Source organism: Ambystoma mexicanum, chromosome 3q, assembly GCF_040938575.1.
Source record: "Ambystoma mexicanum isolate Mex_15411 chromosome 3q, UKY_AmexF1_1, whole genome shotgun sequence".
In the NCBI taxonomy this organism is placed as follows: domain Eukaryota; kingdom Metazoa; phylum Chordata; class Amphibia; order Caudata; family Ambystomatidae; genus Ambystoma; species Ambystoma mexicanum.
Window position 1 is genome coordinate 372,288,496 of NC_090926.1, and position 576,716 is coordinate 372,865,211.

General features: G+C 46.3%; 1 protein-coding gene and 1 long non-coding RNA gene across 3 annotated transcripts; one reads left to right on the forward strand and one right to left on the reverse strand.

Moving 5' to 3' along the window:
• The first annotated feature begins 146,964 nt into the window (after positions 1-146,964).
• Positions 146,965-409,271, forward strand: FAT2 (FAT atypical cadherin 2). Its single transcript, XM_069654000.1, has 24 exons — positions 146,965-147,140; positions 211,018-214,289; positions 225,633-225,947; positions 283,625-283,686; positions 285,975-286,286; positions 289,864-290,074; positions 298,498-298,637; positions 310,057-310,332; positions 311,263-311,473; positions 320,155-324,210; positions 324,615-324,811; positions 325,325-325,478; positions 327,954-328,187; positions 331,957-332,346; positions 333,354-333,568; positions 345,021-345,158; positions 347,420-347,563; positions 353,294-353,491; positions 353,837-354,647; positions 365,225-365,373; positions 383,272-383,710; positions 398,511-398,664; positions 399,834-400,429; positions 405,914-409,271. The coding sequence occupies exons 2-24, from the start codon at positions 211,031-211,033 to the stop codon at positions 406,417-406,419; spliced, it is 13,167 nt and encodes a 4,388-aa protein (XP_069510101.1). The 5' UTR covers positions 146,965-147,140; positions 211,018-211,030; the 3' UTR covers positions 406,420-409,271.
• On the reverse strand, positions 375,198-381,302 carry LOC138582586 (uncharacterized). 2 transcript variants are annotated; one of them, XR_011305048.1, is made up of 3 exons: positions 381,046-381,302; positions 375,812-375,877; positions 375,198-375,707 (listed from the first exon to the last, which is right to left on the reverse strand). It is a non-coding gene; the product is annotated as an uncharacterized lncRNA (long non-coding RNA). The 2 variants fall into 2 exon arrangements; XR_011305049.1 differs by lacking the exon at positions 381,046-381,302 and adding an exon at positions 376,015-376,334.
• Positions 409,272-576,716: the final 167,445 nt, after the last annotated feature.

Here is a 576,716-nt window from a genome sequence, read left to right on the forward strand (position 1 = left end):
CCAGATTGAAGTCAGAAGGATTTTGGCAATGGGTTTAGGACATTTAATCTGAAGTCGTGTAGGAAACACACACGAGTGAAACCCATAAGAACGCAAAAATAGACTGAACTTAGTTGCTCACCATACCCACAGAACCAGCAATGCCGGGATGGGATCTTCAGGAGATACCCAGAGGACATGTGTCCCAGAGCATTTTGAAGGAGAAAACAAATAAGGACCACATCTTCCGGAATTCTCCTCTCAGAGGAAAAATACAGAACAGATTAGGGAAACTCAATTACAGATCAAAGGGAAGGAGGACTATGGGAAACCCTAAACAGCCCACTGAAGTACCTTTCCCACCTGCACCTCTCTTCTATTTAACACCCAGGTTGATTGGAGGAGGCATAACTCTTCCCTGTGCAACAACCAGACACACGGAGAGGGCTCCACTTCTTCCCCAAACTACAGAACAGAACAAATTGAGGAAAGGGAAATTCATGTTTTAGCTGCAAACGTGGTAGAAAGATTCTACTGCATCGTGTACCTCCATTGCAATTAATAGGAGAAACACCCACACAAGACAGAATACAGGAAAAATGATCTTCGAAACTCCTAGTCAAAATAAGGCAATGTTTAACACACAAACTAAACTGCTGAGCACAGTGTCAAACAGACTGGACGTGAAGAAGGGGCGGTCCTGAAGCTAGAGGCAGAAGAGTCAAGACATCTGCAGCATCACAGCAGCTCATAGCTCCACACATACAAAAAATCCAAATGATGACTGCTCTTCAAGACTTCTATCTCAACCCGGGGCTGTCGCCTTTTAAAAGGCAGAAAAGGCAAAGGCAGAAACTGTAGCTAAGGAAAAAGGAGAACATTAAAAAGGCTAAACTCTGGCCAAAATGAAAGCGCAGAGAGAAAAGGCTGATGCTCTGGCCAAGGATAAATTACATAAAGGAAAAGAGGGAGCACTAGGCAAGGAGGAGGCGAAAGAGACAGCTGATGCCCTGACCAATGAGAAGGCAGAGAAAGAGAAGGTTGGTGGCCTGAAAAAGTGAAAGGCAGAGCGAGAGACGCTTCATGCTCTGACCAAGGAAAAGGCACAGAAGGAGAAGGTTGGTGTCCTGACCAAGTCAAAGGCAGAGCGAGAGACGCTTGATGCTCGGACCAAGTCAAACGCAGAGCGAGAGACGCTTGATGCTCTAACCAAGGAAAAGGCACAGAAGGAGAAGGTTGGTGTCCTGACCAAGTCAAAGGCAGAGCAAGAGACACTTGATGCTCTGACCAAAGAAAAGGCAGAGAAAGAGAAGGTTGATGCCTCCACTAAAGAAAAGGCATAGGAAGAGAAGTTTGAACCCTGATCATAGGAAAGGCAGAGAAAGAGGTGGTTGATGCCCTGACCAAGGAGAAGACAGAGAATGAAAAATCAGGGAAAAGGAGAAACAAGTTGGAAGAGTGGCCGTGGAACTAGCCCAGGGAGATGACAACCCAAAAGATTGGCCTGGGCTCTAAACCAGGGAGAGGAGAAGGCAAGCCAAAAGAATGGCAGTGGCTCTAAACCAGGGAGAAGACAAGAACTCTACAGGTACTATTTGACAGTGTGGGAGAGACTTTTGAACCCAGAGCAAACTAACAACCATTCAAACAAAGCAAATAAATCACATTAAACTACAATTTCCTGCATTTGTCATTTCTAACAACTTCTCAAAATATTCTAAAATTAAGACACAAACCAACAGAGAAAACTTCTCTGCGTCACTGTACTGTGGAAATAAATGGAACCCAACTCTAACGCCTGAAAGCAAACAGATATTGAAAATGCTGTGTTGCTTCTTTCGAATGTGGCACATATGATTCCACTATCTGGAAAAATCTGGAAAAATCTGGAAAAATACTGTTTGAACACAAATGAGGACAAGCGTTACCTTCTGTAATATGAAGGAATTGAGATGCTCAAGGAACATGTCCTGTTAAATAAAAATACATTTCTATCCACCATTATTGAAAGACCACACTGACAGAACGAGAAATATCTGTGGTGAAATAGTAACATTGTTACATTGGAATGCCAATTTTCTATTGTTATTGGGTTAAAACAATAACCTTTAACAATTTACCAAAATTAAGCAGTCACATTAAAATTCATTCGAAACATTAGAATCAATAAAAAAAAATCAATGCATAAAAAATTCATCCACACATCACCAATTCACCTTGACTGTCATAATAGAGAATGTTAAAGTGACAACACTAACAAGATTCAAAATACGTACCTAGGAATATACAAAATTACGATTGATGTCGAGAGATAACCTATAAAATTCATCCACACATACAAAATTCAGAATTCATCAGTACCTAAAAGTATTGTGATGAATCAACTTACGAGGCACTAGTGGTTCAGGGATAAAAATCGGTTTCTAAACCATCAATCAGCCCCACACCTCTAGCACACCAGAAGGGATCTGAACAGATTGGAAACACAACTAAATTATAAACCTCCTTGTCCAATTTTGTTAACATGAACGGAACAGCAGGCTTATCTCTGCAAGGTTGTGGATCGTTGGTTAGTTGAAACACAGCGAAAATACAATTATTCCCCAATTATAAAAGAGACTGTCCAGGCAAAGTTGTATAAAAATATCTACTTTATTATTATTACAACAGACAATTCTAGCACACTACAAAATACCACCCACCCTGTAAAGGAACACAGAGGAGACAGTTTCATGAAGGAAAGGGATGCACTCTGTTTACTGACAATCAGTGTTAACTGTTCAATGTTATTTGGTTTCATCACAAGGGGGCAAGGGTCATAAATGTCACTACGGACTGTCACATAAGGACCAGGGGTACAGAACCACAGTGTACCTGGTGCTTGAGATGATCTTAATGCTCGACAGCGTCGAGTCGGTTCCAGGATGCTTTGCAGCTCCTGCGACAAAGTTGAAGACGAAGCTGAATATGTCAATCTCGTTTACCGATGAAGGCATATTGTGTACAACACCAGGAATGCATAATTTAAACATGTGCGAAATTATTATGGCATTTGCAGGACAAGTAGCCATGAGATCAATACCTCTAGAACCAGAAGTTTTTCATTATGTAGTATGCTTTTTATTGACACATCTGCCAGGCCTAGTGGGCAGAGCAATGAGAATACCCGATGAATTTCTGTTAAGGCCAAAGATACCTATGCGTGAAGAAGAAGGGCACATTTTTCCTTTAGAGTTGCAAGCAGCCATAGTGCGAGGTGAAATGGCTTTGCTTGATGGAAATTATGACAAAGGCAGCCGATGGTGTGCAGTAATTGCCATCGGGGAAGGTTACAGATTAACTAACGTCACTGAAGATGATCTAATTGGAGATCACCCAACTGATGACAAAGTGATATTTGACATGAGTATTACTTATTGGGTGAAAGCAATCAAACGAGAGGTGCCTCAGAAAATGATGATAGCACAACAACTTCCTGAGTATTTTGATGAAGACATGGCAAAAGGGCCAGCTTCATTATGGACTGCAGATCCCTAGGACGTAGGCCTGTTGAAGGGGGTCAGAGAAGTGAAGATTAAAGTGAAACCACAAGCAATTTAACTCCAGCACGACAGTATCCCATGTCTCGAGAGGCGGATGAAGGTATTTTTAAGACGATTTACGCCATGATGGATCAGGGCATCTTAGTGACGTCAGAGTCACCCTGTAATACTGCTGTGTTTCCTATCAAAAAATCTAAAGGGGAGTCTTGGAGACTAATTCAAGATTTAAGGTTGATAAACCAGATTGTAGAGGCTGAGTTCCCTTTAGTTCCTAACCCATCTACAATTTTATGTAATATACCTGTTGGAGCACTATATTTCACTGTGATTGATTTGAAAAATGCTTGAAGGATCTGACGCAATTTACGTTCAGACAAACACGTCTGAAAAGCACTCGTTTGCCACAGGGATATTGTGAGTCTCCATCGATTTTCAATAGAGTCCTGCAGATGGACCAGAGCAATATTGATTTGGAAGGCGTTGTCCTGCAATATGTGGAGGACATTTTGATTTGCAGAATTTCAGTGAAGAGTGCAGACGCGATTCTGTTCAGCTGATGATTATACACGCGGACGAAGGATATAAAGTTGACAAAGAGAAGTTACAATATTGTCAACAAGAAGTGTACATTGGCCAATTGATTTCACATGAAGGAAAGAAGGTTACTCCTGAGAGAGATGAGGCTATTTTGAAAACTGCAAATCCACATACAATAAAGCACATGCAGAGAATTTTGGGATTATGTTATTATGTCAGAGCATGGGTCCTTGACTACAGCTCGTATATAAGGCCTATATTACAGACTTTAAAGAAATCACAGGCAACACAGGAAAAAATCGTATGGACTGAGGAAATGGAAGAAGCGTTTGAAGAGCTGAAAAAAGCAATTTGCACAGCTCCAGTTTTAGGAATTCCTAATTATGCTGAGGAATTCTTTTTATTCTCGCATACAGATGGCACTGTTATGACAGCAGTCCTTACGCAGAAAACCACATTGGGGTACAAGCCCCTTGCATATTACCATGGGATTTTGGACCCAGTAATGAGGGGTCACTTCCGGTGCGAACAATTGCTGGCAGCCACCGCGTTCACCATAGAGAAAGCTACAAGCATAGTGATGGGATGCTCCATGACGTTATTTGTTGAGCACGCACTGTTTGCTATCCTAGAGAAACCAAAAGGAAAGTTGACTTCTCAAAGGGCTTCTGCCTATGAGGTAGTCATACCGAATCCAGCGATCAAAATAGTTCGATGCAGAGTAGTGAATCCTGCCATGTTTGTAGCTGGACCACTGGCAGAGGATGAGCATGTGCATGATTGTTCGAACTATGAAGAGTTCTATGATGAAATCCGTAGGATAAAAGAAAATACCTTGACAGGTGGAGAAATTGTTTTTATTGATGGTTCTTCAAGAATCGATCAAAATGATGGACAGAGATATACAGGTGCTGCTGTGGTAAAACACACAGCCAATGGGGAGTTTCAGACATTGGTAAGTGCAATACTCCCTTCTCACTATTCAGCACAGGCTGCAGAGTTAGTGGCACTGATTGTCGTGCTCGAGAATCATGCAGACCAGGAAGTAACAGTGTACAGCGATTCCGCCTATGTGACATCAACGGTGCATGCAGGGTTAGCACGTTGGAAAAGGAGGAGCTACCTCCAAGCGGATGGCATGCCAGTGCAGCACGCTGCCTTATGGGACAGTTTTATTAAGGCACTGCAACTCCCAGTGGCCATCGCAGTCATTAAATGTGCAGCTGAAACTAAAAGGGCAGATTTTATTTCACATGGAAATCAAGCAGCAGACAATGAAGCAAAACTCGCTCCATGTTCAGAAAATATAATGACTTCTGAAACACCTGATGTAAAAGAAAAAATGGCTGTGTTGATGAATGTGTCTGAAAAATATAGTGATATGTCAAAAACACAGCTTATGGAGGTTCAGGGGGCAGCACCTCAAGATGAGAAAGATTTGTGGACACGAAGAGGGTGTTCTTTAAACCCCTCTGAAGCATTGCGGTGACAAGACAGCACTGGTAAACCGGTGATGCCTGTAGCCTTATTGAGGGTGGCGCTGGAAGAGCTACACTACCCTGCGCACACAACTAGGGAGAACCTTGCTGCAACGATTGCTGAAGATTGGTTTATACCAATTCTGTTAGAGCATGTTGCATTTTTTATGACAAATTGTATAGTCTGTCACAAATTCATGGCTGGGCATACACTGCGCACAGTTAGGGGAGTTATTCCAAGACCCACTGGCCCCTTTCAGCATTTGCATATCGACTATGTCGATATGATACAAGTATGTCATGGATATAGTGTCATGGATATAGACACATGATTGTTGTAGTGTGTCCCTTTTCAAGGTGGATTGAAGCAGGTCCCTGTACACACCCAGATTCCACCAGTGCAGCTACAGTTGTGTGCTGGAAGTGTTTCCCAGATGGGGTTATGTGAAGTAATGAGGTCTGACAATGGCCCACATTTTGTGAATCAAACATTTGAGCAGATCAGCTTGTTGCTTGGATAAAGCACAAGTGTTCTTCGGCTTATCATCTGCAAGTAAATGGGATATGTGAGAGGCTCAATGGCCTGCTCAAGGAAAGAATAGTTACATTGACGCTTACCTTGAAGAAAGGGTGGTTGCATTGCCTACCACTGGCATTCTATGGTTTATGGAACCAACCAGGTTCTGACGACCATCTCACGCCTCATGAGATCATGACAGGGAGGCGAATGAGAACACTGCTAATGCCTCCCTCCAGAGTTAGAAGTGATGCTCAGCCAACTGCAGATTTGCTATGAATGGACTTGCGTGACTATTTGAACTGTATGACTTCTAGTAGTTCTGTAATTTCAGGACAGTTGCAACAACAAGGGTGCAGGGCATTACAGAACACAGAAGGAGATGCTTCAACAAGTGAATCTCAAGAATTTCGTGTTCCCCAACTTTTCCCTGGAGATGCGATCCTAATACGCAACCATATAAAGAAGAAGTGGGACGAACCCCATTTCAACGGTCCGTTCATTGTGGAAGACGTCACACCGTCTGCTGTCAAAGTGCAGGGCAGGCGTGCTTGGACTTTCTTAGCTGATGTTAAGATCTTTGCTCGAAAAACCCCTCTGCCCACACCCCTACTAGAAGCAAGTACAAGCATCGGGGAAGAACCACAGCACGTGCAGGCAACATTTATGATGAGGAAGAAGGACGCAGAAGCTGTCAATTAAATAAAGAGTTCATTGGACTGGTGCTTGGTTCGGGACACTCTTTTAGCTATCTCTGAAAGGGTTAAGGGAAGCTAATGCGAACACTCTGTGCTGTCATTTCAGGGTGAAAGAAACATTGTTTGTTCTTAAACCACAGAGAAGCTTGTTAAAAACTTTGGACTGGGGTATGCTTAAGACTTGATAAGAAGAGAAATATGCCAGATTCTGATCGTGGTTACAACAATTGGAAGAGAGTGCAGTATCCCGACTCGTTCCATAGTGAGTTTTTGTTTGGATTTGCCCATGATGTTATCCAATGACAATGTTTCAAGGATCATATTTGAAATTATTTTCTTTGTTCTGCGCTCTTATCCGGCTATTGTGGGGAGAACTTCTAATATTCGTATTTTCTTGCAAGAACCTAAGAATGGCCCTTTTGTAAGGACACTACTTGCAGCAATCATTGAGCAGGTTTTGCAGTTACCTGAGTACAGTGTGGAAAGCACAAATGCCCCTATCAACTGATGCTACACACAGACTTGTCAGAAGGGTTTTCTTTCATCTAATTGAAGAGTACCCGCATCTTGTTGGAAGATACACGGATCTGCTCACATTTCTAAGGGATCCTAGAAACACTGCAAATTTGAATGTGATCTTGGAAGGTATTATAATCCAAGTGAGTTTATATTTTGAGAGAACCCACAGGTCGGTGGTGTGAAACTTTCCTCTGAGGGACAGATTGAGAGGTTGCTGATAAAGAAAGACTCTTGTTTCATGCTGAAAGAAGTTCACCATGTCGTCTGGTCTAAAGCAGATTTGAGGAGTGGACTGGGAACTAGTGTATGTCATTGAACTCGCCTAGACATACTGAGAGCGGTTCTCTTCTTGCTGGAGAGACATCTACATTTCATGTGGTTAAAAACTAGTTCCAGAAAGAGATTGAGAGTTTGTTTTTATCATGCAGTAAGCAGACAATAGATCGAGGACGAAAATGCTGAGTCAAGACAGCAGCTTCCAGAAGTAGTGCATAATGCTGATGTATTCAAGATTTCTTTTTCCTTCCTTAGACAATAAAGATGGGTAGCATCAACAGTAATTTCATAATGCCTGATGCAGAAAGACGTCCATATTGTCCGCAAAGTAGATGCTGTAAATTAACATACCTTTGCATCATTTACGCTTGCATTTGTTCATCATAGTGTTACTTTCACTCACAGTATGCACATCGTACAACATAGATGTACATGGAGATAAGACGCCAGTGAATCTTCCTGAGCAAGAGGAAGGAGCAATTGTGGCAACTACTAGGCACCCAAAATCCTATGTAGTTATTCCTGTTCCAAAGAAAGATGACAAATTACCTGAGTCTGAGATAAGTGCCATTAGCAATCAGTCACATGCAAGAAGGGTTGTAGAAATTCTGTTTGGACAGAAAAAGCAAGCTTGGCAAGACAGGCAAGATAAGAGGTTTTTAGACGATGTGCCAATACATGTAATGCATGCAAGCACACCTGGTCCTGTGATAAATGACCCAAAAGTAATCCCTAGAAGGCAGACACACATGGAGATTTTAGGAGAGATTTTCATGCCTAAATGGTCTGCTGAACAGATAAGACGTTCTGAACTTTCTCCTACTCAGGCAGCTCATGTAGGTGTACCCCGTCCACTGATAGATGTGCCTATGATTGATCCAGAAAGAAGAAGTTATGCTGGTACACTTGATGACATGATTATGGAAGGTCACATGAGGAGAATGAGAACTAAAAGAAACGCTCAAGAAGATAATTTTGAACTAAATGATTACCTGGACAGTACAGCTCATGTAGGAAATAACATTTGGTATCAGCATGTGAAAGAAGTGGGAAGAAGAACCTCGAATAAGGAATGCTTTCTGTTTGTACTCCTGCCATACAGTATTGGGAAGTCTGAAATCTTCATAGCTATTGAAATAGGTGTCCAGACAGCTCATTGTCTTTCGCATATAGCACTTTGCAAAACACGAAGCCAGTTCATGGGACGGGATGCCTACCTCAAATGGGCAACTGAATGGACAGATCCAGGTGAAGACGACTACATCCAGGATAACAAGACAAGAAACAGAGCCCATACTAAGAATCATGTCATCAGATATGAGAAGCCTGGAGTAAAGGCAGCTGAAATCAGATGGGAGGTAAACAAGAAATTGGAGGCTGCAAGAGAATCTGCAGAAAAAATTTGTAGATGGAAGAACAGAGGACACATGCAGATCTGTGTTATCATCAGATGGATGGGAAGAAGGAGTGGTCATCTGCAAGGCCTGGGTGATCACTGTATGTTATGAACTGGTTGTTGACATCGTGCAGAATGGCTGCAAGCTATTATGGCCAAGACTTGCCAAATTACTGACTTGGGTCGAAGACAGAGGAGGGCTCTTGCAGATAGTCCCATTGGGAAGTTCAAAGCTGTGCTTCAGAAATAATGGCACAAGAAAAGTTGGAGAGGACCACAACTGTGGTCGAATCTTTGATGTTCCGGAATGGTACATGGCCCAGCAGTTATCATGGATCATTATTGGGCTTGTGCATCCAAGGCATACATGAAGTTGCCCAAAGACTGGGGAGGAATATGCAAACTGGTGAATGTCCATGTTCCAGCATTGGTGATTCCAAAAAGTGATTTACACCTTGACAGTTTCCTGAAAGTAGATGCTCACCAGAGGATGAAGAGATCTGTGGAGCTGATAAAGAGGATGAAGAGAGAGAACTATTTCTCAGCTAAGTCAATGGAAGCTTTTGATGCCATACCATATGAGCTCAGGCTGTTTAACCAGACTTCATCTGATTTCACGTTGATCTTCATGCCAAGTATCCAGGTTGGAGCAAACACCAAGTGGCTTCAAATTACCAGATGGGAATCACTGCAGACAATTAACACTACAATAAAAGGGATTCAATGCGATCAGAAAGAGATGAGAGCTATACAACTGATGACTCTTCAGAACAGATATGTCCTGGATATGATTGCAGCAATGGATGGAGGTGTTTGGGCAAAAATCAGAGAATCATGTTGCACATTTATACCTTCTCATGATGGCAAGAATGGAACCTTGACAGAGGCCATAGACATGCTAACAAAACTCCATGGCCAGATGATAGATGAAGTGGAAGACATTGCTGATGACAGTTGGTTTGGATTAATGTTCTCCTGGGTTCCACAATGGATGGCAGACAAGTTTCTTGGAGCCCTGATCGTGTTGGTGTTACTTGGATTTTGTGTGATCAAGATAATAATCTCACAATGCAAGAAGACAGCAAAGAAAGCCATAGGGATGAAGATCATGATCAATGTTGTATCAGGATGGAAGCCCAAAGACCTGAAAGATGAAAAAATCAGAGACTGTGTAAAGGCTAGTATCCATGCACCTGAGGGGACGAAATTCCTGTATCCAAAGAATCACAAGAAGTATGTGGGAAGATGTATCTACTGTAGTACAAGTGGACAATGTAGTCTCATGCCATGTAACAAAGATGAGCATGTGAAAACAGCTGGATTCCTGAAGGGAGTCATAAAGATATGGGTCCCAAAGAAGCTTTTCTTCATAGCAAGATGTCTGGATGTGAAGGATGATGTGAGAGTGGTCGATGAATCGCCCAGAGGGGGGAGTGTAGAGGAGGAGCCAAGTACCCCCACCTCACTGTCCTGCCCCTTTTCCTGTATGCTGGAAACCAGAGTATGTGACATACACAGAACAGTTGAATCGACAAAGAGCAGAGTATGGACTCTGTCCAGTACCAGTGAAAGTACCAGTACCTAGGAGAATCTGGGAGGCCAGGTACCCATTGAGAAAACCATATCTGCATATAAGAAAATATGATGGCCATTTGAATGAAATCCCTTTAAAAGCAGAGTTAATACGTGGCAAGGATGAATGGTAACAGCACTAACCATTGTCAGTATACGTTACACAGAGCTGAGATGACGTACATAGAGGAGATGCAGTGATCAGAGAATGCAGATATTCTATAAGGCATCAAGAAAGTATCAAGGATAAGTGACATCTTGGGATCAGAGTGAAGAAGCTTATGCCACAGAAATAGATGAAGATATTAAGTTATTGTACATGTGTACAGATGCAAAAGAAAAGCAGCAAAGTAATTGTGAAGCTCGCTTTAAGCTTATAGTGACTAGATTATGGCAAGCACCAACGTATACATATATAGGAATTCACTGAAAAATACTTTGTTAAGGGAACGTCATGGTTAAGTTGCACTACTAAAAACCTATGCAATTCACTAAAAACATTTTACAAACGTGCCATTATGGTTCAAAGTAAAACCGAAAAACCCCTGAAATTCGCCAGTTATGGTAGGCTAAGCAACCATACCTGCCCTCACCACTGTGCACTGCTAACACTATCACCCATGTGTAGCCCCTTTGTTTTTGTTCACTGCCATATATCTATATTTCAGTAAAAAAAACCTTTGTAAAAGGGATGTTATGGTTCAAAGTAACACAGAAAAACTCCTGACATTCACTAGTTATGATAAACTAAGCAACCATAACTCATACCACCTACGTGCATTGCTAAGACTAACACCCAGGACATCAAAGATGACATCACAAATGTAATTGATGACATCACATGTGCATATACTTTTCATAAAAAGTCTGCACAAGGGAGTTTTATTATAATGTTGATTAAAAAAACTGTGAAGGCTCATTGGAATAGATGACATGAGCTGTGTGGTGCATTAAGCAATGTATTGACATAAATAGCATTCTATTACAAAGTTCTTTACAGTACAATAATGTACTCATGTACAGACATAAGCATTGTGTGCAGCATACATGATGTAGACGCACTATTCATAATCTTCCCATGTTAAATAGTGAAATGGTGAATGCTTTCTTATTACACTTTTGTGTAATGTGCAACATGTTATAAGTAGCTAATGAAACTCACTTCCTATGTATTTTAATTATTACGTACAAAACACAATGACACAACAATAAATACAAAAATTTGTATATACAGTTAAAGTGAAGTGAAGCAGTTTGTGCTCCCACATCCCATCCTACCCGCCTCAAAGGTCACCTTCTGAAATAGTATTACAGATGTGTGACACGTGCAATGCTGTCTTGTTTTGTATGTGTTTCTGGCAATGTCCGCGTACACCAAAACATGAATAAAAGATAGCGGGGGCACCGAAGAAAGCTAACGTACTTTACGCTGTTCCACAAACAATCAGGGAAAGCGCCACATGTCCGCGGGCACAACCTTTTTCCGCCATTCAGTCTAAAGGGAAAAGATACATTTTGAGAACCCACCTTATAATTTCCCCCCCTGCACCCAACATCACCAAACTTTCCAAAGAAATTCAGAGTGTCCGATATTTTTTTTGTGCAAACTTTGGTGAGGATTCGTCCAAGGGGAGCGCAGTTATAAGGCACCCAAAAAGTGCTCTTCCTATAGAAACAGCAACTTCACCATAACAACACAGCCACTAACGTGCCTTTCTAATATGCTGCAATGGGTGTAGCCAGGGCCTAGAGTTTTAGGAGTATGGCGCACGGCCTATGGCCTGCAGCCATGCACCCAAAACTCTACATCCTGCCCACAACCACCTGAGTGATGTGCGGTAGTACAGTTGTATCGATAGGGGTGGTATGCTTTCCTTGTTCTGGCCAGAAGCTAGACTCCTAGCTGTATGTCCATAGATATTACAATGTGTGGGTGTGCAGTGGCTTATATCTCCAGTGCTTTTAACTTTGTTCTTGGGTACGTGTCCTTCGGCCATGCGCTCAAGACTGTACACACTCCTCACAACCATCTAATCGATAATCAATACTACAGGTGTATCCATTGCTGTGAAATGCTGCTGTGTTTGTGGCCAGGGCCTGCAGTCTTGGAAGTATGGCCTTCGGCCTATGGCCTACGGCCATGCATCCAAGACTCTAGGCCCTGGCCACAACTACCGCAGCATGTCACACCCATGGCGGCGTACTAATCAATAGCACACCCATAGGAAAAAATAATGTAACAATGACGTGTACTCAATTTTAATGGTTGCTAACACCACGCGTATCCTTAGAACAGTTTCAAGGTGCCTGTTCACAGCACAGACTGAAATACTACCCTTATTAAACCCCTCATTTTCTGCATGTACAAACATCCCGAACAAGGTGGGCATAGAGAATACATCATTAACACCTGCCGCCCACACAAGTACAGAATTTCACCCATCTCTTACTCTCTGAACCTCCCCAAGCACTGTAGGAGATCAAAATAGTTTCCTAAACAGCATTTCGCATGGAGACTACATCATTAACACCTGCCGACCAAACAAGTACATTATTTAACCCATCTCTTACTCTGTAAACCTTCCCAACGCACTGTAGGAGAGCAAAACAGTTTCCCGAAACAACATTTCGCCTCTGGGGGCGACCGCGCTGTCTTCGGATCCAAGATGTAGGGCGCATCCACACATTCTGACGCTCATCACGGCTCGCTGCAACCAATCGGCAGAGACGTTGCGTGTCCGCGGTCATGACGCCAGCCCCTTAGCCAATCAGTATCTTGTCCGCGGAGCGAACAGGGAAGTGTGACTGCGGAGCGGACATAGATATCCCTAATTTTTTTAGACCTACTTTTTGCTCGTTTTAAAGAAAACTACTGGACGGATTGGCACCAAATTTGCAAAAGCACGCTTCCGGGACCAAGCTCCTGCCGCAAATTTGGTTAAAATCGGTCCAGCGGTTCTGGCTGTAGGCATGCGCAAAGTTTTCCCCCATTCAGTCTATGGGAAAAGAAGACGTTTTGGCACCCCCTATAACTTCCCCCCCTAGACAAATCCTCACCAAAATTTGCAAAAAAAGTGGCCCATATACTTTTTTTGCAAAGTTTGGTGAGGAATCGTCCAGGGGGAGCGAAGTTATAAGCCACCCAAAAAGTGCTCTTCCTATGGAAACAGCAACTTAACCATAACTACACAGCCACTGCCGTGACTGTGTAATGAGATAACCATGGATGTTTCCACTAACATATTATAGCAAGTTGGACAGTAGCAAGAAGGCCTCATTTTCAGTGTGTCACAGTTAAAAAGCAAATTGAATTTACAAGTGAATTTTAGCAGGTGAGGCTGGAGTGAACTGACATTGGCTACAAAATTGTGTGAAAAAACAAAACTCCTGCTCAGAAGGCATGAACATAACAAGGAAGACGTCAGAGGCCTATTAAAAAATAATATTAAATGCATGAAAAGGCTTGATTCCATGGTCTCTAGTCACATGGAAGCAAGAAGTTGGACGAACGAGATGGTCACACCTATGCACGGAGGCAGACTGTGCTTCTCACTGCCTCTTTTTCTCAGAGCTAAGAACACTCTCAAGGGCTAGCTTCAAAAGCCTAATTGATAGTAGACCACTAAGGTGATGATAGACTGCTATGATAATTGGTGGAAAGCTAAGGTTAAGACCTCACCAGCATCTGGATGGCCAGCCTGCAGGCTACTAACGTGGGTGGAAAAGTACTGAAGGAGGTTAGAGTGCCAACCAATTGTAGAGGGCCTGTGAATTTAGGGGTCCTATAGTTGTGTAAATCAATGGGACGTTATGTATTTAGTGACGTTCATAGTGGTCATTTTTAGGGGCGGGGGGCTTAGTTGCCCCACCTGATGTTAAATAACCAATCACATAGTTACACTTCTTTAGACTAGTATGGATCATATACTTAGATGTACACTCAGAGCCAATCACTCTTGCTTACAGGTTTTTGTAGTTTGCTACTTAGGATGATGTTAGTACATGCGTGGGTTAAGAGGTCATTTATGATGAATATTGCTTATAAAAGCTCTGTTTTTTCTTAAATGCATTGAGTAAGAGGATCAAGCAATTGAGTTGATGTTTGTTATGCTCCCTGTTTTAGAAAATTAAAAATTAAACAGTCTTCCTTTTGTCAACTTCCTGAGTCGGCTCTATTATTGATGTATGAGTAAAGTCTGCCTCCCCATCCATCTCCAGGGTAATTGCTACTCATCAAAGGGGCTGGACTATCCAGTTCACTTGGTTGACTCGCCTGAGTTGTTTTGTGTCATCTCACTGGTGTATTTGACATTTTTAACTTTGTGAGCTTGTCCATTAAAAAGAAAGAAAAAATATTTTTTTTTACTCAAACCGTGATACGCTGATTTTTTCCAATCTACATTGTGAATATTCTTGAATGGAGAATCGAGAGGAGGGGAACCTGTGAGTGCAGAGGCGAAACGGAGAATCGTCCCTGGTTTGTATTGTGATAAATGTATATATGTATAGAGAGAGACAGAGAGAGAGAGAGAGAGAGAGAGAGGGAGAATTGATTATGGAAATGAGTGCTTGGATAAGAAGTAGAGATTCATTTTGTTTTTGTAGACCAGCTGTTTGTGATAGTGCAACACTGTAGTGACTTTTCTAGCATAAAGCTGGAGACCACCTTTGTCTGGATTTGATTTGAATTTTGTTTAAATAAATTCGAGTTTTAATCACACAGCCTTTTTCTTAGCCGTAATTGTGGGCTGGGACTATGTCAGTGAGGGGTGTTATATTGGAGATGTTCACTTAGCATACCTTGTACAATTTAAACCAAATATCTCACAATACACTCAAGAAGTCACCAACAGTAGAGGCTGCAACCACAGACAATAAAGGCTCTGGTGAAAATGTCAATGTCCAGAAGTCCTTACCATCCTGAAAACCCTCTGCTAAAGTCGCAGGACCCATATCATAACCTTCAAGGCAAATCAGTACTCATCAACCTATAATAAACCTCCATAAAGAGCAGAGTACTTTTCAAAGCCATCAAACATTGCATCAATGACCTACCAGAACCTTAAATACCTCTCTCCAAAGACATTTGCAAGACAAACAATTACGTTTTCATGAATATAATATACAAAATTATACAACACATCAACAGCACCAAGCTAAGCAGAGCATTCAACCCGCCCAACCATGGGACACACCAAAATGGAAAAACAGCCGCACCATTACACATGAAGAACTGACCAGCATACTTCTAGGCTGCCACAATCTATGAAGACAAAACATTCCCAATCTCCATCAAGCCTATCTAGGGAAAGGCATTCACCCCGCTGCTCCATACCATTACTACCAAGCACTCCCCTGATGCATTAATCACCAGCCTGAATCTAATCCTACCAGGGAAGCTTACACTGGACCCGAATGATTGGGCAAACTATCGACCCATCGCACATCTTTCCTTCATCAGAAAGAGTGTTGAAAAAGCAGTAACTTCTTCAGTTTTATGACAAGATTATCCTCTTAAAGAGCTACCAAACCACACCCTGCCAAAGATGAAGCAATGAGATCACCGATATCAATGTCAGCGGCAATGCCCTAATCATGGACAAAGTTGAAGCCTGCCCGCTGGCTTTGTTTGAACTCACTGTCCCCTTCTATTCTGATGACCACAAAACACTTCTCAACATATTTACACTCTTGTGTGGTTTGATTACACCTAAAATCGTTCACCTCCAACTTGGAGGACAGAAAGATGCTCGTTCAGATGGGCACCTACTGATCCCAATGCTGACCCGTAACCTCTGGGGTCCAAAAAGATTCCATCCTTACCCCGTTATCTTGAACATCATGAAACCACTGAGGGAACACCTCGCTAACTCTGACATGACCATCCACCAATATACCAAAACACAGAACTCTACCTAGCGGTCAATTCCATCCACACTATTTATCAACAGAAGCTGGATCTCTGACTCATTCACACATGGAGGTCAGAAAGTAACCCCTCACAGACAAAATTAATTTGCTTGGCGGACTCTACCAAGCCAATCAAATCCAAAAGTGGCAGAAATAAATCAAAATTCAAAATTGATGGCTTCTCACCTCTGCTCAAATTCAGCAATAGGATGGATTAGCATCATCATTGACAGTGAATGTTTCTTTAAATCTTCATTAAGAAGAAAGCCCAGGCAGCCAGTACCAACTCTCTCCCTCACAGAAACAAGCCCGTCACCCAGCCACAAATTCCAGAAACTGTCGTCCAAGCCCATGTCCATTTCCAATTGGGTGACAGCAACTCTTTGATTGGTGGAGTTTCAGCCTCCTCCCTGGACCCACTGAAAGCTTTCCAGCATGCTGGAGCTCATCACAGGACTGGAAAATACAACTGCATCACCCCATCACTCCGAGATAATGCCGCACCCAGACCCTATACAAAGTGGCCGGCATCACATACAAGGCTATGACCAGCAATGCTCCACCTTAACTGGCTAAAAAACTCACCATTTCTGGAGGTACCACAGCACCAGAAGCTAAGGCATTTCCCTCTAGTACCCGGGCCACCTGCACCAATACAATAATTGACATTTCGCAAAAGGCACCTTGACGAATAACTGCTTCGCTTGTCTGTTTTTTGCTCTCTGTATGTTTCTACAGGCACAACTGTCTCATCACCCAGCCCGGTAACTACAATCACTAGCCACAACATCGCCAGACTAGAATCTAAGAGTTGCAAGAAGGGTAAACACAGAAACCAGGCCTTCTTTCACTGTACACCTGGATGCAGGAATAACATACTGATGCACATTAGACTGGCCCAGTCTCTCCTGCACTTCAGGAAGGAAGAGAGATGCTTCTCCAGGAACACCTTCTCGCCCGTTGATCCCCTGAAATCACGTCTCTTCCTGATCGTCTCCATATCCTTCTCTCTATGTGTTGTTCATTTTTGTGTACACTGCTCCTGTGAGAGCTTGCATTTGCTTTCTGCATTCCGCAAGGATATTTTTGCACTTGAGCAATTTTCTGCACTCTGATGGGATTGCATTGGAAAGTTTAGGCCTCATGCAACTGGCCTTCATTCCCTGTGTTTCTGAAAAAATGATCATTCCTGAGTTCACAGCCCAGTAGAAGGGTACCTGGAAGTTGATCTTATATAAGTGGGCAGCCTGATGTCCCTGGCCATGGGGATAACGCTCCTCTGATAACTAGCCCGGAGTGTGAAAACAGTTGCTGTTCATGTAGTGTGAGACCACCCCAGCTGCTCTTGAGGTACCTTATAGAGCAAGGGCTCACTTCCATAATTGGGAAGATACTACCTTGGCTTTACACTTGTATTGCCGGAATGGATATGGAATTCAGACTGATCTAAATGGAGTCAAATAATTTTAAGTTCATGTGATTCTAAAATATAGTCTTAATACAACCTTTTTGGCAGTCTAGATTCTTGCATATTGTCTATGAGCAGGAGAATGGGCTTGGGAAGTGGAGTAGGCTTTGCTGTGCAAGGCCTGAAACAGCTTATTACTAGATGCCCAAAGGAGTTATGGCTGAAGTTTGGGGGGAATAGGAGGATCTGCGCTTGTTAGAAACGGTACCAGGCACTATGGTGAACTGGATGGCAAGGTCATCTTCCTTACTTGGTCTGTCCTTATACTGGCACTGCGATAGGACCAGCTGTAGTAAGGGGTGGTGTTGGGCTTCCAAGGTCTGAATGGAAACTCTTTCATCCTTTTTTACTTGAAAGGGTGATGAGTAATGTAACATGGATTGAGGCAACCAGTTAGGTGGGCACATTAGCCAGGGACTGGATAGAAACTGATTATGTTACCTGCCTCGCATTTGGAGTAGAAGTAAGAGTCATGGTGGGAGCACTCGTTCTAGGTTTCTTGGACTGCAAAGAAGGCATTTTGGTCTCAAATGGATTCTCATGGATGGCCTTTGTTTTCAGGAACACAGAAACCCTGCATGCACTGGGAAGGACTTCCTGCCTGCTTGCATAAGACTGCTTACAAGAGCACGGGGGTGGGGGGTTGGCTACTGACACAGTGGGTTAATATATAACTGAGAAGGACACTGGTTTTCGTAGTGTGGGAGGCCGAAGCACCTTCTAAAGGGGAATCCAGGATCAGCCCGCAGCATCTATAAGAATTGGACTGGTGTACCCAGGTCAGTGCACGCGCGTAAAAATGCTGTGTGTTGACCACAACAAAGCCGCTCAAACAAAGGAGACAACCAGTGGTATTCCCCCAAAAAAGCGAGAACAAAAACACTGAGGCAGAAAATAATGAATTTTTCAGGCCGAATTTGTGCGAGATTTGTGCACCTTTTAAAAAATAAAATAGATGGGGGGTTGTGTACGGGTATACAAAAAAAGGTGGAGAGGCATGAAGGGGCAGGGGGCCTTCCCCCGCATTTAAAAAAGAAAATAAATGAACAAAATCGAAAAGATATTTTCGAAAAATCAGCACAAGAAAATTCTTTGTTTTTGGGCTCTGTGTTTTATTTTCACTATTTTTTTAAAGTAGAACCGAACCAGGATGGGCCGAGTCCTGTGCCTGCCTTGTGCCTGCCCATTGAAGGAGAGCATTCACTGAACGCTGACCCGACTTGTGGATGGTGTGAGCTTTTTCATCGTGGGAGGAACTAATACCTAGCTCCAAAAAACTGGAACGCACTACCCACCCCACTAAGAAACGAAAAATCCTACACCACTTTCCGCAAACTGTTGAAAACCACACTCTTTAACTAACCTGTCTTTTTTTCTCCATTTCCACATATGTTGACTGTATGTAACAAATATGTTGACTGTTTCTTAATGCAACGAACCTACCCACATGAGGTAATGTATTCCTGTACTGAACCTACCTACATGATGTAATGAATTCCTGTACTAAGTGAGCATACTGTAACAAGCGCCACGATGCCCCGGGCCGATGTGCGCTATACAAATTCAAATGAATAAATAAAATAAACAAAGGAACCCCTGACTAAAGCAACCGCAGGGATGCCCTGCTTTGTGGAGCCCTGAGTGAACTAGGCATGTGGAATTGCCCTTCTGCTGAAATGTCTGCTCTATGCTAGATGCCTGGTCATTTGTTCGTGTTTGACAGCTCTTTTTGTTGATTCCAAGGATCCCCCGTAGGAGCCCATGTTATCTGTAATCCCAATGAAGTCTGTGGAACAGTGCGGGCTGTTTCACATGGGTCCTCTTTTTATTGCTTTTTACCTTTTAATCTCATTAGAAAATAAAATTGTGTGCTTGTATAACTTAGTCTGGGGAATAAAATATGTTGCTGTAGGAGCTGCAGTGGTTTTTCCTTCAAGCATGCATCATGTCCAAGACAGCCTGCATCACCTACAAAACAGTCTCATCCAAAACACCACTTGACCTGGCAGAGAACAGCACCATCTCCATTGGCCAGTGCCCCACCAGAAGCCGCATTTTAAGCTGGAAACAAAGAGCTGCAAGAGGGAAACAACAGGAAACAAGCATGTTCTTGCTGTGCATCCTATTTCTGGAACAAGTGTCCAAAGCACATAAGAGAGGCCCACTCCATTCTACACTCAGCAAGGCCCTGAAGCCAATACTCTTCAAACAAAAGTTTGCCACTTGCTGATAGCACCACTCAACCAATTCTCTGCTCTGGAGTGCCTCTCTCCCATGATTCCAGCTCCTCTTCTACCTACGCACCCTTACTTGTAAACTCCTGGGTCCAACCCCCTTTGCAAAACACTGTGTTGCTTCCCAGCTAGGTTTTGCGTCTTACATTTGGGTTTTTTGGTTTGCCTCATCAAGAACCCTCTCCCCAAAAAAGGGTGATCTTTTACAGCCTTATAGTTTTCTAGTATGGTTTGCTCTAGATAAATCCCATCCTTGCAGGCATACTAGTGGCATAAGCTACTCCTTACTGATGACGCCCAAGAAGGCTGAAACATGTCTGGGGATGCTTGCGGTCTCGTGCAAAAGGGATGTGACCTAGCAGTTTGGGCTGGACTGCCTCTTTAGGGGTAGGACCAACGCCTGATTTGCGTATGGTTTTTCCCCTTCTGTAATGGCTTGGCAGACTGAAAAACGATGGTCTGGAGAGTTGCCCAGAGCACTGCCGGTGGTTATGATTAATTAAAAACCTTCCAGCCTTCACCTTTCTGTTTCGCTAAAGTCACCCCAGTGGGACGAGTTTGCCCAGACGTAGCCAAGCTACTCCTCACTGATGACGCCCAACAAGGCTGAAACATGCCTGGGGTTGCTTGTAGTCTTGTTCAGAAGGGATGTAGCCTAGCAGTTCGGCTGGACTGCCCCTTTAGGGGTAGGACCAACCCTGATTTGCATATGGTTTTTGCCCTTCTGTAATGGCTTGGCAGGCTGAAAAACGAAGGTCTGGAGGGTTGCCCAGATCTGTGCCCGTGGGTATGATTAATTCAAAACCTTCCAGCAATCACCTTTCTGTTTTGATCATTTCGATATTGCCAAAAAACGGAAAATAACGCAGAAGTGGTCAAATTCGTTGCTACTAGCTCCATACAGGTTTTACTTGTCTGTGTGCCATTTTGTGGGGAAACCCTGAACAGAGCAGGAAATGGGCACTGAGCGGGAAACGTGTGTTGCTCTCTGTGGAGAATCCACCTGCACTGCCACTCTCCTCTCATTTGCATGTGGTTGCAGTGGCTTGGGCCCGTTAGGATTATGCCTGCTGTTTTCCAGTGTTATGGCGGACGCCATATTAGATCACGCTGCCATTAGTGATCACATCTGAGCATGCGTGCATCGATGGCAGTGGCCGGTACTTTCTCCGCATTGGGGCACATCATGTTATGTTGGGGTTTACTCTGGTCTCCGCTGCCATTTCCATGGTCTCCGTGCGAGTGTTGGATGGATTCTGGGTAGCTGCATGAATTTCCCTGCTATTATCCGGCCAGTGTAGAAAATCTTCAAATTCCGTGGGAGCGGACACTGGGCACACACGTGTTCGCTATGTCATTCCTCCTCATGCCTGCATTAAAATCAGGGGGATAGTGTTGTGCTCCCAGATGCTGTAAAAACATAGAAGTCCTATTTCCACACAATGCCCCGTGTGAGAAAAAAAAAGAGGGCGGTTTAGGCCGCTTCAGCAGCCAAGGATAGGGCAGATATTATCAGCTGCAGGTAATCCCTGACACAATGCTCTGTTTATAACTTGTGCCCTTCGGTTTATGGTGATTTGACAACAAACTTCAAAGACTTAATGAGCCTTGTTCTATGCTATGGTCAGGTCGAAGGGGCAGATAGAGCAATGTCCTTCTGAATTTTTGAAAAAAAATACATCGTCGAGTTTGGCCCAGCATCAGCCCTTGGTCCAGTCATTAATGTCCTTCTTTTGTTTCAGTTTGAAAAAGGTTTTATTTGAGAATACGGGCAGTGTCATTCTGACACCGCGCATTTGCGAACGGAGCAACTTCACTTTAGAAGAGCCATGGAATGGCCGGGGCGATGACATTTATGTGTTCTGTTGCACACCATGGTGTGATAAGAGAGATATGTCACCCTGGATCGACAGAGAGAGTGTGACGTGAAATGCTTTCTGTGCAGCATCACCTGTGGGGGATGTTATTAACATTGGCTGATCAATGGCTGATGGCCTGCGTTGCCTGACTATCAATTGAGCGCTAATGGGGCTACCTTGTGCGCAGTAGCACCTGATAATAGGGGTATCAGGCCTGAGCTGACAAATAGGCCTATAAAGAGAAGTGTTCTGTTGTGCTGTATATTACCCCCCCCCCCACACACACACACACAACACAGGCGCTAATCATGAGCGGGCATAACCCCTTCCCCCACAAACCCCCCCACTCGGGAAACCTTTTTGCTGTTCAGCTTTGCCTCTGAGAAAGGCTAGGTCTACAGGGTCTAGAGTAGGAGGGCCTCACTGTCAACAGGAGCGTTTAGACGACCTGACGACCCCCCTAAAGGTCCGGCAGAAGAGCCCTCCTGAGAAGGGCAGTAGCGTCAGTCATCGCATAGTACGACCTGCGACTGACTCAGCACCGTGGGCCTTTCTGAGGCGCCGTTCCATCAGCCCGCCTCTATGGTCACTAGAGGGGCGGGCCGCGTGCGTGGGTGCCATCCGCCCCGAGGAGCCACGGGTCTGAACAGGTAGCGCATTCCACGGCAGGGCTGTGCAACTTGACCCATGCTGGCTCCGGCGCCGCGCAGATTTCTCCATGGAAAGGCAATCCGCAGCGTTTGCCAGAAAGCCCCCTTCGTATACATGGTGGTTGTTAACATTCTACACATGTCCACTCAGAGATGCGTCAAGACTCGGGTGCATGCGAGTCTTGCAGGAGGTCCTTTCTCGGGGGATCTATGAGTGAGCTGTGCTTGGGGTTCATAAACTGCAATGTACCCTGTCTCATCAGGCGACAGAAAATGAAAGCTCAGGCATTGCACAGCACCCGGCAGCATATGCCTTATCAGTCTCACTGATTCCACGGCAGCAAACATATATTTTTCAACAGCTTGATGTCTCACGTACTTCAGTGGAGTCTACCTCACTCACTCCCATCTCAGTGCCCTCGTACATTTATAAGGCGACTTAATGACCACTGGCCTTTCTTCAAAGCAGTGCTTTAAATGGAAAAATCGAAGTGCCGGTACTCACCAAGCTACGAAGCCGGGCATTCCGGCGCTGCGGTTTTGGTGCTGGCAGTTTCGGCGCGGCACCTTAGGCTCAGGTCCCTTTTAGGCACTCACTGTTGTTTACAGGCAATGTGGAGTGAGATTGTCTTAATAAAAGGTTAGACTTTACTTTTTGCATATCAAACGAACAGATATCATAGCTGTGAACTAATCTTCAGAAGGGGAGTTTCATCATTGCAGCTTTCATTTCCTAATACATTCGGTAGGTAACTGGAGCTGCGTGCGAGTTTTCAGTCGAAAACTTTCCATCACAACTACATTACTTAAACATTTACATATTAGAATAGATACTGCTTATAACAAAGAAACTGTGACGAATACAAAGAAACTGTGACAAATCAACTTCCGGGACACCAATGGTCTAGGGATGAAAATCAGTCAATCAGCCCCACACCTGTAGTACACCAGAAGGGAAAACACAAGTCAATTATAAACCTCCTTGTCCAATTTTGGTAACGTGGACGCAATGGCAGGCTTATCTCCGAAATATCGTGGATCATTGGTTAATTGCAAAACAGCGAAAATGCAATTATTTCCCAATGATAAAAGGGACTGTCCAGTCGAGGTTGTATACAAATATCTACTTTATTATTATCACAACAGACAGTTCTAGCACACTACAAAATACAAAGGGAACAAACCCTATAAAGGAATGCAGAGGACAGACAGTTTCAAGAAGGAAAAGGGATGCACTCTGGATACTGACAGACGGGTAGTCGGTAAAAAGTAATTAATCTCAATAGTTCAAGGATAATTAGTTTCAACATAAAGGGAGCAATGGGTCGTAAAATATCACTAGGGACCTTTGGGGAAGGACCAGGGGGACAAAACCACAATTTACCTTGTGCTGTAGATGTTCTTGGTGCTCGACATGGTCGAGTCGGTTTCAGGGCGCCTTGCAGTGCAGCTTCTGCGACAGAGTTCAAGATGGGAGACGGCCGTGGGTATCAGGCGGCAGGCAGTTCGGTGAGTGAGGCTGTATGGACAGCTGCAAGCTGGCCTACACAGTGGCTCGGGGTCAGGAATCGTCTTAGTGCTGGTCAGCGGGTCGAGGCTTTGCAGGTGGTGTTAGCGACTGCGGTGGAAAAAACGGTCTGCAGTGCAGTCAGTTGCAGCTCGAGGGGCTCAACTGGCTCGAAAATGTCCTTTAAGGCGGATGTCGGTCGATGCTTGTTGATGCACTCCCCCTAGCTTGTACACATAGCTCGTGTCATCCTTTAAGGCAGACGGCCCAAAGCTGAGGAGAGTGTTTGCGGGCAGCTGCCTTGTCCTTGGTTTGGTTGAAAGACTCTCTGGCACTTCTCACCTAGGAAGCTTGCTGCAGAGCCTAGCAGGGAACGCTGTGTGCAGGCTGGGTACCGGTTCTGGAGCTGCTGGTGGGTCCTTTGGATTCAGTATCTCCCTCTGTTCCATGGGAGAAATTTAGGGGAAGGATCTTGCTTCCCTCTTGGAGGTCCTGGCCTTCCTTCACTGGTGTAAGATTTAAGGCAGACTGTACCTTGAGCCAGGGTCTAAAGCTGAGTTCTTCTTGCTACTCCTTGCAAAGTCTTCAGATAATCTGCCCAAAAGAGGGGCTAAACCCTCTTTTAAAGCCAAATGGGCCATAGTGATTGGTGTAGGCTGAGGTTACCTTAATGAACCAATCCTGGGTCGCCACCAACAGTCTCCTGTATGCATGAGGTCATAACCAGAGTGCTTTGCAATCTAATACTAAGTCCCACCCATCTTCCTGTCTGTTGTAGATCAAAGGATGTCTCCAGTTAAGGGAGATCTCTGTGGTTCCTGATTAAACTGGGAGGTCTCCCTTGAAGCTGCAGTGGGACCATACTTTCTGTCTCCATCAAACCACATACTCGTACCTTCTGATTGTGGTCTCGCTCCAGGCATGGCTACTGTAAAACCATAGTCCCAGACATGACCTTTCACTGTCCATTGATACTAAGGGCAGGAGCTGGCTTCAGGTTGACACAGTGCATTTCAAATGTGGTTGGGGTTTACTGTATCCTTTGCTAACCTCTACAGCCAGGCCCCATGTGGGCCTGTTTCATGTATACTCTATTAGTATGCTAATTATATTAAACATTGCCACCATTCTGCAGGGATCAACAAAAGGACATGGCGGATCCATGGAGCTTTTAATAGTTAATTAGGCTGGCCATGGCATCGGGGATGTTTTTCCCTCCCCCTTCTGAGAGGGCATGGTGTAATCCTGGCTGTCATATCCCAACTAATATGACAGGGGGGATGGCACCTGTGGGCTGAGTCCCCGCAGAGGGCACAGGTCTATGGGCATGTCATGCAGTGAGCATAGAAAAATGTGTGCAGATTAGCCCCACACATTTTCCAGAGGTTGATCTACCATCATTCAAAAAAACAAGTGCGGGCACTCCGACCATGTAGATGGTTGACTCTTCACAGAAACATCTTTAGAAAATAATTTCCCAGGCTTTCCAAATCAATCCCTGCTCCATCAAGTGACACCCATAGTAAAAGGTGAAGCCTGCTTAGTGAAACGGTGTTCCACACCTGGTGCCTCATCACGACCTCGGCGGTAGCGGTAGCGCTATTAGCGCGGGGACTATTAGCGCGACCGCCATAGCCCCCGGCGCTAATAGCGCGGGATCAGGAGTTGGGCAGACTTGGAAGTCCCCATTCCCCATTGGGCTCAATGGGGAAATTTCGCGCTCATACTGCCGGCGGATTTCCCGCCGGCGGTATTAGCGCGAATCCTCAGCGGATTTCACACCAGCTCAGAGCTGGTTTGAAATCCGCCGAAGCCCTGATCCGGTGGACCCTTAAATCCGGCGGTAATAGCGCTACCGCCGGATTTAAGGGTTACCGCCGAGGTTGTGATGAGGCCCCTGGTGTTTTGAGAGCACAGTAGTTGCATGTTTATCTCTCCTTTTGTTCTGCAGGAAGGGCACTGAAGGAGACATTATAGGGAGTAATCAAAGCCCCCAAATAAACAAAAATAAAGGGCCACAGGAAGCATGGCCTGCCAGCTTTCATCAGAGAAAATAAGAAAAACCTTCGCACAAAAAACTATCCTATTAAGGCAGACTGTGGGGTTCTGCAAGTAATACAAGGAAGTGCCATGTGAAAAAGGCCTACCTGTCATTACAAAAGGAAAAGCAGCATTTGAATTCACAAAGGCAGAAGAAATTCAGAGGTCCCTTTCATATCAAAATCAGGATTTTCAAACACTGACATAAAAATGACTTTGCATGGGTGTTTGCATTTTAAAGCAAGACAAGAGAAAAATGTTCCCCTGCCAACATATAGATGTCAGGAAAAAGACTTAGTGTGCATTGACAAGATGTATGTAATGTATATTATGCTTCACATGCAAAATACCGGCAAACATTTGAAAAGAAAAGCCCACTTTGTTTCCATAAAAAATTCCTGTAGACCCAAGGCAGACCATTCTGCTTGCTCTGGGTCACACTTCACAAAGGACTCCCCCACTGAAAGCCTGGCTGGCATCCCAGCTGTTTGCAACTGCAATAAAGTGTGGCTGCTAAGAGGTGTTGACAACAGACTTTCCCTAGACTTGGTGTCTCTGAAAGCTCATTTCTGTGCAGAGCAAATGGCTCTAGCCGGTGACACCTAGATTGGAGAGAAAGGGAACTCCCTGTGTTGAAGGTTTCCTTGCAATAAACCGTTACACACTGCAGGTGCTGGAGAGAGGAGGAGGGACAGGAATTGCTTTCCCCAGCAAAGGCTGCAGAAGCTTAGTCCTTTAAATTGAGATAAAGGGAATGAACAGCTTTAATTTTCACCTCATCCCGTAGTTGAGTACAAGTACTCCCTTTCAGGTGTTGGGAAGGGCAGGTACTCAAATGCTCAAAAATAAGAGGTGCAGGTACGAAGGGCCGGGTAGGACCGACCCATTTAAAGCACTGCTTCCAAGAAGTTTCATGTATCTTTTCCTTCAATAGACTCAGTCATCCCATGTGCCTGACCTTAACTTCAAAAGATCCTCACCCATTCCACCTACATGGCCCCATATACTTCAAAAGAGCCTCATCTATTCCACCTCCCTGGCCTCATATACTTCTACAGAGCCCCTCTCAGTCCACGTCTCTGGCTTCCGTTACTTCAAAGCAGTTTCACACATTCCATATTCCGACCTCATATAATTCAAAAGAGTCTGAGCCATTCCACATTCATGGCGCCTTATGCTTTGAAATAGTCTCACAAATGTACCAGGTTTCTACACAGAGTTGAAGATATTTCCTCTGATTGGTTTTGAATTCGAATTTTAAATGTACATGAGATTTCTTTGACCATTGCTGTAAATGAGTTTTTAAAAGACGTTTTATGAAATTGCTATGCACGATTTAAGGTTTAGAATGTGTGAAGCATTGTTATTCTAAACTGTAGCTCACAATAAATAAATAAATAGTCTCACACATGCCACCTTTCTTGCACATACATTTCAAAATTGTCTCGAGTGTTTCCAATTTTCTGGTCCTCATATACTTTAAATGATGACTAAATCCATACCCCTGGTCTCGTAAAATTCACACAAGTCTCATCGATACCACATACCTTGCCACGTATATTTCGAAAGAGTCTCCCTCATTCTCATGCTTGCCTCACAGCTTGCAAAAGATTATCACTCGTTCTACATTGCTGTTTCATATACTCCATATGAATATCCTTTATTCCACTTCACTGCCTTTTATACTTCAGAATAGTCTCACTCATTCCACATGCATGGACTCATATATGCCAAGAGTGTCACTCATTCCCACTCCTGCCCTCATTTATGGCAAACGAGTCTAATTGTTCTACATTCCTGCTTCATATGCTACACATGAGTCTCATGCATTCCGCTGTACTGCCTCAAATACCTCTAAAAAGTATCATTCCACAATCCCACACCCATACAAGTAGAAACAGTCTCTCTCATTACACATCTCTGGGAGCACATACCTCAATGAAGTCAGGCAAAAAATAGATAACCTAGCTTAGACACTTCACTTTTTAATGTAAAAAATCACCTTATATGCAGACATGCGCCAGAGGCTAATAGAGCCTAAATATACAGCTTTTATAGACGAGCACAGAGATGTTTTCCTATGTGTAAGAACAGTAATAGTTAACCTATTTTAATGCAGGGTGAAAGAGCTACTTGGCTGGTAACAGTCTACCAGCCTGAGCCTGGTAGGTCCTAGCGGTGCAGGGGCCCCCAGGAGTGTTTAGGGCCATTACCAGCAAGGTACACCATCACATCTGGCTATTAATGCTGCTAGCACCCCAAACCAAAAAGGGCTGCTAATTGCCTTTTTTCCTTGGGAAATTGACTTCATAATAGCCCACACACACAGTTCCATTGAGAAAAACGACCAAATAAATTGCCATTGAGAAAAGAAACAAGAACTTTCTCAGAATCCCTTTTCTATTCCACAGAAACCGAGGGAATGGAGAGAAGGTGGTGGAGGAGGCATCAGAGGAATAATGTGAGGGAAGTGCTGTCGGCGCAGATGAAAAGTGGAGCGCAAGTAGCGGTGCTGTCGACTTTCTCAGATCGCAGGCTTATACCAATGACTCCCGTATGCGTTCAGAGCAACCTGATTGGCTGCAGCAGGAGTGCAGAGTGCTAATATGGCTTTCATGCCTGTGTGCGGTGGACATGTCGGGCCAGCCCGAGCCTAGGTAGGCCTGAGTGTGTGGGGTTTATCCGTGGTGCAAATGGTTTATTTTTTTTCCCTGGGAGATTGGCTGCACAAGCGACGCCAATCTCCTGATAAAAAACAAAAAAGATGCCCGCCACCATAGGGAAAAGGGAACAAGCCCCTTTTCCATTTCTATGGCATCCGGGAGTGGTAGGAGTGCCCGGACCGGAGCACAAAGCTCCAGTCCAGCAGGAGAGTGGGTGGGGTTGAAGAAGGGGTACAGTTTGTTTTGGGAGGGTGGGGGTTAGGCAGGAAACAGGGAGAGGCAAACAGTTGCCTCCTTGCATTAAAGAAAAATGCTGCCACCCGGAAATGGGCCTCCGATGGCTGGAAAAAGCGGTCAGAGAATGTGCATTCTCACCCGCTGTTGCCATGTTATCTATTCCTCTATAGCAATCTTCTATGTATCTTTTCTACCATGTGTTAATGCGTATTTACACTTATTGGTCAGCAAGTTACTTTGTCTTTTTTTGCATACAAGATTACTTTATCGTTTTGTACATGTTTTTCTTATCGCTTCAGTTCCATCTTCACTCTTAAGTATTTGCATATCGTTTCAGCTTGGCTTTGTATATCTTCTCCATGACATCACTCTGCCCTCGTCAGATTTCACTCAGCGCTCCATGATGTCCAATTATGCGTGCTGACATCCTTCTATACGGCATCCTTCCACACTTTCAGTGTGAGGGTACATTCAATACGGTTGTTTGAGTGCATATCGTCTCTCATACACTCGATGAGGTACAGGCATAACACATGCCCCTTCACCTACTGTTCCAGTATGATGGCAGTGAGGGAGCGGGAGTTAGGGAAATGCGTCCAGCTGCTCCTCTACACTCTGATTGGTTGGCATGCTTTCCCAACCTTGGACTTTCAGCTCGTTAGCAGCACGTAAGCAAAACAAAACTCAGGTGCCGCAAGCAACATCAGACAACTCCCCACTTTCCCAATTAGTCCATCGTCTCTCACCAGTCAAGCCCCAAGCCAATGCTTCTCCTTTGTAGTTGACCTTGAAGCCTTTTCTCTGTTCTGGGGCATTCAAGGGAGTGTAAGCACACAATTTTCTTCATTTGGGTTTAATGAATAGCCCTTGATTTCAACTTCTGAATTTTGTGTGAGGAGTACACAAATGTGTTCATCTCAACCTTCTATTTACTGCTATTTGATTCAATTGTGTTTGGTGTCATTACACTTTTTGGCCTCTGGAGACTTGCTCACCCCACCTACCATATGTTTTCTGCATCTTTAATTTTCTAATACTTGGCTCTTGCAGATGTATTCTCCATCGCTTAATCTAAGAGAAATATGTCTTACATTCATGGCTTGTCTTTTTGATTCCCTTTGTGCCTTACAATTATTCCTTGAAGTAGCAGCCTTGCTAGATCCCAGGTCAATAGACTCTTCTTTATTCCTCACACAAGGCTGTTTTCCCAGCATCTCCTGACTCTGCAGCCCTGGTCTGTCTCTGAGGTACTTTGATTGGTTTTAATACAAGTCCGACATCCATCTTTCTATTGCGCTGGGAGACTTCAGCCCTTTAATACGAGGTAGCAATACCCTTGAGAAGGATGGGGATGCAGAAGTTACTCAATCATCAATAATCGAAACAACTCAGGTAGTCGGCAAAAAGAGAACTGTTTTATTATCAATTATCTAAAACAGGGAGTACAACAGACATCAACAGATGTCTCAGCGCATAGTTTGTCAATGCATCTTGAAAAAAGCATTCTTTTATAGCACAAAATCGTCATTGATGACGTTAACCTACGTATTTACTAACGTCATCCTACGTGGCAACCTTCAAAAACCTAGTGGCTATTGTGATTGGTTCTAAAGGAACATCTAAGTATATGATCCATATGTCAGCCGCCTTTGGTTTTAGGGTGTTAATATCCCCACTTCCCTCCTTAACGTCCTCACCTGTGGTGTCCGAGTCTTCTTCCACTGGGCTGAGGCTTCGATGAGCTCTGTAGTCTTTTTTTTCTTTTTTCCGTTGCTGCATGCGTCCCCCACAAGACGAAGCCACAGTGAGAGCAGTTAGACACGCCCTGGCCGTGACCCCCTCCCAGGAGGGACAGAAAGGGGAAGAAAAGCCTAATATAGGTAAAAAAAACCTGACTGTATATGAGGGCTCGGCAGGTCTCCTGATGGCAATTGGGCTTGCAGGAAAATGTGAAATCCAGAGTAGTAAACAGGAACACAGGAGCTGGAGGGAGCGAAGACTCCAATACAAAGACAGGGCAACGAGGCTCAATTAGCCTATTCAGAGGAAGAAAAAGAGGAGGAAAATGGAGAGGGAGAGAAAAGGGCCCCATGAGTGTAGGCAAGAGCGGGGCAAGGAAGCGGAAAAAGGAGCAGAACTGAGGGGAAAAGAAGAACTAGTCAGAGGCGCAGAGGAGCAGAAAAACAGCGTCGGCAAAAACTGCGGTAGCTGGAGCAAAGCACAGCTGACCGAGGAAATGGTTGCAACACACAGAGCGGAAAGGGGGGTGTGGCTAAGTAGCATTACGTGCACTCAAGCGGGTAAACACTAGACCGCTGAGTGCACGTAGTGCTGAGCGTGGCAGGAATCAGGAAGCGTACAGACGCAAATGGGGCCACAGGCGCCAGCTGGAAACGCGTCGCATGACAGTATTCCCCCCACCCCCCAAGGCGCAAACCCCCCAGTTTACCAGGATGTAAATGGTGAAATTTCCTAAGCAGGACCGGAGCATGGATGTGCGATACGGGATCCCAAGAGTCTTCAGCATGGGAAAAACCTTTCCAATGAACAATATAATCCAGGTGCCCTTTACGGTACCTAGAGTCTAAACACTGGGAAACCTCATATTCTGACGTGTCTGACGAGTGAGAGAGAAACGGAAAAGGTCTAGCCCTGCGAGACTGGTCAGCGCTTTTTAGAAGTGAAGCATGAAACACCAGGTGGATTCTCCTTATGGTATGAGACAATTTCAAACGAAAAGCCACAGGATTGATTTTAGCGGTGATAGGAAAAGGACCAATGAACCGAGGTGGCAACTTAGATGGGCGAGACCATCTCAGAAGGTATTTAGTAGATAGCCATACCTTAGAGCCCACTTCCCAATCAGGAACTACCTCCCGGTGTTGGTCGGCCTGCTTTTTGTAGGCCTTAAGACTGTCTGTCAAGTTTAATTTTGCCTTCTTTTGCGCATCCTCTATCCGAGACAGAACTTCTTCTACCGCGGGAAGCGCAGATTGAAGAGGAGACAGAGGAATAATGGCTCTTGGATGATAACCATACAAGCAATAAAAGGGAGACATCCCACTAGCCGAATGGCTGGCATTGTTATAGGCGAACTCCGCCGTTGGTAACAGGCCCACCCAGTTATCCTGCTCCAGATTAGTGTAACAGCGTAAATACTGTTGCAGGTGGCGTTCAAATGCTCTGTCTGCGCGTTTGTGTGAGGGTGGTAACCGGAGGACAAAGCTCGCTGGATGTTAAGGGCGGCACAAAGCGATTTCCAGAACTTGGACACGTATTGACTCCCCCTGTCTGATACAATCTTGTCTGGGAGACCGTGGAGCCTAAAGACATCTTTTATGAAAACTGATGCCATTCAGTCAGCGGTCAGAAGACCCGGGAGTGGAGAAAAGTGAGCCATCTTGGTGAGAGAATCCATGGTCACCATTATACATGTGCATCCTTGTGAAGGTGGCAAGTCAACAATGAAATCAGTGGATATATGACTCCACGGGCGGTTGGGGATAGCATCCTGCTGTAACAATCCGATGGGTCGTTTCATGCTGTTTTTGTTCTGATTACATACTCCGCAGGTTTTAACATATTGTTTGACATCCTTCAGTAAGCCTGGCCAGTAGAAGGCTCTTCGCACTAAATCCAATGTACTGGCTTGTCCTCTATGGCCTGCCGTCTTATGGTCATGACACCAAGACAGAATGTTTTCTTGAAGGGTCCTGGAAGGTAACCAGATCCTCTGCTTTCTAAAAAACAAGCCGTCCTTTTTAATCATGCCTCGAGGTTCCGGATGAGAGGAGGCCGCTTCTCTGATCTGCTGAAAAAAAGAGGAAATTGTAGCTACGATACGGTTCCTTGGGAACAGTTTTTCCGGAAAGAAGGAGGCAGTATGAGAAGTAAACGTCTTTCTCGACAGAGCATCTGCGAAGGCGTTTTGGCTCCCCGGGATGTAAGTGATGTGAAAATCATATTGGGAAAAAAAGTGTGCCCATCGTGCTTGCCTGGAATTGATACAATCCATTGTCTGCAGAACTTGTAAATTCTTGTGATCGGTCCGGATCAGAAAGGGGTGATGGCTTCCCTGTAAAAGGTGTCTCCATACCTCACAGGCCTTTTTTATGGCTAGGAGCTCTCTTTCGATGACGGAATAGTTTTGTTGACTCCTTGTGAGACTATGGGGTGTTCTTCATTGTCATATTCTTGTAGTAGAACAGCTCCAATGGCTGCTGCTGAGGCATCAGTTTCCAGGATAAAAGGCTTGCCTTGATCTGGCTGGCGTAGAATAGGAGCGCTACAAAAACATTTTTTGAGAAGTTGGAAGCTGTCTTCACCCTGAGAGCTCCAAACGAAAGGCGTCAACAATTTCTTTAACAGACCTGTAATGGGTAAGATGATATTAGAAAAGCCTGGTATAAATCGCCTATAGAAATTTGCCAGGCCCAAAAATCATTGCACCTCTTTTACGGAGGTAGGAGCTGGCCAGTGAAGAATGGCATCTACCTTATTTTGATCCATTTGTATTCCATGGGATGAAAGAATAAACCCTAAGTAGGGGACAGATTAAACTCCGAAAACGCACTTTTCCTGTTTGACCATTAAGTGATGCTCTTTAAGGCGCTTCAGTACTTCCGTGAGGTTGAGTAGATGTTCTGGCAAGGTCTGAGAGAAAACCAGTATATCGTCCAGGTATACGACTATCGACACGAATAACAGATCTGAAAATATTTGGTCGATAAACCTTTGAAAGATGGCTGGAGCGTTTACCAAGCCGAATGACATCACGTGGTATTCGTATAGTCCAAAAGGTGTCCTAAACGCAGTCTTCCATTTATCTCCAGAATGTACTCTAAGCAAATGATAAGCGTTGCGCAGATCCAATTTTGAAAAAACTGTTGCACTCTGGACTGATTCCAGAATGTCCGGGATAAGTGGCATGGGATACCGGTCCTTTATAGTGACTTTGTTTAGTCCTCTGTAGTCAATGCAGGGCCTGAGGTCTTTAGAATCCCGCTTGGGAATAAAAAACAATGGAGCCCCCGCTGGAGATTTTGAAGGTCTAATGAGACCGTTACATAGATTGTCGTCCAAATACCTCCGTAGTACTTCCTTTTCCACCTTTGACAATGCAAACATTCTGCCAAAGGGCACTAGAGCATTGGGAACCAAATTGTTGGCACCGTCCTTGGGTCTGTGGGAAGGCAATGTCATAGGAACAACTTCTGTAAACACTGTACAATACTCTTCCTAGACTTTGTCCAAGGAATGAACACTGATGGCCGTGTGAAGAGAGGTAGAGGAGACTTTTACTTCCTGGTAATATGTTTTTTGAAAACAATGGGCTTGGCAGTAGTCGGAGTTGAAATACATACTGTTCAACTTCCAGTCCATGCTGGGATTGTGTTGACACAGCCAGGTGATGCCTAATATCAAAGGGAAGTGGGCGGCTCGAATAATGTCAAAAGTAATGACTTCTGAATGCTGGAGAATGGTCAGTGATAGAGGTTCGGTACTCTGGACAATGGGCCCTGAACTCAAAGGTTTACTGTCCACCCCTTCGACCTTTTGGCTGTGTCTACGATCAATCCGTTTAGCTCCAACCTTGTCCACCCAGAGAGGGTCAGCAAAGTCTGCGGCAGCCCCGCATTCTAGAAGAGCCAGGGTCTCTACTTGGTTGCCGTGGATGGTAACCTTCACTGACATAACCATAAAATGGGAGTCTTCTGTGGTATCCGAGTTATCAATTGACATGGTTACATAGGGACTAGATGATTTCCCTCAACAGCCCATCCCTTCTAGGATCGAGGGTTCTCATTTTCCTCCGGTTTATGGGATAGTTCAGTACAATTCCGAACTGTGTGACGATCTGAAGCGCAGTAAGCACATAGGCCTAGTTCTCTTCTCCTTTTTCTTTCTTCAGAGGTCAATGACCGACGAGTGGCTCCGATCTGCATGGGCTCGTCGTGTTGTTTGGACGTGGGTGAAGGAGGTGAGGAGGTTCTTGCAAAAGAGTTGCGTGACTTGCGTCTTGATGCCTTTCTTGCAACTGAAATTCCATCTGTAAAGCAGCAGTCATTAATTCCTGTAGGATAGAAGGACGAGGGAAGTGAGCCAACTCATCCTTTAGTTCTTCTCTGAGACCGCGGCAGAACAAAATAAATTGCGATTGTTCAGATCAACTGGTCTCCATCACCAACCTTTTGAATGAAGAAATATAGGATAGTACGTCGGATTTCCCCTGACAAATGTCCAGTAAATCTTCTCCTGCTGCCATGGATATTTCGGGCCTCTCAAAGGTGCGTTTTACTAAGTCTACAAAGGCATCAAAATTCTGGAGCACTGGATCAGCTCCTGTGACGAGAGGGGTGGCCCAAGCAAGGGCGTTCCCTGTCATGTTTGATATTAGAAAACCGACTTTAGCATGGTTGGACGAATAAGTACGGGTTCTGAAAGAGAAATACACCCAGCAAGCATCCAGGAATTCCTTTAGAGTCTTGGGAGACCCGTCGTACTTTCCTGATGACAGAGACATTGGAGGCAAATCTGTGATGGGTGGCTCACGCGCAGCCACCATCTGTTTAAGATGATTGTTTTCCGCTTTCATGTTCTGCATCTCAAGGGAAAGATTCTGTACCGTGGCTATTAACTCCAGCACTTGCTCAGGAGTAGCCATCCTGGGGCATTGCAAACTGTCAGCCACCTTTGGTTTTAGGGTGTTAATATCCCCACTTCCCTCCTCAACCTCCTCACCTGTGGTGTCCGAGTCTTTTTCCACTGGGCTGAGGCTTCGATGAGTTCTGTAGTCTTTTTTTTCTTTTTTCCGTTACTGCTTGCGTCCCCCACAAGAGGAAGCCCCAGGAAGAGTGGTTAGACACGCCCTGGCCGTGACCCCCTCCCAGGAGGGACAGAAAGGGGAAGAAAAGCCTAATATAGGCAAAAAAATAAACAATGTATACGAGGACCCGGCAGGTCTCCTGATGGCAATTGGGCTTGCAGGAAAACGTGAAATCCAGAGTAGTATACAGGAACACAGGAGCTGGTGGGAGCAAAGACTCCAATACAAAGACAGGGCAACGAGGCTCAATTAGCCTATTCAGAGGAAGAGAAAGAGGAGGAAAACGGAGAGGGAGAGAAAAGGGCCCTGTGAGTGCAGGCAAGAGCGGGGCGAGGAAGCGGGAAAAGGAGCAGAACTAAGGGGAAAAGAAGAACTAGTCAGAGGCGCAGAGGAGCAGAAAAACAGCGTCGGCAAAAAACGCAGTAGCTGGAGCGAAGCACAGCTGACCGAGGAAATGGTTGCAATGCACAGAGCGGAAAGGGGGGTGTGGCTAAGTAGCGTTACGTGCACTCAAGCGGGTAAACACTAGACCGCTGAGTGCACGTAGTGCCGAGCGTGGCAGGAATCAGGAAGCGTACAGACGCAAAAAGGGCCACAGACGCCAGCTGGAAATGCGTCGCATGACACCATACTAGTCTAACAAAGTGAAAGAAGGTGGGGCAACTAAGCCCTCCCCTTAAACGGGTCACTATGAAGATCACTAAATACACGACGTCCCATTGGTTATACAAAGTATAGGACCCTTAATCACGCGGCCCCCTACAATTGGTTGGCACTCTAACCTCCTTCAGTACTTTTCCACCTACGTCAGCAGCACACAGGCTGGGCTTCCAGGTGCTGGTGAGCTAGTCTTTAACCATAGCTTCCCACCAATTAGCATATCATCTATCATCCCCTCAATGGTCTGAAGTCAATTAAGGCTTTGAACTTGTCCTTGGAAATGTTCTTTTGCTCTGGAGAATTCAGAAGAGTGAAGGCACGCTCTGCCCTCATACATAGGTGTGGTCATCATGTTCATCCAACTTCATCCTTCCATGTATCTGAAGACCACAAAATCAAGCTCTAGTGCATTTAAAGTACTATTTTATAATAGACCTCTGACCATCTTCCTTGTTTTTGTCTGTGTCTTCTGAACAGGGGTTTCGTTCTTTCAGACAATTTGTATCCAATGTCTGCTCACCCCAGTCTGATATGGCCTTGGCTTTTTGGGCTCATCCGGCCTCGCCTTTTTGAGTTTTACTCCTATTAATTCATTTAATTGTTTTTAACTGCGACACACTGAAAAAGAGGCCTTTTTGTTTAGTCCAACTCTCCTATAATATGTAGTGGAAACATCCATTCTTTACTTGCTCCTATATATGTATACATTGGCTCATGCCGCTATCTATTCACTATAAATCTAGCCTCAGGAATACTTTGTCTGCTTGCGTTTCCTTGCATATGTACAGATGTAAAATGACTTGATATCTTCATCGTTTCTGTAGCATAAATTTCTTCATCTTGATCCCAAGATGTCACTTATCTTTGACACTTTCTTGATGCCTTATAGAATATCTTCATTCTCTTGTCACTTTATCGCTTGTATGTACGTCAGCTTGCTTCGTGTGGCGGTGACATCACCATTCTTCTCTTCCATTCAGCTCTCCTGTTTCTTCTCGGATTTCATTCAAATGGCCATCATACTGTCTCTTATGCAAGTATGGGTTTTTCAATGGGAACCTTGCTTCCATGATTCTCCTTGGTATCTGTATTTTCAATGGTTTTGCTCGTATCTCACACTTTGGTTCCCAACATATAGGTAATATGGGCAAAGTGGTTGAGGTGTGGGTACTTGGCTCCTTCTCTACACTACCCCCTCTGGCGTTTTATCGACCACTCTCCCATCATCCTTCATATCTAAACATCCTTGTCTGAAGAAATGCTTCTTTGGGATCCATATATTTATGACTCCCTTCAGGCATCCAGCTGATTTCACATGCTCATCCTTGTTCCACGTCATAGGTATTCACTGTCCACTTAGGCTGCAATAGATCCACTTTCCCACATACTTCTCATGATTCTTTGGATAAAGGAACTTCGTTCCCTCAGGTGCATGGATGCTGGCCTTCACAAATCCTCTGATTTCTTCATCTGTCAAATCTCTGACCTTCGACTCTGATTCAGCATCGATCTTGATTTTCATCCCTATGGCTTTCTTTGCTGTCTTCTTGCTATGTGTGATTATCATTCTGATCACTCAATACCCAAGCAACACCAACACAATCAGGGCTCAAAGGAACTCGAACCTGTCTGCCATCCATTGTGGAACCCAAGAAAAGATTGATCCAAAGCAACTGTCATCATCAATGTCTTCCACTTCATCTATCATCTAGAAGTGTAGTTTTGTCAGCATCTCTATGGCCTCTGTCAAGGTGCCATTCTCGTCATCATGAGACGGTATGAACGTGCAACATGATTCTCCGATTTTTGCACAAACACTTCCATCCATAGCTGTGATCATGTCCAGGATGCATCTATTCTGAAGAGTCATCAGTCGTATGGCTCTAAGCTCTTCTCTGACAGCATTGAATCCCTTTATGGTAGTGTTGATTGTATGCAGCAATTCCCATCTGGTAATCTGCAGCCATTTTGTATTTGCTCCAACCTGGATTCTCGGCATGAAGATCATTGTGAATACCGACGACGTCTGGCTGAACAGTCTGTGTTCATACGGGATGGAGTCAAAAGCTTCTACTGACTTGGCTGAGAAATAGTTCTCCCTCTTCATTCAATTAATCAGCTCCACAGATCTCTTCTTCCTCAGGTGAGCGTCTGCTTTCAGGAAACTGTTAAGACTTAAGTCACTTTTAGGAATCACCAACGCTGGAACATGGACTTTTACTAGTGAGCATCATCCTCCCCAATCCTTGGGTAGCTTCATATATGCTCTGTATCTACAAGCCCAATAGTGATGCATGATCACGGGTGTTCCAAGTTTCATTCCTGGTACATCAAAGATTCAACCACAGTTCTGGTTCTCTCCAACATTTATTGTGCCATTGTTTCTGAAGCATAGCTTTGAATTCTCCAAAGGCACTATCTGCAAGGGTCCTCCTCTATCTTCGACCCAGGTCAGTAGCTTAGCAGGTCTTGGCCATATATGTTTGCAGCCATTCTGCACTTTGTCAATGGCTGGTTGATAACAACCAATGACCACCCAGGCTCTGCAGATCGCCACTCCTTCATCCCATCCATCTGGTCATAGCACTGCATCTGGCCTCTGTTCTTCCATCTACAAATTTCTTTGGCAGATTTTCCTGGACTTTCCAGTCTTCTGTTTACTTCCCATCTGATTCCAGCTCCTTTCACTCCAGGCTTTTCATATCTGATCATGTGATTCTTTGTATGAGCTCTTAGCCTTGTCTTTGTATCTTAGATACAGTCGTCTTCATCTGGATCTGCCCATTCAGTTGCCCATTTGAGATAGGCATCTCGGCCCATGAACTGACCTCTTGTACGACAGAGTGTTATATGTGAAAGAAAATGAGCTGTCTGGACGTCTATTTCTATTGAATGCTATGAAGATTTTAGACTTCCCCATGCTATGAGGCAGGAGTGCACATACAAAGCATTCCCCCTTTGAGGTTCTTCTTCCCACTTCTTTCATATGCTGACCCCATATGTTATTCCCCAAGTGTGCTGTACTATCCATGTAATCATTCAACTCATGATCATATTCCCTAGCACTTCTCTTAGGTCTCGTTCTTTCTTCCAAGCTTCTCTAACCATCTCATGCAATATGTCAGCATAGTTCCTCCTTACAGGACCAATCATAGAAACATTTGTCAGTGTGCTGGGTGCTTTTACATGTGCTACCTGTGTGGGAGAGAGTTTCAGAAGCTTCATCCTATTTACATAATATGCAGGCATAAAGATGTCTCGCATAATCTCCATACGTGACCTCCCTCTAAAAGGTAACCCAGGCTTATTCATCACCGGACCAGATGCCCTTGTGTGTATCTCTAGAGTAGGAACAATTAAATAAGGTCTCGGCTGCCTTGTAGTTGACACGTCTGTACCCTCCTTCTGTATAGGAAGATTCACAGAAATCTTTGCTCCATTTGCGTCTAGGTAGTAAGTAGTGCGTACTGTTAGTGAGAGCAGTATCAATATGAACAAAATGCAAGTGTAAATCACGTATAACTAAGCCCATTTACAACAATAGCTTCTTGCAATCATTTACCAGGTGACATGTGGTGCCTTTTCAGCAAGACGTAGAAAACTTCATTTAGTAGTCTCTGGATCTCTTCCTCCAAAAGTCTCATTCAGTTCTTAGTGTTCTCTCAGAGTAAAGGTTCACCTGTGTTATTATGTCTCTCAGTATTTCATTAAGTGCTGCATTATTCCTCAGATCCCTCAGGAACGTCCGGACATCAGTTTGTCTCCCAATCAGATGTGAGCACTCCTCAATCAAATAATAGAACACCAGGCCGACCAGTCTATGCGCATTATCAGCCGATAGGGACATTTGTGTTTTCCCCACTGTACTCAGGAAGCTGAAGAACTTGCTCTGTTATAGCTGCGAGCAATCTCCTCACGATTGGACCAGACTTAGGATCTTGCAGGAACAGATGAACACTATTAGTTCACCCCACAAGCGCAGGGTATGTACGCCAAATGAACAGAAAAACTGCAAGAACGGTCCGTGAAACGTTGTCATTAGGCACCACCATTGACCCCTCCGAAAAAAAATTCAGTGTGAAAGGAATCAGGGAACGGTTCCCTCTTCTGATTGTCAAAAGTGAACTCCAAATCTGGCAGGCTTCTCCTTCTCAATCAAGATTTAAATGTGTCTCAGTCCAATGTCAACAAACTCCTTTGGCTCAAGAACAAATAGCTTCCCGTAACTCCTTTTTTAGTGACTGAAAAGAGCGTCCCGAAAATAAGCAACTGTCCGATATACTCTTTGTCTGTTTATTTCACAGCTTCTGCGTCCTTCTTCCTCATCATAGACCTTGTCTACACGTGCTGTGGTTCTTCACCAATGCTTGCTTTCAATGGCGGTGCGGGTGAAGGGGGTTCTCCAGCATAGATTTTCATTTCTCCATGAAATATCCAAGAGCGTCTGCCTTGTACTTTGAATGCAGACAGTGTCACGTCTTCCACTACGAATGGGCTGTTAAAACGCGGCTCATCCCACTTTCTGGTAAAGTTTTGAATCAAGATCGACTCACCAGGGAAAGGTTTGGGAAGACATAGTTCGTTAACTCCAGTTGCTGTAACATCTCCTTTTGTGTTCTGAGTAGCCCCACACCACTCCCGCTTGAGCTGATCTGAAATGACAGAGATACTTGAGGTCATGCATGTTAAGTAATCACGTAACTCCTTTCCTAACAATTCTGCTGTTGTCTGGGCATCACTTCTAGTCCTAGATGGAGGTGTGAGAGGAGTCCTCATTCACCTTCCTTTCACTATTTCATGGGGGGTAAAAGTGTGGTCCGAACATGGTTGATTTCTCAACGCATAAAATGCCAGTGGTAGGCAATGTAACCATCCTTTCTTCAAGGTGAGCTTCAATTTGGCAATTCTTTCTTTAAGCAAGCCGTTGAGTCTCTCACTGACTGTGTTCAATTGCGGTGATAAGCTGATGAAAACATGTGCTTTATACTAAGCAACAAGCTTATCTGTTCAAAGACTTAATTAACAAAATAAGGGCCATTATCTTATCTTAATACTTGGCATATTCCGCATCTAGGAAACACTTCTCGTACAAAAAATGTTGCTGCCTGGTGGAGTCTGGGTGTGTACATGGACCAGCCTCAATCCACCTCGAAAAGAGACATACCACTACAATCATCTATCTGTATCCATTGCAGATTTGCAGCATGTCGACATAGCCAATATGCAAATGCTGAAAGGTACTATTAGGTCTCGGAATATCTACTCTAACTGTGCGCAGCAGTAAACATTTGACATACGATACAGTTTACTACATAAAATGCAACGTGTTCTACCGAATTTGGAACTAACCATTCCTCTGCAATTGTTGCAGTGAGGCTCTCTCTAGTTGCGTGCGCGAGGCAGGGTAGCTGCTCTAACGCCACCCTTAAAAAGGCTACATGCATCACCTGTTTACCAGTGCTGTCTTGTCACCACAATGCTTTGGGGGGGTTCAAAGGACATCCCCTCCGTGTCCACAGATCTTTCTCATCCTGAGGTGCTTCCCCTTGGATCTCTACAAGTTGAGTCCTAGACAGATCATTATAACAATCCGGCACGCTCATCATCACCACCATGCTTTCATTCCGATTCGGCGTATTGAACTTCATAATGTTTTCTGAACATGCACCTCGTTTTGCTTCCTCATCTGCCTTTTGATTTCCATGTGAGATAAAGTCTGCCCTTTTAGTGTGTGCTGCACACTTAATGATAGCGTTGGCTACTGAGAGTTGTAGTGCTTTAATAAACCTGTCCAATAAGGCTGTGTGCTGCACTGGAGTGCCGTTCACTCGGAGGTAACCCTTCCTTTTCCAGCATGCTAACCCTGTGTGCACTGTTGACGTCACATAGGCAGAATCACTGTACACTGTTACTTCCTGGTCTGCATGATTCTCGAGCGTGACAATCAGCGCCACTTATTCTGCAGCCTGTGCAGAAAAGTGGGACTGTAGTAGTGCACTTACTAATACTTAAAACTCTCTATTGGCCATGTGCTTCACCGCAGCAGCACCTGTATATCTTTGTCCATCATTTTGATCGATTCTAGAAGAACCGTCAATAAAAAGAATCTCCCGAGCTGCCAATGCATTTTCCTTCACCCTCAGGAGTTCATCATAAAATTCCTCATAGTTTGAGCAATCATGTGTATGCTCGCCCTCTGCCAGTGGTTCTGCTAGAAACAGGATTCATTATTCTGCATGAAACTATCTTAATCGCTGGATTCAATATGACTACCTTGTAGGCAGAAGCTCTTTGAGAAGTCAACATGCCTTTATGTTTTTCCAAAATAGCAAACAAAGCATGCTCAACAAATAACGTCATAGGACACCCCATTACTATGCTGGCAGCCTTCTCAATGGCGAACGCAGCGGCTGCCAAAGATTGTTTGCAAGGAAAATGACCCCTCATTACTGGGTCTAAAATCCCACTATACTATGCAGGGGGCTTGTACCCCAACGTGGTTCTCTGCGTGAGCACAGCTGTCATAACTGTGCCATTTGTGTACGAAAACAAAAAGACCCCTCAGCATAATTGGGAATCCTAAAAACTGGAGCTGTCCAAATTGCCTTTTTCAACTCATCAAACCCTTCTTCCATTTCCTCAGTCCAGACAATGTTTTTCTGATTTGCCTGTTCTTTCTTCAGAGCTTGCAACAAGGGCCTTATGTATGAACTATAATCAAAGACCCATGCTCTTACATACTTACACAGTCCCAAATATCTCTGCATGTGTTTTATAGTGAGTGGCTTGACTGTTTTCAAAATAGCCTCAGTCCTCTCAGGAGTAACTTTCTTTCCCTCATGCAAAATTAACTGGCCTATGTACAGTACTTCTTCTTGACAATACTGCAATTTCTCCCTGTCTATTTTATATCCTTTGTCTGCAAGAATAATCATTAGCTGAATGGAATCACGTCTGCACTCTTCCTCTGAGGTGCTACAGACCAATATCTCATCCACGTACTGCAACACAACACTTTCCAAATCAATTTTGCTTAAGTCCATCTGCAGGACTCTATTGAAAATCAACACAGTCTCACAGTCCCTCTGGCACAGGCGAGTACTTTTCAGATGAGTTTGTCTGAACGTAAAAGACGTTAGATCCTGTGAGTCTTTAAGCAATGGGTGTCAGAACTTGCTTCTTCCTGGCGCAGAGGCATCACAGACGCCTCCCTCCCCGTTAGGTCTTGGCACCTGTGAGATGACAACACAGGCCACCTCGACCCTTCGGGGAAACAAGGTTAGGGTCCGTCGAGTGGATAGGCAGGGGAGGTTGGGAACACCGGAAAGAGGGTTAGGTAGATGTTGTGGATGGGTTGGGGGAGATTAGGGTCACATACTCCTCGGCTCCTGCTCCTGGAGTACTCCGCCCTTGCACTTCTACACTCTTCACATGCTCACAATATGCCAGAAGATTAACGAGGTCCTTTGTGCTGAAGCCCTTCAACCAGGACATGAAACACTAATTCCTTTGTTTGCACTACATGTGTTTTCACCACTATATTAACTCATGTAAGGCTTTAGGCCTGAACCCCATATTGCAGCATGCAGGATGTCGACTCTGCATTAACTTCATGCAGTAAAATCAGGGACGATCACATTACCCCCCAAGGTAAAACCTTAAATACACTTAGCTTCGGTTTTCTGCCTGTGTCCTATGGCTTTTCTGGCCTTTTCATGTTGGCAGGCCAATGTGCCACCTCCAGCCTCATGCGTGACTGCAAGGAGCAAGAATAATGTCAATACGGGCACGCATACAAATGCATGACAGGGTCTAGGATTACTTTCTTAGCATTGGTTACTCCGCGCAGCGGAACCGCTGCTCCGGATGCATGCAACAACAAACATGTCTCTAGGAACACATGCAGAAGTTATTAGTACAGTTCTCATGCTGGGTTAATACAAGAGCGTCATGCGTTCCCCTTCTATCTTGTTTGCGGTTCCTGAATGCAGGTGATTAATGGGTACAGCTCCCAAGAGTGGCCCCCTTCGGTGCTGCAAAACTGTGCGCGTATTAGTAAAACCGCACTTATCTGAATGTGTACGTGGGGCCTGGGGTTTGTCTGCAGGCGGCAGGCTGATGCCCCGCGGAGGCTTGCCAACCGGAGCTCTGCTGTAGCACGTCCTTCCTGTTTGCCGGTCAGGATTGCGAGCAGCGTTCCACGGGCACGGCTCACACATGCACGTTGGTGCGGGCGCAGTCGGGGGCGTGGCTGTCTTCACTCCAGCAGGCTTGTGCTGAGCACGGCCTGCAGGGAACTGTAGTATCTGGGCTGTTCTTCATCCTTGGACCACGGTCCTGTAAAAAGGGTGGAGAACACCCCTGGAATACCTAGTAGAAGGCTTTCTGGCTTCCCTTCTCCCATCTGACCCATAACAAGGGCAGTTACCACCTCCATTGACCCTATACCTGCTCCAGCCTTGACAATGGGATTGAGAAAAAGTCAATCACAGTGAAATATCGTGCCTCAACAGGGATATTATGTTGCAGGATTAGGAACTAGAAGGAACTTGGCCTCTACAATCTGGTTAATCGGGCACAAATCCATTATTACCTTGATTAAACTGCCTTTGGTTATTCACCTGCGGCATGCATGCTGCTGGCTGTGAACCCGATCCGTCTCCACTAGTTAACATTGTCTCTTCAATGGCGTACTTTGATTGTTTTTTCTGCACTAACTTTGCCTCTTTGCCTTTCCTAACATCGTCTTTCTTTCAATTCTTCTCTTGCAACAGCCTGCAATGGTGCGTGATGGTCAGCTCAATCTCTGACCATAGCTTTGCTTCCATGCCCACTAATTTCTTGAGCTGCTTACTGCTTCTGTACTGCTTCTGGCAGCCCTTGGCACAATATATGATAAAATACAGGCATTGATTTCCCCCAAGCCTCGTGTGTGCCAAAGCCCACTGCTCTGAATTTTGAATGTAAGCAAGAGGATCATCCCCTTCGTGCATTTATTTTGCCATTTTAGCTCCCATGTCTGACGTGTCCAGATACAGTACTCTAAGCGCTTTCCAGACCGCCACCCTAGAGTTATTGAATGGTGGTCCATCATGAGCAATGTTTACCGTAGGAACACTAGAATACCCTGCTCTTCACCAAACGTCATCAGTCCTTTCCCCAAAGATAGCAATTAGGAGACCTTTAATGTCCCCTATAGCTAACCTGTTTCCTCCTGTCATTTTCTCTAACTGATGTATCCCTTTCCCAGCACCAGAAGTTCAACTCAGAAGTTCATACCTTAAATTATCCTTATCCATCTTTGGCCAAGGTATATATTGTGGCATGGCTCCTCCTTTCTCTAACAAGAGAAACTGTGAAACCCCAAACTCACATTCGTCCCCCATTGCCTGTCTGTCCATAGTAGGGACAATGGTTTTGCTCCGCCTTCCACCTGGCAGTGACCTTAACCCACTCACATAAGGTGGTGAGTCTCCGCTCTCACCATGGGATCACCCTCTAGGTGGATCTAGCTGCGTCAATAATTCTGACGCCAGAGATTTGGGTTGGTCTAGATCCGATCATCTTACTTCCTTGTCCATTGAAAAACACACTTCAGGGCCACATTAATTGCCCTTTTCCTCCCCACTGAAGGTTTCCCTGTCCTGATCTGACATATCCTGTCCCCAACTCATGTGACTTCTCTCTTCTTCATCTCTATTCAGAGTCAGTCTGTCAAAAAAAGACTGCTTCTTTGGCTCAAAACTACATGAGGCTCATTCTTTATCATACAACTGCGTACTCTCAAGTCGATCATTTTTACCCTTCCACCTCATTACTTTCTTAGTCCTCATATCATGATAGACTTTATCGACAGCGTCCCTAATGCTTCTAGAGTCAGACCCATCCTCTATATTTGCTCTTGACGGGCCTGCTATTGGCTCATGTGCTGGGAAGATCTCCTCTATGTCCTCCCATGCCACTACTGGATTTGGATCTATTAATTCCTCTTCCATATGTTCAAGATCGTGTGCTCTCTGCCTCCTCTTTCATTCTAGTTCATCATCAGACTTTCTTCGCTTCCTCTCTTACCTTTTCTTCCTCTTTTCTTTTCATATCCCTCCTCTCATTTGCCCTTCGTATCTTTTCGTCTTTTCGTCTTTTCGTCTTTGTATTCTTGTATCCCTTAATTTCTGTTCCTCCTCTTCCTCTCTCTTTCTTTCTCACGTTTCTCATCTTTCTCGTTCTTCGATTGCCCTCTATATATTGTCATACTTTCTTTGCTCCTCTGCTCTTTCCTGCTTTTTCAATTGTTCCTCTTGATACAACTGTTCCCGTCTTTGTCTATCCTTCCTTTTCGCCCCATCTTCTTTCAATCTTTCCTCTCTCTCTCTCTTATTTGTCCTGTTTGTCTCGATCTTCCCTTTGCCTTACATCCTCGATGCTCTTACCATCGAGTTTGAGCAAAATCTAACCACCCATCCATTCGTTCTGTATAAGTGCTAACTCATCCGTCTTATCTTTTTCCCCTTTCCATCGCTTTATTTCCCGTTTTATATCTAAGGATGAACTTGGTCGATCACTTCTCTCCTTGTCGCATCTCTCCTTGTCCCTCGGGACCTTAGAGATCACATCTCTCTCAGGAATTTTCTCTGGGCCCTCATCGCCGCTTTGCACAGGCGACTCATATGCCGGGTTGCTGTATCCTGTCGCTGCCTTAAGCTCCCTCAATGGGTACAACCCATCATCTTACTACCGCTGTCTGCTTCAGGCACAGGGGGGAGAAGAAGGCTCCTCACCACCCTCTTTGCATATATTCAATATCCAGTCTTCAGGAGGTGGCTCTTCTCTTTCCTCCTGGTACATTGTCCAGAGCTCTAAGCTCGCTAATCGTTTATCTCACTTTTTCCCGTATATGCTACATGCAAATATGTCATCATATGCTGTAAAACTGCCTTCCATAGTGATACCTCTTGTGGCTATGGCTTGAACATTTTATCTGCCGTGCCCTTAACCCATTCTGCACTGTACTGCTTAAGTTTGGGTGCGTGTTTCGACAATTGTTTGCAGAGATGTACAAGTGGAGTAAAATCCTCAATTTTTACTCGTCACCCTTGACTGTCAATACTCACCTTTACTCTTTGCAAATTTCAAAAACTAAATTTCAGGAAAAAAAAAGAATATGAGCGTGCACCAATCGTTGCAGGCTCCAAACCCTCTATGTCATGTTTTTTACTTGAATCTACTTTTTCACTAAACACCATCAATTCAATTTCACTAAATAATAACAAATTCTTAAATCTCGTGTTTTCCTTTTCACATCTATCAATTCCTCTATTGTTTTTTCTTCATATACAGTCACATAAAATGAACATACAAACGGACATACTCGGCCGGCCACATATATCTCAGTCTTCTCTTCAAGACTAACCCTACCCCTAAAAATACCCTGATCAGGATGTGAACCTTTCTCTTTAAACTTGTCTTTACCCAAGTTCGTAGCCTACGTTACCCGTAAATAGGGCTCTAGAAACGATTCCTTCTGTTACGTCTTTACGACGCAGGAAAACTGGGCATACTCTTTATCGTGGCACCTTCACTGACGATACCGGTTAATTACTTGGCCTCTCCACAAGTCAATTACTTAATAACTTAATTGCTTGGCCTCTCCTGAAGTCAATTACTTAATATTCAGCGCTCATCGTTCTCAAGTTACTTTACCCCAACCTCCCCCATTACTCGTTTTTCCCTTATCACTTTCTCCACTCACTGCCCATTCACAATTTTGCCACCTCACTCAGTTTTTACTCACCATTTGCTTTTTCGACTTTCGACTCACGGGATCATCTGCCTTTCTATCAACCACTTCAACTTTAAGTTTGTTCAGCTTCCTGTAGACACCATGTCTGAAACCATAGGACACGTCTCGCCCGAGCTTGCAAGCCTGATAATTAAAAATGTTTCCGCTATCTACAGTGAACTTCACGTCCTTTCAGCCGAATGACAGCGGCCGTTCGATATTTCCGGGACCCTAAATCCTACTATCTCAATGGATTTTTAACCATCATCTCTGTTACCACGTGAACCGGGAGACTCCAGCCCTTTAAGGCAGGGTAGCAATACCCTTGAGATGAATGGGTATGCAGAAGTTACTCAAACATCAATAATCAAAACGACTCAGGTAGTTGGCAAAATTATAACTGTTTTAATATCAATTATCTAAAACACAGAGTACAACGGACATCAACGGACGTCTCAGCACATAGTTTCTCAATGCATCTTGAAAAAAGAATTCTTTTATAACACAAAATCGTCATTGATGACATCAACCTACGTATTTACTAACGTCATCCTACTTGGCAAGCTTCAAAAACTTAGTGGCTATTGTGATAGGTTCTAAAGGAACATCTAAGTATACAATCCATACCAGTCTAACAAAGTGAAAGAAGGTGATGGGTTTCTTAACATCAGGAGGGGCAACTAAGCCCTCCCCTTAAACAGGTCACTATGAACATCACTAAATACACAACGTCCCATTGGTTACACAAACTATAGGACCAATAATCACGCGGCCCCCTACAATTGGTTGGCACTCTAAACTACATCAGTACTTTTCCACCTATGTTAGCATCACGGAGGCTGGGCTTCCAGTTGCTGGTGGGCTAGTCTTTAACCATACCTTCCCACCAATTAGCATATCATCTAGCATCACCTCAGTGGGCTGCTGTTAATTAAGGCTTTGAACTTGTCCTTGGAAGTGTTATTTTGCTCTGGAGAATTCAGGGGAGTGAAGGCACGCTCTGCCCTCATGCATAGGTGTGGTCGTCATGTTCGTCCAACTTCATCCTTCCACGTGACTGAAGACCACAAAATTGAGCTCTAGTGCATTTGAAATACTATTTTCTAATAGACCTCTGATATCTTCCTTGTTTTTGTCCATGTCTTGGGAACAGGAGTTTTGTTCTTTCACACGATTTGTATCCAATGTCTGCTCACCCCATTCTAATATGGCCTTGGCTTCTTGGGCTCATCCAACCTCGCCTTTCTGAGTTTCACTCCTGTTAATTCATTTAATTGTTTTTAACTGCGACACACTGAAAAAGAGGCCTTCCTTTATTTAGTCCAGCTCTGCTACAATACGTAGAGGAAACATCCATTCTTTACTTGCTCCTATATATGCATACATTGGCGTATGCCGCAATCTATTCACTATAAAGCTAGCCTCAAGAATACTTTGTCTGCTTGCGTTTCCTTGCAAATGTACACGTGTAAAATGACGTGATATCTTCATCATTTCTGTAGCATACGTTTCTTCATCTTGATCCCAAGATGTCACTTATCTTTGATACTTTCTTGATGCCTTACAGAATATCTTCATTCTCTTGACTCTGCATCTCTTCTATGTACGTCAGCTTGTTTCGTGTGGCGGTGATGTCACCATTTTTCTCTTCCATTCTGCTGTCCTGTTTCTTTTGGGATTTCATTTAAATGGCCATCATACTGTTTTGTATGGAAGTATGGTTTTCTCAATGGGAACTTTGCTTCCAGGATTCTCCTTGGTATCTGTATGTTCAATGGTTTTGCTTGTGTCTCACACTCTGGTTCCCAACATATAGGCAATATGGGCAAAGTGGTTGAGGTGGGGGCACTTGGCTCCTTCTCTATACCATCATGGCCACTCTTTCCCCTGCAGCAAGCTTCTGTATGTCTCATCTATCTTGCATTTCTGCATATATACACTTATTAGTCAGCAGGTTATTTTATCTTCTTTGCATATATGATTTCTTCAGATTCTATTATATGTTTGTCTTGTTACTTAAGTTACATCTCTATTCTTTGAGTATTTGCATATCGTTTCAGTGAGTCTCAGTATCTTTCCTCTATGACGTCACTCTGTTCTTGTCAGATTTCACTTATAGCTCTATGATGTCCAAGGGTGTGTGCAGACTTCCTTCCACCCTCTCAGTGCGAGTGTACATTTGATACGGTTGTCTGAGTGCATGTTGGCCTGCCCTCGGCCTGCACTTTCCAAAGAGGAAAAGTAGGTATACCTGGCGGGCTATGATTGTTTCACCTTTCGATTGGGATCATTGCTAGTTGGGTAGTAGCGTGGGAGTTAGATGCTTTAGCCAGTACTCATTTCTGTACTTCGCAGAGTAGTAGTACGTTCAGAACAATGTGCTATTTATGAAAGATGATATGCAATGTCTGTGGACACACTAATGGATTCTCCATGGGCAAGTAAAATCATCTTTCTTGGAGCTGCAGCACAGTCATTGTGTTTTGTAATATCGACCGACACACGATGCACCATTTGTACCAATACGAAACCCTTTTTCTCAGCGGGTGACTGATGGTGAATTTTTTTTTATTTTTCCCATCATAGATTGGCCTAAAAATATATTAATATCTCCCTTGGACTCTCTCCGTGGTGTGGAGCAAGATGGAAAACATGCTGCCCATGTGCAGGGTTTTGGCCGAGTGCCTGATGACGTTTAATGATGATGTGTCAGCGCTTGTGTCTGCTTTTATGGGCTCCATAATTACGGCATTGGCTGTCAAGTGATTTGGACGCTCTCCTCTGAAAAGGGAGCGGCCATGCGAACTGGGTTCCAATCTCACTTCCTCCAATGCCTTTTTGAATTGCCTTGTTTTTTGTGTTATGTTGTTGCTTTTGCTAACCATTTTCAAATGGAAGAAAGACAGACGTTGAGAATATGGGGTTGAAGTTTATGCATCCATGGTGTAGGAATTTGCCACAGTTCTACCGCTGCCTGTGCAACAATGTGTGATCATTTGAGGTATTCTCTCCATGGACCAGAGGGCCCACGTTTGGAGCTTCTTGCCATCCATTTTCATTTTTTACTTCCGATTCTACAGTCACAGTTTTTAATAACTACAACCTTAAAAATAACTTGTTTACTTAAAAGTATGCTACTGTTTGGCAGCATGTTTTGATTTTTTGCATTTTGGTTTGTGTTGCTGTGGGGTCAGTTAGGAGGCCATCAATTATTCCATCTCTGCCTTAGATCATGCCTTAGATCAGGCCTTAGATCAGTCTGCTTCATATGCAGGTTATTACAGTCACTCCAAGTCTCTGAGTTTTATAGTGCTCCAAACACTTCTTTCTTGGTTGCTAACTCATCAGGTCTGTGCTGACACTCCTAGCAGGTACCCTCACTTTTATATGATATGATATGAGATATGATAAGTCATTTATAACGCACCTGTGCAGAAGTGTTTCTTGGCGTGATAAGACAAGGGAGAAAAGACAGAGGGAGGACAAGACAAACGATCTTACTAGGCGTTGTGTCATTCAGATCGTGCAAGTGCGACAACGCCAAGTGCAGGAGGAAGGGAAAAGGGGAAGTGTCAGGGAGAGGGAAGAAGGATGTACAATCAGGGCAGCAATGCTCTGAATAAGTGCAGCCAGGGCAGCGCGGCTCTGGGTAAATGCAAGGAGGCAGGGGACTGTAGATGTTACAGTTACTGCCCCAGTTACAGTGCGCGTTAGGCCCGGAGTGTCATGATGCCTATCCCCGGGCATCCGGATCGAGTCCATCAGCCCCGGGAGCAGGCATCCATATACTCATTAAAACCCCAACAGCCCCAGCTGGAGGCTGTTTGGATTCAGTTCTGGCGCCTTAGGCGCCAGGCTCATCATAGAAATCAGTCCTGGCGCCGTAGGCGCCAGCCTCATAGACTTTACTTACCTTATGCAGACCATACTGCAAATGAGTCCAAGCCAACGTGAGGCCTGGATGGGACTATTTTATTACAGGGACTATTTTTCACTCGGGTGTGGTTCTGGGGAACTTCTTACCTGGGACTACTTTGCAGGCTATTTAAACCACGCCCGAACAGCAGCTCATGCTTTGCGTTATTCTGCATCCAGCAGCGTGACGCTCACTGTGTCTGCAAGTCAGCATCCAGTCTTCTGCCACGCCCGCCTCGAATCCTGAGCTCCTAGAAAAAAGGCAAAGAAAGGAGAAGAGGTTAGATCACAGACATTATTTGATTCCTTACCTGATTCCGGACCCAGCACATCTCCAAGCCTGGAAAGGACATTATTTCAGCATGCGTCGCTTCGCCAGCAGCAGCGCCGCGTTATACTCACCAGTCCACCGCATTTTTCGACTCGGCGCTGCCTCCATCATTTTCTTCGTCAAAACCCAGCACCTGGGGGAAAACAAAAGGAATAACAAGGTGAGCCGAGAAAACCGACAAAGACAATCTCTTTGCCACCATAGGCTTACTGCTTTACCCCAGAGGTATTATCCTTTAATTCGCCGCATCGTTCTATGCCGCACCTATAAAGGGAGAGAAAACAGCAAGTTAAACTCATGCAACATTTACCGGACAGTGTTTGGTAATACAGACTCTTACCTGAACACCATCAGCTGCCTCCAGGCAAAATTCGTTTGGACCCAGCTGCAACCTAACGAGGGAATGGAACAAGAGTGAACATCGGACATATTGAACTCTTTGAACTTTATAGACACTGGAGTCAATATTCCTCCGGAACTCCTCCAGTACCTTCAACCCAGTGAAGTAACTGGTATCTACGCGCCCCTGCATGCCATGCAGGATGGAGAGCTCATCATTTAAAACATAAGGTGAGGTTACCAAAAGGGAATATCGTAGGTGATTAGTAGGGAGAACGAGAACTGTTGGGGGGCCATTACTAAAGTCCACGGGTGGCTAAATCCCTTTCTCCACTTGCAGGAGAATACTTCTACGAGTCCAGCAGACAAGATTAGGCAGGCCAGTCCAGACTATCATCTCTTCACTACGCATCACGTTGGTGGAGACCGCAGCTGTCTGGGTCCGATCAACGCCCCTGTGGGAACCAGGTGAGCGTAACAGAACGCAAAGGCTATCTACAATTCCCCACCCGGGCGTAATGGAGACCTCAGAAACCGACCAACTAGCCCAATTGTTAGGAGAACTTAGGGCAGAAGTGCACTCCGCGTGCCACGAAACTAATGCCCTCAGGAGAGAACTGATTGTGTCAAAGGAGCGCACTGATGATCTTGCAAGACAACTGCTACAAAACCAAGCCGGGCAAACACCACTACCTGGACTTGGGTGGAATTCAACCAATGTTTCATCGAGCAGCCCTGTGCAAGTGGTTCTACCAAGGAGCATTCCTTTAGCTCCACCCGAACGCTTTGCTGGGGACCCGAAAAGGTTTGCCGTGTTCATGAACCAATGCCACTTGCACTTTTTATGCAGACCAGGAGCTTTTCCAAACAACCAAGCCAAAGTAGCCTTTGTACTGTCATACCTTAGTGGCAGCGCAGCGGATTGGTCAATTCCATTAGTCAACCAGGATGACCCACTTCTTCAGGATTTTCAGGGTTTTCAATTGAGCATGGAAAGATTATTCGCCAGACATTCACAGGGACAGGCCCTGGATAACAAACTTCTATCCCTACGACAAGGAAACCAGGACCTGCTAACTTATATCGCAACCTTCAATAGGTTGGTGGTGGAAACCGGATGGCCAGAGGTAAAACAAATTACATTATTTCATCGTGGACTTCGGGGTGAACTCAAAGATGTTTTGACCCAAGTTGTGAACCCACCTCAGGATTGCGCAGAATATATAGACTTAGTAGTCCAGCTAGACCACCGACTTCAGAATAGAAAAGCTGATCGAGCTAAGTTCGAGAATCGGGTATTGGTTAAACCCAATGTTACTCCCAAAGGAACAGATGCATCAGAACCAATGCAGATCGGGGGGGTTAAGGGACCCTTAACTCAAAAAGAAAGAGAAAGGAGACGACAGATGCAGTTGTGTCTGTACTGTGGGGCCTCAGGACATTTTCTATGGGATTGCCCTATAAAGCCATCCAAGAAAGTAGTCGGAGTTTCTAATAGAAATCAAAAAGAGCCTGATTAGGGAAACGACCACGTCCGACAAGCATAGAGGTCCGCTTGCCGAGCTTAAAGAAGGGCACTCAGACCTCGCACCTAATCATACCAATGGTCCTTATTGATCCAAGGCAGCCATCATGTATGCACGCAGTTAGGGCATACATTGATAGCGGGGCCGTAGGAAACTATGTGGACCACGAATTGGCTTCTAGGGTGAATCTACCTCTCTGCAAAAAGACCACTTTGGATGTTATCACCACAGTCGATGGAACTGAAATTGCCTCTGGGCCTGTAACTCATTCCACCACAGAGATGACACTGTTCGGTCAAGATGGACATCGAGAGACTATTGTGTTTGACTTAATCAAAGCCCTGCAGTTCCAAATAATATAGGGGATACCTTGGTTGAAAACACATAATCCTTGTATTGATTGGCGAGAGAAGAGAGTAACCTTCCCGGAGTGTGCACACACCTGTTACCCGGAAAAAACCTTGAACAAAAGCCTGGTCATAGTCGCTAGTCCAGTCATGCAGTTACCTCAGGAATATCAAGAATTCCAGGATGTTTTCCAAAAAGAACAGGCAAACACCTTACCACCTCATAGATCATACGATTGTCAAATCAACCTCATACCCGGTGCACAACCTCCATGCAGTAGAATCTACGCCCTTACGGAACCCGAAAACCGTCACCTACGACAATACTTGGACCAATACCTTGCTAATTGCTTCATTCATCCATCCAAGTCCCCTGCATCTTCAGCTTTATTCTTCGTGCCCAAAAAGGAAGGTGACCTCAGAACCTGCATAGACTACCGCGCATTAAACCAGATCACGGTGAAGAACCGATATCCATTGCCTCTGATCCCCGAACTACTAGACCAAGTAAAGGATGCTTGCATCTACACTAAATTAGATCTCCGAGGGGCATATCATCTGGTAAGTGTAAAGAAGGGCGACGAATGGAAGACCGCTTTTCGCACCAAGTACGGATTATTCAAATATCAGGTGATGCCCTTCAGGTTGTGCAATGCACCAGCAGCCTTCCAGTATTTTATGAACGATGTCCTTCGTGAACTCATTGATGTTTGTGTTGTCGTATACATAGACGATATGCTAGTGTACTCCTCCTCAGAATCAGACCATGTTAAGCACGTTCGTGCAGTCCTTGAGAAACTACGCCAGTACAAGTTATATGCAAAATTGGAAAAATGTGTTTTTCATGCTACAGAAGTTGAATTCCTTGGATTTATCCTGACTCCAAAAGGAGTCCGAATGGACTCTCGAAAGGTGGACGCAATTCTCAAGTGGCCATCACCCAGTTCAGTTAATTGGATGCAAAGCATGCTTGGATTTGCTAATTTCTACCGCAGATTTATTCCTGACTTCTCATATGTTGTACACCCCAACACAGCACTTTTGCGAAAAAACAAACACTTCTTGTGGACCGAAGAGGCTGAAAAAGCCTTCCAAGAACTGAAATTGAAATTCACGTCGGCACCTGTCTTAAAGCATCCACGCCCCGAGCTCCCATACATAGTTGAAGCCAATGCATCCTGTTTAGCCATGGGGACTGCCTTGTCCCAGAAGGATCCAGAAACCGGTCAACTTCATCCAGTAGCATTTTGGTCCAGAAAATTCTCGGCCCCCGAATTAAACTATGCGGTTACCGATAAAGAGTTGTTAGCCATCAAATCCGCCTTCAAGGCTTGGCAGCATTATCTTCTCGGTGCCAGTCATACCATTACTGTTATCACCGATCACAGGAACTTGCAGTATTTAAAAACAGCCAAGGCCCAATCATCGCGCCAACTTCGATTGGCCTTATTCCTTGCCGAATTCAATTTCGTGATCACTTACCGACCAGGTTGTAAGAATGGTAAGCCAGACGCTTTATCCCGAATCGGGATGGGAGAAGCATATTCGAACCCGGAACCGGTGCCTATAATTTCTGAACAAAGAATTCTTGGGATAACTACTCTACAGACCTTAGAAGATATTCATTTAAAGATCCAACAACTTTTCGATTCAGCAGCCCTGCAGGACTGGGTTAAAAAGGGCCACGATTATTCAGTTGTCAATGACCTACCTTACTATCAAGGGCGTCTATTACTACCACACAAGGAACTACAAGAACAAGTAATCTCCAATTACCATGAAGCTCTGATGGAAGGGCACCCAGGTATTGCAAAAACTGAAGCTAAAATTAAAAGACAATTCTGGTGGCCCACCTGGCGAAAAGATGTAAAGTCATTGGTACTGTCTTGTGGCATCTGCGCCCAGAACAAAAGCCAAAAGAAGAAACCAGCTGGTCTTTTACAACCTTTAGATATTCCACCCACACCATGGCACACTTTGTCTTTAGACTTTATTACAGATCTACCGCCATGTGATGTATTCAACACCATTCTAGTTATTGTGGATCTTTTTTCCAAGATGGCTCACTTTATTCATTTAAAAGGATTACCTTCTGCTTCAATCTTGGCCAAGGAATTTCTCGAAAATATTGTTCGAATACATGGATTTCCTTCCGTATTGATCTCTGACCGAGGTAGTCAGTTCATTTCACAATTTTGGCAGAAGTGTTGTCAATTGGCACAAATCGGCGTAAGGTTATCAACCAGTCACCATCCCCAAACCGATGGTCAGACGGAGAGAACCAACCAGACTCTTGAACAATACCTACATTGTATGCTCCACCAAACCGAAGCTAATTGGAAGGACATTTTATGGATTTCTGGATATTCATACAATAACTCTGTACATTTAGGAACCGGACAAAGCCCCTTTTATACCATATATGGACATCATCCTCGAACCTCAGAACTCGATTTGCCCCAGCATTTAGAAATGCCGGCAGTAACTCATCTGCATTCAACTATTACACAAGCCTTTAAAGAGGCAACAAAACATTTGAAAAAAGCAAAAGAGAAATACAAGAAAAATGCTGATTAACATAGAAGTGAGACCCCACCATATCGAATCGGACACCAAGTTTGGCTGGCTACAAGACATATTCCACTGAAAGGAACTCAGACTTTTATTCCTAGATATTTGGGACCTTACACCATTAAGGCCATTATCAACCCGGTGGCCGTCAAATTAGAATTACCCTCTAATATGCGGATTCATCCTGTCTTTCATGTTTCACTTCTAAAATCAGTTCAACCCGGGACAAGATTAACCAAACCACCTGACCCCATCCTAATAGATGGAGAACCTGAATTCGAGGTAAAAAACATCCTGGACTCTAAAATGGCTAAATCAAGACTTTTTTATTTAATCGACTGGAAGGGTTACGGACCACAGGAAAGGTCATGGGAACCTAGTGACCACGTTCATGCTCCTCGATTGGTGAAAACATTCCATCGGGACTGCCCAGACAAGCCAGGGCAAGGGGGAAGAACAACTTTAGGAGGGGCCTTGGGGGGGAGTGCTGTCATGATGCCTACCCCCGGGCATCTGGATTGAGTCCATCAGCCCCGGGAGCAGGCATCCAGATACTCATTAAAACCCCAACAGCCCCGGCTGGGGGCTGTTTGGATTCAGTCCTGGCGCCTTATGCGCCAGGCTCATCATAGAAATCAGTCCTGGCGCCAGGCTCACAGACTTTACTTACCTTATGCAGACCATGCTGCAAATGAGTCCAAGCCAACGTGAGGCCTGGATGGGACTATTTTATTACAGGGACTATTTTTCACTCGGGTGTGGTTCTGGGGAACTTCTTACCTGGGACTACTTTGCAGGCTATTTAAACCACGCCCGAACAGCAGCCCATGCTTTGCGTTATTCTGCATCCAGCAGCGTGACGCTCACCGTGTCTGCAAGTCAGCATCCAGTCTTCTGCCACGCCCACCTCGAATCCGGAGCTCCTAGACAAAAGGCAAAGAAAGGAGAAGAGGTTAGATCACAGACATTATTTGATTCCTTACCTGATTCCGGACCCAGCACATCTCCGAGCCTAGAAAGGACATTATTTCAGCACGCGTCGCTTTGCCAGCAGCAGCGCCGCGTTATACTCACCAGTCCACCGCATCTTTCGACTCGGCGCTGCCTCCATCATTTTCTTCGTCGAAACCCAGTACCTGGGGGGAAAACAAAAGGAATAACAAGGTGAGCCGAGAAAACCAACAAGGACAATCTCTTTGCCACCATAGGCTTACCTGCTTTACCACCGGAGGTATTATTCTTTAATTCGCTGCATCTTCCTATGCCGCACCTATAAAGGGAGAAAAAACAGCAAGTTAAACTCATGCAACTTTTACCGGACAGTGTTTGGTAATACAGACTCTTACCTGAACGCCATCAGCTGCCTCCAGACATAATTCTTTTGGACCCAGCTGCAACCTAACGAGGGAATGGAACAAGAGTGAACATCGGACATATTGAACTCTTTGAACTGGAGTCAATATTCCTCCTGAACTCCTCCAGTACCTTCAACCCAGTGAAGTAACTGGTATCTATGCACCCCTGAATGCCATTCAGGATGGAGAGCTCATCATTTAAAAACATAAGGTGAGGTTACCAAAAGGGAATATCGGAGGTGATTAGTGGGGAGAACGAGAACTGTTGGGGGGGCATCACTAAATTCCACGGGCGGCTAAATCCCTTTCTCCACTTGCAGGAGAATACTTCTACGAGTCCAGCAGACAAGATTAGGCGGGCCAGTCCAGACTGTCATCTCTTCACTACGCATCACGTTGGTGGAGACCGCAGCTGTCTGGGTCCGATCGATGCCCCTGTGGGAACCAGGTGAGCGTAACACGGAGGCAGTGCAGGGGAGACTGATCCTGGAGGAGAATGGTACACAGTGAGACTATGAGGGTAGCCAAGCAACCAGTTGGTGGTGCAGACAGTTGCTCAGCAGGGGAGGGAAAGAGAGAAAGCAGAGGAGAAAAGGAAAGCCTTGAGCTGCTTCCGGAACTTCAGATGGTCCGGCACAAATTTGAGAGGGCCAAGGAGGCCTTTCCAGAGGGAGGCACCTGCAGAGGAGAGAGAGCTACCACTCACTCTCTGTCTGGAGAACCTTCTGACCCTCAGAGAGTTGGAGGTAGCTGAGCAAAGGGCTTGTGAAGGAAGGTATTTTGGAAGAGAGAGTTGGATGTAGTGCAGGCCCCAGCCCCAGAAAGACTTGTGGAAGATGCAGAGGGTCTTGAACTAGATCCTTGCTGGCAACGGGAATCAGTGGAGAGATTTCAGGGCTGGAGAGGTACAGTCCGTGGTCTTGAGGCCAAGGATAAGTCTTGCAGTCCTGTTCTGGGTTAGTTGCAGAGTGTGGAGAGCAGAGGAAGGAAGATTGAGAAAGAGTCTGTTGCAGAGCCTAGAGAGAACCAGTGCTTGAGAAACAGTGAGCCTCTGGGGGGAAGTGAGAAAAGGAAGAATACCTCTGAGGAGATTTAGCTGGTAGTGGGGCTGCTTTGCAAGGTTCGTGATGTGCAGCGAGAAGGAGAGGGTGGAGTCGAAGATAACACCAAGGTTTTTTGCCTCACAGGAAGGCGAAGGAAGAGGGCCCAAAGAGGGCAGCCAGAGTGAACGAGGGAAAGTGTAAGCAACGGTCCCAATGAGAAGGATCTCCATTTTACAGGCATTAAGGCAGAGGTCGTTGGAGGTGCACCAATCCTGGATCGCGGATAGACAGTATGGAATGAGCAAGAGAGGAGAGGAGGCTGAGTGGAACCTGAAGGAGAGCTGAGTGTAATCCGCATAACACTTAAAGTCAGAAGAGAAGGTAGAGATCAGGTGGGCCAAGGGATCCAAGTAGACATTGATGCACCCGGGTGAGCGGTTAGAGCCTTGGGGAACACCACAAGTGGAGAAAGAGGTGGTGGAGAGAAAGAACCCAAGTTGGACATGGGTGAGTCGGTCCAGGAGAAAGGAGGTCATCCACCCCAGAGCCTGATCCGTGATGCCCAGGTTGTCATGGAGTGGCTTGATCAGGAGGGAGTTGTTGACCATGTCAAAAGCAGAGGAAAGGTCAAGGAGAATGAGGACAGAAGGAAGGCTGGAGTCAAAATTAGCGAGCTGCTCTTCATGCCTCTTGCTGCTCTGAAAACAGACTGATGGTCATGGAGACAACCAAAAGATTCCGTATGGAGAGTAACCCGGGAGATGGCCAGCTGTTCCAGGAGTTTGTCCAGGAAAGGAGTGATAAAGATCGGGTGGTAGTTTCCCGGGCAGGTAAAATTGCCAGATATTATTTTGAGGAGGGGTGCACAAGGGAGTGCTTGAGGAGAGAGGGGAGAGATCCAGTAGTAAAAGAGTGATTGCAGAAATCAGCCAAGGCTGGAGCGAGGTTGCCAATGTGGTCCTGATGGTTCTGGAGGAGCAGGAGAGCACCTGTTTGGAAGACTCTTTCATAGATGGGACTTGTCTAGAAACCTTGTCAGGTGTTGTCAGAGAGATAAAGGAGAAAGGAGGAGGAGAGGGAGAGGGATCCGGCCGGATGGGGGCCTTGAGAGGTAGAGGGAGAGGACGAGGAGAGCGAGGACAGGATGTCGTGAGTTTTCGTGTTGAAGTGAGAAGCCAGAGCAGTACAGAGGGCATGGGAGGGAACAGGAGAGGTGCAGACTGCAGAAGGATTGGCCAGTTCTTTGCAGATTTTAAAGTGTTTGGCCGCATTGCTACAGGCCGCAGAGACGCTTGCTTAGATGTGGGCTCTCTTTATGGACAGGACAGAGAGTCTGTATTGCCTTTGGAGTAGGCAGCAGGCCAATTTCTCAGAGGATGTACCCGAGGCCCTCCACTTCCTCTCAGCCACCCTGCACTTGTGTTTCAGGGTGGCGAGGTCAGAATCATACCAGGAGTTGCACTTGAAGGTAGGCTTCAAACAGATTCTCATGACATGGGCAAGGATGTCTAGAGTGTTGGCGATAAAAAGATGCAGGTTAGAGAGGGCTGTGTCTGGGTGTGAGTCAGCCACAGGAGTAGTAGGAGAAGAGAAGGTAGAGGCAAAGGCATCCACTCACACACGATCATAGGCCGACTGACCGAGAAGGTATGTGGCAGTGCTGGGGTGGGCTTTGCCTGGGGGACAGAGAGTTTCAAGTGAGAGGAAAGCAGAAAGTGGTCAGTCCAGGAGAGAGGAGTGGTGGGAGGGTTAGAGAGGGGGATGTATGAGGAGATGAGAACATCCAAGATGTGTCCGGCAGAGTGTGTCGGACCAGAGGGTAGAATGGAGAGAGAGACAGAGTGTTGCAAAGGTTGCAGAAGAGCCCAAAGGAAGGATTAGAAGCCTCCAGGTGGATGTTGAGGTCTCCAAGGAGGGGAAGGTGAGAGGTAAAGGCAAGGGGAGAGGAGGAGAGGTCAGGTCACTCTGAGAGGAAGAGGGCAACCTGGCAAGATGGCCTGTAGATGGTGGCCACAGTCAGAGAGAGGCTAGGAGAGATAGCGAGCCTGCAAACCAGGCATTCAAAGGAGGTGTAGGTCTGTGTAGGAATGACATAATCTGGGACCTACTCCGGAAAGATCATAGCTACTCCCTTATGCTACACCCTTATGCTTTCCGATAGGGTCAGGCATCGGGCAATGCAGCTAGTTAGACCACAGATGCTGCCAGCTTCCAACTCCTGCTCAGAGTAAAAAAATGATTCCCTCAATTTGGCCTGGCCTAGACTTTTTTTGCTTCTATTGCCCTTATTCTGGCCCCTCATCCACCACATCAGAAATGCGTCTTCGCCAAGGTTGTGAAGGGTGTCCTTGGTTTTCCCTTCTTTCCGATGTATACTTATTTCTCTTCCCTGTGTCCACATCCTCCCTCCTGTTGATCTTGATCTTCCTCCTTCTCTCTGTCTCTACGTCTCCCCACTCGTGCCTTGCCTACTCTTTTCTCTACCTTCTCTTTGCTGCTTTGCTCATTCTTCACTTTCAACAACTATGGGAGCATGTCAAAAACAACGGCCTCCTTCACAGGTCACAATACAGATGCCGCTCAGCTGAAGGAGCGGAATCCACACTTAACTTGATATGGACATCCTGAAAAACAATACGGCCAGCAATTTAACCACAACACTCATCCTGCTGAACATTTTGGCTGCCTTCAAAGTCATGAGATCCTACTAAAATGGCTAGGGCTAGATGGCATTGGAGTAAAAGGAATCACCTTTGACTGGATCGCCTCATTCCTGACCAAGCGGACTGAAACAACACTCATGGCCCCTATCAGGTCACACCCATGCAAGATGGTATGCAGAGTTCCCAAATAAACCAGTCTCTCACATCTACTCTTTAATATATACATGATTCCTCCATTGGAGCTTAATAACAATTTTGTCCTCACATGCTTCAACTATTCAGATGACTTGTGGATCAGTTGGAAGCTCCCAAAAGGCTCTACAAAACTTCTCCACACATCATCACCTGCCTAACACATGCACACACACATGGACTCCTGATGACTACAAACAGACTTAAACCTAACTAAAATATGATCTGTGGCACAACACTATAAAAACCCGACACCAACCCCATGAAATAGTTTCCTGCCCCCTACCCAATACAAATGACAGAAATCTCGGAATCATGATGGACAGATATCCCACACTGAAAGCACATGTTAAAGCCATCATAAGAAGTTGTGTTTTTCATCACTGCACTATCTGGCACATCATGCACTACCTGAGCATAATGAAGAGAACCACGTCAGCTATCGCTCCCGTATCTCAAGACTAGGCCAACAGCCTCTGCCTCTGACTCCCTGAATATTCACTCGACATACTACACCGAGTGCAAAATGGGGCAGGAAGAATACTTGTGAAACTGAAAAAATATGAATGCATCACCCCAGTCCTATTTTCACTCCACTATGATCAAGCAGGTTTCACTTTAACACTATGCATTGCCACGGTACCTTCCATTTGAGGGGGGATGTGACAGAATGCAACCTGGTTAGGGCAGTGTAGCTTGAACTTATTTCGATTTTTATAAAATTAAAATGATGCAGGTCATTCTGTTTCTTAAGGGCAGGTCTGCTATCAGACCCCACTTTTTTTGGCTCCATGCCAAAATGATAGCACAAAAACCTCAACTTTGCTGTTCCAGTCTCCAGCACCAGCCCTGTGGTGGCAGCAGAGCAGGTGAAAAGGTCACATATGCATTCTTGACAGCTCCAGGAACACACACTGACAGCAAGTAGAGGCAGCTTTTTAATATTTAGCACATCTGGTGAAAAGCATGATTATTGTGTACCTTACTGAGCCCAGTGGCATGGAAATCTTTGAACATAAGCCAAGACTGGTTGTTGCAGGGCTAGGGTATGAAACAGCAATTAGTATTAGCTGTCTGGCCTGGCTGTCTCCAAAATTACATGTGGGACAATGGCCTGAAAGCTTCCGTCTTTGATTTTTCAGATGAAGACCAACAGCTTCCTCCCAGTGCACAGGAAACTCTCCCCAAGAGATCTCCTGGGAATCAGTGCTTCAAAGGCAGCACTGACATAACAAAGCCAAACTGACAACAGGATGCTGACCACCAGAGTTCATTTGAAGTCAGCAGATGAGGCAAGGGAGCAGAGCTAGAGTATCCAGGGGAGAGAGAGAGGCTGAGAGAGAGGTTCCTGCATCTTGTTTTCTGCTAGGACTCTCTACAACTTCCTGTCACCCTACGCATTTCCTGCAGTTCAAAGCACTTTGGGTATTATGCCACAAGGCAAGGGGCACTTGTTACAACAGTTTGGATTGACCTCCTTACAGCAAGCTTGCTTGGGGTCAATCTCCTGTGACCTTTTGCCGCTTTTGTGGAAGGGGCACCACCTCATAGAGGGAATCATCTTTGGACACGTAAGACAGTAAGAAGGATTCAATGGACCTCTGTGGGGGATACAGCCTAATCCAATGTCCTCTTTCAGAGAGGTGAAGACACAAGGCCTCCAAGCCAGAGACAGGTTATGCTCCCCAGCCCTCCTCAAGGAACAGTGCGGTTGAAGTACTGTGGACTAAGTCCTCTCTGCTGGTGTTGCGCTAGAACTAGAACTGCAGCACTGGAATTGAAAGACCCCGTGTAGGTGCCAGACTACTTCCTGGAGGATAGAACTGCAGGACTAACCTTTCCTGGAGACCCTATATTGGGCCTCCAGTAACCCAAAGTCCAAAAGCTGTTCGGACCCTGCTTTATCACCTTGAGATGTCTGGAAGCCGGCACAACCACACTAAACATACTTTCGAGTCACCATGGGACCTGTGGTGCTTGCTTTTGGCATTCTACAAAACTTCGATCAACCTGATCTCTGGCTCAACTCCACAGAGGCAACTGATTAGCTGGCCGACATGAACTGTTGGAAGCCATCAACGTGCCCCTATCACACTCTCACTATGTGAAATGTCTCAGAATATTCTCAACCACAGCGAAAACGCCTTGTTGCCCGCTTTGATGACGTCGAACAGCCAAAGTCTCGGGAGGATAGCTCAGGGACAACTTAATCACCCTGGAAACAAGACGACACAGAGCAGCACAGGTTCGATCCCCGGGTCCGCGCTTAGAAACCTCTGGGTATTAAGCGCGTCATAAATAACCTATCATATCAAAGACAAGAACTAAAGTATTTTGAAGAGACCCTGTCCCGGGTCCATTTGAAAGGACCACAGTGAATTTTAAGTTCCCCTTCTCTTCCTTCAAAAGACATATCCTTGAACAATTGACATTGTTGCCAAATCCTTTGCCTGAACACCCATGCTTCTCAACCAAGAGTGCCCTTTCACATTGAGTTATGCATTCTCTGTGTATCTTTTACAAGGAGTTTTAGTGTTTTTATATAGTTTGTTTGCATCAATCGTTTTATTCATGTTCCTATTTTTCTAGAACCTCGTTTGGATATTCTTTTATTTTGGATGCATTATACTAAAGCTGTTTGGGTTGCTACTGTTATGATCTCATATGTCTCCTCAAGGAGACGGGGCATGTTACCAAAAGAGTGGAAGGAGGTATGACTGTTGTGCTGTACCTGTTTCACCTTTATGATTGGGATCACTGCTGCTTTAGTAGTAGTGTGGGGCTGAGTAGGTGGTTTAGCTATCCCTCATCTCTCATCCCTGTACTCCTGCACTACCGTGGTCATTGTGGTAATGGCCCTGAATCCATTACAAGGAAATTCACTCACTACCGACCAATAAAAGTACTTTCGTGCAATAATGATGCACTAGTAACAGTGCTAAACTTCAACCAAAAACAGTACCACACAGATGAAGACCATCTGGCCTTCAGAAAACAGCTACAAGCCTAGCTATTCAACCAACACACGCATGAGACTTGCTCCGAAAGCTCAACCAGCTATAAATCTACGCGAATCAACTACTACCCAACGGATGGCGCCTCTAAAATCATATGCATATACCAGGAACCCACACACAAATTGATTACAAACATTAGTAGAGAACTGACTCACTTGGGTTAGATCCCACTAAATCAAAACCGAATCAAACAACTACTACCACAAATATCTAGTGGAATGTTGTTATCATTACCCCAGAAGGTGCCAACTACCTCACTCCCAGATGACGCCCAAAATATTCTCCCATGATATGTGCCCCTTGTTTGTCCACTCCCCTTGTCTTCCTGACTGACTCTCCTTGAAAGTCTCCTACCACCTTACACTACTCACACACACATCCTCACTGCAGGGCTACCAGGGGCCTAACAGTTTCCACCTCAGCACTAACTGAGCTATGACGAAGCTCACCTCTTTAGCTCTAGCACTCCATCCACACATCAGTGGCTAACCCTGACCCAGTGCATTCTAACTGATCAGATGTTGAGTTTTCCTTTTCCAACAAACATTCCCAGATATCACTGCCAATCCCATCGAAACAGAACACACTCTGGTCCTCTGTGTTTCCAACCTGCAATGATAAACGTCACAGGTTTCGCATCTGCATCTCCCTCTATCCCACTTATAACCCTCTCCCCTCTTTTCTTACAGGGCCACGGGCAGCGAGGCCACCAATAGTGGCAGAATGGCCCTATACAAGACCACTTATATTACATGACATTCCTTTTTCCAGCTCCTTCATTCTCTCTTGCTCTACGTACTTCAACTCCTCCTTTCCGCCCTCACTGCTCAGATATTTTCTGCCCCGCCACTGTTCCTTCAGACGAAGGAATCCTTCCTCTCTTTTCCTGGGCCTTACACTGTCTCCTCCTCTCATCTTCCATCTCCCCACCCTCTCTTTGTGGATGACTGCTTTAGCGTTTGTGTGAAGAAGCACTCAGTCCTTGTATAACAATAATCAGCTCGGTTTATTTGTACAAGCTAATGTGCATTGACACGTCCATGAAAGTATTTCAGTTAATGATTTCCATTGCTAGGGCGTGTGGCACAAACGTGGATCTCGTTAAACCCTCTGATGGCCCAGTTTAGCACTTAATCTCATGAGAACACCTGGTTCACCTTTTCATAGCAAGGCTGCATCTGAAGAAGGTGGACAAACTGGGCTGAGATTACATCATAGAACATAGAATAAAGGCCAACAACTAAAATAAGGTTTTAGCAGATTTTGGAAAAATAAAAATGTATTCACTCAAAAGTATCAAACAAATATGCATTAGCAAATTAAAAGGCATTGGAAAAGCTGTTGGCGGTCAATACGAGTTTTAAACAGGAGGAATACCACCAGTAGTAATTGCCAGTACCACTGGCTGTATTGCTGAAAATGCAACCAAATTCAAAGATTACCACTGGTGCCGTGGTAACAGTATTGGGATTGCTGGAATAGATTTGCACCATTATAATGATGGTGGAAATAAACAATGGCCCTCATTACGACCCTGGCGGAAAGCGACTGACCGGAGCGCCACAGCGTAAATAGCGTTTCCGCCATTGCACGAAGGAGCAAAGTGCGGCCCATTCCGACCCATCGGGCACGAGCACCACGGCATGGCGGAAGTGCAAAGTCCGCGATGGCGGAAATGACCCCAAAACGGCCCACACCGCCGCCGTACGGCGCCCTAGGTGCAATACCGCCACCCCTCTTAGCGGTCACCGCAGTGTGCGCCTACCGGAAAGTACGGTGGCCGGAAATATACGGAAACGGAAGTGAAAACATGGGCCCGGAACGGGAAACATCCCGGCGTACACCTATAAATACACTAAAACCACACAACCACTAAAATCACTACCCTGAAACACACCCCAACCCGTCAACCACCCTAGCGAAACCAAGAAAAATGGGAAAAGTAGCGAAGAAAGCGTGCGACCGCAAGCGGCAGGTTCACTTCTCCCGTGAGGAACTCACCGTGCTAACAGAGACCCTCCAGGAGAATGCTGCCGTCGTCTTCTGCACGCAAATGACCAGGACTGCACTTGCAAACAAGAAGGCCATATGGGCTCTGGTGGCACAGCGGGTAAGTGCGGTGGGGACCGCACCCCACACCCCACAGCAATCGCGCAAGCGATGGGACGACCTGCGGATACGCGTCCGCAGCATACTCTCTGCCAACCGCAACATTGCCACAGCCACCGGGGGAGGTCCTGAATCACCCATCAAGTTGACCCCCTGGGAAGAAATCTGTGCCTCCACCATCGGAATGGAGAGCATAGAGGGAGTCGGAGGGATGGAGAAAGGAGTGCAGACATCCGAAGATTCAGGTAGGTGGGCCAGATAAAACAATGCCAAATCCACACAGTCCATCCATGTGAAGTACCATGCGTCCACATAGTGCAACAGAAACACATGTCCAGGAGAACGTCCACACACATCGGCCTGCAAGCGCACGTTAAAACCCACAATAAATACATAAATAATTAAAAACCCCTAATACACGCACTACACGTGCAGCAGGCACACCCTAACTGCAGGCTGCCAGACAACTGCACCCTCACTCCACACACAAATCAAAGCACCTCCAAGGCCCCGACCCAAATCACCCTCAAGTACCACCCCAATGCATGTGATACAATGCCATTCCAATTCCCACAGACCCATCAATAACCCTCGCCCTCCTTTACTCCACCACAGGGTCCGATCCAAACGACGAGCTCCAGGACACCCCTACCAGCACACCTGCAAAGAGGGCCAAGACCAACGGCCAGAGACCCTCCACCTCAGCTGCACGCATCAAGACACGGCAGCAGCACAAATCAGGTGGCAGCACAGAGGAGGGAACATCAACAGGCACCCCAGCAGCCAGCATGCCCACAACACCACCACCACAGGTCCCCCCAATGGATGCCACAGAAGGCACTGCCTCTGGTGGCAGCAGCACCATAGGTGACACACCATTGATGGCAGCATGCTCGGACACAGAAAACGGGGATGCCGAAGTCAGATCCATCCATGACCTGTCCCAATCCCCCTGTCTGTTCCATCCCGTACAACATGAGGATACCACGCAGGGGCACCCACCAGACGACGACTGGCCATCCCCCACAAGCCCTGTGGCAAGGCAACATGAGGACAACAGCCCCTCTGTGACACCCCCGCAAATGGCCATGGCCCAGCAGAGGCAACAGTCCCTCGACCAGTTGATCGAACAACAGCAGCAACTGGCCACACTCCTCAAGGACCATGCCGATGAATGTGGGGGCACTAAGGCAGACATAGAAACATCAACTGAGACACTTAGGGCAGAAATGGCGAGAGGTACAGAGACGCTAAGGGCACAAATTGAGAGAAGCACCGAGAGCCTGAGGGGGGAACTGCATGCGACGTCCAAAGACGTATGTGCCGAACTTGCCGCAGTGCGCCGTGTGCTCACTGAGCTCTCGCAAACCCTTAGGGACATGCATGGACGTGAGCAGGCAGACACATCATCCGTTGCAAGTTCCGTCCAGGGCAGCCCCCAACGTAGATCTGGGAGGAACCTGCGCTCCACAGGCAGGGGTGCCCCTGATACCCGCAGAGGGGGCATGCAATAGCGACAGCCCACTTACAATGAGCATCTTTGGACACTGGTGTTCGGGGGGGAGGTAGGAGGGTGGAGGGGGTGTGTTGGGCTCACTTGGGTGGCGGGTCGATAGGGTGTTTAACATGATATCACATATGCCATAAAAAGTGCACGATCAACCAATGAGAAGTGTGGACATTGATCTTTGTGTACTAGGCCATCGTAGGCGTACAGTCCATATTGTGCATGTCCCAGACACACGCAGTGCCACGAGTCCCGTGTCCATGTATCAGCCACCAGGCGTGAGTGCTAGAAGCATACATCAATGAGATGCTGACGAATGTCACGGGCCTCCGGTGCCTCGCAGACTCCATGAGGTGCTGCCACATCCCCACCCTCATCATGACCATCATCAGGTGCTTGCAGTTCTGCGTCAGGGGGCATGGGCACATTTCTACGTACGCACATGTTGTGGAGCATGACACATGCCATCACCATCTTTGCAACCTTCTCATGGCGGTACAGGAGTGCCCCGCCAGACCTGCTGAGGCAGCGGAAACGGGTCTTCAGTAGGCCGAATGCCTGTTCAATGACTACACGGGTACGTGAGTGGGCATGGTTGTAGTCCTCCTCATGCTGGTCCCGTGGGTTCCGGACTGGTGTGAGGAGCCATCTCTTCAGTGGATATCCAGCATCACCTGTATGTGGACGAGAAACGTATGATGTGGAATGCCATTGATACGTACGCACACCCCCCCCCCCTTCCTGGCAGGTCAATGCCAATTCACATACCCCACATCATCATGCATGTAATGAGACTCACCGAGTAGCCAGGATCTGTTCCCTGCGTGTCGCTCCATGTAGCGTGGTATTGTAGAGTTCCTCAAGACCATCGAATCATGGGTTGATCCAGGGAATCGGGCACAACAATGTGTAATGATCCTGTTGGAGTCACACACCATCTGTACATTCAGGGAATGAAATTGTTTTCGGTTGCGGTACTGGGCCTCCATGGCATGTGGGACGACCAATTCAACATGGGTGCAGTCGATGGCACCAATGCAACCCGGTATGCCGGCAAGTGCATGGAATCCCACTTTTGTGTTGGTTATTTCCTGCTCCGAGCGTGGTAGAGAGATGTAGTCGTCTGCGTGCTTCAGGAGGGCATCGAGCACTTGCAATAGTGTCCGTGAGAACAGTGGCTGAGAAATGCCATGCAACTGTCCGACTGTGTGCTGGTAGGTGCCTGTGGCCAGGAAGTGGAGTACAGACACCACCTTCAGTAGGGGTGGGATGGCGGTTGGGCTATCTATCATGCTGACAAGGTCAGCCTGTGTCATGTCCACAATGGCGGTTATGGTGTCCCGGTCCAGACGGTAGAGGGTGTGGATCTGCTCATCAGTGAGGTTGAACGGATGTGCTCGGAGGCGTGGGATTGCGGGCTGCCTGCGTGGTGGTAGTGGCTGTGCTGGCAGCCCTTGCTGGCCCTGCCTTGGCCTCCTCCTCCTCCTGCGTCTCCTCCGTGCGGCTGGTTGTAGTTGGTGTTCGTCTTCTTCTTGGAGTCGGAGCGCTTGCAGTGCTATCAGGTCCCCCAGGGCCAACATCGCGAGTCCTGCCGGTAGCATTTCGGTGTGGTTGTGGGAGGAGACTGGCTGTGCAATTTATGTGTTTTCAGGCTGTATGGCCTCCACCTGTGGTGATTGATTCCACCTGTGCAAACTGCTCTCCCCTTTGGCCGAGCACGTCCCGCGCACAACGCTGCAAATCGGGGAATTGTATCTTGCTATTGCAACCATGTATTTGTACCCGATGGCCGTGTAAGATTGGTTGATATGTTCATTCTGCTGTGGTCCCATTGTTTCCCATACTATCTGTGCAGTCGCGAACTGACTTGTGAGGGGTCAGTGGAACGTAGTACTCGAGCAACGGTGGACCCTCATGCATCACTGCACCGAGGTTCAACGACGGGCGGGGCGTCCCATTCGTGGGTGAAGGCAGTTGCCATTTTCACACACAGCCGCACTCGATGGAATAATTAGTGATTTCAAACGGCCACAGATGCCTTTTCGACGTGATGTTGCAAATGAGGAATTCGAGGGGCGGCGCTTTCGGTTTCCAGCTAGCGGCGAGGAGATGCCCACAGGTCTGACTGCAAATGTAACGTTCTATTGTTCTATGTCCTTGAGACAGGGCCCATGGCGAGGGAGCAATGATTGATATGAATAGTTTGGGATGCGCAATAGCTACGTGGGCGATGAGGCCGTCCGTTCCCAAAAACATGTTACTTCACAACACTGGAATTACGGGCTGGGGCACTGTGGATTTAGCAGGCTGCATAACGCACGGACTCAATGGATGTTTCTAATGTTATGTGAGTAATTATTCAGGCATTTTGCTCCCGGGATGAGGGAATGATGGATGGATGCATGGGCAGGTGATTTGATACAGAGTTTGCCATGTACAGGGCTTCTTGGGATCTATCCGCCTCCCCTACGCTATGTGATGCAGGGCTGCCATTGTGGGACCATCGTCCATCTGGCCTTGTTGAGCCCTCCCTGTCTCGAGGCGCCCTCAGACACTTGTGTCCATGCACGTTAACATTCCCATCTGATGGAATCTGTTTTGACAGACGCATGCACAGGTACACTCGTTTGTGATGGTGTTTGCACCTCGATATAGATGGCTATGAGTCGCAAGTGGTTTTGGGGTGGTGATGATCCTTTTGGTTGGGCTAGCATGCATATGGCTGTGGATTTCGTGTGATCATTGAAGTGAGTAGTTGGAATGTAGTTCTGATGGCCATTCTGTTCTTTTTCTTTTCTTTTGGTTGACAGGTATCTCCTCCCCTTTTGCCACTGCCATCTGTATGCCACTCCTGCTGATGGATTTTACTCCCGACACCTGCTGCTTCGTGTTAATCAGTGGAGCAGCATTATGATCTTATGGGACGATCGCCAATGGCCCACATGCCCTTACGCAGTACTGGTGGCTCGGAGCAACATTTCGGCCTTTCAGCTGGACTAGTGCCTCCCCATTGGGACGGGCATGCGGTTCTGTGCGCTTCCATGTTGCCTTTTCGTACGTGATTGTGGCTCTGTGTACCATGGGGGAACAGGGCGACACACAGGTAGTGGCTGGTCATTTCTTGCGGAAGCAGCCCACAATGGTGATTGGTGTTTTGGAGTTCATGGCCTGATGGCTGTATGGGCTTGGTGATTTTGATGTGCATTAAATTTCTATTCGGATTTGGCCCGTGTAGCGTTTTTCTTTGCAAGTGATGTGGCATATGCCAATTTGGGGGGCGATGTATTGTGAGGAGATCTGCATCGGGTTCCGGCTTCGGGGTTTAGTTGCGTGGTACTGTACTGGCCGCGTTTGCCTACGAAGCCCAGTGAGGTCAGGGATGGGGGCTGGCAATATGACAGTTTGAATGTTGTCATGCTCAGGGGCGGGGGATTGGGTTTTGTGTGACAGATGCCGGTCAGCCAGGTGGACTGGTGGAATGATGTGATTTTCAGAATATTGCTGGTCACAGGTGCCTGTGTTTGCGTGCGTTTCTTGGTGGGGGACTGTGGTCATGTCCATTGGGATGGCTTCTGTATTCGTGCCATCTGTGCCCTGCAGCTCCCATTGGCCCCTGTTGTGTTTCTTTTGTTCGTTGGCATGCATGGGTGACTTGTACATTTCAATGGTTGCATTGTGGCTTCATTGCACCTACGGGGAGTTGTACTTTGTGGGCAGGGAGCGGTGTACAGGCACTCAGTGGGGCCGTTTACGGTTGATTCACGATGCCGTACTTCTCGCCATGGCGGAATGGTACATTACGCCATGCCTGATGGCGTTAGGTACATGTCCGCTAGGGTCGGAATTGGCGTACCGTTGCACCATGGTGGTGTTTGCGGTTTGGCATGGCGCGCGCGCGCGTGCTTGGTGCAGTTAGCGTTGGCGTTCACTACGGTGTCGCTAATGGCTTCGTACTTTGCGGTGACGGGTCATAGTCGCACCGAGCGCTATTCGATGGCGGTATTGCATTTCCGCCATCGTTTTTCGATTTCCGCCAGGGTCGTAATGAGGGCCAATGTATATTAACACCCGTGGCGGTATGAGCAACCAATTAGGTTGCTTTGAATGCGGGCTGTATCTACCAATACAAGCCAGCGTTCCGAAACCACCTGCTGGCTGCTTCCCCCGCCCTGCACCGCCATCTCCCCCCCAAACTCTGTTGCCTAAATATACTCACATCCCTCCCACCCCCAGCCTCACTTACCTGCTTTCTTTTGTGGCTGTGACAGGTGCCTCTGCAGGGTTGTTGCTGCTCCTGTAGCATCAACTTCCTGCTTCCTAACCACCATGGAAATGGAAGAGGGGCAGCCATCTTAGTGGGGGCGACCCATTCATTGAATCAAAATACAATGCTCTCAGTACCCGGGGTTATCAGATTGGCAACCTAGGGTGTGAATAGCATTAATATCCTCTGCGGCGTGCTGAATGGAGTAGTAACGCCCCAGGCCCCGGGCCATTATCACCAAATACAGCCAGCTGGATTGGGTATTAATGGTACATAAAATGTTTTTCCATGTCCTGAAGGGAAGCACTTGTGCTACCGAACCGTACCCTCAAAAAGGTTGATATGTTTTTAGGGGCACGTTACAATGTTTACCTTCACCTCTGGGGTGCACATAAAAATTGGCAGGTTTCCATTTGAAAAATCCAGGTCCTAATACCACTGAGTGTATTCCATTAGAGGCATTTCCCTGCTTGCCTTTGACTTGCAGGCAGTAAAATCAGCAGAATTAGCAAATACCATTGGTTTTACTCTTACCTCCTACTTGTTGTGAAGCTGTAGGGGAACTTAAAAACAAGACTGGAAAAATATATTAGGCATCAAAGTACAGGAGTATCTGACGCCAGCACTTCACTCAAGAAATAGTGCCAAAGATCTTTTTTCATCTATGGCACACCTAACCAAAAGTATGTGTCATCCTTAATGTCAGCACATCAGTATTTCACAAACTAAAAGGCAGGGGCGTCCTATCGCGTGGCAGTTTTTAAACCTAGCCGGGCCCTAGATCTGTTGCTACTGCAATCCACCAGACTCCAAAACATCTCAATTCAAGTATCTGGGAATTGTGTTTTCAAGGGATGAATCCAGCCAAATAAATGCCGACTTTCAGAGCTTACTCTGTGACATCGGTAGTGCCATGGAAGGGGGGAAATTCTGGGAGAGTCAATTGTCTTAAGGTAAACATGCGTCCAAGAATCCTATACAAGGCGAGAGCTCTGTCCATTGCAATCCCCAAACCTACTGGAAGATGGCTGCTCCTCCTCAGGGGACCAGAGCAAAAACCAGCCAGGCCTCTAAAGAACCTTTACGAGTCTACAGAAGAAGGGTGCTGGAATATTAAACATATCAGTTGGTATCAACAATTATCTATACCTCACCAAGCAAGCTGCTGGGAAATGGCAGCAAACATGGACCCTGAGTGCATTGAGCGGGATGAGTGCCTTATGAGCAAGGAGAACCCACAGCTGATTTCATGTTCCAAAGAGGCTCCAAGCTGATAGCCGTCAAACCCTACGCTCCCCCGGGTGAGAAAGGAATGTCTATTCTCAAGGCAGAGGAACCATGTCCACATCATCTATCCAGGAAACCCTTTCTAGGTAATTCCTTCACCAACCTGAGTCGCATTGGTTCAGGATGGTCCACCCGGAACTGATCAGAGTACAACCAATCCTGACAGGAGACTGGACTAGATCTTTCAAGAGGTTTAAAATGCATCTTGACTGAAAGACAGAGGGAGAGGAATTTAAGAAGCGTTAGGCAACATGGTGGCTACTTCTCAACCCATGCTGGCAGAAAGAACATTGCTGATAATCTCTCTGCTCGAAATGGGTAATGCAGTCCATAAAAACCCTCAGTTATGTCTATTCCCTGCTCAGGGCACGGAATGTTAAGATATAAGAGCTGATGCTCACTAAACGGCATATAGTCTTGGACACAGTCCTGATGGAGCAACAGCGGAAGAATATTCAAAAGAACATAAATCCAAGGTGCAGGAAATGAAGACTGAGGCGGATTCAGCAGCACTCATGGATCTGCTTTAACTGTTCTGTGTTCCTTCCTTGGATTTTAGAGCAGACATGGTGATCATTCCTCGACACGGAACAAGGTTGTGTGGGTGGGGGAGGGATGTGGTTTGGCAGGCAACCTGTGATAAAGGTGGAGAAGGAAACAAGTGTGTGTGCAGGTGGTGTCCACTGCCCTAGTGCCACAAAAAAACAAAAGGACTATTACAGACCCAGTTGATTGCTGCCACGGCGGAGGGGGTTGTCAACAACGGAGAAAACAAAGTGGTAGCCAGTGCTTTGAAAAAAGACAACAAACCCGGTTGGCTTCTGGGAGCAGAAACCAGAAGGAAGGTCTGTATTGTGATGCTGATGGTGGAGTGGGGACAACTGCAGCTGAGTGACCGTCATGGGGAGCCTTGGGGGGGAGTTGCCCCCAGCTGATAGATCAGGACCCCCTTGGCGATGGTTTAGCATATTGTATTTAATGTATACTGGCCCAAACATTTCCAAACACTGGTACAGTGAATTTTATACCAGTTGGGGGCTGAGGCTTGGAACTCTACCATGAAGCATTCACAGCAGGCGCATATTGAACAGTGCTTAACCAGAAAATGCTCTAGGGCAGCAAGAACAGTGTTCGGGGACTGGTCAGTTAACAGGGTCAGGGCCAGCCTTAGGGCAGAGCGGCCTCAAGTCGATTAACGAATGGTGAGTAGACTAAGGGCAATGGCAAATAAAGGGGATGGGATTGGGATGATTTTTGAGTAACGTGAAATATTGTGAAGAAAAACGGTAGCGCCTATGAGTCCTAACTCAAGTGAGTCGAGAAGGAGACATTTCAAATCCCAGGGGGTACAGCAGAAATATATAACACATAATCAGGAATACGTAAGGTGACGTCTCAAACCCTTTATAGGGTATAGAATAAAGGCGAAAGAAAAAGGTGATCACAGTGTTTACAAATGTGTAATGTTTGACTAGTCTGAATGTTGTTTGTTGAGTAAAAATAACAAAGAGCAATAGAAGTTGTGAAAACATTGAAAATGTTGAGGAGCAACACTGATTGAGCGTAGCAAAGTGATTGGCACCAATCAAGAGAATAGATATATTAAGTAAGAGAATAGTTTAGCTATTGAAAAAAGAGGCTTGAGCAGTGATTGATGGTTCCTGCTCATATTTGTTGTTTTAAAAACTTCGATATTTACAACCATATTAATGCTATGGATCCAAACGATGGCTAACACCAAGTGGTTGCAGATTATGAGATGGGAGGTTCTGCAGACAATCAATACTACTATAAAGGGATTCAACGCTATTAAGGAAGAGCTGAGGGCCATATGATTAATGACCCTCCAGAATAGATATGTCCTTGATATGATCACAGCGATGGAAGGAAGAGTTTGCACCAGAATTGGGCCATCATGTTGCACGTTCACACCTTCTCATGATGACAAGAATGGGACCTTGACAGAGGCCATAACGCTGTTAACAAACCTGCAAACAAGATGGAAGACGAGACAGGGGACATTGAGAATGACAGTTGGTTTGCTTCCACGTTCTCATGGATTCCGCAGTGGTTGGCGAACATAGTCAAGATTCGTTGAGCAATATTGGTGATGGTATTGTTTGGATTCTGTGTAATTAGGATAGTGATCACTCAATGCCAGAAAACAACAAAGAAAGCAGTAGGAATGAAGATCATGATCGAAGTTGAATCTGGGTTTGGACCCAAGGAGCTGACTGACGAAGCTGTCAGAAAATACATAGAGGCCAGCATTGTAGCACCTGAAGGAATGAAGTTCCTGTATCCCAAGAATCATAAAAAGCATGTGGGACGATGGGTCTATTGTAATCTGAATGGACAATGCAACTACATGACCTGGAGTGTAGATGAACATGTTAAATCAGCCGGCACCCTGAGTGGGGTGATGAAGATATGAACTCCAAAGAAGCACTTCTTCATGATGAAAATATCAGGATGTCAAAATGATTGAGGAGGTGGTCGAGGACTCGACCAGATGGGGAAATGTAGAGGAGCAGTTACATGCCTCTGCAGGAAATTCCACCCCTCTACCTCCTATGTGTTGGAAGCCTGAGATCATGCCATGTTTGACCCCAGCAATTGTGCCAATACTGCGGCAAACATTTGATAAAAAGGTATTCGCTTAGACAACCTTATCGAATATATTCCTGAAGGGATGACAATCTGAGCGAGGAACTCCCTGAAGGAATATGAAAAGGAGCAAAAAGAGAAACTAGTGATATCACAGGAGGCCTGTGTGATGCCCCGAGAATACTGGCTGAAGAAAATGCATGGATCTTCCATAAACTGATGATCAAGTGAAGAATCAAGTAAACTTTCATAAGATGATTGCACATGTGCAAAGTGTTGCAAAAAAACATCCGTTCTATAATTGTACAGATGTTGAAATGCAAGGTAGATTAAGTCATTCTAGAAGCTGGCTTTGTGTAGTTAATAGACTACAGGCGAAGCCGCCATTGTATAGGAGCTGGACATCAGTGTCATGAATTTAGTAAGCCAAGACCAGTGGAGAGACAAGCTGAGAATTGTGTCACAGCAAGAATAAGCTGAGATTGTGGAGGCGCATGGCGAGGCTGTCTGGCCAGGTATCAAAACTAAGGCAGCCAACGTTGGTTATCTATTCTTGAAAGCAGTGAATGTGGGAAGGATGAATCATCTCTTATTAAGGTGCAAAGAAAGAACACCAAGAGTGCCAGATTTTATTCATTTAAGACATTTAAATGCTGCAAAATTGACCAAATTGTTATCTCCTGTCATGTGATCCAAGGATGGAAATAGAGTTGAGCTTTGAGTCCTAGAACAACAATAGTGAGGGCCTACACTCCCATATATTCCCAGAGACAAGGCTACTTTGCAAGCCCAAGTTCAAAGACAATCTTCATGGCAGAAGGCATGGTTTATGAGAGATGATGGGCTAATTGGGTGGGGAGGTAAAGTCAAGTCCACCTCCTGGCACCTGGGTCTGGGCTTACGTGCTGTTAAGTGAACTGAATGTTTCAGACATGGCACAAGCGTGCCAACCAATTGTAGAGTGCCGTAAAATGAAAGCCTTATGATAAACTGTGAACTTAATAGTTTTGAAGAGGACCTGTTTTAGAGGTAGGCATAAATTGACCACCTGACAGTGGAACGCCAATCACAATCCTATTCCATATAGAAAGTATGTTTAGATATCTCCCTTAACCAATCCCAACCCTTGATAGGTTTTCTATTATTTGCCACGTAGTATGACGTCACATCTGATGTATTTTTGGCATATAAGGATATGGGAAAATCATTGAGAGGTTGAGCGAATGTCCGTTGATGTCCGTTGTAACTCACTGTTTTAGATAATTGTTAATAAAACAGTATCTTTGCCATCTTCCTGAGTTGGTTCGGTTATTTGGACTCAGAATTACTCAGAATTACTCCCATCCATTGCATACACGTTACTAAAGGGCCCTAAGCTCACCAGTCTTTTCTCTAATGTCTTTCATGTCTACCAGTCGTGCACATATGTGGTCATGTGTTGTAATACTGCCTTTGACAATGATTCCCCTTGCGGCCATGGCATGATAATGTTATCAGCTGTGCCCTTTACTCATTCTGCACTGTACTGTTTGAGCTTCGGCGCATATCGTGGTAATGTTTTACAAAGGTGCATAAGAGGAGTGTCTTCCATAATGACAAGTCACAGTTAATTGTTGATACTTACCAGATCCTTAATAAATCCTTACCTATCTCAAAGCTTATTGCTCAACACTTTTAATCTCAAAACAATAAATATGAGCAAGCACCATCAATCGCCGCTCAATCCTCTTTTGTTTCAGCAACCTGTCTTCAGATTTCGCTAATTGTTCACTACACTTAACTCAAAACAACGTCACTTTGAACCTTCACAGCTTATTACCTCTCGAACCTTCATACATCAAACAATATGCAAAATAATAACACAAGAAACAATAAAAACTCTTGTGCTCAACTTCCCTTTTCCCTATAATCATTTATAATAAGAGGTATTCATTCCTCGCCTCCACTTATATTATGCCGTACAGAGTTTAAGACGGCACCTTATATAGTCCTGACTCTGCATACTCTCTCTCTTAATATTCTGACTGGAATTTGAGATGTCTTCTTATATCTCCCTTCAAATAGGATTACCTAGGTGTTTCTTTGTCCAAACAAAATTTCCCGTTACCCAAAAATAATACAATCACGCCCCTTTATATTGCCATTTCCCTTAGTCTACTTACATTCGTTTAATCAAGTTGAGGCCTTCAGTATCGACTCCTCCTGCAATCCGTCCACTTTCCCTTCCGTCTGCAGAGCGCCCATGGAAACCGAGCAAGGATTTCTTCAAAGAGGGACCTGCCCACCGTCTCGGTTCTTCTTGCAAGTTTATTTCTATCGGCCGCTTTCCACAGGAAACTCCACGATCTTCCAGCTAATGGGGAGGATGCTCGATCGTCTGAAACTCTGAAGTCAAACTAGTTTAGAGCTGAAACCATCCACACTGCTACCACATAAGCTTATGGCCTTTGGAATGTGCATCTGTTTCTGGGTGGGATTACACGAGAATAATTCTGAGTCCAAATTACCAGACAAATTCAAGAAGATGGCAAGTTACGAGTTATGAACAATTATCTAAAACAGGGAGGTTGCAACGAACATCAACGAACGTACGCTCAGGCTCTCAGTGATTTCCACAAAAAATACAATTTATATAGTGCATTATGGGTCAGAGTGACGTCATACTACGTGGCAATAGTGAAAAACCTATCAAGAGTCGGGATTGGTTAAGGGAAACATCTTGATATACAATCATATAGGAGCTAGGATTTTTATTGGCTTTTCGATATCAGGTGGACAACTTATGCCTACCTCTTCATACGTGTCACTTTAAGACAAATCAGCTACATAGTGTTTCATTGGTCTCTCAAGCTATAAGGTCCTTTCTCATATGGACTAATTCAATTGGATGGCATGCTTGTTCCCTGTCTGGAACATTCGGTTCAATTAGCAGCACGTAAGCCAAGACCCAGGTGTAGGGAGATAGGACATGAAGCTACCTGACCACGCAATTAGCTACCTGACCACTCAATTAGTCCAGAATCTCTCATCACCCATGCCTTCTGCCATGAAATTGTGTTTGTACTTGGCCTTGCAAAGTATTCCCATCCTGGGAATGCATGGGTGTGAGGGTACTCACTATCGTGTCTGGAACTCCAGGTGCAAACGCTTTTTTCATCCTTGACTCACGTGACAAGAGACCACAATTCAGTTCATTCTGCATGCTTTTAAATGCTTTAAATGGATTAAGGCGGCATCCTGTGTGTTCTTTTTTGTACCTTGACGTGAGAGGATTTGTTCATCTTCAGAGTAGATAGCTGACCTCAAGTTCTTAGTTGTTGACTTCAGGCCAGACTGCTTCTCCACGCAGCTCCAACAGCCTGCTATTTTTTTCTGCCACACAGCTTTTCATTCATTCTCAATGATTCTTTGACTTACTATTTCATGATACCAATGTCCATTTTCTATACAATGATGGCCACGCCTGCATTCTACTCACTACTAATATCTAGCCTATACGATGACTTGATCTATCTTGCATTTCAGCATCTGTACATTCATTAAACTTCTGTTTTCCGCAGCAGTTTGTTAACATGTAACCTTCTTTTCCACTTTGATAATTCACTCGATTCTTTACTTCGTCATTTCTCCTCTAGGATCCATACATCGTCTCCAATCAGTATCTCAAGACGTATGATTGCCTCCGTTCATCCTCTTCTTACCGCTTTCTAATATTCCTTTAGGGAGTTTCTCCTGTAGGCTGTCATCAACTCGAGGGTACATTCGATGTGGTCGCCTTAATGGATACTGTCTTCCATATGCTCGCTGTATTATTAGTATAGTGGCTGAGATCAGACAGGGCATGGTCTCATAACTCCAATACAGGGGAGGTAAGATCTCCTGCGGATGTACACGTCTGCTCCTCTACATTAATCTATCTTTGACTCTATGAATTGACACTTCCTCCGGTTCAGGGTCTGTCCTTTCTCAGACAGTTTTTCCAATACTGCCGTGAGCCTGGCCATGTGTTCCCTCAGTGACCTCAAATACACTAGCACGTCGTCGCTCACATTGAGAACACCTCAGAGCCCTGCCAGCACACCACTGACAGTGTGCTGAAAGACCTCAACCGCCGACAACACACCGAGGCTCAGGCACCTGTACCTGAAAAAGCCGATGTGGGCCAAGAATGTGGTGATGGCCCTGGAGTCTATGTGCATTGGAATCTGGTGATTGCCAGCCTTGAGCTCCAGAATCGAAAACAGTTGTGCTCCTCGTATGTCAGCCAAGATATCGTCCAATGTGGGTGTAGAATGTCTTTCCCTCCTGATTGCACCTCATAACAACACAGATGTGCAGTTCCTACGGACATTTTGACTTCGCTGCAACAACAATCAGTAACACCCAGGGCATGGGCCCCTTGACCGTTTCAATTCTTCCTCCACCTTTTGTCGCAGATGAAGTGGTATGTGCATGTGATGCAGCGCCACTAGCTGAATCGTGGGGTTGATGTGTAGCCAGACTTCATGCCCCTTTAGGCAACCTGCTCCTTCGAACAGGATGGGAAACCATTCGAGCTGACATCTGATGTCCTGGCGGTAGATTTGGAAGGCAAAATGTACCAGCCCCAGGTCTTCTGCTGTAGGGCAGCTGAGTAAAGTTTCTTTGGCTACCGGTGTAACATAGAACGTGGCATTCATCCTGACATCTTCATGGTGCACAGTAGAGACGAACGACCTATCCATTGGCAGAGGCGATGACCCGCCATGTATGAAGATGTGTATTTTAGGACTTTGCAGAGTCACCGCAGGTACTCCGCTGCAGGCATCACATTGACTGAAGCCCCAGTGTCCACCAGGATTGACAACTTCATATTCTGGATGGTGATCGGGCAGCAGGGTTTTCTGCACAGTTATCTGGTGGCTAGGCATATAGCTGAGATGAAAAGGCTTCCTCGATGTCACCTGCCCCTTCCATTATTGACAGGACAGTTACACCCTGCCTCGAGTCATCATCAAAGGCGGCCACTTGATGATACTGAGGTCACGGTGGCATCGGGCGCTGTTGGGACACCTGTGCGGACTGCCAGGGTGTCGTACACATCCTGGCATAATGGTTGACCTTGCCGCATCGCCTGCATTGGCTCCCACTGCTGGACAGATTTTGTGATGCTCCAGCCCACCGCAGGCATCGCATTGCATCTGCCACTCCTCCTGGGGCTTCGGAACATTCAGCCTGCTCTGCTTTCCGTATCTTCCGCGGGACCTCAGAGACACCCTCAACGTCACTGTTTGCACCATTTCTGGTCTGTGACTTATTGATGCCTCCTCCATTTGCGCCGCCATGGATGCTGACAGCTCCAGAGTCCTTCCCAGCTCTAGTATCCTGTGCAATGGTATGTCGGGTTCCTTTAGTATTTGATGGCGCATTGCCACCGACGAGCAGTAAAGAATTATCTGCCCCCAAATTTCATCTATTTCATCAGCCAACCAGCATTTCTTGCAAGCTGGCATAGCTGTGTGTAATACATATCCAACGATTCTGCTGGTTCCTGGTGGGCATGCTGCAGGTGAAATCTCTCACAATCTCTGTTAACTAGCAGGCGGAAAGATTCCTGCAATGTTTTTTTAGCTGCACTGTACGAGTCGTCACAAGGCTGCAAATACTTGAAAATGTTATGCACCTCGATGCCCGTGTAGAACAGTAGAACGGTCTTCGTAGCTGTGTCATCGGTCCCCTTGGTCATGGCAAAGTACATTTATAACCGTTTTACACACATGTCACAACTTGGGCGAGAGTAGCAGGTGCTCCAGTAACATTGAACTCTGGTATCAGACAACTGGTGGAGCTCTTGTGGGCCTCACGAGGTGCAACGCTGTTTCTGCGCCCATGATATGATATGATGTGGCATTTATGATATGATGTGGCATTTATAACGCGCCTCTGCACAAGTGTTTCTAGGCATGACAAGACGAGGTGGAAACAAGGGAGGACAAAATAAGGATCTTACTAGGCCTTGTGTCATTCAGATCATGCAAGTGCAGGGAAGAGGGAAGGGGAGAAGTGCCAAGGCGGAGGGGAAGGGGAGAAGTGCCAGGGCGGAGGGGAAGAGGAGAAGTGCAGTTAACTCCCAAGTGCAGCCAGCAGGTGGCTCATAAGTGCAGAGAGAAGAGACTGTATGGTTGCAGATACAGACCCTTAAGTGCTGAGAAGGCCGGAGGCAGTGCAAGGGTAACTGGACATGCAGGAGCCTGGGCCTGAGTCCTGAACAGTGCATGAAGCAGTCAGGTGCATCAGCAGGGGAGAGGAAGAGAGAAAGCGGAAGCGAAAAGGAAGATCTTCAATTGCTTCCGGAACCAGAGGTGGTTCTGCTTAAGTTTGAGAGAGGAACAGAGGCTGTTCCAGAGGGAGGCCCCAGCTAGGAAGATGGATCTGCCGCCAACTCTTTGCTTGGAGAAGTGTCTGAACCTCAGAGAGTTGGAGGTGGATGAGCGTATAGCCCGAGAAGGAATATGTTTTGGAAGAGAAAGTTGGAGGTAGAGCTGTCCCAGGCCCCAGAAAGCCTTGTGGACAATGCAGAGGGTCTTGAACTTGATCCTTGCAGCCACGGGGAGCCAGTGAAGAGATTTCAGAGCTGGAGAGATACGATCCCTGGGCTTGAGGCCAAGGACAAGTCTCCCAGTCCTGTTCTCTCTCGCAGTTTACACACGTTGTTATGACACTAAGACACAAAAGGAGCCTGCGAGCCTGATTACAACGAGAGGTTTTTGGACCCTATGCTCCATGAACCTGGCCCTGTCTGTTTCTGTGTAATAAACAGCAGTAACCTATTGCTCTTGTGTGGGCCTCCTACTTCTTTGGGGCATGGAAGGAGTGAGGGCCTTCCCATAGCTGCAGGTCCGCGGACTACGGGTGCGGCCCTGCCGACCTCCAGAAATTACCCTAACAGTTGAAGAGCAGAGACAGGAAGATTTAGAAAGAGGCTGTTGCAATAGTCCAGCCTAAAAAGGACCAGAGCTCTGGAGAGAGTGAGCTTTTGGGGGAAAGTGAGAATGGGAAGAATGCAGCTGATAGTTTGACTTCTTAGAGACAGCAGAGATGTGAGGAGAGAAGAAGCGGGTGGAGTTGAAGATGACACCAAGGGACTTAGTCTCACAGGAAGGCGCAGGAAGAGGGCTCAGATTGGGCGGCCAGAGAGGGGTAAGGAGGGAGCGGGTGTTCCAATGAGGAGGATCTCAGTCTTAATGGCTTTAAGGCAGAGATCATTGGCAGGTCACCATTCCTGAATTGCGGTCAGACAGTCTGGTGTGAGAGAAGAAGTAGAGGTGGCTGAGGGGAGCCTGAAAGAGAGCCGAGTGTCATCCACATTACATTGAAAATTGGAGCAGAAAATAGTGATGCAGTGGGCAAGAGGTGCCAGGTAGTGGTTGAAGAGCCAGGGAGAGAGGTTATACTTTCTAGGGGCAGATTGCCAGATTACTCTAGCAATCTGCCCCTAGGGAGGGCTCCATTGCATGCCCCGTCCATTTGGGGCAGGTTGGGAGAAGGGCCCCCTACACCCATTAATACAAGGCATCCTTTGTGGTGTAGTTCCTAACCCCCAGTAAAAAAAACATTTGCCCCTTCCTAGGGGCAGACCGGCAGATTACATTTCCAATCAGCACCCAGGAAGGGCTAAATGAAATGCCCTATCCATTTGGAGTAGGAGGGGGAGAGGGCCACTACCCACCCTTTCATAAAAGTAATCCCTGGTGGTCTAGAGATGCCCCACCCCCAGTAAAAACAAGTGTACCCCTTCCTAGGATTGGCAGATTACACTCCAATTGGGGCTGAGGGAGAGGGCCACCTGCCTTTCATATAAAAAATCCCTGGCGATCTAGTAACGCCCCAGAACAACAAAATAACTTTTTTCCATTTGCCCCTTCCCGAGGGCAAGATGGGCACATTAGTGTGCCTATCTACTCCCAGGGTGGGCAAAACGTAATGTCCCATGCTTTGAGGGCCAGAGGGGGAGTGGGACACTTATATACTAATCAGCCTCCTCATCCCCCACTTCAAAACAGATTTCTGGTGATCTAGTGGTCTTGCTGGCCAGGCATCGAGTGAGCCGCGACCAGCAATGCTTCAAAGTATGTGCTTTGAGTCTCCCCTTTCCAATGACACCTCCCTCGATGAAAACAGCATAGAAAACCCAGGAATCGAGGGAGGGACCTACCTTCCTGCTCATCGCTGCAGATGAAAAATGGCTGTGGCAGTGAACTTAGTTTTATTCCCACGTCAGCGTGCATTATTAAGATAATCCAACCCCCATGCCATGAGGATGAACCTCCTCCTCCTATAGGCCTAGGGTTGGAGTTATCACTGCACTGCTTAAAATCTGGGATGCCGACAGCAAGAGGCTCGACATGTATGGTATTCCTGTCCCATCCTCCTAATCTTTGTCACCCATGATGGCAGGGCTCACCCTCTTCTGAGCACTCTCCTGGGCAGCTTCTTTCAGTGGCATGAGCACACTTGTATCGCTACCAACAGTCGCTAGCCAAGTTGACGGGCGAGACCATCTCAGATGGTGTCCTCAGGGCCACATAATTTTCCACCTACAGCACGAGCACCCATGCCACTGGGCCGCTTGCCGGGTTTCCACTACCTTTCGTCCAGCGCTTCTTCTTCTTCTTACTGATAGATTTTTATCCATCAGCTGTGATTTTTTAATACCAAGGCTCAAGCCTCATCACTACATCTTCTCAGGTTGAGTACGTAGTTGTGGGTTAGTATTCTTCTTGGTCTGTGTGGTCTTGTCACAGTAGGGCTGGTTTCACAGGGTCTTCGCAGTGATGGGCCGCAGGTAGCGGTCGAAAGGGTTTGCAGTGGTGGCAATGAGTCTTCTGATCAGAGGGTTTGGGTTCTGATCCCGTCCTTGGCAGAGGTTGTTACTCAGCTTCGCTAGATGTTCATCCAACATCTTGATGTCCAGGTCTCTGTGAAGGTCTGCTATCCTAGTGAAAATTGGAGCTCCAGACGATAGACGAAGGGCCTTGTTCTGGACTATCTGAAGACTCTTCTGGTTTTGGTCATGGCAGGTCATCCATGCTGGGGAGGCATACGTCAGGGTTGGTTTGATGATCGCCTTGAAGACGTTGATCTTTGTCCGGGGAGGCATGGACTTGGTCTTCAGGGGTAGGTACAGCGCTGCCATCTTTCCTGTTGCCTTCTGCTGAGTATTCTCGATGTGGCTTTCCCAGTTGAGTTTGCTCTCCAGGGTCACACCGAGGTAACGGCTGCTGCTCTCACATTTGATGGTCTCCCCGTTGAGGCTGATGTGTGGGTGCTCCTTAATCTTCTTTCTGGTGAACAGCATTGCTGTTGTCTTGCTGGTGTTGAATTCTATCCGCCAGTCGCTGTACCACGTCGCAATGGTATCCAATGAAGCTTATAGGTTGTTTGCCACTTCCTTTTCGCTGAATGACTGGGAGATGACTGCAACATCGTCTGCATACAGTGCTAGGTCTGTCTTGTGGAGATCTGTCGGAATGTCGTTGGTGAAGAGGTTGAACAGGAAGGGTCCGAGGTTCGATTCCTGCTCGGATGGGATGTGATGAAGACATCTCAGACCACATGGCGACATGGAAAGTGCGGCCTCCCAGGTAGCTTGCAATTGTCTTCACCAGGTAGTTCGGAAATCCCAGGACAATCATCTTGTGCAGCAGTCCCTTGTGGCAAACTCTGTTGAATGCTTTGGTGACAACCAGAAAGACGATTCCTGAGGACTTCTTGATGTTGAATCCGTGGCTGATGGTGTCCACCACTCTCAGCAGCTGATGGGTTGTTGCATGCTCCTTTCGAAATCTACTACCCTTGCCATCAGCACGCCCTTTTATGTTAACCAGAGCGGAAGCATTAGAAGCAGCTCAGCGCGGGGTATATCCATGTCCCCTGCAGTACTGATGAGCTTGTGGAGGGTTGCCGGATCTCCCCCTTGTCACTTCTCGCCCCCACAAGCTCACTGGAGGTCGCACCTGGATCCGCATGATATCCCCTCTTTCAATACGCTTCTGTCCTTCTCTTTTTTTTCAAATAAGGATGGGGTGTCCCTTCCACAGCCCAACCACCTTTTGTGTGGAAGTCCACCGCGTGCCAAAGTGCGGCCTCACCCACTTCCTGGAACACACAAGAGAGCACCTGGAGACATGCCCTGTGCTGGCCCTCATGCTGCGAATGCCTTTGCAGCCGGACCCAACAGCTGCTGGGGAGAATCACTTCTAACTGCGTTCCAGGTCTCATGGGCTGTACAATAAAGACGCAAGTGGGGTTTGAAGTTTGTGGGAGTGTCTGCCCCACTGGCAGGAAGACCTCCCCTTTTATTAACAAAGGTGATTCGGTCATCACCTGACACGGTGCAGGCACACACCATAGAACCCTGTGTGAAGGATAAGAACATCTTCATTACTCACGGTTATAATGGTTAGCGCTTAATACCAGCGAGTGGTTTCTAAGAGCGGGATCCGGATTCGAACCTGTGTCGCATTGCCCCTGAGCTATCCTTCCTCACCTTCAGCTAGTACACCAGGTCAGCACACAATCCTATAGCTGTAACTTTCAAATTACGTATCACCCGCTAAAGGTAATGCCAATCTACTAAATCAGCTGTGGGCCACATTGTACCCACTCATAAAATTGTGTTGGTGTTTATTAGGTTGGTGAGGGTTGGAAACTGGCAAGTTAGCCAGAATGGTGGCATATGATTGTGGTTTAAGGGATTTATAGTGTATGTTGGTGTTGCAGAAAGGACAAGCATGGGTTCTCGCTGCTATGCAGTAGCACCTCTTACATATACCTGCCACCCTTTGAAAAGAGCAGTGACTGGGACTTAGGAAAGAGAATTGCGGTATCCGGGGCTTTCGGAATCAGCCATTGGCGTTCACAGCAGGAAAGAACTTCTTTCACAGTCAAGAGGCAAAGTGTAAGGGCCTGATTCATGGTGTTTTCGCGTGGTGCAAAGGGACTTTGCACTTGTGCAGAGTGACTTTGCTCCAAAAAAATGCACCGCTCTGTGAATCAGGGTGTTTGTTGGCAATGCAAAGTCAAATTGCACCAGTGCAAAGTCACTTTGCACCGTGCTAAAAGTTCCACGAATTAGGCCCTAAATCTCCACATACTTGGTCGAAAAAAATATAGATAAATCGGTAGTGATGAGGATACATATTTTGGTGTGCTTGACACTGAAATTGGTAGACTGGGAGGCATGCATAGGCAGGCGTCCTTAGCTGTGCATGGTCCCGTCGTGTCCTGCTGGGCTGCCCCTCCTCCGATAGAAGCCAAGGCAAAAGTGTGTGAATGGCCAAGGTGCAGGAGGCGGCCAGCGGTCGAGGCGCAGGCGTTACAGGGGGACTTGCCAGGACCCATGCCAGCAGCTAAATGCAGCGTTTGGCACACACTTAATTTCCCGAAGGCCACCAGAGTCTGGTAACCACCCCCATCCCCCAAAACCAGTCTCCCTCATGTTCCCTTGATGTACCCCCCTCTTAAAACAGGTGCTGATTAAGGGCCTGGCTTCCCGGAGGTTCTCAGTAATGCAGATGGTTGACCTCAAGCTCGCCCCACTGTGGAGCTCCGCGGGGAAGCTGGCTCTCCATTCAGCCCCAGTGCCCGGTAATCTCTCCCCCTATTATATCTTTAAAGGCTCATTAAAGAGGAAGGCCGCTTCCTTTTATCGAGGGGGCATGTTTGGGCAGATAGCAGCTACCCCTGCCCTGCAGAAAGGACTGATCGGACATGTAGAGAGGCCGTAGGAAGGGTATAAACAGTAGCAGAAAACACTTCGGATAAAAGCGTGGACTTGGTGATGAAAAAACGAGAGCATAAACTGGTATTCTGTGTATGCAGGGCGTGGGCGAAGAAGATTCCCAGGAGGGCGGTGCCTCTGCAAGTCGGAGGGGCTGGGGTGAGCCAGTGACATCTACTTGGAGCCCTGGGATTCCAATACACTATTTTGGGAAGCCAGCCTCATCTTGTGGCCTACGTGCTTAGGGGTAACTCCGAGTTGTCGGTGTTCATGCAATCTACCCACTGCACGGTGGTGGATACCTAGCCTCAAAAGCTGGAAGACGCCAGTGACTTCATAGGCCTCCTCGGGCAGAGCTGGAGGACGCGGCGGGTTACTTGCGTTTACCATCCTTGCTTAATTCTAAGTAGATTCAATCGATTCAACCATATTCCAAATTAGATGACATCACTGCCTTGCCAGTCATGGTTTGGTAACACCAATGCAGTCATATTACCAGGGCACGAATCCTAAAAAAAACCGGGTACTGGTTAACATATGCAATGACAACTGATCTCACAGGAAGTGAATTGATGTTAAGGTGAAACATGCACATTTCACCTAGTTGGTATTTCCAATCAAAGAAAGTGCACAGGACAAATATAGCAATGTACATCACAAACATAACTAAAACAAACATCCATCTAATGTGCATTAAACCATTAGGAGAATCGTGGAGTTATATCCTTAGACTCCAGCTGTTTTTCAATTGCCAACCATAATTACGTTTTATCTAACATCAGAATCTTGGATTCTCCCGGAAGGCACCTTTGCACAAAAAGAGTTCGTATTAATTGTTTGGATTCTTTGAATACGTTTTACTAAAAAACAGCACATGCACCGGGGTCAGTTCCATGCACTATATAAGTAAATGTTATATTCATTTGGATCTAATCCCGCCTCTGACACCTTTTTATTCGTAAACTGTTTTTTTTAATTCCACAAATGCCCAGCGAGACGCTGTCTACTCGAGTTGTCTCTCGACTGGAGCCCTTCCTTATTACAGGCTGGATGACAACACTGGGTCCCTGCTTCGGGTTCGGAGTCATCACTGCCGCCTTCTTCCAGGGATACTGATGTCAAAGCAACGCTATTATAGACTTAGTGACATCACTGCGGCCTTATTCCAGGGATGCAGATGTCAAAGCAACGCTTTTCAAGAGTTAGTGACATCACTGCGACCTTCTTCCAGGAATGCTGATGTCAAAGCTATGCTATTCTAGACTCGGTGACATCACTGCGGCCTTGTTCCAGGGATGCTGATGTCAGAGAAATGCTATTCTAGACTTAGTGACATCACTGCAGCCTTCTTCCAGGCATGATGTCGTCAGAGCAACGCTATTCTAGGCTTAGTAACATCTCTGCAGCCTTATTGCAGAGATGCTGATGTCAAAGCAACGCTATTGAAGTCTTAGTGACATCACTGGGGCCTTCTTCCAGGGATGCTGATGTCAAAGCAACGGTATTCAAGACTTTGTGACATCACTGCAGCCTTTTTCCCGGAATGCTGATGTCAAAGCAACGCTATGCAAGACTTAGTGACATCACTGCGACTTTCATCCAGATATGCTGATATCAAAGCAACGCTATTCAAGACTTAGTGACATCACTGGGGCCTTATTGTGGGGATGCTGATGTCAAAGCAACGCTATTCAAGACTTAGTGACATCACTGGGGCCTTATTCCGGGGATGCTGATGTCAAAACAACTCTATTCTAGACTTAGTGACATCATTGCAACCTTCTTCCAGGGATGCTGATGTCAAAGCAACGCTATTCAAGACTTAGTGACATCACTGGGGCCTTATTGTGGGGATGCTGATGTCAAAGCAACGGTATTCAAGACTTAGTGACATCACTGCAGCCTTTTTCCCAGAATGCTGATGTCAAAGCAACACTATTCTAGACTTAGTGAAATCATTGCAACCTTCTTCCAGGGATGCTGATGTCAAAGCAACGCTATTCAAGACTTAGTGACATCACTGGGGCCTTATTGTGGGGATGCTGAAGTCAAAGCAACGCTATTCAAGACTTAGTGACATCACTGGGGCCTTATTGTGGGGATGCTGATGTCAAAGCAACGCTATTCAAGACTTAGTGACATCACTGCTGCCTTATTCCGGGGATGCTGATGTCAAAACAACGCTATTCTAGACATAGTGACATCACTGCAACGTTCTTCCAGGGATGCTGATGTCAAAGCAACGCTATTCTAGACTTAGTGACATCACTGCAACCTTCTTCCAGGGATGCTGATGTCAAAGCAACGCTTTTCAAGAGTTAGTGACATCACTGCAGCCTTTTCCAAGGGATGCTGATGTCAAAGCAATGCTATTCAAGAGGTAGTGACATCACTGCGACCTTCTTCCAGGGATGCTGATATCAAAGCAACGCTATTCTAGACTTAGTGACATCATTGCAACCTTCTTCCAGGGATGCTGATGTCAAAGCAACGCTATTCAAGACTTAGTGACATCACTGGGGCCTTGTTGTGGGGATGCTGATGTCAAAGCAACGCTATCCAAGACTTAGTGACATCACTGGGGCCTTATTGTGGGGATGCTGATGTCAAAGCAACGCCATTCAAGACTTAGTGACATCATTGCTGCCTTATTCCAGGGATGCTGATGTCAAAACAACGCTATTTTAGACATAGTGACATCACTGCGACCTTCTTCCAGGGATGCTGATGTCAAAGCAACGCTATTCTAGACTTAGTGACATCACTGCAACCTTCTTCCAGGGATGCTGATGTCAAAGCAACGCTATTCAAGACTCGGTGACATCACTGCAGCCTTATTCCAGGGATGCTGATGTCAAAGGAACGCTTTTCAAGAGTTAGTGACATCACTGCAGCCTTTTCCAAGGGATGCTGATGTCAAAGCAATGCTATTCAAGAGGTAGTGACATGACATCACTGCAACCTTCTTCCATGGATGCTGATATCAAAGCAACGCTATTCTAGACTTAGTGACATCATTGCAACCTTCTTCCAGGGATGCTGATGTCAAAGCAACGCTATTCAAGACTTAGTGACATCACTGGGGCCTTATTGTGGGGATGCTGATGTCAAAGCAACACTATTCAAGACTTAGTGACATCACTGGGGCCTTATTGTGGGGATGCTGATGTCAAAGCAACGCCATTCAAGACTTAGTGACATCACTGCTGCCTTATTCCAGGGATGCTGATGTCAAAACAACGCTATTCTAGACATAGTGACATCACTGCGACCTTCTTCCAGGGATGCGGATGTCAAAGCAACGCTATTCTAGACTTAGTGACATCACTGCAACCTTCTTCCAGGGATGCTGATGTCAAAGCAACGCTATTCAAGACTCGGTGACATCACTGCAGCCTTATTCCAGGGATGCTGATGTCAAAGCAACGCTATGCAAGACTTAGTGACATCACTGCGACTTTCATCCAGATATGCTGATATCAAAGCAACGCTATTCAAGACTTAGTGACATCACTGGGGCCTTATTGTGGGGATGCTGATGTCAAAGCAACGCTATTCAAGACTTAGTGACATCACTGGGGCCTTATTCCGGGGATGCTGATGTCAAAACAACTCTATTCTAGACTTAGTGACATCATTGCAACCTTCTTCCAGGGATGCTGATGTCAAAGCAACGCTATTCAAGACTTAGTGACATCACTGGGGCCTTATTGTGGGGATGCTGATGTCAAAGCAACGGTATTCAAGACTTAGTGACATCACTGCAGCCTTTTTCCCAGAATGCTGATGTCAAAGCAACACTATTCTAGACTTAGTGACATCATTGCAACCTTCTTCCAGGGATGCTGATGTCAAAGCAACGCTTTTCAAGAGTTAGTGAGATCACTGCAGCCTTTTCCAAGGGATGCTCATGTCAAAGCAATGCTATTCAAGAGGTAGTGACATCACTGCGACCTTCTTCCAGGGATGCTGATATCAAAGCAACGCTATTCTAGACTTAGTGACATCATTGCAACCTTCTTCCAGGGATGCTGATGTCAAAGCAACGCTATTCAAGACTTAGTGACATCACTGGGGCCTTGTTGTGGGGATGCTGATGTCAAAGCAACGCTATTCAAGACTTAGTGACATCACTGGGGCCTTATTGTGGGGATGCTGATGTCAAAGCAACGCCATTCAAGACTTAGTGACATCATTGCTGCCTTATTCCAGGGATGCTGATGTCAAAACAACGCTATTTTAGACATAGTGACATCACTGCGACCTTCTTCCAGGGATGCCTGATGTCAAAGCAACGCTATTCTAGACTTAGTGACATTACTGCAACCTTCTTCCAGGGATGCTGATGTCAAAGCAACGCTATTCAAGACTCGGTGACATCACTGCAGCCTTATTCCAGGGATGCTGATGTCAAAGCAACGCTTTTCAAGAGTTAGTGACATCACTGCAGCCTTTTCCAAGGGATGCTGATGTCAAAGCAATGCTATTCAAGAGGTAGTGACATGACATAACTGCAACCTTCTTCCAGGGATGCTGATATCAAAGCAACGCTATTCTAGACTTAGTGACATCATTGCAACCTTCTTCCAGGGAGGCTGATGTCAAAGCAACACTATTCAAGACTTAGTGACATCACTGGGGCCTTATTGTGGGGATGCTGATGTCAAAGCAACGCTATTCAAGACTTGGTGACATCACTGGGGCCTTATTGTGGGGATGCTGATGTCAAAGCAACGCCATTCAAGACTTAGTGACATCACTGCTGCCTTATTCCAGGGATGCTGATGTCAAAACAACGCTATTCTAGACATAGTGACATCACTGCGACCTTCTTCCAGGGATGCGGATGTCAAAGCAACGCTATTCTAGACTTAGTGACATCACTGCAACCTTCTTCCAGGGATGCTGATGTCAAAGCAACGCTATTCAAGACTCGGTGACATCACTGCAGTCTTATTCCAGGGATGCTGATGTCAAAGCAACGCTTTTCAAGAGTTAGTGACATCACTGCAGCCTTTTTCAAGGGATGCTGATGTCAAAGCAATCCTATTCAAGAGTAAGTGACATCACTGTAACCTTCTTCCAAGGATGCTGATGTCGAAGCAACGCTATTCAAGACTTAATGACATCACTGCGACCTTTTTTCAGGGATGCTGATGTCAAAGCAAATGCTATTACAGACTTAGTCACATCACTGCAGCCTTTTCCCAGGGATGCTGATGTCAAAGCAATGCTATTCAAAAGTTAGTGACACCACTGGGATCTACCTCCAAGGATGATGATGTCAAAGCAACGCTATTCAAGAGTTAGTCACATCAATGGGACCTACCTCCAAGGATGCTGATGTCACTGCAACCTTCTTCCAGGGATGCTGATGTCAAAGCAATGCTATTCAAGACTTAGTGACATCACTGCAGGCTTTTTCCAGGAATGCTGACATCAAAGCAAAGCTATTCAAGAGTTAGTGACATCACTGTGACCTTCTTCCAAGGATGCTGATGTCAAAGCAACGATATTCTGGACTTAGTGACATCACTGTGGCCTTGTTCCAGGGATGCTGATGTCAGAGAAATGCTATTCTAGACTTAGTGACATCACTGCAACCTTCTTCCAGGGATGCTGATGTCAAAGCAACGCTATTCAAGACTCGGTGACATCACTGCAGCCTTATTCCAGGGATGCTGATGTCAAAGCAACGCTATGCAAGACTTAGTGACATCACTGCGACTTTCATCCAGATATGCTGATATCAAAGCAACGCTATTCAAGACTTAGTGACATCACTGGGGCCTTATCGTGGGGATGCTGATGTCAAAGCGATGCTATTCAAGACTTAGTGACATCACTGGGGCCTTATTCCGGGGATGCTGATGTCAAAACAACTCTATTCTAGACTTAGTGACATCATTGCAACCTTCTTCCAGGGATGCTGATGTCAAAGCAACGCTATTCAAGACTTAGTGACATCACTGGGGCCTTATTGCGGGGATGCTGATGTCAAAGCAACGGTATTCAAGACTTAGTGACATCACTGCAGCCTTTTTCCCAGAATGCTGATGTCAAAGCAACACTATTCTAGACTTAGTGACATCATTGCAACCTTCTTCCAGGGATGCTGATGTCAAAGCAACGCTTTTCAAGAGTTAGTGAGATCACTGCAGCCTTTTCCAAGGGATGCTCATGTCAAAGCAATGCTATTCAAGAGGTAGTGACATCACTGCGACCTTCTTCCAGGGATGCTGATATCAAAGCAACGCTATTCTAGACTTAGTGACATCATTGCAACCTTCTTCCAGGGATGCTGATGTCAAAGCAACGCTATTCAAGACTTAGTGACATCACTGGGGCCTTGTTGTGGGGATGCTGATGTCAAAGCAACGCTATTCAAGACTTAGTGACATCACTGGGGCCTTATTGTGGGGATGCTGATGTCAAAGCAACGCCATTCAAGACTTAGTGACATCATTGCTGCCTTATTCCAGGGACGCTGATGTCAAAACAACGCTATTTTAGACATAGTGACATCACTGCGACCTTCTTCCAGGGATGCCTGATGTCAAAGCAACGCTATTCTAGACTTAGTGACATCACTGCAACCTTCTTCCAGGGATGCTGATGTCAAAGCAACGCTATTCAAGACTCGGTGACATCACTGCAGCCTTATTCCAGGGATGCTGATGTCAAAGCAACGCTTTTCAAGAGTTAGTGACATCACTGCAGCCTTTTCCAAGGGATGCTGATGTCAAAGCAATGCTATTCAAGAGGTAGTGACATGACATAACTGCAACCTTCTTCCAGGGATGCTGATATCAAAGCAACGCTATTCTAGACTTAGTGACATCATTGCAACCTTCTTCCAGGGAGGCTGATGTCAAAGCAACGCTATTCAAGACTTAGTGACATCACTGGGGCCTTATTGTGGGGATGCTGATGTCAAAGCAACGCTATTCAAGACTTGGTGACATCACTGGGGCCTTATTGTGGGGATGCTGATGTCAAAGCAACGCCATTCAAGACTTAGTGACATCACTGCTGCCTTATTCCAGGGATGCTGATGTCAAAACAACGCTATTCTAGACATAGTGACATCACTGCGACCTTCTTCCAGGGATGCGGATGTCAAAGCAACGCTATTCTAGACTTAGTGACATCACTGCAACCTTCTTCCAGGGATGCTGATGTCAAAGCAACGCTATTCAAGACTCGGTGACATCACTGCAGTCTTATTCCAGGGATGCTGATGTCAAAGCAACGTTTTTCAAGAGTTAGTGACATCACTGCAGCCTTTTTCAAGGGATGCTGATGTCAAAGCAATCCTATTCAAGAGTAAGTGACATCACTGTAACCTTCTTCCAAGGATGCTGATGTCGAAGCAACGCTATTCAAGACTTAATGACATCACTGCAACCTTTTTTCAGGGATGCTGATGTCAAAGCAAATGCTATTACAGACTTAGTCACATCACTGCAGCCTTTTCCCAGGGATGCTGATGTCAAAGCAATGCTATTCAAAAGTTAGTGACACCACTGGGACCTACCTCCAAGGATGATGATGTCAAAGCAACGCTATTCAAGAGTTAGTCACATCAATGGGACCTACCTCCAAGGATGCTGATGTCACTGCAACCTTCTTCCAGGGATGCTGATGTCAAAGCAATGCTATTCAAGACTTAGTGACATCACTGCAGGCTTTTTCCAGGAATGCTGACATCAAAGCAAAGCTATTCAAGAGTTAGTGACATCACTGTGACCTTCTTCCAAGGATGCTGATGTCAAAGCAACGATATTCTGGACTTAGTGACATCACTGTGGCCTTGTTCCAGGGATGCTGATGTCAGAGAAATGCTATTCTAGACTTAGTGACATCACTGTAGTCTTCTTCCAGGTATGATGTCGTCAGAGCAACGGTATTCTAGGCTTAGTGACATCTCTGCAGCCTTATTGCATGGATGCTGATGTCAAAGCAACGCTATTCAAGACTTGGTGACATCACTGCAACCTTCTTCCAGGGATGCTGATGTCAAAGCAACGGTATTCAAGACTTAGTGACATCACTGCAGCCTTTTTCCCGGAATGCTGATGTCAAAGCAACGCTATGCAAGACTTAGTGACATCACTGCGACTTTCATCCAGGGATGCTGATATCAAAGCAACACTATTCAAGACTTATTGACATGACTGTGGCCTTATTCCAGGGATGCTGATGTCACTTCATTTACGGCCCCCATTCGTTGCAGCCCTGGTTCTTAGTCGTTTGGACTACTGTAATGCGCTATACCTCGCCCAGCATAAAGGTTTAGTCCTGTGACTGCAACAGCTCCCTCTATGGAGCTCATATTACTCCAGTCTTATGGTCACTACATTGGGTACCGGTGACTCAACGCATTAATTTTCAATCTCTCTGTTTGGTTCACCGTGCACTCCATGGTCACAGGACTGAATAGTTTTGGGACAAATGTGTCAGCTACCTCTCAAATCGTGAGCTTTGCTCACAGTCTGCTGGCCTGCTCTCTGTGCCTACCTTTTGACAGACCAGAGTGGGCGGCCGGGCCTTTTCTGTGACATCACTGCGGCCTTCTTCCAGGGATGCTGATGTCAAAGTCACACTATTCAAGACTTAGTGACATCACTGCGGCCTTATTCCAGGGATGCTGATATCAAAGCAACGCTATTCAATAGTTAGTGACATCAATGCAACTTTCTTCCAAGGATGCTGACGTCAAAGCAACGCTAGTCAATACTTGGTGACATCACTGTAACCTTCTTCCAGGATTGCTAATGTGATGTCAAAACAACACTATTGAAGACTTATTGACATCACTGCAGCCTCATTCCAGGGATGTTGATGTCAAAGCTATGCTATTCAAGAGTTAGTGACATCATTGCATCCATATTCCACGGATGCTGATGTGAAAGCAACGCTATTACAGACTGAGTAACATCACTACGGCCTTCATCCTGGAGCGTTGGTATCTGTGGGTTCTGGGAGCGGCACACACACCAACACTCTAAGAACTTTACGCATTCATGCATTTCACACACAATCAGAGCACCCAGGCGCACAGGACAGTGAGGGGTTTGGTTGTGTGGCAGTTGTCTGCATTGTGATGGTTGGTTTGAGTTACTGTTGGACCTGATTTAGTTTTGGAGATTATGTTTTTTTTCCTGTTTTTACCAAGGAGTTAGATATGTTATGTCTTGGTAGATCCTCTTACTGTCCGATGAGCCTGGGTGCTCTGGGTGTGTGTGGAATGCATGAATGCATAAAGTTCTTAGAGTGATGGTATCTGACTCACTGGGCCTCATTACGACCCAGGCGGTAAGTTACCGCCTGGGCCGTGACTTTACCACCATGGCGTAAACTACGTTTACGCCATGGTGGTTGGCGGACTTACCGCCCCATTCCGAGGTTGGCGGGGCGGTAAGTCCCCAATCCCCATTTACCCTTCCCCATTCCCATTTTTGCCCCATAGGGCATAATGGGAGTGGGGAAGGCGTTAATTACGCCACCGTAAATTACGGTGGCGTAATTAACTCCATGGTCCCTTAGCGCCATGGATTTTAACACCTGCTAAAAGCAGGTGTTAAATCCGCCATGGCGCTAAGGGACCTCGTACTAAGGCGGTAAGGGTCGGCGCTGTTTACGCCGGCGTAAACCCCTTACCGCCTGAGTCGTAATGAGGCCCACTGAGCTGCATGAAAGCCAGTGGATGCCTCTGTTGTACTTTTATAACTCAATGTCCTTATGTACTTTGCTACATGTGATCCAGTTAAAAGAGACTTCTACTCAGTCTGACTGATGCGTATCATCCTTCAGAACCCTACTAAACACAATGCTATTTAAGACTTAGCGGCATCCCTGTGGCCTTATCCAGGGACGCTGATGTCAAAGGAATGCTATTCAAAACTTAGTGACATCGTTGCAGTCTTATTCCAGGGATGCTGAGGTCAACGCTATGTTAGACTTAGTGACATCACTGTGAACTTCTTCCAGGGATGATGATGTCAAATACAAGGCCATTCAAGATTTAATGACATCACTGCAGTCTTATTCCAAGGATGCTGACTTCAAAGCAACGTTATTCTAGACATAGAGGCATCACTGTGGCCTTCTTCCAGGGATGCTGACGTCCATACAACGTTATTCAAGACTTGGTGACATCACAGTGATCTTCTTCCAAGATTGCTAATGTTGCAGCCATGATATTCTAAGACGAGGCCACATTATTGCAGGTACTCTTGTGCAGTAGGGACCCCAGCCAGCCCATAGGACTGGGGGTTCCCAAACAGCACTTTAAGATGAGCAGCAGAACCCTTGAGATGGATGGGGATGCAGATTAATACTCTAGCATCAAATCAATAATGACAACTCAATAGTTTGGCAAAGGGAGTCCGTTTAATGACAAGTACAAAAAATGGGGAGATCATGAATATCAGCAATCGCTCTATCTTCCTTCTTGCTTCAACTCCAATTAATTTCAGAAAAAACATAGTATCTATAACAAAACTCATCATCACTGACGTGTAACTCTCAAAACTGAGCATGCACTTTGATTGGTTCTAGGAAGGAAACTTTAATATAGGCACTATATCTGTATATGGTAACGGGGAGAGGGGATTGGATGAACAATGTCAGATGGGGCATCTGAGCCCTTCCTTCAAAATGGCTACTGTAAACATCACTAAAAGCACCACGTCTTATTGGTTCTACTAACTATAGTACCCTAGATTACATGGTCCACTATGATTGGCTTGGCATCAACCCCACTCATACTTTTCCGCTTGCTAAGCAGCGTGCAGAAGGTGCAGGGAGTTCGTCTGCACCGCCAGCTTCCCTCCAATTATTGCTACAATCATCACTTCAGTGGTTATGTGTCAATTATTCCTTTGTGGTTGGCCTTGAGTCTGCTTATTGGCCTAGAAAAGTTGAGGTGTCTGGGCATGTCAAAGATCCATGCGTAGGTGTGAAAGTTTCATCCCCTCTTGCTCGTCTGGTCATGTGATTTAGACACTGTGAAATCCTCTTATTCTTCATGCAATTTCGTGGATTTGATTTAATTCTGCCAGCCATCTGCCATCTGTGGCTTATCTTGACCTTTCTGCACAGGATACTCTGTTCTTCTTCTCATTAATTGTATCCACTGGTGGTCTATTTCAGCCGATACAACCTTGGCTTCTTGGCACGATTATCTTCTTCTGTGTTTCTCTCCGTCTATAATTCTCAATTTGTTTGCTGCAAAGCTCTCCTCTTGAGACCTTTAGTAACCTTTGGTTAATTCTGCTCTTGTGCATAGTGGATGTATACTTATATAAAGTGCTCCTTTTAGGTAGATATGCATAGGTGGCGCTTGCCGTAATCTATGTTGCTACTAAGCATAAGCAAGCCTCGTGATTTCTGTGCTTCTTGCGGTTACTTTGCATATGTACACATATCTTCATCACACATATGGCATAATTTCTGACATCTTGACATCAATTATTTCACTTTAGGCTGAGGATTTCACTTATCCATGGTGTTTCGTCTCTTTTCATCATTCACAGGTCATCATATCTTCTATATGTGAGTGAGTTTTGGTTCTTATGATGTCACCATTCATCTTCCTTCAGTAACTTTTTAGCTTCTTCAGTTATTGTATTCTTACAATCGTCATAATGTCTCATTTGTCGGTATGTTTTTCTCAATGGGTACCTTACTGTTCAGGTTTTCATTGGTGTCGGTACTTCAACAGGTGCTGTTCTTCTGATAGGTTCTGGACAGAGCCCAACTGCATCTCTCTGCTGGTTTATTTTCTCATCATATGTCACATAGTGAACGTTCCTGGTACTTCAACATGGGCGGTTGGAGTGTGAATCGCATTTGGAACCTCCTCTACACTCCCCCCTTTGGGCGATTCATCGACCACTTTCACTTTTTCCTTCGGATCCACTTTTACTTCATCCTCTGGATCCACTTTTACTTCATCCTCTGGATCTGAAGTAAAGGTCTGAAGAAATATTTCTTTGGGGTCCATATCTTTATGACTCCCTTCAAGCTTCCTGCTGTTCTTACATGCCCATCTTAGTTGACATTGTCCACTTGGACTACAATAGATCCATTTTCACACATAATGTCTATGTTTCCTTGGATAGCAAAACGTTGTTCCTTCTGGAGCATAAATGCTGGCTTTCACAAAGTCTCTTATCTCTTCATCAGTCAGGTCCTTGGGCTTCCATCCTGACTCGCCATCAATCATGATCTTCATACCTATAGCCCTTTTTGCAGTTTTCTGGCACTGAGATATTATTATCTTGATAACACAAAATCCTAGCAATAGCATCACTAGCAGGGCTACTAGGAATTTGAATGCATCTGCCATCCCTTGTGGAACTCATTTAAATAGTGATCTAAACCAACTGTCGTCATCAACTTTGTCAGTTTCATCAATCATTTGATTCAGTAGTTTTGTCAGCATATCTATGGCTTCTGTTAAAGGTCCATTTTTGTCATTGTGAGATGGTATAAATGTGTAACATGTTTCTCTGATTTTTTCACAAACACCTCCATCCATAGCTGTGATCATGTCAAGGACATATCTGTTCTGGAGAGTCATTAGTCGAATTGCCCTTAATTCTTCCTCGATTGCATTGAATCCTTTTATGGTCGTGTTGATGGTCTGCAGTAACTCCCATCTGGTTATCTGTAACCATTTAGTATTTCCTCCAATCTGAACTCTCGGCGTCAGAATTGTCGTGAACATTGGTGAGGTGAGGCTGAACAGCCTGTGTTCATATGGGATCGCATGAAAGGCTTCTTCTGATTTGGCAGAAAAGTAATTCTCTCTCTTCATTCCACATAACCACAATGTTCTTTGTTTTTCCATTGTTTCTTGTCTTTATGTCCTGGACATAATCATCTTCATTTGGATCAGTTGCTTCAGTTGCCCATTTCAGTGAAGCATCACTTCCCATGAACTGGCCTCTGGTCTTGCACATTGCTATGTGTGATAGACAGTGGGCTGTGTGGACATCAATTTCCACAGCTACGAAGATTATCGATTTCCCCGTGCTGTATGTCAAGAGTGCACAAACAAAGCACTCTTCTTCTGAAGTTTGTCTTCCAACTTCTTTCATATGTTGGTGCCATGTGTTATTTCCCAAGTGTGCTGTGCTGTCCAGGTAGTCGTTGCGTTCCTTGTTGTCTTCTTGTGTGCTCCATCTGATTCTCAAGGGTTTCATGTAGTTTGCTATCATCACATCCTTAATAGCATCCATATAGCTTCTTCTCACTGGAGGATTCTCAGGTATCTCCATCCATGGTCCAGGCATTTTCATCTGTACATTTGAGTAGGAAAAAGGACCTCATCACGTGTTGGGCTGTATTCCCGGCTGTAATACTGCGACTGTAATAGCCCTAGCACCGACTGGCCCCGTGGTATTACCACTGGATCACGGGTTGGGCCTTAACGGTAAATGCCCATTCCTGATTGGGTCCATTTGATCCAATGGGGTATTTTCGGTGCTAATAATGCAGGCTAATACAGCTGGCTGTAATACCGCCAAAACAGGAATTTTCACCTCCAGAAAAAAGTAAGAGGTAAAACAGCCAATTTAGCGCCCTACTCATGATAGGGCGAGCCCTTAAATGTGGCAGTAATACCGTTACCACCACATTTAAGGGCTACAGCCCAACTCGTGATGAGGCCCAAAGTCTGGTAATTCTTTCCTTGTCCTCTTGTCTTTTCCTGGCTCTGGCTATGAACGGCCATATTGATTCTGCTATCATCTCTGCACATGATAGTTTTGCTGGACTTGCACTTGCCCCTTTCAGTGCTGGATCAGGGGTGCTTATCAATGCTGTCTCTGTTGGTTTATTCTCCAACTCCTTTTGTCTCTTTGAGGGTTCATCTGTCTCCATTTGCCTTATCACTTCACTTGGCGTGGACCTTCTCATCGTAGGTTGTCCAAACTCTTCCCATTCTTTGGACTGTGGTTCCGCAGTTATTGACACTAGACCTGGTGTATGTGCACTCGTTTGCATGTGTGTGTCTTTAATTAACCTTTTCTCATGCTTGCTCTGCCGACCCTGTCTCCGGCTTTTCAACTTGCTTGTTACCAAAAGTGTTTGTGTATTATTGCCCATCACATCCATTTCAAGTTCACTCATTCCACGATCAGACTTTCTAGGGACTGCAATGACTATGTAAGGTCTGGGTGCCTTTGTGGGTTTCATGCGTACATCATTAGGTGGGTGCACTGGAATCGGAACACTTTGTGCACCAATAATAACTGCAGTTCAAATCATCAGTGACAGTAAAATAATGATGAATACAATGCATAGGTACATAATTCCTCTATAGGTTAACCTACAACATTTAGTTCCGGAACAATATGAGCGCCTCTCCTGCTGAGGGATGATAAGGTTACTATTCTGGTTGCCCATCTTGATGATCTAAGGAAAGAGACCTAACTCTTTAATACACTCTAGGTACTGTCGTTATCTCTGGATTTCTGCTGTCTCTGCTCGGAGTTTGCAGCTACTGGAACGATTGCCCTTCTCTGCCTGAAAGAATGGATTGCCTCTTGTCTCTGGAAACAGTTCTCCTTTCTGTATACAAAAACGTCAAATGAGGTAATAAGTTCAGCTAGTCTTTAGTGTGCGTGTTCAAAATAAACAAGCTCCCAGTCAATGCCTCTTATCTGTTTCACTCCAGACGACATGTTGTGTCCTGGTCAGCATAAACAAGAGTGAAGTTTCTAGCAACACTTTCATGATCTGTCCCTCATTGGAAAGTTTACAATCTTTTCCAGAAATTCTGATGATGATTAGAAAGTTTGACCTGCATTACAATACCATGCAGGAGCATGCTCATCTGTGTAGAGGTTGCCAGTCTCTGATGAAAGTGAGGACATCAACACTGGCAGGTCTCCCCACAAGCTCTGTAAAATCCTCAATTAGGCGAAAGAAGACGTTGCTTGCCAATCTGCTATCTTCTGTTGACAGGGACATTTGACTTGACCTCCCTAAATTCCGGAAGCAGAAGGAACTGCTCTGTAATCACAGTGAGCAGCCTCCTTATGGTCTTTTCGTTTTCAGGATCTCTAAGAAATTCAGTGATGCTAGTAGTCCTTCCCACTAACGACGGGTACGATCTCAATACTAACTCGAAATAGATTAAGACGTCTTTTGTGATGTCACTACTGTGGGACACCATAAGTGAGTCCAAATAAGGCGTCTGTGTTAAAAGAGTCTTGATACTGTATTTTCTTCCAATTTATGTGTCCTCGAACAAAATTTGGCATATCCTTTTATTATCACGGCTGCAGTGTGCCTTAGTCCAAAGTTCAAAGTCAACATACTATGTTGTTGCTTATGCGTGCAATTTTCTTCTTCACCCTGACACTAGGATGCACAGAGTGTCCGTGTGTATGTCCTTATCCCCTTTTTTGCTCAGAGGAAATGTCCAAAATTAAGCCACAACTTTGCATAAAAGTTCTTTTCCTTTGCTTTGCTGGTCATGCGTCCTTCGCCGTTGTATGGCTTGATGTCGCCCAGAAATATCCAAGCTCTTCTTCCCTCTAGCTTGACTGCAGAGGGAGTGACGTTCTCCACTCTGAATGGTCTGTTGAACCCTGGCTCGTCCCACTTTTGTCTTGTGGGGTTTCTCACCAGGACCGTGAACCCTGGGAACAGTTGTGGTAGATGTAAAAGTTGAATTTGGTCTGTTGTAGTATTTTCTTCTGTGTTCTGTGCTGCTTTGCACCCTTTATGTCGTTGCTGCAGCTGTCCTGAAATTACAGCAAGACAAGATGTCATGCAAATCAAGTAATTTTGCATTTCTGATCCTAACACTTCCCCTGTTGGGTATGCATCTCATCTAGCTCTATATAGGGGTGTCATGGTGTGTGCATCCTTCCAGTGGAAGGCATGCAGCCATCCCTTCTTTAGAGTAAGCTTCAACTTGGCTATCCTTTACTTTAAAAAGCCGTTGAGCTTCTCGCATAGTCCATTTCCTTGGGGATGATACACTGAGGAAAACCTGTGCTTTATACCAAGCAACAAACTAATCTGTTCAAATACTGCATTAACAAAGTGAGGTCCATTGTCTGACCTCATGACCTCACATACACCCCATCTGGGAAATACCTCCCTCACCCAGAATTTGGCCGCACAGGTAGAGTCTGGGTGTTACATGGAGCTGCTTCTATCCATCTAGAGAAGGGACACACCACAACAATTAGGTACCTGTACCCGTTACATACTTGAATCACATCGACATAATCAACATGCAAGTGCTGAAAAGGTCCACTAGGCCTTGGGATGACTCCTCTAATTACTCGTAGTGTTTGCCCAGCCCTGAACTGTTGGCAGATTATACAGTTCACCATAAAAAATGCAACGTGTTCTTCCAAGTCCGGTATAAACCAGTCCTCAGCAATCGTTGCTGCTAGATTCTCTTTTGTCATGTGTGCTGGATAGTGTAACTGTTCCAGTGCTATCTTCAATAAGGCTATAGGCATCACTGGTTTACCAGTGCTGTGTTATCGCCACAAGCTCTCTGAGGGGTTTAAAAAACGCCCTTGCTGCTTCCAAATAGTTTTCTCTTCCTGTGGTGCATCCCCTTGGAGCTCCATTAACTGGGTTTGCCCCATATTTCTATAACTTTCAGGGTCACTTCATGCAACAATCATTCTCTCATGTACGTCAGTTACTTCCACATTCATTATTATTTCATCTTTGGATGCTACACGTTTGGCTTCCGTGTCCGCTGCCTGATTTCCTCGTGAGATAAAATCTGTCCCTTTTGTGTGGGTGGCGTATTTCACAACTGCTATCCACACTGGGAGTTGTAGTGCCTTAATGAGCCTGTCCAATAAGGCCGCGTGCTGCACTGGTTTCCGTCCGCTCGGAGGTAGCCCTTCCTTTTCCAGCGTGCTAGGGCTGCGTGTACTGTCGATGTCACATAGGCGGAGTCACTGTACATTGTCACTTCCTGGTCTGTGTGATTTTTGATCGCGAGTATCAACACCAATAATTCTATAGCTTGTGCTGAATAATGTGATGGTAATCGTGCGCTAATGAGTACTCAAAATTCTCCATTTTCCGTGTGCTTCATCACAGCGGCGCCTGTATATCTTTGCCCATCATTTTGATCGATTCTCGAAGAACCGTCAACAAAGACAATGGGCCTCATTACGAGGTTGGAGGTAGTCATGGCGCCTTTAGCGCCATGACTACCTCCAATACCTGTACCGAGTCCGCCCTCGTTCAATGGGGACTTACCGGTCTATTCCGACCTTTGCGGGACCGGTAAGTCCCCATTGAAAAAGCCATTCCCCATTCCCATTTCGGCCCCAAAAGGGCTCAATGGGAAGAAGGAAGGCGCTAACAACGGTACCGCAAATTGCGGTTCCGTTATTAGCTCTGAAGTCCCTTAACGGGCCCCGTCCATATTGCCTGGTAAAATCAGGCGTTAAGGAAGGGACCCGCTAAGGAACCTCGGAATAGGGCACAAAGGGATTACCGGCACCGATGGCCTTAACAGTGCCCAGTATCCCTTTGCGCCCACCTCGTAATGAGGCCCAATTTCTCCTTCTGCCAATGCATTTTCTTTTATTCTGGGGATCTCATCATAGAATTCTTCATAGTTCGCACAGTCATGGATTGGCTATCCGTTAGTGACTGGCTCTGCTATAAACATAGCTGGGTTCACTATCTTATATCGAATTATCTTAATCAATGGATTTGATATGATTACTTCATAAGCAGAAGCTCTCTGCGATGTCAATGTGACTTTCGGTTTCCCCAGAATGGCAAATAATGCATGCTCGACGGATAACATCATTGAGCATCCCATCTCAATGGTTTTAGCCTTCTCTATGGCGAACGCTGTGGCAGCTAAACTTTGTTCGCATGGGGAGTGACCCCTCATCACTGCATCTAGATTCCCACTGTAGTATGCCAGGGGCTTGTACCCCAATGTGGTTCTCTGTGTGAGTACTGCCGTCATAACACTGCCATTCGTGTGTGAAAACCAGTAGAATTCCTCTGCATAATTGGAAATTCCTAAAACTGGTGCCGTGAAAATAGCCTTTTTGAGTACAACAAACCCTTCTTCCATGGTCTCGGTCCACTGAATTTTTTCTTTCGTCACCTGTACCTTCTTTAGGGCTTGTAACAAGGGCTTGGTATAAGATCTGTAGTCAAAGACCCATGCCCTGGCATAATTGCATAATCCTAGAAAATTCTGAATTTGTTTTATCGTGTGTGGCTTGGCTGTGTTTAGTATGGCTTCAGCCCTTTTTAGGCATAAACCTTTTCCCCTCGTGTGAGAATAGCCAGCCTATGTACAGCACTTCTTGTTCACAATATTGAACTTCTCTTTGTGAACCCTATATCCTTTCTCAGCCAATATAGTCAATAGCTTAATAGAACCGTGTTTGCACGTTTCCTCTGTCGTGCTGCAAATTAAGATGTCATCCACATATTGCAAGACAACACTCTCTAATGCAATATTGCTTAAGTCCATCTGTAGGACTCAGTTGAAAATCAAAGGAGACTCACAGTATCCCTGGGGTAACCTTGTGCTTTTCAGACGCATTTGCCTGAACGTGAATGACGTCAAATCTTGGGAGTCTTTGCACAATGGGATTGAGAAAAAATGCATTTTTCAAGTCAATCACCAGGAAATATTTTGCCTCAATGGGTATATTACATAGGATTGTGGACGGGTTAGGAACTAGAGGGAACCCGGCCTCTACAATATAATTTATTGGCCTTAAATCCTGGATTAAACACCAAGACCCTCCCTATGATTATTTGAAAATCCCTTCATCCGCTTCCCTAGACATGGGATACTGTTGTGCTTTTGGTAAAATTGCTCCTGGTTTCAATTTCCCCGACCCCTTTCAACAAGCCTACGTCATAAGATCCTGTAGTCCATACTGAGACAGGGGGCCTCATTCCGAGTTCAGAGGTAACCACGCCGCTATTTGAGGCCTGGCTGCCTCTGAACTCATCCGAACTCCGGCCTGGTGAATGGGGTAATTACAGGTCCATTCCGAGGTCGGAGGGACCAGTAATTTCCCATTCACCAGGGCCATTCCCCATTCTCATTTGAGCCCCTATAGGGCTCAATGGGAAGGGGGAAGGCGGCAATAATGGTACCGTAAATTACGATACCATTATGGACCCAGGAGTCCCTTTGCGGGTCCCGTCCTTAACGCCTGCTAAAAGCAGGCGTTAAGGACCAGCAAAGGGAAGTCGTAGTAGGGTGGTAAGGGTTAAACGGCACCGGTCTCATTACCGTTGACCATTAACCATTACCGTCCAACGCCGGAATGACCACCAGACACTTTTGCCATGTCATAATCAAAATATTCAGCACTTTTTTGTGCCAGCATCATTCTCTGTGGCACTTCTCTTTTGATCATTTTCACCCAATAAATGAAATTAATTTCAACTGTTGTTTCATCTACACCTATTTGTTCTTCAAACAGATCATCATCAGTGACGTCCGTCAATCTGTATCTTTCCTCAATGGCGATCACTGCACACCATTGTCTGCTTTCGTCATCGCAAACCATCGATCAATGCCACTTTCCTCGCACTATGGCTGTGTGTATTTGCAAGGAAAATACACGTCACATTTCCTCATGCATAGGTATTCTTGGCCTAAATAGAAACTCATCAGGGGTTCTCACGGTTTTGTCTGCAAGGCCTGGTAGCCCTGGCATTAATACACGCACTCCATTACATGAATATTTCTGGTTCCAATGGAACAGTTCTCATAGCCGTTTGTCCTGCGTATGCTCTAATCATTTCACATATGTTCAAATAATGCATTCCTTCTCCGCGAACAAGATTGTCATGTTTAACTTTATCATTAGGTCTTGTCCCAATATACTTACCGGGGTTAGCCTTGAATACAGTAGTGGCAAGTTCATGTCACATTCTCCTATAGAAACTGGAAGTTCTTTTGTAAAAGGAACACGACTTGTTGCTCCTGTGAAGCCCTGAGTATTTATGGCATCGCCGGATAAGGAAAACTTGCCTTCACGTATACACAAGCTGGTTGCACCTGTGTCAACTAAGAAGGAATTCACTTTATCCCCTATAACGACATCTACCCTTGGTTCCTTGTGAGGGTTTATTGTCACTAATAGGATAGAACACATCAGGTCTCCCAGTGAGCTGTCCTAGTCCATATATAACTTTGTCCCATGCTGAGTGAATGGACTTCCTCCATAACTAGTGTTATTTTCAGAATTCACTATCTATCCTGTACTTGTTGTCTGTAACAGTTGCATCAGTGACTGTTGAGACTGTCCTTGCAGAAATGTTGTCATATTCTGAGCTTGCAAGTTTTGCTGTGCTCTCTGCGCTTGCTGCTGCACCATGTGATTTTGTGCAACTCCATTTCCACCCTGCTGTAAAACACAGGTGGATTTGCCATCCCTACTCTTGTTCCTTGGTCGTTTTGCACCATGCCTTGGCTTCTGCATGTGCGTGCTAGATGCCCTGTCATCCAACACGTCCAACATATTGGCGGTGATCTGATTATTTGCTCATTTGACATGTCCTGATTGCCGTTTTGAAACCTCCCTGATTACTCTGCCATCCTCTTCCTAGAAAGCCTCTTCCCTTGGGTAAAACCAGCTATTGCCTTGATCACACTGCCCTTGATTATTGAACTGCTGCATGTTTGATCAATCTTTTAGTTATCATTGCCCCTTCAATGGCATACTTTGACAATATCTTCTGCACTCATTTTGCCTCTTCAGTTTTCGTGCAGCTTCTTTTTTGCACTTTTTCTCTTGCCGCAGCCTGCAATAGTGCGCTATAGTCAACTGTATTTCAAACCACGGTTTGGCTTCTATTCCTACCAATTTCTTGAGCTGCTTCTGTACTTGATCTGGCAGCCCTTGGCATAATATATGGTAAAACACTGATATGGATTTCCCCCAAGATTCGCGAGTTTCCAGCACACATGCGTCTTGGAAATTCTGAATGTAAAGCAAAGGATCCTCTGACTCCTTCATTTTACGTGTCATTATAGCTCCCATGTCAGAAGTATCCGGGTATAGCAATCGTAATGCTTTCCATACCGTGGCTCTGCAATTGTTAAACGGCGCTCCATGATGCGTAGCAGTAACTGTACTCACGCCAGGGTAACCTGCACGTGTCCACACATCGTCAGCTCTATCACCAAGTATGGCGATTAAAAGACCCTTAATATTCCCAATAGCTAACGTGTTCCCTCCCGTCATTTTTTTCTAATTCATGTATCTATTTTCCGGCTTCCGATGTCAACATTGGAAGCTTATTCTTCAGATTTTCTCTATCCATGTGTGGCCAGGGTATATACTGTGACCTCGTTCCTCCTTTTTTGAGCAACGGGAATTATGACACATGGCTCTCCTTTTCTTCTCTCATCAATTTTCTGTTTACCGCAAGGGTAATATTCCTGCATTGCCGTCTACCTGGCAATGTCCTTAGTCTGCTCACATAGGGTGGTGAAGACACCCCCCTCTGACCATAAGATACTTCTTTGTGTCGGTCTGACTGTGTGGCTCTGATGCCTTAGGTGCAGATCCACTAGAATCTGACCACCTTATTCCCTTTCCACCAAAGAAGTGTTTTTCGTGTCTTCTCTCGTCTTCTCTTTCCTCACATTCCACTCTTTCCGCGTCTGATATTGTCTGTGCCCAACTCGTGCAACTTCTCTCATCCTCCTCATTTCTTTTTAGTGTCAACCTATCTAGGGACAGTTCTCTACTCCTGCTACTTTGAGAGGTGTCCTCAGTGTTGTATAACTGAGTGCTCTCCATACGCTCGTCATCTCTTTTCCCTTGGGGTACTTGTTCTAGCACCATTTCATCATATATTCTATTGATCGTCTCTCCAATGCTTCTGGTGTCGAAGTCATCTTCCATTTTTGCCCTAGACGTGCCTGGTACTGAATCGTACTCAGGAAATAATTCTTCTATGTCTTCCCAGTCTACAACTGGATCGTGTTTTTTAACCTTTCTTTCCAGATAGTCAAGATCCTGCGCTCTCTGTCTTCACTTTCGTTCTATGTCGTCATCAAACACTCTGCGCCTCCTCGCCTCCTCTCTGACCCTATCTTCTTCTTATTTCCTGGCATCTCTACGTTCATTTGCTCTTCATATTTTCTCATCCCATCGTCTCTTTATTCTCTTCTCTCGTAATTTGTGTTCTTCTTCTTCTATTCTTTGTTGTTCTTGCATGTCCTGATCATTAGCTGCTCTTGGTTTATGATCATGTTTCCTTTCTTGGTCTTTGCGATACAACTGCTCTTGTCTTTTTTCTTGATTATTTCATCTCTTAATCCTTTTTCCTTTTCCTTCTGTTTCCTTTTGGAATCGTTTGGCTCTCCCTTTTGTCTCACGTCCTCAATGCCTTTACCATCGAGTTTCAATAGAATTTGACCTCCCATCCATTCATTCTGTGTGAATGCCATCTCATCAGTTCTGTCCTCACCTCCTTTCAATGTCTTTCCCACTCTATCTGTATCTAGAGATGTACTTGCTTGTGCGTGGTCTCATTTTTCCTTTTCGCGTCTCTCCTTGTCCTTCGGGACATTGGACATAATATCTCTGTCTCTGTCTTTGTCTGGGCTTTCGTCACTACTTTGCGTAGGTGAATCATATGATGGAATGCTATATCCTGTGGCTGCTTTAAGCTCCCTCAACGGGTATAATCCTTCGTCTTTACTAGCTTCACTTTTGGTTTCAGATGGGGCGGGTGGCGCAGAAGGTTTTTCACCCCCCTCTGTGCATATGTTAAGTATTAAATCTAACGGTGGCTTCTCCTCCTTTTCCAGTTGATACATCTTCCAAAGCTCTAAACTAGCTACGCGTTTATCTAACTTTTTGCCAGTATATGTGGCGTGCAAATATGTTGTCATGTGCTGCAGGACCACTTTAGATAATGATCCGCCTTGGGGCCATGGCATAAACATTTTGTGGGCAGTTTCCTTAACCCATTCTGCACTGTACTTCTTCAGCTTAGGTGCATGTTTTGGCAACTGTTTGAATAAGTGTACTAACGGTGTAACGTCTTCCATCCTTAAATCTGTTTATCTTTTCCTCATATAACACTTTGTTATGCTTTACGTTTCTTAAACAAAATCAACAATATGAGCAAGCACCACTCGTTGCAAGCTCCAATCCTGTTTTTTCACAAAAAATGTCATTTTAACTTTTTCACACAACAATCATCAATTCATGTCATACAACATTCTGGGTATACAATCGCCCAATTTCCGTGCTATTTCCCCCAAAAATGTTCTCACATCGTGATGTCATAGAAAAAAAAACACTAGACAGACACGACAGTCTAGACAGACTCCGGCCGGCTACATGAATCTCATGCCCCTATCGTTATTCCGACATGGAATGTAAGCCCATTTCTTTCAAAAACATCTTTAATCGTTTTGGTCTACTATAGCATCCTATTTTTTTCAAGACTTTAAATGCAGGCTTCTTCTAGTGCTATATTAAAACCTAGGTATCTGGGCATATCCTCTAGCTCGGGTATCCTCCCGGTATCTCTCTCTAGCTCGGGTATCCTCCCAGTAGCTCTCTCTAGCGCGGGTATCCTCCCGGTCTCTCTCTCTCTAGCTCGGGTATCCTCCTTGTATCTCTCTCTAGCTCGGGTATCCTCCCGGTATCTCTCTATTGCTCGGCCACCCTCGAGTCCATTTTTTTCCCCTTATATATACACAATACTCTTACTCTGACTATATTTTTGTCCCACCTCCCTCCATTACCTTCCCCGACTTGTGTTAAGGCATGCAACTTTTTGCCAAAGCATTTAGTCTTTTTCACTCACCGTTCGCATTTTTTTCCTCTCTGGATGCTCAGGATCACCACCTTCATTACCACCTCTCCTTGCTGTTCGTCCGATCAGCTGCTCGTAGAATTGGGAAGGGATTTGTGTGGGAAAGCAATTCTAATCGATAACCTTCAATCTCTGCTACCAAGTGTGCAGTAGGGACCCTAGCCAGCCCATAGGACTGGGGGTTTCCCAAACAGCACTTTAAGATGAGCCGCAGCATCCTCGAGATGGATGGGGATGCAGATTAATACTCTCGCATCAAATCAATAATGACAAATCAATAGTTTGGCAAAGGGAGTCCATTTAATGACAAGTACAAAAAACGTGAAGTTCATGATTATCAGTAATCGCTCGATCTTCCTTCTCACTTCAACTCCAATTAATTTCCGAAAAAAACATAGTATTTATAACAAAAACTCGTCATCACTGACATGTAACTCTCAAAACTTAGCATGCACTTTGATTGGTTCTAGGAAGATAACTTTAATATAGGCACTAAATCTGTATATGGTAACGGGGAGAGGGGATTGGATAAACAATGCCAGGTGGGGCAACTGAGCCCTTCCTTCAAAATGGCTACTGTAAACGTCACTAAAAGTACAACGTCTTATTGGTTCTACTAACTATAGGACCATAGATTACATGGTCCACTATGATTGGGTTGGCATCAACCCCACTCATACTTTTCCACTTGCTTAGCAGCGTGCAGAATAGCTGGCCAGGTACAGGGAGTTGGTCTGCACCCCCAGCTTCCCTCCAATTATTGCTACAATCAATCATCACTTCAGTGGTCATGTGTCAATTATTCCTTTGTGGTTGGCCTCGAGTCTGCCTCTTGGTCTGGAAAAGTTAAGGTGTCTGGGCATGGCAAGATCCAATGCTTAGGTTTGAAAGTTTCATCTTTTCTTGCTCATTTGGTCACGTGATTTCAACACCGTGAAATCATCTTATTCTTCATGTAATTTTGTGTATTTTATTTAATTCTGCCAGCCATATGCCATCTGTGGCTTATCTTGACCTTTCTGCACAGGATACTCTGTTCTTCTTCTGATTAATTGTATCCACTGTTGGTCTATTTCAGCCAATACGACCTTGGCTTCTTAGCACGATTATCTTCGTCTGAGTTTCTCTTCGTCTTTAATTCTCGATTTGTTTGCTGTGAAGCTCTCCTCTTGAGACCTTTAGTAACCTATGGTTGATTCTGCTCTTGTGCATAGTGGAAGTATACTTATATAAAGTGCTCCTTTTGAGGTAGATATGTATAGGTGACTCTTGCCGCTATCTTACTACTAAGCAAAAGCATGCCTCACGATTTCTGTGCTTCTTGCGGTTACTTTGCATATGTACACATATCTTCATCATGCATATGGTATAATTTCTGACAACTTGACATCAATTATTTCACTTTAGGCTCAGGATGTCACTTATCCATGGTGTTTCGTCTCTTTTCATCATTCACAGGTCGTCATATCTTCTATATGTGAGTAAGTTTGGGTTCTGACATCACCATTCATCTTCCTTCAGTATCTTTTTAGCGTCTTCAGGTATTGTATTCTTACAATCGTCATTCTGTCTCATTTGTCGATATGGTTTTCTCAATGGGTACCTTACTGTCCAGGTATTCTTAGTTGTCGGTACTTCAACAGGTGCTGTTCTTCTGATAGGTACTGGACAGAGCCCAACTGCGGCTCTCTGCTGGTTTATTTGCTCATCATACGTCACATTTTTCAGCGTGAACGTTCCTGGTACTTCAAAATGGGCAGTTGGAGTGTGAATCGAGTTTGGCACCTCCTCTACACTCTTATTGCAGGTATCCAGTGATTTCCTTGCAGAATATTCACAGAACATATTTTCAGTGCAGAATATTTGTTGTAATTAAACTCGCCTAACATATAAAAAAAGAAATAAAGGTTGGTTGGTTTTGTAAAGGCAGATAATGAGCTTACAGAAGGGGGGCAGGGTTGGGTGTATCGTGGGCCTGCAGAGGGTGTCCCTAGACATGGTGCAGTGAAAAATCACAAAATTCAGTAAAAATCACTAAAAAAATGCTGTAAAAAAAGCAGGAACTAAAATATATCTGACCCTTGGGAGGAATCAACTTTCGGGGCACCAGTGGTCCAGGGATGCATATCGGTTTCTAAACCATCAATCTGCCCCACACCTCTAGTACACCAGAAGGGATCTGAACATGTTGGAAAAAAACAAGCAAATTATAAACCTCCTTGTCCAATTTTGGTAAGTTGGACGGAACAGCAGGCTTATCTCTGCAAGTTAATGGATCGTTGCCTAGTTGCAACACAGCAAAAATGCAATTATTACCCAATGATAAAAGGGAATGTTCAGCCAAGGTTGTATAAAAATATCTACCTTATTCTTATCGCAAAAGACAATTCTAGCACACTACAAAATACAACCCACCCTGTATAGGAATGAAGAGCACAGAGAGTTTCAAAGAACGAAAAGGGAGCACTCTGGATACTGACAGGAGGGTAGTCAGTAATTAATTGCAATAGTTAAAGGATACTTGGTTCCAACAGAAAGGGAGCAATTGGTCATAAACTGTCACTAGGGGCCTTCGGGGAAGGAGCAGGGGGACGGAGCTTGAATGTACCTTATGCTGTAGAAGGTCTTGGTGCTCTACAGTGTCAAGTCGGTTTCAGAGTGCTTTTCAGCTTCTGCAACAGAGTTCAAGATGGGAGACAGCTATGAGTATCAGGCAGCAGGCAGTTCGGCGAGTGAGGCTGAACGGATGGCTGCACGCTGGCCTACACAACAGCTTAGGGTCAGGAATCATTATCTCAGTACTGGTCGGTGGTTCTGAAACACTGGTCGAGATGTCTCGAACAGCTTTAGTGACTGCAGCGTAACAACAGTCAGTGGTGCAGTAGGTTGCAGCTCGAGGGGTTCGACAGGGTTGAAAATGCCCTTTAAGGCGTGTGTCGGTGGATGCTTGATGCAGCTCTCTGCTGGTTTATTTGCTCATCATATGTCACATATTTCAGAGTGAACGTTCCTGGTACTTCAAAATGGGCGGTTGGAGTGTGAATCACATTTGGAACCTCCTCTACACACCCCCCTCTGGGCGATTCATCGACCACTTTCACTTCTTCCTTCGGATCCACTTTTACTTCATCCTCTGGATCTGAAGTAAAGGTCTGAAGAAATATTTCTTTGGGGTCCATATCTTTGTGACTCCCTTCAAGCTTCCTGCTGTTCTTACATGCTCACCTTAGTTGACATTGTCCACTTGGACTACAATAGATCCATTTTCACACATTATTTCTATGTTTCCTTGGATAGCAAAACGTTGCTCCTTCTGGAGCATAAATGCTGGCTTTCACAAAGTTTCTCATCTCTTCATCAGTCAGGTCCTTGGGCTTCCATGCTGACTCGACATCAATCATGATCTTCATACCTATGGCCTTTTTTGCAGTTATCTGGCACTGAGATACTATTATCTTGATTACACAAAATCCAAGCAATATCATCACTAGCAGGGCTACTAGGGATTTGAATGCATCTGCCATCCCTTGTGGAACACATTTAAATAGTGATCTAAACCAACTGTGGTCATCAACTTCGTCAGTTTCATCAATCATTTGATTCAGTAGTTTTGTCAGCGTACCTATGGCTTCTGTTAAAGTTCCATTTTCATCATCGTGAGATGTTATAAATGTGCAACATGTTTCTCTGATTTTTGCACACACACCTCCATCCATAGCCGTGATCATGTCAAGGACATATCTGTTCTGGAGAATCATTAGTCGAATTGCCCTTAATTCTTCCTTGATTGCTTTGAATCCTTTTATGGTCGTGTTGATGGTCTGCAGTAACTCCCATCTGGTTATCTGTAACCATTTAGTATTTCCTCCAATCTGAACTCTCGACGTCAGAATTGTCGTGAACATTGGTGAGGTGAGGCTGAACGGCCTGTGTTCATATGGGATCGCATGAAAGGCTTCTTCTGATTTGGCAGAAAAGTAATTCTCTCTCTTCATTCCACATAACCACAATGTTCTTTGTTTTTCCATTGTTTCTTGTCTTTATGTCCTGGACATAATCATCTTCATTTGGATCAGTTGCTTCAGTTGCCCATTTCAGTGAAGCATCACTTCCCATGAACTGGCCTCTGGTCTTGCACATTGCTATGTGTGATAGACAGTGGGCTGTCTGGACATCAATTTCCACAGCTACGAAGATTTTCGATTTCCCCGTGCTGTATGGTAAGAGTTCACAAACAAAGCATTCTTCCTCTGAAATTTGTCTTCCAACTTCTTTCATATGTTGGTACCATATGTTATTTCCCAAGTGTGCTGTGCTGTCCGGGTAGTCGTTGTGTTCCTTGTTGTCTTCTTGTGTGCTCCTTCTGATTCTCACGGTTTTCATGTAGTTTGCTATCATCACATCCTTAATAGTATCCATATAGCTTCTTCTCACTGGAGGATTCTCAGGTATCTCCATCCATGGTCCAGGCATTTTCATCTGTACATTTGAGTAGGAAAAAGGGCCTCATCACGTGTTGGGCTGTATTCCCGGCTGTAATACTGCCGACTGTTATAGCCCTAGCACCGACCGGCCCCGTGGTATTACCACTGGATCACGGGTTGGGCCTTAATGGTAAACCCCATTCCTGATTGGGTCCATTGGTGTCACAATACACAATAATAGGAGGAGAGGTCGACACTCTCCCCCGAACCACAGAAGCCGAATGAAGTCGACCCTCCCACCGTGGTTGGCACAGGTACCTGATATATATATATAGACAGGACACCACGTGGCAGCCAGTGGGGGGAAGAGGGTTAGGGAGAGGTTGTGGACAGGGTGAGGGGTTTTAGGAACACCGGATAGAGGGTAGAGGAAAACCTAGTTTGGATAGGACTGGGGAAAGTACAGGGAAAAATCCTACACTTAGTAATACTTATAACATCATACTCTGCAATACTCTGATTACTTGATTTCATATGTGGTATTACTGCCTGTTACCTGATAACCCATACCTTGAGAACATCTTAATACATGTATCTCACACAATGTATGTCATTGACATGAAACAAACAAAGCATGATTAGCAGATGAAACATACGATGGGAATACTCCCAAGATGAAGACATGACACATGGCCCCCTGGGCTGGTATATGCAACACCTATAGCAACTAACAAGTACAACAAGCACGACAATAATTAAACGTGTAGAACATAAAGATTTGTCGAATGCTTCCTTGCAGCAGAACAGAAAAATGTGCACAGTCTCTCAACGCTGGGTACTTCTATGAGCATGCTCGTAATCACATGTGCATTTCATTAATGACCAATAAACCCTTTCCGCACTTATCTTGTGTCCGGGAAGCTCCTGAGCCTTCCCGGACGTTGAATGCTGTTGCCCGTAGCAGCCGTGAAGATCACTCCTCTCCCCGCTGCAAAGTGCTCACGCCCGCCGCCTCCGTGTTCCTGCCAATTTCATAGCGGGCGGCTCCTGACTTCTCCGAATGCTGCTCCGACGCAGCTTCGACCTCCAAACAAAATAAGCCACACCTGCCGCGCGGCGTGGGCCGCTCATAAACCATTAGCAATCATGATCAGCTGGCCCCACGCGCGCACAGCAGTAAACTACCCAGCCTCCCAAGTACTGCTGGGAATTGTAGTTTTGTTGGACTTTTTCAGTGTTTTAGCCCTCTGAGCCCAGTGTACACATGCTTGCCCTTATTCCTGACATTACCTCCTCTCCGAGGGCCCTTCCCAGGACCTGGTTTACCCGGATGTTGTCGATGAAATTGTTTAACCAACCTTGGAGCATGTACTGATTCCGCCAGCTCCCAAGAACAGTCCTCCGGCCCATACCCTGTCCAGTTAATCAGGTACCATAACCGTTGATTCCTTATTTTTGCATCCAGAATACTTTTCACTTCATACTCCATCTGACCTTCTTTCATGATGGCTGGTGGTCTCTTAGCAGTCATCCCCGGAGCTGCGGGTTTAAGTAAAGAGACATGGAATACCGGATGGATAGGTACATTTTTTGGCAAACGTAATTTCATTGCAGTGGCTGACACACATTTAATTATCACGTAGGGCCCAATGAAACGAGGCAGAAATTTTCGCGAGCCTATCAAGGCTAAGTTTCGTGTGGATAACCACACCTTATCTCCCACTGCATATTTAGGACCTGCTTGTCTATGTCTGTCAGCTTGACTTTTATATTGTCTTTTGGCTTGTTCTAAATTTGCCCGTGCCTTTTGCCTGATCTCCAGAAGCAACTGCTTTCGCTCTTGTAACGCGGGGATTTGTCCCACTTCTGGCAAATGTTCGGGTAGCATATTCTGCACTTGTCCATATAAACATTCATTTGGTGCCATTCCGAGGGAAGTGTGATAGGTATTATTGTATGTGAATTCTGCCAACCATAACGCTTGTACCCAAGAATCTCTGCCATCTCCCAAGTACCCTCTTAAATATTGCTCTAGGGTCTGATTAACGCGCTCTGTTTGCCCATCAGTTTGAGGATGATAGCTGGTAGAGAGCGCACAGTTGATTCCCAGCATCTGACAAAAGGCTGGAGGTGAATTGTGAACCTCTATCCGATATTATACTCTTTGGTAACCCATGCAATCTGACCACATGTTGCAAGAATAACTCTGCCAACTTTCCTGCTCCTGGTATTCCTGCACATGGAACAAAGTGAGCCTGCTTAGACATGAAGTCCGCTACTACCCAAATGGTATCATAACCATTATCAGGAGGTAAATCCGTAATGAAATCCATCGAAATGGAAGTCCATAGCTGACTTGGGGTTGGTAAGGGCTGTAACAACCCTCTCTTCTTCCCATGCTCTGCCTTGTTACGTGCACAATTCTCACACAACCTTAAGTACTTCTCCGAGTCTTGTTTTACTGTGGGCCACCAGAAATATTTCCCTAGCATCTCTTGCATTTTTCTCAAACCTGCATGCCCTGCCAATGGAGAATTATGGCACCAGTATAATGCTTGCTTCTGTAATTCCTTGGTGGGCAAGTACAGTCTACCCTGATGATAGGGTAAGCCTTCTCGTAGGGTACGTGCGGGATGTGTTTTACACCATTCCTGCAGTTGTCTAACTGGTAAAGCCTTCTTGACCTGCTCAATGATTTTCTGTGTAATAGCCCCGACAATTCTTTCAGGTGAAATAACAGTTTTAATTTCCCCTACTGAATTATCCACATTTTGTTGTCTAGACAAAGCATCCACTTTTCCATTCTTACTACGTGGTCTGAATGTAACCACAAAGTCAAATTCATTAAAATATTGAGACCAACGTAGTTGCCTAGGGCTTAGCGATTGTGCCGTTGTGAAGTATTGCATGTTTTTGTGGTCTGTTACCACCACCACCTGATGTCTTGCACCCATCAAATAATGTCTCCATTCCACAAATGCTAATCGAATGGCCAATAATTCTTTATCCGTAATAGAATAGTTTTGTTCACACCCTGACAATTTCTTAGAAAAAAAAGCCACAGGATGCAAAATTCCCTCTTCATCCTTCTGTGATAGAATAGCTCCTACTGCCACATTACTAGCATCAGTTTCCACCTGAAAGGCTCTCTCTAGTTTAGGATGCCTTAACACAGGAGCGGTAGTAAACGCTGTTTTTAGTTGTTGAAATGCTTGCTCTGCCTCCACACTCCATGTAAATCTCACTGCCTTTTTTAGTAGTTGTGTAATTGGACTAACGATCTTGGAGAAATTGCCAATAAAACGTCTGTAGAAATTAGCAAACCCCAAGAAGGATTGTATATCTTTTATACATTGTGGAGAAGGCCAATTCACTACTGCTTGCACCTTCCTTGGATCCATCACAATCCCGGTGTTTGTCAATATAAAACCCAGAAATTCAACCTGACTTACATGAAATGCGCATTTCTCTGATTTCACACATAATTGATATTCTTGTAACCTTTTCAACACTGCTGTTACATGTTTTACATGTTGTTCTGGGGAATCTGAATAAATCAATATATCATCAATGTACACAATTACAAAGAGATCAATAAACTCATGCAATACTTCTTGCATAAAAAACTGAAAAGCAGCAGGGGCATTACACAAACCAAACGGCATGACAAGATACTCAAATAATCCAAACTTTGTTCTGAATGCCGTCTTCCACTCATCTCCCTCCTTTACCCGTATCAAATGATAGGCTCCCCTTAAATCCAATTTGGTATAAATCTTTGCATTCTTTACTTGGTCCAATAGAACCGAAATCAAAGGTAAAGGGAATTGATTCTTGATGGTCACCTTGTTTAATGCCCGATATTCTATGCATGTGCGTAGCGTCCCTTCCTTTTTAGGGACAAAAAATAATGGAGAAGAAACTGGAGAAGTAGAGTGCCTAATAAATCCTTTAGACAACATTTCATCAAGATACTCTCTTAAGTGTTCATTTTCCTTCTCTGTAAGGGCATATATTCTACTACAAGGTAATTTCGCCCCTTCTTCTAGTTCAATAACACAATCATAGGTCCTATGAGGAGGCAACTGCTCCGCCACTCTTTTGTCAAACACTTTTGCAAATTCCATGTACTGTGAGGGAATTCCTTTTTCCACTGCTCCCACCACTTGGGGCCCTACTACCTTCTCAATTAACAATGCTGTGGGGCCTGTTTCAAGCAGCATGTGTTCTTGACACCGTTGTTCATCAAACCTTACTGTCCGTAGTACCCAATCAATTTGCGGGTTATGTAATCTTAACCATGGCATTCCCAGAATCAACCCAAATTGCGGGGCTGCTATAAGGTCAAAGGTAATTAGTTCTTGATGACCTCCTTCACAAATCATTTCCAATTCCTCAGTCTGTTGTCGTATGGGACCTGATATTAATGTTGAACCATCTACCGACTGGACTCCTTCTACCTGCTGCTTGTCAACTACAGGTAACCCTAACTGAGTAGCCAGTGATATGTCTACAAAGTTACCTGTGGCCCCTGAGTCCACCATCGCCCTAACCTCCTGTTTCGTCAAAGCAAAACATAATGTAACAAGAATGTAAAAATGGGAAGTTGTCCCACCCACCGTGTTTGCAATCCACCTGGGGAATCTTACTTCTAATGGGCCTGACACCTGTGTTCCCCTCAAGGCCGGCCCAATTCTTTTCCCGCCTCCTTTGAACTCTTTTCACCACTCCTCTGAGGAGTATTGGGACATGTTCGTATAAAATGCCCTGCTTGCCCACAATACAAACACAACTTATTGGACCTACGTTGTTCCTTTTCTGCCGCCGATAATGGCCCTCTGACACTTCCAATCTGCATTGGTTCTGCCTCACTTGCCCTTCCTCCTCTACTTCTGTCTAGTCATACAAAAGGTGCTACTTCCGGTCTCTTTTTATCACCTTTCCTTTCATTCATGCGATGATCCAACCTCAGCGCTAAATCTATCATAGCAGTACATGTGCTCGGTTGAGGCTCCACTTGTGCAATGGCATCTTTTAATTCCTCCCGTAATCCTTGGTAAAACAATACTGTTTGTTTGGCTGTTGGCCAGTCTGTCTCTATGACTAGCCTGTTAAACTGAGTTACATACGTTACTAGGTCCCGCACTCCTTGTTTTAATCCCAACAATTCCTTATCCTGAGCTAGAGATACCTCTCGGCGATCGAATAGCCGGCCAAATTCCGTCAAAAACCCATCGCAGTTATATAATAGGGGATCATCCTTTTGTACCAAGGGCATTGCCCATGCTGCAGCATCCCCGGTTAAATAGGAAATGACAAAAGCCGTGCTAGCTTGAATAGTCTCGAAGGCCGTAGGTTTACACAGGAAATGTAATCTACACTGTGTAAGGAACATCATGTACTTTCTGGGATCCCCCGAAAAACGCTCGGGGGCTGCCAAGGGGACACTACTGGGAGGGTGGACAATCACCGTGGAATTCTGACTAGAAGAGGCAACTCCCATTGCACCTACCCCCTCCAAAGGAGTTCTCTGAGCAACCAAACTTTGAACTTGAGTCTTCAAATTATCAGCTTCTTGTCTTGTCTGAGCTAATTCTAACTGCATATCTTGTAGGGCCTTTAGCACATCGGCCAAAGGCGGAGGAGTCGCTTCCATTTGGCTTGGGTGGTTTGAGTATCCCAATATGGGGGTGGCTTATTATGTCACAATACACAATAATAGGAGGAGAGGTCGACACTCTCCCCCGAACCACAGAAGCCAAATGAAGTCGACCCTCCCACCGTGGTTGGCACAGGTACCTGATATATATATATAGACAGGACACCACGTGGCAGCCAGTGGGGGGAAGAGGGTTAGGGAGAGGTTGTGGACAGGGTGAGGGGTTTTAGGAACACCGGATAGAGGGTAGAGGAAAACCTAGTTTGGATAGGACTGGGGAAAGTACAGGGAAAAATCCTACACTTAGTAATACTTATAACATCATACTCTGCAATACTCTGATTACTTGATTTCATATGTGGTATTACTGCCTGTTACCTGATAACCCATACCTTGAGAACATCTTAATACATGTATCTCACACACTGTATGTCATTGACATGAAACAAACAAAGCATGATTAGCAGATGAAACATACGATGGGAATACTCCCAAGATGAAGACATGACACATGGCCCCCTGGGCTGGTATATGCAACACCTATAGCAACTAACAAGTACAACAAGCACGACAATAATTAAACGTGTAGAACATAAAGATTTGTCGAATGCTTCCTTGCAGCAGAACAGAAAAATGTGCACAGTCTCTCAACGCTGGGTACTTCTATGAGCATGCTCGTAATCACATGTGCATTTCATTAATGACCAATAAACCCTTTCCGCACTTATCTTGTGTCCGGGAAGCTCCTGAGCCTTCCCGGACGTTGAATGCCCGTAGCAGCCGTGAAGATCACTCCTCTCCCCGCTGCAAAGTGCTCACGCCCGCCGCCTCCGTGTTCCTGCCAATTTCATAGCGGGCGGCTCCTGACTTCTCCGAATGCTGCTCCGACCGACGCAGCTTCGACCTCCAAACAAAATAAGCCACACCTGCCGCGCGGCGTGGGCCGCTCATAAACCGTTAGCAATCATGATCAGCTGGCCCCACGCGCGCACGGCAGTAAACTACCCAGCCTCCCAAGTACTGCTGGGAATTGTAGTTTTGTTGGACTTTTTCAGTGTTTTAGCCCTCTGAGACCAGTGTACACATGCTTGCCCTTATTCCTGACAATTGGACCCAATGGGGTATTTTTGGTGCTAATAATGCAGGCTAATACAGCCGGCTCTAATACCGCCGAAAACAGGGATTTTCACCTCCAGAAAAAAGCTGGAGGTAAAACAGCCAATTTAGCGCCCAACTCATGATAGGGCGAACCCTTAAATGTGGCGGTTATACAGTTACCACCACATTTAAGGGCTACAGCCGAACTCGTGATGAGGCCCAAAGTCTGGTAATTCTTTCCTTGTCCTCTTGTCTTTTCCTGGCTCTGGCTATAAACGGCCATATTGATTCTGCTATCATCTCTGCACATGATAGTTTTGCTGGACTTGCACTTGCCCCTTTCAGTGCTGGATCGGGGGTGCTTATCAATGCTGTCTCTGTTGGTTTATTCTCCAACTCCTTTTGTCTCTTTGAGGGTTCATCTGTCTCCATTTGTCATTTCACTTCACTTGGTGTGGACCTTCTCATCGTAGGACTGTGGTTCCGCAGTGATTGACACTAGACCTGGTGTATGTGAACTCGTTTGCATGTGTGTGTCTTTCATTAACCTTTTCTCATGCTTGCTCTGCTGACCTTGTCTCCGGCTTTTCAACTTGCTTGTTAACAAAAGTGTTTGTGTATTATTGCCCATCACATCCATTTCAAGTTCACTCATTCCACTATCAGACCTTCTAGGGACTGCAATGACTATGTAAGGTCTGGGTGCCTTCATGCGTACATCATTAGGTGGGTGCACTGGAACTGGAACACTTTGTGCACCAATAATAAATGCAGTTCGAATAGTCAGTGACAGTAAAATAATGATGAATACAATGCATAGGTACATAATTCCTCTATAGGTTAACCTACAAGATTTAGTTCCGGAACAATATGAGCGCCTCTCCTCCTGAGGGATGACAAGATTACTATTCTGTTTGCCCATCTCGATCATCTAAGGAAAGAGACCTAACTATTTAATACAATCTAGGTAATGTCGTTATCTCTGGATTTCTGCTGTCTCTGCTCGGAGTTTGCAGCTACTGGAACGATTGCCCTTCTCTGCCTGAAATAATGGATTGTCTCTTGTCTCCGGAAACAGTTCTCCTTTCTGTATACGAAAATGACAAATGAGTTAATAAGTTCAGCTAGTCTTTAGTGTGTGTGTTCAAAATAAAAAAGCTCCCAGTCAATGCCTCTTATCTTTTTCACTCCAGACATGTCGTGTCCTGGTCAGCATAAACAAGAGTGAAGTTTCTAGCAACACTTTCATGATCTGTCCCTCATTGGAAATATTTGCAATCTTCTCCAGAAATTCTGATGATGATTAGAAAGTGTGACCTGCATTACAATACCATGCAGGAGCATGCTCATCTGTGTAGAGGTTGCCGCTCTCTGATGAAAGTGAGGACGTCAACACTGGCAGGTCTCCCCACAACCTCTGTAAAATCCTCAATCAGGCGAAAGAAGACATTGCTTGCCAATCTCCTATCTTCTGGTGACGGGGACATTTGACTTGTCCTCCCTAAATTCCAGAAGCAGAAGGAACTGCTCTGTAATCACAGTGAGCAGCCTCCTTATGGTCTTTTCGTTTTCAGGATCTCTAAGAAATTCAGTGATGTTAGTAGGCCTTCCCACTAACGACGGGCACAATCTCAATACTAACTCGAAATAGATTAAGACGTCTTTTGTGATGTCACTAATGTGGGACACCATAAGTGAGTCCAAATAAGGCTTCTGAGTTAAAAGAGTCTGGATACTGTATGTTCTTCCAATTTATGTGTCCTCAATCAAAATTTGGCATATCCTTTTCTTCTCACGGCTGCAGTGTGCCTCAGTCCAAAGTTCAAAGTCAACATACTATGTTTTGGCTTATGCGTGCAATTTTCTTCTTCACCCTGCAACTAGGATGCACAGAGTGTCCGTGTGTATGTCCTTATCCCCTTTTTTGCTCATAGGAAATGTCCAAAATTAAGCAACAACTTTGCACAAAAGTTCTTTTCCTTTGCTTTTCTGGTCATACCGTCCTTCTTCCTCATCATGGATCTTGTCTGAACATGCTGTGGTTCATTCTTCCCATTGTCTGTAGTCTCTATGCGTTGGGGTGTGGGCAGAGGGTCTTCTCCATTGTATGGCTTGATGTCACCCAGAAATATCCAAGCTCTTCTTCCCTGTAGCTTGACTGCAGAGGGAGGGACGTTCTCCACTCTGAATGGTCCTTTAAACCTTGGCTCATCCCACTTTTTTCTTGTGCGGTTTCTCACCAGGACCGTGTCCCCAGGGAACAGTTGTGGTGGACGTAAACCTTGAATTTGGTCTGTTGTAGTATCATCTTCTGTGTTCTGTGCTGCTCTGCACCCTTTATGTCATCGCTGCAGCTGTCCTGAAATTACAGTAAGACAAGATGTCATGCAATTCAAGTAATTTTGCATTTCTGATCCTAACACTTCCCCTGTTGGGTGTGCATCTCATCTAGCTCTAGGGTGTCAATGGTGTGTGCATCCTTCCAGGATGCAGCCATCCCTTCTTTAGAGTAAGCTTCAACTTGGCTATCCTTTCCTTTAAAAAGCTGTTGAGCTTCTCGCATCACCCATTTCCTTGGGGATGATACGCCGAGGAAAACTTGTGCTTTATACCAAGCAACAAACTAATCTGTTCAAATAATGCATTAAAAAAGTGAGGTCCAATGTCTGACCTCATGACCTGACATACTCCCCATCTGGGAAATACCTCCCTCACCCAGAATTTGGCCGCACAGGTAGAGTCTGGGTGTGTGCATGGACCTGCTTCTGTCCATCTAGAGCAGAGGTCTTCAAACTGTGGGGCGCGCCCCCTGAGGGGGGCGCCAGAGTCCAGCATGAAATGGAGGAAATGGGAAGGGGCAGCTGACATGGTCAGACTGGACAATAAAACGGTCTTCGGCACCAATGAAAAATGGCCAGCAGTTGCAAATGGATATTCAGTCCTTTAGTCACAGACGGTTTGAATAGTACCCAAGGGGATGTTTTTGTTAACAAATGGTGATATTTAAAGAATATTTATTCAGCAACAATGGCCAAAACTACTAGCTGCATAGTGAAGTAACTCCTCAAACTGGCCCACATTGGCCAAATAAGTGGCCCATTTTGACTGTCCTACACTAGCATTTTGCATTTTTGGTACGGTCATCGCCCTATTGCCCTACAGGCCAGTCCAAGCCTGCCGGCTCATCCATTAAGGAGAATCCAAGGAGCCAGCCCAGTGAAACACTGAGCACTCCCTCAGCTGCTTTTTCCAGCTGAGGAAGTGTTCCTGGGCTGGCTGAACTGTCAAAGGGAAACCCTGTTTACCTTTGACAGTTCATTTCCCCAGCCGCACATGATCACTGAGCCATGCAACGCTGTGGGTGTTTTGCTTCACCAGCCTTGCATAGCTCATTGGAAATGCTGGCTGGGGCACTGCATGTATGTATGTGTGAGGGGGTGCTCCTGCGCCTCCTCGCACATACGGGCAGAGCAACCTGGAGCGGGGCATTTTAGCAACTACGCCCAGGCCCCTGCAGAAGGTACGCTTATGGAGATTTATTTTTTATTTAAATGTGTATGCTTGTTTTATGGGACTGTGGTGGGAGCAGGATGGGCTGCAGCACTGGGATAGTGGTGGGAGTAGGGTGGGGAGAGCCCAGGGTCTGTACTGGGAGTCGGGTGCGCTGACGGCACGCAAAAGTTCATAGTGATTTCTACATACTGTCCATCTGGCACTTTTGGGGGGGCCCGGCCTGCCCAAACTTTGCTCAGGGGGTGCCCAGGCCAAAAATGTTTGAAGACCACTGATCTAGAGAAAGGACACACCACAATAATTAGGTACCTGTACCCGTTACATACTTGAATCACATCGACATAATCAACATGCAAGTGCTGAAAAGGTCCACTAGACCTTGGGATGACTCCACTAATTACTCGTAGTGTATGCCCAGCCATGAACTGTTGGCAGATTATACAGTTCACCATAAAAAATGCAACGTGTTCTGCCAAGTTCGGTATAAACCAGTCTTCAGCAATCGTTGCTGCTAGATTCTCTTTTGTCATGTTTGCTGGATAGCGTAACTGTTCCAGTGCTATCTTCAATAAGGCTATAGGCATCACCGGTTTACCAGTGCTGTGTTGTTGCTACAAGCTCTCTGAGGGGTTTAAAAAACACCCTTGCTGCTTCTAGAGAGTTTTCTCTTCCTGTGGTGCATCTCCTTGGAGCTCCATTAACTGGATTTGCCTCATATTACTATAACTTTCAGGTTCACTTCATGCAACAATCATTCTCTCATGAACCTCAGTTACTTCCACATTCATTATTATTTCATCTTTAGACGCTACACGTTTGGCTTCCATGTCCGCTGCCTGATTTCCTCGTGAGATAAAATCTGTCCCTTTCGTGTGGGCGGCGTATTTCACAACTGCTATGCACACTGGGAGTTGTAGTGCCTTAATGAGCCTGTCCGATAAGGCCGTGTGCTGGACTGCTTTCCCTCTGCTCGGAGGTAGCCCCTCCTTTTCCAGCGTGCTAGGCCTGCGTGTACTGTCGATGTCACATAGGCAGAGTCACTGTACACTGTCACTTCCTGGTCTGCATGATTCTTGATCGCGAGTATCAACACCAATAATTCTACAGCTTGTGCTGAATAATGTGATGGTAATCGTGCGCTAATGAGTACTAGAAATTCTCAGTTTGCCGTGTGCTTCATCACAGCGGCGCCTGTATATCTTTGCCCATCATTTTGATCGATTCTCGAAGAACCATCAACAAAGACAATGGGCCTCATTACGAGGTTGAAGGTAGTCATGGCGCTATTAGCGCCATAACTACCTCCAATACCGGTACCGAGTCCGCCCTCGTTCAATGGGTACTTACCGGTCTATTCCGACCTTTGCAGGACCGGTAAGACCCATTGAAAAAGCCATTCCCCATTCCTATTTCAGCCCCCATATGGCTCAATGGGAAGGGGAAAGGCGCTAATAACGGTACTGCAAACTGCAGTACCGTTACTAGCTCTGAAGTCCCTTAACGGGCCCCGTCCATAATGCCCGGTAAAATCAGGCGTTAAGGAAGGGACCCCCTAAGGGACTTCGGAATAGGGCGCAAAGGGATTACCAGCACCGATGTCCTTAATCGTGCCCGGTATCCCTTTGCGCCTTCCTCGTAATGAGGCCCATTTTCTCCTTCTGCCAATGCATTTTCGTTTACTTTGGGGATCTCATCATAGAATTCTTCATAGTTCGCACAGTCATGGATTGGCTCTCCGTTAGTGACTGGCTCTGCTATAAACATAGCTGAGTTCACTATCTTACATCGAATTACCTTAATCAATGGATTTGATATGATTACTTCATAAGCAGAAGCTCTCTGTGATGTCAATGTGCCTTTCGGTTTCCCCAGAATGTCAAATAATGCATGTTTGACGGATAACGTCATTGAGCATCCCATCACAATGGTTGTAGCCTTCTCTATGGCGAACGCTGTGGCAGCTAAACTTTGTTCGCATGGGGAGTGACCCCTCATCACTGCGTCTAGATTCCCACTGTAGTATACCAGGGGCTTGTACCCCAATGTGGTTCTCTGTGTGAGTACTGCCGTCATAACACTGCCATTCGAGTGAAAACAAGTAGAATTCCTCTGCATAATTGGAAATTCCTAAAACTGGTTCGTGAAAATAGCCTTTTTGAGTACAACAAACTCTTCTTCCATGGTCTCGGTCCACTGAATTTTTTATTTCGTCACCTGTACCTTCTTTAGGGCTTGTAACAAGGGCTTGGTATAAGATCTGTAGTCAAAGACCCATGCCCTGACATAATTGCATAATCCTAGAAAATTCTGAATTTGTTTTATCGTGTGTGGCTTGGCTGTGTTTAGTATGGCTTCAGCCCTTTCAGGGATAAACCTTTTCCCCTCGTGTGAGAATAGCCGGCCTATGTACAGCACTTCTTGTTCACAATACTGAACTTCTCTTTGTGAACCCTATATCCTTTCTCAGCTAATATAGTCAATAGCTTAATAGAATCGTGTCTGCACGTTTCCTCTGTCGTGCTGCAAATTAAGATGTCATCCACATATTGCAAGACAACACTCTCTAATGCAATATTGCTTAAGTCCATCTGTAGGACTCAGTTAAAAATCGAAGGAGACTCAAAGTACCCCTGGGGTAACCTTGTGCTTTTCAGACGCATTTGCCTGAACGTGAATGACATCAAATCTTGTGAGTCTTTGTACGATGGGATTGAGAAAAAATGCATTTTTCAAATCAATCACCTTGAAATATTTTGCCTCATCGGGTATATTACATAGGATTGTGGACGGGTTAGTGACTAGAGGGAAACCGGCCTCTACAATATCATTTATTGGCCTTAAATCCTGGATTAAACGCCAAGACCGTCCCTTTGATTTTTTGATAAAGTAAACTGCAGTATTGCATGACGACTCTGACGTCACTTAAATACCCTGCTCCATCATAGCAGAAATGTTCTTGAAAATCCCTTGATCCGCTTCCCTAGACATGGGATACTGTTGTGCTTTTGGTAAAATTGCTCCTGGTTTCAATTTGATCTTCACTTCCCCGACCCCTTTCAACAAGCCTACGTCATAAGGTCCTGTAGTCCATACTGAGACAGGGGGCCTGATTCCGAGTTCGGAGGTATCCACTCCGCTATTTGCGGCATGGCTGCCTCCGAACTCGTCCAAACTCCGGCCTGGTGAATGGAGTAATTACCGGCCCATTACGAGGTTGGAGGGACCGGTAATTCCCCATTCTTCAGGGCCATTCCCTATTCCCATTTGAGTCCCCATAGGGCTCAATGGGAAGGGGGAAGGCGGCAATAACGGTACCGTAAATTATGGTACCGTTATTGACCCCGGAGTCCCTTTGCGGGTCCCGTCCTTAATGCCTGCTAAAAGCAGGCGTTAAGGAAAGAACCGCTAAGGGAACTCCTAGTAGGGCGGTAAGGGTTAAACGGCACCCATCTCATTACCGGTGACCATTAACCATTACCGCCCAATGCCAGAATGACCATGTCATCATCAAAATATTCAGGACGTTTTTGTGCCAGCATCATTCTCTGGGGCACTTTTCTTTTGATCATTTTCACCCAATAAATGAGATTAATTTTAACTGTTGTTTCATCTACACCTATTTGTTCTTCAAACAGATCATCATCAGTGACGTCCGTCAATCTGTATCTTTCCTCAATGGCGATCACTGCACACCATTGTCTGCTTTCGTCATCGCAAACCATCGATCAATGCCACTTTTCCTCGCACTATGGCTGTGTGTATTTGCAAGGAAAATACACGTCACATTTCCTCATGCATAGGTATTCTTGGCCTAAATGGAAACTCATCAGGGGTTCTCACGGTTTTGTCTGCGATGCCTGATAACCCTGGCATCAATATACGCACTCCATACGTGAATATTTCTGGTTCCAATGGAACAGCTCTCATAGTAGTTTGTCCTGCGTATGCTCTAATCATTTCATATATGTTCAAATAATGCATTACTGGAGTTGAACATACTATGCCCTTGTCCGTGAACGAGATTGTCATGTTTAACTTTGTCATTAGGTCTTGTCCCAATATATTTACCGGGGTCTGCCTTGAATACAGTAGTGGCAAGTTCATGTCACATTCTCCTATAGAAACTGGAAGTTCTTTTGTAAACGAACACGACTTGTTGCTCCTGTGAAGCCCTGAGTATTTATGGCATCGCCGGATAAGGAAAACTTGCCTTCGCGTATACACAAGCGTGTTGCACCTGTGTCAACTAAGAAGGAATTTGCTTTATCCCCTAAAACGACATCTACCCTTTGTTCCTCGTGAGGGTTTGGTGTCACTGATAGGATAGAACACATCAGGTTTCCCAGTGAGCTGTCCTAGTCCATATATAACTTTGTCCAATGCTTAGTGAATGGACTTCCTACATCACTAGGGTTATTTTCAGAATTCACTATCTATCCTGTACTTTTTGTCTGTAACAGTTGCATCAGTGACTGTTGAGACTGTCCTTGCAAATATGTTGTCATATTCTGGGGTTGCAAGTTTTGCTGTGCTCCCAGCGCTTGCTGCTGCACCATGTGATTTTGTGCAACTCCATTTCCACCCTGCTGTAAAACACAGGTGGATTTGCCATCCCTACTCTTGTTCCTTGGTCGTTTTGCAGTATGCCTTGGCTTCTGCATGTGCGTGTTAGATGCCCTGTCATCCAACATGTCCAACATATTGGCGGTGGTCTGATTATTTGCCCATTTGACATGTCCTGATTGCCGTTTTGAAACCTCCCTGATTACTCTGCCATCCTCTTCCTCGAAAGCCTCTTCCCCTTGGGTAAAATCAGCTATTGCCTTGATCACACTGCCCTTGATTATTTACCTGCTGCATCTTTGATCAATCTGTGTTAGTTATCATTGCTCCTTCAATGGCATACTTTGACAATATCTTCTGCACTCATTTTGCCTCTTCAGTTTTCGTGCAGCCTCTTTTTTGCACTTTTTCTCTTGCCGCAGCTTGCAATAGTGCGCTATGGTCAACTGTATTTCAAACCACGGTTTGGCTTCTATTCCTACCAATTTCTTGAGCTGCTTCTGTACTTGATCTGGCCACCCTTGGCATAATATATGGTAAAACACTGGTATGGATTTCCCCCAAGATTTACCTGGCCATGTCCTTAGTCTGCTCACATAGGGTGGTGGAGACACCCCCCTCTGACCATAAGATACTTCTTTGTGTCAGTCTGACTGTGTGGCTGACTCTGATCCCTTAGGTGCAGATCCACTAGAATCTGACCACCTTATTCCCTTTCCACCAGAGAAGCGTTTTTCGCATCTTCTCTCATCTTCTCTTTCCTCACATTTCACTCTTTCCACGTCTGATATTGTCTGTGCCCAACTCATGCAACTTCTCTCATCCTCCACATTCCTGTTTAGTGTCAACCTATCTAGGGACAGTTCTCTATTCCTGCTACTTTGAGAGGTGTCCTCATTGTTGTATAACTGAGTGCTCTCCATACGCTCGTCATCTCTTTTCCCTTGGGGTACTTGTTCTAGCACCATTTCATCATATATTCTATCGATCGTCTCTCCAATGCTTCTGGTGTCGAAGTCATCTTCCATTTTTGCCCTAGATGTGCCTGGTACTGAATCGTACTCAGGAAATAATTCTTCTATGTCTTCCCAGTCTACAACTGGATCAGGTTTTTTAACCTCTCTTTCCAGATATTCAAGATCCTGCTCTCTCTGTCTTCACTTTCGTTCTATGTCGTCATCGAACACTCTGCGCCTCCTCGCCTCCTCTCTGACTCTATCTTCTTCTTGTTTCCTAGCATCTCTACGTTCATTTGCTCTTCATATTTCCTCATCCCATCGTCTCTTTATTCTCTTCTCTCGTAATTTGTGTTCTTCTTCTTCTATTCTTTGTTGTTCTTTCATGTCCTGATCCTTAGCTGCTCTTGGCTTATGATCACATTTCCTTTCTTGGTCTTCGCGATACAACTGCTTTTGTCTTTTTTCTTGATTCTTTCATCTCTCAATCCTTTTTCTTTTTCCTTCTGTTTCCTTTTGGAATCGTCTGGCTCTCCCTTTTGTCTCACATCCTCAATGCCTTTACCATCGAGTTTCAATAGAATCTGACCTCCCATCCATTCATTCTGTGTGAATGCCATCTCATCAGTTCTGTCCTCACCTCCTTTCAATTTCTTTCCCTCTCTGCCTGTATCTAGAGATGTACTTGCTTGTGCCTGGGCTCCTTTTTCCTTTTCGCGTCTCTCCTTGTCCCTCGGGACATTGGAGGTAATATCTCTGTCTCTGTCCTTGTCTGGGCTTTCGTCACTACTTTGCGTAGGTGACTCATATGATGGGATGCTATGTCCTGTGGCTGCTTTAAGCTCCCTCAACGGGTATAATCCTTCGTCTTTACTGGCTTCGCTTTTGGTTTCAGATGGGGCGGGTGGCGCAGAAGGTGTTTCATCCCCCTCTGTGCATATGTTAAGTATTAAATCTAAGGGTGGCTTCTCCTCCTTTTCCAGTTGATACATCTTCCAAAGCTCTAAACTAGCCAGGCGTTTATCTAACTTTTTGCCAGTATATGTGGCGTGCAAATATGTTGTCATGTGCTGCAGGACCGCTTTAGATAATGATCCGCCTTGGGGCCATGGCATAAAGATTTTGTGGGCGGTTTCTTTAACCCATTCTGCACTGTACTTCTTCAGCTTAGGTGCATGTTTTGGCAACTGTTTGAATAAGTGTACTAACGGTGTAACATCTTCCATGCTTAAATCTGTTTATCTTTTCCTCATATAACACTTTGTTATGCTTTACGTTTCTTAAACAAAATCAACAATATGAGCGAGCACCACTCGTCGCAAGCTCCAATCCTGTTTTTTCACAAAAAATGTCACTTTTGCTTTTTCACACAACAATCATTAATTCATGTCATACAACATTCTGGCTATAGAATCGCACCATTTTCATGCTATTTCCCCCAAAAATGTTCTCACATTGTGACGTCAGAGAAAAAAAAAAACACTAGACAGACACGACAGACTAGACCGACTCCGGCTGGCTGCATGAATCTCATGCCCCTATCGTTATTCCGACATGGAATGTAAGCCCATTTCTTTCAAAAACATCTTTAATCGTTTTAGTCTACTAAAGCATCCTATTTTTTTCAGGACTTTAAATGCAGGCTTCTTCTAGCGCTATATTAAAACCTGGGTATCTGGGCATATCCACTAGCTCGGGTATCCTCCCGGTATCTCTCTCTATCTCAGGTATCCTCCCAGTAGCTCTCTCTAGCTCGGGTATCCTCCCGGTCTCTCTCTCTGGCTCGGGCATCCTCCTGGTATCTCTCTCTAGCTTGGGTATCCTCCCGGTATCTCTCTATTGCTCGGCCACCCTCGAGTCAATGTTTTTCCCCTCATATATACGTTATACTCTTACTCTGACGTTATTTGTGTCCCACCTCCCTCCATTACCTTCCCTTACTTGTTTTAAGGCATGCAACTTTTTGCCAAAGCATTTAGTCTTTTTCACTCACCGTTCGCATTTTTTTCCTCTCTGGATGCTCAGGATCACCACCTTCGTTACCCCTCTCCTTGCAGTTCGTCCGATCAGCTGCTCGTAGAATTGGGAAGAGGTTTGTTTGGGAAAGCACAGGTTCCTTCAGACCTTAACCTGCAGGGTTTTTACTTAAACGAACCACTATCTACGGTGAGCCTCTCATTCTACTCACCCGGATGGCAAAGGACTTGTTATATTGCCGAGGACCCAGAGTTACTTATGTCGACGGCTAACGGGTGTCTTATCTAATCAATTCTAATCGATAATCCTCAATCTCTCCTACCAAGTGTGCAGTAGGGACCCCAGCCGGCCCATAGGACTGGGGGTTTCCCAAACAGCACTTTAAGATGAGCAGCAGCACCCTCGAGATGGATGGGGATGCATATTAATACTCTCCCATCAAATCAATAATTACAACTCAATAGTTTGGCAAAGGGAGTCCGTTTAATGACAAGTACAAAAAACTGGGAGTTCATGAATATCAGTAATTGTTCGATCTTCCATCTCGCATCAACACCAATTAATTTCCGAAAAAAACATAGTATTTATAACAAAAACTCGTAATCACTGACGCGTAACTCGCAAAACATAGCATGCACTTGGATTTGTTCTAGGAAGATAACTTTAATATAGGCACTATATCTGTATATGGTAACGGGGAGAGGGGATTGGATATAAAATGTCAGGTGGGGCATCTGAGCCCTTCCTTCAAAATGGCTTCTGTAAACGTCACTAAAAGTACAACGTCTTATTGGTTCTACTAACTATAGGACCATAGATTACATGGTCTACTATGATTGGGTTGACATCAACCCCACTCATACTTTTCCACTTGCTTAGCAGCGTGCAGAATAGCTGGCCAGGTACAGGGAGTTCATCTGCACCCCCAGCTTCCCTCCAATTATTGCTACAATCAATCATCACTTCAGTGGTCATGTGTCAATTATTCCGTTGTGGTTGGCCTCGAGTCTGCTTCTTGGTCTGGAAAAGTTAAGGTGTCTGGGCATGGCAAAGATCCAATGCTTAGGTTTGAAAGTTTCATCTTTTCTTGCTCATTTGGTCACGTGATTTCAACACCGTGAAGTCATCTTATTCTTCATGTAATTTTGTGTAATTGATTTAATTCTGCCAGCCATATGCCATCTGTGGCTTATCTTGACCTTTCTGCACAGGATACTCTGTTCTTCTTCTGATTAATTGTATCCACTGTTGGTCTATCTCAGCCAATACGACTTTGGCTTCTTAGCACGATTATCTTCGTCTGAGTTTCTCTTCGTCTTTAATTCTCGATTTGTTTGCTGCAAAGCTCTCCTCTTGAGACCTTTAGTAACCTATGGTTGATTCTGCTCTTGTGTATAGTGGAAGTATACTTATATAAAGTGCTCCTTTTGAGGTAGATATGTATAGGTGGCGCTTGCCGGTATCTTATTACTAAGCAAAAGCAAGCCTCACGATTTCTGTGCTTCTTGCGGTTACTTTGCATATGTACACATATCTTCATCACACATATGGTATAATTTCTGACATCTTGACATCAATTATTTCACTTTAGGCTCAGGATGTCACTTATCCATGGTGTTTCGTCTCTTTTCATCATTCACAGATCGTCAGATCTTCTATATGTGAGTCAGTTTGGGTTCTTATGACGTTACCATTCATATTCCTTCAGTATCTTTTTAGCGCCTTCAGGTACTGTTTTCTTACAATCGTCATTCTGTCTCATTTGTCGATATCGTTTTCTCAATGGGTACCTTACTGTCCAGGTATTCTTAGGTGTCGGTACTTCAACAGGTGCTGTTCTTCTGATAGGTACTGGACAGAGCCCAACTGCGGCTCTCTGCTGGTTTATTTGCTCATCATACATCACATATTTCGGCGTGAATGTTCCTGGTACTTCAAAATGGGCAGTTGGAGTGTGAATCGAGTTTGGCACCTCCTCTACTCTCTTATTGAAGGTATCCAGTGATTTAATTGCAGATTATTCACAGAACATATTTTCAGTGCAGAATATTTGTTGTAATTAAACTCGCCTAACATATAAAAAAAGAAATAAAGGTTGGTTGGTTTCGTAAAGGCAGATAATGATCTTACAGAAGGGGGGCAGGGTTGGGTGTATCGTGGGCCTGCAGAGGGTGTCCCTAGACATGGTGCAGTGAAAAATCACAAAATACAGTAAAAATCACTAAAAATGCTGTAAAAAAAGCAGGAACTACAATATATCTGACCCTTGGGACGAATCAACTTTCGGGGCACCAGTGGTCCAGGGATGCATATCGGTTTCTAAACCATCAATCTGTCCCACACCTCTAGTACACCAGAAGGGATCTGAACATGTTGGAAAAAACAAGCAAATCATAAACCTCCTTGTCCAATTTTGGGAAGTTGGATAGAACAGCAGGCTTATCTCTGCAAGGTAATGGATCGTTGCTTAGTTGCAACACAGCAAAAATGCAATTATTACCCAATGATAAAAGGGAATGTTCAGCCAAGGTTGTATAAAAATATCTACCTTATTTTTATCGCAACAGACAGTTCTAGCACACTACAAAATACAACCCACCCTGTATAGGAATGAAGAGCACAGAGAGTTTCAAAGAAGCAAAAGGGAGCACTCTGGATACTGACAGGAGGGTAGTCAGTAAAGTAATGAATTGCAATAGTTCAAGGGTACTTGGTTCCAATACAAAGGGAGCAATTGGTCATAAACTGTCACAAGGGGCCTTCGGAGAAGGACCAGGGGGACAGAGCTACAATGTACCTTGTGCTGTAGAAGTTCTTGGTGCTCTACAGTGTCAAGTCGGTTTCAGAGTGCTTTTCAGCTTCTGCAACAGAGTTCAAGATGGGAGACAGCTATGAGTATCAGGCAGCAGGCAGTTCGGCGAACGAGGCCGAACGGATGGCTGCACGCTGGCCTACACAACAGCTCAGGGACAGGAATCATTGTCTCAGTACTGGTCGGTGGTTCTGAAACACTGGTTGAGATGTCTCGAACAGCTTTAGCGACTGCGGCGTAACAACAGTCAGTGGTGCAGTCGGTTGCAGCTCGAGGGGTTCGACAGGGTTGAAAATGCCCTTTAAGGCATGTGTCGGTGGATGCTTGTTGATGCACTCCTACCATCTTCTTCACTGGACTTGTATCGTCCTTTAAGGTGTATCACCCAAAGCTGAGGAGAGTGTTGCAGGCAACTGCCTTGTCCTTGGCTTGGTTCAGATACTCTATGGCACTTCCCACCTAGGAAGCGTGCTGTAGAGCCCAGCAGGGCATGCTCTGTGCTGCTGGGTAACGGTTCTGGAGCTGCTTGGGGTCCTCCTGATTCAGTATCTCCCTCTGTTCCGTGGGAGATGTTTAGAAGAGGGATCTTGCTTCCCTCTTGGAAATCCTGGCCTTCCTTCAATGGCGGAAGCTGTAAGGCAGACTCTAATTTCAGCCATGGTCCATTGTTACTCCCTGCAAAGTCCTCAGATGATCTCCCCAAAGGAGGGTCTCAGCCCTCTTTTTAAAGCCAAATGGGCCATAGTGATTGGTGTAAGATAAGCATATCTTAATGAAACAATCCTGGCTACCCACCAACAATCTCCTGTATGCGTGAGTTCATAACCAGAGTGCTTTGCAACAGAAAATGTAAAGGGGTGAACACATGTAATACTTAGTCCCAACCCATCTTCCTGTCTGTTGTGGATCAAAGGGCCTCTCTAGTTAATGGAGCTCTCTGTGGTTCCTGATTAAAGTGGCAGGTCTCCCTTGAAGCTGCAGCGAGAACAGACTTTCTGTCTCCATCAATCCACATACTCGTAACTTCTGAAGGCAATCCCCCTATGGGAATGACTACTGTAAACATGCAGTCCCAGACATGACACTTCACTGCCCTTGGTACTGAGGGGTGGGAGCTGGCTTCAGGTTGACACTGTGCATATCAAAGTTTGTTGGGGCTTCCTGTCTCCTTTCTTAATCCTGCAGCCAGGCCCCACATGGGCCTGTTTTAATGAACTCTGATTAGTATGCGAAGCTGCCACCAGCAGAGCCAACAAAGGACAGATTGTATCCAAGGAGCCTTTGTTAGTTAATTAGGCTGGCTATGACAAGAGGAAGGTTTTGCCATCCCCCTTCTGAGATGCCTTGATATACTCCTGGGTGTCATATTCCAACTAAATATGACAGGGTGACAGCGCCTGTAGGCTGTGTCCACCTAGAGTACACAGGTGTATGGGCCTCATTACGAGTTTGGCGGCAGCCATGGAGCTGTTAGCTCCATGGCTGCCGCCAAACGGGGCTCCCTTACCGGGTTCCCAGAATTAGGAATTACCGGCCCATTCCGAGTACGGAGGGCCCGGTAATTCCTCACTCTGGGAACCCGGACCCAGACCTTCCCCATTCCCATCTGAGCCCCCATAGGGCTCAATGGGAATGGGAGAGGGAGCAAACAACGGGCCGATTACCAGCGGCCCGTTGATTGCGCCCTCTTCCCCTCACGGGAACCGGTAACGACGCCTGGTTTGACCAGGCGTTCCTTACCGGGTCCCGCGAGGGGAGCTTATAATCGTGTGGCATGGTGTTAACAGGTCCGCACCCATTAGCGGGACCCGTTAACCCATTCCGCACAGGCCGCAATGAGGCCCTATGTGTATGTCATGCGGTGAGCATAGGAAAATGTGTGCGGATTAGCCACACACATTTTCCGGAGGTTCATCCACCATCATTCAATTTCTTTAAAAAACATTTTTAAAAACATGGCAAGCACACACCCACCGTGTGGATGGTCGATATCCTCACACTTGTTGCAATGCTTGGTACATCGGCCGCTAGCATATGCCATTAGTTTGAAAGAGTGGCAGCCTTTCAGCAGGTTTGCTGAAATCACTGCTCTGATATTCCAGACTTGATTGGTTTATCATTGCAGCCTTGATCCTGGTTAGTAACATCGGTGTAGCCATATTGCAGGTTTAGTTATATCAAAACACCCTTATTCCTGGTCGTGTCACTTCACCGTGACCTTATTTCAGGAGTGGCAGAAAACTGGTTTACTTAATTTCGCTGTATCCACTACTTTTGTCATGTTCCCGTCCATGTGACGTCATCGCTGCAGCTTTAGTCCATGTTTGTGGGCATACATGAAACCTCATCAGCGGTGTGCTGGCGTCACTATCGGGGCATGGTGATACTGCTGCCGCAGTGTTCTAGGCTTCATTATATCATTGCAGACTTATTCCACGCCTGGTGAGGGCGTGAACTTCTTGAGGTTAGGTGACATCATTATGTCGCTTGTCAAGCGCTAGTGACTTCCCTGACGTTTTTGTTCCAGAACAGAAAACATCACAGAAACGTTTTATGACATGCCGCATGACACCTTATTCCGGGTGCCCAGGTTTGGTGGCATTGTTGAGTCTTTACTCCAGATCTGGTGATGTGGCAGCAGCCACATTTCAGAATTGCTGCCTTCACTGCAGCCTCACTATTCTGGGACTGATGAAATCACTGCAGCTGTATTCCAAGCTTGTTTACACCCCTGCAGCCCTATATCAGGTGTAGTGACATCACTGCAGATTGAATCAAGGCTTGATGACATCCCTTCGGCCTTATTCCAGGCTTAGCGGCATCACTGGCATCAGAATTCTGGGTTTGAGAGGGACAATTCTGCAGCCACTTGAGGCCTGGAAGACACTGCTGAATTTGTGTTACTGGTTTGCTGACATTACTGCTTCCCTGTACCAGATGCAGTGGCATCACTTCCGCATTAGTCCAGGCTTGGTGAAATCCCTTCAGGCTTAGTGACATCACTGACACCTGATTCCAGACTTTTAAAGTGACTTTACTGCAGCCTTCTTCCGGGCTTGTTGGCTTCATCACTCCATCCCGCGATATCCCTGCAGCCCTATGCCAGGTGCAGTGACATGACATCACTTCAGCTTTCATCCAGGCTGTGTGATATCACTTTAGCCGTATGCCTCTTTAGTTGATATCACTGGAGTGCTATTCGTGGCTGGGTGCCACCACTGTAGCCGTGTTGCTGGTTTAGTGGCATCTCTGCTGCCATGTCCCAGGAGGAGTGGAGTGGCATCACTGCAGCTTGAATCCAGGCTTGTGGGGATCGCTGCATCCTTATTCCTTATTCCAGTTATGAGCAATTCCAGGCTGGGTGACATCGCTGGGCCCTTCCTCTGCGCTTGCTGGTCTGGTCTCACTCTTTTTTCAATCTTGAAAGTAGCACTTCACCTGTGTCTCTGCCACCTCTGCTGGTTGTTGCATTAGAAAGAATATATGTATGCATTTTGAACATATCTCGCTATTCTTTGTAAACCGGAAGGGCCAGCCTTCGGGCTTCCGATTGGTGGGCGTCTACTAGCCTTCTGTTTACAGGTGCATGCCACACTAGACCAGGGGTCAGCCAAGGGATAGAGGTGTGTGCAGTGGATGAGGCTGACTGGAGTGCACTGTGACCCGCCTCAAGGCACTTCTCCATTTCAGACGCCGTGTTGGGGGAGGGGAGCGCAGAAGAGATTCCGCAGTCAGGATAAAGGGTTACCGGCAAGAGGTAACATTCTGTTTGTTTCTAAGCCCTGAGGGGCAGGGACTTCGCTCCTTCCCGTGGATGTCATGCTTAACCCTTCCGGGGTTTGCTCGAGTGGCGTGAACTTTGACCTGTGCGGGCTCTAGCTTCCATTGCTGTTGTTTCTTGTTGGTTAGTACTGGGTAACTACCTGGGGGCCGGGGCTTCTTGGCGCTGTAAAAAGTGCATTGTGATCAACACGCTCACGTACCTTCGTAACTCTTTTCTCGTCAGTGGGGGCAAGACAAACAACCTCTCCCCCCCTCCCACCCCAACTTGAAACAGAATGAAATGCCCTCGTGCAGATTTACTTAACATTAGCCCAACACCTCACGAGAGGTCACCATATGTCTCGGGGCATGCAGTGAGATGTGGCGCCTAAGCTACAGGCCTCTTTGTTGTCTTAATGGCGGCTCCCAAACAGAGCCAGGGGGTCCAGACCGGGCATTGCAAGCTGGCGGGAGATGTGTTTGGGGACTTGGCTCTGGGTCATTATGAGGCTCTGAGCTTTGAGCTCCTGCATCAGCTATTGTCGGTTGGCCCCTTTAGCACCTGCGGGAGGGGGTGGGGAAGGGGAGAGGGAGGTCGGTGATGGAGAGAAGATGGGGATCAGCTACACAGAGAGACCACGCGTAAGAGGAGTGAAGAAGAGGTGCACAGAGATACCAAGAGTAAGAGGGGCGAAAGAAGAGGTGCACAGAGACAAATGGTAAGTGGGTGTAGAAGAGGTGCACGGGTAAGTGGGGTGAAGAAGAGGTGCACAGAGAGACAAAGGGTAAGAGGGGTGAAGAAGAGGTGCACAGAGATACCAAGGGTAAGAGGGGTGAAGAAGAGGTGCACAGAGAGACAAAGGGTAAGAGGGGTGGAGAAGAGGTGCACAGAGAGACCAAGGGTAAGAGGGGTGAAGAAGAGGTGCACAGAGATACCAAGAGTAAGAGGGGCGAAAGAAGAGGTGCACAGAGACAAATGGTAAGTGGGTGAAGAAGAGGTGCACGGGTAAGTGGGTTAAGAAGGGGTGTGCAGACAAAGAGTAATAGGGGTGAAGAAGATGTGCACAGAGAGACCAAGGGTAAGAGGGGTGAAGTAGAGGGCGGAGATATACCAAGGGTAAGAGGGGTAAAGAAGAGGTGCACAGAGATACCAAGGGCAAGAGGGGTAAAGAAGAGGTGCACAGAGAGACAAAGGGTAAGAGGAGTGAAGAAGAGGTGCACAGAGATACCAATGGTAAGAGGGGTGAAGAAGAGGTGGACAGAGAGACAAAGGGTAAGAGGGGTGGAGAAGAGGTGCACAGAGAGACAAATGGTAAGAGGGGTGAAGAAGAGGTGCACAGAGATACAAAGGGTAAGAGGGGCGAAAGAAGAGGTGCACAGAGACAAATGGGAAGAGGGTCGAAAGAAGAGGTGCACAGACAGACAAATGGTAAGAGGTTCGAAAGAAGAGGTGCACAGACAGACAAAGGGTAAGAGGGGTGAAGAAGAGGTTCGCAGAGATGCCAAGGGTAAGAGAGGTGAACAGATAGAAAAAAGAGTAAGACGGGCGAAAGAAGAGGTGCACAGAAAGAAAGGGTAAGAGGGGCAAAAGAAGAGGTACACAGGGAGATAAAGGGTAAGTGGGTTAAGAAGAGATGCACAGAGAGACAAAGGACAAGAGGTGCGAAAGAAGAGGTACACAGAGAGGCCAAGAGCAAGAGGGGTGAAAGAAGAGGTGCACAGAGATACCAAGAGTAAGAGGGGCGAAAGAAGAGGTGCACAGAGACAAATGGTAAGTGGGTGTAGAAGAGGTGCACGGGTAAGTGGGTTAAGAAGGGGTGTGCAGACAAAGAGTAAGAGGGGTGAAGAAGAGGTGCACAGAGAGACAAAGGGTAAGAGGGGTGAAGAAGAGGTGCAGAGAGATACCGAAGGTAAGAGGGCGAAGAAGAGGTGCACAGGGAGACAAAGGGTAAGAGGGGCGAAAGAAGAGATGCACAGGGAGACAAAGAGTAAGAGGTGCACAGAGAGGCCAAGAGCAAGAGGGGCGAAATAAGAGGTGCACAGAGAGACAAATGGTAAGAGGGGTGAAGAAGAGGTGCACAGAGATAGCAAGAGTAAGAGGGGCGAAAGAAGAGGTGCACAGAGACAAATGGTAAGAGGGTCGAAAGTAGAGGTGGCTAGAGGGTCGAAAGAAGAGGTGCACAGAGAGACAAAGGGTAAGAGGGTGTAGAATATGTGCACAGAGACACAAAGGGTAAGAGGGGTGAAAAGAGGTGCACAGAGAGAGACAGAGGGTAAGTGGGTGAAGGAGACGTGCACAGAGAGACCAAGGGTAAGAGGGGTGAAGAAGAGGTGCACAGAGATACCAAGGGTAAGAGGGGTGAAGAAGAGGTGCGCAGAGATACCAAGGGTAAGAGGGGTGAAGAAGAGGTGCACAGAGACACAAAGGGTAAGAGGGGCAAAAGAAGAGGTGCACAGAGAAACAAAGGGTAAGAGGGGCGAAAGAAGAGGTGCACAGGGAGAGAAAGAGTAAGAGGTGCACAGAGAGGCCAAGAGCAAGAGGGGCGAAAGAAGAGGTGCACAGAGAGACAAATGGTAAGAGGGGTGAAGAAGAGGTGCACAGAGATAGCAAGAGTAAGAGGGGCGAAAGAAGAGGTGCACAGAGACAAATGGTAAGAGGGTCGAAAGTAGAGGTGGCTAGAGGGTCGAAAGAAGAGGTGCACAGAGAGACAAAGGGTAAGAGGGGTGAAGAAGAGGTGCACAGAGATACCAAGGGTAAGAGGGGTAAAGAAGAGGTGCACAGAGAGACCAAGGGTAAGAGGAGTGAAGAAGAGGTGCACAGAGATACCAAGGGTAAGAGGGGTAAAGAAGAGGTGCACAGAGATACCAAGGGTAAGAGGGGTAAAGAAGAGGTGCACAGAGAGACCAAGGGTAAGAGGAGTGAAGAAGAGGTGCACAGAGATACCAAGGGTAAGAGGAGTGAAGAAGAGGTGCACAGAGATACCAAGGGTAAGAGGGGTAAAGAAGAGGTGCACAGAGACACAAAGGGTAAGAGGGGTGAAAAGAGGTGCACAGAGAGAGACAGAGGGTAAGTGGGTGAAGGAGAAGTGCACAGAGAGACCAAGGGTAAGAGGGGTGAAGAAGAGGTGCAGAGAGATACCAAGGGTAAGAGGGGTGAAGAAGAGGTGCGCAGAGATACCAAGGGTAAGAGGGGTGAAGAAGAGGTGCACAGAGACACAAAGGGTAAGAGGGGTGAAAAAGAGGTGCACAGAGAGAGACAGAGGGTAAGTGGGTGAAGGAGAAGTGCACAGAGAGACCAAGGGGAAGAGGGGTGAAGAAGAGGTGCAGAGAGATACCAAGGGTAAGAGGGGTGAAGAAGAGGTGCACAGAGACACAAAGGGTAAGAGGGGTGAAGAAGAGGTGCACAGAGAGAGACAGAGGGTAAGTGGGTGAAGGAGAAGTGCACAGAGAGACCAAGGGTAAGAGGGCTGAAGAAGAGGCGCGGAGAGATACCAATGGTAAGAGGGGTGAAGAAGAGGTGCACAGAGAGACAAAGGGTAAGAAGGGTGAAGAAGAGGTGCAAAGAGAGACCAAGAGAAAGGGGGGCGAAAGAAGAGTTTCACAGAGACAAAGGGTAAGAGGGGCAAAAGAAGAGGTGCACAGGGAGACAAAGGGTAAGAGGGGCGAAAGAAGAGGTGCACAGAGAGACAAAGGGTAAGTGGGTTAAGAAGAGGTGCAAAGACAGACAAAGGGTAAGAGGGGTGAAGAAGAGGTGCACAGAGAGACAAAGGGTAAGTGGGTGAAGGAGAAGTGCACAGAGAGACCAAGGGTAAGAGAGGTGAAGAAGAGGTGCAGAGAGATACCCAGGGGAAGAGGGGTGAAGAAGAGGTGCACTGAGATACCAAGGGTAAGAGGGGTGAAAAAGAGGTGCACAGAGAGAGACAGAGGGTAAGTGGGTGAAGGAGAAGCGCACAGAGAGACCAAGGGTAAGAGGGCTGAAGAAGAGGCGCAGAGAGATACCAAGGGTAAGAGGGGTGAAGAAGAGGTGCACAGAGAGACAAAGGGTAAGAAGGGTGAAGAAGAGGTGCACAGGGAGACAAAGGGTAAGAGGGGCGAAAGAAGAGGTGCACAGAGAGACAAAGGGTAAGTGGGTTAAGAAGAGGTGCAAAGACAGACAAAGGGTGAGAGGGGTGAAGAAGAGGTGCACAGAGAGAGACACAGGGTAGGTGGGTGAAGGAGAAGTTCACAGAGAGACCAAGGGTAAGAGGAGTGAAGAAGAGGTGCACGGAGAGACAAAAAGTAAGAAGGGTGAAGAAGAGGTGCAAAGAGAGATACCAAGGGTAAGAGGGACGACGAAGAAGAGGTGCACAGAGATACCAAGAGTAAGAGAGGCGAAAGAAGAGGTGCACGGAGACAAAGGGTAAGAGGGGCGAAATAAGAGGTGCACAGAGAGACCAAGAGTAAGAGGGGCGAAAGAAGAGGTGCACAGAGGCAAATGGTAAGAGGGGCGAAAGAAGAGGTGCACAGAGAGACCAAGAACAAGAGGGGCGAAATAAGAGGTGCACAGAGAGACAAATGGTAAGAGGGGCGAAAGAAAAGGTGCACAGAGACAAATGGTAAGAGTGGCGAAAGAAGAGGTGCACACAGAGGGAGAGAAAAGTCAATTGGTGAGTACCTGATTGAAAAAAAAGATGGAAAGGGAGGGAGAGAGAATGAGTAAGGGACGAGGAGAGTGAGAAAGAGAGGTGGTAATATAAGAAGCCACGAAAAGAGAGAGAGTGAGAAACTGAGAGCTGGGTCGGGGGAGATAGAGGGGGTGAGAAAGGAAAAAGAAAGGGGGCGGACAGAGCGAGGGAACATTGAATAGAGAGATGGAACACATGGCGATTGGCAGGGATTCTAGAGAATGAGAGGTACGCGGGGAAAGCGCGCTATACAGTGTGTGCGCGCTTTATAAAATACAATAAAACATGAAAGCAGATGTGTCCGACAGCGGAGAAGGGAGAAGGCGGTGGGCGCGGCTGGACACATCGTCGCAGGTGAGACCTCACCGCGGTGTGAGGGGTTCCGAGAGTGAAGGAGGCAGCGAAGGGCCGGAGGTAGCGCGAGGGGGAGGAGGAGGGCCGGGGAGTGTTTTTACCTGGCCCCTCCCCTCCACCTCTCCGGCTCCGAGCCTAACTCATTCACGCTTCCTCAGTCTGCTCGCTGGCTGCGCACCTGGACCGGGAAGGAAGGTGCATTTGCCCGGACTACTCCACACCCGGCACAGGACTTGCTAAAGCCTGATCCGGACAAGGACTGACATGTCCGGACCCCCGGGAGCCCCGGAGTCCCGGGCCTGCAAGGAATAGTGGAGGCAGGAGCGGTACGGCCAGGTAGGAGCGCTTCTCCCCTCTGAGTTGAGACTCAGGTTGTGTGTGCACGGGATCGGGCAGGGGCCTCCTGGGACAGGCGACCAACAGCGTGGGCAGAGAACAGGGCAACAAGACCCTGTGAGGAGAGAATAGGCAACGGGGCGAGACTACGGCCAGTGGGGTCGGCGTGGGACCTGAGAGCGAGAGGGGCAACTGCCTGGAACCCAGACACGCGCAGCAGAGCGGGGCAAAGAGATAGGCGAACAGGGTCGCGCCCGCGGGTGGAGGCACGGATTTAGAGCGAGCGAGGCTCATCGTGAACCCGGGAGTTGTGCTACAAGCCGAGGCAGTGGAGTGAGGACCCGGGGCGAGCGGCAACGAGGGCAAACGGAGAGAGAGAGTGGGGTCACGGGGACAGGACCAGAGAGGGCACCAGGGGGACGAGGGAAGTGGGGGTAAGACCAGAACCAGAGGGCACAGGGAGCAATGCAGGGCGGCTGGGCAACGGGAACGCAGAGAGAAAGTCAACGAAATGAGAGGGGGTAAACATACCCAAGAGAGGAGGGCAACACGGGTAGGATCAGAATAAGGGATAGAACCAGGACTGTAGAGAAAGAGGGCTAACTGGGATAGAACAAGAGTGTGGGCAATGGCAACATATCACGATAGCGGACAGGGGAACAGGACACATCAGGGGGCAATGGGAGCAGAACAAGCGAGTGGGCAATAGGAACATATCAAGACAGGGGACTGATGAAAAAAAGCACGCCAGGGGACAATGGTAGCAGAACAAGTGCGTGGGTAATGGCAAGAGTAAATGAGCGAGGGGAAACTGCGGCCAGAGCAAGAGAGTAGGCAGAGGAACAGAACGAGTGAGGGGGCAATGGGAACAGGTCAAAAGAGGGGTATGGGAACAGAACAAGAGTGTGGGCAATGGGAACATATCTCAAGAGCAGACAGGGATACAGGACACATCAGGGGCAATGGGGCAGAACAAGCGAGTGGGCAATGGGAACATAAGAGAGGGGCAGAGGAACAGAACAATTGAGGGGGTAATGGGAACAGAACAAGAGAGGGTTATGGGAACAGAACAAGAGACGGGCAGGGGGACAGAACAAGTGTGTGGGCAATGGGAGCAGATCAAGAGAATGGATAATGGGAATAGAACAAGACAGTAGTCCTGGTAACAGAGCAAAAGAGGGGGCATGGAACAGAACATGAGAAAGGTAAATGGGAAAAGTACAATAGAGGGGCAATGGGAACAGAACAGGAATTGGGGCATGTGAAAAAACAAGAAATGGGGCAATCGGGACAGAACAAGGGGGGCAGGGGAACAGAACAAGTGAGTGGGCAATGGGAGCAGAACAGGAGGACGTTATGGAAACAGAACACGCGAGGGCAGGGGAACAGAACAAGTGAGTAGGCAATTGGAGCAGAACAAGAGAATGGGTCCTGGGAACAGAACAAGACAGTGGTCCTGGTAACATCACACGAGGTGGCATGGGAACAGAAGAAGATAGGGTGAAAATGGCAAAAGAACGATAAAGGGGCAATGGGAACAGAACAAGAGAGGGGGCATGGGAACAGTACAAGAAAAGGAGCAATAGGGACAGAGCAGGGGAAGAGGAGATAGGAACAAAAAAGTAACATGATGAGAAAAATGCAACTTGTACCAAGCAGAGGGCAAAAGAGAGGACATTCAGAGAGTCGGGGAAAGGGCAAGAAATGATTGGTGGGCAGACACAGGGGCAACGGGATATCGAGAAAGAGGGACACATGACCCTGGGAGAGTAGACCTGAGCACAGAGAAGGGCAACAGGAGGAAAGGGGGGGGGCGACGATCAGAGCCAGGAGCAATGGGGACAAGTGGGGCGCCAAATTGGAGAGAGACAGAGAGATGGAGACAGAGAACCAGAGAGGGAGAGAACATGGATAGGGAGCGGGGAACCAGGACGTCACTTATAGAGAGGGACCAGAAAGAGCACGGCGCAGAGTGGATCAGAGGAGAGCCATCACCACATGACCCAGAGAGTGGGGGCAATGGTACCCACGCTAAGTGCAGCAAGACACTGAGAGAAGTGCAGGCGTAGAAAGAGCAGCAAATGGAGTGGGCCTACATGTTGAGGTATAGTTGGGCATGGCCAAAGTGAAGCACAGTGCCGCCCCTGACCCCGATAGAGGATAACCGGGGCAGGAGCGCAGAGTGCTTCTATTTGCACCAGCACAGCCTCCCATGTGATTCGTCCTGTTACCGTTCACTTTATTCACGGTGTATGGGTAGGGCTTGCTTACGGATTGGCGTACTATGTCGGCATTGTATTGCGTGCAGTCAGCCACACATATTGTTGGTGTGTATATTGCATGTCACCGTGGGCTGTCGACTCCAGACCAGAGTCTGGGGCTCGCGTACAGTGTGTATGTTGCATTGTAGTGTTTTAACTCAAGCGCATGTTTTGTACTGACAGGCCGTGACTGACAGTAGCTTGCGTGGTGTGTGTTATGTGCAATCTGACCTTACTTGCAGTGTGTCACAGTATGTTATTTGCACGGTGTGCAGGCCACCGAAATAGAGTGTGTGGCAGAGAAAAGATTTCCTGCAAAGTGTATTTTTGCAGTGCAAAGTCAGTGCAAAACCTTTTTGTACTGCACAAATGCCTGTGTTCTGACTTTGCACTCGAAAAATATAGTTTGCACAGTTCCATAAATCAGGGATTATGTCGGCAGTGCAAAGTCAATTTTCAGCAGTGCAACATCACTTTGAACTGTGCAAGAAATTCCATCAATTGGGCCCTCCTCCCATGATGGGTGCACAGTGCTACCCGGGCCATTGCTGTACTGTGGGTGAACTGCCAGGGCCACTCACGGCATGCCCCTTGATACTCTGAGTGTACTATAAGGGTCGGTTCCTGTCACCTAATCACGGCCTATAGAAAGCACTGAAAGGGTTAAAAACAGCTGACCTATCGACTCAGGGCAAGTTGCATGTACTTGTTTTTATTGCGTGTCTTAATGACTACTTGCCCACTCTTGCCATTGGACGTCTTAATGCCCTGTGTGGCAATAACTGCTTTGATGGTTTGAGCACGAACGGACTCCGCCGTAGGCGCTATAGAGGTCACCTGCACTCTGCAGAGCAACAACCTCGAGTCCAATAATGCCCGCTAGGCAGGGCGCTTTAATTCTCGAGGCGCTAGAGAATTCCTCTGCACTCTGCCCAGTAACAACCCCAGTCCAATAATGCCCCCTAGGCAGGGCACTTTAAGTCTGTAGGCGCTATAGAGGTCACCTGCACTCTGCAGAGCAACAACCTCGTGTCCAATAATGCCCGCTAGCCAGGGCGCTTTAATTCTCTAGGCGCTAGAGAATTCCTCTGCACTCTGCGGAGTAACGACCTCCAGTCCAATAATTCCCCCTAGGCCAGACTTTAACTCTCTGTCTCTAGGCCCTAGAGAGTTCCTCTGCACTCTGCAGAGTAACGACCTCTAGTCCCATAATGCCCCCTTGGCCGGGCGCTTTAATTTCCTAGGTGCTGGCGTGTTCTTAGAGTCTACACTCTTCTAGTCTGCGGAGTAGCCACCTCTTTTCTGATTGTGCCCAGTAAGCCGCGCGCTGGTCTGCACTTTGTGCACTCTGCGCAATCGCCACCTCTGTCGCAATGCCGCCCCGCACGCCGCGCGCTTCGGGCACCACCCTAATGATTGCCGATGCACACTGTGTACCGGTAGGGTTGATAACGCGTGTCCTAATTACTTGTTGCAGGCTGCGAGTACTGCGCCTGGTAATGCCTTGCCTCCCAGGCCTCTGCGCTCTGGTAATAACCCGTGTCCTGCTCACAGATCTGCGCACAGTGTGCACCGGGCGTGCACTCACGCGTGTCCCCATGGCTCCTCTGTGCCGGGCTAAGCCGTGTCCTCATATCTCCGTCTGCGCCTCTGCGGGCCATTCCGGCAATGTTATGGTATCAATCTGCGTGTGTCCCCCAGAGCAATCCTGACACTGGGAGGGGATCAGCTTCGGGGGAGTCCTAATGACTCGGCGCTGGTGATCGTAACCGGGACCCTCTGGCTCTTTAACTCCGGGCCCTGTTTTCAGGACTACGGCATTTAGGGCCGGAATTGGGAGGGCAACACACTCCTCAAAAGTGCAGTTCTTTGGGGACGTTTTACCTACTTTCCGAAATGGGCTCTGGCCGGGGTGGTTTATACGTGCATGGCACATCCGGACTTCCTTGTTTATAAACGTGCACGCAGGGTATTTAATCATGCAACGCCTTTCGCCGCAGCCGTGCATTGCCAAAGAGGAGGAAATACCACCTGTTATTATAGTGGCGACCGAATGGTACTCCTTCTTTCAATCCCTTAAGGATAAAAGCCTGACTGCTTCTTTCAATCTCATTAGGATGAAAGGCTGAACGTGCACTTTGAAACGGCTCTCTGGGACAGGTGGGGAGCCCACTCACCTGTTTTAGCAGCTGACTAATAAGCAGTCATCGCCCCGTGCGCCCTGGCTAGCTGGCAATCACATGGGCTGGGCGGCCGCCGAATGTCTGTGCAATAAGGCGTTTATAGCACAGCTGAGATGGCAGTGGTGGCCCGGCACAGGGGGTGCCTAGAAAGCGGGGGTAAACCCACCCTGGCCACTGGAGAGGAGAAAGGTAGGAGGGCGGGTGGCAGGAGGAGCCAGCCCTCAGGGAGAGGGGTGTATGCTACGGTCTGCATGGATGTACGGGCATTCATGGGTGCCGGGTCGGGCGTGGTTGGTGGGTGCTGGGCAGGTCAGCGTGGTTCATTATGGTGCGTGGTATATGTGTTGGCCTTAATGCTGCCATCCCACGGGGACGCACCTGATCGCGCACCCCGAGCAGCAGCAGCTCGGATCGCATGTACCGTGCACACGGGAACTCTGGCAGTAAGAGGAAGCAATGGGCCGCGTGTTAGGAGCGTTCCCTGGACCGGCAGAGAACCGAATATCTCTTTGCTGGCAGCAGGCAAAGTTGTACTGTGTGCTGACAACCTTACTCAAAGCAGAACATCTATTCTCACTAACGCCTCTATTCTCACTAACGCCCATGTGCGCCTATTCTCACTAATGCCATAGCTGCCCACGTGCGCCTATTCTCACTAATGCCCTAGCTGCCCGTGTGGACCCATTCTCACTAATGCCATAGCTGCCCACGTGCGCCTATTCTCACTAATGCCCTAGCTGCCCATGTGGACCTATTCCCACTAATTCCATAGCTGGACACTTGTGCCTATTCTCACTAATGCCATGGCTGTGTACTTGTGCCTATTCTCACTAATGCCATAGCTGCCCACTTGTGCCTATTTTCACTAATGCCATAGCTGCCCACTTGTGCCTATTTTCACTAATGCCATAGCTGGCCATGTGTGCCTATTCTCACTAATGCCATGGCTGTGTACTTCTGCCTATTCTCACTAATGCCATAGCTGGCCACTTGTGCCTGTTCTCACTAATGCCCTAGCTGCCCATGTGGACCTATTCTCACTAATGCCATAGCTGCCATGTGCGCCTATTCTCACTAATGCCCTAGCTGCCCATGTGGACCTATTCTTACTAATGCCATAGCTGGACACTTGTGCCTATTCCCACTAATTCCATGGCTGTGTACTTGTGCCTATTCTCACTAATGCCATGGCTGTCCACTTGTGCCTATTCTCACTAATGCCATAGCTGCCCACTTGTGCCTATTTTCACTAATGCCATAGCGGGCGGCCGTGTGTGCCTATTCTCACTAATGCCATGGCTGTGTACTTGTGCCTATTCTCACTAATGCCATAGCTGGCCACTTGTGCCTATTTTCACTAATGCCATGGTTGTGCACTTGTGCCTATTTTCACTAATGCCATAGCTGGCCATGTGTGCCTATTCTCACTAATGCCATGGCTGTGTACTTGTGCCTATTCTCACTAATGCCATAGCTGGCCACTTGTGCCTATTTTCACCAATGCCACGGTTGTGCACTTGTGCCTATTCTCACTAATGCCATGGCTGTGCACTTGTGCCTATTCTCACTAATGCCATGGCTGTGCACGTGTGCCTATTCTCACTAATGCCATGGTTGTGCACTTGTGCCTATTCTCACTAATGCCAGGGTTGTGCACTTGTGCCTATTCTCATTAATGCCATGGCTGTGTACTTGTGACATTTGTTGTGCAGGCCATTTGACAACACTGTGGCTCAAACCTACATTTTGCCTTAAAATACACCACACTAGAATGGCCATGTTAGGGTGTGACACCTGAGAACTGGACATGCTTTTAATGAAGTTAGGGATAACTGATGGTCGCAATGTACACACTAGTTTGGCGAGAGCGCGTGCATTTTATCCGAATGTCAGGTTTGAGTAATCCAGACAATTCGGCTGCCATGTTTGGATTTCCAGGTTTTGTGGCTGGGAAGGCATTTCAGATTTCAGGTGTAAGTGGCTGAGTCATTTTGTTGTCTAGGAATTAGAGTTGGACTAAAGCTTTCCAATACGTGTGTAAGGAAAACCTCCCCAGTCCTAGATAAGATGGCGGCTGACTTAAAGATCTGGCACGGGGCGCCATTGTCAGCGTTAGCTCGTGCAAATGATCATAAAAGGCTTGTTATCCCGCGATTAAGCCGCATCCTTTATAATGCAGCGAACATGTGTCCGGGCTCAGAGAGCTCAGTTAATTATTCATGGAATTGGATAGGGGAAGCCACGCCCAGACAGTGGCCTACTGCGAGACTAGCACAGCAAGCGTGGAGGCGGCCAGCAGCGCTTTCCCCAGCGCCTGGAGTCCATGGACACTTAACACAACATAGCATTCCTCTTTCCTGGTGACAGGTGTCTGAATGTTTGCCCCTCCCTGCCCTCTGTTCAGCAGAATGTATCTACCCCGATCTTTGCAAGAGTTGGTGACTTTCCCGGGGGGGTGGGGGGGGATTCTATGGGCACCATTTGGCAAGCGCCTCATCTGCCACATCTAGGCACTCGTGAGAAACGGCGACGCCCCCTGAACGCTTTCATCTCTACATATCCTGATTCACACAGCGTTTTCCAATGGGGTTTTTACCACTATAAAACGCTTCTGTGAATTAGGCCCCAAGGATGTTGAAAAATACGTGTTTTTTTGCATGGGGTTTTCCATAGACCCTCACTCCCCTGAAAAACACGATTTTGGGGCGCATGTCTTGAAATTGTCCACCTCAATTTCCGAGACTTTTAGCGCATAGCAAGTCCTTCACTTGAACTGGTGAAGACTGTCAACATTTCTACAATCAGCTCAGCCAAACCTGCCAAATTCTGGGGTAAGGAATGGCCGCACATATGCACAGTTTTATTGCAAATTCTTGAACCCAATATTTTAATATTGAAGCATATTTTACATCATGTCCTTTTGAAAGAAAGTATAAAACTGATGAGATGTTTTCGATGTGATAAGAAGAGATCAAATAAACTTTTCTGGTAAATTACAAGTTGATGCGGATCATTTGGACCTGACCCGGAAAGAACAGGCCATCCTCTAAAAATCTGGGAGAGTGTGTTTCACACAAACATGCACAATGACCAACAGTAGCCCACGCCGAGCAAATGTATGCACTAGCCATACATGCATACTAGTAATACATGCCACGATGCGCAGGTAGGACACGCTCAGAAGGAACGCATTGACACTTGGGGCCCGATTCGTGGATTTTTTTGCATTGTACAATGTGACTTTGCACTGCTGAAAAGTGACTTTGCACTGCCAACACAAACCCTGATTCATGTAACTGTGCAGCATGTATTTTTGCAGTGCAAAGTCAGTGCAAAGTCATTTTTTGCAGCACAAAGTAACTTTGCACCGACTTTGCACTGCAAAAATACACTTTGCACAGGTCCATGAATCAGGGGTTGTGTCGGCAATGCATAGTCACTTTTCAGCAGTGCAAAGTCACTTTGAACCGTGCAAAAAATTCTATGAATCAGGCCCACAGTATCTAGAACTACTGCTCAAGTCACCACCAGAAGTCTCTCTCTAACCATATCACTGATGTGCTGTGAAGAGGTAGAGAAGTATGAGCGTTTGGGGCCGGATTCGTGGAATTATTTGCACAGTGCAAAGTCACTTTTCACTGGTGAAAAGTGATTTTTCACTGTCAACAATTTGTATTATAGGTATGTATTCTTATTGTGCAGTGCTAGTTTCTTCCATTGCGGTGAAAGGTGGTTGTGTTGTGCTTGCAGTTTGACACTGCTGGCAGTAAAACAGAGTCGAGGCGGACTGGCCTATTCAGAAGCTCGGTGCCGCTGAAACTTTAAGAGGCTGCTGCAGAATAGAGAAGAGAGTGCAGCGGCCAGGGAGTGGAGAACTCCCCACTGTAGATCCCTTTGATAAAACTTGTTACAACTTGTTGGCGGCTGCGAAGGTGCATTGCTGCTTATTCATCTCCTAATAGCCACAGAACCATGATAGTATTCCGAAAATCCATCCTAGTCAAAGCAAACCATTCATTTGTGGCCCGTCAGAATTTGACACATTCCTGTTGCTAAGCAATCTTGTCAGCTTTAATTAATGCCTGCACTCAAAATGTACTTCCGGCCTGAAATGCTGCATCTGAGAAGCTTTCTGGCTGGTCAGTTTTACTTTCAGCTTTGCATGTGAAACTAAGAAGCACCTCGATGTACTGCCCTGCCCAGAACACATGCCCTGCCCACAGCTCATCCTTTGTCCGGTGCCCACTTCGTCATGTACCTCGACCCAACACTTAACTGAAATCCTTCCTTGATGCCAACTTTGCTAAAAGACCAGCCAGGAACTCAATGCACCCTAGAGCCCCGGAAGAGCTCCGCAAAAGACTCATCTGGTGTATCTCATTGTAACGACCATCACTGCCTCCGGTTCAAGCCTGCGGAGAGTCGTGATGCCCTCTTTGCCCATAACCCAAGCGGCCAATTGTCCAAACAGGACCTGTGCCAGTATCCCAGGCACGCACTCACTCCAGGAAGTACTCTGTCTCTTGACCTCACACCTGCCAACAGTTTAAATTGCTTAAAGAACACGTGCATGTTTTAAATCATTTTTCAATATAATTGGTGTTCTTTTTTTTACTAAACGTGCTTGCGGTTAAGTGTGCCTGCCGTGACTGACACTACTAAAGGCCATATCGGCTCCACTGATCACAGTGCATCATGGAATCATGGGCATTTTCCTCTCCTTTTGTGAACAGTCCTTGTGGTGTGGTGGGCTGTGCCGCACTTGCAGCTGCCCACTACTGGATGGCTTCTTTGTGGGGAGTTGCACTTGCACCTCGCTTGCAGCTGTGCATTGCTGACTGAGGCCCTGCCTGGATTCCTTTCTTGTGGGGAAATGCATTTGTAGCTGTGCATTGCTGACTGAGGCCCTGCCTGGATTCCTTTCTTGTGGGGAATTGTGCTTGAAGCTGTGCATCGCTGACTGAGGCCCTGCCTGGATTCCTTTCTTTTGGGGAAATGCATTTGTAGCTGTGCATTGCTGACTGAGGCCCTGCCTGGATTCCTTTCTTGTGGGGAATTGTGCTTGAAGCTGTGCATCGCTGACTGAGGCCCTGCCTGGATGCCTTTCTTGTGGGTAATTGCGTTTGCAGCTGTGCCTTGCTGACTGAGGCCCTGCCTGGATGTCTTTCTTATGGGGAATTGCGCTTGCACTTCACTTGCAGCAGTGCATTGCTGACTGCGGCCCTGCCGGTTGCCTTTCTTGTGGGGAGTTGTGCTTGCACCTCACTTACAACTGTGCATTGCTGACAGTGGCCCTGCCTGGTTACCTTTCTTGTGGGTAATTGTGCTTGGACTTCACTTGCAGCTGTGCATTGCTGACTCAGGCCCTGCCTGGATGCCTTTCTTCTGGGGAATTGTGCTTGCACTTTGCTTGCTAATGTGCATTGCTGACTGCGGCCCTGCCGGTTGCCTTTCTTGTGAGGAGTTTCACTTGCACCTCGCTTACAGCTGTGCATTGCAGACAGTGGGCCTGCCAATATGCCTTTCTTGTGGTGAGTTGTGCTTGCACTTCACTTGCAGCTGTGCATTACTGACTGAGGCCCTGCCTGGATGCCTTTTTTTGTGGGGAATTGCACTTGCACCTTGCTTGAAGCTGTGCATTGCTGACTGGGGCCCTGCCTGGTTGCCGTTCTTATGGGAAAGTGTGCTTGCACTTAACTTACAGCTGTACATTGCTGACTGAGGCCCTGCCTGGATGCCTTTCCTGTGGGGAATTGTGCTTGCACTTCACTTGCTAATGTGCACTGCTGACAGCCCCTGCCTGGTTGCCTTACTTGTGAGGAATTGTGCTTCCACTTCCCTTACAGCTGTGCATTGTTGACTGAGGTCCAGCCTGGATGCCTTTCTAGTGGGAGTTGTGCTTGAACTTCACTTGCAGCTGTGCATTGCTACCAGGTGTTAGGCAGAAACCTGTGCAGTTCCCTTAGGGACCACTGCAACAAGTTTAAGACTACAGGAGTTAGCAGTAAACCCAATTGGTAGCAGTCTGCACCACCCAGATTTACCTGGTAGCTGTGGCTGAACAGTCAGACTTCTCTCAAGAAGAGTTAGGCAGTATACAGAGCATACACAATAGGGCAGATAAACACAGTAAAACAAGCAAACACTGACCAGAGCTTTGGTGTAAAAGATATATAATTATTTATTTAAAAACACATCTATAAAAACACACTGGCACTAATATCAAGCAAGTTCAAAAACACAGTCACTGAAGTATATACACTCCCTTAAAAGAATATTAGACAAGTCTTAAGTAAAGCACCTCTTATTTTCAGACAGCGGTGAGCGCTTAACGTAGATGGCACTCTAATAATTCGGTTTAAAGGGAGAGAAAGGCAGAGCATAAATTGAAACAGATCCCAACACTTTCAGAAGAACACAGCAAGAGAGGAAGGCAGAATAAAACCGTGGAGTTAGAGTTCAGAAAGCCGGATCCACTTTAAGAGGATCAGAACGAAATGTGTCCAAGGTCACACAGTTGAAAAGTGCCCAAAAGTCTCAAAAAGGTTCAGAAAGAAGTTGGACCAAAAGAAAGGGACCAGTTAGATGGTCAAGAGACCAGCCCAGTCTAGAAGGTTAAGGATTTACTGTCACCTTGTAGCAATCTATAGAAAGGGAGGCCAGGCGGACACAGTACCTTGAAATGGTGAGAACGCTCCAGCGGGGGCAGTTGTTTCTGGCAGCGGGTGCAAGTTGGTGCTTCGTCCGGGGGAAGAGAAGATCTCGTTGGGGAGGAAAGCAGAAGGTCGTTGCACTGCCAGGGAAGAAACGAGCCGCGGAGTTCTCGATTAAAAGGAGCGGTCCTTTTATTCGCGGTTCAGTGGTAAGTGGCTATCCGGTTGCCGGGGTGTTTGGCATGGGCAATTCGACCACTAGACATCCTGGTAGGCAAAAAAGAAAGCAAACTGGTTGTCCCCACCAGCTCAAGGGGAAGAGACTCTCCGGCAAGAAGGTCTCCTCTGTCGTCGGGAAGTGGTGAGATGGTTCAGCAGGGCTCCATCGGTGGTGTCGTCGTTGCAGGTCGGCTCAGCTTCTCCCTCTTCGGATTTTCAGGTCCTGTGGCGACTTCTGAAGTTCCAGTCCCAAAAGCCCTGCTTTTATGCAAGAAACCTCCATTCATTCAGCCTAGCTGTCAATCAACCATGCTAAGTGGTGAGCGGGGCGGCTCACCACTTGGGCCAATCACGCAAGAGTGCAACTTGGGTTGGCAAGGCAACCTAGTCCAAGGTGCCTAAACCCCCTCCCACACCCCCTGTGGTACCCAGACAGAGTGGCACCACTTTTGGAGGCTTCTGTGGAGAAGCCTGCCAAAGTGGAACAAAGGCCTCGACCTTTGGTTTGGAGTTACAGAGGCGAACACAAACGCCATTTTAAAACTGAGTTCTGGCAAAAAGACCCTACCGGTGAATTAATATTAAATAAATAAACCGGCGGTATCTTTAGCATTGCACCAAAAAGTGGTGCGTTTAAAATACATGGGAAAATCACATACAGAATATTCTTAAGGAATATTCCGCGTGGTAACCACTGCCACCAGCCAGAAACTCAACGAGGGAGGACTGCACAGTACCCCCTCGAAAAACAGACCCAGGGGCAATCAAATTACCCCTACCAGTACTTCCACATTATGATGGTTTGTACTGGTTCTGTTACAAAATTTGGGACTAGTAAAGCCAATGGTGACTTTACATGCCCTGGGAGACAGTAGTCAGTCCCAGGGTATGGAGTCTATGTGGGGTGTCACTATAACACCCCTGTGTCACTGCACTGAGGGTGCTGTGTAACACACATAGTAAAACACATGAGACCCTATGGAGTAAAAGACCCAATAGCCCATAAAACACATTAACAGTCAAAGGAACCCCTCAAATCATGTCCAAGAGTGTGAGGAAAAGAGTCTCACTCTTGGCAGGAGAAAAAACAAACTCCAGAAATCCAGCAAAGCTTCTGGGGGACTCACTAGGTTAGGAAATTCAGCCTAAACAGAGAATTCTCCCTAACACTAGGGGCCCTGCCTGTTTGCCTTACTTGTGGGGAATTGTGCTTCCACTTAGCTTTTAGCTATGCATTGCTGACTGAGGCTCTGCCTGGGTGCATTTCTTGTGCGGAATTGTGCTTGCGCTTTGCTTGCTAATGTGCATTGCTGACAGGGGCCCTGCCTGGATGCCTTTCTTGTCGGGACTTGCTCTTGCACTTCACTTGCAGCTGTGTATTGCTGACAGGGGACCTGCCTGCCTTTATTGTGAGGAATTGCGCTTGAACCTCACTTACAGCCGTGCATTGCTGACAGTGGCCCTGCTTGTGTGCCTTTCTTGTGGCGATGTGTGCTTGCAATAAACTTTACAGATGTGCATTGCTGACAGTGGCCCTGCCTGGATGCCTTTCTTCTGGGGAGTTGTGCTTGCAGTTTGCTTCCAGCTGTGCATTGCTGTCAGTGGCCCTGCCTGGATGCTTTTCTTGTAGGGAGTTGCGGTTGGACTTCGCTTACAGCTGTGCATTGGTGATAGTGGGCCTGCTGGATGCCTTTCATGTGGGAAGTGGCACATGCACTTCACTTACAGCTGTGTATTGCACACAGTGCTCCTGCCTGGGTGCCATTCTTGTGGGGACCTGCTCTTGCGCTTCAGTTAAAACTGTGCATTGGTGATGGTGGCCATGCCTCGATGGCTTTCTTGTGGGGAGTTGTGCTTACATTTAACCTGCTGCTCTGCTTTGCTGACAGTGGCCCTGCCTGGATGCCTTTCTTGTGGGGTGTTGTACTTGCACTTCACTTGCAGCTGCGCATTGCTACCAGGGGCCCTGCCTGGTTGCCTTACTTGTGGGGAATTGCGCTTCCACTTCGCTTGTATTGCTGACAAGGGCCCTGCCTGGATGTCTTTCTTGTGGGGAGTTGGTCTTGCACTTCACTTGCAGCTGTATATTGCTGACAGGGGCCCTGCCTGCCTTTCCTGTGAGGAGTTGCGCCTGCACCTCGCTTACAGCTGTGCATTGCAGACAGTGGCCCTGCCTGTGTGCCTTTCTTGTCGCGATTTGTGCTTGCAATTAACTTTACAGATATGCATTGTTGACAGTGGCCCTGCCTGGATGCCTTTCTTGTGGGGAGTTGCGGTTGGACTTCACTTACAGCTGTGTATTGCTAACAGTGCTCCTGCCTGGGTGCAATTCTTTTGGGGAGTTGCTCTTGCACGTCGATTAAAACTGTGCATTGGTGACGGTGGCGCTGCCTCAATGCCTTTCTTGGGGTGAGGTGTGCTTACATTTAACCTGCAGCTGGGCATTGCTGTCAGTGGCCCTGTCTGGGTGCCTTTCTTGTAGAGAGTTTTGCTTGCACTTTGCTTAAAGCTGTGCATTGCTGACATTGGCCCTGCCTGTATGCATTTCTTGTGGGGAGTTGCACTTACACCTTGCTTACAGCTGTGCATTGCTGTCAGTGACCCTGCCTGGATGTTTTTCTTGTGGGGAGTTGCGGTTGGACTTCGCTTACAGCTGTGCATCGGTGATAGTGGACCTGTTGGATGCCTTTCATCTGGGAAGTGCCACATGCACTTCACTTACAGCTGTGTATTGCACACAGTGCTCCTAACTGGGTGCCATTCTTGTGGGGACTTGCTCTTGTGCTTCAGTTAAAACTGTGCATTGCTGACAGTGGCCCTGCCTGGATGCCTTTCTTGTGGGGAGTTGTACTTGCACTTTGCTTACAGCTGTGCATTGCTACCAGGGCCCTGCCTGGTTGCCTTACTTGTGGGGAATTGTGCTTCCACTTCGCTTGTATTGCTGACAAGGGCCCTGCCTGAATGCCTTTCTTGTGGGGAGTTGGTCTGGCACTTCACTTGCAGCTGTATATTGCTGACAGGGGCCCTGCCTGCCTTTCCTGTGAGGAGTTGCGCCTGCACCTCGCTTACAGCTGTGCATTGCAGGCAGTGGCCCTGATGTGTGCCTTTCTTGTCGCGATTTGTGCTTGCAATTAACTTTACAGATATGCATTGTTGACAGTGGCCCTGCCTGGATGACTTTCTTGTATGAAGTGGCACTTGCACTTCACTTATAGCTGTGTATTGCTAACAGTGCTCCTGCCTGGGTGCAATTCTTGTGGGGAGTTGCTCTTGCACTTCGATTAAAACTGTGCATTGGTGACGGTGGCGCTGCCTCAATGCCTTTCTTGGGGTGAGGTGTGCTTACATTTAACCTGCAGCTGGGCATTGCTGTCAGTGGCCCTGTCTGGGTGCCTTTCTTGTAGAGAGTTTTGCTTGCACTTTGCTTACAGCTGTGCATTTTTGACATTGGCCCTGCCTGTATGCATTTCTTGTGGGGAGTTGTGCTTGCACATGGCTTACAGCTTTACATTCCTGACATTGGCACTGCCTGTACGCATTTCTTGTGGGGGGCTGCACTTGCACTTCGCTTACAGCTGTGCATTGCTGACAGCAGCCCTGCCTGGATACCCTTCTTTTGAGGAGTTGTGCTTGCACGTCCCTTGCAGCTGTACATTGCTGGCTCAGGCCCTGCCTGGGTGCCTTTCTTATGGAAAGTTTTGCTTGCCCTTTTTTTTACAGCTGTGCATTGCTGAGAGTTGCCATGCCTGGATCCCTTTCTTGTGAGGAGTTGCGCTTGCACATGGCTTACAGCTTTAGATTCCTGACAGTGGCCCTGCCTGGATCCCTTTCTTGTGGGGAGTTGTGCTTGTACATGGCTTACAGCTGTGCATTGCTGACAGTGGCCCTGCCTGGATCCCTTTCTTGTGGGGAGTTGTGCTTGTACATGGCTTACAGCTGTGCATTGCTGACAGTGGCCCTGCCTGGATCCCTTTCTTGTGAGGAGTTGTGCTTGGATTGCACTTCCCTTGCAGCTGTGCATTGCTAACCGTGCAGCAGGGCCATTTTCATCGCTTGTGGTGAGCAGTGTTTGTGGTGGAATGCCTAGTCTGTAATTTGTCGTGTGGTTTGCGTATGACACCTTCTTTGATAACTAACACGGACTGTATTATTATGGGAGACACACCACAAACTAGGATAGGGATTAAACCGCCTCTCTGCCGCCAGACAGAGGAGAGCAGGAATCAAGCAATGCATTGTATCGAAGGGGACGGATTGGATAAGCTCTTGATGCTCACAAAAGTCTCCAAGAAGACAGCAATGCCCGCCAGAGCTGCCCGGCTCCAAGCAATTGGCACAGGGATTCAAACACCTCTAGGACTGGATAGCTGTTGGCACAATGATACATGGCCATGACCACCAGAGGCTGAAGGCTTAGAATGCTAGCACAGGGATAAAGCGCTGGACACCTCTAGTCCTGCATGACTTGGGCAGTTGGCACAGGGATAAAGCGCTGGACACCTCTAGTCCTGCATGACTTGGGCAGTTGGCACAGGGATACAGAGCTGGACACCTCTAGTCCTGCATGACTTGGGCAGTTGGCACAGGGATAACGAGCTGGACACCTCTAGTCCTGCATCACTTGGGCAGTTGGCACAGGGATACAGAGCTGGGCACCTCTAGTCCTGCATGACTTGGGCAGTTGGCACAGGGTTAAAGAGCTGGACACCTCTAGTCCTGCATGACTTGGGCAGATAGCACAGGGATGCTGACCTAGTCCCATCCGTGACTGGAAGGTCTTAGCAATGTGCTAGATGTATAGCCCACCTTTTACTGTAAGGGCTGGATGGCTAAGGAGAGCGGGGAGCTTTGTCTGCTCCTAGTGCGAGGATGCAATGGTCAGGGCTATGATATGAAAGTTGGTTGGGGAGGTGTGGCATTCTGATGTTTGATGTTTGTTGAGAGGGGTTTTCACTCGCCTTAGTTTGTTGTGTTTTGAGCATAGACTTTGACTACGTCAGTGTGGGGGAGTGGTCAGCGGAGACCCCGATGGACATTTGGGAAAAGCATCGAGAGGGGCCATGCTGACATCTTGGCAGGGCTTCGGTAGGGTAATTGTGAGAAGTCCTGGGGCACCTTAGACTGGTATCCCTGGCAACGGAAAGTGTGCAGGGCCTAGTGCTGAATCCCAGTGGGGGAAATCTGGTGAAGACACAAGGCAGCAGAAAACAGTGATTACCCAGTCGAGATTGGAGGGGAATTGCTCCAGGTTAAAAATCACAGAAGGGACACCGAGGTTCCAAATCACAGCTGGGCAACATCACAGTTGGGCAGAATTACAGCAGGGCAAAATCACAGCTGGGCAAATGGCAGTGAGGCACATTGGAGGAAAATCACAGCATGTCAAAACTGCAGTGGGAACCTGGGAGCAAAATCACAGCAGAGCCAAATTACAGTGGTGCACCTGTGAACAAAAACCTAGCTGGGCACCTAGGAGTTTATCACAGTGGTGGAAGTCGCCTGGGAGCAAAATCCCAGTGTGGGTAAATAGCGATAATAGAAACATGGAATCAGTGACATGTTCATCCTAAGTCTCCACAGAAGGGTGGGCTTAGAGTGCACATGCCTGAAATTGGCCCATATGCGATTTTTATGTTTTAAAAAAACTTCCCTGAAACCGAAAAAATAATTTCAGTTTTTAAAATTAAAATTCACATCCTCTTCCCAAAGCAGAAAGGGGGTATACATTGAAATAAGGAAAACTACTACAAAAAATATTTTTTTTGTTCTTTTTTTTCACAACTCAGGCAGAGCCTAAACTTGGTGATATTTTGGGGTTCATTTCTCCTTGCTGCTGTTCTCTCTACCACGTGTGATTCTGGCATTTGAGGTTTACTGATATTCGCAATGAGGAAAACAAACACACACAACCTGGGTGAATGAAAGACGCACACTGGTACCACAGGGACATATATATGTTCACATGTTGGCCAGAGTGGCTTAGGAGGATTGATAGACGATATAGAGCAAGGTTGTCCAACATATGGCCCACGGGCCACAATGCGGCCCTCCGAGCCATTTCATGTGGCCCGCGAGGCCGAACAGACAAAGGAAATCCCACATTTTTTTTACATTTATTTGCAGGCCACAGGCCCGGTTTATTTATTTATTTATTTGTTCGATGTTCGTCGGGTCCCTGGACCCGACAAATATCGAACAAATAAACAAATGAACTGGACCGTGCATGGCAGAGCATTGTTACTGCCTCTGGTTCCCCCTGAAAGGGGACACCAGAGGCAGTTACAGGCCCGGTGCATTTTTTTTATGCATGTTTGTCGGGTCCGTAGACCCGAATTCTGGGCCGTGGCAGGGGACTGTTACTGCCTCTGGTGCCCCCTTGCCTGGAAGGTGGCACCAGAGGCAGTTACAGGCCTGGTGCATTTTTAGACTTTGCCAACTTTGCACCAGACCGGCAGATGAACTTAACTGGTCTGCTGTTAAATCTCAGTTACCAGTTTAATGATATCCACTACACTACAGAATAATTACTCATTTTAATATAGCCAATATGATAGCTCAGAGGGTTGAGCGCTCACTGCTGCGATGTGTGTGTGATCTGCATATTCGAATCCCTGCAAGGCCATCTTAGCCTTTCATCCTTCTTAGGTTGATAAATGAGTACCAACACAGGTTGGGTGATATTGTATGCATATTTGTTCTATAAAAAAGAGCTTTGGTGAAAGTGCTATAATATAACATATTATCATTTGGCCTTGTACGTCTGCTGCCACTCATAGTAATTTGACAATAGGGATCTATACACACAGATATTAATGAAACATATGGTGATCCATTCTTGTATGAAATGTGTTCAATGTTTGTTGGGTCCTTGGACCAGGGTAATTTTATTTCTGGGCCATAGCGAAGGACTGTTACTGCCTCTGGTGCCCCCTGGACCAATCACCTATGGTAGCAGACATACAGGCTGCAATGGATCTAGTTGCAGCTCACTAATTGTGCCCCCTGCTCCTCATGAACCGCCATAGTTGGTCAATCTAGTGGTGTCATCAGGAATCAAACTTAGAAGGGGCACAGAGGGGGCCAAAGGCAAAAGTAGGGGACATGGTCAACATAGATACAGAATATTTACTTGGCAACACTGGTCAAAACTATTAGGCAGCATCAATCATGCTTTGTACAGGACAATGCTGGCCTAAATTGGGAACAACCAGCATAGACATGTTGCTACAGAGGCATATTTTGGGCACAACCAGCATGCCAATGTGTTACATCAGTGACAGTGCTGTTTTACAACACTGTGGACACATTGATCATTAAAATGTGTTGTGTTCTACAATGTTCTTGTCTGCTGTTTGTGACCTGGAATGTACATGTTCCCCTTTAGAACGGATTGTAAACTTATGGCTTTTTGGCCAGTTTTCCTGCTGTAAAATGCACCATTTCAGCCCCATATTTGGAAATAAAATCTTCCCCCAAGCCCTCCCTAGATCGTTATAGCTCCCTCGCTACGCTCGGTCGCCCCCACTGTTTCAGAAAAATATCAACACATACACACTGGTGGAAGAAATCACAAGAAACTAACCTTTGATCACTGCCCCTGACACCCAAAGCTATCTTTGGGACTGCATGGCTATCACTGCCTGTGATGCTATTGTGTCAAAGGTCACACTCCATCGATTTTGAATATACTGCTTTGGGTAAGGGTGTTGACTTTTGGCTCGCCGGCCCACCGGGTGACAAAAAGTTAATGCTTCGGCCCCACATTCAAAAAGGTTGGACAAGCCTGATATAGAGCCTGTCCCCCACGCCAGGGTTGCACAAGGACGGTCAAGGACATTGACACAGAATCTTCAAGCCTGTCACTAATAGCATGCAGTGGATCAGGAGTCTGGCTCAGGCATGCAGAGGCTGCCATCTCTAGAAATGGGAGGGACACGGGGGGTGATGTAGGGAGGGCCACAGGGAAATGACACAGGGACCTATAGTCTGTCCCTTCTGGACCTTGTACTGTCAGGCATACAAAGCCTGCCATCTCCAGAAATGGGAGAGCCATAGGGAGATGACACAGGGACCTATAATCTGTCCCTTCTAGACCATGAACTGTCGTGTATACAGAGGCTGTCGTCTCTAGAACTGGGAGGCCCCCGTGGAGTTGGCGCAGGGACCTATAGTCTGTCCCTTCTGGACCTTGTACTGTCAGGCATACAGAGCCTGCCATCTCCAGAAATGGGAGAGCCACAGGGAGAAGACACAGGGACATATAGTCTGTCCCTTCTAGACCTTGTACTGTCGTGCATACAGAGGCTGCCATCTCTAGAAATGGGACGGCCACAGGGAAATGACACAGTGACCTATAGTCTGTCCCTTCTAGACCTTGTACTGTCGTGCATACAGAGGCTGCCATTTCCAGAAATGGGAGAGCCATAGGGAGATGACACAGGGACCTATAATCTGTCCCTTCTAGACCATGAACTGTCGTGTATACAGAGGCTGTCGTCTCTAGAACTGGGAGGCCCCCGTGGAGTTGGCGCAGGGACCTATAGTCTGTCCCTTCTGGACCTTGTACTGTCAGGCATACAGAGCCTGCCATCTCCAGAAATGGGAGAGCCACAGGGAGAAGACACAGGGACATATAGTCTGTCCCTTCTAGACCTTGTACTGTCGTGCATACAGAGGCTGCCATCTCTAGAAATGGGACGGCCACAGGGAAATGACACAGTGACCTATAGTCTGTCCCTTCTAGACCTTGTACTGTCGTGCATACAGAGGCTGCCATCTCTAGAACTGCGAAGCCCACGAGGAGATGACGCAGGGACCTATAGTCTGTCCCTTCTACCCTTGTATTGTCAAGCATGCAGAGCCTGCCATCTCTAGATCTGAGAGGGCCATGGGGAAATGACGCAGGGACCTAAAGTCTGTCCCTTCTGGACCTTGTACTGTCAGGCATACAGAGCCTGCCATCTCTAGATCTGGAAGGGCCATGAAGAAATGACGCAGGGACCTATAGTCTGTCCCTTCTGGACCTTGTACTGTCAGGCATACAGAGGCTGCCATCTCTAGGACTGCGAGGCCCCTGGGGAGATGACGCAGGGACCTATAATCTGTCCCTTCTAGACCATGAACTGTCGTGTATACAGAGGCTGTCGTCTCTAGAACTGGGAGGCCCCCATGGAGTTGGCGCAGGGACCTATAGTCTGTCCCTTCTGGACCTTGTACTGTCAGGCATACAGAGCCTGCCATCTCCAGAAATGGGAGAGCCACAGGGAGAAAACACAGGGACATATAGTCTGTCCCTTCTAGACCTTGTACTGTCGTGCATACAGAGGCTGCCATCTCTAGAAATGGGACGGCCACAGGGAAATGACGCAGTGACCTATAGTCTGTCCCTTCTAGACCTTGTACTGTCGTGCATACAGAGGCTGCCATCTCTAGAACTGCGAAGCCCACGTGGAGATGACGCAGGGACCTATAGTCTGTCCCTTCTACCCTTGTATTGTCAAGCATGCAGAGCCTGCCATCTCTAGATCTGGGAGGGCCTTGGGGAAATGATGCAGGGACCTAAAGTCTGTCCCTTCTGGACCTTGTACTGTCAGGCATACAGAGCCTGCCATCTCTAGATCTGGGAGGGCCATGAGGAAATGACGCAGGGACCTATAGTCTGTCCCTTCTGGACCTTGACTGTCAGGCATACAGAGGCTGCCATCTCTAGGACTGCGAGGCCCCCGGGGAGATGACGCAGGGACCTATAGTCTGTCCCTTCTACCCTTGCACTGTCAGGCATGCAGAGCCTGCCATCTCTAGATCTGGGAGGGCCATAGGGAAATAATGCAGGGACCTATAGTCTGTCCCTTCTAGACCTTGTACTGTCGTGTATACAGAGGCTGCCATCTCTAGAACTGCGAGGCCCCCGGGGAGATGACGCAGGGACCTATAGTCTGTCCCTTCTACCCTTGCACTGTCAGGCATGCAGAGCCTGCCATCTCTAGATCTGGGAGGGCCATAGGGAAATGACGCAGGGACATATAGTCTGTCCCTTCTAGACTTTGTACTGTCAAGAATTTGGCACAGGAATACAGACAGACATGATAACATGTATGCAGGCTCGTGCACAGCATGCTAATGTGGGCCTCCTTTTGGGTGAAAGTGGGCCCATGTTTTGACCAGAATCGGCCCGTCTGATGAGTTACTTCACGGTGCAGCTAGTCGCTTTGTCCAGTCTTACTGAACAAATAAACTGCACAATTTGCTACATTTACCAAAGAACTCCCTCTTGGATACTACTCAAACAGGTTGCCACAAAACAAATGAATTTCCATTTGGGAATGAGCCCAGCGGGTCAGAAGATTCCCAGAGGCGGGAACAGAGTCCAGAACCTGCCACAGCCTGGTCCGGATCACAGCCTGGTCTGATGGGCTCAGCTACATGTAGATAAATAGAGAGATGTATGGAAAGCCTGATCCTTTCGGCCTGGGTGGGGCCAGAGATGCGTAGCTTCACATCGCCGCACATCTCTGGGGCCCGCTGGAATCAGGGGATAGACACAGTGCAAAGAGCCTTGTGCTGATATCTCTTGATGTGCTACTATGTGTATACACAGGCACAGCTGTGCTGAGGCACCTGAACCCGTCCTTCATACCACCAACAATCATTTCAGAAGAGGGCCCACACTCCATCAATGCCACTCATTAATCGATTACTGGATCCCACGCACCTCATATTGGCATGTCAGAGCGGATTGACCCATAGGGCAAAAGACAAGGTCCGAAAAGGCTACACTGACGTGCCAGTGTGGAGCCATTTTCTGGCCAGTGTCGGCCACTTAAATGATGCACTGCGCAACAAAGATGGTTATTTAACACATCTTACTGGCTCATTATGTCGTAGAATTCACCATGGACGAACACAATTCCCAAAAATGCGCCACCACCTCCTCTGCTACTAAAACAATCTCGTGGAAAGTCGCAAAACGTGCTTCAGGATTTGGGCCACGGGCCACTTTTATTGATGATGCCCAGGATTATTTTGTATCCTGGTCTGACCCTGCCAGCTTAACTGCAGCAAAGATTTAAACAAAATACCAGCCTTTTCTCCTAAATTGCAAGCTAAAAAAGCTCACTTATGTAATACAAATAGGATTTCGTATTTCCTTAGGCTATAGGGAGGATCTGCTTTCTGGCAGTATGCATGGGGGTAAGCGCGTGCCCAGAGACCGCGCTCTCACAAGCACTGCGGGCATGAGCCAGAGGGATATTGTAAATTCTCCTATGCCCTAAAACTGCTTCCGGACTCTTCCTAGATGTTCATGCCGACCGGGGTCACCAAATGCCTGGGCTTGTTATTGTAGGTGAGTTATGTTGGAGTGTGTTTTTGTGTAGTTTGGCTAGCCAGCCCACGGGGGTGTAGTACAAGGGAAGTGTGTAGGCGGGGAGAGGGAGCGGGGTTAATACATTGGGTACTCTCAAAGTTCTTCTAGATGGCTAATCTTCGTGATTCTTTGTGATTGAGAGTAAACTGCCAGACACCTCAGGTCAAATGCAACCAGGGTTTCCAACAGTAGAAAGCGGTCTTCTTGGGTGGGGAGTCAGGCAATTGCCGCCCAAAAAACTCTTTCAAGAAGCAATTTATTCCACCCGAAACCATCCAAACTGTGAATTTGTGAACCAGTATAAATGTAGCACTTCATTATTAATTTTTAAGGCTTCATTTTTAACGAAATCTTTTGACCTGTCACTGCCATGGCAACATTTCTTTATATTGTTTTGGTAGGATTTGCCACCGGGTTTTTTCAGTAATTTTTTACAAAAGAATGACATCGAACAAACTCATTGAAAATATAGTGGGGGGGGGGGGGTTCGGTAAGGGGATAAAACGGGCAGGGAGGGGGTTGTCGAAAAATTGACATCGAAAAAAACAGACGGCAAAAGGACATTGAACCTGTATTGCCCATCGATGCCATTTGCATGGGCACCAGGTGATCTGTTAGATCTGGAAGTGAGTGGGTGGGTTTGGTTGGTTGGGAAGAGATGGACGGGCAAGACTGCAGTGCTTTCTGTTCAGGTTGCTGTTAGCAAGTAGCCTGACCTCTGGGTGTTTGCAAGCTTTCTTGGGGGGAAATGTAAGAGGCATTGAGAGCTTGGCGTCCGATGCTCATAGTGTCTGCCCGTGTATTGGCCAGGCGGCTGAATATTAGGTCTACGTTTGTGATGTTCAAAGTCTGGGCAGAGTGTCTTTTTTAAAAGCTGTGTACACATGGCCGGTTTGCATATGCGTGTTGTAAGATGGAGAGAAATTGAGGGTTAGTCAAAAGTTGGGGAGTGTTCTAATGGGAAGGGTGGAGACTGGTTACCATGGATTACTTCTTATCTTGAATCAAAACTAGAGCTGGGCTAGAGCCTGGTGGGGCTCGAGCCAACCCGTGTCAAAATATGGCCTCTACCCTCACACCCTCTTTGGGTCACTAGCTGCCCACAGCAGAGGCCAGCCGCGAGTCCCACCTGCTACCCACAGCAACTGGGAAAAATACAAAATGTTTATTTTAAAAATGCGTCTCTGAAGTGTGAGCAGGTACAACAGTGCTATTGCATGACTTCCTGTCTGGTTTTGATTGGGTGGAGCGGGACAGGGAGTCAAGCATTTCCTTTGATTTTCTGCTGTGGCGTTGGGAGAGCGCAGCAGCGACTGCGGGCAAATTTGAAGCATGTTGCTTCATAGGATAAGTGCTTTCACGCCCCTGCTCTGGCCCCATGGCCCCACCAGGCCACCCTCCACCTTTCTCTCCCCGCTCCTCTTATCACCATCCATAAAATACCAGCGCAAGCACCCAGCACCAACAGCGCCTTTTCTCAACTCTTGTCCCTTTTCTCACCCCAATGCCTTTTAGCCCCTTTCCTCACCCCAGATCCATTTCTTGCCCTATGACACTTTTATGCTCTTTTCTTACCCTTACCCCCTTTGCACCCTTTTCTCACCCAGACACTTTTTGCACCCCCCCCCCGCCAAATCCTCTAATCCCCCTTTCTTGCCCCCAGACACTTTTTTGTATCCCTTTTGTTGCCCCCCACCCCCAGTCTCCTTTTAGCCCATTATTCAGCTCACCAGCCCCTGGCACAGAATCCCTGAAAGCCAGGCCAGGCGCCTTGGCTCACAACTCACCACAGCTTAACACATGAATGGGAGATCAGAACTGCAAGAAGAGGCTGAGAGGGAGGGGTGCAGCCCGATAGAGTCCCAGGCCTGGCACACAAGATGAGGGTTGCCAACACACTATCCACACCGCTCCTCCCGACCACAAAAAGGTGCCCTGGGCCGATGCGCCCATCTCAAGACCGGGTTCAGACTCTCGTCATCACATATTCGTGTTGTCCTCCTATTAGTTTGGTGACTATCTTTGAACATTGCCGTGCACTGCTACCTGGCATGCCTTTGCATTCCAGGAGTCCAGGGCGGACAGAATGTTCTGGAAGCTGCAGTGTTGCAATGATTTCTCGGTCTGGCTTTTTAATAAAGGCTACTAGGCGTCCAGCTTGGGAAGCAGCAGCGCAACTTCATGCATTCCATTTAGTTTGCATTGGGCATGTGTGTTATCATGACCCAAATGCGTCACCGATGCCCGCATCCGGGTTAAACATCACGTGATCATGACCTGCACCAGGGCCGTGCCATGACGGGTATTTCCTTCTACTACTCAGTTTGAATCACCATCCGCGAGCTTGAAAACATAGCTGGGCACTGTCATGCCTGAATTATTTATGAGTATGCTGCAAAATGTTGGAACCAGTGCACAGCCTCGGGGGACACCACTCCCATATCCGTTCCAAGGCACATGACAAATAACGCTGAATGTTGCCTTAGTTTTGATATGGGTTCCAACACATGCCGAATGCATTTTTTTTTAATGAAGATATATTCTGATGGGGAGCATGTATGCTGCTTCGCTGTTGCAGGCCACTTGATAAAGGGACAAGATGGTCCAGAAACATGCTGTCAATTTCACTTTTGAATTTTCAAATCATGAAATCGAATACACATCCAATAATAGCAGGAGTAATCCGCTCGCTGTGCTAATTTCGACTGCAGACAGAGCGTAATTAACAATTAACCCAGGTGTTGGAGTTGATGAACGGAGTAGCATTGGACTGGATGATAGCTGGCAGCCCTTAGAAGCTGGCGGAACCGGGGAGGAAGCGCTGCATAGCATCGTGATATTATGGGGGGGGGTGGACTATTATGCGTGCCCAGTGTGCACTATGAACAATCCTATGCATTGCATACATGTGTGCCACGCCCTCCCTGTCCCATCCCCATCCCCATCCCATATCTCTCTGGCATCACTTTCCCTTCACCCCCCACACCCCACTCTCCCCCTCCCGGGCCTGACATGCAGCAATAAAACCCTCGGTAATGGGAGCAGTGCGGGCCTTTTTGTTCTCGCTGCTCAGGGCTTGACAGGCGTGTGCCGACAGGCCGGCCGGAGACTGTCTCTGAAAACAGGTTTTTGTCCCAGGATGCAGTTAAATAGCTCGGGAGGGGTTTGAGGTTTTGTGCCAGGAACCGTGATGAAGGCTGCCCAAGGGGCGCGTTGTCACACCGCAGCCCCAGCACCCTCGGGCCTGGATCAGACCGTTCCCCTAATTCTGCATTTCTTGGGGTGGGATGGGTGTGAGGGGCGGGAGGGTGGCAGAGTACCGCTGGAATCCTGTGCCCGGTATGCCTATTTGAACTCAAGTTTCTTTCATGCTGGCTCCGCTTCTCGAGGCCCGAGGGGACGCAGGGCTGAGAAGGGCTGAGAAGGAGATACTCCGTGGCCGATGTGCACCTCTGTAGCAAGGGATCATGGGAATGCTTGCAATCAACCAGGAAGTCCGATTTAGGGTATTTACTGGAAGGTAGTGCACAACCACCCCTAGACGAGTGAGATTTCTTTAAACAGTTGCTCATTAAATATTCGAGACATGAAATCAGTATCCCGTGGTTTCAACGATGGAAATTACTTCGAAGTAATTTACTTCGAAGTGACTACTTCGAAATTACTTCGAAATTACTTTTAACTATATATGTAGTTGTGGCTTAAGGGGTGGCAAGGGGTTGGGGGGGGGGGGGCGTCCGAGTTAGTGTTAATAGTGAAGGGATATCGGGGCACACATTTTTTTAAAAAATCGACGTATCATTTCCAAGTACTCACTTTGAAGTAAATTACCTAAAAGTAATTTTTTGGGGTACAATGACATGGATCCCAGGAAATTGTTTATTTAATGGATTGAGTTTTTAAGTTTTTATTGATTTTACCAACCCACATTCTTTAAATGAAAATCCCCGGCCTACCCGCCCATTCGGTTCTAGGTACAGCCTAGGACTACAGTAGTAGTGCAAGCTTCGCTGAAACAGGGGCAGTGGGAGCCACACTGACACAAACACAGAGCCAGTGCAGTGTAGGGAGCAGCAGTGCAAGCTTTGCTGAAACAGGGACAGTAGAAGCAACACTGACACAAACACAGAGCTGGTGTAGCATGGGCAGAGGCAGTGCAAGCTTCACTGAAACATCAGCAGTGGAAGCAACACTGACACAAACACAGAGCCAGTGCAGTTTAGGGAGCAGCAGTGCAACCTTTGCTGAAACAGGGACGGTAGAAGCAACACTGACACAAACACAGAGCCAGTGCAGCATGGGTAGAGGCAGTGCAAGCTTCGCTGAAACAGGGGAAGCATAAGCAACACTGACGCAAACACCGAGCCAGTGCAGCATGGACAGCAGCAGTGCAAGTTTTGCTGAAGTAGCAGCCAGGCAATAATATTTCACAGGAGCGCAGTACAGGCTCAGTGCACACACACACACACACACCAGGTGCAATGGTGCAGTATGAGCAGCAGGCAGCAGCAGTGCCATCAACACACAGACAAACACAGAGCCAGTGCAGTGTAGGGAGCAGCAGTGCAAGCTTTGCTGAAACAGGGACAGTGGAAGCCACACTGGCACAAACACAGAGCTACTGCAGCATGGGTAGAGGCAGTGCAAGCTTCGCTGAAACAGGGGCAGTAGAAGCAACACTGACACAAACACAGAGCCAGTGCAGTGTAGGGAGCAGCAGTGCAAGCGTCACTGAAACAGCAGCAGTGGAAGCAACACTGACACAAATGCAGAGCCAGTGCAGCATGGGTAGAGGCAGTGCAAGCTTTGCTGAAACAGGGGCAGTAAGCCACACTGGCACAAACACAGAGCCAGTGCAGCACGAACAGCAGCAGTGCAAGTATTGCTGAAGTAGCAGCCAGGCAACAATATTTCACAGGAGCGCAGTACGGGCTCAGTGCACACACACACACACACCAGGTGCAATGGTGCAGTATGAGCAGCAGGCAGCAGCAGTGCCAGCAACACTCAGACAAACACAGAGGTAGTGCAGCGTAGGGAGCAGGAGTGCAAGCTTCGCTGTAACAGGGGCACTGGAAGTCACACTGACACAAACACAGAGCCAGTGCAGCATGGGCAGAGGCAGTGCAAGCTTCACTGAAACAGCAGCAGTGGAAGCAACACTAACACAATCACAGAGCCAGTGCAGCATGGGCAGAGGCAGTGCAAGCTTCACTGAAACAGCAGCAGTGGAAGCAACACTAACACAAACACAGAGCCAGTGCAGCATGGGTAGAGGCAGTGCAAGCTTTTCCTAAAAAGCAGCAGTGGAAGCAACACTAACACAAACACAGAGCCAGTGCAGCATGGGCAGAGGCAGTGCAAGCTTCACTGAAACAGCAGCAGTGGAAGCAACACTAACACAAACACAGAGCCAGTGCAGCATGGGTAGAGGCAGTGCAAGCTTTTCCTAAAAAGCAGCAGTGCAAGCAGCACTAACACAAACACAAACACAGAGCCAGTGCAGCATGGGTAGAGGCAGTGCAAGCTTTTCCTAAAAAGCAGCAGTGGAAGCAACACTGAAACAAACACAGCAGCTTTGCTGAAGTAGCAGCCAGGCAAGAATACTTCACAGGAGCGCAATACAGGCTCAGTGCCTACACACACACACAGCAGGTGCAATGGTGCAACATGAGCAGCAAGCAGAAACCGTGTAGCAGTACTCAGACAAACAAAGAGCCAGTGCAGAAGGTGCAGCAGCACTGCAAGCTTTGCTGAAGTAGCATCCAGGCAAGAATCCTTAACATGAGCGCAGTACAGGCTCAGTGCGCACACACACAGCAGGTGCAATGGTGCAGCATGAGCAGCAGGCAGCAGCAGTGTAGCAACACTCAGACAAACACAGAGCCAGTGCAGCATGGAGAGCAGCAGTGTACGCTTTCCTTGAAAACAGAACAGGTGCAGCACCACCAGTACAAGCATTACCCATTCAAACAGCACAAGTGCAACATGGGACAGGCAGCATTAGCATACCACAAACAAACAAGGAACAGGTGCAGCGTAGGCTGCTGCAGTGCAGGAAAAGCACACAAACACACACACACAGGGCCCGATTCATGGAATTATTTGCACATAAAATAGGGTACTTGCACGTGCAACTGTGCGCAAATCCGCCTTTGTCGATTCATGAAATCACAGTACTTTTCCTGGACTTGCATGGAGTTTGCGCTAGCTCTCGGCACATCTGTTCATGCTATTGAGGGCCTTTCGAGAGTCTACATGCAGAGCATGGGCATGGCTTGCGCAGAGGGCTGGGAGGGGGCCGAATACCAAAATGGGAAAGAACGTGTGAAAAAGTGGGCGTTCTGAGGGATGGCCTGCAGGTAGTCCCACGCACCCCCACAATTGCACGGCACAAGACGTATTCAGGATTCGATCGTGCAACCTCACGGCCGGGAAATAGCCACGGAAGTCCTTCATACGATCTGCCACCCGAAGGCAGGCATACGTACACTTGCGTGTGGGATTTGCAGTGCAGAGGTGGGATTGCATGTTGGATTTTGGGGTGCGTGTACTGAACCAGGGTTCCGATGTAACTTAGGGGTAGGAATGGTTTACGGGGGTTCGCACGCATATTTTTCCGAGTTACGATTTTTCATACACAGGTTGTCAGGGTGCTGGGAACAGTTACAGCAGGGTCCCTGAAATGCAGGTTTGCTTGCGGGGAACCCCACTTACTGTTTGAAGGGTGTGTGTATTCACGCCGGAGGGAGCACGCTAAGGTAGCTGATCTGGCTGTTTCTGCTTTGCGTATGGGTGTGTTGGGGGGTGTTCCGGCCGCGACTTGTGAATACGGTTACTTTGCACAACCAATTCCACGACTATGCAGGGGCACACATTTTTTATTCTGCGCGCAGGCTCACACAGAGTCCTTCTAGGCGCGCGGGATTTCTGTGCACATTTCCATGAATCGGGCCCACAGACTCAATTGCGCGCACATACATACACAGAACGCATACCTGTGCAGCTATAGGCATCAAGCAGCAGCAGTGGAAGCAACAATCATACACAGAACAGGTGCAGCAGCACCAGTAGAAGCATTCCTCACACAAACACATAACAGGTGCAAGTGAAACAAGGGACAGAGCAGCTCTGGCTTCCCTCTCACAAACAAGGAACAGGTGCAGTGTTGGCTGCAGCGGTGCAAGCATCCCTCACGCACCCTCATACACTGCTAGACTTCCCTGCTTCTGCTTTGGGTCGCAGGAGTGAACAGTAAAGCCAAGCTATAAAAAAGGCAATGGAGAACAAATGAGGGTGGTACATTTCAATTGTGCTTTAAAATAATGACGTTAATGATAGATAAACGATAATCCCTGCAAATTAGTAGGGCTACCTGGTTGGGAGCGCGGGGGCGTAACAGGCAACTTGGTGCCTTGTTCTGCTGCCGAAGAGGATGCAAGCTTTCCAGGGGCAGGGTAGCTGGTGGGAGGCGGGAACATTACCATCTAAGGGGGGCCAAGAAGGGTGACAGCGTCGCCTCCTCCACAGTGATCCCACCGCTGTCCCGCGCCACCCGGAGCAGCCGGATCTTTGTTGGGCTTCCCACCCTCTCTACATTCTGTATTTGCAGGTGAATATATCCAACCTTGGGTGCTGCTGGGGGATCAGGGACCTCGCTGACTGGGGGTTGATGGGAAGAATAATCAAGTATGGGGTCAAAACAGTGCAACAGAATCAGTTTATTTTCATCTGTTCATGCTCTAGTGGCTGCTTATAGCTTTTCTTTCGGTGTTCATGGATCTCTGGGCGCTAACTCTGGGTTAATTCCTCCAGGATTGGGTCGTGGTGGACATTTTGTCCTCAATTAAGCGGCCTGATGTCTGAATTCATGGTCCGCTGCAGCTCCTCAGGCTCGAACCTCAAAGACTTCCTTGTGGGAGCCATCTCATGTGTGTACGTTATGCAATGTTATTGACAAATATATTGCTTTCCACTGTCATTTCCTGGGACTCTACGCGCTCTAGCATATCTCAAAAAAGGGGGTCAGGGATGCTTAGCGGAGAGAGAGAGAGAGAGGGAAAATTCAAGTTTTGCTGTTGTGCTGATTCACACAGTTCAAAGGTGCCTGGGACTATATGGGTGTCTGCTTATAGGTGGATTGTGTTCAGGGTATTGAGGTATCAGTGTCTAGAGGGGAACCTCATAAGCCTGCGATGCATGGATGCATTGGCCAGTAATGTGATATACTCGTTGGCCGGAGAGGTGTAACATTATGTCTGTAGGAAGGTGTATTGAATTGCCTTGTGAGGGTGACTTACTTTATATGGACACTTTACTGGTTTGGAAAATTGACCTTGAACGTTTTAGTATGGGGAGTGGCCAGTGGAGTCTCTGATGGACGTTTGGGGCATGTACCCGGTGTGGCTTTGATGACCTCCTGATGGTCATTCTAGGCCCACTTTGGTGGGCTGGTATCCCGGGTAATGGACAGCACTGAATCATAGTGGGAAAAGATGTGAAGACATGCAAGAGCAAGTATCATTGGGTAGTGAGTAAGCAGAACAATTAACTCTTTCCAGGGGATACAGCTCCGTTGAGGCACCCAGGAGTACCACACGGCAGAGTGTGTGTGGGTCCCCTTGGAGTAAGCAGAGTAGGCCAGAACCATAGTCAGACATGGCCATCTGGGAGTAAGGACATAGTCTCCACTTACGAGTGATATTATGTTTGATACATTACAGTGGGACAACACTTGCAGTGGGCCTGGGAGGACTCCCCTGTGACTCCCCGCAGCCTTGTGTTGAGATCCTCGCTGTGGCCTCTTCACAAGCAGCCCTGAATATAATTGGAATAATTGGTTATTTATAACATCCAGAGGTTTCTAAGCGCGGACACAGGGAACGAACGTGTGTTGCTCCGCATTGTCTTGCTTCCAAGGCAAGCACGTTGCCCCTTAGCTATGTGCTATAAGGTAACATAATGCTTCAGGTAGGGCCCAGGTGGAGTTACTTGATGGTATTTTTGGGTGAGTGCGAAGGGATTGGTGCCATCCTGAGGCTGGTTCTTTATGCGTTCTAAATGGCTGGTCATTCATGAGCCAACCCAGGTTAACCTCTGTAAGCATGTCTTGTTAGTATGTTGGCTTGTTGCCTTTGGTTCAGTGCCAACTGCTGGAGTTGGATCTTAATGGTGATGCCTTGGTTGATTTTGTGTTGTTTAAGAGTCATGTCTTGAATATTTTCCAGACGGTAAAGTGATCCTGGATGAAGTGAAATCTGATTGGAAGTGAGTTCCAAAGCTTCACTGTGATGCTGAAGTAGGCCGCTCCTCTGTATCTCTTTCTGGGGTACCACTGGATTTTTAAGAGTGTGCCGTTGCTGGATCTCAGAGTTCTCGTTGGGCGGTATGGGTTAATTTTCCCTTGTATGACTTCATCTACAAAGCCTGAAAGAGCCCAGTGGGTGGTGCAGAGGGATTAAATCTATGTTTCTCCTGAGTGCTAACCAGCGGAGCATTCTTACAGCTCCATTGATTTGGTCTCTCATGTCCAATGTCTGTAACAGTCTTCGACCTGTATTGTGGGTACCTTGTAGTTTCTGTAGATGTTACGGACCGCTACAATATACGCTGTTGACATAGTCAATTCTGGATCAAATCACTGACGTGAGTTGTGGAAGGGGGGCCCCGGGGAGGTTTTGGGCGCTGCACCCGGCCAGCGAGTCGGGGGGGGGGGGGGGGATAGATTGTCCCTCCTTAGGAGTTATATACTGGGGTCGGCGAAGGTCAGGGTGGCACACAGCATTTTGGCCTGATTGAGCACAGATAGAAAGAGCACTTCTTGGCCACAGTGTTGATTTGTGGTTCCAGTGTTAGTCAGCTGTCCAACGCAATCCCTAAATTCTTGACTTTTTTTGTGATGTCTGGGCACGCGCCCATCTTCACAGACCTTGCGAGTGTTGCCTGTGTGGTAGCACTGGCAGGGAAAACCATGTTCTCCCTTGTAGAGAAGATTTGATATGATATGATATTTATAACGCGCTTAATACCTAGAGGCTTCTAAGCACGGACCCGGGGATCGAACCTGTGTTGCTCTGTGTCATCTTGCTTCCAAGGCAGCACGTTGCCGTTGAGCTATCCTCCCGAGAGGATTTGCTCGGGGAACCTGATAGTTTGCCCCACCCTTTGGGAGCACATACCTATATAGGTGGCCTTAGGAGCGATTAGAGAAACCAGCAGATGTTCCTTGGGGGAACTGGGACTATGGAATGTGCAACGGTGCTTATGTGAGGGGGCTCATTACAGCGCGAGGCGTGTCTGCCTGGATGCCTTTTAAGTCCACGGCTCCTGAGCTTCAGGGCGCACGAGCCTGACAGGCCAAGTCGGCCGTTGCAGTGAGAATCGGACACAATTGTTTGTTTAAACCCGGAAATAATAAATGAAGAAGTCGTTTTCTGAACTCGCGTCTCTAAAAATACACGCATCCAACTGGCACCTACTAAAAATATTGCTGTAACTTCAACTAACAAAGAAAATATAAAAAGACCCAAAAAAGTAATATCGAAAATATTTCTTGTCATTTCCAATGTGTTATCAAACAATTTCAAGAATACATTTTTTCCACAATTTCAATCTTCATATGATACTTCTTAATTCTTCAATTAAGTAGGACCATGTTACAAATCACAAAACGCGTTTCGAATATTTTTCTATACTTCATCAGGAGGCAGTCCAACTATTTTAATTCCTACAAACCAATACAAATATGTTTGACTAATTATCCACCAAACTGGAAAATATTCAAAAGTAATAACACACGCTCCACTAACCTAACCTCTTCTCAAAATGATGAGATCCTCTGTGATACTGATGGTTTGAGAAAGTTGGTAACCCTATCAAAGAATATTAATAATTGTGAATGAGATTATCATAGTTACCTCATGCATCAGATTATAGACACATTTAGTAAATAATACTCACGGAAAGATGGTATTGGTCAACACCCCAGTGACATTTCAATGTAGGGTGCATCTTTGTAGGTGACTAGAGGACCAATGTAGTTCCCTATAATAACAGCAACAATATAATTACCCACCATATAAGACAATATGAATCTCTCTTGATAAATACATCAGAACGCTTTCAACAATTACCTTCATAAGGGTCTGATACTCTGAACAATATGCCATACCACAGTAGACCAGTATCTTCCGTTACTATATGCTGGAATGCCCTACTAGAGTACACCAAAGCAACACACACTGCCATGGCCATCCACCAGGTTTTCCTAACATACAGACATGACAATACTATTCTAACATACATCACATATCTGTGATATGGGACACTGTATTGCATGCAGTGGTCGAAGTGAGCGGGAACAGTCAGGAGCGGTGCTCCTCTACTTTTTTAAATTAAGTTTTACAGCTATACTTTTATTTTAAAAAGAAACCGTTCCGGAACGGTTTTGTTTTAAAATAACAGTGTAGAAAGAAGTTGAAACTTGCACTTTCAGTGCAATGCACTGAACATTCCCTTAAACAGCAGGCAAATGTGTTTCGGGGTTTGTATTGTGTGTGGGAGGGGTGGGGTAATGGGGTTTGTGAGGAGCTGGGCAGGCTAGCAGGGAACATAGTTCCACTACTTCTTTTCTTACACTTCGACCACTGATTGCACACAATGCCGGGTACCCCATAATGAAAGCTAATGTACACAATCTACCATGATGTGACACTCTGCTGTGCCATCCATGGACTCCTGCACCACAATTCCTATATGGTACCCAACAAACCTCACGGTACCTACACAACAATGATGCTAGCTAAAGCAGACTACTGCTGCGTTACCTACGATAGCATGCTACCCTACACTGCAGTATCAGTATGCCAGGTACCACAATCCAATAACAGAGGACACAAGCAAAGCACCCTGCCATACACCACAATACCACGCTGCCTTCAGCACAATAGCATGCTACCTACATTAAAACGCTAGGCTGCCATTACCAGAATGCCACACTACCACTTGAGCAGCATTGCAGAAGATGTCTGTCTTTGGGTATGTGTGCACAAGATTGTAGCTGCTTCTGTTATGCCTCCAAGGATTGTGATCTACACTACATGTTCATCTCTAGATCTGCCCTTGAGATAGATTGTTTTAATAACTTTTTCTATTGTGTGTTTTTCTACTTTCACAAAATCAAAAAAATGTATTAAAATCATCAAATGGGAGGTGAGGATTTTGCTCGCTCCCTAGTATGAATTAACTTTGTCATTTTTTAGCTAGTGTTGTTCGGATGATTGCCACGTTGAATGTTGTATGGGTTGAATGCTGCACTATGAATGGGTTGTGTGATGGACTAATTTTTAGCCATGTTTTATATGTACCTCCATTGTTGTGATATGAAATAACATGTTCTTTAAAGCACTGTGTCATTAATTGATCAATTGTCAAATGCTTGTATCATGACTAAATAAAATTGATTCAATTTGTAAGCAACACAGTTTTGCTCTCTGGACAATCTTTCCGGATCTCTGTGGTACAATAATACTCTGGTCCAGAGTATAGAGTTTCCCTGCTCTCTTCTGTTTTCGCTGCTTCTGTTATGGGCATATTGTTGACTCTTGAGAGTCTTCCCTGGGTTAGTCTGACATTTGTTTGTGTGGTGCAGCCAGTGTATGATCGGTGGAGACTGAATTAAACAGCAAGCTAAGGTTCCTGGGTGTAAATAGCCCTGGCACTGGAGTGGCAGAGAGTGCAGGCGTACTCTGGCACAGCTGTGTGCAGTTCTCAGTACTGGAATAGCCATAGGAGCTGCAGCCCTGCTCCACCATTGCAGCCATTGCAGCACTGTGTGTTGGCCCCAGTGTTAGAATTACAGGAGTGTTGCAGGTCAGGATTGGTGATCGTTGGCAGGGCTGTGCAAAGGGCACATCTTTAGGTTCGACAGTTAGGTGGTGCTTGTGCACCACTTAAAAGCCAAAACTATTACATTGGAGTACAGCTTGGAGGGAGATGTACTGTGAGGAGGGACACACGTCGTGTGGTTGTTCTTATGTTATTTACTTACCCATTGACGGCCTGTGGCCATTCTAATCCCTATGGCCATTCCCGCCGGCTACCTGCCCCTCCCCACCCAAAACACACATCCCTGGGATCTCTCTGGGATAACTCTATCAAGCAGTAACATCACACGTTCTTCTGATACTGATATTTCTAAGCAGTCTGCTGAACCGTAAATGAGTAAATGAGCTACTGTTGTAATAAAAATGTCTTAACCAAGTGTGCCTTCAGCCACTTGATGCTTGTGTGTTCCTTGCACTGAAGCTTTGTTAAAGACAAGCATTGACAAACACAACGTTGTTGGTTTGTATACTCGTATTAGAAAGGCATTTGCCAGGCACTGCTTTCATATGCCTATGCAATCCCACCCTTTTCCAGCTGTTGACATTTTATGGCCACGTAGTACTGTGCCTGGCAAATGCTAATCCCATGTCTGCACAGAAATCCATACTATTGGTTTTGCCAAAGCGTGTTGGTTTCGTAGGTGACAGTGGGGTTGTACTAACCTGTCTGTGCAGGTCCCCAGCTCGTGTATCACAAAGGATGGTACATTTCAGAATTGGGGTGCAATGGCAGGACCCGTGCAGTAATGAATGTTAAAACATCCTGTATTCTGAAGGCTGAGCATTGGACCTTGTTTCCTGCTCTGACTTGTGCGGTTGGGGGAGGGCGGCAAGAAGGGTGGGCCCGCCTCGGGGCGGCCCGCATAACCTGCCCACACAATGCCGGCTCCAGCCAGTATTATCTGTCTGCTTTTTACAGCGATAGGCGATTGGCTCCAATTATGTGTGAAGTGTGCACAGTCCTCCCACCTCAGCCGCTCTTTAGTCCCTGCTGACAGTAGTTTTATCAGCGCGATAAGAGCCCCCATGCTCCTGGGAACCTCGGGCACCCCCCTGCCGAGTGAAGTGAAAGGTGAGGCCCTGGTGTACTTGTCCACACACGCCACGTGATGGCCATCTCGCGGAGAAGAACACGGCTTCCTCTAACCTTTGACCCTCCCTCGCTTCCTGCAGCGGGAGGCGGGCGCTAGATGCGGGGAACTGAGAGCCACGCCCGTCATTCACTCAGGAGCGCACATTTCAAAAAGTGGGAATGTTCGACATGGACTGATAACCGAAATATGTTCATACTTTGGGAATTTCGATTGTATGGAAGTGGAGTTGTGTCGGCATCAGACCTCAGCCAGCACCAGTGGCGTGGACTCGAGGCTTAAAATGTGTTTTAGGAGATCTTGCAAGTCCATAATGTCAGTGTGCATGTAGGTAGACTGTCAAATTCGCGCCAGGAATCAGTCGTTCCATTTAGCACCAGTTCATGTGACATCTTCGTGTACCTCTTAATATAAGCCTCGTCGCCCCCTCTCCCTTCCCAAGTTTAGATTTAGGTGTTGGCATTCAAGGATTTCTAGACGAGGTCATAGACTGGGGCTGTCTAGTGATCTCAATCTTGTCCTCTGACACTCTGTGTGACCTTAAAAGTCGCGGAAAGGCTCCTCCTGCTACTTTAGTGTGATATGCTGTAGTGGGGGTAGATCACAATGTGCAGAAGATTTGACCAGAAATACAGACAAGGAGAAGGCGTGTGCTTACCTACAGGGGACATGGGGAGAAAGCATGACAGGGCGGCAGGTTCTCAGAGGCCCCTTGGAGACAGACAAACAATGATCATGGTGGCAGAGGGTGCTTGGAGGTCACATATGGAACAGTGTGACGCTCGCCCCCAGCTCAAATCAGTCATTCATCCTCTCACTCACCTATCATGGCGCTGGATACAACAGAGGCTTTCCTGGTGGTGACCTTTGACCTTAATTTGAGAAGAATTCACAAACAAGTAGACGCGCTCTGCTCGAACCTTAGAAAAGACTACTTTGCATGGTGTAATCCCTCTACTGTCTCCCGCCAGCACCGAGATGCCCTTTAGGATCCACAGTTTCTTCTACATGGTTTGGCTGGCATCCAAACTTCATTCACTGTAGCCGTACTCAGGCCGCCGAAGGAATCACCTCGAAGCCATCTGCTGAGACGCTGTCAACCAGGGGTGTTGCTAGTTCTGGAAAAGATCAGGGGCTAAGCTAATTTTGGGACTGGCAGGATTCAGGGCTAGCTATAGCCTTTTGGTTGTAGTCCCTGAGCTTCTATCCAGGGCTACAACCAAAAGACCTGGGGCTATAGCCCCCTCATCCCCCCCCTAGCAACGCCTCTGCCGTCAACTACAGGAGGCTAAAGTGGGGCGAAATTGATCAAGGTGCAACGCCGTTTCCTGTGGAGTTCCCGGGTTCCTTGCTTGATCTACGTGCCTTCAAGAATAAACTCATAATCGCACTGTTCAAAGAGGTGTCCTCAATTGATCCGAAGAGGACACGCGGTTCCTCGCATGTGTACCTAGATCCAAGACCTACCTGGACAGAAAATGTCTGGACCACCTCACCCTACTTACCCACCCTGAGGAATCGGGCTTCAATGCAGAGGGATACATCGTGCGCATCTCTCAGATTCTCCGAATCGGTCAGACTCCACCCGACCCTTCCATCTACACAGAAGAAAAAAAACAGACCATGGACACCAGCCATTCTGAAGGTGCAGGAAGATGACATGTTTTAACTTTAACAAAACATTGACATAAATAAATACATAAATCCATTAAACCAGAGTCCCATGGGGGCACCGCCAATCAAGCCACCACAAGCAGTTCAGTCTCTTCCAGTAAATACGTAGCTGATCCCTTAGTTATGAACCACCCCCTGCCCCTCCTCCCCCGGGCTTCCCTTATCTTAGTCTTCTACTGTGGCCCAGACAACAGGCCTTGGATGTTTAACTCTTTACCCTCCCTCTGCAATCGCCAATCCCACGTGATCCCGTAGGAAAGGCCGGAGCATAGGTGCCTCCCACCCTGATGCCCCACGCCTCTGTACTACCTTTAATGGCATTCAAGGCCAATGTTCCCTCCACATCCATCCTGCTGGTAAAAGTTCATGAAGGAGCAGAGCAGTCATTAAAACCAGAATGAAATTCCTGCCTTGCAGCGCCATTACTGGAAGGCAGCAGAACCCCCTGCTATTACAGCACTGGGACCCAGACAAAGCCCTGCCAAATCCCCCCCACCCAGAGGTACAGCAGTCAGGGATGCTGCAAGAATTTATTCTGCCTCAGGCGACGTGCCATTTTGCCGCCCCCTCCCAACCTCATCCAGTGGGGCATGTTATATATCCTTTAGTGGAAATTAGCACCCTCAGCGGGTGTATCAGCCAATCAGGTTGCTCCTAACCGTGGCTAAATCTCGCATTCCAAACCCAGGTTTAGAGCAAGCCACGAGCTGCATGCAAACACCCACCATCTTGCCTCCTTCTCCTCTCCACTTCCAATATCTGCTCTGCCTTCACTATTTTCGGCTCTCACTTACCTCTCTGTGTTTGTGCTATCGCAGCTTCTTCGATCTCCTTTCCTGGCTGCCATGGAAGTGGAACATGGCCTCCATTTGGAGCCCTGACCGCCATTTCCATGGTGGGCGTGTTTGATGAGGATTTGTTCGTCAGAAACACCGCGTCGCAACATTATTTCTGACGAATGCATTGCTCTTAGCACCCCACAGGTTTTCCTCGAGGTGCTACCCTTTCCACTGGCTTCACCGACCCGTAATGGCGCTGGGGCTGTGGCGTTATTGGCTTGTGTAGCCCGTGGAGCGGGTTATTATTGCTATAATATAGCATCCTTGTATCCCCACTGCTGGTGTTCCCACTGCTGATAGGTTCCCTTAAGCACCGCTACAAAATATATGGTAGACACATCCATTGTAGCCCCGCCCTGACAGTCCAGAATGGGGACAATGCAATGTCATCCTGCCCTGAATAACCCTGCGCTTCTCCTGTACTGCTCTGCCAGTGCACCTCTGTAATGACTGATAGAGTACAGTGCTGAGACCCACACGCTGCTCTATCAATGCACCTCAGTCCTGACTTCTAGGCTCTGTCTTCTGTCAAGCGCTGGGACCCAAGCACACAGCTCTGCATGTGTAGCTCAGTCCTCACCCATAGAGCCCGTCCTATCCCTAACGCTCGCCTAACCCTGAGCAGAAACCACCTGTGCACTGAGATTAAGGCACTGCTCTGCCAACGCAGCTCAATCTGGCCCTGCAGCACCCTTTGCCATTACAGCAGGTATAGCGTCCATCTGCATTCTGCAGATCCTGAAACGTTCTCGCCTGACAGCACCCTTTCATTATGTTGGCTGAGTGGGCGCCTCTGCTGAGAGCAGTATTCCAGGTGCGATTTGGGAGTGGGAGCATTTTACTCATCATTTTTTAAGGTGGGGAGTACACTGATTTTTTTTTGGGAGTGAAAATGTAAGTCGAATTCCCAAGGGGAGAATTTTATAAGTGTGGAAAATATGTTTAAAATGAAAAACAGAAATGTTTTTGTAATATGTATTTCTTTGCAGCTAGTTATTAATGCACATTAAAAGATACATGTTTACTTCTTCATATAAGGCATAATAGTAGTTTCTTCCTGTGGTACAACATGCACTACTGCTCCAGACTTATCCATGGAGCTGTGTGGAAAGCAGGAGCACAAGGTTCTACGGGTTTGTTTCCTATTTGTGTTGGGAGTATTTTTACTCCTTATTTTAATTTTTTGTGGGTATTTGCCCATTTTTAGAGAGTGAAAGTGGGCAATACACCCCTTATCTGTAGGGCTGGCTGAGAGCGATCCACCAAACCCCCATATTCTTTATGGACAGAAGAGTTCATTTGGAATATTTTGATTAATGAAAAAATGGTGATGCTGCATCCCCAGCCGTGAATAGGCAACAATGTAAAACTTAGATTCCCATGGGTTCAGTGCACTGCAAAATATGCAAAAAGAAAGAAAGAAATAAAACTACACGTTTGCAGTTTTACCCGAGCTCCCCATACCCAGTGATCGGCTACTTATTTATTTATTATTTTATTTATGCCCAGAAATTCACCAAAGCACACTCTACATGACCTCTAAGATACACATATGCCCACTTACTTGCAGATTCAGATTAGCCAAAGCAGGCGGCGCCAGCTTCCTGGTACTAGCAGAAAAACAGTGCAACTCACTACCCCCAGCCCTGAGATCAGATAAATCCTACTGGGCCTTCCGTACACAATTGGAAACACTGCATTTCACATAGAGAAACCCAGTCTGCCCCCAATATACCCAAATAGACTTTATTGCATTGGTATTGTATCTGTCATGTATGTAGCTGTGCTCGCTGATAAGGCAACTAGCACCTAGATGTCTCAGGGCTGAGAGCGCTGCTATACATGTGAAAATAAATACATAAATAAATAAATATGTATAGACTGGAGTAATGCTCTTTTGATCACAAAAGAACCTACAATAGATAAGAAATCAGAACTGACGGGAAGCAGTGAGCTTGGTACAATGGCGTGAGTTTGAGGGACATTCTAACCAGGTTGTGGACAGGGGTGGACAGGGAAGCAAAAGAGGCCCTGGAAATAATTTTCAAAATGGCCCCATGCTACACATTTTCAGCAAGCCCAACCCATTTCCTTTGGGAAAATGTGGAAATACCACACAAAAGAGGCCCAGGGTGCAGAGGCCCACCGGGAAATCTCCAGAGTTCCCTATGGGCCAGTCCACCCCTGGTTGTGGAGGGGAGTAAATCGAACAGTCAACGTGGACAATACGTGGGTGGACATACATAGGTTAAGGACTACCAACAGTAGACATTTTTAAGTGCATGTGGATGTATGGCCAGCTGTGTCAGGCATGCGACCATGATGGATGAAGTGCTAGAGTGGAGGCAGAAAGAGCAAGGGACAGATGGAGGTTAGAAGTGAAGGAGAAATGTCAGCTAGAAGGCAGATGAGAGGTAGGTTAAGAGGGTAACTCAGAGGCGAGGAGATAGTCTTCTAGTTGGTAAATCAGCCAACCCCAACAATCCAAAGGCCTCCTGTGTGCTAAAGTGCATCTTGTTGTGAGTGCTGGCACACTGCAACCCCACAGATCATGAGCCAGTTGCAGGGACTATGTTAACCTGACAGTATATCTGGTATTATGAGCGCACCATACCCTAGCAGTGGGTAGCAGCACCTACAGGCTGAGGCCTCTACTTTGCTTAAACAGGAAAACCAACTGGCCTTTGCTTTTTATGTAAACAAAGCCAGGCAAGCCTCCTTTTTTCAACTGAAATTTGTAAAAAGATTATTAGTTCTGTCATTTTGCCACCAAGAAAAGTCATCATGGACAACCCTTAAACTGTTTCAAGACTGGACTCCGGAAACCCCAATATAACTGGGCCTGCCGAACCAGTCCATTTAAAAACTGTAGAGGACCCAAAATGCTGCAGGGAGGCTGCTCCGTAGATGGCTAGGTGAATGCACATTACATCGCCACTCGACAACTGTGCTGTCTGACAGTGGCACAACACCTCAAATGCAAGCAGCGTTGCTTAACCCATGACACTCTCTTTGAAGCAACCCCCTCTTTCCTTGTCAATGTTGCAAATTATAGACCATGCCTTTCACTACGCTGGGCAGATAAGACTGTTGCTCACCCCAGACTATCGGTATAAAAAACTCGGCGGTCGAACTTTCTCAGTACCTACATCTAGCTTTTGGAATACGGTTCACGCCGCTCCTCTCCCTGGATAACTGGCAGCCACTTATGCTTCAGGAAACATTACACAGAGGCTCCTGACATCAACATTATAAGTCACTGAGTCAAACACATTATTACGGTAGCCAAGAAATGATTACTGGGCCGTGAGGATAGTTCGGGGGCAACGCGCCTGCCTGGGAAGCAAGACAATGCAGAGCAACACAGGTTCTATCCATGGGTCCTAAAAACCTCTGGGTATTAAGCTCGTTATAAATAACCAATTACATTATAGCGTAGCAACGCTATGGCAAATGCATTATTTTATTATCAGTAGTAAATTCCAAAACTGCTCGTGCTTGACATGTATCTAAATCATTGACATATACTCATCACATATAACAATGAATCTAGCAGCACAATGTCCTCCATTCAGACCCAAGTGGCCTCTAATTGGGTATCATTCGCCTCCCCCATCTCTAGAGCTAACCCTAGGCTAGAGTGCAACAAGTTGACAATATCAGGGCCAGGTAAAGTGTATGATTTGCGAACTTATAACACACACAATGCAAAAAGTGGTAGTGCTGCGCTTATTTCGAGAGCTGTGCAGACGGCTTCAAAGTCTGCACAGTCAAATACACGCAAAGAAGAAAACACTCATCAGGCATAAAAAAAAAAAACATCCAAAAATGTACACAAAAGTAGTTTTTCTCAGAATTAGCAATTCATTTCTGCCAATTTTACCAAAAGGGTGCCACAAATCAATTGTGTAGGATAGTTCATCCTGCTGTGGCTGTACTTTAGGGTCAACGTCCAGCATGTAGTTGGCCTACGCCACCACTCTATGAACATAAGTTTGAAGCTCTGCTCAAAGTATCCACAGAGAGGCGAGCAGCGACGTTCCTTATATTGGTGTTTTGGCGCATATCGACTGTTCCCAACCGCCTTCTTCTGGACAGGACATAGCTGTAAACCCTACAGACAAATACATAGAGATTACTAGTTACCGCTGATGCTTAAAGTTCTTACTACCATGGTTTGCTCAAACCATTAACATTGGTCTTACGCTTTAGGAAACAGCTGACAACAGAACTATTCTCTAAATATTTACTCGCTCATTTCCACCCTACTGCTCTCTTGAACTTTTAGGTGTTTGGTGTTTCCTTCTTCACTTACTGCAACGTAGTCAACGCCAGTGCTGGTCATTGGGCCGGATTTGGCACGTGACCCGGATCTGGGAAACCTGTTGAAACCCTTCCTGTATTCCAGCGTTCCCGATCTGCTTAAACCTTGAGGAGACGGGACCACTTTATCATCTGGTCAGTATACCGGTGAAATAGCTGATTAGGATAGTTCTCTGCGGAACCTTTTTACCCATATTTGTTTTAGGTTCAATAAGTGCGCATGGTTTAAACTTTGCTTGTAACATTATAGGAAATTAAACGCTCCTCTCCTCAGTTGTTTTCAAGGGGTTTGTGGTTAACCTCTCCTGAAAGGCACATTTTTATTTGTGTTTTGGGGGGGGGGAAGAAAAATCTTCCTCCTATGATATAATATGATATGGAATTTATAACGCACCGGTAGTAACGATCTTACTAGGCCTTGTGTCATTCCGATCTTGCAAGTGCGGGTAAGAGGGAAGGGGAGAAGTGCCAGGGGATGACCTTTCCCCACTCTCCTCCCATCTCCTCCCATCCTCCTGCCCGCCGTCGTAGGTGGGAGCCCCCTTCAAAGCATTTCCATTTCCAGCACTGATTAGCACCACGGTACCCCTGGTATACTGGTATATTTCACATACTATAGCGTTACTTACAAGCATGTGTTGCTCCAAGTTAGAGAACCAGTAGAAATTGTTATGCGTCAGTGAATCATAAATGGGAGTGTCTTTCCAAAATGGATAGCAGAAGCAAGGTCTGCGCTGGAGTAGTGATGGCATATTCTAATGCCAGTCCCCAATGAGTTAGGGGCGTTCCAGATGGCTGAAGAGAACCCAGCTATGGTGTTCAGGCGCTCTTTGAAGTCGCCCAGTGCTCGTAGTTGCCATTCCCAGGTGTGTAATAATGACCCCCTTTCCCCTCTTAGCTTGAGAGGAGAGGGAATTACTTTTTGGGGGCAAAGGAATAATGGTTGCTTCCCCAGGGAAGCTGGTCCCAGTCCACTCTGCGGGGTGCCCTGGTCCTATGGGGTTCACGGCCTTCGCTCCTTCCACTAGGCGGCCCACCATCGGATGTTTCTGCTAGAAGGCTTTTATTTGGTCATTATGGCCCGACTGAAACTGATGCCTGATGCTGAAGGCGCCTGCAGCCTCGAGAGGTACCAGCAAACATTCTGTAGGAACATATGCGGGGCACCACCAGGGTAAAGGGGACTGACTATTGGTCTATTTGCTGGGCTTGCAACTATACCATTCACCAATTGAATGCCTGTAGCTTTCACCCTAAACCAGCCCAGGCCAGTAACTCCCCCCACCCAAGGGACAGGGCCCCAAACAATTGCAGAACACTCCATTGGTCACGCTCCTTCAATAACCCACAGGCCAAACAAGCAATCACGGCTGAGCTGTCAATACCAGGATGCCACGCTTCCACCATCCACATGTTGGACAACCCATATACAAAACACATGAATACATAATGGCAACCTTGCCATCAGCACACTGAAGTGACATGTTGAGAAACCTCATCTAGCTGTCAGGAGACAGCTCACTTCTCTGCCAGCTTGTGGGTCAGGAATGCAGCATGCAGCAGAATGAGTAGTGCTTCTCTTGAAATGGAGAGATCACATGTCTCCTCCCTTGCTCAGATGCACAGCCTACGGTGCACCAAGTCTGCTACTCACAACGCCGCCCTTCCCAGCTTGACAACTCCAATGAGATTGCTCGGAATGCAGACAATAGCCACTGGGAAGCCTGTAGCTGTGTACCCTGCCCTGCACACATGTCTACCAGCGGCTCTGCCTGCACAACCCCTACAGTTTCCCCCGAAGCATAACACCTAACTCTTTGCCACCACTCCCTCCTCGATGCCACCCCGTCAGCGTCCATACTTTGTTAACTGCCATCATGGACATGAATAAGAGGGTGGGATCAATGCAGGAAGGGGAGCCAAACAGAGTGTAGCTATCTGACCCCGCTGGAAGAACACCCTGTCCCTAAGAATGGGGTGCCTGTCCCTAGGCAGCGTGTGGTGCAGCGCCTATCTAAATGGGATAGAATTGGAGAAAAATTGTCCCTCCAATAACCAAATGTTTGTGTACCACCAACCTGCATAGATTTTTATTCTGACAAACATAGAAAACACTGGGCCTCATTCTGAGTCTAGCACTAACCAATGGCGGTAGTAGCGCCTTGGTCGGCACCGGACCCGTACCAGCACCGCCCTGGTGGAATGGGAAATTACCGCCCTATTCCGAGTTGACCAGGGCGGTAATTTCCCATTCCCCAGGGCCCTTCCCCATTCCCAAATGAGCCCCCATAGGACTCAATGGGAATGGGGAAATTGCAAATAACGGTGACCGTACTTTAAAAAGCCCCTTTGCGCCCTCGTCCCTAACGCCTGCTAAAAGCATTATATTAAAGCTACAAAACCATTATATTAAAAAAAGACAGTGACAAGGGCGTTAGGGACGAGGGCGCAAAGGGAACTCGTAATGTGGCGGTAAGGGATTACTGGCACCGGTCTCGTTAACGGTGACCGGTATCCCTTATCGCCATACTCGTAATGAGGCCCACTGTGTCTAACAGGAGCAACCAAGCAACAAAAAACCCTACTCCTATATGTCTAGGAGTGACAGAGCTAGGTATTAGATCACTGTCGTTCTCAGCTAAAGGTAGCTTGCATGAGTGCTTAAATGACCGTGTGAATATCTATACCATCTTTTATTCACCCATAGGCAATTTAGTCAATTCTCATGTGGAGTAGTGGGTCTGGAGAAAGACTTAAAATAGGGGGCATCAAAATGTGGTATTGATGATGCCTACTAAATATAGCATACTCTAAAAAACTCACAGCTTGTGAATCAAAACAAATACTGATACATTTCTTCTAGGATATCACCCCTTGTTATTGGGGATATCTGACAAAGATCATGGGTCTGCCCATAACCAGAGAGGTCGAGCGGTTTTGGTGGGATAAAGTAATTCCAACCATCTTCTTCAGGACCGATTCATCAATTTAGCGGTAAGTCATCTTCCGTCCATGGCCAGGTAGTAGGGGCACAGGGTGGGATGGCCGCTCTGTCTCCTGAAAACTCGTTTGTCAGGGACTGTCAGGCAGAGGCAAATGCCTATGTTATCGTTCTTATTGTGATATAACATTGTTAACAAAACGATTATGGAATGCAATAACGTCTACTGTTATTTTAGAATTCCCCTGATGTTTCACCATGAATAAGAGGGTCCAGAGAAGGCACCATTGGCCCTTCCCCGTGGAGCCCTCTTAAATGTAGCCTTCTATGTGTGGAAGGAATGAATCGTCCACTCATCGTGAGATTGGCATGCCCTAATCTGTGCAGATCGTGGTGGTTACAGGGCAGTGAGCAGCATGATGCTTTGGGGGACCAAGCTGACACTGGGCAAGTGTGCATTTTTATATTTAAAAAAGCAGTAATCTTCCAATAACAATTGGCAAAGCTTGATACCCACTCACCTGTGAGGAGTAAGATTTACGTACAGGATAGAACTCAGTGACTACACGCTAGGCTTCACCCAGAACAGAGATGGAGGTAACCGCACGCAGGGGTGTTCCTAGGTCTGGAAAAGATCCGGGGATAAGATAATGTTGGGATTGGAGGGACTTGGGGCTAGCTATAGCCTTTTGGCTATAGCAGAATACTATGCGAAAATGAATTATAGAGAAAGCAAAACAACAAGAAAAGTGGATAATATCAAGTACCCAAGAAAGTGTGTAGCTCTTCATTTATATTATGACCCTCTTGGAGTCTGAGTCTCGAAATCCCCAAAACATCTGATTACCAAATGTTGTAGTTGGAGTTCCCGATCACCTCCACAGGGTGATCTGTCAATTCTGTGTATGCCAAAAAATCTAAAGCCTGACTAACTTCCCTCCTGGACTTCATGGAAATGTTTAGAAAATGGGTAGGTGAACATTGCATTTTTGATGGCTCTAATGTGCTTCAAGATACACAGTTTTAGTTTGCATATGGTGCTCCCCACATACCATTTATTGCACACACATGATAGCACGTAAATTACAAAGTCAGTGTTACATGTGATTTTGGAACCTAGATGAACTACATGCCCCAAAACCGAGCGTGTGCATGTAGCGCAATCGATTGCAAATTGACAGGCTTTACATTTAGTACATTTAGAGAAACCTTTGCCTGAGTCTCTCAACCAATTGGTTCCAATATTAACCTTCTCACTCCGTTTCAAGCTGGAAACCAAAGCGTCTTTTATCGAAGCTGACTTTCAAAAGGGATTCTCGGGCGATCTCCCAGAATGGAAGAGAGATATTTGACTCATTTTACTATGTGCCAATAAAGTTGTAAGATTTGGTGTATTTGTTTGGATTGCATGCTCATTGTCAAAATTAATTTCATCTCGTCTGATTTGTCTGGAAGAATTTCTACAGTAGATGTAGTCATGAAATGTTCTCTATTTCGTGAGTGCGCCTTAATACAGGCCTGTTCAATAAATCTCTTAAGATAAGCTTTTTGCTTAAAACTGTTGGCTGTAATGTTGATTTCACGATTGAACACCTCTAAGTCAGAGCAATACCTTTGCAATCTAATGAACTCTGCATATGAAATGCTCCATTTAAGGTCTTAGTATAACTACTACTGGCACGGAGTGGTGTGTTGGAACTAGTGGGTTACCTAAAAAGTTGAGCTGGAACCTCCCCTTCTTTCTGTTTTACCAACACATCCAGAAAAACAATAGAGTCCCGACTATGGAATTCTGTGAATTGGAGGTTCAACATTTTCACATTATGATATGATAGGTTGTTTATAGCGCGCTTAATACCCAGAGGTTTCTAAGTCGACCCGGGGATTGAATCTGTGTTGCTCCACGTCCTCTTACTTCCATGTTGAGCACGTTGCCGGTTAGCGGTCCTCCCGAGAGGGAGATTGAGGATACTTAAAAAATTAACCCAAACAGATTCACTTCTGTGACGATTTCGACCATCCGCAAGCTGGCTGCGCGCTCGCCTGGGCTTTTTGATGTGTGTAATTTAATGTTAAATGTTAAAGGTATTTATATAGCGCACCGTCATCAGCTCTGGCGGATATGTAAACAAGAAGGTGGGTAGAGTAGTGTTAGTCAGGTGGAGGGGAAGTAGGAGAGTTGGAGACGTGGTGTGCTGTTGGCGGGTTCAGTTCGGTATACACTGTGCGCTGAGCTTTGGTGCGAGTATCGGACCGGGCGAGACCTTGTATGTTGTTGGTACTGTTTATGTGTTGTGTGTTTGTTGTTGCTGCATTGTGGTAAAGTGCGTGCAGTTGCTGGGCGAGAGATGGTTGTGTGAATTTTCTGGCGGGTTAGGTATACAGAGATTTGAAGGTTGGGTTAGTATGGTCTGTATCCTGGTTTTAGTACGCCTTGTTCCATTTAGATTGTAGTCCTATGGGTGGGGTTATTGCTGATTACTTTTGTTGGCCGTCTGACTGTTGTGTGTGATGGCGCGGCGCACACAACAGCTGTATTCTAATAACTTTGTATAATGTGATTGGGTATGTCTATTTCTCTCCCTCAAATGTAGGAGCTGAGGATTGGGTGCTCCTCTGTTCCCTGCTACCTGTTGTGGCATAGGTCTTTTGGAGCTTGGGTGTGGTTCAGGCCATGGTGCTATTGATGAATCCTCCAAGTCTGCCTATGTATCGTTTGTAGGAAATGTCTGTCGTCACTAAGATATTTTGAAGTGTCTATGGTGTGTAAGAGGCACTCCTTACTTCCTAGTTATCATCAATAGCCTTCGGTCTTTAGTGTCATCCTATCATGGCTATTTTTCCGTTAGTCGTTCGGTATGTCGTGGTGTGTCTTCCATAGATTCTATTTTTAATTGATTGCTTGGTGGGAATCGGGATCTGAGTCTTCATTCATCATTGTTTTAGCTGTGTGTGTGTCCCTGTGGGCGGTACGAAGTGAAGAGCCAGGATTTGAGCAGTTTCCTGAATAGTAGGTAGTTTCTTGTGTTGCGCATGTTCTTTGGTAAGTCGTTCCAAGTTTTCAGCGCCTGGTGAGAGAAAGAAGATCCTCCGAGTTTTCTTTTGTTGTAGGGTTTCGGTTCTAGTGGGATGTCGTTATTAAAGGGAATGATGCCAGACCAACCTCAAGAAAATGTGTGGGGCTAATTCACACCCATTTCCCTATGCGCACAGCACAACAAACACATTGATCTGTACACTCAGGGTGGACACAGCCTACAGCCACAACCCCCCTGTCATATTTAGTTGGGATATGACAACCAGGGGAACACGATGCATCTCCAGAAGGGGGAGGACCAAATCTTCCCACTGCCATGGCCAGCCTGATTAACTAACAAAGCTCCATGGATCCACCCTGCTCTTTTGTTGGGCCCTGCAGCTGGTGGCAGCAATGTGCATACCAATTAGAGGGTAATTCAAACAGGCCCATGTGGGGCCTGGCTGCAGAGGTTAACAAAGGAGACAGGAAACCTGAAAAACATTTCATATGCAACTGTGTCAACCTGAAGACAGCTTCCGCCGTCAGTATCTATGAGAGTGAACTGTCATGTCTGGGACTGTGTGTTTACAGTAGTTCACCCCCCCCCCCCCCCCAAGGGGACCCCATTCATAAGGTATGAGGATGTGATTTGAGAGTCTGGTCTTGCTGCAGCTTCAAGGGAGACCTGCCGCTTTAATCGGGAACCCCTGAGGGATCCATCAACCAGGGTGACTCTTTGATCCACAACAGATGGGTGGGACTTAGTATCACATGTTTCATCCCTTTACCTTTCCTGTTGCAAAGCACTTAGGTTATGACCTCATGCATACAGGAGTTTGTTGGTAGGGCTACAGGATTGGTTCATTAAGGTAGACGTAGCCTACACCAATCACTGTGGTCCACTTGCCTTTAAAAAAGGGTTCAGCCCCTCTTTTGGCAGATAATCTGAAGACTTTGTAAGGAGTAGCAAGAAGAACTCATCATTGGACCCTGGCGGAAAGTACATTCTGCCTTATATCTTCCACTAGTGAAGAAGGCTAGGACCTACAAAGAGGGAAGCAAGATCCCTCCCCTAAACATCTCCCAGGGAACAGAGGGAGATATTGAATCCAAAGGACCCTCCAGCTGCTCCAGAACTAGTACCCAGCCAGCACACAGCATGCCCGGCTAGGCTCTGCAGCAAGCTTCGAGGTTGGGGAGTGCCAGAAGCTCCCTGAACCCTAAACAAAGGACAAGGCAGCTGCCTGCAACACACTCCTCAGCTTTGGACCGTCCGTCATGAAGGATGACACAAGCTCATTGAACAAGCTGGGAGAAGTGCCTCAAGGAGCAACTACTGATGTCTGTCTTGAAGGACATTTTTAAGCCATTCAAGTTCCGGGAGCTGCAACTGACTGCAACGCTGACCATTGTCAAGCCGCAGCCTTTTAAAGACATCTGAGACATCTCAAACCAGTGGTTCAGAACCACCAACTAGCACTAAAACAATGATTCCCGACCCAGAGCCGCTGTGTAAGTCAGCCTGCTGCTGTTGGTCCAGCTTCGCTCGCCGAACCGTCTTGCTGCCTGATACCCGCAGCTGACTCCCATCTTGAACTCCGTCACAGAAGCCTGTAAAGTGCCCTGAAGCCGACTTGACCCTGTCAAAGCATCAAGAACATCTACAGCACAATGTACATTGTGTTTCTGTCCGCCTGGTTCTTCCCGGAAGGCCTGTAGAGGCATATTAAGACCCATTGCTCCCTTTGTGTTGAAGCCAAGTAACCTTAAATTGTTGTGATTATTCGCTATACCGACTACCCTCCTGTCAGTATTCAGAGTGCATCCCTTTTCCTTCTTTGAAACTGTCTGTCCTCTGCATTCCTTCACAGGGTGTGTTGTATTTCGTAGTGTTGCTAGAACTGTCTGTTGTGATAAATAAAGTAGATATTTTTGATACAACCTTGACTGGACAGTCCCTTTTATCATTGGGTAATAATTGTATGTTTTGGCTGTGTTTCAAGTAGCCAACGATCCACAACCTTTCAGAGATAAGCCTGCTGTTCCATCCATATTACCAAAATTGGACAAGGAGGTTTATAATTTGCTTGTGTTTCCAATCTGTTTGGATCCCTTTTGGTGTTCTAGAGGTGTGGGGCTGATTGATGGTTTAGAAACCGATGTTCATCCCTGGACCACTGGTGCCAACTGGTGTTGATTCATCACTTCAATTCTAGATGATGAATAAGTCATCAATGAAATGCAACCAAAGTACAATTTCATCTGTGAAATATGCATTGTCACTAGACCACACTGTGAATTTCTCTCACCACCCAATCGTGAGGTTAGCATACAATGGGATGAAAGCCGTCCCCATTGTTGCGCCTCTCAACTGTCTGAAATATATATCACTAGACAGAAATACAATGTTACAAAGACATAGGTCCATAATATCTATGATCATTTCTGTAAGCTTCAAGTAGTTGAGGGATCTGGTATCCACAGGCCTTCTGCCCAGTTTCATGCTGTATAAATGTATAAAGCAATACCACATCCATAAAGGCTAGTATGTAGCTTTCCTCCCACGGGATGGTATCAATTTTTGTAGGAAATCCTTATTATCTCACAGATATGACGGTAATATAGATACAAAGCGCAACACAACCTCATCCACGAACATCGACATGTTCACCAAGAGGACTCCCATCAGTGTGACAATGGATCTCCCCTGTGTTTCTTTTATACTTTCATAGATCTTTGGAAGAAAATAGATGAAAGGCATAATAGGAAATTTAGAACAGAACAACTTGCAGTCCTCCTCGTCTATGAGGCCTATTGGCTTCAACTTATTAAAAAAAGTACTTATTTATTTATCTATATATATATTGGTCGTAGGACCAACAGGCGTAAAAAAAAGGTTGATGAGATAAGAGTGGTTGACGAACCCACAGATTACCAATTTAATGGTCCTCGGTTGTGTCTACTTTAGACAGATAATGGTCTGAGTCAGCCATCTCTAGATTTGTGCTTGTGTTCTATGGGCAGAACATGATTGTCCAGGGCAAGCACTCAACTTTCTGATTTCTTTTTCAGGCTACAAGAGTCACCTCTTGCTGGCTTAAAGACCCTCATGCCCCCTCTATGGAATGCCAAAGACACCCTTCACTGTCTGTGGTCGATAAAGCAACCCTTTCTCTCTCTCACACACTCTCTCTCTCTCTCTCTCTCTCTCTCTCCCCCTCTCTCTCTCTCTCTCAACGACTCCCAGAAAAAGACAATAGGCATCATTACAAGGTGGGCGGTACAGAAATAACTGTGCTGGTAGCAATGTATTGGCACCCTTTCCGGACCGCCAAATTCTGATTCTGCTGGAAGCGGCACGTAACTCCCGACAGGCCTGACCTGCCGGGAGTTCAGGCCCCTACCGGAAGGCTTTTCTCTGAAGCACCGGTACTGTTAGTAACAGTGCTGGTGCTTCAGGTTTCCTTCAGGTTTCCTATTCGCATATGGGACTCCATGGGAGTGGGAAATAATCGTACCACCGCTGCCTGTGATATCTCGGCAGCACTGGGATGTCAGGTGGCGGTAACAGTGTTACAGGGTTTCCTGCCAACCTCGTAATAAGGGCAAGGGACCTGTCTCCCTGTCTGCCCATGCCCACGGAAAGAAACATGCTCAGTAAGGGACCCCTCTGACTACCAGACTGTATATACATGCTCTTTGATCAAGCTGCTCCTCTCTCCCTGTCTTTTGACACTTCCCTCTGCCAGTGGTCAATAAAGCACCTCTCTCTTTTTCTCTCTTTTTCTCTCTTTTTCTCTCTCTCTCTCTCTCTCTCTCTCTCTCTCTCTCTCTCTCTCTCTCTCTCTGTCTCTCTCTCTCCCTCTCTTTCTTTAAAGACACCTCAGATTGTCTGTCTATTGTCAGTAAGGGACATGTCTTCTCACTCTCTGCACATGCCCAGTGAGAAGAACCTCTCTCTGCCCACCCGTCTGACTGCCAGATGATATGATATGTCATTTATCACGCACCTGTACACAAGTGTTTCATATATACACAATTTTTGAGCAAGCTTCACTTGTCGATCCTCATTGAAATGTCATGTTGTCTATCTTGGCTAGCTCTTGCCACCCGCCCTCATTCCTAACATTCCCAGATTCATCTGCCTGTAGGGCAATTAGGGAGAAAGTTTAGCTGGCACCGGTTCCGCGAAGCGCTCATTGGCTGAAAGCGAAAGACACAGTTCTAACTTGAAGAGCAAGTCTTTCCTGCTCGAATTTAGGCGTCTCTCTCGTCGGTTCCCTGTATAATCATTTGACAAATAAAACCAGGAAACCCAAGCTGGGAAATAGCACCTGGGCAGCGGCTCAGACATCACCCTGGGCGTGGGGGCCCAGCACAGTACGTGACTCGAAAGGACTGCTAAAAGAATTCCTGCTCTTTACTAGTGTGTTTGCACCCTTTGGAGAATGATTCCAACGCAAGTTTAGCTCAACGCGCCGTGCACCAGATAAACCTTCCTTCTTGGTGGAGATCTTTGCCGCAAGTTACATCAAAGCGGTAAAACTGGGCTGATTGAGGGAACCTTGCACTCGTGCTAGCTCTGCTATATCTGCTCTGTGTGACAGGACGTTTTCAATGCTACTCGCTCTGCTGTATTTGCTGTGTGTGTGACAGGAAGCAGGCACTACTGCTAGATCTGCTGCATCTGCTCTGAGTGACAAGAAGAATTCACTACTACTAACTCTGCTGAATGCCCAGCTACCAGCCTTGCTGTATGTGCTCTGTCTGTGAGAGGAATCTTGCATTGCTACCTGCTGTGCTGTATCTGCTCTGAGTGACAATACGCTTGCACTGCCACTAGCATTGATGTATCTGCACTGTGTGACAGGAAGCTTGCACTGCTATCAGCTCTGCTGTATCTACTCTGTGTGACAGGAAGTTTTCACTGCTACTCGCTCTGCAGTATCACGCGTGTGTATGTGTGTGTGTGAGACAGGAAACTTCCTCAACTGTATCTGCTCTTCATGACAGAAAGCTTTCACTGCTACTAGCTCTGCTGTATCTGCTGTGTGTTTGACAGGAAGCTTGCACTGCTACTAGATCTGCTGTATCTGCTGTGTGTGTGACAGGAAGCTTGTAATGCAGCTAGCTATGCTGTATCTGCTCTGAGTGACTAGAGGAATGCACTATTACTACCTCTGCTGTATGCCCTGTTACCATCCTTGCTGTATGTGCTCTGAGTGTGACAGGAATCTTGCATTTCTACCTGCTGTGCTGTATCTGCTATGAGTGACAAGACGCTTGCAGGGCTACTAGCTCTGATGTATCTGCTTTGTATGTGACAGGAAGCTTGCACTGCCACTAGCTCTGCTGTATCTGCTTTGTGTGACAGGAGGTTTTCACTGCTAATAGCTCAGCTGTATCTGACGTGTGTAAATGACAGAAAGCTTGCACTACTACATCATCTGTATCTGCTCTGCGTGACAGGAAACTTACACTGCTTTGCTGTAGCTGCACTGTGTGACTGAAAGCTTGTACTGCTACCAACTCTGCTGTATCTGCTCTGCGTGACAAGAAGCTTGCACTGCTAGTAGCGCTGCTGTTTCTGCTCTGTGTGTCAGTAAGCCTGCCCTCCTGCTAGCTCTTCTGCCTGCATATGCTCTATGTGATAGGAAGCTTACCGTGCTTCTAGCTCTGCTGTATCTGCTCTGTGTCACGAGAAGCTGGAACGGCTACTAGCTCTTCTGTATCTGCTGTGTGTGTGACATGAAGCTTGCACTACCACTAGCTCTGCTGTATCTGCTCTGTGTGACAGGAAGGCTGAACGGCTACTTGCTAATTTGTATCTGCTGTGTGTGTCACATGGCGCTTGCACAGCTACTGGCTCTGCTGTATCTGCTCTGTGTGACAGGAAGCTTGCGCTGCTACTAGCTCTGCTGTATCTGCTTTGTATCTGACAGGAACCTTGCACTGCCAATAGCTCTGCTGTATCTGCTTTGTGTGACAGGAGCTTTTCACTGCTAATAGCTTAGCTGTATCTGCTGTGTGTAAATGACAGAAAGCTTGCACTACTACCTCATCTGTATCTGCTCTGTGTGACAAGAAGTTTTCACTGGTACTAACTTTGCTGCATCTGCACTGTGTGTCAGGAAGCTTGCACTGCTACTAGCTCTGCTGTATCTGCTCTGTATGACAAGAAGCTTGCCCTCCTGCTAGCTCTTCTGCATCTGCTAAGTGTGACAGGAAGCTTGCCCTGCTTCTAGCTCTGCTCTATCTGCTATGCGTGACAAGATCTGGAAAGGCTACGAGCTCTGCTATATCTGCTGTGTGTGTGACATGAAGCTTGCACTGCCACTAGCTCTGCTATATCTGATCTGTGTGACAATAAGCTTGAACGGCTACTAGCTATGCTGTATCTGCTGTGCGTGTCACATGACGCTTGCACAGCTACTGGCTCTGCTGTATCTGCTCTGTGTGACAGGAAGCCTGCCTCTCTACTAGCTCTGTTGTATCTGCTCTGCATGACAAGACGTGTGCACAGCTATAACTTTGCTGCATATGTTTTGCATGACAGGAAGGTTGCATTGTTACTAGCTCTGCTGGATCATCTCTGTGTGGCAGGAAGCTTGCACTGCTACTAGCTCTGCTTATCTGCTGTTTGTGACATAAATCATGTACTTCTACTAGTTCTGCTGTATCTGCTCTGTATTACAGGAAGCTTGCCCTCCTACTGACTCTGCAGAGCCCCCCTACTAGCATTGCTGTATCTGCTCTGCGTGACAAGAGGTTTGCACTGACACTAGCTTTGCTGTATCTGCTCTGCGTGACAGGAAGCTTGCACTGCTCCCAGCTCGGATGTATCTACTCTGCACGACACTAAGTTGGAACTGCTACTAGCTCTGCTGTATCTGCTCTGTGTGACAGGAAGCTTGCCCTGCTACTAGCTCTGCTGTATCTGCTCTGTGTGACAAGAAGCTTGCACTGCTACTAGCGCTGCTGTTTCTGCTCTCTGTGTCAGTAAGCTTGCCCTCCTGCTAGCTCTTCTGCATATGCTCTATGTGATAGGAAGCTTACCCTGCTTCTAGCTCTGCTGTATCTGCTCTGTGTCACGAGAAGCTGGAACGGCTACTGGCTATTCTGTATCTGCTGTGTGTGTGACATGAAGCTTGCACTGCCACTAGCTCTGCTGTATCTGCTCTGTGTGACAGGAAGGCTGAACGGCTACTTGCTACGTTGTATCTGCTGTGTGTGTCACATGTCGCTTGCACAGCTACTGGCTCTGCTGTATCTGCTCTGTGTGACAGGAAGCCTGCCCCTCTACTAGCTTCGCTGTATCTGCACTGTGTGACAGGAAGCTTGCGCTGCTACTAGCTCTGCTGTATCTGCTTTGTATCTGACAGGAACCTTGCACTGCCACTAGCTCTGCTGTATCTGCCTTGTGTGACAGGAGCTTTTCACTGCTAATAGCTTAGCTGTATCTGCTGTGTGTAAATGACAGAAAGCTTGCACTACTACCTCATCTGTATCTGCTCTGTGTGACAGGAAGTTTTCACTGGTACTAACTTTGCTGCATCTGCACTGTGTGTCAGGAAGCTTGCACTGCTACTAGCTCTGCTGTATCTGCTCTGTATGACAAGAAGCTTGCACTGCTACTAGCTCTGCTGTATCTGCTCTGTGTGACAGTAAGCTTGCCCTCCTGCTAGCTCTTCTGCATCTGCTAAGTGTGACAGGAAGCTTGCCCTGCTTCTAGCTCTGCTCTATCTGCTATGCGTGACAAGAGCTGGAAAGGCTACTAGCTCTGCTATATCTGCTGTGTGTGTGACATGAAGCTTGCACTGCCACTAGCTCTGCTATATCTGATCTGTGTGACAGGAAGCTTGAACGGCTACTAGCTATGCTGTATCTGCTGTGCGTGTCACATGACGCTTGCACAGCTACTGGCTCTGCTGTATCTGCTCCGTGTGACAGGAAGCTTGCCTCTCTACTAGCTCTGCTGTATCTGCTCTGCATGACAAGACGTGTGCACAGCTATAACTTTGCTGCATATGTTTTGCATGACAGGAAGGTTGCATTGTTACTAGCTCTGCTGGATCTTCTCTGTGTGGCAGGAAGCTTGCACTGCTACTAGCTCTGCTGTATCTGGTCTGTATGACAGGAAGCTTGCCCTCCCACTGGCTCTGCAGAGCCCCCCTACTAGCATTGCTGTATCTGCTCTGCGTGACAAGGGGTTTGCACTGACACTAGCTTTGCTGTATCTGCTCTGCGTGACAGGAAGCTTGCACTGCTCCCAGCTCTGATGTATCTGCTCTGCACGACACTAAGTTGGAACTGCTACTAGCTCTGCTGTATCTGCTCTGTGTGACAGGAAGCTTGCCCTGCTACTAGCTATGCTGTATCTGCTCTGTGTGACAAGAAGCTTGCACTGCTACTAGCGCTGCTGTTTCTGCTCTGTGTGTCAGTAAGCTTGCCATCCTGCTAGCTCTTCTGCATATGCTCTATGTGATAGGAAGCTTACCCTGCTTCTAGCTCTGCTGTATCTGCTCTGTGTCACGAGAAGCTGGAACGGCTACTAGCTCTTCTGTATCTGCTGTGTGTGTGACATGAAGCTTGCACTGCCACTAGCTCTGCTGTATCTGCTCTGTGTGACAGGAAGGCTGAACGGCTACTTGCTACATTGTATCTGCTGTGTGTGTCACATGGCGCTTGCACAGCTACTGGCTCTGCTGTATCTGCTCTGTGTGACAGGAAGCCTGCCCCTCTACTAGCTTCGCTGTATCTGCACTGTGTGACAGGAAGCTTGCCCTCCTGCTAGCTCTTCAGCCTGCATATGCTCTATGTGATAGGAAGCTTACCCTGCTTCTAGCTCTGCTGTATCTGCTCTGTGTCACGAGAAGCTGGAACGGCTACTAGCTCTTCTGTATCTGCTGTGTGTGTGACATGAAGCTTGCACTGCCACTAGCTCTGCTGTATCTGCTCTGTGTGACAGGAAGCTTGAACGGCTACTTGCTACGTTGTATCTGCTGTGTGTGTCACATGGCGCTTGCACAGCTACTGGCTCTGCTGTATCTGCTCTGTGTGACAGGAAGCTTGCCCCTCTACTAGCTTCGCTGTATCTGCACTGTGTGACAGGAAGCTTGCGCTGCTACTAGCTCTGCTGTATCTGCTTTGTATCTGACAGGAACCTTGCACTGCCACTAGCTCTGCTGTATCTGCTTTGTGTGTCAGGAGCTTTTCACTGCTAATAGCTTAGCTGTATCTGCTGTGTGTAAATGACAGAAAGCTTGCACTACTACCTCATCTGTATCTGCTCTGTGTGACAAGAAGTTTTCACTGGTACTAACTTTGCTGCATCTGCACTGTGTGTCAGGAAGCTTGCACTGCTACTACATCTGCTGTATCTGCTCTGTATGACAAGAAGCTTGCACTGCTACTAGCTCTGCTGTATCTGCTCTGTGTGACAGTAAGCTTGCCCTCCTGCTAGCTCTTCTGCATCTGCTAAGTGTGACAGGAAGCTTGCCCTGCTTCTAGCTCTGCTCTATCTGCTATGCGTGACAAGAGCTGGAAAGGCTACTAGCTCTGCTATATCTGCTGTGTGTGTGACATGAAGCTTGCACTGCCACTAGCTCTGCTATATCTGATCTGTGTGACAGGAACCTTGCACTGCCACTAGCTCTGCTGTATCTGCTTTGTGTGTCAGGAGCTTTTCACTGCTAATAGCTTAGCTGTATCTGCTGTGTGTAAATGACAGAAAGCTTGCACTACTACCTCATCTGTATCTGCTCTGTGTGACAAGAAGTTTTCACTGGTACTAACTTTGCTGCATCTGCACTGTGTGTCAGGAAGCTTGCACTGCTACTAGCTCTGCTGTATCTGCTCTGTATGACAAGAAGCTTGCACTGCTACTAGCTCTGCTGTATCTGCTCTGTGTGACAGTAAGCTTGCCCTCCTGCTAGCTCTTCTGCATCTGCTAAGTGTGACAGGAAGCTTGCCCTGCTTCTAGCTCTGCTCTATCTGCTATGCGTGACAAGAGCTGGAAAGGCTACTAGCTCTGCTATATCTGCTGTGTGTGTGACATGAAGCTTGCACTGCCACTAGCTCTGCTATATCTGATCTGTGTGACAGGAAGCTTGAACGGCTAGTAGCTATGCTGTATCTGCTGTGCGTGTCACATGACGCTTGCACAGCTACTGGCTCTGCTGTATCTGCTCTGTGTGACAGGAAGCCTGCCTCTCTTCTAGCTCTGCTATATCTGCTCTGCATGACAAGACGTGTGCACAGCTATAACTTTCCTGCATATGTTTTGCATGACAGGAAGGTTGCATTGTTACTAGCTCTGCTGGATCTTCTCTGTGTGGCAGGAAGCTTGCACTGCTACTAGCTCTGCTTATCTACTGTGTGTGACATAAATCATGTACTTCTACTAGTTCTGCTGTATCTGCTCTGTATGACAGGGAGCTTGCCCTCCTACTGGCTCTGCAGAGCCCCCCTACTAGCATTGCTGTATCTGCTCTGCGTGACAAGAGGTTTGCACTGACACTAGCTTTGCTGTATCTGCTCTGCGTGACAGGAAGCTTGCACTGCTCCCAGCTCTGATGTATCTGCTCTGCACAACACTAAGTTGGAACTGCTACTAGCTCTGCTGTATCTGCTCTGTGTGACAAGAAGCTTGCACTGCTACTAGCGCTGCTGTTTCTGCTCTCTGTGTCAGTAAGCTTGCCCTCCTGCTAGCTCTTCTGCATATGCTCTATGTGATAGGAAGCTTACCCTGCTTCTAGCTCTGCTGTATCTGCTCTGTGTCACGAGAAGCTGGAACGGCTACTAGCTCTTCTGTATCTGCTGTGTGTGTGACATGAAGCTTGCACTGCCACTAGCTCTGCTGTATCTGCTCTGTGTGACAGGAAGGCTGAACGGCTACTTGCTACGTTGTATCTGCTGTGTGTGTCACATGGCGCTTGCACAGCTACTGGCTCTGCTGTATCTGCTCTGTGTGACAGGAAGCCTGCCCCTCTACTAGCTTCGCTGTATCTGCACTGTGTGACAGGAAGCTTGTGCTGCTACTAGCTCTGCTGTATCTGCTTTGTATCTGACAGGAACCTTGCACTGCCAATAGCTCTGCTGTATCTGCTTTGTGTGACAGGAGCTTTTCACTGCTAATAGCTTAGCTGTATCTGCTGTGTGTAAATGACACAAAGCTTGCACTACTACCTCATCTGTATCTGCTCTGTGTGACAAGAAGTTTTCACTGGTACTAACTTTGCTGCATCTGCACTGTGTGTCAGGAAGCTTGCACTGCTACAATCTCTGCTGTATCGGCTCTGTATGACAAGAAGCGTGCACTGCTCTACTGGCTCTGCTGTATCAGCTCTGTGTGACAGTAAGCTTGCCCTCCTGCTAGCTCTTCTGCATCTGCTAAGTGTGACAGGAAGCTTGCCCTGCTTCTAGCTCTGCTCTATCTGCTATGCGTGACAAGAGCTGGAAAGGCTACTAGCTCTAATATATCTGCTGTGTGTGTGACATGAAGCTTGCACTGCCACTAGCTCTGCTATATCTGATCTGTGTGACAGGAAGCTTGAACGGCTACTTGCTCTGCTGTATCTGCTCTGTGTGACAGGAAGCCTGCCTCTCTACTAGCTCTGCTGTATCTGCTCTGCATGACAAGACGTGTGCACAGCTATAACTTTGCTGCATATGTTTTGCATGACAGGAAGGTTGCATTGTTACTAGCTCTGCTGGATCTTCTCTGTGTGGCAGGAAGCTTGCACTGCTACTAGCTCTGCTTATCTGCTGTGTGTGACATAAATCATGTACTTCTACTAGTTCTGCTGTATCTGCTCTGTATGACAGGAAGCTTGCCCTCCTACTGGCTCTGCAGAGCCCCCCTACTAGCATTGCTGTATCTGCTCTGCGTGACAAGAGGTTTGCACTGACACTAGCTTTGCTGTATCTGCTCTGCGTGACAGGAAGCTTGCACTGCTCCCAGCTCTGATGTATCTGCTCTGCACAACACTAAGTTGGAACTGCTACTAGCTCTGCTGTATCTGCTCTGTGTGACAAGAAGCTTGCACTGCTACTAGCGCTGCTGTTTCTGCTCTCTGTGTCAGTAAGCTTGCCCTCCTGCTAGCTTTTCTGCATATGCTCTATGTGATAGGAAGCTTACCCTGCTTCTAGCTCTGCTGTATCTGCTCTGTGTCACGAGAAGCTGGAACGGCTACTAGCTCTTCTGTATCTGCTGTGTGTGTGACATGAAGCTTGCACTGCCACTAGCTCTGCTGTATCTGCTCTGTGTGACAGGAAGGCTGAACGGCTACTTGCTACCTTGTATCTGCTGTGTGTGTCACATGGCGCTTGCACAGCTACTGGCTCTGCTGTATCTGCTCTGTGTGACAGGAAGCCTGCCCCTCTACTAGCTTTGCTGTATCTGCACTGTGTGACAGGAAGCTTGCGCTGCTACTAGCTCTGCTGTATCTGCTTTGTATCTGACAGGAACCTTGCACTGCCACTAGCTCTACTGTATCTGCTTTGTGTGACAGGAGCTTTTCACTGCTAATAGCTTAGCTGTATCTGCTGTGTGTAAATGACAGAAAGCTTGCACTACTACCTCATCTGTATCTGCTCTGTGTGACAAGAAGTTTTCACTGGTACTAACTTTGCTGCATCTGCACTGTGTGTCAGGAAGCTTGCACTGCTACTAGCTCTGCTGTATCTGCTCTGTGTGACAGTAAGCTTGCCCTCCTGCTAGCTCTTCTGCATCTGCTAAGTGTGACAGGAAGCTTGCCCTGCTTCTAGCTCTGCTCTATCTGCTATGCGTGACAAGAGCTGGAAAGGCTACTAGCTCTACTATATCTGCTGTGTGTGTGACATGAAGCTTGCACTGCCACTAGCTCTGCTATATCTGATCTGTGTGACAGGAAGCTTGAACGGCTAGTAGCTATGCTGTATCTGCTGTGCGTGTCACATGACGCTTGCACAGCTACTGGCTCTGCTGTATCTGCTCTGTGTGACAGGAAGCCTGCCTCTCTTCTAGCTCTGCTATATCTGCTCTGCATGACAAGACGTGTGCACAGCTATAACTTTGCTGCATATGTTTTGCATGACAGGAAGGTTGCATTGTTAATAGCTCTGCTGGATCTTCTCTGTGTGGCAGGAAGCTTGCACTGCTACTAGCTCTGCTTATCTGCTGTGTGTGACATAAATCATGTACTTCTACTAGTTCTGCTGTATCTGCTCTGTATGACAGGAAGCTTGCCCTCCTACTGACTCTGCAGAGCCTCCCTACTAGCATTGCTGTATCTGCTCTGCGTGACAAGAGGTTTGCACTGACACTAGCTTTGCTGTATCTGCTCTGCGTGACAGGAAGCTTGCACTGCTCCCAGCTCTGATGTATCTCTCTGCACGACACTAAGTTGGAACTGCTACTAGCTCTGCTGTATCTGCTCTGTGTGACAGGAAGCTTGCACTGCTACTAGCTATGCTGTATCTGCTCTGTGTGACAGGATGCTTGCCCTGCTACTAGCTCTGCTTTATATGCTCTGTGTGATAGGGAGTGTGCACTGCTACCAACTCTGCTGTATCGGCTCTGTGTGACCAGAAGCTTGCACTGCTACTAGTGCGGCTGTATCTGCTCTGTGCGACAGGAAGCATGCACTGCTGCTAGCTCTGCTGTGTCTGCTCTTTGTGACAGGACGCTTGCCCTGTTACTATCTCTGCTGTTGTGCCTACTCTGTGTGTGACAGGAAGCTTTCACTGCTACTAGCTCTGTTGCATATGCTCTGCATGACAGGAAGCTTTCACTGCTACTAGTTCTGCTGTATCTGCTCTGCGTGACAGGAGGCTTACATTGCTGTTACCTCTGCTGTATATCCGCTCTGTCTGAGAAGAAGCTTGCACTGCTCCTACCTCTGCTATATCTGCTCTGCACGACAGGAAGCGTGCCCTGAAACTAGCTCTGCTGTGTCTGCTCTGTGCATCACAGGAAGCTTACGCTGGTACTAGCTCTGATGTATCTTCTCTGCGTAACAGGACGCGTGCACTGTTAGTAGCTCTCCTGTATCTGCTCTAGGTGACAGGAAACTTGCACTGTTACCAGATGTGCCGCACCTGCTCTGGCTTCGACAGGAAGCTTACACTGCTTGTAGCTCTGCTGTAAATGCTCTCTGTGACATGAAACTTGCACTGCTGTGCGCAAGACACAAAAACATACATTGTTTGTGCTGCACCTCTCTGTTTGTGATCAAGGTGCACATTTCTGCTGGGGGTGTGCATTTCTGAGTGTGTCTCTCCCCGTATTTCTGTCCGGTGTGTGCCTGTGTCAGTCATAGCATTATTGGCAGGCTTGTTTGAATTGTATCTGTTTTGGGTAGATGGTAGGGCCGCGACACTTGTTATGTTGTTTTGGGTTCTTAAATGTTTCCACCACTAATGCCTTCTCCTCTGTCTTCCACAGGCGATTCCACAACATGGGCACCCAACAGAGGAGGCGGATTGTGCTCCTTCTCTTTCTTCTGCTCTGCGTCCTGGCCTGTCAGGTGACTCTGGAGAAAGTGGGCCCCTCAACCTTGCATTTCACCCAACCACTGTACCACGTGACTGTCTATGAGAACTCTGCCCCCAAGACCTATGTGCAGACAGAGGTCAAGATGGGCGTCTATCTGACTGATCCACAATGGAGCATCAAGTACAAAATTGTGTCTGGAGATAACTTGGGGTTCTTCAAAACGGAGGAGCATGTGGTTGGGGATTTCTGCTTTGTAAGATTAAGGACTAAGAGTGGTACCACGGCCCTCTTCAATAGGGAGGTCCAGGACAACTTTATGTTGACTCTCCAAGCATCAGAGAAGACCTTTGACTATGAAGCGTGGACTCAAGTGATGATCCACATCTTGGACATCAATGACCTGAAGCCTCTTTTCTCACCCCCATCATATAAAACTACTGTTTGGGAAGATGCCCCCTTGAAGACGGTCATAGCCACAGTCAGTGCCACTGATGCTGATTTGGGTCAGAATGCACAGTTTTATTACACCTTTCACCCCAGAAGCTCCTTGTTCACCGTTCACCCTACCAGCGGGGTTGTGATGTTGTCTGGGAAGCTCAATGCCACTTTGCAAAAGAAGCATGACCTCAGGGTTCAGGCTGTGGACCGAATGAGCAAAATCTCAGGGGGAGAAACCTCTGGCAACTTAGCCACTTTGTTGGTCCAGGTGGAGGAAGCTAAAAAGAAGCCCCCGCGCATTGCCTCAGTGGATGTGATGGAATCCGATCAATCAGAAACATCCTTTTTTGCCACCATAATGGTTGATGACAATGACTCAGAGTCTAAAGTTGATTCTATAGACATTGTGGCTGGAGATCCAGACAAATACTTTAAGGTTATCCAATCCTTTGCCGGAAGCAACACATTCAGGGTGGTGTCTACCAAAGTCGTCAATTGGTTGCAAAACACTGGTGGCTTTAATCTTAGTTTGCGAGCCAGAGACAAAAGTATCCCCCCTCTGTACTCTCAACTGAAGATTATAAACCTAGAACCATCAAAATACACCTCATTGAAATTTGATGAAGACGTCTACATGGTGAAGCATAATGAGTGTGCCCCTCCTGGGAGTCAGGTGGCTGTGGTCAAAGTTACTCGACCATTCCCTAACCTGATATATGTCCTAAAGCCCTCCCAAGAAAGCAGTTATTTTCAAATAAACCCTAAAACTGGATTGATTATCACCCGCCGACAAATGGATGTTATCGATAAATCTCGCTTTAAGTTGGATGTCACAGCTGCCAATACCCTGGCTTCCACATCCGTTGTTGTGGACCTCATTGACTGTAACAACCACCCTCCTGTCTTCTCACAATCTTTATATCAAGGAACTTTCAATGAGAACCTCCCAGTTGGAACCAGTGTCTTCCAGGTACATGCCACTGATGACGACCAGGGGGACAATGGCTTTGTTACCTATTCTTTGGTCAATGAGAGATACCTTCCATTTACCATAGAAAAAACTTCTGGCATCATCTCCACTTCCAAGATGCTGGACTATGAGCTAACACAACGTCTATACCGCCTACACGTGTGGGCATCCGACTCTGGGTTACCATTTCGCCGTCAGGCAGAGGTCTATGTCTCCCTCATGCTCAACAACTTGAATGACAATAACCCGGCTTTTGAACAGGTTAACTGCAATGGCACTGTTCCTAGGGACCTTCCTATAGGGAAGCAGGTAGCCATCTTGTCTGCCGTGGACATGGATGACCTCCAGCCACTTAAATACGAGATTGTATCTGGTAATGATCTACAGATATTTGAAATCGGACCAACGACTGGCATCCTCTCGCTGAAGAAACCTTTGCAAGTAATTAACGATTTCCAACCTTCTTTCTACTCTCTTCAAATAACTGCAACTGATGGCCAAAACTATGCGTTGCCTACAGTAGTAAACATCAGTGTGACTAACCATAAACTTCCAGTCTCCGTGCTGTGCCAGGAAACAGGAGTCCTTCAGAAGCTCACACAAGCGGTTTTTGACTCAATCCAATCCCAGGACCAACACCAAGATGAAGACACGTCCTTGAATATTCACCTTATAAATAATTATGCACCCCATTTTCATGAAAGCTTGCCCAGCTCTATTGATGTAGAAGAAGACCTCCCTGTCAACTCTATCATCATTCATCTTGTAGCAACAGACCTAGACTCTGGTTTCAATGGGAAACTGGTATATGTGATCACAAGTGGGAATGACGACAGTTGTTTTTCCATTGACACAGAAACCGGCATTCTCAAAGTCTTGTTGCCATTGGACAGGGAATTGTCTAATGTCTACAACCTTAATATAAGTGTGTATGACCTTGGCATGCCTCAGAAGTCATCGTGGAGTCTTCTTGTAGTGAACCTTCTGGATGTTAATGACAACACACCTAGGTTTCCTCCAGCGGGGTACCATACAACAATCCCAGAAGACATCAAGGTAGGCACACCCGTCATTCAGGTGAAAGCAGAAGATTCAGATACAGAGGACAGGGGAATGGTGAAATACTCCCTGTTAACATGGAGGGACAAATTTAATATTGATGACGTCACAGGCTTTGTAACCGTAGCTCATCCCCTGGATCGAGAATCCTCGTCTCAATATGTGTTGAAGATTGAGGCTAGAGACCAGCCAAAAGACGGACACCAGCTGGTATCGATTACAGAGCTGGTTGTGATAGTGGAGGATGTCAACGATAACTCCCCAAACTGCATGCCTGCCCGAACTAAAGCAAAAGTGCCCGAGGACCTGCCCAAAGGGACTGTTCTGCTCTTTTTGGAGGCATTCGATCCAGATGATGGTCCTGCAGGGGAAGTGACGTACACTCTTACCAGCAGCGACCAGGGGACCTTCAGGATAGAGAAGCAGACGGGGGCTCTCATCTTGGAGAAAGAGCTAGATTTTGAGACCAGATCTTCTTACAACTTGACAGTGCTGACCAGGGATGGTGGGCAGCCCTCATCACGCACCTCCCGTTGTGCGGTGGAAGTCGAGGTCCTGGATGTTAACGAGAACTTGCACGCCCCTTCTTTCCCTTCCTTTGTGTTCGAAGGTGGGGTTCCTGAGGGTGCTCCAGTGGGAACATCGGTGATGATGGTGACAGCTCAGGATAAAGATAAAGGCAAAGATGGAAAGATAAAGTACGCGATCTGGGATGGCACCGACCTTGCGACCTTCAGTATCGAAGAAGACACAGGTAAAGCACAAATAGCACCATTCATTTTGCTGATTTCCTTGCTTTTTCAGCAGCTCTTTCAGTGTTGGGGGAAAGAGAAGGAACACGTTGATGGTATTAGAGATGCCCACAATTATCACATTTCATCTGTATGAACACACTTAGGTATTATGACAAAACGTTTTGTAAATATGGAGATGTTTATACCTCGACATGTTTGCGTTAAAAAAATCAGAATTTGCTATTTCTTTCAGCAAAACCTTTAATTCGTAGTCAAAGGTGAGGGTATTTTTCACCAGGGCACACTTTTCAGACTTACAAATATTTTTCTTACAGTATAAGTTTGCTTATCCAGCCCCAACAGGAACCTAATGGTGCCGGATAATAAAATATGGCAGATAACAGAATGTTGGTTAATTGGAAGTCAAATAGTCAAAAAACACAGCAAATAGGATGAATAACCAAGATTCCTGTCCTTGTTGTCTGTTTTACCAGCACAAGTCATTCAGAACTTTGGATATTAAAGCTTCTACGGAGGCGATATTACCCGAGGCAGCGGCCTGACCTTGTCGGTAATGGCCCACCGCCCAAGTTAAGGGCCTGAGCGAAGCGAGGGTGCCTTAAAATGGGTGCTGGTGCCGTTACCGATCTGATTGGCCGGCCACCGAGGGTAATATCGCCATTAGCACCTGTGTTGTAAACTACGCAGGTCCCAAGTGTGTCTTTTTTTATGTCATATACTTTGTTTTAAAGTTGGGTTTCTTTGCTAAATATTCCGGTTTGATTTACTCATTTTCCGTTAGCAGAATAAAAAACATCAATTGCTTTTTTTTCGGGAGCTTCTGCATATATCATTTTAAAGTAGTACAATTGGAAAACACTTCATGAAAATGTTTTCTGCTTCGTTGAAATTAGACTATGAGGGAAAATAGAGAACACAGGCTTCATAAAACAACAGTGAAACAAAAGTTTAGACAAAGCTGAGTTGAGAAGTCTTGCAGGCCTGCCAGGACGACGGGATTTGTGGCCCTTCACACCTTGAGTTGCTGATGGGCGACGCAGGTGGCAGGCCCAGTGAGGGACACCACACGTGTTCATTTGGAAGGCAACAGGCCGCATTTATTACATGTCTTACATCATCACAATGCAACAAAAACCATACATGATTTACATCATCCAACGGTTACATCGTCATGACGTCATAAACAGCATCATCATTACATCATCCACACGTACTCTAGCGTGGGGGGAGTGGCCAAGTGCAACTCCTCCACGCCCTGTGACAGACCTGAGGGAAATAAGTGACGCCCTAAACCACTGACCAGACCCGCTCACCCCATGCACGGTCTGGTGAGGGCCGCTTTAAGAGCCCCTGGCCTGCCACCTCACTATTCCGAACCTACCTGCTGATCTTAAAGGGTAGGTGGGGGGAAACGAAAAATGCTGCCATGAGCAGTACACCAGTCCTGGCCGGCGAGAAAGAGTGGAAGAGCCCAATGCGCCCCCATTCTTTATACCCAGCCAGGACGCCCCGCCAATTTACTGCTAGCGCTGGGCTATGACGCCTGAACATAACGTCACCCTTTCACCCGGCGATGAGGATTTGCCTCCTCCTACGTGTGTCCCTTCCCAATTGGCCCGCCTCCGCACCTCCGAACTCGCTGTCCAGGCAAGGTTTGCCCGGAGCGCTTTCGTGGGCGACGCATGTGGCAGGGCAAGTGAGGAACACCACAAATGTTCATTTGGAAGGCAATAGGCTGCATTTATTACATGTCTTACATCATCACAATGCAACAAAAACCATACATGATTTACATCATCCAACGGTTACGTCATTATAAAGTCATAAACAGCGTTATCATTACATCATCCTCACGTACTCTAGCATGCGAGGAGTGACCAAGTCCAATTGCCCCACACCCTGCGATGGGCCTGAGGGAAAAATGTGACCCCCCTAAACCACCAACCAGGCATGCTCACCCCATGCACAGACCGGTGAGGACCGCTGTAAGAGCCCCTGGTCGGACACCTCACTGTTCTGAACCCAGGACCCTAACGTAAATCAGCAATCAATTTCCCTTTCAGTGACCCAAAAGGATGAGCCCCTTGCTCAATTCAATGCAATGTGCTCCAACCTACTGCCACAGGGCCACTGGTCTACCGGCCAGCGGCAATCCCTACCACTACCTGCCATCACTTATGCTCGTCACATAGGACCCAATGCGGCTGGACGCCATCCCCTCTGATCCCACTGGACACCCCTAGAAAAACCACCTCATTTCAACACTGATGCGCCCGCACCCACCACTAGAGGCCCTCTGCAGATCTTACCTCACTTCGACCTAAAGCCCTTCAATCATACATACATGTAGAAAAACATTTGTCCATGGCGTGAGCTATCTGGATATTCTTTGATGCTTTTTCTAGGTTGGGCTGACCACTGCACCCTTCTCCGGCTGTAAGGAGGCCCACAGATATTACCACCCCAGAAACAGTACCCCTATTAACACAGATGGCGCTTTCCCAGCCAGCATGGCTGGAGTCATCCTCCCCGTCATTGGGTGACGTCTAGAAATACAAAACATGGCATGTTAGATACATATAAGGTGGTAATCCAGTCAACACCATGACTTATCCCATCATGGAACTGAGAGCCCTCAGCTCCTCCACCACCTAAACCAACTCCTGCTACTCAACCTACTTGCCCAGAGTCCCTGGAGGGGGCAACTCTCGTTCCACCTAGTCCAACCTAAAATAACACAGGCCCCAGTCCACCTCGGTCTGGCCCCCAGCGGGGGGTGCAACCCATCAACCAACTTTCCCCTTTGCAGAACACCTCCGCCCATCATATGACGACCTCACCAGAACCTATTCCCAGACCCTACCGACCCAATGCTTCAGCAACCACTTACAACCAATGTCGACCACACTAACCCCACACCAACCCCTGGTGTGCCAGGCACCCCTAAGATAAACAACCCTGCAGGCTCGTATGCATCTCTGATGTCAACCACGGATGCATCCCAGGAGCCCACCCGTCATTCAGTGGCGTCCTTGCCACCTGCCCACCAGCCACCGGTGTCCCAGGCCCTGAGAACAATACCACAGGAGCCCACCGACCCTAAGCCTGCATCTAGCACCCCAGGATCTCGATCTCCTGTCCCCCCACAGAACCTCCCTGCCCCGAAGTTACCCCCAGCCCCATTCCATGTGGGACCACACATATCAATGGCTTCGGGCACACCAGTTCCCACCAGTCCTGCCCACACCCGCCAACCCTTTGAGAAACGATACCCAGTGGGCCCCAGGATCTTCTACCTACATCCATTGCCCCCCCCCCGGATTCTGATCTCCTGGCCCCCTCAGGCACTGCCCCTCACCCCCTTGCCCCAGGGTGGGAACTTTGCCAAACAAGACTCCGGACACTAGTGCTGTTGCCAAGGGGCAAGCTTTAACAACAGAGCCCCAAATCAATAAATACACAAATTCATGAAAAATACTTTTCAGCCTCTCAAACAACATATAACAATCGCCATATAATCCAGTAGTATACCAAATTCAATATAATAGAATTAGATACTAAAGTGTAAAAATGGCACATTAAAATGAATACACAAGTACATATTTTAAAACGTGCCTCACATGTTCACTTTCAATTGAATTGATCATGACTTTATGTGTACAAGCAGTCTAAAATCATGTCTACCGTAAAAAGAAGAAATGTAAGGGTGAGACTCTACCATTTGCTACCAGGAGTCAGTATCGTATCATCATGGCCAGCAAAACCTTCAATGAGTTTTACCCAGATGATTTTTCACTATGCACCAGACTTTATATAAAGCAATATGAAATGCTTCACGTTCGGTTTTCAGGGAGTAAGTCCAGAACTCAACGTTTTCTATGGAATTGTAGTTAAGAGTGAGATTACCCAGAATGGTCTTATAAATGTGGCCCAGTTTTACGCTTTCGGTCAACAAGTTTCTGGCCGTTCCAGTACACTCTCGTATCTCGCGAATTCTGCAATATCTACAATCTCTTTGAATTTTCCATTGACCACCCCTGATAGATATCACCCGGAGTTGATTAGTGCACAATAGAAGGCTAAACCGTCTCACATCAGGGTTTGGGAATCGGAGAAGGTAGTGCTGGGGTTTCACAAACGTATGACTTATAAGAGCAGCTTGTCTATAGTTCTTCAGCTTCTGTAAAAGCTCATAATTCATCACCCAATCGCACTTGGTCAACCGAGGAGAAAAAGCGTCTTTTAATGTTTTGAAATTTGAGCAGTGCTGGAAATTGGGGACCCAATCGAGACTGTGGAACAGGTTTTTTTACCAATCAAATAAACCCATATTCATTTCTAATGCCATGTGTTAGACAATACTTAGCTCCTACCTTTCTCAATAGGGGGCATATCAGTGATGTTTTAGATTTCAAAAATAGCTCCCCTCTTTGTTTAAGCGCCAGTGTTCTCAGTGACAGTAGTCCTAATTCGAGTCGGATGTATTCTATGGACGTTGATGGTGGAAGGCGCAGCACACATCTCCAAAACCCCTCATGCACCTTTAACCAGTCCAAATCATACAACTCTGGGGCCTCGAGTCCATATAAGACTACCAGGCAGAACCATTGTCTATACAAGTTAAGAATACCTTCTAGTGAAAATCCTGCATGGAGATAAACCAACCTTCCCGCCATTAACTCCCTATAGCCCTTAGACACTGACATCTCCACTCCCAGATACTTATACCACTGGGTATATTCTATATGTCCCAGCAGAGTCTTCAGGGGCTGCTCTTTTAATATGGCGCACACTGATCAGCATGGATTTCGTTTCCTTTTGATTAATTGCTAGCTAGTCCATTTTCCTCGGCATAACTCGCAAGCGCAGACAGCATAGCGTTCAGCCCCAGAAATATCTAGTCACATAGCACCAGATCATCCGTGTAAAGGATAGCTGCAATAGTGCAATTGCCAATTTTAGGGGGGCATTTCACCTTTATCATCATTTTGAAAGGAAGGTCAGCGATGTAGATATTAAAGAACAGGGCCGCAAGCATGCATCCCTGTTTAACCCCTCTATCTATGGGGATATCTCCAGATAGAAGCCCACTGTCGCTCAGCCATATCTGTGCTGTAGTTCCAGTGCTCAAGGCCACTAATATTTGGAGGAGCCATTCAGGGCATCCTAGGGCCCAGAGTTTTCTCCATAGCAGTCCATGCTTAACCTGATCGAATGCTTCGCGGAAGTAATAAAGGTTACGTACACTGATGGACTACCCTTCGTTTTTGCTTTAGCCATAACTGCATCTAGAAAGCACACATGTAGTACACATTTTGCATCGTACATTATGTATCGTACAAGAGCCCTTACGGAATCCCGTCTGGAGCGGATGTAGGATATTGTGTTCTGTTACCTATGCTTGTAAATATGTTAACACAAATCCTGCAAAGACCTTTCCTGTGGTATCAAGGAGAGATAACAATCGGTAGTTCTCTGGAAGTAACCAGTCTCCACTTGTATACACAGGGACATATATCACTTTAGTACATGATCCAGAGGAGTATAGCTCTGTCCAGCTATAAGCACGGAGCAGCCCAATGTGAAAGAATGCCACGGAAAAGGAAATGCGCAACACCAGCCCGCCCCACGATGGAAATCGTATATTTAAATGCATGCAAATTTACTCTCCCCCAAATGCCGGGCCAATCTACCACCCAACACAGCAAACCTGGCCTTGCTGCACCGCCCGACCCACCACCGCTCCACTCCTTGCCGTCCCTGGCCTAGTAAGTCGTACCAACAGAAGCTTTTTTTTCCTATTGGATACAGCCAATGTGTGCTGCCACCGCAGCTCCTCGTGCAGCTGGGCCACAATCCCTGGGACCAACGTCCTACACCAGTGCCCCCACTACCAAGGAACCATGAACCGACATGCCCGCTCACCTCAAAACAAACGTCGCTGTGCCCGTCCATCGGGCAGCCGATCCATCTGACCACGAGCACCTCAGTGTTTAGCAAAACAAAACATGTTGCCACGAGCAGCACACCGGTCCTGAGCTGCGAGAAAGAAAGGGAGGGCACATTGCGCCCCCTTTCTTTATACCTGCACGTGACCCCCCCCCGGCAATCTACTTCTGGCGCCGAACGGTGGCACCTGCACATGATGTCGCCCTTCCGCCTGGCGCTGAGGAGGTGCCTCCCACTATGGGTGTCCCTTCCGTATTGGCCCGCCTTCACGCCTCCCAACCCGCTGTCCAGGCAAGGTTTGTCCAGGCCGCTTTCGATGCAGATCCACAGCTCTGTTCTGGAAAACGTCAACCCATGTCCCTAAGGGTCACAAATGTTGTGTGAATTGATTATTGAATAATACATTTAGGGGTGAATGGTGGGGCACTTAGCTCTCATAGTTCCTATATATCTTGGCTGTTCATCAACCTAAGTCTGGTAGCTGGACATGGTTTGGCAGATCAGCAGTGAATGAGCAGTGCAGTCCTGTTTGTACCATGTTGCTGCCATAGTGCAATTGCCAATTTTAGGGGGGCCATTTTGCATGGATCATCATTCTCAATGGGAGGTCAGAGATGTAGATACCACGTTTGTGCATTGGTTCTTAAATAGCACCAGTGCTTTAAATAGGGTTAAAAATCGAGGGCGGCTGCAATGAAGGGGTGTGGCCTAAATTATGGGTGTGGCCTGCAGTGTACCCTGAATAGGACAATAAAAAAGAAAAGTCGCATTACTTTTTATTAATTATTGTCTCACGCTGGGGATTCACCAGAGCCCTGGGCCTGTGTTGAATTGGGCTGTTTACATTGGTTTTCAATTCATTTTGCTTCATTCAATAGACTGTGTCAAGTAGTCAATTAAATGAAGCAAAAAAAAAATGAAGTGCCTACAAAATAGCACAGTGCAATGTGACACTGGCTTGCCATCAGTAACTCCTTGGTTCGAATCCCCAGCAAGGACAATACGATAGTTGCTCATTGTCCGGCTGTCAAACCAGTGTTGTAGCATAGTGTGCTGTTTCATAGGCAGACAATTCTTTTGTTTTACACAATAGACTGCTTGACACATAAAGCCTCTTATGGGCTTTATGTGTCAAGTAGTCTATGAATTAAACAGAGCGCAACGAGATGCAGGCTAGTCACTGACAGTGTGTGGGTTTGAATCCCAAGCACAGAAAATAAACACACGTTGTTTTTCGGGCTGACTGGGGTAGTGTGAGCCCCAGCAGAGCCCTTGCTTGATCAAGGTTCTGGGAGACTGCCGTGGCTCAGCCCCGGTTATCCCCCGCCCACATAAATCCCTGAACAGCCCATCCTTAACCTTGAGTCTCCTAAGCTCTTAGGGGTGGACATAAAGGCAGACAGGTGAGGAGATGTAGTAAAAAACACAGACACATGCCTAGCGCAATTCACTGGCTGCATAACATAAAGATCTCTGAGGGATCAGGTCATTTTACTGCAAAAATGTTTCTGTGGTAAAGGGGTTTGTTTCCTGACTTTTTTATTAAAACGGGGTTGCCAGGTGTTTCCTCCTTTCAAGGGCACAAATGCGCTGTACGTCGCTTCTGTAGCTCGAGTCGACACCCTTCCTTCTTTTTTTGTTGCTACTCTTGTAATAATTAGTTAAGTACACTGAATTTAAGGCCGTTATTAAATGAGAAAGACGAGGGTAAGTCTGAGGTATGCTTCGTTATTTATTCCATGATTTAAAAAATGTAGAGCATTTACCAATGATCTATCTACGTATCTATGTAATCTTTATATCGCGCCACTCGCCCGTCGGCCTCAGGGCGCGCACAAGAAAAAAAAAACCATAAAAACATAAAGTGGCCAGCATTGGATAATGTCTCAGTAGCACCCGAAAGACTGGTGTTAACTAAATCGTCCCTCCATCAAACAACATTGTTTTCAGCTGTTTTTTGAAAAGAGCAATGGAGACACATCTCCTAAGATCAAGAGGGAGAGATTCCCAAATAGTTGGTGCCCAGGCAATGAAACTGGCGCTGCCAATCGTCTTGAGGACCACACACTACTGGTGTAACGTAAAGTTACTATTTGAGCAGAGGGTCCTCCTAACAGGAGCTTTTTTAATCCTGGAAGAGAGGTAGAGAGGGGTGTCACCCGAGAGGCACTTATACACCAATACAGAACCCTTGAATTGGATTTGCTGCTAAACTGGGAGCCAATGAAACGTCCTCCTAGGGATAGAAACCTTGGAGCGCCGGCCCAGTCCACAGACCGCTCGGACAGCTCCGTTCTGTGCCACTTGGAGCCTTTTTATGTTGGCCTTGGAAGTACCCATCAAGAGGCTATTACAGTAATCCAACTTCGTGTTAATGATTGCAGCAGCAATCAAGGCTCTGTTGGCCTCCGATAGGTACGGACGAATTTGCCAAAGTTCATTTGTGTCGTAAAAGCAAGATGATTCAGGTGGGAAACAGGCTTCTTAAATGACAAGTGAGAATCAAAAAAGACTCCTAAAGTTTTGACAGATTCTGACACTGTAATGACGTTACCGTTCACTTTTTAGTTTTTGTTGGGTGCCAAAGACTTTGTTGACTCTGTTCACATCATCACTGTACACCATAAATTGTGATAAAATGTGGGGAACAGTATAAGCTACTGCACGCCAGTGCAAAAACCTACAATAGCTCCATACTTCTTTATTTTCTGGAGAGGGAGAGCGAGCAAAAGAGAGAGCGTGGGAGAAAAAAGAAAGAGAGAGAGAGGGGGAAGAGAGCAAGAGAGAGAGAGAGAGAGAGAGAGAGAGAGTACACCACTCAAGATGGGGTCCTGAAGGGAGTCGCAACCCCCACAAACAGCTGCAAGGCTGTTTTATGAAACAAATGTGTACAATTCGGAATCTGAACTGCCCAATGGATTAATGCTCTTCCTTCAAGGTGTTCATGCATAGATTGCAATCTTTTTGAAATCCACATAAAGTATGTTCGTCCTGAATTCCCATAAGAAACCATTGTAGGCTCCACCCACTCCCGCGGTGGATCACTACAGGGAGTCATGCACCTTTAGCAGACTCCTCTTTTGAACCTGCTGGTGTAGTGTGGCTGCTGTACCTGCTGTACAAATGTGTGTGACCTGTTTTGGCATGTCACAGGCTCCCCTTCCAGTCGTTTCCAAAGCAAGTAAAACAGCCTGGTGTGTTAGTGCACCTGAAATGGGGGCTGTGGTAGCATGCAGTTTTTGCCACACCGAACCTGAAATATGTATTTATTTATGCATGGCATTTATGTAACACCTAAACCCGATTGTTAAACATATAGCATTGGTTACACATATGCTTAGGTTACAGTAGTCACATTCATACTTGTTGAATAGCCATGTTTTGAATAGTTATTTTTAAAAACATGTTATGTTTGCTCATTTACCCCAGGGTTGCATTCAGAAGGTCACACGTCCAGACCAGATTAACCCTTTGCTCTCCCAACCCCTTCCTGACTTCAGCTTCATGGTTCTTGCACCACCTAAAGCCTACGTGGTAGAATGCCGTTGCTTCTTTTCATACCCTGCAGCGGGGAAACCATTTCCCTACTGTTCCCAGAAGGTTAGACAAGACATAGGCCTCCATTATGTATTTGGCGGTATCCACCTTGGATTTCCCACCTAAAGTAATTAACATGATCGTATTCCCGTTGGATAATGACTTTACCACTGCCAAAGCGGTAAATCATAGCAAACCTGCTTTATTTTCGAAACACTGAATGTGGCCTTTCAGAAATTCCACACTTCATGTTTATTATGTATATAAAATATGAATTTGCATCCCCGTTCGGGAGGTGGAATTACACGTGCTACACATGGTACAGCAGTTGTCCACACTGCCACTGTATCATGAATGAAATGCCCAGAAGGGTCGGTAATTATGCAGGAAGTCCTCTGAGATGCCAGCCTTATTTTTCCCTTTGGGGATCACCCTGCACATTTGTTCTCCTTATTGGGAAGGGCTGTGTTATTGCATGCCTTCTCTTAACTAATTAAGGGCCCTTAGGACAGGGGTCTGCCATCGTTCTATGCAGATGTTTCGAACTACGACTTCCATGATCCCTCAGATGTTTTGGACTACGAATGTTATGACCCCTCATCATTGGCTGTGCTGGATAAGACTAGTGAGTCAAGAGTTCCGGACCCCTGCGTTGCGATGCATATGCTTGTTCTAAAAAAGTTGTCCCATTTTGCCTTCAGCACATACATATGTCTCCTAATTTGTGGGGAGGCGTAAGAGAATATGTTTACCCTATACATTTCATGAGCCACGCTCAAAGCTTTTTTTTTTGCGCTGTGGCCATTTTGGCCCCTTGAGTGATGAGCAGTCAAAGGGTTAAAGGACAAGTAGGTTTTTTAATCTTGGGGTCTAATTGTGATATTTCTACTGCCTCCTTTTGGGTTGAGTTAAGAAAATGTGGTATTTATATGTGAAATTCCAATTCATAATCATGTGTTATTTATCACATGGGGTATTTCCAAAATACATCATGAGGCATACACCATATGACCCATTATTAGGTGAATGTTGAAAACAGGTGGTTTTTGAAATAATGCCTGTTTTGAATGTTACTGCCTAATTCACCATGATCTCCTAATTAGCTTCAGCAATTGTGCATGAAGGCGCTAGATTTGAACAGACCATAGTGTGGTGTCCCGCTGCCAGCTGACATATTCAAGGAACAGCGCAGCTCCATCTGCTGCCTTTTGACCCTCTGTCCAAGCTGTGTCCTGTTCAAGTGCCAAATTATTAATGAGTCAGGCTCTGAAGGAGACCGATTTCCGGTTTCAAGGGGGGGCGGGGCGTATTCATGGAGAGTACTACCTTTGTGTAGCAGACCTCTGTAATGTTATGTTATGCTAACTCTATTTGTAGAGCGCACTGTCACCTGAAGGCGTCATGGCGCTCATACGAGAGAAACAATAGTAAGGGAAAAGGAAAGGAAGCTAGAACAAAAGGGTAATGGAGTTGGTCATAGAAAAAACACCAAAATTGTATCCCACCGATTTCCTAGCCAGTTAACAAAGTGCATGTTGACTGTAGAAGCAGATTTTTTATGTTGCTGTCAGTAAGCACCTGTGAGCATTAGTACTATAGATCAATGGGGTAACCAACACCTCTGTTTACTAATTCCTTTCCAATTTGTAATACTGGTTGGGTCGGTTAGGCCGCCACTCTTCCCATGTTCACAATAAGTCGGTGACCCAGTGTGTTGAATTATTATATTTCGGATTAGTTTTAGATTTATGTAAACAAAATACTATTGCTTGATATCTAGTTATCTACACGTAGCTATGTGTCTTTGGTTGTTTTCAATACCATGCCATCTCTTCCATCTTATCTAAATCTTTCAGGTATTATCCGCACGGCGGCACCCCTGGACCGTGAAACTGTCTCCCGCTACTGGCTATCCATCTCAGCCATGGACTCTGGCTCCATTCCCCTCTCCTCCATCGGCCAAGTGTACATCCAAGTGTCCGACATCAACGACAATCCGCCTCAGCTCTCGCGACCGGTCTTCTATGCCTCTGTGCCAGAGAACTCGCCACCAAATGTCTCCATTCTGAGGCTAGAGGCCTGGGATGCTGATGCTGGATCAGAGGGGCGGCTCTCCTTCAGCATCTTGAACGGAAATGCCCAGGGTTTCTTTGCCATCAATCCAGAAACAGGTAAGTGCCTTGCCCACAGTTGAATGTGAGACTCAACATGGTGCACAGGTAGCTGCAATTGTGTGTGGCATGGATTGTGAGACAGAGCAATTTTCAGGATCATCACAGCAGCGGTCCATAAATGAGTACTATTCATACGCTTCTTTGCCAGTGCGATACATAAGGTTTTATAAGTTGTCGAAGGTAAATCTATTCAATGATCTTCGATTGTAGCAGCAGCACTATCAGAAGCTATAGTAGATGACATGAGTAAGGGAATATGTAGACTTTCATAGCACAACACTCAAACTCTGTCACTGCTATGCCCTGTTTAACCACATACTCCTGCTTCTTGTATTTAATGCCTAATACCGATATTCAGCCTGCACCAGGAAAATCCAACAATGTTGGCCAAGTGATGCAGCTGGGGTTAGAAAACAGATCCCATGGTTTCAAGGGGATGTATGTCCTCTTTTGCATTCACTTTGCAATACATTCACTTTGTCAATTTTACCTCTTCTGACCTTTACTTCTTCTGTCTTTCACTTCTTCTCACATTCCCTTCGTCATTACAGAGAGAGGCGTCCCGCATCCCCTCTCCTTTTCTAATGCACATTCTTCCCCAACCCCACATTTGACCCCAGACCTACCCTTACAGCTAGCTATCCTTAACCCTGTCCACTGCCACCTCAAGGATCTGAAGAAGCAAAGTAAATGCAAAAAGAGGTACATGTCGGAAGCAGTGAATGCAGAAGAGCTAAGTGTAGGACATGTTTTCTAGCCAAAGGGGGGGATTCTATTCGAAAGACGGCTTCATAGTTGCTAGCCAACAGCCCAGATTTTCTAGACACTGGCTTTGGAGGGGGCACGTGCAGAGGTGTAGCCAGGATTGTCTAACAAGTGGGGCCTGAAGCTAATGTAGTTGGGCCCACCACAGTGACATTAACACCTGTAAATGTCCACACAGTGCTGCAGAGTGGGCATGGGGAGAGGGTGGGCCTTGCCTGGTCAGGCCCTACCCTGTCTATGCCTCTGGGCACGTGACTCCTCCACAACTTCACACAGGTGTCAACATCATCGCCATTCTCAGCTTGCCCCATTATTACACTTCCACCAATATTTTCTCAAAATAAAGATACCACTACACCTAGTGACCTGGTTTTCGCATTTGGTACATCTAAATTAACCCCACATCTGCCGGGCTAGTCTGAACCTCGCCCTGTAATGCTTTGGACCAGATACATGTTTCCAGGGTCTCAAACAAAACAATGGGCCTCATTACGGGTCCGGCGGTAACCCTGCAGGTGCTACCGGCGGGTTGCCGCCAGACCTGTAAAAAATTACCGGTGCCTGGCTTCTCAGTGCCACTGGGAGATTCCAAGTCCGGTGGGGGGGGAGTCAGGCGCCAGTAATTTTGTTACTCCCCATTCCCATAGGGTCCCATAGGACTCTATGGGAGTGGGGACACGGAAGCACTGGCACCATTGTTAACGATGCAGGTGCTTCTGTGACTACTTTGCCTACCCTGACTGCAGTGCCAGGCAGGGTCAGACCTGTCCGGAACAGCAGCTCCGGCAGGCAAACTCGTAGTTTGCCGGTCTGGTAACAAGGGTGCTGGTGATCTTATCGGCACCCTTATTTCCAGACCGGCAAACTTGTATTGAAGCCCAGTGTCTGATTTTGGGTTGAGACTGTAGTCAAATTGAGCGTTAATGTGGAATAAGGTGGACATTGATGGCAAGTCACTGAAAAGCCTCGCCTTAGAGGAGGCCAGTTAAACATCGCAACAGAAGGGACAGTACGTGAGAGCTCCAGTCAACTGGGGCTTGGAGGGAGGCTCCCTGAGATCCCCATTACCCGTTGAGGTGGGAGTTCGGGGGAATGGGGGTGAAAATGGCATGTTTGCCCCTGATAATATGCTATCGGTAGTGCAGAGACTCGCCTCCACCCGCCCTCTTTCCATTCAGGTATGCTAACGTCTCTTTGTTTGCTGTTCCTGGCTGCACGTGCCCGGGGCAGTGTTACCACAGCGAAGAAAGAGAAATTAACACGTTACGCTTTCCCCTTTGAAGTTAATTGAAGACAATGGCAAGCAGGGACAAGCTAGCTTGGCCTGGGCAGCAATAAAACCTTCCTCCAAACTGCCCCCCCATCTCCACCTCACACCCGCCTCCAGTCACGAGCTCTTTGTCATGGTATACCTAATATGCAATGCGGACGTGACACCTCTCCCTAGACGGGTGAGGGGTCAGCTAGGAACCGGCTCATTTTCGTTCTTCAATTATTATTTTAAAAAAAACCTATTTTGGGTATTAGAAATGTTTTCCCCAATGCTCCCAATGGGAGATCCCTATCGTGTCCTCACCAACTGTCACTGCTTGAGTCTATTGGATGTCACACAGTAGTTGATGCTGTTCGGCTCAGACATCTATTAGCACCTTTGGTCTGTTCCACTTCCAGACTAAGCTGGCAGTGGCTCTGCCTATGTTTTCTATGGGTCTGGACAATTGCCTACATTTTAACAACAGTGCGAGGCCCATTGGAATGGAGCCGTGCTGCAAGCGTGGTGGCTGCAGCCGTTAGGTGGCGCAGAGAGCCGCAGACCACGCCACCTCCCATCCCGCCTAGCTCTCTCTGCTTAGGCTCTGACCTGCTGTCTTCTTCTTGCTGATCGATTTTATCCATCAGCGGTGATTTTTGGATACCGAGGCTTGAGCGTCATTACTCCATCTTCTCGGGTTGAGTATGTAGTCCTGGGTTAGGATTCTTCTTGGTCTCTGTGGACTTGTCACAGTAGGACTGGCTTCACATGGTCTTCGCGTGATGAAGGCTCTGGCCTTTTTAAGCCCGTTTCTTTTGTACCTTTTGGTGTGCGTGGGGCAGGGAGGGGCGACAGGGACTGACCTGGGACAGGTTTTCGGAAGGGGAAAAACAGGGGAGGACCATTTTCACTTGTAATGTCTAGTGCTGCAGAATATGGGGGGCACCCCCCATGTAGCTAAATGGCACAAGCCCCTAAGCTTGGCAGCGGCCGCAGGTAACATGGAAGAGGGGAAGTGACAGGAGGCAGGAGGAACAAAAGGCTACCATAATGCGCGCCTCCCCTTCTGTTTCCCTTCACACCCCTATAAGGGTAGTTATAATAACATAGGCATCCTGAGAGGAAGCCTGTCATAGCATGGGCCCAGACAAACCATGGTGCTAATGATAGGCACCGGTTTTATGACAGCAAATGTTCTCTCTCCCTTTGTTTCAAAGGGGAAGAGAACAAAAAAGTAAAGATATGGGGAAAAGAGGAGAGCCACACCCGGGCACTCTCCTAAACGTGGGGTGAGCCAGGGGCCCGCTGGTCCCCCCACAACATTGGCGCAATGCATTATCCCGTCGCCACCAGCCGCGATGGGAGATGCACCTGCCATTAGGTCAGGTAATCTGACATGAGCGTCAGCCAGCCACAGCATTGCTGTAGCTGGCTGGCACTTCTGTCAGGCACTGTAACTTCCTCTGATGACGCCTCATATGAGGGGTCACCAGGGGAAGTTACTCTGCCTTTATTTCCCCAGGACGCCGAGGCGTCTTTAACCCTCGACGAACCTGGGGACTCCTCAACATATTTCAAGGTTTATAAAAGATGGATTGAATTGTGCACTTTTCAAGCCATCTTTTATAAACATAGAAATGTTTAACAAAGATGGATTGGAAAGTACTCAAACCATAAGGTATGCACACAAATATATAAATGCTTTATATTTGTGTGCCCACCTTACTATGGTTTATGTACTTTTCAAGCCATCTTGAAAGTAAACAAACCATAGTAAGGCACGCAAACTAATATGCAAATGTAAGCATTTATATATTTATAGAGAGCAGATGTTGGTGGGAGCGGGTAACTGCTGTGTCCATTCTCCAGCATTCAAACCATCATGCGGATTGATTTCTGTATTGTGGGTTATTGTTGAAAACACAATACGGCCAAAGACAACATTGCGCACTGGTGCCTGCACTCGTTAATATCTTATTGCATAATTGACTCCTCATGTGAGACATGGCAATTGGCCCATGCAGAAGCTGCTTTTAGTGTGAACAAGATGATTATAAAATTGGCTAATAGATTGCTCTAACTGGAGGGCATAACTGTATTTAGACAGTTCGATATGGCGGATATGTAGCCTACAGAACCATAGAGTTCTTTTCAATGACGAGTTAACGTCATACACGTGATGCGTACGGCGCAGCAAGGCGGGACCAATCACTTCTCTCGCGAGGGTATACAAATACGAGTAAGTGAATGTTTGGAACTATCACAAGCCTGAAGAAGCTCGCGAGTCGAGTGGAACGCGTGGCATTTTTCCACCTGCTGGGGTGAGTGCTGCATGACACTTGGTCTGCCCAAGAACTGTAATGTATGCTTTTTAAGATTTTTTTGCACAATTATTTTGATACAATAAATTAATTTTAGAACTCAGTATTTGGTCGTGAGTGCTTGGGCATTTTTGGCTGGTGTTGAAGTTAGTTTGATCATCTTACTTGCCCCTTTACCTGACTTTTCAAATATATATATATATAAATATATATGCTTTTAGATTGCTGACCTCTTGTTTCAGACAAGTTGAGTTGCACTTTCCATAACGGTTGTAATAAGAAATCCAGATACACGTTCCGTCAAAAAAACCCTTTCTTCCTTTATTAGTATAGTTCTGGGAAAAACACAGCAAATAGTACAAAAGCAACAAGCTATGTTACTCCCAAAGTGCAGCAGAAAGTTTGCTGAGGCGTTTACGCGTTTCAAGGCTCACTCGCCGCTTGTTCATATATATGTCTCTGTGTGCAGACTGAAACTGGTGTATAACTGTACCGTGCCACATTGGCACATTGCAAATCATAGCAGACCTAGCAGAAGAAGTATGGGATGCAGGGAGTCTTCCCAGGCAGCTGGGATCTCTAGCTTCACCCGTTTGAGTTGGATATCACAGGAACTTCGTCAAGCCTAGTTCCAACATGGGCGTTACGGGTTGAAAGGATAACAATGTATTTTGATTCCACAGGAGGACTAAATTAAAATCCTAAAAAGTCAACCCTACTATATTCTGCTGGTCCAGCCATCGGACGACAGCATTGAATGAATATTTTAGTCCAATGGTCAACGTTGACTATGAACGAGTCATCCTCAATGTAGCCAATCAAAGGAAAGATGAGATGCTTTTTGCGCTCCACATCAGACTTCGCCAACTGGCATTCACGTGTACGCTGTTCAATGAGGTGGATGAAGTTTGCGCACAGTTGATTAAGCACTGCTTTTCAGTCAAGTTAAGAAAGCAAATACTTCATAAGCCAGGCATCACATTGGCCCGCATATTGGAATTGGGGAAGTTGCACGAGTTGGCAGATGTGCGGGCATCCAAGATGATTGCCACCATGAAGGCCATCAAACTTTAGTTTACTGTGGGCAAACAATCAGCGATGCTGTTCAAGAAAGGGGGCATAAATAAAGGTGAAAACATGCTTTTGCCACCACAATCGGTGCACATTGTGGATGCAACTTACCCCACTTGGGTGAGTGCGTAGCAAAAGGCTATACCTGTGGCAGGTGCGGCTTGCAATATCCCTTTGCAACAGTGTCTCGCACCTATTTATGTTCCATGCAACCAAGAGGAAAGGCTAAACCGACACCATAGTTTCAGAAATGAAAGCAAAAAATCATGCCGGTACGCCAAGCAGAGCAAGAAAAAGAGCCATCAGTGGGAGTGGATGGTCAAGGTGAGGTGTTCTTCATCTCAAGTGTACTGGGTGCTGGGAGGAAAAGGAAATCCAACCAAGGTGCACAGTACGCTTACAAAGCACAGACACCTCTGTACTCATTGACACAGGGGCATCTGTGAATGTCATGACTGCATTTCACTATAAATTACTGCGGCAGTCCCCTCACAAGTTGTCATCTTCACATTTGGGGGAACTAAACTGCTACTTCTGGAAGGCATCTTTGTAATTGTTCTTGCGACATGAAGATCAACAGATGAAGGCACGCTATGTGACCGCTGTCAGCTAAGAGACTGAAGCACTAAGATTGTGACTTTCGCATTTGGCGTGTATGCAGAGGACATTCATTCACTGGTGCAAAGATTGATTCATTATTCACTGGGCTTGGTGTTGATCCCATTCCCCTACACTTCGACATAACTATCCAAGCAGTTGCTCTTAAGCACCAGAGAGTGCCATTTCATCTCCGAGAACAAGTCGAAGCTGACATCGGCAAGCTGACGAAACTGCACATTATTGAAAGGATGGAGGGACCAACACCATAGGTGTCCCCTATTGTGGTTGCCCAAAAAAGGAAAGAACCAAACAGTCAGAATAAGGCCATAAAAAGGGAAAGACACATAATGCCAACAATCAATGATGTGTTGTCTGATCTGCAAAGAGCTGCGTTCTTCCCTAAACTAGATCTGAGGGCTGGAGACCACCAACTAGTCCTCCACCCTGACTCCAGGTTCATCAATAAATTCATAACTCATAAGGGATTATATCGCTATAAGAGGCTGAGTTTCGGTGTATCATCTGCGGCAGACGTATTCCAGAATGCAGCGTGGGAAGGCATTGCAGACATCCCCGGTACCCTCAATACAGGTGATGATATACTAGTATTTGCTAAAAAGCAAAGTGGAACATCTGGAACACACTTAGAATGCATCCAGTCCTTGAGGCTCACTCATCACAGGGAAACATTTATTTTTCTCCAGAGGAAGCCAGAATTCTTTGGGTAGATTTTTCAAGAAAAAACATTTAAGCTGATCCCAGAAAATAGTTGAATATTAAGAATACCTAAGCCCCAGCAAACATGTCAGAGGTGCAGAGTTTTTCAGGGATGGTTGCATACCGTGGACGGTTCATAAAAAATGTGGTCATCCTTTTTGAGCCCCTAGAGGCTCTGAAGAAAAAGGACACAACATGACAGCGTACGCAGCTGGAAGAAGATGCATTCTGCCAGGTCAAGATGGCACTCACTGATGATAGCACCATGATGTTTTTTGACCCTCAAAGAAGATCAGAACTGGTGGTGCATGCCAGTCCATTGGCCTGGGGCAGTGTTATTACATGCAGATAAAGATGGAGTTGTGAATCCTGTGGAGGATGCGAACAGAGCACTGTCTGCCACGGAGCAGTGGGGCTGCCGCCTTTATCATCTCTTTATAAATGGTAAACCCATCTCTGTGATGAGCGACCATAAGACCTTCCTTCGTATAATGTCAGGGTCTTTGTCAAGACCTATGGCGAGGATTGAAAAATGGCTACTAGCGCATCAGGAGTATAATGTGACTCTCATATACCAGCGTGGAGGTGACAATGCTGCTGATTATCTGTCCAGGCACCCTTCCCCAAGTAGCTCAAGATCATTGGAGGAGAAATGTGTGACAGAAGATTGTTTGTTTGGTGACAGAAGCAGCAGTCTCCAAGTCGATTTAAGAGATAAAAGAAGCGCCGGGAGAAGATGAGTGTTTATGCGGATTATGTAACCAGCGATCACATGTGGTTAATGTGGTTAATGAAAGCAGGTGTTGACACATCTGGATAAGCAAACTCAGAGACCAAAGGTGGCACTGGAATGGTTCTATGTCATTTTTCCACTTTCAGAAGGTCAAATATAAAAATACGTATTTATTTTGGTTGATTTTGTGCGGCCCTCAGAAAGCGGAAAAGGGACATGACCGAGGCATTTCCTTTTTTTTATTTGAGGGGGTTGCACCACCATGGGCCCTCGCTTTGCTCGTGGTCAACTCCCACTGCATACAGACACTTTTTCTTACACACACGCGCACAAACACACACACACATTACACACACACACAGACACTTACCTGTCACTGCCACAGATCGTCCACTCGGTCCTGCCATGCCTTTCAGCTCCTGCACGCACTCCTGTGCATCGCAGGGGCTGACAGTTCGATTTAGAAAGACCGCTCTGTACGGTCACAGAGCGGCTCTTCTAAATGTATCTTTTTTGTAATCGATTTTTAGAAAAAGGCCTTTCTACCTAATACCGCCAGAACAGCTGTCTAAAGTAAAGAATAAATTAACTTTTGCAGCTGATGGTCTGTTGCTGCTAGGGTCATGCCTGGTCATTCCCACACGATTAGTTCCCAAAGTAATCCAATTAGCTCATCATGGGCATCAAGGGACAGCCAAGAGACACAAGCCTGATTACATCAGAAGGTTTGGTTGCCAGGGCTAGAGGAATTAGTTGATGATTTGTAAAATCGTGTAGCCAAGCAGCCTCTCCAGAACAGGGACCCCCAATGATCCAGTCCATGGAGAGACGCTGCAAGCCCTGGGACAAGGTACATATTGATTTTGCGTTCAGAAGTAGAGAAGACCACTTCTTAGTCATGATTGACCAGTCACGATACCCAGAGGTGGAGTTTGTGGTGTCCACAGTGCTGGAGGATGTGCTTCCAGCAATAGAGAAAATGTTTGCCACACAAGGATACCCCCCTGAAATGTGTTCAGATAATGGCAGGACCATTTCAAGGTGAGGGGTTCTGGCTATTCATGGAGGCGTGTGGCATTCATCACAGGAAGATCACTCCATTATGGCTGAGGGTCAATGGTGAAGCAGAACGCTTCATGAGAACTCTGAACAAAGTGTTTCGGATATCCAGAAGCCACGGTGGTTACCTTCGTCGTCCATTGTACCAATTCTTGTTTGATTATCGGCTCACCCTGCATTGCTCAACGGGAGTTCCCCCAGCAGAGGCATTATTTCAGAGGGGCCTGAGAGGATTAATCCCTCACCACACATTGAGGAGTCTAACGAGGATTGACGATTGTGAATGACAAGAAGAACAGAAGAAGGATGCTGCAACATCATCACTTAATGATTGGTAATGATTGGTGAATCTGTGTTGGTACGGTCGCAACATCCCACTGGCAACCTTTCATTGGGATAGGAACCACGTCCATTCCAGGTGGTAGACAAATAAGGGTCCATGGTCACTGTCTCTGATGGACAGGACATGATCACCAGGAATTTCTGTTTTTTTTTTTTAAAGTTTGGAAATGCCAATCGAAGAGTTGGAAATGTTCAACCCTGGGGGAGGTGTCTTCTCCTGAGACAGATCTTCGCCGGGATGATGAAGATGGCGAGAGTGTTAGTGATGTAGCTGTGGAGCATGCCTCTAAGGAAGAGCAACGCAAGAGCAAGATGCGACCCAACACAGGTGTCCCGCCAAGTCAGGAAGGAAACAGAAGATATCCTTTCAGAACTTCCAGAAGTCGACCGGAATATCTAAATGACTATGTTCTGAATGAGTGAGGGAATAATTATGAACAATTGAGTGCTGATCTTCTACAAGGAAGGGGAGGGACACTGTGTTGGGATTGTGGTAAATTGGGTAATGATTAATGTTTTTTTATTGTATGAGTGTTATGGTGCTTTTAAGAAGAATGGTGCTGGGACATCGGCATGTTCTCCAAATAAAAGGGGCATCACGCTATGTGTGCCTTTCAGAGTCCGAGCGGACCCCGAGAGTACAATTCTGTGTCCCAAGTCTCCTCGAGTGCATGAGGCCAAGCCCAACAACCCATGCGCATGGTGCCACACAAGAACCCCTGCTCCCTCGATACCCAATTGCGAACCATCTGAAACTAACTTCTATGGCTGCTCTCCTGCTGACACGTTGGGGCACAATTCAGGGAGAAGGGGTGAAGCTGTGGTTATTAGTAGGAGTCAGGAAGGGGGTATTTGCCTCCAGCACTCAAACAGAAAATGTAACTTGTGCATCCATTCTACCCATTTAGTGGTTTAGGAGTAAAACATGTCTTCAGGTGGAGAGATTGGGACCAAAATCTCCTCAGCTCTCGGCTCTCGATTTTAAACTTGTTTCAATCCTCGTGCATTTCCTCCCCTTTTCCTGTTTCCTTTTTTTTTTTTTTAACTGGGCTTCAGGCACCTCTGGACACACACACTTACACTTACCTTCAACGCCCACAACTTCCGTCTTCCGGTCTGGCCCGGCTGCTCCTGTCTTCACCTGCGCACACTTCTGTGCAGCAAGGGCCTGACAGTTCGGTTTAGAAAGACCGTTGGGAGACCACTCCTACCAGTGTTTCTAAATCGAACTAAATCGATTTGCTTTTTTTCGGTAAAACTAAAGAGTGATTTTCACTCTATGCCACTTTTTGTATTTAGAATTTCCGGTTATACATCTTTTCAAGAACATTTTCAGCTAAGTTGTCTTTCTTCTTTTTCTCCAGTGGTGGAAGTAACTTCTTGATCTCTTAGCTTTTCCTTTGTTACATTTTGACACTTTTTCCTCAAATTCCCACAACTGAAATCCTTATTTTTCACACTTATACTACCTTTTGTTTAATTGTCCTTTGAACGCTTTACGCTTCAGCAGCATTTATTTTTCAGGACACAAGTCAGCCTCCGTGCACACCCCCGCAACTCCCAGTATTAAGTCTGCACCATGACATCCATTTCGTAAATTGAATGCACTCTTTCGTCCCAGGAGTTTCCTTTTGGGTGCAGTGGCGTGGACAGTTCGCTCACGACCTTGTAACCTGCGCTAATAAGTCAGACGGAAGATCCATCAACTGCCGCCTTTTGCTCAGTTCCTGGTCTGGTAATTTCCAAAGTATTTGGCTCCCAGGCACCTGTGTCAAAATATGGGTCGTGACCTGACCTGCAGCATTTACCTTGTCAGGTGTAGAGGAATCGTGTATGTGTTGGCGAAGGCCAGGTGAAAGGTAAACAGTGATGTGGCGTGGCAGCCACGCTGCGTGGGATGACTGGGCGTGGATCCAGGAGTATCACAAAAGGCAACCTCAGGTGGGGCCCAAGAATCAGCACGCACCTGTGAGCCCCGTCTACTCTTCCCGCCATACTGATTTCTGGGAGGGTCTCTGTTGCCCCCAGACTTACACTTTTGATGCAAGGTTTAGTGGGACGGCGAACTATTTGCATTATCAAAATGTAGAATTTGGAATTAAGAGTGAATACAGGAGCAGATTCCCAGGGCAGCTGAGGATTGCAAATGGGTGGCACGCGGGTCAAACAGAGTTGTAGCGTAGTGTTGAGTGGCCATGTATAGCGCAGCTCTGTCAGGGCGGCCATGAGGCTGGTGGTTCTTTAAAAAACGGATTGGGGTTGATGGAGTGGGCGGTGAGGCCGGTGCGAAACCTGTGGTATTGATGAGTGCAGGGCGGAAGTAGCCGGTATCCCTACATATTATCCCCACCAAAAATATCGCCGTTCATATGGTCGTCTGTCACGCCATAGGCGATATTTTTGGGGGGGATAATTTGTGGGAACGGGGGTTGCGTGGGTGTCCCCCCGCACATTTAAAAATAATGCGGGAGTTGCCGGGGTGTCCCCCTCAGGTTCCATGGCTCAATATCACCGCAAAAATATGGCGATATTTTTGTATCGCAATATTTTCGCTGGGATATTAACACATGGAACCAAGTAGCCGAGGGCCATGTTTTAACCAGAGGGGAAAACTGAACCTTTAATACATGACAACGCTGGGGAATCAGGGGAGCTGTTGGCGTGATGGGGGTTAGGGGGTCTATGAAAGGGCTAAATATGTTGCAGCCTTGCAATGAGCTCTGAGCACCCCTGCTAAGGTTCATCGGGTGAGGATGGCGCTAGCAGGCATAACGCGTATGTGTGTGCTGTGGTCTGGGTGGGTGGTGTAAGGGTGCAAGTGCATTTATAGAAGGTGGTTGGTTGGGGAACGGACAGGTGGTTTGGTGGCTCTTGAGGAATTCTGCTTCTGGGGTCCAGGGCTGACAAGAACCAGTGGATTTCCTGTCTGTCATTGGGCTGAAGCCGGGGGCCCCATCCTGTCGGCATCCATCAGGATAAGATGCTCTGAGTGTTTTGGGTTCTGACTACTTGGTGGTATTTAATGTCTGATGAGGAGAACACACTTGGGGAGACGGCCTTGTGATTCAAGGTTGTGAGTAAATGGTTCTGAGAGGACATTACGCGTTTCAAATGGCCAGCCAGAGTGCACACTGGCACCCATTAATGTGCGTTGGTAATGCTGATTGGACAGTGCCATTTCAGAAGACTGCGAAAGGCACAGCCTGTGCTGATCCCAGGGAGAAGGTAAACAGAGACCATCTGGGAGAAACCCTGAAGACAGAAGAGAAAAGGCTCCTGGGGATTAGCCAAAAGGGAGAGTTCCAAGGAGTGGCATAGGAGTGGGCGGCTTGGCGAGACGTTCTGTAGAAGGTCAAGAGCAACGGGGGGGGGGGGGGAGGGGATGAAGGAACAGAGTGAGGTAGCTAGATGGACCTGGGGGTCGCACAGTGCTTTCAGTCTCTCCGATTCTATGCACGTCCCAGTATGATCATGTTAAAAGTGTACCAGCCCTTACAGTAAGTGCTGATGCTCCCACATTAAAAGTAGACCACTGTGCTGAAAAGTGCTGGTACTCCCCAATTAAATTACATAGCCCCTGGGAGTAGGGCTGGCACTTGGCCATTAAACACGAGCATCATCCTCCTGAGAAGTGCTGTTAATGTGCACTTAAAAGTACAACACCCTGCTGAGAACTGCAGGCAAAGTCCCATAAAAAATTCATCACCCAACTGAGGAATTACTGATACTCTCTCATTAAAAGTACACCACCCTGTAGAGAAGTGCTGTACTCTTCCCATTAAAACTCTATCACCTGCCTGACAAGTGCTGTTATTTTCTTATTAGAAGTACAACCACGTGCAGAAACCTTCTGTTATTATTCATTAAACGCACAGCACCCTGTTGAAAAGTGCTAGCCTATCTCAATTATCCTACACCCCTTGCTGAAAAGGGAGAATATTGTCCCATTAAAAGTCCATCACCCTGATGAGAATTGCTGATATTGTCCCATTTAAGACGTGCATCACCCATATCAGAAGGGCTGGTACTTGCGCATTAAAAACACCACGCTGAGAAGATTTAGGGTCTGATTCATGGAATCAATTGTGCAGCAAATAGAGATTTGACTTTGCGTGGCAAACTGCGTGCAAAATCCTGTTTGTCGATTCATGGAATCGACTGCGCGGCACTGTTACGTACTTTGCAGGGACTTCGCGCAGGCTCATCACGTCTCTGCGAGCGAGCGGCCGAGTGCGTTGTGTGAGACACCACGCAGAGCATGGGTGGCTTGCGCAGAGGGCAGGGAAAGGGGCGAATTCTGAAAATTAGGAATCCATCGCACACTCACTATTGCGCGGAACTATGAGTATTCATGGATCCGACCGTGCAACCTCCAGGGAAATGGCCAGGCAAAACCCTCATTCTATCCGCCACCCGAAGGCACTTGCGCGTAGGATTCACTGCGCAGAGTTAAGATTTTTTCAGATTCAGATTTAGGGGTCTGTGTACGCAGCTGGGGTTCCGATCTAACTCAGGGGTGCGCGTGCAGGAACGGTTTATGAGGGTTTGCATGCAGATTTTCCACGTTTTACCTGAGTTACGACAAATCGTACGCATGTTGTCGGGTTGCAGGTAACAGTTACGGGGTATCCCACGAAGGGTCCCCGAGAGGCAGGCCTGCTTGCGGGTGACCCCATGTACTGTTTAAAGGGTGCATGTATTCATGCTTGGGGGAGCATGCAAAGGTAGCTGTTTCTGGCTGTTTTTGCTTCGTGTGGGGGTGTGTCGGGTGCGTTTCGGCCACATCTTGAGAATATAGTTGCTTTGCACAAACAATTCGATGAATACGCAAAGCGCAGAAAAACATCTGCGCGCAGGCTCGTGCAGAGTCGTTTTCGGTGCGTAGGCTTTGCAGGATTTCTGTGCACTATTCCATGAATCAAGCCCTTAGGTCTGCTTCATTAAAAGTACAACCACCCGTGTAGAGGTACTGGCACTAACCCCACAAAGGGGCATCACCCTGCCGAGAAGGGAATGGCCCTTTCCCAATAAAGGTGCACCACCAGGCTGGGAAGGGCTGCTCCCCTCGTACATGGTTCGGAGCGACTGGAGGGCTTGCCACTGAAATCTGCATTTTTCAACCTATCCACTGCTCTTATGCTGAATACCGGAGATCATTTTTGTTTGTAGTATTTTTACTGGGAAATCATCACGATGCAGAAGCCTCAAATGATGCCCTCATAAACCAAATAGCTTGTTGGACTGTGTCTGTTAGTTTTTCTCAAAGACAGGCTATGCTGGCTGTCCTCTTACCACACGTATACTACTGGTTTACAATGCCCTGGTGCACACAACAATCGGCCTTACTCTTGCGCAACTTCCTGATGCTCATTCATCCACCATAGAGGCGATATAAGGCTGCGTTGGCCCTGGCAGGATTAGAGCTTGTGATGTGCAAAATAACGCACTGATGTCAGTCAGCAGCGAGGCGTCTGGGGAACACCAGTCACCACTTAGTCACAGGGGTGAGCGGGTGTTAATGGCCCATGAGCAGCAGGCCAGGGCCACTAACTCTGTATAAACACCGGGGCTAGCATTAGCGGCTCTGTGCAGAAAGCTGAACTAATCCTCTGCTGCGGATCACCTGGTCGTGTGACCTGGACTTGTTCTTGGAAAGCGGAATTACTTGGGTACCTAAAGAAGTGACCTACCGATGCAAACTGCATGCCAACAGTGTCCCATCCAAGGGCGAGTGGGGGGCATGGTGAATATCGCTTGCAGTGAATGCCCCCTGAGCATGCCGGGTGAACTGGCCTATAGGGAGGCCCCAGCACCCTGGGCTTCTTTAGTGTGGTCACTTATTTTATTTTCACATTTTCTCATAGGAAAAGGTTTGGGCCTCACAGTATAAAGTCGATGTGTGTTGTGTATTAAGATATAATACTACTCTTTTAGAGGGCTGTTTTTAAGCGAATTCATAGCTCAGCAAGTTAAGCTCTCGTCCCAGACATCAATGTTCAGCCTGCACTGCACAAGTTTGAATTCTGGCAAGGCCATCTCAGGCCTTCTTCCTTCTGACCTCTTTTAGTACTTAGAAGTAGGCTGATTCTGGCATGACCCCCTTAAGCAAAACGCCCAGAGCTGGTGGGGGGAATTGCCGCTTCAGGTAACGCCCCAGGGGCCCATAGTTACAGGCCCGAGCGAGGACCAATCAGTTAGCTTGTTGCAAACTGACTGTCCCTTACCAAGTACTAATATATAAAATCTAATTCTTTTGAAGAGGTGATTTCAGTTCTGTTGGTTTCAGAAACATAACGCAATGGATCTTGGCAAATGCAGGTGGTTTTGGCAGCATGTTACCGACCAAGAGAGCATCAGGGAGTTAGGAAGATCAGATTCTAGTTCAGCACTCCCGGTGCGCGTTGTGAAACTCACCATGGGCAGTCTAGGTTGAGCAAGCATGGTGGAAGAATAGCTTTACTCGCTGTAGTAACATGCAGAGCAAACCGTGTATGATTTCACCTTTATTTTGCCCACCCTGAATGGAAGCCTACACTCACCAGCATGCAAAGAAAAGTGAACCTTCAAAATATGCCTCTGGATTGTACAGCTGTACCATCAAGAGTGAAAGAAACGCAGTGGAAAAGAACCCATGTACAATCGCCAGCTTGCAGTTATTGTTTCACACATCTTGCAGCTTAATGCTCCCCTCCTTTTTCTAATCAGCCAACATTTGCACCTCTTAAAGGACAAGCTAGAGACTTTAGTTTCTCCCAATAAAACACTCACTGCTGTGCCTGCAGCCATCTAATATTAATCGCACTTTAATGTGCTTAAACAATACAAAGACAGATTGGATCAAAGCTCTTCTGAGCTTAAAAGTTAGTCTCTGAGCACTCAGAACAGATCATTGTCATGGGTGCAGTGTTGAATGGTAGTTCGGGGACGGTCTTTTGGTTTTCCCTAATCTGGGATCCAGGGAGACCATTTTTTCCAGATTCCAGATCTGGGGAAATCCGGCCCATTTGTTGCACTGATCGTAACCGTACCCCCATATCTTACAGAATTTGATGGCAGGCAATGAAAGTGCGGGCTTGTGGGAGATGTGTACTGGCGGCTTAACGGACAACAGTTGGATTCAGTCATGTGAATAATAATCGTAACTCTTTACATGGACTAATTATATGTTCTTGAGCAAATCGCTATCTTTCTGTGTCCCTGATTCATTGCCTGATCCAAAACTGTGGGAAATGGTAACTCTCTCCAGAACTTCCACACCTCCCGTAGTTCCCACTGTACAAAAGGAGGACCGTCACCCTAGTACACAGAAGGTGAGAGCTACATGTTGGGTGCTGACCCAAGCAGCTGGAGGCTGCCACAAGTGGGGAAGTGTCCAGCTCTACCCAGCAAATATGTCCTCACAACAACATTCTTCAGATTCAGCTGTTACTTTTCCCGGTGATTGCAGGTAATCGGGGTCTGGGCAGACCAACCAGTATGTGAACAGAAAGCCCAATGTAGATGAAAGGTTCTTTTAGACTCAAGGTCCTCTTGAATACTCATGTCAAAGACACTCGTTAAGGTGTGTGTCCTCTCTGGTGTTGATTTTATAGAACACTTGAGAATAACCCAGAAAACTCTGGTGCCATGCCACCACAGGGCATTTCAGTGGAAATGTGTAGGAGGGCCCCCTCACCACTGCACTTTTGGAAAGGGTTGAAGACGCTACTCTTTCAACAACATCACATCAGCCCTTGATCTCTGGTACAAGACATCAGCACCAGCTTTTCTCAGCATCTTTCCTTAGAACCTCCCTCTTGGTGACCTCCCATCTCTTTGCTATTGCACCCTCCCCTTACGTGTACAAAGCTCCACTGATTGCACTTTATGCCCTATACATTAGTAATTCTTATTTCTATTACTTTTAAAATACTGCAACTTGCATCAAGCACCCCATGAATATGGATCCGCTATTGAATTGGTTTCTTATGTCGCACTTCATGCGTACACCAGCCCCTGTGCGCGGGACCATGTATCGAACCAGTGCTGCTTAGCATAGGGCCTCAACAGGGGTTGGGCAGAGCGTTAAAATGCAGCGGTACCGCTATTACTGCCACATTTACAACTCCACCAGATCTCGAGTTGGGGGTAAGTGCCCATTTTTCAGTCCCCTTTCTACCCGTTTTCAGTGCTATTAGTGCAGTGCTAATTGCACGAGCGCTAATAGCGCCCAGAAACCCCTATTGGGTCCAATTGACCCATTGGGAAAGGGGATTTACCACCCCACCACAACTCGAGTTGCGGTAACACTAATAGCGTTGGGCAGTGTGCCACCCAACCCCTGATGAGGCCCATAGTCTGGTTTCCATGACGAGCATGTTGCCCCTGAGCTATACTCCTGGCCAATTCAAAGGGGTTTAAGTAGGTTGTGAGAATGTAAAGTGCCTAGTTTTCTTTCTTCCAATAAGGTTGCTCGTGCATGTGCACCTCCCACCCTCGCTTAAGAGACTGCCCAGCATTATGCTGTTGGTCCCTGACTTCTTCGTGACCACTCCCAGCCTCTACCTCCCGTCAACATTACCTCCCGTCCCAATGGAGCGCCCGGATGTCAGCAACTGGTTCAAAGAGTCCTGCCGAACTGTAGACCAGTGTTTTCTCCAAAGGTGCATATCCCAACTGAACTGACCCAGCCTTTTGCCATGCCACAGTCAACAAAATGAATACCATTCGTTTGTATTAAAACAGCACTTGTTAGTAACGCACCAAGAGACAATGGGCCTCATTACGAGGCGGGCGGTAAGGGATTACTACGAGTTCCCTTTTGCGGGTCCTCACATAACGCCTGGTTTTTCCAGGCGTTAAGGACGGGACCCGCAAAGGGACTCTCGAGCTAATAACGGTACCGCAATTTGCGGTACCGTTATTAGCGCCTTCCCCATTCCCATTGAGCCCTATGGGGGCTCAAATGGGAATGGGGAAGGGCCCTGGTGAATGGGGAATTACCGGTCCAGCCAACCTTGGAATGGACCGGTAATAGCTCCATTCACCAGGGCGGAGTCGGTAGGGTTTTGGAGGCAGCCATGGAGCTAATATCTCCATGGCTACCTCCAACCTCGTAATGAGGCCTAATGCACTCTGTGGCGTGCCCCATTTAAATGGTTGTGACTTTCATTATTATTATTATTATTATTATTATTATTATTATTATTATTATTATTGCTGTTTTGATTGTGTTTGATAGGTCCAACCTGGATGAAGATGATCTAACGTTTGCACTGATGTTACGGATGGGCTTAGGACCAGTGTTGCTGCATGTGCAATAATGAGAAGAGCGTGCAGGGTTTACCCCCATCCACAGCACATGGAGATGTTTACCAGGGGGTGAGAGGCTTGTGCCTAGTTTGTTCTGCCAGCCTAATATGGAATAGAGCAAACGGGGCTTGCTCCAGACTTAGCCAGGACCCTCCTGCATAAGATTATTATTAGAATTATTGTAATGGTATTTATTGAGCGCGGACCTTGCTTCGATAAGCAACAGAGCACTTTAAACAGGTACACAACAGTACACAACAGTGCGGATGCATAACAGAGTACTTTACACAGGTACACAACAGTACACAACAGTGCGGATGCATAACAGAGTACTTTACACAGGTACACAACAGTACACAACAGTGCGGATGCATAACAGAGTACTTAACAGAGGTAACAACAGAACAGATTTACAGCGCGGTGTAGGATACGGAAGGGGCACAGAGGACGGATGCAGCTGTACCAGGCGGTGGGGAGGAGAAGGGTGGGCAACGCCTAGCGAGTCAGGTGACACGAGGGGCAAAGTGATGGCCCAGGTGTTGAGGAGGAGAGACATTGAACCAAGGCAAGAAAACTGAGCACAGAGAGAGATGTTTCTTTTCTCCTGTTTATATGATAAGGAACAACAAAAAAGAGTTGCTCTGCTTGTCCCATGTGAGATATATAGGACTTTGAGACAAAAGCTGTTCTTTTTTAGGTCACAAGGCCAACCCACTGCCAAAATGTAGCATCAATGGGGGGGACACCGGCCAGCCCCATTCCGGGTGATGCTGGCAGATGAAGCGGCACTAAGGGCTGATCTGGGCCCTGGCAGGTCTCCACATGCGGAGCTGCCCTACCCCTTCAGCCTGGGACACCGCATTTCCTGCCTCAGCAGAAATTGCGTTTCGGAGCGTCAATAAACTTTCAAGAAGTGATTATGCTGAAAACAGGCTTTCTGTTTACACTGGTACACTTGCTTCGTGTCTGCAGCCCAGGGGACGGCAGGGCGTGGAGAGGGAATTAAGAGTGATTAAAAGGTGCAGCGACTGAAGGTGGATGTCGACATAGCATTTCCATATGTACAGGCGGATGCACATTCTAACCGTTGAACTGCAGAGGTTCTGCAGGTTTCCAGCACTGCCTCCTGGGCAATCCTCACACGCTCCCTGCAGTAAGTGGCCGGGCCTCAGAAAGAGTGCTGGGCCTAGGTTACAGCCCGGCTCTGCCTGACACGTGACCGGGGTCAGACTGGGACAAAAGATAATCCTGGTTACCCCAAAACATGCCCTCATTCACGAATCAGAATGTGTGCCCTTTTAATGACAAACTAAGTAAAACGTGGGATGCGATTTTTCGCATATATTTGTGGCAAATTGTGCATTTTAAAGCTCATTGGTCCATCTCCATAGTTTCATACTACCAGCTGTAGGGTCACCCTACTAGGGTGTGTGAAATAATTAAAGTGGCCCACATTGGCCCTGAAAAGTCGAAGCTGGGCATTTCAGCGCAGCCCTTCCAGTGCCAGTCATTTCGGTGAGGCAAGTTTGCCGCAGGTCCCCTTTCAGCGTGCACTGTTGGCTGCAGCCAGGCGGGCACTGGGACCAGTCAGTGCTGGTCTGTTTTTGTTTCCTTAAATACATTGTCATTCTATGATGACAGTATATTAAAGGAAAGCACTACCGACTCAGTAAATAGAGCTGTACTTTAACTGAAAGAAATCGGTCCCTGGGTCCTGCATGTCATGTATGTTTACAGCAACATGCATAATATGCAGGAAACAGGAACCTACTTCTGAATCGATCGTTCAGTTAAAGTACAGCTCCATTTACTGAGCGCCTAGTGTTTTCATTAAATATTCTGTCAACCAAATCACGTCATTTATTAGTGTTTAGGATCAGTGCTTAAAGTGCGCCGGGGCCTGCCGGGGTCAAGTGGGACTGAGCCGGGGCCCTGCCGGGGCCCCGTCCTACCGCAACATTGGCGGGATGCATTATCCCGTCGCGGCGCGACGGGATGATGCGCCTGCAATGAAGTCAGGCAAGCTGACCGAAGTGGCAGCCAGCCACAGCGACGCTCAGGCTGGCTTCCACTTCAGTCAGTCACAGTAACTGCATCTGGTGACCCCTCGCGCGAGAGGTCACCAGAGGCAGTTACTGTCCCTTTGTTTCCCAAGGTCGCCGAGGCGTCTTTAACTCTCAGCGAACCTGGGGATTCCTCGACATATTTCGAGGTTTATAAAAGATGGCTTTGAAAGTACACATTTCAAGCCATCTTTTATAAAGCTTTGCCGACGGACAATTTTGTCCGTAGTCAAAGCTTTATAAAAGATGGCTTGAATTGTGTACTTTCAAAGCCATCTTTTATAAACCTGAAATGTTAGAAAAGATGGCCTGAAAACTAGGCAAACCGTAGGGTATACACACAAATATATATAAATGTTATATATTTGTGTGCGTACCTTACTATGGTTTGTGTACTTTGCAAGCCATCTTTTATAAACGTAGAAATATGTTACATATGTTAAATATGTTAGTAAGGTACGCACACAAATATATAACATTTATATATATTTGTGTGTATACCCTACGATTTGCATACTTTTTAGGCCACGCCCCTCCCACAAGCCACGCTCCCAAACGAGGGCCCCACCACGATTTCTTACCCCACTTAAAGCCCTGAGGATGATAATGAGCCTCATCATAGCCTTGGTGGTATTCCGGCGGTAATTGTGCCGGGATACTGCCAACGCTATTAGCGTTACTGCTACTCGGTCCAGCACATTTAGGTGGTAAGACAGTAATTCCGCATTTTTTTGAGAGTCCATAGGACTCTATGGGGATATTCATCATCATTACCGTCTACGGTAATAGTGCCGAAAAATGGCAGAAAGCTGGTCAAAGCTTTTACCTTCAGGTGAAACCTGGAGGTAACTCTCCAGCTTTCTGCCCAAAATTGGGATTGGGCAGAGTGGTAATGCGGCGGTAATAGCATTACCGATGCATTTTGGCCCCTCTGCCCAACCCTGATGAGGCCCAATATATTTAAGGAAACAATAACATACCAGTGCTGATATGCCACTGCACCCGCATGGCCACGGCCAACAGGGCGCATCAAAAGGGGTCCTTCAACAAACATGTTGTGCCGAAACGGCCGGAGCCACGAAGGCTGTGCCAAAAGAGGGAGTACACTGAAAAGTGTCACACTCTGACCCATCAGACCATCCATTCAGGCATTTCCCTGTTGCACCAAGGTCCAGTGCAAGCCTGCATGTGACTGACTCTTCCTCAGCCCTTTCAGTCTGTCAGAAAGTTACACGTGTGGAGAAATTCTTGATTTAACTATGGAATATTAGTAGTAGTGCATCATTTGTATAGAGTCTTTTACCCTTAGTATGGTCACAACGCGCTGTAGGTTGAACGCCCTCGGGGACCCTGACGCGCTGTAGGTTGAACGCCCTCGGGGACCAGGGTCCAGGTATGGGAATTTAGAGGATGCACTAGTATGTGTGTGTGCATATTGGCCAATGCAAAGATATGAATGGGTGCTAAGTCCCTGCTAGCCACCCAATGGCGTGCTGACATGTGGGTAGGTGATGAAAAGTCATCTAGACAGGGTATGCAAGAGTGGAATAATCATTATGTGTGCATCTACTCATTGAATTGTCGTGAACAGAAGCTGCATTCTTATGGCAGAGGTGCTGTGCGAAGAGTCTTCGAGTGGTGTATGATGGAAGATGCGTGCGTGTTGGTGGTCGCGCCTTTGGCTAGAATTCCATATGCATGGAGTGCGACAAGGTTCAAAACTTTGGCTACTTCTAACAGTTACCTAGACGAGAGGCTTTGGCTACATTCCAAATCACCTGGGTTGAGTCAGAGGCTAGATTCTACAGGTGCTAAGTGCAGTACATAGGCTAACCTAAACAATTCTGCTACCTATTGGCTACCCTACACAATTCTGCTACCTGTAGCACATATTGGCTACCCTACACAACTCCTTTAAGTGTAACATAATGGCTATTTCACAATTCTTCTGCGTGCAATACGTAGGCAAACCTACACAAGTCTTCTCAGTGCGATGCAGAGTCTGACCTTCACAATTCTTCTAAGTGCAACATATTGGCTATCTAACACAATACTTTAACTTATGCATACAGAGCGCTATACCCCAGAGACCGCATATCTCACTCCTGGTGAGTGTGTCTTTTGCTTTCCAACAAAGTCTCACTAATTTCAGCTGTGTTTTATTGGGTTGCACACTCCACATTACCATTTATGGCCCCATACTCTTTAATGGGGTTTCTCATACCTGACTACTTTATGTCAGTCCCTAGACTTGTGTTCAGTCTCACCACTGGTCCTACTCAATGGTCAGATATGTTTTTATTGAATCTTGTTCCTGTGCGACCTTGGTGGACCCATAGACTTTAAGGGTGTCTTGCGTTATTGGCCGTTGTCTGCAAACTGCTTCAATGTCCTTCAGGCTTTCATTGAATCTATAATTAGTGTTCTCTATTGGTTGGTGCTAAAGCCCACCTATGCGCTAGAACAAGTGTGTTGGATGACAGCTAGGAGGGAGATGAAATGTGAGAAGGCACGCACAGATTTTGTGTGTGTGTTTTTGGGCTATTTAGCCACCCTTTTTAACAGCCTCATGCCAACCGTATGGCCATTCTCACCCACTACCAGCCCCCTGCCAAAAACACATTCTTCTGGAATTTGTTTGAACTAGCTCTGTAATGCAGCAACATCAAACCTTGTGCTTTCATGACGCAGTCTTCTGAGAGTTATCACCTGTAAAGGAGCTGCAGGCATAATAAACATATCGTAAGTGTGGCCCTTAATTTCTAAGCAATATATGTGTCCACACATCCGTTCCTTGCACCCAACTCCTGTTAAAAGGAAGCATTGCCAAAGCCAACATTTTTGGTCTATGTATCAGTATTAGATGAACCTTTGCCAGGCACTGACATCATATGCCCAGGTACTCAAACCATTTCCCCACTGTTGCCATCTTATGTCCAGGTAGTAGCAATACGGCACATTAATATAATCCTTTGTGGTTTATCAAGAATGTTCTGCTATTTATTGTGGGCTTTGCCAATTCTTGATTTTTAGAGGCATGTTTTATCTTTGGTCTCAACCAGATTTAACTGTCCTATGGAATGCCAGCCTCAACAGATCCACAGATTCTAATAGAGCTTGACTTTTGGCACACTTGAATCGCCCCATGGACTGTAATGGAGTCACAGTCCTTGGGCCACCGTTTCTATTTACTGATGTTTTGATCCAAAGCCTGCACATCTTACACCCAGGTTTTTTTAATGTATCTGCAGTGCTACCACCCCTTACACCTGTAGGTGAAGCAAATTGTCTCTTTGGAGATGCTCCTGGTATGCAGGGACAGAGCGTGCCCGCTTCTGCACTGTCTCTAACCTTTCCTCTGCTGGCGGACATGCCTCTACCTGCCGATGTACACTCCTTCGGCAGAAAATCCTCCCTTTTGTTCCTTAAACCTCGCATTCTTGGGTCTTGACTCCTGGGATTAGATACTAAAGAAACACAATAACCAACTATGAAGAAGAAGAAAAAATAATTTTTGCAAGAGGCAGATCAGATCTCGCTCTCGTGTCCCGAGGGTTGAGGGCGCCAGGCCTATCGCGCAGAGGGCGCACGGTCGCTGCCCCCTGGGAATGCATCGCTTTGCTTTTTGATCAGTTTAATGAGCGAACAGGATGAATGACAGGTGAGCTGCCTGAGGAGCAGGCAATTGCCAAGGCCACAAACAGGAGCAGAAGTGTCTACAATGGGTTAGAGTAAGTGCACCATTTTGGGGAATCTGCATTGTCTGGACCGCAGCTTGATATGATAATGATATGATATGGCATTTATAACGTGCCTATACACATGTGTTTCAAGGCGCGACGAGGCAAGGAAGGGGGAACAAAGGGAGGACAGACAACGTTCCTTATAGGCCAGGTGTCATTCAGATCGGCCAAGTGCATGGGATGGGGGAGGGAGAGTGCAGTACATGGGAATAGATAATGGCAATAAGTAAGGTAACGCCCAGCATGTGGCAAGTGCAAGGGTAAGTGCAGACATCAGGTGTCAAGTGCTGGTAAGGGGGACTGCAGGGATACAGAAACAGTCTGCAAGTGCGGGGGTTGCCAGCCAGGCAGTGCAGGTGTGTGAGACTGGCGGGGGGGACCTGGGCTTGAGATCAGAGGGTGTCCAGGTACCCAGCGCAGTTAAGGTTACAGCCAGGGGGTAAGCGGGGGAGGGGGAGGAGAAAAAGCAGAAGCAAAGAGAAAGGTTTTGAGGTGCTTCTGGGACCAGAGATGGTTCTCCTAAAGTTTCAGGGAGGCAGGGAAGCTGTTCCAGAGGGAGGCCCCAGCTGAAGAAAGAGATCTACCACCAACTCGTTGCTTGGAGAAGCGACTGACCCTGAGGGAGTTGGAGGCAGAAGAGCAAAGAGCTCGAGAGGGAAGATATTTAGGAAGAGAGAGTTGAAGGTATTGATGCCCCGTGCCCTAGAAGGCCTTGTGGACAATGCAGATGGTTTTGAACTTAATCCTCGCAGCCACTGGGAGCCAGTGCAGAGATTTCAGTCCTGGAGAGATACAATCCTTTGGCTTGAGGCCAAGGACAAGTCTCGCAGTCCTGGTCTGGATGAGTTGCAGAGGGCGGAGAGTAGAAGAAGGCAGATTTAGAAAGAGGCTGTTGCAGTGGTCCAGCCTAGAGAGAACCAGCGCCCTGGAGACAGTGAGCTTCTAGGGGAAGGAGAGGAAAGGAAGAATACCTTTGAGGAGGTGCCGCTGGTAGTGTGACTTCTTAGAGACGTCAGAGATGCGAGGAGAGAAGGAGAGTGTGGAGTCGAAGATGACCCTGAGGTATTTAGCCTTGCAGGTGGGCGCAGGAAGAGGGCCAAGAGAGGCCGACCAGGAGTGACAGGAAAGGAGAGAGCGGGCGTGCCGATGAGGAGAATCTCAGTCTTACTGGCATTAAGGCAGAGGTCGTTGGCAGTACAACACTCCTAGATAGCAGACAGGCAGTCAGAGATGAGGGAGGGAGAAGAGGTGGCCAAAAGTAGCCTGAAAATGAGCTGAGTCGCATCCTCATAGCACTGAAAGTTGGGGCAGAGAGCAGCAATGCGGTAGGCAAGGAGTGCCAGGTATTTGTTGAACAGCCAGGGAGAGAGGTTAGACCCTGGGGGACACCACAGGTAGACAAAAAGATAGTGGAGAGGAAGGATCCAAGTTGGACCTGGGTGGGTCGGTCAGAGAGGAAAGAAGTCAACCACGCCATGGCCTGACCAGTGATACCCAGGTTATCACAGAGACGATTGAGCAGGATGGCATGGCTGACAGTGTCAAAGGCAGAAGAGAGATCAAGCAAGATGAGGACACAGGGGGTGTTAGAGTCAAGGTTGGAGAGCAGGTTTTCATGGGGATGGGGGTTGGCTTAATGGGGGAAGTGTTCTTCCAATCTCTCCATTCTTCAGTGCATTTAGACATGACACTTAAGAGGGGCTGGAAAGGATGGTGTTTCTTACTGCAAATGCATCACAATCTACCTCAGAGGTTGATTGATATCCCGCGGGAAGTGCAGGAAATGTGGTATGTGCATGGAGTGGTGTATGCCACAACAGTTCATGTTCATTGCTGTCAACTGTAAAGTGTTTCTGTCTTGGGGAACAGCAATCCTGAGAATGTATGAAGGGAGGTGAGGTCTTAAAGGGAGTATAATATGAGAGAGATCTTGAGATGATCATATCTGGCAAATTCAAAGTAGAGAAACCATGTGGCTCGGTCAGACGGTGTAGGAGGAACGTTTGGGGACATAGAGACATGCCAAGCACAATATTGACGGTTCTATGCGTCACTGAAAAAGCCTAGTCTGAAACATTGTGCCCAGTATGAAAGCCACATATAGAGCATTATGTCTAGTTCTAGAAGCCAAAGGTAGACTGACTGGACTATCCTATAAATGGGTTACCAGGTTAGGAATGGTGTACGGCACAAAATGTCTGCTGCTTTTATAGTGCTTATACTGACCTGCAGTCACTGCAGTGCACTGGAGAAGGTAGGGGGTTAAAGGAGTGGAATGGAGGGGAGCAGTGATCATGCGAATGTGCATGGCAGACATGTTAGTTAAGATGATCTGATTACCAAGGGCCCAAGGAGTCCAGAAGCCACCTCCAAACTCAGAGGGTGAACTGAAGATGGATGGGGAAAATGTGGACAATCGAAACGCATATACATATATTCACATTTATAAAAGCAGGACTCTTGATCCAAATATATAGGTGAAGGAACTAAAGGGGAGATTTGATTTTTGGCTGAACCCAATGACTTTCGGTTAATCCTTTGACAAAGCTACAGGTGACAATATGAAGTGGCATTAAGGAATAAGGCAATTATAATTAGCATCCATTTTGTTCATTTTCACTGATGTTACAATTAACAAAATGGCTGCTAATTTAAATAGAAATACTTTTAAACGCTCATTAGACTGTACCATGCAGCCCTTCTTAATCCTGTGTTAAAGTCATGGTCTAGTAAAATTTTTTATTGTCCCTACGGGTCGGCCATGTTTTTTTAAGCCTAAGTGGCTCGATTTTAGAAAACGTTCCTATGGACCTTACCCGAGTTTTCGTCCATTAAACGCACGTGAAAACAAGCACCAGGGAGCCGCCATTTTCTGATAATCCTATCTTTTCCCTGATCGCCCTGGCCGACCTGCTTTTGCGGCACTAAATCAATTCCCCCGCCCCTGAGCCTGACATTATCAAAACATTCTATATTCCCCGCCTCTCCCCGTGACGTTACTGTGCTGCGTAGGCAAATGCGCCCAGTCGTCTTCTGCGCGACTCCACACAGAACCCGGAAACCAACACAGATCAACTCACAACACAGCGCGCTACAATTCGGAATATGAAACTGTACTTTAAAATGAAACAGCAACACGGTACATTTGGTAAAGTACATTTATTTGACATTAAATGTTTAGAGAATATTCAGCAATTGCCATATGAACTCCGAAAGCCATTTATTTTCTTTTATCTGTATCCGCAATAACTGTTCCGTTTCATCTTGAGTCACGCGCTGTTCCTTTATGGTACACAGGGTGTTCATTTTCGTAAAAAGAATCACTTTGGAAGCACGGTGAACCGCAAGGCTGTTCCATCAACTAGGCACTAGTCCAGTCTAAAGGTTGTTATGTTGCTTCTAGCCACTAGTACAGCGTAAGGGCATGTGGGCCCTTGGCGATCGTCCCATAATATGGTGATCGTGCTCCAGTTGTTGACACAAAGCTGCAGGTGTCTGCTGAAGAATCCATCCGCCGGTGTCTCAAACAGATGGCAGTGGCAGAATGGGATCAAATACCTGTTATGAAAACAAAAAAATTATAATTAGTCTCGCTAGCTGAACTTCATTAATATTACTCATTTTATTTATTATGGCGGATCAGAAACTATTTGCTTGCAAGGATAGTTCAATGGAGTATGTTCGTCTCTAAAATCAATGCGAAAAGTAACAAGATAAATCGAGGCCAACACACAATGATAAACAACAGTTAGTCTACATGCGTGAGGAATGATATGGTATATGATATGGCATTTTTAACGCGCCTATACTCAAGTGTTTCTAGGCGTGACGAGGCAGGTGGGGAACAAGGGCAGACAGACAACGATCCTACTAGGCCAGGTGTCTTTCTGATCGCGCATGGGGAAGGGCTGTACATGGTTAGTTGAATACAAATTAAATAATAGGGCCAGCTGGTGGCAAGTGCAAGGTAAATGCCGGGAGAAGGGGCTGAAGGATACAGAGACAGTCCCGTAGTGCAGGTAGGCAGTGCAGGGAAAAGTGGCTGGGCCAAGGACCGAGATCGGTGAGACCAGTGGACCTGCATGCCCATGTGCCCACTACGAACAGTTTTACTTGCTTTTCCTAGCTCTTCGTTCATTCATTTATTCATGTATCCATTCATTAAATCTTCATTCCGGTATAAAAGCGTGTAAAGATTTACTTACATTATATTTGAAATTTCCATTGTGTCTCTTCGTAATCCAGTCTGTAAAACGGACCGTGCTCTTGACAACGATTTTTCGTATAAAGTCCTAAAATGAAACGCGGTCTAGTCTCTGAATTTTCTGCCTTATCGTCTCTTACGTTATTGCGCACTCCCTTCAAATGTAGTTCTTTCGGCATGGTCCCTGTCTCAAGGTCAAAAAACAATAGACCCTTATACTTCCAGTGCGACTTGTGGGCCTCATCTGGGCGCTGTCCTTCGCATTCTTTATTTGCAACATCACGTAGTATAGGCATCTGTGAGAACTTGAAGTTTAGAATCCGTCTATGTAGTGCGCCTCAATGTGCAAATGCGAACTGGCTTCTCTCCCAAATGCCACGGCCCGCTTGGCTGGCGCATTCTAAGTGCCCCAATTTTGTCCCCGTTGTCTGCAAGCTTTGCAGCCCAAATTGAGACATTTAATTTTTGGCGGAAGGTCAGGGAAAGTATAAAGTACCACAGGAGTTGAGTTAAAAGTGAGATTTATTGTTTGTTTGTTTGTTTTATTATTTGCAATACGCAAGCCTCCCCTCCGTTAACAGTGCGCAGCATTTACATTTACATGAGATGAGACATGAGAAAAATATATACATACACATATGTGAGGTGAATAGAGAGAATTCAAAGATGACACCCAGCTTGTTCGCCACCCATGATGGTGAAGGTAGGGGTTAGGTTTACAGGTACACTGTACAATAACATTTATTTACAAAAAGACAATCGTATTGCAATTATTTAAACCGGGATTTGTACTTCACAATCAGCTGTGCTTCGGGTGGGCATGGCACAGTCGCAATGTTCGGTGGCAATGGATCACTGCTCTGCACAGAAATGTCCAAAATTCCATATCTGTGCTTCTCTAACACAGCAACAATAAGGCCTTTCACAAAGTCGAACTGCATTTCATCATAGACTGGTTTGATCACCCATTGCTTACTTCGTTTTGAAAACACCTTAGTGTAGCGAGGCATCCTTACTTTACCCCTAGTCCTAGATTGTTCACGTCCGACATTGCTGTTATGGGCCAAGACCGCTAGTAGAGTGCGCTGTTTCATGCCCCGAAAGCTAAAATGCAAGCGCTTTGGCCTGTACTTTAGGCACATATTGTGGAACACCTCCAAATCTCCTGCGTGAAAGAATTCTGTCAGTCCTCACAAATCTCTTGATAGAGTTTTGTCGAAAACAATCTTCTCAATGGCTTTGTGTGTCGGTGAAGATGGAATCAACCACTTCTTCTTCCGTGCCTCCTCTGGGGACAAAGGGCCATGTTCACATTGGTGGAAATGTTCATTTGCTGTCCAGCGGTGAACGTTGGTACAGTGGTGCATCAGAGACCGCCATTTTTCAAGTAGTATTTCCACTGACCCCTCACAAGTTTTTGAGCTCCACCAAAGATGGTTGGTGATAGAATGTGACCGCTGCAAAATACTTTCAAAACCTTTTTTTTCCCTGCAGCCAAGATTTTCTTATTGATTAATTTAGCAAGATGCCATACGTCAAATTGATGTTTAATATGTGGGAACTGCTCTCTCATTGTCTTGGCAATTGAAACGTGTCTATCCGTGGCTATGAGGTCGATGTGCATTCCCCTCGATTGTAGATATTCCACTGATTTTATAAAACCTAGTTTCTCCAAGGCCACTGAGGATGTACATTGTGTTACCTGCACGACCACCGAACTCACAATTTTCTTACTTTCCATGTCCTGAAAGTGGTAGGTGCAGTACTTGGCAGAAAATCTAGGGCTGTCGCACTGTCCATCGCCGGCTAGCCTGAATCGTTTGCCTTCGAATGTACTTGCTAGAGACAATTGTTCAATTTTCCAAGCATCACTAATGGCCGGAAACAGATAATCACGTTGGTATATGTAGTACAGCGCTTTAGAAATGAAATGGAGTCCCACAAACTGAAAGAAAGCCTCTAACTTTCTAAAACTGGAGCCACTAAAAAGTGATGCAGCTGCACACAGTAGATTGCCTGCTGGCAGTTTCCCCAGCATCGGTTGTGCAGACCATGAGAACCTATGATTTAATCTACAGACGGCATTTATTTTGACGTTACTGCCTTTTATTTGACGAGTCACATTAATCAATGGCTTCCCACATACTTTCCCTCTAATGGAATGCACACATTTCAGCATACTAATAATTTCCATCAAACAACTGTCGAATACAATGTATTTGCTCTCTTTCATTAGACTGTCATCCTGCGTAAACGTTGTTTCGGCCTTTGACGTTGTGGAGATTTCAACACATTGGAAAGTAATATCGCTGATATCAAGTTCTGATGCGTCTATGGATGCTGCGGCTGGTTCATTCTCTGTCATTTCAACATCTATTACTTCAACATTGATGGGAGAACACAACAATGTCGACAGGATTTTTGGTGGCAAATTTGTGGCGGGTGTAGATTGTGTAAATTGATCTGCAACTACTTCAGAGCTATCTTCAATTAATTCAATAACATCTTCTTGTGGTGGTGCGGTCGCACTGTAGCTATGGTCCAATGCAACTTTGCTGTAGTCTCCAAACACAGTTAATTCATGTTCTGGCCATTGGACATGAGCATCTCGAGCCTGAACACGCCTCGCCTCAATTAATAGTTCCTCCATAGTGTACACGGTCTGGCAAGCCACATCTCTCATTTGCTTCACTGTCTGTGTGTGTATAGTTCTGACACCCACGGGTAACTGGAGGAGAGATTGGAAAAGGGATGTTCAGTTTAAACACAAGATGGAGTGTAGTAGAATTGAGTGGAAAAAAACATAAAATAGTCCCTAGCACAAACATTTTTTTAAAGTTATGAACTGTTTGTAACTAACCTTTTTTTGTTTTTTTTTCTTTGCAACTTTTTTGACTCGACCTTCAACATCTGCACGCTGTAGCTCCGATTCTTTTCCGCATGTCCTCCCTTCCTCTTGCGCTGCAACGACTATATTTTCTGTATCCGCATAGACAGCACGGAATGAGGCTCCATCGTCTCCCTGAAACATAGTACTTTCATTACTATGTATCAAAATATTGTTAGCATAAAACACACGTGAGGACGAACACACAGGTACATCTCAATAGCCAAACACGATTTAAACATTGTGTGCAACAATCAAACGACAAGTATTCGACCAGTGATGATCTATTTCGATGGAACTGTCAGTATCCATACCTCTGGCTCTGCATGGACTGCCATGAATGGTTGTATTGGAGAGGAGGCATCCGGATCTCCCTGAAACACAGTACTTGCATTAGTATGCTTTTCAATATTGGAAACACAACACACACTTGGGGTCGGCGGCACAGGTACATATAAAGAGATAACCACAAATGATGCATTGTCCAAAAGAATCAAGGAAAATCCAAATATGATCACATTTCATCGACTTATTTCAACGATTCCTTTACATCTGCATCATCTAAATGAGATGTTGTGATTGTGGTGGAAGCTCTGTCGTCTCCCTGAAACACATTACTTGGATTAGTATGGTTTTCAATATTGGAAACATAACACACACTTGGGGTCGAACGCACAGGTACATATAAAGAGATAACCGCAAATGATGCATTGTCCAAAAGAATCAAGGAAAAGCTAAATATGATCACATTTCATCGACTTTTTTCAACAAATTATTTACATCTGCATCATCTAAATTGGATGTTGTGATTGTAGTGGAAGCTTCGTCGTCTCCCTGAAACACAGCACTTGCGTTAATAGGGAAGAAAGTATAGCAAATGGAATCACGTTATATGATCACGCATGATGGAGCTGTCATTATCCATACCTCGTGCTGCTGAAGAATATCTATGGATGTTGCAAATGTAGTGCGCACTTCCGAAAGCTGTTGCGCTGATTCGTATACTTGAATGTCAGGCTCTGCATCAAGTGCAGGGGTTGACGCTCCATCAACTGCTTGAAACATAGTACTTGCATTAGTGAGGATTACAATTGTGAAAACATAACACACACCTGGGGTCGACAGCACAGGTACCACGAATGAAACATTGTGTAGAACAATCAAACGACAAGAATTCATGTTCTGATGATGACGCTCGATGGAGCTGTCAGTATCCATACCTCCTGCTGTTGAAGATCATCTAGAAATGTTGTAGATGTGACGGACGCTTCAGCATCTCCCTGAAAGACAGTACTTGCATTAGTATGGATAACACTAATTATAACTGAAAACAAACACCAGTGGACGATAACTAAGGTGTATATCAATTGGAAAGCAGTAACCAAACATTCGGTAAAATAATTAAACAATAGTATAAAACTATTACTTGACATGCATAAAACAAGTATGTAGCGGATTAGCCTAGTAAGATTACCTGATACGCGCTAGAAGTGGTTGATAACTGCGACCACGTCAAAATGTAGAATGTTCTTGCTTCAGATTCAAGGGATAGTCAAGAAGTTGTAAAGGTCAATTAATGATTGATAATGAAATTCCAATATTAAAAATAGCCATGTAAGGCGACAGAATACTTGAAAAATGCTCAATACAGCACAGTTCCCTGTCCCCATATATATATACATTGCGATTGTGGGTTATGAAATCGAAAAAGAATATATTTGTAAATGTCATTATTCAAAAAACTATATAATCATATCAATATCGAAATTATTACAAGGGATAGAACACCTACAATATCAATTAATCCGTTCGGATACCTACACACTACCCCAAGGCCTAAAGCTAAATCCGGAAACTTGACTCACCGGTGGCGGAATGTGGACGAATAGAGTGGGAATAGCGTTTTCGAGCAATTTCCGTGTCGTTCGCCGTTTATTCTTCTTTGTTACCCAAGATGTTGTGTACATGTCCAAGGAAAAGTGCCGGCTACAGATGCGGTATCGATCACCCCTCTTGTCCTGTAAGACTTGTTGGACTCTACTTTCCAGCTCATTCAGTGGATATCCGCAATGTCTGACCCATTCTCTTATTCGATCAACAGTTTTCGGGAATACATGCATTGTAGTGCCTTCAGATTTCGCATGGGTCTTCGAAGGGCAACCGCTAATCGAACAGGCAGGCATTGTTGATAAATCTGAAAAGTAAATATCAACATTATTATACAATCTTCAAGAATAAAGATTTGATACAAAAGTAAATGAATCATACAATGATCAATGCAAGGTTTGTTTTGGTCGCAGGAACTATACCAGTTCATTATGTGTGCGGCTTAGTATTTGCATAAGTTGCAGAAATGTATAAATGATGTGACTAAAAACTGAACATGTGACTCATTCCTTGGATGTTCTGTATTGCACGAGAAGGAAACATGCTTACATCATAGACTGGATCCCCGAAGTATGCAATTCAATGACAATTGACACAGATGAAAATAAATAGATCTATTGATAGCATTGCAATGGAAATTCAAGTCAATAGCAATGAGACCAATGAACATAGCACTATTGGGTACTCTACTCGCAAATAGATAGAAATTTAAAAATCTGCAAAATATGACCAGGATACATGGCCTTGCCTTGACCAACAAACAGTTGGATTCAGCAAGCAGAGCAGTATGTTGCAGGAGAATAGGTGGATGGCCACAGGTAGCGCACTGATGGGTATGCTCGAAGCGGTCACAGAAGTTCACGGATAGCACGACGACGAGCAGATTAGCATAGATCTCAGTGGTTCCCAGGTAGCACGTTCAGGAGTTGACTTGCAAAGCTCAAAGATGTTCTCATGAGACATATTGAGTGGTTTTTAAAGTATTAGAAACTGGGGTGTGTTTGTGAATGAATGACGTATGTATGTCGTGGTATTAGGGGGGCAGCCTGCTTGAAGGGGAGGCCTGCATGGAGACACGGGGTCTGAGGAGGCCATGTGACCGATGGCCCCTTGGCGTGGGACACCTTTTGAAGTGTACATGTAGTTTGGTACCTTGGCCATTTGCGCCCGTCACAGCCCCCCATGCCAGCGCGCATCCACCAGCGCGAACCGCCTTTGATACAGGAGGGTGGGATGGATGGGCCTGGGGCGTGCAGATAAGGCACAGGAAGACTGCTGAATGGAGACACACTTATGTGGATTGCAGGGGGGCGGCCTGCTTCAAGGGGAGGCCTGGCTGGAGACACGGGGTCTGAGGAGGCCATGTGACCGATGACCCCTTGGCGTGGGACACCTTTTGAAGTGTACATGTAGTTTGGCACCTTGGCCTTTTGCGCCCCTGACAGCCCCCCATGCCAGCGCTCATCCACTGGCGCGAACCGCCTTTGATACAGGGGGGTGGGATGGATGGCCCTGGGGCGTGCAGATAAGGCACAGGAAGACTGCTGAATGGAGACACACTTATGTGGATTGCAGGGGGATGGCCGGCTTCAAGGGGAGGCCTGGCTGGAGGCACGGGGTCTGAGGAGGCCATGTGACCGATGGCCCCTTGGCCTGGGACACATTTTGAAGTGTACATGTAGTTTGGCACCTTAGCCTTTCGCGCCCCTGACAGCCCCCCATGCCAGCGCTCATCCACCGGCGCGAACCGCCTTTGATACAGGGGGGTGGGATGGATGGGCCTGGGGCGTGCAGATAAGGCACAGGAAGACTGCTGAATGGAGACACACTTATGTGGATTGCAGGGGGGCGGCCTGCTTCAAGAGGAGGCCTGGCTGGAGACACGGGGTCTGAGGAGGCCATGTGACCGATAGCCCCTTGGCGTGGGACACCTTTTGAAGTGAACATGTAGTTTGGCACCTTGGCCTTTCGCGCCCCTGACAGCCCCGCATGCCAGCGCTCATCCACTGGCGCGAACCGCCTTTATATCAATATATAGTATATCGCCTTTATATCAATGATAGTATATCGTTGCTTATCAATAACAAATGCCACATACCAGAGATTCTTGGGAGCACAGACCCACACTTCAACCGGTGCAGTATAGTGGTCAAGACCCTAAGGCCTGTATAATCCAATGGTAATTGTTAGTATAGATATATGTGTGACTTTTATAGAGACATAACCTACTGAAAGACTTTGAACAAGTGTTATTTAGTGCATGCATTATCGAGAATATGTTATATTATCTTAGATAGATAGTGACCACTCTGCTTCACAGCGACCAGACCTTCACCCATTCGGAGCATAGATGTCTGACGTCCATCCTTGAATGGAGACACACTTGATTCATTTAAAAAATCGAAACAAACGTTGTTAAAATATATGCGGTGTTTTATTTTGTATCTTATTTTCATGACACAAAAATACAAGACTTTAAAGATTATACAGGTCAGGTTGCAGCACAGCGAGAGGAAATCCCCTGTACTGACCGCTGTCACTCGGGAACGTTTCTCTAATGGCACAAACGGCACAGGCGGGTATCACTCTTCGAATGTGGTGTCCAAGCCTCCCGTGGAGCCACCATGTAAAGGAACGATAGGCCACCAGCCTGTACCACCTGTGAAAAGGAATGAAACAAACTGTTTTTAAATGACGTTTAAAGATGTAAAGGCAGGCGCTCTGTTACCAGTCTTTAGCTTCTCCTCCTAACGCACGTTTTCATGACTTCATCAATCTTCAGGGAGGCTGAGTTACTTTGTTTTTAAATGACCAAGATAACTTTAATAAACGTTTGTTGTCAATGACAATTCTTGTAACTAATGGCATTCTGCACGGACAAATGCTATCTAGACAATGCACACTATTAAACGACTTACATGCGTTACAATGATATGTAGATGTAATTTTGGATATAGTAGAAGAACATGAAATAGGAGTGGCATGACAAGCAGAGTATACTTAGTCATTACTCGGATTACGAGGACGAACAGTTGCGCGAAGTTCGTGCATAAGCACCATCATTATTCTCAACAGGGCCCGTGTGATGCAGGCTTCCCTGAAGTCTGGCAGCTCGGTGATGCATTGCAGTCGTGGCTCGCCTTCCGAAATGTAGGCCAGTCATCCCGAGTTTTCTCGGCAGCAGCAGTTCTCGTGATCAGTTAGCATTAGCTCGCACCGATTGCATGTGCACCAGGTGGAGACGCCGTCCATTCAACTAGGACCAGGCTCTTCATCTGTTGATTCATCCTGCCAACTGCCGTCCGAATCCCCATCGTTTTCGCGTGCTTCCCTTTCCAGTAGTTCCTCCTCGGTATACTCGGGCTCGTACATGTAGGGCATTATTGTAGCCATTGTGTGTTAAACAAAACTAAAATAATTTATGGCGGTGGTACTGGTATCTGTTCACACGGGCTACAAGCGGCAAAGGTAGCTGACCAGAGCACTGAAACGAGTCACAGAATACTCAAAGTAACACAGAGAGAGGAATGGAATCGAAAATCTGCTGCTGTGTGTTGTGAAACGGTCTGTTTATACTTACTGAGGAAAGAGGCGTCCTGCCATTTCCATGGCGACACGTCATTAGCTGAAGCGCAGCGAATGTTGACACGAGACATGCTTTGGCGTTGGGAAATGGGCGGTACGAGTCTGCTGATGACTGGCTCAGGGGTGGGGGAATTGATTTAGTGCCGCAAAAGCAGGTCAGCCAGGGCGATCGGGGAAAAGATAGGATTATCAGAAAATGGCAGCTCCCTGGTGCTTGTTTTCGCGTGCGTTTAATGGACGAAAACTCGGGTAAGGTCCATAGGAAAGTTTTCTAAAATCAAGCCACTTAGGCTTAAAAAAACATGGCCGACCCATAGGGACAATAAAAATGTTTACTAGACCATGCCTTTAAGGGGTCGGGAGACAACAAATAGAGATGACTGCACTGGTGGATCTGCTTCAAACGCCATACAAAATAACCTATCGGCCGATCAACAATCACAGTGACTAATCATCCATTATAAATGCAGCAGGGTCTGCATCTATAAACTTTGTGTCTTAGTGAAGCCAAAACAAAGTATGCTGTCGTGCCCAATGGAAAGGATGAATCAGCCCCTTTTGCGAAGCCCATAATGTTTTGCTCATTCTCAACCCTAAAAAGAGAAAAAAACAAAACCTGGACATCATTTCTGACAAAGGCCTTCCATTATTGACACGTATCACTTTCAAATCCTGCTGTATCCTCTCCACGGCCATCACCCTCAAGTCCCCAAGGTACCTCACTGGCAAGACCTGGGTCTCCGGATCCACCTGAAGTAAGGACACGCGCAGACCTGATTCTGCTGCTTCAGGAGGGAAAGAACCAGAAACCAGGCCTTCTCTTTTTATGTCCCTGCACTCTGAAACCTCTCCACCACCCCCGTCAACACGAGACTCGTCCCTTATTTATTTTTTTATTTATGTATTTATTATAAAGCTTATATAGCACACGTATCCATAGTGCTGAACACTAAAACAGTCGGTACAATTAAAGCAAAAAGTGGAAGCATGAACCAAGCAAGAACCCTTTCAACACATGACTTCAAAATCAAAGATTTTTAAGATGGCACAGACTGTAACAGATGACATTTGGGATGTTTCTCAAGCTGGTTGAGAGTGGGACAGGAGTAAATCTGAAAGGTTAAAGCATTCCAAAGATGTGAGGCAAGACATTGGAAGGAACAAAACCGAGAAGAAGCAGAGGGTGGCCGTGAAACAGAAAGGAGAAACTGATAAGCATATCAGAGTTCTCTAGTGGGATTATAGAAGGAGCACAGGGTGCAGAGGCATGGATATTCTTATAAACTAAGTAAAGAAAATGAAACTCAAACCATTGTCTAATTGGAAGCCAGTGAAGAGGAGACAAATAAGAACACATGCTAGATGTCAAGGGTAGATTAAACTGAATTCTCACAGCAGAATGTAGAATTGAATGCAGAGGAAGAGCAGCATATGTAGGAAGACCGCTATATAAAGACAAGCAGTAGTTAAAACGGGATAGAACAATAGTTTGGAGAAGTAATTTAGTAGATGCAAAGGCCAGAATATGCTGAATCTTCTTAGTTTTAAAAAGATGAAACTGGCAAGATTGATCACAAGTAATAATAAGAGGATGGAGAGAGAGGAGGAAGAATCAAAGATGGAGCCAAGATTACGAGCTTGACGACCAACAGGAAGTTCAAGAGGAGGAAAAGAAATAGACAAAGGAGAAGAAATAAAGGAAGTGGGAAACAGCAAGATTATTTTTTTGTTGGGCTTAAGGCAGACAAATCGAGAAGTCATCCATGGTTTAACAGTTGTGATAAAGAAGAAAGACGTTGATGATTAGAATCATCAAAAGAAGGAAAGGAGATAAAGATGCGTACATTGTCAGCATACAAATGCACCTGAAATCTAAAATTCAGAATAAGAGCAACCAAAGGAGAGGTATAGAGTGAACATAACAGAAGAAAGAATCCTGAGGAACACCATAAGAAAGAGGATGGGGCTGAGAACTAGACCCCTTCCAAGAGACTTAGGACGATCCGAAAGATCGGCCAGACTGATTGGACAGATAAGAAGAAAAACATTGCAGGGCAGTGTCAGAAAACCAGTGGGATGAAAGTGTAGAAAGAAGTGTTGAATGGTCCACTGTGACAAAGGCAGCACTAAGATCAAGCAAAACAAGATCAGACGAGAGTTTACAGTGACCCACATGAAGGATAGAGTTTGGAACAGAAAGAAGAACAGTTTCAGTGGAACAACCGGAAAGGAAACCAGATTGGTGAGAAGGGAGACGGTTTTATAAGTTGAGATAGCAGCTAAATTGGGAATAAACAAGTCGCTCAAGCACTTTTCAAAGGTAAGGAAGGGTGGAAATATGAGGGAAATTAGGGGGTTCGGCAAACTCCAGGAAAGGCTTTTTTTAAGAAGAGGAACTACAGTAGCAAATTTGAAGGAAAAGGAGAAAAAACATCAGTCAAAGAGTAATTAAAAGAAGTTAAAATGGAGACAAAAGAAGGAAGAATAGGTTTAATAGGAGGGACAAGAAGAAGATCAGAAGGAGCAGAAGTGGGATGAGACCGAGATGCAGTTGTAACGTCCACCTCTGAAAAGAGAAAAATGGATGTTCAAAAACGGAATCAGTGATAGATTTAGATAGGTCCAACACTGAAGCAGAAGAAAACAGGGGGTTAACGAAAGTCTGATATTTTGAGTGAAGAAGAAGTTTAGAAGAAGAACTCTGAGACCGAATAAGAGTTTCAAAGTAATTGACCTTTGCTTGTTTAGGAAGAAGAGAAAAAGAGTGCAGCAGCATGGGAAATGATTGATAGCAGTATGTCTACACTTGCTTTACGAGGATGAATCCTCAGCTGTTTAAGAGAGTCAGAAATCAAGATCGAGGAGGTGCACCTTTTGGTGTAAATTTAGACAATGGGCAGAAGGTGCCAAAAGACACAAAAATGGCACAGTAAAACGTATCAAGTGCAGAATCCATACCATTAGCATAAGAGTCTGGGAGCCGGATACATGTGAGGAAACAGAGTTCATGAGAGCAGAGTGATCAAGATTCTGAATATGACATCGCAAAAGAAAGGAACTTTTCAGAAATTAGCTCAAGAACCTCCTCTTCAAAGAATGACTCATCACCTAAAACATAGGTCCACATGCATTCCCTGCCTAACCTGAGACTGAGCACCCGCTGGTCAGTCTGAGTATGACACTGAAAATGTGTGATAATGAAACCCTGTCCTAAAATCCCACAACTGGTTCCCAATGGTGCCCAGAGTTCAATTCAATGTTCCCCTGTACCATTCAACATGGCCCTGTAACAAATGGTGTAGTCTACAGGCAGAAGGTGTATGAATTATGCAACTAAGCAACAACATGGGACTTCAGGTCAGCCATACTCAATTTACACAAAATTCCCTAACTGGCTACTCCATTATCCGCAATGACAGAACAGACAGAAAAGGCGGAGGCTTGGCTCTCATCTACAAAGACAATCTCCCTCTGCGCCTGATCAGTTCTCCCCACTTTCTTCACTGCAAACAACTCTCTGCCAAGCTGACCTTTCACCTAACACCACCATCAACTTCAACCTCATCTACTGCCCACCAGGCTCCACACACAACATTGAAGACAGCCTCTGCCAACTCATCGTTTCTAACCTTAAGCCCACCACCAAGCTCATTACCTTAGAGGACTTTAATCTTGCCTTTGGAGACCCATCCAACACCGATGCTTCCACACTAACTAAATCTACATCAGCCTTAGGCTGCACCCAACACATCCTCAAACCTACGCATATCTAAGTGCGTATTCTTGATTGGGTTTTAGATCACGGATGTAACATATCCATGCTTTCCAACACCCTATGCCCTTGGTCAGACAACCATGTTATCACCTTCACTACACACAGCCCTGACACAACTGTTGCTAGCCATGCCTCCCTACCTACCCACTGGGTATGCAGCACCCAGAACATTACTAGTGCCCTGGTTTGCCCCCTACTGAGCCACCCTCTACCCAAATCCCAGGACATAGATACTCTAGTTGACTACTGCAACGCTATCCTAACCAACACCATTGACACCTTGGCACCCTTCAAAGCCTGCAAGATTATACCACCCAAAAACCATAACTCTTGGTACAATGCAGATCTCCATGCCCTTCGTACAGTGAAAAGAGCAGCCTGGTTGAAATTGCCCACAACAAACGAATCCGCATTCACTGAGGCCGCAACAAAATACAAACTAAGCATCCATGCAGCTAAAGCTGCTAGCTTTAACAAGCGAATGACCAAAGCGACTTCTAACACCCAAGAACTATTCATCATCTTGAGAGAACTAGAAACTCTGATCCTCCCGCCCTCACTAGTAACTAAAGACATTGTCTGGTGCAATAGTGTCCAAAACATGCTCACTGGTAAAATCAGCCAGCTCCAAAACAAAATGAACTCCAAGTGCTCACTCGTAACAGCTCTGGTGCCTCTACCCACGCACACAAACCCAAGCTTGGCTATCCCTTGCTTCCGTTTCCAACCTATTTCGGTTACCGACCTAGAAACCACCATCAAGAGTCTTAAACCTTCCCCTTGTAAAAGGGACAGGTGCCCCACCTCCATTGCCAAAGGCTGTGCAGAACCGCTACTCCCACTTATCGCAGCCATCACTAATTCCTCCTTTGACACTTGCTCTGTCCCACTGCACTAAAGAATCCTGGATCTCCCCCTTCTAAAAAACCCATCCTTGGACCCCACCAGCCCCATAACTTACCGGCCCTTCACAACTGTCCCCTTCCTACCAGAAATCAATGACAGAGTTGCCTACCTCCAGATCTGTGAATTCCTTGAATTCATCAACTTCATAGGCACCTGTCAATCAGGTTTCTGCCCCAGGCACGGCACTGAGACAGCCCTCCTTGACTTAAAAAAATAAACTTGACTATGCCATTGACCCATGCAAGCTCTTACTCCTCCTACTTGACTTATCAGCAGCTTTCGACGTGGTCGACCACACCACGCTTTGCCATCACCTCACCACTTCAGCTCACCTCGCCCCAAAAGCCAGCAAATGGATTGCATCTTTCTTTTCCAACAGTACTTTGAGAGCCTTTGCTGGTAACACAGCAGCCACTCCTACTCCCATCACATGCAGCGTACCCCAAGGCTCTTGTGTGTCTCCCACCTTGTACAACATTTATACTAAGCCTCTCTTCGACCTCCTCGACTCCCTTGGCACTTCCTACACAGACTACGCTGATGACACTCAAATGCTCATCCCCCTATGCGGCAACCACTCCCAAGACTCAGCCAAAGTAAATGCCATTTACGAGACCGTTCAAACATGGATGGCTAAACACAGCTTTTGTTTGAATAATGAAAAGACAGAACTTATGATCATTGGCTCACCAGCCTGCTTCGACAAACTTGACAAGTCCTTCAGATCCTTCACTACCGATGGCCGTAACATCCCTGTTGCATCTGCAGTAAAATCTCTGGTGTCTATCTTGATGCCACCCTCAACATGTCTAGGCAGGTTAATCACATTGCCTAACTTTATGCCACTAAGTTGATCAATGCCAGCAAACCCTTCCTTTCATCTGAAAACTGAACCATAGTCGCCCGAGCACTCATTGAATCCAAATTGGACTATTGTAACTCTCTAGTTGCACTTCAAAGAAAAACTTGAAGAAGCTGCAAGTGGTTCAAAACAATGCCCTCTGAGCAGCCACTGACCATGGTAAACACGACCATGTCTCCAAAATTAGGAGAGCCCCCCACTGGCTCCCTACCAGGGAAAGAATCAAATTCAAAACTCTTTCCATCACGCATCAATGTTTAGCCATCCACGCACCAACATACCTCATCCAAAAGATAAAAAGACACGCCCCAACAATACCACAGCGCTCTGCCTACAAACACTGCTTGAAGATTCCCAGATACTACTGCAAAAGAGCTGAGGGCACCAGTTTCCCAGTCTGGGCTGCCACCCTCTGGAATAAGCTCCCCCACCACCTGCGGGATGAACCCTCCTACAAGTCCTTCAGAAAGAAGCTGAAAAGCCACCTTTTCATTTAACTGTGACTTTACCATCATCATTGTGTACCTGTTGTTCGGTAACCAGTGCCTAGGTGCCCTCGGGTTATGCACGCTGCTATAAATGCATAAATACATAAATAAACTAAGTTCAGAATGACACGATATGAGAATGATAAATATATCAATTGAAGAAAGACAGGGAGCCGTCCTCGAGACTAGCATGCACTCAAGCGACTCTTGACCTGCAACATCAGCCATTCCCACAGCCCATGCAATAATGTTCCCTCTTCCCTGTCAGCCTCAACGAGTTTCCGTAGAATGTGGATGAAGCTTATAGCAGGAACATACATAACTAACATATGTAAGCCGTTTATTGATCGCTTAAGGACATAACCCTAACCCACTAAAAAATCTGTAGTCGCTTATGCAAGCAGCCAGCATAACATATCCAGAGGGTGAGGGCCAAGCACTTAGAAAAGCAAACTAAATAAGTAAACCTAGCCCGGTCAATCTGAGGTGAACATGTGATCAAACCTCATACAACCACCACAGGATCAGACTCAATATGGGTAAAAGCTGGACTCCAACCACATGTGACCCAGAACAGAATCCTTTGTTCATTTGATCAGGAACCACCACTTCATGTCTGCATTCCAACCCAGAAGGAATTGGAGCAGAACCCTGCTAGAGCCAGCCCAGAATCATCATTGGACAACCATCATTCACACTGAGTCCTAACCAGAGAGAATAAGATCGGCACAATGAACGATCAAGATTCCAACTGGATCAGAACATACCCACTATACAATGTGTATCCACTCAGAAAAGAGCAATAACAGAACAGTGAAGGAGCCAGAACAGAGCCAGAACTATATCAAAACCAACCCAAGCACACCCCAAGCCCACCTCAAAGAGAACCGTGGTGGAACCATAAGAGCGAAGCCAGCAATGACATGCCCTGAAACACAGGACACGAGAGGTCCTTGGAGCAGAAATGCAATAGCATCCACTGCAGGACACAACCTTAGTGCCTGAACAGGAATAAAAATGGATTTGAAATAGAACTTCAGTGCATGAACAGGAGTAAAAATGGATAAGGAACAAAACTTCAGGGCCTGAACAGGAGTCAAAATGGATACGGAACAAAACTTCAGGGCCTGAACAGGAGTCAAAATGGATACGGAACAAAACTTCAGGGCTTGAACAGGAGTCAAAATGGATACAGAACAAAACTTCAGGGCCTGAACAGGAGTCAAAATGCATACAGAACAAAACTTCAGGGCCTGAACAGGGTTCAAAATGGATACGGAACAGAACTTCAGGGCCAGAACAGGAGTCAAAATGGCTACGGAACAGAACTTCAGGGCAAGGACAGGAGTCAAAATGGATACGGAACATAACTTCAGCGCCTGAAGTGAGACAAAATGGATACGGAACAGAACTTCAAGGCCTGAACAGGGTTCAAAATGGATACGGAACAGAACTTCAGGGCCTGGACAGGAGTCAAAATAGATACGGGACAGAACTTCAGCACCTGAGACAAAATGGATACAGAACAGAACTTCAAGGCCTGAACAGGGTTCAAAATGGATATGGAACAGAACTTCAAGGCCTGAACAGGGTTCAAAATTGATATGGAACAGAACTTCAGGGCCTGAACAGGAGTCAAAATGGCTATGGAACAGAACTTCAGTGCCTGAACAGGAGTCAAAATGGATATAGAACAGAACCTCAGTGCCTGACGTGAGACAAAATGGATATGGAACAGAAATTCAGTGCCGGAACAGGAGTAAAAATGGATGCAGAGCAGAACTTCAGTGCCTGCCGTGAGTAAACATGGATATGCAACATAACTTGAGTCCCTGAACAGAAGTCAAAATGGATGTCAGGGCAAGTTATATCTATCTACGACAGAGACAGAATGACAGATCGAGAGACCTGATCACTCACCCTGACTAAACAGAGGGCTCTTGGGAAAAGCTTGCTACAGAGAGAGCCCTGCTGGCTAACAGCTTCACCCCAACTCAAAGTCCACGTCCAGCTGTGATGGACAAACAATTATCCAACTTGGAAAGTTACTGCAACTCCTCATTATTGCTCCAGCAGTGAATCCATCATTGATGGCGTGAGAGCGCAGATCTCTACGAAAATGAACCCATCCTTTAGTTCTGGGCCCATCCTTGAGACTCCAGCACACCCAATCTGGTCCAGGACAATCGCGAGCTCAGCTGGCACCCACTGCGCTGCTCGGTGGTTAACCAGAGCCGCTTCCAGCCCAGCAGCTACAGGAATGCAGGCTTTCGTTCCTTTAGCAAACAACAAGGAGCCATTGATGTCCCCGTGCCTGTTCCGACAAGACTCTTCTAACTGCTCGAGTTAAACAATACTGGGATGGCATTCGTGCACCCCTGGGGCAGATCATCCCGCTCCTCGCCTACCTCTCTCCGCAAAAGCGCTGTTTGTTGTGTGTCTGAAAAAGGACCCGGACGCATTCCAGGCCGGGAAGGTAGGCGCACCTTCGCCTGTCCAGGAAACACACTTCTAAATAAAGGTGGCAGACCCCTATTGCGTTGCCTAGGTGTGTCTATACAACGTGGCCAGCCATCCATAGCCGCCTTTGAATAGGATATGTATGTTTTGGGGTATTTTTAGAGGGTCTAGAAAACAATCACAGCCGTTCCCACACAAGGAGGACTGTGCAGTACCGGGACGTGGTGCTACAAGACAAATGGCAGCTATTGGGGAGCGCCATATTCTTCTTAATTTCCCAAACGTTCCGACTTCAGAGAGCCAAGCCCTCCAGGGATGGCAGGGCGATGACATGTCGCCTCACAGAGGAGGTCCCATCAAAACCAACAGTGCACACGCTTGCTTGTGATTTCAAGTCTAGTTTCAAGTCTGAACAAAAAGGCGGGCTACCTTTAGGCAGTAGTGTGGCTGCAATGGTCTTTACTGGCAACGTCCGTATGCTTAGTAAGGGCCAATCTCTTCTTTTCATCTCGGGACGATAGCTTAGGAGCAACGCGCTCACCTTGGAAGCAAGACGACGCAGAGCACCACAGGTTCGATCCCCGGGTGCCTGCTTAGAAACCTCTGGTTATTAAGTGCGTTATAAATAACCTATCATATCATCCAGGGTGCCTCGAAAGCCTATACCAAGCCTGTTAGCCCCTGATGTCAAGCATTAGATGACATGGAATGATATGCTTATATTTGTGTTTTTTGTATTCGGGTACTTTTTGAGGCACACCTAAGATCGAATGGGAAGAACATTCTGACATTTCAGGTACATTCATATAGTTATAGAGACCAGGCATGGTAGCAGCCTCCACATCCACCTGGACTGATCTCCAACCAGTCGGATAGACCACCCTATGCAGGGGCAGAAACTGTTACTGGTGTGGGGGTGTTGTGTTGTCTTCCCAAAACCATGAACTGCAAAGAAATGATCAGCCAGAATGATGTGTCCTTCAAACATACAACATCGAAAGGCATTATTACCAGGCCCTTCATGTCATTTCCATGTACCGTGGTCTGTCGGGCACCCACACAGAATGCCACATTCTTCACTGACCTCCTTCAGCAGGCTGGCGTACTCCCCCATAAGGGCTGCCGAACTATTGGGGGCCTTGGCACAGCAGATCAGAGCAGACATGGACTCTCTTGGTTTCATTATATGGATTAACAAACCCACCCATTGTAAAGCGAAACATAAAACCCTGAGCACTGATTACTGGACATCATGTGGTCCAACCATTCATTCATCCTCCTCAAACCTCAAGAAGAATCTGACACTCTACATACAGCGTTACCTGCTCCTAAAGTCATGAAATGTTTCAGAAATTACCCAAACATGGGTAAAGATAGTATCACCCCGGCATCCATCAGTCTGCACGAGTGGCAGGGGCAATGCAGACGATGGATTCATTGTCCACACTAAAATAGTGAAAACAAGAAATGATTGAATGGCAGTTGAATTTGCGGTATGCTTATGACGACTAGAGTAAATAGAGGTATGAGTGAGCTTTGGCTAGATGTTCAATAAGATCTAACCTACCAGAGGAAGTAACCGTGCTTGCCAAAATGCTCCACTTGGAGCCAAAAGGCTGAACAACCTGACGCTGATAACTCAAGGGACCTCTTTCACATCTTCAGGGAGATGGCGTACTGGCGACACTGTCATGGTTTCCACATCTCTGTGAACAGCTGCAGCCCTTCGTCTAGGGATTGTGGACACTCTCTATCACAACATTATGCCAGTTGAGTTCCGGTCCCAAACAGATGTACCCCTAAAGACCTCTGCTGTTTAGTCATCACACTTTCCCCAGAGTCAGAGGTAAAAGAGATAAAGATCCCCAAAGACCATCCCCTTCTGTGGATATTTGCAGCACTTATGCCATTAAGCCCACCATGGGTTGCCTCTTTACGCAACTGGTTACTCATTCCTCAACGTGCTACATCTCCCGCCCTGACCCCGAAGAAACTCCTTGCGACTTAGAGATACTGGCGAACCACAGACCAACCTTGAGCCCACCCTGTTTAGTCAAAGTGTTTATGATTGTAGGACTACAACTAGACCAGAGTGGCCTTCATACGATATTTCCAAAGAGAGACAATGAAACCATCCTAATGAACATTAGGAACAATCACCTCTTTCTTACGTGTCCGGGCGAGCATGGGCCACTGCTCCTCAACTTCTCCATTGGATTTGACACAAGTGACTGCAACATTCTTCTCCTGCACCTTCAATCTGAACTTGTGCTCTTCCTTCCGAACACTCGGTACCAATCAGGTAAAACACCCTCTCAATTGGAGGTGGCATGTGGCATTTCCATTGGACTCTGCCTTCTCACTAATCCTATCTCTTGCCTTCATGTCCCCACTGGACAATTACACCGAGCTCTACAATATGAGCATTCGCATGTATGACAGTGATGCAGGATGTGGATGGGGCCCAGGAAGCAAACTAGGAGGGAGCTGGGCAGGGGGTAGCTGGGGGATGTCAGGGGATTTTAATTTACCTAAAATGCATTCAGTGCATCAAAACTGGCTGTGACTAAACATGCCCAAGAACATTTGCATCTGTGCATTAACATCTTTTCTTTTTCAGTCCAGAAATGGGAGTTAGGGAGGGGTCGCAGATTACTGCCTACTTTTTAATATTTCTACACCCTTAGCCTTTTTCCATGTTTGTTTGTTCCCTGAAAAATGAGAAAACTCAGTGTAAATGCAGATGGAAGACTGGTAGATGAAAGATGTAAATACATGTTACCTATAAACCTATCCCACAGGTGTCATATGTCAACATGGATTATTGGAAACTATTCCTTGATGTTGCTGTGTGTGGTTATGTGTCAGTAGTCCGGAACCTGGGCTCTATTTAGAGAGGTTGGTGGACCTTGGAGACCAGCAATGTTTCAGCGTTTTGTGTGGTAAGATGGTAGTGTGGGAATGACTTGGAAGATTATGCGAGTGTATGCCAGGGTTGTGCCTCGTTAAGTTCTGTGGTGTTTATTACCAAGCAGCTCGTATTTTGGCAGTATCAGAAGAATGTCATCTGTTGTGTTGAGTGTCCATGTTGGCTGGTAAACGTCGCAGTGATTCGATTGGTTGGCTGTCCCTTGGCCATAGACGCGTGGAAGTTTGCAGTGTGCCTTTGTTCTGATGGGTAGCATTCATTGGGACTGGCCAGGTGTGGTTCTGTCTGCCAAATGACCAGGTGCAGTCTGTAGTTTCTTTGTTGATTTTCACAGAAGACTTTTATAGAGTCTGTTGCATTTGTCAAAGAATGCCTATTGGTGAAAATGTTTGGATACTGCAGGATAACAGGAGGAATATTCGAATGTTTCTATGGCTTACAATGATTGCATGTACATTGATGCGGTTTTGCTAATGTGATTGGTAAGGACCTCATTACAGTCACATTTTACATCTAGGTTTCTTAACACCGTAACTTGAGGAGGTTGTGAGCCGTGGACATTTGACCATAGAAGGGGAGTGAAAGTAGCACCTGTGTAGCCCTTGTGGTGCGTGGGAGGGTGATTCCGCCTGTTGGGCAAAAGGCCCTTGTGATCAGTGGTAGGGAACTCAGGTTCCCCCACCACGTTTTGCAAGGGGTCTCTCCATATGGTATTTGCCACTGCTTAGGAGAGAAGGGTATGGTGGGGCCACCGCATTGCCGACACCGGTCACCAGAGGCATGCCTTCATTCATGGAGCTTCCTTCCAGGCCCGCTCCTCAGGTTTGCTCTAAGCATGCAGAGGTTGTTCCTACTGCCGCTGCAATGGGCAGACTCAGATTTCCTCCATGCAACTAGATCATTCATTTGAAAAGACATATTTTGTTCTTTCATATTGATCTTTTTTTCTTGCCAGAGTCGGAAAGTTTTAGATTCCTGCATAACATGCATATTTGGGGTCAATTTCACGTTGTGATTGATGGCCAGCAATCAGGACGACTGCTTCAAGTGCAGCTGTCTGAAAATTCCTTTGAATCATTTCATAGGTACAGTCACTCACACTCCCCTCTACAGTGGGATTTCAGTTTCCCGCAGTGACCTCTTTCTGATCCTAACAACGTAAAGGGTCGGAATGCTCCTATCGGCAGCTGCGGCATCAGATGTAGAATTGCCTTTGGGGAAGTCAACATGATTTCGTGTAGGGCAGCCTCTCTGAAAGGCCAGTAGGGGCGGTCAACGATTAGGCACATGTCAATATAACCAGACATGTGATTCACTCGGTCTCAGGCCAAATCGCGTATCACCAGCTTTCGTCTGAACACATTTCTATATACACCAGTCTACCTCTGTAGGTCAATTATGTCATTTGTTTGTGTGGAGACAGATGCCAGGCTAGAACTAGGAGTAGAGCTCCATTCATCCAGGGTACCCATTCCACCTTCCATTGCTTTCTGTCTGTTTCTGATTAGCCAGGGCCATAAACTGCTCCCCCTTGTACACACCAAGCCCATGTGCCACTGTGTGACTGGGGCACTTTATTTCCAGTGCTGATCTTTCAGTAGGGAAGCACTTGTGAGTTGTAGTCATTGTTCTCTTCAATGTGATCAACAGAAGGAAAGTATCAGATCCCAATGGCTGGAGAATGTTAAGCCTAGGGATTGAACAATTAAAAGTGTCTCCTGATCTCAGGCAACCGATTGCCACCCTACTTGTAGACTCTCCATAGGTAAAGAGCATAGGGTGTGGTGTATAGCTGCCCTTTTTCCAGTAACCTCCCATTCACCTTCCGCCACAGATGGCCACTCTTCCAGCTAGTCTGTACAGACTCCAGTCTATTGATGATTATGGATTTGTCTCTCCCCTGATGCATAAACGCCTTTCACATGATCCAGCTGTCAAGATACTATTTCTGTTGTGTCCTCACTTACCCAGGGGGTGCAGAATCAGGCATCCAGATACCTGAGTCATCGGTAGGAGTGCCTGTTCCAGCACAGGACCTGTCACGACCGTGGCAGTGGCGCTCATTGTTGCTTTACATCGCAGGGAGTAATTTAGATTTTTTAAAAGCCACAGTTTGGCAGAGTCTTGATATGTGCACAGCTGGGAAATATTTGATCTGCACTTCTCCATGGCTGGAAGCTGCAAATGGCCCCCGCTTCATGGTAGGCTGCAGGTGCGGCGCAGGAGGATCAGGAAGGTGTGTTTATGTGTTTACGGGGTTTGTCCATACATGAACATGTTACGAAATGCAAAAAAGAACAGGGTCCAACAGCATCCAAGACTAATTCAAACAATGTGTTCTTTTGGAGTAACCACCTATCAACCAGAGAAAAGTGTAGCGACAATTCCTTCGAAAATAGAAATTGCGACTCAACCCGTAAGAAAAAAAGCTTCCCAGTGGTAATCTACAGGTAGATATGGTGGTGGCTTGACCTCTTACAAAATCAGTAGATGTCCTAAAGGTCTGCTGATGCAGTCACAACCTAAACAGATCACAAAAGGCTTTCGATAAGGTGGATTGGGATACTGTTTTTAATAATGGGATTTTTCAGAATAAAAATATAATGTCTGATTTCTTTTCTTCTATTAATCAAAAACTCAGGCTAGGGCGGCATTGATTTTCAAACTTTTGCATCAGGAAAAAATGACGTGGTACCAAAATAGAAATCTTGAATTTATTCAAATTGTTTCACATGTTCAAAGATATTTAAGTTAGCAAATGCCAGTGTCATGCATTGATTGTTCTCTCCTGTGTGAGACCATTTCTCACAGAGTGAGCTGCTCCATCCAAATCTTGGATGTGCTGCGCGGACACTTGGTAACCTAGTTATGCAACAACCACATTTGCCATAGATGGATTCCTCAGAGTAATTACATGATGATCAGATGGTTAAAAGGCGGATATTTCTGCCGTGTTGCCATCATTTTTTCAATTTTTCAGGACATTAGAAAAGAAAAATGCCTGCCTTTGTGTAGGTAGTTCCAGATGACTACACTTTGGGTTTGATTAATGTGCAGCGCATTTAGAGCTGCGGGTAGCGCTGTTCCAGATTTCCAAACCGCGTAAAGCTGAGCATCATAAGTAGATTGTGATGTTAGCATTTGGCAATGAGAGGATGGCAGTGGCTTTGCAAGCTGCAGGAGAAAGTAAAATGAGCCTCGTTTACTGTGGGTGGGGTATCCCATGCTGATGGTGTGGTTATGTTTGTAACATGTTTTTAAAATGATATTGTTTTGTGTAAGATGCATGGCAATCACTGCTGATGCCTCGGCAGCATAACTCGGTGTATGGTACCTGCTGGAAATCATTTATCATGGGTGAAGAGAATTAGGAAACATTTAGGATTTAACTAATTCCATGAATTGACCATGCATAGAAATGCTGAGATGATTTTCAATTCATTTTTCAGGGGCTTTAGACAGCGCCAAACATGCTGCTGACTGGCCACTTTATGGCCCTTTTGGAACACCAGTGCAGGCTTGCATGTACACATTCAAGGGGTGTACTGGACACCATAGCATCACCGAGTGACATGCCACGCACTAAAGTTACTTGGTCCTGTGGGAATTATCACTTGTGTAGAGAGAGATAGGTTGACTTGAAGGAATTTAGCTGGTGTTGTTGAACAAACAATTTGGTTGTCAAGAGAATCTCTCAATAGTGTATTCCAGAACTGTGCACACTGGATGCTGTGGCCCTCCCACCAAAGTGCATTATATTTCAGTCTGGAAAATACACTTCGACAGGCCAAAGTATTTGCGTTGCTTGTAATATTTTCAAATGCCTCAATTGACAAATGGGCTTTTTGCCCCACACACATTTTTGTACCATCGTTCACAGTGAATTTTACTTCTTGAGGGGCAGCCTGAGCAGTGACTTTCTGACTGGGTAACACTTTGCTAATAACCTGGAGCCCAGATATTCTAGCACTGTTGATTGGCACAATGTCCATTTTTAGTTTTGGTTATAAGGTGGCGCTAACACCTATTTGCCGAAACGAATGCATTAGAATACATCTAGGGCGAGATGGCCTATGAGAACGGACACACTACTTGTAGGTGTTGTTTGGTTATTTACTCACCCGTTGACTGCCCATGGCAATGCTAATCCCTAGGGCCATTCCCAGGCACTTCCTTCCCATTCCTTCACAAAACACATCCTCCTGGGATCTCTTTTGAGCTAACTCCTGGTGAAAACAAGCATTTTGAAATACAACAGTTTTGTCTCGTGTATAGATATTAAATAGGAATTTGCCAAGCACTGCTGTCATATATCCCGGTACGTAAACCATTGTCAACTTGCTACCATTAATAGCCAGTTTGTAACTTTACGGCAATGCCTGGCAAATACCTTTCCTATGTCTACACAAAAGCCCAAACTGTTGGCATTGCCAATGCTTGTATACATAGGTTTGCTTGGTAAATCCCCTCTGTAGTAGCTAGAGGAAGACATGACTAGCATATTCCGTCTGTATGATATTGCCCAAAGTTTGAGCATGGTGGTGGCTGCTACTTTATAAATGTGACTGGGCACCCCAGCGACAGGTCGGATCTTCTGACTTGGCAGACCTTTGGTGCTTTGTGGTAGTCCAAGGACATTTGATGAGGAGCGTTTCAAGGGAGGTGCTGTGGTTTCATCAGCCAGAATAGTCTTGTTCTTTGGGTCATTGAAGCATGTTCAGTTTCTGCTGAACCTGCTTTTAATTGTTTGGGGCAGGGGCTGACTCCGCTGAGCCCCACCCATTGCCTGCCAAATACGTGATTTCAGTGATTCCGAAACATATTCATAGATTAATGTTTCACCGCTGACGTGGCTCGACGGGGGTGTTACACAGCAGACATCGAGATTCACTACAGCACTTTTTTCAACAGAGGCAATTACATCTATGTTAAGGATGAAAGAGATCAAAGACACAAACAGCCTTTCATCACAGTATCTATTGAGAGCTGAAATAATGAGTTAAGCTCACAAGTATTTACAACTCTTAGAATTGTTTTTCTGCCTCTCATCTGTGTATCAAAACATATGAGCATTGAGGGGTGGACAGTTTGGAAATGGCTTTTTGATAATTGTAACCTCAGCAATTTTTTAATGGTAAATAGTATTCACTCTAATGGAATAGTACATTGCTACTGGCAGCTCTAGGGAGCGCCAGGCCGAAGTAGTCCATCCATTTCTTTGCCTACTAGAACACCATTTAGTCATCAGTTCCTTGACTGATCTAATGCTAACGGCATTTGCCAATGATAATCCCACAAATAGGGTAACTTTGTTGCTGATTTTGGCCTCTCATCTCGAACCTGAAGGCAGTGCCGGGCTTTAGGCCATGGTGCATGTCCTTGTGTTACTCATTATCCTGCCATGGTCAAATCGGTATCTCGTGGCCTCTTGTTCTAGAGCCACTTCTTTACTGGTGTATCCTCACCTGGTGGTCTGTAGACCGCGTCCCCGGAAGCTAGAGTCACTAAAGGTTGCCTCCCGAAGTGCGACATGCAGTACGTTGGACTTCCAGAGTTGGAGAAGACAGCAGGGGCCCCAGCAGATAAGTAAAAGGGGTGCAGGTGTGGGGCAGCAGTGCCGCGCAGATCCTCACTCTCATCTGCAAAGTTCACAGAACTGGTTCCTTGTGTCTCTCATGAAAGGACTTATGGTTCACACATTGTAACATCCATCTGTGGACTGTGGTCTCCAGATGTGGATACATTGCTCTTGGTGCAGCCGTTTTGACTGTGTAGACCCTAGATGTCAGGCAGCTAATATTAAGGAGTCAAGCCTAGATGGGATGTACCTCTCAAGCCCTCCTTAATGACCAGACCCCCAGCAATGATTTCCAAATTTTGTACCAATAAAAAGGAAATATTATGACACATTTATGTGCATTTTTCTGAATTAAAACAGTAATGGGCAGCGACCAAATGTCTGGAATTCCATTTCTAATGTCCTTCTTGTGCCTCTGGATTGAAAACAATCTCTCACGAAGGGAGTTCCCTCCTAGAAATGATAGGATTTAGGGCCATCGGTGCTGTGGGCACAGGATAGTTGACATCGACCTGGAGTTGTCTATCAGACTAATTAGAATAAGTGGTGGATGGGTGAAATACTATATGTTTTGCACCTTTTCACAAGTTGTGCAGCAGATATAAAAATGACAAATGTTGTGCTTTTTTGTTGCCAGAGTAAAATTGCTGTAAGCTGAATACTCTCAATAATGAAGAACTTCTTAACTGGAATTAAAGACCCATTTAAGGGATTTGGTAAATAAGTCAGTTAATGGATAAGTAAGGAGGATACAGGGACATTTTACATGTTTATGAAGCCCTTCATGCCACAAGCCCAATTTTCACTCTTCTGGTTTATGGTTACTGCAGGCTATATCCGCTGACCAGCCTCCCTTGGACTGCCCCCTCAGCTGTCTCCTTGCCAAATTATCCCTTTTTTTGTCCCTTACCTGCCGTGCCTGTGCCTTTCTTTACAGCAATGCATCTATCTGTTGCGCTGGAAGGATAGCTCAGGGGCAACGCGTTTGTCTTGGAACAGAGACAACACATAGCAACACAGGTTCCGATACCTGTCTCACGCTTAGAAACTGGTCTCTGGTATTAAGTGTGTTATAAAAAGAACAATTATAATTATATGATAGGATTAGAAAAACGTTGTGTTCTTTTCAGAACATTGATCCCTTCTTTCCATGAATTACCAAAAGGAATCTTCGCTTTCAAAATTACTTTTTGTTCTGAAGAAGGCTGGGCCAGTTTCAACTAACCAGGCCCACATAGCCACAACCCCTCTATTCGGGTCGACAGATAGTCTTACCTTTCACCCTTTTCTGTACACCATTTTACTTGTTCTTTTTTCACTCCCGTTGGATGTTAGTTATGCATTTGCATCATTGTGTCCCATATGTTATCTGTTTTTTGACACATTTGTGCAATTTGCACATCACGATTTGTTCTTTTTACTGTGTGTTATTGTAAATGTTTCATTTTTCATATTACTTTATCCTTTGTGCCACACTTAATCGTTCTTGGTTTGCTATGTATGTTGTTTGCTTCTTCACATTAAAATTGCATCCTTTTTATAAATTCGCATTGTCTTTTGACAAATTTGGCGACCTAACCAAGTCTGTTACTCTAGGGACTTCCTCTGGTGTATACATGCTGTGCCTGTGCCCTGGGACAACCCATCTTCCCTAGATTACGGGGGATATGCCGCGCTCACGTCTCTGTCCCTGATTACATTTTGCCTCCTCACTGTTATACGCCCATGTCTTCTTCCCCTTTTTCAAAGGGTGTGCCCCGTCTAACCCATGTTTCGCGGTCCCCCTTCTAATTCCTGTCTGTGCAAGGCTCCTTCATTTTCAGCTGCCCTTCCTACATCCTGAAGAGAAGCAGCAAGTGGCCTGTTGATAATGCAGTCATGATAACTTTACCCGCTCTCATAAGGAGACGTTCACGTTGGGTTAAAACAACATGGAAACTCAGCCTTCTAAGTCCCATATGAAAAAGCTGGACTTGCCGTACATTCAACCTTAAACAGGTTACATGCTTGGTAATTAGAAAGGGAAATAATGGAGCTGGGAGAAGGCAGTGCAATGTTTTTTAACTTTTCCTAGTGAATTGAACATTATGTTGAAAATCTGAAATCAAATGCTTTGTTCCCAATGCAAATTTGAGGATTAGTCTTTTCCCACCAACTTTATTTTAAAGAATTTATAATTCCCTTCTTTTTGTTATTAATTTCTTTCTGTCATAAATAGGTATGTGTGGGCATTTTTAATGGCACTTATTTTCTTTTAGAAAACTAAGCAGTCATTCACAATTGTCTATAAAGTAAATTTAGCCACAAAATCTGCCTTAGTTGACGTTGAGGAAACCAAATGTATAGGTTAGGTAAATATTCTCACTGGAGGGGCTTGTTAGAAAGAGGGACGGGACATCGAGCAGGTTACATTTCCAAGAGAAGGGTCAAAAGTCTGAAACTAAGATACACCTGGTTGAGAGACAATACATCTTGCACCACCTGGCACAATGACACAAAAATAGCAACACTGAAAATGAGACCTCACATCACTTAAAACCCAGTTCTGCTGGAAGTCCTAATATGAATATGTTTATAAGTGGGACCCACATGTTCATGACAATGATGTGTTGCTTTTGGGAATGTCAGGATGTCTAAGCATTTCAGGAAATTTAGTGATGGAAACAGATCCTTAAAAAGTGGATAAGGGGGACCTAAAATATGCTCATTAATAATTAATGAACTGAGGAAGGTAAATTGGGAAGTGAACAATAATATACAGATATACAGAACCTCCCTCACTTCTCCCTGCTGACAACATGCTAGATGGCTCTACATGCACAACCACTATCTTTTCAAGTTCCTTCTCCTAATCTACAAAACTATCAGTAGCTAGGTACTCAGTACCTGTCTGATTCTTTATCAATTTAGTTACACTCTCGTTCCCTCTGATACTCCCCTGCACTCAACCTCACTGTTCCATACCATGCCTGCGCCTCCTCTTCATTCCGCTTTTTCTCCCTACTCACCCCGCTCTACTGAACCCAGTGCCCATAATAATCAAAGCCAGCCCAACTGTGGATCTCTTCACAGGCTGCCTTAAACTTCACTTATTTGCTAAAGATGGAGCTCCCTCTGCCTTCTCCCCCATCCTCTCTGTGTGACTCAACCACTGCCTCCAGTGATACTGAATGATGTCATTTTGAATATTTCATTAGTTCTCCTCTTTAGTGTGAAGCCCTTGCCCCGTTAGGTTAATGCTCCCTTTGTAAGTCACCTGCTTTCTTATATACATTCTGTTTCAGTTAATTTTGTTTTGTCCCTGGTATATGTCCTCCTTTTTTACACCCTTGTAAACTGGCTCACAACTTGTTCTCATCTTTGTGCTATTGTACAGGCACCCTTCGTGGGAATTCTTCAGCCATCTGTAAATGTGTTACTGTAAGTCATTTCTGATCGAAATTGAAATCCCTGTTCTTTACATAAATACAAATACATTTTGCAACTGGAGATTGAGGTAACAGCCCGACTGCATACAACGCCCATCGAAATTGGGTTAGTTTATAGAAGAGGCAATAGGGTGAAGCCTGTATGTGCTCCATTGAGTTGGATCTTTCAACAAAATGAAACATATCTTGAAATGGTGAATGTGCAAATGGTGGCTATGTATACGAAATTAAATCTTGGAACACTTAACAGCGGCAGAATGTTTTACTTGTTGTAAGTTATTTAGTAGAGTCGTGGACAGTCTTTCTCGTAGAGCACACACTGAAAACGAAATGAACTAGAGTCCGCAAGAAGGGAGTGAGTTTTAAGAGAAGGAACGCCTTTCACACTTTCTTTGCTCATGCTTGACTGGAGCATGATAATCATTAACGTAGCACAATAGCAATTTTCAGAGTATTTATCAGGAAGTGAAGGAAGGTTTTTCGAATTCATTATGTGTATTTCTGAAGCTATGACATCACAGTCATTCTATTCATGTTTGCATGAAATATGGACAGAATTAAGTGAGTGCACATGACTCAGTAGTAATAGATGTATGGTTGGTAGCATTGCATAAGAGTGGGCAAATTCTTGCCCCATCTAATGACTGTTTTTGCTGCATGCTATACAATCCTTGCAAGCACTGGTGTCTCTTTGGTGCATAACCTATAGCCGTCTCTCCCCCCCCCAGGTTGGATCTCCACCACCGCCCAGCTGCTCGATCGTGAGTTCAAAGCAGAGCATAATCTAGAGGTAGGTGAGACCAAACATTGCTCCTGAGTTTGATTCCTTGCAAAGTGTTGAGATGGGTCCTTGCATAAGCCAGCTCTGTCCTTATGAAGTGTTGGGGGTACGTACGCCAAGAAACAATCGGTTCATTGGATCAAGGGTTCTAGGGATAAATATCCCTTCTTGACATTATCACATAGTGGACATTAACTGAATTATTCACAATTATGTAAGGATGCTTACTTTTACCAAATGTGTGCACCATTGACCACTGGTGAAAAGTTTCCTACTAAAACTGAATCTTGCTTCCCCATGGCCCAAGCACCCCACCATGCCTATTGCCACATCCTCTCACAGTATACTGGGCAACTCTAAAGGCATTAGTGATTGCACATTCGTCCTAAGGACCATGTCACTCTCCTAAAACAAGGGACATTCCTTCATTGGATTTTCAACATACCCGTCTACACCAGGCCACCAATAATCTCCTCACACTCTTCCATTTGTCTTGGTCATCCTTAAGTGTCCCTTTGCGGCATCCATTCAAAATTATTTTCCTGATGCCCATAGGCGGAATTACCTTGCTTGGTTTGCTGAGGAATTCACTTGCCAGGTTCAACTCCTCCATCGCTCTGCAATACGGTGTTAGAGATTCTTATGCTACTGCTTGTCTTCCCCATCCTCTTTCTACTTTCTCTCAACTTCCTTAGCAACTCATCGTCAGCCACTGCTCCACCCCATTCATTCACACTAAAAGCACTGGCCTCTAGTTGTGGTACTTCAAATGTTGTTTAAATCTCTTTGGCCAAGAACTCTGGAGTTTGTTTTGGGTCATCTTAGAAGTGACCCAGACATCTGGTTAGAGTCCACCTCGATGCTGGGTTATGGCACTTGCTGGTATGAGCAATGGTATACCCTGTGTCCAATCACTCCTAACCACAGCTTTGCATTACCGTGCACCATGTAAACAGAGACAGGCAAGAGATACAGAACCGGCTGGAGGGATCCAGGAAGGGTAAAAGAAGCTATCCAAAGAAATGTTGTCTCTACTACCATGTGGATGTTCAGTGATTCCAAAGTGCCATAACTGCAGATCCTTGCGAGTTAATGGCGAAAAGTGTCCCTGCATTAGCTTGCCGGGTACCAACAATCTGACCCAATCACTTGCACATCAGGAAGGGTCTCTGGGGTTGGTTTGTAAGCAAGGGAGGGGCTTCTCCCTTGACCTGAGTGACACAAATTCACTTTTTGTGCTTGTATGGAAGAAGTTGCACCCCATTGATTTGCATGTCAGAATGTGCTCTTTATTGAAGTGTATGGAAGAAAGGTAAATATCAATTAGATTTTCATGATAGTCAGTGCTTCACCATTGACCTTTAAGATATAAAGGCGCTTCTCTGCTCTCTGGGGATTTTCCATTGACTTACATCGTTAGGGTAGATGGTTCTGTGCGATGGGTGTGGATGGTGCCACAGTACTTCCTCGATGAACTGGTAATTGCTGAAAAGCTGATTGTGTTTTGCTGAATTGTGCCTCAGGCATTCCAAGCAGTTGGAGCTTGATTGTCTCCTTGGTGGCTAAGCAGCCTTGCATGTGTATGCCTATGTGGCACTGTGCTCTGAAAGGTCTTTGAGGGACGGTAGGCTTGCTTTCCAACTCTATCTATGATAATCATACAGAGGGCCTCATTCCTGAAGAGAAACTGATCGGGGTAAATTGCCGCTCTTCAGCCATTAACACTCTTCAAGTTGGTCATTGTGGCGGAATCAGTATGTTATACTGCCACCAGTAATGTGGGTATAGTGCTCATGGTAAATGTTGCCAGTGATAAAAAAAAGACAAAAGGGGGAGCACACATTCTTCTGCATTTTTTGAAGGTCCATAAATACTGCTGTGGTGAATGTTACCAGCAGTTGTACATTGGTGATAGAATACTATTGGCAATAACATGCATTCTTTAGCCAGGCAGCGGGCAACTGCAGAAAAAAAAACACTTCCCAATAATTACATGAGTGTTATATGGCAACAAATAATACACACTGTCCATAACAGCAGCCATATACTGGTACGACAGTGTATAAGACCAGCTCGGAGCCAATGGTGTTTGTGGTGGTAATTACCGCAAATGTTAGAGGTTACATGTTTCTGCTCTGGAATTGCTGGTGGTATTGAATCTACAACTGCCAGTCTTTCCAACTTAGAATAAGTAGTTGTATACCAACGTTCCCACAATGAGGACCATTATCTCTCATATGCCATTCTTACCTCTACATGCTGACTGACTGAAGGTTTTTATGTTCACTTGCTTGTAGGTTGCTGTTTCGGACAACGGAGACCCCCTGCTGCAGTCCACCTCAAGGGTCATCATAGAAGTCCTGGATGCCAACGACAATGCCCCAACCTTCCTCCAGAAGCGCTTCAACATCCAGCTCCCCGAGAGAGCAGGATCCGAGGACCCTGCCAACATCTACAGGCTGGTGGCCTCTGACCAAGACGAAGGGTCCAACGCCCAAGTCACATACAGCCTGCAGGACGACGTGGAGAAACGCTTCTCCATTCACCCGGCCTACGGCCACGTCTTCTCTCGGAGCACATTTAGGGCCGGGGAATACTACATACTGACGGTGAGACAAAGGGAAGGGCTAAGGGGTGGGGTTGGGGGTCGCACACATTCCTATCCTTGTAGATTATATTGGTATTGGAATTCAATAAATAATAGTCAGGGCATAGGTGGGTCAGAAAGCAACATTAGTAAGAGTGTTAATGTATGGACCTTCAAATCCTCCGTTCCACATTGTAAACAATCATAAAAAATGTCTCGAGCAGTGGACAGCTCTACCCTTCAGCGTAACGTGCATGTTATTGCCAAATCTGGGCAAACCATACTTTCAGATTCTCAAGACCACCTGCACCATGCATCAGGATTGTGGTTATATTCCTGACCCTGAGCACTCTCTGTGTCTAGACTGACCTCTCCTTCTGGGGCTGTCCCACCTCCGTTCATGCATCCCCTCAGTGTCCTGAGTCTCCCCTGTTCCGCCAGGATCCGGTTTAGCCACCCGATCAGACAGTCCTGCCCATTCCTAGGGGGCAACATAGGGCCTCATAACGACCCTGGCGTAATGGGTTTAACGGCGCCGGTAAAGGGGCCGGAGCCGTTAAACCCATTCCACCTTATTATGAGGTCCCCTTGCCGGACCCGCTTTGGACATCTGGTCAGACCAGACGTCCTTTGCGGGTCCCGCGAGTGGACCAGCATTCTAACAACGGGCCTGTTGTTAGCATTCTCCCCATTCCCATTGAGCCCTATGGGGCCTCGAATGGGAATGGGGATGGTCCGGGTCCGGGTTCCCTGAATGGGGAAATACTGGGCCCTCCAAAGTCGGAATGGCCTGGCATTTCCCCATTCAAGGACCACGGACCCGGACCCGAGTTTGGAGGCAGCCATGCCCTTATTAAGAGCATCTTGTAATGAGGCCATAGACTTCTTTTTGAAGGTTTTCCGCTTGGTTGTCTCACTTCGGGCGAGGCAACCACATACACCACATATATGTAAATGGATGTGTGTATGGGGTAGGGGAGTAAAGGGGTTGGGATGTGGGGTAGGCGAAGGGGTCCTTAATGTAAGAAATGATAAAAAATAGGTCGACCAAACTGACTTCACCTAACTGAAGACTTTTAAAGGGAAGTCGATGAAACTCCATAGAGCCCATTGCTAGGCATCCCTAGGAATGATCCACCTGTACAATGTTGCACACGTCCCTTCTTTACTAGCTAGAATCTGTGAAGACACGCCCTTGGTCTCAGAACACTCTCTCCGGTGCCAGAACCTTACTCCAGGCTCCCGCCCGTCACTCCCTGCTGTTATTCCTGGAACAGCTACCCTCTCAATATCCTTTACTCTCATAATTCCTTTCATAAAAGTACTTACATCTTGTTCTGAGTGTCAGCACCCAGCGCCCTGCTTCCATCCCTGAAACCCCCTGATGTTCTCTCTTAGTCTTTGCCCTCCATCCCCTGTTCCCGTGTTGGGAACTTCTGCCAACCTGTTATGGGTGTCCAGTCCTGTCATCCTTCCACACAACTAAATGACCCCCTAACCTTTGGACTCCTTGTCCTTCACCCATGTGAGGAAGCTCTCAAAGTCTGGTCTGGATGTCCAGACACACTGTCCTGCTTTCACCTGCAAAAGACTAAAAAGCTCTGGGGTTCTCCCCTTAGTCTCCGGACTCTGTTCCCCTTTACACATGTAAGGAACCTCCCCGCCCTGTTCTGGGTTCCAGCACACACTGCCCTGACACCACACTTTGAACTTCTGAACTTCTTGTTTCGAATTTCAGGATCAACCCTGTCCCCAAGCTCTGAACCTTGATACCACCCCACAACCCCGCCCATTAAGCAGAGAATCTATCTGTTACCGCTCAAATAAAATAATCTGTGCACGAGTCTGATCCCCCACCCCACCTGCGTAGTCTCTGAATGAGTCATCCTTCCTTAAGAGTCACCCACTTTCATCAAGTTCCCCCGGCAAATGCTGTGCAGCTCTTTGGGATCTCCCTCTGCATTGGGTGGTGAACAGACCTGTGTCTGGGCACGGTGCCCCCTGCAGGATTCTGGAAGGCCCACACGGCGGTGCGGAGCTGAGCCATGCAGCCTGCAACTTAGTGACCACAAAAGCAGGTTAGGGAACAGAAAGTGATCTCTCATAGTCGACTCCTTGCCCTCCTTGCACAGCGTTCAGTGAATGATCTTCAAAGGGGAAATTGGCAGGGTCTCCACCTCTTCTATTATTACTGCGGAATGTGGGACTAGTGCTAACTAGAGCTGAGCCGAAACTCCGAGGGTTCGGGATATTTTCATTAACTCCGTAGCTGAGGTTTAGCTTTGCCAGAGGCTGCGTGCCCAATAGGGAACGCTGGATAACCCACAAAGGACTATGCCTCTGAAAGGTTTCTAATTCTAGGTCAGTGTCAACCCCATGTCACAGTGGCCTCTGAAAGACCGGTGGCGATGGGGGAAGAGCTGCTCGCGTGCCAAGCCTACCTTGCAGGGAACTCGCTCAGTTCCTGCCCTGCCAACCCTCTAGGTGCTCCGTCCTGCAGGAACATCAGATTTATCAGAAGGTCTGCTGATTCGAGGGCAGGTTCCCTGTGCAGGCACCATTCCCCACTGTCTGGCCGTGTGCAAAACAAGGATTGAGTGCATTTCAAGAAATGTAGGCTTCCGATTGGAGACATCTTCCAAGGCTGGTCACCTATTCATGTAATGCATTCCTCGTGAAGTGTGGGAGTTTGACAGAGGGCATCTTGACACGAGCAGGATTGGAAGGAAAGGGCACACCCTACTCTGGATCTCTGGACCCGATAATACGCTACTGATTTTTTTATCACCCTGCCACCTCCCTGGATTCCTTAATGTAAAGTCCTCCCTTGGAATAGAGCTGGGGGAAAGGAAAATGAATACTGTGTATGGCTCTTGTCCTCTTGTGCTGTGACCCACAAACTTCTGCCCAAATATGCTCAGCATTTAAAGTTGAAAGCGGAACTATGAGGTCCATGCAGTGGAGTAACTGTGCTGAAAATGTTGGGGGGGACATGACATATGAAGCAAAGGTACCCCAGCCAAATGAATGGAACAACATGGTGTGCCATAAAAGTTGGGGGTGGGGACAAACACCCCTGCCCCCGCCCCTAAAATTACGCCCATGGGTCCATGGTCAATCAAAGCCAGTTTTGTCTAAGCTGTAAAGGCTGAAAAACAGGAATGTAAGGTTTGTGTTAGGACGCTGTGTTAGGAAGCCGTATACACTTTGCATTGAAGGATTTTTGTTTATGATGGAGCTATTGTGTTAGGAAATAGAAGATAATATTCCTTGTTTCTTTAAAGCCCCACCTTTCAATATTCAGTCCTGGTTCCATCTTGGAGACCTCCCTGGTGCATCATGGGCAATCGTAATGCTCCCTCCAATAGAACGCTGGCCCCTGCAGAAACGTTAGCCCATAAACGATCTGGTATGTGGCAGCAGAGCGAGTGTGAACAGGATGCAGCCTGGGACCCACTGCTGCTGCACACATAGAGGGTCAGAGCTGTAGCTGCAGCTGATGCAGGTCTAAGAGCTACAGCTGACAGGACACCCCCTTTTACTGTTTACTTCCCAGAATGATGAAGTCTCTGGGTAACCTTGGCTCTTGTCATCTTTAGGTAAGGGCGACAGACGGTGGGACTCCCCCGCGATCCACCACTGTCCGCCTTCACGTGCAGTGGATCCCCATCCCGGCGCCATCCACACAGCCTCTGGCCTTCGACGAGCCGCACTTTAACTTCGCCGTCATGGAGACAGACCCAGTGAACCACATGGTGGGTGTCATCAGCACGGAGATCTCCAGCAGCCAGCTCTGGTTCGAGATCACTGGTAAGGCGATGTTTGGGCAGACTTTGGGGTGGTGAGGGCCGAGTAGGCTTTGGGACATTCCCTGATCATTATTCAGTTATGAGAAAGAGTTGATGAGGGCTCAAAAACATAACCCAAAGTAAGAAGAAAGCTGCCCTGCACTAACTCTATGTGATCAAGTTTGCAATGACTGCTTCATGGTTTAAAACCTAACACCTGTGGGAAAAGTGGAAGAGTTATTGACAGGTGGGTTCTTCGAAAAGGCTACTTGGGCTGAGGCAGTTCTACACAGACTGGCTAGTAGGCATCATTCGGTCCTAAAGTGCATTGACCTTTTGAAAAGGGTCAAGTAGAAAAAGGATCCATTTAGAAAGACCGCTCTGTAACCACGCGGAGCAGTCTTTCCAAATCGAACTGTCATACTTGTCAAACCCTGTGTGCGTGCAGGGACTGACAGGCGGACAAGGACCCGGAAGAGACGTTGCGGGAGTGGAAGGTAGGTGTATGTCTGTGTGGGTGTGTGTATATGTAGGGAATGTGTATTGGGATGGCAGTGGGTGGGTTAAAATGGGGACTCGGGGGTTAAACACCCCTATTGCCCTCTACCGATTAAGTAAATGACCTGCTGGAGAGGATGGGGGTGTGGTGGGGTTCACCTTCTCAGGGGCAGTGGGGTGGATTTCTTGTCGCAGAAAATTATATTGCCACATTTAAAAGCTGAAAAGAAAATAGCCGAAATAAGTCTGTCTTTTTTGTGTTTGGTTTTTAACATGCAGTAATATCACATAGAACCCATCATTCCTGCACTGGTGCCCATCCTCCTACTAATACTTTGGCCTGTGCCTTGGCGTGATAGGTCACTGATGTTTTACGTGTCTGACTGCTTCCCCAGCATCTCAGCAAATACCATGCTCTGGCTGGCCATGTGGTGTCTTCTGCGAGGGTTGGTGCCACCGCGGCCCTGCATGCCTTGCACCACCTCAGCACATGGTCATACGCCGATGAGATGTTCTAGCGCTACTCTTGGGTGCTGCTTACCAAAGCAGAGACGGATACAACAGGGACTCCAGTGGCCAAGAGGAAGTAAGCACAGAAACTCTAGAACGTTGCCTGGTGCCAGAAACTGCTTGGCCACTGTAATCATCTTCCTGTTCCCATTAGCTGCCTCTGTAGCCACAGGTAGGAGATGTGTTGACTGCTCCAGACAGCCTTCCTGTGCACCGTCAGATCAGGACTTGCGACCCAGCTTCCCTGGAGAGCAATACGCCGCTCTAGCCATCATACCTCAGAAACAGACCCTAGAAACCCAGATGCTGCAAAGCATTAGGGGAAGGCTCTGAGAGTATTATGGGGATCTCTAGCTGCCGGGGGACAACGGGGTGGCGTTGCAAAGCTAATCTCTAATTTACAGTACTGTAACATTTGGAAAAGGAGGTGGGAATATGGGGAGCAACAAATTGACGCGATATGGAAAAATCAGTTTATTATATGGCACTATTTCCTGTTTCTAAGCACTATGCACTTTAGCTGAGAGTGGAACTGAGGCGCTTGGATATCCATTGGCCCAGGCTAATCAGTATGGGCCAGCATAGAAGGCAGGATTTCGGCTGAGGCTCCTGGCTCCGCTGTACCCACGTCCTTCCTCTCCCGTCTAGAGATGCTGCATTGGCTCAAAGAGGAAGTTGCCTTCGTCCTTGGCTGTGACCCTCATCGCTCCATTCACTCGTTGACCATATTTGCATATTGGCCTCTCGGAACAAGTCCAGGTCCCTGCGGGACATGAGCATATGGGAGCCTAGAGTGAGTGTCACCTCTTGCTGGCCCAGATCTGGCAAGGCATCTGTTCATTGGCAGGCTTTGCCTAAGAGCCCTAGGTCTGACAGCCAAGGGCAGAGCAGACGTGCAGGTATGTGACCTTTACTGCTTGCTTCATCCTTGGCTCTGTCCTGCCTGACATCACTCTTTCCTGGGAAGATGGCACCTGGGCCTACTTAGCTCAGTGGGATTATATGCCAGCAGCAAACCTTTCCCAGCGCTAATCATTATTCTGAAGGGTAGAGAGACGCCTATCAATTACAGACCATGCCAAGGACAATACACTATTCTAAAAGACAGAGTTCGTCTACCACTGTCAGGCCCTTCCAAGCACCAGCTACTGTGGGGTTGTGCCGGCATACCGTAGACGTAGGCAGCTACTCTTTCACTAACTTACTATTCCGAGTACGACTGACCAATGCAGTGTGTCTGCATACTTTAAGTGTAGACAGCTACCCTTTCAATACTGAGTGTTACATTTGGGATTTTGGGTGTACGTTTTTGGGGGTGTCCAATGGATACCTGAATAGTTGCTATACATAACCTTTCATGTTAAGGAACACAGCACAGAGTGTGGCTTGTAGGTAGTTGGTGCACAACACACAGCAATGTGGTGATTCCAGTGATAGGGTGAGACCATAGGAGGTGAGCCAGCCCATGTATATCAGGAATATATAAGTACCTGCAGGTGGAGGTGTGTCACCACTTTGGGACATTGTTGAGCATGAGTGGCTCCATTGTGCCATCGCACCCATTACGTGCTTGCATATTGGAACGTTTGAAGGCCATTCTATGCTTGATTCTAATGTGTGGTTCTCTCGCCCTTCTTTCCCCCTTTCAGTACCCCTCTCTCTCTCCCTTGTTGCGATCTTTACTTACCTTTGGTAATACAACTTTGGGTCTCAATTTGAAACATGTATGAATATGTTAATCAATGTCATGGTGAACTCCTAAAATGGGGCACCAAGTGAATGTCATGTATTGTTGTTTCCTTTTGATTTGGGGTTGTTTGTGTCAGACTCATAATTTAATATCGTTTCCCCATATGTTGTGTTCTTTTATGATTGGGTGCTTTTGATGTTTTGATGAATATGGTATGTGGGAAATGATTACACAGCCCTGAGGAAGGACTGGAATGCTATTAGCATAATTGACCTAAAACATTTCACCTAAAACATTTGATCGAATTATTCTTTCGGTCACATTTAATTAAATATATATATGGGGGTGGGTAAGGGTATAGATTAGGTTGAGGGGAAGTGGAGAGGGTTGCTGGGGGTGTCCCCGCATTTTGGACCAAAATAAAGGTCAAAAAAATTCGATCAAATGTGATTAGGCCAAATATTTGAGGTCAAATAGACTTAACCCCCTGCAATGGGTCAAAACACGTGTTGGCTGTCTATGAACATTAAAAACGAAAAGCAATTCCATGAACCAACTGGATATTGAACATTTTCATGCAAATTAAGCAAGTTTTGTGATTTTGAGAGGCAAGTTGGGTGCAGGTGGCCAGGCTGTGGTGTGATTCATACTCCTTCACTAACACACGATTTCAAGCCCCAGCGACTAAAGCAGTGTGTCATGTACCGTTTTTGTGAGGCGTTTCTATTTCACTAACAAACCATTCCAAGTAACAGCGCCTTAAGGCAGCATGCCTGCAAACCATATGAACAGAGAGCTTCCCTTTCACTAACAATTTCAAACACGAGCAACAAAGGCAGTGGGCCTCATTCCGAGTATGGCGGTAAGGGATAGCGGCCACCGGTAACGAGACCGGTGGTGGTATTCCCTTACCGCCATACTCCGAGTTCCCTCTGCGCCCTCGCCCTTAACGCCTGCTTTGAGCAGGTGTTAAAGTCGAGGGCGCAAAGGGGCCTCCAAGCCAATAACGGTGACCGTAATGAACGGTCACCGTTATTTGCATCTTCCCCATTCCCATTGAGCCCTATGGGGGCTCATTTGGGAATGGGGAAGAGCCTTGGTGAATGGGGAATTACCGCTCCGCCAACCTTGGAATGGGGCGGTGATTCCGCCATCCACCAAGGCGCTGCCGGTCCGGGTACGGCGTCAACCAAGGCGTTAATAGCGCCATTGGTTAGCGCCATACTCGGAATGAGGCCCAGTGTGTCTGCATTCCAAGCAACAGCGCCTTATGGCAGTGTGCCTGCAAACCGTATGTGCAGGCAGGTTTCCTTTCACTAAAAAACCATTGCCAGCACCAGCAATACCGTAGATACATGGAGTTTCTATGTCACTGACAAACCATTGCCAGCACCAGCAACTAAGGCAGATTGTCTGCATACCTTAGACACATGGAGCTTCTCTGTTGCTGACAAACCATTGCCAGCACAGGAACTAAGGCGGTGTGTCTGCATCCCTTAGACGCATGGACCTTCTCTGTCACTGACAAACCATTTCCAGCACCATCAACTAAAGCAGTGTGTCTGCATACCTTAGACGCGTGGAGCTTCTCTGTCAATAACAAACCATTGCCAGCACCAGCAACTAAGGCAGTGTGTCGACACATGGAGCTTCTCTGTTGCTGACAAACCATTGCCAGCACAGGAACTAAGGCGGTGTGTCTGCATCCCTTAGACACATGGACCTTCTCTGTCACTGACAAACCATTTCCAGCACCATCAACTAAAGCAGTGTGTCTGCATACCTTAGACGTGTGGAGCTTCTCTGTCACTAACAAACCATTGCCAGCACCAGCAACTAAGGCAGTGTGTCGACACATGGAGCTTCTCTGTTGCTGACAAACCATTGCCAGCACAGGAACTAAGGCGGTGTGTCGGCATCCCTTAGACGCATGGACCTTCTCTGTCACTGACAAACCATGTCCAACAACATCAACTAAAGCAGTGTGTCTGCATACCTTAGACGCGTGGAGCTTCTCTGTCACTAACAAACCATTGCCAGCACCAGCAACTAAGGCAGTGTGTCTGCATACCTTAGACACATGGAGCTTCTCTGTTGCTGACAAACCATTGCCAGCACAGGAACTAAGGCGGTGTGTCTGCATCCCTTAGACGCATGGACCTTCTCTGTCACTGACAAACCATTGCCAGCACCAGCAACTAAGGCAGTGTGTCTGAATCACTTAGACGCTTGGACCTTCTCTGTAGCTGACCAAATGTTCCCAGCAGTAGCAATTAAGGATGTGTGTCTTAATGCTGTAGATGCATTTGGCTTCTCTTTTACTAAGAAACCATTGCCATCTCAATCAACTAAGGCAGTGTGTCTGCATACCTTATAAATGTTGGGATGCACGTCCAGACCACCGCCCCTCCTAGACGATTTAGATGGCGAAAAATATATTAACATATGGAAATGAGCATGGAACGGTGTAGTGGGGTGTGTGTTATGGGTGGGGATAATTGGCGGGAGTGAGAAATCATGCACGGGAAAGTTATTCAGTAATGTTGCAATTGAATTACGTAGGATGTAGTATACATATATTGTATTGTATTGTATTTGGTTATTTATATAGCACTCTTTCCCCACTACTGTGACCTCAATGCGCTTTTCTGGTAGGAACGCCCTTGGTAACCTTGGTCAATGTGGTGAACATTCTAAGGGGTTTAGTTTAGGAGATGCGTGTGTGCATTTTGCCGGTCTAAGACTTAGGTGGCTGGCTAGGCTCGACTAAGCAGCCCAAAGAGAGGCCAGGCACGTGGGTGGGCGCTGTTGGAGGATTGAGATAGATTGCTATTGTATGGAGAGTCGATGTGTGCCAGCTATACCGAGTTCCTTTCAGATGGTAGTCGCTGTATGCTAGTGGCAGAGGTGTTGAGGTAAGTTTGTTGTTTCAGTCTGGACGGCTATGTTTGTTGCTAGACCTGTTGTGCTTGGCCCTAGCAGTATTCTATGGTGGATGGTTGCATGGCCATGCCTGCAGCCTGTGTCCACACTAGTGGTGTGTATTCGTACCGTAGGTTTGGAAGTTATTCAGCTGGAGGTATCACAATATAATAGGACGAGAAAGAGACTAAACCTAAATTTGGGATTCCTGTATAGTTGGAGAGAAAGTCCCACAATGCAGTTTGAGTACAAGATTGCAAGGGACAACACACCTAGATCCGGAAAGCCTGTACAGTGGGAGAGACGCCTAAGTTTCACAATGCAGTTTGAGTGCAAGAGTATAGTGGTAGCGAGAGGCCTACATTTCACAATCCAGTCCAAGATTCAAAATGCAGTTTGAGTACAAGATTGCAAGGGACAACACACCTAGATTTGGGAATCCTGTATAATGGGAGAGAGGCCAAAGTTTCACAACGCAGTTTGAGTACAAGATTGCAAGGGACAACACACCTAGACTTGGGAATCCTGTATAGTGGGAGAGCGGCCTAAGTTTCACAATGCAGTTTGAGTGCAAGAGTATAGTGGGAGAGAGGCCTAAATTTCACAATGCAGTTTGAGCGCAAGAGTATAGTGGGAGAGAGGCCTAAATTTCACAATGCAGTTCAAGTTTCACAATGCAGTTCAAGTTTCACAATGCAGTTTGAGTACAAGATTGCAAGGGACAACGCGCCGAGATTTGAGAGTCATGTATAGTGGGGGAGGCCTAGGTCTCACAATGCAGCAGGCTTCAGAATATAATCCAGTAGGTGTAGTTCATAGCAGACACAGATGGTTAGACATACCTATACCGGAGAGAAAACTTTCAATGGGCGATTGCTAGTGTTGAGTGCTCCCTAAAAGATTGAAGCAGGTAACATTTGCCTGGCAAGCTATGTTGTGAGGTAATGTAGAGTGGCAGGGCTTTCTGGAGTAGAGTAATTATTCTACTCCCCACCCATGCCACACTTACTTTTGGTGGTTGCTGCTGGTTGACGGCTGGCCACTGGTTTCCCTGGCTGACACCTGCAGACACCGTTTGGAGCCGCCATTGTAGGAGCTGACCTTTGCCTTGTGGCCCTTAGCCACAGGGGCTGTACAGACAGTGGGGCTGCCCTGGGAGGGTTCAGGTTAAGGAGAGGACGAACCAACCAGGGCACATGGGAGGTGGAAGGGGCATGGATGTGGAAGAGGGTAGGGGTAGAGGGGAACAGATGAATGCAGCATGAAGTTATTTATTAGACAAACCACCAAAAATATACTTTGGGCAGCCGCGGGGGGGGTCGCACCTTGAGTTGGACTCACCTTTGGTGCATGGATTCCACAATGGTGCGGGGGCGGGCTGGGAGGTGGAAGGAGGGAGGGGAAGGGAAACAGGGATGCCGTGGGGAAGCGTGGTGTGCGGGTTGGGCCCGGGGCTTACAAGTTGGGCATACAAGATAATCAGAGGCCCAGGAGGGTCTTTCTACTAAATATGGCTCACCTGCAGCTCAGATGGACAATACGACAGTCATAACCTGAACTAACACTGCATTTACGAATAGGCTTGAATACTTGCAGGCCGTGTTTTCACAGAAGCACAGAACAACAAGGCTGTATCCCTCGCCTCACCATTGCATCCCGATTCCCAGGCACAGCAAAGGAACATGCAGATGCCCAAACATCAGTTAGGCCCTTGCTCCCACCAGAACAACGGTCACTCTATTTGAACTTCCAGATGTGCAGGGAAATGGGCTCTAAATCCTTTGTGAACTGAATTGATTAGTGGCACACTAGGAGAACTGATAAAGGGGAAAGTGGTGAACAACATGATCTATGTTTTGTGCCAAGGAGAGCCAAGAATGGTGCACATAAAGTGGGGAGGGCATGGTGGGGGCGCTAATGTGTCTGGGATGAGAAAAGTGCTGCTTTGTTCGCAAGGACCAGGCTGACCTCGAAGTTGGCCACTGAGTTCACGTTGATAACCATGTGCATGTCACGTGGTTAGGATCGAAGGTAGGGTGGTGCTAGCTGATGGTAACCAATTGCTTTTCAGCATTCCATGATGGACAAGGACATTACTCACTTGTGGTGAAGAAGAGCGAGAAGACAGCAGAACCAATTGGAGGATGGGCTATACGTAATTATTAGTATGTATAGAGGCGGCAGCCAATGAGGGTGGTGGATTAACACTGTATATCGAGTGCGTCATGAGTGACGATTTGTGTGTTTATAACCTGAATCTTGTACGAAAGACTTCAGAGGGCTCTTTGGAAGTGGATTTGTAATACCCTGTCACCTTATTCTTTTGAATACAAAATAAAGCTCTTGTCTTTCTCGAAAAAGGGTGCACCTAGCCTTTTTCCCTAGCGGGTTGTATTTTCTTGGTCTGATTGCTGGGAGCTGCCCAACAGATGCATGTAGCTTCTCTGTTGCTGACAAACCATTGCCAGCACCAGCAACTAAGGCAGTGTGTCTGCTCACCTTAGATGCTTGGAGCTTCTCTGTCGCTGCAAATAGTTTGCAGCAACTAAGCCAGTGTGTCTTAATACTGTAGATGCACACAGCTTCTCTTTTACTAAGAAACCATTGCCAACACCAGCAACAACCCGTCCCAAGCACCAGGGCCTACTGCAATGTACAGAAACCTTTCCACAGTTTGCTGAGAATTGGCCAACCTGCCTGCCACTTGTGATCCCTCGGGATGTCGAATGCATGCTTTCACCATCTAAGGCTTCATGTGGAGCACCTAATTTTGTTGCCTTCAACAATCCACTTACAACACATGTTTCCTTATGTCTCCACACCAGGGGGTGATAATGACATGGACTTCGACATTGACAAGAGCACAGGTGGGGTGCTGATTGCCAGAACCCTGGATGGGAAGAAGAGATCAAACTATAACCTAACTGTGCAGGTCACTGACGGGAACAGCGCCATCAGAACCCAGGTGAGAAAACAGGTGCAGCAGAGGTATCCCCCTTTACTCCACCTAGGAAATGTTCCCTACACATACTGAGCCTACCTTCATTTCACCAGACATTTACTTTGTCATGCATTTACTTTATCATGCCTTTACTTTATCCCACTGTTATGACGAAGTGAATGCTAAGGGAAGTGAAAGACAGAAGAAGTAAAGGTACAGAGAAGTAAATGTATGGTGAATAGAATGCAGGGAAAGTAAAGACATACATACGCAGCATAGCCGTTCCAGAAAACCATGTGACAACCCTGTGCTGTGATTGCTTTAAGCTGGAAATGGTGTCCAGCAGAACACATGCTTCAGGGTGGGGTCATCTGCTGGGATTGGGTGAACGTAGCACAATCGAGTGGATTCTGAACATGGGTTTTAGGGGCTATGGAAGGTGTCTGATCCAAACCAGTCAGTGACAGGCAGGGCTGGGGGTGAGGATGTCATGCGCCATACTCAGTCTACCCATTCCCAATTTTATTCTGAATCTTGTTCTGAATCTATCTGAGGACTCTCTTCAGAGTGTTGGCTATTATTCTGGCTCTTGCCTTGGCCTGAATTGAGAGTACTGTGTACTCTGAATCTTTCCTTGGAGTACCTTCAGTGTGATGTCTTATTCTGAATATATCTCTGTGCTACCTTCAGACGGAAGTGCATTATTCTGAATCTTTCCTTGGCCTAGCTGCAGAGTGTTTTTATTTATTCTGAATCTTTTCTCACACCAGCTTCAGAGTGTTGTGAACAATTCTGGACCCTTCCTTTGCCTGCCTTCAGAGTGTTGCAGATTTTTCTGGATCTTTCCTTGGACTACCTTCAAAGTTCTGTCTTATTCTGAATCTTTACTTGCGCCACATACAAAGGATTGGGTCTTATTCCGAACCTTTAAGTGGTGTGGATTTTTCTGGCTCTTTCCTCGCCTGCGTTCAGGGTGTTGTGCCTTATTCTGAATCTTTCTTTGCACCACATTCAGAGTGTTGTAGAGTATGCTGGATCTTTCCTCGGCCTACCTTCAGAGCAGTGCGGAATATCCGGTGTCCTTCCTTGGACTACCTTCCAAATGTTGTCTTATAATGAATCTTTCCTTGTGCCTCCTGCGGAGCATTGTGGACTTTTCTGGATCTTTCCTCTGTGTTCATTCAGGGTGTTGCATCTTAGTCTGAATCTTTCCCTGGCCTCCTCAAAGCAATGTGGATGATTGTGATTCGTTCCTTCGCGTGCCTTCAGAGTGTTTTATCCTTGGGCCACCGTCAGATGGGGACATCTTCAGCAAAGTGCAAGTAGCATGGTGGGGATCAGCAGTGCACGCACTTACATCCACTGCATTCTCATCCATGCATTCTTTGGTTGACTTGCAATAAATGAACACAAATTCAGGTAGACTAAGGTTTAGGTTCGTTATCTGTACTTCATAGTGCGAATAAGTGTAAATATCTCCCGCCATTTGCACATTTTGGGGGCAATGTAGCTTACATTCACATGGCATCCACCAGCTTTTAGAAAGTCCTAAAAGCTGGCAGACTCTATAGAAATCTTATGCATTTATGCCAGTATGAAAATCACATGCTGGCATAAATGCACCAGTTTTGGGTGGGAGGGCTGGATCGGGAGGAGGAAATGGTACCATGCCTCCTCTCTGCACACCAACATCGCTTAACATGTGTCGAACAATGTGTAACACTTTTATGCATGGTTTTTACACCTGTATTGGCTCTCTAGGGGACTGGAAAAGGACTGTGAGCGGGTTTTGTAGTATTCTGAATCTATTTTTGGATTGAAAGAATCCCTGTACTGACTATTCTCCTGAATCTATCATTGGCCTGCACTCAGCGTGTATTTTATTGATTGATTTGTATTTTCTGACGCAGTATAGTGCTTCAAACAGAAATAATATACAGAAATAACAATTGCAAAGCATTCTCGGGGGCAATGGTTAACATGAAAAGGGGACAGTATAGACTAACATTTCAATGTTATAGGCTAAGGGCCTGATTCATGGAATTATTTGAACGGTTCAAATTGACTTTGCACTGTTGAAAAGAGACGTTGCACTGCCGACACGAACCCTGATTCACGGAACTGTGCAAAGTGTATTTTTGCAGGGCAAAGTCAGTGCAAAATTAATTTTGTACTGCAAAAATGACTTTGCACTGACTTTACATTAGGGAGACATAAGAAAGCAGTAAGGTGCCCCTGGCTTTAGTGACTTTAGAGGAGAAATACAGGCCAATGTCATCAGTAGTGAAAGATGAGGAGATGAAGCAGTGACAAGCACTATCATCTAGTCTACCGAGGACAGACCACAGGTTTTGGAGTGAAGAAACACTATGAGATTGGTGTAGTAGTTACATTTAGCAGTGGCCAGAGCCCTGGAGCCAGCGAAAAGGTACAGCAGACCTTCTACCGGCAAAGCTGGGGGAAGCACCTAGTCATTGACATCTGTTGGATCAGTGAGGGGCAAATGTTGGTGGTGGAAAGAAAGCAGAGTAGATCAGAGACAGAAGGACCGAGGTGTTCAGAAGGATAGTCTGGTTCTGAGTTGTGTATTCATCTGGAGCTACCATTGTGCCACCCTCTTGGTGTTGGGTAGTGTTCTGGAGCCGGCCATGTCACTCTTCCAGGCTGTAGTACCATCCTAAATAGATTATTGGGCCATGAATTGTTTTGGGAATCAAGCGAGATATGTCCTTGGGGGCATCATCCTAGTGCTGTGCTTTCCTGAGTCAACATTTCTGTTCACCTTCTCTGTTTTGTATTACCCATAATTGTCCCTTGTCACCTCATGTCCTGTCTTGTGTGTCATCCTAAATCTGTCTTCGGTACCACTTCCATTGTGATGTGTATTTTTCTAATTCTGCCCCCGGCCTTCCCTTTCAAGGTTTGTGATTGCACTGAATCTTTTATCATTATAGACCCCTTTCTTGCATTGGCCATTTGGGCAGAATCACTCAGTAACACCCCCCCCTCCTTCTGTTAGTGATTGAGATGGATCTGTCTTTGCCATGGCTACTTCCTCTGTTTTGGTTATTACCATAGATCTGCCTTGCATCTTACTTCACGTGCTGTTGATTACTGGCCTGAATCTGTCATTGTCACTGTTTTCTTTATGCGTTGTTTCGAATCTGACCTTGGCACCACCTTCCATGGGTTTGTTGTTTATTGTAAACCTACTCTTGGCACAATTGACTTTGGCATCCTTGCCCTGTTTTCAGTATTGCCTATATTTGCCCATAGAGGGGCTTTTCTTAGGTTAGTTCTTTGTTCGTTCTTGCCAAGGCATTTGCAACCAATGCGTCAATACGTAAAGAATGTCGCCATGATGTTTTTCCCACTGAAGTCTCAGCGATTACCCACGGGAAAAGCCTGCCAGCGGCATTAGATCATCAGGTGGCGCATCCATGGTATGTGTGTGAGATGTTTTCTGTGAGCAGCGCCATTCTGGCCTGAGAAGACTCTAAGCAGCCGCTCTGCAATGACCAGCAGCCATGGTTGGAACTGACGCGTACTCTTGTGGTAACTGACCAGGACCCCATCAGGTAATTGAAGGCTAGGATCCCCTGCTGCTGATTGCATGATCAGCGCACTTGTGTCGTGTTGCTTTCTGGGGATGGAGATCATTCACCAAAGCAATTCCTGAGATCCGGTTTCCGGGAGGAAGGGAATGGTGATGATTCAGCTAGGCAGGCAGGCCATGGGAAGTGGAGAGTAAGCACACCTGACAGGTCGTGCCAGCATTCCTTCTTCTTTTCCTGGAATCTTCTCCCTTGTTGATGTTGGCTTCCCAGACCGGATGCCATCTTTTAGAACATCGGCCGGGATGACGGTAGGCGTGGCAGTAAGGTTTTGCTTTTTTTGAAGGCGGCAACTTCTGGCGGTTGCAGACAGCACTTTTATAGCCTAAAGAACCAGTAGGAATTCAGGCTAAACCTGTACCGCTACCCCCAAGAAAATAACTCTACAACGAGAAGAATAAAATACCCATTCTCAGGCTTCATCAAAACAAAGATGCACTGAGTGTGATTGACACAGTAAAACCACTGCACTCTGACCAGCCATTGCCCGCTTGCTTTCAGTGAGTACAGGTGACTCGGTCTCCAGAGATCCCTTTGCTTTGTCGATATTTTGCACCCATGTATCTTTTCCACAGGCTTTTGAATTGTTCCTGTTTTTTAATCCACACTTCTCTTTTACATTCACTACCCTTGATGTGAAACAAATCTTACGCAAACCCACCTCTATTTGTAGTAATTCATGTCTTTTGAATTTGCATGTCTTTTTGGTACTTTTTTAAAATCTATTCAGGAATTTGAATGCCTTTCTCCCATCACGTATACTCATGTCATCCTGCGCAGACATGTTCAGGTTCTTGGGGTGTCAAAGAATATAGCACCTTGCTAGCTGTCCTCCTGACTGTCTGCCAGAGGCGATGGGGCTATAGCCTTTGGCCTTTTGAGTGTACCCCGGGATAGAAGCTCAGGGGCTACAACCAAAAGGTTAGCTGCCTGAGTCCTGACATTAGCGTAACCCCGGATCCTTTCCAGACCTAGCAACACCCCAGCTCTCTGCAGTCTGTCTATTTCATTCTAGAGATGTGGCCTCTAGAACAGGGCGCAACATCCCAGATGTAACTAGGTACAGTCCTTCAATTGGGGCCTCCAAAACTGCACACAATACTCCAGATGTGGCCTGCAGGAGTGCACGCAATTTTTTCGAAGCAAGCTCTAAATGTGGACACTCAAGATTGGGCCCCCAGAAGAGCACACCCCCATCTAGATGTGATCTCAGATCTCTAGGTTGACTCGGGAGGACAGCACAGGGGCAACATGCTTGCCTTGGAAGCAATACAACACGGAGCAAAACGGGTTCGATCCCCGGGTCTGCGCTTAGAAACCTCTGGATATTAAGCACGTTATAAATAACCTATCATATCATATCTCCATCTTGCCACAATGCAGCAGGTGTCTCTGTCAGTACCGCACTGAGTAGTATAGATTTGCCCACCAGAACTGGCCACCATAGTACAGATACTCTTTCATCTCAGCTATTTACACAGGAAGTCATTTTTAACTATTTCTGCTGCATACAGAGCTCCTTACTTTAGTTATTATTGTTATTTAAATGGTGTGTGCATTGCCCGTCAGCTAATGAGCACTTGAAGGCAGGGTAAACACATACAAATACCAAGAAACATTGACAAAGCCAATAGTTTTGGCATCGCTATAGTGAAAATAGTTTTGTGTTGCCAGGCATTGCTATAATATTGCCAGGCACTTAAACCACCTGGCACGCATTAGCATCACCTACCCACGTTCAACTTTCATTTGCCAGGTATTGCCATGGTCTGCTGTAGCACTCACATGATTTGACATCTGTCCTTATAATTAACCTGCTATGGACATCACATGGTGTGATACTTAGAGAATTCGAGTGTAGTGGTGCCACATTGTCCCACGTACTCGGAGCTTTGGCCAGTTTTTTCCATTAGCTGCCCAGGTTGGTACTGCAACCATTTGGCCAGAAAATGACATCATATACTGCCTTTCCAACATTTGCCAGTTGTTGACATCATATGCTCAGGTTCTCGGATTTGTCAACTATTGCCATAATGCTACCGGGTACCACATTTGTCAGGTGTTGCCATGGACTGGTCAGGTACCCAATCCATTGGACAAGTATGGGCATCAGTTCCTAGGCACATTATATGGCAGGCAGTGCCAACATTTGCCAGAAATTAACTTTGTATGATCAGTATCTACATGGTTTGACAGATATTACGTTCATGTGCCAGACCCCTCTTCCCCCATTTGTCAGATATGGCTAACATGTGCACAAGCAATCAAGCCATTCGCTAGGTATTGAAATCCTTTTCCATTTACACCTTTTTCAAGATAAGAATGTTATTTGCACAGTCACTCACTTCATTTGTCAAGTACAGCCAGCAAATTCCCGGCCGCTACGTTTCCCCTGCTGCCTGCCAGCAAATAGGAATAGGAGAGGAGCAAGTACCTCTTCCATAAAGGGCTACCGGTCAGCAGACACAATGAACTCCTTTTCCGCTATTGCCTGGCAGAAGAGTGGAACAGGAGAAGACCTTTTCCGCTATTGCCTGGCAGAAGAGTGGAACAGGAGAAGATGATGCGCCTCTTCCATGCAGGGCTACCTGCCGGCAGAGACACTTCTCTCCTTTTTCGCTATTGCCTGGCAGCAGAGAGGAACAGGAGAAGATGATGCGCCTCTTCCATGCAGGGCTACCTGCCGGCAGAGACACTTCACTCCTTTTCTGCTATTGCCTGGCAGCAGAGAGGAACAGGAGAAGATGATGCGCCTCTTCCATGCAGGGCTACCTGCCGGCAGAGACACTTCGCTCCTTTTCCGCTATTGCCTGCCAGCAGAGAGGAACAGGAGTAGATGATGCGCCTCTTCCATGCAGGGCTACCTGCCGGCAGAGACACTTCGCTCCTTTTTCGCTATTGCCTGGCAGCAGAGAGGAACAGGAGAAGATGATGCGCCTCTTCCATGCAGGGCTACCTGCCGGCAGAGACACTTCACTCCTTTTTCGCTATTGCCTGGCAGCAGAGAGGAACAGGAGAAGATGATGCGCCTCTTCCATGCAGGGCTACCTGCCGGCAGAGACACTTCACACCTTTTCCGCTATTGCCTGCCAGCAGAGAGGAACAGGAGTAGATGATGCGCCTCTTCCATGCAGGGCTACCTGACGGCAGAGACGGCAGAGACACTTCACTCCTTTTCCGCTATTGCCTGCCAGCAGAGAGGAACAGGAGTAGATGATGCGCCTCTTCCATGCAGGGCTACCTGCCGGCAGAGACACTTCACTCCTTTTCCGCTATTGCCTGCCAGCAGAGAGGAACAGGAGTAGATGATGCGCCTCTTCCATGCAGGGCTACCGGCCGGCAGAGACACTGCACTCCTTTTCTGTTTCTATCTGGCAGCAGAGAGTAATAAGAGAGGAGAACATGCCTCTTCTATGCAGCACTGCAGGTCAGAAGACACTGTGCTCCTTTTCCACTATTGTCTAGCAGCAGAGAGGAACATGAGAGGAGAATGCATCTCTTCAATGCAGGGCTGTAGGTCGGCAGCGGCACTGCATTCCTTTTCTGTCATTGCCTGGCAGCAGAGAGGAACAGGAGAGGAGAACGCATCTCTTCCATGCAGGGCTGCCGGTCGGCAGAGACAATGCAATCCTTTTCTGCAAATGCCTGGTAGCAGATAGCAATAGGAGAGGAGAAAGTGCCTCTTTCATCCAGGGATGCTGGTGAGCACAGACAATGCACAACGTTTCAAATATTGCCTGGTAGCAAAGAGGAACAGGAGAGGAGAATGTGTCTCTTCCATGCATGGCTGCCGGTCGGCAGAGACACTGCCCTCTTTTTTCTCTCCTTTCCCCCAATTAGTCATTCAATCACGTGTATCGCTCCGCCTCAGCTTTAGCAGCGTTTCACAGGCGGCCTTTCATAGGTACCAGTTAGTATGTTAGAAAAGCTCTTACTTTCCCCAAATGCCAACCAGCTTCTTCATGTGACTGGCTCTGCCTTCGCCCTACCAGCGTTTCAAGTTGCCAGCTTGTTAAGAGACCTCTTGTTTATGTAATAGAGTAGTGACCTCTGTGTCTAAGAAAATGTGAACTGGTGTCTAGGTTGGCGACTGCCTGTGAGAAATTCGAGCATCCACACAGGGAGAGTGCGCTTGCCTGGGCTTTTTGATTTTTTTAGGGGATAATGGATTATTATCCATTATCCCATGCTCAGAGGACTGTGTGAGGCCATTCCCCACACAGTACATCTGCTTCCTGAACAAAACGCATAGTCATGTGTACTCCGGGAAGACACAGCCTACAGGTGCTGTCTTCCCCTGTCATATTTAGCTGGAATGTGACACCCACAGGTACATCAAAGCATCTCCAGAAGAGGGAAGGCACACCTTTCTGAGGCCATGGGCAGCCTAATTTGAATATCAAAGGCTCCAAGAATCTGCTTTCCTTTTGTCTTATCCGATTTAGGACAGTGCATACTAATGAGATAATTGAAGCAAGCCTAGAGGAGAGGCTTGGTTGCCGGACTGACAAACAGGAAGGTGGAGCTAACGTCACTTTGGTATGCAATGTCTCAGCTTGAAGCTAGTTCTCGCCTCTCTGTATGAAAGGCAGTGAATGGCCTGCCTGGGTCCAGCAATTACCATAGGTGTTCCTCCAGAGCCGACCCCTATCAGAGAGACGAAAGGGGTGATTTGGGGGAGACAGGAAGTCTGCTCCCAGCACAAACTCAACAGAAAACCTCTGCTTTAATCAAGAGTCAAAGAGGGCTCAGTTAACCAGAGAGACACTTTGATCTACAACAGACAGGAAGATTGGTAGGATGTAGGTATATGTTGTCACCCCTTGTCTGTTCTGTTGCAGAGCACTCTGGCCCTGACCTCATGCATAACATGAGGTGGTTAGTGGGGACGCTGGAAAGGTTCATTAAGGTGGGCTTAGCCTGCACCAATCTCTGGGGCCCATTTGGCTTTAAAAGAGGGCTGAACCCCTCACATAGCAGATCATCTGAAGACTTTGAAAGGAGTAAGAAGGATTCATTTGGACCCGAGCTAAAGGTACAGTCTACCTTACATCTTCCGCCAGTGAAGGTAGGCCAGGAGTTCCAAGAGGGAAGCAAGATCCCTCCCCTAAACATCTCCCAGGGAACAGAGGGCGGTACCGGACTCAGAGGACCCGTCAAACAGCTCCAGAACCGGTACCTAGCCAGCACACAGCATGCCCTGCTAGGTTCTTACAGCAAGCTTTTTAGGTGAGAAGTGCCGGAGAGTCTTTGAACAAGGGTCACGGCCGTTACCTGCAATCACTCTCCTGAGCTTTGGGCCATCCGCCTTGAAAGGAAACGAGCCCTGAGAAGGAGCTAGGAGGAGTGCCACACAAACATCATCCAACGTCCAGCTTTTAAGGACATTTTTGAGACAGTTGAGTCGTCGAACCGCATCTGCTGCACTGCTGGCTGTTATTATGCTGCAGTCACCAGAGCCACCCAAGATTCCTCAACCAGAATTCCAGATCCGCCAACCAGCACAGACACAAAGATTCTTGCCCCTGAGCCACCATGCCTGACAGCCTGCAGACGTCTGTCCAGCCTCGCTTGCCAAACTGCCTGCCGCCTGGTAACTGCAGCTGTCTCTCGCCACTAACTCTGTCTCAAGGGCTGTCAAGCGCCCTGGAACTGCCTTGATGTTGTTGAGCACCAAGAACTTCTTCAGCACCAGATACATTGTGGTTCTGCCGACCTGGTCCTTCTCCGAAAGCCCCTAGAGACAGTTACAACCCTTTGCCCCCTTGGTGCTGGAACCAAAAAACCTTGAACAGTAAAACGGATTACTTTACCAACCCACCCCCCTGTCAGTATCTAGAGGGCATCCCTTTCTTTCGTGAAACTGTCAGTCCTCTGTGTTCCTTTACAGGGTGGGTTGCATTTTGTAGTGTGCTAGAACTGTCTGTTGTAGTAATAATAAAGTAGATATTTGTATACAACCTTGACTGGACAGTCCCTTTTATCATTGGGTAATAATTATATTTTCGCTGTGTTGCAACTAATCAAACATCCATGACCTTGCAGAGATAAGCCTGCCATTCCGTCCAAGTTACCAAAATTGGACAAGGAGGTTTATAATTGACTTGTGCTCCAATCTGTTTGGATCCCTTCTGGTGTACTAGAGGTGTGGGGCTAATTGATGGTTTAGAAACCGATATTCACCCCTGGACCACTGGTGCCCCGAGAGTTGATTCGTCACACTGCATGTTCTGAGGTGTCCTTGGTTCTTCTAATCCTTTCTCCCCAACAGACCAGTTTTTGCGACACTGGGCAATCAACGTTCACTTTATGCACCCCATTCACCATATCTGACAAAATTGGCAACACAGAAAATAGCAGAATTCTAGTACAGGTGTATTAAAAGAATTGTTTAAAACCAGCTCATGGAGAAATAATTGCATCACTTAATTATTTTTGTCAGTCTTTTCATATTTAATGTCAGTCCTGTATCTCCACTTGCTAGATAGGTAGCGCTAGCAGGATTGAACCTTTAATTCTGTTTAAGGCTGCAAGAGGTCAGAACCTTCTCCTCTGAGGTCACTCAGGCTTTCATGCATTCGAAGGGAATCCATAGGATTGAATGGGCAATGTGGTCGTGCACGCTGTGACCAGCGGAATGGCGTTTAACCTCAGGGCACCTCTGGATAGTGGGATGGCTAGGCTGCGAGAGCGTTGTAGGTGTGTGCCCTTGCATATCTGTTTCTTGGGAGTGCCTCCAAAAGTCAGGTAGGCATTGCTTCCCTGTGCCTTAATGGTTGGGGGCTCGGCCTTCCGATATGGATGGCGGCTGCTCATTTCAGGTCTGGGGCCTTGAATGGCTCGCATTTGAAATGCCATTATTACACTGCTACCTTTATTTCAGGGATAGAAATGGAATAATTGAATGGAAACACTCGCGCTGTGCATGGGCAGTTCCATTCCAGTCAGAGCAAAAAAATCGACCAATGTAGTCTTTGCTCATTCCCCTGCACCTTGACTGCAACAGGACCTTGACTGCAACAGGACTGATCACACAGAGGCGAGACGTGTTGTAGTGTGAGCGCATCCGTGCGGGACTAAAGGATGTAACCTGGGGCACACAGTCCATATCCCCTCATACTCAAAAGACTAGATATTTTGCAGTAATAACAAATTGGATACACGGAGATGCTTGGACCTGCAGTTTTCCCTTTTGTGTATTGTCCCCAATGCACAATATTGTATATATCCTCACTCACATGCACAATTAGAAGATGGACGCATAGAAAGTCTCGACTAAAGGGCCAATCACTAAGGCCATTAATCTAGGCTAGGTACACTTGTTCATACTGAGGGAATGCTGTGACTTTACTAATCGAACATGTCTGCGTATGAGAGCAGTTTCACAGCATACAGGCCCGTCTGCGTCTGTTGAGCTGTGCCTACATTTGCTTTGCTACATTTGCTACACCGCGGGTTGTTGTCTATTTGGGTGGGTCCTCGGGTGTGTCCCCTTCCTCACGTACTTTGGATGATATTTGATGATACACAGACAGTGATAGCTGTACTCAGAAGTGTCACATAGCAATCACACACACTGGTTAGGTCGAGGAGTATTATCCCTGCTCTCCTGGTGATACAGGGTACCCCAGTGTTTTTGCATTGCAAGCATGTTCTTGTGGTTTGTTTGTTGATCTCGATTTGGAAAATAATTGGAGTTGGACAATGTGAAAGAATGTCACTAGGGGCCCCGATATGCAAACTCGGGGGCTAGCTAGACAGCGCAGAGGGCACGCTATACAGCTTTTATTCCTGGAGAGAAGTCACCAATTCTGCTTTGTAATCTACAGGCCTATGTTCGCGTGATTGACATCAACCAGCACCGGCCCCAGTTCCAAGAGAGCTCCTACGAAGTGAGGATACCTGAGGATGCTCCCACGGGGGCAGAGATCCTCCGGCTCAGTGCCACAGACCTGGACAGTGGGACGAGGCTGGTGTACACCCTTCAGGGCAGCACCGACCCCGGGAGCATTAAGCTCTTCCAGTTGGACCCTGCAAGTGGAGCGCTGACCACCACAGCACCGTTGGACTATGAAAAGGCTAGGAGCCACACCCTATCTGTTATGGTAAGGTCACAGCATGAGAACGATGGAGAGTTCGGCCAATGGGTGGGTGATCATGATAATATCATTCCTGCCGGAATTCCAGAGCAAAAACATGGATTCTGAACTTTACTTTTCGTGTAGAAATTAAACAGACCACAATTTTAATAAACACCATTAAGCAAACAGTTCCTTACTGCTAGCCCCACCTCGAGGGCAGCCTGTATTTGTGAGAAACAATAGGTTGCAGTGAGTTAGTGGCCTGTTGTTTCTTACAAATCCATACACACCTAACATGGCCGCCACGGAAACAGAGGGTGATGCCCTCTTCCATGTCCATTGTGCCCCTGCGTGGGTGGTTAGGTGCTGTTTGGCCTTTCACAACTGCATCAACTAATGTTGCCTACAGAAAAACCAAGGACTTAATGCAAGTGACCTTGTTTGTCACTGGGGGTTGACACCAAACTTGTACCTCACTAAGGACTATGTAACATAACATATTTCTTAACTTGTGGCATTGGTGAATGATTTCAGTCATCTTAACCAGAACTGCAAGAGCTAATCTGGCAATTATGACAAAGCTTCAACCTCCCTGTGGTGTAAATCCACCCCTCCACTCAGGCTAGGACAATGCTGCACACATCCTCACAGCGACAGACCGCCACCTAGTTCGTCTCAGATCGGACCATATCCTATGTATTATGTACTTATGTTTTTCTTGTCCTTTTATGTTTGTTTTGCCTTTATGCACCCAGCCCCAGATGCCTGAGGGTTTGACGCGCTATACGAATGGCTAAATAAATAAATAAATGCTACAGGTGCATTCCTACAGGCACTCAGAGTTAACAGCCTATTGGGAAATCTCCCCGTTTTCTAAAATACAGGTTTGCTAGTATGTTGGAACACCACAATCCATGCTTGGTCTTTGTTAATGCTTTTGTTTCCCGATACCAGGTCCGCGACCAGGAGGTGCCAATCAAGCGGGACTTTGTGAGGGTGGTTGTTGAGGTGGAGGACTGCAATGACCATCCACCCCAGTTTTTGAGCCCCCAATATGAGAAGGAAGTGCTCATCTTGACACCGAAAGGCACCAGCGTCATGCAGGTCCGAGCCCTCGATAAAGACCAAGGCATGAATGGGGAGCTTCGTTACTCCATACAGGCAGGTTAGTATGGGGCAACGCACCAGAATGGTATTATTCCATCATGTTTTGTATCGTTTGCTCTATATGTATGGAAGAATAAAATACCCCTAGCAGTAAATTAGACTATTGTATGGCAAGTCACTCGGGTGTCTCTGCAACTATAAAGGAAAGAGGGTAAAGAGAAAACTGGGCTCTAGATATGAACACTCCTGTGCTGAGCTCTTTATTTAGTCTAAAGATCTAGATATGCAAGGTCACAGGTTGGTAGAGGTGAACCCACACCTCTAGTTAGGTAATTGTAGACAGTGCTGGTTACCTTGCAATTTTGGTTTTTTAGTGAATCTTATGCATCACATGATTCTCACGCTGGATGAGGTATTGCTTAGTGAGATTTTATATTTATTGTACTGTAGACACATGGGGCCTCATTACGAGGAAGGAGGTAACCATGCCACAATTTGCGACATGGCTATCTCCATTCCGGGTACCGGGTCTGGGTTCCCTGAATGGGGAAGTACCGGGCCATTCCAACCTTGGAGGGCCCGGTATTTCCCCATTCAGGGAACGCGGACCAGGTCCATCCCCATTCCCATTTGAGCCACCATGGGGCTCAATGGGAATGGGAGCATGCTAACAACGGGCCCGTTAAAGATGAGCCCGTTGTTTGCATTCTGGGCTGCTCACAGGAACCGCTAAGAACCCTCTATGTCATTTCCTTTGATATCTGGGATCTCTAGTGTGTCATTGCTGGACTGGAGTGTTCTTCGTGGTGTGTAGGGTGAGAATTTCCTTGTGGTGAATTCCTGCCCCACACTGTGGAAGACACAGTGAGCAATGCATAGTGCCTTGAAATATATCCTCTTTTGGACTCAAAGTCACTCTAGTGTACAGAGTGCTGGCATGATGTGATCGTATCCTTCCAATTTTAGGAGTAATCTGGTTGTATCTTTTTGAGCATCTTGTAGTCTGTTGAGTAGATATTCGAAGAGTACAAGATAAAGGCAGTTGGCATAGTAAAAATGAGATAATTCCCATGGCCCTTTGTGTTAATGTCAGGTGGGCATGATGCATCATAAGGTTTGGAGTTAGAGGAGGCATCTCTTTACATTGGCTTTAACCTATGGTTCTAGTGTAACGCTGCTGTCCACTATGACTTCAAGGTTCTTCATGGGGAAGTAAGAGGTGGGCATTGGACTATTATGCCATGCTAGAGGATTTCTGCATGGTCGAGTGTCATCGCACCCCAGATCATGATTTCTGTAGTGTATGGGTTTAGCTTAAGTCTTTTAGAGGACATTGAAGAGTCCACATGTGCAAGGCATGCGTTGAGGTAAAGTATGTTCTTTGGTGGGATGGTGGGAAGTTTGTAAACAGTGTATATATTCTCTGCGTATTGGAAGTCTGTGAGGCTTGTGTTGCCGATGACAAGCCTGGTCATGTCTATGTTGAAGAGGAGAAGAGGCTGGAGCCTTGTGATGCTCTGCATTTCAGGATGCATGGCGGCGGTCCTTAGGGGGCTACAAGAGTTGTTTCTATGTTGTTGGTCAGGAAGAATGTGATCCAGCATAGGGCAATTCCCTTCACCCCAATGTCTCGTTCTTTTAGTAGGATCTCATCACTTGCGGCATCGAATGCAGCAGAAATGTTCAGAAGGATGAACGCACAGATTGATCAATTTTCTGAATTGCTCTTCAGCATGTTCCAAATGGAGCAAAGTGGATTATGTTCCTCTCATTGGCCTGGAACCGAGTTTTGATTCATAGAGGAGATTGTTAATCTAAACATATTCCTAAAGCTGTTGGTATATCATTTTCTCTAGGATTTTCTAATGAAAGGTGCATTAGAGATTGAATTGCAATTAACAGGATCATTCGGATAAATTTAGGAGAGTTTTAATGAAGGATGTTTTGAAGGTGATGGAGGCTTTCAGAAGGCATGGAAGGCAAGTTTTAATTCTGGTTGCCTAGCTATGGAGTTGTACAAATTGATTGAGAATAGCAAGTGCAGGGTGGTAAAAGTGCAAAAAGCAGTTAATGACTCCCAGAAGAATATGTGGGTATCACTTGCCAGGTAAGGTAGAGCACAGTTGGTGTTTTCCCATCCAGGTAGCCTTGGATTTATTGAATTGTGTGGCTGAAGTGTCTTGTGATGGAGCCACAGAGTTCCTACATTGCTGTTGTGGTCAGGCTATGGGCTGCAGTGTTATAGAATTCGTGATGATTTTGAAGACTTTCTGTTTCCCGTGTTGCGCTGATTCGATAAAACGTGGGAAGCGGGCTGTTTTTGCTTTGTTAGCAACGGTTGAGGGTAGTCCATTTGTAAGACAGTAGTTTGCAGCTTCTGCAGATTCACTTAGGCTTCCGGGTTTCCTTTTGATGCCATTCAGCCAGGGGTTAATCCATTTGGAGACTTGTCTCTTTTGTGAGGCTTTGAAAGGCTTTTTGGTGCTATGCTATCAAGGGTGCTATTGATACATATTTGAATATCGTTGAGTTGGTTATACGGTGCTCTGATCAGATTTTCAGTTGTCAAATGGTTTTGGGTGCTTTGAGTTTTTTCAGCAGGCCGTCCGTTTGGATCTTTTTCCATGCTCTTGTTAACATTGGGGGTCCTTTGGTGGGGGTTTTGCGAATGTTAGCACTTCAGTGAAAATGGTAAATGCGACAGAAAGGTGGTCTCCTCGAAGGAAACCACACTGGGGAGGTAAAGGGTAGTGATGTTCTCATTGTCAGAAACATCATCCAAGGTGTGTCCACTTCTTGGGTAGGTCTTTAAACCAATCGTTTCAGGTGAAGCACGTGCACATTTGTGACAAGAGACGTTGTAGAGTTGATTGTGAATAGCAAGTGCTGGGTGGTAAAAGGGCAGAAAGCAGTTAATGTAGTCCTGTCTCTTACTTTCTCTTTGACTTTTCCCGTCATTCTCCTCTCCTCAAAACCATTTCAACTCTCTTCCTACCCCCATGATCTCTTTTCCTCAGCACCACCTCTCTTCTTGCTCACCTACTCTCTCTATTCACAAAACCTCCCAACCTAACTTTCATCATACTTCCTCTTCCTGCATATTCCTCCAGCACCTCTCTAATTTGCAGACTCAACATCAGTATGCTTCTACATCTCCATCCCTTCATATTGCTCTTTGGCATGCACAATCTAACATGGCTTCCTTTTCCACTGACTTCCTTCTTTCCCATTCCCCCTCTCTTGGACTAATTACCTGGATTTCTCCCTCAGATTCTGCAAGCCTTGCTGCCCCTCATGGCACTACCTATCCCTTAACCAACTTTCCCTGCCCAACTGGTGGGAGTCGTGGTGTAGGACTGTTTGCATCTTCCAAACGTTCTATCCCTCCTACTTCCTAATCTCTCATAGTTCTCCCTCTTTCGAATACACTATTTCCACAATCACTGCTTCCTATGACATTCATATTATTTCTCTCTATCGGCCACCAATTTATTAACCACCTCTCCTAACTAATTGGGTCCCTTCTTCCACATCATCACCTCATTGCCACTGGTGACTTTAACCTCCCCTCTCTCTCCACTGGCTTTAGTTCTCTTCCTTTACTACTCACTCTCTGCTGTCCACTCTCTGGCCACCCATTCAAATGGTAACTCCCTTGACATTATTCACATCTCCTCTCAACTCTCTGCCTCTAATATCCCCACTGCTTCTTCTCCCTCTGATCATTCCATTGTCTTTGCCTCAATCTCCATTCTTACTTCCACCAAACTCTCTCCATCTACCACTTCCATTACCAAGCATAAGTTTCCCTCTTCCAAATTCCCTATTTTTCTCTCTGACCTACACGACTCTCTCTCCTGCAATGCAAAATTCACTGTTCCATCCACCGATAAACCCTTCACTAACTTGAATGCTGCTCTTAACGATCCCTTCTCCTCTCACTTCCCTCTTACTAGATTCACTCCTAAACTCTCCCCTCCATGGCGTTGGATTACGTCTACCATACACACCCTGAAAACAACAACTGGGAAAACCTTTGCACTTGGAAGAAATCTAGGCACTCCTCGAATCACCAACTATGCCTGACTGTTCTTAAAAATGACTTCTCTGTTCTCAACTCTGCCAACAGTGACTTCTATCTCTCTCTCAATTTGTCTCAATCCTCTCAACCTAGGTGCCTCCAAAATTCCCTCACTTGCTCACATTTCTCCACCACCTCTACTCTCCTCCCCTGCGACAATGTCTTCCTTTGCCCCCACTAACCCTGATGAGATTCCGGACCTTCTCCTCAGGGCTAAACCTTTATGTGCCCCCATCGACCCTCTATCGCCACACGTAGTGAACCTCAAAGCTCCCAGTGTTGTTCCTCATCTTAGTTCCATCTTCAGCTCCTCTCTTGACAGTACCACTTTTGCATCATCCAACAAGTTGGCTACTGTCATCCCCATCCGTGAGAAACCTGGCCTAGAACCTAACTGTCCTGCCAACTTTAATCCTGCCTCTCCTCTACCTCACTGTTCCAAAATCCTAGTGTGTTTAGTTTTCATCGTACTCACTGAGTTCCTTGACACACACAACCTTTAGGACCCTATTCAATCTGGCCTCTGCACTATTCTGAGTCAGCTCTCCTTAATGTCAGCAAATAGATCTCTTCCACTCGGCATGCTAACCGTTCCTCTATTCTTATTCTTCTTGACCTCTCTGCTGCCTTCAATACCTTCTGTCAGCACTATCTCTCCTAGGCGTCAGGGACAAAGCACTTGCTTGGTTTGCTTCATATCTCACCCCCAGACACTTCCAGGTGTCCTGGAACAGCCTTACCTCACCACTTACTCCCCTTACTGTTGGTGCTCCCCAAGGGTCCGTCCTGAGTCCATACCTCTGCTCTTGGCACCTTGATCTCCTCCTATGGCTTCTCTTATCACCCGTTTGCTGATGACACTCAGATCTTCTTCTTTTCCTCCTTATCTGGTGAGCGATGGTCAAATACTTCTAACTGTCTCTCCAGCATCAAATACTGCATGGCAACTCACTCACTCCTGTTCATATCTACTCCCCATCCAAGCGGGCTATCTCTTCCTCTCCCCCTCTTCTATTCTGCTCTCCTGGCTATGTTTCCTACTCTACTTCTGTTCAAAACCTTGGTGTCGTCTTTGACCCATCTCACAACTTCTTGCTCTCGATCTCCAAATCTGCCACTACCGCCAGAATTAATTTTCTCAACATCAGAAAAATAAGACATTTTCTTCCCTTCAACAGTGCTAAGCACCTGATCTCCTCTTTAGTACTTTCCCGATCAGTCTACTGTGCCATCTACTCTATGGCCTTCCCAACTATGCTTTTTTCCCCTTTACAAAGTCATCAACTTTGCTACCCATACACTCTTTAACCTTCCCCGCTTTTCCTCCACGTGCCACATCCTACCTATTGGCCCATCACACTCACTGCTCTCTTCCTGGCTTCCGACAATCATCCTCAGCTCGCCTCCTTGCCACCTCTGGTGCCCCTTGTGCTTCCTCTCATTTCTGCTCTCTTCCTCTACTAGCTCCCTTACTTTGTAATGCTCTTCCTCTCCCTCTCCACACTACTCCCACTCTAATTGTATTTAAATCCGACCTCCTAGCTCTCCTCCTTTCTGAAGAACCACAACATAATATTCTACGCCACCACAGCTCCCTGTTCTCCTCTCCCCCTACCTATCTATGACAACTCCACGGCACTATTCCCTCACTCCATCATCCTAAAACGTAGCTCTTCCTCCAACATCCCATTCCTATATCATGCTCTACTGACCTTGTTCCTGGTTCATGTTTCTACCTCTCCTGAATCATCTGGTCTTATATCCACACCCTCTCACCCACTGTTAAGGACACTAGTCCTCCGCTTTTCCCCTTAATGGTCATTAAATAAATATATAATAATAAAAATGATAAGGTTTTGAAGTCTTCCAATATGGCGAGGTGTTGGTGGTCTACAGAAGGATTGCCAACCACATCAGCTATGTTGCAGTATTGTGTTCTGTATATGAAAAGGAAGGTTAGTGTTGTTGTATGTGAGATCAAACAGATTAAGCATTGAGATTTGTAGTTCAGCACATTATTGAAAATTGAAGCTGTAGCATTATTATTATTATTATTAATAATATTATTATTATTATTATTATTATTATTATTATTATTATTAAATATATTTAACATGCAACCCGCCCATAGTCCTCTGTGCGCACACAAAACAAAATGGCTACAGTTCATAAGAGGAGCAGAAATCAGAGCCTGAAAAGATCAGGCAAAGAGGTTTATATATTAATCATTAGAATTAAAAAAAAATCGTTTTATGGCCTTCTTATAGTTTGGAAGACAAGAGATTGCTCTTCTAGCAGGAGGTAGATCATTCCAGCCAGAGACTGGGAGTGCACACATCCAAGCTTGTTCCTCCAAATTCTTTCAGTTTAAAACAAAGAGGATAGAGTTTTTTATTCCCAGTAGATCATAGGGACCTAACGGCAGGGGAGTCATGTAGTGGCCCCGACAAGTAAACAGGAGCTTTAACTGCATGTCAATTTTGTGTAAGGGAGAGAATGTTACACGAGATTCTCTGTTGGACAGGAAGCCAATGGAGTGATGTTCTGGCCTCATTGATATAATCCATCCTGCCCAGACCACACACTGCTCTCACAGCACCATTTTGAGCAACCTGCAAGGATTTAAGATTGGCTCTTGTGATGCCAGCCAGTAGACTGTTGCAATAGTCAATCTTTGAATTGACCAATGCACAGGGCACGGCTGACAGATTGGTAACAGACATGTAGGGCCTAATTTGCCTTAGCAATTTGGTAACATAGGCCTAGGAAGATCTCACATGCACAACATGTTTCTTCATGGTTAGGCTCGAGTCCAAATGGGCTCCCGAGGTCTTAACATATGACAAAACCAGAATATGACAGTCTGCGATGGTAAACTGTCCATATTTCTCCCCAAGTTTTCATAGACGTTGGGCTGATCCCACAATTACTCAGTTTTCCTATCATTGAATGCCAGAGAGGTCATGGCCATCCAAGTTTAAACCAGCAATAAATGTGATAAATGTTGGATGAATCAAGATCCTGACTCTCCGTCAACTCAAAGATGATCTCAATGTCATCTGCATAATTTGAATATTTTACTCTAGCACTATACAAAAGGTCAAAAAGTGGATTGGTATGAACAGTAAAGAGTGTAGGAGATAGGCAGGCGCCCTGTGGCACACTGCAGTATAAGGTCAAAGATGGTGCTCTGCAATCACCACTTCACATGCTTGAAGATCGAGGGCCCAAAAAGGTCCCAATCCAGGCTGTATCAGTCACGGAGCAGATGACACTCGGCCAAACACCCAAGTAATAGAGAGTGATCAACAATCCCCCTTGCACCATGTTAGGGTTTAGTCCAGACACAACCTTTATAGTTTCATCTTCAGTGACTTGTTGAAAAGAGAACTCAGATGGTGATGGACTGATCTCTTTCGTGGCACAATGCTCCAATAGACAGACGACAGATGTACCCTGTAGGCCAACCTGACGGGCCTTAATGGAGGCTTGATGTTGTTCAAATTTCCTAGAGAAAGCTTTCTGGATAGTAACACACCAGGTGTCACTCTTATTTTCAGTGCTACCGCAACACTTTTTTTCCTCAAGTTCTCTGAGAATAGAAAATGTTTCCCTCTCACTCTGATGGGGTTCCTGTGAGCAAGTGAACTTCCTCCTCCTCTCGCTGCAGGCCTGTTGTCTAGTTTAATTTTGAAGCCTTCCGGCATGATTTTGTGTATGAGTGATCCTCGGAAAGCTATGTTTCATGATGAAGAGTCGGTCTATTTTGTAGTTGCATGGGAGATTGTAAATGTCAGCAGAGAGTTTGGCAATGCAGCTGGCATTGAAGTGGAGGCATCTGGTACAAGCCATTCCCAAGTGGTTCCATCCTGTAGGTGGAAGTTTACTCTTGTTGGCGTGCTCTGTCTCCAAAGTTGGTGAGCTTTGCATGTGAGCTGTAAGTGTCCTTAAATTCGCCATTACACATATCAAAGTAAATCAATCGAATGAATGTGAGCAGAGGTACAGGAGTGTAAACTCAATGGTTACATGGGATCTCTTTGAAGACAAGTCACGCATGAAATGGGTAGGGAGCAAGATGCTTTGAAAGCTTCATAGAGAATAATGCGAAGAGACACTAAGAATGAGTCACACATTGCAGCTGATCAGACATATTAACAATAGCCTATTTGGGGGTTTCACATTTCCAGAAAAGTGTGACTATACGGGGTATTGAGTTTCATTATTGCTGCACTTGCTGCACTTCGGTTGCATACTAATTGACCTTTTCACAATTGACCTTGGGAGAATTGACCTCGGGAGAATTGACCTAATTTAGAAGGTCAATTAGGACATATATGCAGAGGGAAACCCCCCGCAAACCCCCATCCAATTAAAAATAAAACAGACACCCCTCACCCAATCCCCTTGTATTATTTATAATCCAAAAGCAACCCAATACATATATAAAATAACTAAAATAATATAAAGGACAATTGTGCAGAAGGTCAATTAGGACTACTATAATTAGGTCAATTGTAAAAGGTCAATTTGGGTAATGCCTGCACTTCACCTAGCCAGAAAATCATGATTGCTAAAAGTGAATGCCTAAGGAGCGGTGTATGTAATACATTAAGCAGTGGACACTCTTGACGTCTTCCAATTTTCTCTCATTGCAGGCAATCTGGAGGGCTTCTTCAACATGAATCCTGTGTCTGGCATTATTAGTTTTGCCAAAACGCTGGAGCAGCCAAAGCAGGAGCGATATGTGCTTACCATCCAGGCAGCGGATCAGGGAGTCCCACAACTCAGGGACACCAGCACAGTACTGCTCCACATCAAGCTCTCCGACAGCACACCTCCCAGGTTTTCAGCTGTAGAATACTTCCTGGAGGTCAAGGAAACTATTGCAGTTGGCACACCAATTTTCTTGGTCTCAGCCACCAGTTCATCTGCCGTCAGCTACGAAATAAGATCTGGGAACAAAGACAGCGCATTTGCCATCAACCCATTCTCTGGTGTCATTTCCGCACAGAAGAACTTGGATTTTGAGACACTTCCTTCGTACCAACTGAAAATACGTGCCGCAAACATGGTGGGGGCTGTGGCAGATGCGCTAGTGCTTCTCTATCTCATTGATGAGAATGACAATGCCCCAGGCTTCTCTGAACCCTCCTATGCGGGCCAGATCAGTGAAGCTGCTCGAATTAACAGCATTATCATGGATGAGACCAACAAACCTCTTGTCATCCGAGCTACAGATGCTGATAGAGGTTCCAATTCATTGCTTGTCTATGAAATTGTGGAGCCAGCCATGAGAGAATATTTCAAAATAGATCCGAGCATGGGAACTCTGATGGTTGCATCCAAACTTGACTATGAACTATCTCCAGTGTTCCACTTCAATGTACAAGTCCACGATAGTGGGACTCCAATGCTATCTGCATCCAGACCGGCAAAAGTCACCATCTACCTTCTGGATGTCAACGATTCCCCTCCTGTATTCCTTCAAGAAAGCTACGAGGTCACCATCTGGTTGCCGGCTCACAATGGCATGGATGTTCTGACTGTGCAAGCCACAGACAGAGATTCCGAGGTGACCTATAGCATTATGGAAGGTAACCTTGACAGTGCTTTCTTTATCCATCCACAGACAGGTCTTATCTCTCTTCTCAATTCTACAAATCTTGGACGGCATCACAAGCTCACCGTCCGTGCTTCTGATGGATTGTTTAAGAGTGCCAGCCTGGTAAAAATAAATTTCGCTGAAGCATTCGAGACTGACTTAAAATTTGATCAAGAAGTATACACGGCTGTGGTAATGGAGAACAATTTTTCTATTGAGACTCTAATTATTCTTGGAGTTTCTGGCAATCAGCTGAACGAGCCGCTCTTCTTCTCTGTTCTCAATAATGGCGATCACTTCCAAATAATCAGGTCTTCAGGGGTGCTTCGGACCAGAGGTGTAACCTTTGACCGGGAAGAGCGGGAAATCTATGAAGTGGCTGTTGAAGTAAAGGACAACAGGAACCCACCAAGGGTTGCTCAGAGTGAAGTCAAGATCTACATCAAGGATGTCAATGACAACCATCCGGAATTCGTGAACCTGCCATATCAGACATCAGTGCACGAGAGTGCAGAGCCAGGTGATGTCCTCTTGCGTGTCTCAGCCACTGACCAAGACTTTGGGGAAAATGGAGCGATAACCTATTCCTTGGCAGAGGACTATAAATACTTTGGGATTGATCCATTTCTTGGAGACATAGCCATTAAAAGAAACCTAGATTACCAGGCATTAAATAAATATATTCTCAAAGTTATTGCAAAAGACAGGGGCACACCTCCACTGCAGACAGAAGAACAGGTGTTAGTTGTTGTGAGGAATAAATCGAATCCCATATTTCAGAGACTTTTTTACATGGTGAAAGTGCCAGAAAATATAATTTCCAACACACCTATTCTACATATACAGGCTCACAGTCCGGAAGGATTACGCTTGATCTACACCCTTGTGGGTAAAGATGCACTGAAACTGTTCAACATTGACTTCAAAACGGGTGTTCTGAGTGTGATCGGTAACCTGGACTTTGAGACCAAGACAAAACATGTTCTCACTGTGAGGGCCACAGACACTGCAGTGGGGTCTTCATCAGAAGCTGTGGTTGAGGTTCAAGTAGAAGATATAAATGATAATCCTCCTGTGTTCTCACAAAGGGTCTACATGGCTGTTGTCTCAGAGGGCTTGCCCTCCAACACACCTGTTCTCTGTGTCAGTGCTTTGGATGCTGACTCTGGAAAGAACAATGTGCTTTCCTACCAAATCATTGCCAATGGCTTGGACAGTTCCATTAAGTTCTTTCATATAGACTCAGACACTGGAGAGATAGCAACAACTCAGGAACTGGATTATGAAACCCAGAAGCAGTTTCTTCTCAGAGTGCAAGCTAGGGATCACGGAATGAGGGGGCTCAGTGGAGAAACATTAGTGATTGTCAATGTTTCCGATGTCAATGACAACTCTCCAGAGTTCAGGCAGCCTCATTATGAAGCTGTTGTGAATGAGCTGGCTACCTGTGGCCACATTGTTATTAAAGTCCAGGCTCTTGACCCAGACAGCGGAGGTGTCACCAAGCTGGAGTATCTTATCCTGTCAGGGAATGAGCACAGGCATTTTGCCATCAATAGCACATCGGGTGTTATCTCCATGGCAAACCTGTGCAAAAAGCCCATGGACCCTTTTTACACCCTCAGGATTTCTGCCTCAGATGGCGTCCACAGAACAGCAGTGCCTGTCTATATAAATATCACCAGAGCTAATAAGTACAGCCCGGCTTTTCAGCAGAACATATTTGAGGTGGAGCTGGCTGAAAATGCGGAGGAGGGAACAACAGTGATCGAAGTTCTTGCTGTGGATCCTGATGATGGCCCATATGGTTCCATTGAATACACCATCATCAACAAATTAGCACATGATAGATTTTCCATTGACCAGAGAGGGCGCATTGCTACCTTGCAAAAACTAGACAGAGAAAACCCAGTAGAGAAGGTTATTGCCATTAAGGTCATGGCCAGGGATGGTGGTGGCAAGGTGGCTTTCTGTACAGTTAAAATCATCCTCACAGATGAGAATGACAATCCACCACAGTTTAAGGCATCCAAGTACACACTGACTATTCAGTCGAATGTTAGTAAGGGGTCTCCTATCGTTCAAGTGATAGCTTATGATGCCGATGAAGGTCTGAATGCTGATGTCACCTATTATGTTGATGAATTGGAAGATGCCACAGAAGAGCTGATTGAGATCCACCAATCCACTGGGGTCATCTGCATCAAAGAAAGCCTTGTTGGGTTGGAAAACAAAGTGTTTAACTTCAAAGTCAAAGCTCAAGATGGAGGGCATCCACACTGGGACTCTTCAGTCCCTGTGCATCTACAAGTTGTGCCCAGAGAAGTCTCCTTGCCCAGATTTTCTGAGCCTCTGTACACATTTGCAGCTTCTGAAGACCTCCCTCCTGGAGCTGAAGTAGGATCAGTGAAAGCATTAGCAGTGGAACCAATTATCTATAGTCTGGTGAAAGGAACAACCATGGAGAGCAATAAAGATGGTGTCTTCACCCTTGACCGACAAACAGGAGCCTTAAAGGTTGACAAGAATGTGGATCACGAGACCACCAAATGGTACCAAATTGATGTTATGGCTCATTGCTTGCATTTTGAGACTGATCTAGTTTCGTTGGCTTCTGTAAGTATTCAGGTAAAGGATGTCAATGATAACCAACCTATTTTTGAAGCCAATCCATACAAGGCTTTCCTTATGGAGAACATGCCTGCAGGAACCACTGTCATCCAGGTTACTGCCAATGACCAAGACACTGGAAGTAATGGAGAAGTGACCTACAGATTAAACTCCAGCTTAGATGACTCTCAAGGACTTTTTGCCATTGATGGGGAAAGTGGATGGATCACAACACTGAAAGAGCTGGATTGTGAGATCCAAAGGGTACACAAGTTCCATGTGGTGGCATCTGATCATGGCCGGAAGGTGCAGCTGTCTTCACAGACACTGGTCGAAGTTATAGTTACAGATGACAATGACAACCCTCCTCGGTTCACTTTGGAAACCTATAAGGGGTCAGTGACTGAGAATGGACAGCCTGGAGAAGTCATCACTGCCCTAAGGACCACTGATGCAGACATCTCAGAACACAACAGGCGGATCACATGCTACATTACAGGTGAGATTTTGTAAATCTACTATTTTATGGCATATGTAAGATCATGCTTTTTTCTAAGCCAGTACAGTATGACTATCAGCACACATCATAATGGGTGCTATGAATTTGGTTGGATGAATATTAGAAACTAGCAAAGTCCTATCATGCTAAACCTCCATATTATCTTGTCCCAAACTTCACAATGATAGATTGAGTGGATCGTTAAAAGTACTTGACTTGCATTGAATCCAATACATATACCCTTGGAATATTCGTTATTTGTCAAAGGATGTTGTACTGAAGATGTACTTACAAATATATATATGTAACAAAATGGATATTGTTTAGTCTGGAAATGTGCAATAAACACTGATTTCTGACTATCTGACCAAAGCATTTACTAAACCAAATCTTCTCTTCTTCAGAGGGGGATCCGCTGGGGCAGTTTAGCATTGACTTGGTAGGAGAAGAGTGGAAGATCTCCTCCAAGATGCCACTTGACAGAGAGGCACTGGAGAGCTACCTCCTAAAGGTGACAGCGTCAGACGGAAAGTTCCAGGTGACCGCCGACGTCGAGGTCTCAGTTCTTGACATCAACGATAATGGCCCTGAGTGCCAGCAGGTGAGCAAGGGGCCAGTGATGGCAGATGTGGTGCAGGCGGCCAGCTATTGTGATCTGGAGGACTACACATGGTGGTATTGTGCCTGTTGCTTGCATTGTCCCCACAATTGTAACAATAACTCTCACAAACAGTACTATCAAGATAAGGTTCCAGGGTGAGAAGAAAAGAGTCAGTAAAAAAGGAATCAGAAGGCGTGGAAAGCTACCTCTGGGAGATGTGCTTGCATGTAATCTGCACAGAAGACATACAGTTTGGGCAAGGGATTAGATATGATGATAGTAGGAGTGGTGAAGCAGATTAGATAGGCATGGCGGGAGATGAAGGTTTTGAACAGCTGTAAGTGACAGAAAATCCAAAATGGTTGCCACAGAAGTACTTGCAAATTGGACAGGTGAGCGTGGGGGATTGAACAGATGTTTGCGGAAAAGAACAGGAGGAATTTACAGGTGGCTGGTGGATTGTGATCTGGGTATGATGAAGTGGAATAACATGATGTTCATTGTCTTTCGCAGATGTTATATACTGTGACGGTCCCTGAAGATGCCCCTTCCGGACGCTCTCTTCTTCACATATCTGCAAATGACCCTGATGTGGGTAGCAATGCCCAGATCATGTACACCCTGGAAGGAACTGGGGCTGACACATTTCGACTGGATCCCCATACAGGTAAGCATGTCCACTTGTGCTGCTGAGGTGCTTCATCATTCAGTGAAAGATAGTAGAAGCCCTTAAGTGGTTTCTGAGGGAGATGGGGAAGTTGAGAGGCTTAGATCTAGTTTGATAATCACATGATGCCTTTCTCATCCATACCCTGGCATCTGTAATCAGGCACTGGTAAATCAATGAGGGCATTTCAGGAACATTTGGTGTAATCTATCATTTCCAGTGAGATTCTGGTCAATAATTAGTTCAGGGAGATAACCTAGAGTTCAGGAAGACGTGGATTGTGTTATGTTATGTTAGATGAATGTATACAGTGCACAAACACCCTGTTACTAACTCCAGGAAAGGCAGCCAAGGAAGGCTAGAACAAAAACGTTTTAATAAGGCGCCTAAATACTAAGTACTGCTCCGTGGCCCTAAGGACAAAAGGAAGTGAGTTCCACAGTGGCTACAGCAACGGAGAAAGGACAACCACCAATACGAGCAAACTTAAAACAAGGAACCAGTACAATGCAAGCATTGGCAGAACGGAGCATCCTGGCAGCACATAAGGATGAAACTTGGCCTAAAGAAATTCAGCCCCAGTCCCATAAAAAGCGCAGTGAACCAGACGCCTTGAACTGAATAGGTTTGGCCAGGGGAAGCCAATGAAGTCTCTGACGAACAGGGGTAGAGGTGGCAACTCTGGCCGCCGAGGTTTGAAGCACCTGAAGCCGCCTGATCAAATAGGCAGGCTGGGCTAGGAGCAAAGAATTGCAATAATCTAGAGATGACACAACTAGAGAAGCAACCATGGGTGCCCGGAAATGAAGCGGAAGAAATGGAAGCATCTTACAGAGAATTGCCAGTTGAAAATAACCCTTTTGACAGACATCGCTAATTTGAGGCTCAGCTGACAGAGAGGCAGATATTTTATTCCCTAGATCCTTCACTGAGGTAACAGGAGAAGGGAAAGGACCATGGCAAGAGGGCCAGAAAAGCGGGGGTCCATAAGGCTGAAGGGGAGAACCTTCACCAGTACCTCGGTTTTGTCACTATTAAGTTTTAACCAGTTTTTACGCATCCATGCTCCCACGGCTTCCAAGCAAGTCCCAAATCTAGCCGCTGTCTCAGATGTAGAGATATCAAGATGAGCTAAGATTTGGGCATCATCAGCTTAGAAGTAGCCATGAAAGCCATGGGAGGGAATAAGTTTGGTGAGTGGCAGAATATAGATGTTAAAAAGCACTAGGGACAAGACCCGACCCGTGGGGGACACTAGAGGTAAGGGCAGTGGAAGCAAAACAGAAAGGGGAGAGAGAAACAGATTGAGAACGTCCAGAGAGAAAACATGTAGACCAAGCAAGAACAGTTCCGGAAAGGCCGGCAGCTGCAAGGCTATCAAGCACGACTGCATGATCAATAGTGGGGGGGTGGAGTTGAATTGCTTGCAGGAGTGGTGTAGCTTCTTAGAGTAATTAGAAGCATTAAGGAGCTCATTTCTCTGCCCTGCATTTCCTAGAAGCCTGAAGCAGATACTGTTCCCTTTGTTTATCCATCTTGGCAGCCAAGAACTACAGCAGGTCTGATGTACAAAAGTGTTTTACAGTGGCACAATCCCATTGGAAACACTTTGTAAATCATGCCCAACGACTGGGGCAGACATTTTCAAAAGCTCTGTGTACAGACTTGCATAAAAGCACAGTCGCTGCGACACAGCGACTGTGCTTTTGTGTTTTACCCCGGAAGCCCATCTGTGTCCGAAAAGTCATTCAAAAACAATCTCCAAATGTTCAAATCATCAACTTGATCTGTTACATAATTTCACTTTTGCTAATGAATTTCCCCTGGTGGATCTGGCTCTTGCGCTATCCAGAATCCATGCAAGTGGTATTGTGTTAGGCCGACTCCCCCAAAAAAGACTGTAGCTCCTATAAAAGAAGCAATCTCCAAGCTGAAACAAGGCCAATATCTTGAGATTTCAAGATATTTTCTTGAACACCTCAGAACTGCTTCTGCTTTTACTGGAAGATCGGCTCACATCCAAAACGGACCGTTTGAGATGAAAGATAGCCAGCTTCACGACACCTGAATCCCAAGCCTCATAACTAGTCATTTCTGGCGGAGGCAAGAACCTCATGTGCAAGAAATGCATACGATTGGGTATCCCTTGGCTAAAACAGGCTAGAACCTAAACACTTCTAGGTATGGCAGAGGCCATTTGAAACAGGTTAGGCCTAGTCCTAAGAACAATTTACTGCACTTTCGAGACAACAAACAGCTATGACATTATGAAGTACTGCATAGGATGGGAGATAATTTCAAGGTGAATTGTTGAACTGTTGTTATGTTTATTGTTAGCTATTATTTTAAAGCTTTCCAACATCTGCAAACACTTGTCGCACAATAAATCTATTTTTAAAAAAAAAATGCAAAAGGGAACCACACTGTTCTGCTCTGTCCAGCAGCAAAGTCACATTTCCTGGTTGCTTCAAATAGGAGAGTTATCCGCCCTCTCACCCCTGGATCGGGAGAAGATGGCACGGTATCGTCTGGTGGCCAAAGCAACGGATGGAGGTGGCCGGTCCTGCCAGGCAGATGTATATTTGACTGTGGAAGATGTGAATGATAATGCACCGATTTTTCTCGCCAGTCACTATGCTGTGGCTGTCTTCGACAACACCACTTTGGGTACCCCCATTGCTGTGGTCTTCGCCAAGGATCCAGATGAAGGTGTGTTCGTATTTGTGTGTCTGTTGGTGTGTTTGAATAGATATCTTGTCAATTGACATATAATATCGTCATTAATGTGGACATTCCTGGACAGGATATGCTACAGCACGTGCAATGTCAATGTTAAGGGTAATCACACAGCATGTTCCATGAATCACTTTGACAACACACAATTGGTCCTCCCCTTATCTTATTACATGCCACATGAATTCATTTGTAAAGCTGTTCTGTTCTTTTATTGGATTGTGGAGATGTTGAGCTGGTCATGGGGGTAGGTTACGCTGATCTCTGGCATTTTCACTGGTCTTAGATAAAGTTGTGCTGGTTTTAGGAGAAGTTCCACTAGTGTTGCAGGAGGTTGCTTATGTCATGTGACTGGTTTTATGGGTGGTTGAACTGGTCTTATGGGAGATAAAGCTGGTCTTGAAAGGTAGTACCTGTTTTATGGGAAAGTGTTCTGTTCTTTGGTCAAGGCAGCTGATCCTGAGGGATTTTGGGCTGCACCTGGAGGAAGACACATTGATCTTTGAGACGTCTGTGCTATTGCTGGATGATTTGTTGTGGTTGTACTTGTCTTGAAGGTAATTAATAGGTATACTCAGCCTTAAACAGCTGTTGGTGAGTCCCATACATAAAGAATTTTGTTGAAATTCCGGAAGGTTTATATTAGTTGTCTGGTTCGGCAGCAATATCAGACCCTAATGGTGCTGAGGCTGACCAGTACCTAGTATACTTTTTGAAAACAAAGAATGAAGGATCTGTTTTGTTGCACCAAATCAATGAATGGATTCCTTGATAATAGTTACAATTTCATCAATATTGCAAGTTGTAAATTTTGTATTAATCATTTCTCAATTCTGCAAGTTGTTTGGTATTCTGATATCTAATTTCTCCCTAGTGCTTACTTAGATATTCCTGTACTTCTACTGATGTTACTTATTAGATGCTCTCAACATGTGTTTCTCCATCTTTATATTCAGATGGTTCATGAGGAGGGTTAGAAATTGAATCCTAGTGTAAATAACCTAGAACAAAACAAATGCAAACATCCTTGTGTAAGTATAGCCTATGCATGGTGATTTCAGAATTAACTTAAATCTAATGTTGAAAGAAATAAGCTGTACTCACTGTGAATAGTGATTCTTACACTCTTAAAGAGTTATATCAAATCTGGCCACATTTGTGCTGTTCTTTGTTGAGTTTGTGTTGGAATTCTTAGTTGATGAAATGGTATGGAAGAGGTTTTACCTTCATTGGCGAAGGACTTTCTAGTCTTTGACAAATGTGTGCCTGACATCTGAGGGAAGGGTGCCCTTGTTTTGGAGAATGTGGCTCTTGCATGTTGAAGGTTGCACTGATCTTTGAGGTGGATACACTGCTCTTGGAGGAGATGGTTTTGGCCTTGAAGTAATTTCGGCTCATCTTGGAGCAGATTGAGCTGATCTTTAGGCAGGTTGCAGTACATTTACAGAGGTTTCAATGGTCATGAAAATGTTGCTCTGGTATCATGAGAAGGTTGCACTGTTCTTTGAAGAGGTTGTGAGAGTTAACATGTATTTTATAGGTTGTACTGGTTTTTGGATACAGTTGCATTGCTCTTGGAAAAGACTGTGCAGATATTGGAAAAAGGTGTTTTGTGTATCAGGTAATAAAATCGCGGCAAAAATGTCGCCGTTAAATAAATCGTGGCAAAAATCCTGTGGTTTGACCCGGTAAAGGTGTACCCAATTATACCATTTAAGGGGAGCGGAGGTTGCAGGGGTGTCCCCCGCACCCGTTATATGGTATAATGGGTCCAGTGGTTGCGGGGGTGTCCCCTGCATCCTTTACAGGATTGTGGCGGCAAAACCACAGTATTTCTGCCTCCATATTTTGTATTCACGGCCATTTTTGCCTCGATTTTAAGTCATGGAACCATGTCTTGGTTTTCTTTAGTGAGTTTGCATTGATCTTTTGGAGCATTGTGTTCTATTCTCAGTAGAAACTGTACTGCTATTGGCGAGGCTATCTTGATCTCAAGAAAGGTGGTGCTGGTCTTGATGAAAGTTACAGTGGTCTTTAAAGATGTTGTATTGGTCTTGGGGAAGGTTGTGCTTTCCTTGAAGAATGTTGCACCAGACTTAGGATACAATTTGTGATGGAAAAGTTGAAATAGTCCTGTAATGGTGGTGTCTGAGGAGGTTATTGGGGTCTTAGACGAGGCTGTGCTGATCCTAGAGAAGGTTGCAGTGCTTCGGGGGATGGTTAAACGTATCTTTGAGGAGGATGAACTGATTTTAGGCAAAGTTGGTTGTGGGTTTATTGAGATTGTATTATTTAAGGAGGGTCTTCTGGACTTAGGGAGTATCCATGGTCTTAAGTGTTGCCTTTTGGTAAAATCAATTGGTTTTCAGGTAAGGTTGGACTGGTCTTGGTTGAGCTCACATTGGACCAGAGAGAGGTCCTCCTGGTTTAGGGGAGATTTTGCTGGTCTTTGTGGATTTGATACTGCTCTTGGAGGATGTATGGCTGGTTTTGAAAGGAGATTGTGTCTTGTCTTTGAAAGGGTGTTAAGGTCTTCTTGGGGTTTGGTAAAGTGTTGTGGGTGATGTACTTGGTCTTGGGGAAGGTTTTGCTAGCCTTGGGGAACGTAGTGTGGATCTGGGAAAGATTGTCCTCACCTTGGACGAGGTCATGTCGGCCTTGGATGAAGTTGTGTTGGTCTATGGGGTGTGGCCCAGGAGATTGTGTTGCTTTTGTGGGAGTTCGCTTTGGGGATGCTGATCTTGCAGCAGGTTGATCTTGGTGGAGGTTTTATTTCAGTTTCAAAGTTTGCACTGAGATTACTGACATGTATGTTGATCTTGGTCAAGGATTGGCTGCCCACTTGATGATTACTGTGATTTGGGATTTTCCTGCCATCTTGGGGTATTCTCCTGACCTTTTGAAGGGTTTAAAGAATATCTCATTAGTTATGCTATATTAGTCCCAAGATGGTTGGAACTGTCTTGGGATAGTTAACATGTCTATTGGCTATGCTCTATTAGTCCCTTAAAGATTGCATTCGTTGTTTCACGGCTTCACACATTTTGGGTAGATTTTATGATTACAATGCAGTTTCACTTCCCTTTTGATAATTGCACTGTACTATTGTAACATGAACACAACTTCTATGCTGATTTTTGGAAGGTGGCTTTGGACTATGTGAATGCCTAGAGGGGGTGCCCTGGACAATTGGAGTCTTCCTCTGTTTTGCGATGGCACTATTCTGTTTAAAGCTGCATCCATTTCAGACAGGTAGAGCAGTCCTTTTAAGGTGGCACCAATCTTCTTTCAGTGGATGAGTTGGCGAAGAGAGTACAGTGACTGCTAGCTCGAACCTAATAGCCTACATCCTCTGGGAGATCCTCTTTGCTGTGTGTGCGCTGTAGATTCTCAGGGAGTTTGTCATCATTAAACGAAGTGTCCAAGCTGGGTGCCTTTTACATTCGCAAATTGCTACTTGCATAGAAGTGAATTGGTGCTTTGAAATAGCCACATTCTCACTGCAGAAAGGAGGCCTAATCCAGAACGATAGGATAGGACTTATTCAAGGATCTGGGCTACTGATGTCACAGCTCTGATAAAGCAGATCTGCATTAGATGACACTCTCAAAATGGCCGCCAAGTACCCCATGTGTGCATTCGCGACCAATGAATGAGAAGAAGAGGTGGGTGAATTGGACACACTGTACCTGAAAACAGTAAGTAATGCTCCCTGCTAACACTGATAGCTCCTTTTGTCCTTCAGGCATCAACGCTGAAGTGTTTTATTCTCTGACCACTTCTGCCAACGGGCACTTTTCCATCGAGGAAACCACCGGGGTCATCCATCTTGAAAAGCCGCTGGAAGACATACCACTCTCCACTGTTGAACTGACAGCTTGTGCCACGGACAAGGGTGCACCAAACCCTCTGTCCTCTTTCACTTCCATCAGCATTTCCATTGTGGACTTGGGCACGTACAGGCCAGTGTTTTGTTGCCCGGAATACGTTGTAGCTGTCCTGGAAAATGCAGACGTGGGGTCGGAGGTGCTTAACGTTGCAAACCTCATGAGGGATGGAGTCGAGAAGGCAGAGATACAATATGAAATTCTCAGCGGCAATGAGCAGATGAAGTTCAGGCTGGATTCAAAAACAGGTAGGCTTATTTTCTTGTGATGGTTACAGGTGCTTTTCATTGTAATAGTGGTTGCAACAATCCTGCCTCTTCTATAAATGCAATAGTAAATAATTAAATCCTGTCCTTTGACCCACACAGTCAATCAACTTGATTTTGTTTTCCTTTGCCCCACTCCAATGTTGAATATTTCTCCCACCCCTTATTACCACAACCCCTGTGTTACACAATGTCATGCTGCTTAAGTTTCTGCCCTGAACCTACCAACTCATCCCACACCACGATGTCTGGTCTCCTGATACCGTGCCCCATTTTTGCTTTTTTTTCTGGGACCACCATCCCCATTTACCAATGCCCAGATGGCGCACCGATTTCAAGTTGAGCATCACCTCAGAAGTCCCAAAGTTAATTAAACTGCATTGTTCAGGTCATCATCTTCCGGTGCTAAAAATGTCAGCATCACAGCCAGGCACACAAACAATTTAGTGGTGAGATTTTAGCATGTTTGTCTGAAATGTGGAGTGGAAAATATTAAAAACAGAAATACGCATCTAATAACATGGATGGTTGCTTTCATTTTTGTTGCGCAAAGACCAATGCTTTTTGGCTGAAGAATGATACATTGTGCTCTTGTTCCGAATCCCATCGCAATGTCTATAAAGACCTAGCGGCAGTGAGGCCACATGATACACCCAAGGCGTAAAAGTATCGCTCAATGAAAGTGCTGCTTGAAATGTCTTCTGTATCGGCCACACAGGCCCAACCTACTCTTCAGAATTCCGCCCGAGAGAGAGGGAAGTTGGCGCTTTACAATGGGATTGGTAATTCTCTTGTATACTTCGCTTGATGGTAGCCCTCAGGCTGTGGTTGCAATATGAGGTCGGAAAAGAGGATCCACGTTACCCTTTTGATTTCACTGTGCCTTGCTCTTCCTGGCAAAGAGGGGACCCCAACACGCGCATGCCATGTATCTACCGCAGCCTGCGTTTTAGATTTCTATTCATGCCCGGTTTGATATCTATTCCTAGGCATCCTGAACCTTAACAACAGTTTGGATTTCGAGGTGCGCCACCAGCACTCCTTGTCCGTGGAGGGAACACGAGGAAATGGAGTGTCTCTCAGTGATGTCATTGTAGTGGTGATTAACGTCACGGACATTAACGACTGCAGGCCTCGTTTTGCTCAGGAGTCGTACAGCGTGGGGATCAGCGAAGATGCAGCTATTGGAGATGTTGTTCTCTCGGTAAGTCCTCAGCTCACAGACAGGATCTTTGCTCAGAGCGTTGTCAGCATCTCACTTTGGCGCAGCATCAGTTGGTGCACAAGCAGTATCTGAAATTGCTAGCTAAATTGGACCTGACTTTAGCATGAAACCTGAATTGCACATTCAAATGTTCTATAGGACTCTATGGAAATGGGGATTTAACGTTACCGTCGCCATGTGATATCCTGGTGGCACTGGGATGTCAGGCAGCGGTACAGCTGTTACAGGGTTGCCGGAAACCCGCGCCTACCGGCAGGTTTTCCGGGTACCCAGTAATGAGGACCAATATCTACCTAATAACTGTGCTAGAATACTTAGGGTGTGTTGTCCTCTCTCCGGGGATCGATGATCTCTTGAAATTGAAAATAAAATCACATCAAAATGCTTTCTCTTCAGGAATAGAAAGAATGGGGACACATCTGCAGAAGTAGCTTTCTTTAACAGCACTGTGAACGTATGAAATCCCAGTTAGTCCAAGATACATTTTCTTTCAAAATTCCATCTATTGTGAGAGCCAACTCCTGGACCACACGGCAGCTCCAACGTATGCAAAATAGAGCAGCGAGAGTGATCTCTGGCCTAAAACATAGAGGCTCCATCTCTCTCGGGACCCCAGGCTCCACACTAGCTCTCAGTTGATGCTAGATTTTGTTTGAAGAGACTTTGCATTACTCATAACACCCCATCTGTGAAAGTTCCTAACCACCTTGCACCATAATTCAAGATCTTCCAACTTGGAAGAAACCTCATGTCAGCAGGAGACCACAAACTCCTGAATGCCAAATACAAGAAATGTCGACACAGAGGTAAAATCTTGCAATGATCACACCTAACAACCGTGCAACTGGATACACCTTCTTAAGAACAAAAGAGATTTTAAAACTATTCCTTAGAGCCTTCCAAGGCCCATAAGCCTCGTTCTAGATAACCTCTGTTAAGTAACTTCTTGCTTCGCAGGCGACTCTGTGAAAAGTTTTTCAATTCACTGCTTCCCCTCCAACACCTGTGTAAGGAGACCCCTGCCTTCTTTAGGCTGTGATTATGTCTTGAACCACTATCTTCTCTAGCATTAATTTTATTAGTACCCAGCGCCACAGATCCACGGGATACACTTCATGTGGATTGGCTCGTTTCCGAGCCAAACCACAGTCTAATCCCGTGGACGCACTTACATGCATTGTGCGACAGGTATAAAAATATTCCTCCCATCCATTACTATGGAGCAACTTGACCCAAAATGGCACCCTGTTGCTCCGTAGTAATGAAGCAGTACACGCGTTCTAGTGTTCCTAGAACTAACGCGTACTGTTGGGACGAACTTTTCAAACTGCAAAAGAAATGCCGCTTGAAAAGGTTTTGCTGCAACATTTGTATCCCTGGGCTACAAACCCTAGAATACTATTGGCAATAACCGCCTTGCCAGCGGGCCATTAGCACCTAGCGGTAATGGCCCGCTGGCTCGGTGGTTATTGCCATAATATGAATGTATATTTGGTAAACAAGGATGTACTCTGTGCTGCAATTGAATACTGCACTTTTGCCTTTGTATTCTCACCTTCCATTCTTGCCCTCTCCCATGCAATTGTTCCCCATTGACTTGTGCTTCCAAATGCATTTAGTCGAGTAAAGCTTCCCACAAAACAGCAATTTATATTAAAAAAAGAACTAGGAAGTACTTTCATCAGAAAACGTCTTCCGGGACAAGTCTGTTCCCCTGTAAATATGATCCCCATCCTCTATCAGTTGAGGTACCCATGCACACTCTCCTAACATAGATCGTGTCTGCAGTGTTGCCTAGGCCTTAACAAATATATTAATTCTGTTTCCTTGACATTGTCATAAACAAGTCAAAACATAAACATCAACAATAATACAATCCAATAAAGTTACACGTTAGTGAAAAGATGTTTAATTTACAATAATGTAAATTGCTTTCCATGTATGTCATTTAAAATCTCAGTAAACAGAAAGGAAAATATGCTTTCCCATACAGAGTGAACATCATTCAAAATATAGCTTTTAATTGACACGATGGCTTGAGCCCCCTTGTAAAGTGCACCTAAGTATAAATATTACTTCTTGGTTGCCCTCTCTGTAGGTTTCACCAACACCGTTCATAGCAAAATATGTGAGTGAGAGCCAGTCTAGTGTGTAGTGCCAAATCTCCAGAGTACATGAGAGCCAGTCTAGTGTGTAGTTCCAAATCTCCAGAGTATATGAGAGCCAGTCTAGTGTGTAGCGCCAAATCTCCAGAGTATATGAGAGCCAGTCTAGTGTGTAGTTCCAAATCTCCAGAGTATATGAGAGCCAGTCTAGTGTGTAGTGCCAAATCTCCAGAGTATATGAGAGCCAGTCTAGTGCGTAGTGCCAAATCTCCAGAGTATATGAGAGCCAGTCTAGTGCGTAGTGCCAAATCTCCAGAGTATCTGAGAGCCAGTCTAGTGCGTAGTTCCAAATCTCCAGAGTATATGAGAGCCAGTCTAGTGCGTAGTGCCAAATCTCCAGAGTACATGAGAGCCAGTCTAGTGTGTAGTTCCAAATCTCCAGAGTATATGAGAGCCAGTCTAGTGTGTAGCGCCAAATCTCCAGAGTATATGAGAGCCAGTCTAGTGTGTAGTTCCAAATCTCCAGAGTATATGAGAGCCAGTCTAGTGTGTAGTGCCAAATCTCCAGAGTATATGAGAGCCAGTCTAGTGCGTAGTGCCAAATCTCCAGAGTATATGAGAGCCAGTCTAGTGTGTAGTTCCAAATCTCCAGAGTATATGAGAGCCAGTCTAGTGTGTAGTTCCAAATCTCCACAGTATATGAGAGCCAGTCTAGTGTGTAGCGCCAAATCTCCAGAGTATATGAGAGCCAGTCTAGTGTGTAGTTCCAAATCTCCAGAGTATATGAGAGCCAGTCTAGTGTGTAGTGCCAAATCTCCAGAGTATATGAGAGCCAGTCTAGTGCGTAGTGCCAAATCTCCAGAGTATATGAGAGCCAGTCTAGTGTGTAGTTCCAAATCTCCAGAGTATATGAGAGCCAGTCTAGTGCGTAGTGCCAAATCTCCAGAGTATCTGAGAGCCAGTCTAGTGTGTAGTTCCAAATCTCCAGAGTATATGAGAGCCAGTCTAGTGCGTAGTTCCAAATCTCCAGAGTATATGAGAGCCAGTCTAGTGCGTAGTGCCAAATCTCCAGAGTATATGAGAGCCAGTCTAGTGTGTAGTGCCAAATCTCCACAGTATATGAGAGCCAGTCTAGTGTGTAGTGCCAAATCTCCAGAGTATATGAGAGCCAGTCTAGTGTGTAGTTCCAAATCTCCAGAGTATATGAGAGCCAGTCTAGAGTGTAGTGCCAAATCTCCAGAGTATATGAGAGCCAGTCTAGTGTGTAGTGCCAAATCTCCAGAGTATATGAGAGCCAGTCTAGTGTGTAGTGCCAAATCTCCAGAGTATATGAGAGCCAGTCTAGTGTGTAGTTCCAAATCTCCAGAGTATATGAGAGCCAGTCTAGTGTGTAGTGCCAAATCACCAGAGTATATGAGAGCCAGTCTAGTGTGTAGTGCCAAATCTCCAGAGTATATGAGAGCCAGTCTAGTGTGTAGTTCCAAATCTCCGGAGTATATGAGAGCCTGTCTAGTGTGTAGTGCCAAATCTCCGGAGTATATGAGAGCCAGTCTAGTGTGTAGTGCCAAATCTCCAGAGTATATGAGAGCCAGTCTAGTGTGTAGTTCCAAATCTCCAGAGTATATGAGAGCCAGTCTAGTGTGTAGCGCCAAATCACCAGAGTATATGAGAGCCAGTCTAGTGTGTAGTGCCAAATCTCCAGAGTATATGAGAGCCAGTCTAGTGTGTAGCTCCAAATCTCCAGAGTATATGAGAGCCTGTCTAGTGTGTAGTTCCAAATCTCCGGAGTATATGAGAGCCAGTCTAGTGTGTAGTGCCAAATCTCCGGAGTATATGAGAGCCAGTCTAGTGTGTAGTGCCAAGTCTCCAGGCTATGTATGAGCTGGCATAGTGTGTAGTACCGAATCTCCACCGTTTATGAGAGTCGGCATAGTATATCATGCCACATCTCCAGTGTATATGAGAGCCAAAGTAGTTTGTCGTACCAGATCCCCAGAGCATATCGGTGTAGTGTGCAGTACCAAATCTCCAGAGCATATGAGACTCGGTGTAGTGTGCAGTACCACATCCCCAGAGCATATGAGACTCGGTGTAGTGTGCAGTACCACATCTCCAAAGCATATGAGACTCGGTGTAGTGTGCAGTACCACATCTCCAGAGTATATGGGAGCTGGTGTAGTGTGCAGTACCACATCTCCAGAGCATAGGAGAGCCGGGGTAATGTGCTGTAACAAATCTGCAGAGCATATGGGGCAACTGAGTGACATATAAGACTTTCTCTAGGATGTGCAGAGCATCTTCCTCCCTTCATGATAATCTAGCCCATTTACTCACTAAAAATAGACATTTTAGCTATCCGAAGCCGCTATGAAGGCATTAACATCAGGCAATGGGCATCCAGAAAGTAGGGCTATATTGTCTTACACTTTTGTCATCATGCTTAATTTCGATATAACTCTATTCATTCATGATAGGTACTTTTGGAGACTTTGGAGTAATTCTGGGCCTTTTAAGAAAAACAGTTACCCACCCCCTTTCCCTGAAATCTTCGATGCGCTCGGAAGGAAACGGAAACTGAAACAATCTTCTATAAAATTCTGGAATCGAGCTCGGTTAATGAAGACTGTATATTTCTAGGTTGTTACTCATGTGTGCATGTATTCCTCCTGGTTTTAAGAGCTGTAATACCAGGTGTTATTATCACCTAATGTAATGGCATTTATCAACATTGGAAGGATGATGAGCTGCGTCACCACTGTCGAGGGAGTCAAACTTGCCAAGTGCAGGCTGGCTCCGAGCCTAGGGCGAGCACTTATCTCGTGAGCAGCCCACCTGGACATATTGTCAATAAGCCCCACCACAGTGACCCCTGACTTGGCCAAGTCTTTAATGAAGTCCTTATCTGAAACAAAATGTTTGAGCAGGGCCCAGCATAGCAGGGCTTCAGATACTCAAATCTCAACATTCAACACAAGAAGCTTGCTCGAGAACTTAGATTGTGATGGCCCGCTGAATTCCAAATGCATACACCTGAGTATTCGACGTGGTTCAGGACAGTCCACCAGCCCTTTCCCACAAGCCTTTCCCGTTCTTTGATTTGTTCAGTTCCTTGAGCCGAGCTCCAAAAAGCACAATACATGTTTGTACTGGAGATCCCCAAAAGTGTGGGGCTATTGCGCTCCCTCCATGAAAGTAGAATTGAAGGCCTTTTAGGACTGTTATACCAAATGTGCCTTCCATGCATATGCTTGAGAGAAGGTAAGTATTGGAATCGAGTTTTGATGTCAATATTTACGGCATCATTTTGAGCGTGGTAGTGCGGTAAAAAAGTGTGTGTGACACTTTTGCTGAATCGGGAATAACTCAAGGTTATGCTATATTTTATTTGATTTATTGAGCATTTGTTAGGTGCCTATACAACAAAATGGTTCTTCCAGGCACCACAAGGCAAGGTGGGGATAGAACAGGGGAATAAATAATAATGGCAAAAGAAAACAATAAATATACATTTGTGGTCCTACTAGGCCTTGTGACATTCGGACGTGCAAGTGCAGTGAAGGAAGTGCATTATATAGGGGAGCATGCCGGGGGAGGCAGCAAGCTGAGGACAAGTGCTGGTGAGAGCCCAGTAGGGCAGTGCCAAGGGAAGAGGAACCAGGACAGGAGGACACTGCCAAGTGCTCGTGCGGAGGTATCCCAAGGGTGGGATGTACAGCAGCCAGGAGGGCGCTCACAAGGGCAGTGCTGGGTGGGGGGGTTCTGGTGTCAACTGTGTGGGGGCCTGGAGCCTGTGAGATTCATGAAGGTCCAGGCCGCCTGTCTCAGCGGCAGTGGAGGGATTAGCAGGGAAGGGAAAGAGAGAAAGAGGTAGAAAACAGCAGAGTTTTGAGAGGTTTCTAGAACTTAAGGACGAACGGCTCAAGTCTGAGAGAGAATGGGAGGTGGTTCCAAAAAGAGGCACCAGCCAAAGAGAGGGAGCGGCCACCCACTCTCTGCTTGAAGAAACGTTTGACAAGAAGATAGTCACAGAAGTCGGCAAGAATCAGGGGGAAAAGAGAGGAGATTTTGTTCTTAATGGTTCTGGAAGAGCAGGGGAGCACCTGTTTGGATGAGACCTTCATAGAGCGGACAACTCTAAAGACCTCATCGGGTGGTATGGGCAGGAGGGAGGAGAGTGAGGGGGTGGAGGGAGGGAAGCCAAGGGAGGCAGGAGAGCAGGGGCTGGAGTGGGGGTGGGTGTGAGACTGGTGGAGAGCGAGGACATCCTGACTTTTTGATGCAAAATGGGAGGACAAAGCGGTGCCGAGAGCCTGGGAAGGAAGGGGAGAGGTGGAGACTGTGGTTGGATTGGCAAGTTGCTTGCAGATTGAGGAAAGTTAAGCCGTGTTGTTAGTAGCTCCTGAGATGGAGGCTTGGATGTGTGCCCTCTTCTTGAAGCGGATAGAAAAGCGATATTGCCTTTGGAGCAAGCAACATGCCAATTTATGCGAGGATGAGCCTGAGGTCTGCCACTTCCGTTCAGCAACTCTGCACTTATGTTTCAGAGATGCTAGGTCGGAGTCTTACCAGCCATTACACTTGAAGGCGGGTTTCAGACGGAGCCTCATGACAGGGGCAAGGATGTTGAGGGGGGTGGCAGAAATAGAGAAGTGCCGGTTAGCAAGGACAGAGTCAGAGAGAGAGTCCAAAGCAGAGGTGGCAGGGGGGTGAAAGGGGAAGCAAAAGCAGCAACTAACACTCGCTTCATCAGTTGAATGATGGTGAAGGAGGCTGGCAGTGCTGGGGGTGGCTCAGATAGAGGGCAGAGGGGCCCCAAGTGACAGGAGAGAATGGTCAGACCAGTAGAAGGGGGTGGTGACCGGGTTAGAGATAGGAATGTCTCCGTAGATGAAGGAATCTAGTGTGTGTCCGGCTGAGTGGGTCAGACCGGAAGGAATAATAGTTAGAGATAGGGAGTCACAAAGGACACAGAACTGTGAGGTGACTGATTCAGGGGAGTCAAGGTGGATATTGAAGTCACTGAGGAGAAGGGGTTTGGAGGAAGAGGTGAACAAGAAGGAGGCAAGGTCGGTCCATTCAGAGGGGAAGAGAGAAATAGGACCGGGGGCCTGTAGATGGTAGCGAGGGTGAGAGAGTAGGGAGATCCTGAGCCTACAGACAAGGCATTCAAAAGAGGAGTAGGATTGAGTAGGTATGATAGAAGCAGGGACCCATTCAGGGAAATCAGGGCCACTCCACCTAAAGACCTGTTGGGCCTAGGTTTGGAGAGGATTTTGTAGCCGTCAGGAAGAAGAGTGTCACAAGCAGTGACAGAGCTAGCAATGAACCACGTCTTGGTAAGGGTGAGGATGTTGAGGTCAAAGTATTTGAGGAGGAGACAGATGTCAGAGGAATGTTTGACAGCAGAACGAGCATTCAGAGCAGCTAGATGAAGCTGATTACCACTTTTGAAAGTTTTCCAAGGGGGGTACAGGGGTACTCCTGTTGATGGTGATGGAGAGGGAAGAGGAGAGGAGGAAGGAGGGGTAGCAAGTGAAGGGAAGCAGTTAATGAGAGAGGTCAGGTGCCAGTCAAGAAGGAGAAGAATAGGTTGGGAAACTTTGGCCATGATAGTGCTATTGTGGATGATGCCCCTAGAGGATGAGAAATATGCCAAGAGCACTTCCCATCTAGTTACGCCATTAATGCGATGCGATGAAGAGGAGAAAGGGAAGAAAGTGGAGACCAGGCGGGGAAGGGACAGAAAAGAGGTGGTCGGTAATAGTCTGCCTGGAAGTAGAATTGATGTACGTGTCACCAATATATAGATCTGGATTAGAGGCCAGCAGAGCTTTTTAAAGCTTTTTTCTTCCAAACTTCGTGAGAGAGATAGGATGGGTGATAGAATAGCAGTTAGAGTTGATAGGGAAGATAGAGGGTGCCATGTAGTGGGGAGGGGCAGACAGACAGAGGGGCTGCACAGTGCACAAATGAACTCACCAGGCAGCCTAGCAGCCAAGCGGGCACAGATGAAAGAAGTGATTTAAACAAGATGTGCACAGGCTAGTAGAGATATTAAGCACCCAGACTGGGTTGAAAAGCACACCTAGATTCAACTTTCCAGCAAAGCACTAAAATACAGCAGAAAATATTCAATGCGCAGGTTGAAAGGCAATCAAGATACAACTTTCCAACAAAGCAGTAAAATGAAGCACAAGACAATCAGTGCACAGGTTAAAAGGCACATAAGATTCAAGTTATGGGGGTGCAGGGACACCAGAGGTAAAAAAAGGCCTTCCGAAGTTGGTTCCAGAAAGGCAAGAAAAGTTCAGCAATTCAACAAAGGCAGTGCAAAATAAAATTCATAACACCTAGATTTGAAAATCAGGCACACATGTGGAAAGGCAGCCTTTAAGCAGGGCATGCAGCAGTCAATCGCGGTGAGCAGATGGAACTCATTACACAGGCTGCAGTGAAGAAGTGCAGCTAAACTTTCTGCAGCTTAACCAGGAAGAGTTGGCCGATGGGAAGAAGTAAATGCAGGGCACATAAGAGCAGAGGGGCAGCAAATTGTGAGCAGAAGAAAAGTTAGTCAAGTGCATTTAGATGGGTGGGTAGCGCCCATGAGCCTGGTGGCATGCCCAGGGAGAGAGGGCCGCAAAGGAAGGAGCGCAATTGTAGCCGGGTAGAGGGCACAGCGAGTAAGGTCGACGTGAAGGAAATGCAGGCAAAGATCAGAGAACCAGCTGTGCTTGCTGTGAGTGGCCGGGTGACCCCTTGGAGATTGTGAGAGGATAGCAGCCATCAGGTGCAGCAGCAACAGAGCAGGGGGAATGAGGGTGCTTACTGCGGTGTGGAACTCCATTCTGGATGAGAATCACGGATCCTGCAGCAGGGTCCTCTAGACCCTCCCAGGCTCGGACAGGGCCAGACAGGGAGAGACCCTGAACCTTTTAGGAGGCCATTTAAGTGGGCCAGTGATCGCCTGCCGGCTCTGGGGTTTGCTTCCTGATGTCCCACGGCCCAGCCAATCAGACGGGCTTGATCGAAGAGAGCAGATCAGCTGATGAGTTTGGAACCGGCCATGAAGAAAAGGGGCTTGCCGGCCCAATGGTACTGGCTGCTCCCTGTGTTGCAGGCACTGCAGGAAGTGGTAGGCAGCCCAGTGAGAAGGCCTCAACACGGGTGCCCTCACACGTGAAGGGGCGACCCTTGAGGGGGGCCGGTGTTCGCCTGCCGGCTCGGAGGTTTGCTTCCTGATGTCCCACGGCACAGCCAATCAGGCGAGCCTGATCGAAGCGAGCAGATCAGCCAATGAGTGTGCCACGCAGGGCCGACATGATGAAAAGGGGCTTCGCCGGACCAATGGTGCTGGGAGAAAGAATGAGAAGGCCACAACACGGGTGCCTTCACACTTATAGGGGAGGCCCTTGAAATCCTAAATCATGTGCACCCTAGTTTTCTGAATGCTTACCACATGCGTTAACAGTATTTGAGTTTGGCGGTATTTCCAGAGGAAATGCCACCACTCTCAAAATGAGGCCACACGTCTGTAATTTACCAGAGCACTTCATTTTGCTCTTTCAAATGTCCGAACATTATTTTTTGGCCGCTTCAACATTTACACCATTGACGTCAAACCTAAGGCTCGCAGGCCATATCAGGCCCTTGAAGCCCTTTCATCTGTTGCCCTCCCTCCAGCCCCCCACCCCACCACCACCGTTAGAGCACATTTCAGGGCTTTGCTCTCTGACAGAGAGCAAAGATGGGGCTTCTTTGCAGATCATCCAGGAACACAGCCGTACTAAAGGCAGTACCCCCAAAATGGGTGGGAATGCTGCAAGATAAACAACGCGGTGTCTAGGGAAAATGGAAGCAGGGAATTAAATGCGAAGAAACCCTCACCTTTCCATTAACTGCTGTTTTCTTTAGCGCAAAAGCTGAATTGTATCTCTTTCTGCAGCCAGAATTTGTCAGCCTTTATAAACAGAAGGCAATTAGTCAGAGCTCCCCAAGAACCTCAACAATACCCCTTAAAGTTTCCGTGGTTCAATATCTCAAACAATGATGAAACTAAAGTCATTTTTAAACTTCTAGCTCGCGCTTCTCAGTGGTTTACCGCTGCACCATTCTGAAGTCTTACTTCCAACTCAAATCACAAACGTACACCTGAAAATCCAACTAAAACTGTACTATGAAATACAGCTCGTCGAAACCCTTTAGTATGTGAACCTGGAATCCTTTCCACTGACACTGGCCCCTTTGTGGAAGTGGTAACACTATCGCTGAGTCCTTCTTCGATGACAAGGCCCGGGTATATATGCACGATCATACATAGTTCATTCATCCCATCCAAGCAGCACACGACTGCGATGGGCACAGCCATGCTCCTGGGTGCTGTTATAGACTCGGCATCTGCAGATTTGCACTTTTTCTCATGTTCCCCAACAGAAATGATTTTTAATCATAGGGATTTATATTCAATTTCCCCAGAAATATATGCTTTGAAATGCAACACAATGTCCTATTTTAAGAATGCCCCCCAACGAACCCGACCCCAGTGAGGGATGTTGGGCTCGCTCACTTCACCTCCTTGCTTGAACTAATTTGAGGGGGAAAATGTACAAGCCAACACTTTAAAAAATCCCAGCCGTCCCTGTGTAGCATTATGTTTTTCATTTGCATAAACCCAACAGTGCGGTCCCCGAATGGTGCATTTGAATCTAACCGACGCACCTTGTCTGATTTGAGTTTGGCACGTTGATGTACCCCATAGAGCATAAGATACCTTTGCAGCCCAGTAATGAGATTCTGGACACCCCTGTGCTAAAAAATGAATGAGAAAATGCCATCAAGGTCACGCACTGGTGGCCTGCTCAGTGGGAGATGAATTTTGCACCAAACAAACTGGAGCCAGCTTCCTTTAGGTATCATATGACCGAAAGTTAGCATTGGGTCATAACATGGAGGAAATTGCATGTACTGTGTTTTCCGCGTACGTGCCACATTTGACTCATGTGAACAATGGAGTATAAAGGTTTGATCTAAAACCAGTTTTCCCTGTTCTCTACAGAATTAATGCAAGGTGAGTCACTCCCTTTATTTCCTGGCACAAGACTTTAGGTAATATTGCCTCTTAACATTACATAGATATGCCATACTCAAAGATCTGTTTCAGAGCAAGAAGGGGGTGGGGGGAAAGAGGGTACATGCTTTGAGGAAGAATGGTGGCGTAGCTGCAAAGCAGTCTCTGTAAGTGCTAGAGGAATGGACTCTGAAAGGTTGACCGGTCCTGGAAAAGCTTCATTTGGCTTCCACTAACTCTATTTTTCTCTCTCTCCCTGCAGGTATCAGCGGATGACCAGGATGGACCGTCAAACAACCAGATTACATACTCCATAGTGGGAGGGGACCCCCACGGTCACTTTATGGTCCAGCCTGACAGTGGAGAGATCCGCGCGGCCAAGCACCTTGACCGGGAGGAGGTGAGAGAATCTGCTCTCTATGTGGTCTTTGGACAGGTTCAAGATCAGTCAGTGGGGATGGGTGGATGGCAGCGATGGGAGAGACCACTGAGTCTGGAGGGGGCGCCAAAGCTTGTGCCCCCAATGGTATAAGGGACCTAATTGCGGCTATTTTGTGCTTGGGGCTGAGAAATATGAAAAGCATTGTGGTCCAGGTTTTCAACATTTTGGAGCCAAATTTGAAACGGAATTCTAAAAGGTCAATACCATTTTGAATGGCCAGTTTAAGATAATTATGACACATCACTGGTGTGAGAAACAATTATGGAAGGCTTAATAAACAGACACAAGTTTATGAATGGCCAGAGTTTTTGCAATGACCAATTTAATTGCGCTGCAACTTGCAATTCAAGGCTCGTCAACAGTCATTTTGAATTCCGAATCCGAAAATCTTAAGGGACTAATGAACAGGCCCGTTAAAAGTCTATACAACCAGTGTCTGTTCTGAAACGGAATCTTTTTGGGGGTCATTTTGTAAGGAGGTAGTGTAAAAGTGAGTTATACAACTAAGGCCTAAGCTGTTTCCGTCTCACCTTTGCACTCCAGGCTATGATCATGTCTTTTGGAGGTGGAGTAGGGGCACTAAACAGAATGTACATGGCCTCTGCGCTTTTCTCCTCCACCTTCAAGCGCCATATGGTTTTAGGCTTGCGAAAGGTTTTCATGCAGTTTTGAAATAAACGGAATCTTAGGGAATTGGCCTGTTTTTAGCAATGACAGATTCCTAGGAATCCATTAAAAATGGTGTCTGGCAACCGTCAGGGGAGGACTTGCCTAGAGGGAACTCTGGAGATTTCCAGTTAGGCCTCTTTGAACATTATTCCCAGGGCCTCTTTTGGTTCCCAGTCCGCCCCTGGCAACCGTAAATGACAGGCAGCCGTGCACATATTGCAAAATCGATTGAATAAAGAAAGGGATAGAGATGATTTTGCCTTTTTTTACTCAGTTTTGCAAATGTTGAAAATTGCATGGACGGTACCTAACAGTACATAGGTGCTAACTTTAGTGGTCCCCTCCATGCAATCACTGCTTCACATAAAATGCCCCCTTACTGTCTTGATGGGCCCAATGTGATTGCATTCTTTGGAATGTGTGAGCTGCTGTCACCATGCCAATCTTGAATCCAACACCTTACTATAATATTCTACTTTTTCCCCAAGGAGTTCCATCCAGTGAAGCGTGAAATGAATGAGAACGCAATGCAGTTTTCCTATGATTGGGCCTCATCCCGAGTTTGCCGGTTTGATGGCTGTAAATCCGGCAGCATGCCTGCAAACAGACCTACCGTTACCAGCACCTGATATCACGGCATTACCGGCAATCCACCCCATAGATTTCTATAGAGTCCATGGAATGGGGATTTACCTACTGTTGCCGGCACCTGATATCACGGCATTATCCACCCCATAGAGTTCTATAAACTCCATGGAATGGGGATTTACCTACCGTTGCCGGCACCTGATATCACGGCATTATCCACCCCATAGAGTTCTATAAACTCCATGGAATGGGGATTTACCTACCGTTGCCGGCACCTGATATCACGGCATTATCCACCCCATAGAGTTCTATAAACTCCATGAAATGGGGATTTACCTACCGTTGCCGGCTCCTGATATCACGGCATTATCCACCCCATAGAGTTCTATAAACTCCATGGAATGGGGATTTACCTACCGTTGCCGGCACCTGATATCACGGCATTATCCACCCCATAGAGTTCTATAAACTCCATGAAATGGGGATTTACCTACCGTTGCCGGCACCTGATATCACGGAATTATCCACCCCATAGAGTTCTATAAACTCCATGGAATGGGGATTTACCTACTGTTGCCGGCACCTCTAACACTGGCTGTTTTTTGCCAGTGGGGGCCTGGTTTACCTCCAGGTCTTGGCTGGCGGTAAATCAGTTAACCCCCACCAACAAACTTGTAGTTTGCTGGTCCAGAAAAGTGCCAGTATACGTTATTACCAGCACTTACTTTCCAGACCGGCAAACATGGAATGACCCCCAGTGTCTGATGTTTGTGGCACACTGTAGTGCACCCCCATGGTAATGCAATGCCATGCTACAGCATTCTTGTGGTAGTGACTGTATTTGACGCACTACGCTACTGTATTCTTCTAGTAACCCTGGATTTGATTGTGTATGATACAATATTGATATGGGTTCAGTAATTCCAATATGCGACAAGGCTGATGACGTTTCTCCCTTTCAGATTCCCAGCTACTCCCTGACGGTGCGAGCTTCGGACGGCGGCCAACCAGCTCTGTTCAGTGACATCGCTGTCAGCGTCCGTGTGCTGGACATCAACGACAACCCCCCTACCTTCTTTCAGCTCAACTACAGCCTCATGTTGCAGGTGAGCCCCAACTGGCCCCCTAGTGCAGCTATGCACCACCTTCTGGGCGTGACCTGAGCGGACACATGTATTTGGATGTGGGCCATGCACCCACTCTTCAGACATCTGCCCCAAGGAAAGCATTAGAGAAAGAGGTTCTCACACTGGGAATTGAGTGACCGTCAACCATGCCCTGGTTTCCTGCTGGCTGATGTAATATTTGTAGTGTTTCAGTTCACTCCCTTGAAAGGACCATACTTCACAAAACTCACTAGTCACTGGAAGCAGAGCCACCCAGTGGACACCTCGAGTATTGCATTAGATGAACTCTTGAAGGGAGCCGTAGCTGCCTGGTTTAGAGCTGGGCCATGCATTGGGCTGAACACCTACAGACAACATTCGATGCTGTCTGTATCCTTCTGCTTGCAAAGTAGAGCAAAACAAATGGATACACACCGCATGGAATGATGCGAACGCATTCTCCAGGAGACAGGGGGGGTCATCCATCAGGCAGCGGGTGCATAGAACCCATGCCCACCTCCTGTGGAAAGCTGCTGGGGAGGGGCATGGCACTCCACCCTTTCCTCCACTACATCAGAGAGGCTGTGAAAATCAGATTCACGCGGTTCATAGTGATAATATCGAATTCACAAATCTCGAAAACCAAAATCTCGAATACAAAAGGCCGAAAAATAAAATATCGAATTTTTTTTTCAATGTGTTTTTTTTTTAAATGGGGGGGTTCCCCCCCCCAACCCCCCTTTTTTTCATTTTTTTTTATTTTACCCCTTTTTTTTACTTACCTGACCCCAAAAACATATATAAATAAATAAATAAAAAATTCGATATTTTTTTTTTCGATATTTTTTTTTTCGGTCTTTTTGTATTCGATATTTTGTTTTCGAGATTTTGACTGACTACCGATTCACGCATCCTTTGAGTGCGTTGCCCCAAGTGAAGAGCATGCAATGCCTGTACACATTCCATATTGTTATTGTTATTTTGCATTTATATAGCGCCTTATATACCATTGGTATGGTCTGAAGGCGCTGGTAGGTTGAACGCCCTTGGGAACCGAAGTTCAGGTCAGTAGAGAGAGTAGAGGGAGTCCAAAAGTGCGTGTGCGCACCAGGTATGTGTGCAGCTGGTGCGGAAATCGAGTGGTAGCTGCTTCTTAGCTTTAAGTGTGGTGGTTGAGCGGTCAGGAGTATGTGTTCGATCTGGTCGGTTTTACCCAGGACGAGTGTGGCTGCGTTAGGCCTGAGGAGAACGCCTGGCTGGGGGGTGTGAAACCAGCAATGATTACTTAGAGTGATGTGGAGTAAGCGGGAGAATGTAGATATGAGAACAGTTATACCGAATGGTGTCATAGTATCTCTGTGTTCTAGATGAGTGGTGGTGTAAGGGGGAGAGTAAGCGTGGGGTGTGGTATGATGTATGTTTTCAAGTGTTTCCTTCATTCCAAAGCATATTAAGTATCGTCCGTTGCACATATTCGTCCGTTCCTCATACTCGTCCGCTCCACACATTCGTCCAGTCATTATCATCGTCTAGTTCACACCCTCGTCCAGTCCGCACGCTTTCTTTGCTGCGGTTGGTGAGAGAGGGTAGGGTAGGTCAGAGGGGCAGACAGAGGCAGCTTCGGTTCTTGCTAGGGCTAGGCGCGCAGTTTTTAGGGAGGGGAAAGGGTGCGGTCGGGGGGGAGGTGGCAGGGGTATGATGGCAAGGCGGGGGGTGGGTGATTGCAGGGTGGGGTGTGGTAGTGGGGGGAGCGGGCACGGGCAGTGCTGGTGGGTCGGCAGTGGGGTTCAGGAGATGAGTGGTCTTGGGTTTCTGATGGGCACTGGTGGAGCTGGTGCGCTCATGATTGGTGTGAGGTTGATTTGGGAGGGTTTTCTGATTGTAGTTCTAGGGTCAGTGACTCACACTTATAGGTACACTTCTGGGCTCAACTAGTCTAGGACTAATTGGTGCTTCTAAGCAATTGGGTATACTTCTAAGTGCAACTTGGTACGGTTCTAAATTCAATTGGGAACACTTTCTTAATGCAGTTGGGTATACTACTGAGTTGAGCAACTTTCCAGAGAGGCTAATGGGCGCAACTTCAAATGTAGTTGGATATACTTCTAAATGCATGTGGGAACAGTCTTAAATTCAACTTTCTCAGAGAGGGTATTGGGTGCAATTTCTAAGTGCTGTCTGTGTTCATTCTCCATTTGGTTTAGCTGTTTAGTGACACAGCCACCAATATGCCAACTATTGGCATGTATGGTAGAAGGCTGAGGTGACCAACTGGACTGCATCCCAAACGTTTGATGAGATACAGAACAGTAACAGTGGCTGCCAACAGAAAAGCCACTTCTATTGCATTAATCAATGTTATTTTCAATAGTCTTTGTCTGCCAGTTCAGTTGATGGAGTGATGACAATAAACACATCCTTTATATTGTTATTGGCTGTTTATCCTCCCATTGATTACCTGCGGCCACGCTAGCACCTATGACCTTTCCCACCAAGTTTCACTCCTGAGATCTCTATGAGATAGCACTATACCTTGGCAGCATCGAACTCTGTGCTCTTATTGGGCTACCATTGTCATTTTAAGGCAGTATTCTGAAAGCTAATGTCTTAATTGAACCTATAAACTTACTCCTGGTGTAATAAAATTGTCTTAACTTCGTGTACCTCCAGCAACTTGATTTATAAGCAATGTCTTCCTACAACTGGTTTAAGCTTAAAAAAAAAACAACGTCCATTTAATGGGGCACACCTCTTGCTACTGTTAAATGATACACTACTGTTCATGCATGAGCAGCTGTGGAAATCATGTTGATATTATCATCCGACACATAACAGAGATCTGGGTTTGGGGACTAAGCTGATAGCAGCTGGGATTCAGTTTTGACTACACCAGCGTTGTAGCCACATACATCACATTTGAAGCCCAGTGCACCTGCATGGAATCCATTGTCTGCTTTGCTGGTATCACTGCATATTATCCCCACCAAAAATATCGCCATATATATGGTCATCTGGCACGGCCATAGGCGATTTTTTTGGGGGGGATCATTTTGGGGGGTTTTGGGAGCAAGGGTTGCGGGGGTTTTCCCTCGCTCCTTTAAAAATAATGCAGGGGTTGCAGAGGTGTCCCCTGCAGGTTCCATGCCTTAATATCACCACAAAAATATGGCAATATTTTTGTATGGCGATATCTTTGCAGGGATATTAACACATGGAACCATTTTGCTGACATGGACTTATCCTCAGCCCACAAAGGCACTCTGGATGTGGCATAAGGTGGTGTTGAATTGCTTAAACTCTTCCCCCAGTCTGCATCCAGTGTGGGAGCACCTGTATGTTTGTCTGTTTCAATGGACAGCCTGATTGGCTAGCCCCCAAAACCTTTGTGTACTTCGTGGACTATGATTGGTGAGCTTGCCTAGACCAGCCTCTGAGGGGATGTGTTAAAAGTGGGAGGCTCTCTGTATTCTTCAGATCCATTTGCAGTTCTTACCTGAAGGCCTGCCTCCTTTCTGGTGTAAATCTACAGCGGAGAGGTCCTGCACTCTGCAGCTCTCTGGATATTTGAGTGACAGCGCTGGTTGGGGTGATGCTAGTTGTAGTCCACAACATTTGGTGAGCTTTAGGTTGCAGATTACAGCTTTAACCCCTGCTTTATAATGTAAACATTGATATAATATGTGTAGCAGCTTGCAATGTTTATCCTACACACACCCTTCCATGCTACAAACAGGCATTATTTTAAGTCCTACCCAATTGACTATAAACAAGTGTGTTTTGGTTATCAAAACAAGCCCCAGAGCACATACACCTCACTGTGTGCAGAAAACAGATGCATCAGGCGGTTGGTTGTCTGAGCACATCCTCCCGGCTATTCTTACTCAGTCTCCATGTTCTGAGAAGCACTGGGGGATGTCTTTCCTGAAGTCCATCAGACCATGGGCTGCTCTCAGATCTGAAAGTTGTGAGGTCCAGGCTTTGGCAGGCGGTGGCACTTGCAGAAAGACTAACTCTGTCAGCTTCTGAACTTTGGGACTTCTAGACACAGCTGTTCCTTGTTTCTCAGACCATATTTACTGAAAGTGCAAAGGGCGTAGATCATGGGATCACATGAGATGACACCTGGGCGGTGAGAGTATGCCTGCAGCATTGGTGTGAGTAGACAGAGATTAGGGCAGCAGTGGCAGCAGCAACCTATGAGTGCGACGCTAACTGGGGTGATAATGTAATGAGGGGAGCTAACCAGCGCAGTTCCTGATCACCAAGAACGGTCTTGCAGATTTCAGGTTGGCCGCTGGGGGAGAGGGTGGAAAGACTGTGTTGGTGAGAGGGTGGTAATGAGGTAACATGTACGGGTCGAGGCGCAGGTTAGTCTCTCGGATGCAGTTTTCTTCTCAGCCACTCAAGCCCGACGTAGTAGGTAGTTTGGAGGGAAGGGTAGAAAAGTCAAATAAGTAATAGCTGGGCTTTAAGTGGGTGGGGGCTAGCCGAGACCCTGGGTGCTGGGGCTCCCTTGACTCCCTTGCTAACCCCAGCCCACCAGGCTGCTAGAAGCCAAGGCTCTCACGTGCAAGTGAGAGCTTCAGGCTTTTAAAAGAAAGCCTCGCCTTTTAATTGTTTCACTGACACCCCTGCCAGGTACTTCTTTCGTTATAGATGCAGGTGTTATGTTATGTTATGCTATTTTGCATTTATATAGCGCCTTATACACCGTTGGTATGGTCTGAAGGCGCTGATAGGTTGAACGCCCTTGGGAACCGAAGTTCCATGCACCCGAGTCTTGCTCGACATACTCCGTTCTGCGCGATGCATTCATGCATTCCATTCCGCCCCGCGCGCTCCAGTCCGCCCCATATACTCCGGTCTGTCCCGTGCATGTGCTCACGCACTCGCACCCTCTACACACTCGTCCCCTCTACGTGCTCACTCCCTCTACGCGCTCACCCCCTCTACGCGCTCACTCCCTCTATGCGCTCACTCCCTCTACGCACTCTTCCCCTCCACGCACTCATCCCCTCTATGCACTCGTCTCCTCTACGCACTCGATCCCTCCATACACTCATCCCCTCCACGCACTCGTCCCCTCTATGCACTCGTCCCCTCTACGCACTCGTCCCCTCTACGCACTTCACTGCCCCTCGCACTCATCCGCCCCCCGCATTCATCCACTCCCCGCACCCGTCCGCTATGTGCACTCATCCGCTCCCCGCGCTCATCCGCTCCCATCCGCTCCCCACCCTCATCCACTCCCCGCGCTTATCCCCTCTGAGCACTCATCCGCTCTAATCACTCAGGTGTGATGATCCAGGGGTGTCTAGCAGGAGGTCAAGGGGCAAGTTAGGCCATGGCCCTGGCCCGGTGCTCTTACGGGGCGTGGCCTAACAGGTAGCATTCAGGTGAGGTAAGTGTTGCCTCGTAATTGCAGCACGACCCCCTGCCAGGCCACGCCACCCTTAACCGCACAGGCTCGATTTTGCTGGCACTTAAAGAAATAGTAACTTTTCCATATGTCCCGGGCTTGTGTCAGACTTAAAGAGTGCATTGACGTGAATGGGAAATGCGGTAGATGGTTCTATGCATAGACTCGTTAGTAGGTAAATGCTCCCGAAAGAACCCTTGGGAATGAAAGATTGGCTCCCCCAGTGCACATCCCCGTGTGAGCTACTGTACATTATTAGGGCGTCAGGAAACCCTTTGTCCAATGCCTTTTCCTTCTCCGCCCTTCCTCAGGAGGATTGCCCGGTCGGAACCAGCGTCCTGGAGCTCATCATGACTGACAGGGACTCTCCTGAGAACGGACCGCCTTACCGCTTCAAGATCATGGCTGGAAATGAGGGCCACGCTTTCCAGGTGGACCCCAATGGGCTGCTGACAACATCGTCGACCCTGAAAAGAAAACTCAAGGAGAAGTATCTGCTGCAAATTCAGGTAAGGCGGCTCTACCTCGGTTGATATCTGTCATGGGTTAGGTTTAAGTAGCGTGCATGCGCCCACACACTCACACGGACACACACACACACACACTCTCTTCTATCTCAAGAAACAGCAGCCATACAAGAGCTATAACACAAAAAGCAGGCATACAGGTGCACAAAATGGCTTCACTCTTGCGGCACACGTAGCAGCACTGCCGAACCCACCACACACTGGCATCCGCACAGCATGTTGTGAATTGTATGCTTCTGTCCATTCTGTGGTGGTTCTACTTGCCCTGGGATGGCATGATGCAGAGATATTGTGCGCTTATTCTGAACTTGTTTTGTCTCCTGTTAGGTTTTCGACAGTGGGATCCCACCTCTCTCCTCCTTTGCCTTCGTGAATATTCAAGTCACCGAGCCCAGCCGCTATGCGCCCTCCGCTCTGCCCCTGGAGATCTACATAACTACCAATGAGAGAGTTTTCCGTGGTGGGGTCTTGGGAAAAATCCATGCCACGGATCGTGATCCCCACGATGTGCTGGTGTACTCTTTGGGGTCCAACCAACCACAGCAGGGGGTCATCTCCGTGGGCAGTGGAGATGGGAAGATCATCGCCAGTGAAGGACTCCCTCAGGGCCAGTACAACCTCACTGTGACCATTAGTGATGGCACATTTGCCACCCTGGCCAATGTCCAAGTTCATGTCTGGTGCTTTGGACAGGATGCCCTAGACCGGGCCCTCCTGCTACGCTTTGGCCATGTTTCTCCAGAGGAGTTTATTGGAGACCATTGGCGCAGCCTGCAGAGGTTCCTGGCAAATATCTTGGCCGTGGCGCGGCAGCAAATCCACATGGCCAGCCTGCAGCAAGTGGAAGGCATGCATGCTGTGGATCTCCTCCTGGTTGCAGGTGGTGACACAGGCCGCTCCTTCCTGGATCCCCATCTTCTAGCAGAGAAAATCTCAGCATCGGTGCGTGAGCTGGAGCAGGCGGTTGGCCTGAGGATTAAGAAGGTGGCACATCTTCCATGTAAAGGGCTAGACTGTGCACGACGCACTTGCAAAGAAAACGTGCAGCTGGATCCATTCACACTGTCTACCTACAGCAATGCCCGGCTCAGCGTTATCACACCCCGGCACAGCCTGGATCAGATCTGCACTTGCAACGGTGAGTAAACCTGTTATTGTGCACAGTGTGCAAATGTTCTTTCACCCAATGAGATTCCTCAGTCATTCAGTGTCAATATTAACATAATAGTGTTTCTTTGATTCAGTCGTAGGAATTAGATTTAATATCCACTCCCTATTCATTCTGTGAATTGTAGGCCTTTTTTCTCTTTATTGTGTTTGGTTTGCACAGTGTGGAAGGTGTTGTTTGGGATGTATAAAGCACAAACCTAACTGTGTAGCAACAGTGTGCAGTGCATAGGGGAAGCATGCATGGGGTTACAGCTCAGTGCGGGCAAGGGAGCATCCAGCATTGCAAGAGGTAGAGGGGGGGTGGTATGAAAAAAGTCCTGCTACTTTTCCCCTCACATGCATCTTGGAAAATAATGCTAAACTGACACAAATCGTTCCTGCCCCCCATATGATGACTTGACTCCGTAACTCTCTCCCTGCAACATTCGGACACGAGTGGGACATAGGGCTATGTGCTCCTGCTCTGCACCTGGCTTTGCCCCTTATTGGCTCTGCAGGGCAGTCAACGGCCCCCAGAAACTGCCCCCATATTGCCAGTCAGCAGTCTTGTTACAGAGCAATATATCCCTTCTTTCTATTTTCGTTCTGGGGCTTAAAATGCTCGCTTTGCAGCACTCGCATTGCAAGCTGTGTTTACTGGAGCCCTTCTGGCCTGCCTTCCCACAGGATATACATAAGTGTTATCACCTCATTGCCTTCTAACACTGGTTTCTCCACATTAGCCACTTTCTGACAAAGGTTGTATAGTTCTTTTTTGGGCATTTAGTTTTTAAGATCCCTGCTGGCTGGCTGTCTCGTGAAAATCGGTGGCTATTAACCTTATCTTTGTCTGCATTATAATGTACCCACCCCAGGAGGGCCTCGGACTGTTTTTGCTCTAAGCAGGGGGCCACAACCATCATGTTGAAATGGACCCCACACATCTTCAGCTGGGTCTGTGTCCGTGTCCGGCACCGCCCCAGGCTGCAGCTGCTGCAGTGACCCAGAGCGGAATGGTATACAGATACCTGTTTGACGTGTGCTCCTGCTCGAACGGCACCCTCATTGTCCTAGCAGAGGGAACCTCTCCCATTCAACACCCTCATTAAAAATGAGGGTGCCGAATGGGAAAGGTGTCCTGCTGCCAGGACAATGAGGATGCTGAGCAGGAACACTGTGCTCCTGCTCAGCACCCTTATTGTTCTGCCAGCGGGACACCTTTCCCGTTCGGCACGCTCATTGTCAATGGGGGTGCCGAACAGGAGAGTTGTCACGCTGTCAAATGTCCCAGTCTGGCTCTTAAAAGAACCACTGGGGGAAGTTGCCCCCATTCCCCTGCTCGGTAGACTACTGGGTGCAGGGGTAGCAGAGGTAGGGTAGTGTGGGTAGAAGTTGCTTCAGGCGGAGAAGTAGGGTTGAGCAGAGAGCTGAGCAATGGGTGCAGTGTTCTTTGAAGAGGAGGGTCTTCAGGTCCACCTGTAGTTGCAATGTAATAATCAGGACTAGGCTATATTCTCCCTTTAAGAATTGGGGGAAAACCCATTGGAGGAGCAAACCTTTGGAAGGTATTGACTTTACATTGGACTTGCTGAGATTCTACAGGCCAGGAGTTCCTGCAGTCCCTGTTTTTTCCAAAGGTTATTTCACCATCTGACCATATTTTGCTCTCTCTACATTTGTCTCCACAATAGTACTTAGAGGCGGCCACTCGTATGTAAAATCGTATAAAACTGCCAACCACGGGGATGAGTAAAACTTAGGGTGTCTGGTGCCAGTGGGGTAAAAAAATTGCTGAAAATGTTGGGGGGATGGGGGCATGAAATCTAAATAAAAAAGGCCCCCTGCCAAATGAGTGGGACGAAATGGTCTGCTATAAAAGTTGGGGGGACAAACACCCTTCCCCCTTTAAATTACGCCCATGTCTGGTGCCCACCCAAGGCACCCAGCATCTGTTTCCGTAGGGAAGGGGATTCTTGGAGCTGCCGGGCGCGGTCCAATATCAGCAGAGATCTGAAGCAAGCCATATTTCTTGGCTCTGCATTTACTGAAAGCTCTTTGTGGTAAGGGATGTTGAGTCACCAAGAAGAGGAAGGACTTGCGGTTTCCTTATAGCACCCTTTTGCCTGAAGGTTAGGTAAAACTCAGTGAGCAGCGCGGCAGTAGAAATGTATAACCCCGGATGAAAAAGAGAGATTTTGCAGCTTGAGCAGTGCTGTAATGCCTTAACATATTACTTCCGGGGTGATGCCGTGGGCTCCAGGTGCTGTCCCTTGGACAACTCTGCGTCCAAGGTGAACTCACAGGAAGATGGGCTCTCCTGGGGTACAGTGGGGGGCACATGGGAGAAAGATATGAGACCGCGTCTTTTCAGCTTCTCGCGTGACACAGGAGAATCGAATATATAGACAGGATTTACTAAGGTTTCTGTCATCAGATGGGGAATAGTGGTGAATGTGTGCTAGTGCACCCTACCTCCGGAACACCACCCACATGCTGGCCTGTGCACCTGTCAATAACGACTGAATGACTTACCTTTAATCTTCATTATTCCCAGTCCTACTCTTCCTCATCACAGCCTCCATGACAGAACATATTTACAACTATATTTCTTCTTGTCCCCTCCCCTTCTGGATATATATGATCTCCAGTATCTCTTAACCCCCACAGTTACGGTCCCCAGTAGGTTCATAGAACCTTCAATGTAACAGGAGAGTGAGGCAGGTCGTCAGTACTGTGACCAGGAAGTGTAGGACTAGGAGTGGTGATGATTAATGAATTCATTCGTCTTTCATAGCGCACTTATTACCAGAGAACAATCTCTAAGTGTGTGACTGGGATTCAAACGTGTTGCTCTGCGTTATTTCATTTCCAAGACAAACGTGTTTCCCCTGAGCCATCCTGCCGGCCTGATAAAAAATGCACTCATTACCTTGCTGTCCAACTTCCTTGCCCCAGTACTTACCTATGAGTTATACCAACTCTAAGGATTGAAGGGACCCGGAAATTAGTGCATTCTATAACCCAAAACACCTGTGCCAAATGAACCAGTGACCTGGATGTTCACATTCATTCTATATCGCTTAATGAATCTGTTGGGATCTGCCCATGTTGCAGCCTTCCATATTTCTTGCAGGTTAACGCTCTCATCATGGGTGTGGTCCAGTCGCAGCATATGCCGTCACAATAATGGTCCTAATCCAGCAGCTGATCAACACTAATGCGCGTTTCTACGTGTGCCAGACAGGCTAAAACGTGAGCAACACATTGCCTGCTCTGAAGCATGGTGTTCTACCTCCAGCCATATCCTCTTGACCTAGAGGCAATGTCAGGCCTCCTCCTCAGGAGCAGACAGATTTGGGGAAAAAGCTGGTAAAATAATGTCCGAGACCTGTGAAATTTAGAAACCATCTTCGCTCAAAGGATGGGTCCCACCTCTAAATAATGTCCGAGACCTGTGAAATTTAGAAACCATCTTCGCTCAAAGGATGGGTCCCACCTCTAAATAATGTCCGAGACCTGTGAAATTTAGAAACCATCTTCGCTCAAAGGATGGGTCCCACCTCTAAATAATGTCCGAGACCTGTGAAATTTAGAAACCATCTTCGCTCAAAGGATGGGTCCCACCTCTTCAACAATGCACCAGAAAGTGAGGCCTATACAATAGAGCTGCAAACACTGCCAACCTGAAGGCCGATGTTATTGGTATCAGGTAATATGATTCCCACCAAAAATATCGACGTATATATGGTCGTCGGGAGTGGCCATAGGTGATATTTTTAGTGGGGATATTAGGGGTTTTTGGGAGCAGGGGTTGAGGGGGTGTCCCCCGCTCCTTCTAAAATAATATGGGGGTTGCGGGCGTGTCCCCCACAGGTTCCATGCCTTAATATCGCCGCAAAAATATGGTGATATTTTTGTATGGCGATATTTTTGCGGGAATATTAACACATGGAACCATGTTATTGCCGCTAGCCCTAAGCATGAGGTTTGTAATGTCTATGGACCCTAAATGTTGAAACGGAGCCATCATGCAGGTCGTGAATAAGTAAGAGGAGGTCCAAGAGGTTAGCCACTGGTGTTCAACAAGCCTCATTCAAGGCTCTGGGGGTCAGTGAGCAGATCACAGGCTCCATGATGCTCGTCCTTTAATCTCATACAAGCAAGTCTGGACCTACTGATAGTTTTCACTTACAGAACCAATTACACAAAGAACTGCTAAGCAGAGAGGGAACATGGTACAGGTTAAAATCCAAAATCCTGAGCTTGCAGAATTCCTTTCGTAGCAGAGCCTGAAGGCAAGAGTCGATGAACAGAACACTGAGCACTACTGTTGAGGATGCACGGCCTCAAGTTATGCCAAATACCAAAGTGGCACTGAGATTAGCGACACCACATGATATTGTGCAGCTTGCTGGGAGTTATAGTGTCACTCCCATTCTCTCCCAAAACAATCATCAAAGGATCACAGAGCTGGTGAGTGTTGTGCTTGGCAATATGGGGAATGCTGTGGCAGGGTCCTCTGTCCTACCAGGTTTTTTGCAGGATTTAGGGGAGTTTCTCAATAGTGCCCATTGATTTGCCGACTGGGGTATGCCCTTTTTCTGGTGCACATCTGTCAGTGTGCCATTGGACAATATCCCAGCACGAGAAGGAGAACAGGCTGAAGAACTAGTCACTCCTTCCCTATTGGTAAGATTTGCACTGCGGAAGAGACATCCTGTGTTGGTCTAATATAAGATATCCTACATTTTGGGAATGTATTTGGTCCTGAAACAGCCTGAGATTGAAACTTTTTTCCATCAGCAAGAAGTAACCAAGTGGGGCGGGACGCGCCATGATGAAAAAGGTAGATTGCGCAGAGGGCCTTTAGGTGGGGTAAAATAATGCTTTAATGTCCTATTGAGGTTGTCACAACCAGACGTGATCCCTCTCTGTTTGTTTATGAGGGTGCCACCCCCCATTTAAGACCACGTAAACTCATTGTGTAGATATTGCATCATGAGGGAGAGAGGCGCTTTGTGAAAGCAGACTGGCAGACAGAGCCAGTCTCAGACCCATGATGCACAGCAGTGTGCTTGATGACCCACACTGTCCTTCTGAGAACACCATCTGATCTGTTAACCACCAGGGCAGAGAGCAACGTGTGCAGAGGCTACATGGTTGCATGGTGCTGGCCGATGCCCCCTTCCAATCATCACCCGAAGGTTACAGTGTGTGCATCGTACAAGTCACTGGTTTGCATGCTGACCAGGGTACCCGATTATGCGTCACCCTGCAAGGTTTCATGAAGTGGCATTGTCTTAGGGTAGGCACAGCACTCTTAATGCCAGTATGCTGAAGCCCATCATCACACCTGCAAGCCTTCAGGGCATTGAACGTAAGGGGTGCAAGCGCCAGATGGCATAAGTAGTGCTTTAAAACCAGCTTTTTTAGGGGAGTAATAATATCCAGCAATAGGTAGTGAGGATGATGGCCATTCCCACTGAAGATCGCATGTTCCATTCGGTATGCAGTGATGATAACGAACCATAAAATAACGAATCCAAATGTAATCAATCGAAAATAACGAATTCCAAAATAACCAATTTGGAAAAAAACAAAAAAGGGGTTGGGAGTGGGAATAGTGGTTTTGGGGGTGGGGGAAAAGTAAAAGGAACAATAAAAAGGGGTGTTTGGGGTGAACCCCACAAAAAAACACAAAAAGGGAATTTGTTATTTTGGAATTCGTTATTTTGGATTCGATGAAATCACAGGGAACCATTCGATTCTTCCCAAGCACTGGAGCCAGGAGGCTTATTCTGAAATGAGGAGCCACCTTGTTGTCTGGGCCAGGATCCAAGACTGTGCCACCATGTGTCTCTCCACGGGAAGCCATAAGCATCCGCAGGAAGCGCTCGCATGCTTTCTCTTCCGGAGAAGTCAAAGGGATTGACACACGCTGCCAGGTTTACAGCACAAAACATGCCTTTTTTTAGCACTCCTCTGTCAGTTTTAAATATGTCCGGAAATAATAAAACAAACATTTTAAGTCGGAATATCCATGTCTTCCGTTTCTTTCCTGAAAGTTGAGACTTCCTGCAGTGCTTCAGGCATGTGGAAATCTTGCTGCAATGACTCCAATTTTGACACGTGACTGACTCTGTTCCAAACCTAGAGTCATGTCAGGAAATCTACCAATTACCCAACAGGCCAGTCGACCTCTGCAGCCATTGCAGGGTATCGAGGAGTGCAAGTTCTACACAACCAACTGAATTTACAACTCATACCCTCTGCTTCGAGTATTCGAACTAAGCTATATTTTACAAACTTAGGGCCAGAGTTACAAAATAATTTTCCAATGAGAAAAACTATTGAAAAACTTTTATAATTCAGGCCCTTACGCACCAGTGTGTAAACTCAGTAACTGTAAATAGACCTAAATCCCCCAGCTATGTGAAAACATCGCCCAGTTGCATTCCCTGTGCCAGGGAAGGGTCGCTTCTGAATTCATGACCTATGGCTTGGGGGGCTGGCGGGCTAATGTGTCTTTTTCTCAAGGGATAGTTTAATTTTTGTTAAATGTTCTTATAGATATACAGTTTATTACAAACCTGTATCTAATAAAAATACATCACATCACATGTAATTCCTTAAAAAATAACTTGCAAAAAAAATCAAAGAAACCGTCCTACAGTCATCCCACCCATTCCACTATCACCACGAACCAGAATTTTCTTTTTTAAAATACCAAAGATAGTCCTACTCAATTATTCTGAAAGCCTTAAATCTGGAAAAATCTGGATCCTGTAGAGGCAGGAAACTATCGTCCAATTACCAATGTTCCCTTTATGTTGAAAATCCTAGATAAAATCGCGTATTGCCAATACCAAACCTTTATCGAGGAACACAACATACTAGCTTCACAACAATCTGGGTTTCTCCCCAACCATGGGTCCGAGACCGCGCTGTTAGATTTAAAATCCTATATTGCCGGTCTTGTTGACAAAGGTCACACAGCCCTGTTGGTGTTATTAGATCGATATGCCGCGTTCGATTTAGTCGATCATAAACTTTTGGCAGATAGACTAATCACAATTGGTAAATGCTCCCCAGAAGCATCAGCCTGGTTTAAATCATTCTTGGGCCCACGGAATATGAGATTAACAAAGGACAATGCTCATTCCATGGCATCTCTACTATTATGTGGTGTTCCACAGGGCTCATGTCTTTCGCCCTTACTTTTTAAAATTTACTCACGTCTCCTCTGCGCCCTTTTGTCAGCCATGGGCATCTATTTCGCCAACTATGCTGACGACACGCAGATTGTTGTCCAACTTACTTGTGAGTATTTAAAAGATGCAGAGCATATCAATGCTATCTTTGCTGAAATTCAGAAGGGGATGGCATTAAACTCATTAGCCCTCAACAATGCCAAGACTGAGCTGTTGATCTTAGGCACCCAGCAGAGACTAAAGAAACTTGATACAAAATATGACAACTTCTTGACAGGCCAACATGTAATTTCTGTTTCTAAATCTGTAAAAACTCTGGGGGTCTTTTTTGACCCTCAGTTATACTTTACCCATCAGGTCAACTACCTTAAATCCTCTTGCCACTATTACATCCAGCTCTTATGGCAGATTCGTCCATCTCTGTCTAAAGAAAATCTTGCCTTGATCGCAGCTACAATTGTAAACTGAAAGCTGGACTACTGTAATAGTCTGATGATTGGCACCTCGCAGGCCAACCTTAAAACAGTGCAGTACGTGCTGTAATGGGCCTTAATATGCACATTTCCAATGCCAGGCGTAGCCTACATTGGCTACCAGTGAAACAGCGTTTAGATCATAAAGGTCTATAGATTGGGCCTCATTACGACCTCGGCGGTAACCCTTAAATCCGGCGGTAGCGCTATTACCGCCGGATTTAAGGGTCCGCCGAATCAGGGCTTCGGCGGATTTCAAACCAGCTCTGAGCTGGTTTGAAATCCGCCGAGAATTCGCGCTAATACCGCAGGCGGGAAATCCGCCGGCGGTATGAGCGCGAAATTTCCCCATTGAGCCCAATGGGGAATGGGGCATTCCCGAATGGGCTCAATGGGGAATGGGGACTTCTAAGTCCGCCCAACTCGTGATCCCGCGCTATTAGCGCCGGGGGCTATGGCGGTCGCGCTAATAGCCCCCGCGCTAATAGCGCCACCGTTACCGCCGAGGTCGTGATGAGGCCCATTGTCTTTAAATGTTTATACGGTCAAGCCCCATCCTACCTCACTGCTAGCCTTAGAAAGAAACAAGCTACCCGTTCTCTGCGCTCAAGCAGTAATATTGCACTGGCTCAACCTCAATTTACCCTTAAAAGATTTGGGGGTGTTAGCTTTGACTCTTGGGCACCGGCTCTTTGGAACTTACTTCCTAATTATCTTGTTAATAGTGATTCCCTGCTTATCTTTAAAAAGCAACTAAAGACCTTCTTGTTTGATAAAGGTTAGGACATACCAGCCCTTCTGACACTGCACTTCAGGTATTGAAGTCTGCTCTCTGCCATATTTCTCCATCATTATTGGCTCTTGTGAGGATTGGTTTCTCATGGTCATTTGTTTTTTGTTCTGCTTGTTTGCCACTGTTATCTGTTGTCTGCTTTCTCTTTCTCTTTGTGAGCGCCCTGAGGCCTTTGGGTTAGTGGCGCAATACAAGAACGTAGATAGATAGATAGATAGATAGATAGATAGATAGATAGATAGATAGATAGATAGATAGATAGATAGATAGATAGATAGAATATACTTTAATTTTGGTAGAACCACCAAACAGCAACCCCAAGCCCAATGGTACAATATTGCAAGGCAGCCGCTGAGGCTTCCACCAGCAGAGGCACAATAGTTATGCCATGTTAGCCCCAAAAACCGAAACTCTTGCCACATTCTAAGGGCAGTGGGGTGCCAAATGTAACCTGGGCAACATAAATCTTTGCACCAGTCCGGGGTGACCCGATAAACTTACAGAGAGCTTAATCAGGTACCGAGCTATATTTGTCTGAGCACCCTAGTGCCAGGAACTGAGATGGGTTGGCCTATCCAAGCCTGTCCTGGTGGAACCCTGGTGCATTTGGGCCTCTGGACCCTGCAATAGATTATTGGCATGATGTATGACTGTATATTGGGGTCGTGAACTTCCCTTGTTTGGGTTTGACCACCTTGAGGTCGATCATGCGGGATGAATGGTTCTACCCTTAGCATGTGGGTCTCCAAAGTGGAGCAGAGGCCGCAGGGACAAGGGTTTGAAACCCTGACATGCCAACTCATGCCTTCATCCTTTCCGGATTGAAAACTGAATACCACAATTGTGGGTAATGCTTAGTAACTATAACAGAAAAAAATGTTCGCCCTCAAAAATGAGGGCTGGGGGACTGCTACTATGATGCGCAACCACACAAAATATTGCTCAAATGTTCAACCCAAGAACATCATTGCTGCAGGGTTTTGCCAATGTAGACCAAGAGTCCCTGATGAGCCTAACAAGTGGTATATCAACAGACAAGGTATTGGTTCAACCACTGCGCATAGACCATTGATCAATCCTCTCCTTAATATACAATGTTATCAATAGGTGTCAGTATTCTTTCCAGAGTTTTCAACAGATTCTTCACGTTCAAATTTAATTTCAATCGGTGATTAATATGCTCCTGCCAACACGTGTTTCGACCTTACAGAAAACAGGTCTTCTTAGCTGATGTAAAGATATTACAGTAGTATCATTGTTTTTCTTTCTTTTTATATCAACAGTTGATAATGACACCTCATCCCCTGGATACAAAAGCGTTTCCTAATTCGCTTGTTATGCAGTATTTATATTGGTGACAACAAACACTGATCACTTTTTGAATAATATTGTTCACATGTGTTCTGCACTTGGATTGTGCTTGGTAACCTATGTTGATTTTCTATTTTGTGTATTTTATGTTGACTATTATTAATCATTGTAATGTTAAAAGGTGATACATTGGCCCTGAAGAAGACCTGTTTTCTGTAAGGTCAAAACACGTGTTGGCAGGAGCATATTGATCTCCAATTGAAATTAAATTTGAACGTGAAGAATCTGTTGAAAACTCTAATTTGCGAAAAATTGGAAAGAATACTGACACCTATTGATAACATTGTATATTAAGGAGAGGATTGATCAATGGTCTATGCGCAGTGGTTGAACCAATACCTTGTCTGTTGATATAGTAATTATGACACCTGTTTACCAAAGTGCTCTTAAACCGCTAACTTTGTAAATGGCTCTAAACGCAACATACTGGCATACTGGCCTATATGTATATTTCATTTATGTAAATCTTTGTTGACTTGTATTTAACTTTGGTGTGCCTTTCTGTACATTCTATGACTATTGTAACTAAGCTTCGCATATTCCTGAAAATGTTGCGCCCTGATACCCTCGGGTACGTTCGCGCATTACAAATAATAAACAAACAAACAAACAAACAAACATCAAATATTATTTTTACTATCAGTGCCAAGGATGTGGGTTTTTTCTGAGGTAACCATAATTAGTTACATTTATTTCCTGGTTATTTCTCTTTTCTCAGATACAGGCATGAGGTTCAATGGACACAGCTTTGTACGGTACCACCCTCCACCGCGGTCAGGAGAATGGACGATAAGGTTTCAACTGAAGACCCACCAATCTCACGCTGTTCTTATCGTAGCGAATGGGACCAATGCTGGCATTCTGCAGGTAAGCTTTGGTGGCTGTACCACCTGTCGATTTAAAAGACTGTTGTTGGGCAGAGGCCACAGATGTCAAGAGATTGCCGGCATAATTAATTAATTGCAGTACAATAGACCTTCTCAATAAATATTTTTGTTAAGAGCTACATCAAAATAAATTAGTGACCACGGATCGTTCAACATTCGCAGATTGTTCAAGCCAGGCCACAACAGCGACTACAGTAGGCAGAAGGCACCTGACAGGCAAGAATTAGTAAGAAGAAACTAGCCTTAAGTTTGTTCCTCAATAACAAATGACTCTTTAGTTGTCTAAGCTGTTCTGGGAGCTCGCACCTCCATATTTATTTTAATTATTTATATATTTATTTATTTGGTTGGTTGGTTGGTTATTTAGATCACGTGCCAAAATTGGAGTCAGAGTCAAATGAGTCCTCTGTTCATTCCCTCCTTCTTGTGTTGCCCAATGTGGAGAAATCCCGTGCATGCCAAGTGGTGGTTCCTCGGGGGGAGGAAGGGAGAGTACCAGGAAGTCCTGTGGGTGGTGCACAGAACCTTGAAGATGGTCCCATATTCCGCAGCCAGCCAGTCGAGGTTAATGATTGGGGAGAGGTGCTCAGGCCTCAGGATTAGTGTTCCTTGTCATGCAAGCTGCTCCATACTGAATGCCCTCCTGTTGCTCGATTTAATTTGCTCGCTTTGCTGCTCCTGCACAGATGCTCGTCAATGTCTGAACCTGCGCAGAGAAGGGTACGTCAGAGTGAAGAAGGACATGAGTTCTCGAAGTTGGTAGGCAGGGGTGGGTGGAGCCTAATGACGATGGCCAGGGGGTTGTTTATAATGTAGTGTCAGTGAGTATGTAATCAGTGCTGTCACAATTTAAACATAAGGCTGCTGGATGCCTCAGTACTTGTTTCTAGCAACTCAGGAAGTTATCCCCTTAGCCTGGTTCTTGCCGGACCCAAAATGAAATTTTTTTAATTAAAGTGTTTGGCTTACATGAAACCTTTCACTTGTATACATTTTTTGTTATATCATCAATCTGTAAACGCTACACCAAAATCACCACTGTATGGTTTAAAAGCCAAGATGCTTGTCTGGAAGTTGCCATTTTGTGTCCCTCCCCGAGCGACCCAGATAGTAGTCCACAAAGCAAAGGAAAAGAGAAGAGGTGACGGAGGGACAGCGAGAGGGTGCAGATAAAATAATGTGTGTATCACCTGCATACATCTGAAATGGTAAGTCATGGGTCTGAGTTTGGGAGGCAAGTTGTCTCATGGAACCATTCAACAGCCTCAGGGAAAATGGCAGGGCTTGAGGCACGCCGTAGGGTGTCGACTGTCTTTTAGACTAGGGTTAACCCTACTTAACTTGCCATGTTCTGTCCCAGAGGAAGAATTTGAATCATGCAGTGCGTGTCCATAGTAGCAGATCATGCCTTGTAAACGGTGGAGTGTTCGACTCTGGGAAAGGTGTTGCGACGTCGAAAAGGAGCAGAGAATTCCAACTCCAAAATTCCTTTGGACAACTCAGCCCTCAAATTTGAAACAGTCCCTTATAAATATGGATATTTGAGTGGTGGGTCCGGAACCAAAGAGATTAAAAACGTTTTTACAAGTGTTCTAATAAAACCAAATGAGTAGTGGAACACTGGGTCACCTGAAGAGTAAAACAAGGACCAACACAACACTGTTTAACGATCCATTTGACAATCAATCCACTCCCCTCCCTGGAAAGTTAAGCAGTTTTGTGCAATGGAATATTTCTACATATAAAAGTATTTCTTTGCAGCGAGCCCCCTCCTCTAATGCGGATAACGGGGGGGGGGGGATCAGGGGAGGTGCCAAGATAGAAAAGTGTTGTCATCTTTGAGACATTATCAGTTCCCTCCAGAACATCCTTCTGGCTTCCGGTATAACCACCTGTTTCATGTAGTTGTGGTTAATGCTCTTATGTTCGGACATGCTTAGAATCGGAATTAGCATACGTGTTAACCAATTAGGCCTACTCATTACACTCAGGCAGGTGCATGCCCTTCCTGCCTTGCTCTTACAACCCGGATGCTTTTGAAATTCATTTCCGTGTTTACAATCCCTTGAAAGCAATATCCTGTGGCACCAGGCGAACACTGTGGCACTCGTCGACAAGCCATCAGGATCATTTTTTTCTGATTCTGGAGCAACTCCATGTAGATTTGAGGGGGCGTTTGGTTCGTGCCTTTTTTTCTCTTCGAATTTACCATGAGAAACCTCTTTAACAAGGTTTGCCATTTTGTTGAAAGAATGTTTGGGGGCACAGGCGTTTCAAATCAACCACAAGCAGTGTTGCTGGACCCATATAAAAGCTCTGCATTTTTATGGTGTCGCTCGACCCATGGGAAAGCTGTGCATTTTTATGGTGTCAATGGTCCCATTTGAAAGCTCTGCATTTTTATGGTGTCGCTGGACCCGTGTGAAGCCTGTGCATTTTTATGGTGTTGCTAGACCCATTTGAAAGTTTTCCATTTTATGTTGTCACTGAGCCCATTTGAAAGCTCTACATTGTTATGATGCCACTGGACCAATTTGAAAGCTGTGCATTTTTATGGTGTCTATGGGCAAATTTGAAAACTCTGCATTTTTATGGTGTTGCTGGACCCATTTAAAAGCTCTGCATTTTTATTGTGCCGATGAGCCCAGTTGAAAGCTCTGCATTGTTATGGGCACATTTCAAAGCTCTGAATTCAACACTAGATTCTTAGACTGCATTACCAACTATTTATTTATTTATTTATTTATTTATTTATTGTTCGCCTGTTAGGCGCTTATACAGGAAGCAAATACTGTTTCAAAGCACCCACAGGGCAACATAGAGGGGACACGGGATGATAATTAAAATGACAATGCATGCAAATAATAAATATAAGAAAAAACAATGGGGAGGGAAAGACAACCCTACTATGCCTTGTGAGTCTTCAGAACGTGCAAGTGCAGAAGGGAGAGGGAATGGGATAGGTGCTGTGGTGCTCGTGGGTGAGCAGCAGGTGAAGTGAAATGAAAGGTAATTGCAAGCCTCCAAGGCAAGTGCTGAGGATAGACAGCAGCTGAGATGATACGATGTGGGAGGATGCATAAGGAAAGGAGGAGGTAAAGGGGACGGTCTTGAGGATCTTCTGGAATTTAAGAAAGTCCTGCTCAAAATGAAGAGAGAGGGAGGCTGTTCCAAAGAAGGGATCCAGCTGAGGAAAGCGATCGACTTCCTGCCCTCTGTTTAGTTAAAGGCTTTACACATAAACAGTTGGTGCCAGAGGAGCGCAGAGGTCTAGTGGGGGAATATTTAGGTAGAGAGAGTTGCAGATAGTGTGGTCCCCAACCTCAGACAGCCTTGTGGATGATACAGAGAGATTTTAATTTAATCCGTGCAGCAACCGGAAGCCAGTACAGACTTTGTAGGGCAGGAGAGAAGTGGTCCCTGCGCTTGAGCCCAAAAAAGAAGTCTTGCTGCCTTATTCTGGATTAGCAGGAGGGGTCACAGAGTAGACGAAGGTAGATTCAGGAGGAGGCTATTGCAATAGTCAAGCTTAGAGAGAACCAGAGCCTGTATAACCTTGAGCCTCTGAAGGTGAGAAAAGGTAGAATTCCTTTGAGAAAGAGGAGCAGAAAGTGGGACTTCTTGGAAATGTCCTGAGTGTGAGGGTGGAACGGGAGAGAGGAGTCGAAAATGACTCCAATGCTTCTGGTTTCAGGGAGCAGGGGAAGAGCCCATGGAAGAAGGCCACAGTGAAGGGAAGCATTAGGGTGCAGGGGTCCCAATAGGAAGGATCTATGTTTTGCTGGCTTTGAGGAAGAGATCATTAGAGGTTCACCAGACCTGGATGGCAGAGAGGCAATCAGGGATGATGGAAGTTGCAAGGGCATCTGCAGGAAGTTTGAAGAAGAGTTGTGTGTCATCACCATAGCAATGGAAGCTGGGGGAGAAGGAGGAGATGAGGCGTGCTAGCAGAGTAAGGCAGATCTTAAAGAGCCAAGGCGAGAGAATAGAGCCCTGGGGGATGCCATAAGTGGAGAAGGAAGAGAGCAAGGAGAGGGTGCCCAGGATGACTTGGGACTAGCAGTGAGTTAGGAAAGAGGTCGGCCAATACAGTGCCTGCCCCGAGATACCATGTGTGTCATGGAGGCTTTCTATGAGGATGGAGTGGTTGACCATGTGAAATGCAGAGGAGAGATCAAGAAGGATGAAGACAGCAGGGGAGTTGGAATCAAGGGATGCAAGCAGTTCTTCGCAGGTATTTAGAAGAGCAGTTTCCGTGCCTCTGGATGCTCGAGAATCCAGATTGATGGTCGTGGAGACCACAAACAATTTCAGTGTGAGAGTTGGGTTGGGCCAAGGCCAACTTCTCTCGCAGTTTCTCCAGGAAGGGGGTGATGGAGATACGGCAGTAGTTGGCTGGACAGGTTAGGGTCTGCTGATGTTTTTTTAAGGAAGGGCGCACAAGGGAGTGCTTGAGAGAGGAGGGAAAAAACAGTAGCAAAGGAGTGGTAGCAGAGATCAGTGAGTGCAGGGGCAAGAGAGCCAATGTGGTCTTTGATGGTTCTGGATGAGCAGGGGGATACCTGTTTGGAAGAGACCTTCATGGAGTTGACAACTCTGGGGACTTCTTCCAGTAAGACAAGCACAAAGGAGAAGGACGAAGGGGGAGAAGGAGGAGGGTGAGTGGCCAAGGGAGGCTAAGGCGGGTAAGGGATGGGTTCGAGGAGTGCGTGACAAGGCTGTTCAGCATGTCCTGAGTTTTGGTGGTGAAGTGGGTGGCAAGTGCTTTGCAGAAGGCCTGAGAAGGAATAGGGGAGGAGAATACTGCAGAAGGGTTGGCAAGTTCCCTGCAAAGTTCAGCCGTGTTATTAGAAGCACCAGATACCCGTCCCTGAACTATCGGGTATTATGCCTGAAAAATGACCCATCTATTACTGGCTAATTTTTCTGCACGAATTGGTAGAAAAATATGACATGAGATGTCTCAAGAAATTAAAATAAGTTTCCCCTTAAGGAAAATCCGGGAAAGTATGCTGTGCTGCTTTTATCCTGCATAAGAACTGCAATAAGGAAAGCATCCGCCTGCTGTGATATATGCAAGATAAAGCAATCCCCCATTACTGTGAGCCTGCTGCCATATGGTTGGGACCCCTAAGGTCTTTCGAATTTCTCGGCCAAACAGAAGAACTGGGGTGCATGCTCTCTGAAAGTCAGTTCTCAACGCTAGAGGCTCGTTTTGTTGTGTTTGTGCCTTTGTCCTTCGTGTTCCATTCCTTGTAATTAATTGTGCAGGCTCTCAGGTATGGAAAGAGCTGATTAGGTCCAGGGAAGCCGCCGATTGCTTTGAAGGTAGGCAGACATTCTCAATGGTGGCCCAGCTATTCTCTGGCTGCAGAAACATGCGTGTTGCACCTGGTGTCACAGAATCTCGTGTGTTTCCTTGAAAGAGGCATCTGAATTAGAGCTGGTACCCTGGGGCTCCGAGAGCGTTCTAATCTCTTTTCAACTTGTTGGGACAAAGTCACAAGCAGCCATTTTACTGAGTACAAATATTACTTCCAGCGCATACACTGCACACATCATGCTTCTTGCCAGCAAAAAACATGCCGTCTCTCTCTTTCTCTCTTTCTCCCTCTCTCTCTCTGTCTCTCTGTCTCTCTCTGCCTCTCTCTCTCTCTTTCTCTCTCGCTCTCTCTCGCTCTGTCTCTCTAACACAAAATCACAATACACCCACACACACAGACCACATACAACACGCACACCGCATACTCAACATGTACATACCACCAACACCATGCATGCACTCACTCACACTGAGGCATATATATATATATCACAGAGATGCCACACCTCCACCCACCTAAGGCCATACACAGCGCACACAGACACGGCACATGCAAGCAGACCGTGCAGACATGACAACACATACAAACTAACAACCGAAATATAACATGGGCCATGCCTGTCACACTCACGCACACACCCTCTTCACACAGTGTGCAACATACACACCACTCACAGAGTCAGCACTGAGTCTGCACTCCCCATTCACCAGCCATGCTATGTGCCTTAGATCCCCTTTCTCTATAGCCCCGTGAATCTGTTCCCACCACTTCAGGACTCTGTAGAGCTGTGATGTTCTAACTGTTTAGAGATGCCACCCCAGAGGTGGGGTGCAGCTTCATAGACGGGCTGAGTGGGGTGGGGTCCGAATATGAACTTTAAAACAAAGAAAGCAAATCAATTGGCATGAAGCTGCTCGGGGATGCAGTGGGATCCAACACACCCCGCTTGCCTCACGTGCTCAATGTGGCAGCTGGACCCCAGGGTTAGGGGGTGGGGCACTTCCACGAAATTAACACAACTTCAAAGTGAGCTCTCCCATATAGAGCATGCTTTCAGGCTGTGTTGTACTTAAGTGGAGAGAAGCCCGGGAGCATCCCCCGTCCTAGCAGCCTTGATGTTTTTATACAGGAAAGAAGTGGTTCATTTGTAAGAAAATAAGTGCCCGGGCGAAATATTTTCTAGCATGCCCATGACACGTCAGGGTGGGCAGCTCCCTGCCCACTGTTGCCACCACACACAGCTGCTGCCCATGCTGTCAACATATATGGGGTGAAAGCTGCAATTCCAACCGGCTTATTGTGGTTGACGGATGTAATCAGTCACTGCGGCAGATGTGAGGTTTGAAAATCTGAATCAACATAACATACTCGTTGTGTCTTGACATGAGACACATGTTTCAGTGTGTCTCTAAACACAATCATCATTTACATTTTGCTCTGATTCCATAGGTGTTCATTATGTGACTGTCAGTCACAATAATAAAGTTGCCAAAACCCTACATCATAACCAAAGTCTGAGACAATAGGTGCCAGGGCTCAGCCTTGCCAACACCCTCACAAATGAAACTTTATCCCACAATTAAGAACTATCTTCAGGATGTTCTCGAGGGTAGGTGGCTCTCGTCACAGTCCTCTGCAGCCCCACCAACAGCATTTGTTAGAAAACCGACAGCCCTGCTGCAGGCTCCTTCCAGTGCCAAAGCAACTCTGGATTTTGGCGGCAAGGGGTCCCAGCTTCAGGCCCCTGCTTCCCCCTGTCCCCTAAAACTGTGCATAATGGGCCATGTGGCCTTTATTGCAGGCCTTTCTCTCTCCCAATCCAGCTCTATGTTTTGGGACTAGGAAAGCAAGCAACCCCAGCCATCTCCATCCATCCCTCGAAAATGGAATGGGGTGCCGGGCAGGCGGGCCCTGTCAGCCCGCTGACTCAACTATGGGTTTTCGGGAGTAGGTTGCCCCCGACCCTTCCTACACACCCCCATGCTTTTCTAAAAAATGAAATGGCTTGTGGGGGCAGGCACTCCATGTCCCCCCTGACCTCCTGATGATGCTATTATTGATACAGGTGGCCCCCAAAACAGGCCCCTACTCCCCCCATCCAGCCCAGGGCGATGAAATGACTTGCCAGGCCCGACGCCACCCCTCTCCTGTCCCTCCCCCCACCGCCCCATACCATACACGATCCCTCTCAAATAACGCAAAACTATGAAGAGAAATGTGCATTGAAGTCTCCCGCTGGCTTTAAATGAGTCGCTTCTCGAAATGACTCCAATAAATTGGCGCCAGGCATCAGGGCGCCAGGTGTCAATTCCAACCCAGGAAGAAACAGGACGCATCTCACACCTGCAAACTCAGCCTGAACCTTTCAGTGTACACCGAGTCCCAGCACTTGGAGGGGATCCGATCTCTGCCTTCACAGGGACAGTAATTGCTCCTGCTCTGCTCCAGGGTGCAGGCGATGGCAGTCGGAACATGTCGGAGTGCGTCAGCCAGGACCATTATCTCCTTATGTTCGGCTGATGCTGTCAACTGCGACATTTCACATAAACCCCCCAGTAGTCCTGGGAGGCACACTCTCGCAGGCACCGCAATCTCCACAGTCTTCAACACCATCACCCCGCGCACTGGCTATGCAGCTCTCCGGTACCCCCACGTGCATGATGAGGATATCACAGGCTGGCAAACACACATAAGTCTAGTGTTACTGGAGCATTCGTCTACCCATAACTCTGCCCGCACATCATCATTGTACCGACATGTCTAACCAGGCACGCTAGTCTACATATAGCCAGCCCTCATATAATAACTGTTCTCACAGCCTTGGCCATGCATGAATATTGTACCCACAGTCACACCTGCACGTGTGCACTATTCGTACCACCCCACTCACGGGGTTCGAAAGCTCCTTAAAAGTGCCAGGCTATTAGGCAAGTCTATGCAAAAAGAACGAGCATACTCGTCCTTGGCACCTAAGGGGTTAACCTTGACCATTTTGTATGAACCATTGTGTTTAAATGTGTATTAGACGTGTTATAATTCTTTTTTATTAACATTCTCAAATACTAAAAGTTAATGTCACATTTACATGTTTGGAAGGCACCATTTGGCCATTGGAGCCAAAGGTAGCTCCTGGTAGATGCTGGTTTCAGGTTAACCATGCTGTACTATGCCAGAAGCAAGAGATAAATAGCTCCCCGCAAATTTGAACCCTGTACTCATACATGATTCTTGTTTCCACCACTCTTGCTAAACATGTGTATTCTACCCGTCGTCCCACTGACAAATGGTCACCCATACTCGCGCCCGGACATGACTATTTTAGACATCATTGCTGCTGCCTGGTTGCTTTACCTAAGTCCCACTACTCGCTCTAATTATACCAACACCTCTAACCAAATGCATTATTCCACCTGCCACCAACACAAGTTTACATTTCCTACAGCCGTACCCTTAAATGAGCATTGTACCCATAAGGCCAGATTCACTTTACTATTCCACTCATATAACCCCTCCCCTACAAGATGTATGTCCCAGTACACCAATAATCCCTACACATGACTAATCATCCCAAAACCCTGACGGAATATTAATGTTTTGCTGGCAATCCTGCTGACACATGATTACTGTCTGTGCCTGTAATCCCTCTCATGCTTGCTTTCCCGTGCCTCTGCCTATTCAGGAGTACTTTACTCATAAGCCATTGTGCATGGCACTGTACCCCTAAGTCTACACTCTACACAAGGATGACAAGTGTTCTCACCCCTCTGCCCAGGTTTGAGCATTTCATCTACAGCCCCACCCACACATGATTGAGGCACCCGTCACTCTGCTTAGAAGGTAATATTGTACACATATCACTACTCACACATGATTATTGTAGTCATGCTACCTTCCACCCATGACTCGATTTTCCATAATTCCGTCCTCTCTTAGTACATATGATGCACATTACAGTCATGTCTTCATTTATACATGATTATTGGGTATCCCCTGAAATTAATCAGAAGAAATAACGAGGCAGATTGTTTCAATATTTTTGCAAATTATTTCGAAATGAATAGATAGGGAGTTGGGTTAGGCAATGCATTAAGGCGGGGGGTGGGAGGGGCTGCGGGGGATTCCCCCTGCATTACTATTCGAAAAAAATTGCAAAAAAAAAGAAAATCTAATTCGAAATTCGATTTAAAAAAATCAGTGTTGTCAGCCTCGTTTTTGTACATTATTTTAACGTAGATCCGATTCTTGCACTAATAGCCACACCACACATACATGTGCCCCTTATGCCCGATTGCAGCCTAACTAGGCACCTACAGCACAGGGAAGTGGTTACTAAGGGGAGGTATAGATGCAGATTATTCCCAGGAGAGATCAGGAATGCTTGAGAGGGGTCTACACCAAGAGACCGCGAGCAGGTGTGTGTGTAGGTCGGTCTTCGTGATACAGGGCAGTGGCACACATTTGACCAAAGTAAATAATTAAATTTCCCTATTTTCGATTATCGTAAAACAGTAACATTTATTAGCATATTCAATACACTCTTAAAATCCTGCTCATAAAAACTAGGCAAGTAAAACGGTGGTATACAAAGTGACGTGTGCATCGAGACTCAATTTAAATCATTCCTAGTCATTTAGATAATAAATACTAGAGTTACTATACTGAATTCACAGGACAACACAACAGCACAAGAGAGAAGAAGGACTAACACATAGACAAGACAAATACATCACATTAACAGCGAGTTGTTCTAGGTATTGAAACTTAATCTACACAATCTCTAACAAACAATTCAAATATTTTAATACACTGCTTTACAATAGGTAAGGAAAACAATGCAACATGTTTCTTTCCTCTGAATATATAAAAAAAATATCGGGAAATTCTTCGGGGGTGAAAAAAGCCTTCTTTGTGCTCCACAGCGACCCTATTTTCAATTGTGTATCGTGGTTTCCATCAAACTAGATAGTCTGGACTTGCAAAGTGTCACTTCCTGTATCATGAAAACACCCAAAAACTGCTATAAATAATGCTGTCTGTATTGTACACCAAGCAATAAGCATATAGACCTCATTCTGGTCTAAAGGAAATTCTTACCTTCGGCCAATTGATGGGCTGATAAATCTTGCAAGCAGTGAAGAGTAAATGCTTCATGTACATGTCCTAAGAAAACACAGACCAGAGTAGCACAAATTGATTTGTGTAAGCATCAATGTCAGAGGAGTACGTCTAGTCAGTAAATATTGTAAATATTGATCAACCTCACTCTATAAGCAACATTGCCACTGCCCCTCGCTTACTTGTACAGTTAAGTGTAGGTCCAATCGTTCAGTGGCGGTACAGAACTGATGAGTCCAATTCTAATGGTCCTTGCGCGTTAAGAATCGTCTGTCCCATTGTAGTGCCGTAATGAGATACACTGAATTGTTCTAACTTCAATGATACTCTGTGTTTATAAGACAAACAACATTACGGACAATCCAGCTGTCTCCTAACGAGAGCACTCAAATTAAAGCAGTACATTTGCTTGTCAACGTGTATTGAATAGAACAGATCTTATGTTGCAGAGCTACTTCATAAATTAGACTTCAGGAATTATATTTAGTTCTGTGTTCCGACTTAAGGCAGGGCGTTCTTATGGAACAGCAAGTAGACATAAGTACCTGCATTACCAAGTGGGTAACCAACACACCATTTTGCACCATATTGTACGTTTGTTAGCTCTTGGGCTATCTGTAAGTGTCCTGCAAAACTAGTAGGTGTTCTTGGATAACGAGTATGGCTATGTCTCGTCATTTAGATCGTTATCAATACCCTAGCAGTTAAAGTCAAGTCGTAACAGGACCGTCTCAATTAACCTTTTGTTAGTTCTGTGTTAGTTCAGTCAAATGCGGACTACGGCTTTTCCAACTGTAAGGGCTATCTCGCGCTGTAATCTTGAGGTAGGGTCCTGTAATCTTTTATAAAAGGAGGTATCATTAAGCTGGCGATCGCGTCCTTCAATGCATGCGTTTCTGTCTTGTATTACAATTGCACCTCCCTTATCCGCCCAGCTCAATTTCTGTTCCATGCCCTGGCCTGAAGCCAGATTGTTATATATCTAGGATATTGTTGCATTCAAGATGCTTCTGGAGTTGCATAATCACAACCTTCACCAGAAACTTAGTTGACCACACAACCCCGAAATCGGGCGATAGATACCACGCCAAACCTCTAAACGCAGCCAGACCTTTTTTATCCAAGGAAAACTGCCTAACCATTGCCAGAGCCATAATAGGGTCAAGACGTGACTTCTGTAAAGCCCTCTTCTTAGGCACATCAACAAAAAACATTGAGAAGGTGCAGGTTATACAAAACAGTCCTCTCTGTGCTGCATTAGGCACTGCCAAAAGGGAACACATCACCGCAGCCAGGAAACAGGATCATTGGCTACCCATTAGAGAGCGCATTCTCTTCAAGACCCTCGCTTTGACCCACAAATGCATTCACAAAACCGCTCCTCCCTACCTACACCAAATAATTCACCGATCCAAGTGCACCAGACCAATCAGAACTCCCTACTTCAACATGCTAACAGTTCCCAGAATCAAGGGAGACAGAGCAGGTGGAGCCAGCTTCCCATACCTGGCAGCCCAGCATTGGAACACCCTTCCTCTAGCCCTTAGAAGGGAAAATTCACACATCACCTTCCGCAAAGCTATCAAGAGAGGACTATTCACCTAAGCAACTTCACTTGATACTATCTGTCGCGCATACTGCTTTTCAAAATGTACTATGTATGTATCTAACTAACATGTATTTATTACAAAAGGCGTCCCTGATGCCCCCTGTAACTAAGCTCTTCGCATGTAACAGCGCCTCGATGCCCATGGGCTGTTTGCACACTATATACATATAAATAAAATAAAAATAAAATACAATAGTTAGCCAGAGTATTATGGTCCAACTAGGTTTCTTCGATAATGGCATAAGATAGGGTTTCTTTAGTTCCTGTGCCACACAGCCCTGGGCCAGCGATGCACTTACAAAACTCTGAATTGGTCCACTAGGCGCTTCTGCATGCTATTTCGCTAAGTATGCTGGGATAGGGTCGTAAGTAAGGTTAGTAGGTTTGAGAGCACCTATAGGTTTCTCAATCGTCTCCTTTCCCACTGGCACAAAATGAAACTCTGTATGTGGAGCTTATTCTCCGACCTCACAGGCAGAAACGGTTGGTCAAGAGAAAGAGGTGGATTGACTGACAATATTCAGTCTAATCTGTTCGATTTTGTCGAAGAAAAAATTATTGAAATCATTAGCCATCTTCTCGCTCGGACGCAGGCATGTATTGGTACAGTCAGGATTCACTAAGTTTCTGATGGCTTTAAAAAGTTCTTTCGGTCTATTTAATGCCAATTTCTTTCCGTAAACTTTGTGCCTTTTCCTGTTTAATCTCATCTTTATATTGTTTTAAAGCTAGTCTGACTATTATGAGATCATCACTATTTTGGATCAAACGCCATTTTTTTTCTGATTTCCAGTAATGGCTTTGGTATTTTTTTAGTTTCTCACTGAACCATTGATTCCCTCTCCTATCAGTTTTTTAAAAAAAAATTGACAGGTGCCAAAAGATAACAATTTGCCTGTAGTTTTTGCATCAGGCGCGTATAGTCCACCGCGCCATCTAGGCTGTCATACTGTTCGGGAATATGTGTCATCAGATTACCATCCGATATTTGATCCAGATCTTTTATATGGTAGGCGATATTCTACTTCTGTTTACATTAGACACTGCCGTCCAATTAAACTGAACCACATAGTCGTCGGACCAGCCAACTTGTTCAATAACAACGTCGTTCAAATTGAATCCTCTAGCTAATATGGGTTCCAAACAATGTCCATTTGCATGGGAACGTAGATCCGAAAGAAGGCTAAGATTGTGTGAATCCATAATACTTAAGAGATGTAGACAGTCAGTGTTTTCTGGCTCATTACACCAGATGTTAAGGTCCCCCAAACTGTCAATATTTGACTGATTGCTCGTTCTTCCCCCAAATAGGTAATTAAATGAAACCATTTTGGGCAGGTGATTGCGAAGAAAGATTGCAGGAAGCGCTGCCTTGCTTATCCCTCGATTACCTTATTCCTCCCCGTCCCCTTCCACCGCTGCAGAGATTCCTCCCGCACCTTCTTCTGGCTGTCGCTCTCAATGCTAAGAACCAGAATTGTCTATTTTATTTGACTGTCCTCATTTAGTCTCATAAATGCACCATACTTCTCAAAGGCTTTCAATAAGGAGTGGGAATCCTGCAAACTTCTTAATCGTAAACGTTCTACTTTTCAACTTTCAGATGTTGGGGTTGCTCTCTGGTTTCTTCCCTCTCTTTCATTCTCCAATGATGTCAATTTATTTATTGTATTGATTCTCACACGGACCTAGTTCGAGAGCAGTGGAGCACTGTACAGAGTCTGGGTAGCCAGCGATGTAACCTGGCTTTCATTTGAACAAAAGTCTGGTGCAGCCACGGTGCTGGGTTTCACGGTTTATCGAAATAGTTTGTTTAGCTCTCCAAATCCAGTCTTCAAGTGCCCCAGCCACACCAGGTTTACAGGCTAATCAGTAACCATGTAAGTAATTCCCATCCATCCATTCAAAAGGTTTGAGAGGAAGATGGAGTGGATTTAGCACTCGTCTTAAGGTCCAAACTAGGAAACCTTTAATATATGTGCAAATATTTGGGGCACTTTCAAACGCACCTATGGTCGCATGGTACACTAGCGAATGCTGATAATGGAGCCCGCACTTGAGTATCATTGCATTGTCCCAGCATAACATCTGTATTGCTTGATTTGAAACACATTCTTACCTGTATTCATAGCACACCAACAAACCCATTCAATAAACCAACAAATGCATTTTATGCGCGCACAGACATGCAGGCAATGCTTGGACATGCATGAAGCATGTAGACACACAGGCTTCTTTGGATTGGGAATTTGTTAGCAGACAATCAGGGCCCGATTCATGGAATTATTTGGGTGGAAAATAGGGTACTTTTGCACGCGCAACTGTGCGCAAATCCCCCTTCGTCGGTTCATGGCAGTACTTTTCCTGGACCTGCGAGAAGTTTGTGCTGGCACAGCACGTATGTGCGAGCCGTCGAGGGCATTGCGCGAGACTGCACGCAGAGCGTGAGCATGGCTTGCGCAGAGGGCTGGGAAGGGGGCAGAACACCAAAAATCTGGAAGAACTTGTGAAAAAGTGGGCTTTTCGAGGGACGGCCGGCAGGTAGTCCATTGCACACCCACAATTGTGCGCCACGAGACATATTCATGGATTCGATTGCGCAACCTCCTGAACGGGAAATGGCCTAACAAGTCCTTCAGATGATCCGCCACAGGAAGGCAGGTGCAGGTACACTTGCGCGTAGGATTTGCAGAGCGGAGACGGGGTTGCATGTCAGATTTCAGAGTGCATGTACTTAACCGGGGTTCCAATGTAACTTAGGGGTGGGTGTAAGCAGTGTAGCAGGCTGCAGGGATGGTTAATGTGGGTTCGCATGCAGGTTTTCAGAGTTTAGACCAAGTTACGATTTTTCATACGCAGGTTGTCGGGGTGCCGGAAACGGTTATGGGGGATCCATGCGTAGGTTCCCCGAGATGCAGGTTTGCTTGCGGAGGACCCCACGTACTGTTTGAAGGGTGCATGTTTTCGCACCAAGGGGAGCGTGCAGAGGTAGCTGATCTGGCTGTTTATGCGTTGCGTGTGGGCATGTCAAGGGCGTTCCGGCAGCGACTTGCAAATATGGTTACTTTGCACAAACAATTCCATGAATACGCGGGGCGCACATTTTTTAATCTGCGTGCAGGTTCGCGCAGTGTCCTTCTCGGCATGCAGCCCTTGCAGGATTTCTGCGCACATTTCCATGAATCGGGCCCTCAGTATGGAACCAGACGCAGCATTTTATCCGCACACAGTGGAACACAGTAGTATGTATGCATAACCATGGTCCACCTCACGTTCTGACATGCACCCATGCTATCACAAATAATACTTCTCATCTACACCCCTCTGTCCCTGTTCTCTTGGCATCTATTTCTCTCTTTCCCATTCTCTCATCCTCGCCTCGCTCATTTTCTTTCCTCCAGCAGACTGCGGTTTGCATACCCCTGGCTGGTGCACAGTAGCCACTCCACAGGCAAGCCTACGTGCTCCGATACTAATACGGCAGTGATTTGGCACATTATAAGAACATATTAACATAACATACATTTAAAATGTGAACACACATGCACTATGCGGGCACATACAGTATGTAGACAAAAATGTGTGTGGCACACGTGCAGCTCACCGAGACGCTTCCGGACCTGTTTCTCGCCCACATGATTGGCACATACAGAGCACGGCTAGTGCTTACGCCTTCCAGATTCCGGCGGTCCTCACGTGACAGAGGTGTTTGCCAGTGGAGTGCAGAGGCTGCTGGCTGTTCTCAGCTCAGCTGCATCCGGGGCACGCAGCCCTCCACGCAGAAATCTTACGCCGGGGGTGCTGCCGCAAGCACAGGCTCTTCCTTCTTGGCCTTTCCTCGGAGGACATTTTCCCCTCTGCAGGACGTGTCAGGGGTAGCCTAGCCCCTTCGGGAGTGACAGACTCCACGCCTCCACACAATGCATGCGAAGCCTCCTGTGGCAGTGCCAGGGGATTTCAATGGTTCGATTGTGTCTCTGCCAGCACCTGGCACAGCTGGTGGGTATTGAGTTGCATTGTCTCTAAACAATTTTGGCTTCAGTCCTGGATTCTTTTTGCAGCTGAAACCATCTCTTCTCTTTCCACCTGTCCCCCCTGTCTACCCTCACCCCTGCCCATTCCACCGCAATCCCCTTTTCATCAATGCTGGCCACCTTTCTCTCCTCCACTCTTTTCCTCTGCTTCTTCCCTTCTAATACTTGCATTTCCCTTCTCCCCCTTCCCATTCAGTCCTCCTTCTCCACTCTTCTTCCTAACTCTATTTCCAATTTGCTCCCACATCTTTCCTCTGTCACCCTATTCCACCCCAGTCTTTTTCTACATCACTCACATTCTTCTCACCCCCTCTCCCTGCTCTACATCTGAGCCAGTCCACCTCTGAGCCCTTTTGCCACACGGTCCCTCTTGCCCCGCTCCGCTCCACTCCGGCCTCTGCTGCTTTGATAACCACCCTTCTCGAACTGCCTCTGGCCTTCTTCCACCACATGTCGCTTTACCACAATTCCCCCTCTCCCTTGTCTGTTCCTTATTCGTCTTCTGCTTTCTCATCTGTCCACGCCCTTTCTCAGTCTTTTTAGCGCATGGCTTCTCTCTTCTGCCCTTTTGCCCCATGGTTCTCGCTCGCCTCTTTTATCTTCCAGTCTGGATGGCTTCCAGTTATTTTACCCTCCTGCGCAAAATCTTACTATCCACTCTTGTCTTTCCCCCTCACCCGACTCCCTTCCCATCGCCTCCTCCCTCTCATTTCCTTTATTCTTCTGCCTTCCAGTTTGTGGCCTCCCCGCTTTCTGGGCTCTCTGCTAGCTTCCCTTTATCTATCTTTCCCTTGTGGTTCCTCCACATTGCCTCATCCCCCCCCCCCCCGCCCTCCATAGTTTCCACTATCTCTGCACCAGGTGCTGGGATTTCATTTCCCATCCGCATCATTGAGTCTCTCCTTTTACCTTTTTCTATAGTGCTTCCTTCCGGATTCCTTGCGTTTCAAAGAGCTATGACAAGAAGTGTGATGTATTACCCAACTTAATTGTATTCAATTCATTGAGCTTGGAGGCAGCACGTATTGCCAAGTCAGTCCTGCTGGGATTCGAACTTGGAATTGCAGATTGCACACAAAGATCCGAGGCGAGCACTTAACTCGCTCTAACGTAACTCCTCGGATCGACTAATCAGATCCACCCAAGCTAATTGCCTTACTGTGCCCAGGTTTGAACTCCAAAGGGCAGGAGGTAGCAGCTTTCCGGTTTTAGCAGCTAAAATGTGGAATTCATTACCTACTATCCTTAGAGCGGAGCCATCCTTCCACAAATTCAGAAACAACGTAAAAACTTGGCTCATTCAGAATGAATGTTAACAACTAATCTCCAACTATGTAGATGTCTAATGTCTTTAACAATCCATTTTCCTGTATTTTCTCTGCTTAGTCTAGCTATACTTTGTAAAATAATTCTTGCTGATTCCTAACGTTACTAATGACCTGCTGTAACTGTAAATATATGTGTTGCTCAACTGTAAATTGCACTGCTTGTAACGGTAAGAAATGTGCCCCGATGCCCCAGCGCTTGGCACGCTATATAAATAAATTCAATACAATACACCAGTTTACTGGGCTTGATCACTTTGTCGTTTTCCACTTTAAAATATTAATATGGATATCTGTGTCTCTTTGGGAGAACGGGGAAGAGAACAAAGTACCGGAAAACATTCAAAGTGGCTCTGGTATTTAAGGTGGTTGAAGGCAGTATGTAGGCAGGGCAAGCGGGATACGCTGGTAACTGTGGTGTCGAGTGTAGGGTCAAAGAGTGACGCATGTATGTTTGTTTATTCTTCACAGCTCGTCAATGGTATCCCCAACTTCAGATTCAGGTGCCAGGACAACAGCAGTGAGGAGGTGCCCTATCTACCTGTTGTGAGCGATGGAGCGTGGCACTTGATCGTACTGCAGGTGGACCATTCCTCCTTCCGTCTACTCGTCGATGGCTCTGGCAGCGTAACCTCCCACCGCCTCCTAGAGCCATGCGAGCCACCTCCCTCGGAGGAAGAATTGATCCTCGGCGGACGTCTCCACCATCAGCCTAAGAGGGTCTCTCAAGCCTTTAGGGGCTGCCTGAATGCAATCAGCATCGATGGGAAAGACATTGCACTTGGCGGAAAAGAGAAGACTGGTAGCATTGTGGAAGAGGTGGGCATCAAGCCGTGCTGTGCCCATGACGGTGCTTGTGTGAGCGACCCCTGCCAACATGGAGGCATTTGTGCTGAGATCCAAGGAGGAGGTACGTTCCTTTTCAGTCCAGGTTTCCTCACCTCTCCCTTGGGGCGGAGTCACTGCTTCTAGATGAGGTCTTGCCTTTTTGTAAGTCTACTGATCATTAAACATGCAGTCCCGAGGGTCACACCTGCTGAGATTACTGTAGGTGATATTTCTGATTGGTCTCTAGGTTCTGACTAGTGTATTGCTGTTGTGATTTTAGAGGACATCTACAGTAAGTTCTTCCTGGAAGATCCACTCTAGGGTTTTAAGAGGGGATCTGTTGTAGAGTCTCCAGCGTAAATCTGAACCATTCTTTCGGGAATATGTATGTTTCTATGTGTGTATGTCTCTACGTGTGTTGTATGTATTCATGTATATATGACTAGAAATGTACATGGCGTGACCCTGGATGGCAAGCAATCTCGCACTTTACCTGTAAATAGGGCTTTTAGAGGGGCACAGGTGAGGCAAGGGAGTCACGAATTAAGGAATGGGGAGGAGGGTTCATTCTTTTGCTTTTCCTAATCAATATTTGACAGGGTCTTCAGTTCTTTCAGTCCCAGAATCTGGGGCCATAGCAGGCACAGGCCTGTTTCCTAGTTTTCTATTTCCTGCCCTTCTTCTTTCCCCGCACGGTGAAGTTGAGGTTTCCGGGATTGCATTGGCTCAAAGAGACAGCCAGGAAGGTGTTTTAGTTGTTATTGTCTTGTAAGTGATGCAGGCTGTCTTGAACAGGGGGAGGGCTGGTCCTGAACCATGTGAGTGTCTCGACAATTTGAACCTTAAAGGAGAGCTTGCTGTTGATGGTCAGTCAGTGAGGTTTGGTTAGGAGAGAGTGAAGGGGTGAGTCAACTGAGCCACATATTGGTCAGCCAGTGTTGGATTTGCACTGACCATAAACCTAGTCTTGGTCAGGTCCCATTTCGGCAGGCACTGAACATCTAGGACTGATTGAGGGAGAGGTAGTATTTTAGGCAGTGGCTGTTATTAGCTCAGTTGACTTTCACATAGACCTGTTGGGGCATCTTGATGTCGAGAATGTGTAGGCAATTCCCCACAGGTTCTATGAAGAAGATATAGGCAACTAGGGACCTTACATAACACTGAGGGACTCAGCAAGTGCAAGAGCAGCATTTGGATCTGTAATTGTCTCTCTGGTATAACATGTATATGACGCAAACCAACCGATGGCCAAGATTTCATTTCCCATGCATGTGGCCGGGATGTTGAGAGGTTCCCTGTGCTCGGTGGTGTCAGAAGCGGTAGCATTCAAGAAGGACTGGTAGCCCATGGTCCCCTTTGCCCAGGATGTGGAGAGTATTGCCATTGGTTTGGATGGTGGTTGCCTAGGTACTAGACAAGTGTGGCCTTCTTCTCAATGGGAAGATCTGCTCTTCCCCAGATCACCCATTGCTTAGCTAGGTTCTCACACTTGTGGCAATCTCATGTTTTAGTTCCCATAATAGGAGAGCAATATGGCTCTTAGTAGCTGACTTGGAGTCATCAAGCATATCCATTTGTGCTTAGATCTCAGCGGCCCTTGTTATTTTGACATGGACACCTTTTCATTGGTTTAGGTTCTCTTTGAGAGGATAACATGTCCAAATATCGTGTTAGGATTACTGTTTTGTGATTCGTTTTTTCACTGTTTCATTTCTCGTCAGCACATGCCACATTTGTTGTCAGTGTGTTCATTTGTGTTGTAAGGTGGGTAGCGTTTTTGTTTGTTGACCCATAGTGCCGGAGATGCATGGGATTCGACTGTGTCAGAATATAGATGAGTGCATCAAGTTGGGAGTTTGTGTATCTGGAGGGTTCAGCGGTAGATCCCAGGTAAATTAGATTGTTTCTAAGCGATGCATGGAGACATTTTTAATGGAACATTGAGGGTGACATTGTGTTTGGGTTGTCCGTAGCAACAGTGAAAGGGGAGGTTGGCATTTGATATCGGCTGAGGCTGTTTTTACTTCTTTTTATATATGCTTAGGTTTTGGGACAAGCTGTCTGATCTACTGGCAGCTGTGTTTTTGTGGTTTCAATTTCTATACATATGTCTCAGAGGTAGTGTGGGATGTGGATGCAATCCTTGTGAAGTATGTGACTTTATCAGTGAAGTTGCATTGCTCTGTGAAGCTCAGTGGATGAGGTAGAATGTTGCTGCCTGAATGATGAAATTAAGAGGTTGGGCTGGTTCTTGGAGGGTGCAAGCTCAAAAAGTGTTCTAGTTGGCTGCTAATCTTCCTCCAGTTTGACCTCTGCAGTCCAGGTAGTGAATGATGTAGCCCGTCATGATGAGGATGGTGAGGGCATGTGCAGAGAAGGAGGAGAACCAAATCCACTTGACAATTGCGGCAAGGCTAAGTTTGGTGGTGAGGCCAATGAACTCTGGACTGCTGACAGCTGTAGTGAGAGTTGATCATGTGGTTGGGTGAGTGTTAGGGTAGTGTAGGGTGGATGGTTGTGAGTGGAATATTAGGTTGTGATGGTTGAAGCAATATGAGTGCAGTTTACATTGTATGTGTATGCTTGCATGGAGAGGGTGTACAGGATGGGGGAGTGTATGTGGAGGGGGACACATGGTTTCAGTCTTACCTGAGTTGGGGGGACAACTTGTATGTATGGCTTCCAGAGAATATTGGATCATGGTCTTTGAATGCAAATTTGTTCTAAGTCTTCCGATGCTGATTTGACGTAGAGTTTCCAGGCCACATCTGAACTGGTGCCTCCAGTGGCATCTTAACTGGGACTTCCATGGCAAATTAAAACTAGACTTTGGATGGAAAGCTCATGTTTGGCTTCCACAGCGCGTTCACACTAAAGATTGCAGGGCACGCCTGAATGATGGTGTACAGGGAAAAGCCCACTTGGGTCTTCCAAGGCAAATCTGAATGAGGCCTTCCAGGGCTTCCAGAGCATATTTCAAAAGGGGCTTCCAATGAACAACCAAACTAGTTTTCCAGAGCAAGTCTGGACCACAGCTTTCATGGCAAATCTGAATTAGGATTTTGATGTCAAATCCAAACTTGGGACTTCGTGGACAAACTAAACTAGGATGTGAAAGGCAAGATTAAAGTAGGCTTTTAATGGCAAATGTAAGGAAGGGCTTGCAAGCAATGTCTGAACTACCATTCGCGGATCAAACACTGATCATTAACCTGCACTCAGAAAGTGCCCTGTTACGTCCTGGTTTCAATAATTTCTGGGGAACACAATCTTGTTCTCCTGAATTAATTCTCACTGACCCCCATCATCTAGACATGTGGTGTGGCCAAGGGATCGCCATTTGTCCCACCTTTGTCAGTCTCTACTTGAAACCTTTAACTCAGCACATTCTTTCATTTGGCTTCAGGTTCTAGGCCACAGCCAATGAGACCCGCATCCGACTCCGGATTACTGCTAGTAGGGATTTCCAGACTTGCTTGACAGCCAACGACAAGTGCATGTGACGGCTCTGGCAAAAGCTAAATACTGGCAGAAACGAGATGATATAGATGGGGACGATAAAGGCAATGAAGACACTTGAGGTGCCTCTTTCTAACCAGGTGTCAGGGGCTGTCGCCCTACCCACGCCCACAGGGTCAAGAACATGGAGTTGAAAGCTAAGCACTCTCTTCCTCTGATCCTTCAGTGCGATACTGTGAGGAGTGCTGGCTTCCCACAGCTTAAATTACATAAAATCCTCTATTTTCTCAGCTCTAACCACAGTGTATGGTGATCACCGAAACCTTATCCTCCACTCTCTGCATTGGGGTTGTCCGGCACACCTGATTAAACAATTTCATTTTATTCTTAACACAGACACTCGCTTCCTTGCTGGATCATTGAGTTGTCAGCACATAGCTCCCATTCTGCATTTTCTTCATTGACTCGTATTAGCTTAGAAGATGCACTTTAAGGACTAAAGACCTGGTTACAAGTGTTGCTATATTTCTTTTGGACATACTACAAAAATTTTAATTTATTGTTTAAAGTGCAGACCTAGCTCGAGAGCAGCGGAGCGCTGTACAGAGTGTTGGTAGGCAACATTTGGGCTGGCATTGTTTAACAGTTGCGCAGTACTGTGAGGTCTGTCCATTGGTATGTGCGTCCATTGGAATAGTCCTTGGTCAGGTGTTGCTGAAAGAGCCATGTTTTGAGAGATTTACGACATTGGAGAATTGTGAGGGCATTCTGAACCGACAACAGGATCAAGTTGCAGAGGGTGGGTGCATGCCAAGAGAAGGATTGTGTGTGAGTCCTCTCTTTGCGGACAAGTTGTGATTTAAGTCGGTTGCCCAATTTGCTGTTAGAGGAGCATGGGCCACCAGATATGTGGATCGTAGCCACCAAGTACGCTGGTGTGCTACTCGTGATTGCTTTGTAGATGATACATGTAGTCTTGAACAGTGTCCTGGCTTGGAGTGGAACCCAATGTAGTTCACGTAGGATGTGGGTAATTCGGTCACATTTCCGTGGTCCCGTAATAAGACGTGATGCAGCGTGGTAGGCTGCTTTTAGGGAAGCCAAGTGAGCAGCTGGTAGCCCCGTCAGGAGAACTTTTCTTAGTATCCATTATCACATCCACTAAGCATGCTGTAACTTTACGGGTCCCCGTAATTACCAGTTATGCTGACCCAAATGTTATTCCACATTTTTGCAGTCCAATTTGACCAAAGTAATTGCCGCATTCGGTTTTACTTTGGTGTGGCAGTAATTATTACCACAAAAAAGCAGACTTACAAGATGACTTTCATGTTTGAGAGTCGTAGTTTGGCGGCATGGTAAAGCATGCAGCATTAAAAAACAAGGGATGTTTTAACTCTACCGCCAAATTTTTAATCAGGCCCAAAATGTATTGCCTAAAACCGGTTTTACCAAGAGACCCTCTCTTTCTTAGAAATAAACTGAAAACAATATTATGCTGTTCGCCTTCTTCGTCCAAGTTCTTTGTAGCATCTTTCCACATGCTTTTCTGACTTGGCTCCACAGATGTGGAATTTCCTTCTGGTGGAGGTGGACCATCAGATATATAGGTCTAATCGTGTGCCCTTCCGCAAAAGGAAGTGAAGTCCAGGCTTTCGCCATAAAGTGCATGTTAGCAGCAGTCTTGCTTCTCATTATAGCGACCTTTGGGTAAGGACCCATCTGTTTCAATTCATCAGCATAGCATCGCATCGAGGCCTTAGAGAACAAGTCTGCACGAATGCTTCTAGGTCAAATCTGAACCAGGCGGTCCTGAGCACATTTTAACTACGATGTACTATGCAAATATAATTCGTCTTCCCTTAAATCTAAACGAGGTATTCCTTGTCACATGGGAACTCAGTCTTTCTAGAAAAATCAAAACCAGGAATCACTGAGAAAATCTGAATTGGGCTTTCAAGGACTAAACCGAACTACGCCTGCTAGGATAAACCTGAACCAGTCCTGCCGGGGTAAATCTGGACCAAGCCTGCCAGGATAAACCTGAACCAGTCCTGCCGGGGTAAATCTGGACCAGGCCTGCCAGGGTAAACCTCAACCAGTCCTGCTAGGGTAAATCCATCCAGGCCTGCCAGGATAAACCTGAACCAGTCCTGCCAGGGTAAATCTGAGACAGGCCATCCAGGGAAAATCAGACCTTGGCTGGCCAGAGCCAAATGGGACTAGGATGACCAGGGCCAATATTGATATAGGCCGTCCATGGCTAAGTGGAACTAGAACTTCGGTGGTAAAGCTGCTTTAGGGTGCTCGTGGTGATCATTATTCAGGCGGTTATTTGCCCATGGTGCAGAAATGGTGCACAATCTTGCATGGATGTACACAGGCCGCTTGATCTCCTGCTCACACTGTCGAAAGGCTACTGGGGAGGGGGCAACGGGGGGGGGGGGGCAAGACATTCAGCATGTTTTCAGTTTCAGGCAAACCTTGGTGAATAGTTGGTTTTCAAGGAAAATCGAGTTAATAGAGGATATTTCAATTCTAAAAAAAAGAAAGAAAATCATTCATCCCCTCCAGTTCCGAAATCCCCCTCTTTAACACCTTCTCGGCCAGTAGGGGAGACACTTCGTCCAAAAAAAGGCAGATATAAATAAAAGCTGACCACTATTTTTGTAAACAAGTAAATGGCAATGTATAGATTTATAGAAGAAAACACCTTGGTAGAGCTCACGCAATTGTCTCAACGGGTACCTCTTTTACATGGGGCAGGGAGTTCAGCCCCTGCACCTCCCCTCACGCCAATTTTGACATCGTAATTATCTCACATTAAAAGAATCTGTCAGAGTGCACTACCAGGTCTGTGGTGTGGGGCTTCTCCTCCAGATTCAAATTTTCTGCATGCGTTATCAGGTACAGGATTCCTGGACGATCCCCCCTCGCCCCCCCCCCCCCACCCCTGTGCCTGCTTCCAGAGCAGGACATTTCGGCGCAGCCGGTTTGCCGCAGGAGCTGGTTCAGCGCGGTGGCCCGCGCCGAAGTGACCGCACTGGGATTGATGAAAGAAGCATTGGCTTGACGTCTGTGCTATTCGAGCCAGCAATTACTTATTCTTTCTACGTTCACTCGTCCGTCCGTCCCTCATTCTCACGCTTCTTTCTGAAAACTTTCTATTCGGTCTCTTCTAGCTGGATGCTACAGAGGGGAGGAAGGGCAAACACTTTAGATTTGTATTTCAAACTCCCACGCACTCATTCATACGTTCGCATGGATGGGCAGGCATATACTGCTGCGCCAAAACATCCCAGCGCCAAAACATCCCATCGCCGAACTGGCCGCGCCAAACCAGCCTGCGCCAAACCGGCAGTGCGGAAATAGGGTGTACAGCCTGCTTCCTCTCTATGCGGACAATCCAACTGGATGCTTGTCATGCACGCCTGCTCATACGGCAGAGATCTGTAATGGAGGTCGCCATGAAAAACATAGCTGTCGCCATTTAAACAGTTCCCGATTTCTTTAAGAAAATGTTAAAAGCAGGCAGAATCTGTAGGAATCACTGCGTCTCCGCAGACATCTGAATATCGATCACTGCAGTGATTCATAAGGATTTGCTAGAAGGACGAGAAACCTGTCAGGGAAGCGCTGGGTGAGGTTTTCACACAGGTTTGCTGCTTTTTAGTTTGACTACCATGTGGCGCCTAAGTGCCACCTATGAACCGAAACGATTGCATTGGAGTACAGGTAGGGGAGAAATTACGTGTTATGTGGTATTTGTATAGCGCCTACTACCATTGTTATGGCTTCGAAGTGCTGTGGGTGTGGAAGGCCCTTCCGAAGATCGGCGTCTGTGCAGTCATGGAAATAAAAGAGCCTTACATTGCTTGCAAATAGTCATTAGACTTAGATGACTTCCATTTCTAGCATGTTTAAAACATTATAAAAATCTGGCAGGGCATTGTGTTCAGGCGCAGAGATGACTGCTATGTCAGTGACTATGTGGTAGCTGGACTGAATTTTCTATGTGACTCGGCTGTAGTCTATGGGTTGCAGTGCAAGAGGGGGAATCAGTATTTAAAATAGTCTATTAACCGCTATGGCAACTGTCTACAGTTGAGGGCTCTGCTATACTTTGAATGCAGAACACATTCATTTTATTTTATTTTATTTTTTGGGTTTGTAAAGCGCACTGCAGCCCTCTAGGCAACGAGGTGCTATAAGTATACTTAAGGAGGCTTGCTTGTGGGTTACAATAAGCGGCCCAATGTGTGAGGCTTAACAACATACAGTTATTTATACAGTTGAGTTACTAAGTACAAAGTTCTACAATACAGAGTTTGTCGAGTTCAAATTAAAGCAGGACTAGAGACATACATGAGGGATAGACTCTTTAGACAAAGAGCCTAGTTTTTAGGGCCTTGCGGAAGGCGGCATGGGACTCGATAGATCTAATCTGGTCTGGGAGTTTGTTCCAGAGAGTGGCAGCCATTGTTGGGAAGCTAGATCCTCCAGCACGCACTCTGCATGAGTGAGGTACCGTGATGCGGTTAGCATAGGCAGTTCTGGCAGGTCTGGAGGCTGTTTTGCTGGAGATCCTTTGCGTAAGGTATCTGGGGGCGAGGCCGTGAATACATTTGTGGGTTAGGGCTAGTGTTTTGAAGCTGACCCTTTCCTTGATAGGTAGCCAATGTGCCTGTCTTCTGATCGTAGAGATGTGTTCCCTGCGTGATACGCCGGTGGCTGCCCTTAAGGCATTATTCTGTACTATCTGAAGTTTGCCCAGGTTCTTTTGGGATGTGCCAATGAAGAGCGCATTGCAGTAATCCAGTCTAGAGCTGATGAGGGCTCTAGCTATGGTGATACAGTTCTGTTGGGTTAGGAATGGTCTGACAGCGTTAATCAGTTTAGAGTGGTAAGCTGCAGAGGATGCAATGGCGTTGACCTGCCTGTCCATGGTGAGGCTTGGTTCAAGGTACACGCCTAGTGTTTTAATCGTTTGGGATACTTTGATAGGGATGTTGTCAATTGTGAATGTTTGGTTTTCTTTGGCAAGTTTATTTAGAGTGAAGGGGGATCCTATCAGCAGGAGTTCTGTTTTGTCACTGTTTAAACAAAGCCAATTATCTGCCATCCAAGATTGTATGGTGGAGTAGATGAGGTTGAGGGTGTTAGAGTCAGTTTGGCCATGCACACTGAATAGCATATAATCAAGGAAAAACCACCTGCAACCCTGCACTCCCACCACTGGCTTCTTGGACACAGGTCCCATTTCACTAGCTCACGTTGCTATTGCAAATCCCTCTCTTATCAATACATTGCATCCTATGTGCAGCAAAACAAGCACTTGTGGGTTGGCAGATAAGGGGGAAGGGCTAGGCACTTTGTAAGCTCCAGTCAATTACCAGAGGAGGGACACACAGCTTGTGAGTGTTTCTTGGGTATTTACCCTCCCATGTAGTAGCATCACATGTTAGCCTGCCATTGTTTTTCTAAGCAGTCTGCTGAGAGTTAATGACTTTATTGCAGCTGTAAATGGCTACTGGTGCAATAAAAACGTCTTAACCAAGTGTGCTTTCAGCTACTTGATTTATATCTGCCCCTTGCACTCATATCCTGTTAACAGTTTTGGCTTGAAGTATTAGATAGACATTTCCCCGGTCCTGAAATCATGTGCCCAGGTAATCACTCAATGTTCGAGCTGTTACGATCTTATGTCCAGGTAGTACCTTCATATCGGTGCCAGGCAGATGGCTATCCCATACCTACCCAAGAGCCCAAACTGTTGGCTTTGCCCATGCTTTTGGATATGATGGGAGACTCACACAGTAGTGTGGTCTCACTCTTCAGGAGTAGGGGGTGAATCTAACGCTTGCAGTACACCCCGGGCCTCATTGCAAGTACCTGCAGGGGGTATTCCCTACACTTCATCTCCAGCAATGGTCAGAATTATAATTGCCGGAATTGCCACAAAAAGTGAGTCCTCCAAAAATGGCAGTGGAGTCTGGTGGCACTCCATAATGGGGAGGGAGCATCACCAACCCAGAGCTAAGAGGATTTAGAAAAAGTCCCGGTCTGGAAGGAAAGGCAAACGAGTTGGTGGTATTGCCTTGAAGAACACTGACAGATTCATCATCAGCCATGCCAAGTTTCTCGACCAGGTGGGAGGGAGATGTTGCTCCAGAAAGCGGTAGAAAGACATTTCCCCATAGGAGTGCATTGGGGTTTTCATTATTTTAGGCCGGAGTTTTACTCCCCCTGCTGGAGGCTCCCGCGAGTTGCGGGAGACTTGGCATGTGTGTGCACGAGGCGACCCCCATGTCTCTTTGGTAGTGTGTCCCACACACCTGGCACTGCGGCGTGAGTGCTTGGACGTGCCCTTCACACCTTGGAACAGCTAAGGGTGCCTGTCTAGAGCAGGAATGCGGGAAGGGGTGGCGGGGGGGCAGAGGGCGTGGAACGACTCAACTCAAATCAAACCATTTCGGCTTCACTCGTCATCCCTTGAGGTGGAGGTCAGTGTTGGCTTTCAGTGCAGCGAGCCGGGTGCATGTGTGCGTTTGCTGAGAGGAGGCGGGCAGAAGGTGTGGGCGGTGGGGGCGTGGGGCCGGTGAATAGGGGAGGGCGAGTGTGAATCAGTACGGTAGGTGCTATGGGAGCTCAGAAACCGCACAGGCCTTTCTTGGAATGGCTCCTTTGTTTGGGGATTTTTTTGTTGACAAGCCTGAGGCTCACCGTCCCACACCCTGATGGCTGAGTGGCAATTACAGGCAGAGCCAAGCCCTTATCCCCCTCGGGCCTGAAAAGGCTGCTGTCAGCAAAGTTAAATGGATACAAAAGGGATGTGTAATTGCAGCGCAGTGGCAGACATTTATGTGGGTTGTCGGTGTGCAACTGTGTATGTGTTTCCCGAGATTGTGTTCCACCTGACTGTCGATGGAATCACGTTCTATTGCAATCAATGGCCTTTGAGTGGTGGGGTGTTATGTTTGTATCTGCTTTTTGCATACTTTTCGGGGTACCAGAAGGTAAAAGCGTATTTAATGTGGTATATTGTCCTCTTTGTTATCTTTCTGTGATCTTCTGTGTGTATCTATTCATGTGAAGCTGTGTGATTGGGCACCTTTGTGTGTGTGTGTTTGTATGCGCATGTGTGTGCCTGTTTGTTGTCCACCCTTGCGCCTGTGCATGCATGTTAGTTTATCTGTGTGCCTTATCTGTGTACACTTCTGTGTGTGTGTTTTGCACGTGTGTGTGTGTATGTGTGTGTGTGTGTGTGTGTGTGTGCCTAATTTTCGAACACCCGGGAGCAGCATCCAATTGTTAAAAACAGTGCGTAAAAGGTTTATGCATTACATCATGCCTCAGATAACACTCCAGGCACTCACACTGGAAAAAAAAAAAAAAAAAAAAAAAAAAAAAAAAAAAGATAACACTCCAGGGTATTTTTTTTAATGGTGGAACTGCGGCACAAAATGGACTTGCCATTATGCAGCTCCGCTTCGCTACCAGCAAAGTCCAAATGCGATTAAGCCTGCACGTTATTTTCTATGCAGGCACAAATGCATTGAATTTTTTATGCAGGCACAAATGCATTGGATTTTTTAATGCAGGCAGAAATGCACAGAATTTTTTATGCAGGCATAAATGCATTGGATTTTTTAATGCAGGCAGAAATGCACAGAATTTTTTATGCAGCTACAAATGCATTGGATTTTTTAATGCAGGCAGAAATGCACAGAATCTTTTATGCAGGCACAAATGCATTGGATTTTTTTATGCAGGCACAGATGCATTGGATTTTTTAATGCAGGCAGAAATGCACAGAATTTTTTATGCAGGCATAAATGCATTGGATTTTTTAATGCAAGCAGAAATGCACAGAATTTTTTATGCAGCTACAAATGCATTGGATTTTTTTATGCAGGCAGAAATGCACAGAATCTTTTATGCAGGCATAAATGCATTGGATTTTTTTATGCAGGCACAGATGCATTGGATTACTAAGGAATCTGCCTGCTTTTTACACTGGCTCAAAGCCGCCTGCTATGCATAAAGGGTAGGTGGCATTTACACTATTTGCACTATGAAGTGCAAACATAAAAGCGAAAATGCGATTTTGCTTGTTCATAATCCACAAAATGACAAAAATTGCACAGAAGCGGACATTTTGCGTGTAAGCGTGAATGTAACTGGCCCCCCTCTGTGCAAGGTACACTTGTTTCTAAAATCACCTGTGTGTGCACACATGTTTAGCATCGAAGGTTGAGCATACGCATGAAAAGATGTTTGGAAGTCCCCGAAAGCGCACTGCATGCTCTGCTGGAAAGATGGCCCATTGACTGCTTCCATTGCATGATGTGCTGTGGACGGAGGGACATGGCGAGAAGGCTCACTGATCTGTGCCCACCAGTGACATATGGATAGCTGTTTGATATTTATTTATTTATAGCCTTTGTTATATGCCCAACCCGGAGGTATCACGGCGTAGGTTACAGCAGTGCTTGGCTTGTCTGGTTACAAAGAGAGAGCGATACAATATAAGCATTTACAATTAGATCAGAATAAACATTGGTACAGGTGCAACGAGCGTGGTTACAAGTGAGTCACAGATAGGTTATGTAGTAAAGTACTGATATCATGTTAGCGTTACAGAGCAAACAGAGCTGATATGGCGTGAAGAGCAGGTAGCAGAATTCGTGTTTGTTAAAGAGCCAGCCAATATCAATTGCTATTGATACTGTATTGTATTGCATTGTTTGGGTTGATAAAGCCAGCCGTGTTCTACATCCTCATTGTCCCCTCACTGTAGAACTGTGCTGAGGACAGGCTCTTTATTGAGAGAAAACACTTTACGTGTGTGTGTGTGTGTGTGTGTGTATCTATTTGTAAAACTGTCTGATGTTAAAGGGCTCCATGCACTTTGCATATCATCTGTATAACTGCCTACACCCTAAGGCAATGCAGGCTTAGGCCTTGCACAAACCCTGCATGGTTAAGCACTTTGGGCTTCATTACGAGTTTGGTGGTAATTCCATGGTAAATCTCCCGAATTAGCGGCAAACTCGATTACCATCACTTGGTCCTGGGGAGTTACCACAGGATTACAAGTGGTGGTAGGGCAGTGTAATTCAGTATTTTTGAGGATTCTTTTTATCATTGGCAAAATTACTGTGCAGAAAAAACATGCAGTAAATACGCACATTTTGGAAGTCAAAGTGAAGGCTTTACCTCCAGCAACCACCACCTTTTCTCCCAAAAAATGGCGATTTACTGCACGGCTTTTCCGCAAGACGTGAATCCGCCAAAACCTATAATTTGACAGTGTGGGGAAAACATAGGTAATTCCATTACCTGCCCAAAAAGTGCCGGTAACGGAATTACCGAACATTTTTTACCACACCGCCACACTTGTAATGAGGTCCATTGACCTTAATTTACAACTCAACCTCAACCAGGTGGACGTGCACAACTGATCAGGGCATATTTGCGGGTGTAAACCCATGTTCGGTGAGGCATGGAAGCTACTCTCATCTTCCCTCCGCATCCCGCCTGCCTGCTCCCTCACCTTCCTCTGGTCACCTCTGACCGAATGAAAAATAAACTAAAAAGCAATGCACTTACCCCCTGGACAGCGCCATCCACTTCTTCACTTCCACACACCCATGCTGAACTCCTGGCTGAAATAGCACTGGTCACCCGGCCACCCTCTGATCTTGGGCACAGGTCTCCTCCCCGCCAGTTGCACCCCTGCACTGCCTCCCTGGCATCCCCCGCACTGGGGCTGTTGCTGTATCCCTACAGCCCCCTATCAGCACTTGACACCTGATGTCTGCACTTACACTTGCCACCAGCCGGCTGCACTTTTACTTATTGCTTATTCTATTTATTTTACTGTCGTTCCCATGTACTGCACTGGCCCCTCCCACTTTTCCCCTCCCCACTGCCCTGCACTTCCCCTCCCCACTCTCCTGCACTTGCGCAATCGGAATGACACCTGGCCTAGTAGGATCGTTGTCTGTCTTCCCTCTGTTCCCCCTACCTTGCCTCACTGCGCCTTGAAACACTTGTGTATAGGCGCATTATAAATGCCATATCATATCATATCACATGTCAGTGACACGGAAATGTAGCAGGAGCTCGGCTCAATCCCAGTTTCCATTACCATGGTCTCCATGGTGAATGTCCTTCTTTTGTTGTGGGCTCCATGTCGCCTGATTTTCTCTAAAAAATAAGTCTCTTAGCACCTTAGTTGGTAGCACCGAGGTCCCAATCAAGACAATCCAACCCAAGCGTTGGTGGCCTCTACTGGCGGGAAATGGCTCTGAACCCTCAGTCATGGCCCCGCTTCGCTCATGCTGTCACGCGAACTGGTGGGCCATTACCAGCTTACACTTCACCTGCGTGGGTTTCTCGCTTCAGAATTAGAAATTCTGGGTCGGCCAAACCCTAGTGAATTCAGAGTGTGCAATGTTTTGAGCATCCGGAGAGTGAACTCCGAAGGGTGATTCAGAATTGGAAGAGAGGTGAATGCATCTCTTGCAGCCTGCTTATTTCTCCAGCAGTGGCCTTTAGTAGAGGATTGCCTCTGTGAAGAGGTAAGGCCTGTGGCCTGGAAGGTGACCCCTGAGGCACATTTCTTCCATCTGAACTGTGCATCCAACCTCCTCCCACCTTCTTTTCTATATCTATCACCCTTTCCCCAAATGTCTCCTAGTCTCCATGTAATGTCTCCACCTCTCGCCTGGATCGCTGCGGTGATGTTTGATGCTGAGGGACACCCTAGTTGGGACTCTGATGTTGTCAGCTAACCGCCATTAATATGGATCAGTTCCATAGGGGCGGTCATGGAATCCAGGCAGGCACAGAGATGCAGGCAAGTGCAGGCCCACTAGAGCACCCAGAATGGCACCCACATGTATGCACCCCATTCCCTGCACCTCTCATGGCATGAGCATCCCTAAGTGGCAGGGGACCTGGTACGATGTCCCTATAGGCCTACCGTACGATCATGCTCTTGCACCTCTCCCAGTGGTCCATACATTGATGCAACTGCCTGCCCCAAGTGGTCATAACCCCGCGCACGCACCCCGCTTCCCCTGCCCCTCCTGGAAGCCTATGCTGATGTAGGGCCCTTCCGCCATTCAGAAGGACCTGGCATTTACAAGGAATAAATATGGCGGGAAAGAGAAAAAAACAAATGTAAAGCAATACAGAAACATAAGGGACTCCTCCCACGGTACCCTAGACCCACCAGCCACCAGGCCACGAGAAACAGCGGCTGGTGAAGGGTCTCCACAAGCAGTCACCCTGTAGGTGGGCACAACCTTTAGATGGAAGGCTTTTCTTTTGAACACCTGTGCATGAATGGTTGGTAACAATGTTTATGCTCCATTAATCTGATTACTGACCAATCTGAATGTCTCTCCCAGGATACAGCTGCATTTGCACCCCTCCGTTCACCGGCCAGCACTGCCAGCTGGAGGGAGACCCCTGCGCAGCCCAGCCCTGCCTGCATGGGGGCACCTGCACCACGACCCTTACTGGATACGCCTGCCGCTGCCTGAGCCAGCACCAGGGACAGAGGTGAGATGATGCTTCAGGTCCCAACATTTTCAACTGTTGACACACACGGGGCAAAAGATTTGCCTTCCTCGTCTTACGACAATGTGAAGCCCTCTCAGGTCACTTTTGGTGCAGCTTCCCCTCACAACTGCACTAGCCGATCAATCTGGCCTCAGAAATCAATAAAGCACACAGGCCCGTCAATTCCCACCACCGTGTCTCGTCTTCCATAAATGGCTCCATCGGGAGCCAAAACCAATTGGATTCGGCCAACAGGTCTATGTGCAGTGTCATGTTGCTTGCTGTTATAGTGCTTACACTGACAAAACCCCACTTGAAAGCACTGTGCATTAACAGAAGTCGGACGAGGGTGTAAAAAGAGAGAAAAGGAGAGAGCAGGAGACAGGGAAGGAGAAAGTGACAAAGAGGAGACATTTGATGTCACAGCGGATGTGCTGCACAAAGTGCAATGATGACATATATTTTTTTTATTTTATTGTGCATTTGTAAGGCGCTTGTTCATCAAGTAAATTCTGATTCAAAGCGCCCAGGCTTTGGCCTGCTGAGCTATTACACTATATGTTATTTCTCCTGTGGGTTAGCACAGTCTTCTAACAAGTGACTGTACACCTTCCTGAGTGGGCACCATCAAATAGAACAGGGTATTGGTTATTTTTCTCTCTTAGTACACGGCGTCTGAAACCTTTGGCACATGCTAACGCTGCTTGGAATTTCTCCCTAAATCAGTAAGTGTAATGCAGATGTGGGCCCCTTGCTGTCTGTGCATAGAGAGGCGTTGGGCCGCTGATGACGCAAAACAAACCAGAAGCACATGTCAGAGGTTGCTGTTGGCATTCGTGTTAAGAGAATTGCCTAGCAGTTCGGTGCTGGCCTGTGCCCCTGTTGGCCAGAACAGACGGCTGTGCAGATTGATATGTATCCACTGGTACGTTTGTAAGCTAATATGAGCTTGTAGACCTTCCCGTGTGGTCACCTTCTACTTTTGCAAAATCCTATAGTGGCCAGTTCACAGTCTGTATGGCTTTTGATTGGCTGAGGCCATCAGGAACCAACCACCAGGCTAATGTGTGCATATTTGTTAAAGTAACTGAGGTTATATGATGAGCTGCCCAGCAAGATCCATGGGCTAATCTGTGATCTTCTTTCTCTCCTCTGCTTTTACTCTGCAGGTGTGAGGAGGACATTTTAGGATGCCCAGAAACTCCCTGTTTGCACGGTGGCCACTGTGAACGCAGCATCGGGGATGTCCCTCCGCACTGTAACTGCACAGAGGGATACGCAGGCCCGTCCTGCGAAGTATGGGTGATGACGCCCCAGAACAGAAGTATCACCATGGTGACTGGTCCCAGGGAGATTGCTGAGATTGTGGCCGGGGTCCTGGGACTCATTATCCTAGTGGGAGCCCTTGTTCTTGGAAAGAAGCATCTCAGCCGCCGTAAGAAGAAGACCCACAAGCCTGTCTCCACTGAGGACCCTGATGTTATCCTGAAGAACGAGCTTTCAAAGAGCATTGGGATGGATACGCAGGGCGCTGGGCCAGAAATCGAACTGAACCTTCTGAGAACCGGCTCACAGAACAACCTAGACGCAGCCTGCTCTCGCAAGCAACCAGAGAACCCCGAATTCTCCACCTTCGGCCCAGCTAACACCCAGAAGGTCAGAGGGACTGTGGTGTGCAGTGTAGCCCCCAATCTCCCGCCCGCACCACCTTCCAGCTCCGATAACGAGTCCATTGTGAAGAGCACTTGGGAAGGCGAAGACTATGGTGAGTGATGCATGGCAGTCTCCCGAACCTTCCTTTTTCATCTATGCCGCCACATTGCCCTTGCCAGTCTGTATCCTGATGAGAGGTTGGCAACTGTTGCATTGGCTGCTGTGAACCATACCAGGCTGCATGGGCAGAGCCAGACTCAGCATTTTAATTTGTCTTGAAACACCTGCACTGTGGAGCAACCACAAATGAAATGATGGGTTGCTGTGAGTTGCAGGGGTATGACAACAGGTGGCATTTGTGTGGGCACACATAGGCCCAAATGGAGATTAAACACAGAAATGAGTAGATTTACCACTCTGTACATTTGCCAGGTATCAGTACCTTTTGCGACAGGTCACCCCAAAATCTTTCTTTTTCCGGATTGCCTCTGTACCTTTCATGTTCCTCCAGCTTCATCTCTGTGTTTGTCATTGTCTCACCTGTAACATTACCAGTTTCCGTCTCATCTGTACCTCTTTGGAGACCTACCTTTTCTGTATAGAGCAGTATAAAGTGCAACCACTGACTGACCAACTCACCTGCTTATATACCTCTCTCACGTCGATAACTAATACTGTCTTCCACTCACCTCGATATTCCTCCCTTTGCCAACATCCCTTCTTGTTTCACCCTCCCCTCTATCTTTCTCTCACCTCAATCTCTACCTCTGCCCTTCCCATGCCTCTTTTTCGACCTTTCTCACTCTGTCACACACATGTCTTTGCTCTTTGCTCATCTCTACCTTTCTCCTACCCTCTCCTTCATTTTTCTGTCCTTCACTCATCGTTATCTCTATCTGTCCCATTCTCTCACCCACATCTGTCCTTGTTCTTCATTCATGTTCAACTCTACCGTTTTCATACTACAACCCACATCTGTTAATGTTCTTCATTTCTCTCTACCTTTCTCAGACTCTCACCCACATCTGTGTTCTTCACTCATGCGTATCTCTACCTTTCTCATACTCATCCACAGCTGGCTTTGTTATTTGCTTATATCTACCTTTCTTATTCTCTCTTCTTCATCTGTCTTTGTTCTTCACTCATCTCTACCTTTCTTATACTCTCTCCCGCATCTCTCTTTGTTCTTCGCTCATGACTACCTTTCTCATACTCGCTCCCACATCTGTCTTTGCCCATCTCTACTTGTCTCATGACCCTACCCACATCTGTCTAAGTTCTTCACTCATGCTCATCTCTACCCATCTCATACTCTCACTCACATCTTTCTTTGTTCGTTGCACATCTCTACCTTTCCTATACTCTCAAGTGAATCTACCTTTGTTCTTCACTCATGCTCATCTCCACCTTTCTCATATTCTCTTCCACATCTGTCTTTGTTCTACGCTCATGATTATCTCTAACTTTCCCATTCTCTCTCCCACATCTGTCTTTGTTCTTGGCTCATGATTATCTCTAACATTCCCATACTCTCTCCCACATCTGTCTTTTTTCTTTGCTAATGATTATCTCTAACTTTCCCCTACTCTCTCCCAAATCTGTCTTTGTTCTTTACTTATGATTATCTCTAAGTTTCCCATACTCTCTCCCACATCTGTCTTTGTTCTTCACTCATGATTATCTCTAAGTTTCCCATACTCTCTCCCAAATCTGTCTTTGTTCTTTACTTATGATTATCTCTAAGTTTCCCATACTCTCTCCCACATCTGTCTTTGTTCTTCACTCATGATTATCTCTAAGTTTCCCATACTCTCTCCCATATCTGTCTTTGTTCTTCGCTCATTATTATCTCTAACTTTCCCATACTCTCTACCACATTTGTCTTTGTTCTTTGTTCAGCTCTACCTTTCACATACTCTGAACCGCATCTTTGTTCTTCACTCATGCTCATCTCCACCTTTCTCATATTCTCTGACGCATCCGTTTTTGCTCTTCGCTCATATCTACCGTATCTAGCTTTTCCATACTATGTTCCACATCTGCCTTTGTTCTACATTCATGCTCATCGCTACCTTTCTCATTCTTTCCCACATCTGTTTTTGTTCTTCGCTCATGACTATCACTAACTTTCCCATTCTCTCTCCCACATCTGTCTTTTTTCTTCCCGCCTGACTATCGCTAACTTACTCATACTCTCTCCCACATCTGTCGTTGTTCTTCGCTCATGATTATCTCTAACTTTCCCATACTCTACCACATCTGCCTTTGTTCTTCGCTCATGCATATCTCTTAACTTCCCATACTCTCAACCACATTTGTCTTTGTTCTTTGTTCAGCTGTACCTTTCTCAAACTCTCAACCACATATTTGTTTTTCACTCATGTGCATCTCTACCTTTCTCATATTCTCTGACACATCTATCCTTGCTCTTCGCTCATATCTACCCTTTTCATTCTATGTTCCGCATCTGCCATTGTTCTACACTCATTCTCATCTCTACCTTTCCCAAACTCTCTCCCACATCTGTTTTTGTTCTTCGCTAAAGTCCCTCTTACCCTTTTCATACTCTCACGCACATCTGTCTTTGTTCTTCACTCATGATTATCTCTAACCTTCCCCTACTCTCTCCCACATCTGTCTTTGTTCTTCTCTCATGATTATCTCTAACTTTCCCATACTCTCTACCACATCTGTCTTTGTTCTGTGTTCATCTCTACCTTTCTCACACTCTCAACCACATCAGTCTTTGTTCTTCACTCATGCTCATCTCCACCTTTCCCATTCTCTCGCCGCCATCTCTAGCTTGGTCCTTCTCACATCCCTCTCTCTAATAGCTCAGTTTCTGTCCCCTACCTCTGATTCTTTCTCCTTAATATCTACCTTTTAATTCTTTCACTGCTCCTCTGCTCTGTCTTCCTCTGCCCTTCTCCTTCACCCTCCCTTTCATCTTCTTTCTATCTCACATATTGTTCCTTTAACCTCTTAATTCCCACCTATTCTCCCCCTTATTTCGAACTCTATCATCCTTTCCCCCATCATTCAAAGTCCCCCATAATCAATGCCCATGTCAGTCTCTCACTCCATCACTACACCTGTCTCTTTTTTCAGTTCTCACTTGATCACCCTTTTTGTCTAGGCCTCTATCTCTGTTCCATAGTCCACCTTCTCCTCTCCATCGCTCCAAGAATACCTCAGCATTACCTTTCATCAGTTCATGCCTGTCATTTGCCCTCTCTCCTCCACCTTCCCTGTTCATTTATCCTGCATCTCTCTCACCTCTATATGTCTCCCAGATTCTGCTACCAGTCGCGCCCTAAACCACATGTCTCTTTTCCCTCCCAGCCCATCCTTTCTCACTCTCTCAATTCCTACTAGTTCCCCCTCACTCAGCTTTCATTCCTCATTTCCTTGTCTCTCAGCTTCCACCTGATTCTCATCTCTTTCCTTCTCAATTGCTACAGATTTCTCCACTTCTTTCTCTTTCTTTCTTCCTTACCCTCTTTCTGTTTTCCACCCTTTCTTTCCACTCTCCTTTGTCTATTTCTTTATTCCTTTGCACCTTTCTTTCTACCTTAAATTCTATATTTCATTTGTTTTCTTCCTTCCTCTCTACCTCTTCCGTTTCTCTTGCTCCAATTCCATCTCTTTTCTTTTCCTTTTTTCTTGCTCTTTCTTTCGCTCCCTGTTTTTCTCCCTGCCACTCCACCTCTCCTAGTTTTTCTCTTTTACTCTTGCTTTCTTTCCTTATTTGTTTCTTTCTAAATTCACAACTGCTCCTTTGACCACCCGTTGGTCGTCCCTGCATTATTTAGGACCTTCTGCCTGGAGGCCCACTGGGGTCCGAGTTAATGGGATAAAGAAAGAAAACACTTTTATCTGCCCATGGAAAATCCTAAGGGAACAGTAATGCCTGTCAAGTACGGAATTGGCCAAACAGATCTGAGATTGTCAAGCCTCTATAGCACATTCTACTCCTATCGTACTATGTATTTGTGGGCAAATGAAACCTTGAAAATTCTTCAGCCTCAGCTACCCAAAGGGTGGCATTTGGAACCTTGTTATTCCGAAGCAGGATTCGGATTCCCCAATCTAAATGTTGGCTGATCATCTGAAGTGTATGATGCCTGCTTGGATGGAATCTCAGCTTTGGTTAGGCCACAGCGGAGCCCAACTGTACAGTAATATGACTCTTCAGCTGTAAGAAGGGCTGCGACCCATAACCTTGATTTGTCGCTCTTCTGCTGGTACAATTGCATACCGTGGAGCAATGAACTCTAAGCCCTGTCGAGTGTCACTGTCTCTTCTTTGTCCCCCTACAAACACATGCAAAAGTTCAAGATCCAAAGTGATTTCATTTTACTCTCGCTGCAGAATGATTCGCTTAAGGCCCACAACCGAAGGGGATAATATACCGGAAAGGGCAGCAAAACCCGGGTGACGTTCAGAAGGTCTTTGAGGGAACGGCATTCGCTGGCTAATTCTGGCTTGAGGAAGATATCACACTGCGTTTTCTCAGGCCAGCTGAAAACATTCTGCCAAGAAGGAGTAGAAAAAAGAAAGTTAGTAACGCGTCCCATCCGGGCACCCATTGTCATGAGTATTCACTTTGTCATGGAAAGAATACTTCCTAGTTACCCACATGAGACTGAGTGTGGCACAGCTCTTTCCGGCCAGTGGAGAGCCGGGTGGTAGCTCACGGCATTGCTGGTAAGAGCGAGATGGCATTTTTCTCTGAAGGATCAAGGTAACGACTAGGGACCTGCTCTCTCGGCAGGAATGTTTTCCCCGTACACCAGAAAAGGGACTTTCTCTTGGCCCCACAACTTTAAGTGGAGTTGAATCAGAACTCCTCTCATGTCTTCATGTGTACAGTATTTAGCGGATGGATAACGGTAGCTGTTATGGTCCAGTAATGCCTTCGAGAAGTTTGGGGGACATATTCATCCTTGTAGGTTGGTTTCACGGTTTGTAAATATCACTTGTCCCTTAACTTGACCTTATGCCGGCCATATTATACCTGATACACATTATGTATTTGTCTATAATACTTAAAAAAAAAATAATTAACTAGTCTTCACAATGGTTGAAATCTTTAATTTAGGCGAAATCTCTGCAAACAATATACTCTAAAATTGGATACACAGTAAACCTATAGCGGGCAGTTCACCTTTTAGGGTACACATTGGATAGCATGTTGCACGGTGAGCTATGACCTGCTATGTTTTGATTATATAAAGTCATTCTCATGCTTAGAGTTCACTCGTGTTAATCAGCCAATTGATTACTCTCTCCTTGCCATTAGTTGAATTCCATATTGCGTGGCACTACCCGCGTAGCCCTTACCTTCACAGCCCTTGTTGTTCCAGCCCTCTGACCCACACACAGCTCAGGCAATGTGCCTCAACCGTGAATTGTAATAGCACTTGAAGATCTGCTCCTAGGACTTAAACACTGGACTCTCTCTGTGCACCTTATGCTGGCCGCTGAAACACCTGCTATTTGTACTGTACTACTTAGGATGTAAATGCACATTGACATTTTCTGTTCGACCTTAAGCATAGCTTCTTAGTAATTCTCTTCTTTGTTTTCCTCCCAGTGCATCCTGCGGAAACAACATACTGGCCGCCAAGTTATATACCTCCAGCACTTCATGAGTATCAACGTTACGAGATCACCCACCGCCCCTTGCCACCTCCTCCGCTCCCACCGCTGCCCAGGGACTCTGAGCATGTGGATCTCTATGGGGGCTTCCCCTTCCCGCTGGACCACACCAACAAGCGGGCACCGCTGCCCTCTCTATTCAGCAATAAGAACCTGGATGACCTGATGGTCCCCCGACCCCAGGATCCACCGCCTTCCCAGTGCCAGAACGAGTACACTGCCATCAGCTACTACCCTTTGCCCCTCATAGAGGGGGACCAGTATCAACTCAATCCTAGCCACAAGCGGGTCAGCATGCGCCTGAGTGTGGCCCAGCCATCTTATGCGGACGTCGAGGGGCCAGCCCAAACCATCAGAGCGCTCTCCTTGGTAGTACCGAACTATGAGGACTCGGACATGGTGGAGAGTGACTACGGGAGCTCCGAGGAAGTTATGTTCTGATCACGGAGTCAAGGACAGTACCTTCGGAATAAGGTAAACCTGGAGTCGAGGGTCAGCGGAAAGCCAAGTAGACCATAAATGACATGTATGGGCCGACTGTGTGTAACCACGCATTGCACCCTCAACCACCATCCTCGTTGACCTTCGAGGAGCCCTTCAGGGCATGACATTGGCGTCCTGGAGCTCTGTTCAGGGATTCCCCAGCACATTATCAAGCACAGGTGCCAGGGGAGACTGACTAGATGCCTAGAGATGCAAAGACAATGAGGCTGCCTTCTACTGATGGGACTGAACCCAACATGTCCTGGCTCTGGCATGTTGCTACAGTTGGCTTTCAGGTGCCATGGGAAACCTACTGTTGTGCGTGCCACATCTGAACCATGGCATTAGCATTGAACTGACATGTAACTGCCAAAGGATGTGGATGACTGAACCCAGACTTCGTGCCATATTAGTCAGAGCCAGTGTTATCCATGGAGCAGTTCCCACTAGCTGCCAGTAAACGTTGGGCACCTTCTGTGTATTGACTTGTATGTATATGTATTCTACATAAAGGCGAACACGAGTAACTGAAGGCTCCACCAGACCCCAGGTCTACTCTGGGTCCCTGCACAGGATGGCATGGGATCTCGGAGGCCTGGGCATGACTGAAAGACATTCTGCCCCCCAGATTGGGCTTCTGGTCGCTCTTCTACCGGGCTGGCCCTGGTACCTGGGCCCACCTCGGAAGGGGTTCCATCAGGAGAGTAGCATACGGATGGACGAGACTGTGCTGGGCCCGGGCAGAGGTGTGAAAAAGGGTAACCTTGCCAAGGGCCGATGCCTGCTACAATATCACAAATTAAGAGGAGGAAGAAAAGCACAGATTGCGGAAAGAGCAGATATGCATGAGGTCAAATGCACATTGTTAGTGTCTTATAACCAGAGAAGTGGAGTATTACACACACTGACTTTGAGTACTCCAAGGAGGATAAACTGACTGTGATTGCACTCAAGGGTATTGCACATGGAACATGATTGCACTCCAGGGCATTGTGCATTGACTGTCCCAAGGAGAGCACTCCAGTGTTGGCTGAGCTGACTTTCTAACTGTGAGAGAGCCTTGGAAACCCTTGAAAGCAATTTAGTGATGCACTGGCTGTCTAAGTGTGAGAGCGCTCCAGCGACAGACGTATTGAATGAGTAAGAACCAGAGCTCTCCACTGTAGAAGTACGGAATGAGTAACATTCAGGGTCTGCCAGCGAAAGCTACCATGCATGAGCATCAACATGAGTGCTACTGAATTCCGCTATTTCAAATGTTATCCGTATGACATTGTTAAACACTGAATGAATGACAGCCAGAGGGAGCCACATTGCCAAATACCATGACTGTAACAGTAAGGGTGATCGCGTGTTTACAGATCTGTACCATTAACATTTAGTCCACAGAATGCAATGGGAGACTTGCAGGACCTGAGTCTGTCCACAGGATTCAGTGGGAGCATTGGCAAAAGAGTATACTCAGCAATTCGCTTGACCAATTAATTAGCTTTTTTCAATCTGAGGTTAGAAAACAAGCAACCAATGGGTTTTTATCCAAGTGATTCTTTGGATAGAACACTCCTAGTAGCCCCTAACAGGAATGACAGAACAGCAACCCCCACCTTCCCGCTTCTCTTGGAACCCCCCCACACTCCGGGCAAACCGTTTCTCCCACTTGAGCCAGATATTAATTTCCTTTCCGATTCCATGACCCGGTGTAGGATCAGAATACCAAAATAAGTCCAAGCAAGACTCATAGTATTTTCAACAACTCCGGAAGCACCACAGGTGCCAGTGATACCCCAGATTCACATCTCTAGATGGTAATGGATGCTGAAAGCATACTGGACTCTCAAGCCTATTATTGTCTGCCACCATCTCAATGTACACTTTTTCACTGAACACCTCTAGGGGCCAGAGTCAATTATAGGGGGTTTCTGGGGTAAAGCACCTGGAGTGACAATACCTGAGCTTAAGACCCTGAGGGCATGATTACAAAGCCCTTTTCAATGGCGGTTTCCCATTCTAAAGTGTTTTTATAAATCAGGCCCTCAATCTATATCTTAATTTCTCGTACCCCCAGCCCGTACACTGGTCATGACAGCTCTTAAACACATCAATATGTGATCATGGTAATTCTTGGAAGTTGATCCCGACTAGATGGGGAATGCTGTTCCCCGCGATCTAAACTCATCCCTTATACGTACCCGGTAGGAAGCCTTCCACTTCCTCCTCTGGGGATTCACTTGGGCTCTTATCTGGAGAGGAGTCCTTATGAACTTTAGTTTGAGCAGGGGGCTAATCTGGATCCAGGTTAATGGGAATCCCAAATTATTCAACTTCAACATCATTAACATTTGGATTCTGAAGCAAAATTCGGAATGACCGACCAGAACTATGGAAGATCCATTGGAATTCCCGATGTCCTTTGCCAAAAGGTCAATAGATGGGCCTTGGAATTCTCACAAACCCAAATATCCCTAAAGCAGGTCAGGGCAACCCCTTGTGGAAAGGTCATGAGCCTGCCCTTCCTTCCATTCTTCCGTCCTTGTGCCCTGTAGTCCTCGATGTTGCTATCCAGTGGGTCTTCTACCCTAGACAGCCATTGGAAGCACTGCGGGAGCTGTTCATGTGTGTGTGTGTGTGTGTGTGTGTGTGTGTGCCCCTTCCGTCCTGCCGCCACCCGTTCACTGCCTCTCCATGGACGGCACATGCACCCATTTATTTAATACGGGGAACCTGTATTATCCTCGTGTGCTGTAAAGTATTGTTTCTCTATGAGAGCCTAAAGCATTTTTTCACGCAATAAAATAACATTTTTATTTTAACTGTGTCTAATGGGTCAGTGTGAATGGGAGTGGTGACAGTTCCAATGGGTTTCATAGACATTTGCTGCCTTGTGTTTTAATGTAAACCTATGCTCTGAAGAATGTATTGCAACTTGATGGCGAAGAATTCTCCAGTACAACATCCATTCCTGATTTTATTGTTGCAAACAGGCATGAAAGACTTGGTACATTGGCCACTGGTCTTCGGGAGAGCACGAGCGGCTCGAGTTGCAACAGTATAAGTAGAGTTCCCCAAAATGCACTCTTTTCACTTACTGATTTTAATCTGGTCAGGAAAGCACAGGCCTAAACTCACTGATGAAATTGGGGTTCAACAGTTGGGAATTCATTGTGCTCACTGAACACCATAACTATCTCTGGTAGCAGGATGGTACTTTTAAATGCAAAACCAAGTCCAACACTCGGTTTCTGGTAGCATCAGGTGACAGCGTATATCCCCGTCCCACAAAATGGTGCTCACGCATGCCAAACCATCAGCCTTTCAAAGGATTTTAGACAAAGCTTCTCTTGAAAATCTCTCGCTACATTAAGTTTGTTACGATTTATACATTACAGCTTCCCTTGGAACAACCTTTAACTTGGGGCGCACTTTAGTTTTGGCTATATGGTGTTGTTTGCGACACCTATAAGCCAAAAGTATTGCATTAGAGTAATGGCATATGAGAGACACACAGCTTGTATGTGTTACTTGGTCATTTGCTCACCCATTGACTGCCCATGGCCATGCTTATCCCTAAGACTATTCCCACCCAGTTGTTGCCTCTCCTGCAAAAAAACACCTCCTAATGGGAACTCTCTGAGATTGCTTTAATCAAGCCTTACGATCAAACTTTACACTCCAAGTGCCTGAAGTTCCTGCCAGTGTTTTTTCAAAGCAGTCTTCTGAAGGTTAATGAATTAATTAAAGTTTTAAACCACTACTGGTGTAATAAAAATGTCTTAAGAACTCTGCATGTCCTTCGCTTAAGTCCTGTTAAAAACAAGCTTTGGCAAAGCCAACGATTTTTGCTTCTGTGCAAGTATTAGGCATTTGTCAGGTACTGCTACTTGATGCCCATGTACTCGCATCTTTTTGCACCTGCTACCACCAATGGCCAGTTAATACCACTACGGCTGTGCCTGGCAAGTGCCTTACCCATGCCTACACAAAAAAACGCCCAAACTGTTGGCATTGCCATTGCTTGTTTTTAGGGGTTTCTCGTCTTCTTGCACATCTCTGTCTATTGTGATCACATGACATATTAACTTGCATCATGCGGATCACATGACTATGTAAGCGTTCCATTCTATGGTTCACTGCAAGCCCACATGACATAATTTCCACACTTTGATGGGCGAAAAGCCTTGCTCTGGTGCAACATGCTCCATATCCCTGTACAAGGTGTAGCCTCGATCTGGGAATCACCTGTTTCCTAAACCATTCTGCCTTATAGTGTAACTATTTAGGTGCTTCCTCATTCTCATAGGTTCTCAATTCGCAAACGCACAGCATTATGGTCTGTACCTCTTCTGTGGGCCAACCAAGGCCATAAGCTTTAGCGCAAGGTTGTCCAACATACGGCCCACAGGCCACAATGCGGCCCTCCGAGTCATTTCATGTGGCCTGCGAGGCCGAACAGACAAACAAAGGAAATCCCCAAAAATATTTTAATTTATTTGCAGGCCACGGCCAAGTTTATTTATTTATTTATTTGTTTGATGTTCGTCGGGTCCGCGGACCCGACAAACATCAAACAAATAAATAAATGAACCGGACTGTGCATGGCAGAGCACTGTTACTGCCTCTGGTGCCCCCGGAAAGGGGACACCAGAGGCAGTTACAGGCCCGGTGCATTTTTTTGTTAATGCATGTTTGTCGGGTCCGTAGACCCGAATTCTGGGCCGTGGCAGGGGACTGTTACTGCCTCTGGTGCCCACTTGCCTGCAAGGGGGCACCAGAGGCAGTTACAGGTCGGCCCATGTTTAGACTTTGTCAACTTTGCACCAGACCTGCAGATGAACTTAACTGGTCTGCTGTTAAATCTCAGTTACCAGTTTAATGATATCCACTACACTACAGAATAATTACTCATTTTAATATAGACAATATGATAGCTCAGAGGGTTGAGCGCTCACTGCTGCAATGTGTGTGTGATCTGCATGTTCGAATCCCTGCAAGGCCATCTTAGCCTTTCATCCTTCTTCGGTTGATAAATGAGTACCAACACAGGTTGGGTGATATTGTATGCATATTTGTCCGATAAAAAAGAGCTTTAATGAAAGTGCTATAATATAACATATTATCATTTGGCCTTGGACGTCTGCTGCCACTCATAGTAATTTGACAATAGGGATCTATACACACAGATATTAATGAAACATATGGTGATCCATTCTTGAATGAAATGTGTTCAATGTTTGTTGGGTCCTTGTACCAGAGTAATTTTATTTTTGGGCCATGGCGGAGGACTGTTACTGCCTCTGGTGCCCCCTGGACCAATCACCTATGGTAGCAGACATACAGGCTGCAATGGATCTAGTTGAAGCTCACTAATTGTGCCCCCTGCTCCTCATGAACCCCCATAGTTGGTCAATCTAGTGGTGTCATCAGGAATCAAACCTAGAAGGGGCACAAAGGGGGCCAAAGGCAAAAGTAGGGGACATGGTCAACATAGATACAGAATATTTACTTGGCAACACTGGTCAAAACTATTAGGCAGCATCAATCATGCTTTGTACAGGACAATGCTGGCCTAAATTGGGAACAACCAGCATAGACATGTTGCTACAGAGGCATATTTTGGGCACACCCAGCATGCCAATGTGCTACATCAGTGACAGTGCTGTTTTACAACACTGTGGACACATTGATCATTAAAATGTGTTGTGTTCTAGAATGTTCTTGTCTGCTGTTTGTGACCTGGAATGTACATGTTCCCCTTTGGAACGGATTGTAAACTTATGGCCAGTTTTCCTGCTGTAAAATACACCATTTCAGCCCCATATTTGGAAATAAAATTTTCCCCTAAGCCCTCCCTAGATCGTTATAGCTCCCTCGCTACGCTCAGTCGCCCCCACTGTTTCAGAAAAATATCAACACATACACACTGGTGGAAGAAATCACAAGAAACTAACCTTTGATCACTGCCCCTGACACCCAAAGCTATCTTTGGGACTGCATGGCTATCACTGCCTGTAATGCTATTGTGTCAAAGATCACACACCATTGATTTTGAATATACTGCTTTGGGTAAGGGTGTTGACTTTTGGCTCGCCGGCCCACCGGGTGACAAAACGTTAATGCTTCGGCCCCACATTCAAAAAGGTTGGACAAGCCTGATATAGCTGCTCGGCTGCTTCATATATTACTTATCACAGCTGTGGGTGCTTTCCTATTCAGGATGTGAGAAACCTAGATTATACGGAAAATCTGAAAATATTGATTCCTTTTACACAGTAGAGAATGAAGAATGTAAAGGGGGTCTCTTCCCTTAAGAGTGATGTGCTTGATTACACCTGCATGTTCCAATAGAGATCGCAAGCTGAGCCACCTTTAACAATAGATTTGGCCCCACTGTTAGAGTCTGGTGTAGATCATAACGAGGACTGATGACTCAGTACATCACAGTCCTTTCAATGGCACCTGGAAACCCCTGTGATACTCTTTAGAACAATTAGCCTGCGCACAAACGGCACATGGTTTCATACATTCTTGCATCTGCCTGAAGGACCTGCATGAGACGTATTCTATCGTCTCTTCTTCTGTTGGTGTGTTTTGCATTCAAGCTGTCTTGGCCACATTTTAGAAATTATTGTTTTCTTGGTAGAGTTGGACATGGATGCGTCCATGCATGGTTTCCTTGTGCTTGATATTGCTAGGGGACTTTGTGTATACAATCCGAACTTTTAGATGGTATGAAACCATTCTAAGACTGCTCACGCCACTCTACTGCTCGAATAGACTCATCCGTTTGTTCGAGGGTAAAAAGAAAGATACGAGGACGGACTAGCCAACAATGCCCAGTGTAAGGAGTTTGAGGGAAACCAGAGCCCTCCTTAAGGTCTCAGCTATTTCTCATTTGATCGCATTTGTCTAGTTCAAAGAAGGCGAATTCAAGCCACGGGACAAGGTTTTTTTAATGAGCACCAACAAACTCATGAGTGGAGGGGGAACACATGCCGACTTCTCATAGTTCACCTGAAAACCCATATCATGAAGGAGATCCAATGTCAATGATATGTGGTTTGACTGGGTCACTACTCAATGAGCCAGGAGTAGGATTTGATTTGATTTGGGGATTTATAACGCTCAAGATCGGCAAGCCAAATTGCTTCTATGCATGAAATCATTCATAGAGCAGCAGCAAAAGGATGTGTGGAAACGCCACATTTATCAGGACATGCTGCATGGTGACACTCATGCCATATCACCACTCCCCTCCTGCAGGATGTCCTTCACTCACAGGATGGGACTGGCAGGTTCCACGAGGTCTAAAAGGAAGCTCCTGCCTGAGACATGAGAGACCTTCCCTGTTGATGCCAAGATCCTCCACCAGGAACCAACATCCCCAATTAAAATGCACACAAGCCATGGAAGTATTTCACAAAAGACACTGAGGCCCTAACACATAGATGTTCCCACCCTGTTCCATATCAAGGAACTAGAGATGCTTAAGAGGGACCACAGGCTGCCCTTTCCATCATGCCTTTGAGCACCAGTTTTATCAATAGCTGCTCTGTGATGAAAGATGGGTTCGACCGTATCATGTTTTGTCTCTTGGAAACCTCTGCCACAGCCATAGAAATCTGGTCCTCCTTTCGAAATTCTTGAACTTAACATGCCAGCTAGGATAAGGTGCAGAGGGGCCCTGATTTATCATCTGTATGTTTCAGATTACCGGCACAGTCACGCTATCACATGCCCTTTGTGAAGGTTTAGCTCTCAATATACATCAATCTGGCTCTAAGTTGCTGGTAATCAACATTTGTAATTGCCCCAGAGCGAAACATGGCATTCTATATTGTGCCTTTCAACTTCGGCACCTAGAATCACCCTTGCGTCGATGCATGTTCTTGTTGAGGTCGACGTCAACAATGGTGGGATAAGCCAGCCAAGATGCTTGCCAATATATTCCATGAGTTAGTCAGACAGATTTCCCTGCGGTTAATGTCCTAGAGCCCCACACATATCCATTGGCATATATTAGACCAGCTTCGCATAAGGAATCTCCCTCTGCAAAAACCTCCAAATTATACCTCAAGTTTGGTCACACCAGTATTGTCCCACGTTAGGTATTCCCAAGAATACGTTTAGCAAGTAACCCAGTGCAAAACGTGCTCCCTCAAATATATGGAGAGGAAATGGGTGCGGAACGGGCCTGACCGGGGAGGAGAACGTGAGAAAAGTGGGGAGGTGTGGGCAGATGCGGGGCGGGGGTGAGGGTCAACCGAATGTGAAGTATAAGGGGAGCAGGGATGGGGCTGGAGAGGAGGGGCATGCCGGGGGTTCCAGAGTGTTCCCCCGAATTAGGCAAGCAAGGAGGAGGAGGACAACCAAAGGGCAGGGGTTCCGGTGATGCCCCCCAGACAGACAGGGTCAGCGGACATTGCTGGAAAACAAATACTTTTTGCAACTCCCTTGTGCAATCGACCTACACAGTGGGAAGCGAGGGATGGGGTAGGGGTGAAAAGTATTCATTTTCCAAAGAGAACATAGGGCTCTTTGAATCGTTTCTCTCGTTCCCTGTCTTTTCTATCCTGTTCGTCTTGATCTTCTTTTTGTCTCACTTCCTCAATACTTTTCCCATCGAGCTTGAGCAATATTTGTCCACTCATCCATTTGTTCTGTCCGACCGTTACCTCGTCAGCTTTATCCTTTTCTCCTTTCTATCTCTTAATCCCTCGTTCTATAACTAGGGTCACATTTGGTCATTCGCTTTTCTCCTCCTTGTCTTGTAAGGCCTTAAAGATAAACTCCTTTCCTTTAGTGTTTTCTGGACTAACTCCCTGCGCTATCTTTATATATGATGTGCCCCCCTCCTGAGTGCCGCCACTAAGACATTTAGAATCCCCCCCCTGCCTTGCCCTGCCTACCATATGTATGAACTACCATCCTGCCTTAACTATGACCATCACTTCTGCGCCTCACAGCTCTGCATGCTCAGGCAAATGATTATGCATATATGCGCATGATAACTAGCACAATCTGGGATTTTGGAAACATTATGAACTTTACCTGATGCAACGAACACAGGGCTACCTTTCACCATCTAACCTGCCTACCGTCTCTTCAACATTACCTACTACTGTGTATTGCACATTCTTGATTCTAGGTATTCATGGACTATGCATACCAGGCCATCTATACTGCTCTTCTTAGACTGCCCTGTACATCTCAAACTCAGGCAAACCTTCACTGGTGCATATTGATGTATTTACATGGCTCTCAGCTTGCCTTGCTTACTTTGAATCTCATACTGATGTATATATATGGCTAGCCTGCTCTTACTGTATTCTTACCGTAAACACTTGCCTACTCAATTAAGTCTATATGGTATCTAATACTAGACCTGCATGCTTGCTCAGCAGTCTTACACTGTCACCTGGTTTTTTGCTAAAAATGTGCCACCTGCTAGTAACCACAGTTAGTACACCTGTATAGAATCCACCTCAAATGCCTGTATAAGCTAACACTACTTACTAACGCATCCTATCTACCCATGCGGTCTACTACTGTGTGAAGCTAAACTGCCTTGCATATTGCCACCCATATCTGGCGATACAATCTCTAAGGGCTCTATTACCTTTACTGCTTTACTAGACCATGCCCTCTACTAAGATTCCACTAATGTTTATGGAATTCTTACTGCTCGGTACCGTCATAATAATCACCTATACTGCACTCATACCCTGCGCCTTGCAGGAAAGAAACCTTAGACTGAGAGCGAGACTGCCCCGGATTTACGACCCCAAGGCTAGCAGCCTTAGTACCCAAAACTCTGACAGACGGCAAAATACTAGAACAGCACACTCCCACCTACCCACACCAACCACAGAAACTGCACATAAAACTCCTGCCAAAAGGAACCCACACAAACAGAGATTTCCCCCTACACAAGGGCAGCGTAAGGCGACAACTATCAACGGAGCCATCATCAATGCCAGATCCCTCATAGCGCACACCACTGAAATAGCAGACTTACTTATCACCGACGATCTAGACATCTTAGCCGTGACCAAATCCTAGCTTCACGATGCAGCGGGCCCATCCCTCATGTTAGCCGTACCAGAGGGATACCAAATACTTAGAGTGGATAGGCCCAACGCCAGAGGAGGTGGCCGGGCCACCATAGCCAAAACTAAACTTGCACTAAGGCTGAGTACTCCTTCTGAACTAAAATCCTGTGAGCTACTCACAGCTAAACTCCCGATCTCTAACAATAGTACCCTAACTATCTTTTTAGTTTACCGACCCCCAGGTCCCATTGGCTTATTCGAAGAAGACCTCTACAGCCTCCTTACCAACAACATTAAGGACACCTCACAATTACTATTGTTAGGAGACTTCAATCTGGGATTTAATGACCCTAAAGATAAACATGCCCATGCCATTGAAACCATTCTGACGGATTTTGGCTTGACCCAAACAGTCGCGAACCGTACACATTTAAAAGCTCGTACCCTAGACTGGGTAGCCAACCTGAATTGCGCGATCACCATTACCAAAGTAACCCCCCAACCTTGGACAGACCATTATCTAATCAACTTCTTGACTGCCATAGAGGCACCAATACAGAAAAATACTGAATTAGTTCCACCGCTCCCTACTAGAAGCAAAAAAGACATTACTGCAGAAAAACTGCTCCCACTCCTACTACCTTCCCTCTCTGCTCTCACCAACAACTCCGACCCTAATACACTAATAGCCACATACAACAATACCATGACTAAAGCCCTAGACATCATCGCGCCCACCAAACTTCGTAAAAGCAAACAAAAATCCCATCTGAACACGTGATTTACCCCCCAACTCAAAGAATTGAGACTCCAGAAAAGGAAATTACAAGCTACCTGGCGACACTCCCCTACAGCGGAAAATAAATCTACTCTAGCCAACTTCGCTAACTTGTACAAAAAGAAATTATACTTACCAAAAGAAACACATACAACGAAAGAATCTCCAAAGCCAACCATAATACCAAGGAGCTCTTTACCATCCTCAGGGAAATGGAGAACCCTATTCCACCTATAGGCAACAGCCTGAAAGATAAACAATGGTGCACCAGCATCCAAAACGCCTTATCTAATAAAATAGCCACACTACAGACTAAAATATCCACAAAGAAAAGATCATTGCGCTCCACAGAGATGCACACCACCCCTCCCACTACCACCTTATCACCAAACGCACCTTTCAGATTCAATAACATCTCCATTTTGGACACTGAAAAGGTCATACTCTCCTTGAAACCCTCCAACTGCCAGGGAGACAGCTGCCCGGCCCAAGTTATCAAGGATGCAGCCAGAGAGCTAGCACCGTTCATTTCCAAGCTAATTAACGCCTCCTTTAATTCAAGTACCGTCCCAACAAACCTCAAAGAATCGTGGGTATTACCACTCCTTAAAAAACAGACACTTGACCCGTCCATTGCCACCAACTATAGACCCATAACAACGGTTCCCTTCCTCCTCAAAATCATTGACAGAGTAGCCTACCTCCAAATTCAAACCTATCTGGAGGAAAACCACCTATTAGGATCACGCCAATCTGGATTCAGACCACAACAAGGGACTGAAACAGTGTTAAATGACCTAAAAACACAAATCGACGAGCTGAAGGATAAAGGGAAAACAGCTATGCTACTCCTCCTCGACCTCTCGGCAGCCTTTGATCTGGTGGATCACGCAGTATTATGCAAACATCTAGCATCAGCTGCACACTTCTCGAGTGAAGCCATAGCGTGGGTTCAATCCTTCCTTGCCAACCGTACGATGAGACTGTTCTCCCCATCAGCCTCAGCAGACCCAATCCAAATTACCTGTGGTGTCCCACAAGGTTCATGTGTCTCACCAACAATGTATAACATCTTTACCAAGCCTCTCTTCGACAAACCTGACCATCTGGGTGTTACATATACTAACTATGCTGATGACACCCAGATCCTTATTCCCCTAATGGGCAACTTTGTCGAAGATACAGCGCTGGTAAACAGGATATACCTCATCATTCAGGCATGGATGGCCTCACATGGACTCTGCCTGAATGATGATAAAATCGAGATACTGATCCTGGGTTCTGACTCCAACCTGAAAAAACGAAGTCCCAACTATGCCGCTTTTACCATCGATGGCAATGTAATTAAAGTAGTCTCTCAGGTAAAAACATTAGGTTTCTACCTGGACTCCACACTTTCACAAAAAAAAACAAGTCAGTTCCATGGCCTCATCTACAGCCTATACATGTAAATTAATTAGAGCCTGTAGACCCTTTCTATCTAAAATTAGTTGCATTACACTTGCCAATGCATTAATAATGTCCAAACTTGACTACTGTAATGCCTTATATGCCGGAGCTAATAATAGTATCATCAATAAAATTCAAATATTACAAAATAATGCGCTGAGAGCAGCCCTGGATATACCCCGTCATGAACATATATCTCACATTAGAAGAGACCAGCATTGCTTAAAAGTTAGTGACAGAATACTCCTCAAAATGGCATCCCTTTCCTTCAAATGTCTTAATAACGCTGCTCCCCCTTATCTCTCTGCCAGACTGACCAAGAAAAGCCCTACCTACCAAACTAGAGCCTCTAATCACCTCTGACTAGACATTCCTAAATTCAGACTGGACAAAGCAGGTGGATCTAGTTTCCCTGTCAAAGCTGCACACTACTGGAATGCACTGCCCACTCACATCAGGGTGAAACAACCATACTCTAGCTTTAGGAGAAATCTGCTGACCTGGTTGCGAACCAATGACAATTAACATCTAGTGATTCTTTGATCCCCGTGTAACCTGTATCTGTACATATGTATATATAGCTGTTCCCATGTGCCTAGCATTGTTGATCATGCACTTCACATAACCTACCAAATTGTAAATATGTTTTTTGTCTATACGTTATATGTAAATATCTGTATTCTGTATCTAAGTCTAAAGTATTCTTGTATGTTCTGCGCCTATCTACCCACGGGTTGGGAGCGCATTACCAAATAAATAAACAAACAAACAAACTGCAAGCAGGCAGTTCATGTATTGGATTACTGCATCCTGTCGCCGCCTTTAGTTCCCTTAATGGATACATTTCTACATCTTTTCTACTATCCCCATTTACTTCGGGAGAGGTAAGGGGAGCAGAGGGCTCAGCACCTTCCTCCCTACACTGATTAAGCATGCAGGCCTCAGGAGGCGGTTCTTCACGTTCCTCCTGGTACATCTTCCAAAGCTCTAAACTAGCTAAACCCTTTTTCCAATTTCTTCCGTGTGTACGCAGCGTGCAAGTATGTGGTCATATGTTGCAAAACCGATTTTGACAGGGATCCCGCTTGTGGCCATGGCATGAACATTTTATCTGGTGCGCCCTTTACCCATTTCGCACTATACTGTTTGAGCTTGGTGCGTGTTTTGGCAGTGTTTTTCATAGGAGCATCAGCGGAGTAACATCCCTCATTGTGACAAGTCTCAATTGACTGTCAATGCGTACCGTTAATTACACAAATATATTTCAGAAAAATAAATATGAGCACGATCCAACACTCGCCGCTCAAAGCCTCTGCTTCTCAATTATTATGCCAGCGCTGACAATGACTAAAAAATAGATAACAACTTTTTTCTCTTAACCTCACAGTTTTACTTTTGTCACTTCTCAACACTTCTTTTTAATTTCAAAATACACAAACAGACAGACTAGTCGACTTTACATATACCTCATCATGATACTCCTTTTCTCTCAGCCCCTAAAATACCCCGATTGGAGTTTGAGTAATTTCCTATCATAAACCTGTTAATGTGCCGGCAAAGTACCCAATTGGGTTTTAAAATGACTCCTTCTAAAGCTCCTTGAGCTAGGAAACCGGCCTTTACAAAACACTCCTCGTTCAAACACTTCTCATCATATACTAAACAAACCCCATGTTACTTTTCTACATGACCACAATCCCCATTCCCTTATTTTGCCAGTCCCCTCAATCTACTCACCATTAATTTTTCAGCTCAAGATCCTCGGTATCGACCCATCCTCCAATCGGCCACATCCCCTTCTGTCTGCTCAGCACCTGTGGAAACCAGGAGGGATTTCGTGAAAGAGGGACCCGCCCCACCTGTATGGTTTTTTCTTGCAAGAATACTATATCGGCCGCTCTCCATAGGAAACCTTGCGATTCTCCAGCTAGATGGAGGAGAGAGTCAGACTATCCGAAAACACTAAAGTCCTACTAACTGACGGGTCTGCATCATCCTCTTTCTGCTACCAAGTGAACCTGTAGGCCCTTTAAGATGAGGTAACGGTATCTGAGATGGATGGGGATGCCGATCTTACTCTAACATTAATAATCAGACCGACTCAGGAAGTTGGCAAAACATAAACATTTTTTAATTGAAATTGTCGAAAACGGGGAGTACAACGGACATCAATGGACGCCACACAAGTATTCTCTCTCAAGAGTTTCTCCAAGCATTTCATTAATGACGTCATACTGCGTGGCAAAATAAGAAAACCTACTAGGGGATGTGATAGGCTTAAGGGGAACATCTACGTATACTTTCTATGGGGGACTGGACTATGATTGGATCTCTAAGGTCGGGTGGACAGCTGTGCCCACCCCTAGTGCAAGTCATCTTCTGTGTCATACTAATACACAATGTTTCATTGGCTTTCAAACTAGAGAGCTATTCGCTGCTTAGCCCTCTACATATGGTTGGCACGCTTGTACCCTTCTAGACTATTCCACCCGCTAGCAGCACACAAGCTGGTACTCCAGGTGCTGGAGGGTTGGCTTGGCCATGCTTCCCCACCCAATTAACACAACATCCATCATCACTCCTACTGTCTGCCATTCAATTAGTCCTTTGAACTAGGCCTTGCAAAGGATCACTGTGTCTGAGAATAAAAGGCAATGTGAGCATGGCCTTATCTTCTGGTCTCAGTGTAGCTCACCCCAAGTCTATTTTCATCTGACCATGTGACAGGAGACCACGTTTTGAGCTCTTTCGCTGTATTTAATAATATTAAAATGAATAAAACCTGGCACTTCTAGTGTTTTTCCATTGCACCTCAAAAGGGGTTCAGCTCGCTTCTCACCTTCATTGTATCGCCTCGAATAGATAACCAGGTTCTTGGCTGCCCCAACCCTTGACACTGGGCCAAACAAGCCTTCTCAAATCTTCCTTCACCGTCAGCTGTTTTTTTCAACTGCGCCTTCTAGTTTGCTAAAATGCATTGTGGAACAATCCAGATTCTATGCACACTTATATATATATTGGCGGCATCGCCTGCGGTCTATTCACTACGTATATAGCCAGCCTTATGATTACTTAGCCTACTTGCGTTACTGCGTCTGTACAGTTGTAAAACGGTTTTGCATTTTCTTCAGTGCTTCTCCGCACGTGCAATCTTCATTTTGCTCATGAAATGTTGCTCAATTTCTTTACTTCGCCATCAGATTCTATACGATCTATTCACCTTCTTCCTTGGCCTCTCTTCTGGTGCATCATTTCTACTTCATGTGACATCACCAATATTCTCTTTCATTCATCTTCACACTTCTTCTGGCACCTCCTTCAGAAGACTGTCATTTATTTGCAGATACATCATATAGGGTTTTCTCAATGGATACCTTGTTTCAAGGACTCTTCGCCGTATAGATACCATCAATGGTGTTGCGCATGTCACAATTTCCGGTTTCCAACATGTGGGCAAAATGGGGGCGGGACTTTCGGTAGAGGCACTTGGCTCCTCCTCTACATTACCTTTCAGAGTGTGTGTTTTCATCGTCTTTTAAAAGAGGCATCATCAGGCTTTTGCTATAAATCATCCAGTCTCAATTTTCCCGCAGATTGCCAGTTTCTTCAGAGTGATGAGGTAGGCCAGCTCAAGGCCCACCTGGATATATTCCATCTCCTCCATGCTGTATCACAGGGTTTTAAACCTCATCAAACACAGAGTCAAAAACATTATATTGTCTACCATGACGCAGGTGCCGCATCACTGCTGATGCTGCTATACCTCTCTGCTGAAGTCGATATGGCAGACTTTAAGATACAGACTGACTATCTGCCCAGCAAAAGAGTGGGCCCTGCTTATTTATGCTGGTTCTGTTAGTTATGTATTTATTTATTTATGTGTACATGCGCAACCAACAAGATGACCCGGAGGCATACAGGCACATGGGACCAAGGTCCAGCCAACATGTTCTGAGACAATACAAATATAAATCCTGGGAGTATCTGAACTACACTACTGGAGAACATTATCTGAACAAAAAAGTTTTCAACTTTTTCTTGAAACTGTTGGACATACATCCTCTAAGATCCAGAGGCAAAGCATTGCAGCTAAGAGGTGCTGCAGTCCAAAAAGCCCCTCTTTTGACCAGAGCCAATTTAGCTAATGGCACTTACAATAGCATGAGATCATTGGATCTAAGGGTCCTGATCTCCTTTTTCATATTGTGTCTGTCTGTTAGGTATGCTGGATAATGTCCTGATGAGCATTTATAAGTGATAGTAGGCAGAACTCAATCCTGGCCTCTATGGGGAGCCAGTGAATGTCTCTCCTTCCATTCGAGACGTGATCAAATTTCTTCAGTTCCAAAATGGCTCTGATAGTGCTTTTTTGTATTTCTTTTAGCCTGACTATCTCGCCCTTCCCAATTCCCACCACAAACTACTGCAGTAGTCGAATTTAGATCCAATGATTGCTCCAGCCACTGTCTCACAACTTGTTTGGGAGAGGTATGGTAGGATATGGGAGAGGAGTCTAATATAATAAGCCGCTGAGGACAATAGGCTACTCACTCGAGCCTTCATAATTAGGGTTTGGTCCAATATGCATCCGGGCCACTGCTCGGTCACTAAAGTTGGCTACTTCTTGCAATCTCTTCAGGAGTAGTGACTGATCAACTAAATCAAATGCAGCCGACAGGTCGAATGCCATCAGCATCATGATATGTGCTTCATTTATTTTTTCCAACGTGTTAGATTTAAGATCCAAAAGAGCCGATTCTGTGCTAAAGTCTGGTTGAAAACCTGATTCAGAATAGTATGATTCTTCAGGTGTTCGAGCACTTGTTCCTAAGTGGCTGTCTAATATTTTAAGCAAAAAAGATTAATTAGTTATGGCTCTAAAATTGGTTGACACAGCGGGGTCCAAGCCCGGTTTTTTTTAAGAGGGGTGTATTCAATGCTCCCTTCAAACGGGTAGGGACATGCTCTTCCTTCAGAGAGGTGATCACAATTTTAGTGATCATGCTGATCAATAATTCTGAACAAGCCTTAATGGCTGTCACTGGAAAGGTATCCCCTTTATACGGCGATGGTTTAAATTTGGTCAGCTTGACCCTAACTTCATTTTCTGAAATGCTCCTAAGATTAAACGGTGGGAACCCCCACGAGTCTCTGGTCCTCTACTCTTACTCCTGAATCCTTAATTGTAGTTGCTTGCATTCTGAGAATAGTCGTTTTGATTTTTTCCACTTTATCCACCATAGCATCCCGTATACGTGAACACCATTCAACATTTTTGGGGACCATATCCTCCGAGACATTCTTCGGCTTCTCCAACTCCTTTAAAATGTTAAAAATGTCCTTGGACTCGTGTTGCGCCTCGGCAATCCGTGAGTCGTACGTGGCTTTCTTAGCCTGAATGACAGCATCTTTATACTTCTTTGCAAACAATGAATACCTAAGTTTATCTTGTTCAGTCTGTGAGGTTTTCCAGCAAGAGAAATCTTTCCGTTTAGAAACCCTTAAAACCTGTAATTCCTCAGAGAACCAAGCATTATGGATGTTATCAGTCACCTTCCTAGAATTTAGTGGGGCAAGAGTGTTGGTAACATTATCCAAACCGTCCATAAGACTATTGGTTATCTCCTCTTCTGGTTGCATAGGAGCTATATTCACTATTAAAGGCGCAATCCTTTCTTGGTTAAACTCGGGCCTCAGCTTCCTCAGATTCCTCCAGGTGCTCCAGATTTGTTTTGCCTCCCTATGTTTAATTCTATGGTCTGATAAGATATTAAACTCAATAAAGAAGTTAACAGTAGCAATCAGTGGGTACACCTCCACCTGCGATGCCAACAAATGTGGGGGCCGCAGCACTCCCCATGAACCTCAATGTTATTTAACATTTACATCTCTCTTCTACTACACGAGATTCCCTCTTTCAATTTGGCCTGCCAGTCGTAGGCAGGTGACACACCGATCTGTTTCTCTTGAGACTGGAAGAACTGACAAATTGAAGACCATGGTTCATGCCTTAGGACAGCACAAGCCGGGATTTAGGCCCTTCCTCCTTGAGGCAACCTCACCCCAAATCGACACTCCCACATACTTATCCCCCACCCGCATTGAGATTAAATCTAAAATTAAGAGCCTGGATTCTGGTGGCAACCAGATATAGACCCCGGTCATTTGAAATGTATTTTGCTGCATAGTGAAATCTTTCCTACAAAGCCAGTTACACAAAGCAATTAGAACACCTCATATCACATAATATTTGTGGAATAACAAACTAAATACATCACTGAAATCCTACTCCCTTCCATGTATAGCATTTTGGGTATAATATTCATGAGCATTCAATTAAAATAATGAGGGCATATTAAAAGGACGTGATACATCACAGGACAAGCTACAGAAGGTAATAATAAGAGCTGGAAGAGACCAAATCCTAAAAGACTCCCAGTCTGGTCCCTACTATTGAGCCACAGCTGACCTGGCAAGCTGAAACATTGCATTCCATGCTCGCAAAATGAGACCTCCAACGGCGAAGGAGAGAGCAGCAGGTGCTCTTCTCAGGGCCCAGTTCCAGACTTCCTAAATACTGCTTTTCCCAGTGTCCGCAATAGAGACATCGCCCCACCCTCACCCCACAACCCCCAGCTCGTAGGCCTTCAGTATGGTGGACACAAGAAAAAGCAGTGGGTCGATGTTTCTGCTGGTCTTTCATCAATCCCAATCTTAGCCCCATATCTGACACCCCGAGGTATCCCTAGAAGTTCCTCATCCAGCGACACTCCAGGTACAGTTTCATCCTCACCTCCTTTTTATGTGAAAATAAATAAACCGGTTTGGACCGTTCTCTCCTCAAAATCGCATCCACTCTTACATCCCAATATCATTCTATTCGATTTGTCCCTACTTATACTCTTGTAATTCCTTACCAACTGCCATTTCGCCCCAGACGTATCAGTAGGATTCTTCCACAGCACAGCCGGGGTTCACACCTAAACTGCCTTTTCTCTGCATTAGGTGATATCTGTAGCCAGCGAGCCCTTACTTGGCCGATACATACAGAGTGAAAATAAAACTGCTTTCATTCTGTCCTGGGTTCCATGGCTCCTAATGCAACTTCATCATGGGCCAGTAGAGAGGGTTGGGGGCACACTTTGGTAAGGACAACATGGCAAATGTCCTGCTACTTCCAGCCTACTCATGTTGACCCTCACCATAATTCACTCCCATAAGTGCGCCTTATATAGCCTAATATGCACAAAGTGGGGCTTCAATATCCGTGTCTAATTTTTGTGAAACCCTGCTTGTGGATTGGGAAGGTAGATACTTTTTGCTCTCAACTTGTGCCTGAAGCCAGTTGATGAAAAGGTGGTGGGGGAGCTGTAATTTTCCTTATTCATGGGCTCAAACCTCTTCATTCAGACTTGCAGTTACCCAGCCTGCATCCCCAATCGGCCGTGCAAGCTGGGGAACCAAAACACCCCTGGCTTTACATGCCTCATTGACCATGCGTGCTGTGGAACAGAAACTGTCAAAGGAAAACTGTGTTTCCCTTTGACAGTTAAAGTCAGCCCAGGAGTGATCCCTCAGGCGCCAGTTGCATCTGAGGGAGCACGCAGTGCTTTCCCTGGGCTGGGTTGGCGCGTTCAGAATGTGTGCCGTGTCTGCGCCGGTTGCCCATTATGGATGGGCCACCGCTTCCACGAACCGTGTGCTAGAATCAGGGCCAAATCTTTCCTCTATCTAGGCTCTACACAATGGAATAAATTCCCACCATGCTTATGATCTATTCACATCCTACAGACGTTAAGAAAGTTCTAAAATGCTTCCTGGTCACCCCTTAAGTGCCAAGGACGAGTATGCTCGTCCATAAGTGTCTGAATGTCATGCTTTACTTCATTTGTAGCATTCTCACGCCCGCTCGTTGGATCCCATCTTGTCCCCTCCACAGTCTTCATCACAAAGCATGAGTTGACTGAAAGGCTAGTAGGGCTGGGGTACGATCAAAGACATGCTAGAGGTGCATCTGACTGAAAAAATAGGGGTTTGCAAAGGCACCCACATGTGGTTTATTGCCCGTGTCCTGCATGCAGTAAATAAAGTGTTCAGTAATGTTGAAAACAACTACTACACAGGTTTATTTATAAAGTTGGTGAAGATTGCGTCAAGTGTGTGCCCTGCTGAGTGTGTTGCTCCTTTGACTAGTTGTTGTATGTTCATGGCTGCTAGTTGGGCCATTAAGGATTTTTGTGTGGTTGTGGTTTGTTCGTCGAACCAGATGTTGAAGTCTCCGAGGATGATCAGATGATTGTATTTGATGGCTAGGATGGTGATTGCTTCCGTGAATGCGTCTATGAGCATCGTAGGTTGGTGGTCTGCATATCAGTATGAATTTCAGGTTAGTTTTGGAGTTTACTGATAGCCGTAGTATTAAGGATTCGCATTTATCAATGTTCAGTGGATCTTCAATTTTGATGGCCAGTTGTTCCTTGTGGATGATCGCTAGTCCCCCCCTCTTTTGGATTTCCTGTTTGCTTGGATGCATTTGAAGTCTTCAGGCAGGCAGTTGTTGCGGGTGATCTTGTAGTTGTCGTCTAGCCATGTTTCGGTTACAAATGGGATGTCTATGCCTCCTTCTGATAGGAGGTCGTATATTTCAGTTGAATGTTTGGACATTGACCTTGCGTTTATTAAGTTACAGTGGATTCGGACATTGACCTTGCGTTTATTAAGTTACAGTGGATTCTCTGGGTGTGATTTTGCTTTGAGGTTATTCGTTGTTCAAGTTTGTAGTTGTCTGGTCGTGGTGTTTCTGCATTGATGTTGGTAGGATGAAGAACAGTGAAGACCGCTTCTTTATTGAAGCGGTCCAATAGGTTGATAACAGGGCTGGTGTTTCTGCTGTGATGCTGCTCGGATGAAGATCAGCGTTGGCTTCTTCATTGAGTCCGATTGTTGGGTGGTAGGTAGCATTGTTGGTTGTTGGGGCTTCTCCGTATTGTGCGGGATGTAGTGTAAATCGATGGTGTCCCTCTGTTCTTGTGATTTAAGGTGTAATGGGGTTGGAGCCCTACCACTCTCTTGTTGAGTGCTCCCATCTTTTTTCCAGGTGTTTCAGGAAATTCTTTGCATGTCTCAAGGTTTCTGTGTTGAGGTGTAGGTGTTCCGTGGTTGTCGCGAGGGAAGGTGTGAGGTATAAGGATTTTTCTCTTACAGATTTGGTTCCGGTTATGGCTGCGTTAGGCGTGTTTCCGTCCAATGGGGCTGCTTCTTCTGGGTTCTGTCAGTGATGTGTGTTCGCGTCTCTTGTTGCACAATCTTCTTCTCTTTCTCGGCGTCCTTTTCTGGGTCGGGCCATTTTTCAGTTTAAGGTGCAGGCGTAGTAGGGTAGTTGGTCCTCTATGCTGTGTTGTGCAGGCGCAGTGATCTTGATTTTTCCTTCTCTGGATCCGCTGGGGTGCTCTCTGGCTCAGTCTGTCATTTCTGTCGGTGGGTAGGGTGTGTTCCCTAAGGGTGCACTGTCGGGGAGGGTTAAGGGGTTAAACTGTCCGGTGGAATGGAACTTTATTAATCTCAGAAACCCATCACTACCTAGCTTAATTGAGTACTGAGCTAGGCACAGTTAGATTAGGGGCCCTGTATATTGGGAGAAAGGATTACGCTTAGGAAGGCGAGAGGGTTCTGGACCTACCACAGATAGATTTGAGGGTCAGCCGAAACAGCGGAGCACGATACTAAGCACAGATATGCTCAAGGCCCTGCACCGTAGGGAGGATGCCCACGCCTAGGAGGGAAACAGGGTATCAGATTGAGCAACTGTATTTGAGGGTCAGTTGAAGCAGTACTGTCTGATCCCAAGCACAGCTAGATCTGAAGATCAGTTGAAGCTGTGGAGCACGATACCAAACACATCTAGATCTGGGAGTCCTGCACAGTGGACGTCTCCCTGAACTTGTGTTCACCGCAGTGAGCTAGCCATGTAGGTTCAGGGGGGGCATGTACTAGTTGAGGAGTGAGTTTGAGGCGCAGCTAGGACTTACTCCCTTAATGCAATCCTGGCACAGAGCTCCTGCTAGATTAAGGGACAGGCCTCTCAATGCAGTCTGAGTGTCAAACAATGCGATCAGGACACAAAAACCCAACCAGATCTGAGAGACCCGCATAGCGGGAGAGCGGCCCACCAATGCACTCCAAACATCACACAATGCAATTTGGAGACAGAACCCCTGATAAATATGGGAGACCTGCATAGTGGGAGAGAGGCCCGTCAATGCATTCTAAACATCACACAATGCAATTTGGGGACAGAGCCCCTGCTAAACTCGAGAGACCTGTACAGTGGGAGAGAGGCCCATCAATGCAGTCTAAACATCAACCAATGCAATTTGGAGACAGTAACCCTGCTAAATTTGGGAGACCTGTATAGTGGCAGAGAGGCCCATCAATGCAATCTAAACATCATACAGTGCAATTTGGGGACAGAACCCCTGCCAACTTTGAGAGGCCTGTATAGTGGGAGAGAGGCCTATCAATGCAATCTAAACATCATACAGTGCAATTTGGAGACAGAACCCCTGCTAAACCTGAAAGACCTGTACAGTGGGTGAGAGGCCCATCAACGCAATCTAAACATCACACAATGCAATTTGGAGACAGAACCCCTGCTAAACTTGAGAGAACTGTACAGTGAGAGAGAGGCCCATCAATGCAATCCAACCATCACACAATGCAATCTGGAGACAGAACCCCTGCTGAAATTGAGAGACCTGCATAGTGGGAGAGAGGCTTATCAATGCAATCTAAACATCATACAATGCAATTTGGAGACAGAACTCCTGCTAAATTTGAGAGATCTGTATAGTGGGAGAGATGCCTATCAATGCAATCTGAGTATCATACAATGCAATTTGGAGACAGAACTCCCGCTAAATTTGAGAGACCTGTATAGTGGGAGAGAGGCCCATCAATGCAATCTGAGCATCATACAATGCAATTTGGAGACAGAACCCCTGCTAAATTTGAAAGACCTGTATAGTGGGAGGGAGGCCTATCAATGCTGTCTAAACATCATATAATGCAATTTGGAGACAGAACTCCTGCTAAATTTGAGAGACCTGTATAGTGGGAGAGAGGTCCATCAATGCAATCTGAAGGTCATACAATACAATTTGGGGACAAAAACCCATGGTGACCTGGAGAGACCTGTATAAGTCTATACAGAGGAAGGGGGTCTGTGCCTAGCTAGATTGGTACCGTATTAAATACTGATTAAGTTTGTGGGTGAGGGAAAGAGATGCAGAGGGGGTAATCACCTTCTTTACTTTGGGTTTGGTAAGTGGCTCGGAATCTAGGGTAGAGTGGTTGCTCTACTCCTAAACCAGGCCACTCCTACCTTACTGGTCCATTGTAGTTGATGGTTGACGGCTGGCTGCTGCTTCCCCTGCGGACACCTGCTGACACTTCTTGGAGCCACCTCTGTTGGAGCTGTCCTTGGCCTAAGGGCCCTTAGCCGCAGGGCTGCACGGGCAGAGGGCTGCCCTGGAAGCGTCAGGTATGTCTTGGAGACACAGTCCTAGGGACCAATGAGAGCAGGCGGGGGGGTCGGGAGGCGTGAGGGACGGGAAAACAGGAAGAGGGCGCGGGGTGGGAATCGGGCTGCAAAGGGGTTGTTTAAGGGCCTCGGGGACTGCGCAAATTTACTGAAATGGCCTCACAAACGGGGGCGACACTCACCGTGCTCAGGAACAGAAATGGAGCCGGTGGAAGCTAGCGAGCCAGGCCACTCCAAACACACGGTCCAGGAACCAATGAGAGCAGGGGGGGCGGGTCGGGAGGTGGGAGGGATGGGAAAACAGGAAGAGGGCACAGGGTGGGAATCTGAAATGGCCTCACAGACGGGGGTAACACTGCTGCATGGGTGTGAATGCAGCAGACAAGTCCAGCGAAATCAGCATGGCAGCACGCCTCCACCGGTCAGGCCGAAGTTGTTGTTCCAGACATCGAGAATCCAAATCTGTCACCCATACGTAGGGCGAAGCCCAAACTGGTAGGTGTGGGTGTTCAAGATCCCTTGACTTTCTACAAGCTCTATTAGAGGAAATGATCGGGATAATCATGGTATGGTAAAATGAGGCTTTTAATTGTAAGGCCAGCAGTGAGGCAATCAGCTGAAATCCGTGACTTGATAACTGATGAGGATTAAAAGGTGTTAGCAATTCGGGAAACCTGGTTGGTGCAGGATTTCTTTATCACCCTAAATTGAATGCTAAGCGGAAGTGACACCACATGACCCTTTGCCTCTAATGACATCACAGGAAGTGATGTCATTTCACCCCACCCCGAAGTGACATAATGGGAAGCGATGGAACACGACATTTCACCCCACGACAAAAATGAAGTGGTATCACATAGCATTGTTTCTGAGTACTCTACGTAAAATATGGTTACAATATCATTGTAAAGTGATATACATTTCATACAAGAATGGATCACTATATGTATCGTTAATACCAGTGCGTATAGGCCCATATTGCCAAATCACTGTGAATGCAAGCAGACGTCCAAGGCCAAACGATAATGATGTGTTATAAGCGCTTCATATAGAACACATATACATACATCACCCAACCTGTGTTGGCACTAATTTATCAACCTTAGCAGGATGAAAGTATGAGTTGACCTTGCTGGGAGTCGAACCTGCAGATCACACACATATTGCAGCAGCCAGCAGTGAACCCACTGAGCTATCTTACCGGCTATAGCTATCAGAAAACCACCGACTCCAGAAACAAAAAGCCACATGCTGCTGGCTACAGCCCATGAGCCTCAATAAAAAAAAATAAATAAAAAAAAAAAAATCTTTTTTATAGAATTGTTTAGGGGTAGCAAGGGAGACCTCATGGGTCGCAGTTGCGACCCCTGGTGACCCCTAAATGACGTCCATGTAAACGAAGGTTCAACCTGAGAGAAACCTCTGCTGTTGGCGCGCGCAATTTGATTTGTTGCACAAACAATACAAATTTACCATTCATATCATTATTTATTGCACAAAAGTTTAATAGGTAACCCACATCCTACTAATGTTGGATATTGACCCAGGATCCGGCATAAACGAGTAAATGACTTCAAGCAAAGCATACAATTACTGGCTCTCAGCCAGATCTTTTCTCCCATGCCTCTAATGCCCTGGCCCAATACACCCTCAAATATCCCTAATGCCAACATTTACCTATTGGTGCACGTGCAAATGTTTCGCAATACATCAGCTTCTTGTAGGCGAAAGAACCTATCACTAGTCAAAGGTCCTAGAACCCAAACAATACAGTGAAAGTGCATTTTGGGCATCATTGAGTCCTTTGCACATAGTCCACCTATGTGGCAGGCAGTGCAAGAGAAAAAAGAAAGAAACACAAACAGAGAAAAAGGGACAAGTGAGAAAGTGTACATGCAGTATTCCAAATCACAATGTCTGCTGCGGTTGTGTACCGCTCTATTCGATTTATAGAAGATCCACCTACAAGATCAATATTCCTGACTATGTTGACCCTGCTGTAAGCAGCCATTCGATCATGTCCAATATGTTCATTTACAGAAACAGAAGCATTTCTAGTTCCTAGCATATAAAACCAGGCATACTTTCTGTATTCGTAGGTCATATGTATTTGTATGCCATGACGGCACCCCCATGTAAAAGCACATCAGTTAGACTGGAACGTTTACCTATTTTAAACATTTCCCTTTAAAGATTAGGACTTTCTCCCCATGTTTGAAGGTTTCCTTAGGAGTTGGCTGTAATTGAAGGATGCTGCCCAATGCTAATGTGATTGTGTGTCCTCGTAAAAACTACTGGCAAGTGCGCACAAAACACCATCATTTGGGTTACTATATTGATATACATATTTAGCTCCCAATCCTCACCGATTGGTAACAGTGTAAGCAGGTGAACATAGTAGGTCCCTTGTCAATACATGTCTTTTTGATTATGATTGGTTATTTATTACGCACTTAATACCCAGAGGTTTTTAAGCACAGACCCAGGTATTGAACCTGTGCTGCTCCACATCATCTTGCTTCCAAGGCGAGCACGTTGCCACTGAGCTATCCCCCTTTGAGCAGGCTTCTTGGTTGCCGCATGTGCAATTGGCAGTCCCCTGTAACAGTAGGTGTGGGGCAAAGGTCAATATTTAGTAAACTGTGTGCATCACTCTTGAAATACATTTTACCTCTATACTGTATATAGTAATCTGCAGTTAGTCCCCTGGAAAGATTTACCTTGCATGCTCGCATCAAATACACATTGCTATTGTGAAGGCATCATGCAGAAGGACACAGGCAACATATCCAAATCTCAAGATAAAGGCTTTTATTAACTTAAATGTCAGGATGGAAAAAGGCCTAACTTGCCCTATTTTAAGGTGGGATTTCCCTACCTCAAGAAAACTAAGGAACGTCTGAGTCAAAGAGTTCAACTGAAGAATATGTCTGTGTCCAAAACCTACACTTGCCCTCACAACTAACTTTATATAATGTGTAGGGATGTCAGCAACCAAACGAAAACAGTGCTTAACCCAAAGTTCTTCCCCTTTCCCAAGTGTAAAGTAGTCTGTAACACAGTCACAAACGTATCCTTCGTAGACAAAGGGGAAATTAGTTTGAATCAAGCCCCAGTGTTCCTTTCCCTGAGTTAAAGGCAGTTCACAACAGAAGTACCAGGGTTTGCTTCCCCAAGTTCAAAATAGTTCACAGTAGAAATGCTGGAGTTCCCTTCCCCAAATTCAGAATAATTCACAGTATTAAGAGGCTCAAAATATTCTCAATTTCTGGTTTTCACCTTCTGGTGGTTAACCTACATTCAATCCAGTATTTGGAGAAAAGAGCCATCTACTTTATTTTAATTTGGTTCAATGTTCAAAATAGTTTTGTAGGTTTTATAAAGTTCAGTGATAAATATTTCTTTTAATTTACACCATTGAAATTTCTATTTCATTTTTTAAATGTATTTACAGTATTATATAGTTAACAAAAGTCAACTTTTAATACACTCCATTTCAATCACAATCCACATAAACCGTTAAAATATAACAAAACAACAATTTACCACTCACCGATTCCCTGATTATGCAGAGTTCATTCATTTCAACAAAATATCCAGGATATGTACAATTTTCTTCCATAGATCAGTGAGGTGGACTATAAAAGCTTCATGACACCCGTACATGTAGTAGAGTGACCAGAGCTCATTACCAGATAGGTACACATCCAAACCAGCTGATCTCATCAAGACTCCTCACAAGCTCATCAAAGCGATGCAATTAACCAAAAGATGTGGCTATAACCTCCAAGAATAGAGCTCAACAGGAGGGAAGTTACCGATAAATTGAAATCGCTCCAGGATAGTCGACTGAGTTGTGTATTAACCTGCAGTGACCCAACAGGATCAAAACTTGGAGGATGACTCTGCAGGTCCAAACTTGCAATGAGAGGAAAGTGATCAGGCACCTGCCTGTGAAAAATACACAAGTCAATAAACAGATGTGGAGCAAAGGCAAGAAAGATGTAATTAAGGCTACTTCCACTGTTTAGGCCCATTCTGGTGAAATGAGGGTGTGAATCAGACGGAAATGCCCCATTGGCCATCTTAAATCACGCAGATGAGTCCAGGTTTTCCCATGTTGGCAAGTCTTGTCTAGCCTGTCACCAAGTGAGGAGGATGAGTATTGAACAATATCAAACTCCCTCCAGCTAACATCCTGAGGGATCCTAGCATTAAAATCCCAGCAGATGAAAACAGGCAATAATCCAACCCAGTCAGTAACAAATTCTTCAACCTCCTTCCTAATGACATCATGGCAATTAGCATACAGAGGATTGTAGATATCGAAGATTATGTATTCTCTTGCCAAAGGGGAATCCCTGGGAGTAAAACTCTGCCAATAAATATATTTTTGGAAGCACAAGGTATGGAAGCCAAACCCGTTGGTTTCCTAACACCACGCGCCAATCCCCCCCTTAGGTCAACCCCTGGTTCTGTAAGTGGCAGGAAAAGAAAGAAAATTCTGCAAGTCTGCAGTTACCAGCAGAGCAGTGCAGTGCAAGGGTGAAACAGCATCCTGTGGTAGTCTGTCTACCATTTCTGATGTACTAACGTGAGAAAATCCATGTTCGGGCACAGAGTGCCGCCAAATCTGCGAGTATGCAGTTACCAGCAATTTGCGGCAGGGAGTGGAGTGTGGAGTATGGCCAAGTTCTTCTTATGCCCTTGTCATGAGTACATCTATTTGGAGGTGAGAGCTCCAGTCTCCACAAGTTGTGTTAGTGAAAAACACTATCTGTTTGAGAAACTCCCCCCTGAAATGGCTACCTATGATTTACGCACACACTCGGTGGCACTCTCTCTCCCGAGTCCAGCCGAAGTCTGTGACATTGCCTAGTTTACCTCCTCCCGGCCCTCCAGGCCCCTTCTGTGAGCTGAGAACTCAGGCTTTTGCATGTACCATTGAATGCAACACTCCCCTTATGGGGGGCGAGCACTACACTCCCTTACCTGAACCAGTGTCAGCATCTGCTGTGAACCCTGGCATATTGGCAGACTTACCTTTAAACACGTCTATATAGTTGGAGAATCCCTGAAAACTCAAGCTTTTGGGAATTTAACCTTGATGACTGTGATGACTGTGGCGAGGACTGGATGTGGTGAGGGAATTTCGTTACCCCGGGTTCAATTGATGAATTTGTTGTTTGAGGCAGTTCCATCATTTGCTCTCCGGCCTTGAAGCAAGTTTGCTTCCACCCGGCCCTCCAAGTCTCAACTCCAACATCTGTGATACACCCCTTGGCACCCCCCAAGTCAGCCCCTCCTGGGATTCTGAGGCATGCGGTAGGGGATAGGGTTTTCCACTTTGGTAAATCTCAATGTCAATCTTTCTCCTTTTGGAATGAAATAATTGGGGGGCTATGCTCAACCACTGGCCATATTATTAATCCAGGTTCCATTTTAGAGGTGATCGTGGCAGATAAAGATCCTTTCTGGCTCTTCTTACCAAAAATAAGGAAATCTTAAAAGAGATTACGGATCTAGAACTTGGTTCCTACTTCGACGGAGATGATGTTTGGTCGCCGCTTTCTGTGCCCGCTCCTGCTGCAACGGAAAATCTTATCCCTCACAATGTGAATGCCTCCTTCTCTGACCCCTCCGATCTTGACCAGAGGAAAACTGCCTCTTTGAATTCAGGTACTTCTGTTGCTTTACTGATCTCTGCAAAATCATCTCAAGTAATCCAGGAGGTCGAGCTCCCAGTAATCGCTTGCCAACTATCAGATGCCAATGTTTTACCAACGGGAAACAGCTCCCAGCGGTCAGAGAGTGTGGGGTTATGTTCGACAGAACAACCATTGGCGCCATGTAATGTGTGTGTAGATGCATGATTGGACTTAAAGGCATTATATGACCAACAGGAGCTGGTCTCGACGGCAGTGCGAGCAAATACTCATTTACCATCTGTCTTGATGGATAAGGTGTCCTATGTGGAATCTTTTTTAAAAGACCCAGAGTGGTCTTTGTTGTTTGACTCTATGAGAAGAGTCTTCCCCAATGATCTAGTGGGGACGCAGGCCCTGATAGGGGTGCCATCAATCCCTCAAGTGAGCAGTGCGCCCAAAGCCGAGGAGGTAGCTGGATGCTATTTGCTGCCTTTGGATGCGGCTGCGGACAGCTTTTTTGAAGACTCAAGGGAGTTTATGGTGGAGGCATCAGTACATATTGATCCGGCCGTTATGCAAACGGCTGAGACCCTCCTCCGTGAAGGGAGTGGGGACGTGACTGGTAGTACCCCCTTGGTGATGGAGGTAGAGACATCACCCCAGGGATCTCAAATGCCTATTGTGATCTTTGAAGCCCCTAAAGGGAGGTCAAAGAAGGTACCTGTAATCCTTGATGCAAAATAGTCGGAACAGCAAGTGGCATCCTGAAGCAGACTACCAGCTACAAAGAAATCAAAGAACAGAAAGGGTGCTCATAAGAATGCTGGTAGGGGTTAAAGAAAACTCCTCAGGAATCTGTTGTTACCTCACCGTCCCTTCGAACCTCATGGCACGCAATACCTAAGACCTCGCTGGTGGCTTTGGATATACAACTTATCACCATCCTAAAAATCCTGCCGACTGGTTTGGGGATGACTGTGGGGGACTATGCCCCTACTGAAGCTCTTCAACTGGATATTTATGAGGCCAGAGTAGGTGAAAGAAGCCCTTTAACCAACGCCCTTGTCTTGGAGGGAAGCGTATTTAGATCTCTGGCACTGCAGTTTGTGTCCGCCCCACCAGTTCATGCAATGACTGTCCATTGCCTGCTAGCTATGGATATTAATTTGAATCCACCCATTGCCCAGGAAGAAAGAAGATTGAGTCCTCAGGAGTCCCTTGGTGAGCATGCAGGCGATAGGAGAACACCATCCTTTTTAACATTGGAGGAACGTCATTCCAAACTTGTTAATAAGGATACAATCCAATAAGGATCCAGTTGAGCTATCAGTACCCCCCAAATGGGGTTCTTCGAATTTGCAGCTTCTCTTATCTTGGGAGTTGAAGGACTGTGTCCAACAGAGCCTGAATAGGACGGTGATACTGAAATTCCTTAGCAGAGTGCCTACATTATCCCATCTGAGTTCAGCTTGTATTAAGCAGGTGGAGTTTTGGAACAATCTGAGACTAAATAAAGTTTCCACTTTGCTTCCAGGCTGGTTGTGGATTCGGTTTTGACAGCTTTGGCCCAACTGTAGGCTTGGGGCTTTTCTATCTCTCCATATCAAAGTACAGTCCAAAGCTCGAATCCCCCTATTTTGTCAGTCGATTAGGACCCCAATATTCTATCAGAGGTTTCAAGATCCTCCCAGTCCCAGCCAATCCTAACTATTACTTGTTCTGGGGATGGGCGAGCTGGTAGACACACTATAAACCATTTAATGGGCAATGTAGAGTCAAGGGATGGTATAGACTAGAATTGGGTAGAGGCCTGCTTGAATGTGCATACTCATTAGCAACTCGAATCTAGTAGGGCTGCTTCTTTTACAACGATCAAGTGCCTCTCGCTTTGTTAATTTACTGTCTTCAAGTGTTACTCCGATTCTTGAAGCCGATATGTTTTGTGTAGAGGAGTGCTGGCTCCTGGAGCCCCCAAGTGTGGATGGATATCACTGCTTGTTGAATCCGGCATACAAAGGGGCTAAAAGAAGACCAGCATCCGGATTATTGTTCGGCATTCGGAGTGATATTGGGATAACTGCTAATACTTATGCTGTCCCAAATGCCTGTATTCAGGCAGTGGGACTGGTTTTGGAAAATGCTCTGTATGATGAAATGTCTTCGACCCTGATAATTAATTCATATTGGAATCCCAACGCAATAACCAAAGAAGGTTTCCTTGGGCCGATTGAAGATTTACTATATGAGTGGCAAAAATGGTCATTCAATTTTGTTATGTGGTAATCTTAATGCCATATGTCTGGAGTCTAGCAATCAGAGTATGTCAGGTGATAATGTTATGACAAGGAAGCAGGGAAATACCTGGTTGGAGCTAGCTAGTGCATGGGATTTGAACATGTTGAATGGCATGGTGGCAGGGGACATTCCCCCTAATCCTACTTGGCATCGAGGTTCGTCGAGTAGTATTCTGGACTACTTCTTGGTCTCGGGTGAAATACTGAAGAATGTTGAATCAATGACAATAATACAATCTGACCTTAGTGACCATCATCCCCTGGTTCTGGGGTTGAAAGTGGCACAAAGGGAACTCTCTAGCCACTTTTATGATCACGAACTAGTGTCTACCCAGGGTAAGAATAGGATCTGTTGGAATAAATTGAATGTGGTGAACTTTCATGACATGCTAAATCGTCTTTTTCCTCCTGCTAAATTGGAACGGGTGCTCTCTGATATTCCATATAAAGACACCTTGGAGCAAGTTTACAAAGTGATGCCTCCCCCTAGTACTAGAGGGAAAATTGTATGAAATCATGCCTTTGACCCGACCATACAGTTGAAAAAAAGGGATTTGAGACGGGCCCTTCGATTTTGTCAGCCACTACAAGGGGCTCAAAGACAAATATTGAAGTTGAACTATAAGCAATAGCTCTGATTCTATAAATATGAAATTTGATAAATGATGCTCAAAAGATGCTGCACCTGGTTAGTGTGAATGTGTCCTCCTTTTGGCAATCACTTAATAACCTTGTGTTGCCACGATCTAGCTCTCTGATTAACCCTATTGGGGGAAAAAGGATGGATTGACTATTTCATAGAAATATGTAAAGAGGACAAAGGCGAGGAAGGTTGCTACACTGAACCAGGAGCAGGCTCATGGCATCTGTTTTTTTCACTGGAGCAGATAGTTGCTTTAAAGAAGCCCAGTAAAAACTCTTGTTTCCCCTTGGGCCAGATGGCCTGTCGAATGCAGTTATGAAACTTGAGCCCAACTTGTGGGCACATATGCCGGGGTCATTTTTAAAACCATTACCTCTGCAGCGAACATGCCGGAAACATGGACTCAATCCAATATTGTCCTGATTTTTAAGAAGGGGCAACAATGGCTCCCTGCTAACTGTAGGCCCATTGCACTTTTAGATATCCCAGTTCAGATCCATGCAGGCATAGTGCTGAGCAAGTCATTAGACTGGGCATCTGTTGCAGGTAGATTAGACCCGCTTCAAACATGCTTCAGAAAGGGGACATGCACGAATGCCAACATCTTTATCCCAGGGATGCCTAAAAAAGAAGCAATGGCAAAGTCGAGACCATCTATATGCCGTTCATCGACTTCGCCATGGCTTTCGATAGCACAAATCGATCTTGTTTATGGTAAAAATTCAGGAAATTGGGTTTTCCTGCCCATCTATTAGCAATTCTTATTGCTTTACACTCTAATACTACTTTTAGTGTACACTTTAATGCCCAGGGTAAATTGTCAGTACTGATTATGACTGGGTGTGGACTGAAGCAAGGCTGTGCACTGGCCCTTCTACTCTTTAGCCACTTTATAGCGGATCGGGCTGAGGTCTTTCAAGGTATCCGTAGCTTCTCACCAAGCTTGGCGGATACTAGTTTGGACTATTTACTTTATGCAGACGATCTAGTTCTGTTTGATTATACCAGATAGGGTTGCAACACAAGCTTGCTGCCCTGGCTAAGTGTGCTGATCTGAACCATCTAAGTATCAATATAAAAAAATCAGAAATATTGACATTCAGACCAGGGATGAAGAAGAAATATAACAACTTTCGCTGGAATATCAGCAGTACACCCTTAGAAAAGGTGTTGAACTTCTGTTATCTGGGTTGCAGATTACAGGAGCTACAGAACAAAAAGGTGTTCCAAAAACACCATTGTTCCAAAATGCTGATGCTGGCTATTGAAGCTTGTGCGTTGAACTGGAAGTTTGGTCATTTCTCCCTAAGCCCAGCTTTGAAATTTTATAAAGCTAAGGTTTTACCATCCATAACATATGGGGGTGAGAATTGGGGTCTTACAACTTTACTGGATTGTGATGTGGTGGAGAGTATGTTCTAGAGGGTTACCAGTCATTTGGTCGAAAAAAATTGGTCGACTGGACAAATGGTCGAACCAATTTGGTCGAAAACCAAATGGTCGAATTTTTTATTTTTTTTATTTTCACCCCTTTTTTTGGGGGGGGGTCCCCCCAACCCCCTTTTTTTTCTAAAAAACCCTTTTTTTTAAAAAACGAAAACCCAAAAAATAAATATATAATTAAAAAAAAAATCGACCATTTGGTTTTCGACCAAATTGCGTCGACCAAATGTCTGGACACCTTCTGGAGGAAGGTACTACGCCTGCCCAATGGTGTTCTTGCAGCAGTCATACGATATGAGTTAGGCCTTTCTTCCATACAATTCCATCTTCTTTGGAAGAATCTGTCTCTATTGAGAAATGTACTCTGCGCTCTATATGGTGACTGTTAAAGAAATTGCTGCACAAGAGGTCCTGGCCTGCTCTAAATGCCTTGCAAATTAAATGCTACATGATTTGTGAAAGGTATGGAATATCGAAAGAAACTGTTTGCCAGAATCTGACTAGACTAAAAAGGAGACTCAGAGAATGGGACTGGATTGACACAATGAGAAAGGTCAGAACATATCGTCTATATGCTGACCTTCTGGTTGATGTCAGACCACTTGGAATCTGCCCAAAATATCTGATTAAGTCACCTAGCAGATTATGGCAGTCTAGGGTAATGAAGCTGCGGTAAAATCTGATTCATACAAAAGAAATTCTGGATGCCAGTAATAAAGTCACTAGATCCTCAATATTGTGTCACTTTTTGCACAGTGGCAGCAGAGGTTGAAACTTTGCGTCACATACTGTTGCATTGTATAACCTTACAGGAAAGGTGTATGTTTTATTTTGGCAACCTTATGCCCAGATCCATACTGAAAGAGTGTGGCAGTTGATTATGAATTCTTAAGGTCATAATAAATGGATGGTCACCGCTATTCACTTTTTAAAGGAAATTCTGGACCTTGGTGAACCAGTAACTTGATTTGTTGACATTTCACTCAAATGTTTACATTGCTGTTTAGTCCAGTTTTTAGTTTTTGGTTATGGTATCTTTTCTGTTCTTCTTGTAATCTAATGAATAAAGGTATTAATGCAATGTAATCTAATGTAATAATGTTCTGCTTTTATCTGTATGTTTTTGTTAAAGGTTACTTTGATAAACAAATAACAATTTAAAAAAATAAACAAAAAGAAAGAAAGAAAACTCCATTCATCCACTACTAGGGGTTCCATTGACCTGGTCTCTTGTAGGGCGATTACATTGAAACTATCTATATGGTCAAATAGACCGCCATGTGCTGTCAGATGTAAATTACCACAAGTGTTGCAATTCAACAATAGGAAAGGGAGGCTAAGAGTGGTGTGACCGACGACAGTTCACAAGACTCGCCAGCCATTCCCAATGGCACTCATCACCCCTTTCGCCCCCGTAGGATCCATCCCACCCAAATACATCCGCTCATCATAATCAAAGGGTAAATTAGGGGTTGTGGAACCGGGTTGAGAGGCTGAAACCACTTTGGACCAGGTTTCCCTACGGAGGGAGATTGCATTCTGCAACAAAGGCAGGGGTTGCTCGCCTAGTACACGCACTTCGCCAGCCAAAGTAATCAAACCCTGACTCTGTTACTTCCCTCAATGAATGTATCTCATGTAATTGTTACTAAGCAATCATCTACTTCAATGACACTACATTTGTATCTTAATCTGTGAAAAGAAGAAGCAAAATCCATCACATAGTCAATTCAATGATCAATTTCAAACTACACCAAAGAAGTAGATTGGTCACATTTTCACAGAAGTCAACAATTTTGATGTCATTGCTGTTTATGAAGTGTAGTGGTAGAATTAGATGAAATAGTTCCAATAGTCTTGTACGATTCAAAAAAAGCAACTTTCCATCACAAAACAAACTTTGTATTGGGAGCATCCTTGTTTTACCAGAGCATAATTGGTTTAGAGTAGTCAGAGCTTAATTTGTACCAAAGCTGCTGAAGTCCATTTGGACTAAAGAGTCATTCCTGGAGCAGCCCTGACATCAACGTGGGCCTCCACCCTAACACCTGTAACCAGCTCTTGCAGAATGTAAACTTGCTCATCACACACAAGCAGATCAACGGTTTGTTTGATGGTTTTCTGCTTAGTCAGGGTTTTATTTCCCGAGGAATTCTTAGCCTTAGGAGAGAACAGTTTTGGAATACTAGGCTTGAGCCTAGGCTCAGAGCAAGGTTTTTCCTTTAGGACCCCACCTGAGAAGATGCAGTGCCAACAGACAACACACTCACCCCCTCCAACAGCAGCAATTTGTACTCGCTTCTGGCCAGCAATAATAAGGGCAGGTGTAATTTTACCCAGGCGATTAGCTTCTTTCTTATTGTGACATGGAACACCACCCAAACATGTCACCCTATTTTCTTTTTGGTGGCCAGGTCTTCATGCATGTCAAATTGCTTGAGCACCTTTTTTTCCTGTGTTTGTACCATGTGTTGGAACAGGGATCAATGTCAACAAGGTTATCTCTCCTAGGAGGTTGTGTCACTGCCTCACTCCCGATGATGCCAGGCCTCGGGGCTTTAATCTCAGAGTAACTACTTTCCAAGCTGGCAGAATGATTATTAGAGGGTGTAGTGAGAAGAGACATAGATCATTCAGTAGCCTTAAGAGAGATATATTGACTCTTTAGTTTTCTAGCAACGTCACTTCTAGCGAGTAAATGTGTCAATAGGTCCTCCAAGAAAGAGAACATTTGCGCAGAAGAACCACTCAGATCTGCGCTAAGAGCATCACCATTCGCTGTCTCATTGAGTCCAGAGACATCATCGCCCATAGCTGCAACTAAGGCTCTGTCAGATGTGGTTGTTAAAGTGCAACCTCCAAGGGTTTGAGAGGTTTTTGATCCTGAGAAAGCAGTCACCAAAAGCCCTGTTATGCACAGTGTTGCGGGGAAGGCTTCAGATGAACCCTCAGTAGCCTCTATCACTGCCAGTGCCTTCATTACTTCATCTTTGGACCTAGGTTCAAGAACCATCAGGGTAGAGCAAAGGGGGAACAATAAAACCTCAGACCTGGGGGAGGTCACGTTAAGCAGTGACCTATTGAGTGTGGACGATGAATCCAATGGAGAATTGACAGAACTCTCACCCTGCTGCTCAGTGGGTCCAGTGACTGGTGCTTTAACAACATGTTCTATGGTTTTTGATCATAGGCAGGGGATAGAAACCAAAAGTTCTTTTGTCAGATCTTTTGTCAGGACAATGCAGAACTCGGTGGAAAAACCAATGGGCTCTGCACTCAGAGAGTTAGGAATCAATAGAATCAAAATCAAATAGAATTCAGTTATTTTATGGTCCATTGAACAACCTGGAAACTGTTCGCCGAGATGGAATGTTTTATTTGGGCAGTTTCTTGAGAGCTGTTGTGTGTTGGGATTAGGCTCACTACCAACACCTGCACTTGAAGAATGTACCTCCACCTCCAGGTCCAGCCGGTCACTGGTGGGAACATTTACATTAACTCCCTTATACTTAGGACTAGGAGTCGATCTCCGGGTTTGAGTTATCCATTAAAGGATCCATTCTGTCTTTTTTTGGCAAGAGCAAACCTCACAGAGGCTCTTGTTATCAACCCACCCTTCCCCCCGTAGCACGTCGCTTCAGTGTAATGAAAGTTGAACTCCACCATGCACGATGTAAATTAGAGGCGAGGTAATGCTGACAAAAGCCATGCCTGCAATCTCCAAAACAATCACCACAATTAGTTAAGTAAGCTGCAAGGCTTCCATATGAGTCAATCCCCCTGTGACGGAGGACCTAGATAATGCTGATGCAGCGTGGCAGGTTACAGTAACTCATCCAGTATTGATGCCAGTGTTTCAATGTTAGTATACAACGTCAAGAACTAATAAAGCAAATTAAGGGATTGAGCAATTCTGCATGCTGCTTATTGCAATCCACTTTAGATGTCCTCGGCTGTACTCATCAGTTGACGCTGTGCAGACCAAGTGCCGAACCTCCTCAATAGATTATCCGCTTCACCCCACTCATTGGACGCTGTGTGTAAACCCAAATGAGTAGCCGTGGTGAAGGAGCAGTGTGACAGCCAATTAGCACCAATGCCCCACGCAAACATGAAAACACACAGTGGCACACCGTTGTGTTCCACCAGGTCACAAGCTTTTCTCAGGTTAGCTGCCTCCTCCAGCCAGTACAAGCGCAGAAAGACTCGGCAAGAGTCAGTGTCAGCAGGAAAACACACAGCCTATGTGTATTTTGCAAGTTGGAAGCTCCCAGGATTGCCCCTTTGCTTTTCGCAGGGTGCGCGGCCCTTTTACACTTCATGTGATAGTTAATTCATTAAACATTTCATACTGAGACTTTCAAGAATGTCTCCATCTTCTGTTTCTTTCAGATTCGCACGACCACTCCCCTACATTGTATACTTGCACAATCACTGGTTCCTTCAGAGCACTCACGGTCAGTTTCACACTAGGTTTCCTGGTCTCTGAAACTCACCGGCTTCCTTTGCAGGCTTCATGCATACCGCGCTGGACTCTCTTCAATTCGGTTGCCTCCAGGGTTTCCTCTTTTGCCCCTGAGACACTCATTTGCAATCACAGTGCCACGAGAGAATGAGCAATCTGTCTCATCATCAGAAGGCCGGCCCCTCAGCATGCTGCCTTCTCTTGCTTTGCAGTTACACCCGAGAACTCCTGTTCTCATGCTGTCCCAGTCAGGACCGCCAGCCTCTGCTGTCCCTGGTATTCTGACTCTAGTCACATGGCAGCTCTGCATCCAATGGCTGACAGCAGTGTCTCGCCTTTCTCTTTCTCCTCTCTGTGCTCCTCTGGCTTCCCACCTTCTATACACCTGTGGTGTGTGAATGAGCTGAAAGCATGAGTCCTCTCTTTCAATTGCCTGACTATAATTAGGCTTATTAGTGTGACTTGCCTGTACTCTGTAGTGGCATTACTCTGAGACTCTCTTCCTCATCCCAGCACTAGAATGGCATGACTGAGACAAAATAAGGGAAGCTGCTTTATAATAACCCATAAAGGTTTGAGAAGTATTGGGTGGGTTGTTATTAGGAAAAGGGGGATAACATGTCTCGCTCCAGGGCCCCCCACTTCCAGTTCCCAAGGACCCTCCACCCGGGTGAACCTCCCTCGGTTGTCCACGCCAGGGTCAGGATTCAAAAGCGATGGCCTTTCCCTGGCCACCTGCACAGAAGATCCACAGGGAATAGGGTTGAGAATACCCTCAGGTTTCTCACACTATGCACAGGATTTCTTATTCGGGACTTGATTTAACATGAATGCAAGATGTCTAATTCACCCATTTTAAAGACAAAGTTTAAATTAATTTGTCTTCATTCCTTAGCTCCTCTAAAGGAGAAACCAATTAAACATGAAGCACATGCTAACAAGCGTTGCTTTACTTAAGATCTTGGATATCTAAAAATATGAGGTCACCATTTAGAGAAGCAGGTGCCATATCCAGCTCTTAAAAACAAGCATGCAGACATCGTCATTTAATGTGTTAAAAGGCTTTACAGCTAGCCAAGAACACCTATTGTTCAGAGAGAATTGAGGTTGCCACAACTCTCTATCAGTGGAGAGTTGCTTAAGATCTATTAATAATTGAATACTTTGGCAGGGGCAATGGACAAGATTATTCCTACTCAAATGATGTGATGAACTTGCTTCCTTCTTTCTGGCTAAAATTATCAATCTATGTGAAGTGACAGCAGCTGAGGTGAGGATGTATGCCAGCACCTACACTATATCTTCTCAAATATCTTAAAACTTTGAATGTTTAGATCTAGTACCAGTTTAGATTTAATAAAAAGATTTACAGTGATTGAAAGCTACTACATATTCTCTGGATCCTCTGCCACCTAAATTCATAAACAAACACATTGGGCCACATTATGAGTTTGGCGATGCAGTAAAAAAGTGGTGTCAATTCCATTACCATGAAATTAAACGCCAGAAATGTTCCAAGGAATATTGCGCTCACAATCGTGTTCAAAGGCCACCTCAAAATATCCTCCAGTAGAGATAGTTGATGAAAAATGTTTATTGTACAAAAAGATATACGGGGTAATTCATAGAATTTCGCGCACAAGTGGTGCACGCGGCTGGCGCACAGTGTCTGCGTGCGAATGTCTGCGCCAGCCGCGTGCACTAAAATCGATTTCCGCGCACAGCGTATTCATGGATTGTAGCCTCCAAAACCAGCCGTGGTGCACAGTGGTGCAGCGACCCTGCAGCAGCGCCAGTTACGCCCCCAACAACGCCCCTCGCACAGGGAAAAGCCATCAAAATCCCCAATCCCGCGCAAAGGGCTGCACTAACCCTGTACCAGCACGGCAAGCGGGGAACGTGTATTACTGGGGTTCGCGGGAAGTTTCACATGCGATTGGAGCAGGGTACGTGTATTTCGGGGGTGCACGGGAAGTTTCACATGCGATTGGCCCTGCGCAAGTGGGGTACGTCAATTACTGGGGTTCGTGGCAAGTTTCAAACACGATTGTAGCAGGGTACGTGTATTTCTGGGGTGCGTGGGAAGTTTCACACGCGATTGGCCCTGTGCGAGTGGGGTACGTGTATTATTGGGGTTTGCGGGAAGTTTCACACGCGATTGGCCCTGTGTGAGTGGGGTACGTGTATTACTGGGGTTTGCGGGAAGTTTCACACGCGATTGGAGCAGGGTAAGTGTATTTCGGGGGTGCAGGGGAAGTTTCACACGTGATGGCCCTGTGCAGTATGTGTATTACTGGGGCTCGCGGGAAGTTTCACACGCGGTTGGAGCAGGGTACTTGTAATTCGGGGGTGCGCGGGAAGTTTCACATGCGATTGGCCCTGTGCGAGTGGGGTACGTCTATTACTGGGGTTCGCGGGAAGTTTCACACGCGATTGGCCCTGTGCGAGTGGGGTACGTGTATTACTGGGGTTCGCGGGAAGTTTCACATGCGATTGGAGCAGGGTACGTGTATTTCGGGGGTGCACGGGAAGTTTCACATGCGATTGGCCCTGCGCAAGTGGGGTACGTCAATTACTGGGGTTCGTGGCAAGTTTCAAACACGATTGGAGCAGGGTACGTGTATTTCTGGGGTGCGTGGGAAGTTTCACACGCGATTGGCCCTGTGCGAGTGGGGTACGTGTATTATTGGGGTTTGCGGGAAGTTTCACACGCGATTGGCCCTGTGTGAGTGGGGTACGTGTATTACTGGGGTTTGCGGGAAGTTTCACACGCGATTGGAGCAGGGTAAGTGTATTTCGGGGGTGCAGGGGAAGTTTCACACGTGATGGCCCTGTGCAGTATGTGTATTACTGGGGCTCGCGGGAAGTTTCACACGCGGTTGGAGCAGGGTACTTGTAATTCGGGGGTGCGCGGGAAGTTTCACACGCGATTGGCCCTGTGCGAGTGGGGTACGTCTATTACTGGGGTTCGCGGGAAGTTTCACACGCGATTGGCCCTGTGCGAGTGGGGTACGTCTATTACTGGGGTTCGCGGGAAGTTTCACATGTGATTGGAGCAGGGTATGTGTATTTCGGGGGGGCGCGGGAAGTTTCACACGCGATTGGCCCTGTGCGAGTGGGGTACGTGTATTACTGGGGTTTGCGGGAAGTTTCACATGCGATTGGCCCTGTGCGAGTGAGGTACGTGTATTACTGGAGTTCGCGGGAAGTTTCACACGCGATTGGAGCAGGGTACGTGTATTTCGGGGGTGCGCGGGAAGTTTCACACGCGATTGGCCCTGTGCGAGTGGGGTACATGTATTACTGGGGTTTGAGGGAAGTTTCACATGCGATTGGTCCTGTGTGAGTGGGGTACGTGTATTACTGGGGTTCGCGGTAAGTTTCACACACGATTGGAGCAGGGTACGTGTATTTCGGGGGTGCGCGGGTAGTTTCACACGCGATTGGCCCTGTGCAAGTGGGGTACGTGTATTATTGGGGTTTGCGGGAAGTTTCACACGCAATTGGCCCTGTGCGAGTGGGGTACGTGTATTACTGGGGTTCGCGGGAAGTTTCACACGCGATTGGCCCTGTGCGAGTGGGGTACGTGTATTACTGGGGTTCGCGGGAAGTTTCACACGTGATTGGAGCAGGGTACGTGTATTTCGGGGGTGCGCGGGAAGTTTCACACGCGATTGGCCCTGTGCGACGGGGGTACGTGTATTAGTGGGGTTCGCGGGAAGTTTCACACGCGATTGGCCCTGTGCGAGTGGGGTACGTGTATTACTGGGGTTCGCTGGAAGTTTCACATGCGATTGGAGCAGGGTACGTGTATTTCGGGGGTGCGCGGGAAGTGTCACACGCGATTGGCCCTGTGCGAGTGGGGTACGTGTATTACTGGGGTTCGCGGGAAGTTTCTCACGCGATTGGCCCTGTGCGAGTGGGGTACGTGTATTACTGGGGTTCACGGGAAGTTTCACACGTGATTGGCCCTGTGCGAGTGGGGTACGTGTATTACTGGGGTTCGCAGGAAGTTTCACACGCGGTTGGATCAGGGTATGTGTATTTCGGGGTGCGCGGGAAGTTTCACATGCGATTGGAGCAGGGTACGTGTATTTCGGGGGTGCGCAGGAAGTGTCACACGCGATTGGCCCTGTGCGAGTGGGGTACGTGTATTACTGGGGTTCGTGGGAAGTTTCACACGCGATTGGCCCTGTGCGAGTGGGGTACGTGTATTACTGGGGTTCGCGGGAAGTTTCACACGTGATTGGCCCTGTGCGAGTGGGCTACGGGTATTACTGGGGTTTGTGGGAAGTTTCACACGCAATTGGCCCTGTGCGAGTGGGGTACGCGTATTACTGGGGTTCGCGGGAAGTTTCACACGCGATTGGAGCCGTGTACGTGTTTTCCTGGGGCGAGTGGGAAGTTTCACACGCGATTGGAGCCGGGTACGTGTATTCCTGTGGTGCGCGGGAAGTTTCACACGCGATTTTGCTGTCAGAGCAGGGTACGTGAATTTCAGGGGTGCACGGGGAGTCCTATATTTGAATTGGCAGTGTGGGTCCTCCGAGGTGTTCCCTCTACACCCTCCACGGCCCCTGCAGGCAGCCCACACCACAGGGGACTACCCTGCACCCCTGGTCATGTCCCGCAGGCAGCCCATCCACCATGGGCATGCCCCCAAGCCAAGCCACATGTCACCTTGCACTACTGTTCACCAACTCATGTCCCCTTGCACTCCCACCCCCCAGCTCTGAGGGGCACCTGCCAGCAGGCCCCCACTCATGTCCCCTTGCACCCCCACCCCCCAGCACTGAGGGGCACCTGCCAGCAGGCCCCCACTCATGTCCCCTTGCACCCCCACCCCCCAGCACTGAGGGGCACCTGCCAGCAGGCCCCCACTCATGTCCCCCTGCACCCCCACCCCCCAGCACTGTGGGGCACCTGCCAGCAGGCCCCCACTCATGTCCCACTCATGTCCCCCTACACCCCCACCCCCCAGCACTGAGGGGCACCCGCCAGCAGGCCCCCAGTCATGTCCCCTTGCACCCCCACCCCCAAGCACTGAGGGGCACCTGCCAGCAGGCCCCCACTCATGTCCCCCTGCACCCCCACCCCCCAGCAGTGAGGGACACCTGCCAGCAGGCCCCCACTCATGTCCCCTTGCACCCCCACCCCCCAGCACTGAGGGGCACCTGCCAGCAGGCCCCCATTCATGTCCCACTCATGTCCCCCTAGACCCCCACCCCCCAGCACTGTGGGCACCTGCCAGCAGGCCCCCACTCATGTCCCACTCATGTCCCCCTGCACCCCCACCCCCCAGCACTGAGGGGCACCTGCCAGCAGGCCCCCACTCATGTCCCACTCATGTCCCCCTGCACCCCCACCCCCCAGCAGTGAGGGGCACCTGCCAGCAGGCCCCCACTCATGTCCCCTTGCACCCCCACCCCCCCAGCACTGAGGGGCACCTGCCAGCAGGCCCCCATTCATGTCCCACTCATGCCCCCCTACACCCCCACCCCCCAGCACTGTGGGGCACCTGCCAGCAGGCCCCCACTCATGTCCCCCTGCACCCCCACCCCCCAGCACTGAGGGGCACCTGCCAGCAGGCCCCCACTCATGTCCCACTCATGTCCCCCTGCACCCGCACCCCCCAGCACTGTGGGGCACCTGCCAGCAGGCCCCCACTCATGTCCCCTTGCACCCCCACCCCCCAGCACTGAGAGGCACCTGCCAGCAGGCCCCCACTTATGTCCCCTTGCACCCCCACCCCCCAGCACTGAGGGGCACCTGCCAGCAGGCCCCCACTCATGTCCCACTCATGTCCCCCTGCACCCCCACCTCCCAGCTCTGAGGGGCACCTGCCAGCAGGCCCCCACTCATGTCCCACTCATGTCCCCCTGCACCCCCACCCCCCAGCACTGTGGGACACCTGCCAGCAGGCCCCCACTCATGTCCCACTCATGTCCCCCTGCACCCCCACCCCCCAGCACTGAGGGGCACCTGCCAGCAGGCCCCCACTCATGTCCCACTCATGTCCCCCTGCACCCCCACCCTCCAGCAGTGAAATGCCGATCTCATGACACAAACCAAAAGTCAACTATGTACATCAACACATGTCCATCACACACATACACTGGTTGGCATTGCTTGTGTAAAACCACATTTTCACATGCCTCAACCCAATGAGCGAATCCCACACATGGAACTAAAAAATGAAAATGTATTATGTACATGAAATCAAAAATGAAATGAAAGCATACCAAAATATGAAACATGAAATGAAAAGCATGTGAAAAAGATGATTGAATGAAAATGATAACCAATCCAAAAAAATCAGAAAGAAAAACAGTCCAAAATCACCCTCCAACAACCCAAATCCAAAGGAAATGTAAACAAAAATCTCCATTGCTTCATGTTCATAATTAAAAAAAAGAGAAATCAATCCATGGCCCAACTATTTACAATCCATTGTCCGGAAAAAATAAATCCATTGCTCCATGTCCATAATGCAAAAAATAAATGAATACATGATGAAACTATATACAATCCAATGTCCAAGGATGTAAAGGGTCCATGATCCCAACCAAACAAATGAAACCTACCTAACAAATTACCTAAAAATATAACTATATACAAATTTGTGTGGCATTGTCCATTGACCACAAATAAAAGGAAAACGAAAAGGAAACCTAACTCTAAAAACCATATACAAGGGCAGCGGGCTAGCTCACTTTTGGATGTCCCGGGCCAGGGCATCATCGAACTCCTGCTCAATGTCCTGGAGGCGGTCCTCTTCCATGGCCCCGAGGGTTTGCAGGGACGACGACATGTTCTCCTCCAACTCCCTGCGAATTGCCTCGATGCACTCGGCCCGCCTCAGGGCCCTCCGCATGGAGTTCTCCGCCCTGACCATCGTGAGCCGTGCCTCTTCTGCCCGCTGCCGCTCCGCATCTATAGCATGGCCTAACCGCTGCCACACGGAAGACACTTCCAGTCCTGGGTCCTCCTGCCCTCTGGCCGATGCCTGCCCCTCCGATGTCGAAGGCCCCGAGCCATGATGGCTTCCACCTTGTTGCTGCTGCTGCTGTGCCTCTGCCTGTGCCCTGGCTCTTGCTGCCTGCACATCCTCCTCCGGCTGGGGTGCAGTTGTTGAGGTGGCCACCCCTGCTGGACGTCCGACTCCCGACTGTAGCAGGGATGTGTCCTCCACCAGCCTGGCCGCAGGGTCAGAGGCAGCTCCACAGGGTACCCAGGTGATACATGGGTGGGAAGATGGCATGGAGGACGACTGGCGCGTAGGGGGTTCAGGTGAGGAGGGGGTCGCAAGGAGGTCCAGCACGCAGAGGAATCCAGCACTGGTGACCCGTCCCAGCAGGTCAACGCGGTCAAAGAGGCACCCGAGATGACTTGCAGTCTCTTCACGAAAAAACTGCACGTCACCTCGCATGCCCCGTTGATGCAATGCTATCCCGGCTAGGACAGGCTCAACACGGTCCCGGATAGCCACGTCCGCAGGGAGAGGAAGGCCAGTTGTTGTGCGCTCATCCCCTCCCTGAAAACGGGTCTGGACGTAGGCATCCCTGCTGGTGCCAGATGATGCAGTGACAGGATCAGGGACAGGATTGCACACAGGCACCTCTGCGGCAGCCTGTGCTGCCTCCTGTCCCTAGTCCTGCACTGCACCACTAGCACCAGTAGAATCCCCACCTGAACCTGAAGTCCTCCCAGCGCTTCTTGACATGATGTAAGTCGCGGACTGCCACCCCCTCCACGTTGATGGCAGTCACGATGTCCATCCAGATCCTGGTCCGTCCTTCATTGTCGGCGCGCAAACTTCCAAAGAGGGCATCGTACTGCCCCAGGTCTTGCTCCACCAGGACACCAACTTCGGTGGCAGTGAAGCTGGTGGCCCTCTGCCTCTCTGGCTGGGGATTGCCAGTGCTACCAGATGGTGTTGTGCCGGACATGGCAACCCCAGAGGCAGGAGTGGGTGGGCAACTGGGTCCTGGGGCTGGGCTGTGGAGCGATGGAATCCCAGTCGGGAGTCTTCAGTTCCAGCAGGGGTGGTCACAGCAACTACACCCCTGGCTGACGTGCAGGCAGCAAATGGCAGGGCACGTGGGCAGCAGGCAGTCAGGCAGCAGCAGATGGCAGGTGGGAGCGTGCTCAGGGCTCTGGGGGGCAGTAATTCGGCCTTCTGGGCAGGAGCCTGGTCTTCCGTGTGTTTTCGCGTGGCCAGCTTGATATGGAAAAAATTGCACGTCAGCGTGTAATTCGAAGAAAGGGCCTTAGCGCGTAAGCACGTCAGCACACACACGCGATTTCATTGGACCAAAGGCCCTTAGCGCGTAAGCACGTAAGTTACATTACGCGCACGGGCGTTTCCCTCATAGCACGTGATGACAGAGCACACGTGGAAAAACTGCGCGTCCGAGTGTCATCGCGTGTAATTGGAGGAAAGCGCCGCGTACACGCGTATCTGACGTGTACGCGTGGGCCCATTTAAAAGCTACGTGTAGGACGCCATTTCCTTGTACGTGCTTTTCGTGGAGAGCGAGTGGGTGAAATCTGTACTTCTTGTCGGTTTCTAGTTCGTACTCCCTGTTACTTCTGACAGCTCTTTTCTGAATTTTTGTTGGGTCTGTTTCCTCAAACAGAGTTCACTTCTCCTTTTGTCCTGTCTCCTCAGACAGCATACAATTCTTCTTTTGGCGGGGGTGTTGCCAACACTTTCTTTTTCCAGGCAGACAGTGAGTGACAGTGAGCAGACAGTGGGGCAAATTGTGCTTGCCCCGTGTGTCGCGTTCCCCTTCAGTGGTCATTGTAGGCTGCGTGTATTACCATTTTTTCACGCACGTGGTCTACGAGGGGTTGCGTGCACGTTAATTTTTGATTTTGGGCTGCCTGTGCGTTGCGTGACCCGTCATCTTCCCCCAGGGGTCACAGGCAGCCTTGTTAGAGCACTGGGGTATGAATTCCATCTAGTATCCTACCCCTTTGACCCCCAATTGCCCAGGACAATAGTTTACTGCAACTCCCATACGCACAACAACATCAGTGCCATGGTTGCGAGACGACCAAGCGGTAAGGGAGGCAAAGGTGGCCGACCTTCAAAAGGTGGGTGTGGTGGGCGCGGTAGGGGACGTGGCCGGGATTTGCAGGGTGCCCCTATACCCCCATGTGTGGAGGAACAATCAGGGACACCCATGCCCCCCCCAAGGTTGAGGGAAACGTGGCTGACACCATCCCAGCTCAGCCCCTTTTGGACCAGCCCATTGTGGCACCTGACCTGGCGCAGGATGACTCCCTGGATGACTTCCAGGTCAGCAAGTCTAGGCCACGTGTGGCGGTGCAAGTTGTTGTCACAAAGCCATGTGGATCTGGGGCAGCTATGTCATCTGCTGCCCCAAGTATGCAGGGTGGGGAGGCTGCAGGGGCAGCTGCAGCTCCATCCGCCCCAGCTCTGACTCTCCCAGCCAGTCCAGTCCAGGTCCATCAAACTGACGTTCCCCCTGCCAACATTACCCTGCAACCAATGCCTGCATCAAGACCTATGGTCATTGTGCATTCCCACACTCCTACTAACCAGTCCACCGGTGAATCTGCCCCTACTGACCAGAGCGGCGTAAGCCACTCTGGCTCTGCTCCACCTTTAAAGAAGAGGAAGAACAGGTTGAGACCCCAGACACGGCTACACACTCCGGTACCTCAAGGAAGCCTTGCTTTAATGATCCGGAACTTGATGCACTTGTGGCCTATGAGTCAGCACATAGCCGCGAAATGGTGGTGACTGCAGGGTGCAAGACCACACCTGGTCAACATAGGGCACACTGGCAGACCATCGCGGACCGCATAAGTGCCCTTGGATTTGTGAGGCGCACAGCTGATGATTGCTACAAGCGGTGGATTGACCTGAAACGCAGAGCAAAGAACAAGCTGGCCTCAAATCATGCCGCTACTCTGGTGACTGGCGGTGGGTCTCCACAAGAGGACAACGAACTCACTGAACATGAGTCTCTTGCTGGGGCCTTCGTCACAGAGGAACAGATCCAAGGTGTGGGAGAACTACCTGATTATGATGCATTGTCCGATGAGTGCCCATGCATGTGTGTGTAATGCATGTGTATGTTGTTTGGGTGACGGATTCTGATTGAGTGCCACGTGAGGGTGTGTGTGCCTGAGTGGTATGGGTCACCCATGTGCTTCATCCAAAACATTCAGCGGCCTTGGATTTGGGTGTGACAGTATCCCTTCTGACCACAGTAGTAATTTAGCGCAACATTACGGCAGTTGCCCTTGAAGTGGCATCTTGCAACAACATTGTTTGTATTTTTCAGTGTTCGTTCAGGCTGATTGTTTCAATTCTCCCACTTTTGCTACGCATTCCTCAGCCCTATTGTCACATTTGTGACATGCTTCTGTCATTGATGAACCCCACATTGGCCCACATGTGTTGCCTTGTTAGGTGAATGATTTGACCATTCAGGCTGATTGAGTATTGGCCTGATCACATACATTTTTGGGGCCTGTTTGAATGTGGAACATGATAGCTGTTTCCTGTCATGTTGAAGTGCACAACCATTGATGTGTACATCGGCCTGCAATCACTGTATTTTTGTACACTGGATGTGTTGCAGTGTGTGGCACATGCCTATTTTGTCACACTATGTAGCATTTTTCATCTCATCATGTCCATCTCACATGGATGGCTGACAGTATTCATTCACTGACATATGGATGTACTTGTGGAATGTACCATGGCAGACCCAGGAGGGATCTCAGGCACGACCGGGCACCAGTGGGGGACATGGTGTGGTGTTGGGTGAGAACCCAATCTTGCTGCAGACCATTCTGTTCAGGGGTGTCTCTGGGTGCACCTCCCCAGACCTCTATTCAGGTTCTGATTCGGATGATGAGACCTATGTGCCGTCGCAGGGAAGTGTTTCTGGCAGGGATTCTCTTCTGTCCAACCCACCTGCACCAGGGGTAGAACCATCTATGGGGATGTCAGTGTAGGTAAGTCCGCCTTTGGCGGTTACGGATGCAGGGTCACACTCCACAACATCTGATCCTGTTCCTGGGCCAGCAGATCAGAGGGGGAATGCAGTCCTGCAGCCTCAGGCAGTGCCGGCACAGCAAGGCGCAGATCGCCTTGCCCCAAACAGGTGTGGAGCCCGCTGACGCTGTGGCCGTACGCCACCAGGCAATACCGCATGGGAACAATCCATGTACGGTATGGCAACCCAACAGGCAGCATCAGTTGTGATGATGGCTCAAGCAATGGAAAGGGTGGCCACTTCCATTGTCCCCCCTGAAAGGCAGATGGAGCAACTACAGCAGGCAACAGACTCCATTTGCCAATCACACAGGGAGGACATGTTGGCGTCCAACAGGGACAGACGGGCGGCACTGGAGACTCTACGCCAATCAACATCAATAGAGTCCCAGGGCCACATGGAAGCCCTGAGGGTAGAACTCCATCACCTCAGGGAGACTCTTGTTGACCTTGAGGCTTACACTAACTTGAGGACAGAACAGCAGCTGGAGCGGCTCACACGTTCGCTCTCAGCTGAGATGCAGGCAACTCGGGAGGAGATCCGGGCATCACGTCATGTGGTGCATGGGGATCTCCGCACTATAATCCTCCAGAACGAGACCTTCCACACCCGCATGCTTGCTGCCATGGAGGACCATACCAGGGCTTTGCGTGGGCTGCCTCCCATAGCACCACCACCTCCTGTGGCAGCAGCAGAGGGTGATGAGAGCGACAGCAGCAGTTCTCCCACATTGGCATAGCCGTGCAGGCCATGAGCCCATGGAGGTGTTTTTTTCCCAACATCCACACAATCCTCAGACCTCCTGGCCTTAACACCCCCCCCCCCCCCCGTCCCCCACATGGCCATTTTTGATTTTTGATTTTTCTTTTACAGTGTGTTGCCTTGTGTGGCTCCCGTGGGCATCCACTGTATTCCGGCTGGGCACATGCAGGCTTGTCCTGAGTTTGGGTTAGATGCTTGGGTTCGTGAGACACACACCCCTCCTGCTTCCCGTTTCCATGGGCTTGCAAAGGGTGTGCCCAAGTGACAGTGACTTACACAGTAACGTTGGACTCCCATGAGCTGTGTGGGCAGTCTGTAGTCAATACTGTGTATACATTCCTAGTGGATATTGTTGTTGTATTGTACACAGCATGGTGTATTGATATGTGCTTGTGCATCCATGTCTTCCTCCTAATTTGCAGGTTCATTCCTCATGTCTTCACAAGGCCGTCTACTTTGGAGATGGAGTTCATGTTGTAAGCAGTGCACTTACACATTTGCGTGGCAGCAGCACTGTACAGTTGGAAGTGGTCGATGTGCTGGCATAATCAGGTTGTAAGACTACCACTACTTTAACTTAGTACTGTCATGTTTATGCTATGTTTGAGGTTGTGTAGCTGCATTGTATTGTTGGTAAGTATTTGGTCATGTGTGTTGTTAGTTCTACATTACTGGGAGCATATTGTGTGTGGCCAGTTTCCATTAGGGACACTGTACTTGTGTCATGTTTTGGGGATTGCTTTGTTTGCTCTCACATAGCATGACATGCCATGGTGTGTTGGGTGGCGGTGCTGGGGAGGGGTTGGGTGACATGACACTGTTGTCATGTTGTATTTTGCAAGGGGGTAATGAATTTAGCAGCATAGAAGTGTGTCTTTTGATGACACAGCATTGGTGGTGTTTGTGTAGGTAGGGATGCACACAATGTAACACTTCCAGGTGACCAATCTCAGGCTGGTATGGTTGTGACAGTTGACTGTCCCTTATGTCATCATCATTGATTGTCAGATGGTATGTGCCAGGGATGTGTGCACTCCACAGGGGTGTGATTTTAGGTGAAGTAATTAACCACCAGCTGCGTACGAACTGCCTCACCCCGTGCCCTTCCCCCTCCCATGCGCAGCGGCCGTGCATGTGCTTGGGGATGTGGGGGCACCACCATATCCACGGGCAGGCCCCGGCGTGTTGCAACGTTGTGCAGGACACATGCTGCCACTATGTTCCTGCACACTACTGGGGGAGCGTATAACAGCTGCCCGCCAGAACAATTGCAATGTGGGCTGTGTTGTATCTTACCTCGGGTGGCGTGGTGGGGTTCCGAATTGGCATCATCATGTGGGTGCTCAGAGGGTAGGCACTGTCCCCTGGGGAGGTGGTGATGGGTATCATTAGTGGGGTTGTGACATTACTCAGTATCTGACATGCATGCATGTGCTGTGGCATTTATACTCACCGAGCAGCCATGTATCGCCATGCCGCCCAGCTTCTAGGTCCCGGTTTAGGGTTGACATTCTGTAAATAAAGCTGTCGTGGGTGGACCCTGGATAGTTGGCATATACTGAGGTGATGATTCCCTTGGCATCACATACTACCTGGACGTTGATGGAATGCCAGTGCTTGCGGTTTCTATAGATGTGCTCTGATGCCCTGGGGGGACGTAGAGCCACATGGGTGCAATCAATGGCACCTAGGACTTTGGGGAATTGTGCCACCCCGTAGAAATCCTGGACGGCAGCCTGACTTTCTGCAGGTGTTCTGGGCAGGTATATGTGCCTGCGGACTGATGGGAATGCAGTCATGATGGCCAAGACCTGGTGTAGGCAGCGTGACTGCGTGGCCTGTGACACCCCCCCCCACTATAGCACTTGTCCGCTGAAATGATCCAGTGGCCAAGAAGTGCAGTACATTGAGGACCTTCTCCAGGGGGCTGAGTGCTTGGGAGCACAGGGTGGGTGATGTGAGGTCATCCTCCCACTCACTCACCAGGTCGAGTATTATGTGAGGTGGAAACCTGTACCTCCCATACACCTGGTCATCAGGCATCCCAAAAAGGCTGGTTCTGGGTGTGAAAATTCTGGGCCTGACTATTCTCCTCCTCCTCCTGCGTGTATCCCACGACCACTGCTGCTAGGAACGGTATATTCATCCTGGCCTCTGAGCTTGTTTGTTGTTTGCGTGCACTTTTATGCTGCGCGGGTCCACGTACGCCTGCTTCCTGCTGGCGTACGTGTTTCAGGATCAGCGCGTCTTTTTTGGCACACGCGTTAGCCCCGTTCGAATCCATGAATACGTGTTTTGAACGTGCGTGTGGGCATTCCACGCATTTGCCTCCTGTACTTCCCCCGTGACGCCCACATTTTCATGCGTTGTTCCCCATTCCGCGTGTCACGCCCTCTGTTCCCCCTACTTTTGTTGTGTGTGCTGTGCTATGTGCGATTTCGCTGTGCGCGTAGCGCACGCTGTTTGGAGACGTGTGCGCCAGCGTGCGCCACGCAGAATTTTGGCGCACATCCTGGGATTGACACGCGCACGGACTTCCATGAATCGCTGTGCGCGGGTTTCACTGCAATTTTCGCACTGGCACTGCGATTCACACGCTTTCGCATGCTTGCGCTGAAAATGTCAGCGCACATTAATTCCATGAATCGGCCTGATAATATGGTCAGATTTTAATTTAACAGAATCCATTCAAAATTGTAGAGGAACCAGACCAAACTATGGCCAATGCATTTTGGACATGGTCCGTCATTAGTGCAGAAGCTAATTTCATAGTTAGAAAACATAATGAACAAAAAAGAGACATACAAACAAAAATGAAATGAACAAAAAAGAAAACATCATACCTGGGTGCTTGTGCAAAGTTACATATCTGGAATAAAATTTTGGGAAGACATGTATAATGAAAACCAGTTGACCAGTCACAAGAAGTCTACATTACATTGGAACTAGCATAGGTCGAATATATGGTTCATGCAACCTGAATTCATTGGTAGCTAGAGACTTTATGGAAAGGAGACATCAAATATCACAGATTTGCTTCTGATACATGAAGTCATCAAGAAATATGGACCACACGTTGACCATCACAACATGTTGAACCATTGTTAAACATTCGGGATAGACCAATTGGATCCGGTTGCACAGGCAATCCCCACCCCTCTGGTCCCCCGTGACGTGCCCCCTCCTTCTCGCACACATGTGTTGCCTGTTTTGCTTGATTCTTCTACCCTGCTCCCCCTCCCCCCTCCAGCCTACTTCTGCAGGAGTCTGCCTGATACATTCTGGTTCACCATCACCGTCTTGTGGCTAATGCTGAATTTGACTTTTATAGACTTCATCTATTCACGGTGTGTCACCCTTTCTCATGGTGGCCCTGAATCATGCTGTTTCCATCTTCATCTTGTATCCAGGCTTGCAACATTATGTTTTACTAGTGACCTCGGCAATTGTATTCGATCCCTCCCCTCTTGCTTCTCCACTTTTTTTGACTGCTTACTCTCTGTTCTCTCCTCCTCTCCCTTTCTCGCTTTTCCTTTCTCCTCCCCTCCTATCCTTACTTTCTTCTATGCACTTACTCTATCAGAATTGTTCCTGGACCTAGTATGATAGAAACCTCACCAGTTTCCTCCCCCCTCCCCTTACTTGTTTTTTTCCTCCCCACCCCCCCCCAGCACTATCTGAAATGTCATCAGGCCTAGTACGATAGTCGCTTGTTTTGTTCCTCCCCTCCCTTTATACACCCCTTTCTCTCACCTTTTGTTTTATCTGGCTCTACCAGAAATGTCACCAGGCCTAGTACAGTATTTAAGTGTATTTACGGAGGAGATGGTACTGGTTGTCTCTCAAAGCATTCAATCTGGTTCTCCTCAAGATATGGTACCTCTTGTTGCCATGAAAGAGATCTTTGTCGATCTTCTTATGGAATTCACTTTGGCCATTAATGAATCCTGTCAGATGGGGTGATCCTGCTGGCAATGAAGATTGCCACCATCATCCCCCTTCTGAAAAAACCTACCTTGGATCCTTCTGTTCTTTCTCATTTTCGGCCTATTTCTCTGCATCCCTTCTCAATGAAGCTGCTAGAATCTCTAGTTTCTCCTCTTCTTTCTTCATTTGTCCAACTGGTTGATGCAGGTGGGATGGGAGCCCTGATTTGATTAGACCGGTCAGTGGCATTTGACACCATAGACCACCTCACCTTGTTCACCCGCCTGTCTCAACTTGACATATCGGGCCAGGTCTTGTCTTGGTTTTCATCTTTTCTGTCTGACCGCACTCAGGTGTTGTCTCTCGCTTCCTTTCTCTCTGGCTCCTTCCGCCTATCCTGTGGTGTCCCGCAGGGATCCGCCCTGTCACCCATTCTTCTTAACATTTATATCTGGCCACTGATCTGTCCCATCCGCTCTGTTGGTGTCAGGTGCTATTCCTATGCAGACAACACCCAGTTTTTCATTCGGTTAGATCTTAATCAGACTGAGGTGTCGTCGTGTTTGCATCAGTGCCTGACTGCCGTGGGTGAGTGGATGAGCTAGAATTGGCTGAAATTGAATGGGGACAAGACCGAGATGTTGGTGGTCGGAGCCCTGCCAGATCCCACTCTCTGTGTCTCTTCTTTTTGGACTGCTGCTGCCATGGGTACCCTCGCGGTGCCTGTGACAAAGGTGAGGAATTTGGGAGTGATTCTTTCCTCCTCCATCTCTATGAATGACCAAGTGTCCTCTGTCTGCAAGATGGGTCATTTTCACCAAAACATTTTTTTAAATGTATTTTTATTGAGTTTTCAATATTAAACGTGAACAACCTCAACTTCATCAATAACATCCCTCCCACCCCCCTCTAAATCCCCCTCGCTACCCGGTCGGGCGGCAGTTTGTCTGGAGCTAGTTTTCTTTTCTTAAAGGATGTCAAGGATTCTTATGTTGTGGGGACACCACTGGATCATATAGGCACTTTGGAGGTAGGTTAGGATGCTGCTCCAGTCAGCTCGGAACGCTTCCGAGTCCCCTTGTACCTTGCACGTCATCCACTCCATGGACACGAATTTCCACACTTTTGTAAGCCAGTCATATATCGTAGGTCGGTGTTTTTGTTTCCAATGTTGGGCTATTGATAGCCATGCCGCTATGATTAGTGTCATGATCCCTCTGTTGGGATTTCGTATATATCCTCTGCTTTGGTTCCCACATTCCTGCAAACCATATTTTATCTTGCAGTTCTTGCGTTCCTTGTACCATATTCCCCGCTTGTTCTTTAACTTCGTTCCAGAATTTCGCTATGGTCGGGCAGCTCTACCATATGTGGATCCAATCTCCTATTTCTGCCCATCCCCACCAGCAGGTGTTGCTTGTGGCGGGAAACATGGTGTGGAGGTGGAGTTTCTCTGGGGTGTAGTGCCATTGCAGCATCATTTTTTGCCACATTTCCCTCAATTGGGTGGAGCGCGTCAGTTTGGGGATTTTGCTCCATTAAGTCTCGCCATTGGTCTCTTGATATTGGCTCCCCCAATGTCACTTCCCATTTTTTCATGTCTTCCCTTTGTGCGTTAAGAATACTATACAGGTTGGAAATCAGCTTGCGGGAGCCCGTGTTTGTGGTCATGTATATTTCGCATGGAGTTAATTGTGTCGTGGCTGCTTCTTTGTTAGGGGGGAGTTTTAGCCAATGCCTCAGTTGCGTGTGTTGGTATTCCTCTGTGGTTTTTATCCCCACCTCCTGTATGCATTCCTGGAGTGTCCTTATGTTCAGCCCTTTATACATATCCCTTAGTTTTGTACACCCTGCTTGTGTCCAGCTGAGGTACGCTTTCTGTTCCAATCCGGGTGAAAGTCCGGGTTGCCAAACATCAGGGTGAAAGGGGACGGGTGTGTTGTGAGATTTCCCCTTCTGAGCGCTGTGTCCCATGCTTCCAATCCTGCTCCCATCACCTCGTTTATTTTTATGTTAGGGTGTCTGTGGGTTTTGTGCAGCCATAGTAGTTTAGACAGAGGGGCTATCTTGTTTTGCCCAGATATGTTGGGGGGATTGGTCCACCCATTCTTTAATGACTAGCAGTTGTGTCACCTGATAATATCTTCGAAAGTGGGGGAGTGCAAGTCCCCCTTCGTTCCTTTGGGCCATTAGGGTCACCATCGCAATCCTCTGAGTCTTGTGTTGCCATATAAATTTGGAGATCATTTTATTGAGTGCTCTGAAAAATTATCTCGGGAGTCTTATCGGGAGTGTCTGAAAGTAATACAGCAGTCTTGGCAGCACCGTCATTTTTACTGCCGTAAGCCTGCCCCACCAGGATATGTTGAGGTGGTTCCACTTTGTTAGTTCCGCTTTCAGTTATGTTAGAAGGTGTGGAAAGTTGGTGCTATATAGATGTTTAATCGAAGGTTTAAGTTGTATTTCCAGATACGTGATGTTGTCCCGGGCCTGGTTCACTGGTGAGTCGGCCGATAAGTTCAAGATCTCTGACTTGTGCCTGTTGATTTTAAGGCCCGAGATCATCCGAATTGGTCTAGTTCCTTCTGGAGCGCCGGGAGGGAGTGTGCAGGTTCCTCTAGTGCCAGGAGCATGCCATCTGTGAAAGCCATGGTTTTATGCTCTTGTCCTGCCATCTTTATTTCTGTTATCTGGGGCGTCTCCCAAATTTTGATCAGAAGTGGTTCCAGGAAGATCGCATAAAAGAGCAGTGATAGTGGACACCATTGTTTTGTTCCTCTGGTTAGGGATATGCTAGTCGAGAGGGTGCCATTCAGTGAGATTCTCATCAAGGCAGAATTATAGTTGACCTTGATCATTTGAAGATAGCGTTGTCCAAATCCCATCTTTTCCATTGTGTGGAACCTGTGTCCATTCAACTCTGTTGAACGTTTTTTCCGCGTCCAATGACACCAAGATCGCTGGGGTGCCGGTATGTTCTATTTTTTCGATTAGGCGGCACACCCTGCGGGTGTTGTCTGCTGTTTGCCTCTTGGGGATGAAGCCTGATTGGTCTGGGCCTATAATTGACGGTAGCAGCTGGGATAATCTGTCCACCAGGATTTTCGTACAGAGTTTCATGTCTAAGTTTATCAGCGCTATCGGGCGGTACTTGCCTTGTTGGATTGGGTCGTTTCCCAGTTTGGGGAATATAACTAGCTTCGCTTCGTTCCTTGACTTCGCTATGTTTCCCTGCGCTTAAAAGCTATTCAATAATTCCGTCATTTTTGGGGCCAGCATGTGTTGGAATTTTTTATAGAAACTGTCCGTGTATCCATCTGGACTTGGTGCTTTGTTTCTTGGTAGCTTTTTTATTCCCTGAATAATTTCCTCGACCTGGATGTCTCTGTCTAAAATCTGCTTGTCTATTTCCGTAATTTGGGGGAGGGTGATGCTATCAGGTATTCCAATTGTGTTCCTTCCCCTGGTCGTTCCGAGGTGTACAGGGCCTGATAGTAGGTTTTCATAATTTCCCCCATTTCCTCATTGGTAGTTTTTAAGTGTCCTCTTTTGTCCTTTAATTGCAGTATGGTCTTTCTACAGGCCTTGTCTCAAAGCTGCCTTTCTAACAGTTTATCCGCTTTGTTTGTGCTAATGTAGTACCTCTACTTTGTTCTTGTGAGTGCTAGTTCCGCCTTTTTGTTTTGCAGCATCGTCAGTTGCCCCTGTATGTGTTTCAGGGCCATTTTCATTTTCCTGCTCGGGTTAAGCACCATTTCCTGTTGTGCTTCCTGGAGTTTCCCTTCCCAATCTTCTTCCCATTTGGTGCTCTGTTTGTCTCTGCGGGCCTTTAGTGCTATTAGCTCCCCCCTCAGCACTTAGATGCGTCCCATACTAGCCCTTGTGATGTCGCGCCCATGTCGTTCTCAACAAAGTATTGTTCTATCTTTCCTTTAATCTTTTCTGCCATCAGGTTGTCCTGAAGGATGTCTGATGGGAACCTCCACGCCCATACTCCTCCCCCTGGTCTATTGATGTAGAATGATGCTAATATCGGGGCGTGATCCGAGAGTATGAACGGACCAATGTCTATGTCCGTTACTTTCCCCACTAATCCCGAGGATGCCCAAATATAGTCTATCCTGGATCGTGAATTGTGAACATGCGAGAAGTGGGTGTAGCCATGTGTGTCCCCTTTCTTTGCTCGCCACAAATCATGCAGTGCTAGTGCTTCAATGGCTGTTTTCAAAGCCTTGGACGGCCCATACGTGTGTGATCGTGTGGTTGAGTTTCTGTTCAGTACGGGGTTCCATGCCATGTTGAGGTCACCCCCCATTATAATGTCTCCTGTGGCAAAACCTTCTAAGGCCCCATTGGTCCCTCGAATAAAGCTATCATGTCCTGCATTGGGTGTGTATATTGATGCCAGTGTATATGCTTTGCCTTCTAGTTTTACATTCAGGAATAGATAGCGCCCTTTTTTATCTGCCATGACGTTCTGGACTTGTGCTTTGAGACTGTCCTGAATGGCTCTGAGGATGCCCGCCCTTTTCCCCTCTGCGTTTACCTGGCATATTTGTAAGACACCCCTTATCCTGACCTTTGTTTTGTCACTCATCTTTACGTGGGTTTCTTTATACGTTATAATATCGGCTCCCAATCTCCAGGCTTGTCTTTCTAGTTTTCTCCGTTTTATCAGGATGTTCATCCCCCAACATTGTGTGCCAGTATCTTAATCCATCTCGAATTTTTCCTATCCATGTTTCTGCTTTTGCTGTCCGCCCAACTCCTGTTGTGTATCTTTGGTTGCCCCCTTTCCTGCTCGCCCTGCCACTCTATGGCCCTCTCATCCCCCTATGCCTTTCCCCCTGCCTCCCTTCCCTAACTTCCCCTCCCCCCTCCTGAGGGGGGGCTATGTGCCTATGTGCGTCCAGATGAGGTGTCCCACGCTTCTTGCCCCCTCTCCACCTCAGGTCCAAGTCGTGGGGATTCCTTAACCCCACTGTGGATTCCATTTAAGCCCTTCCACAGTGTTGGGCATGTCTTGTAGATTTCTGGGTGGTTCCACGCCCCCATTCTCGTCTTTTGCTCTCGTTTGTATTGTTTGTTTCCCCCTTTATTTACTTGGGGAGCAACTTTTGTCATCTTCTCCTTCGTCTTTGATTTTTCCTTTCTACTGTGTTCCATCCTCCCGATTTGCCGGGGCCACGTGGTCTTTCCTACATTCGGGATTGGACATCTTGTTCTTCTTGTTGGATTCCCAGTATTCGTTCCCCTTCCTCGCTTGATGTTATCTGGTGTAGTTTCCCTTCCCATGTGAACAGAAGGCCGAATGGGAAGGTCCATTTGTACTTTACTTGTTGCGCCGTTAGGTGCCAGACCATTGGGCCCATCTGCCTCCTCTTCTGAAGTGTGGATTGCGCCAAATCTTGATGGAGTTGTACCTCTTGACCATTGACTCTCATTGGCGTTGCATATCTCTCTTTCCGTAAAATCTGTTCTTTTTGAGCATATGGTAATATGGCTGCCAGTTCATCCCTAGGTCTTGCCCTGCGGCTCCGCTGCTCTCTTTTGTATCACCCTGTGTAGTCTGTCGATCGAGATCTGTGGTTCAGTTTCCTCCGCCAGTATTTCCGTAAACAGGTGAGTAACCGTTCCTTTTAGGTCTTTGTCCTCGATGGATTTTGGCAGGTTTTTTATTCTTATGTTGGATCTTCTCGATCTGTTTTCCAAATCCTCACTTTGGGTCTCGAGGTTGCTAGTGGCGCGTGCTATCTGTTCCAGCGCTTCATCTGATTTCTGTGTGTCCTCTTCCATTTTATGTATTGATTTTTTCAGTGTGTCGGTCCTCTCTTCCAGCTTTGCAATGTCTATTTTCACTTCCCGGAGGGATTGTTTCATGTTGTCTTTCAGGGTTTGGAATTTCTCTTGAATGGAAAGCAGGAGTCTACTATGCAGGTCTTTGAAGCAACTCTGCATGTCTGCCTTGATCATTACGTCGTCTCCCATTTCCGGCCTGTCTGTGTCGTGTGTTCTTTTCTGCCGGCCTTTCCGTTCTCGTTGAGGTGGTCTCGTTGGCGCTGCACAATTGTTTCAAACTTCTGTTTTTATTTCCTCGGCGGTGGGTACAGAGCCGGAGTCGTGGTCGTGGTCTTAGCCCTGGACTTTGACAATAATGCTTAAATCTCTATGCCTCCTCTGTTTCTCCCCTTTCTCTCCCGGGTCTCTCCTTACATGCCTGGCGGTTGGTGCTTTTGTGACCCTATGTCTCCCCTTTACCCTGTCGACGTTGTGTGTTCTAAGGCTGCTCTGAGAGTACCTTCTTTCTTTTCCTGCTGCAGTCTATGATAGGGCTGAAGTCCGTTTCTTACGTTCTGGGTTGTGGGGCAAGCCTTGCCGTCTCTTGATGGTTTTTGGTTCTTCGCCTGTCTCGTCTCTTGTAGCGGGCCTGTGTAGTCCTTGCCGTCTTCTCTGCAGTTACCGGCTGTCTCTACAGGGTTCCGGTGTGTTAGGAAGAATCATATGCAGTACCCTTTTCGAACACCACACACAATTAAGACTACAAGTGACAGTACAAATTCACCTTTGGTACAAGCCCGAACTGCACAGTAAAGTGGTAGCGATGGTTGAGCAGCCAGACTTATCTCAAGAGTAAAGTCAGCAGTATGAATAGTTACACAAAGGACAGCAGTTACTATGGTTCAAACAAACACTGACTCAAGGTTTCTGAGTAAAAGAATATACATTTATTTACACATCAGTTATCAAACATTTCACTATTATCAAGCAGTTGAAAAATCACAATCTTAATACACTACACCACACCCAATAGATTCTGGACAAGTTAAGCTCAAAATGAAGTGTGAGCAAAATGGCACTCCAGTAATTAAAAAGGGAGGGAAAGACAAAGTTAGACAAAAGTTGAGCAGCACCAACAAGTAAGTAAGCAGGGCAATCTAGAAAAAGTAACTACAGTGAGGAAATCAAATCAAGAGGCCTGGGCCAAAGTCAATGGACCAGAGTCTTTGCAGAGGATCACACAGTTCAGAGAAGTTCGCAGTTAAGTCTTTGCCAAGAGTTCAGAACGAAATTGGTCGGACGAAAAGTTACTTTAAAGAATAGAGAAGGACAAGCCCTGGCATTGCCAAACAATTTCAAACACTTTTACCGAGGTCGGACAGAACGAACAACCGGATTTGAACAGTACCTTAAATGGAGAAGAAGGCTGTAGCTGAGGCAGACATTCCTGGCAGGTCCTACAGGCTCACAGTTCCTGAAGCGACTGTCGGACTGACATGAAGTAGGAAGACTGGAGGGTTGTGCACTGCCCAGGGAAGAAACCAGCAGCAGAGCAAAGCAACAAATAAAAGGTGCGCTCCTTAAAACCCAAGCAGGATCCATTCCTCCTGGCTATCCAGTTCACTGTAGCTGTGCACAGCAAATTCGACCAGAGGAGGGAGGCCTGGCTTGCAGTTTGGCGAACTGGTTGTTCCCACCAGCTCAAGTGAGAAGATTCCTTGCAGATCTTCCCTGTCGTCGAAGTTTGGAGATTCGGACCCGCAGCAGGGCTTCACTGGGAGATTCAGACATGGTAGAGGTTCTCTTCTGTCAGCTTCTCTTCGGTTCTCTTGATCCAGTGGCGACTCTGATTTCTCAGTCCCAGAGATCTGCTTTTTATGCAGTGTTCCCCCATTCACACAGCCTGGCTGTCAATCACACAAAAGGATGGCTGTCCCGCCGGGACAGTCATCACAACCAATCATACCAGAGTGCGACATGGGTCTGCAAGGAAACCCTGCGCAGGGAGTCTCAAGCACCTCCCTCACATCCTGTCCCCCTAAGACATTCAGGCGCCTAAGGAAGGCTTCTGTGCCGAAGCCCGCCAAAGGTCGCCGAACAAAGGAACCAAACCTGGTTTGGTGCGCAGAGTAAAACAAGAAAAGAAATGATTAATAAACCCAGCCGGAACCGTATAAAAGTAACTACGGTCCAGCGGGTTTAAGTTCGAGGCTACTAAGATAGCCTAAAAAAATACCAAGGCTATTTAAAATAACCACGTTAGGAAAAATAGGGTAGTTACTACTGCCACCAGCCAAGTTTTAATGAAAAGGGAATGAAACAATGTTCCATGAGAAATAGACAAAAAGGGATAGCTATTAACCCTTTCCAAAACTCTATGTAAGATAGTTTGTACTGGGTCTGTGATTTTAAAAAGACTAATAAAGTCAATGGCAACTTCACATGTTCTGGGAGACAGTAGTCAGTCCCAGAAAATGGAGTTTCAAGTGGGAAGTCTGAAAAAGACAACCCTGTGTCACTGCACTGAAGGTGCTGTGAAACACAAAGTAAAAAGATGATGCCTATGGAGTAGGTGAGGCTCCACAGTCTATGAACACAAAAATGTTAAACACACAGCAAAACACATGTGAGTGGGGGAAAGGCTCACACTCTTGCCAGGTGAAAAAAATAAATCCTAGAAATCCAGCAAAGCTGCTGAGGGACTCAGTAGTTAAGGGAAATTTGTCATTCTGGAGAATTCTCCCTAACACGGTGCGGGATGTTTTTACCCATGCATCCGAGCCCTACCACAAAAAACTGTGCCTTACTGGCATTGAAAACATCATGATGGCCAGAACATCCCAGAAAATGCACAGGGAAATGCATGAAGAATAGGCTGCCACCCATTTTTGCCTATGTTGTGAGCACAGGAGGGCACTGCCTAAAACCACCAGTGGGCTACACACACAGTAGCCTGAAACCATTGGGAATGGCAATGCTGATTGCCAAAAAAGCAACTCAGAACTGTGGGGAATTCATTTTCTTAATCCCAAAAATGGTTGCATTACCAGTACTCACCACTATCAGAAAGCCGGCGTTTTAAAACCACCAGACTTTTGTGTAAAACTGAACAAATGAAACAAAACCAGACCAAGGAAAGACTTGCTAAGAGGTGGATGCAATGTAAAACTATATTCTGAAATGACTTGAAGGAAGTAATTATTTAATGTATATGTAAAAATTGTCAGTTTGATTTGAATGTAGAAAACTGGGAACAAAAAGTGACATTTAGCTGAAACCTGGCTTAATGAAACTGGATTCTGCCTGGATTCTGCCTGACAACTACCCCCGACAGGAGTTGAAACCTGTTCAGCCACTCCCCTTGCCAAAAGGAGTTGTCACCTCTCTGATTAGATTAGGGGTGGAGCAGCTGGGGACTACAGGGAGTTGAACAAAGGCGTGTCCTGGACTCAGGCAAATGTTATATTGGGGGGCCGTAAAGTGGCTTCCTCTTAGGGGAAACTGGGAGGGGCAGTGCCTCTGCTAGCAGCTGAGCTTGGGGGAAGTGGATAAACCAGTTATTTCACCCTGTGATGTGGGAAGCCGCACCCATTTTTGACCAGGGCATAATTTTAAAAAGATAGATAACTCATAGTGCGGACTTGTCAGAATTATATAAGTAATATCATTATTTTTGTGATTTTTCTATGAACATTTTGAGAGGCGTTAGGACCCTGTGGTGTATTCTGGGGGGTTGCTAGCGGAAAATAGGATCTTACTCCAAATGTCTGCATGTTAAAAATCTGACACTTCATCAATTAATGTCCATACTCCTTGCGCACATGTGTGTAATTTTGGGTAAATGTCCGATATTGCAAAACCAGTTAAAAAGCGCAAAATGTTTTCATTTTTTAATGCAAGCCCCCAGGAAGATCAGAGGCGGACAAGCATGGACCATAAGGAATATATAATGTGCACATGTAATTTCAACAAATTGTATATCTGGGAAGGATGTATTTGAATCAAATATAGATTTGTGGGCAAACTGACCAGGGGAGGATCCTCTGACCCATAAACAGACTTCATCATGCTGGCAATCCATTTCCTTCCCCCAATCATGGGAGAGGGGAGAATTGGGCCAATGACAAGTAGAGAGGGGCAGGCTTAGCTAGGCCCAGGCACACACCCATTTTCAAAACACATAAAAAGAGACTGCTGGGACAGGTAGAGAGATTCAATTCCATTTGCTGCGGAGCATGCTGACCGACGACTTCACATCCAGAGATCCAGACTTCAAATCCATCAATCTCCAGAACCTGTAGCAGTACCCAGAAAGCAGTGTTACATCCAGAATCCAGAGAGGCTAGACCAGCAGAGCAGAGCTGACCCAGATCACTGTGAAGTGCCGAGACCAGAACCGGAGTCCAGTCCAAAACCTGACCAGATCCGTGGCGAGGCCTATTTCAAATTTATATTGTGAGTACCTAGCAGAACTGTGCAGAATCTCGTAGTTAAAATAATCTAATCCAAACTATTTTAACCTAAGTAGAACTGCCTCCTAGAAATCGTGTCATCTGTCATTTTTAAAGCTGCAAGCTGTCACCTGTCATTTTGAGTTTTCCTCTGAAAGCTTAGAATCTAGGCTTTCCAACGGGCCAGAACCGACTTGTACTTTTGCCACAATCACGATTCACGCACTCGCGAAATTTACCGCGATTTTGGCTCAATTTCTCCACTTGTCAAAATAGCAGCTCCATTCTTTCTTTTGTTAAAATCCGTTGCAACTTGGTAATAACTCATAGAGCATTGTTAAAGTGAGCCTGAACTAATATAAAGTAGACATCACCTACCCTGAACCTCTAGAGGGAATTAAAAGCAATTTTAGCACCTTTTCACTTCCTTGCAAACCACATTAAAGTAATTCGCCTGTGTTTAAAACTCATCCCTGTTTTCTCTAAGCTTGCTGGGGGGGAACTGAATTTCGTATTGTATTTGATTGCATTCCTGAGAACTGTGTGCTCCTCTTTCCATCTCCTTCCATTTCTTACATTGCATAGGGGAGGGGGGTGAATTGCCAGAGAAAAAGTGATTATCTTATCTTTTGCTAAAATCATATCAAGTATTTCTGTACTGCATTTTATTCCTCATTGCTTTTCCCTTGAAATCATAAAAGTATTTTTGCTACTTTATACTAACTCCTCATTGATTGTAAAGAAGTGTGCTAGTGCCAGATTACCCATTGTTTATCAACATCATATGTCTAAGTGTACTATCAGATATTAATTTATTATAAAGTGTGATATATATATATATATTGTTTCAATTCTCAAATAAACCTTTTAATTTGCAAAACAAACCTACTTCTTGGCTCAGTGTGGTCAGGGGGATTCTAAGAAGGGGGTGTTATACAAGGGTGGTCATCCAGAGTACTGAACTAGACATAAAAATACAGTAATAAGGGTTTTCCTCAGCATCCCAGACTAGGCATTGACTTGGCTGTAGTGTTGATTGAATATCGCTTACAACGGTGCATGCCCCGTGGTCCCTCCACTTGATTTTTATGATCCGTTTATGATTTCATTGGGTCTCCTTTAGAGGTTTGCTGCATCTGATCCCTCTTTGCTGATTCCCCCTCTCCCAACCGTTCGTGGATATAGGTGGCGCTGACCCTGCGTGATATTGTAATCCTGTGTTCTTGTTTCTATTCCTCCTTATGCCTGCTAATCGGGCCCAGATCCATTATATATTGTTTTTGGGGGCCTTTACCATATTGGCGTTACTACTGGGGGATCACCACAAGCCTATCTGCAGTGTTTGGCCCCAAGCTTATTTGCAGTGTTTGTATCCACTGGGGTTGCCGGCAGCAGTGTGGGGCTTCTTTTTCTTCTATGGTCTCTTCAATGTATTTGACGTGCGTGGGGGAGGGAGAGCTGGGGGGAGAGTCTCTTTATGGGTACTCACTGATTGTTGTTTAGAACGTCGCCCGTCCCGTGCCTGATCAATGTTGCGTTCTTCCTCACGTGTCACGGGTCTGTCCTCTACGTTTTCTGTTGTCGTTTGCTGCACTTCATTGGGAACCGGAACCTTCTTTGGTCCTTTTTCTGCCTCTGTAGCTGTCCTCCCTTGCTGCTCCTGGTGTGGATAGCCTGATGGTGTTGCTGAGGGCTGGTGGAATGATTCTGTATTACTCCTTCGTTTCTCACTGTCCCCCACCAGAGTTTAGGATCTCTTCTCCCTGCTGTTCTACGCTGCATGCAGTGTGTGGTCCAGTGCCGCGTTGTCCCCGTTGGTACCTTTTTTTTCCGTTCTCCACCCGGCCGGTTTCTCGCTCTCTCCTGTGCCAAAGATTCTCTTTGAGCCCCCGTGGGCCGGCCCTCTCGGCGGGATTTCCGCTGTTGATCATATCGTTTCTGCAGCTGTATTCCGGGCGGGAGAGGCTGCACGTAGTGTGGGCCGGCTCCGGCTGAGGTGTGGGCATTCTTTATTGTCCGCTTCTGTCTCTCTGTGGTTGCTCTGGCCGTCACCCTTCTCCTGCCTGTTGAGCATGTTATTCCGAAATAAGTATTCCAGTGGTAGCACAGAGGGTCCCATTGATATGGGTAAGCTTCACACAACTTTTGTAGACTCTTTGTAAGGCTTTAAATAAGTATATTTTTGAGTTCCTCTAAGGATTCATTCTTACTTTTCATTTTAATTTTAATTTTGCAGGTGCATGCAAATCTTCTCATTGCTTCATAAGGTAGCTATTCCAGTGTTCAAGGTTTGGTTTTCCTTGTTATCTTGTTATCTTGACACCCACCATTTCAATATCTTTGTGTAAACTTCTTGTGGCTGGTTACATAGTTTTTCATCATGCATATTTCTCTTAAAATGTTTATCCCAGATATATAACATTGCACAAGAACACAGGTATGATGTTTTGGTTTACATTCTGCAGAGGCTGTATGTATGTGTTTTGATTTGGATATTAAGTGAACTAACTTGTGTTTTGGTTTATTTTATTTTTGTTTGTATGTCTCTTTGTTGTTTACTATGTTTTCCAACTATGATTTTAGATTCTGCCCTGATGAAGGACCACGTCAGACATGCCTGGGCCATAGCAGTGTCTGGTTCCTATCAAATTCTGAATGGATTCTGTTACAATAAAATCTGACCATATTATATATTTGTGTTCATGGATATTGTTTCATGAACTGTCTCTACTAGGGAACATTTTGAAGTTGCCTTTGAGCATGACTGTGAATGCCCAGTGCCCTGGAAACCTTCTGGGGTTTATATTCATGGTTGCTGTCCTCCTTGGTGTCATGGACATTTACTGTTGTGCTCCTTGTATTAGAAACAATTGCTACATATCATTTGCACTAACTGCGGTGGTGCTCATCCTTTTCCTCTAAGGTAATTACGTTAACACCACATTTTTGGCAGTAACAGAATTACTGCTATTTTTACCGCACTGCCTAATTTCGGGTTTCAAGGAAAAGTGAAGAATTCACCGCCAGCAAAAAACTGGGGGGTGAATTCTCCACTTCTCCTCTGGATATCGATTACTGCACTGAAATTACCCCTCACAGTAAATCTGCAAAACACCCAATGGAGTCCTATGGACTCCAGAAATGGGGAATTACACTCCCCTACCACCACTCGTAATCCCATTGTAAACCCACAGGACTGCAGAATTACTGCAAAACTGGTAAAGAGGCAGATTGTCTTGCTAGCAGAATATTATAGAATATTATTAATGCCTCACTTGAGAGAGGTATTTTGCCATCACAACTGAAAGAAGCGTAAGTCTCACCATTCTTGAAAAAGGCCATTTTGGACCCTGCTGACCCTGCACGTTTTAGGTTTATATCTAATCTCCCCTGTCTGAGAAAAAACGTGGAAGGGTGGGTCCACTTGTCAACTGTTAAGGTTCCTTGAAAGGGTCTTATTTCTGGCTAGAGCTCAATCCAGTTTCTGCCCACTGCATTGCACAGAGACAACTGTGCTACACATGCAGGGGAAACCTCTGGAACTTAGAGCTTAGGGCGATCCAGCTGCTCTAATTATGTTAGATCTGTTTGAAGCATTCGACACTGTAGATCATAACATCTTCATTCAGCATCTTAAAACAGAGATGAACGTTTCTGGATCACTCTAGCTTGGCTACATTCTTTCCTAAGGGTCGTGAGGCAGAGGGTGCAGTTGGGAAGCGCTCCTACATATAGCAGCCCCCTCCCATGCAGGGTTCCACAAGCTTCAACTTTCCCCCCACTCCTCTTTAAAATCTATGTTTCTATCCTGATTCGGGTTATTGAGAAGTGGGGATTTGAGTGTCAGTTGTATGCAGATGATTCCCAGATTCTGATTGACCTCCATGGGTGAGCAAAGGAGAGTAGATCTGTGGAGGATTGGCTGGGTGCGGTGCCGTGGTGGATGCAGGACAACTGCCTGTGGTGAAAGGGAGATAAGACAGAAGTCATGCTGCTCTGCAAAGCACTACAACACTATCCCTTGACCTTCCAATTTTGGGACCTCGCCACCCCCTGCCGAGGTGGTCAGGGATATATATGAGTGTCCTGTTTGACAGTCATCTTTGGTTTGCCCGGCAAGTAAATGCACTTGTAAAAAGAGCCCAGTTCCATCGTTATAACATTAGTCAGTGCAATCATCGATCAGACAGGCCAACTTAATATCTCAGTTCAGGCTGTGGTTCTTTCGAGAGTGCAGTACTGCCTGTCCCTTTATCTTGCATTTCAAAGAAACTAATCTCTAAATTACTGGCTGTTCTTGTGACTTTTGGCATGAACAAATGAGACCATATATTAGACTAAGGATAGGTGCCAATGGAAGACCTGATTCAAGTTCGGGCTCTTACATACATTTGAACAATTATTAATGGTTTTGCAGCCGAGTACCCATTGTACATGGCACAGCCCTATGTGCCAAAACTCTCTCTTAGATCTAGTGCCAGCAATCTGTTAGTGGTAGGCAAATTCCGCAGGGCATCATTCAGCGGAAAACATTTGTGTACTTTGGGATAACCTGGCAATTGTGATCATAAATAGTACCACACAACGAGTATTCAAGCTCCGACTCAAATGGCACCTCAGTTCTTATCATGTGCCATAAATCAGTGGTGCAGTGGCGCTTCATTAATTTTCTGTTTTAATCTTTTGTAATGTTTTACTTATTGATGTTATGTGTCTGTGCGTTCTGTATAGTGCCTAAACTGGTTCTGTACTGGTAATAAGTGCACGCTTAATAAATCGTTTCACTACTTTTTACTTTGCTACACTTGAAGTTGCCGGCCACCACTTTTCCAGCCATCCTAAGTCGGCAACAGGACGTCATCTTGAGGGATAATTACTTGGTTCCCATCTGAAGGAAGCAGACAGCTGTCCTCTGAACCTTGGTTAAGCACAAAGATGCAAAAGGCCATACGATGGTAGGCAACAGAAATGGCATAACTCGTTCCAGGGAAATTGCAAAATCATGAGATAAAGTTAGAAAATCTGGACGAAATGCAGGCATCTTTTAAGGCAGGCCATCTAATGGTGATTGAAGAGAAGATAAAGTAAGGGATGACCTCATTCAAGAGATGAGGGTGTGCAGATTGATAGCGGGTCAGAGTCCTTTCTTTTTATTGCAAATCAGAAGAATACTGCAGATGGAGCAAGCTCAATAGCTTTAATCAGCATCTCTAAAATTCTTGCTTCAACACAGGATGTACCCCTTGTGAGAAACCACTAGTCCCCAGGTATCTGTCCTCCAGGTGGCCAGGACATGGCCATCACTCTTGGATCCAGTTTCTGGGGGTGGAGCAGTGTGGGATGATCACCTGGGTGAGGTGTCTTCGGGGACTGGGAGTGGGACACTGGATGGTGAGACGCGGTATCCCCTTCCCCGTAACACATTTACCCAATTCTACCTGTTAGGATATGTAGGAACTCTATCCCCTCAACCCTTTTTCCTACAGATACACTTTCACACAGACAGTCAGCTCTGGGAGAAAGCAGACTAACACCCGAGCAGTATACCTGACGTGTCACAATACAATGGTCAGACGAGATCAGGCAATTACTGACCGTCCATCACACCTGATTCCCATTAGGCAATTACTGACCGTCCATCACACCTGACTCCCATTACGCTTCCCCACATGTATAAAAGGCGGAGCACAAAAGCACACTCTGAGTGAGGCAAAGCACACGAGTAAACAGCAGTTTCGAGACAGCAGCTGAATGAGGGACGAAAGACGGCGAACTACGAGGGGTTTGCAAGCAGGGAAATTCCCTTGACCTTTCTTGCAAGAAACCATCTTTCCAGGGACCTCGAGTTTGGACAGCATAAGAATCAGGAACAAATATAAAGAATCCTGCATTGTGTGTCAGAGGTACCTGCGCTCCTCTTACATGACTAATCAAGTCAGAGAGAAGTAGCAGGCTTCATGGTACCGTCCTTGGCTCCAAGAACAAAGTAGTGACAGAGAAAACAACACAGCTGGTGCGTTTGGAAGACCGATACAAGACCGGTCTAAGTTGAAGCCAAGGTTGCAATAGCAAGTGCTAGAACGAACAGTGTTAAAACGCATGTGATGAAAGTCATGAGTAAAGTTGAACTGCTGATGAATGCTTGAACTTTGAAAGGAGAGATACGATACCGTTGACAGAGTGGTAAGGAGAAAGAGTTTGTGGATCGAAGTGGTCCTGCGATGGGTCAAGCAAAATCCTGCAGTCGAAAGTCTTCAGTTTTTGATACAGAAAAGGAAATATTAGAAAGTGAGATAAAATGGCCCGAACCCGATCGAGGGAGACCAAGACTCTACTAGGACTGCGTTATTTTTATTTGATGGTCGTAGCTTGCTCCCATCTTTAGATTTAGGATTAGATAGGTGTTTTTCCAACCCATTTGAAGGTTCAATAAACACCCTTGAACTGTGATCGCTTGTGTCTGTCTTACTATTTGATACCATGCCTTCCTTACACCCTTCAGAAAAGAGAATGGTAGTTGGAGGTAGAGCTGAAGTGTCTCCTACTAAAACTCTTTGTACTGGGGGGATCTTACCATGCACCTATTGGAAGACAGGTGTAAACAGTCACAAAAGTCTATGCCACTTATCAGTTGACCCGACTCTTACCTGTCTCCAAACCCTGCTTACCCAAGTTCTAGATCTCCTTGGTGAGCTTTGTTTGGCAGTAGAGAAGGGACAGAAAAGCAAAGGTTAGTGCAGGATGGATTTCCCCCAAACTCCTAAGTAGAAAAACACAGGGTTAGAGTAACTTTGCAGACAAAAGAAAAAGACGAACAGTGGAAAGCTGGTGTATGGTTCTTTAGTTGTTTGTTAAGTTCACTTATACTTTCTTCCAGTACATTAGCTGGGTTTTTAATGATTTTTATATAAAACAAGGAAATCACAAGACACTTTTAACAATATAAAATAACCCAAAGCAGTTGTGTAGCTACAAGACCCTACACATATGAAAAGGGTCCTTTCAAAATCTGAACACATCTTAAAAAACATAAAAAGTCCTTAAATATATGTATACAGTGTCTATACAGTGCACTGTGAAAAACAATATATAAAAGGCCTTACTGCTGCTGTTTGATGTTCCTTGTGGTGATGGATGGTTCTCTGGCAGGAAAACAGCTCTCTTGGCAGGCAGGCAGTAGCATGTGCGTGGGGGGACCCAAAGTCTTTATTGTGACGGGGCTGCTATGTCAGAGGCAGCCTATAAATTATCAGCAGCGTTGGGGATTCCCTGGTATCATGTTGGCCAGGCTGCATATTTTGGATGCAGCTTGGCATCGACGGCTGCAGGTGGGGAGCCCCACAAACTATTCAATCTGGACACGTATGAAGGTGTGGCCTGGGAATTACTGGTGGGCCACCTTGGAGGCATTAGTGACATTGGGCCATCCCCGCTATCGGGAGCACCGTTAAATAGGGTGCCCAGGGCAGGTGGTTTCAGGAGGGATAGCAGTGTTTAGGAGTGCTCCCCTGCCTGTCAAACCAGAGGTGGTGACAGGGTGCAGAGCGGAGCACCTCTCAACGCTCTTACGTGAGGGTTGAACAACTGAGTAAACTGTCTTTTTTCTTTCATTTATATGGTAAAGCATGCAAGGGTCCTCTATTTCTTCTTCTTTTTGTTTACGAGGAGGCTGTTTAGGAGACTGTTGGGTGGGGTTGCGTACTGGGTTATTGGGCCTCATTACGACCCTGCCGCTAATGGTTTAATGGCGCTGTAAAGAGCGTCGGCACCGTTAAACCATTAGCGCCTGATTACAAGGTCCCTTAGCGGGTTGGAGGCCGTAACGCCTGCTTTTTGCAGGCGTTAAAATCCAACCTGCTAAGGGACCTTGGAGCTAATTACGGCAACCGTAATTTACGGTGCCGTAATTAGCACCTTCCCATCCCCATTATGCCCTATGGGGCAAAATGGGAATTGGGAAGGGCAAATGGTGAATGGGGAATTACCGCCCCCGCCAACCTTGTGATGGGGGCGGTAATTCCGCCATCCACCATGACGGAGACCGGCATGGACCATGGTGCTAATAGCACCATGGACCAGCGCCTGGGTCGTAATGAGGCCCATTGTTGCAGTATTTGAAGGCTGTCGCAGTTTGGTATCAGTGGAAATTTATCCAGAAACAGAGGAGGCAGCGTACTGCGGAAACGCACCTGGTAGTGAAAAACTACTGGCAATGAGAACCTTTGTGACTACGGAAGAGCACTGTTGGTGGATTTGGTAGTGGTCATAAGGCCAACTAGTGTGGGGCCATGTCCCTTAAGGTATTTTTTCCTATGGATGGTGATGGCAGTAAAGGGAATATGGCTGCAGAATTACTTTTGAATATATGTGGTGCATTAGTTAGCATGCAGCAGAGTTTAATTTAACATGTTGTGTTTTAATTGTCATGTGAGGCCTGTGATAGATATTTTGACACTATAATTGCAACATGAGCATATTTGGGTGATTGTACACTGAATGGGAGAGTGTGGTGTTGTGGCCTTTGTTGAGAGACACATATTTGATGTGAGCAATGTTAGTTTTATGAAGCAGTTGTGTTTAACACATGTTCTTTCCACAGATGGACTTTCAATGCAATAGGCAAAGTGGACTGATATAGTTATAGTGCATGGCACGGAAAATGTGATAAATGAAACATGCTTACTAATTTTTTTCCTTTGCAGGTGGGACAATAAGTTTGATGAGAGCTAAGAAGCTTAATTAGAGCTTTAAGATTTGTTAGAGTTTTGCAGAAAAGCTATTAATTTCGAGCAGTAAGATTTGTTAGAGTGTTTGCAAAAATGTTATTCATTTTAAGGACTGTTAACTTGTTGCAGTGAGCAGCTCTACATGTAGGAGTCTTTGTGATGTGCTAGAGTTTTAGTATTTTGGTGATTTTTTGTAGTTGTGTGCTTGATGGCCTAGTGCATGGTGTGTTCTAAGTGGTTCTTCGCAGCAGTGGTGTTTGTTTTGTTTGTTTTAAAGAACACAGGTGACGAATAAGGGGTGGCAATATCGCACTGTTTGTGCTTTTTGGGTGTTGTTTCACTCGGACGTTTGGAACGTCCAACCTGGTTCTTTGAGTGTGAGGTGCACATCATAGTGGTGTGATTTTATTTGGCTGTGAAGTTATGGGTAGCTGAGTGTAACAAGAGTGCTGTTGCAGTTTCAGAAGTGCCTTGAAGCTCAAGACTAAGGCCTCTGTGGGGCTAAAGGCTCAATTGCCTCGTTGAAGGGGCTTGGAGCCCGGGCACAAGTTGACCTAAGGGAGGTTGGAACAGTGACTGGGTTTGAACAGAGCTTGGAACTTGTGGCTGTTCCTAGCACGGGCTTAGAGTGCGTTGCCGTATGGCAGAGGGGCAAAGTCTGTGTTTTTTCTTGTTCTGGGAACTGTGCATTACAAAGAGCAAACCTGAACAAGCTTACCTGTGTGCGGTTTGTGCCAGGAGGAGCCAAGTGCAGGGCACGGCTTTGTGCTGGCGGTGTGGCTGCAGCTCGGTGTCTGCATGGTGCTGAGCGCCGCTGGTTGAGGCAGGAGGCGTGGAGTGGAGTGCAGCGGAGCGCAGAGAGGGATCCGTGATCCAAGTGAGGCCTGTGCTGGCAGTTGTTCTGCGGGCGTGCGCAGCACTGGAGGCGGTGTGGCGAGGGATGCCATGGCGGGTGGCGCAGTGACAGTTGGAGGTGCGGAGATCTGCTCCTGGTGGCCCCCCATTTGCACTGGTGACGTCACCTTGGTGCGCTGAGGTATTGGTGATTCTATGGAGTGTTTCGCTATGTCACCGTTGTGACGTTGCGGCCGAGTAGAGTGCAGAAGAGCAGATAGAGTGAAGCTCTGGATGAACATACTGACGTTACGTTGCAACGTCAGAGAAGCAGCAGGGTCCTTTTTTTGAGCTGTTCACTCTGGAACTTCAGTACCCGTTGAAGCAGCCATGGCACTCAGGCAAAGGGGTCCATGTGAGCTCTGAGCATCATACAGTGCGGGGAGCCCAAGAGTGAAAAGATTTCAAGCGGCACAGAAGTTCAATTGGGCCCGAGGGACATGAAAGGGAAAAGGTCAGATGGCGAAATATTGGTGGGTACGAGTACGGGCGCCGATGCCTGTAAGGGAACGGTGAAGCGTACAGTGAAGAGAGGTAACTCAAAGGATACTGGATCGGAAGATTGCACTGGAGCGAAGAGAGCCAAGTGTGCCGAGGGGAGGCTGATAGTAAACAAAGGAATGTGGGACAACAAAGTATGTATTTCCCCGCAGGCAGAATACTGTGGACAGTGCAATGAGTCAGCAATGGAGGAAATGCTGAGGGAGGGTGAGGCAGAACATTTTCATTTTTGGTTAAAATGTGGTGCCATTCTTGACTTACCTGGAAATAGTGATCTGCTGAGTCTAGAGGAATTAGATCCTGATTTTTAAAGATTTTTCAAGGAGATTTCTCTAAAGCAAGTGGAGATTTAGGTGTTATTATGACATGTTAAAGTTTGGTTAAGCAAGTTAAGTTTAGTTTTTTGAGTTAGATATCAGGTCATGTGAGGCTGGTTATTGATTTTGACATCCCTGTGTGTTGCAGAGAGGAAATTAATGGTGTAAGAGAAGTAAGAGAGTATGCCGTAGCCTCTGTTTAGTGACTTTAGGTTGTGAAAGTTAATAGGTATTTACCGAGAAACAGATGGACTCTAAAGTAAAGTGCAGCGTGCACTGGTCAGAATTTCCAAAGATGTTGTTGAAGGGTTAATTTATGAAATTACTGCTGCACTAATGATTTTTTTACAGGTGGGACTCTTTATACATGCTAGAGATTTCAGTAGTTTTGATCTGGTGTGCATACTATTATTGCTAGTTGCAATTCTAGAAATCATGTGTCATTGTGAAGATGAGGTAATGAGTTGAACTGAGAGTGTTACACTAGTGGTGTTATGCTGGTGGTGTGTATTTGGTGTAGTCCTCCCGAAGTTGAGTTTTAAAAGAAGGTTTTCCTTCAACACAGGCACATGAGGGGTCACTGAGTTTGGTGAAGTAGCCACCCGAGTATCAGATATACTCAACCTGGTTGGGAGTGGTATGCCCAGTGTTGTGAATGAAGGGTGTGAGGGAGTTTGAGTGTTTGTTCTATTGTGGAATGTTGGAGTTTGGACATGGATGATAGGTCTGGGTGCCTGAATGTGTGCAACGTTTGGTTATGGTATTTCAGTAGTTTGGAGATGCCTCTTCTTCACTGAGCAGAAAGGGGAAGGGGCATTGTTGTAAAGTTTGTCCCACGGCGGTGAGGACGTTCATGGTTTTGGAGGTTGTTAGCAGAATGTCTTAGTTTGGTGAGATGATGCATGTGCATTAAAATTGTAGGCATTTGTGTGAGTGTGTGTTTGAGTTAGCTGGTTGTGTTTTTGATATCTCTAAGGAGGGGAGATATGTAAGGATCTCTCTTCCTCCTGTATCCTAGTGGAATCTAGAGAGGGTGGGTTTGATTGACATTGGAATGCTACTGGATAGAATGTTTGTGTATGACTGGTGTTCTCTGGAGGGCAGATGGAGATGTAAGCCTGAGAGAGAGGATGCCGGTGCTTGCCACTGTAAACCGGAACTTACCATCTTGTAAATATGACCCTAAGAACTGGATGTAATACTTGGGAACTTAATAAAGAAGTTACCGATTCATACCATGAAGTCAGAGTCATCATATGTGAACCCAGTTTTCCACATGCGGCTTCTCGTTTATTTATGTTTCCCCCACAAGGTGCTTACATCTAGGAGCAAGGGATTAACAATTTCAGGGACCCAAGGGTCACTTGTTAATTCTGACCATTGATTGAGAAAAGTACAATTTCTGCCTTTTCAATTCGGTTGAGAAGAAGGGGTACTAGCACTTTCCCAAGTGGGACTTGCAAGTCCTACTTATGATATCTCTTGGCATCGGCACAAAGGTGTTTACATTCTAAAGAAGAAGAATCCTGGAGGGCGAGGTTGGCCAAGATTTCCATGGGTCATTGAGGACAATTTAACTTTAGGAGTCTATGGATTGTAGTCAAAGAAGTGTCCTCTGACATCCTAAACCCTGACAGAAACACACAAGGGCAATCAAATATGTTACTAGTGATTGTGCATGATACAAGGAAGTGAAGGCATTGACAGACTTTGCCAATTTCTCGAGGAAGGCATCACCCAATAGTAGACCATCATTGGCACTGCCAAAGCACAATGGAGTTTGGTTGTTGGCTTGGCACTGTCTACATTTTGCTAGCAGGGTGTAATTGATTTTGCCTAAGTGACAAACTTCTTGAAGAATTTAGCCCCTTTAAAGATTGGGGTCAAGGGCACATACTGGACAAAATACTCTCATTATCTGCCTCTAGGAGCTTGATCAAAGGTCCAGTAAGGTCAACCAGTGTGTTTTTACATTTCATGAGCTAGCAGTCCCTCCCCAAGCACACCAGGAAAGAGACTGAATGGGGGGCATATTTCTTGGCTCGTACTGATCATACCTTCAATGGAACTGCAGAGCTCATATCATTGTATGTGGTGTAAATGGGAATTATGTTGTCAGGTATTTTCTCACAGAAGGACATGTGGAGGGAGCTTGCCATGTTTCTTCCCCCACTCCCCCAGAATGTATTGGGTGTTCCAGAAATATATCAAAAGAGAAATTTCCTGTGGAGAATTCCATATCTTAACAGCAACACCCAAGATACAAGTAGTTAACTTTAAAACACAACAGTCTGAGAGCGTATTTGCAGACCTTAAGGACAATGGACAGAGAGAGAAATGAAGCTCTACACCACGATCCCCCTACCCAGAGGTTGAGAAACAGAACGATTCATCATTACACAATGTCCACCTACCACACAGCAGCAAGCACAATGCCCCATCACAAAAACTACAACTAACAAGATCCACAAGGATGTTCACCCAACAGAAACCAATGAACCAACGGAAAGACAGTCATGACAAGAGGAAACGCACAACTGAATACACAGGCTCTCCAAGACGGAAACACTAGAACACCACATCACACCACTCCGACCCTGAACCATTCAAACCTCAACTGACCAGTGTCACACCAGATAACAAGAGAATAGAGATATTACCAACCCAGTCCCACACCAGAAGTGGGGTCAGTGCAGCACCAACAAAGCGAGTCGGCCCATGAGGAACCAGCATCAACCCAACCCACAGGGATGCATCTCTAACAGAATCAGTAATTACCTGAATCAGAACACAGACCTCACTAACCCAACCCTCAACCTTCTGCATACTTAAACCACACAAAGCCACACAACCATCTCTCTCCCAGCAATTAACACGCACTTTACCACACCGTATCAAGAACACATAAACATCACCAACAGCACTCGAGGTCTCGCCCGATCCGATACTAGCACCAAAGCACAGCAATCGGTGTATACCGAGCTGAAGCTGCCAACAGCACATCACTTCTCCCATTCTCCTGCTCCCCTCCTCCAGACTAACCATACCAATCCTTCCTGTTTACAGATCCGCCAGAGCGCCTGGGGACCAATTCCATTGGTGACGGTGCGCTATATAAGCACCTTTAACATAACATACCATGACACTATAGACAATTATAAACAAGCGTTCACTTTCCGGAAGAGAAGGACGTGTGTAATATGGGAAGGCAGTGGGGGAATGGGGATGAGGGCAGAATAAAAGTTAAAAACATAACACAAGGGGATGCCAAGTACACTGACAAATGTTGCAGTGGTGACTGAAATAGTAGAGAAATAAACATGTTAGTAATACAGGGCATATACACACATAGTCCAGCAAAATTGTGCCAGTTAGTCATAGAGATCCAGTAGATTTTGTCAGTGGTAAGAGGCATTCTCCCTCTAGCCGTTAGGGCAACCAGTGCCACATCCTGAAACCAGTTCTCCATTGAGGGCCTCACATGACACTTCCAATAATATCTGTTTTTTGTGAAAAGAAGTGCCTTGCACAGTCATGTTCACATTGGAAAGGATACTTAAGGCGTACAATGGAGAAGCCTGAGTATAATGCAAAGCATGTCCCTAGGAGTTCGGAATGAGGTCACAATGCCCACTGTTGCCGGTTTAAAACATGGAGAGATTAGAGCCGTCACTTTAGGCAAAAAGAGAAAGCTACCCACATTATCCTGGCAAGGTTACATGGGGCAACAACATATACAGGAGACTTTAAGATAACCTTGTCAGTAAAAGGACTTCTGGGTCCATGAAACAATAGGCAAAATCAATTGTTCCTTCTGCAGAAAACACTTCCCTCCTACAAAATTAATTAATTTATTCAAAAGGGACTTAAAAAGACATACGCTACAATTCCGAGTAGGGTTGAAAGTGTCATGTGCAATACATAGTACAGAAATGCAATATATACACTCAAATTGATACAATACATTAATCAAAAGATGCCACAACATTAAAAAGTGATCTAGTTAAGTTTAAAAAGAGTTTTCACATCAATGTTAAAAGTTGTGTCACACAAAGTAAAGTGTCAGTGTTCGAATTAAGAAATCCTTAGATAAGCCCTACATGTTTCAATCCCACAGAATAGTTAACAGGATCTTCCTCTGGGTCAACATTATTGGTGTGGTGTGTAGCAGGAACCTCTGAAACTGAGAAGGGCTTATAAACATATAATGGATATGATTAGAGATTTTTGTGGGCAACATCCTAGGGCCTATGTACATCCTCAATAGTAGGTCAAACGCCTAGGGCCCGATTCATGGAATTAATTGCGCTGAAAAAGGGGGACTTGTGCGTGAAAACACGCGTAAGCGCACGTTTGTCGATTCATGGAACACAATGCACAGGGCTTATCAGAGAGTTGTGAGGAATCCGCACGGGTCCAACATGTCACTGCGACACTACGAACGCCTTGCGCAAGACTCCTAGCAAAGGGGTGTACCGTCTTGCGCAGTCACCTAAAAAGGGGTGGAACACGTGGAATGGGGAACAACAAGCAAAAATGTGGGCGTAACAAGGGAAGTACCACAGTAAAATTCTTGCAATGCCCATACGCGCGCAAACAACAAGTATTAATGGAATCGAACAGGGCTCTTCTTTGTGCACAAATCCGGAAATACGTCCACCACATGAAAGCTGGAATAAGCGTCACCATGCACAAAAACAAATTCATAAAAAGGCTGCATGAATAACCAACACGCATATGCAGCTACGATGAATGTACCATTTCTCGCAACAGTAATCGTGGGACACCGCAGGAGGAGGAGGATGTCCAGGGCCCGCATTTATTTACCCAGGACCAGCCTTTTTGGGATGCCTGATGACCAGGTCTATGGCAGGTATAGGTTTCCACCTCATATCATATGAGACCTGGTCAAGGAGTGGGAAGATGACCTCACATCACCCATCCTGTGCCCCTAAGCACTGAGCCCCTTGGAAAAGGTGCTCAATGTAGTGCATTTTTTTGGCCACTGGATCATTTTGGCAGACAACTGCCATAGTCGTGGGCATTTCACAGCCCACACAGTCACGCTGCCTACACCAGGTGTTGGAAATAATGACTGCACAGCCCTCAGTCCGCAGGCACATATACATGCCCAGAACACTGGCAGAAAGGCAGGCTGTGGCCAAGGAGCATTTCCCTAAAGTGCTTGGTGCCAACGATTGCACCCATGTGGCCCTACGTCCACCTAGGGCTACTATCGCAATCGCATGCACTGGCATTCCATCAATGTGCAGGTTGTATGTGATGCCAAGGAAATCATTACTGTATATTCAAACTATCCAGGGCCCACAACCTATACAACCAACTGTCCATCCATGATAGTTTCATATTCAGAATGTCAGAATGTCACCCCTACACCGGGCCCTGGAAGCTGGCAGGCATGGCAACACATGGCTCATTGGTGAGTAGAAATGGCCTTGCGAATGCATGCATGTCACGCACAGACAGAAGCACACCACTGACAAACCGTGTCACATCTACAGGTCCCTCTACAGGGGACAGTACCTACCCTCTGAGCACCTACATGATGATGCCAATACGGAACCCCGCCACACAACCCCAGGTAAGATACACGGCAGCCCATACTGCAACTCGGGCCATAGTAGAGCGCACATTCGGAGTGCTCAAGTCAAGCTTCCGCTCCCTTGACCACTCTGGTGGTGAGCTACTATATGCACCACCAGTAGTGTGCAGGATCATTGTGGCAGCATGTGTTCTGCACAATGTTGCAACACAGTGTGGCGTATCGGTGGACAAGGTGGTGCCCCCACATCCTCAACCACATGCACAGCAGCTGAGCCTGCTAGTCGATAGGGCACGTGGCGAGGCTGCCAATACCCAGCTTGTGGCTACATTTTTCACCTAAAATCCAACCCCTGCAGTGTGCACACCGCCCTGGCACATTCCATGATGAAAAGGGACAATCATCTGTCCCAACCCTACCACCCTGAAAATGTGTCCTTGGAAGTGCTACATTGGGTGCATCCCTTTGAATTTTAACTAATTCAATCTCGTGTGTACAAAAGGAACAAAACAAAAGAGGTGATGGCTTGAAGGTTTAGAATAAACCTTAACCTCTTGCATTGCTCTACGCAATCCTCCAGACCATCTTTCTTTGCCTGCCAAGCCATTACAAAAGGGGAAAGACTATATGCAAATCAGGATTGGTCCGACCCCCAAAGGGGTAGTCCAGCCCGAACTGCTAGGTCACATCCCTTCTGCACGAGACCACAAGCATCCCAGACATATTTCAGCCTTGTTGGGCATCATCAGTGAGGAGTAGCGTGGGTCTCTAGGCCCAGCAGGCATGCCTAGAGCAATGCCAGAGGTCAAGATGTATTCTAAACCTTCCAGCCATCACCTCTTTGGTTTTACTAGTGTACAAAAGGAACACATGGAAGATTGAGTATGCCACTAACACCATGTCAAAGTACAGATCTAAATGCCGGTGTGTCACATAAACCCTCCCCCACATCATGTAAAATGGTTGCTACACCATGCCATGGCATGCAATCTCAAAAGTGATAAATCAATGGCCAACACATACCACTACTGTCACAAAGCGCTCAACGATGTATGGAACAAGTTCAGAAATAACACACGCTCACACATCACAATCATAATGTTGAAAGGAACAGCAATTGCCCAGTACGACATACCAGAAACATTGGACCCAACAGTGAATCTGTTGACAGTGACTCATCATAGTTGCACAAGTGCCTCAATGTGTCCTAACTTTCACAGGGCACCTTGGCCATTTTTGTGTGGCTCTGCTAATGAAAGGGGGCAGGTAATCGCATACAGCAGGAAGTCAAACAATACTGGAGACAGGCAAGGTAATTAATAAAGATGGAACAGGAACAAAGGATGGACTCAATGTCCAACCAAAAAAGGGATGGTAACCATGCACTGGACAAACAATGATGAATCCAACTAGGGGTGTATACACACTTTGGAATTGAGACTGGCCAAAGATATAATAGGAGCCCAATGCCTCTGTGTAAGTTACTTTTACATGCAGCACTCCTTGCAATCCCATGGAAAGGGGAAGCAGGAGTGGCTTCTGTGTCTGGACCCTAAGGCACAAACAAGGAGTGTACTAACACGAGACAAGCCGGTATGGGTCCAGCCGGAACCTACAGTGGATGCCCTTGGATGGAACAGAATGCAACACACTGTCACATAAATTCACAATAGACCACAGGTAAGACAAGGGAAGGGAAGGAGCACAGATTGCCTGCTGGGAACACCAGCAGTCTAACTCTGAACAAAGGACTAACATATGCACAAGTGAGGATACAAGTACGGCAACTTAAATAAACAGGGTAAAATAGGCAGTAGAGTCACCAAGGATCAGAAGGGGAATAACAAGGTAAAAGAAATCAGAAATGCCCATGGTGGACTGGGGGAGGAGGGATCACCCAGGCGGGTGGAGGGGCAGGGTGCAGGTCAACACCCACATTTGTGGATGTTGAGAAAAAAAACACACCCCTCCATGGGTTCATGGGCCGCACGGCTATCATTGAGTGGGAGGACTGTCGCTGCTGTCTAGGGTGACCAGACGTCCCGGTTTTCCCGGGACAGTCCGGGGAAATCACCCTCTGTCCCGTGGTCCCAGGAGTTTTTAATTTTAGAAACCCTGTTCGGGGTTTGCATGGTTGGGTGGCTACGGTAATTAAATTTGTAATTTTATTTCACAACACTTTCAGAATTTTGAAGTGGGAGGACTGGCTCGAACCCCCATCCTTTCAGGTACAACTCACACCACTTACTGACTGTGCCACAAAGACTGGCTTGGAAACAAGTGTACAGCAAGCCATGTTATACCAATTAGAGCAAACTCCTGTTTTGAATTAACATGCCAAGATTCGCAGACAAAACTGCACAAATGAGATCATATACAGCTTATAGAAAGGAGAAGTGCTGGAAATATAATTGGGTGGTGGTTGTGGGGGAGTATTGGGGAGGGGCAGTAATTGGTGGACTTCAATGGGGTAGTCCCTCTTTTATGTTGTTGGTCATCCCAGTTTTTCGTTTTGGAAATCTGGTGACCCTACTGCTGTCGCCACCTTCCTGTGCAGCATCTGAAGGTGTTAATAGTAAGGGAGGTTGACCACGTATAGCCCTGGCCTGGTCCTCCATGGCAGGACCATGCGGGACTGAGATGAATGCATCTGCAACATGATGCCTCGGAGAGGTCCGCATATGGCACCTCAAGAGATGCAAGGAGTTCCTTAGAGAATGCAAATTAAATAAAAATGCAAATATGCAAATTAAAAATTGTACGAGTCAACAGTTGCATCTGCTGTTCATACCGTCTACTGCAGGCTGCCTCTAGCACTTCCAGTGTAGCTCTGAGGAACAGAAACACTTGCCTCAGTGCGTCCCTGTGGCCGGACCCTCTGCAAGCAGGGATACCTGCAGAGACCTCAGTTCGGCATGTCGGCTCCTGTTGCTGGCCTCCATGTGCATCCTGTGTGAGTGGCATGTGGACCGCAATGCCTGCAGCTGGTGCTCTACCTGTGTTGCTAGGGGATCATGGAATTGGCCACCCTATCCATGCCCTGAGCCAACATCTCATAGAAAGCACCGTGTTGTTTTGCAATGGGATACATAGACTGCTTCCACACTGTATTGCCAGCTGCACCACTGCCAACACGTGTGTGTGGGCCATGCCTGCCTGACCCAAGGGAGCCTGGCCCTTGATGTGATGACGCTGTCTGTGGCTGCAGGTCTGCATCGTTCCCTTGCTCACATGTCCCAGCACCAGGAATCAATACTATGGCGTGTGACCCTGCAGCCGTAACCACCACAAACACATGTGGCAACACTGACTGGCCCTGTGAGGGGATGTAAACCCCTGTAGACACACGGCCTTCAACAGCACCAACACCTAATGCACTCACCTGCGACAGCACATAGGAATCCACATCTGGTTCACCACTAGAGCAACAGGTTTCAACAGCGGTGTCCTCATACTGAGTCAGGCCCTGGATGGTCCGTAACATCAGTGGATTATCATGGATTGCCACAACACGTCCTCCACTGATGCTCTGTTGCGGCTCAGTATCCTGTTCCTCCTCAACCTCCTCCTCTGCATCCAGTGCCTCATTACCTGCACATGGACAGAAAAATCACATGAAGAGCCATGTAAATAGCATAGCCCACACACATAGGTATCACAATGGTGTCCTAAAACACATAAACATGCAATGTCACTCATGGTACAATGTCCCGCACGTTGCAATTGTTAAAGAAAGGTATGGGTAGCATGAAAACACCCATGAACATGTGTGGATGGGCTTGACACCAGATGTAGTGCATGCTGTATCTTACCTGCTTGACACACAAGCACTTGACTGGCATAGTTGAGTCACTAACATCACTGATGTGAATAACCAGATGCCACGTAGCATAGGCATGACGGAACTGTCTATTAGCATGAGACGGTTCTTGATTACTACTGTCCCCCAGCCATGTACATTGGATGTGACATGAAATTACATGGTATTCATGAAGTGCATATACACAAGTGTTACAGAGTGTGAAAATGCAAGGGTGGGGGAATAGAGTGAAGCCAGACACACCGATCCCATGAGGCCAGGTGACATTGAGATTGCGCAAGTGAAGGGGAAGTGGGAAGTGGACACTTGAGGGGGTCAGTTGGGAGGGGTACATGGGAACAGCATGAAATAAAAATTCAACAACATAAGCACTAAGTAAAATAGGGACGGCTGGTGGCAGTGGAAGGGTAAACGTAGACATGAGGTCTCAACTTCTGGTAGGGGGCTGTAGGGATACAGTAAACAGTCCCAAGTGCGGGAGATGTCAGGGAGGCAGTGTATGGGTCAAATTGTCGGGGCAGAGGAATGGGCCAGAGCTCAGAGGATGGCCATGTGACCAGTGCAGTTTCAGATTAAGCCAGGAGTTCAGCAAGGGACAGGAGGAGAGAAAGCCCAACCCAAGAGGAAGTATCAGATGTGCTTCCAGAACCAGAGAATGTGCAGCTCAAGTTTCAGGGAAGCAGGGAGGCTGTATCAGAGGGGGGCCCCAGCAGAAGAAAGACATCAACCATCAACTCTTTGCTAGTAGAAGCGACTGACCCTGAGGGAGTAGTAGAGGCATGATAGAAGAGCTTGAGAAGCAAGACATTCATGAAAATACAGTTGAAGGATTTTCACCCCCAGGACCCAAAAGGGCTTCTGTGCACTGCAGAGGGATTAGTACTAAATGATAGTAGCCACTGGGAGCCAATGCCAAGATCACAGTCCTGGAGAGATACGATACCTTGGCCTGAGACCAGGGACAATTTTCACAGTCCTGTTCTGGATGATTTGCAGAGATTTAACGCAGTCAAATTAGGGTAGAGGCTGTTTCAGTAGCCCAGCCTAGAGAGAACCAGTGCTCTGGAGATAGTGAGCTGCTGGGGGAAGGAGAGGAAAGGAGGAATACCTCTGAGGAGCAGTGGTCGAAGTGAGCGGGAGCGGTCGGGAGCAATGCTCCTCTACTTTTTTAAATAACAATTTACAGCTCCTATACTTTTATTTTCAAAGAAACGGTTCCGGAATGGTTTAGTTTTAAAATGAAAGTATAGGAAGTAGTTGAAACGTGCACTTTCAGTGCTCTGCACTGAACATTCCCTTAAACAATAGGTGCAAGTGTTTGGGGGTTTCTATTGTGTGTGGGAGGGGGTGTGGGGATGGGATTTGTGGGGAGTGGAGGCAGGCCAGCAGGGAACATAGTTCCACTACTTTTTTTCACACACTTCGACCACTGCTGAGGAGGTGCAGCTGGTAGTTCGACCGCTCAGAGACATGAGAGACTCGAGGAGTGAAGGAGAGTGTGGAGTCGAGGATTATCCCAAGCTATCCTGCATCACAGGTGGGAGCTGGAAGAGGGCCAACAGAAGCTGGCCATAGAGTGACAGGAAAGGAGGGAGCAGGTGTGGTGATGAGTAGAATCGCGTTGTGCAGCAAATCGGTTGTATGCAGTGTGCTGGACAACAAGCATGGGTCAATAAACGTGACATGGTTCACCCATATCAGTCATGTAAATGCAGAGAGAAGTGCCAGACAATCATAACACTTCATTCAGGCAATATACACATATTCTGGATGCATACACTTCATCACTCACTGGACATTTCCATGTAATCTGGCAGGCCTCCCACACCTTGGATCAGCTCTACATTAAGCAACTCACCAATGACCTCTTCATGTGGTGTGAGATCCTCATCCTCTTGTTGTGACCCACCTCCAGTCACCAGAGTAGGAAGCGAAGATGGCACCCAGCTTCTCTTTGGTTCGACGCTGGAGTTCATTCCAGCACTTCACAACCTCACGAGTGGTGCACATCTCATTGCCCAAGGTGTTGATTCTATCCATGACTCGCTGCCAGTGGGCCATACGCTGAGCAGGCGTATGTGTGCTCCCTGCCTGCACGAGCATGCCACGGTAGTGTTCGCGCATATACTCCACGAGGATCTAGATGTCTTCATCATTGTAGCTCCTTTTCCTCGACGTGGCGGTCTCCCGTGCCATGCCTTGGGGTTGAGCCTGTTCTGCTACTTCACGCTTCACATTCTTGGAAGGTCGTGCAGACCCTGTGTGGCTGGAACCACTTGGGTCAGTAGGGGCTTGAGCACTGGTGGACTGGGCTATGGCATCACCCACTGATGCTGGGACAGTAGGTGCCTTTGCAGGTAGCCATACCTGGGTGCTGGTGCCAGGTCCTTTCACTGCACATCTTTCCCCTTGGATGCACAGAGGACATCTGCTCCAGAGTCTCTGTGGACCTGGGTCATGACCACTAAAGGCCTGGCTGGGGGACCTTGAGCCTGGGTGGTGAGGACTGCAGCTGCCTCTGCAGCTTCATGACCCTGGCTGGTGTGGACAGCAGATTACCCTGCAGCTCTCGGACCCCAAGGGCTGGTGCCAGATCCTTTCACTGCACGTCCCTTCCCCTTGGACGCACAGATGACATCTGCCCCTGTGTCTCTGTGGACCTGGGTCGTGAGTACTACAGGCCTGTCTGGGGGACCCTGAGCCTGGGTGGTGGGCCCCTGAAGATTCATGACCCTGGCTGGAGTGCACAGCAGATGGCCCTGCAGCTCCCGGACCTCAGGTGCTGGGGACATCAGCATCACCTCCATCTCCCTGACCCTGTTGGGTCGGGGGCATAGCTCTCCCTGCATGTCTCTGGCCCAAGACACCTCAGACACCTTGGACACCTCAGCCACCTCGACCACCCTTCCCACTTGTTACCTTCCCACTCATGGCACAGATGTATCTGTACAATGGGAGGCACAGCAATCAATTGCCATGGGCAATTTGAGTGAGGGGCCAGGGTACGTGATGTAAAATGTACTAGTGTGGTCCAGCAAGGCTCAATTTAAACCTGGGTGAAAAAATTAAACAGGACACATAACGCACAGGCACTCCAAATATCAAAAATATGTGTACGCAACCCCTCGGTACCGCATATGAAAAGAAGAAATGTTATGCAGTACGCTCTGGTAGCCAGCAACACAAAAAATGGGTACACGAAGGACATGTAAGGAACTGTAATGTTAAGAATGGGGGTACGCGATACACAGAGGCACACAGCGTATGAATAATGCATACGCGACTCACCGTTAGCCTCTGAAAATAGTGAAAAGTGCAAGCGCATGTGCGCGGAGGCAAATCCCCCACCAAAACAAGAAGCTTGCACTGTAACAATAGTGAACAGATCGCGTGGCAACCGAAATATCATCAGAGTCTTTCAGCTCAAACTCGCACAATCGTGTGATGTTCTCCTATGCACTCCTTTATGCCGAATCTGAATGCTAACGCCCAATGGGCAACGCGTGTCATGTAACTTACGCGATTAGGCCCTTTCCTCTGATCTCACGATAACGCGCTGTTTCTGCATGTGCGTAGTACCCGTCAATCTGTTTCCGGCTGCCCATGCGAGTAACACAGAAGACCCACGTTCCTGTCTGTGAGCCTTTTTGCCTGCCTCCCACTGGCCTGAGCTGCCTCCTATGAGCCATCTGCTGCTGTTTGCCCACTGCGTGTGCCTGCTGTCCATGTGCCCTGCATTGTGAGTGCCTGCTGTCAAGCCATTGCCAGTGCTCCTGTCATCGTACCTGTGACCACCTCAGCTGATCCAGAAGACTCCCAACATGCCAGAAAATCACCACTGCTCCACAGTCCAGCCCCAGGACCACCTTGCCCACCCAGGCAGAGGGCTGTCAGCTTCTCAGCAAGGGAAGTTGACATGCTGGTGGAGCATGTCCTGGAGCATTATGATACCCTCTTCAACCTGCAACGCAACTCGGCAAGGAAGGACGGAAGCAGATCTGGGACCAGATCATGGGTGCCATCAATGCGGAGGGGGTGGCACCCTACGACTATCACATGTGCGCAAGCGCTGGGAGGACCTGAAATCCCGGACTCACAACAAGGCCCACCGCTTCCTCCAGGCTGGTGCCAACCAAGGGGGCGCCGGGCCGGTTGAACACCACACACATGCGGGTCCTGGAGAGGTTTTACCCAGCGCTGCACACCCAGGTCTGCGATTTGCAGCACCGTCTGGAGTCGTCAGATGGGTGTCCATGTATTTCTTCCATCCACTCTGCATGTGCAGGTTGATGTATGGTGGGAGTGTGCACCTTGGCCTTACAGCAAGTATGCGTCTTGTACGGATGTCTGTGTGCATGTCCCAGACAGTGCTCAACATGTGTTGTATGAACCATGCGTCATTTCAACTGTATCATTTTTTAAATGTGTGTATTGCTGCATGACACAACATGCACGTGATTTCTTACATGTGTCTGAGAGGTACCCGTGGGTGTGGTGTGACACATGAGTGGTGTTGCGAACATCATGAGCAGGCATGGTGTACATGTGTATGTGTATGAGATGTCACTGTGTGACTGGCCATCACTCCTGGATGGATGTAACTGCTGCATTTCAATGTGTGCCCTAGTCCTGTTGCCTGGTTGACATTGAGTAGACTCTGATGTGATAGTTCAGTGCACTTCATCAGGACTATCAGGTGATGTGTGTGCATGACATGTGTATGTCCCATGACGCATGCGTGTGTAGCATGCATAATTTTCAGGTGTTGACAGTGCCATGTCCAAGGATGTGATTGTTGTTAGGGACAGACATGTATGTGCATGTATGTACATTGCAAGTACCTGTATCTTGTGGAGGCTGATGAATGATGGGATCTTTGCAAGTGCACTTCAGGTGCATATGTTTTGTGCAACACACACATAGGTACAGTACACTGATGTTTGCGTTCCATGTCTCCCTAGCCACAGCAGCGTTGGAAGAAGAGGGTGGAGAAAGTGCTGTGGAGCAAGACAGCAGGGATGCCTCTGCCAGGCAGAGACGCAAGGCCCAGTCACGCCCCTGGAAGCAACATCACCAGGGAGCGAGGAGACTGTTGCCGCATGCTAAACATCGGCCACAGCTGCTGAGGGGAAGTCCAAGAGGGTGAAGGTGGACGTGGACTCCTCGGCAGCGGGGGGGGACAGGTGAGCTCACACAGGGGCAATACACTGCAGAAGACACTGCAGAGGCATCCAGGTTGGCCGGGGAGGAGGAGGAGGCCGTATCAGCTCAGTCCATGGTGCCTGGCAGGGGTGCTGAGGTGGGTGTGACTTGTGCAGTCCTGACTCAGGGGCAGGAGGCAGTGCAGGTCACTGTGGAGGTATCTTTGCCAAATCCTGTCCCTGGGCCAGCACCTGCACCAGTATGCACCTGCCGGCATGCGCCAGGCCAGGCCCACCATCCGCAGGCGTAGAGTGTTTCCACCCAAACTGACACCCCAATGCCTGCGGATCTGGCCATTCGAGACAGAGTGGAACCTGTGCTAGCTGGTATCGTGAGGTGTACAGCCGTCATTCGTGATGATGTGCAGGCTTACAATTGTGGGCTTTCACATCATCACAATGAGGTATGGCGTCTCCTGAACTGGCTAGCCACATTCCTGGTCTCGAATTGGCTGCATGAGCTGGCCCCTTATTTGACCCCTACCTTGTCTTGCTCCTCTGTGCGTCCTCCCTGGCGCCTTCCGGCTCAGATGCTACCGGGGCCCACTGTGTACCTGTTCCATCCACGTCGGCTAGTCTGGTGGAGATCACATCACTGCCTGAGTTGGGAGTCAACGTTGGATCAGCCAAGGTGGTCACCACGCAGATCCCGGCTTTGATAGGAGCTATGGAAATGGCGGGAGAGCAGGCACCAAGGAGCAGGGCACGTGCCAGACACCCCCAGGTAATTTGATCAGCCCGGAGGTTGGCCATGCGACGCAGGCACCAGTCAATAAGGCAGCAGCAGGCTCTGAGTAGGAGGCTTAGTGACTCAGGACATAACATCCAAAGGGGGCAGGTATCCATCGTCAGGCAGGACGCAAATGCGGACCTCAGGTTGAGGATGTCTTCCGTGTGGGAGCAATATAGGCAGCAAATCGGGGCAGAGAGGCAGCAGTCTCGGGAGGCAAGACTCACCATGGCCAGGGCAGATACTGCACAGCGTCGGGCAAGGCAGTGTTGCCTCATCCCCAGGAGGCTTGCAAGGACTGGGAGGCCAGTGAGAGGGCCATGCTGGTGGACCTGCAAGTCCTCGAGGAGGCAACAGAGGCACGCATTGTGGAGGAGGACACAGTGCTCGATGATGCCCTGGCCCGAACATTGAGCAACATCGGTGAGGAGGAGGTCTAGCCTGCTGCCTTTGTACTTAGTTTTTTAGGCATATGTTTCCTTTGATTTTCTTTATTATTTTGAGGTTTTGGACATTATTCCATTTTTTGTACAGTTCTTCATGTTTGTTTTTCCTTTTTTTTTTGGAGTGCACTTTGGACATTACTCCAATTTGATTGCGTACATAGTTTTATTAGTGTGTGTTTTATTGTTCACCATGCCAGAATGTATTTTTTTTTCATTGGTACTGTTAATATTTTTCATGGACATGGACATTTTTGCATTCATTTCATTTTTTCGAGAACACATTTTTTGTTCTTTGGAGTGCACTTTGTACATTACTCCAATTTGATTTTGTACATAGTTTTATTAGTGTGTGTTTTATTGTTCAGCATGCCAGAATGTATTTTTTTTTCATTGGTACTGTTAATATTTTTCATGGACATGGACATTTTTGCATTCATTTCATTTTTTCAAGAACACATTTTTTAATTTTAGTTATATTATGTATGAAAGCAATACACATGTTCAATATATTTTTTTTAATTATCTCACAGTCACTGTTTCTCACAGTTATTTTTGAAGTGTGCCAGTTTGGTAGGCCATTTAGTGGCCCTGGTTCTGGCCATCGTTGGTCATGTGTGTGGTGACTTCCATGCATGTATCATGTTTGGGATCCATTTGCGTGGTGAGTATACGCATGTGGCTGACCGGTGGTAGAGTGTGAATTGGGATTTTGGTAGTGCAGGGTAAAATGGCATTTGCTTTTACATGTGCAGCATCACTGTGTATGAGCCCTCACTGTTTTTGTGAGGTAGGTGGGTGGGGTGACTGTGCAAGTGTTACATGTTCAGGATATTGACAATGGATTTGCTTGCTGCTGTGTAACACACATGTCATGCTTCCCCCTTCACCAGCATGTGTTTGTGCAGTTGTCATTGTCTCTGGTGTTGGTCTACCTCTTGCACTGCCATGCAATATTGGCATTACTTTGGATTTACACATCGGCAGACCAATGCAGCAGTCTTGGTGCGTAGCGCACTGTCTGATTGCCATATACTCAATTAGAACTCAAGTCATTCCTCTTTGCTTGTGCTTTCTGTCCTCCTCTCCCTTTCTGAACTCCTGACTGAATCTGCACCTGCCACCTGGCTACCCTCTGACCTCGAGCCAAGGTCCCATCGCCTGCCACTTGCACACCCGCACTGCCTCCCTGGCATCCCCGCACTTAGACTGTTTTTCTGTATTCCCACCGCTCCCAACCTGCGCTTGACACCACTTGCCACCAGCTGGCTGCACTTTTATGATTTTCATTGTTATTTTTTTTCGTATGTTGCCCTTCCCATGTACTTCACTGCCTCCTCCTCCTTGCCCCCACACTTTTCACCTTCCCCACTTCCCATGCACTTGCACCATCTCAATGTCACCTGGCCTAGCAAGATCGTCGTCTCTGTCTTCACTCTGTTCCCCCTCCCCTGACTTGTTGTGCCTTCAATCACTTCTGTATATGCACCTTATGAATACCATTTAATTTTATATGAGTTCATATTATATCCTTCACACATGGCAGGGACAGTGATGTGTTCATTAGGAAATCTGTTGTGGTAATAGCAGCTCATTGAGCCTAAGGCTGTGACATGCCTGGGCAGTGTCTGTTCATGTGGCACACATTGAGGCTGCTTTTTCTTCTGTCATTGTCTAACTATGTATCCGTGAGGATTTGTGACATGACATTGTCACATGGCCAGCAGGGCATCACTTTACCATTCGCTTGTTACATGTGTATGTTCGGTGATGGTTACAGACAGCAATTGTGTTTGAGCAGATGCCACACTCATGGATGTGGTCCAGGTATATGCATTTATTTGTGTTTGCAGGATACATTTTCCAGTGGCTATTCGGGGTGGTGTCACAACACGGCAGCAAGGTGCACGACACACCATTGATGGAGTGATGCTGTGTCACTAGGTCAGTGTCCAGCATACAGGTGATTTCTGGTCTGGAGGGGGCTGCCTGTAGGGTGGGGCCAAGGATGATGGGGGCTGGGGGTGTCCCATGTGAAGGGGGCTGCCTGCCAGGTGGCGTCACGGGTGATGGAAGCTGGGGGTGTCCCTTGTGGTGGTGGCTGCCTGCAGGGTGTGGTGATGGGTGATGCGGGCTGGGGGTGTCCCATGTGGAGGGGGCTTCCTGCAGGGTGGCATTACAGGTGATGGGGACTGGGGGACGCCCATGTGGAGGGGGCTGCCTGCAGGATGGGGTCACGGATGATAGGGCTGGGGGTGTCCGATGTGGAGGGGGCTGCCAGCAGGGTGGCATTACAGGTGATGGGGACTGGGGGACGCCCATGTGGAGGGGGCTGCCTGCAGGATGGGGTGACGGGTGATGGGGGCTGGGCTGTTCCATGTGGAGGGGGCTGCCTGCAAGGTGGGGTCACAGGGGATGGGGCCTGGGGGTGTCCGATGTGGAGTTGGCTGCCTGCAGGGTGGGGTGACGGTGATCGGGGCTGAGCTGTTCCATGTGGAGGGGGCTGCTTGCAGTTTGGGGTCACTGGTGATGGGGCTTGGGGGTGTCCCATGTGGAGAGGGCTGCCTGCAGGTTGGTGTCATGGGTGATTGGGGCTGGGGGTGTCCCACATGGAGGGGACTGTCTGCAGGGTGCAGTGATGGGTGATGGGGTGTCTCATGTGGAGGGGGCTGCCTGCAGGGTGGGGTGACAGGTGGAGGGGGCTGTCTGCAGGCTGACGTCACGGGTGATGGGTGTTAGGGCATGGGTGTCCTGTCAGGAAGGCTCTGCTTCCCGAGGATTGTGAGGTGCAGATGCACTACTTGTCTGTGTTGCGGCCGGGGATCGTGGGGTGTTTTGTATTTTGTATTTGTTTTATTTGTAACGCGCACCTTCAGGCCCAGAGGCATCTGGGCGCAACTTTACACATCTTTACATATGCATGCATATATTCAGCTATTAAGACAGTGCAAGTATACAAGGCATACAGTAATATACATATTTACAACGTGGAGGTTAGGGCAGGTGTATTCCTGGGACAGGCTCCAAGGAGCATAAGAGGTCCCCGTTTCAGGGCTGGTTGAGGAGCCAGGATTTCGTTTTGGATTTGAAGGCACTAAAACATTCTTCAGATCTGATGGTAAGGGGGAGGGCATTCCAGAGTTTGGAAGCTAAGAAGGGGAAGCCAGATCCACCCGCTTTTTGTAGTTTGAACCTGGGGATGGTTAGACAGTGGGTCTGGGCAGTTCTTTGAGGGAGGGACGGCGCGTGGCGGGATAGCCGGCTGAAGAGGTACGGGGGGCTTGGTTGGCTAGGCATTTGTGGGTAAGACCTAAGGCTTTCAATGAAATTCTCTGTTTGACCGGTAGCCAATGTAGGTTGGATCTAAATTCCGAGATATGGTGGTTTTGCGGGATGTTTAAGGCTGCTCTGACGGCGTTATTCTGGGCGATTTGCAGTTTGTTTATGTTCTCTTGGCTAGTTCCTAGGTAGAGGGCGCTCCCATAGTCGATTTTGGCCATGATGAGAGTTCTGGCCAATGTGACCGTTTGTGGGGTTGTCAGAAATGGCCTGCAAGCTGCAATGAGTTTGCAAGTGTATGCTGAGGCCAATCTGACTGCATTAGTTTGTCGGGATAGGGATAGGGTGGCGTCAAGGTAGACGCCTAAAGTTTTGGTGTCTTTCGAGACTTGGATGGTGTTGACATCAATGATAAATGATTGGTAGGACGGCTCAAGTTTACTAAGACTTTGCCTGGTGCCCAAGATGAGGAGCTCCATCTTGTCATCGTTGAGGCATAATTGGTGTTGTGCCATCCAGGCTTGGATGACCAGGTAGACCTCGTTCAGGGCCTTGGTGTCAGCCAAATAGTCTCCAGTGATAGGAATGAGTATCTGGGTGTCATCAGCATAATTCGTATAGGAGACACCCAGATAGTCAAGTACATCAAAAAGTGGTTTTATAAAGACATTATAGAATGTTGGCGACACACAAGAGCCCTGGGGGACGCCGCAGAGAATGGGAGAGGGATCTGCAGCTGCAGATTGAGAAAAGACCCGCATAGATCTATTAATCAAGAATGATTTGATCCAGGCCGTAGCAGATGGCGAGAAGTGGGCGGCGGAGTGAAGATGCTTACATAAGATTTGATGATTGACCAAATCGAAGGCCGCAGAGAGGTCGAGTAGAAGTAGCAAGGCAAGTTTGCCGTTGTCCTTTAGAACTTCAATTTGAGTTTTTAAGTCAAGTAAAGCTGTCTCTGTTCCGTGATTGGGGCGGAAACCGGATTGTCTAACACCTAGAAGATTATTGGCTCCCAAGTACTCTTGGATTTGCAAGTAAGCTGCACGGTCTAAAATTTTTAGCAGGAACGGGACAGTCATAATGGGTCGGTAATTGGTAGGTATGCTAGGGTCGAGGGAAGGTTTTTTGAGCAGGTGGATCACCCATGCATCTTTAAGGTTGTCTGGGACAATTCCTGTTTTAAATGAAGCATTGATAAAGGATGTGATAAATGGGGCCAGGTCGTGGGCAGTTTCCTTGATAATTGGGGCTGGGCAGGGATCACCCTGGCAGTGGGATGGTTTGATCCTCAGGATGATGTTTTCCATCTCCGTGGTAGTGAGCAGTGAGAAGGCAACCCGTTTGAGGTTGGGCAAGTCAGGGGAGAGGTCCTCAGCTGGGGTAGGAGGTGATTGTCCAGTTTTAGGCTGTCTTGTTTAGCGGCGATTTTAGTTTGAAGTATGGTGATTTTATTCAGTAACGCTGCCTGAATGTTAGCGCACCATTTGCTGTCTTTAATGCAGGTGTCGGGGGGAGTAACGGGAGTTTCAAGCTCTTTTAGGATCTTAAAGAGTTCCTTAGAGTTGGAGTCAGCTTGCACGATACGATTATTAAGGGACTCTTTTTTCGCCTCTATAATGGCTGCTTTGTAGGTGAGCGATGCCAGGAAGAAGTCATCTTTGTGCGCGTCGGAAGGGTGGCTTTTCCAACGGTTCTCGGCACAGCGTTTAGTTTTGCAGAGTACTCCTAACTGTGGAGTAAACCAAGAGTTCAGATGTGCACGTGGTTTGGCCTTCCTCAGTTTGATGGGGGCCATAGGGTCTATGGCTGTGTGCATGCTGCGGTTATAGATGTCAGCTAAGGTGTTAGGGTCATTGCAAGAGTCAGTGGCCATTTTTAGCGTAGGGAGTAGCAAAGGGAGAAGTTTCTCCTTGGTTATGTCCTTTTTGTTTCTGGTCGGGAGAGCAAGCACTATCAAGGTCGGGATGCGGGGAGAAGCTTCAATATTAAAGGTGATAATGTGGTGGTCTGACCATAGACAAGGGGTAATGGCCAGGACATTAATATTGCAGTTAGTGCTGGCTAGCCAGTCGAGGGTCCTGCCTTTAGAGTGCATAGGCTCTTGGATGTGCAAGTTGAAGCCAGAGTTAGAGAGGGCATTTTCCAAATCTAGTGCCGTAGGATCTTTGGGGTCGCCAAGTCCCAGGTAAAGGTCGCCAAGGATGATAATTTGTGAGTTTGTTTTTGCATTGTCAAGGAGGAGGGTGGATATTTCACCGACAAAGGAGGGTGCGGGGCCTGGAGGCCTGTAGATTAGGTGGAGGGTTGCTGTTTGATTAGGTGTTAGTGCGAGTTTGACTGATAGTAGTTCAGCAGACCCAAGTTTAGTGTTGATCAATTCTCTTAAGTCCAGAGTGATTTTGTGGATGATGGCTAGGCCACCACCTCTAGAGTGGGAGGCCGAGGAACGGTCACATATCATTATGCTGAAGCTGGGTGAAAGGGCAAGGGACAATGAAGTGCCAGATGCCGCATGTAGCCAGGTTTCAGCTATGGCGATGAAGTCAAGATCAGATGAAGTTATAAGGTCTGCTATATCTAAAGCGTGCGCTGGGGGGGATCTGGCGTTGATGAGGGCGCCCTTTATAACCGGCGATTCCGCCTCGGTAGAGATGGGTTTGCTGTTGGTGGGTGCATTGGGTGCCTAATCTTTTGTTTCTAAGAGATAAGGAGCACGGTTGGGTCATTGAGGTATGGTTTAATGTCAGTGTTGAGGTGAAGGACGCGTATGGTGGGTGTCGTGGGGTCCATTGTGGGGGTTGCCTGGTGTAGGGTCAGGGAGACAAAACTAAGGGAAGACAAGGTGTCTGGTGGCTGAGGGTGTGTCCGCCGTAGCTGGTGATAATTGTTGCTTCAAAGGGCAGAATGTGGTACAGTATAAGGAGGAGCACCCTAAGGAGCATGGTGGATGGGCACCTAGGGAGGAGACTTTGCAACAGTGGGCAGATTCAACTTAGCTAGAACAGTGCAAAATCAATAGTAGGCAAATTCAACTTAGCTAGGGCAATGCAGAATCAATGGTAGGCAGATTCAGCTTAGCTAGGGCAATGCAAAATCAACGGTAGGCAAATTCAACTTAGCTAGGGCAATGCAGAATCAATGGTAGGCAGATTTAGCTTAGCTAGGGCAATGCAAAATCAACAGTAGGCAGATTCGACTTAGCTAGGGCAATGCAAAAATCAGTGGTAGGCAGATTCAACTTAGCTAGGGCAATGCAAAATCAATGGTACATGGCAAAGAGGCTAAAAATGCAACTAAATTTAAAACATGGCAAAGAGGCTAAAAATGCAGCTAAATTCAAAACATGGCAAAGAGGCTAAAAATGCATGGTGCATCAATTGGTTCAAATGCGGCAAGAGGGCTAGAATCCAAAGAGCACCGCTCTGATTCAAAAATAGCGGGTAGGAGTGGGTTGCAGCCCAACAGATAGGCCTAGTGTGAAGGGCGCATGTAAGACAAGTGAGGTAGACTAAGTAAGTAGTATACAGAGCAATGTCTTAGTGTTGTCTTAGTGTTCATACTCATTTGGTAGGGAGACAATGATGGTAGCAAAGGTGTTGGAATAGCGTTGATAATTAGAGTTACCTTATTGGTGGTAGAACGTGCTAACGGGACTGGTGGACAAGGTGGCAGAGGCGCCAGTAGCAGGCGAGGGGAGCTCCTATTCTGCTCTTTGCCGCTCCATGTCGCAGGGGGCAAACAGGGGCCTTTGTGTGGGCCTTTGTGGGTTGGCCGGCGGATGGGGATTGATCAAAAAGCTTTGGTTGCCTAGAAGCGAAGCCACGCGGCCAGAGCCTCATTCTGGGGCCGCGATGCGCCAGCCATTGCAGGGTCAGGCGGAAGATTCTGCCAAGGTCAGACAGATCAAAAAAGCGGTGCGCTTCAGATCCTGGGAGGCATGGCGTGCGAATGCTGCAACAGGTACTAGTATGCCCAGAGCGCATACATATGAGACCAATATTATGATCCTCACCCTTGATGCTTCCTGGGTGTTGAGGATATGCGGTGCACGGCTGGTCCGTGCGACGAAGTGCAGCTCCTGGTTCTCGGGGTTTTGAAGCGATTATGCTGGGGTGTAGCCGGGGATCACGTGAAGTTTTCATGTGATTTGGCAGGGGTGCGACCAGGGAGTGCCCAGAGTTTTCACACGAATTGTCAGGGGTGTGGCTGGGGATCACGCAAAGTTTTCACGCAATCTAGCTGGGAATGTGCAGAGTTTTCAAGTGATTTGGCAGGGGTACGGGTGGGGATCGTGAGAAGTTTTCACCCGATTTGGCAGGGGTAAGGCCAGGGAATGTGCAGAGTTTTCACATGATTTGTAGGGTTGCGGCCGTGGATCGTGCAAAGTTTTCACACAATCTGGCTGGGGTGCGGCTGGGGAACGCGCAGAGTTTTCAGGCAATTTGGTAGGGGTGCGGGTGGGGAACATGCAGAGTTTTCATGCGATTTGGCAGTGGTGCGGCCCGGGAAAGGTGCAGAGTTTTCAAGCAATTTGGCAGGGGTTCAGTTGGGGATTGCACAAAGTTTTCACCCGATTTAGCAGGCTTACGGCCAGGGAACGCACAGAGTTTTCACGCGATTTGGCAGGGGTGCGGCCGGGGATCGTGCACATTTTTACGTGATTTTGCTGGGGTGCACCCGAGGATCACGCAAAGTTTTCACACAATTTCATTAGCTGTATGCTGGTCCAGGGATGGCCTGGGGGCTTGCGCAGTGTTGGGCATTTCACTTGCTTTTTAATGCTTGTGGGGGCGTGTCGCGGGTTTTACTGGCGCACCTTGATGTTCTTTGCGCCACGGCTACTTATGCCTCGGAAATTCATGAATACGCGTACCGCGCAATATTTCTCTGCGCATGCTCCTTCTCGGCGCACGCCGCTTGCACATTTTCTGCGCAAGATTCCATGAATCGGGCCCCAAGTTGTTTACTTGGACAGGCCATACAAGGATGGGTTGCCAACGTTGTGCGAAAGCAATGTCTGCATGTTGAAAAAGTCAGACTTGTTCCCCAACTAGCTGCAGAACAATAAATACATTTAAATAAATTAATTCATTTTGTAGGGGTGAGAGAAGTGTTTTCTCAGGAACAGAAGGAACAATAGATTTTTTCCTGTTGTTACATGGACTCAGCAGTCCTTTTACTGACAAGGATAGTGCAGTGCCAGAGCATCAGAGATTAAGATCCATCTTCACGATGGCAGTACCAGCAAACACAAGAGTCTATTATTAGGTCATTTTTGAACATTTTGGGCCTCATCACAAGTTGGGCAGTATCCCCGGTGGTATTACCACCAGGGCTATTAGCGTTACTGCCAACTCCCCTGGCGCTATTAGCGTCGAATCACAGGTTTGGCGGAACGGTAATTCCGAATTCCCCATTGGGCTCATTCAGGAATTCCCCATTGGGCCAAAATGGGGAATTTTCGGTACTACTACATGAGTATGAGCACGTATGAGCATGCAGTGATAGTGCCGAAAATCATCAAAATTGCTGCGGATTTGCCCCCAGCTCAGAGCTGGGGGTAAATCCTGCCAAAGCGGTGATTTGGCGGACTCTTAAATGCGGCGGTAATAGCATTACCGCCGCATTTAAGGGTTACCGCCAAACTCATGATGAGGCAGTTTGTGTTAAATCACTTGTATTAAACATTTGTTGAAAATACGAACAATAATGAAAACGTAATTAATTCATTCGATTATATAAGTAGTAACATATAATGAAAATAGGACAATTAGTCCTTGAACATTATAATTCATATTAGAACAAATCAGTGTATCGAGGCTAGAAAATGATAAAATATGTTAACAAAGCTCGTTTTAATTAGGAATACAATCAATACTATTAAGCAATGAAATTATTATAATACAAACAATACTATTAAGCAATGCAATTAATATAATGTTAATGATGAATTAATAAATCTGTGTAACATGAGACAAAATGAATACAACAACTAACAGGACAAGACACATAAGGGAAGGATACACCAGTATATATAATTATAGTACACTGAATAAATACTTACACAGAGGTACTTAGAAAGGCAATAAAAACATTCAATGTTTGATTATAACTTTTAACATCAATTAGTAAGTTTGCACAACATTTTTCATTCCCGTGGACATAGTTCAACCAGGCAGAATATGATAATTGTTTCGAGCATTTCCAATTTGAAGATATAAGGTAAAATCAAATAACAACAAATAGGTTAAGCAGTTTAGGACAGGATACTTTCGCAATATCAGAATTCACAAGGGATCCAATATTTAAGTTATCCATATTAAGCCATAGACTAAAATGAAATATTCTTTGCATTGTCAACTAAATCTTTTCCAAAAATGCATACACAGGTTTACACAGAAAGATATAATGCTTGAAATCTGAATTGGGGTCTTTACATGATGAACAAACATTCTGGACTTTAGGAGCAAATCTCAGACTATATTTTGGGTTAAGATAAGTCTCGCTGAATACAAAAGGGCAGTATATGTAAGATTAGTAGCTCTAGAAACTTTCAACGCTTGCATCCAAAACCTTTCCCAAGTTTCAGAAGAATAGTGGTATCTAAGATCTTTTTAAACACACGCTGGAGACCAAGTAATAATACTGGGTCACACAACCGCTCTCATATGGGGCCCAAGATGGGCACGTATTTATATGATTCACGACAATATGTTCAAGTATCCATAATATACCATACTTCTTAGAGAAAGGAAGATGAGTCTTTCTGATTCATATCAAAAATGATTTATCCATAGTAGTTCAAACAAAAAGCTATCACTAATAATCCTTAGTGAGGAAGCAGTTGCCACAATCCACATGTATTAGACTAAAAAAGCCAATGCATTTCGGAAATTATTTCCTTCATCAGGGCGAGTCTAATTATATAAATCCAGCAAGCAAGTATATAACATAACAAATGCAAGTATGTGACATAAATTCATAAATTGGTGACAATTCAAACGAAACATACATTGAAAAAAATGAATGAAAGGAAACATACCAATCAGTAGATGTTACATCATGGGTAAATATCAATAGCAAAAAAGAAAAAAGAAAAAAGAAAAAGAAAAATGCCATAACCAGTTTTTCCTTCAAGTCTCTGGTACATCCATGGGCGCAACTATGGCGCCGACTTACGCCATCTTCCTTTCTCTAAGAAGTATGGTATATTATGGATACTTGAACATATTGTCGTGAATCATATAAATACGTGCCCATCTTGGGCCCCATATGAGAGCGGTTGTGTGACCCAGTATTATTCTCCAGCGTGTGTTGCAATTATAAGTCCGGGTGTCTCCAGACTTGTCACAGCCAGCTCCTTTTCAATTGGATGTATATTCTTTTTTGAAATATTTGATTTTTACTTGAATATTCTGAACATTTTTGAATACATGGTGGTGCCCACTCTCTTCTCTGTATTTATCTAAGATCTTTTTCCCATCCTTTGACGCAAAGAGAATCCATTGGAGACACACTATTATTGGATATAAAAAATTCATGAAAGTCAGTGACATTTGTTGACTCCCTAGTTAAAAGTAGATTTTCATCCATGGAGGGGGTGATTTGTGAATGATTTGGTGGTGCCAAGCTTATACCGTTTGCAACTTCCTTACAAAATATCGTAATCAGAGTCATTTAGCTTAAAAATGTAAGCAATTGCATGAAAAAGTATTAAGGAATTGGAATATACCATATGATGACTACACAAAATCTGCATATTATACCTTCTGTGTATCAAGGAAGAGTTAAATTTAATTGGCAAGTCTCTAGTGACCCAATGACATATGTCATCAGGGTCAATCAACCCAGGAGCAGAGTTAATCAGGTCTTTCCAGGCAATTCTAAGAAAGCTGAGGGTAGGAAACAATTTAGAACAAGTGCAAGGGTGAGATATAGAGCAAATTATGACCTAAATACTCGGACAATTTAACAGTTTTTGAATTAATTTGAATCCCAGCCATTTTTTCATTCATTCTAATATTTCCAAGAAATGTTTCTCATGCTAATATAAATACAAGGGGAGCTAAGGGAAAACTTTGTTGTGAGCCTCTCAAAATTGGTAAGGTGCAGGACAAAGGGCCATTAATAACAATATTACAAAAAGGAGCAAAGGATAAGATTGTAATCAAGTTTATAAAGTAAGTAGGCAATCCATGATCAAACTCTGCTCTATAAAATGTGAAAATAATTTACGTAGCAACAGAGCTAAAGTATTAGAAAAGGAGTTATTGAAATCTGTGGGGAGTCGGTCAAGACTGGGAGGTTTCACTTTTTAAAAACTTTTCATTGCTTTTTTAACTTCACCTTATTTTAGTGGGAAAGTAAAAGTCTAGGAAAGCTTCTGACATTTTAATATTATTGGTAATACAAGTGCCGTCATCATTCCTAATACGAGTAATCATATCCTTATCTCTCTTGTGTTTTAAATAAGAGGTCTATCAATTTATGCATTTTATTCGACCCCACATAATATTTACATTTCATTCTAACAATAGTATTAGAAACTTTTTCTGTGGAATATTTGTAATATTCAATATATTTCATAGATAATTCCTGTAAGAACGACTCATTAGGATTCCTAAAAAAGAAAGTTTCCACATTTCTAATTGACTTAAGCAGATCTTTTGTGTATTTCTCCAAAAACGTTTTCTTGTTTGAAACAAAGTTAATAATATAGCTTCTTAAAGTAGCTTCCTATGTGTTCCAGTTTTTATGAATAGTAGTGTCCGAGACTAGATTGGTTTAAATAAATTCTGAAGTGAAATACAGGCTAAATTCTCTCTTTATCCCTTCCTATTCTTCTGTAAATCAGGGAGCAGGTTCCAGTGCTTGGCCGCAAAGGCTGTGAAGCTCAAGCCTGCAACATTGGCCCATTTACATTTTGGCTGGGTGATACAGTGGAGGATACTTTAGAAAACGTTTGTGATAGGTATGGGCGGGGCATCTTTGGACAAGCAGATGTGAGTGATGGAGAGAGTTTTGAAGAGAATCTGTTCATGAACAGGTTTTAGTACTTCAGTGATCTGTTCAATTTTGGGGATATTCAGTGCTGCTCTAAGTGTGTTATTCTGGAAAACCTGCATTTTCCGTATGTTGCTGTTTGTGGTGCCTGCAAAGAGGGCATTGTAGTAGTCAGGCCAAGATCCTGCGGTTGCTCAGGCCAGAGGCGTTGCTAGTGAGGGTGTTAGGGGGCTATAGCCCCTGGTCTTTTGGTTGTAGCCCCGGATAGAATCTCAGGAGCTACAACCAAAAGGCTAGCTAGCCCCCAGTCCCGACAGTTCCGACATTAGCGTAGCCCCCGGTCTTTTCCAGACCTAGCAACACCCCCTGGCTCAGGCTATGTATGGTAAGGCAAATGTCTGGGGAAAGGAACGACTTGGATGCGTTGATTAACTTGGTTGTGTAGGCAGCGGAGGAGGTGATGGCTCTGAAATACTGGGAGAGGGAGAGGTTGGCGTCTAGATATGCTGCAAAGGTTTTCACAAAAAGAAAGACAGAGATTGTGATTCTGTAATTATTGCAGGCAGAGTATTGGTGATCACAAAAAGGATCTCTGTTTTCTCATCATTCAGGCCTAGACAGTGAGTGGCCACCCATGCCTGGATGGTTGAGTATACAGAGTTGAAGGAAGAGGAGTCTTTAAGGTAGTTGAGTGTCATCTGCATAGTTTGTATAAGATATACAGATAGAGTCCAGGATGGCAAATAGAGGAATCGTGAATATGTTACACAAAGCAGGCGATACACAGAAACCTTGAGGCACTCCACAAGTGATAGGTGCTGTGTGGGTACCGGCAATCTTAGAAAAAACTCTAATAGATTGGTCTCCTAAGAAGGAGGCAATCCAGGCTGTGGCCCTGTCAGAGAAGTTAGCTGAGGAAGATAGGTACTGACCTAGGATTTCGTGGGCCACTAGGTTGAACGCTGCTGATAGGTCGAGGAAAAGCAGCAAGACGACCTTGCCTTTATCCCTGATTTCATAAATTTGGATCTTTAGTAGAGGAGTAGTGTAGGGCAGACTCTGTCCCGTGGCCTGGGTGGAACCCTGACTTGCGTATACCCGGGATATGGTTGGCATATAAATATCTTTGGATTTGCAGATAGGCTTCTCTATCCAAAGGTTTTAGCAAGAAAGGGACAGTTGTGATGGGGCGGTAGTTGGTGGGGATAGCAGAGTTTAGTGAAGGTTTTTTGATGAGTGGGAGTACCCAGGCTTCCTTGAGGCTGGATAGTACTGTGCCAGTGCAGAAGGAGGTGTTGATGAATGAGGCAATGAGGGGTGCTAGTATGTCAGAGCAGTCTTTGATAATGCTTGCAGGACAGGTATCACCTTTACATTGGGGTGGTTTTAGGCCTTTTAGGACAGTTATGACATCTGCAAAGAGGAAAATAGGGAGGTCTTGGGTGCTGGTGGTGGGAGGGGATGGGGTGGTACATGATGCTTGCAAGGGTTCGATCAGGGATAGTTTGGCTTCAATTTGTTTGTGTGCAGGGTATTGATTTTGGCAAGCATGGCATTTTGGATATTAGAGCACCATAAGTCATCTTTGATTATGGTGACTGGAGGGGTGGTGGGCGTTTTCAATTCCCTGAGAATGGTGAAGATCTCACGGGTGTTGGAATTGGCTTTAGCAATGCTGTCATTATATGTGCCGTAAATTGGCAGCAAGGATGTTTTTTTTGTAATGTGTAGCCTCTAAGGTGAACAGTAGCTTCTTGGGTACAGACTGTGCTTTCTTGAAACTAGTTTCTGCTAGCCGTTTGTTGGAAAGGAGAGTTTGGAGTTCTGGGGTGAGCCAGGAGTTTCTATGAGCAGATGACGGTGTCAATGGCAGCAGTTAGAGTTGAGGTATACAGGTTTGTGAGTGTGTTGGGGTCCTTTGCAAAGGGGGGTTTGGGTAGAGGTGAGCTGAGCAAGAGAGCAAGATGTTCCTTGGTGAGGTTTTTAGAGGTGCGGGCAAGAGTGGGGTAGTAGGACAGCGACGGACGCTGCACGTGCTATTGGAGGGATGGAGAACTGCACTATGTTGTGGTCCGACCACAGTCAGGGGCTCTTGGAATGGATGAATAACTGGCAGTCGAGGTCCGCAATCCAGTCTAGGATACAACCTATGTTGGGGGGAGGGCAATGGACAGGGCAGGGACAGATGCGGCATGCAGCCACGTTTCTGTGGTGCCTAAAATATCAAGGTTTAAGGTTATGATCAGGTCCTTGATGTCCAGAGCATATGCAGGGATGGACCTAGCATTGATATATAATATAATTTAGAAAAAGAAGAATGTGGGTGAGAGTAAAAGGTAAAATCTATAAGATTAGGATTAACAGGAGGCCATGAGTCATTCAAGTTCATATCTTGTATGAAATTCATGCAACTTTTATAGGTCTTAGCACTTGTAAATCTTGTCATGGGCCTAAGATCCATGGTAAAGTATGTTATTTGGTTAAAGTCCCCACAACGCATTATTCTTTCATAGTTATGAGAAGTAAGTTTGGTGCTTAAAGAGTTCCAGAACTCTGAATCTGAGCTAGCTGGATCATATAGGTTATCAACAGAGACTGGAATATCCTTAATCAACAAATCAATGGTCACCAAATGTCCATCTGTATCCATTTAATCTGCTAATACTTGACATCTCAGTTTCTTTCTTGCAATTAGACAAGCGAACCTGCCTTTTTTATGAAGAGCTGCAGAGTAGTGTATTTGCCCAATCCAATGTTTTTTTTTAATGTATTGTTTCTTCAACAGAATACAAATGAGTCTCAAGCATACATGCGATGCCAAGTGTCAGTTTAGCCAGATGGGTAATTATCGTTTTCCTTTTGATGGGGTGGTTAATACCTTTCACATTCCAAGTGCCGATTCCCCAATGCATTACATCAAAATGATGTTATAATGATACAGCATGAATATTTTAACAAAGCAATAAAAGCTGGCAAGAGTACCAGAGCCACTACACATGGTGCAAACTGACCCAACAACTAATAACTATAATATATCTAGCAAAGTAATTATTCTTTGCTTGAAGGACATACCACAAGAGGAGGGGACATAAGACAAACATATAAAGACAATGAATAACATATAGTAAAGAGATGAGGAATAGTATAATGATAAAACCGATACACATACATCAAACGTACCATAACTCATAACTGAGCAGACCAAAGAACACAAGTGCCCACCACATCATCTAGGGACTCACATTAATCATTCAGGAAAAAGACGAAAAGTGGTTCAGGGTATATGAAAATAAATATCAGCCTCATAGAGATAAGTAGACATTGAATAACATACCAAGCCATAAACATTTGATAAGTAGAAATAGTAACCAACATACTTAAATGACCAATTTAGAGTAACAGCTAACTGATTTAATAGTGCTTCAATGGGCTTAATAGGTGAGCGAGATTTATCTCTAGATTTGTCCAACTGTTCAGGACTAGGAGATGGTGAGTAAAGGACTGTTTTGCTGTGCATAGTATGATTCTTACTAGGTTTGGCTCTATTTTCTTTGGGAAATTGTGTAAGATTAGAGACATCGGGAGAGAGACCACCAGCTGAAGTAGATAGTGGTACTGAGATTTTTATCTGATCAGGATCCAACTCATGAAGAAATTTAAGAAGGTCATCCTGGTTGAGAAATTCTTTTGTGGGCCTATTCGGGATTGTTACAATTGTTACAATCATTTTAGCTGGGTCCAAGAAACCATATCACATTCCCAATTTTTTGAGCCAAGGTCTAATGCCAAAAAGTATTTCTTTCATTCTGGGTATTTTTTGAGAAATTGGGGGCGAAGAAGATCTTCTTATTTGCATAGAAAACTGAGGGTAATTTGTGTTGCTTGCGATAGAACCAATCTGACTTGCTGCTGACAAATGAAACAATCAATAAAAGGCCTGACCGATGGATTAGCTGGATTAGCTGATGTAAATCTGGGCCTCATTCAATGAGCCCTTTGTAGCTCTAATGCCGTTGAGAGAGACACAGAGAACTTTCAGGATCCAATTTTCTTGAAATTTGACAGTGTTGTCTCCTTCCTTTTCCAGAATCCCATATATGCAAATATTATTTCTTCTGTTTCAATCCTCCAACTCAGTATAGCCATCTTCTAACTGCTTTAGTCTCATTTGCATGTGCTCTAAGCCCTAAAGCCTGTCTTCAGTCGAAGAGACACATTCTTCCATGTCATCTAATCTATCCGGGAAGTATTTATCACACTTTTGAAAGACTGGAAATCTTGTGAAAAGCAATAGAATGCATGTCTAGAGTACTGAGGGGACAATCCTGAAGCCTCCATTTTCTTAAATAAATAGCCAGGAAGTCTATAATAAATATTGTAACATCACCTAACAACTAGGTATTATGTTCCACCTTGAAATATAATCCCTGCGTATGTTTGGGCTCATTGGGAGAAACTAGCATTCATTCACATTAAAATTCGACACATGAAATCAGGCTATTTCTCAGGATATGAGAGGGATGTAATTAAAATAGTAACCAGTAGAGGGCAAACGAGGCACTTCTCTACCTTTCAACTTGTTTCCTGTGAAATGTAAAGTAAACATCACCTGATCTATTAAATCACTCATGAAGCGACAATGTAGCAGACCTCCGTAACATGACGAAGGGGAAGGGCCCACCTCTGAGTCAGCCCCAATCGGAGTCCACTCGCAACACCACTAGCAAACCTCAACAACACAAGGTTGCACTGGTCGTCTGTCAAACACTGCTCCAAGTTACACCAGCAATGTGATTCACTTATTTTATGGGAGAATAAGTCCAGCTCTCAGCGAGGTAGGCAACACGTCACTGGAAAAGACTTACTATCGGCACCGCAACCACCGAAGCATGCATGCAGCACCGCTAGTGGTCCTCAGCCCCTAATGGATGCACCAGTCCACTGAGAGAAGCTCCATAATAGGTGCTCCTCAATGGCCAGGCCATAGAAGGCTTCACCTAAACAACACATTCTCTGCTAAGTGTTGGTAAGTGAAGACTTTAGAATAATTTCTATGAGCCTGAGCCACATTATAAATAAACTTTAAAAGATGATGTGAGGATTTCCCGGATTAGGCGGCCATCTTGTGGGCTGCTGGCCACGTGTCCCTCCAGTTTTGAACATTTTAACTGGAGACCAATACTGGTATACAGTTATATTTTTCTAAGTGGAACACAATGAGAGGTCTTGTTTCATGGTCACTGGGTTTGTGTATATTATTTTCCACAACATTTTTGGGAAATCCTGGTAGCCATTTTGGTTTCCCACTTGGACTTGGACTTGTAGAGCAGATGGGGAGATGCAGGAACTGGGGTCTAGATCAGGTTGTAAATCGCAGTGGCAGAGAGGCAGGAGCTTCTCTGTAATTGTAGGTAATTGTAAGGTGCAGGATGCTCAGAAACTCTTCATATTTACGTTTCTCTTTATTGACTAGTTTGCAAAAATCTTAGGACGTTTTTCTAGGATCTAGGGTGTTTTTGAACTTTATATGGTGCAGTCAGAAAATAGGAGGGCTTCAAGAGGGAGTGGGTGTGAGGAGGCTCTCTCAAGGTAACACCACAAGTGGTTAGAGGGCAGACGAGGTACCAGCAAAATGTGAACTCCTGCTGTTATCTCCTGCTGAATCAAAACAATTTCAACAATTTTTCTATGCAAGCAACAATTATTGTGTCTCCTCAGAAAAAGATGTAACATTCATTTATAGCCCCTGGCACTGAATATAATCCAATCTTCCCCTGCCTCCAAAGAGTTCTCAGACCTTTTCTACACAAGCAACAACCATGTTGTCTCTTCGCAATAAAATGGCACACTCTGCTACAGCCACTGAATATCATCTCCTATTGCCTCCAAACAATTGTAAGAATGTGTGTTCAAGTGACAACTTGTATGTAAAGACACAAAACCTGGTGCACTCACTTACCTGGAATGTAATCTATTCCTGCCTCCAAAGAATTTGAAGACACTTTCTACCAAAGGAACTAGTATTTTTCCTTGTCACAAAATATGGCACTTGCATTTACAGATACTGAATGTATTCTCATGCCTCCAAAGAATTCGAAGACTTTTCCCAAGCAATCAACAAATATGTTGTCTCATCACAACGGTGCACTCAGATATAACAACTGAATGTAGTCCCATCCTGTCTCCAACGAATTCTAAGAATTCCTCTTCACAATTAGCAAACATTTTGTCTCACCACATATTGATTGAACACCCCATTACAGACACTGAATGCACTCCCATTTCTCCAAAAATGTTTAAGGATTCGTATGCAAGCAACAAGCAATTAGCCTTGTCACAAAAATGGGGCACATTTGAGGCAGCAATAGCAGGGTCCATGGAAACGCATAGGGCCAGAGGAACCACCCACTGTGTGAGTCTCCAATTGGCTGCTCAACTGTGCCCTCGTCAGTCCCCAGCAGGAAGGTCCTGTGAAATGTGCTGCATTAGACGTGATCGAAGGTGCAGCAAAATGAAGCATTCTAAGGGCAATGGTATTAGGAAGCAGAAGCCCATGTTCTGTGCACTGTAATCTATAGCCAGTCTCGGGGCACAGGTTTGCTCGCAGAGTAGAGTCCTTGCCAAGTGCACCTTGGGTACACAAAATAGAGAGTGGAAAGCAGACCAGAGGCTAAGAACAATATGCATCTGTGAAGCGGGAAGAACAAACATGGCATTGTTATGAAGTCTGTTGGTTGTCATTCAAGCTGGCACTCACACACAGACCTGCTGTGGAGTCATGAGTTAATCCAGGAAAGCGTTATTGTACAGAATGTACATTATATACACCATCCAGTTACTCTTGTGTTATGTACATTGACATGAGGGACAGGGAGGGGTATTGGACTCACATACACAGGAGAAAACCCACCGGCCATCCTAACATCCCAGCTCAGGCCCCCAAATGACACTCTCAGAACATTCACTCACAGATCCACTCAACATTCTCCTGAGCTGCATTCATGTATCAACATTCTGACAGCAAGCACTCCAGGCCAGTCACAACACATGACAAGACTACATTACAACAGGCATACACACACAGCACAGACCAGAATGTAACGAGCAAGTACAGTCGTTGTGGGCAGTGGAAGCTGCATCGTGGGACCGACTGCCGCCACGATGCCTGGGCCTGAACCCATAATGGCAGACCGCCTATTTAAGTCCTTGTGCCACGGGGACAGGATTGTTAGCAAAAACGAATCATTGCTAAATGCACCTGACCACCCTTAGGAAAAAAGGGACCACACAGCGAGAGGACATGGAACCACAATGCTCAAACTAATACCAAGACCCTGGGCCAATGGGGAAACAGACCCACCAACCAGTGCTCTTATTCCAGAAAAATGCTGTTTGTAGCCGTCAGAGGAACAAGACAGGCAGAAGGAAGGAACAGAGCATGGCTAAGCTAAGTAGGCCATACCTTGAGAGTGGTAGGGAGAGGGTAGGGCAAGAAGCCTGCTAGGGGCTTTGGCCAGGCAACTGAACAAGAGCTAGTGCACAGTGAAGAGCAGCATCCTTGGGGGATAATGCCCAGATCCTGTTGGTAGTGACAGAACCATCAGAGCCGAAAGACAGAGGTTGTGTGACCCTGATGCGTCTGGAGCCTGGAAGGTGCTTCAGTCCGTGAGGACCCGATAAGAGCCTGTTATAGACTCAAGCCCAGGAGGGGGTTATATTTGTGGAAACCTGAAAGAGGCTGGGTCAATATTTACATCCAGCCTCTTGTTGCTCTCATCCACTCCCATGCCTTCAGGTGCTACTCTTACGCCGATGATACTCAGATCATAGTTCGGCGGGATCTCCTCCACCCGTCCCATGCCGCTCAGCTGAGGGCCTGCCTGCAGGCCATTGGGAGCTGGATGAGCGACAACTGGCTCAAATTAAATGGGGGTAAATCTGAGGTTTTGGTGATGGGATCTGCCTCCGCCACCTCCCTCTTCACTCCCTACTTTTGGCCTTCATCTATTGGTTCTTTCCCTGTCCCTGCTGCAGTTGTTAAAAATCTTGGTGTTAAATTCTCTGCCTCCATCTCCATGTCTTCCCGGATCAGCTCAGTGTGCCAAGTGGGCCATTTCCAGCTTAAGATTCTGAGAGAGGTGTTGCAGTTTATCCCCTGTCATCTTCGCGCCCCGGTGGTTGCAGCAGTAGTTTTTAATTTCATTGGCTACTGCAACTCCCTGTATTTGGCGCAACTGGCTTATCTGGTACAACGCTTACAAATCCTACAGAATTATGCTGCCCGGCTAGCTACTGGCACCCCTTTCAGGGATCACATCTCCCCTATTCTGCGTGCTCTTCATTGGCTTCCTGTGGCCAAGCATGTGCACTTCAAATATCTGTGTCTTGTACTCAGAGCCTTTGATGTTGTGGGACCTGAGTACCTACAGCATAAGTTCCGGCCTTGTGTTCCTGGCCGTCCCCTGCGCTCGAGGGACAGGTTTCTCATTTCTGTGCCTAGATTTCGGTTTGTCCGAATTGGTCGTTCATTTTCTGTGCGGGCTGCCAAGCTGTGGAATGCCCTGCCCACTGCACTTCGGTCCACGGTGGCCCATCTGCAATTCAGACGTGCTCTAAAAACGCTGCTCTTTTGATTTCCTGTGCCCGGCCGTCGGAACCTTCTCAGTGTTGTTAGCAGCAGGTTGCCTTTTTGGTGTCAGTTGCGCTGTACTTCGGTACAAAATGGATAACATAAAATAACATAACATCTGTATAGTGCACCTTTGGTTGAATGTTTCAAAGTGTGTGATGTGCCTTTGACGGCGCTCTTCTCAGCCTTAGCAGTGAAGATTCCTCTACCCTCTCACGCCTGTGCAGCGGGAGTAGTTCTCCTCTGCCATTAATGTTATGAAAAATAAATGTCCTGGCATTGATGCTTTCCCAGCTAATTTAAATAAAAAATGTGGGGATCTTCTTATTCCAGTTTTGTGTGACTTATTCAATGAGATCATCCAGGCTGGGCGGCTGCCTTTGACCATGAATGAGGGGCCCGATACAAAAACAAAAGGGAAGGACCTGCCCAATTGCACGAGCCATAGACCAGGCACTTTGCCCAATGTACACCTAAATATACCTTAGAAGATCTTTGCATGTCATCTAGAGATCAGTAAAGTGTTAGACAGCATTCGGGTGAGACCTGTGAAGGGTATATAATGGTGAGGGCCACATTCGAGAGCTGATGGACCTACTGGCACTGCATGGCTCCATCGCCAGTGCAATGACGGCCATCAGTCTTGATGCAGAGAATGTTTTCAGCTAGGTGAGTTGGGTCTTTCTGGAGAGCACTTTAGTCATATCCAGATTTGGAAATGATTTTGTGTGCCTGTTTAAGGCACTTTATGCCAATGCTCCGACGAAAGTCGTGACTAATGGCAGAATGTTGCACGCTTTTAGGTTAGGGAGGGGTGCAAGATAGGGCTGCCCCATCTCACCCTTCTTTTTCAACTTGATCATGGAGCTCCTGTCTGTTATGGTTCACCGAGATGGAGGGGGGTAAAGTGCAGTCCTGCGGGTGTGGGAGAGCAGCACCTCCTACACTATGCAGACCCATGGGCCCCTAAGCCAGAGCTGCTAAATATTCTAGTCAGCTACAGAAGGGGGCTGTCCACAAAATCAATTGGGACACAAAAAGGTGTTTTCTTTTAACTCCTGCTCAAACAGAAGCCTTTTTTCGTTTCACAGATATTATGAGTGGGGCAAAGATGGACTTGATTTCCTAGGTTTAAAATGAGTAAGGGATGTATCTACCCTCATGCAGGTGAATGTGAGGCCAATATTGCAAAAGGTGAAAGCGGACTTTGAGAGACGCAACAAGTTCCATCCTCCCCCCCCCATGGGGCTTGCGAATGCTATCAACATGCGGGCCTCCTGCGATGTTTGTACAACAGGGGAAGGAGCTCCTGTAAGGCATCATGGGCCTACTTCACAAATGTCCTCCGGAAAAGAGCTGCATTTCCAAGCTCAGTTCTCTACAGGAAAACCCAGAGACGATGGTCTTTGTGATGGCTGATCTTGCTGCCTTCACTCTAAGGACTTCTCGTCACTGGTTGGAGCCGGACACACGCTTACCTGTGAACAGTCGCTATCGGCCCGGTATCCCCCCAAGTTCATTGCTCTCCATGGAACGACTCCCTGATGGGACAAAATTTCCCATGACTGTATCGCCTGCATTCAAAACATGTTGAGCCTGCCTTGGTATGACACTACACCGAGATGCCTCCTTCAGGGGAAACTGGCTGTAAACTCTCTTGGCAGTCATGGATGGAGGGGAGCATCCAGAAGTTCTAGTGAGGCAGGAATATTACGGGCTATGGATGACTAAGTTGAGACCTTCACCACTATGACGTATTCCCGAAATTGTCACCAAACAGGCTCAACTGGTGGCTGTTGGACTAGGTAATCTTCCTGCCCTGTAGCAGGTACTTTACTGCTTCCATAATATAAGGTATAATCTCCTTAGGGTCAAACCCTGTGAGTGAGGAGGACCTCTCAGACTTTGCTGGAGTGAGGACTTACATTCCATAATCATTGCCAAAGCCTTGAGGTTGAAATAACATTCTTTCCAAAATGCAAAACTTGATCTGAACCTGAAATTGCAACAGGAGAAAATTGCGTATCTTATTCGCTGGTCGTCTATTAGGATGGTCAAGCTGGGCCTATCTCACTCTGTTCTCTGTTGGGTTGTTGGGCTGATCCCTGGGACACCGACATTGAGAGTGTTTGGCCTTTGTGGGGGCAGGGGTTCTAAAACAAATGGATTTGATTCTGAGGGCACACATTGCACGTTGCCACCGTGTGACACTCTTGCACCAATCTGATTCTAAAAACAAGCTCAACTTTCCCCAGAAGCTATGGATGGGATGCGGAGGGCTGTGTGTGTGGCTAAAACACTGATTTTTAGCGTTTGGCAGTTCAGACAGTGCCCTCTAGTGGAAGGTTGGGTCCCAGTTATTGACGAACCATGAAAAAGTGCTAGTGGAACATGGATTACACTTTTTGCCTTATGAGGTGATTTGGTTGGACTTTTTGGTTGAAAGACTTGGTTGGGCCTCCATGCAGGAGCGCCATAGTTTCTGACAGGCTGTAGCCCATACGGCCGGTGGGCTGGCCTGCTATGATGACAAATCTTTATCTGCTTTCTTGTTTCTAATTTTTCTGAATGGGGGGGTTGGTGTTTTTCATGGTTTTCTATTGCAAAGAATGTACCCATACTTGTAATGTTATAGTGGGGTCAGTCACTCTTGTGAATGCGCTGTTTTGCTTCAGGGCCCATCTGATCTTCTATCAGTGTTATGTGTTACACAGGCTCCTTTCGCTGATGCTGACGTGACGTTCTATTGTATTTACATTTAAATAAAAGGTGCTAAAACTAACAATGAATAATAACAGAGACACTCAGCTGCTTTGTTTTCAATCCCATGCATTTATGGTGCTTAAGGAACCTGCACTCTTTTACACATTACTCGGAGCACTGGCCCTGCACACTCAAGTTCAGAAAACGGTCTCAATTGCAGACTCAGACAACAGCACCGCCTTGATTCTCCTTGATCTGTCTGCAGCCTTCGACACTGTCAACCACGCCATCCTCATAAAGAGACTAGAAGGACTAGGGATAACAGACACTGCCCTACGATGGATCAAATCCTTCCTAACAAACAGAACAGAAACAGTATGGATGAAACCTTTTAAATCCAAACCTAGAGACTCCACGTGCTGAGTACCACAAGGCTTATCCTTCTCCCCGCTTCTATTCAACATCTACATGTACCTATTAATCAAACTCATCAAAAACACGGCCTCACATGCTACAACTACGCCGCCGATACTCAAATAATCTTCAACATACAAGACACCCGAGAAGAAAACACCACACTAGAGAACTGCCTTTGCGACATATTCAACTGGATGAACCTCAACCATCTCAAAATCAACCCAGCCAAAACAGAGATAATGATTGTTTCGAAAAAGGGAGGAGACATCAACTACATCCCCTGGCCAAGAGAGCTCGGCAGCACACCAGAACTAGCATCAACTGTAAAAAACCTAGGGGTCCTCATGGATAACAACCTCACTCTGGAGCCACAAGTAAACTCGGTAATCAAGAAATGTTTCTTCCCCCTGCGAGCAGCAAAAAGGATCCTACTGCTCCTGTCATTCGCTAACAAAACACTTTCCATCATCGCTCTGATCATGTCCAGAGTGGACTATGCCAATAGCCTATAACTGGGCATACCCGAACGACTTCTAAAAAAACTGCAACGCATACAAAATACAGCAGCCAGACTCCTCCTCAAGCTACCCAGAAGAGAACACATCACACCCGCCCTAAAAATACTACACTGGCTACCACTAAAACAGCGAATAAAGTTCAAGGCCATGTGCATCACACACAGAGCAATACACAAACAAGGCACAGAATTCCTAAGTGACAAACTACACCTACACCGACCGACAAGAACACTAAGATCAAGCAGCGACATACACCTGGAACCAAAACCCTACAACAAAAAAAGACTCGGAGGATCGTCTTTCTCTCACCAGGCACCCAAAACCTGGAATGACCTACCTAAGAATATACGGAATACAACAAACCACCTAGCATTCAGGAAACTCCTCAAATCATGGCTCTCAAGGCATAACCACAACGGAGGCGCACTAGAATGCAAGACATCAAACAACGATGGAAATAACTCCAACCTCGAAATTGGACAAACACCGAAACCAAAGAACCAACCACTCGACAGAGCATAAGACATCATGGAAAATAGCCACAAAGGAAGGCTGCAGAGAATGACCACATACCTAGACCCACACGAAAGCCCAATTGACTCCCCCACTGGTACGTAACCGGACGAACATACCCAGACCGACAGACGCATCTAGATAGACGTTGGCCTGCGTCGCATCTGGATAGGATTGATTAAAGGATAACATGCCCGCACTTAGAAGAAACATGAATGCTAACATGTGCCACACCTAGAGTTGTGAATGGCGGCCTGTGTGGCGCTCGGATGGAGTTGTGAATGTTAGCATGCCCACAACTGGACGGGTCTCTGGACACTGACCTGCGCCGCATCTGGGTGGGAGTGTGAGTGCTGGCACGACCACGCCTGGATGGAGCCCTGGGCGTTGGCCTGCGCCGCGTCTGGATGGGAATGTGGAGGCCGACAGGTGCCACACTCGGACAGAGCTGTGAATGTTAGCATGGTAAAGGTAGGTTAACCCACTAACCAATATAAGCTCAAACTCTGCATACTTATCTCACTCAAAAAAATCACACAACCATCTCTCGCACAACAAGCCGCACGCACTTCACAACACTGCAACAACACACAAGCCGGAACAACAGCACACGCGGACTGACTCCGATCCGATACCCGCACCAAAGCTCAGCACCGGGTGTATACCCAGTTGATGCTGCCAACAGAACACCACTCCTCTCACTATCCTACTCCCTTCTTCACCTTACTAACCCATCCCACCTTTATCGTTTACAGATCCGCCTAAGCGCCTGGGGATCAATTCCGTTGGTGACGGTGCGCGGTACAAATACCTTTAACATTTAACATTTAACAATTGTATTTATTATAATTCTCGTCGCTTCAGGAATATTGTCCTTTTTTATATATATAAATGACTGCAATACATATATTTGTCCACATGAGGGCGACCTTGCTTTGGAAATAGTAGTCTAAACATAGCTGTGTGTTATTTTCTCTTCTTTTTGTCATGATTTCAAAAGATGCAGAAAACAGTTTTCAACGGATCAAATTGGACTTGCATAAACTGGGTATCAGGTTTCCATCAGAGCCGTTACGTTCCTGGTCCTCAAAATTAGATTCTGAGTCTTAACTCCCGTTAAAACCCCTAACTGCATTAATTCACAAAATAATTCGTGTATATTTTCATGCAATTGACATACATTGCTGAAGGGTATGTATTCATAGCATAGATGCCTGACTACTTTTTGTGGATCTGGTGCCCTCTCTGCCCCTGTGTGCCCAGATGTGGAGAAGGGAGGCATGCTGTTTGGGGTTGGAGGCAGGCAGTGGGTCCCTTGTTCCGCTGGGTGATGCTCGGAGACCCTGTGCTGTCTGTGTGCGTCACCTGGGGCTGCTTTCTATTGTTATGGGTTGATGGGGTACTCCCTGTCCTAAGCAATACAACCTGTCTGATGCATCGGTCCCTTAAAGGGTGGCTCCCCTCCTCTGGACTTTGTTTCTGCACAAGTGCGACGTGGGGGAGGGGCAGGAAGCACGAGAGAGACGAGAATGGGAGATAGAGTGGTATATGAGGCTCGTAGAGAAGCCTGTGGTATACTATAACATGCATTCTGAATCACCAGGTGCTGGTGAAACAGTGTCTTAAGTGGTACGGCAAATTGAGCTGCGGTTCATCAAGGGGGCGTGGCCTAATGTCATGGTGGAGGCGCCTGCCTGCTTATTAGAACACACCTCCTTGACCAGCCCCGGCTTAATGGGCTACAGGCAGTGCTTTAAGTGGCCCGGGGTCAGTGAGGGCCAGGCCCGGCAGTCTCCAAAAAGTAGGGCTGAGCCGGGACCCTGCCGGGACCTCCCAGCCCCACCACAAAACAGTGGGACACATTATCCAGCCACAGTCGCAGCCATGATGGGAGATGCGCCCGCCATTTTTAATGTCAGGCAAGCTGTGACTGACAGATGTGCCAACCAGCCACAATTTGAGCAATGCTGTGATTGGTTGGCACTTCTGTCAGTCACAGTAACCTCCTCGCACGAGGGGTCCTGAGAGGAAGTCAAAGTCCATTTGTTACCCCAGCCCAGGTCACCAACGCGTCTTTCAACCTCTGTGAATCTGGCCCTGCCCTGTCACTAAAGATACACTCTGGTACTCGTGGAATATGCCTCAAAGTGGATCGAGGCGCATTTCCTGCAAACAATCCCAGTAGGACCACAATCGAAATCCTGAGTAGCGTCTTTCATGAATAGGCTGTCCTGAAACATTGGTGTCAGTCAATGAGGTACAGTTCATCTCTAACACCATGTCAGCATTCCTGCAGAGAAATGGGATCAAACATCATAAAAGCTGTCCTGCATCATCCCAGGAGAAATGGACAAGTGGAAAAGGTGAACAAAATGAATAAAGAAGCCCTACATCAGGCAAGGATGAAGCGCACAAACTGTCTCATTGCAGTCCAGAAAACACTATCTGCTCACAGAGTGATGACCAACACCACCACTGAAACTACCTCATTCATCATGATCAGAGGGAGGATGGCCCACACCAACTCAATCCTCCGTGGACCCTCAAGGGAATGAGAGAGCAAGATGTTGACAACTCGGAGAACCACTTATAAGTGCTAAGGTTCCAGCAGAAGCATAGAGAAAAAATTAACAGACCAAATGTGGCATTCAAGAGACATATTCAAATAGGTGATGTGCTGAAGATCAGGCTACCTCACATTTCCTCCAAATACAGTGCACCCACAGAGATGATAGTGCGAGGGTGTAGAAGGAGAAGGAGACTGACAAGTAGGTGTACTTTGTGGGCTATAAACGTTTGTTGTGTAACTCAAGAAAAGCTATCCCGCCCTACTTCTAAGGGGCTTGCCCTGCCTCCACCCAGGAAATCTTTAGTGAGCTGTCAGACTGTCTGTCAAAAATAAATCTCTGTCTTCCATCAGAAACAAACCAATCTAACCTTAATACTATACACATAAATCTTTTAACTAAAGTGAAGTTTGTGTTTCCTTTACAAGAAGAATGACTCCATTCTCCAGGCTGCTTTAGTCTTCTAGTAGAAGGACATCCTTCAATGTCCCATCACACAGGACCACGATAATGACTACCTTCTCCTGGTCCTTCTATAAAGGTTCTGCATATTGGTCTTGAAGCATTCTTGATGAAAACTTGTTGTGGTGCTGGAAACGCCTTATGGATGGATGGGCTGTGTGTGTTTTCTCTATGTTTTCTGGCACTGAGGTCCAGCCTGGACATCTGGCAGTGCAGCTCTTCATTCTATCTTTTGGTGAACAACACCCATGGGATACCCTTACCGCACCAATGGGTGGGGGTCACCCTTGCACCCCTTATCTGTGTTTTTGGGCACCTGTGTGTTGCCCACAGAACAGGATATGGGTTGGTGGCAACTACATGCCGACTTGGCTGTGGCACTGAGTGTCCTCCATTTTGGGACACCCAGCCCCTGCCATAGGAATCAATGGATTCCTGATAGAAGGCAAGATGGCCCCTGTGGCCTCTTGGTTTCTATTGCCTTCTATCTTGTTTCCCAAAGTCCTGGGAAGCCCTGTCTGTGTTCCCTTCCTCCTGAGTGGCTGTTGGGTAGAAACACTACATATGTCTCTGTTCCACTTCCTCCTGACTGGCTGTTGGGTGGAATTACCATATATTGTTCTGGGACTGCCTCCTGTCAGACTGACTGGATCCTTCCCAGGGGCTGTGTGTTTTGGGTACACCCTAGGGGTGGGACCTGAATGAATGTAGTCTAAAGTGAACTCACATTCTGTGTTATGGGTGTCTGGTTTCTGTGTATGTGACACAATGATTGAGCCAGCTCTGACTGAAACTGACATGAATGCAGTGTATTGTGCTGAAAGGCTGGGTACTTACCCCAATCCACATTCTTTGTTATGGGTGTCTGGGTGGAGTGAATGGCCTGTATGCCTGTGAGCCTGAATGGCTGCCTGCATACATGAATGCCCATCTGTGTGATTGGTTGACTGGGCTTGGCTCAGCCAGAATTAATGGGGAACAGATGTGTGTATCTGGGAACCTCTCATTTACCAATCTGTTTAGAAGTTGAAGCTGAAGCAAGAAAAAGCTATTCCTTGAGGCCCAGCTGGAGAAGTCTGGTGCTGCATTTCTTTGTGTAATCCAAAAGCTGCCTTGTTCTTCAAAGGACTGATCCAGAAAGTACCTGATATGAAGGACCATCATGCAAACTGCCACTCTTCATCTGAAGTGCCCTGGAAGCCAGTCATGTGTGCCTGCCATCCACCAAATGGGTCTTTGTGAGCCCTGTAGAGTAGTGTCCAGACATCTGGAGTCGAAGTAGTCCATTGGTGTCACCGAGGGGCCGTAGGTGGGATTCCTGTCTTCTGCACGCTGTGGCTGTCTACCGCTCAGAAGAGGGGGTACCATGGAGCTGCTGGACACCCAGAGCTGTGAAAGTTCCAAACTGCTTTAGAACATTTCAAAGGACATCCTTGCCATCATCACTGACCACAATTTTCCACCGGAGAGAGTCCAGAGTCACTGAGAGCAGAGGAAGGTCTGTTTGTGCGTTTCCCGCCAACAGAAGCTAACAAAGACATCCCGAGGGTCCAGACTTGCTGAAGGTCCATGGTGTCGAGTCCAGGTCTCCAGAAGCCGTCCAGAGGTCCATGCTGCGGCTGCAGCACCGAAGAACTGAAAGGCAGAAAACCACAATATTCTGAATCCCGACATCAAAAGTGACCTATGCATCAGCCGCCACCAGAAGTCATCGAAGAGTCCCAGGGGTCTTACTCACATCTGCCGAGCCTTTAAGGAGTGCACAGCAAGTCTTATCTTCACAGGACTTCTACAGTTGGAGAAATCGTCGACTAAAGGAGGGCACTGCGAAGAGGAAAACTGCTGCACTTCAGAAAGAAATTTTTCTCATGGATTCAGCATCCCAGTGGCTCTTTCTTCCAATGGGGGCCATCCTTGGAGGGACTCGTTAAGTGAAACTGAGAAACTCTGCCACATTGCCTGCCAAGGCACCAAAGGCACTGTGACAAGGAAGAACATCTTCTAGCCTCAAGAGTCACCCAGGGGTCCCAGATTCATCTAGGATCCTGTTCTCCTGTGCCCTCTCATGTACTTTGGTGGTGGTAGAACCTTTTAAGGAAAGCAGAAGGTTATTGAACATTACTGGACTGTTCTGCAAAAGAAAGGATAAGTTACTCCCTAACCTTTCCATTACAGGTTGCCCAGGGCAGGGATCTTCACACAGTATTGTATATCTAGCCTAAGAAAGCATTCTGCCACTGTTCACAACAAACCTGCCTTTCTTCCCTACTCTATGCTGATACTTTGCACTAAAGAATGCACATGCCTATTTAAAACTGTCTGCAGTTAGTGCATCTCTTACAGAATTTAAATATTTTGTGGTACCACATAGAGTGTTTATATTTGCCATTCTTTGAAAAAGTATTTTCAAGTACAAAGTGTTATTATTTAAATGTATATATATTCCGGAATCTTATTTTATATAAAGAAGCTGTGTTATCACCTAACATAGTGTGTGGACATTACTTTGTGGGAGCTTTGCGGATTCACTGTACTTAAGAACCAGCCTGCATCACCTCCTGCAAGCTTAAGCCTGACTACTCGTCCATTGCCACTAAATGGAGAGCCCTGGCTGGTGTGTTCTCTGCCTTTAATCTACCATATAGAGGGAAGAGGTACAGATGCCCCCTCCAGTCTTTACACTTGGATTAGTCTGTAACTCCTTCCAGGAAGTAGAAAAGCACATTGCTTTTTTGGCTTGCATTTAACACTCTGGTGATGGATATCTTTTCCAGCATTCTTTATATCTTTCTTGTATTTCTCTATACTGGTTTCTATATTGTAATGAGGTGATTGTTTCCCAAAGCTCTCAGAAATTCCAATTACATTTGTCAGGCCACAGCGATGATGAAGACAACTCCTGATGCCCTCTGTAACAGAGGTAACAGAGGTACTTTGTGAATCACTGTGATGAGAGAGATGGCTCCCGTTCCACTCTGCTTGGGCAGCCCATTGGGTAAACCGCTGCAATGAGGGAGATGCTTGATCAGTGGTATTGGATAAACCACTACAACGAGTGAGAGGACCCCCGATGCACTCTGCTTGAGCAGTGGTATTGGACTGGCAACTGCGACGAGGGAGATGACTCCTGATGCACTCTGCTTGGGCAGTGGTAGTGAGCGTACCACTGCGACGAGGGAGATGACTCCTGATGCACTCTGATTGGGCATTGGTATCGGGCTGACAACTGTGACGGGGGAGTTGTCCCACGATGCAGTCTATTGGGGTGTGGCCTCTTCCCGAACCCCACCCAGTCTTCCTGCCATTGCCGTTACCTGTGGTATCTTGGGAACACGGCTCCAGTTCTTCACAGGGTTGCAGGGGCCTCACCATCTCCTTCTTGCTTCCTGTGTGGGTCTGCAGCAGGTTGGTGGTCCCAGTGTCTTTTCTGGACCAGACAGTCCACCTTTCTGCAGCCAAGCCAGCAAGTGAGTAGGTTCCCTGCTGGGTTCCCAGGATGCTCCAGCAATGTCCTGTTCTTCTTGTCCCCCCTCTTGGAGAGTTTTACTTCTCGGGTCTCGTTCACGTACTTCTGGCTTCCGCAGTGAGTTCCCTTTAGTCCTCTCTTGCTTTCTACTTTATACAGTTGGCTCCGTCCTGGCATAAAATCAACACCCTCATGGAAAGTCTTTTGGCACTCTTCATGCCTCCAGTGAGCCACCTCATGACAGTATTTGGCTGGCTTTGCATATAGTTATTCCATATGCTTTTCATGTTCTTCTTCATCCCAGTATGTTTTACATTTGTCACAGTCATTACTTTATAATAAGAAATGGTTCCACTATCAATGGTGGGAGACCATGAGGGTAGGGGCTAATGTGTCAGGGTTTTAGGGAGGCATGGACAAGAAAGAACTGTCCTGCAGCTGGGCTGGAAAGGCCAACAAGGAACACATCTTTACCAATGAGATTCAATTAGTGTTAACTTTATTTACTGAACAAATGGAGATGATGCAGCATCAGTCCCTTTACAGAACGTGCCTCCCTTCCGCACAATTTCTCCACGCGAGGATGTGTTTCCCCGTTCTGAGGGACTTGATGGGGGGAGGGACAGGAAGCGTAAGAGAAAAGTGAATGGGAATGCAAGCGATAAAAGGCTTGGAGAGGAGCCCGTGCTGCGTGAAAAAAGGGTTTGAGAATCAGTGGGTGTGGGTGAATGATAAAAGAAGTAAAATAAATATAAGGTCATTAACAACAATGTGAGATGTCCTTTTCCCGGAGTCCTATTCTTAATTCTGACCTGCATACTGTCTCTGGTGGGTCAGCTAAGAGGGGTTCCTTTGTAAACGGTTCAAAGAGTTTGCTTCACACCATCTTCGGCATCTTGGCAGATGGTCTTGTGAGGAATTTGACCATCCGCACGGGGAGAGTGTGCTCACCTGGGCTTTTTTGATTTTTTGATAAATGAACATGAATGATGGTCATGACGCACCCATTTCATCTTCTTCCCGCACCAAATGCATAGTCACATGTACTCCGGGAAGACACAGCCTACAGATGCCGTCTTCCGCTGTCATATTCAGCTGGAATGTGACAGCCCCGAGTACATCAAAGCATTCCAAGAAGGGGGAAGGCACACCTTCCTCCAGCCACGAGCAGCCTAATTTAAATATTAAAGGCTCCATGGATCTGCATTCCTTTTGTTCTCCGGCTGGTGGCAGTGCATACTAATGACAGATAATTGAAGCAAGCCTAGATGAGGGGCTTGGTTGCTGGACAGACAACAGGAAGGCGAGACTAACACCCCTTTCGTATGCAATGTGTCAACTTGAAGCTAGTTCCCACCCCTCTGTATGAAAGGCTGTGAAATGCATGTCTGGGTCCACTATTTACCATAGGCAAACACCTGCAGAGCGGCCCCTTTCAGAGGGAAGAAGTATGTGGTTTGGGGGAGACAGGAAATCTGCTTCCAGCACAGACTTCAAGGGAACCCTGCGCTTTGATCAAGAGTCACAGAGGGCTCAGTTAACCAGAGAGGGAGATGGGTGGGACTTAGGTATATGTTGACACCCCCTTGTCTGTCCTGTTGCAGAGCACTCTGGTCCTGGCCTCATGCATAACAGAAGATTGTTGGTGGGGAACCAGGAATGGTTCATTAAGGTGGGTTTAGCCTACACCAATCACTGGGGCCCATTTGGCTTTAAAAGAAAGAGGGCTGAACCCCTCACTTAGCAGATTATCTGAAGACTTCGAAAGGAGTAAGAAGAAGGACTCATTTGGACCCAAGTTGAAGGTACAGTCTACCTTGCATCTTCCGCCAGTGAAGGAAGGCCAGGAGTTCCAAGAGGGAAGCAGGATCCCTCACCTAAACATCTCCCAGGGAACAGAGGGATATACCGGACTCAGAGGACCCGTCCAGCAGCTCCAGAACTGGTACCCAGCAAGCACACAGCATGCCCTACTAGGTTCTGCCAGCAAGCTTCCTAGGTGGGAAGTGCCAGAGAGTATCTGAACTAAGGACAAGGCTGATGCCTGCAATCACTCTCATGAGCTTTGGGCCATTTGCCTTGAAAGGACATGAGCCCTGCGAAGAAGTTAGGGGGAATGCCACAAAAGCATCATCCAGCGTCCATCTTTTAAGGACATTTTTGAGACATTTGCGTCCTCAAACTGCCTACGGCTGCACCACTGACTGTCGTCACGCCGCAGTCGCCAGAGCCATCCAGAATGCCTCGACCAGCATCCCAGATCCGCCAACCAGCAGAGAGACAATGATTCTTGGTCCTGAGCCACCGTGCCGGACAGCCTGCAGACGTCATTTCAGCCTCGCTTGCCGAACTGCCTGCCGCCTGGTACCCACAGCTGTCTCAAAGGCTGGAAATCGCTGTCGAGCACCAAGAACTTATTCGGCACCAGGTCCATTGTGGTTCTGGCCCCCTGGTCCTTCACCGAAGGACCCTAGAGACAGTTGTGACCCTTTTGCCCCCTGGGTGCTGAAACCAAATAATCTTGAGCTGTAAGATTAATTACTTTACCAACTATGCTCCTGTAAGTTTCCAGAGTGCGTCACTTTCCTTAGAGGAACTGTCCTCTGTGTTCCTTTACAGGGTGGGTTGTATTTTGTAGTGGGCTAGAACTGTCTGTTGTAGTAACAATAAAGTAGATATGTGTATACATCCTTGACTGGACAGTCCCTTTTATCATTGGGTAATAATTGGATTTTCGCTGTGTTGCAGCTAACCAACAATCCACGACCTTGCAGAGATAAGCCTGCCGTTCTGTCCATGTTACCAAAATTGGACAAAAAGGTCTTATAATTCACTTGTATTCCAATTTGTTACGATCCCTTCTGGTGTACTAGAGGTGTGGGGTTGATTGATGTTTTAGAAAATGATATTCATCCCTGGACCACTGGTGCCCCGGAAGTTGATTAGTCACATTGGTGGCAAGCGGTCTGCTCAGTTGGAGCCTTGCGCACAGTTTATGCACCCAACGATAAAAGTACTGTTGCAGGCAACATATAGTCAGTGCTAGATAATAGTAATAATCCTGGAGCTTGACATGGAGACTGTAAAAGGCATGACCAAGGATGCCTTGCGTGTCTTATGTCAAGAGAGGGGACTTCCCCACAGGGCTAATGTTAATAAACCTGAGTTGCTGACCAGCCTCCAAGCTTGGTTAGAAGCGAGGGAGGTTAGGGAGAAGACCCAAGTGGACAGGCTAGGCCCTGTGTACCCCAACGGATAAGACCTTCCGTAGGGGGGAAATGACAAGGACGACCACATAAGCAGTGTTTCTTGCCGGGGGCAAGTGTGGTTTCTCAACACTCGGGAGTGTCAGTGAGGACAGGGGCTAGTGCGGCATCCCGCAGGGCACAGGCCTCAGCACAGTCTCTAAGTGGCCCAGTAATTGTTCTGGCTGTTAATGAGGTAGCGGCTAGAAAGCTCCTGCTCGAGGATAGGAGACAAGCGCTAGAGGAACAGAAACAGCGTGACATGGTCACCATAGTGCCTTGAAGAGCAGAAAGAGGCCAACAGGTCCGCCTCTAGTGAGAACAGCAGTAGTGGCTCAAACCAGAGCCCGGACGGCACATCCCCAAAGATTGAGTACAGGCGTATGAAGTTGGGAAGGATATTTTTGACTGGTTTGAAGCACTCGAGCTGGCATTCCAGCTGGAGGAGGTGAATGAGGTACCGTGGGGTGCAGCCCTGATGAGTCACTTACCGACACCAGGGACTGATGCAATTCTTCAGTTAACACCTGAAGAAAGGCTCGTCTATGAAAGCATGAAGGCAGCCCTCCTCAGGAAGTTCTGTAAAACCCCAGAACAGTATCTCAAAAGCTTCAGAGAGCTCAGAAAGAAAAGTGGGCAAACATTTGAAGCGTTCACACAGTTGTCATTGTAATATAACTGAGCGGGTGGGTGACTGGTAACAAAGTTGACACATTTAAAGGGTTGTACAATTTGATTGTGTGTGAGCACATAAAGAGACATTGTGAGGTTGGCCTACATCAGCATCTTGTCGACAAGGCTGTCACAGGCCCTAGGGAGCTTGTAAAGGCTGCCGACAGGTTTGTGAGTACTCAAGTCCAGAAAAAGGCTCAGGGGAGCACACCCAAGCCGGAAGAGAAAACGGCAGACAAAAAAGTAAACAAGGATGGGAAGGACAACTCAATCCTATTCAAAGTCAGGTCCCCAAAAGAACAAAGGGAAACCCCCAAACTCTAGTTCAGCCTTGTACACCGAAATGAAGAGCGCAGACACCCCTAACACTGGGACATCTGCGTTCTCACCACCCAAAGGTTGTTTTGTGTGTAGGGAGCTGGGCCATAGGAAAGGGGATCCTGTTTGCAAGGGCTTACCCAAGCAACCCATAGTGAATGTTGGTCTTGTGGAAGAGGGTATCATTAGTTTGGGCCTCTCAAAGGAGGATTTCCCACTAGGCCAGGGAGTGGCCGGATGTGGTTTGTTTACAGTGAACGGGTATGGTACTGGATCTCAAATTATTGCATACACAGTAAATTTAGACCGACTATTAATGTTCTCTTTAATTTTCATGCTGGTTCCTCTTGAGTCCACAAAATCATTTGTTGCTTCATGGGCGATACGTCATTTTCGGTTTATCACATATCATATCGAAAAGCTAAAACACTGAAAATGGCTCTGAGCCCTTCACTTCTCCCAGATTTGAATCTTGAACCGACCAGAACCTGGCTTGACACAAGGGTGTCACGTTTTCGCAAATGTGGAACATGTACCATGTGCCAGTTCGCACATGAAGCAACAAATGATTTTGTGGACTCAAGAGGAACCAGCATGAAAATGAAAGAGAACATTAATTGTCGGTCTAAATTTACTGTGTATGCAATAATTTGTCTATGCAAAATGATATATATTGGAAGCACGATCAGGGAAGTCAGAATACGCATACGGGAGCATTTTTCAACAATTGGAAGCCAGGATGCCTCATTGCCATTGGCACATCACTGGCAGCTCAAACATCAGATGGATGATAAAAAGAAACTGACATTTATTGGATTACAGAAGGCAAAACTAGGGAGAAGAGGAGGAAATCTTGAGGAAAAACTCAGGCAGACGGAAGCAAGACTCATTTGTAAATTTAGATCAATAGAATTTGCTCTGAATCAGGAAAATTAGATGGGGTATTTTTTATGAATATATTGCTGAAAGGGAACCGTTTATCACTTAAGTGAATTTATGTGCAACATACTGTAGTATTCTGGGTAAAAGTGGGGGAGGGCAAACTCCATGTAGAAAAACAGTACTCAACAAAATACCAAGGCTGAATGAGTAATGTAACGGAAATATAATTATTGGTAGTTGGGAAGCTGAATTTTCAATTGTCATTTAGGACTAATATTGGGGCACTATGCCCGCTGCATTCATTCCTAATAAATATTGATGTGGATTTGAGCACTGCACATCTGGCATTAGCAAATAAAATATTCATAATTTTGAGTGGGATTTAGAAATCTACATTTTAAACAAACGAAGAATAGCTAAGGAAATTGGTCATAGCATGAAGCGAAAAAAAATTTTTGTTTTTGTTTAGGTGAATGAAACTAATGTACAAACACACCAAAATAATTATTGTCAATTTAAAACTGATACTATTAATACATATAAGGGCCAAGAATATGTACACATTGAAGCTTAGGGTGATGTCAATGGAACTGTACTATATGTATGTTATTGTGTACCATTCCAATATGGCAGCCATGTAAACGTGAGCAGAAAGAGAGAAGGGACAACAGTTGCAACTATGGCAACGCTATAGAAACACAGAAGAACTACGCGGCGGCTCATTGCAGTGCATAGCCGACGCGAGTAACGTGGACAGGAAGAGATGCAAGGTAAGCGACTCTTGAATGCTTGATTGCTTGGGAAAAAGGAGACAGTTTTAAACGTCTGCACTGCTGTGGCGAACCGCGGGGGAACGCACGGACCACAGACAATTACTTAGCTAATGCGAACAGAGCCTGTACCGCAGGGACAGATTTAGATGTTTTAGGGAAATAGTATATGCAGATAAACATGGGGACATGCGCCCAGAAACCGGAGCAATTAATTAAATAAATAAGTTGTATGGCAAGGTGTAATAACGACCTACTCTAAAATCGGAATGTGTACATATAGAAATTTGACCGCATTCAAATATATCATGTTTATACAAGCGGGATGTTACATTGCACAGGCAAGAACATTGATTACATAATTTATATATTTAAGCAATATTGTAGATTGCTTGAATAATCTGAAAAACCATCCTATTTTTTGACCCTAGGGATTTACACAGGACTTCTTTTGTGAAAGATAATGGGTAAGACAAATACTTCCTTTCATCTTAGGGGACAAAGTCTCATTTTAACAAGTATGTTTAACTATGCAACATGAAAAGGATACCAATAATGTATTAGATGGTGTCAGATATGAGAGGCTCTAAATCTAAATTAAAAGTACAGTATTTGTCCTAAAATATTACTGTATTGGTTACGATGTAATATCAAGTTCAAATGGGGTAAAGATTGGAACTTAAGGAAACTTAGTGAAGAATTGAATCTTTAAATGCACCATGTACATGAAAATATATTCTAAAGAAGCTTTTTCATTTTTCTCTTTTGTCTCTTGTTTTTGTGTTTTTATGTTTGCTTCTATGTATTATTATTATTATTCATTATTCTTTTTTCTGTTTTCTTTGGGATGACTTTGTTTGAATTATCTGACTGTTGCTAAAATTGAACACTATGGTAAAATATACACTAAACCCCTCATCATTATTGTCCCCCATTGGTCAATACACAAATGGGACTAACAATAATCTATACAAACCTGTAATAAGAGCAAGAACATGAACATGAATATGAATGATCTGTTTTATTGACCAATTTGTTTGTTTTGAAAAAGGCTCTTGAGCAGCCGAAACACGTGTAAACCATAGGGCATCGTGATTATAAATGGAAAATTTCACAATTTGTTCATTGATTTTCTTTTGATCAAATCACAAAACATAAAAGAAATTCATTTTTTCTGAAACTTGTGTGTGGCGCAATCATTGTGTGGCAAAGCACTCGCTTTTTTCTACAAACCAAGGAGGTAGGGGACTGGTTCCTCCAAAAATTGCCACATGGATGCGACACGGCTGAAAGGCTTAAAATAAACAAGGTCGCCGACAGAAGAAGTTGTACCCATACCTACCCCCAGAAAATGTCCATATTTTCAGTATATTGATGGGCCTGAGTTGTGTGAAAGTGGATTTGAAGGTAAAAGACTCCATCCCTGTCCCATATCTGTTGGGATAGGGATGCAGACCTTGGTGGACTCTTGGTGGTTCCTTGCACATTCTGAAAGGATACTGGGTCCCTATGAAGCTGCTTATCAAATACTGGATGGTATATTATACTGGTCGACACGTTACACGTGTTGTCATGTTAGCTGGTGGTCAAGTCAAGCTAGTAGTCTTTTAAGAGAAATAGTAATAAAATCCGGGGGGGGTCCAAGCACTCTCATGGCCTACTTATTTTCATATGTCCAAAATGTCTGGTACCGTCCCCTTTAAATGTGAGCATTGCCTCTACCTGCATGCTGTCATCTTAGATGAGTATGCCAAATTTGTTTGGAAGGCGTACCAAAGTCAGTACAGGGCCCACCTCTACCGCAGCAGCACCCACCAACGGATTTGTCACAAAGCATGTAAAGCAAGACGGTGAGTGGGGCGCAGCAGGACCCGGACCAGAAAGGTGCAGTGACTGGTTGGGGAAATGAAGAGCGGTGCAGCATCAGTGGTTCGAAGTGACTCGTGGAAACAGAATCGAAGGCCAGTGAGTCACTGTACGAATCCTATCAGTTGGTTATTGGCGACCACTCTTTGCCATATTATTAGTAAAGATGTGCAGCCTGCTGTGGGGAGCAGTTACTGTCGAGCAGCTGGTGTGGGGACCAATAGGTAGCCAGCAATGCACACATCCTCTGGTAGTCAATGAAACAGGCAGAACATTAGTTCATTGTAAAAGAAACTACTATGCTGAATGCAAGGCCACTTGATTCTCTGTGGGCATACAGTGCCACAAACAGTCCAATCGGCCATGCAGTGATGGTAGGGTTTGCCTTGTATTTACAGGGGGCAGATTGTCTTTCTAAGTTCCATTGTACAAACATGTTGTATTGTGCAACACCTGCCGCTTTAATGCCACCATCTCTACGGGGCTCTTCAGCGTCTAATGCTATTTCCCTTGCATTCTCCAGCGCTGCATTAGAAGCATTTCCCTTCTGCGCTCTGAAGGGCCTTGCCATGGCCAGTCTCTATGAACTCTACCTTTTTCCTTCTGGCCCATTAAGGACGCCCAACCTGCTCAGTTCCCGTTCTTATCTGACAGGCCATGTGACAAATAGTGTTGTAATCAGCATAGCGTTAAACACAACAAACATACGTTTAACCATCGGGAAGACTAGGCCATGTAGTTAGATTTCTCTTGTATTTATTTATTTATTTGTTGGGCATTTGCATTGCGCCTATACACAGTTGTTTCCACAAGATGGAGGTGGGGGGGGCATGGGAAATCATACAAATGCAACAAATAACGGTTATATTGGCCTTGTGACAATCCTATCGTGCAAGTGCATGACAAGGTGACAGTGCAAGGGGTTTGGGGTAGAGGGAGAAGTGTAGGAGCGGGGGACCCCCACAGTTAGGGGCGTGGAAGTGCTGATCGGGCCAAGGTGGCAAGTGCCAGGGGAAAGAGGGGTGAGGGGAGGAAGAGTGCAAGGGACAAGGAGGACTAATTTGAGATAGTCCGGGAGAGGGAGCATGAGGGCAAGTGCTGGCAAAGGATGCTGGGGGTGGTCTGGCCCCCGTATGACTCTGAAGGGACCAGGCCCCAGTCACAGTGGCAGATGGAGAGTTTAGAACAGGAGTGGGAGAGGGAAGGAAGAGGAGAAAAGGAAGATCTTGAGAAGTTTCCGGAAATTAAGAATATCCGGCTCAAGTCTGAGGGGCGGGGGCTGTTGCAGTGGGCGGCGCCAGCCAAGGAGTAACTGTAGGTTTCCATTTCAGTCTGTGGAGTTCCTATACAAGTGTTCTTGCTGTTGGAAATAATATAGAATTCATGCAGGTTTGTGTTCGGGTGTATGTAGTTCTTTAACAAATCTATGTATTATTCGCCTTAACTCTGAAAGACTATTTCAAACCCATAGATTTTGTCCTAATTTATAAAGGATTCCGACATCACTGTAAACTTAATTCTTACTCCATGCCTAATCTATACATTTTGCTCCATTTTATGCAGAACTGTACCCAGGGCTCAAGTCCTAAACATTTTATTTTAAAAAGTGTGTGAATACTCTAGCATACGCAAGGGGAAGTGACGTCACAGGAAGTGAACATATCCTAAAGTAAATGACGTAAATTGCATTAAATTTGCCAATTGAAGAATGCACAGGAGAAATAAACATTTGCCTTTAATAAGCCAAAAGAACAGGTTTTCCTATAACATTGCTGTGCACCTTTAATGCTTAAGAATCTGGAGCCAAACATGCCTTGTATTGCAGAATGTCAATGTGAGGATTTTACATGTCCATGATGAGAAATATGTGTGGTCTTCTGGCTAATTATCTGGCATAACTGCCGCGACCTATGCTGGAATCCCACCCATGGCACTGCTTACTTCAAGTGGGTGCATCCATTTTTGTTTTTTTAGTTCATCGAAAACACGGCAGGGACGGCATCCGCCCTCTGAAGGAAGTGAGCGGATGCCGTCCGCCAACTTGTTCCCTTGACCTGTGCCCTGACTGTAACCATTGTGTAGCACACCCTGTTCCTATCTCAGTATCTTCAGAAAATTCTGATCTCTCTGAGAGAGCGTATTAAACCTCAGCTCTACTCTGCGTAATTCTTTTCTCACATTTTTCTCGTAGTTTTCAACTTGCTGCCTTATTGTCCAGATTCAGCTCCATGTGAGGACTGCATGTTCCACTTTAATGTTGTAGTTCAGACATATACAATAGGGATCTTGCCATTACAGTGTACCCCAATCTTTGTCTGACAATTTCAATGGAGTAGAACGAAAATATATCATTTTAATATAGATTTTTCGAAAGGTTACAGCATTAAACTGCAGTGGTCCCCAGTACAGTTTCAAATGTAATTAAGATAACCTTTCTTCTACCAATGGTGAATGCAAAATGGATGTTTAGACACCGGTAGTGGGGAGTGTCATTGGAAAATTCTCAGTCATGACAGAATTATGATCGCTTATCATTTGGAAAAGGCTGAAAAAGATACGTGTGTGTGATTATTGTTGCAGTAGGGATTCAATACTGAGACAATCCCTGAAATGATGTAATGTTTCCAGTTGAAATAGCTTTGGCGATTGAATGTCTCCCTGGCTCATTTACCCTGTGTCTAGTATAAATAAGGGCCACTCTGACTGGACATTGTTGAATCTTACAGGTGGTAGCAGTTGCTACTCAATTGTGCTTCTCCAGAAGTTGGGGATGGATAACCCTCTACTCATGGCCATCTATCCTAAAAGATAAACCATGGCTTTATACTCATTGAAGACCAGTCCAATCACTCCTATGGATGGGTGCTGCCTTGTCTTGAGACGTCTTCTGTCATATCTGCAGTACATGTCACTATGCATCTGATATGGCAATGGTTCCTATGGTCTGTTGGTCTGGAATGGTGTGACGTGATCAGGATGCACTGGTGACATTGCACCATTCCAGAGAGGTGGACAGGAAGTCAAGACAAGGAGGATGGTGTGGTGGATGTGAATTAACTTATTAAATCATTTACCTGAAACTGGAATCAGATGTTTCAATTGCCTGGCGCCAGAACATCACACCTTCTTGTGTGTGTGGCATACTGGGTACTTACTTTGAAAAAATGGTGCTGTCTCTTGGCTCCCTTATGATGTGCCATCAAGTGGGAGCCCCTTCAAGAACAGTTATCCTGCAAACCTTTCCTCAGTCTTTAGCCCTATCCTGTGTAAGGCCCACTGTTTGCTTTGCATAACACCAAGGATGTCTTGGGTAGAGTTTCTTTAACCTTAGCTGTTGGCAAAGCTTTGACCTGAGGGTCCATTGCATTACACAGTGTCCTTCGGGTCTAGAAAGCCCTGTTGTGTGTATGCTGTCCAGCATATGAAAATGTGGGGTTAAATAGCGACCTTTACAGCCCCAGCAGCTCTTGAAGCCCCACTTGTCAATCAAAGCCTTTTCGTCACTTCAAAGACATAACCACTTGACCCTTTATGTTCCACAGCTGGAGAACGGGTTGACCCCTGATTAGAGCAGGACAGGCGCTTTTTGTGGGCATTTGCTTTATTATAATTTTGACCAAGATGTTACAGAGTCAGGTCATTGTCCCTTAAAGGCCCTGATACATTATAAGAGACCACCCGGCTTTATAATTCGCTCGTCACTATGTAGGACCTTAGCTTCTGGTCTTTGAGTACTCCATCTTTGTACGATGCCAAGTCGGCCCACTGTCCGAGTACCCACAACTGAACCTACACTACATATGGGTTCTCAGTCTCCAGCTCAGCTAGACACTAGTTAGAGACTGTTACTAGGGAATACATTTTCAAACGCTATTTTTTTATGAGAATAGAGCCGTGCGATACTCCTTTTATTTTAAAACTATTTCTACTATTGTTTCAAGATAAGTTAAAGATCTTGTTTTTTTATTACTTTTATTACCAGTAAAAAGTGTAAATGTGGGCTATGTATCCTAGAGCCAAAGTTGTGTTTTTAGACTAGCCTATAAATACACTATTTCTTTATGTATGTATTGAGACTGCTTTGAAATGTTATGATGTCATGTTAGCCTTGAACGCAACGAAACCTACATTTCAGGATTCCAGGGGGGGGGGTCTAACTGGTGATGGGAGGGGTCTGTTCAGAAACTGGGTGGGGCAAATCTGGAGGCTCCGCCACATTAGTTCAATCCCAAGGGTTGTCTGGTGTGGTGCCCATGGTACTTTTAAAGCACAATATGCCAGTGAGATGCCAAAATCAGCTCCTCGGCCCAGTATTACACATAAGTGCACACACGCACACACACACTACACAACACTCACTCACTCACTCATTTAAACATACCATTCACTCACGCCCCCATTCACTGTAAACTCGCTCATTCACACGCACACCCAGTCTCCCTTTCATTATACACTCATTCACACACTCATTACATAATACTTATACTCACTCATCGCACACGTGCATACATACAAAATGAGCTAATATGCAACAATGCTTCCCTCACCTCTCTGCTTAACTAAAGCAGGTGTGCATATCAGCCCCTTCCCATCGTATGTGAAAGAACACATAGGGCCTCATTAGGAGTTTGCCAGTAAGTTCACTGGCACCCATGTTTTCCAGATCGGCAAACTCTGAATCTGCTTGCCGTGGCTGCTGTGCCCGACAGGTCTGACCCTGCTGGGCACAGCAGTCACAATAGGCAGACTGGTGACAGAAGCACAGGCACCGTTAGCATTGGTGCCGGTGCTTCCATGTCCCCACTCCCATAGAGAATGGGGACTTACATTTTTACTGGCGCCTGACTTCCCTGCCGCCGGACTCGTAATGTGCCGGTGGCGCTGGGAAGTCAGGCGCCAGTACAGTATTATGGGTCTGGCGGCAACCCGCCGGTAGCACCAGCAGAGTTACCGCCGGACCCGTAATGAGGTCCAGAACATTATTATATGCTGGCTCGCATTCGTGGGGTGGGGGCTGGCTGATGTGTGCATTTGATTTTAGTTAGGCATAAAGGGGAGGAAAGCCTTTCGTAAAACTAGTAGCTTTAAATTTGCTGTGATTTTGCAAATATATTTTTCTGCATGAACACAGTAAAACTTTAACAACGGCAATTTCAGGAAAGGCTTCCCTCTCCTCTCTGCCTAACAAAAAGCAAGTATGGAATCCCTGCCCCTCAACTCACATTTGGGGAGGGAGGGGGGGGGCTGCATGTCTGATATTAGCCCACCCGGCCATCTTCTACAGATGACAGTCTGAGTGTTCATTTTCGGTACCAAAATGTAAAGCAGGAGTTTTGCAAACTCCCGGTCCCGCTCTGTATGAATGGCTTCCATATGCTGAGCACCAGAGGGCAAGCCAGTTATAGGTCAAAGGAGCGAATCCAAAGGACCGAAATGCAATAGGGTCGAACCAAAAGGACCGGAAAACAAAGGGTCGAATTTTTTTTTCTTCTTTTTTTGGGGGTCTCCCCCCAAACCCCTGTTTTTGGTGTAAAAACCACTTTTTTTTTTACTATACGAAAAGCAAAAAAATATATATATTTAAAAAAAGAAATTCGACCCTCTGGTTTTCGGCCCTATTGCCTCGACCCTATTGCATTCGATCCTTTTGGTGTAGAACCTTTGACCAGACACCCTTAAGGAGGACGGTATACAGTCTTTTTATCAAATTATTTTAATCACAGAATTTGTTCCAGTAGAGTTTTTACTACAAAATGCAGTGGAGTGTTTGGGTAAGTAAATATGTGTTGGGGGATAGATGGCAGTTAGTAGGGGCAGGGTGGTGCTGGGGGAAGTGAGGTGCAGGGGGGGTACACTCCCATTCCCCACATTTTGCTGTAAAAAGAAATCAGGAGAAAATATCAGTGGGAAAACAACTGTGATGAAAAAATGAGCAGTAAAAAGACATAGAACGGACTGTACATGAACTATAGTATATTCTCCTTCTTAATGAAGACGCAGACCATGCCTCCACTTTCCCCTTTTGCTATTATTAATTTTGTACAATAACTATGTTACTTTGCCAATGCTTGAAACACCTACACTGTTTTTCTTCAGTCTGAGAAAGTGACCTCCCTTTGAACATCTTTGGCTCCTTATCTTAGTATGTTAAATTGCTTTTCATAAAGATCTCTCACTGGCAAGGCTCAAATTGGAGTGGTTGAGCTCCAATCTTCATATTCACAACATAATGTTTTATGTCATGAAATTACTGAGAGCACAATGATTTAATGAATGTTATACTCCAGAAATGGTCTCTGGAGTGCAAACTAAATATGGAAATATGTGAGATCGAGAGTGGACTCTTTCCTGGTAGGGAAATAAGAAAAGGCCAAGGCAGAGATAGTGCTCTCTCTCTCTCTTCTCTCTCTCTTGCCCCATCGCTCTTTCTGGCTGCACTTTCTTTCTCTCTCTCCCCCACTGTCTCTCTGTTTCTTGGTTTATCTCTCGCTCTCTCTCGATTTCTCTCTCTCACTTTCTTTTGACAACAGTGCAACAAGAGCAAAATACAGGTACCTTGAGGGAGGGGTAGTGCTGATTTTTGTATGTCAGTGCCGGATCATCAAATAGGCAAAGTAGGCACCGGCCTAGGGGCCCCACTCCTTTTAGGGGCTCTGTGACAGCAGATCAAAATCAAATTGATTTGATCTTGAAAGAAAATTACAATCAAGCTTTTTTAAATTGTTTCCATAAGATAGTAACAAAATGAATCAAATCAAATTAAGAAAACTTTACATTAGAAATTCTATAGAGAAAATACTGTATTAATGTAATGTACCCATTCACAACTTAAAGTACACCAGAGACATCAGATTCACTAACAGTTTGGGCCTAATTACGAGTTTGGCGGCAGCCATGGAGCTTTTAGCTCCATGGCTGCCGCCAAACCGGGCTCTTTTACCGGGTTCCCAGAATGGGGAATTACCGGACCATTCCGAGTATGGAGGGCCCGGTAATTCCTCCCTCTGGGAACCTGGGCCCGGACCTTCCCCATTCCCATCTGAGCCCCCATAGGGCTCAATGGGAATGGGAGATGGAGCAAACAACGATTACGAGCGGCCCGTTGTTTGCTCCCTCTTCCCCTCGCGGGATCCGGTAAGGACGCCTGGTTCTACCAGGCGTCCTTACCGGGTCCCGCAAGGGGACCTCGTAATTTTGCGTAATGGGATTAACGGGTCCGCCTCCTTTAGCGGAGCCCGTTAACCCATTACGCAAATCTCGTAATGAGGCTCTTTGTCTCTTAAAAGCTTATCTTCTGGCAGCTGTCAGTTTATAAAATAATGTGATGCAAACTACGTATGTGTAATGTATAGTAGTGATGGTCATCTCCATCTGACGGCTGATTTGCACACTACTTAGTTCAATGTTATCCCACTAGAGTCTGGGGTGCCTGCACGCACACGAGAAACCTCCAGGAACAAAGCTTTTTGTGAATTAGTATGTCGCGAGACTCCCGCGGACTCCAGACCCTAGTAGAATATTTGCGAGTAGAAACTTTGAGAACAATGATGAGTAAATATAGATGGTACCGACGTCTGCGTTAGCTTTTCTAAGTTATAATGAAGTTTGATTAACTTTACTGTTTAACTTCTATTGTAACAGAACACATTTGTCTTGTTCAGGCACTTTTCCTCATTTTTGGCTGAGACTTAAGATTTCTTTCATTTTCTTGAACAAAGCTTAAATATTGTTTGTCATTGCTCTTTTGTAGACCCACAATGTTGGCGCCCATGGTGGTGAAAAACGTATTAGGAGATAATCTGCAAGGGGGGGCCCAAAATTTATAAAAGTATGAGAGCAGGAGTGTTATTTGAAGAGCTATTAATTACGAGTTGGGCGGTGTGGGAAGCAGTGGTATTACCATATACCACCGCATTCCCACACTGCCCAACTATGAGATGGTTGGAAACTTGGAGGATTCACCTGCAGCCATGAGCTGGAGGTAAATCCGCTGACTTGCTACCCATTTGCGGTGGAATTTCAGCTGCAGTAATTCCATCAAAAAAGTTCAATTGAGTCCTGTAGACTCAGAAAAAATTGGGAGCTAAACCGCCACCACCACTTTTAATCCAGCGGTAATTCCTCCGGACCAAGTGACCGAAACGGAAATACAGTTTCATGGTATCAGGGCAGATTTGCCACCCTGATACCACCGAACTCGTAATGATCCCCATTGTCTTTGCTGGTGTCCTGCAGGAATGTCGCCATCACACCATCACACCGAGGGAGAATTGTCCATATAGAGGGAAGTGAGGATCTGCGGGAGGTGCTGGGGTTATGACAGTCCTAGTAAGGGACCACGCACATGGTCTACAACTGTGTTTGCTATTTTATATATTTTGTTAATTATTAGTGTTTGTGCATCCTATAATAAATGTGCGAGTTAGCAGAGTATTCTCGGCAACAGAAGCAATTAAAAAAACAAAATTGTTTAACTCTTCTAGCATTGTAAACAGGATCATATTAAACTTTTTAAAATGTTCATTGTGAATGACGATTTACCGTATACATTGAATAATAATGAGAAGGTTACACTTCTCTTACTGAGTGAAGCACATTTTCAAAGCCTAGAATAACCATATACATTATTTTCTGATAGACATTTATTAGTCCAAGATTTATTGGCTGGTACACTCCTATTTTACCCTTTCAAAATACGCCTAGGAGAAAGGGGAAGTAGGCACATAGCACTAATGAGGGCTACTGGCTGCTTTTCATAAAATCAAACAGCATTTTGCAAACATAAGAATTACCACAGATCTTTATATTTGCTAAGTATGACTGAAATAAAAGGATTATATGCTGCAGTCCCTTTGTACATAATGCAGTCTGGGCAGAGTGCTCCTTTCTTTCTTCGTGACGTGCATGCTAACATTAAAGTGTTTGTGAATCTCAACCATATATACTCATTTTGGAAAGCCACAGGATTTGGATCTGACGATAAAATCGGTTCAACATCTGTCCATCAATTGGGGTCTGAGGGCTCATTTGCAGAATTTTAGAAGATGAGGGGCTCAGAAGGCAATGTGGATGTCCTCATGCCCAATGTTCAGGCATCCTTAGATAACGTACTCAATGTAAAGGATTGCAGGCATAGGGATGTGCAGTAGATTCACCATGGGTAAAGATGGGTAAACAGGTCTTGAATTAGACTTTAGTCACGAATATCAACACAGAAAAGGCAACATTGGGGGTCAGTGGAGAGTTTTCAGTGACTCGCAGATATGAACGTTGTGCGAGTCCTTTATTCGCTGAGATGTGGGAGGGGTCATTGCCTGGGGAGCCAGTGTTAGTGATGCACTGACACGGAAGATGGGAGGGGTCATTGCCTCGGAAACCAGTGTCAGTGATGCACTGACACAGAAGGTGGGAGGGACCATTGCCTCGGGAGCCAGTTTCAGTGTTGCACTGACACAGAAGGTGGGAGGGACCATTGCCTCGGGAGCCAGTTTCAGTGTTGCACTGACACAGAAGGTGGGAGGGGTATTTGCCTCGGGAGCCAGTGTCAGTGATGCACTGACACAGAAGGTGGGAGGGACCATTGCCTCGGGAGCCAGTTTCAGTGTTGCACTGACACAGAAGGTGGGAGGGGTATTTGCCTCGGGAGCCAGTGTCAGTGATGCACTGACACAGAAGGTGGGAGGGACCATTGCCTCGGGAGCCAGTGTCAGTGTTGCACTGACACAGAAGGTGGGAGGGACCATTGCCTCGGGAGCCAGTGTCAGTGTTGCACTGACACAGAAGGTGGGAGGGACCATTGCCTCGGGAGCCAGTGTCAGTGATGCACTGTCACACTCGGTGTGAGAGTGTTTACCCCTGGAGGCGATAGCTGTCGTCTGCTGGCACAGAAGACATGAGGGGCCGTTGCCCCAGGAAATAACATCAGAGTGTGTGAGGGATTTGGAGCGGCAGGTAACATCCCTAGTGCCTGGCACAGCAGGTATAATGGTCTTTGCCACTGTAGGTGCTCTTCTACCAAAGAGGCATGGACCCTGTCCCTGATAGGGAACAAGCACATACACAGCAGATGGTGGTCTTTACTCTCTAAGGTCATGTCAGTGGTGCATTGGTTAAGAAAAATGTGTCACGGCGTCTCTGTCCATGGATGTAATATCAGTGTTCAATAAGCAAACAAACAACCGTGGCAGACACCCAGATTACTGGGTGCAGCCTTGTAGTATAAAACTACAGCAGTTTAAATATACATGCACGCAACGTACGCAAACATTTTCCACTTGTTTTTATTTTATTTATTTATTTATATATTGGTTATTTGTAATGCGCACTATTCAGTAAAAATTGTGTTTCAGGGCGCATCAAGAGGAGGCAGGGACGTCATTTAAGGGTCGCAACTGTGACCTCTGATGTCTCCCTTGCGACCTTTTATTTTGTAATGCAAGCTCCTGGGCTGTGGCCAGCACCATGTGGCTCTTTACTTCTAGAGTGACTGGCTTTCTTGTTAAGGCCCCTTAAAAGAAGAAGAAAAATAAGAACAGGAGGGCCACAAGTCTAACACTTTCAGCACTGACCCTAAATAAGAAAGAATGGGAATACCAAATAATGTGTCTTTCTGGAATTCTATACAATAATTGCTAGACTCATTAAAGGTTTATTTCAGGCACACTTCAGGGGGTGAGTCACTGATTTAGTCCGTTCTTAAACGCCTCAACTCAGCCTTTCATCCTTCTGAGGTCGATAAATGAGTACCAACACAGGTTGGGTGTTATTGGGTGTATATTTTTTCTATATAAAGCGCTTAAGCGTAAGTGCTGTATAACAGCAAATCATTATCATTTGGTCATAGACATCTGCTTGCATTCACAGTAATTTGGTAATATGGGCCTATACCCACTTATCTTAACAATACATTTGGCCTATACCCACTTATCTTAACGATACATTTGGCGATCGATTCTTGTATTTATTTATTTGTTACACGCCCAGACCCTCGGGTATCACGGCGTGGTTACAGGACAGCTTAGGCATTGGTCATACATTGTTACAGTGCAAAAATTATTAACAGTTGACGGACTACTACATAACAGATAAAAACAATATTTACAAATGTACAGTTTCCGCTGGAGTGATTACAATTGCATATCTCCCTATGCTATCTGTTAAATAACCAGGTTTTTAACAATTTCTTGTAGCCATGGAAGGAAGATTCGTTTTTGATGTTGATGGGGAGGGTGTTCCAATGTTTAGGAGCTAAACCCAGGCTACTGCTGCCCCCGCTCTAGTGGTTTTATAACGAGGGGGTGCAAGTAGGAGGTTGTCATTGGATCTTAGAGATCTCGTGGAATTTTTTAACTGTAGGGTGTTGTTGAGGTATTTTGGGCCTTTTTTGGTGAGACATTTGAGCGCAATGCAGAGAGTTTTGAAGATAATTCTAGTTTTGATGGGAAGCCAATGAGCGTACTTTCTTATTTTAGAGATGTGATCCGATTTATTTATTCCTAGAGCTGCTCTTAGGACTTTATTTTGCAGCAGTTGAAGTTTGGTGAGGTTGGTGTTGGAGTTGCCTAGTAATAACACATTACAGTAATCCAACTTCGACAATACTAGTGCCCTGGCCAGAGTGAGGCAGTTGGATGGGGTCAGGAATTGCCGGCTGAGAGCAATACGTTTAGAGGTGTAAGCCGTGGAAGAGGCAAGTGTGTTAATATGTTTAGTCATAGTGAGACTGGTGTCGAGGTAGACGCCTAACGTTTTCACATGCTTCAGCCCTGGAATCAGGGTACCATCCTAATAGACGAATAATCTGAATGGAGAGCTGCTATTTTAGCTGGGGATCCTACAATGAGAAGTTCAGTCTTCTCATCGTTGAGGCAGAGACTATTTAGTGCCATCCAATTCTGGATGATGCTATATATTTTTTGATGGTCACCGTATCCTGGTCATAGTTACCTGTGAGTGGTATAAGGATCTGTGTGTCATCCGCAAAGTTAGTGTAGATGACACCCATGTCGTCTAGTGCTGAGAAGAGGAGTTTGGTGTAGGCGTTGTAAATTGTGGGGGAGAGGCATGATCCTTGGGGAACCCCGATAGGTACTGGGATGGGGTTGCAGCTTCTTTTCCTATGGACACTCTGGAGTCGCAATCGGCTAAGAAGGATTTCACCCATACAGTGTCATCACTAGAAAAGGTGAAGTCCCGAGCAAGTGAGGTACATAGTTTATCATCGTCTACGAGGTCAAATGCTGCAGAGAGGTCTAACAGGAGGAGAATGCAGAGTTTCCCAGAATCTCTGATACCATCCATCTGGATTTTGAGGTCGAAGAGTGTTGTATCCGTGCTATGGTTAGGCCTAAATCCTTATTGTCTGGTTCCAAGGAGCTGGTGCTGTTCCAGATATGCTTGGATTTGATTGTAAGCTAGTTTGTCAATGATTTTGAGTAGGAATGGGACCATGGTTATGGGACGATAATTAGTCGGAATAGTGGGGTCCAGTGTTGTTTTTTTTAGAAGCGGGGTGACCCAGGCTTCTTTGATGCCTACTGATACTGTATTGGAGTTGAAGGAGGAGTAGACAAATTTAGTGATGGTGGGGGTCAAAGTGGAGGCACATGCTTTGACTAATTTGGCTGGGACAGTATCTCCTTTACAATTCGAGGCTTTTAACTTGGAGATAGTGTCTAATACTAGTTCTTGGGAGACAGGGGTGAAATGGAATAGAGAGTTGGGGTTATCGCTGGTGGTAGGGAGGGGGTTGGGAGTAGGGGTATTTTTATCTGATAATAGCTGTCTTTTAGTAGTTATTTTATTCTGGAGTAAAGCAATTTTGCAGCCAAGTGCATCTTGTATGACGGTGCACCATTCTTTACTGGATTTGGTGGAGGTTGCACTTGGTAGGGGGTTTTCTAGTTCTCTGAGGATTGAGAAGAGGTCTTTAGAATCTGATGCTGCATTACTGATATGGGTGTTGTAGGAATTAGCTTTGTGGTAGATGATGGCTGTTTTGTATATTTTGTTGGCATCCTTAAAGGCTTTGGCCGAGTCTGGGCTGGGGTGTTTACTATGGGCATGTTCAAGAGAGTGTTTAGTCCTTCTTTGGGCAACTAGTTCTTCGTTAAACCAGAAATTGTTTTTTTTGTTGGCGTGTCGCGTTTTAGGTGTGATGGGGGCTACTTCGTCAATAGTTGTGGAGAGACTTTTGTGGTAGTACTCGGTAATGGCAGTGGGATTGTTACTGACGATTGAGTGAGTTTCTAGTGTTTTGTTCAGGATAGGGTCAAAGTTCTCTGCAGTGAGCTTTCGGGGGTTTCTGCTTTCAAAGGTATCCATTACGTTGGCCTTAGGAGGGCATGGGTCATCACTCATGAGAGTGAATTCTATACAGAAATGGTCTGTCTAGCTAAGTGGAGTGATTGGGCCTATGGCGAGTTTGGTGTTGAGGGTGAGGATCCAATCAAGGGTTCTGCCCTTAGGGTGTGTGGGAGCATTAACAAGTTAGCTGAAGTTCATATCTTTGAGTGCTAGGTTGAAGTTCATATCTTTGAGTGCTAGGTTGAGGTCCCCAAGAATGATGCATTCTGTATTAGGTTTTAAGATGGGCGCGAGTAGTAACGGGATGTCTATTTCTGGGTGGCTCTTTGTACTAGGGGTTCTGTAGATTACCACGATATTGATTGTGGTATTTTCTTTCAAGGCGAGTTTTGTGAGCAGCAGTTTGTGCCCTGCAATTATTTCGGTAGAGCTTGATCTAGTTTGAAGGTTGTTCTTAAATATGATGGCTACACCACCTCCTGTGGAGATTGTTCTGTCGGTTCTGATGACGGAGTAGTCTGTTGGGATGGCCAATGCTAATAGAGGTCCTGAAGCTTGGTGTAGTCAGGATTCTGTGATAACTAATAGGTCCAGATTTAGTTTAATGATTAGGTTGTGTATTTCAATAGCATGGGCTCCTAAGGATCGGGCGTTAATGAGGGCATTTTTAAGGCTGATAGGAGGTTTGGGTTCCTTTATGGGGGCAGGCTTAGTCATCTGGGAGGAGGGTGCATGCTTAGTCATCTTAACGGTAGGAGCAAGCTTAGTCATCTGAGAGGAGGGAGCAATAGGAATTCTTTTGGTGTTTGCTGCAGTAGGTAGAACAGGCTTTTCATTTTTCCAATGATCCAACTGTTTGGGTGGTTTGGAAGGCAAAGTAGTGGGTATGGTGTTATGGCGGTCTGTTTTGGTACGTGCTCTTAGGCGAGACGTTCTATCATTCCCCGTGATAGGATAAGTTTTGAAGCAAGCTATGTGTTTATGGAGTGGCGGAAGGTCGTCAGTGGGGGTAGATAGAGAAGGCTCTCCCTCACGTATCGTGTTACGGCAATGAGACTAAGAGTATGGTTAGGACTAGGTGGAAATGGTGAGGTGGGTGGGTTTAATGGGGTTGGACAGGGAATGGGGTAATGTCTAGGACAGGCTAGTCTTGCAAGACCGTTTCTGAGAGTCAGGAAGTGATTATGAGTGCAAGGTGTAAATCTTGAACAAGGCAGAACGGGAACATGATGAAAGATATCCAGCCTAGCATAGCTGTATCGGGTATGGTAAGGCATGGAGGGACTAGGTAAGGAACTCAGTGCTAGGGGTCAGGGCAGGGGGTGGGATAAGTGTGGTGAGCTATAAGGTGTCAGATAGGCTGAGTACAAAAGTGATATGGGGGCAAGTGGGTTGCGTGCAATATACTCCGATAGGCAGAGTCTGGTCCTTGAGCTAAAACAGCGTGCTCCAGGACATATAGGTGGTAGATAGACTAAGTGATGTGGGCAACACGACCCATAGAGTGGCCAGTGGGCTAGAAGCGCTAGGCTCCAGGGGTCACAGAATGCCGGATAGGCTAGATGCAATGTAGTGCAATGAGCATAACATGACACAAATGGCTGGATGTAGTAGGATGCGAATAATGGGAGACAAAGTAGGTGCTATACAGTGATACTAGAACAAAGTGGCATGATTGGTAGATTGACAAGCTCATAGGAATACATTGGCACAGAGAATGTGTTTACAAGGTGCAAGTAATTGTCTTCCAAGTATGCAGGCTACATCATTACGAGGGGGGGCAGAGTGGCGATATGGTCGAAGACATGGTGGAGCAGTATTAGCTATCTTGGGTACAGAATTAACACTGTGGCCGGGCTAGTAATACGTGGCAAAAGGCAGTATAACAATCTTGTACAATTGTACATTTCATACAATCTCAAACATTGGGCCTCATTACGACCCTGGCGGTAAGGGGTTAACGCCAGCGTTAGCTGCGCCGACCCCTTACCGCCAATTACGAGGTCCCCTAGCGCCATGGTGCTTTTAACACCTGCTTTTAGCGGGTGTTAAAATCCATGGTGCTAAGGGACCATGGAGTTAATTACGCCACCGTAATTTACGGTGGCGTAATTAACGCCTACCCCACTCCCATTATGCCCTATGGGGCAAAAATGGGAATGGGGAAGGGTAAATGGGGATTGGGGACTTAACGCCCCGCCTAGGTCGGAATGGGGCGGTAAGTCCGCCAACCACCATGGCGTAAACGTAGTTTACGCCATGGTGGTAAAGTCACGGCCCAGGCGGTAACTTACCGCCTGGGTCGTAATGAGGCCCATTGTATGAAATGTACATCGCATTATAGTGATATCGTAACCATATGTTTCGTAGTGTACAATGCTATGTGATGCCACTTCCTGTTTTGTGTACGGGTGAAAAGTCGTGTTCCATCGCTTCCTGCAATATCATTTCGGGGTGTGGTCAAATGGCATCACTTCCTGTGATGTCATCAGAGGGTCAAGGATCGTGTGATGTCACTTCCGCTACCCCTGGCATTTTGGTGAAATGACGTCCCTGAGATGAGGGGGATGGGAGGGATGAGGGAAAAGAGGTAAAAAGAAAACGTTCTTAAAAGGTCTTGAAACATTCGGAATGTGCAAGTGCTATAACATGAGAGCAGGGGAGAGGGGTAGGAGAGGAAGTGCAGGAAGAGGATAGAAGGGAAGAAAACAAATAAAAAGTGTTCTGACTAGGTCGTGAGACAATTTGGAACATGCAAGTGCTGAACATGAAAGAAGGTGGAGGGTAGGAGGGAGGGCAGGAAGGGAAGAAGGTGAGAGGTACAAAAATGCAAAACAAGTTAAAAGTGCAGGAACAAGTAGGTAACTGCATTATGGAAAACCAGACGTGGAGTTGTGACAATCATGTGTGAATGACTGCAGACTGGAAAAGCTCACCTCATGCAATGAGGGGCTACATCAGGCAAACAAACCAACTACGAAGACAAAGCAGATAAGAGTGAGAAAGTCAATCCGGTGTTTGGGGAAAGCAAGATGTGAAACACAGCGCAGGCTGTGAAAAGTCAATCCGTTGTTTGGGGTAGGTAAGAGGCAAAACACAAGTGTTCTCAGTCTGTGCTAGTTACAAAAGTGTTCTCAGTCTGTGTTAGTTACTGATGTGTGGACAATGGTGTGCGTTAGATATAAAGAGGTGATCTTTGTCATAACTCAATTAATATTGATGAGGTAGTCCTAAGGTAGCCATGTGCGGGTTGGGGGTTGTGAGTAGTGTAAGGTTGTAGGAGATGTTAGAGGGCAAAGGTTTAGTTGAGGTAGACAAACAAGGGGGTGGATGAACAAGGGATCTATGTAGTAAGGGGAAGCATTGGGCAGCATCCAGCCTGGGAGTTGCTTATGGTGGCCTGTTAGTTGCTTGTGGTGGTGCTCTTTCAATTCCATCCAGGTTGCGGGGAGTCAGACTTGAGTGAGTCCATTCTCCAGTAGTGTTTGTCAGCGAGCTGTGTGGGGGTTCTGGTTAATGTAATATAATTTTAGGGCATCATGCATTGGGTCAGAGTTGCCAAGAGTAGATGCACAGTTGGTTGGGATTTTGGTGCTGGTGTTAATAGGATATCCGGGTGTTTTTAGCTGTGTTCCAAAGGTTTGTTGTTTTTCTGTGTGAAAATGTTTGGGCATAGAGCTCCAGAGCTAGGTTGGGAGGAAGCAGAAGGAAGATCCCCGGCATTGTTGCCAGATCAATGCATTCTTAATGGCTGGTAGCTGTGTTTGTGTCTTTCAGTCTCAGGAATAGGCTGGCTGCTGTGTTTTTTATTCTGTTTAGTTTGTTGGGTTGGTAACTTGGGAGTCCAATGTAGAGTTTGTTGGCATAATTCAGACCTTAGAGTACAAGTGCAATATCTGCCATGGTCCTGAGCATAAATGTCAGGTATGACATTATGCGTCGGGTAGGAGAGAGCTGGAAGAAGCAGCTTGTTATGATGGCTTTATCCTTCAGTTCCAGAGTAAGATGTCCATCATAATCCTGAGATTTCTGACAGTTGTTGTGTGCAGGGGACAGGATGCATGCTGTTGCTTCTGGCCAGGGCACTTGTGTGGGGTTTGGTTCTGCCATGCTTCAGATCATATGGTCTGTTCCGTTTGGGTTGAGTTTAAGTCTGTAGTCATCCAAGAGGCCACATGTGTTTGCGTTCCGGTGGGCTTGTTGTGCAGTTGATTGTGAGCTTCTAAATGCTTTGTGTGTCCTCTCTGGTGTTCAAACATTTGATTCCTGAGTTATTAATGAGTCTGAGAAATGGGGCCATGCAGCTGTTGAGGAGTAGAGGCGAGAGTCTGGGTCTGTTGTCTACTCTGCATGTTGACTTGCAAGTAAGTGGCCTAAAAGGGCCCATATGTATTTTTTACAGTCTTTTTGGTCAGGAAGAAAGTGATCCAGCTTAAGGTGATTTCTTTTACTCCAGTGTCCACTAGCCATTTTAGTAGCATCTCATGACTGATAGTATTGAAGGATAGAGTAATGTCCACCAGGATGAATGCATTGGTGCCTGAGTTTTTAGGATGTCCTATATCGAACACAGAGTAGATTCTGTTGTTTCTCTCGTTCGATTTAGTCTGTGTTATGATTTGTACCAGAGCCTGGTACACTCTCCTGGTGGTCTGGAATTTGAAGAATTGCGTTACTGAATTGTATCATGATGGAGTCGCAGAGTTCTTGTGATGGTGCTGTTGTCATATTGCATGATTCAGGATCTTGAATGTGCGGGTGCTCTTGCAGACTTTCTTGTGGCCCTGTTTTGCCGATTCTATTCGATGTGAGTAGTGGTTATTTTTATTTTATAATTTCCCCTCTGCAGAACTGAATCAGTCAATCAAAGGCTAATTTGTCTGGAAGGTCATTTCTTGAGACTTGTTTTTCTGTTTTGATGATAAGCCATGTTGCAATGCATTTTGCCTGTACAGTTTGTAAGGGCTATTATGGTGGCATGCTGTTGAGGGTGTTTGTTATCCAATTGTGGATGTCAATAAATTGGTCATCTGTTGTTTCTACCTGCTTTTCAATTGAGCGCTTGGGGTTTCTTGGGTTGGATCTCTTTCGGTTGCCTGGTTAGCATTGGGGCTGCTTTTGTTAAAAATGGTGACTAGGATGGAGATGTTGGCTCGACAGGATAAGCAGACTGCGGAGGAGACTGTGGTGAAATCCCTGTTACAGATGATGTCTTCCAAGGTGTGCTCAGTTTCATGGTGTTCTTATTAACCAGTGGTTTGAGGTGTAGTGTGCAGAGGTTAGCAATAGTGACTTCATGGCCGTGTTGCCCTCCTCTAGCCAAATATTAAAGTCTCACAGTATAGTGAGGTGTTGTCAATTAACCGAAAAATACTGAGTTTTAAGAAGGTAGTCTGTAGGTGAGTAGGAATCTTGAGTGGACATGTGTGAGGTTGAGCAGATTTTGAGGAGTGATTTGCAGCACAGATAATGTTGTCGTTTGGTGTTTAAAGTTGGATGAAGTATCGATATTGAGTCCAATAACGCCTCCACTCCCTTCAGTTCTGTTGGCAAAGTTGATCTTGTAGACTGTGGTGCTCACTTTGAGAAAAACTGCCATGTTTTTTCTGAGAGCCAAGTTTGAGATCGTAGATGTTGGAAGAAGGTTATTTTTATAGAGTGAGGCGTTGATGAGGAGACATCTGATTCCAGCCTTTTCCTAAGGATTCCTGTGTGTAGAAGGACATAGGCGGGGTTGTCAGTTTCTAGGGGATGTACTGCCAAAAACTCTTGGTTGTTGCATTCACCTTCAAACAGGCTGCGTAGGTTCTTCCCTGGCTGAGGTTAGCCATCCTGGGTCCATTGTAGATTGGTGTTGATGCGCTAGTGCTGGGATGTTTTGTGATAAAATATGTAATCAGCATTGACCCCAAGAGTGCTTCTTGTATTTAGTCTAGGTCCAGTGGAGGAGGATGAGGTTATTTGAAAGTTGGTGCAGCTTTGTTTGTTCTGTGGTAGTCCTCTGTGTATTCAGTTAATTACTCATGGTGAACATGTTATCTTGAGATGAAATCAGCCAGGAACCTTTGAGGTTGGTTGTTATAACTACCTCAAATGGCTCTATTGTATTGATTTGTTTTTGTTATAAAGGAGCACTCCTTAGCTTTTCAGGCACTAGCTTCCACTCGAATCATTGTTGTCTTCTCTGGATGGCTTGGTCTTGATGATTGGTGGGCCGGTTCTGAATACAGGCGTTCTGGAAGGCAAACTCTCATGATTTTGCTGGTTAGCGCCTTTGCACTTACCCATGAGAGATTATCCTGGGTGAAGCGGCTTGACCTCACTCTTTGTCAAAGGAAAACAGGTGAAGAGAATTCATCTGGAAAAATCAGGATGGATTAATCTAGGAGTGTCACTGCTTAATCCGGTGAAGTGAGAGCCAACCTGGTGTCATTTAAGTAGACTTAGTTGGACAACCGGAATTGTAAAGCAACAGTTGGACAACAGTTACACAGGCAGAATAACAATGAAGGTGGAGGTGCTGTAAATTAATCTTTGGGAAAGGACAGTTGGGTGACAATGAATCGAGCAATGCAAAATGTAGTCTAGCAATGCAAGACTAGTCCTGGGGTGCAACCATTGTTCTAGAGTGACCAAAGAATGGGGTGCAGTTGGGCAACAAAAGATCTAGTTATGCAGAAATTCATAGGTGAAAGAATTAATCTGGGCTTTCAATGAGTGAAGCGCAGTTGGAGAAAAATTAATCTAGCTATGCAGCAATTTTTCCAGCTACGTAGCTGATGAATATGCTTATGGTGTTGTAAACAATTTGAACATGAATATTCCCAGATGAAAAATAGTAACTGACACTCAATGGATTCAAACCTTTGATGGCAGGTCACACACAGCTGTCAGAGGCAAGCAGTTAACACTGTGCTAATTTATGAGCTGGTGAAAAAGCGAACTGCTACCAAAATCTGATCAACTCCTGCAGCTATCATTGCCAAAGATGCAAATGCATCAATCCGCATCACATGTACTCATGCTGACTAATACACATGTTATTGACAAATAATGGAAGGGTTATGTAAACATGAAACAATTCTACATATTTATATAAGTATAATTGTAGTTAGACTATAGTTAAGGTCATATGACATTTTACAAAGGAAAACAAAAAAGCTGTAACTTATGATCACAGCAATTAACGTACACCACATTTGCCAAGCATCTGTCTGGTCACATCACACTCATATAATATTTGGTGAAGTTTCATGGGCAATTTAGTGTGAAAAAGTAATGGGGGAAAGCAGGTGTATTTGGCATTGGGTTGTCCATAGACCAGTGGTATTCAAACCTTCACATACCAAGGCCTGCTTCTCCCTGGAGTATAAATATAGTTTCTGCGGCCCCTTACCTAGGGGTTGGCCCCGCTATGTGCCCACATGATGTCCAGGGGGACACAGGCTCTTCGAAATCTTTGCAGATTGTCTACTGGTTATATTTCCTATTAAAGTCAGTCAATGTAATCCTTTTTTAAATATTAAACCAGTCATCTTAATCCCTTTTTAAAGAGTCTGGGCCCCACGGGTCCAGTCACCCAGTTTGACAACCACTGCCCGAGAGTTAATAAAACACCCTTGTAGACATTTATCTCGAAACTATTCACTTCCATTGTTCAGTTTTTCCGCACTCCCCTAGCCGTTACATGGATTCGATACCCTTACTGAACTTAACATGCCTGTATGGATCTGCTCGCAGGCCGTGCCCAGCTGGCTTATTGAGTGTTCATCATGCAAAGTGTGGCCATATTGTGAAACTGGGAGGAGCCTGGGGCATGGGTGCAAGCCATGCCATGGACAACAAGGCAAAGTGGCCCTTGCGCATGCTCGCTATCCATGCCCAGCTGCCACAGCATCTGACTTTGAGTGCTTGGGCATGGCTGAATGCCACACCCCATGGAAAGTGATGCCCAGTGGCTAGAGCAGGTGACTTGGTGTGCCAAAGCATAACCTAAGGCCATGCCACAGGCAAACTGACTACTCGACATGGCGCAAGCCATATCCAGTGAGCACAATGGGTGTCATGGTGGTACTCACTGGATAATTGAGGACCATTCCCTGGGCAAAATGGCTAACAGGCATGGCATGTGGTCAAAAGCAGTGGTGTGGGGAAACCTGTGACATGACGAAGGCCAGGCTCCAGTAAAAGAGCCACTGAGTGTGATGAAAAGCCCTAGATTTTGCAAAGATGTACCTTTGCTTTACCAGTATCATGACACCTAAAACACCCACTGTGCAGTTGCAGCAGGGCAGGCCCAAACGTCACATGTGTATTCCTCACACCTGCTGGACTACAAAGTGACCACAGGTAGAGGTGGTGTTTTAATTGCCTTCACTTTTGATACAAATTATAATAATTGCATAACTTAATCAGCTTGGTGGCATGTAAAACTTTAAATCCAAGCCATGCATGGTTGGTACATGGTGGCGCTATAGTCACTCGATTATACAACTACAGCAATTCAATATAATTTTAGTGTTGGCTCTGAGAACAGGATCCAACTATGACATTGCAATGTGCATTGACTTTGTCTGGCCTGGATGTCTCCACAACTGCAATGTGGAACAATGGCCAGGGTTCTGGCTCTTTGATGCTCCAGAAGAAGACCAACACCTTTCTCCCATAGCACGGGAACCCACCCCAAGGGATCTCCTAGAAGTTGGTGCTGGAAAGGCAGCAATGACTTAACAAAGTCACACTGACCCCAGGGTGCTCACCGCTGTAGTCCTTTGTAAGTCAGCAGACATGTGAAAGGGAGGGGTTAGAGTAGCCAATGGTGAGAGGTGGGATGAGTGAGGTTTTCCACCATGCTGGTTTCTATTAAGGCTCTCTATCGCTTCCTATCCCCCATTTCCTGCTGGACAACACACTTTGGGTATGATGTCAGATGGCAAATGGCACCTGTCACAACAGTCTGGATGGACCTGTTACCGTAGGCTTTCTTAATTCCAATCCCCTGTGGCATTTTGCCTGTACGAGGATAGGCACAGGGCACCCCCTGCTGCTCTGGTTCATCTTTGGACTCTCAAGACAAGAAGGATTCACTGGACCTCTGTTGGGGATACAGTCCACTTCAAAGTCCTTTCCCATGGAGCTGAAGAAAGAAGGTATCCAAGGCTGAGGGGAGTTCTGTCTCCTAACCATCCCCAGATAGCTGTCGCAACCAGGACACTGCACTGGAGTTGAGGCAGCCCCGGTGGGTGCCAGCCAACTTCCTGGAGTGGAAGTGCAGAAGTGAAAGACTCACCTCATCCTGCGGACCCTGAATTGGGCTTCTCAGCAAACCAGGAAGCTGAGACGCAGCTGGAATCCTGTTTGTCACCTTGAGAAATCTTCAAGTCGCATCAACCATGCTCAATGCCCTTAGAACAGTCAAAGGTCCCGTGTGCTGTGTATGGCACTCTATGCAAACTTTGAAAGGCTTGTTGCATTTTTAGCCATCCAGAGGCCAGCATGATCCATTGCAGTGGACTGACTCGTCTTGACCCAAAAACAGGCTCAACATTGTGGGAACAACTGATTGAAGCGCTGACATGTCTGGTATAAGCCACTGAAGTCGCTTGTCTTGCATGCTGACTCCAGCAACAGAACCATCGTCTCACAGCTGACTGCACCTCCACCCGAACGATTGGAAACCACTGTCTTGCTGTCTCGAACGCAAACAACCCAATGGGAGCCCGCACTATTGAATCGACTATGTGACTGCCGCCATTGGGATCATATCAATTCAAAGGTCTTGACAACAGCTCAACCAGTGCAAATACTACTGACACCTGGCTTGATGCTGTTGAGCAGCAAAGACAAGGCTTACAGTTACTGTGAACAGGCTCTGTCCTCATTTTGGGACCATTGAGAATTGTAATCACACATTCAGTCGTTGAACATTAGCAATTGGAGAAATCCTTGCCTGAACACCCCTACATATCAACCAAGGTGCTCTTTCACACAAAGGTTTGCATTCCCTGTGTTTCCTTTACATGGGTGTGTTTTTAGTGCAGTTAGATACTTTTCTTGCATTTTATTGTTCAACACTTCCGACAGAACATTTGGAAGAAAAGTGCTAAAGATAAAAGGTAGCAGCCCACACCTCACCTTTAATTACATTTGTGGGCCAGGACCGTGGCCAGGGGCCCACAGACCCACAATGTGGGTAGAAAGGTCCCTGGGCCTAGCCGCAAGGGCATGTGGCATGGCAAAGGTGCATGCCATTAACAAAATAGTAATTGGCGTCAGCCTTGGTTAGTGACCCATGATCCGCAATGTGGCTACACAGGCCAAAAGACTTGGCTGCAGGCAGGAACCAATGGCCATTTTTTGGAGTCTGTGGCATGCCTGAAAGCTATGCCCTGGGCAAAAGGGCACAGGCCCTGGCCATTGGCTAGTATAGAGGATTTAGTGGTCATTGGGGATCATTACGACCCAAGCGCCAAAAACGGCACAGCTGCCGCTGGAGTTGTTCTTTTTTCTGCCGCCTGCCAATGGGGAATCACCAGGGCATTACAGCCCCGGTGGTCCCTACGGTGCCAGAAAAATAAACTCCCCACTCCCATTCGAGTCCCGTTGGACTCAATGGGAATGGAGAGGACGAATGCACCGGTACTGTGCGCAACAGTGCCGGTGCAACCGTCAAAGTCTGCGGGCGGGAGGGCACCCTCCAGTAGAACTCAGAGTGTGCCGGTACGGTAACAACAGTGCCGGTAGCTTACCAGCACCGTTGTTACCGTGACCGGCACATTCATAATGAGGCCCATTGTTTGTGGTTTCAGGTCAAAGCCAGTGAACACTCTGGGACCTTTAGAGGGCCCAGCACGGGACCCACTGGAAAGGTCCATGCGCTGCCATATACACTCAGACTTGCTGTCTGCCTGTGGAACACCATTGAGCACAATGTGACCAATGGATCTGACCCGTATCTAGGTTCAGCAGCCACTATAGGGGAAAATACAGGCCCAGAGGCAGGAGCAAAGACCCAGCAAAGGCCCAGTGCCCACTCTCTGAGGCTAGACAGGGCCCTGGCTTGTCTAAAGGACATGCCAGGACCCAGTGACCACTGCCTGTAGCCACTTCATGAGGTACAGTGGCCAGTGGTCCTGTCAGCAGGCCATTCCCAGTGGGTTTATGGGGTGTTGAGGCATCGCCAGGGTAGGACCTAAGGATCTGCTTTAGTAAAAAACAAAATAATCATCTGGGGGAGTTGAAGTCTCTTATAAAGGGAGAGGTGTGTACAAATGCTTTATGTCAAATTAAGGCATTGTGTGGGAGGATAGGAAGCTGAATTTGAGATAAAAGATCCAGAGGCATGAAAAGACAATGAGCAAAATAAAGGACGCGCTGTGGAATCCCTCAACATACACATAGGAAACCCCCTGGGGAGTCTATAAATATAACAATATGTTACATTGCTCCTAGGGCCCCTGAGGTTCATTTCCACATCTGCCGGGCAGATGTTAGTTAGCCAGTCTTTTATCATAGTTTATTCAATCCATAAGTAATTGGGGGGTTGGCTATCCAATGATATTGGATAATCATTTTTTGTTAACCACAACTGCCCCACATCATGTTGACCCTCTTGGGTTCTTGTCCAGAACAGGTAGGAATGTTCACCTTGTCTTGGCTGGGTAGAGTAAAGGTAATAATAATGACCATCCCGTTAAGGATGCTCGTTTTGATCCCAGTGCTACACATCCTGATCCCTAGCGCGTTCTTCAGAGAGGGTCAAATAGGAACCACAAGCATCCTATGGAACATGAAGAGGCAAAGAATATCTAAACAAATGTTGGTGGAGCCCTGGGGCAAAGGTGTGTTCAGAATGAATGCCTTTAAGGGATACTACAGGGTGCTAAGAAGGCCCTGTACTATTGTACAAAAACAAGAAACGTGTGGAATTTGAACATTATTCCATGGACCCAATGATGGTAACAGGGTGGCTGTGGACCCCTCCACATTGCTTGTCACTGAAACAGTTTAGACCCCCCAGGACCTTGTGGAGAGTGTAGTGTAGAAGAGCAACCAACTGCCTCTGCAGGAAGTCCCGCCCCTCTACTACATGTATGCTGCAAGCCTGAAATAGTGCCATATTTGACACCTGCAGTTGTGACTATTCCACCTCAAATCTTCGAGAAAGGGTATACCCTAAGAAAACCTTATCAGATGTATCCCTGAAGAGATGACAATCTCTTGGAGGAAATCCCTGAAGGAAAATGAAAAAGAGAGAAAGAGAAGTTGGTGACGTCACAAGAAATGAGCGTGACACACTGAGAAGACTGGCTAACGAAGAGAATGTATGGACCTTATAGAAACTGATGACGAAGTAAAGAATTGAGTAAACCTTCATGTGCAAAATGAAGATTGCATTTGTGAAAGCACTGTAGAAAATGCAAGTTGTTTAATAAATGTACATATGCAGCACTAAGTGATCATAGAAGCTGGCTATACATAGTGAATTGACTGCAGGCAAAGCTGCCATTATATAGAAGCTGGACATCAGTGTCACAATTTTAGCAAGTTCAGACCATGAAAAGAAGGGCTGAAGACTTTGTCACAGCAAAGAATTAGTGAACGTCAGAAGCTGAATTATCCCTCATTACGGTGTAAGGGAAGAACACGTTGAGTGCCAAGTTTATTAATTCAAGACAATTAAATGCTATAAAATGGGCCAAATTGTGGTCTCCTGTCACGTGAGCTAAGGATGGGAATAGAGTGGGCACGCAATCCAGAACTTTTGATAAGCGTGTGCCCATACTCCCTTATATTCCCAGAGACGAGAATACATTGCAAGGCCAAGTTCAAAGACAGTCTGCATGGCAGAAGGCATCGGTGATGAGAGATAGAGATGGTGGGCTAATTGGGTGGGGAGGTACAGTCAAGTCCACCTCTTGGCACATGGGTCTGAGCTCACATGCTGCTAAGTGAATTGAATGTTCCAGAAGGGCACAAGCGTGTAAATCAATTGTAGAAGGCCATATAACAAAGGGCTGTATAGTTTGAGAACCAATGGAGTACCGTGTTTCTAATAACTAATGAAGATGACTTGCACTAGGGGTGGGCAGGAGTTGTAAACCTGACTGGAGAGATGCAACCACAACCCAAACCCCTATAGAAAGTATACTTGGATATTCCCCTTGAGCCAACCACAATCGTCCATAGGTTTTTCATATTTTCCACGTAGTATGATGTCACGTATGATGCAAGTTTTTATTATAAAAGTGTTGTTTTTTATGAAATGCTTTGAGAGTGAATGTTGTGCGATGTCCATTGGTGTCTGTTGTAACTCCTTGTTTTAGATAATTGACATTAAAACAGTAAACATACTTTGCCGTCTTCCTGAGGTGGTCTGATTATTGGAGTACAGAGTTATTCTGTTTCCCATCCTCGTGCATGACACGCTATCTAAATTAAGGCCCATGTGGTAGCAGTGTTAGGATGGTTTCAGACCCATTGACCTGTTAGCTCTAGATTTTTAGACAATCGTACATCCTCCACCATCTAGCCAGAAGATCGCATGGTTTCCTGTGGGGAGCGGCCGAATAGAAAACTTGCAAGAAAAGCGAGACGTGGGCAGCGTCCCTCTTTGACGAAATCCCTACCTGGTTTGCAGAGGCGTTTTGCAGATGGAAGGAGAAAGTGGTCGGTTGGAGGAGGAGACGATATCGAGGGCCTTGAGTGGAACGACTGAATGGTGAGTAGACTGAGGGGAATGGCAAATTAAGGGAACGTGATTATGGTCATTTAAAAATAACAGGAGTAAGCGGAAATATTGTGTGAAGATAGAGATAAAGATAGCACCCAGAAGCCTGACCCGCGGGGATCTAGAAGAAATTGTTTCACACTCCAGTCGGCATCCGTAGGCTACTTATGAACAGGTTTATATAAGGAGACATTTTATATCCTGTAACAGGGTATTAATTAGGGGCGAGGAGAAAAAAGGTGATCACAGAGTATTTTTTAGTAAATGTATGAAGTCGACTAGTCTGTCTGTCTGTACTTGTGTGGAGTTAAGGTGTCAAAAAATTATATATGTTCTAAAGGAATTGAAATGAAGTTAAGGAGCTAAAGGGACTATCTAGGAAAGTGATTGGTACCAATCCAGAGATAGACAGAGACAAATGAAGTAGAGCCTTGAGCAGTGATTGTTGGAGCATGCTCATATTTTTTGTTTTAAGAAAATTGAAATTGGTGACAGTATTTTATAAAACCTGGCAAGTATTGACAGTCGATTGAGACTCATCAAAAGGGAAGACACTTCTCTGATGCATTTATGTAAGACATTGCCAAAGCACATGTCCAAGCTCAAACAGAATACTGTGGAGTGGGTGAAAGGCACAACAGATACAATGTTCATGCCATGGCCACAAGGGGAATCATCACCTGAGGAGTGGATGCTTAATCAGTATAAGGAGGAAGGTGTTGAGCCCTCAGCTCCCCTTGCCTCACCAAAAATTAAAGGCGCTAGTGCAGACAAAGTAGGGTTGTATCCTTTAAAGGAACTGAATGCAGCGACGGGGAACAGTAATCCGATATACGAACCGCCTGCTTATAGCAGTGACAATAGTGCAGAGGAGAGTAAGAGAAATGAAGAGATCTTTAAGATCATACAAGATAAAGAACAGAAGAGTGAACGGTCAAACATATCGACAGAAATGGAAAGAGAGATTAAGAGATGGAAAGGGGAAAAGGACAAAGCTGATGAGGTAACACTCGTCCAGAACAAATGGATGGGAGGACAGATATTATTCAAGTTAGATGGGAAAAGGATTGAGGAAGTAAGGCAAAGGGATGACTTATTTTATTTATTTATTTTATTTATTTATCTCTACCATGCCAGAGCTTGCAGGCATTAGGGTGCCACACGTACATTCAAAACATTAAACATACAGGCCACAGGACAACACAGATCATAAGAGTTCCAGGCGGGATCTTCATTTAAATCAGGGATATTATCTAAACAGGTGAGTCTTGAGTTTTTTTTGGGAAAATACTGTATGAGGACTCTAATCTTATTTGTGGTTGGAGCTTGTTCCATAGTGTCACAACCTTGATGTGAAGGGCTTTGCCTAGCCTGTTTGTTTTCCTAAATCGGTGGTGATTACGAGTTGGCCCTGGGCTTCGGATCTGGCACGACCTGGCACATGGGCAACCAGTTTCGTCTTGAGGTATACCGGGGCAATAAGGATAGAAAAGACGAGAAGGACAATAAAATAAGGACAGACAGGATAGAAAAGACAGGGAATGAGAAAAAAGACTGAATGACGATGAGCACAAAAGAAAGAGCAAGGACAGACAAGAACAGATGTATCAGGAGGAGCAAGAGAAAGTATGACAATAGGCAGAGAGTTATAGAAGATAGGGATAGAAAAGAAAAGAAGAGAGAGGAGAAGGACGTGCAGAAATTAAGGGACAAAGGGATGCAGAGATGAGGAGAAGAGGAGGAAAGGAGAGTGGAAGTGAGTAGAGAAGAGAGAAGAATTAGAAGGGAGATGAGAAAACAAAGATAACTAGATGAAGAGATAGAACGAAGAAGGAGACAGCGGGACTTTGATATTAGCCTTGTTCGCAAGGAACCAGTAGAGCCAAGCCCAGCAATATGATAGGACAGAATAGAAGAGTTTCTTCCTTTAAAGCGAGCAATGTCAAGGGCATCTAGAGTAGCATTAGAAGAAGAGATTTTTGATATAGGAAATATCAGAGACAGGATCGATTGAAGGAAGGTAGCAAATCTGGAAGCTGAGGGAAGGGAGATCAGTCCCTAGTATTCCAATTATGAAGCGAAGAAGAAAATCCATTCAGCCTCGAGCACGGAGCCTCATCCTTAAGCAGACTGGACATAGATAAGGGTAAAGGGAATGATAGTCACATTAGTTGGGGATTAGACATATCAGATGAGGAAAGAGAACCGTTCCTTGAGGAAGAGGGAGGGCGCGTGTGTTCCCGCAAGGGAAGCCTGCAGAAAGACAAGGAAGTAAGGTGGTCTGATCTAGAGCAGCCTAAGGATAGGACGCCGGAGCATCCCAGTGGACGATCGTTTAGTGAGAAGGGAGAATCACTGCCATATGTCAGAAAGTTAAATATGAGACCAGCGAGGAGATGGACAGGGATGATTGTCCCTGCCATGAATAGGCAGATGATGGAAGCCGACTGTGGGTTAGGGTTTACACAGTTTACCTTATTGGAAAAAGGGGGAACGAGACCACAGTATATTCCATGGCCGCAGATGGATAAGGATAATTTAAGGTGCAAATACCCGAGTTTGACGTCGGATGCTGGGAAATGGATATATGAATTAGAAAAAAATGACATGAGGAAATACGCTGGACATAGGAGACATTAAGGATCTCTTGGCAGCTATTCTTGGGGAAAGAGCTGATGACATATGGAGGAGAGCAGACTATTCAAGTGTGACAGCACAAACCACAGCGCAAAATGGAGCGCCATTTAATAATTGTAGAGAAGATGTTTGGAGGGCTTTCAGGAGTGCACTATTACAAAACATCATATATGGGTGAAATTATGACATGTAAGATGAAGGAAGATGAGGACAGTCTTGCTTACATTCAGGATATTCAAGAGCGTTGGCAACTTGAAACGCGGGAACCGTGGGGAAAAAAGCCATGGGCTGAAATACAGTTGATGATAGTACATCACTGTCGGCATCATTGTCGGTTGTTGCAGGAGAAAAACAAGAAGAAATATGAGTCTAGGAAAATAGAGGAAGCCAAATTAGTTCAAAAGAAGCTGTTGAAAATTGCCATGGAAGGGGTGGTATTGACAAGCAGAGAAGGACTGTTAATGCAGCAATCAGTGGGTGCATCACAGGCGAATAATCAGTGCCAGATGGACCAAGGAGGGAATGGGTTCATGCCACGAGGAAGAGTTACGGGATATAGAGGAAGGGGTGGATTCCAAAACAATCAAGGTGGGTTTCAATATGCGCAGAATGAGAATCAGAGTGCACAAGAAGGATTCAACCAAGGAGGACTAGTCAGGCAGCCTCCCCCTATATGTTGTACTTCTGGGATGTAAGGACACATTGCACACGCATCTGGAAGCCAAGGGAATGTACAAAATGGCCAATTCTCAAGCGAGGGGACAGCTTATCCTCCACCATATAGCACACAAACTAGGGAAGGGTTTGCCCAAGATTAGACAGTGCATCAGACACAAGCGTCGCAAATGCAACAGACACAGAAACCAGAGCAAGTGCAAATGAGTTCACAAAAATGGCAGTCACAACACGCCCCCATGTAGACACAGCAGTATGCAAACACGGGACAATGACTGTCACCTAGAATAGGAGGTGCCGCTGTGGTAGTTGGGAATCCTTTCACAGGTACGGGGGTATGGATGTACTCACAATAGGGCAGCTCACAGGGCGATTTGATGTGTTCAGTACTATCAGTGACACCAGACCCCCAAGAGGAATTAAGGGTTGCCAGGAATGCTCACGGGTTCTCTGGAGCTATGAGTCGAGTTCCTTTTACTGACAAATTGCCAGTCTCTATAGGGCAATGTGACATGTCTGTTCCATTATTGTATTCATGACAGACACCAGTTAACATTTTGAGAAGAGACTTGAAGACAAAACTTAACATGACGATTTCATTCATTCTCGGAATACACTACTTAAATGTGGGCGAATTCATACTGGCGTTCACAGGGCAAATGGCTCTGCGAGGCATTCCAGTAGAGCCAGAGGTTTTTCTTTATAGAATATGCATTTTACTAACATGGCTACCAGGGTTAGTGGGGAAGACTGTGAGGATACCTGAAAAATTATTTTTCAGACCACATATACCCATGGACGAAGAGGGGGGACAGACTATCCTTCTAGAGCTAGAAGCAGCTATAGTACAAAGGAAAATGCTGATGCTTGAAGGAACGGATGATGAGGGCAGACCATGGAGAACAGTGATAGCCCTTGAGGAAGCGAACAGATTAACTGATATCACTGATGATATATTTAGAGAAGACCCAACAGACGATGAATTAGTGTTCTTTATGAGCATTACATACTGGATTAGAATAGAGAAAATGGAAATCCCACAATGAATGGCAATAATACAAACAGCGTCCAGCATTTTTTGAATAGGGAAGAGGACTTGGAGAAAGTGCCCAGCGTCATATGGACTACAGGCCCTTATGACGTAGGATTGTCAAAGGGAATAGGGGAAGTTAAAATAAAGTTGAAGCCAGGAGTAATTTTACCTCGAGCAAGACAGTACCCCATGTCTGAGAGGCTGATGAGGGTAAATTTCAGACCATTTCAGCACTGATGAAACAAGATATTTTGGTGCCATCAGAATCATCATACAATACTGCGGTGTATCCTATCAAGAAATCAAAGGTAGGGTCGTGGAGATATCAGACCGATAAACCAGATTCTAGAGGCATAGTTTCCTGTAGTTCCTAACCCGGCGACGATACTATGCAGTATCCCAGTGGAAGCATGATATTTCATGGTGATCGATTTGAAAAATGCGTTTATTTCAATCCCGTTGGACAAGAACTCATAAGACTTGATTTCATTTACGTTTTGCCAGACTCATCTGAAACATACTAAGTTACCTCAAGGGTACTGTGAGTCACCATCAATCTTTAACAGGGTCCTCCAGATGGACCTAGGCAATGTAGATTTGAAAAGTACAGTGATACAATACTTAGATTACATTTTAATTTGTAGCACTACAGAAGATGGGTGCAGGCAGGACTCGATTCCATTGATGACTATTTTAGCAGACAAATGATACAAGGTAGACAAGGAGAAGCTACAATATTGTCAAGAAGAGGTGTTATTCATAGGACAGTTGATTTCACATGAGGGAAAAAATGTGACATCTGAAAGAGCTGAGGCAATTATGAAATTGCAAAACCGCATACAGTAAAACAGATGCAACCATTTTTGGGACTATGCAATTATGTTAGAGCCTGGGTGTTTGACTACAGTTCACACACAAGGCCACTTTTACAAGCTTTCAAGAAAGCACAGTTGAATGAGTTTAAAATAGAATGAACTGAGGAGATGGAGGAAGGATTTGAGGAATTAAAGAAAGCAATTTGTACAGCTCCTGTTTCAGGAATTCCCAATTATGCTGAGGAATTGTATTTATTTTTGTACACAAATGGGACAGTCATGACAGCAGTGCTTACACAGAGGACTACAATGGGGTACAAGCCTCTAGCGTATGCCAGTGGGATTCTATATCCAGTTATGAAAGGACACTTTCCTTGCAAACAGTCATTGGCAGCCACCGCGTTCACAATTGAGAAGTCTACAAGTGTTGTTATGGGCTGCTGTATGAATCTTTTCATGGAGCATGCTCTGTTTGCCGTTTTAGAGAAACCCAAGGGTACATTGACATCTCAGAGAGCTTCAGCCTGTGAAGTAAGGATGCAACATTTATAGATTAGCTGAGTTCTATGATGATATACCTTGCGTGAAAGAAATGCTTTGCCAGAAGGGGAAATTCTCTTAATTGATGGTTCTTCGAAAATTGATCAGACTAGTTGAGAAAGGCATTCTGGCACAGCTGAAGTGAGGTATAAAGCAAATGGCGAGTTTGAAATTGTAGCAAGTGCTAGACTATCGTCTCAATTTTCAGCACAAGCGGCAGAATTGGTAGCGCTCATTGTCGCGATCGAGAAACACGAAGGGCAGGAAGTGATGGTGTACAGTGACTACGCCTATGTAACATCGACCGTACATGCAGGGCTAGCACGTTGGAAAAGGAGGGGCTACCTCTGAGGAGACGGCACTCCAGATGCATCACGCATCCTTATTGGACAGGCTTATTAAGGCACTACAACTCGCACTAGCCATAGCAGTCATTAAATACGCCGCTCACACTAAGCAAACAGATTTTATTTCTTGTGGGAACGAAGCCACAGATGCAGAAGCCAAAAGGGTTGCATATTCATGAGATATCTCAAGTTTTGATATGTCAGATAGATAGCAGTTACGATTATGTTAATGAAAGAAGAGTTTAATCATTTGCCAAAAACCCAATTAATGGAGATCCAAGGCAGTGCACCACAGGAAGAGCAGCAACGATGAAACAAAGGAGGTGTTCTTTATCCCCCACAGAAGCATTATGGAGACAGGGTAGCACTGGAAAACCGGTAATGCCAGTAGCATTGTTAAAGTTAGCGCTTGACCAGCTGCACTACCCCGCGCATGCAACTAGTTAAAGTCTTGCTGCAACGATTGCGGAAGACTGGTTTGTTCCAAATCTGTTAGAACATGTGGCATTCTTTGTAGTGAATTGCATCATGTGTCAAATGTTTACTGCTGGGTATACACTGAGAACGATTAGAGGAGTAATACCTCGACCAAATGGTCCTTTTCAGCATTTACATATCGATTATGTTGACATGCTGCAGGTGTGTTATGGATACAGGTATCTGATAGTGGTGGTGTGGCCCTTCTCTAGGTGGACTGGGCCAGGTCCATGTACACACCCTGACGCCAGACAGCACTTGGGCAGCAACGTTTTTGGTACATAAAGTCTTTCCAAGATGGGGTGTGTGTGAAGTGCTGAGATCCAATAATGGGCCACATTTTGCTAATGAAGTGTTCGAACAGATAGGACTATTATTGAGTATTAAGCATAAGTTTTCTTGTATTTATCACCCGCAAGCAAACTGGATATGTGACAGACTCAATAGCCTACTTAAAGAAAGGATTGCCAAAATCAAGCTAATTTTGAAGAAGGGGTGGCGATATTGCCTGCCCTTAGCTTTATCCGCCCTAAGGAATCAGCCTTACCCTCCCATGAACTTGTAACAGGGAGGCAAATGAAAACCCCTCTTGCACTCTCATTGAGGAGTAGAAGTGATGCACAGAGTACAGCGAAACTGTTTGGTGATGAGCTGCATAATTATTTGACATTTATGACCTCTAGCAACTCTCACATTTCAGATCAACTCAAGTGTCAGGTGGGCCGGTCTCAGAACACAGATGAAGACCATTCAGCAACCGGATCTGCTGAACTATTATCGACACCTAAGTTATTTGTTGGTGACACAATACTCATTAAATATTTCACCCGAAAGACGCACGAGCCACGATTCAGTGGCCCCTTTACCATTGAAAATATAACTCCCTAAGCTGTGAAAGTCCAAGGCAGATGAGCTTTGCTTGATTTGAACGACGTGAAATTGTGCACCGGCGAGACCGTACCTCCCATCACTGTTGCTGATACAGAAGCAAGACAAGAAGAAGAATGTCAGCGTGTGCAGACTCAATCGATTTCAGAGAATAAGGATGATAAAGCAACTGGCTGATAAATGCAGATTTTTCATTTGGACTGTGACTCAATTGGACACTCCTTATAAATATTATAGCAGGAGTGCAAACCCTTGCTGAGAAGTCAAAGGAATTTGAAAATGAACTTTAGAGATTTGTTGACATATCAAAGTTATGTTTAAACAACAGTTCCTCATTAAAAACTGGAAAAGGGTGGGCGGCGCTGTCGAGAAGCCATAAAGATGGCTGGCTAGTCTGTGAGCAACAGCACCACTGAATCCTCAATCCGAATAAATCATGTTAATATCCATTTGCCTTACACACTAAAGGTTGCCGCATGAATCGGAGGGGACTCAGCACCTGCAGCCCAAATCAGACGCCGAACTGCTGCCAACTGATGGTGCGGCGAGCATTCAGAGGCTGCACTGGCTGGATGAGAGGAGTGGCCTGGAGGGTGACCCTGTGTGGGCAGTCTGCCTGATTTATGTGTCTCTTTATCGGCGCTGCCGGCTGGCCTGTGCTGGAGACACCGATTGTGGCTGTGACCTGCCCAGGGATCCTGTTATCAATCTGCCCTGATAGTGGCCTGGTTGGCGTGCTCCAACCGGCATCAGGTGGGTGCCTCTGAGCATCTCTGGGGCTGCAGGCACTGCAACCTCATCACCCTAATGTGGCCTTGACCTTGGTACTGATCCTGCAAAAACTGCAGAAACCTCTTCTACTGCACCTGCTGGACGCCTGGTCGAGACACTTGGTGTTGTGAGATTCCCTTGGGGGTGCCGGTGCTCCTCGCTCCACCGGGACCCATGCTGCATCAATCCTTCTGGAAGACCATCCAGTTGCTACTTGCTGTGCGGGCATGCTCCTGCAGAGGGCACACTAATCCGGGTCTGCCCCGCTGACTAGAGCACACACAGGGTCATTACTTCATCACGGCACTGCAGACACCGACTTCAGGATAAGTTTGGATGGACCCACACCATTGGCAGCGCGGGTCCATTGTTGGAGCCAACCACCCTGCAGCTTACAACTACCTACATTTAATTCCCTATGTCCTGCTGCAGAGGCGAGTAGTGGGAACTCTCGGCACCGATGAAGATCTAGACACAGCATCCTTCATACTACATTTGTGCACAGACTGTTGCTATAGTGCTGCTGGAGAGCCCCCAACCTCTCGGCTGTTGATTTGGGTGGGGTGCAAACCATCCCGACATCTACCCCAGCCCCCTTTTTCTTTACATTGCCGGCGACTTGGCTGCCAGCTGATTTGGAGAGTGACAGTGAGTGTGGTGTGCCGCTATCCCCCTATGCAACCCTGCTGGCCTGGTCTTGTTGCCTTGAGGCATGATCATACAAAAATAAAAGGCCCCCACAGCTGCCTGCCGAATTGACATTGCACCATGTTTGTGCACCCGTGGTCCATCGTGCCCACGTGCATTGTCCATCACCACAAGTGAGCCTGCTGGGTTGGGGACAACACAACGTTTAGGCAATTCTGGGGTAGCTGTGTGGCCACCCCTTGTTGGCTGTTATTGTTATTGGGCCCCTGCCTCTCTCCCGATGTGCTTCTGGGAAGGGGGAACCAGCGTGTGCTCATACCAGCGGTGCTGTTGATGCTGCTGGAGCAGTTCTAGCTCACCGGTGAATTCCACCAACATTGTCACTGGGGCGTTCTGTTGGGGTTACACCACTGTATCCGGCGTGGGCATCTGCGAGGGCCAATGCTGTGCCCCGAGGGTTGACTGGTGCACATGGCCCCCAGTGTATGGCTGTATATTTATGAAATTGTATCAGATGGGACATTTCTGCCTGTGGCATCTTCTGGTGACACCCTGCTCCATATAATACTGATCTGGGCCTGGTGAATCATCCTGCGAAGGCGATTTAGTCCTGCATCAAAGTCTCTAAAGTGTTCGCTGCACTGTCCACGTGTGGGATATCCTGTGGGCTCCCCTGACCATGCTCCAGTGGCCACAGTGCTGGGGTGGCTGATAGGTTGACCTTCTACTGGCAGATAACTGCAGTGTCAACCATCTGGGCACAGACCGCTTTACACCACCCTATGGAGCCCCATGTCACCGCTGCTCATACAGCGCGTGATGCCCCGGCTTTGCAGAAAGGCAATATGACGAAAGAGTCTGGTGACAAAAAAAGGCCCAATGGACTCCTATACTAATACCCCCACCAAATCCTCAGGAGTCTCTGAATCGGTGGCCTGTGATGATCAATCCTCTGCTTCAGGTGCGACTAGAGATGACCATTTGCTGTTGGCTATACCAAATGGTTTCATGGCGGTCAATATGAAACTGGACGATATCGTGTCCACCATTGGATCCCTGAAATCTAAATTGGAGAAGGAGAGCGCACACATTACGGAGGCGGAATCGAGGACCGGTGACAGGGATGACAAGGTCAAAAGGCATGATCATGATATAGCATAGCTACAACAGGTCAACAAGATCCGAAATAAGTGTGAGGACTTGGAATCACGCTCTAGGCGCAATAATATCCCCTATGCACTACTGTACCCGGCAAAATTGCGTATCCAGCATGGTGGACGCATAAAATTCTTTGAGAGACCAGATGATGCTACGGCCTACATAGAAGCCTCCATATCCATACCACTTCCGAGGCGAGATGGTGAGGGTGGCCGCAGCCCCCGCTCACGCAACAATGATCCTGATATAATGGACAGTGATTGATCAACATCAGCGATGCAGAGTTCTTTTCCTATAGTTTTGAAATTGGATATGTAATCTCTGTGTTTCTGGGGACGGCTACAGGCACTGCGTCCTCCAAAGAGCTAGCTTCCCCTGCTCACAGTGCCCCCTGGGGAAATTCCAACTAGTTCTTTGTACTCTTATGGGGTCCATCGTCAAGTTGGGGATGATGATGATGTGGGTGGTGAGAAGGTAGTGCATCGAGTTTGGGGTTAGCGATGTCCAAGTTGTTCAACGGAAACAAGAGTTTGAATGTTTTGTTATAATATTATGTCCTTTATTAAAACTGGTGCAGACTGTCCCTCGATTGCACAGTGCAGTATCATTCTATGTTTCTCTTCATATAGGTTTGCGCCCTCACTTAATAAAAGTATGAAACTATAGACAATAAGATCTCCCTCATGGCCTGGACCGTCTGGGACCTAAATCATCCTATCAAGTCGCGCAAGGTGGCTGTATATATTAACCATCAGGCCCCCAAAGTGGTGATGCTCCAAGAGACACATGCCCAAGGGGTGCTTAATGAAAAGTTTGCCAAAAGCTGGGGATCATGACGCTGTTATACCAACAACTCTTCCCAAGCTAGAGGGGTGATGACATCGATACACCATTTGTTTCCCTTTCAGGAAGTCAAGTGCTGCGTAGATCCACAGGGGAAGTACGTGATATTGTGGGGTGCTTTCGCTCAAATAGAAACAATACTGGTCGACACATACGGTCCCAACCTAGGCCACGTGCTGGGCATTCTGCTTGTGGGAGCCCGCTCACGCATTATCTGGGGCGGCGATTTCAACTCAATCCTGGACCGTGCGCTCGACTGCTTTAGGGCTACCCAGCGAGATTTGACCAATTCGGGCCGCAGAATACTGCATATTATGCAACAACTTGGCCTGATTGACGCATGACAAAATTGCAACCCAGCTGTGCGCGAATACACCTTTTACTCGTCAGTACACAATGCTCAGTCCAGGATTGACTATGGTTGGTTCCGGCCACGTTTAATTTGCAAGTACAGGATTGTAATATTCACCCCTGTACAATCTCGGATCATTCTCCTGTTACCTCCATACCTCCCCTCTCGAGCTCTTCACTCCTCTACCTCTAACTCCCTCAGGGTCAGTCATTTTTCAAAGAAACGAGCTAGGGGTAGATATCTGTCTTCAGCTGGGGCCTCCCTTTGGAGCAGCCTCCCTGCCACTCTGAAACTTGAGAAGAACCATCTCCGGTTCCGGAAGCACCTCAAGACCTTCCTCTTTGCTTCTGCCTTCGTCCCCCCCACTCCCCTGCTGATCTGTTTCTCTCTCGGCACCATGCACCTGGCCACCCTCTGTACTCCGGGCCCAGGTGCCTGCTCACCCTGCCACCCTCCTGTGCACTGTCTCCGGGCCACCCCTTGTACTGGGGTCTGTATCTGTACCCATACAGTCCCCCACCCCATTTCTTTTCTTTTGCACTTATCAGACATACCGTCTGCTGCCTTAAACACAGCACTTGCCACTTGCTGGCTGCACTACCACCATTTATTACCTTTATTATTTATTTATTTATTTATTATTATGCATCTGTTTCTCCTCTGCTCCGCTTTTTCCACTTCTCCCCCCTTCCATGCACTTTTCCCCTATCCCTTTCCCATGCACTTGCATGTTCTCAATGTCACTGGGCCTAGTAAGATCCAGTGGTCGAAGTGAGCGGGAGCGGTTGGGAGCGGTGCTCCTCTACTTTTTTAAATTAAGTTTTACAGCTCCTATACTTTTATTTTAAAAAGAAACCGTTCCGGAACGGTTTCGTTTTAAAATAACAGTGTAGGAAGACGCTGAAACTTGCACTTTCGTCTGTTATATGCTTACCCGGCTGCCAGAGTCTGCACTGGAGGCACACTCTCACCGATCTTTGTGATGGGTCATGGTATGCAACAGCGCTGCTCTCTGTCCCCTTTACTTTTTGCGCTGACAATTGTGCCCCTCACATGCATAATGCGACTCATACATACACATAGAGGTTTACATATAGCAGGCCTGCCACACATAATATCTCTTTATGCCGATGCTAAGCTGCTGTACTTCCGTAATCTGGCACGTAATCTGGCTGTGCTGTTGGAGATCTGTAAATTCTCTACACAGTCAGTGTATTGTATCAACGAATCCAAATCGGAACTGTTCCCGCTGACCGATGCCACTTGCGCTCCTACTGATCTGATGGGATTCAAGTGGGTCCCACATAAGTTAAAATATTTGAGCATTGTGGTTTCTCGTACACATCATTCTTTGTTGGCAGACAACCATGAGGTATATTTATTAACACTGGCGGATAAACTCGGTCTTTGGGCCAGATTCCCCATCTTATTATATGGCAGACTCTCTATACTCAAGATGATTGTGGTCCCTAAATTACTGTACTATTTTACCAACATTCCTGTCTGGCCTGGACGAGCACTCTTTGATAAGGTACGGTCCTTGGAAATTGGTCTTGTGTGGGGATCTGGATTCCCGTGTGTGAAATGGGAGGGACTGATCAGACCGTTTGAACAAGGCGGCCTTAAAGCTCCTGACTTTGAGTTATATTATATTGTCTCGCAGACGCAGTTTGCCATCTACTGGTATTCCCACCCAGGAATGTCTGATTCATACGGATTTGGAGAGATATAGTGCCTCCCCTTCGAGCCTGAAATCCATCATCCTAACTAACCAACATGCTGATACTTGCATGTTTGATTCAGTCCACACAACTGTGAACACGTGGACTAGATTGTTTAAAAAAACTCAAAGTGATGGCTCCGTACTGTGGAGCGCTACCATTGTGGACCTTCCCCGGCCTCCCCCCGACATACAACAAAGACGTTCAGAGAGCGTCAGAGCCAGGGGGTACCGGGACGTTGCATGACCTTTTCCCAGACAGGACTTTTGTCACCCATGCAGAATTTTCAGAAAAACCCGGTGATAACCCAATAAAGTCATTACAGTACTTCAGAATGAGAGTGGCAGTCCGGAGGCTATGGCCCTCGTTGCCCATGGAACCCAACAACTATGATCCACTGGAGTTGATGGTGTCTGGCAGGGACCCCAGAAGGATGTGGCCAGGTCGCTCAAACATTCTCCCATGGCGCTAGAGGGAAGTGGGAAATGGATATAAAAGGTGTGGTTGATGACAAAACATGGCTTCGGTGGTGCCGTCTTACTAGGG

What these genes read in the sequence shown, in the direction of transcription:
- FAT2 (XM_069654000.1), top strand. Translation starts at nt 211,031, where the DNA reads ATGGGCACCCAACAGAGGAGGCGGATTGTGCTCCTTCTCTTTCTTCTG. An exon ending in ATGGCCCTGAGTGCCAGCAG is followed by an intron (nt 324,812 to 325,324) that starts GTGAGCAAGGGG and finishes TGTCTTTCGCAG; the next exon opens with ATGTTATATACTGTGACGGT. An exon ending in TCGACTGGATCCCCATACAG is followed by an intron (nt 325,479 to 327,953) that starts GTAAGCATGTCC and finishes TGCTTCAAATAG; the next exon opens with GAGAGTTATCCGCCCTCTCA.